The 547,829-nt window shown below is 39.4% G+C and overlaps 2 protein-coding genes across 3 annotated transcripts; both read left to right on the top strand.

Annotated features, from left to right (window-relative positions):
• The first annotated feature begins 192,920 nt into the window (after positions 1-192,920).
• LOC127414412 (uncharacterized) lies at positions 192,921-198,576 on the top strand. 2 transcript variants are annotated; one of them, XM_051652421.1, is made up of 11 exons: positions 192,921-193,105; positions 194,458-194,555; positions 194,717-194,884; positions 195,057-195,175; positions 195,311-195,447; positions 195,527-195,620; positions 195,779-195,890; positions 196,284-196,507; positions 196,653-196,821; positions 197,407-197,534; positions 197,821-198,576. In XM_051652421.1, exons 1-11 carry the CDS (start codon positions 193,098-193,100, stop codon positions 198,136-198,138), a joined length of 1,575 nt encoding a protein of 524 aa, XP_051508381.1. In that variant the 5' UTR covers positions 192,921-193,097; the 3' UTR covers positions 198,139-198,576. The 2 variants fall into 2 exon arrangements, with proteins under 2 accessions (XP_051508381.1, XP_051508382.1); XM_051652422.1 differs by having other exon boundaries at positions 192,925-193,105; positions 194,735-194,884.
• A 43,889-nt stretch (positions 198,577-242,465) lies between these two features.
• LOC127414423 (protocadherin-15-like) lies at positions 242,466-496,720 on the top strand. Its single transcript, XM_051652444.1, has 38 exons — positions 242,466-242,742; positions 271,814-271,932; positions 301,251-301,265; positions 301,637-301,702; positions 337,028-337,188; positions 338,244-338,399; positions 353,098-353,217; positions 353,361-353,471; positions 356,328-356,498; positions 363,836-363,944; positions 364,505-364,617; positions 367,810-368,016; positions 369,333-369,467; positions 381,828-381,977; positions 384,130-384,323; positions 384,474-384,606; positions 386,437-386,516; positions 391,052-391,145; positions 393,036-393,164; positions 403,570-403,875; positions 413,096-413,320; positions 418,234-418,350; positions 428,680-428,820; positions 430,482-430,594; positions 448,727-448,836; positions 449,159-449,299; positions 452,269-452,396; positions 453,835-454,050; positions 456,986-457,074; positions 459,717-459,893; positions 472,251-472,469; positions 476,381-476,389; positions 476,791-476,901; positions 485,624-485,642; positions 489,495-489,533; positions 490,071-490,144; positions 493,987-494,098; positions 494,316-496,720. The coding sequence occupies exons 2-38, from the start codon at positions 271,842-271,844 to the stop codon at positions 496,125-496,127; spliced, it is 6,393 nt and encodes a 2,130-aa protein (XP_051508404.1). The 5' UTR covers positions 242,466-242,742; positions 271,814-271,841; the 3' UTR covers positions 496,128-496,720.
• Positions 496,721-547,829: the final 51,109 nt, after the last annotated feature.

Here is a 547,829-nt window from a genome sequence, read left to right as displayed (position 1 = left end):
CCCTGAAGCTACTTTTGTCAGATGGGAGAATTATCCATGGATAGAGAGGAAAGACATCTGGCTGTATACCATCATAATGGTTCAACCTTCTTCTATTAGATGATTCAGACAAACCTTTCTTAGTTGTTCCTGGATATATAAGAGGCTTCATACTGTTTGCTGTGAAGTACACTTGGAAAAAGAAAATCATAGGCTTCATGAAGAGGGATATTTCACCTTTCTCTATCAGAACTCAGGGCTATGTCACTGTTTCATTACATTGAGCCATGGTTGCACTCTCGCAATATCACCAAAGCGAAAAGAAAACTCTTTAAACTTCATATTAGCACGTGCTGTAGTCTGGAAAGCTTTAAATGGCCTTGGCCAAAAGTGTCTTGGAGAATGAGACCAGTGGAAAAGCCTTGTCAAAAGAACACCTTAATGCTGCTTAACTATCTGGTGGACATGATGAGCTTTTCTTTCATTCACGGTGATGTTTGGTCTGCTGTTTCTGGAATGATATTATCATATTAGCAGTTGGCTTTGTCTTTAGTGGCTTCACTTGGTTAAATGTGTGCCATCATAAGGGTATTGTTATGCCAGTGTTTGGTATATCACTTACGGTGTGGTGTAGTGTTAAGGGCCTAAGCCTCAGGGCTGCTAACCAAAAGGCTGGTGGTTTGATCCCTACAAAACATTTTATAGTAACATTGCAAAAGCAATTCAATACACAACAACTCAAAGAGAAAGACAGAGTGAGAGCAAATGGGAAAGAAAAAGAGAAACATTTTATGCTCTTGGGCTCTTTTAATGGCCTTCCAATTTTAAAGTGTTTGGAAGGCATTTGCATACAGGAACGCATTTCTTCACAGTTTTGAATGAATAAATCATACATGTCATGCATATTTGATATTTATCTTTCTGACTGTGTAATTGGTTCCCATCAACTTTATTTGTCAGTGTGTGTAGTTCCACATAGCTTCACTTGGTGGCGCTGTGGCTCCTGTTTGCCAGCACAGATCGAATGACTGGAAATGGAGGGAACACAAAACTCAGTCCAGTGGCATCAGATCTGGGTAATAGATTCAACAAATGCAGTCCATGATATGTGAAGTAGCGTATGTAATGTAGTTGTAATATTACTTTGATATGCACTTTAAATTATTTTGCTCTTGGATCTGTGTTGCTTCTAGGCTGAGAGTTGGAATAAGATGAACAGTGCTGGGTTTAAGAAAACCATTTAATTTGCATACATATACATATGTCATATTATTAAATGCTGGATATGGCTTTACCATATTCTTTCTGTATTGTATGTTTGTTTGATATTGTTCAGACGGGGAGCATTATTGTGATTTGTGAGGAAGTTAATCAATACACACAGCTGGATCAAGAGGGAGCACAGGAGGAAAGGAGAGAAATTAATTAAACCTGGAATTCATTTTTTATTAAAATGACAAGCTCTATCTGATAGTGCTCAAACAGGCATACCCAAATCATTTATTCAGAGAACCGAAGTAATGCGCTGCCATCATTCACTCTTGACCATTCACCTTCTGTTCAGAGTTCTCCAAATCACAATATGTTTGTAAACAAATATGTCTACACTTAGAGATAAAGCCTCCAGTTAGAACCAAAAAGGGGTTTCCTGCTGAAAAGAAAAGAAATTATAAATGTTTTTATATAAATGTATAATATATTAAATTATATATATACACACACCGATCAGCCATAACATTAAAATCACCAGCCTAATATTGTGTATGTCCCCCTCGTGCCGCCAAAAGAGCGCCAAATAGCGCCAACCCACATCTCAGAATAGCATTCTGAGATACTATTCTTCTCACCACAATTGTACAGAGTAGTTATCTGAGTTACCATAGACTTTGTCAGTTCGAACCAGTCTGGCCATTCTCTGTTGACCTCTCTCATCAACAAGGCATTTCCGTCCACAGACCTGCCACTCACTGGATGTTTTTTGTTTTTGGCACCAATTGGAGTAAATTCTAGAGACTGTTGTGAGTGAAAATCCCAGGAGATCAGCAGTTAGAGAAATACTCAAACCAGCCCGTCTGGCACCAACAATCATGTCCAAATCACTGAGATCACATTTATTCCCCCATTCTGATGGTTGATGTGAACATTAAATGAAGCTTCTGCACTGCACTGCTGCCACATCATTGGCTGATTAGATAATCGCATTTGAATGATTGTTGGTGCCAGTCAGGCTGGTTTGAGTATTTCTGTAACTGCTGATCTCCTGGGATTTTCACACACAACCTTCATTGTGATTCATGCCATTAAGAAAACACAGTTTCACAATGATTAAGGGTGTGTTCACACTTGTAGTTCGGTTCTCTTAGTCCTCTTGGTCCGGACCAAAAAAGAAAATGATACATTTAGTCCTGGTTCACTTAGCGTTCACACTGGCATTTTTAACACCGAACCTAACGATTAAAAACAAAAGGCATCAGGAAAAAGTCTCAACCTGATTGCACAGTTTTTATGACGAATATTTTGCGATGGAACTTGCCGAACATCCAGAACAATGCTGTCTGCTGGGCGAGATGTGCTCGTTAGATTTATATATGTATATATGGTGGTATTTTTACCAGCTGAGAACAAACGAAGAGCTAATAAAATGTGTAAAGGAGACAAAACAGCAGCAGGAATTACTCTGTTGCTTACACAAACGAAGATATGCTGCAAGAATGGCTGATGGTGGTTGCGACGCCTGTACCGAACTATAATGGGCAATATAGCTCCTATGATGAGAACCAGGTATGCTTGAGGTCAGTATTAGGCAAATTACTTACTGTTTTTGGTCTGTTTAAACATCTTTGGTCCATTTTGCGTTCATATATCAAACCGAGACCCACTATTCAGGCGGTCTTGTTCCACTTGTTTGGTGCGCACCAAGGTTCGGATGGCAGCATTTATTTTTAAGCGTGTATGGTATGATTCCCCTGAAGCTACTTTTGTCAGATGGGAGAATTCTCCATAGATAGAGAGGAAAGACATCTGGCTGTATACCATCAAAATGGTTCAATCTTCTTCTATTAGATGATTCAGACAAACCTTTCCTAGTAGTTCCTGGATATATAAGAGGCTTCATACTGTTTGCTGTGAAGTACACTTGGAAAAAGAAAATCATAGTCTTCGTGAAGAGGGATATTTCACATTTTTCTATCAGAACTCAGGGCTATGTCACTGTTTCATTACACTCATTACACTTGCACTCTCGCTATATCACCAAAGTGAAAAGAAAACTCTTTAAACTTCATATTAGCATGTGCTGTAGTCTGGAAAGCTTTTAATGGCCTTGGCCAAAAGTGTCTTGGAGAATGAGACCAGTGGAAAAGCCTTGTCAAAAGAACACCTTAATGCCGCTTAACTGTCTGGTGGACATGATGAGCTATTCTTTCATTCACGGTGATGTCTGGTTTGCTGTTTCTGGAATGATATTATCATATTAGCAGATGGCTTTCTTTTTAGCAGCTTCACTTGGTTAAATGTGTGCCATCATAAGGGTATTGTTATGCCAGTGTTTGGTATGTCACTTACGGTGTGGTGTAGTGTTAAGGGCCTAAGCCTCAGGGCTGCTAATCAAAAGGCTGGTGGTTTGATCCCTACAAAACCATAAGCTATTACCATCATGCCCTTGAGCGAGACACTTCTTCATTAATAAATTCACCCCAAGATTAAAATTCTATCATTATTTACTCACCATTATGTCATTCCAAACCTGTGTGCTGTTATTTTTTAATATGAAACACAAAAGTAGAATTTGAAAAAAATATTTTCCATGGAGTGAGAAAAAAAGAAAACGTATGAAAGCAGTCATTATGACTTGTACTCTATACTCCAAGTCTTCTAAAGCAATACAATAACTTTAATTAGTATCTTAATTCCAATAACTTTAATACAATAACTAATAAGCTCATGGTGCCGTTTTATGGGGATATTGTTAAAGTCATGGAAAAATGTCCATTGGGTCTGTTAGTGTGGTGGCAATAAATAAATAAAGATAAAGATTCTAAAGAAGGTCACTTATCAGAGTGTGACGACAGTTTGTGTTGCTGTTTATCTTCTCCAGAAGATGAATCTTTTGAATTTTATGAATGCCCTTCTGAGGTTCTGGTTGAATCATATTAGGTCTCTTTGATAATCCTGTATTCCGTTGCTGTTGCAATCAAAGTAAAAAATATTCATGTAACTCTTTGTTTCCTTATCTTCTTCCATAAAGAAATTCTTGAACCTTAACATACAAAGTTCACTGGCTTATTTTTTTCCTTCAGGAACAGCCTTGATGTTTCCAGCTGTCTTTGATTTTTTTCAACAAGTTTCACCAATTGACTCTATATTACATCAGAAATGCAACATGATTTCTATATTTGTTTGTATCTAGTCTCTATAAGTAGTTTACACTATTGCTGTCAAGGTTAAACATTAGTTTTTTTCTGACCCCTTAAAAAAAGGTGAAAGTTGTCATTCATTTGAAACCAAGCGCTGTAACTACAAAATGTAAACATTTATGTTGTCAAGGTTGTAGATGACAGAAATAAGGCAAACCAAGTTGAATAAGCAAAAGAAAGGCAGGGAAGCAAAGGAAATTAAATTACTGCATGCATCTCTTTTTGTGTGTTTTCAGAACAGGGATCAGAACAGGTGCATAAACTCTTAAATATGATGTTACAACTGACAAATGTTTTGTCTTTGTGAAATTCACTTGTTAACAACAACCTTTTTGCACAGTTTCAGATCAGTGGTTATATTAAAGGAATAGTTCACCCAAAAATGAAAATTCTCTCATCATTTACTCACCCTCATGCCATCCCAGATATCTATGACATTCTCTCTTATGCAGAACACAAATACTGATTTTTAGAAGAATATCTCAGCTCTGTAGGTTCATACAATTCAAGTGAATGGTGACCAAATCTTTGAAACTCCTAAAAGCAAATGAAGACAGCATAAAAGTATTCCATACAACTCCAGTGGTTTAATAGTCTTCTGAAGTGATCTAATTGGTTTCGGGTGAGAACGGACCAAAACATAACTCTATATTTTACTGTACATCTTGCCATTACAGTCTCCAAGCACAATCATGATTTCTAGCTCAATTATACTTCCTAGTACTTGCCGCATGTGCAGAGTGCTAGATGGCTCTAGGAAGTGTAATCGAATTTAAAATCATGATAGCCAAGGAGACTGCTGACCCAAAACCTATTGGATCACTTCTAGAGGTACTGTACCCATATGTTCGGGGGAGTGCATGCAAATACCACTCGCCAATCTTCATTGGCCTTTTATCAAATACCAGAGGTGTCTCGGACTCCCAAGAGTGACCCCTAGTGTCACTAGATTGATACAACATCTCGTTCCCTCCATCAGGGAACGGAGGTTACGCAAGTAACCATGATGGCTTTATGCACCACATATTAATTTCTCTGGTTATTTTGGGGATTTTGGTTGCAAAATTAACTGATTTTGGGATTTTGTTCATTTGCAGCCTCAGTGTCTGTGCCCTTCATAGTAAGGAAAGAATAAGATATTTATTATTATTATTATTATATTGATCGATTAAAAAAACAAAACAACATTTGGCCAGTTAATCAGTTATCGGCCTTTTCCACCACCTTAGTTATCGGTATCGGCAAAATCTACTATCGGTCGACCTCTAATCTTTTCAGATGGCATGGATTAATCTACTGGAGTCATATGGATTACTTTTATGCTGCCTTTGTGTGCTTTTTGGAGCTTCAACATTTTGGTCACCGTTCACTTGCATGGTATGGATCTACAGAGCTGAGATATTCTTCTAAAAATCTTTATTTGTTTTCTGTAGAAGAAAGAAAGTCATATACATCTGGGATGGCATAAGGGTGAGTAAATGATAAGATAATTTTTATTTTTGGGTGAACTATTCCTTTAAGTGTTATTAGTGTCAGTGTTACTATTGCTCATTCTTGGGTAGGGATTAGAACAAACCCCTAGTGCCAAGTAGGCTATTAATCTTTGGCATGTAGGCTAACTTGTCCTGCTCTGCTATGGACATGAATATTGTCTCAAAATAAGTAACTTGTTTAGGAGATGTGTGGTTTTACTTATCCATGTGATAGACGTATGATTTTTGCCTTGCTGAGTGACTTACACTGAAGGAGAGACTCAAGCCATATATCTACAGTAGGGAGTAGAATATTATACAGACTGAGGAGTGGGCTCTTTTGTATTGGGCCAGTAAAAAAACACCCAGAACACTATGACAACCACCTAGCAACATGGCGCCACATTTTGCATGGACAAGCACCACTCATTTTCTTTAGAATATGTAAAAAACAACACTTGCTCATTTGACTGTTATTGGATTGCTTACTTTTGGGTAGTTTAAAAGCTTTACATTGTTATTCAACAATTATATATATATATATATATATATATATATATATATATATATATATATATATATATATATATATATATATATATTACGCCAGACTACATCAAATGAAAGGCCAACTGACAGTGAATTGGAAAGCACACAAATTAGGCTTCTCATTTAAATGTTGGCTAAGTAAGGGATAATGTACAGTCAGCTGGTTGTTATTGCAAAATAAATCCTGACAGGGTATATTTGGGTTCAGAACCGCAAAGCTCTAATTACACAGCTACTAACCAAATATATAAATACATGGACATAAAATATTGATTTGCTTTACAATTATGTAATTATGTGAGAAGTAATACGTCTCTAAACAGCTGAAATCCTCCTCTGCATTGCGTCAGAGTTCTGTTGGTGTTTATTTTGTAATTTATGAACATCTGACTGCTCATTGTGTATCTTTTTACAAGACTACTTGCCAAATAAATAAATAAATGCACATGAAACATTGAAATTATTATATTGAAGTAATTATTTTATTAATAATTAAATTATTTTATTAACTTGCTTGTAGAGATTGCAAATTGATCCGAGAAGCAGGAAAGACATCTCGCAATACCCAGATAAGCGGTCTGATGTGTGGATGTGCGGTTGTTACTGTGAAATATCAGACCACTAGATGTCGCCATTGACCAATCAGAATAGAGTATTACAGATAGCCATGTAATAATGTTAATATATCGATGCCTCATAAACGTATCGAGAAAATAAAGTGCTGATCAATAATCGATGTATCAATATTTTTAATGACACTTCTAATATTCTACCATTTCTCAGTTTGTTTTCAGATCACTGAAACAGATGGTTAATATTAAAGTTCATTTGCTCATACAGTGCAGCATTGTTTATGCTTGAGCCAGACATCATTCTAGTTGTGAGGGTGTGTTTGTGTGTGACAGGTTTGTAAAGTAGCTCTTATCAGTAGACAGACCAAAAGCATGACAACATAATTATAGAGCAGCAGCAACACATGCTTAGTGCTCAATACCTCACACACACACACGCACGCACACACGCACGCACACACACACACACAGATACTTACACACTGGGCGTTGTGTCCTGCGCTTTCTTTATTAATATTTTGTAAAAAGATCAAATAATGATGTCATTCCGAAATTTTTTTTATTTTATTTCTATGCTTCTCTCTTTGAATTCTTCAGTCTCCCTCTTTCTCTTGCATTCAGGTCACATGTCCATGTTCATAACTATGCCACAGTTGAAACTATACACAGTTTAAGTGCACTAGCATGGGTTCAAAACAAGTTTTTGCTACACCTGACAATGATGGGTAAATATAAGAATTATCAGTCATGAAACTGTATTTTTCATAATTGTTACTTATTTTTTAACCCTTTGAAAATTAAATTATTCAGATGTAAACTCTACAAAATCCTGCCCACAACAGACATGCCAGCCAACCCATATGCACAAAATTATTCATAAAAGTTTAATGATAACATTTAAAGTAAAGTTTTGTGCGTCGCAACAGTTGTTTCTTTAGTAAACAGTTATTGTCTTTGATTTGACTCGCATACACCACTTACAGCGAAGGCCAGACTGTCATTATTACAGTTCTATTTAATCCATGTATTATATTAAAGCTCCTAAAAAAGTTAACAGCATTTTTACTCAACAAAGCCAATTTTATTCTCATTTGGTGCTTGACGAGTTTTAATTTTGTGACGATCGAATTTTAGGATTGTGGATTTTACTGGTGCGATAACTAAAGTGGCGGGAAAGGCTGATAACTGATTAATCGGGTGATAGTTTTTGAAGTCGATTTATATAATGTTAAAAAAAACAATTATTATTCTTCCCCTTCTGTGATGGGCACAGACACAGAGCCTACAAGATTCCAAAATTAATAAAATCCCAGATGTAGTTTATTCTACAAGCAAAATCCCAATAATAACCAATAAATAAATAAATAATAAATAAAAGAAATATTCATATTTGGTGCATAACGCGGGACTTAACAATAAACATGACCGAAACACACCAGGGACATTTATTTTGAAATGACAGTGACTTGTCCCCATTACAGTGCTCTATATTAAGTATTAATCAAATTAAGCTTTCTACAGCCTTTATATTCACTAAATGAAGGGTTTAGTATATACATATTTCACCAGATGAAGTTTAATATTATTTACAAGATATGCAGTTGGAGATACTATATATGTGCTGACGGAACACATTTCCATACAGTTGCATAAATAAAAAAATAAAAAAATAAAAAATGCATTAAACTGGGAACAAAAATATGGATGAATATTGTCAATGATGAAAGATTTAGTTACAGCAAATCTTCATGAGATGTCAGGAATTGTTTTATTTCACTTCTAGAAGCTGCTGCAATACTGTAGAACCAAGCTACACTAACTGTTGACCCAGTACCAGCCACAGAGAAACAGGTGGTAAACAAAATTATTAAAAAGCAACTATCGGCATAGGTTTTTGCTGATAACCGATAGTTCCAAAAAGCAACTATCAACAACTGATTAATCGGCATATAACCTATATATATCGGTCTACCTCTAATTTGTTGTTTTATTGTACGTGAAATTCTAAAACAACAACCTGAAGCAACACACAGTTAAATATCCCTGCAAAACAAACAAAACATATATCAAACTGTATCAGTATTGATAGGATGGAAAGGTCAAATTCATTCTACATGACTACAGGAGTATGAGAGAGGAGATTAAATCTATTTATCTTTTAATTGACATTTGCAGGAAGATTGCAGTACACGCAGGGCATGTTAAATGGGAGATGGATTGGAATGAGTATGTGAAACGGGTGATAGAGAGGGGAGAGAGTGAGCGAGCAGGACCTGCAGTTACTGATGAGCTGATCTGTCATGCAGAATTAGGCCTGTAGGATTTAACACATGTGAGAGGTTCTGAGATCTCTCATCCTATATCCACAGGAAGTACAGAAAAAAAAACATTTCCTCTTCAGAAGATTTCAGTGACAGGGTTAGAGATGTGGCTTTTTTACTGGACCTGTTTGGCATCATCTGCTGAAATATTAATCTTTAGTGGTGAATGAAAAGAGAGAAAAAGAGACTGAATTTTCCTGCAGCTATTCTTGAACAAATCCTGTACATTTTATGAGTGTGCAGAGCTTAAATGTAGGCAAAAAGTGGCTACATTGAAGAAGCTAAAATATGAGATAGTTTTGATTTTTTTTGAAATAGTCAGTTCTGTAAAGTTCTATATTTCCATTTGTGTTATTTATCATTTTAAAAACTTTAATTTCAAAATGTGGAAAATGGTAATAATAAGGAATGAGTTGGTGTGTCCAAACGTTTTACTGGGAGTGTGCGTGTAGTTCATGTTAATGACGTATTGTTTTGAAATGACAGATGATCTGTGTGTTATACAGTAAGCATTAAGACTTATGAGACCTTCAGAAGTGCAGTCAGTGACATTCAACACATTCAGCTCATCTCACCCACTGTAACGCTCATGACAACCATTCAGAATATGATGAAGATTATCAGCCATTTTTATATGCGTGAAAGGAAGGGTTTGTGTTACCAAAAATCAATGACTTGGATGTCACTGATGTCATATATACAGCAATATTGATGATAGGGTGACTAAATGTCCTGATTTTATGAGCCATGTCCTACGTCCTGATGGAATTAAAGTGGAAATGCAATTTGTCTTAGAATCTTAGCTTTGTTTGATTGCAATAAAGAAATATTTTTAAATATATCTATCTATCTATCTATCTATCTATATATATATATATATATATATATATATATATATATATATATATATATATAAACATGTTTTGTGCTTTTTCTATAGTGAGAAACCAGCATCAGTACAATTTGTAGCCTAAAGGATTTTTTAAAATACAATTTCCGGGTTCAGTAGTTAAGCTGAATCGACGGCATTTGTGGCATAAAGTTGGGACTTTAAAAAAAGCTAAATTCGAGGTTACAGTGAGGCACTTACAATGGAAGTGAATGTGGTCAATCAGTAAATGTTAAAATACTCCTTGTTTCAAAAGTATAGCCACAAGTCATAAACAATATGCGTGTTAACATGATTTGTGTGATAAAATCACTTACTAACCTTATCTGTGTTAAGTTATATCCAGGTTTACAACTTCATTACCATGCACATGTTTACCAGCTGAAGTGTGTAATTTCTGTGCCTCTATCGCCAATGAGCAAAAATGCATAAATAGACATTTTTGAGTAGCTCTACGAATATGCCCCCCATCTGCTGTTTAAAACAAACAGATAGTCCCACCCCCTACTCTCGCCATTGGTTGAGTTAATATTATTTTATCGGTACAGACAGGTCGCTCAAAACAATCAGGGCAATTTTTATATAGCCACAGAGACACAGTGTTTACAGTTTTTGACAAAATTAACCAACAAATGGATTATTTTTAGTGGTCTCTGCTTATTAAGCTAGAATAGGAGAAAGTATTTTAACATAGAAAAAGTTACATACTTCAGCTTTATATCTGGTTAGGAGTGTTTGTGGGTCCTCTGACTCAGATAAGCTGGTTGTTTGAGTGTCAGGTAATGAAACGGTCACATTTCATAAGTGGCAAGTGTCATACTGAAAATATTGAGACAGAAAGTTACACAGACATTTACACAGACAACAGGAAGGACCCTCTGCTTAAGATGACAAGGGCAGGAGGCTTTCACTTGTTTTTTACTGCAACCAATAAACTTAAGCAATAAAATTGTCAGCCTCAGGGTGTCATATTTAACACAGAATAGTAAGAGAGTTGCTGAAATGAATACAGTCAGCCAAGGATTTTATGACACTTTTGAAGGATTAGTTAACCTAAAAATAAAAGTTCTTTCATCATTTACTCACCCTTATGCCATCCAAAACTCATACGACTTTCTTCCTTCTGCTGAACAAAAACGAAGATATTTTAAAGTATGTATGAGTTTTTTTTCATACTATGTTAATCAATGGTGTCCAGAAAGAACACAAAGACAGGATAAAAGTAATCCATAGGACTCAATTGATTTAATCTATGCCTTCTGAAGCAAAACTATAGATTTGTTTAGAAAAACGGACCTAAATTTAAGCCCTTCCCACCCCAACTTCTCAAGCAATTTCATGGGTCTTTAAATAACCATGTTTAGAGTACATGCACAAGGATATTCAGATATTCTGAATTTGGTCATTTTGGTTGATCATGTATTTGTCATGTAAACGTGTTAACCTGATTGCAATACCACAATATTAAGACAATATTTCCATTACAACTAAATCTGAATACACGAAGAAAAAAAAAATCACTTTCTTCAGTTTTACTCAATCCTGAAATACAAAAAATGGGACTTGACAGGAAGTGTAAATTTTAAAATTAAGTGTATTAAGTATTTTATGTGCCTTTCTGCAAGATGAATATAAAAAGGGAGACTTGTTAGTGTTTAGTGTTTTGTTATGTTGAGATTTAGAGGAATTTCTGTTTTTTTGTAGTTTTGTGGGTTACCATTAAGTCTAAAGTATACTTCGATTTTGACGTGAACATGCAGTGTCTGGGTACATTTGAACACGAGCCTGTCAAAGGCTGAGTTCAGAATGGCATACTACCAATGCTACTCTTACTACTTCTGCCATATGTTTCTATGGCAGAAATAGTATGAGTAGTGTGGTAGTATGCCATTCCGAACTCAGCAAAAGTCTGTGTCCGGAAACCAGGAAAATGCTGCCTCAGGAGGCTGTATACAGAGGTAGGCAGGGATCAAGGCACGTCCGAATCCTGAGATAACCTTCATCTGATCAATTTCCGAAGGCAGCATAGATGTATCCTTTGTTGCCTATCAAATCCCACAATCCTATGCGCGCAAATCCATGGCGATTGAGCTGAAGAAAAAAAATGGTGGCCAAAGAGGCAACTGATAGACAATTTGTGTTTAAATGTAAATTTATATTCACTTTTTCCAACTTTTGATTCCATTTCTAGCAAGAAAGTAGTATTGTAGTTTTTTTAAATATACACTTGGTTATCGCCAAAACTCTCTTGATTTTGTTCTACATTATTACACCATTGTGCTTGGGTTGGATTAATGAAGCAGACGCGTTACCTTTAGTGGACACCAGATGGCGTTAATCAGTTGCTGGGATCCTAGCAAGGTTGTGACATTATGCTGTCTCAGTAGCCTGTCCGAAACCAGTTTCTGGAGGTACCTTCGTACGCAAACGCTGTCTGTTGAGTCATTGACTGATATGGCAGTGAGGCAAAAGACAGCTACCTTTGGTTTCAGACGCTATACTCCATCTGACTGTGCACGCATACACAGGCGTCTGGCGCATGCGCACTACGACTGCTATGAGATACTGGACTTTCTCTTCAGAAGTTTAGACCCATAAAGATGTCTTTATAATCCTTCAGACTTCCGTTATACAAATGCAGTTATCTCCTGACCTCCTCACACACACACTCTCTTGACATGCACATCCACTTTTGTTGTTTTTAACTTTGTCTCCAGTTGTTTAGCGGCGATTATCTTCTAGCGCTTATTTGTGACAACAATAGCTTGAATATGAGTGTTTCCACATTGTGGACACACTAATTAGTGCAAATAATTCCAAGGTGCATGCACATTTTGTGCGTTCAAAGACGCACGGTTAGAAAAATCGAGCTGCACGTGTTCAGTGCTCGCGCACTCTGCTGATGATGAGATTTGCGCCTCGCGTCCTGTACGTGGACACTCAGCGTTCGCATTTGACCGAAGTATACTTTGGGTTTTATGGTGAAGAGCAGAGCTTGAGCCTAGGTTGAGTACCAATACGTTGAGGATTTTACAACATGTAAAATCCCCTCCCCCAATGGACGCCTCTTGGCGTCCACACCCTACCGGATTGAAGGGTTGGCCCAGGGAGTGGGCAAAGGACCAGGAGGGCAGAAAGCAGATAGAGAAGGGGGTAGGTGGGGGAGGCCAAGGGAAAGGAATGGGGCAGGTTGAGGGACAGATGACAGACCAGGGAGGGTGGGTGGGGGAGACCAGGGGGATGGTCTGGGCCAGGTTGTAGGTGGACCAGAAGAGCTGGGCAGACCAGGGGACCAGGACAAAACCGGAGAAGAACCCAGAGGCCAGGATGGACCGGGAGGCCAAGACAGAGCCAGAGGGGAACTCAGAGACCAAGGAAAGATCCGAGCAGCTGGGGTCTGCTCAGGATAATCCTCGGCCCCTGGGCAGATGGGATCAGTGGCAGCTGCTGGGCAGAGGTCAGACAGGTAAGTGGTGGCCGCTGGGCAGAGGGTGAGTTAGAGGCAGTTGCTGAGCAGATGGGGTCATCATAGGCAGCCGCTGAGTCCTGAACAGTGTCCAACTGGATGTTAGCGGCCGCTGGGAACTGGATAGACTGGTTTTGGCAGCTGGACAGACTGGACGTATGTGGCCGCTGGGCAGAAGGTGAGGTCCGTGGCAGCCAATGGGCAGAAAGTGAGGTCCGTGGAGGCCGCTAGATGTTGGATAGGGTCAGATGGAATGTGGGTGGCCGCTGGACAGGGGTCTGACTGGACGTGGGTGGCCACAGGACAGGGTTGAGACTGGAAGTGGGTGGCCACTGGACAGGGGTCTGACTGGTTGTGGACGGCCACTGGACAGGGGTCTGACTGGACATGGGCGGCCACTGGATAGGGGTCTGACTGGATGTGGGCTGCTGCTGGACAGGGGTCAGACCGGACGTGGGCGGCTGCTGGACAGGGGTCAGACCAGATGTGGGTGGCCGCTGGACAGGGGTCAGACCGGACGTGGGCAGCCGCTGGACAAGGGTCTGACTGGACGTGGGCAGCCGCTGGACTGGGGTCTGACTGGACGTGGGAGACCTCTGGACAGGGGTCTGACTGGACGTGGGAACTGGACGGGCTTTTAACAGCCCCAGGAAACTGGACGAACTCGTCAATGGCCACAGGGAACAGGACAGGCTCATCGACAGCCACAGGGAACTGGACAGACTCAATGACTTCAGGGAACTGGACAAGCTCGTCGTCGGCCAAAGGGAACAGGACAGGCTCGTCAATGGCCTCAGGGAACTCGACGTCAGCCGTGGTTGGGTGTGCTGGCAGCGACTGGGGAATGACCTCCATGGCCGTGAGTGCTGGCAGCGACTGGGGATCGGGCGCCTTACTCTGCTTCCTTCTTCTTCTCCTCTGGACAGTCGGAAACACTGCAGTAGGAATGGCCGCTGCCTCCTGGCGGTCAGCAGTGGCCTCCTCCACCTCCTGGTGGTCATCCGCGTCTGCTTCCTGTGAGGGAGTATCGTGACCTCGGGCTGGAATGAAGTCCTCCGAGTCACAGGCTGAGATAAACTCATCCCATTTCAAGGCAAACTTGATCGCAGTGGCAAGAATTCCCCCTTCACCTGTCTCTGGGACACAAGACATGATGGGCTCATTCAGACAAGCCCTAAACAATTGTGTAAGGCTGGCCTGATCGTGACCCATAGGGTTCCCGCGAATTCTTAAAAAGTCTTAAAATGCCTTAAATTCAGTTTTTCTAAATTTAAGGTCATAAAAAGTCTAAAATATCTTACATGATAAAATAAAAGTCTTAATTTTTATTTAAAGAGTTCTTAAAATTGGGGCGGAAAGACTGGAATCATGAATTGACCTAATGTGATTATCAAACTTCAAAAGAATATGATTTAATTAAATATATGCATGCGCTGCGTCCTTCAAAGTGAAAACGTGACTGTTGTATTTTCTCCAAGCACGCGGGGGCTTGTGAGCATTTTCAACTGTTGCAGAGCAGTTCACAATCATTAAGCCATATCGGACATTTATGTCAAACTATCACTAAAGATCAACTGTTGATGATATAGTGTTTATGAAATATGACAATGCTTAATTTTAAGTGTTTATATTGTAATACGTTGTATATTATTGAAGGAGTGCACATTTTATAACCCTTTATTTGTTTGAATGAGCAGCTGGAAGCAGTGAAGTGCAAGCATTTCAAAATAAGAGTCCCGGTGTATTTTAAAGTTAAAGTGGCTTCCTAACAGGAAGAAAAAACTAAGAACATTTACCAGTTACCTAAAAAAAAAAAAAAAAAAAATAACTATTGGCAGATTAACTGACTTTCTTTCAACACATTATCGAATCAGCACAATCCAATATCGGTCGACCTCTAATTTGTACCTATTTATATAATGGTACATAAAACAATTTTAATGTGATATATATGTGGAAAACATGTCTTGAGTATTTTAAACTTGCATATCCTACCCTGTTTTACTGATAAGCAGTGTTAATGCCATGTTGATTGTGTGCCTCTGCCTGTTTAAGTAAGAGTCTGTGAAGAGTCTGCATGATTTATTTTGAGATTGTGTGGGTTTGTTTTGGTATGGGGATACAGTATTAATTTTATTTGTTCAGGTCTTGAAAAAGGTCTTAAAAAGTCTTAAATTTGATTTAAAAAACTCTGCAGCAACCCTGGACCCAGTCCCGAGGACAGCACCAAAAACTCCAACGCATACCCCTTTACTAACCTGTCCCCCTGCCAGAGTCGGATGAGTTTCCTGGCTTGCTTGGCTCTGCATTGTGTGGGAAGTAGTGAACTAAAAGAGAAACTCATTCCTGCTGGGTCCATGTTGGTCAGATCGTTATGTCACGAAATGTGTCAGGAATGATGACCCAGATGCAAGAATGAGTAAAAAATTAAACATATTTTATTAAACAACTGAAAACAGAACAGGTAACGCAAAACTCTCACAGGGGAGAGAAAACTAAATCTAAACATAAACTAGAGTAAGGCAAATAACTTGGACCAACCGGGAACAGGAACAAGACCAGAACAAGAACAGACTAACTACTAACTAAACTTACAAAACGATATGACAAATACAAGAGGTAAGAGGGCACACTATCCACCTTTTTCCTGACTTCTCCATGGGCGGCGCCATTGTGGCGTGAGACTTCCTCTCGGATGCTCCACACTTCCGCTTAGTTGTTGTTATCAGCTAGACTAACGTTACTGGTGATGGCGAGCAGCTAAGGGTCTGGATAATTATGCGCTGTTATATGGTGTTATAACAACTACAGGTGGCTTAAAAACTACTGGAAAATGAATGTTACAACAATAAGCCCCCCAAAAGTGCTGAAACATTCCGAGTTGAACCAGATGTAATAATCAGAGGTTGCATTAAACTAATTCTCCATCATTTGCCTTTTTTTTTTTTTAAAACATTGACAGATAAATCCAAATAATGTCTGTCATTTTGGAAGATAACAAAGATGAAAAACATTTAAACCAAGCCTTTGTTTTATTAATCATCTTTACAAGGTTCATATCTCATGTCGCATTGTGAGTGTATGTGAATGAGGGTGAGACCAAGATGTTCTCGGCAGAGTGCGTGAGAAGGCGGCACTTGTTAATGCAGAAATAATGCAAAGTTACATGCCTCAAATCTGAAGATTTTTAAATGGAACCTATTATGGCCATACGTCCTCTTTTCAAGGATGTTTCATCTTTTTTCAAACCTTAAAAAGCAATCAGTTGGGATTTCTAGATTCCTTAAATGTCCGCAATTAGGCTGTTTTCATATTGAACTGCTCAACAAAAAACGTAATTAAATCTAGCGCATCATATACATGAATTCTCTCTCTCTCTGCGTGCTGTATATATCTGTCTGTCTCTCTCTCTCTCTCTCTCTCTCTCTCTCTCTCTCACACACACACACACATACAGATCGCGTGCAGAGAGCGCTGGAGCCCAGTAGCTTTACCATGTAAATGTGTGTGATTGTGTACTTATCTATTCAAGGATTGCCGTCAAAACCGAAAGTCCACACGCGGACTTTAGTAAAAAAAAAAAAAGGGATTTATGTTAACTAAATACATACTGTTCACTCGTTTTTGACTGTTGTTAGTGATATTTCAGTTCTTGGTAATGGGAATAAGCTGTGAAGCGGAAGTCTGTAGTATCCGCATTGGAAGAACACGCTAAGCATAATGGATAATTTCGCTGCCTGTGAAAAAGGTGGATATTGGCAAGACACATGAGGAACAGGTGAAGGCAATTAACATAAAGACTAAATGAGGGAGAGTGACAAGGGTAACGAGGAGGCAGAGACAGGGAAACACAGACAAAGCCAATTACATATATACATGACAAACACACACACACAGAAAACAGACAGGGACCGGAGGGCAGACAGAACAGGATCATGACACTAAGCATGCTAACATTTCCTGTCACTAGCTAGCATATCACTAAAAGAGAGTTATTTTGACATGTTAAAATTGAGTTGTTAAAATATAGTTAAATAATCAAAATAAGAGTCCCTGGTGTGTTTCGGGCTTGTAGATACTATATTCTATACAATTGTATATTCTTGTATATAAGTCCCAGGTTACACGGCAAATCTTCATTTTTTGGAGAATGTTTTCTACAAACACTAAAAGAAATGAACATAAATCAATAAAGGTGAGCAAATGCAACGTAAGAGTCTCATGGCTTACGTCCTCTACTCTTGTGGTGTGCTGTTTTCAAGGACATAAATGAGAAATAAGTTGATTAAATTACTGGGCAGAATCAATAAAATGGAGCATAATAAATAAGAGTAAATATCTCCTGTTTTTCCACAAAAGAATAGCAGGAAAAGAGCAGGTCTTTTTTTATGGGCTTTTTAACCTTTATTTTTAGAAGAGTGTAGGGAGACAGGAAAGTGGGGGTCTAGAGAGGAGAGCACCATCAGTTTTTGCCATCACTAAGCCTTCATGGAAAATCCGCCTGTTTAGTTTACGAAATGACACAGGAATCATGCAGTGTGTATAGAGCTGTATTCATAATTATTCTGATTGTTAGAGCACTTTGAACGAGTGGGACATGGAATCTACTCTCAGTAGGAAATTCCTGATTGGGATAGAGGGTTTAATCATATACGAGGGTATCGAGTGCCTGCCTGGGAGGGTGTAATGAAGCCAAACTGATGGAATAAAAACCAATAAAGCTGTGTTTACACAATGCACGAGTTTCACACTAAAAAAGCTCTTAGTTGATGAGTCAAAGTCTCTCAATGATTTGACCTGCTGTGCATGAGCAATAACTTGCATGTGGGTGTTCAGTTCAGAAGACTTGTTCTTTGTTAGTCTTATTTGGCCAATATAATGTAACTTAAATTTCAATGCAGCATATGACCAAAACACACATTTGGATAATAACAACAAAAACATATTAAGATGCTGCATGTCAGTGTTTGCTTGGCAGGCTATTATTGATTGGTGGGTCATTTATTTAATATCTCCTTTATGCCAGAACTATAAACTAAGGGAAAGGTCAACTACTATTGATGTCTAATGTAATATTGTAATAACATAAGGACAGAAACATTTCAGTTCTATTAGTTATCAAACATTAAATGTTTTTTTAGCCAATATGATAGTGGCATTGGATTTTATACTGACATCAACGTGGATGCGTCATTATGTAAAAATTAGGTAAAATATTCAGTATTCAGAGGCGGACTGGCCGTCGGGAGCACAGGGTGAATTCCTGGTGGGCCGCTGGGTAATTTGGGCCGGCCCGTTGCTGCGCAAGAAACAGCCCATCCTGCAGATATATATTTAACAAAATATTAATTATACTTAATATGTTGTCTTTGGTTGTCAACATTATTATGATTTGTATGTCAAATATTGAGGTCTGGGCAAGGTACGAAATTAATGCACGTAAACGGAAATGCACTACGATGTGTAAGTAATTTCAAAATAAAGTCATTTCAGTTTTTCAATATAAAAACCATTGTATTGGCTTTACCTTACAGAATTTTTAGAATATTCCCTCTGTAATGGGGTCCGCACAGGCATGATGTAACCCAGGGCGGCCATCTATATCACCTGTAGGGGACGTCTTTCAAAAATGACTGGTCATAAATTTACATATTACGCTAAAAAAAGTCTATGCTTTTTTTGTCACAAAATTTTTAGTCCTGCATTGCAACAAAATAAATTGTGCAATTTCATGGGAATCCTTTTAATTTAGCTAATCAGGACTCAAATAGATAAAACATGCCACAAGACTATATGGCATGTATTATTGACCAATTTAATTTTAATTTATTTTGGCAAAATATTTTCCTATAAGTTGAATTGACAATAAAACCTAACATATTTTTCATGTGTCTTCAAAGCATACATTATGGCTGTATTCTGACAGTATAGATGTGTAAATCTATAGGTTATTCTTTCAGAGTGGGTGAAAAATCAATATGAATTTTATGGAAGGCAAACATATTTCATGCTTTGTTGTGTGGCATGTTGGTAAAAATTGAGCTAAACAAGAGACTTAAAATAAAGGGAAATCAAGACTGATAAATTAACAATATTCATTTTATATCAGCAATGTCATGCCATGTCATGCACTATTAGGGGACAAAAATTTGGCTCATTTGGTGTTTTTTTTGTTGTTTTTTTACATTTTATTTATTTATTAATTTTTATTAATTTTTTATTTTTTTACACAAAAGTTAAAGACAAGTTCGTTTAGTTATAATTTTTTTTTTGAAGCTGATGTGTGAAATTTTCTGATGTTATAATACTTCTATCCCAGCTTAATATGAAACAAACATTTTCATTATTTGCCTGTTTCAGCCTGATCTCATAAAAATTTGAGTGGTGACTGTGGTGACATTTGTGCAATTAGGCTAGTAGTTCATTTCACATATTGCGGCAGTTCTGGGGTTAAATGTACACTGTGTGTTGCTAAAAGTGAGCTAAATGTTCTCCCAAACAGATGAGGTTTTTAAGGTTAATGCTCTATCAAGTTTTAAATTAACAAAACCTACCTACCTCCCTACCTTAAACCTAAACCTAACTGATAGTGTCATAAAAAGCAAATGTGAGATGAATAACGCAAATGGCTAAAGCAACCACATAATTTTGTGGTGCTTTTATGACACTTTCAATGCATGTATCGACTTGTGTGCTCTTTAGGACTTGTAACCTGGTCATTTGCATCACAAGTGGACACTCTATCAGTTCACAACAAGCTTGTAAATGTAGTTGGTTGCGTGATGCAAACGTTAAAATGTATCACCTTACAAGTCATGTGTTATAGAAAGTGTATTGATGTCTTTAGATAACATTGTGTGAGCATCAGGACAAAAAGTAAGTGTTGAACTGGTAATCTAACGTTTAAGTTTTGATTTGTGTTAGAAAAAAAAAAATTAGCCATGTAAAAATCTTTTTTTAATTTTTTATTTTATTTTTTTAAATGTAGGCCAGCCTATGGTAACATGATTATATAAAACCAGGTTGCCTTGTTTAACATCAAGATTGGATCATAAAAATAACTTCTAAAAGACTTCTAACTAAATTGACCCTACAAATGCTTCCTGTCACCTTTCTGCAAAACAGATGAAGTCAGGTGTTTAGATTCACCAGCTGTATTTAAAAAGTCATTATTTCCTAATAAAAATTTGGAATGAATATTCATGAGAAACAGGTGGGATCTATTAGAACTAAAATGATGTTGTCTTTCAGAATGTCAAGTACTCCTTATGTTAATAACTTAAAAAGAGGGCAATGTTGCATGGAGATAACATCAAACAAACATGCACAGCATATGTTTAAAAAAAAAAATTCTCTTGTACACCCAGTTAACAGATATTGAGATAAATGTGTGGAGGTAAAGATTCACAGAGTAATATGACAGTCAGGTGGTATAAGGGAAATGGAAATTCTCATTCTAGAAATCATTCTATTGGACTAAAAAATGTATACGCCCCTTAGTGCAAGATGTGTCATAGACTCATTTTGCAATGTACATATGAGTATATGCATATATAGGTAACACTTTACAATGAGGTTCCATTTGTTAACATAAGTGAACAACATTAGTTAACATGAACTAACAATGCTAACAATACTTAATAAAAATTTATCAATCTTAGTTCACACTTCTTTCAGCATATTCTAATAAAAAAAAAAAGAAAAAAAGTTGTATTTGTTAACATTAGTTAATGCATGAACTAACAATGAACAATTGCATTTTTATTAACTAACATTAACAAAGATTAATAAACGCTGTCAAAAATATATTAATTGTTTGTTCATGATACCCAATGCATTAACTAATGTTAACAAATGGAATCCTATTGTAGTGTTACCCGTTTATCTACTAAAAGCTGTTTTTTTTTTTCAATATTAGATTTTGTCAGCCGTATAGATGGCCCCAGAGCCAATAGACATGGATTAAAAGCCACAAAACTCATATTGACTTTACTGTGACCTTTTATTCATACGTATAGTTTGAGAACTTGAGAATGTTTATTAATCAAGAATTACTGTAAATATGTCATATTGTCATTTAGAACAAGGCCAGAGCAGCATGCAAAAGTGGCTTAGCTATTTAGTGAATTCATTCCACTAATTTACACAAGTGTTGGGTAAATTTTCAGTGCATTGGAGTCTTTAAAGAAGCATTTAACTTCGACTATATGAACATTAGATTGATTCAGGCTTTGTTGTTTCTAGTTCAGTGCTCGACAATTCCTGGAGCTATTTCGATCTAGATGAGGCCAACACAGTTCAGCATTTCAAACCAATTTGATTGTTTACAGTTGATACTCATTCAGGTCTAAGTGGAATGAAATCTTTCAGGATTTGTACCAAATATTGGGTGCGTGGACTGGGAAATTATGCTTGGAAATGCTAATTTTGCATCGCAAGACAAAGACACTTAAAAATGATTGCAATTCAAAACTGGCAATTTATTTTCCTATGCTTATTTGCTATTTTAGAGAATATGACCAGAGACAGTTTAACAGAGATGGACCACTGCTATTAAAATGAATGGGAGAAATTGGAATGCCCTACGGATGTAGAAAAGGAAGTCCTACCTTTCAGGCAAAAGAGCCAATTACCTTTAATGCTGTATATACATCACATCTTTACCTCTGCTATAATTGTATAAACTTGAATTCACATATGTGAAGAAATAGATAATTCTTTCTAAGCAGAAGTAGTCATTTCAGATAGTGATTTCTTAATTTTGTTTCGGTACCTTTGAGTATGGGTTGGCTCATTTGAGGAAGTCGCTGATTTTCGTAATGTGAAATTCACAGTGATTTGGACTGCGCTGTGGGCAAATTCTTGGTTCTGTTCTTTTCTGTATGGATGCTGTTGTTTGTCATGTTCTTGCCTAAACACAAGACCTGGAACAGGGAAATGAGAGAGTTTGGGCCATGCTTTGTTCAGCTCTCTGGCAAAGGAAGCTGTTCATTCATTACTCAGCTCTGTGGGAAGGTTTTTGCATTGATGATTTTCGTCCCCAGAGCCAGATGGTGCTATGAAGCATCACTGTCACATCTCATCCAAAACCATTAGAGGCAGACAGGACAAGCTCATCATCCCCAGCCATCACAAACACTCTTGCATTTCATCTTCATGGACTCCTGTGAGACACGCCGGCCCAGAGTTTTGCTGCCAGAGTTTGTTACTCCACAGTTGTTGTCTGGCATTAGAATGCAGTGAACAGATAGGGAGAGCAGGGCTAGTTGTAGCAATTTTTATCACTCCAGTATTTCAAATAACATGAGGGTGAGTAATTGAAACATAATTTGGTGTTGAACTTACCTTTTAAAGTCTTAGCAAGAAAAAATAAATCTGTTGCACATTTCCATCATTATTGCCCAGGTAAAAACAGACAGTTCATTGAACACACGTTGACCTTTTGTGGCTGTATAGGTTAAGTTGTCATAATGGAACCTGCCATTAAACTGCCTATTAAAGGCTTTTCAGCTAAATTTAATCACAAACTAAACCATTATGAAACACAAAACAATTTATGAAAACATTTTACTTACTGAGATTGAGCCTTTGTGAAAACTAGGTTCCCCATTTGTGGACTGCTTGTGTGTGATTTACTAAATCATGGCAGAAGAAGAAGAGGATCATTACATATTTTAATATCAGAAATGTTAATACACCTCATTCCTCATACACGGAATTAATACCAACTTTATTGACACACAAAGAACTGAGGGGCCACTTGTGTAATAAAATAAGTTTTAGAGAGTCCTTGAAAGGTCGATTTCTTACACTTCAAGGTTTAACAGTGTGTTTGCTCTAATCAAAGTAATTGGCTCGACTCTCGGAGGACAACAAGCCAAGGTACTTTAATCTCCTTGTTATTTGTTCATGTCTTGGAAAGAATAAATGTACATTTAATTAATAACAGTGAATAAATGTATAACATTATGACTTCCTTTTTCATTAAAGCTCTTTTAAAATGACCATTTCAACAACAAACTTCATAAAAACGTTCAAAGAACATGAACATATTCTAGTTAATCGAGTGGACTGTGTACACGCAGACTGATCTCACAGTGAAATAGAAAACAATTTGTTTAATTTTTATTTGGCTAAAATTGGTCACTGCTAACCAAAATTCGATACACTGCCCCCAGTGGCCAAAGCGGTAAGTGTTCTTGGGCGTATGGGCACGTGTGAGCTTTATTTTCCGGGTGTAATGTCCACGGAGGGGCGCCAAAAGTGATTTGTTTTCATTTACAGGCAGTAATACAGTGAAGAGGAATGTTGTTTTATTAAATGAATGTTTTATAAACTGTACCCCCAACCCAAACCCCAGACCTAACCATCTGGAGTAAAAATTTAATGTTAGATTTTAAAATACAACCTCTGAGTCATGCTCGTTACTGATTATGCAAAAGCTATTATTTCCTGGTTTCAACGCGGGATGTGAATCCGGGTCTCCCACACTGCTGACACAATGCCTCAGGGGATGGTAACACGCTGGAGCCGATGCTAAAATGTATAATAGGAGATGACGCTTGTCAGTGAGTCAGCATTATGTGGCCAATCCTTGGGTACCAGAAGTATAGGAAACAACATGCCGACCTCCCTTGTGATAATGATGGTACACAAGTGTTGGGTAAATTTTCAGTGCATTGCAGAAAAAAATTTGATAAAGTCAAAGACTGTCAGCCTTTAAAGAAGCATTTGACTTTGACTATATGAACATTAGATTGATTCAGGTTTTGTTGTTTCTTTGTTCTTTCTTTGTTCTTTGTTGTTTCTTTGTTGTTTTAACCTTGTTATCTTTAGTTCAGTGCTCTATAATTCCTGGAGCTATTTTGATCTAGATGAGGCCATCACAATTCAGCATTTTAAACCAATTTGATTGTTTACAGTTGATACTTATTCAGGTCTAAGTGGAATTAAATCTTTCAGGATTTTGACCATATATTGGGAGCGTGGGCTGAGAAATTATGCTTGGAAATGCTCATCTTGCATCGCAAGACAAAAATGTTTGCAATTCAAAACTGGCAATTTATTTTCCTATGCTTATTTTCTATTTTAGAGAGTATGACCAGAGACAGTTTAGCAGAGATGGACCACTGCTATTAAAATGAATGTGAGAATTTGGAACATCCAACGGATGTAGAAAAGGAAGTCTGCCTTTCAGGTAAAGGAGTAAATCACCTTTTATACACAGATATCGCTTGCCAGTCCACTCGAGAACGTGCATGCACATTAGCTGAACCATGCTGAAAAATAGCGTGATCTGAGCTAAAGAAGCACAATATATGATACCATTGTTGTCAGATTTTACTGCTGATTTGAAATGTGCTCTTTGATTGTAATTTTGATCAACCATTTTGGAGATTTCTGTCTTTCCCATTCAAGTAGTGTTAACTGTGTTAACTAATGTATTCATGACTTTGAAATGATCCTCCTCTGGGGGCCCTCTTTGATGATCTTGACCAACCAATGGTGAGTATGCTAATTAGCGTTCTTTGAGTGTTTGGGTAATTACGGCTTTGTTGAAGTTATTTATCTCCAAGCTGGAATATGGAGCATTAGAATAATCTCTTACCCTTCCTGTGGTGAGTTTAGGACATGATCCATGAAGTCATGGGCCAGGCTATGTATGACACCATTAGCATACAGAGCATTCATTAATAACTTCTTAAAAATAACCATTAATAATAGTCCCATAAAAGAGGTGTTGGCAGCAGGTCAAACTTTGTCCAGATTAAGTTCCACAGAAATACACTAAATATGCAATTCCCACAAAACAATTACTTGAATGCACCTCATACAGGTGCATCTCAATAAATTAGAATGTCATGGAAAAGTTCATTTATTTCAGTAATTCAACTCAAATTGTGAAACTCGTGTATTAAATAAATTCAATGCACACAGACTGAAGTAGTTTAAGTCTTTGGTTCTTTTAATTGTGATGATTTTGGCTCACATTTAACAAAAACCCATTTTTAAACATTTTTAGTGAATTGTTGGCCTTCTGGAAAGTATGTTCATTTACTGTATATGTACTCAATACTTGGTAGGGGCTCCTTTTGCTTTAATTACTGCCTCATTTCGGCGTGGCATGGAGGTGATCAGTTTGTGGCACTGCTGAGGTGGTATGGAAGCCCAGGTTTCTTTGACAGTGGCCTTCAGCTCATCTGCATTTTTTGGTCTCTTGTTTCTCATTTTCCTCTTGACAATACCCCATAGATTCTCTATGGGGTTCAGGTCTGGTGAGTTTGCTGGCCAGTCAAGCACACCAACACCATGGTCATTTAACCAACTTTTGGTGCTTTTGGCAGTGTGGGCAGGTGCCAAATCCTGCTGGAAAATGAAATCAGCATCTTTAAAAAGCTGGTCAGCAGAAGGAAGCATGAAGTGCTCCAAAAGTTCTTGGTAAACGGGTGCAGTGACTTTGGTTTTCAAAAAACACAATGGACCAACACCAGCAGATGACATTGCACCCCAAATCATCACAGACTGTGGACTGTGGAAACTTAACACTGGACTTCAAGCAACTTGGGCTATGAGCTTCTCCACCCTTCCTCCAGACTCTAGGACCTTGGTTTCCAAATGAAATACAAAACTTGCTCTCATCTGAAAAGAGGCTTTGGACCACTGGGCAACAGTCCAGTTCTTCTACTCCTTAGCCCAGGTAAGACGCCTCTGACATTGTCTGTGGTTCAGGAGTGGCTTAACAAGAGGAAAACGACAACTGTAGCCATATTCCTTGACACATCTGTGCGTGGTGGCTCTTGATGCCTTGACCCCAGCCTCAGTCCATTCCTTGTGAAATTCACCCAAATTCTTGAATCGATTTTGCTTGACAATCCTCATAAGGCTGCGGTTCTCTCAGTTGGTTGTGCACCTTTTTCTTCCACATTTTTCCTTCCACTCAACTTTCTGTTAACATGCTTGGATACAGCACTCTGTGAACAGCCAGCTTCTTTGGCAATGAATGTTTGTGGCTTACCCTCCTTGTGAAGGGTGTCAATGATTGTCTTCTGGACAACTGTCAGATCAGCAGTCTTCCCCATGACTGTGTAGCCTAGTGAACCAAACTGAGAGACCATTTTGAAGGCTCAGGAAACCTTTGCAGGAGTTTTGAGTTGATTAACTGATTGGCATGTCACCATATTCTAATTTGTTGAGATAGTGAATTGGTGGGTTTTTGTTAAATGTGAGCCAAAATCATCACAATTAAAAGAACCAAAGACTTAAACTACTTCAGTCTGTGTGCATTGAATTTATTTAATACACGAGTTTCACAATTTGAGTTGAATTACTGAAATAAATGAACTTTTCCACAATATTCTAATTTATTGAGATGCACCTGTATTTTCAACACACCTCATCATTTCAATTACTGAGTTAAAAGTCATTTTGATATTTTTTTCCTGGGGCTTAAATTTAAAAAGCAAACATGTCTTAAGTGGTGTAACCATCCAAAGAAAATTTGTGAATGTGTGGCTTTTAAGTATGAAATACATGTAGAATGCATATAGTATTTCAACAAAGCAGGGAAATATAGGGTTAGGTTTAGGGGTAATGGTTGGTGTAAGGTGTTTGTGAGACTCTAAATAAAACAATAAACACGCTGCAGTGATCCCCCTATACTGTATGGTAGTATTTAATTAGGGATGCAAATAGCATCTAACACTATTTGCCCTTATTGCAAAGACGATGCTTGTTGTTGCTATTTACACTAAGCAACAAAAGTCTCTGCCTTCTATATTTATTTTATACTTATAAACTGCACATACACATAGTGTAATGAGAACCTATATAGGATGTATTTTGCACCTTATGAGCTATTGGTATCTTTTGTTTTTATCTAATAAGTTAATTGTTAGGAAAAAACAAATGTTAAGAGGCTGTTAGGCAAGGGTAAGAAATCAAAGAACAAAGGCCTAATAATTACCTTATAATTCCAAACAAGTCCGTAACTAGTCCCTTACAAGTCCAATTATTAGTCATTAATGATTGTCTAATTTCTGATCCCTAAAATAAAGTGTTACCAAAATTTCTTATTTTAATTACCCCGGACAACCTGATTTGTCAGTGATCCAAGTAAGGTGTACTGGATGGTTGTTTGGCAGTTGCTTTCAGGCCCCCATTCAAGAGCGCACCTCCAAGTGTCTATCCCTAGAGATCCCTCCTTTACTGCAAGTCCATTCAGCTTATTTATTGTCTGCCAGGGGAAAATCCAATTGCCAATTGCTTGGACTTGTTGATAGTAATAGCACACCTCTTCTCAACAAGCCATGCAATTTGAGTTTATATACTGTGTATATATATATATATATATATATATATATATATATATATATATATATATATATATATATATATATCTGTTTCACAAACGATGTGAGAAATCCCCCATACTTAGGGGTTAGGTGACAAGCAATAGGCTTATAGTGATGCTTGACTTAGTAAGCACCAGTAATAATCAAGATACTGAGGTGGAATAGTTACATATACTTTTTGCATTTTACAGTACCACAACCATTGCATTCTTATACTGTAGATCTGTGTTTGTATTTATTATAACAAATATGATTTTGATAGTATAGTAATGGATTGTTCTGCAGGGCTACAGCAATTTAATTTAGAATCTGATTGGATGTTCTTGTATGTGTCACACGTTCGTGGTTTGCGCACTCTCTTTTATTCTTTCATCTTTCTGTCTCTTGTCTTCTATCTTTTCCTGTGTATTCATAAGATGATGGTGATTTGTCATGATCATTAGACATTAAATCTTTGGCACCTCCACCAAGACAGTGCCGCATCTTCTATTCCACCCATTTTCTCTGGGGTAATTACTTTCTGTCACTCCGTCTCACCCTACTCATCTGCTCCCATTTCCGTTCCATCATTCCAATCAAATCCCTGTCTTTTTCCATCCTGCTATCAGGGAGGAGCAAGAATTGGCCCCCTTCAAACACATATGAATGAATCTAGGCCTTCACATTTTTAGGCTGTTTACCAAAGTGTATTGGTTGTCAGTCTCAAAAGATGAGAGATCCAGAGATGAGGCAGGCCCTCTCTAAACATCAGTCACTATTAGCTTGTCTCTCTCCATCTGCTCTGGGGTTCAGTCTCAAGCAGATCATCAGGTCAAGATATGAGAACACTTATGCATATCATTTTGGCAAATATGCTCTTCCCTTCTCTTTCTGAAAAAGACAATGGATCTTAGTCAGAGTAGGGCCATATTCCATTTTTGACTTTAATGAAAATGAGGCTGTGAGAGATTGAAGTACAGTCTTTACAATGGGTTGTACTGTTACAGTATATCAGTGCCGTGCGGTGCATTAACCAGGTACCCCTTCAATGAATCTTCCTCCAATCCCACTTCACATTGTCCCCCCGTTGTCTTTCACGTCACATAATGTGAAAGCCATGCTGCACAGTACATGTGCGTGTCTCGTGTTTTTAATGAGAAGTTCTATTAACTCATGGAGGAGAAATGAGCTGCGAGTCATCCAAAAATCCAGCAGCTGCTTTTAATGCGACACATATGCTGCACTGTGCATTTGGTTTAAAAGCATTGAAAGCTGCCGAAGGATAATTATGGTCTGATGCATAAACTCACACCTCGAATGCTCGATTGGACTTGTTTATTTAATAATGCAGTGTCAATTGCGAAATGACATACCGGTATATGGACGGCGCCATCTTTGATATTTACTTTAGTCACTGTCACTATGGTTACAGGTGTTAGAATCCGGTTGTGACTTAATATTGACTGTTTGAATGTGGCCTTGTTCTGTTGTGTTTCTTACATACCTTTTAATTCGGAAGCAGCACTCAACAGAGCCTGATGACACAGCAATCATGAGAGTCTCTTTGACTGACCATTTACGATCGCACACATCACAGGAAAGCTGTCAATAAGTCTGTTCGTTTGATGAAAATAATGTCATGCGGTTCTTCCCTGTAAAATCATCCATTGATTTTAAGACTGCTTGCTCTCTGTCTGTAGCACTGTGCATCGTCAGCCTCAAACGTGGCTGAAGGAAAAAACTTTCCTGTTTCCATTCAGTGCGTAACCCTTTTTACCGAGATCTGTGAAGGGGGCAAACAGCTGAAGGCCAACCCGCATGGTGAAATTAACACTAATGAATGGTCAGATTTTCTGTCACTCTGCTAATACAACTGAACCACAAAACTCTTCAAAAAATCCTCTGAAGGGAGCACATTGTGACTTAGCTGTACAGTGTGATTTGATTGGCTGTCACATACCGCTTACACTCCATCAGAAGAAACTATGCAAAGATATTTGAGGTAGTCTACATTAAATTTAAGTAGTTTTTGAAGTTGTATTTTTCTGTATTTTAATGCATTTATTTATTAAATGCATATACTTGTTAAATAAACGCAGGGAAGAGCGTTTCATAATTTGAGAAATGTTGCTGTCTCAATTCATCTCAACCCTCTGAAGGGTTGGAAGGGGCTGACCGCACGCTGCTGAAATATATATACTGTATATAATATTTATATAAGGTGTTTGTGTATACATTTTTTTGAGAATGGCTGTGTAGATGATCTTGCTAGGTGTGCTCTCAAGCCTGATTTTTAAATAGTTTAAAGATATGTTTGCACATGTACAGGTTAGGTTGTGCAGAAAGCCTTTTCATGGTGATGTTTTGGGCATGTATTATGCTAATTACTTACTGCCGGAATTTGCTTATATTTAGAATATTCCAGATTCATCAACTTTACATGAGAGTAAGGCCATATTTATATGAATCCGGTGGAATTATTTCTGCAAACATAAGAACAAACACTTGTGCTTAGTAGTGAATTAAACCCAATGAAATGCATTGGAAGATGCTGCCCTCAGAAACATTCGATGAATTTGAGAAGGGTTTTTCTTTTTTTCTTCTCCTTTTACCTCTTTCCATCCACATTAAATTCAGTTCTCAGAATTAACATCCCCAGACGCACTCATCAGGATCTTCACGCAGTTGATTTTGAAGATGCTTCTCTCACCCGTCAATCCCCAGCATACCTCAAACCTGAGGCTGTATCCACAAATAATTTACCAATGCTGCTTCTATAATGAAATGACCAGAAGATGAGTGAATGTACTCTGCAAAACCACATACAGTATATCATAAGAGAAATATCTGCTCATGCGTCAAGCATGAGGAAGTGTAATGGAGCTTCAAATCATTATTGTGTCGAGGAGACTGCATTGTCAGTATTCATAGTGAGAGTTACGTTTTGGTCTGTTTCTCACCCAAAACCAATCATATCTGAATTAAACCACTCGAGTCCTTTTTGGAGTTTGGAAGTGTTGAACCCCATCGACTTGTATTGTATCAAAGTCAAAGTCAGCTTTATTGTAATTTTTAGCACATTGCATGGCAATGGATAAAAACGAAAGACAGTTCCTTCCAGAAACTACAGTGCAACATGTAGTAGACATAAAGACAACAATAAATACGGACAATAAATACAGACAATAATACCACAACAAGTACACAAAATTAAACAAGTTAAATATAAATAGGAAATATATAAAGTGTAGCAGCAGTGGGAAGATGATGATATGTACAACAGAAAAGTACTAAGTGAATATATTATAACACATTTATTTCACATAGTAATGTAATAATAATACTGCACTTGTAAGTGAGGTGGCAGCCTCCTTAGAAAATACAGGTGCTGTTGGGCCTTCTTTACTAAGGAGGAGGAGTTCAATGACCATGTGAGGTCATTTGAAGTTCTGCGTTGTTTCAACTTCTGTGCCATTGATGAATAATGGCTGATGAGGAGCTTTGGTGCATCTGAGGTCAACAATCATCTCTTTTGTCTGGTTGACATTTAGGGAGAGATTGTTGAAATCACACCAGGCTATGAGTTGGTTCAACTTGTCCCTGTATGCTGTCTCGTCATTTTTGCTGATGAGCCCCACAACTGTGGTGTCATCTGCAAACTTTATGATGCTATTGCTTTGGTGTTTTGCATTGCAGTCATGAGTCAGAAGGGAGTATAACAGTGGACTCATTACACAGCCCTGTGGTGCACTGGTGCTCAGTGTGATGGGTTGAGAGGTCTGTGTGTTGATTCTGATAACCTATTGTCTGTTGCTCAGGAAGTCGAGTATCCAGTTGCACACTGATGTGCTTAGTCCAAGTGCTGATAGTTTTTCAATTAGCATCTGCGGGATGATTGTGCTGAATGCTGAGCTTAAGTCTATGAACAGCATTCTAACATATGAGTCTATGTTTTCCAAGTGTGAGAGGGCTAGGTGAATTGTGGATGCGATTGCATCATCTGTGGAGCGGTTGTGTCTGAATGCATATTGTTAACGGTCCAGTGTAGGTGGGATGAGTGCTTTGAGGTGAGCCATGACCAGTCTTTCAAAACACTTCATGATCACAGGGGTGAGTGCGACAGGATGGTAGTCATTGAGGCATGACACTGTAGACTTCTTAGGCACTGGGGTGATGGAGGTAGATTTAAAGCACACAGGGAAACCGCCTGCTCAAGGGAGATACTGAAGGTGTCTGTGAAAACTTCTGCTACTTGGTGGGCATATTCACATCATGTATGGATATATTCACATCATATCTCCATCAGAATATCTTTGTTTGTGTTCTGCAGAAGAAATAAAGTCGTATGAGTTTCAGACAGCATAAAGGCAAGTAAATGATGAGAGAATTATATTTTTTTGGGTGAACCCTTCCTTTAATGTTGCTCTTAACTCTTTTTGACTTAATTTCTTCCACGTAACACGCACAAAAAAAGAAACAAACAAAAAAACCAAAATGATGATTCAAAAATGTAATTGTATAACATAGTACATACTGTAGTTCTTTAAATAAACAGAGATTGTTTCAAGGACCAATGCAGCTCAGTGTAGGTTTTGTCTCTGTGGCAGTGTGAAGTGTTGGCTCTCTATAGCACACATGGACTTTGAGAGATGTGCAGGTATTCTGCTCAGCTGCAAAGATCATTCCTCACAGCCACTGCTGCTATCTGCTGCACACAGGACTCACACAACTGATTGTTTCCATAGCTCAGAGCGAAGATAAATACACACACACACATGCACTGTACTCATGCTTTTTTGGTCAAAAAAAAAAATAAAAAAAATAAATAAAAATCAAGCACAAAGAATAATAACATTGATTTTGAATTGAAGAATTGCATGTTGCAGCCATGTGTGAAAAATGCAAACCAAAGACTGACCTTCAAATTAAAGCATGCATTGTGACAAATGAGCCCAACCCCTATGTGGATTGGCTTCAAGGGGCCGCTCTCTCCTGATGCCAATGGCTGAGAAGGGCAGTCAAAATGGTCATGGTAAAAACTGCAAATATGGATCCAAAATATCCACAACAGAAATCTAAGACTGTTTCTCATACCGTATCAGTCTGGAAAAGCAAGTACGAAGGAAGTACCATTTCTGTTGGTTTGTAAATGACTGAATGTCAAACTCAATCCTGTGTTTTCTATTTTTCATCATAATTGTCATTATAATGCACTGACAGTGCAGAATATTAAATTCAACAAAGCAGCAAAGTAGCTTCACAGAAAATATAAAAAATATAAAAGTAGAGCCTTATGAACCCAGTGAGCAAGCCAAAGGCAACAGTGGTAAAGGAAAAACTCCCTAAGATGTTATATAGATGAGGGAGAAACAACGAGATGAACCAAGACAGTATGTATATATATATATATATATATATATATATATATATATATATATATATATATACACACACATACACACATATACACACACACACACACACTTGTCCCAAAAAAAAAATGAAATCTGGGTTACACTGTGGCATTAACAGTAGAAGTGAATGGGGCCAATCATTTTTTATTTTTTTTTACATTTCCCTGTAAAGCACTTTGAATTATCGCTGTGTATGAAATGTGCTATATAAATAAATAAACTTGCCTTGCCGGCCTTCTGTCTTTCTGTCTATCTTACATTTCATCGGTTACACTTTACAATAAGGTTCCATTTGTTAACATTATTATTAATGATTAATAAATCCTGAAAAAATATTTTTCTTTGTTAGTTCATGATCCCTAATGCATTTACTAATGTTAAGAAAAGGAACCTTATTGTAAAGTGTTAGCATTTTATCTTTCTTTCTGTCTGTCCGAATGTTGTGCCTGTAAAACTATAAAACCTCAAGCACAGACAAGACTTTTTCAAGCTAACTTGAAATGATATATATAATGCAATATCACACTCACAGTCATGCTGTATAGCCCTACATCAGCACAGCTGTGATTCCGCCACAGCTTGATTGCGAGTGTGATATTGCTTTAATACAATAGTTCAAATTACAAGTAAATAAAAAATAAAATAAAGAAAATTAGGAAAAACTAAGGACTGTCACAAAAAATGCATTTGTGCATGGAACTACTTTATTACACCACGGATCAGGATCTGCCATGCTAGTTCAAAGATGTGTGCAAGCCTCCGTAACTAATTCTAAAACGCCACAGAACTAGTAACGATGGCTTGGGCTATTTCTAACATGTCACTGGAGAAACAAGGATGTATGTATGTGTGTGTGTGTGTTGAAAGAGAGAGACAGAGAGAGAGAGAAAGTGATTGAGCTTGTGATTACCTGCATCTGTAGCGTCTCCAGTCCCAAGCAGTAGTGTAGTGTTAGTACAGCTTGCTGAAGATAATAGGAATTCTGGTCACATACATCCTATCTTCTCTGTGTAAAAAACAGCCGTCCGAGTGGGGGTCCTCCCTGAGTATTTTCCCGGTAGCTGGTGCACAAGAGTAATTCACTATAGAAACTGTTCTCTCCTCCACCATGTTGAATATTTATATCTCCTCACAATGCGGAAACTTCGGTAAAAGGTAAGCACCTCTGTTGAGTCTCTCAGCTTTGATAAGCCTTAATGCTGAAGCTGTTAGTTTAACTGTATTTCCCAGCTGTAATGTAGTAAATCAAGCAATCATGGAGTGAGAGACAATGACTTCAAAGAAACCACTCGCTGACTGACCTGTGCTGACTCAATGCACTTCAAACTTAACTGGCTCATAACACATTAAAATAGTCTTTTGTTGCCACCTGCTGGCTAAAACCTTTAATGTCACAGGGAAAAATGAAAAGACACAAATACTGTAGCTGTGTTACACATCCGCGCTGCCCTTACACTTTAGCTTAGAATGGTATGAACACATGCAGAGTGATACAAACAGTGAAGCATCCGAGTGCTGATGTTCTGAGACATCAGTACTCATGGAACGTGTATGACTCGTTATTTTCTGTGGTAACCAATAGAGTTATTTATTTATTGATTATTGTTATCACTATTATTTTAATTGTCAAAGCTGTATTTCTTTGCATTTGCCTAATTAAAATACTCTGACAGTATAAATGTGTTTTCTTTCACTGTTTCTTTCTTTTTATCAGGATCTTATCTTATTTGATTAAAATAAAGTCATCTGAAAACAAACAAAGCCTTTTTCTACAATCAAAGGGCATTAGAAAAGATTTTACACAAAGAAGGAAAGATTCATTGTATCCATAGTTTAACTGTGGTACTTGCAATAAGATCATAGTAACCAAAGGTAAAAGTAAAACCATGATTAGCAGTAACCATAAAACTAATGATGGCATTTTTCGTAAGAAAAACACATCCAGAAATTAAATTGTATTCCCTCACTATCCTGATATATTCATATAAGTTCATGGTAAATATTTTTTAATATCTGTGATGTGTGGATCACACATTACCATTTCTGTCTGTTCATTCCTTTTTAATGCTGTTTAGAATGTTGGGGCCGTTTAATACAATTTTAAACTAGATTAATCATTGACACATTATGGGTTTTCATAGAAATTTTAAACAAATAACCAATGCCGAATCCACCACCCAGCCTGCGCTTCTCGCAGTGCTGTTTATGATGATCTACGCAGCTGAGTGCTCGAGACCAGTCCATGTATACTGTTAATGCACAGCTCTGCGCTGATCTGTCCATTGAGCCACGCTGACTGATCCGAGTAGAGCTGTTTCCTTTCGCGTTTGGAATGTTTGCCGTTTGATATTTCTCATACGCAACAAAAAAAGACAGTGCACAATCAGAGAGTTGGCCGACTTTGTAGTAGCACCAGTGCAATCTCTTGCAAAGTTTCATCGTTCTGCTAGGAAAAATGGTCGCAAAATGAGTTGCAGTCTGGAGCCCTGATTTATTTTGTGGAATCTGATGATTTTCCACAGCACACCTGACAATCTTTCACGGCACACTAGTGGTTGGGAAACACTGGTCTAAGAAAGGTTGTGTCTTGGGGAAACACAAAATTCCCCATCTGTCTCTCCTCTTGTTCTTTCCTACAACTTTTCTCACAGTTGTCCTCGTTTGTCATTTCACATTCTCTGTTCTCACAGGTTCTCTGAGGCATTCCCCCAGCTATGACCAATTAACACAAATGCTGTTTTGAACAAACATTTGAATATGAAACAGACATGCTAATGTATTTTCCTCTAAACTGCACAGTACATTAAACTGCCAAACCCACCAAACGTTTATCTGCACGGGAGAAAGAAAGTAACAAGTGTTTCGCCTACAGCTCTGAATAACTGAATGTTAATAGTTTTGTGAAAGTGTCGAAAAAGAACTTTTAACCTAAAAAAGGTACTCCTGACTATTTCAGGACATTACAAAAACTAAAACAGAATGGAAAAAGGCCTTTCTTTCAAAATATGTAAGAGATCCCAACCCATATGACAGAAAAATCACTGATGCTTCTTCAATATCTGTTTTTTTCTTCTTCTAGAGAGCAAAGTGATTACATTGAAAGAAATCTCACAATTTTCTCCCAGAGTTTTAGAAGAGATCTCAACAATGTCTCAAACTGTGCTTAGATTTGACAAGAGACTGAAGTCTGCAATCAAAAGTCAGAGACTTTAATATGAACTCAAACATTTCTAATACAATTTTTGCCAGATATACAGTATAGCTGTATATTCTTCCTGTGTTTAAACAATTGTCTCCTTTTGTTTCGAGAAAAAGTTGAAAGTTGATCCACACTACTTGTACTTAAAGTGACTAGTTGAAGTGTCTATATCAATCAGCTAGTTTTTTTGTCATTGCTTTGTATATAGACAGCTCTGAAGCAATGTGTAAGAGCTCTTTGCTGAATGTGTTTGTGTTAATTGTTTTTCAGAGACCTGACATGTTAGAGTTTATGTTAGCTGAAATGAATTAAGGACTGGCTGCATTAAAAAAAACATGTATGTGTGTTTGTTATTTTGACTTGAGATGATTTTATGCCTCGTTAGCTTTTGGGCCGACAGGATCTTCGTCTCATTCTTTCTGTGTGTAAGTTTCATTTAGGGCTGCTTCGCTCCACAGTGTTTATGACCCTGTCTGGGGCTTTATTTGGCCATCAAGCCCACCCAGGCTACTTTTTAATAAAATCTGTTCGTAAATCTTAAGGACGAAAGGCCAAGCTTGTTAAAAGTTGGATATAAGCTCTGTTTGTTTTTTAAAAGTAAATTTGAAATGCCATTTGCAACCTATTTTAATTCTGTGATCTGCGGTATTTCTGAGTGAAACCGCATATTCAACGAGAAAAAAATGTTTTAAAAATGGATTTATTTTATTTATTTATTTATTTATTTATTTTTTTTGGATGATTTTATCCATTAGAAATGTATTAGACAGTGACAAGTGGCCGTTGCATAATAAAATAGAGCCAGGAGGTTGAAGGGGATGGGTTGAAAATAAAGAGTGTTTCATGACATCAGCCAAAGGATCAGGGTTTGTCTTGCTGTAGTTACCCAATTATGTGGGTAATTAAATTAAAACAACACAATTTATGTGTGCAGTTAACTGTGTATTCTGTCAAAATAAAAATTTTGGCAAGCAACATATAGATCTAAAATATTGCATTTTATTAACACTAGTGCTATCTGATTAAAATAGTTAATTGCAATTATACTGCAATTTTGAAAGAGCTGAAATTTGACTCTGTAAATACTTCTTTTCCTGTCAAAATGTTCCTACTTATGAAAGAAAACGAAACAAAACGTAAAACAATATTCAAAAGAAAGCCTTTCACACTATAAAGATAGAAATGCACTAAAATAGCACCAATTTAAGAAACATTAAATGTTTTCCGAAGCGTAAGTTGGAGACTGACTAATTGAAAGAACAAGTCCCCATTTGGACAATATTGATCGGGTGGCAGGCTGTTGCTATCCACTTTGCTACAGCAATTGTGAAGCCACATTCATGTGATTTGCATCAGGGCGCCAACGAATCGCTTAACACCAGCATCAAACGCAACTTTGAAGTTTGATCTCCACATGAAAAGCGCTGTACAGAACAGCCGAGTTCAGAATGGCATACTATCCATTCTACTCTAACTGCTTCTGACAAATCTAATATGGCAGAAATAGTAATACTATGGCAGTATGCCTTTTCGAACATGGTCAACGTCTTGTTCTGCTTTTAGCGCTGGCACTGACCACATAATGATACTTCATTCTAATTGTCTGATAATCATAAGCTGATGCTTTGAAAGATCAGCGGCAACTAGGTCAAAATTGGAAGTTTTGAACCTTGAGCAGCACATGGGCAGACATTCAGCGGGAGGACTCCAACAAGCTAGCCGGATTCAGCGATCCCTCATTAGTGCTATGTATCATATGGTTGGCTTTTAAATGTTAGATAAGAACTGAAGTACTTCTGTGGTAATTAAATATATATATACAGGGTTGGGGAGTAACTGAATACAATGGAATACAACGGGATTACGTATTTAAAATACAAAATTTAAGTAACTGTATTCCTCTACAGTTACAATTTAAATCATTGGTAATTAGAATACAGTTACATTCAAAAAGTATTTAGATTACTGAAGAGATTACTTTGCATTTTATTGTCATTTGTTTCATTTAATATTTAGTCCTTTCAGATGGAAAAATGTATACATATAAATGATGCGATCCAAAGTGCATTTGAACAGTGGTGAAACACTTTCTTATAATGTGTTACATTCATACGAGCAGACAGAGAAGTACATTTGAAGTAAGTTTGGAGCAGAAGAAATAGAAATAAACCTTGTGTAAATTGTCAGCTTTACGCTAAGATAAAATGCTATTTCTAGCCATTTTACGTGCACATGTTACCAGACACGATCATATTTTTTTATCAAGAAAATTCACGTTGGATCATAATTTCTTTAGACCTTTGATATTAGGGCAAAAATCGTATTCTTGATAATAATTTTTGTATTGTTTTCCTGTAAAAATAATTAATAAAAAATCCTTAATCCTAAATCCTTAGAAACAACACTGCATAAGATATTTAGGTTTTTCAGAGAATGTATGTTACTGGCAGAGTTTTTGTGGTCAAAACAAGTGAAAAAATCTACAAGTGCTGAAGAATTAATCCAAAGTATTTAGAATATGTTACTGACCTTGAGTAATCTATCGGAATACAATACAAATGACATTTTACAGCATGTGTTCTGTAATCTGTAGTGGAATACATTTCAAAAGTAACCCTCCCAACCCTGTATATATATATATATATTATTTGGGAGAACGTGCACCGATGGATCATGCACAATAAGACCAGGAACATGCAGTAAGGTTATATGTTGACTTGAATCTTCTCTCTCTCTCTCTCTCTTTCTCTCTCTCTACTATCATTCTCATAGTCCACTGCCTCAGTGGCTGCTGGCAAAGATTCTGGTGTGAGTTCACGTGCAGTCTCTGATAAATGTGGCTGTATAATTTGGTCAAGATTGCAGTGCTCTCTGTGTGAAGCATGATAACATGTTGCTTCACACTCATATATCTGTATTCAGTCTCCTCAAGCGGTGAGGGCTGATACCATGTCTTTTGCTTACGGTTATTTTATATTCACATGAAAGTCACATGTGCTTTTGGTCTCTGGAAATAGTGATCATATTAACCCTCAGAGAGCCATTGTAGCAGAATTGCAACAGTCTTTGTGCAACTGCTTGTTTAAAGCAGTACCTATTTTTCACTAAATTGGAGTAAAAGGGATAGTTAAATGAAAATTCTCTCATCATTTATTCAACCTCGCCTTGTTCCAAGCCTGTATGGCTTTCTTTCTTCTCTGAAACGCAAAAGGAGATATTATGTCAAATGTTAAGGGCTGACAGCCTCAGTCCACCCATCACTGTCAATCTTTTTACAATTTACAATTAATGTGAAAGTATGGAAAGCAATCTGCTTAACACCTTTTGTGGCATACAGGTTTGGAACAACTTAAGGGTGAGTAAATGATGACAGACTTTTTTTGATAAACTATATCTAAAACTAAAACAACATACCCAAATACTGTAGAAACAGCTCAGACTCTTGAAATTTAACAAGTGCAACAAGTTTGGTAGGAAAATAATTGTGAAGCTAGATTACAAGTTGTTAGAAAATTGCGAATACATGAGGAAAACCTTCACAGATTGTGGCCTGAAAATTACCCATAGACGTTACTGTTAATTATTGTAATTTTTGATATTTATATATGATGAATGTTTTTGAACATACTGGAGAATTGAAAGGAAATAAAAAAAGCATTACTATAACTCATGCTGATAAAACAAATACAACATGACAATATATATATATATATACACCATGGTCTGTTCTAATACTCGATTCTGATTTTAATTACCATTCGATATTAATGCACTATTTGTACCCATAGCAACATAACATTACAGAGCAATCAGAGTGAACTATAGCAATTGAAAACATTTCCTAACCACTTTCATCAGCTTGGCTAATATAATGGAATCAGCTTGTTTTGCACGGAGGATTGAAATCAGGACCTAATAAATGTGTCTTTCGCTGTCCAGCAAGGTGATGCAAGGTGAAATGTTTTGTGTATATTACGTTTCTGTGCTGAGGACCCCCGCGCTCACACATCTCTGACTCAAACGCTGAAGGAGAAGCGCTGTTATTTACAAAACGCAGGTGAATGTCTTTTCAGACCTGGAATAATGCAAAGAAAACAAGTTCATATTCATTTTTAAACAACACAATACTAATGTTTTAACTTAGGAAGAGTTCAGCGGTCAATTTGTGGTGGAATAACCCTGATTTTCAATCACAGCTTTAATGCGTCTTGACATGCTCTCTACCAGTCATTCACATTGCTGTTGGGTGACTTTATGCCACTCCTGGCGCAAAAATTCAAGCAGATCGGCTTTGTTTGATGGCTTGTGGCCATCCATCTTCCTCTTTATCACATTCCCAAGGTTTTCAATGGGGTTCAGGTCTGGAGATTGGGCTGGCCATGGTCTTGATCCGATGGTCATGGTCTTGATCCAGTGGTCCTCTATCCACACATTGATTGACCTGGCTGTGTGGCATGGAGCATTGTCCTTCTGGAAAAACCAATCCTCAGAGTTGGGGAACATTGTCAGAGCAGAAGAAAGCAAGTTTTCTTCCAGCATAACCTTGTACGTGGCTTGATTCATGCATCCTTCACAAAGACTAATCTGCCTGTTTCCAGCCTTGTTGAAGCACCCCCAGATCATCACCAATCCTCCACCTGGTCATCTAAAGTTTAGACGGATACCTGGAGAGGCCTTCAAGCCACAGTGTCTCACACCCACTGTGAAATTTGGTGGAGGATCAGTGATTTCCTTCAGAGACTTTTTCAACACTAATCCAAAGATACCAATGTTTTTCAACAGGTGCTGCATTGATGTTTCAATAAACCTCCGACATCCGACCTCCAAAGGGGAAGTGGCAGCCCTCCATCCATTTTCCCTGCTCTCGTTGGCCAGATCAGCATATTCTAGCTTCTTCCTCGCTGCCTCCAGTCCCTCTTCCCATGGGATAGTAAGTTCAATCATTATAACTTTCTTAGCTGATGCTGACCATAACACTATATCTGAGCTCAAGGAGGTAATGATGATTTCAGATGGAAATTTTAGCTGCTGGCCAAGGTCGAACACCATTGACCAGTCACTTCCATGTGCCAGGATTGATGTTTCCTCCCTCCGTGCTGTGCCTTGTGAGGCACTTCCCTTTTTAACAAACTCAATATACTTCCTCTGAGGAGCATGATGGCCTTTATTCTACACGCCTCAAAGATCTCTGCCAGCTTTCACAGAACCTGTTCATGCCACCACCTGTACCATCCTTGTGCCAAGGCGATCCCAGCCAACATGTGCTGCAGATTTGCTCTTGGGGTCCCACAGAGGGGACAACCCTCCTCTTTACCATACCACAGAGACAAATTTCCATGGATTGGAAGAGTGTCATAGGTGGATCTTATTAGAAATCTTAGCCTGGCCTGGGGTAGCTTCCACAGATCAGCCCACCCTAAAACTCTATTATATGCACCTTTCCGTCATATACCCTTCCTCTTCCATCTTAGTTACTTCTGTCACTACCATTGCTTTCTTCTGTTTTTTTAGAGGCTGCTGACCACAGTTTGGGAGCCATCCCCCATCCAAAGCCTGCTTTTACTGATTGGGACCTTCCAACAATCTCTTGTTGCTTCAATCTTGAAACCGGCCTGTTTACAACCTTCTCTGCTTTCCAGGCATGGCCTGTTTGGACCCGGGCTTGACAAGCCCTCACTGACTGATTTGTTGATTCACTTAGTTCAAAGAGAAGCCTGGTCTTCTCCTGCTTGTAACGCAGGGTGATGGACTTTCATGGCAGTTGTAAGGCATTTCTTCCAAACAATGCTACGTCTGAGAGACAACACGGCAAGCCCAGCCACTACCTGATGTAACTGTTGGCCTTGGTGTCCATCCTTGCCACTGCCGCTTCAGTGATCTCACACATCCTTAGTGGCCACATCATATACATATATATAAATATATACACCGATCAGCCACAACATTAAAACCACCTGCCTAATATTGTGTAGGTCCCCCTCGTGCCGCCAAAGCAGCTCTGACATGTCGAGTCATGGACTCCACAAGGCCTCTGATGGTGTCCTATGGTATGTGGCACCAAGAGGTTAGCAGCAGATCATTCAAGTCCTGTAAGTTGCGAGGTGGGGCCAGGGAATAACGTTGCCATGAAGGGGTGTACGTGGTCTGCAACAATCATTAGGTAAGTGGTACGTGTCAAAGTAACATCCACATGAATGCCAGGACCCAAGGTTTCCCAGCAGAACATTGCCCAGAGCATCACACTGCCGGCCTGCCTTCTTCCCAAAGTGCATCCTGCTGCCATCTCCTCCCCAGGTAAACGATGCACACGCACCCGGCCCTCCACATGATCTAAAAGAAAACAAGATTCATCAGACCAGGCCACCTTCTTCCATTGCTCCATGGTCCAATTCTGACACTCACATGCCCATTGTAGGCACTTTCGGCGGTGGACAGGGGTCAGCATGGGCACTCTGCTACACAGCCCCATGCGCAGCAAGCTGTGATGCACTGTATGTTCTGTTTAATGTGACCCCATATTTTTTCCCCATATTTGAGATATGATGGAACTGCAAACAATCTTTTCTTCCTAAAAATATTTTATTGCTTGTGGTGCCAATGTTGGACACCAGCAACTTTTCTACCCCCCGAAAGTTATTTAGTCCCCTCAGGAGCATTGAGCAGAGAACTGCCACGTTTGTGTGATGGGCTGCTCTTTCTATTTCTATTTTGTGACGAGGAGGAGGGCGGGCCGGGCCGTGACTATGTATGCCCGCCCCCTAATCGTGCTAATCAGCCAAGGAGAGGGATAAGTGCAGCGGGATGCAGCAGTTCGAGAGAGAGAGAGAGAGAGAGAGAGAGAGAGAGAGAGACACGCAGCTGCCGTGTGTGCGTTTTTGTTTTGTGTCTTTTTGTTTCATTAAAATTACTTTGACTGTTCAGCTGGTTCCTGCCTCCTCCTTGCCCATTTTTAAACTTGTTACATATTTCTTTTTGTTTTGTTGCTGTTTTACTTCAGTTTTAATTTAATCTGCAATGCTGTCAATAATTAAAAAAAAAGTCCTTACATCAACATTTCCCCAAACAGGAAAACACCGGCTGCATTGAAAAAGTAAAATTCTCTACAAGGAATTCTACATAGACAGTATGATATATACACAATTATCTTTGCATTGGCTATACAGCTTAAATAGTGCACTCACACTTGTGGCACTGTTACTTTCCAACACTACTTATTTTTAAATATTTAAGAGGACAAAATATCCCCTGAGTATTTCTGCACCATACAGACTGATTTTGCATTCTAATTAACTGCCGAAATAAATGTTACTATTTAACATTAGATCTTGTAAGGTCTCACCCAATGAGTCACTGCATTGACAGTTTGTTTATTATGAAGAAATAAATTCACTTGCTTCTGACTTTTCTCACCTTTGTATCAAGAAACATAAAATTTGAATATTCAACACTTTTTTGGTAGCTGAATTACTGTACACCAACAAGGCAGTCCAAGGAAAGTGACTTGGTGTTATTTAATGGCACAGTAGTGATAAAACCGAACTGGTTTCTGCAACTCTTCAGTTTTTGCGTTTCCTCTACTGGACATTGAACCTGCATTGTCAGCACCCAAGTGCCTGGCTGAAAACAATGCTAAGAACATTGCTAAAATGAAACCAACCTAAACAAATATATCGGATCATGTCTGTAAGGTTCCTTTAATGCAAAAGTAATTACACAGAATGATATTAGATCAAATAAAGTCCCTGTCCAGGTCCCTGTCCAGGTCCAGGTCCAGGTCTTGTAGTCATGTTTTTGGTTTTCATGTTTCATGTAAATAAACTGCACCTGGGTTCTTCACTTCATCGTCATCATCTGCCTGTCATTGCTAGCATCGTTACAGAACACCTGACCGCAAAATGAACCCAGCAGTTCAGCTTCTTCTTTTACGTCAGGGAAATCGTCCCCTGGAGGAATATGTAGAGGACTTCTGCGCTCTGGCCTGCAGGGTCGACTTTATTGAGATTGCCCTCAAGGACTGTTTCCGTTTTGGGCTGAATGAGCCGGTCTCCTCCCTGATGCCTGGTGGTTGGAGTACCTACAGCCTGACTCAGTATATCGACCTTGCCCTACTGATAAGTGGTTCACCATTCTGCTGATATATATTTATATATTAAATAATATTAAATTAACATTACAAAAACAGCAGATAAGGATTTGATATTACATATGTTCTGTTAGATACTGTTCTGGTATTAGCAGACTAGGGAATGAAACCACAAGTCCAGCTACTGTCCCGCCCTAAACTCACACCATTGGTTGAGCCAGTTAATGTTTCTGTGTTGGGATTCTCAAACAAACAAAGGAATGTTTTGAAGGCGTAATGCCACAGTGTTTACACTTTATGGGGAAAATCAGCTTACAAATAGCTTACTTATAGTTGGCTCTGCACATCAAACTGGTATAGTAAGTATTTTAACATCGAAAAGTTAGATGATTTCTGATCTGTTGAAACTGCTTTTGCTGATTGTTATGTACCTGAGCATTCTTGACTTTATGATTTAAGAACCCATTCCCTGCAGGTTGGTTTTGATGATTTTATGTTTTCAAAGCAATGTCTGGACTGAGTTTTGGACTTTCAATGCTTATATATATATATATATATATATATATATATATATATATATATATGTTTTTTTTTTACAAGTGCATCTTGAATATCAAATAAGAAAAAGTCCTGTTTCATTTTGCTCAGTTTGGTAAGAAATCATGCAACAGTTTGTCAACTGAGAGTTAAACTGAAATTAAAAGGGGTCTTGTTAGAAATCTGTGGTTTATATTGGGCCAGGTTCTGTATGGCCCATTGTGAAGCCTTCAGATAGATTACATAGACATCTCTCAAAGGCATCTCCATTACATGCTGATGAGTGTGAAGTAACAATGATGAAATGCTTGTAAGTTTCCATCTTCATTACTTTTCACTCAGGATCTGATGGGAGATTGCCATCTACCCCTCTATCTTTCTTGTGGGCTGTTGCAAGGAGCTGAATAAACTCAGAGTTTCAGCGTAAATGTACGTCTCCGCTGAAGATCAAGAGATCATGAAAATTATGAAAGATTATGAAAATATGAAGAATTTTAACAATGGCACAGCATGAAGAAACACCGCTGCTGCCATGAAAGAAAAAAAATAATAACTGAATAAAATGTGTAATTAAATTTTTAGTATATAGTATTCACAATAAGAACATACAGGCTTATTAATTTTAAAAGCATACAAATCTATATATTTATCTAAAATGTAAAAGCTTTTATATTTAAATTAAAAGTGCACTATAATTTAATGAAGTGCAAACAATGTTACTTTGTTTGATAGTCTACAAAATAATTTTAACCTGTATATTTGTTCATGTGCAAAGACTCGTCACACCATAAATTTCTCTTAAAGAGTGTGTATGAACACTCAGTTTCAGAGCATCGTGCACTGCATACAGGTACAGTATGCAAAGATACTTAATAATAACTTGTAATGTGCTGCTCAAAAGATAAAATGTTCCCCTATCTCTGAAATAAACCGTCTTTTGATATCTTAATTTACAAGTCTAATGTTATATAAAATCTTAATATCTAAATATAAATTCATGAAATACTGTATATACATATCCCTGTAAAGCATTTAATTTGGATCGAGAGATACAGGGGAAGATACTTCATTGCATCAGAGATGTCACTTTACTGACAGCTGATTGGTTCAGCATCAGTTGCTAATTATCCTGTAACCCAGAATAAAACCTGCTCCGGAGCAGGTTAGCCGTGTAGCATAAGTTTCTATGGCGATGAACGCCGGTAAAAATCGTCCCACATTCTTGAGCCCGAAAAAGTCTTGGTTACTGATGTAACCTCTGTTCCCTGATGGAGGGAATTAGACGTTGTGTCAATTTTGTGACACTAGGGGTTCGATCTTGAGATCCCCAATCACCTTTGCTTAAAATAGAAAAGGCCAGTGAAAATTGGTGAGTGGAATTTTCATGCCACTCTCTGCCCCGGACATACGGGTATAAAAGGATATGGCGTGCATCACTCATTCAGATTTATGCTGAGGTGCCGATAAAGAGTGCTGGCCATGTCAGCGGCCGGTTCAGCACCGCAGCAGGAGGGACACAACGTCTCGTTCCCTCCATCAGGGAACAGAGGTTACAACAGTAACCAAGATGTTCCCTGTATGTCACTCACACGACGTTGTGTCAATGTAGTGACACTAGGGGTTCCTATAGGAAATGCCGCAGGCACTGAACCGTGTCACGAGGCATGGAAGAGTGGACACGGGCAAGCAGCTGTGTGCCTCGCAGCGAGCGCTCAACCATGTCGTGACCTTCCAGCGAGTTAGGTAAGGCGTCTCCCTAGTCCCGTTAAGGGGGGAGAAGGCACTTACACAAGAGGGCTACTGGCGGTGCCTTTCTTAATTTGCTGTTAAGCAATCTCCCACCAAGCACTTTCTAGAATAGTGCTGGGAAGTGCTCTTCCCTATCCAGGAAGGAGAGCACTACAGAGACCACATCCTGCCGGAGGGAGGTTAACATGTGGAGCATACCACTGATGGACTTACCAACGGGGAAGTACACATATGGAATGATACCACAAGAGGACCCTATCTACAGAGAGGGCACGCAGCACAGTGGCTGAGACAGAGAAAGCTCTGACAAGGGGAAACACAGGTTTCACCTAAGGGGGAAACTGAACAGTGGAAACTCATCATACGGGATTACCAAAGGGGAATCACCATGCATGGAGCACTGAGCCCAAGCACACGGGCTCACATGAAAAGGGGAATACCACGAGTACCGGGCCTGGTGGCATTACTCCTCCGCCGAGTTCATCATCGGACAGTGCTAAAGAATTAAAGAGGCGTCCAGGTACGGGGAACTGTTGTGGACAAAAAGCGCACATTATCACTTTTGAAAAAGGGGAAAGGAGCAATGCAAGCAGTTCTTCCTCATCCCGTCCAGAAGCCAGATGTGGAGATTCCAGAGGTCCGGCCGCGGGTGCTGGAGCGTGCCTTACCCCTGAGTGAGAAGGTCCTACCTCAGGGGAATGCGCCAGGGAGGTTCTACTGTCAGGAGCATCAGATCCAAGAACTAAGTCCAGTTGGGCCAGTACGGCGCAACGAACAGGACTTGCTGCTCATCCTCCCTGACTTTGCACAGAGTCTCTGCAATGAGGCTCACAGGAGGAAATGCATACTTGCGTAGCCCCCAAGGCCAGCTGTGCGCCAAGGCATCCGTGCTGAGGGGGGCCTCGGACAGGGAGTACCACAGGCAGCAGTGAGAGGAGTCTTGGGAGGTGAACTGGTCTACCTGTGCCTCCCCGAATCTCTCCCAAATCAGCTGGATTATGTGGGGGTGAAGTCTCCACTCCCCACGGAGCATTACCTGCCATGAGAGCGCGTCCGCTGCACGGTTGAGGGCGCCCAGAAGGTGAGTGGCTCGCAGAGACTTCAAGGTCTGCTGACTCCAAAAGAAGGAGGCTGCGGGCGAGTTGCGACATGCGATGCGAGTGTACACCGCCTTGGCGGTTTATGTACACTACGGTCACCGTGTTGTCGGTTCGGGCCAACACATGCTTGCCCTGAATCAATGGCTGGAGCCTCCTCAGGTCCAGCGATACTGCCAGCAACTCTAAGCAGTTGATGTGCCATTGGAGTCGGGTCCCAGTCCAGAGCCCCAACACTGCCTGCCCGTTGCACATGGCGCCACAGACCGAGTTCGAGACGTCCGTCGTGACCACGATGTGCCTTGAGACCTGCTCTAGGGGAACACCTGCCCATAGAAGGCACTGTGGCATGATGGTCACACACTGGGTGCCATGGCGCCATGCCCACCTCAGGACTTGAGTCTGTAGCCAGTGCTGAAGCAGTCTCATATGCATCAACCCGAGAGGGAGAACTGCCGCTGAGGATGCCAAATGCCCCAGGAGCCTCTGAAATTGTTTCACTGGTGCTGCTACCTTCTGCCTGAAGGTCTTCAGCTTGCTCTTCTCCCAGTTGACCTGAAGCCCGAGCTGGTAGAGGTGCTGAAGCACAAGATCCCTGTGTGCACACAATAGATCTCGCGAGTGAGCTAGGATTAGCCAGTCGTCAAGATAATTGAGAATGCGTATGCCCTTCTCCCTTAGTGGGGCCAGGACAACCTCTGCGACCTTGGTAAAGATGCAAGGGGACAGGGACAGACCGAAGGGTAGGAACATGTACTGGTATGCTTGTCCCTCGAAAGCAAACCGAAGAAAGGGTCTGTGTTGAGGAAGGATCGATACGTGAAAGTACGCATCCTTCAGGTCGATGGCCGCGAACCAATCCTGATGTCGTACTGACACCAGGATGTGCTTCTGTGTTAACATCCTAAACGGAAGCCCGTGTAAGGCCTTGTTCAGGGCATGCAGGTCCAAGATTGGGCGTGACCCTCCCCCTCTCTCGGGCACGATAAAATACGGGGACAGGCTCTATTGCTCACTTCGCCAGAAGGACAGAGGCACCCTCGCCCTGCACCATAGTGGAGAGGACGCCACTGAACCGGGGCGGGTGTCTGGCGAACTGGATTGCGTAGCCGAGGCGAATCGTCCTGATGAGCCACCATGAAGGGCTGGAGAGCTCTAACCAGGCCTCCAGCCTCCGTGACAGTGGCACCAGGGGAACGACTGGACTTTCCGTGCCTGGGCAGGGTGGTTTGCGGCAAGACAGAGCAGTCGCCCCACCTGGAAGACAGCCGGGGGGAAGTGCTGCTCCACAAGCACGCAACGGTGGCCGGTGACTGTGGTGGGCGAGCGGCCCCAGAGACCAGCACACTAAACCTGTTTGCCGGCTGTCTCTCGACAGAGAACGAGGGAATGGGAAGTACTCGCGTTCGCCTGATTGACTGGAAAGACTTCCAGTGCCTGGCCATTGCGAGTGCGCTGGCCCAGGGAATGAGGAAACTGCTCTTTTATTGACCATGTGGGTGCTGAGGCCCAGAGGGCACTCGGCAATGTCATACTCACCACACGCTGGCCCAGGGGCGATGGTGGGGCTGGAGAGATGTCCCGGGCCAGACCAGTCAGGAGCGGTCGCCTCATCCCTGGGCGGGCCATGTCAGGACCGCCTTGAATCCCATCTGGGGTTCTTGGGGGCCGACTGATGGGCAGGTGGAGCCAACTTCCCGCGGGAGGATCCTTTTCTCTGAGGCCAGCCTGCGGGCTCCGATAGTACAGGAGCCAGGGCCAGCACCACAGGGGAACGGCTCTGGCGAGAAGCAGACAGGGTGCGGGACCTCGGTGGCCTGAAGGCAGCTGGGTCGCGCCACGGCAGGATGTGTTTAATTGCCTCGGTCTGCTTTCTCATCATCGAGAACTGATGGGCGAAATCCTCGACGGTGTCGCCAAAAAGCCCCCCTTGGGAGATGGGCACGTCAAGAAAGTGGACTTTCTTGGCGTCACGCACCTCTGCAAGGTTGAGCCACAGGTGCCGCTCTTGGACCACAAGCGTGGACATCGTCCGCCCCAGGGCGCACTGTGACCTTCGTCGCACGTAAGGTGAGGTTGGTCGCAGTGTGCAGTTCCTGCATCAGCCCTGGGTCGGTCCTACCCTCGTGCAGGTCTTTTAGTGCCTTGGCCTGGTGGACCTGCAGGATGGCCATGGCATGCAGGGCGGAAGCAGCCTGACCCGCGGCCTTGTAAACCTTTGTCATTAAAGAGGAAGAGAACTTACACTCCTTGGAAAGGAGCCTTGGTCGGTCATGCCAGGTGGCTGCGTTCTGCGGGCATAAATACACCGCTATGGCACGCTCTACCTGGGGAAGCTCAACATATCCCTTAGCCGCTCTGCCGTCGATGGTAGTCAGAGTGGACGAGGCCGCGAAGCGTGTACGGGCAGTAAAAGGTGCCTTCCACGACTTCGTTAGCTCCTCATGCACTTCCGGGAAGAAAGGCACTGGGGCGGGGCGTGGCCGTGAGTCGTGCTCCGAGCCCAGAAACCAATCATCCAGCCGCGAACGCTCAGGGCAGGGTGGAGGGTTCCACTTCAGCCCGATGTTCGCAGCTGCTCGGGCAAGCACGGCTGCTATCTCAGCGTCCGACTCATCCTGTGCTCTACCACCTGTGGGCGGGAGCTCAGAAGATTCGTCCACTTCCGATAGCAGAAGCCCACCCTCCGATGCCGCGACCGAAAGCTCATCCTTGTCGCAAGCCGCGAACGACACATTAAACCCGCCCTGAGTTAGACCGCCTGCATCGTTCGACAGCTCTACCGGACAGAACGAGCGTGCTGGTGGATGGGAGGTCCGCAGGGCTGAGCCGGTGGAAATGCTCCCATGTCCACATCCAGATCGCCTGCGGTGTTTGCTGACCTGGCCGGCTGAGCATCAGCCCAGGATGGACTGGGTTAGGGAGCAGCCACGGTGGTTCCTTGCTTCATGAAGAAGGAAGTGAGGCGCGACCGCAACGTTCTCATGGGCATGTTCTCGCAATGAGAACAAAACCTTTCCACGAAAGCCGCCTCGGCATGCTGGCACCCCAGACACTCGAGGCAGATTTCATGGGTATCCGGAGGGGAGAGATAATGGCCACATCCGCAAACACGGAAGGACATCTTTAAAAAGACGCCAAGCGTTTGCACGAGCTCATTTAGAAGGAAATATACTCTTTCTAATATACTCTTTTAGCACCTGCAGACTCAGACTGCCGATGCGCCCAGGGGAAACACAGCACTCAACTGTGTGAGGGTGACCGCTGATATGCCCTGTAAGAATCCAGCAGCGTAGCAAAGAGAGAGAGGACGAACACACATGCATTCGGCTCCGAAGAAAAAATCTGAATGAGTGATGCACGCTATCTCCTTTTATACCCGTATGTACGGGGTGGAGAGTGGCATTCAAATTCCACTCACCAATTTTCATTGGCCTTTTTTATTTTAAGCAAAGGTGATTGGGGCTCTCAAGATCGAACCCCTAGTGTCACTACATCGACACAACGTCGAGTGAGTGACAGACAGGGAACCAGAGTTTGCTCAAACTAAACTCAAACTTACTTTGATAGCCACTGAAACCGACTTCATGCAACAGGCCTCTGGTGTTCAAACAGTGGTGACTTGTGCGTGTTGAGATTGTGGAAGCACAGACCATTTTTGATTATGGTGCAATGTTTTTCACATACAGTGGCATGCAAAAGTTTGGGCACCCCTGGTCAAAATTTCTGTTGCTGTGAAAATTTAAGTGAGTAGAAGATGAACTGATCTCCAAAAGGCATCAAGTTCAAGATGAAACATTCTTTTCAACATTTTAAGCAATATTAGTGTATTATTTTTATTTTGTACAATTTTAGAGTGAAAAAAAGGAAAGGAGCACCATGCAAAAATTTGAGCACCCCAAGCGATTTGAGCTCTCATATAACTTTTACCAAGGTCTCAGACCTTAATGAGCTTGTTAGGGCTATGGCTTGTTCACAGTCATCGTTTGGAAAGGCAAGGTGATGCATATTTCAAAGCTTTATACATACTCTGACTCCTCAAATCTTGTCCCAACAATCAGCAACCATGGGCTCCTCTAAGCAGCTGCCTAGCACTCTGAAAATTTAAATAATTGATGCCCACAAAGCAGGAGAAGGCTATAAGAATATAGCAAAGCGTTTTCAGGTTGCCGTTTCCTCAGTTCATAATGTAATTAAGAAATGGCAGTTAACAGGAACGGTGGAGTTCAAGTTGAGGTCTGGAAGACCAAGAAAACTTCTAGAAATGCTTTAGCCATTAGTTACATGAATGCTACACATATTGAATAAAATGTAAAAAATACTTCTCTCAATGTTTGCTAAAAAATAAGAAGAAGGGGGGAAAAAACAAGGTATCTGTGCGCCCGAGATGAAATGCTGCAAGCGGAAGCAAGCAGAAATGCTTTCTTTACTTACAATTAATGGAATATAGTAGTGCAATTGAGGAAATGGTAAACAAATTTAATGTAAAGGTTTAGATACATTAGTACATAATACATACATTAGTGTTAGGTTTTTAAGCCCATTTTAGTTATAGTACAGTAATACTGTATTTTGTTTTGCAGAAATGTTTAGCTGACTTGCAATGAATGGAATATAATAGTATACAGAAGCTGATAGTTTATATTGCAAAGCCACATAGGCACTTTGTACCTTTGAGTTTTTCACTGACATTTTGTAAGCACTGACATAATGTCATAACTGTCATAAAAATGTGTTAACTTAAAAGGAACGGTTCATCCAAAAATGAAAATTCTCTCATTTACTTACCCTCATGGCTTCCCAGATGTGTGTATGAATTTCTTCAGCAGAACACACAAATCTAAAGATTTTTAGAAGAATATCTCAGCTCATACAATGCAAGTGAATGGTGACCTGCACTTTAAAGCTCCAAAAAGCACAGATAATCATAATAAAAGTAATCCATTTGACTCCAGTAGGTAAATTATACCGGAGCTGCACTTCCGTTTGTATCGCGTCAGTTCTCGCGTGAACATGCCAGTGCGCTTACGTTATGTGAGAGACAGGATGTGGCATTTATTTCATTTTTATTCTCAACTGGTAATATTGTTTAACCAACATAAACTTAGGCAAATAATAAATGAGGTATATTTGATATATGAGCCTAGAGTCAATAGTTGTTTAAACTATACAGTACATTTAATACATTCATAAACAGTATTGTCTCAGACTCTGCCTTTTCTGGTTTTGGTCTTGAATCGAACTTGACCTACTCTGGTCTCGGCCTGGACTTGGACTCGGATGAGCTGGTCTCGACTACTACACTCACTGGTTATTTCTTAAATTCCTACTCAAAGAGTGAAATCACTTAAAGGAGTAGTTCAACCAAAAATGAAAATTATAATCATTATTTACTCACCCTCATGTTGTTCCAAACCCACAGGACTTTTTTTCAATGGAATACAAAAGGTGATGTTTAATAGAATCTTAGGGACTGACAATGTCAGTCACCATTCACTTACATTGTATGGGGAAAAAAAGACGCAATGGCAGTGAATGGTGACTGAGGCTGTCAGTCCCTAATATTCTGTCAAACATCTCCTTTTATAAGGAGTAAATAATGACAGAATTTTCATTTTTGGGTGGACTGTTCCTTTAAAAGCAATTGCCAATGTTTTCAAATCTCATTTTAGTGCAAATAAAGGTTAGCTTTTTTACGACTGAGATTTTGAAAAATGTTCTGCATTGATGGGTTTGTATAATGAACAGCACAAAAAATGGATCCCAGACCTTGCACGCACACACTCCTCGCTGTCAAAAGATGATGAGCTTCTAAATTGAGAGCAGAGGCTCTGAGGTTCACCCTGTATGTTATCATTTATTGATGAAACTATTCTCCTCAATGCTGTTCTCTATGCCACATTGAGATTACAGTGCTTAATATTGCAAATGGAATGAATGGTGTCCTAAAACCTCAGGCTTTTGTTTTGCCCGACTGCTCTTTGCTCCATGGCAGGGTTAATGATATATGGACCCCTTCATCTCCATTCAGACTGGGCTGTGTGCTTGAACGAGTCCCCTGTTCCTGCCTCAGTGTGCTCTCGGAGATATTCCTGTTCATTAGTGCTGTAGTCTCTGATTACTCTTGGCCTTTTGTCATGAGTTCTTTTCTGGCTAATAATAAGCAGACCAATTCAGATCAAAGCGAGTGCCTCGCTCTGTTCGTGGGTTCTGTAAGGTCTTTTCAGTAAATGAGAATTTAAATCTCCATGGTCACGTACACACTGCAAAATTTGGAGAGTGACAACCGCATTTATTTATATAAATATTTATTTATACATTATGGTTATTATTATTATTATTATTATTTTTTTTTTTGTGTGTGTGCAAAATAAATAATTCACTCTTATTACCCCAAACTCATGATGGGTGAAACAGTTGATAACCATAGTGTAGCAATGTTTTAGCTTCTCATGGCTATAAATGCCAACAGTTTGAAGGATGCCAACAGTTTGAAGGGATAACTTACCCAAAACTGACAATTCTATCATCATTTACTCACTTTTATGATGTTCCAAACTGTATGACTTTCTTTCTTCTGTGGAACACAAAGGTGATGTTAGGTAGAATGTTAGCCTCAGTCAGCATTCATTTTCATGGCAATTTTTAAGGATGGATTTAGGCTAAAAATGCAGCCCATCACAACTTACAGCGGATAATCTCCCACTATATGTATGTGTGACATATAATACAAAGTATATGTAACACATAACATGTAATACAAACTGCTCTAATATCAAGTTGATATTTATTATTGTTGAATTCTGATACATCGAAATAGCTGTTTTTAAAAAGGTAGTGTAGATCCAAAATGTTTCATTTTTCAGTGAAAATCTTGACATCTGTTGTGCGTAGCCATATAGCAACAATTTTTCTTTCACTTTCTCACCTTACAGAAAAAAACTACAAAATAACACATTATCGGAAATGAAAGGGTAGTCTTTAAAATAACCAATAATATGCTGTTTTTATGCCACATTATATTTTATCACCTGCTTAAGTGCTTGCACTATTGAACATTTTTCACTGTTTCTTCAACATTTTTGCAGCACCTTTAATAAGTTAATTAGATGTTGTTGTGTACTGATCAACTTTATCTAACATAGTTTTACAGAAAATTTTAGAAAATATGGTAATGCTGTACCACAATAGAAAAATTGCTATGTTGCCATATGGCAACACTGTACTACAATGGATTTGCACACATGACATTTTTATTTTTTTAATTAAGAATTTTTTATAGATTGTGGCATCAATTATATTATTGCATTTATTTATCAGAGTGACTATTTGCACTAGGTGTAAATAGCACTTGCCACAAAGCATGGCTGTTTGCACTCCAGTAGTCTGGTGGAAACACCAGACCACAAACTGCACTTCTAGTGTTGCTGTAGTGGTGTGGGGTGTAACGATGATGTGAATTTGCTTTTTCATGCGGACAACCAGGGTTTGAGTCTGCCATTTTTTCCTGTTTCTTGTTCCTCTTAATATTTCCTTTAAAGTGGTCATGACATGAGGAATAACATTTTCCTCGATCTTTTGACATATAAAAGGTCATTGTACTATACAAACATACTGTAAGTTTCAAAACTGAAAACTTCCTCTTTAATAGAAAAATAGCATTTATTTAAACCAGGCTGTAGAAACGGGCCTTTTGGAATTTGTGGAACTTGTGACGTGACAAGGACCAAATACATCTGCATATGACTGCCTCCAGGAAAACATCAATGCCTATTTTTCGTCACTGTACCATTGGCCCCGCACACTGGTGTTCATAGTCAGTCACAGGTGAAGAGGAGAGAGGGCCGGTCATGGGAGATTCATCTACAGCAAAGTGGACTTACACAGGACACCTTCATGTGCCTGGATTTAAATATTTTTCTACACTAGATGAATGGCTTTGGCCGTTATATTTCATCTAGCACTGCTTTTAAAAGACATGATAGTACGTTCAAACTCAATATAGGAGACCTCCATTGTGTTTCATTCAGCTGCGCTGTTTCCTGTTGTTTTGAAGGCATCCTGGACCATTTTTGCACCCATTTGTGCTATATTTAATTGTTGGTCTTTTGTAAGCATGCACTATGTGGACATCTTTGATTGTTTTGATGTGTTTCCGGCAGGGCTGGATTGGTAATCTTGCACACTGGGCATTTTCCCAGTGGGCCGACGCACATTGGGGCCGATCAGGGGAGGACTGGCCATCGCGAGAACCAGGACCAAGCTGAAATGAGCCGCTGCCTTATACAGAACGGGCCACAAAATGGCACCGCAATATGCCGAAAGGGGTAGTGATATGCAGAAAAGGAAAATTTTTGGGCAAGTTTCTATGTAAAATCCCAGGCGATTCCTCTTCCCAGTCCTCCCCTGGTTTCCGATGATGTGTGTGGCATTTTAAGAGCGGTACAAGCACAACTTTTAAAAATGTCTCATTCAGCTGCAGCCACTGACTGGGAGAAACACGTGCTGTTCTTTGTGTAAACTTTGTGCTGTTCTCTGCTTTGGCCTGTGGAAGCCGGTTGAAGCACCCAACATCACCATGGACTATATTACATTTGTGTATTCAGAACATTTCAGCGTGGATTGAAGGGGAGAGCGGGGCACAAACAAATACTTTTTGGTTTTCTTAAGTTTGTGTAAATGTACCTGGGGTTCGATGTATTTTTTATTTTTTCACATTAATTTCACACGTGTCTATTACATATGTGCTCTTGTTTCATGAATACAGCGTATACTTTTTTCGCAATCTACCTCGAAAAGGCACATTGTATTCGGTAACAAGACCATATAACAGCTTAAAATCCCCCTCTGACAACTGTATCTGATCTAATTAAAAAGCCTAGAAGATAAACTATACTTTCATATCAATAAAAGCCATTTATTAACTTTGTCATATATAATATAGCAATAATTTTGACACTTGACAATAAATACACAACAAAGCCACAGCACTTACCGAAATAATGCATGGATTGATGACAAAACACACACACACTCCCGCACACACACGCATTAAGGATAATTATGTAAATTACATATCTGACTGCATGGAATTGCATATTTTTTTTGTTGTAATTGGGGCACACTGTAACACAGTGTTAAACGTGCCCTGTCGGCGCAACTGGGATTTAAACCTGACTGGTCACTTCTGCTGGCTATCTGAGAGTCAAAAGACTATGTAAGATACTAGCTAAAGGATTGGAGATTAAAATGATACCAAGTTTGCCTCATTTTGAATAAACAGTAGATGAAAATTTACTTTCATGTGAATTTTTACTTTTGCTACTTTAAAATGAACTTTTGGCAATATCTTCCAAAGTTTTTTGAATTTTTCCGCATTTTTGTTTATTTATTTTTTTATCTACACGTTCGATCCGCGCTCCTGGATTAGAGAAACCCCGCTCCGTGTTCGCTCCATGGCTAAATTAGCGCCTAACTACTTCTCCACTGTAAAGTTATTTCAGTATGCTTTTTAATATCACAACCTTCCATGCAAAAAGCGTATTAAATGAAAAATAAATACACAATACTTGAAGAAAAGCTACAATGTGCTTTATTAGAACACTAACATTAGCCCAAGACTAAATTAAAAAAATGTTATAGCTTACTTTTGAAACATATCAGCAGCATTCTCTGGGTTTGATCAATTAAATAAATTTCTAGATGCAAAAAAATAAAAAATAAATAAATTACCATTTTTTTTTAAAATAAATTACCAGAACAAAAACAAAACATTAAATTAAATCAAATTAATAAATTACCAAAAAAACATTATTAGGCCTATGTATTATTGCCTCATTATTGCCTATTATTTTCTATTATTGCACTATTTTTAATTATCCTTGCCCTATAAATCTGTGAACGAAAAAAATAAAATAAAAATACATTCTCAGAATGTTCTACACTTTTTTTAATCAAGACTAGATAAGACTGTCAAAGCTATATGTCTAATGCAGAGTTCACTTTTAGATTTTTTCAAATTTTTTACAATTTTAAATCTTCCTCTATTCGCATTTGCTGAGCTTCTTCATCTGCAAATGTATAATGCATAAATTAGCCTACAGCACTAAAATACATTTATGGCAATCGATTAATGTCAAACTACACAATATTAACATCTTGATTAGTTCAGTTGGTGTTTTACTTCATTAAAAGTTCAATTCTATTTAATGCGGGACATAATAGCCTACAGTTAAGATTGAGATGCATTAGATTAGAATGATTATATGAGTATTAAAAATATTTAATAGGGGAGAGAGATATATATTACTGACCTTTAGATTTTCTCTCCACATGTGAAAGGATTATCATTGTGTTTTTTGGACACATCTTTTAGGATTTCACAACAAATCTTTGATTGTGGCAATCACCTCCCCACTCGTGTTCTCCTTCGCCATCCCATCATTCATTTTCACCATATACCAGTTGACGTAAGAATAAAGAGACCAGACAAAAGCATATAGTTAAATCAAGCTTTACCGCAAGCTTAACTCAATAATAGGCAGCGTGAAAACAGAAAGTAAAAGTAACCTTTGCGCTGGAGGTCGAATATTACCAAGTGTCACTAAATTAGTATTTTTTTTTTAACCACATTCTTTCTGGTTATATCAGAAATTCCATCTTTCCTTCATGCCAATAGTGTTTAACACTGCTTAACATGTGGTAAATTATTGCATTAAGGTCTGTTAACAGGTGTTTTGCCCATGATGGAGCATTAGTGGAGTGCTCTTAGAGCGAGAGAAAACAATGACGCTCCGATTTTTTAAAAACCCGCTCCTGGCTCCAGGCAAAATCATGCTGCTCCACTCCTCGCTCCGCTCCCACTCCGCTCCGCTCACATATTCTGCCTGAATGTCTCTCAGTTATCTTTTATGTTAGTGTGTAGTCTTGAGTTTATTTGGTTCTTTGTGTTCTCCTCGTTGTTGTTATCTTCATCATCACCTTCATTAAAAGCCTGCGAATAGATCCTTGCCTCTCCTCTCATCTCTACTACACAATCGTGACAGAAGAACTGACCATACAAGATGGATCTAGCAGCTTTGTTTATTCAGTTGAGCTGGGAGGATTTACCCATAAGGGAATGCTCCCTTTGTTTCTGCACCATTGCCTGCCTCACAGGTTTTGAGAACTCTCATCTCAAGTCAATATACTGGATTGGATTAACAGCTCACCAGTGGAGGGATTTGCCTGAGATGGGAGACTACACATGGAGGAAGTACGTGAGGTTAACGCTAGAAACTCTAGCTTCAGAGGATCCTCCTCTCCCTACTTTGATCCCGGCTACAGAGCCTTCCATGGCCCCTGTCTCCAGGCCTTCCACGGCCCCTGTCTCCAGGCCTGCCACAGCCCCTGTCTCCAAGGTAACTCCTCTCCATATATTCCATCTAAATAGTTTTTTTGGGGGGGCTCATCCTCTCCAAGCTCCAGTGGTCGATTCCCCGATGCAGTCAGCAGTAGCAACCACAGAGGTGGCATTTCCTCCGTACTCTGTGAATTATGGAGGGAACCCTGGGCCACAACTAGCACCCATGCCTGCCACGGTTAACAAGCCAGCACCCATGCCTGCCACGGTTAACGAGCCAGCGCCAATGCCTGTAGCCTCGACCGTCCCAGAGCCAATGCCTGTAACCCTGACCGTCCCCGTAACCACGCTCCCAGCTGTCTGGAAAAGGAGGAGAAGGAAAAGGACACCTTTTCCCCAGTCTCTGCCTGTACTCACGATCATGGAGGTCGTTCACCAGTCTCTGCCTGTACTCATGACCATGGAGGTCGTTCCCCAGTCTCTGCCTGTACTCGACCACGGAGGTCGTTCCCAAGTCTCTGCCCATGTTCAGGACCACAGAGGTCGTTCCCAAGTCTCTGCCCATGTTTATGACCGCAGAGATCATTCCCAAGTCTCTGCCCATGTTTACGACCTCAGAGGTCGTTCCAGAGTCTCTGCCAGTGTTCACGACCACAGAGGTCGTTCCCATGTCTCTGCCCATGTTCACAACCATGGAGGTCGTTCCCAAGTCTCTGCCCATGCTCACGACCATGGAGATCGTTTCCCAGTCATCCAGGACTCTTAGCCTCGAGCCTCCCATGGCTCAGCCTCCCACGGCTCCACCTTCCATGGCTTCGCCCCTCGAGCCTCTCATGGCTCCGCCTTCCACGGCTCTACCCTCTGAGTCTTCCACGGCTCCGCCTGCCTTTGTCGAGCCTCTCCAGGCTCCGCCTGCCTTTGTCGAGCGTCTCCAGGCTCCGCCTGCCTCCATCGACCCTCTCTGGACTCCGCCTCTGTGTCTCCTACTGCTCCACCCTCATTCCCTGTATCGCCACCTCCTACGGCTCTGCCCATTCCACCATGGTTTCCACCACCTTTGTCTCAAATCCTCGAGCCTCTCGTGGCTCCACCTTCTATGGCTCTGCCCCCTAAGCTGCTACCTCCTGCTACCAGATCTCCACCTGTCCCTGCTCTGAGACTGCCTCCCAGGCCTCCAGATCCTGTCATTGCTCTTTGGCCACCCCACAGGCCTCCCGATTCTATCCCAGCCCTGTGGCCGCCTCCCAGGCCACATGATCATCTTCCTGGATTCTTCCTCACCTTCTGCATCATCCTACCCTCCACATCCATCTTTGGTGCGCCAGGAGTCACCCATTTAAAGGAGGGGGGGGGTTATGTCACAGTTAATCATTGTTATGTTTTCAAGGACTCTTATTTTGTAATGGTTTTTGTCCTCTGTCTTTAGTTTCCCCCTGAACCACATTTCCCATGATTCTTTACCGTCATCACAGCCATGTGTTCCCTATCTTTGTTCCCAGGTATTCTGTGTTTGGTCATTACCCTAGTTTGTATATATACCCTTTAGTTTCTATCACGCTTGGTCAGTTCTTGTATGTCTATCGGTTCCTGAATGTCTCTGTTATCTTGTATGTTAGTGTGTAGTCTAGAGTTTATTTGGTTCTTTGTGTTTTCCTCGTTGTTGTTATCTTCATCATCATCACCTTCATTAAAAGCTTGCTAATAGATCCTTGCCTCTCATCTCTACTACACAATCATGACGGGGCCAGAGACAGGGTGGAAAAAGATAATATTTTATTAAATTATGACTGTTTTGCTGCAAAAAAAAACTTTACTGACATTATAAGTGGACCACAGGGAAGATAATAAAATTATAAAAAAAGAGTATGTCATGACCCCTTTAATACTACTTATAAATAAAATTTTGTTTATTTCCTCACAGTGATTTTTTCACGGTGAAGCTCGTGGAGTTGAGAGAAGCATTTTATTCAGAAAAACTTTGTTTTTATTTGGTTGTTACTAGGATTTTACTACAAAACACAATGGCGAAACTATTGTTACTGTAGAAAAACCATGGCTTATTTGTAGTTTCTCTCGCATCACCTGTATTGAAATCAATTACGAGTCTAGTGTCCCGCTCGCTTCGTGTGAGGAGCGCTATTTGAATGATGCGTGGAGATGCCGCCTATGAAGAGCGTTCTAAATAGATTTCTTAGGGCGCTTACACATTAGGAAAAGCTCAAACGGACTGTTTAATGCATGAAAGTGCAAAAGGTCCGTTTGGAAGACATGTACTACAGAGGGAAGAGGTGGTCACGGACAGAGATGTTTTGGAACAGACCCATAGTTTAGTATTTAAAGACAATAGAATATATTTGTGGCTGGTAAGTGGTAACTGTATAAATGTGCTGCGTTATGGGTTCACTGTTTTACAGAGAGACTTACAGAAGGGTTGTTGTTGTTCTCACTTGTCTTTTTCATTCTTTTATGCTCTGTTTCCCATCCAGCTAGTTGTAGTTTCCTGGTGTCTTCATTGGTGTATTGTTTTCTCATATGTGCTTCATCAATAATGCTGTGCGGTAGAATCGGCTCTCCAGAGACACTCGGCAGGCACAGAGGGAGACGGAAAGCCTTTTTCCTCATCATATTCATCCGTACCTCTCTCCTGTGCCCTCTTTTTCTACCTCATGTGTTGTTATTTATCATTTGTGCTGTATGGTCCTTCTTCACGAGCAAGACACTGCTGAACAGCTGATCTGCCGTTAGCTGCTTAAATTTCCCTCGTTGTGAGAGGCTCCCAGAGCCCAGTCGAATTAATCACAGCCATACGGACGTGCAGGGGGGCAGCCGTGCGAGGATGAGAGGACAGAAGGATAGTGAAGTCTAGAGGAAGAAAAGGTGCTGGGCGAGAAGAGGGTGGGAAGAGGGCAAATCCATGTGTGAGTGAAAAGCTGTGGAGGTTTTTTAGTGGTCGTGAACCACACGTCTTCTCTGCAAATGAGAATTTGAAACTCAGTAGCTACATACCGTACATAAAAGTTTTAGGAATGAACAACAACCATAAGTATTTATTTATTTATTTGCTTGTTTACTTATGAGTTAAAAACACTGACTCGTTCAGTGAAGGGGTGTATTCATTCAGTAGGTCAAACCAATGAAATGCTCCTTCCTATATATACTTATTATTTCTGCCATTACATATACACTGGAGAAATAGTCAGTAGTATGGTAGTGTATGCTATTCTGAACAGAGCAAATAAGTCAGTGCATAATAATGAATGAGAATAATTTGTTGAATTAAAATAGATTCATTTAAAACAACTGATTCAACTGATTCAAACTGACTCATGACCAAAACAGTGCAGGGCTACATTTCCCAAAAGCATCGCAAGCTTAAGTTGATCGTAGAGACCACTGGCGCCAATGGTTTCTACAATTTACTTAGGCTTACAATGCTTTTGGGAAACACATCCCTTATTGATGGGTGTCTCCTGTGCTTGATTTTCACATAGAGTCTCAAATAAACAGATTTATATTTATTTAGATTAGAGAGGATCACTGGAACACAAACTGTTTTCCCAAAATTGTATCTGTGCTGTAATACATGCTATAATACATCCACCTTGTTGAAGGTACAGTAGGCATCCGGTTTATTCATATGTTCACAATATAATGTAATCCTTGGGAGTGATAAAGGTAAACAGATTTGGCTTGCTTTCTGCAATGGAAAGACTGAAGCATGAGATTGAAGTTACTCCCTGGACTACTTAAAGGAATATTTTACAAAAAACTAAAAATCTGTCATTGTTTACTTACCCCCATGTCATTCCAAATGCTTTTTCTGTGGAATACAAAAGATCATGTTTGAAGACTCTTCATGCAATTATTTTACATATTACTATGACCACATCTGTCAAGCTTCAAATGAAACAAAAATTAATAAAGAAATAAAAATACATTTAAATTACATTTTTACATTTACATTTATACATTTAGCAGACACTTTTATCCAAACTGACTTACAAAATTAAGGATACAACATAAGTGATTCATCTTAAGGAGACAGTAACATGAAAATTGCTGCATTAAAAATTTTAAATTTTCTCAGAAAAGTACTAGCCAAGACAAGATTAGAGCGCAACAAGAATTTTTTGTATTCCGTATTCTTCTTTTTCTTTTTTTCTTATTCTTATTATTATGGGTGTGTGTGCTCACAAAAAAAGTTGTGTCTTTAGCTGTTTTTTGAAGACAGAGGGAGTCTGTTTCACAGATGGAGTTGGAAAGGTCATTCCACCATCGAGACACAGTGAAGCCAAAAGTCCGTGAAAGTGTTTTGTTGCCTCTTTGTGTTGGTACCACAAGGCACTGATCATTTGCAGAACGTAGACTTCTGGTGGGAACGTAGCCATGCTAGGTAAACTGGCGCAGGTCCAGTGATTGTTCTGTATGCCAGCATCAGAGACTTGAACATGATACGTGCAGCAACCGGCAGCCAGTGTAGAGAGACAAAGAGGGGAGTAACGTGCTGTTTTGGGTTAGTTGAAGACCAGCCATGCTGCTGCATTCTGGATCATTTACAGAGGCCTAACTGTGCATGCAGCAAGGCCGGCTAAAAGAGCATTACAGTAATCCAGTCTAAATATGACAAGAGACAAAACAAGGAGTTATGTGGCATGTTCAGAGAGGAAGGGGCTTATCTTCCTAATGTTATTGAGTGCTAATCTACATGATAGGGCTGTTTTGAAATGTGGTTGGTGAAGTTGAATTGGTTGTTTATGAGTCTCTGGTTGTCATGAGCAGTGAAGCTGTCCATTTTTCTAAAGAAAAATCCCCCAACTACTGTACATTCTTTGGTTTCCCAGCATCTTCTGCACATTTGAGTTCTACCCAACTGTGGCTTTATGATACTGACATCCAGCTTTTGACACTTAGGACAATTGATGAACAGGTGCAAACATTCACTGATGCTCAAGAAGGCAACACAATAACCAAAGAGATGAAAACTTTTGAACAGGATGATTTGTGTATAGTAGAGTACATTTTGTATTATGTTGCTTTTGAAGGGCAGTACTACATTAAAAAAATATAGCATATATAGTTTGTGAAAATGTATATTTTGTTTTATATTTCGTTTTTCACATTTTAAACATTTTAGCTTTTTTAATGTACAAATTCCATGTAGCCTGTTCTATCCATATAATTTAATATTGCATGTGTAATTATGAAATGGCTTGTCATGTACACATTGGAACCTAAAATTCTAAATACCATCCCCACATCTCAACATTTAAGTGCCTGCACTATGTAAAAAGTGCAGTGTAGCTGTCTGAATGTGTCATTGTCTGATTTAACTCCGTACTCATGGGGAAATAAACATTCACATTGACAGAAAGCATAAAGTCATTGCCATGGTAAGCAGATACTTTTCAGCTGATTTACTGAAGGACTAGAATGAAAGTATTGTCAAATCAATGTGTGACGCAATGAAATTGCTTCTCCTCTCTGCAAACGTTACCAGAGACAACAGCTAGAAGGACAATGAGGATATTTAATTTAAGAAGAAAAAAAATCAGTGAGCCAACCAGCTGAAACCTGGAATAGTCGGGACACCGGGACACACCTCTTCAAACCGGAACGTCTGGTCACCATTTCACCATAGTGATGTCCATTTCGTGATTGAATCTTTCTTTTTAACCGGTTCTTTTTAGTGAACAAGTTGAACCAGTTCACCAAATCGGACTGAATAGTTTGAAACAATTCGCGTCTCGAGTCAACACTGATCCACAAGTTACTCTATCTGAACCTGTTTCTCGGATGTGCATGACACTCCAACTCGAAATGAGCCTTTAACAGGGAGTAATATGATCCTAGAACTGGTGATATCTGCTTTTCCTAACTCTTTGCAATGAACTGCTCAAACTAGTTCACAAATCGGACTGAACACTCCGCTCATAACAGTTCTCGAGTCAACATTACACTGAACTGAGAATCGCCTCTTTCGGAGGTGTCCAACATACTGAGAATAAATGAGCTGCTGACATTTAGAATGCGTGTGATTAAGGGGCAAAATGTATGTTTCAGGTGTATTTTACTGAACAGCGGAAAGTATAACAAATAAAACATACTGTAAATATGTTTATGACTTGATTGTATTACTGTTTTATCAACGTATGATGATGATCCGGTTGCAACAGTTCTCGAGTCAACAGTACACTCACTGATCCGGGGACAACACAGCAGCTCTCGAGTCAACAGTACAATGAGTCGCTCTTAACAGTTCTTGAGTCAACAGTACAGAATCACCTCTTTCGGAGGTGTTCGACATACTGAGAACCGATGAGCTGCTGACATTTAGCATGCGTGTGATTAAGGAGTGAAATGTATGTTTCTGATGTATTTTGCTGAACAGCAGAAAGTATAACAAATAAAACATACTATAAAAATGTTTATGACTTGATTGTATTACAGTTTTATCAACGTATGAAGATGATCTGGTCTACAGTTCTGGAGTAAACAGTACACTGATCCGGGGACAGCACAGCAGTTCTCGAGTCATCAGCACATCGAGTCGATCACAGCAGTTTGCGAGTCACCAGTACACTGAACTGAGAATTGCCTCTTTTGAAAATAATACTGAGAACTGCTGATCAGTGAGCTGCTGATGAGCATGCGTGAACCGAGGACTTGAACCAAGGACCCCTCTGTCAAGCTCCTGAAGTTTGCAGACGACACTACTGTCATAGGCCTCATTCAGGATGACGATGAGTCTGCAAACAGAAAGGAAGGTTGAACACCTGGCTGTCTGGTGCAGTCAAAACAACCTGGAGCTGAACACGCTCAAAACAGTGGAGATGATAGTAGACTTTAGGAGGAACACCCCAACATTGACCCCGCTCACCACTCTGAACAGCACTGTGGCAGCAGTGGAGTCATTCAGGTTCCTGGGCACTACCATCTCACAGGACATGAAGTGGGAGACCCACATTGACTACATTGTGAAAAAGGCCCAGTTGAGGAAGTTCAACCTGCCACAGGTGCTGCTGATACAGTTCTACTCAGCAGTCATTGAATCTGTCCTCTGCACTTCAGTAACTGTCTGGATTGGTTCAGCTATGAAATCAGACATCGGAAGACTACAAAGGACAGTTCAGACTGCTGAGTGGATTATTGTTTGCCCCCTGCTCTCCTTTCAAGAACTGTACCCTTCCAGAGTTAGGAAAAGGGCTGGAAAAATCACTCTGAACCCCAATCACCCAGCTCACTACCTTTTTGAACTACAGAGCACTGAGCACCAGAACCGTCAGGTGCAAGAAAAAGTTTTTCCCTCAGGCTATCCATCTCAAGAACATTTAAAACTGCCCCACTGAGGAATAATTATGTGCAATACACAGCTTAGTCTATTTATATTTATCCAACATATCCTACCTCATCTGCCATTACATTCCCTTTCACTATCTGTATATAACAGATTTGTATTTGTACATACGTACACTGGCGGCCAAAAGTTTGGAATCATGTACAGATTTTGCTCTTATGGAAAGAAATTGGTACTTTTATTTACCAAAGTGGCATTCAACTGATCACAATGTATAGTCAGGACATTAATAATGTGAAAAATTACCATTACAATCTGAAAAAAATGTTACTTCTTAAACTACTTCAAAGAGTTCTCATCAATAAATCCTCCACGTGCAGCAATGACAGCTTTGCAGATCCTTGGTATTCTAGCTGTCAGTTTATCCAGATACTCAGGTGACATTTCACTCCACGTTTCCTGTAGCACTTGCCATAGAAGTGTCTGTCTTGTCGGGCACTTCTCACACACCTTACAGTCTAGCTGATCCCACAAAATCTCAATGGGGTTAAGATCCATAACACTCTTTTCCAATTATCTGTTGTCCAATGTCTGTGTTTCTTTGCCCACTCTAACCTTTTCTTTTTGATTTTCTGTTTCAAAAGTGGCTTTTTCTTTGCAATTCTTCCCATAAGGCCTGCACCCTTGAGTCTTCTCTTCACTGTTGTACATGAAGCTGTTGTACAGTTGTACAGAACTCTTCCATTCTGCTTCTGCCTGCTTACAGGCAGAAACTGAAACAGGAAGCACCCACCCTCAGAACAATCCAGTGCTGGTCGGACCAATCAGACTCTACGCTACAGGACTGTTTTGATCACATGGACTGGGAGATGTTCCGGTCCGCCTCTGATGACGACATTGAGCTTTACGCTGATAGCGTAATGTGTTTCATCAGAACGTGCGTAGAGGACGTCTTTCCGACCAGAACAATACGGATCTATCCGAATCAGAAACCATGCATTAATAGCGATATTCGTGCGGCACTTAATGTGCGGACCTCCGCTTTCAATTATTATAAAGTTGTGTAAATTACAAAAATATGAACTGATGAACGTTAAAGTGGATGGGAAAACACAGCATAAATCTCTCTTTATTTGTTGAGTTCCGGTGTCCTTCATATGTCTCTGTCCAACTGTCTCTTTTAAGTGTCTCTCTCCGAACATCATTCTTTGCTTTAGGCCATGAGAGAGGCGGGTTCTTCTAATATGTTTATTTTCTTACACAAATAAGCCGTTAGCCCAATCTGCTGTCTGCTCGCTCATTACACAGCCGAAGTGTTTAGCGCTCATTTGGTTTTCAGACTGCAGGCTGTTTCTTGTACTGTTGACATCTGACTGCATTCAAAAGCAATAACCTCACAAAGTGAAGAAAGTGTCTTTCTAGAGGAAAACAGATGTAATATTCTGATTTTTTATTTTATTTTTTAGAATTGTCATTTGTTACTCTCAGAAACATCAAATCTGTGTTTGAAAGCAGTTTGAAGACACATTGACAATTTTAGCTGGAAGTTTTCCCGGAGATTCTGAATGCACTCATTTGAAATTCACAGCTGTAATATCTGTAAAACATTTCAAAAATCTGCCATTTTAGTTTGACAGTAGAAGAAAAAAACATGAATATGAAGTTCCCAGAAGGAGTTGCTGAAGTCACCAAACTCATTTAAGGCTCTTTGACCTCTCTTAAACCACAGCTTATAATCATTAACTAGTGAATCATGTTCTGGATGGGGAAATGATACAATTAAAAGAATAAGTATGCAACATCTTTTCTCTATCATGGCCCATGCATTCTAAGTGCATGAACATTATATATTATAGAATTATTCCAAGATTTGCCCTTCAATTGTTTGAGAGTTTTTATAAAATATAATGAATCTGAGTATATTTTCAGTAAATGTAATCTTTAGGGATGAATGGTGATGATGATTGAGATTTTCCAGTAATAAGCTCCATTGAGGAGAATGTTCTGGTGGCAACCTGTAGTATTTAACTTGTTCTAGCAACCATTTCGGTTTTTAATTTCTTTTTGAGTGAACAGCTGTTTGTAAAATTCCCCCAATTGCTCTAAAGAATAATCTGGATGGCCAAGAATATTTTATTCAGTGTTAAGTGTTCAGAAAGAATGTACTGGTTACATATTAAGGCATTTTAAATTACTTTTATGTCAGAGTTTGTGTTCAAGAGTTAGCACACATGATCATGTTGCAGACTTATCACACTGTGAATTTGGTAACAGTTGGTCGAAAGATTTGCTGCAGAAATCCGTCTGTGTATACCAAAATTAAAATCACTACCCCTCAATGACTGAAGCTGGAAGCGTTTTTGAATTTATGGGCATGTGTGAGCTCCAGTTTCCGAGTGAAATGTCCACAGCATGGCGCCAATAGTGAATGATCTAATACAGTCAACAGGAATGCATATTTTAATATAACCCAAACCCCAATCCTATTCCGGATCCACCAGATTTAATCCAAAACAGTCATTTGAGCTAAAACGTAATTTTAGAGCAAAATTGCTACGTCCAAATCATGCTCTTAATTGTTTTTATGAACCTGGTTTCCATGGGACCAGAACACATGTCTCTGAGGTTGCTCACACAAAGTGCTATCGGTAGAACCAGAGGGACATGTGATCATACTCGAATTGATGCAAAAACGTTTAATGGGAGATGACACTCAATAATTCGGCCAAATGAGGGTTAATTGCAGGGAACATGAACTTTTGGAAGCAACATGCCAATTTCCAGTGTGGTCATGTTGACAGGAAATACGTGAACACAGGAAAAGAAACTGCACTCGCCAAGGTATTTCATGGGGTTTTTAATGTTGGATGCCAATATAGATTTCAGTCTTATTTTTTTCAATGCAGAACAAGCAAATCTCTCCGCCCAGAGTTCTCAACCGCTGTGTGCTTCACTCTGTTGAGCCTTATCTCATGTTCTTCCCAACTAAAATAAACAACGGATGTACTGAAGCAGAAACAACAAGACAGATGATCAGCTGAGCTTCTGTAGGGTCCACAGCAAAAAGTTCAGCTTTGCTGTGGGCTCATGTCTCCTCTCTGCAGCCCTCTATTTACTGCTCTGTTGAATTTCTATTTAACATTTTTTTTCCCCCTCTGTTTTCTCCTGTTGTTTAACTGATAGAACATGACACTAGCTTTGCCAAGGTCATGGGTTCGATTCCCAACGAACACACAAACTGCTAAAATGAATACCTTAAATGTACTGTAAGTTGTTTAGATAAATGTGTCTGCCAAATGCATAAATGTAAATGTCAAATACAGTGGCCCCAAAAAGTATTTGGAGACATAAACCACACATAAAAATGTATGAATGTTGTGAAATGTGCTTTATATAGCAAAATATCAAACCAAGTAGCATTTATTTTGAAGAAGTATAGCGAAAACCCACTTTTTTTTTAGCATAAATTCACAGGAAGAATAAGTTGGTTAGGTGTCAAATGTTAAAACAATAGATTTACTGTATTGTTTCAAATTTAGTATTTTGACATTTTCCAGTTGTCAAAACCAGGTTGATTATATGTCCAAAGCTAATGTGATGAACTGAAAAAAAAAAAAAAAAGCATAATTTATGTAAGGGATAATGTAATGAAGGATTAAATTTGTGTTGCTAGTTTGGAGTTATGATCACTGTGGGGCATCCGTTAGAATGCACGAGTCTTTCGTTCTTCATCTACACTCTCTTTTATTCCAAACTTGCTTCTTTTAGGTTACGGGTGGATAAGGATGTGGTTCTACAGAAGGAAATAATAATAAACAGTAAATAATCCTCCTTATCGGTCAATACAACATAAAGTTGCCAATACTAAACAACATTAAAAAATGCAAGACGCAAATGTTAGCGTATCAAACTGACGGTAAATAGAAAGTGCTGAGTCATTCAGTCATTTGGCAAACAGTAAACGACCCAAATGCACAATAATGTTGGTCATCCCCTAACAATATACAGTTGTGCTCAAAAGTTTGCATACCCTGGTAGAAATTGTGAAATTTTAGCATTGATTTTGAAAACATGGCTGATCATGCAAAAAAACTGTCTTTTATTTAAGGATAGTGATCATATGAAGCCATTTATTATCACATAGTTGTTTGGCTCATTTTTACATCATAATGATAACAGAAATCACCCAAATGGCCCTGATCAAAAGTTTACATACCCTTGAATGTTTGGCCTTGTTACAGAGACACAAGGTGACACACACAGGTTTAAATGGCAATTAAAGTTTAATTTCCCACACCTGCGGGTTTATAAATTGCAATTAGTGTCTGTGTATAAATAGTCAATGAGTTTGTTAGCTCTCACTTGGATGCACTGAGCAGGCTAGATACTGAGCCATGGGGAGCAGAAAAGAACTGTCAAAAGACCTGCGTAACAAGGTAATGGAACTTTATAAAGATGGAAAAGAATATAAAAAGATATCCAAAGCCTTGAAAATGCCAGTCAATTCTGTTCAATCACTTATTAAGAAGTGGAAAATTCGGGGATCTCTTGATACCAAGCCAAGGTCAGGTAGACCAAGAAAGATTTCAGCCCCAACTGCCAGAAGAATTGTTCAGGATACAAAGAAAAACCCACAGGTAACCTCAGGAGAAATACAGGCTGCTCTGGAAAAAGACGGTGTGGTTGTTTCAAGGAGCATAATACGACGATACTTGAACAAAAATGAGCTGCATGGTCGAGTTGCCAAAAAGAAGCCAATGCCACAAAAAAGCCTGGTTACATTATGCCCGACAACACCTTGACATGCCTCACAGATTCTGGCACACTGTAATTTGGAGTGACAAGACCAAAATAGAGCTTTTTGGTCACAACCATAAGCGCTATGTTTGGAGAGGGGTCAACAAGTATTGTGCTCCTTTAATTGCCATTTAAAGCAAGACTCACCTTGTGTGTCTGTAACAAGGCCAAACATTCAAGGGTATGTAAACTTTTGATCAGGGCCATTTGGGTGATTTCTGTTGTCATTATGATTTAAAAAGGAGCCAAACAACTATGTGATAATAAATGGCTTCATATGATCACTATCCTTAAATAAAAGACCAAATGCATGATCAGTCGTATTTTCAAAATCAATGCCAAAATTTCACAATTTCTGCCAGGGTATGCAAACTTTTGATCACAACTGTATACATATAGTGCGTAAACCTGTCAATACCCACAATTTCCTGCATGCACAAATCCACCAAAACAAGATTAACTACATCAACAATACTTAAATTACTGGTATTCCTTCTGCCCTTCGCTTCACAAAAACTAAAATGTCCTCCGCGCAGAGCGCGATAGTAATTCAGGCAGTCATATGATAAGACAGTCCGTTAGCACCCTCTGCTGGACCCTCCTTTACAACATATAATGTATAGTCAGCCGGTTGTTATTGCAAAATAAACCTCGACAGGGAGATCAGGATCATCCTGAATGGGTTTAATTTGTGACAAAAACCCACAGACTGTACATTTTCCTGCTTATTTAATGGCTATTAACCAAATAAATAAATACATAGACATAGAATATTGATTTGCTTTGACATTTTTTAATTATGTTAGAAGAAACCGCTGAACAGCTGAAATTCACCTCTGGTTTGCACAAGAGTTCTGATGGTGTTTATTTTGTAATTACTGAATGTCTGACTGTTCATTATGCATCTTATTGCAAGACTACTTGCCAAATAAATCAATAAATGCACATGAAACATTGATTTGAGTTGAAATAATTTTTTTGGCTTACTTGTAGTGATCACACAGTGAACTGAGGAGCAGGAAAGATATCTCGCATTACCCGAATGAGCGGTCTGATACATGGATGTACGGTTGTTACTGAGAAATATCAGACTGCTTGATGGTGCCATTGATCAATCAGAATTGAGGATTCCAGAGAGCTGTGTTATAATTAGAGAAACTTTGTATCTTAATGACATTCAGACCTTTTTAAGTGTGTCTTGTAGGGATAATTCACCCAAAAATGAAAATTTTGTTATCATTTGCTTACCCTCATGTCATTCCAAACACATATAACTTTCTTCCCAGGAACACAAAAGGAGAAACCCTCAGTCACCATTTACTTTCATTGCATCTCTTTTCCATATGAAAGTGAAATTATGAGGCTTTCTTTCTGCCTTTATTTTTGTGTTCCATGGAAGAAATAAAGTCATATGTGTTTGGAACAACATGAGGGTGAGTAAATGATGACAGAATTTTCATTTTGCATGAAATATCCCTTTAAAAAAAACTTTTTGGGGCCACTGTATGTACTTTCTTTTTCAAGGATTTCACAATGGCAATGCAACTGCAGCAGCACTTGGTGTGTGAATATGTATGTGTAGTGTCTGTGTGTTTGTAGATCTGTTTTTGTGAGTTCAGCTGGAATAAACTTTGTATGACACACAGGTTGGTCTAGGTTCAAAGGCTTGGGGGGAGTGTGTGCATGTATGGGAATCTAGAGGGATGTGTTTAAGCACTGATTAGGCTCTCATGCCCATGCTATTGTTTTTCCCTTTTGGCATCTGCCAAGTCCATTCACCTACACACTTGTTCGTTGACATTTATAAGTCATGCTTGGACTCAATTGTCCATTTCTTCTGCCAGGCTGGAGATAATGAAGGTGCCCTCTCTTGGACCTAATATACTCCTTACACCAGTGGAACCTTTGGGAGAAGTGTGTAAATTATTTTGATGTTAAAATACTTTCTCATATCTCAGTTTATTGTGCAGAGACAACTGTAAGTAAGCCATTTGTAGTTTGGCTTTCAAAAGAGTGCAATAAGAACTGAAATTCTGGTCTTGTCCCAAAGTGATCATATCGCTACAGAAGAGATGGATTAAACCACTCAAATCGTATGGATTACTTTTATGCTGTTATATGCTGAAATTTTAGACCCCATTGACCCTGCATTGAATGGATATATTCACATCATACAGTACATCTTTGAAAATATCTTCCATGACTTTACTCATTTTTTCCACACAGTGAGTCAAATGTTAGTTCAGTAATTGCTTGGATTCAGTGATTATATTCAGTATGATTCACAAAGATAACTTGAGTCTTTTTGAGTGATTCATTGAAAGTACTGAGTCATAAGAGTCATTTCTTTAAGAATCGGACTTGCGTTCTCACTGGATATGTTTGTTTTTAAGCAAGTGAAGACAATGCAATGAAAGACATGTTGTCTTGGTATCATTTTCATGTCTTATATCGCATTATGTTCAATTTAGTGAAAGCTCACAACTCAGGTAAAATATAATAGCAGCGCAGGAAACACTGGCATGTGCAGTTTCATAACAGATTCATCTGCGAGTGACCTCTGCAGGCGCACTAAAGTCTCTGAACTTCCTTAGCTGACTCTGTGTCATGTTTCTTAGGACTGTGATCGACAGGAGTTGTTCCTGGTGTGTTCTGCTGTTCCCAGGGGTCCTGTTTGGCCCCAAGCTCACCTGTTCTGAGCACCACTACTGTGGCCACTGTCAGTCTGAATAAAAGACAGATCTACTGACTATTGTACAAACTTGGATGAAGGTTTTCGCAAAATCTCTAACCAGAGACCTAACTTTCTGACTGAAACTTCTTCTAAAGCTTTCCTTAAGGCTGATATAAGGGCTCTTAAAGTGAAAAAAAGAAAATTATTTTCACTCATCTTTTAATCTCCCTCATGTAGATCTAAACCTGAATGACTCTTTCTTCCATGGAACACAAAAGAAGCTGTTAGACAGAATGACACCCTCAGTCAGTATTCACTTTAATTTAATTGAAAAAACAATGAAAGTGAATGGTCACTCGGGCATTTGATACACCATAAGTAACCAAAAGTGGTGTGTCACTTGAAATATGTGGAATTTATACAATCTAGTCTCATAGAATAAATGTTACTATAAGGCCTTGTTCAGACTCCCAGACTGAGTTTTTGATAGTCTGGACAGCAACAAACCACATGAAAACAGATTTTTCTGAATCTGATTCAAACCACATCGGGAGGTGGTTTCAAATGCGATTGAAATCTGATTTTTTCAGATGCATCTCAGTCCGGACACTCTGGCTGCTCAAATCGGATTTCAAATGGTCTTTTGCGTCACTCTTAACGCGACACACAACGATGACGTCAAAAATCGGTGACCGCAGCATGGAACTGCTCTGTTCTGCACCGCAACTGAACAGGGTGCTATTAGGAGAGCGAGATGATGCACCTCCATTTTTTCCGCATCTCTTTTGAAAGCGTGGGTACGCCTACGTCGTTACCAAAGCAACCCATGCAAATAGGTTGGTTGTGTCTGAACGAGCAAATCTAATTTGATCACTTGCAATTAATAGTGCGGACAGTCTGCCTGAAAAGTTCTGATTTGAGAAAAAATCAGATTTGCCTGCAGTCTGAATATAGCCTATGAACATTTTTGCAAACTGACTTTTATGCACCAAACTGTACATTTCGTTGCAGTTTCCTGGTGAAATGAACACTAGAGGCGCTAAAATGACATTTTATTCACTTTCACACAAATCACAACTACAACGGCTGATTATGACTATAACCACTTATTTTTTGCACTATTACTCACACACTGCTATGATATGATATCGAAACACTTTTACTATAACACATAATTTGAAAAAAATGATACATTTTAATCCTTTTATTATAGACTCATTTACATTTTACCATGACTCATAAACATTTACACACTTATTCCAATGTTATTAACTTCCGCAGTAGCTTACCTGATAGAGTCTTGGACTTCGGACCATGAAGTATGTTGTTTGAGATAGCCAAGAACACAAGCTGACACTTGAGACAAGAGTGTCATGAAAGCAACACAAGATGATGTGATTGCTTTAGAAAATTTGCTTTTCGTTTAATTTAGGCATTGTTTTAGGGTAAGGATGTCTGTTTTGTGTCTACATCTCATTTGATTTTAGATCACTATTGGTTAGGTTTAGGTTAGGTGTTGGTTAGGGTAAGGATGTCTGTTTTGTGTCTATATCTCACCTGATTTTAGATCACTGTTGGTTAGGTTTAGGTTAGGTGTTGGTTAGGGTAAGGATGTCTGTTTTGTCTACATCTTTTTTGATTTAAGATCACAATTGGTTCGGTTTAGGTTAAAGTTTTAGGTTAGGTAGGTATGTTTTATTCATTAAATCCTCCATCTAATATTCACTTTAAAAACCTCGTCTGATTACGACACCATTTAACTTGCTTTTGGCATCTTCCATTGGACATTTCACTGGGAAACTGCAGCCAGACGTGGAATAAGGCATGCAATTTCGTTTTGCAAACATTTTGCCATGGTCATGTAATGTTCATGAGATCAGGATGAATTGATAATGACATTTAAGCTACAGCAGAGGTTTTCAGTGAATAGTGACTTACTATATATTTCAGTATGTTCTTTACACATAGCTTTTGTATAGTTTCATAAGACTTGGAATATAGTGCACAAGTCTTAAGGCCCGGGAATACTTTGCTCTTCAACATTCCGGATCAGATCCTGCCTGGTCAAATGTGTTGCCTTTCAAAGTATTTATCTTTTGACCGAAAGCGAATACGAACGCATTCGATGCATCTGCACTACGACTGCTTTTTGATACTCTTTTAGTACAGTCAACGGCAGGTGCATGCACCAACAATATGCACTGATGAGGAATGTATGCATGTTGAGAAAATTTGGGCCACACGTAGACAGTCAACGCAGACTGTACTGATGATGAAATTCTCGTCAAGCAAATTTCACTTAAATACTGTGCTCTTTCTTATCAGCTACCTAGACAAGCGAAGTATTCTTTGGCCTTTATGGATTATTTTATGATAGTTTAGGGTGGTTTTTTTGTCCTTTTTGGAGCTTGACAGTCAAGATAGAACTGTCATTGAATGGAAAGAAGAGTGTGAACTTGTTCAAATGCATATAAAGAAAATAAATACTACAGAACTGATGTGCAAAAGAACTCAAAAAACAATTTTATATTGAAGTAATGCAAATTTAATGCAGTAATGCACTGATTGCCAAAGTCTTATATAGTTTTTGTCCATGTAATCAAATTTGCTTTATTTCATGGATTTTCATCAGAAGCAAAAGGAAAAATCCTCTTAAAATCCTTCTAAAATATTGGATTCAAGTGCCTGTAGCCCTATGTTTCCTCTTAACATAGTCTGTGTATCTCTGAGAAAACTAATCTGATAAAATACAGCTATTCCGGAACTACTCTAAAACATAGAGTCAAGGTCACCACCTCAATTTCTATATGAAATATAATCTCATCAACTCCAAAATGAAATCTTTGAGGGGCAACTGGAAAAACGATTGTCATATGGGCAATCCAATCTCCCTTGTCCTGACCTAAGAAGCTGTGTTATATAAAACTTAACTAACAAACTTTTCCCACCCCCAGTATGAGACTCAATTTTGCACGGGCAGTTTTGCAGGTCAGTAATTTTTCGCAAACTCAGATTTCTGAGTGCGACGACTGAGGGCAAAGCATTATGTAAAAATAACAAAAGCAAAAGAGTTTTCAATTGAGAGATGATAAAGACTGAATCTTGTGATGTGAAAGGGCCCAGAAACTCTGAAATGTCTCTGTTGTGAAGCTGTGTAGAGAAATTTGAATGAAGAGGTTCTAATCACAGATTTGTGGTTTGACAGGGTGAAGAATAAGTTCTGTCATGATGAGCTCTACAGCTCTATTCTCACTGATCTGAGCTGTCATTAACATTCCATATGAACTTCCCTTTAAAGATACTGTATATCAAACCATGCTGAAAGAGCCGTAGTTATATGACACAAGCCTGCCATGCATTATTCTAGAGGAGAGCTGTAATCTAATCATGGAATAAATTCTCCATGTTTAAGAAACACCTGGGGGAATTCAGGCACTATTAACAGCAAGTGCTTAAAGATGGCAATTAAGTTGCATCCTATGGGGAATTTTGGTCATTTGGTTTGTAATAATCAGACCTGCTTAGGAATGTTTCTTTCCAGTAGTTTCATTTTGTAGTGTGTGAAGGCATCATAAATCCATTTATAATTATGATGTAGCCTACTATTCAGTCAGGATCATGCTCCATTACCTGCCCAAAATGTTTTGTTCATTACTGGTAGAAGAGTGTGTGAATATATTAATTCAGCAAAAACAGCTAGTATAATATCTCAATGTAAAGGCTTAACAGAAATATCTGGCTGTGAATTCAGATTTTTTTTTTTTATTTATTTATTTTTTTTAGCACAATATGCTGCAATATGCTATTTATAAACAACAACAAAACAATGAGTGTTAAATGAACTTGACTGCAGGTTTTGTTCTAATATTAGTTACTTCAACCATTTGTTCTGGCAAAAAAAAAAAAATTTGTTAGCAGGATGAAGTGTTGGTTAAAAGAAAATGCTTTGCTAAAGTATGTCTATGTACAAATATTCCTGCGTTTTTTTTTTTTTTTTACCATGACTCATAAAATGAAACAAGTCGCACTTCCTTCTACAGAAAACATGTTTATCAAACAGTTGCATGTACAGTATTGTACAATCCCGAATCCCAAACGCTCTGTCTACAGTGGTCCACTTAAGAGTGTATGAATTTTATTGCGATGGATACAATTAGGGCTGTCAATCGATTAACATATTTAATTAATCGCATATATAAATATTTTTGCTGAGAAAGCCCCTCAAATAACAATATTTCAATATATAATGATGAAATAATTATAGTTCCCTATCTGTCACTCACTTGATGTTGTGTCGATGTAGTGACACTAGGGGTCACTCTTGGGAGCCCAAAACACATCTGGTCTTTGAAAAAAGGCCAATGAGAATTGGCGAATTGTATTTGCATACCAATCCCCCGAACATACGGGTATAAAAGGAGCTGGTATGCAACCACTCATTCAGTTTTTCTCTTTGGAGCCGAACGGTCGATGCTCACTGAGCTGAATTCTCACGGCTGTTCATTCACCTCTGCTGGATCTGATGGCACATTTCAGCGGCTTCTCCCCCTCTGCACTGGTGCACTGCAGAGAATGCCCCTGGGTGCTTCAGCAGAAATAAAAGAGTATATTTCTCTAAAAGAGCAGCACACACGGAATGTCTTTTTAAAGATACCCTTCCGTTTGTGTTTTATTCCTGGTTGCGGTCGTTATCTCTCGCCTTCTGACGGTCACGATTGCTGTCTTTCGTGTCTGGGCGCTACCCACGTGGAGACAGCATTCGTGGATGGGTCATGTACTCATTGCGAGAACATGACCATGGCAACATTGCAGTCATGGCTTGCATTCTTAAGTAAGCAAGCAACCCCAGCGGCTCCCCGCCTCGGTCCTTCTACCTACGGGTATGAGGCCAGCGCGGTTAGCACTGGGGGCAATTTGGGGACCTCAATGGGACCACCTCTGCCGGGTATCCCCCCACGGACCTCCCATTCCCCAGCACGCTTGTCTTCCCCGATCGGGCTTCCAGATGAGTCCGCCGGCTCGTCTCACGGCGAGTTCGACCTCTTGTTCAGAGCCCGCGAAGGTGATGAGCTCTCGAGCACAGCATCGGAGAGCGGGCTCATCCAGTCGGACGCGGAAGCCTCAGCTGGGCTTCCCCCCTCGGGTACGGTCACCCAGTCACAGGCTGATGCGGAGATGGTGGACATGCTTTCCCGGGCAGCCGTGAGCGTCGGGCTAGAGTGGAACCCTCCACTCTCCCCTGAATCCTTGCAGCTCGATGATTGGTTCCTGGGCCTTATCCTCTTGCACCTATGCCCGCAGAGCGCCGCCACCTGGCGCGGGCATCCGAAGCTCCCGTCCAGGGCCTATAGGTTTATGTCGTCCCTGACAGCCAAGGCCTATGGTGCCGCTGGCAAGCCGCCTCCACCCTGCACGCCATGGCTCTCCTGCAAGTCCACCAAGCCAAGGCGCTAAAGGAACTGCACGAGGGTAGTTCCGCCCCAGGATTGATGCAGGAACTGCGCTCAGCGACCGACCTCGCCCTCCGGGCGACGAAGGTCACGGCGCGGTCTCTGCGGCGGGCGATATCCACCTTGGTGGTCCAGGAGCGCCACCTTTGGCTCAACCTGGTCGAGATGGGAGAGGCCGACAAGGCACGGTTCCTTGGTGCCCCCATTTCCCAGGTTGGCCTGTTCGGCGACACCGTCGAGGACTTTGCCCAGTAGTTCTCGGTGGTGAAGCAGCAGACGGAAGCTGTCCAACACATCCTGCCCCGGTGCAGCTCAAGATTACGCACCCCGTCTGCTCGTCGCCAAGGGCATCCTCCTGCGGTGACTGCACCGGCTCCGCCGCAGCCCGCCCCCACGTCCCAAATCCGCCCCCGATGTGACGTCTCCATGGGTCACGAGGACAAGCCTCTTCCTCCCCCATCCCAGGCTGTTCCAGGGGTGGTCACAAGGAGCCAGGTAAGTGCTTCGATGTCCCTGAACTCAGCACGGCCACAGCACGACGTGGCACCTCAGGCTCCGCCCCACCGCGAGGCCCCACCTGCCGGTACGTCCGACGAGTTTGTCCCCTTGGTCCCCCTCGCCCGGAGCTTGGATGCGTGGCTTGCACTTTCCAAACCATCACGATCTCTGGTCCGGACCGTCCAACTCGGCTACACGAGTCAGTTAGCCAGGCATCCGCCCAGGTTCAGCGGTGTCCACTTCAGCTTGGTGAAGGGCGAGAATGGCGCTACCTTGCACGCTGAAATCGCTACCCTCCTATGGAAGGGTGCAATAGAGCCTGTCCGGCATCAAGATTGGTTCGCAGCGGTAGAACTGAAGGACGCGTACTTCCACGTCTCGATTCTACCTCGACACAGACCCTTCCTGCGGTTTGCATTCGAGGGTCGGGCGTATCAGTACAAGGTCCTCCCTTTCGGCCTGTCCTTGTCTCCTCGCATCTTCACGAAGGTCGCAGAGGCAGCCCTTGCCCCATTAAGGGAAGTGGGCATTCGCATCCTCAACTATCTCAACAACTGGCTAATCCTAGCTCACTCTCGGGATGTGTTGTGTGTGCACAGGGACCTGGTGCTCTCGCACCTCAGCCGACTAGGGCTTCGGGTCAAGTGGGGAAAGAGCAAGCTCCTCCCGGTTCAGAGCATCTCTTTTCTCGGCTTGGAGTTGGACTCAGTCTCGATGACGGCGCGCCTCACGAACGAGCGCGCACAGTCGGTGCTGACCTTTTTGAAGGAGTTCAGACAGAAGACAGTGGTTCCACTGAAACTGTTTCAGAGTCTCCTGGGGCATATGGCATCCTCAGCGGTGGCCACTCCGCTCGGGTTGATGCATATGAGACTGCTTCAGCACTGGCTCCATACTCGAGTCCCGAGATGGGCATGGCACCACGGGACACATCGTGTGGCCATCACGCCGGTCTATCGCCGCCTCTTCAGCCCTTGGATCGACCTTACATTTCTACGGGCAGGCGTTCTCCTAGAGCAGTCTCCAGGTACGTTGTGGTTATGACAGACACCTCCAAAACGGGCTGGGGCACTGTATGCAACGGGCATGCAGCCGCCAGCTCCTGGACGGGCCCGCGGCTATGTTGGCACATCAACTGCCTCAAGTTGTTGGCAATTCTGCTTGCCCTGCGGAGGTTTCGGCCGTTGATCCAGGGCAAGCATGTGTTAGTTTGGACAGACAACACGGCAATGGTGGCATACATCAAGCGTCAAGGCGGTTTATGCTCCCGTTGTATGTCACAAATAGCCTGCTGTCTCCTCCTCTGGAGTCAGCAGCACCTCAAGTCGCTGCAAGCCACTCACATCCCGGGTGACCTCAACACTGCAGCGGACGCACTGTCACAACAGGTTACCCTCAGGGGAGAGTGGAGACTCCACCCTCAGGTGGTCCAGCTGATTTGGAGTCAATTCGGGCAGGCACAGGTAGACCTGTTCGCTTCCCGAGAATCCTCCCACTGCCCGCTCTGGTACGCCCTGACCGAGGCACCTCTCGGTATAGATGCGCTGGCACACAGCTGACCCCCTGGACTATGCAAATATGCGTTTCCCCCAGTGAGCCTACTTGCATAGACCCTGTGCAAGGTCAGGGAGGACGAGGAGCAGGTCATCCTGGTAGCACCCTACTGGCCCACCCAGACGTGGTTCTTGGACCTCACGCTCCTCACGACAGCCCCCACCTGGTGAATTCCCCTAAGGAAGGACCTTCTTTCTCAGGGACGGGGCACCATCTGGCACCCGTGACCAGACCTCTGGAATCTCCATGTCTGGCCCCTGGACGGGACACAGAAGACTTAAGTGGCCTAGACACTTAAGCGTCTGTTCGCTAAGTGGTGTTCTTCCTGACACGAAGACCCCCAGTGATGCGCAGTCAGGTCGGTGCTTTCCTTCCTGCAGGAGAGGTTGGAGGGGCGGCTGTCCCCCTCCACCTTGAAGGTGTATGTAGCCGCTATAGTGGCACATCACGACACAGTGGACGGTAAGTCCTTAGGGAAGCCCAACCTGATCATCAGGTTCCTGAGAGTCGCCAGGAGGTTGAATCCCTCCAGACTGCACCTCATAGCAATGGCATATCACACTCAAGACGTGCCGCCCCCGGCAGGACTATGAGCCCATTCTACCAGGAGTGTGGCGGCCTCCTGGGCCTTGACCAGTGGCTCCTTTCTAACAGACATTTGCAGAGCAGCAGGCTGGGCAACTCCCAACACCTTTGCGAGGTTCTACAATCTCCGGGTGGAACTGATTTTGTCCCGTGTAATGGCAGGCACAAGCAGGTAAGTCCAGGACAGCTGGCCAGGTGTATCGCTTGCACATAGCGCCTTTCACCTCCCTTGAGCTGAAGACGTGCTCTGTTGACTCCCAGTAGTGTTCATGTGACGTATTTCCATTCAAAATACCCCCCCCCCCCCCCGAGCGGGGTGTGGTCTCCACAGTGTCTTCCCCTTGGGAGTGAACAAAAACAATAAACAAAACAATATGTAACAATATAATGCTTTATTAACATTTTCCAAACAAAGCCTTCCACAAGAAATGCACTAAAATAGCACCAGTTCAAGTAACATTAAATGTTTCTTAAAGTCTAAGTGGGAGGTTGACTAATTGAAAGGACTAGTTTCCCCATAGGTTGCATTGTCATTGCAGTGGGCATTAAATCTCTTAAACTCTCATTCTCCACAATATCCATCTACTGATAGACTGTGGCTATTTGCTTTGTTATAGCAATTGTGAAGCTGCGTTCATGATTCGCATCAGGGCTTCAGCGTTGAGCTTTGAACTCACCATGAAAAGTGCTTCCAGACTAATACGTCTCATTCTGCATTTTGGTGATAGTTAAGAATTGACTTGCTTCTGTGATACTTAAAATGTGCCTTACAAGTCCCATCTGAGCTTGTTTTGTACATCAAATAGTGCTAAGGGCTCCTTTCTCCATCATTTTATCACTGACAGGAAAGCGCTGTCAGAGATTTTTTGATAACAACCTCTGCAGCTCTGTTATAGGAGATTATTACAATAGGACCGCTCATAGAATGTCAATGGGACTGCTGCATTATGCTATTTTATGCTAAGCTTGTAGGACATCTTGGTAGAAGGGCTAGGGCGCTGTGTGTGTTTGTAAAGTGTGCGTCAGTTTAATGACTCCAGGCCCTTACAAAGGTTCCGCCCTTCACACAATTGTTTATACTTTATTAATGGTAAATCCATTAATTGTGATTAAGAAAAATTAACGCATTAAAATTTTAATTAATCCCATGCATTAACGTGTTAATTCTGACAGCTCTAATATATATATATATATATATATATATATATATATATATATATATATATATATATATATGTAGTATGTCCTCTCCAATGTGGAAACTCTGGCAAGAGTTAAGTGCTGAATCACTTCATGCTGAAGTTGTTAGTTTAAAGCCATTTAAAGCTATTTCCCAGCTTTAGTATTGTAATAGTAATCCCAGCAATCATAAAATGCAGATGAATGAATTTGAATTAAATTAATATTATACAAAAATATTCAGATTATTAAAATGCATTACATTATTGTGGCAGAGGAGTTAAGCATTGATAAGACAATACAAAAAGTGGCTTTAGAATCAAATGTCTTGTTTATTTGCATATTGAACATAAGCCAATCATTGGCCTACAGTTCACATCAATCCATTTTGCAAGTGAATTTACCATGTAGTCAGAGATTTATTATAAAGGCTTGTCTAAGGACCCGTCAATGTACACCTGTGTCAGATGGATGCTTTTGGAGCCTCTCACTTTGGTTTCTTTGCATCATAAACATACCATTTTTAAGTCGCTGTGTCAAGTTAAACGTAGTTTAATACATAGATGAACACGTCTTGAGATCCATCATTTCGGATTTGCACTCCATCAAGCTGTGTTTTGAACGCAAGAATGCATCCTTGTTTTGTGCTCTCTGCTGAAGTGTTGTTTTGCTCTCTGTATAAGCTGCACGTTGCCTATAGAGCTGATGTTTCGCATACTGCCCCCTGGAGAAAACAGGTGGTACTTGAATTTCCTTATTGCGGTCCATAATAAGCATGCGTTATTTTCATATAATTAATCACACTGAATTAACATGTTAAATCCACAGGCCTATATACAACATGTTACATTTATGCATTTGGCAGACACTTTTATCCAAAGCAACTTACAGTGCCCTGATTACAGGGACAATCCCCCTGGAGCAACCTGGAGTTAAGTGCCTTGCTCAAGGACACAATGGTGGTGGCAGCTGTGGGAATTGAACCAACAACCTTTTGCTTACCAGTTCAGTGCTTTAGTCCACTACACCACCACCACTCCATGTTAAAGCAAGTGGCATCTGCAAACAAATTATGCTATAGACATTTTGTAATAACTAACCTTTTTTTTTTTTTGCCATTACTTAACCAACTCGTCTTAAGGTGAGTTTTAGTACATGTATAATGTCAGTTCCCCTCAAGTTCATACAAGTTACAGTATAGTAAAATATGCCATTCATATCTAATGGAAGGCTAATTTCCAAAGCAGCTCACTTTGGATAAAAGCTTCGGCTAAACGAAAGGCACATGTAAATGATTAAAGAACGTGCATGAGGATAAACTTTTTATTGTGCACCAAATAAAAAGCATATTCCATGCCTTGAGAGAACTAAAAGAAAAATTATTTTAGTTCTTCTATAATTCTTCCAGTTTTCCTTAGCCATATATCTCTCTGCTTGAAGAAACAGTACTGCTAACATTAGGTGAGATAGCCAGGAGTTGTTACATTAACCTGAGTCTCCTGCTGTTTCTGCAATGTTCAGTGCTGGATTTAATGCGAACACCACAATGCAAAAAAATCTGTTTTTTACTCATATTTTTGTTTCAATTTTTTCCATTCAGGATCGAAACATCCTTAAAACAAGAACAAATTACTTGAGAAGCAGAATGACATAAGATATGTATTAAGTCTTGTTTTCAGGGAAAATTTGGTGGGGTTTATGCCTAAAACAAGAAATATCTATTTGCCAGTGGGATAGGAAATAAAAAATAAATATTGCTTTCTGTTTGAATCAAGTTTTGTTTTTTGTTTTTTCTTACCCCACTGGCAAACAGTTTTTCTTGTTATAAGCATATTTGTTACTAAATTGTGATACATTTATCTGAACAAAAAATGCTTCCCAATAAATATTTCTGGTTGTAAGAATGTTTAGATATTTTACTGGAAAATGACAAAAAATCAACATAGTCTAATGAGAATTCTTCACAATACTACAAGGTGGCGATTTCGTACCAATTCGTGTGACTTCCTTCATACAGAAAATGTACTACTTATACATCAACCAATCACATATGCTTCACAAACACAAGTGTTGCTTTCTTCCATACTGTATATAACATCAGGAGTTTTAACATCATTATCATGGTTAAGTTTATTCTCTGGGTAGGGTAAGGTTTTGCACTCTATGGTTAGGTTTAGAGATGGGGCTTTGGTTTGGGGTTAAAGTTACGAAAACACACTTTTGGATTAACACGGAACATACAACACATCGGGAGCTACAAGGATATGAGGACCGCGTCTCTCATTGGTGGGTGAATAACTGATACAAACTGGTATGAATTTGCCACCTTGCAGTGTTGTGATGATTTTTCGTGAGATCGGGTTGACAGAAATACTAAGAAAATGATTATTATTTATTTTTATTTTATTTATTTTTTTTTTGCAGTGCAGAAGGTATGAAGCGTCTTCCTCAACATGAAATGTATGCATTGCTGGAAGCAGCTATACAAAACAAGTAATTTATTTCCTTGCATTTCCATTGCATCAGACTCAATGGACCTCATTGTCTAATTTGTTTGGTCTCTGCATTTAGCATATTTCTCTACATTAAATAGCAGATAATTGCTTGGCTACACTCTTAAAAATAAAGGTGCCACAAAGAACCAAAAAGGGTGTTTCGCAGCGATGCCATAGAAGAGCATGTTTTGGTTCCACAAAAAGCCTTTTAGTGACAGGTTCTTTGTAGAACCATTTTTTCCTTAATGCCACAAAGAACCTTTTCAGGTGCTACAAAGAACCCTTTCCAATAGTTCTTTGTAGAACCACTCCAAAAAAAAAAAAATTCTTTATGGCACCAACTGATCCAAAACCATATCATTTAAGCTTTTTATTTATATTAACCCTGATAAATGAAAGGGTTCATGTTTAATATAATTAGATTCATTTGTTAAATAAAACCAGTGGACAAAATTATTATTTTTTTTTTTAATTAAAAATGCAGGAGTAACAAGACTCAACAAATTATGGTTAACATGTTTATTGCCTTTACAGTATACATGACTAATGCATGCATGAGAGCATATGAATACAAGGCACTAACGTTTCAACAATCAGCACAAAATTGCACAGTATCAAACAGTGCAACACAAAAATCTTCTTTTTAATGGAATTATACACTGAGAAGAGAAACATTTAACTTTTGAATGTACTGTATTTCAACAATGAGAAACAAGCCTCCTTGTAGCAATCAATCACTGCATTTAAGGAACATGAATGCAACTGGCTTAACTGTTTCTCTTTTCCTTTAAAACAGGGGGGTGGAGGAGAGTACGGCAGAAGTCTTAAACATTAATACAGGTTAACACTGGATTCTCTTGATTACATGACACACCACCATTATGGAAAAACTCAAATATACCACTGTGACATATAGGTTTTCAACAGTATTCCTCTAGGATAAACTACAGTCAAAGTAAAAAAAAACAAACAAAAAAAAAACAGCGGCAATATATGCTCTGGCAGAATTTATAGGAGTAGGTAACAATGGAATTAAAAACCCTTTCACTAGCAGTAGGGACCAGTCAATTCCTTTTATGCCTTCCTTTTATGCATTCCTTTTGAATGCCTCCAAAAATTATTATTATAATTTTTTTTTTTTTTTTTACTTGGATATCTTGGATATTTAACTAATTATAAACATCATACAAAGAGTACAGCAGGCAAACAGTCAGAGAGATATCAATACTCCCATCATTCTCCATCATGTCCCCTCCATCCATCCTCTTTGGAAGCGCAGAGACTGGCCAAATGGTTCCTATTTACACAGTCCTTTAGAAGAATGGTTGCAGTTGGGTACAGAGGATCCTGTAACAAAAACACATATTTATTCTAAATACAGTCTGCAATTTTAACTGGTTTGGGCGAGGCTGTAATGATGCAACCTGGCATAAATAATATATATATATATATAATTTTTTTTATTTTTTATTTTTTTACAATAACATGTAAGTAATTTCCTAAGTTGAACAGCAATAAGGATAGAAAAACTGTTTTAAAAACAATTTATGTATTTAAGCAATATAAGTATTACATAACGTAATGCATAGTGTAATGCATAAAAACTCCTGTTAACTGAGAATAATGTACATTACTAATAATTGATTATGTCATTTTGTCCACATTCTTTATGTGTGCAAGTTATCTGATCAATGACAGTGCTGGCTCCTTTTCTTTAAAAAGCAACGGCATGAGAAGGATGGCAGGACTAACCTGGCATGAAAATATATTTACAGGACATCACTATGTGGCAATAAAACAATACATTGTCACTGTCCTCACAAACCTCACAAAACACAAAGGGATAAACCAAAACAAAAAACTTTGCAATACACAAAATGCCCTAAAATTTAACAATATATTAGTGTAGTATTTTGACAAACACACTCCATTTCTCTCTATGTCAGTCTCACACAAATTCAAAGTCAGCTGCAAAACTTGCTTAAGTGCAGCATTTGGAACCTTTTCCACAAGGTGAGAAAGTTTCCACAGATTTTGACGCATTTGTCAGTGTCAGTGTGACAGGTACTGTTCATTTCCTCTCGAAGATGATAAAAAATGATCATGAGAAAAGTGGAGATATAGAACCACTGTCTTTATAATTCAGTGGTTAGGATTGTTAATTGTACAATCATAATATAGATGATTCATTGAAAGGTCAGCATTTTTACACTAAGGCAAAATACCTTCTTGTTTAATCATGAACTTAGTCTGGTGGAGCACGACCCCATGACAATAAACATCTTAAACCTTGAATAAATAAAAGTGTGTCTTTTAAAAACCAACATCACCTACAAACACTGTCAAAAGCGGCAATGTAACTGACAAAACACTTATTTTATTGTGTGTTGACAAATGTAATGAGCTTCCTTGACTCCATCTTCAACATGTTGGGCAATGCTGTGCTTATCTTCGACATCATCTATGTTGTCTGAAACCTTGCAGAAATAAAATAATATCTTCATTAGTTTATTCAGCTATTAAATCTTGCAGCTAAACTATCAGTACTGGAAAGTGTGGTGAAGATAGAGGTAACTAAATTTGGTACTTATCCTACATTACATGCTGTGCAAAATTGCATATTTGTTCATTTTTTGAAAGCTTGTTTACAGCCAGAACTGGAAGTAGAGTGCCTCTCTTTCATCCTGGTAACTAACGGCATCCTGGAAAAAAAAAAAAAAAAAAACGTAAACCAATAATAAAGCTTAAATTGTTTTTTGGGGGAAAAAACAGGTTTCTACACATACATCAGTGGTTTTATTATACACTGCAAAACATTTATTTCAAAACAAGTCTTTTTGACTGGTTTTCCTGTAAAATTATCAAAACATTCTTAAAACATGATTTATTTACTTGTCAAGCAAAATGGCGTAAGATATTAGGTCTTGTTTTAAGAGAAATCTAACAAAATTTGTGAACTTTAGACTTTAAACAAGAAGAAGAAAAAATCTGCCTGTGGGATAAAAAAATAAATAATCTTGTTTACCCTTTGAATTAAGTTTATTTTATTTACCCCATTGGCAAACAGCCAAATTTGGTTAGATTTATCTCAAAACAAGACTTAAAATCTTATGCCAGTTTAAGAATGTTTATATATTTTTACTGGAAAACAAAACAAAAATACTTAACTTGAAATTTATTTTTTATTATTTATTTATTTATTTATTGTTTGGTATTTTTTGGTATTTTTTATTTTTTTTTTGCAGTGTAGATGTATAACAATTAGCAAAAAAGGTAGCAAAAAGTTATCAAAAGGTAGACTTCCCTCATCAGAAATGGAGGGTACCTTTCAGCAGTGCAGGAGTGTTCTTTGACATTACATGTTCAGTGCAGCTCAGGATGAAAACAACAAAAATCATTCTTAAATATATTTATGTCATCATATGCTAACATTAAATGTTAAACTAGTGTATTTCTAATACACGTCTATTATAAGATGACATTAACTGTTGCCTAGTAAATCAGAATAAAAAACAATCTGGTCTTTCACCACAGACAAAATATGATTTGTTCTTTAAATTTGTGGGAACTGACACTTACTCATGCTTAAGAGTCATTTTAATAGCGCTGAGCCAACCAGGTTTTGAATAAATCACAATATTGGCTATTATTTTGCTTAGCACTCAGTTTGGTCACATTGACTGCAGTGTAAGACACAGACTGGGAAAAAAACATGTTGTCAGTTTAAGTTAGTAGTTCAGTGGTTTTAAAAATCTAATTTCATTCTGCAAGACAATAGTAAAGCAAATAGTTAAGAATACTAACCAGTCTCTGCTTAACTATAGCAGGCTATCTGCTCTTCACATAGGTCTTCAAAAGTTGTGATCACTTCCTTTCACCAAAAATCAAGTGTGCTCCCCATCAGGATATGGATAAATGGAAGATTATTGTTGCTTATGTCTTGTCCTCAGAATAGTCCAGATACACTTGTTCATATGAGCTGTAAAGGTGTCAGATAGATTTGATTGTAAGGAACGCTGCAGACAAAGGGTAAGACTTTCCTCCATTTGTCTTAACTTGTCCTTTCCTTAGATTTGTTAAGCAACTTACACAAATGTATACTTACATTACGAAACTTTATCATTCTCTTAAAGGTAATTATTATCATAAAATATAATCATTAATCTACTGTGCGTGCGCGTTAACACACACAAAGAGCTCCACTTAATGGATCCAGCCGTTAAAGTTTTTCAAGTTTGAAACTTCCATCGGTTTTACCATTACAAAAATTGTTTTTTGTTCTTACAAAGCAAAATCAAAACATTCTGATACTAAAACATGCAGTAATGACATTGCACTCTATTTATCATAAAATTTAAGTTTTCCTCTAAAAATGGCGCCTTCTCAGTTCCCTCAGGCGTTGTTCGTCTTCTGCGCATGTGTATGATAAATGACGACGCAAGTGTGACCAACTGGAAATTGATCTAAAAAGTCTTTGAAAATAATTAACAATAAGAAACGCACTTTATAACATTAAATTCATATAATACATTTTACTATGTTTTTTATAGCCTTATTCACTAATTGCGAAATGATTATGTATTTTTTTTTAATCTTTATTTATTTACTTATCATTAATCATTTATATTTCACTTTAGCTTACATGCTGTTTTCTTTACAGTGAAATCACATAATAACCATGGATATAAGTAATTATAAATTTATATAAATAAATAAATATCCTATAATATCCTATATGTTATCCAATAAATAAACTATATATATATATATATATATATATATATATATATATATATATATATATATATATATATATATATATATATATTATTTTTTTTATTTATTTTTTTTTTATTTAATTTTTTTTGGTCATTCAGGGAAAAAATAGTCTAAACAGCAATAAATAAATAAATAAATAAATAAATATAAATAATATAGTATGCATTGAAAGTTGTTCATTTATTCAACAGAAACACAAAGTATTATGTTAAAAATTTTGATAAATCAAGGACATATATATATTTTTTGTTATGTAGTAATGTTTAAATAATGTTTCACTTATGAATAATGTTGTTAACATTTTGAGAATGTTCACCAAAGACATTGAAAGCACACCATTAATTTGCAGTGAGCTAACTTTTCACCAGTTTTAAAAAAATATTCACTTGAGATTACTTAGTGTGAAGCAGAGGTGGATAGATTAGCCAAAAACTTTACTCAAGTAAAAGTACAATTACTTAAAAAAAAAATATTACTCAAGTAGATGTAAAAGTGATAACATGAATATTTACTTGAGTAAGTGTAAGAAAGTATCCATTTAAAAGAGTACTCAAGTAGTGAGCAACTCATTACTTTCACAAATGACATAATGGATGTTAACTCCCTACATTCCATTACATAATACACATATAACATGTATTACAGAATTATTATTTTTATTATTATTATTAATGGAAATTCTGTCATCATTCATCATCATGCTGTTCCAAACCTGTATTACTTTCTTTCTGAGATTTTAGACAGAATGTTTACCTTGGTCACCATTTACTTTCAGTGAATGTTTTGTTTTATTTCTATATATTTTGAAAATGAATGATGACTGAGACTGTCAGTCCCTAACATTCTGTCTAACATATTTTGTGTTCCACAGAATACAAAGGGTCACACGAGTTTGGAACACTGATGACGGAATATTGAATCATGGCTGAGCTATAACTTTAAAGGGGTAGTTCACTCAAAAATGAAAATGCTCTCATCATTTACTCACTCTCATGCCATCCCAGATATGTATGACTTCGTTTCTTCTGCAGAACACAAAATATGATTTTTAGAAGAATACTGTATTTCATCTCTGTAGGTCAGTACAATGCAAGTGAATGGGTGCTAAAATTGTGATGCTCCAAAAAGCACATAAAGGAATCATAAAAGTAATCCATACAACTCCTGTAGTTAAATCCATATCTTCAGAAGTGATATGATAGATGTGGGTGAGAAATCAATATTTAAGTCATTTTTTGCTAGAAGTTCTTCTCCCAGCCCAGCATGGGGCGATATGTAGAGAAGAATGTGAATCACCAAAAACACAAGAAGAAGAATGTGAAAGTGATCTGTTTCTCATCTACACCTATCACATCGCTTCTGAAGATATTGGCTGTGTCTCGTTTGGAAGGCTGCATGCTAGGTAGGACGCGTCCTTTGAAGGCTGCAGTATACTGAGTGTCCTCCTTTAAACAAGCCTTCGTAGGACAAATGGAAACATAACGTAACACGGTTGCTATGACAGCATGCCACACTTTAACAAGCGCGAGCGCTTTTAGTGAGAAAGGAACAAAGTCCCTCTGGAAGGCAATGCATGAGGTGCATTTTAGAAAATTATAATGATGTAAAGAGAAAAGAAAATAGATTTTACAGGTGTACTTTTAGTCTAATACTTTATTTTAATTATATATTAATATAATTATACATATTATATACTCTGCACCCATCTACTGAGGTACTTCAGCTTGGGAATTAACATTCCTTGCGTTTGAACATCATATTTACAGGCAAATTGGCATCATTTTTTTTTAGACATTTCCGCTGAAGCAAAGAATTGTGGGTTATGAGTGCCCACGAAGTATACACCTCATGCATCCTCAGAATTCCCGTGAAAGAAGGTCGCATTCGAAGGCTGCATTCGAAGTGTCCTACTCATCTTAAGGAGACAGTGGTACGAAAATTGCTGCATTACAAATTTTCACTAGCATCAGAATAGTAGTATTCAAGACAGATTAAAGGTGCTATATGCAAGACTGACAACAAGCGTTTGAAATGGGTACTGCAGTCCAAATTCAAAATATTGGAGAGTTGTCTGCCCTGCCCCAGACTTGAAGCTCATGCGGGCTGCCAGAATGAGGACACGCAACACGAGTACTCAAATGTTGAATTTACTCAAAATGTCCACCCCTACTAGTAGCCGAGATAAATTAGCTAATTTTAGGTGACGCTCAATGCTTACCTGTTAAGGAGAAAATTAGCTAACTCAGCATCCGTTTTAAAGGATTTCTGGGCTTTAAGCTGTCTCCATCTTCCAAAGGCATCTCCAGTATTTATCCTTGTTTTACTAGGAGTGGTGGTGGCGGCATAGTGGACTAAAGCACTGAACTGCTAAGCAGGAGGTTGTTGGTTCAATCCCCACAGCCACCACCATTGTGTCCTTGAGCAAGGCACTAAAATCCAGGCTGCTCTAGGGGGATTGTCTCTGTAATAAGAGCACTGTAAATTGCTTTGGATGAAAGTGTCTGCCAAATGCATAAATGAAAAATGTACTACACCTCTGGTCATGGTGGTTTTTTAGACAGATGGCAAGGCCTTTTATGTCAGGTGGACTCTGTTTTCTCTGATCCAGTTCGTTTGCTGGCTTCCATGGCTGCGGCACGCAGTGTTGTTTGCCTGCAAACTTGTTCAAATCTGACAACCCGGCAGTGTCAAAATACTATTGGTGAGTGGGCAGTGGGCAGGATCACACATGCCAAAACATAAACAGAAATTCCAGCCTGGAATGGAAACTTCAAAGTAGAATATACTGGCTGTAGCATTGTTATTGGAGAAACCAGCATTTCAACTTAGCATGTTTCCTAATTCTCTAATGACATATTATGGTCATTTTATGATTTAGTACAGTAAAAGAATTACATACAGTATAGCACCTTTAAAGTGCAACAAGAATATATAATTTCTTTTTTATTTTAAATTTTTTTTAAGAGTGACTGGTTAAGTGCTCATGGAAAACATGTGATTTTAGCCGATTTTTGAAGACAGAAAGTGAGTCAGCTTCACAGATTTTGGAAGGCGTTACTGTAGTTGAACCCAGCTGCACGGTGATGTTAATGATGAGTGAATTTGCATTTTTGGGTGAACTATCACTTGAAAGGCTCTTGTCAGATCTGGATGAATTTGTCAATAAGAAGAGAGGTTTGGAAAACTTTCTAATAATTATTACGGTGAAAACGTGAACAATGTCCCACAGGGACATTATATATAATGCTGAAATATACTGTAAACCAAAGCAAGATCATGTTTTATTAATGCCTTCTTTCGCTATTTCATGAATTTTAGTTGTTAGTTCAGTGTAGTCACAGTTTTCACTGATATATTGCTGCAGATTTAAAAATTTACACTTAAAAACTGATGTCATAAGAGCCCATATTTACAGAATCATCCTGAAAATGACCATGTCACAGAAAAGTCAGCATTATCATTAGCGCCAAACCTTACCTCAGCATCCTGCCTTAAGTTGGGGCTGCAATTTTAATCTTGAAATATCCGCTTGATTTGGTGTTAAATGAAGGCATTGCATGATGAAACTATTATATTTTTTACTGTGCAGAGTGAAGAAAGTGTTTCACTTTGAAGAGCTTGATGCTGCAGCAGTGATGGACTCGGCTTGAGCGACAGTCTGTGACAGCGTGCACAGCTTTGTGAAATTCCACTGTTGTAAAAGTCCCATTCAATAATCTCTCAATAAATTATGCATTAATTCAAATTAAACCCAGTAATGTAATGACAGGAACGCCACCCATTGTAACGAAGTACATTTTTTTAATTATAAATTTACTTGATTGAGAGTAAAAAGTAAAAACTACTCTAAAAGTAATTTTTTTGCCAAAAAGTTACTCAAGTAAATGTAATGGAGTAAATGTAGTGCATTACTACCCATCTCTGGTGTGCAGAACCTTTTTATGGTCTAAAGAACCTTTTGGGACTATAAAGAACCTTTTGTGGAATGGAAAGATTCCACAGATGGTAAAGGTTATTCATGGAACCATACATCCCGACAAAGAACCCTTGAAGAACCTTTATTTTTAAGAGTGGATCACTGAACATTGAAATTATTTATTTCTATGTATGCTTTAGAGCGGATCCTTTTCACAAAGTCTGATAACATATTTATGATATAATTTAACAGGTTTTTTTTCTCAATGTGCAAAACTTAATGTATATTTATATCACTGTTCTTTGTGTTATATTACTTTGGCATTATTATTAATTTAAAAAAGAAAAAAGAAAAGAAATTCTAGCTACATCACTACACAACCTTCCTTGGATTGGCTTTAGCAATGTCCACAGGATTATTAATAACATTTCAGCAATGAAAAACAGAAAAGAAGTACAAATTCTTTGATGACCAATATCTCTTCAATAGAGCGCAACAGGTGGTTTCTGGAAGTAAAAATCCCATTTAGTTTTTTACTTCCAGAAGCTAATTAATTTTAATTATGACTTATAGGCCTTTAAAGACAGGCCTGCCATGAGCTCCGAGGTTGTTAATCAATGGTATACACTTCTGTTAAAGCCATCAGTCCATGTTATTTCAATTTATTTTTTTTAGAAAACATGTTTAGTAGCAGAGTTCCTGGTGAAGAACAACACCACCCATGATCCTGTAGAGAAATGCTCCACCAATCAATGAATCGTGGCCAACAAAGCACGGCAAACCCCATAGTGACCGCTAACTTCCATGACGTACTGTTATTTATGTAATTAATCGAGTCGGTCTCCCTATACTCTCAATCTACTAAATTAATATATTTTCCTTTTTCATTTGATTACATCATCCGCAATGCTTTATGGGATAGTAGTTTATTCCTTAATTAGACTAAGTACATCGTCTTGTACTTCTGTCTTTTTGTCTGATTTTCAAATATTTCTCTACCTTAATTCAAAGTTTGTAATGATGTGATCCACCTCGAAGCTTGGTTCATGGACTCTTCAATGAAGACTTTTATGAAAACCCTATGATAGAAATTAATGGGGAAAAAAATACTTCTGGTTGCGCTCAATTAAAAAGGTGAGTGTAATTATTTTCATGTTTTATGTGTTAGCTAGCTAGCTCTTTGTGAGGATATATTCTGATTAAATCATTCAGGATTTGTGCCAACCATAAAGACATAAAAACAACTGTCAAACTGTGTGGCATATATGCAAATAACCCCAACAGATGTCACGTCAAAGCCATTGGATGCGTTTTAATCAATTATAATTACTAATAAGATGATTACCTGATCTAATCCTAGACTGCATGTGGCATGTTTCCAATACTGTCAGCTGCCTCCGAATCGCACACTTACAGCGGCAATGCAATGATGTGTGCCCAGTCACTCAATGACAATCTAATGTTTGTATGTGTTCATATCTTTTATCATTAAAATCTCAGTATAAATACCTTCATCTTGCCTTATTGTGTGCATATAAATTTTGCTGCCTCTAGAGTGAATTGCATTAAAATGAGATGCTCCCTCAGTGTAAAAGCCAGGTAAAATCTGCCAAAGAAGCAAATATTTAAATCGGACTGCTGAGAGGATTATTGGCGCTCCCCTACCCACCCTGCTAGAACTGTATACATCCAGAGTGAAGAAAAGGGCTGGCAAAATCACTTTTTTTTTACGATTAACATTATTTATTGATTCATCTATTAAACAAAGAACAGCAAAACATATACAAACAGAATCAATTTTTAACCCCCACTATTATATAGAAGTTAAAGCTCCGTCCCCCAGACTCTGAATTAGCAGGCAGTAATACACTGATGCCTCATGACTTCCATAGTATCTGCCGCTTTAGGGGGGTGTAAATTACTCCCAAAAACATTACAGAGCAGGTGGCGCAGCTGTAAATACTTACAGAACTGAGATCTGGGAATCCCAAAATGTTGAACCAAATTTTCAAAGGATCTCAACACTCACCTCTCATATAGGTCACTGAGTGTAGTAACCCCCCTCATGATCCACTCTGACAAGCAAAGAGGGGACTTATTAATAGATAATGTGGTTCAGCCATATGCTCAAGGCAACATTTAAATAAATGTCCGAATTAAACACTCTTTAATTCACTTTTAAGACACTTTTGTCCACACCGAGTGCAAATGTGAGAAAACGGGGTGTAACGTAACTTCTCTGGTTAGTTTGATTGAAAGGCATTGCAATGGTGAAATAGGGGCAAGAACTTCCTGTTCAATACAAAACCAGGGAGGGGCTCTCTCAGGTGGAAGCGACCAATCAGCCAAATGTCTGAGACCGAATGCATAATAATAAAATAAAATCTTGGGTAGGCCTAGCCCACATTTGTCAAGCGACCTATGTAACTTATTGAAATGCAATCTGGGAAGCTTACCATTCCAAATGAAGGACTTCGCTATGCTATCAAATTGCTTGAAATAAGAGAGGGGGACATCTACAGGGAAAGACTGCAGCAGGTAGTTAAATTTTGGAATACAATTAATTTTAATAACATTAACCTTCCCAATCATAGATAAATGTAATGAAGTCCACCTGCCCACATTGCTCGAAAACCTTTTAATTAAGAGGTCAAAATTAACTCTAACTAAATCAGACAAATTTGCTGGTAATAAAATGTCCAAATACTTAATGCCCTGTTTGGGCCACTGGAAGGCGCCGGCTGAAAAGCCGTTACTGGGAATTATGCTGTCAGTGCCAAAGCTTCGGATTTAGACCAACTGACTCTGTATCCTGAGAACTTAGAAAAGGAATTAATAATTCTGGGGAGGCAAGGCATAGATCTAGTGGGATCGGAGACGAATAATAAAATGTCATCTGCATTAAGCAAAAGCTTATGCGCCATACCTCCCGCCACCACCCCTGGAAAATCATCTTCATTACTTATCATGGCTGCTAATGGTTCAAGGGCAAGACAGAACAATAATGAGGAAAGAGGGCAACCCTGCCGGGTGCCCCTATCCAGAGTAAAATAATCTGAAATGAATCCATTAGTTTGTACTGCCGCCTACCGGGTGTCTATAAAGTTACTTAATCCATCCATTAAAAGTATTCCTGAACCAGTATATTTCCAAAAAAAGATAATCCCATTCTACCATATCAAATGCCTTTTCGGCATCAAGTGAGATGGCAGCGACTGGAGTCTGATCATTCGCCACTGACCACATGATACTGATGAAACGCCTAATGTTATCAGAAGAGCTGCGGCCCCGAATAAAACCCCACCTGATCTATATATATAAGAGATGTCATAACTTAATCAGTTAGCCATCTAGCTGGATCAGGGAAATTGGACGGTAACTCTTACACTCGCTTGGATCTTTGTCCTTTTTAAGTATCAGACTGATCCAGGCTTGTGTCATGGTTGGTGGAAGCTTTCCATTCTTTAATGATTCTGTATAAACTTATAGCAAAAGTGGAGCCAGTTCTGTAGCATAAGATCTACAAAATTCAGCGGCAAAGCCATCTGACCCTGGAGCTTTTCCTGTAGGCAAGGCCTTAATTACCTTGCTAAGCCCTCCAGGGTTATCTCAGAATCAAGAGAATTTTTTTGCTCCGTCATCAGTTTAGGGAGTTCTAATGGTTCCACAAAGTTTCTAATAGCTTCATCAGTAGACGAAGATGTGGAACTATAAAGATCAAGATATAATTTTTTTAAAGCATTATTAATATCAATGGCTGAGGTAAAATTTCACCACCAGCATATTTCACTGAGGGAATGCTAGAAAAAGACTCTCTATGCTTTATATATCTAGCCAAAAGCTTCCCTGCTTTGTCCCCCGACTCAAAGTTTGACTGTCTTGCCCTGAATAGCCAAAACCCCACCTTCTGCGACAAAATAGTATTATATCTGTATTTTAATCGGGTCAATTCTCTGAGGCCATCAGATGACATTCAGCGCTTCAGCTCTGCTTCGGCACTTTTAATATTCCCTTCCAACTCCACGAGTTCTCGTGCTTTGGACTTTTTGATGAATGAGGCATACTGAATGATCCGACCCCTAAGAACCGCTTTAAGTGCCTCCCAAGCCATGACTACAGAGGATACTGAGGACCAGTTGGTCTTCATATACACATTGATTTCAGCCTTTAACATTTGTTGGAATTTAGGATTTTAAAAAGGGATTCATTAAGGCACCAGCTATATGATTTCTTTTTCTCCATATGTGTCAACACCTCTAAATTCACCAGGGCGTGATCTGAGACTAAGATGTTTCCAACTGAGCAATCCACAACAGATGAAATGAGGGACTTAGATATAATCTTAACATTTAACAAATGTTAAACAAAGTGCTTTAATGTAAAAATCTTGGTCTTACAGATATTTGGAGACTCTTGAACCCATCTGGTAGGGACAATAATTTTTTTTCATCAGTCCATAAAATGTATTCTAGAATAGATTTATATATATATATATATATATATATACAGTATATATATATATATATATATATATATATATATATATATATACACAGTATATATATATATCTAAGTCCCTCATTTCATCTGTTGTTGATTGTTCAGTTGGAAACATCTTAGTCTCAGATCATGCCCTGGTGAGTTTAGAAGTGTTGCCACATACGGAGAAAAATAAATCATATAGTTGGTGCTTTAATGTATCCCTTTTGCAAAATCCTGATTTCCAACAAATGTTAAAGGCTGAAATCAATGTTTATATGGAGACCAACTGGTCCTCAGTATCCTCTGTGGGCGTGGCTTAGGATGCACTTAAGGCAGTTCTTAGGGGTCAGATCATACAGTATGCCTCATTCATCAAAACATCCAATGCAAGAGAAATCATGGAGTTGGAAGGAAATATTAAAAGTCAGAGCTGAAGCGCCAAATGTCATATGATGGCCTCAGAGAATTTACCTGATTGAAATACAGATATAATACTATTTTGTCGCAGAAGGTGGGGTTTTGGCTATTCAGGGCAAGACAGTCATACTTTGAGTCCGGGGACAAAGCAGGGAAGCTTTTGGCTAGATATATAAAGAAGAGAGAGCCTTTTTCTACCATTCCCTCAGTGAAATCTGCTGGTGGTAAAATATTTACCTCGGCCAGTGATATTAATAATGCTTTTAAAGCATTCTATCTTGATCTCTATAGTTCCATGTCTTCGTCTACTGATGAGGATATTAGAGATTTTTTGAAACTATTAGAACTCCCTAAACTGACAACGGAGCAAAAAAATGCACTTGATTCTGAGATAACCTTGGAGGAGCTTAGCGAGGTAATTAAGGCCTTGCCTACAGGCAAGGCTCCAGGGCCAGATGGCTTTGCCTCTGAATTTTTTTAGATGTTATGCTATAGAACTGGATCTACTTTTGTTAGAAGTTTATACAGAATCATTAAAGAACGGAAAGCTTCCGCCAACCATGACACAAGCACGGATCAGTCTGATTCTTAAAAAAGACAAAGATCCAAACGAGTGTATGATTTACCTTCCAATTTCCTTGATCCAGCTAGACATTAAAATATTTTCAAAAATTCTGGCTAACCGATTAAGTTATGACACCTCTTAGACACATATATCAGATGGGGTGTATTCAGGGTCGTAGCTCTTCTGATAATATTAGGCGTTTCATCAATATCATGTGGTCAGTGGTGAATGATCAGACTCTGGTCGCTGCCATCTCAATTGATGGCAGAAAGGCAATTGATATTGTAGAATGAGATTATCTTTTTAAGATTTTGGAAATATACAGGGTCGGGAAAACTTTTATTGGTTGGATTAAGCTACTTTATAGACACCCAGTAGAGGCGGTACAAACGAATGGATTAATTTCAGATTCTTTTACTCTGGATAGGGGCACCTGACAGGGTTGCCCTCTTTCCACATTATTGTTCTGTCTTGCCCTGAACCATTAGCAGCCGCGATAAGAAGGGAAGATGATTTTCCAGGGGTGGTGGCGGGAGGTATGGCGCATAAACCTTTGCTTTACGCAGGTTATATTTTGTTATTTGTCTCCGACCGTACTAGATCTATGCCTTGCCTCCACAGAATTATTAATTCCTTTTCTAAATTCTCAGGATACACAGTCAATTGGTCTAAATCCGAAGCTTTGGCTCTGACAACGTACTGCCCAGCAACGGCTTTCCAGCTTGGCGCCTTCCAGTGGCCCAAACAGGGCATTAAGTATTTGGGCATTTTATTCCCAGCAAATTTGTCTGATTTAGTTAGAGTTAATTTTGACCCCTTAATTAAAAGGTTTTCAAGCGATGTGGGCAGGTGGGCTTCATTACATTTATTTATGTTATTAAAATGAATTGTGTTCCAAAATGTAACTACGTATTACAATATCTCCCTGTAGATGTCCCCCTCTGTTATTTCAAGCAATTTGATAGTATAGCGAAGTCATTCATTTGGAATGGTAAACGTCCCAGATTACATTTTAATAAGTTACATAGGTCGATTAACAGAGGTGGGCTAGGCCTACCCAAGATTTTGTTTAATTATTATGCATTCGGTCTCAGACATTTCGCTCATTGGTCGCTTCCACCTGAGAGAGCCCATCCCTGGTTTTGTATTGAACAGGAATTACTGGCCCCTATTTTGCCATTACAAAGCCTTTCTATTAAACTAACCGGAGTAGTTAAGTCACACCCCATTATCTCACATTTGCACGCAGTATGGACAAAAGTGTCCCGAGCGCCACCTGCACTGTAATATTTTTGGAAGTAGCTCACACCCCCCTAAAGCAGCAGATACTCTGGGAGAGGTGATTACTGCTCTTGGAAAAGGTCATGAGGCATCAGTGTATTACTCCCTGTTAAATCAGAGTCTGGGGGACAGAGCTTTAACTTCTATCAAGAGATTATGGGAGAAAGATTTAAACTTGGTATTGGAGGAGGAAGTGTAGGCTAGGATTCTAAAAAATGTCAAGTCTGCATCTAGAGATCTTAAAGACACACCTACTTGCTGGCAATGCCAATCAGAAGATGGAGACACAATCCATGTTTTTTGGGGGTGTGCTAAGTTTCAAGAATTTTGGTCGAAAGTTCAGAGTTTTATGTGTGAAGTTTTGAGCTCTCAAATTTTACCTTTTCCCAGACTCTGTATTTTGGGTGATGGGGCAGTCATAAATTTGGGGGATAATCACATAAAAAATTGGGTTCTGACCAGTCTCATGAAAAAATGCCCTAATCACTCCAATGTTTTGCAAGAAATATTCCACAGAACAAACTCCAACCAATAGGAGGCATAAGCACAAAGAACGTGCAAATTCATCCACAAACTTTCCCGAAGGAGTGTTACTCCACAAAACAAACTCCAGCCGCTAGGCGGAACCAACACAAAAAAGAACAAAGAAGGCACTCGGTTCCTCTGACAGTCAAGTGAATGTTCAGTGAGTCAGGCCCACTCGGCTGTATAGACAGTATCACACAATAACTTACTCATTCCATTAACTTTATGAAGGACATCGCTTGCTGTGGGCATGTAAATATTTTGCAGCCATCCATTATCTATTCTCAATTTGGCCGGGAGTATCAGTGCAAAAGCAACCTTCCATTGATGTAAGAGTTTCTTGCATTCCTTGAATCGATCACGTTTCTCTCTTGTCGAATTTGCAATGTCTGGGAACAAGAAATTTCTTCTTCCAAGAAAGCCTTCCTTTACTCCTCGCCTCGTGTAACACAAGATCTTTATCGGATGATCTTAGAAATTGGCCAGAAATTCTCCCTCAGCGGATCTCCAAGCCAGAACCCTGTGAGCTATGTGTTATGTGTTATGTCGAGCAGACTTGGGAAGACCTCGTCTAGGAATTTCACCATATCTCGGCCTTCTTTGTTCTCTGAAATTCCAAAAATTCAGATGTTGTTTCGACGGCTACGATTCTCTAAGTCTTCCAACTTTTCTCAAACGTGTTCCAAGTCTGTCTTGGTTGCTAGCGGGTTAGCAGCTAATTCCTTCTCTGATGACTCCAGATAATCGATCTAAACTGAGTCCCTGTTCTGTGGCCTGTCTGGGGTACAAGCATGAGCATGTAAATGTCTTTTAATGTCTCCAGAGCCCGAGGATTTTGAATTCTTTGACATATTGTCTTCATAGAAGAATCAAAAACACAGGATGAGATGTTAGAACTGTCCCTTGTGCCAATAGGGGGTGAGCACTTGTCCGAGATTTGCCTTGTTGTTGGGAGTGGTAGACGATCAACTGGTGGGGATTCTCCAAGTTCTATAGGAGGTAAATCTTGGCCAGGGTACCATTTAGGGTCAATTAGGCACGGGATACATCATCAGTAGTGTGCCCTTGCATCGTTGGGTGTTTCGGCCTTTCAACATTATACACCCTCCACAAGGGTGGCCCGCTGCAGGATGATCAGTCCTCAGCTTGTGTCCCATGCTCAACCATTCCCGAAATTCACCCTGTTGGTGAAGTCTGCAGCTGGCTGAAAGGTTGACAAGTGGGAGTTCTTGATTGGTTTATGTTGGTTTACTTGGGACCTAGCACGGTTCATTCCGCTTGAGCCAAAATCCACTTCTTTCCGCCACCTCTGAGACTTCTCTAATGGTCTTCCGTAAAGCCTCACCGTGGATTCCGAGTTCTTTCAACAGTCTGATGATAGATGATGCCACAAATCCTCTGCATTCCACTTCAACTGGATAAACTTTGGTGTTCCAGCCACGCTGCTTCGCTTCTGCTGCTAAAGTAGCTCTGCATAGCACAGCTTCTTTCGCTCATAGGCCTCCTGAACTGAGTTCTCCCATGGGACTGTGAGCTCTATGATGTAAACCATCGTAAGTAAGGGGGACCAGAGTACCATGTCTGGCCTGAGGTTGGTGGGGGTGATCTCCGGTGGAAAGATTAGCTGTTGGCCGATGTCTGCCAGCATTTTCCAGTCACGTGCCATGCATAGTTGTCCTACTTCTGACTTGGTGGAGGGATGTTTGGGTGTTTTCTGCCCTTCTCTAACAAACATTGTTGCCTTTGGGGATTGCTTGCTCTTGGTGGCTGGGAGTTGGTCGCGCTTCGCTTGCTCTCCAAAGCTAATTCCAGGGTCTTGAGGACCTGATTGTGTCTCCAGGTGTATCTCTTCATAAAACAGTTATGGAACAGGGTGCATAGAATCTCACCAGTTTATGGCACAAAAAGTATTAAAAACTAGCAAATTGCGCAGAGCTCGCCGTTCACACGTCCGACCCTCACATGGCGCCACATGACTCCCCGGTAAAATCACTCTTGACTCCATTTACCCAGCACAATTCCTTCTCGAACTGTTGCCCTCTGGCCAGCGCTACAGAGTTCTGAGCACCAGAAAAGCCAGGCACAGGATCAGTTTTTTCCCTCAGGCCATCCACCTCATGAACAGTTAAAACTGCCCCAAATACTTTCCTTTTGTCAATACAACCATGTGCAATATTCAATCCATCCATTCCTACTTATATTCATATTTCATTTATATTCTTTAACATATCCTACCTCTTCTTCAATACATCACCTGCACATAACTGTATATCTGTATATAAAATATTCAAACATTATTGCTCTATTGTATATTTCTCTTTTTTTATCTGTTATATCTTATTTTTTTATTTTTTTATGTCATTATATGAATGTATGTTTAAATGTATATGTATGTATGTGTATATTTATGGTTGCATTCTCTTTGCACTGGAAGCTTCTGTCACCATGACAAATTCCTTGTATGTTTAAGCATACTTGGTAATAAAGCTAATTCTGATTCTGATCTTTGCTCTGCATTGGAGGCATAAAATATTTACATGCTATAATTTAGGGTTTAAGAATCTTTTTTTTTTTTTTTTTTTTTTGGAGTTACACCTTGGAGAATGTGCAGTCTCATGTATTATTTGTCAGGATTATGATAAGTCTATGTTTAGTGCCTTCTGTGCAAGACCATGATTATACATGTGCATGACAATCTGAGAGAGAGACTAACCCTGGGGAAAGCCACCTCTCTCTCTCTCTCTCTCTCTCTCTCTCTCCTTCTCTTCGTCTTCATCTCTTTTTGCTTCATTTTTATCCAATGCTTTCTTTCTTTTTTTCTTTTCCTTTGATCTGCCATCTCAGTTATGAATGTTTTATGTGTAAGTTAGATGGAGAGATTCTGAGAGATGGTAAACAGCAGGTTTTTGACAATGTGAAAGAAGATGAGCCTCTTTTGCACTTTCAAAAATCCGTCCAGATTCTCCCCGTTTCATTTATCCCAGAAACGCAATACTAACTTCACTCAAAGAACATAAAAACAAGTGCTAAAATAAGTTTTACAAGAAAAACATCACAGTTTGGACGGTTGTTGTCATAAAAAAAAAGGGACATCAGAACACTCTATGACAGACTTGCACGGTAACATTAGTTCGCGCCATGCTTTTTAAGAGAATGTTTGGAAAGTTTGGCTGAAATTTATATTTAACAAGGTCTATGATCATTTGATCAAAGTTGGAAGTGTTGTTGAATGTATGGGTGTGTATGAGGTTTAGATTCAGGGTGAAATGTTCACAGAGTGGTGCCAAAACGAGTTGTATTTTTAGTTGTAAATGATGTAATACAGTCAACAGTAATGCATATTTTATTAACTCTGCCACCTAACCCCAACTCTTAACCTTACCATCAGTGAAGTAAAAACGTAACCTTAGTGCGAAAATGCAACCTCAGAATCATGGTCACAATTGTTTATGTGAACGCGATTACTTTCGGTAGAGAGAAATGTGATCATACTTGAATTGATGCAAAAGTGTTTGATGGGTATGGTGCTTGTCAGTAATTCAGCAGAATATGGCAAATTTCAAGGTACATGAACATTTGGAAACAGCATGTCGATTTCAGATGTGAGCAGCAAAAAGCAGCTGTTTAGTTCTAAGGGTTTTACAGAGGGTAGAAAATGGTTCTGTAAACTGAATTACAGTGGTGCATGAAACCTTGACTAATATTATGAGTGGACCTCAGAGAAGGAATAAAATGATTAAATTATATACATTATATACATTATATAATCCCTTAAGAGTGAAACTATAGGGGTCCAGTTGTTGTAGTGCAAAAATAAATAAATAAATAAATAAATGTTAAAAAAAATAATAATCTATAACCCACTTTGCATTGTTTCCTAAACTTCTCTTAACAAACTGATGTCACAGTCTGACATTTCTTTATTCCTCCAAACAATTGATGTTTCACAAATTTTTTATTTGAGAAGCAATATGACTATGAGGCAAAAAGTCAAGTCATGTTAACATACAAAGCTGCACTTGCTGTGTGCTGGTGAGAACGGGAATGCATGATCTGTCTTCTCCTGCATTACTCTTCCATTCCAGAGAACTGTCAGCAGTGATGGGTGTCAACAGGCTTCAAATTTTAAAAAACACATCGATGACACCAGATATGTCATGTGTATTTAGTTGATTCTTGTATTTCATGTCTTTTATTTTGAAAAATCTATATCCTGGTTCATGTCATGTGGTTCCCTAGTCATGTGATTCCTGTTTTCCCTCCATGTTCATGTGTCTTGTTTTCATTGGTTTATTGTTTAATGATCTTGTTTAGAGTTCTGGTTGTTCATTGGTTTGTTCTCCCATGTATTTAAACCCTCATGTTTTCCATTGTCCTTTGTCAAGTATTGTATATGTTTGGTATGCTGTTCATGTCAAGTTCATGTCAAGTTCATGTCAAGTTCATGTCAAGTTCATGTCAAGTTCATGTCAAGTTCATGTCTATGCCTAATCAAGTTCATGTTTATGCTTCAAATTTATAGTTAGGGTTTTACTGGTGTTCACTTTTGTTTAATAAATTGCACTTGGGTTCTTCAATTCGTCTTCGTCATTGCCAGTGCCAGCAGCGCAACGTTACAAGATATTTTTATTTTGACATACTGTATCTTATGCCTAAAGCATCATGAGTTTATAGGCTGTAAAAAATAAATAAATAAATAGTTGAAATGCTGAAAATATGAAAAGGTCTATAATAACAGCTTGCTGCAAGAAATATAATATGGAAAAGTAAATTTTTCACACTATTAAGAGCCGTCCAAAATGATTGGGCACTGACAAAAAAAATCATATAATACAATTAAATATTTACGTATATTTTGCTTGTTTATATAAAAAATGAAAAACTTCAGCAGAATAGGCTGCTACTTTTGAATAGCAGTCAATAAAGAAAGTTACTTTTTGCCTCCAGAGTGATGAAGTTTTGGCATCTACCATCAGGGATTAACTGTCACCCAAACTATGACCCTTGTTTATGCCTAGGAAGGTTTATTGCTTTGAAATGTGATTATTAGCGTGACGGATCTGTTTGTACTGTCATCAAGTAACAGTGTGTAAAATTGTGATCCTCTTCTTTCTGGTTTTGTTTTGCTGCTATAATCTCAAACCCATTTCCCTGTCAGAAGGCAGTAATTACGAATCCTTTTCTCTCTGATGAGTATGTCTTTACTGTCCCCCGAGAGATTGCACAGTTTGTAATAACAGTTTTGCAGATGTGAATTTCTCCACACTTAACCGCGGGTCAGATAGTGTTTAGTCACCATGGCTCCTCTAACAGTTCTAATGTTTCCTCACAGGGCCAATTAATTCACATGAGCTTCTAAAGTGCTGTTTGAAAACTTGACCTTCTCCTTAGGATGTCATCTGGCTCCGCCTCCTCTTCTTGTCTTTGTGGAGTGCTCAATTACATTACTCTAATGAACAAAAAATGTCTCATTTATGCTGTTAACACTCAGCTTCACAATGTTGGATTTAGATGGTGTTGTCAGGATGTGGCCACACACACTTTCTAAAATGCATTTTGTGCAGTCAGGGACAGTCTCCACTCTGGTCTAGTTATTATTTAATTTCGGCAGACATGAGGTGTAGAGGGGTGTAGAGCGGCCTTACAGGCCATTGTAATATTAAGTGTTGTCCATAGTGATGCAATAATGGAAACACAAACACTGCGTTTATTTACTTTGCCCTAATTAAAGCCTGTTGTGACCAATGTCAAAATGAATGGTATTAGTGCTGTTTGCTAATGTAAGCATCACTATTACTATGGCTCAGGAGTTCAACAAACCACTAACCTAAGTATTAAACTTCAGTTTGTAACTTGTTCCACACAGTTTGTTTCCTGGACACGAATGATACCTCAAACTGAGTGGATTTTGAAAAGAGGTGTGCTATTACTTCTCTTCACAATCAGACTTAAGATTTTTGCCTGGCTGACAATAGAACCTTATAGAATTTGACACTCTTTTGACTTGGGCTAGTAAGCCACCACATAGCAACCACCCATAACACCTTAGTAACCACTTAGCAATGCTCTAGTAACCACTAAGAGCACCTTAGCAACAGCAATACCCTGCCAAGCACCCACAACACTTTAAATTTGCACCGGTAACTTTTACATAAAGACATGGGTGTGGGTACTTTTGACCACCTAGCAATCATCCAGAAAACCATACCAATGCCCTAGTAACCACCCAGAACACCTTGGCAACAGCAAAACCTTGGCAACTTTGTTACATGATGAACAGATAAAAACCTGTGCTCACAAGAGTTCCACTGCAGCCAATCATAGTGTTTTCTTTTTTTTTTTTTTTTTTTGCCAGCTCTTGCCATCATGCTTACAGAGTGAATTACTGAATGGTCTGTGTATTCTATAGGAATGCTGTCAGAGTCTGTTTACTGAAATTGTAGGGTTACAATTTCTTTTCACGTTATAATTTGTAATCACAATTGCGTGCAAAACTGTTGCCCTGTATAGCCCTAGCTAACCACCAAGTTCACATGTCTTTTGGAGGCCCTCAGGCAATGCAGAGGACCTAGGCAATTGCCTAGTCTGCCTTTAGCTAGTGCTGGCCCTGCACTAGTACAATTCCCGGCCATAGACAGATAGAGTAATATTGTAGACTAAGAGTGTGATCCACAGGAGATATTTGAACGACTAATGGGGTCTTTCTATTGAGTATTTCATGTTACTTCTCTTAAATAAGCTCTGGGAAATCACGACACAGATTCCTCCCTCTCAGACCTTTGTAGAGTGAAGAAAGAGACAGAAAGACAGAGGGTGGATTTCACAGGGCTGGTGAACAGAGGTGTTATTATTTCTGTGACTTCCTGAACCACTGCAGCAAAATTCTTTCACTATAAAAAAATAACTGCAGTTTTTTAACTGTAGTACAAGTGTGGTAAATTGGCTGCAGTATTACTGCAGTACTGGAAACTGCAGGAATACTCTGTCCAAATTACCACACTTTTACTGCAGTATCCTCCTGAGACCCGCTGTGTGCATTTTCCATTTCCCTTTTTGATTTGAAACTGGTAGCACTTAATAAACATGCAAAAAAAATAAAAAAAAATAATATATATATATATATATATACATGTATATATATATATATATATATATATATATATATATATATATATATATATATATAGTTTTCCTAAATATTGGACTAAGCGGAACTAAGTTGTGAAATTTCCAGGAGTGTCGGTTATTCATCTTTTTGAGACGTTGTGGAAAAGCACAAACAAAAAACTATACAAATAAAAATTATTTGACTTGATTTGACTTTTTTGTTACAATGTTTTTGTTTTTATTGTTTTTTACTTTGGCAACAAAATCTCAATGTTCTCCCATTTTAATAATCATAAATTAGCATAATTAATTATGATTCAAAAGTAATGGCCAGCATCATCCAATCACTGCACACCATGTTTAAATAAAATTATACATTATAAATTCTGAATCTATGTACTGATTACCATTGACCCATGTCTGCCAGCCATGTTAAGTGGTCCAAACCTCACCTGCAGCCTGAAACTGAACTTTTGGTCATATTTTTGGTGGTATTTTTGGAGTGAATGTACTTAGCTGCATAGGAAAGATATAGGATGCTCCCTTTCTTCCTTGCTTCCTATTTAGTGAATTACTTAATCTCCAGTGTGCTGTCAGTCTGCGCTGGTCTCAGAACAGATCAAAATGCACCTTATTTTCATCTAACTCCACATAAAGCCTCTGAAAGCAACATTGTTCAGCTTTTGGATGAACCCACTGATTATCAATGTGATAATGCACAGTATAGGATTTATAAGGAAAAGTTGTGCTAAAGAACACATTCGTGTACGTTGTGTTTAGCAGTGTGGCGTTTCGTGATTAATCGCTCAAATAAAAAAAATGGCATATCGGAAAAAAATAGAGACTTATCTTTTGACTCAAACAGGTTTCAATATATAAACGTAATTAGGTTTCTTACCAGATGTAGTTTTGTAGGCATTTCTCCCAAAGACAAACTCCGCTGTGATCGGCACCATGTTGTTTTGTCACATGACTCTGTACGTCGAAAGTTAAACCCTTTACTGACAGCCCAGAGTGTTTTCAGTTTAAATAAATTTTAAAAATGCACTGCGTATAGCAAAGCCAAAATACAACATACACTTGTATGTATGTGGGGTCGCACAAGGGTATAGGAAGTTGCAGTAATACTGCGTCCAATTTACCACACTTGTACTACAGTTAATAAACTGCAGTTTTTGTTCATAAGGGGGTGGGGGAGGGGGGAATTATTGCAGTTGCAGAAATAGAAACGATAGGACTTGTCATGAGAAAATAGGTCCATTGCTACTGTTACTTGTCTTTTTGTGCTTTTATCAAATCTCAGAAACATATAATTAATATTGGTATATCTTGTTTTATTCAGTGCTAGTCTCACATAGCCAGACCTATGACTGTGGCAAAGTGGCAAGAACAGCCAACTTAGATGGGAAAAGCTGTCCACCAAAAGGTTGGGGGCTAGTTTTCAATAGATATAAACTGGTGTATTTTCATTTCTTAAGTCTTTACATGGGGGACTCTACATTTGGGATTCCTCAAGGGCATGTTCTCAGCCCACTATTTGCTTTGTGAAGGCCTTGAATTGTTTTGTGTGGGTGTAATTTTTTTATAAGCATGGTGCCAGCATTAATAACCACGCAGGTCATCAAGTACACATACGCAAATGTATTTAGTTGGTTGCTCTTTGGTTGTCTTATGCTCTTAGTCCTTTATAACATTAATTCTTGAAAAAGCTAAATGATCTGTAAATAAAAAAACAACATATGGAGGCGAGGGCATGGTCGAGCATTCATCTGGAAAGAAAGTAAGCGGTAAGGGTTCTTACCTGAGATGAATTGCTGGTAATTGCTTGTTTCTGTATTCGCAGTGGGAGACGGGGGAAATAAAAGGGGCCAGTCCTCAGAGTGTGCAGAGAGAGCCCATCTAAGGAACTGTTTGTGTGTTGACCGCTGCCATTAAATTGAAGCTTCATCATTGCGCTCTAAGCAAATGTGTTTTATTTTGTATCAATAAAAAGTGACATTCCTGAGTTGGAATGGCCCTCGTGGACCTATGCATGGAGCAGCAGCAGTGTTTTGAGGTGCTCCTTCGGGCCCAGGAGGATGACTGGTGGGTGCTGCGGAGCATAGTGCCCTAGGAGGGGGTGGCCGCCGTGACCCTGGCTGCAGCGAACCCTCACGTGTTGCTCATGAAGATGGGGCTTCAAGACAATCCAGAGGCCTACCTCGAGCTCATACATCTTCTGCCGCTGCTGACTGGGGAAGCCCAGATTGCAACGCAACAACTTCCGGTCACCAACCTCCTGGACTACGAAATGTTGAAGAAGTCCATCCTGCAACGGGTCGCCGCAGCCCAGAAGAACACCGGCAGCGCTTCCGCTCCTTGATGCTTAGCGAGTTCGGCCACCTGTTTGCCTTTGCTCAGCAGCTCTGTGATGCCTGCCAGTGGTGGGTGCTGGCCAGTGAAGACAGCAACTCCGATGACGTCATCAAATTGGTGGTGCTGGAGCAGTTCCTCTCCTGGCTGCTGAAGGGGATGGCCAAGTGGGTCCAGTGCCGGCGTCGCTGGATGAAGTGGTCCAGCTGGCCGAAGACCATCTGGTGGCGTATCCGGGGGCTGGCGCCCTTCCCCCCCCGTTTTCCCTTCCCCAGCTTCCCCCAAAAATGGCTCCCCAGTCTTGCGGGTTCCCTGTGCCAACAAACCCCGTCTCTCCCCTCTCTTCAACCCAGGTGAGGGAATCGGAGTTGCGGGGAGCCAGGTCAGGTCCAAGATCAGTGCCCAGTAATGGAGGTTGGGGCCTTGATCCGGGTCCCTGACTCTCCACACACTGCCCCCGATCGAGCAGGCATGTACCAGATTGTCAAGGGTGGTACATACCAAGCCTTGGTGGATTCAGGTTGTAATCTAACGGGGCATTGGATACAAATAATCAGGTGAGGGTGAGGGATATTATCTAAAGGCATAATGTTGAGGTGGTGGTTAGTCCTCACCTCACCCATCCACAAATTTTGAGAACTAATTGGCCTAATTTTAGATTATTATTGAAGGGGTTGTGTGCAGATGGTCCTGTGAGAAAGTGAGTTGGTGTGGGATGTGCGAAGCGCTGGCTGGGGAGGCATGGCCTGGGCCATCTGCATCTGCTCTGTGTCAGGCTGGCGCCGGGGAAGGGGAGGTATCATCCTCCCCCGCCCTTAGGGAATTCCCGGTAGAGGTTTTCCCTCTAGAGCAGTCATGACACGAAACACTGAAGTACGTGTTTGACCAAGTGATAGTGATTGATGGTCAGCGTCTTCAGCCGGGCATCGCACTCACATATCCATATTTTTCAATTATAAATGATCGGTTGTATAGAGTGACACAGGATGCTCTGACAATGGAAAATATAACCCAGTTGTTGGTACCAAAGAGCCGTCGGGATAATTAAATTACCATACTTTTTTTTAAAATTACTTAACTTTTATAAGTCTTGATATCATAACATGTTTAAAAGCTAAAAGCTAGTTTAGTGTCCACTAATAGCACTATTCTTGTTTTTGGAGTGGTACACTGTCATGAAATGATCACTGTGATTTTGCCAACTAAGACATTTTCCTGGATCAACAACATCATTTGTTGATCCTGGAACAACATGTCTGTCAACCAATCACTGCCCTCTGGTGTCATCAGTGTATGCTGATCAATTTGAACAATTTCCTCCATTTCCTCCATTATTTTTGCAACCAAAAATGTATTATTAAATGTACAGTATGTATTAAATGAAATATTCCTGAACAGTATATATGGCATAGTAATACATCTGTACTAGCCAATTACATAAAATAGGTTTGTGCTTTTTAGCAAGCTTGCTAATGTAACCGGTCGTGCTCGACCTGCTCCGAGCGGGATTCGAACCGGCATCTCCGGCATGGGAGGCGAGTGCGCTAACAAGGAGGCAAAAGGCTGCAGAGCACATACCAGCTGGCTACTGTTACACTAAGTTTAGTTATATTGCAAATCCTTACAATCTTCTTAGTGTCATTTTTATTTTTATTTTTATTTTTTATCAAAGTTAATAATCTTCAATGTCGTGAAATTACTTGCCCTTCGTATTTTTCAATGAACAACACACAACCTGACTCCACAGTTAGTCTCACCATCTGGTACCCTTACAGTGAGTTATGAGGAAATTAATAATCTGTGTATTGAACAGGCTGGCTCTCTGAAAGAAGATATAAAGATACTGCAGAAGCATATGCCAGACAAGATCAAATGCAGCAGCAGCAGCAGGTGTCAATCTCATTTAAATGGGCCATAACATACGTTCCCTATCTGTCACTCACTCGACGTTGTGTCGATGTAGTGACACTAGGGGTTGCCCTTGGGAGCCCCAAACACCTCTGATCTTGGAGAAAAGGCCAAATGGAAATTGGCAAGTGGAATTTGCATGCCACTCCCCCGGACATACGGGTATAAAAGAAGCTGGCTCGCAACCACTCATTCAGATTTTCTCTTCGGAGCTGAGCGGTTGTATTCAGTGAGCTGAATTACTCTGCTGATCCATTCACCTCGAAAGCTGTTGGATTTGCGGGGCATTACAGCGGTTTCTCCCCCTTGTGCACCGGTGGAGTGCAGAGAACACCCCTGGGTGCTTCAGCAGCCAAAAAGAGTATATTCTTCTACTGAAAGAGTATATTTTCCCTTCTAAAAGAGTGGCACTCATGGAGAGCGTCTTTTTAAAGATGTCTTTCCATTTGTGTTTATTTCCTGGTTGCGGTCGTTACCTCTCCGCTTCTGATGGCCACGATTGCTGTCTTACGTGCTTGGGCACTGCCCACGTGGAGACAGCGTTCGTGGATGGGTCATGTCCTCACTGCGAGAACATGACCATGACAACGTTGCGGTCGCGGCTTTCTTTCGTCAGAGGGAAAGCCACTCCAGTGGCTACCCGCCTCGGTCCTTCTACCTACAGGTTTGAGGCCATGTCGGTTAGCAATGGGGGTGACTTTGGGATCCCAATGGGAGCCGCTCTGCTGGGTAACCCCCCACGGACCTCCCATTCCCCAGCACGCTCGTTCGCCTCGGTCTATTTCTGGGATGAGACCGCTGGCTCATTCACGGTCTCATTCGGGGCTCGCAAAGAGGATGAGCTGTCAATCGCAGCATCAGAGAGCGGGCTCCAGGGCGGTTTTGACGGACTACGAGGACGATTCCCCTCCTCCCCTGTCCCTGACCGGTTCTATGGTGGGTATCCAGAGCCAGGTAAGTGCTTTGATGTCCCCAGACTCAGCACGGCCACGAGTTCAGGGCTCGAGCCCCCTCAACGTAGCACCTCAGGCTCCGCCCCACCGTTATGCCCTACATGCCGGTACGTCCGAAGCGATTGTCCCTTTGGTCCCCCTCACCCAGTGTTTGGAGGTGTGGCGTGCGCTTTCCAACCTGTCGCGATGGCTGACCAGGACCGTCCAACTCGGCTATGCGATTCAGTTCACCAGGCATCCGCCCAGGTTCTACGGTGTCCATTTCACCTCAGTGAAGGGCGAGAACGTGCCCTGCATGTGGATATCACGGCCCTTCTGCGGAAGGACGCGATAGAGCCTGTCCCTCCAGCCGAGATGAAGAAGGGGTTCTACAGCCCATACTTCATCGTACCGAAGAAAGGCGGTGGGTTGCGGCCAATCTTGGACCTGCGAGTACTGAACCGGGCCTTGCACAGACTCCCGTTCAAGATGCTGACGCAGAAACTCATTTTAGCAAGCTTTCGGCATCAAGATTGGTTCGCAGCGGTAGACCTGACGGACACGTACTTCCACGTCTCGGTTTTACCTCGACACAGGCCCTTCCTGCGGTTTGCCTTTGAGGGCCAGGCATACCAGTACAAGGTCCTCCCCTTCGGTCTGTCCCTGTCGCCTCGCGTCTTCATGAAAGTCGCAGAGGCAGCCCTTGCCCCACTAAGGGAAGTGGGCATCTGCATCCTCAACTATCTCGACGACTGGCTAATCCTAGCTCACTCTCGGGATTTGTTGTGTGCGCACCTGGTGCTCAGGCACCTCAGCTGACTGGGGCTTCGGGTCAACTGGGAAAAGAGCAAGCTCTCCCCGGTTCAGAGCATCTCTTTTCTCGGGTTGGAGATAGACTCAGTCTCAATGATGGCGTGCCTCATGAGCGAGCGCGTGCAGTCGGTGCTGAACTGCCTGAAATCGTTCGGTCAGAGAACGGCGGTCCCACTGAAGCAATTTCAGAGGCTCCTGGGGCATATGGCATCCTCGGCGGAGGTCACTGCGCTCGGGCTGATGCATATGAGACCGCTTCAGCACTGGCTTCAGACTCGAGTCCCGAGATGGGCATGGCGCCACGGGGCACATCGCGTGGTCATCACGCCGATCTGTCGCCGCTTGTTCAGCCCTTGAACGGACCTGGCATTTCTACGGGCAGGGGTTCCCCTAGAGCAGGTCTCCAGGTGAGTCGTCATCACAACAGATGCCTAGAAGTCGGGCTGGGGCGCCGTGTGCAACCGGCTCCTGGACTGGGCCATGACTGCGTTGGCACATTAACTGCCTCGAGTTGCTGGCAGTGTTGCTCGCCCTGCGGAGGCTTCAGCCATTGATCCAGGGCAAGCACGTGTTGGTCTGGACAGACAACATGGTGACGGTAGCATACATCAACCGCCAAGGCGGCTTGCGCTCCCGTCGCATGTCGCAACTCACCCGCCGTCTCCTCCTCTGGAGTCAGCAGCAACTCAAGTCGATGCGAGCCACTCGCATCCCGGGCGACCTCAACAGCGCTGCGGACACACTGTCACAGCAAGTCACGCTCAGGGGAGAGTGGCGACTCCACCCCCAAGTGGTCCAGCTGATTTGAAGTCGATTCGTTCAAGCGCAGGTAGGCCTGTTCGCTTCCCGGGAATCCTCCCACTGCCCACTCTGGTTCGCCTCCCACTGCCTGCTCTGGTACGCCCTGACCGAAGCTCCCCTTGGCACAGATGCGCTGGCACACAGCTGGCCCCGGGGGCTACGCAAATATGCGTTCCCTCCAGTGAGCCTACATGCACAGACTCTGTTCAAGGTCAGGGAGTTTTTATCATTCCTTGGGCAGAGTCCCCTCTGCCACCGGTCACCGTGTTTGTAGAGCTCCGTCCCATCTGTGTAGGACCTACCATGGGGACTTCTCCACATGCAACACTGCCGACAAAACTCGGTAAGACCATGTGATGTATTTCCACACATTACCTCCCCTTCAGGCAGGGTGTGGTCTCCGCAGTGTCTTCCCCTTGGGAGTGACACCCCCCCGACACGGACACTTATGGCCCCCAGTCGATCGATTTCCACTCTTTTTTGGGGAGAAAAAAGAAGAGAAGAGGCCACAGCTGGGTAGCCTGTTCCCATTTTTGGGCAGTCGACTTGTCCAAGGTGCAGGGGACCGTACGATGCTCATAGGAGGGTTGGGGAAGGTTACGTGACGGCCAGGTGCGCTGGCTATGAGGCACACAATGATCTGCCCGTCTCGCACCGCCAGTCCACATAACACAGTTCAGATAGTTGTGGCATTTCGTATAGGGACCCTTAGTATCACTACATCGACACAACATCGAGTGAGTGACAGACAGGGAACGTCCTGGTTACTTTCGTAACCTCCATTCCCTGATGGAGGGAACGAGACGTTGTGTCCCTCCTGCCACAACTCTGAACTACCCAAAGATCAGAGGTGTTTGGGGCTCCCAAGGGCGACCCCTAGTGTCACTACATCGACACAACGTATTCGAGGTTTCGAAAGTAACTAGGACGTTTTTATCATTCTCTTGCCAGATTTGCACATTAGTTAAACCACACTTATTTTGGGTACTTGTTAGTCATCTCTGCTTTCTGGCATCAACAAAGGATGAGAATGCTGGCTGCCATTATTGGCAGGTCACAATTTGTGTAGCATGGTGGGATTAGCAGCCACCTGTTAATAACCAAAGGATTTACCCATGTAAATGCAATCCTGAAATAAGCCAACACACTTCCAAGTGCATTTACAGAGCTGCTTCTGCCAAAGTGTTGTATGTCTGAAAGTCTTTTGGCTAACAGCAACAAATAAAGCATGGGATTCTATAAGATGGAAAAAACATAGTGTTTGTGTCCCTGACCTTTATTTTTATTTTTTTAAATAAGTTTTAGACAAAATGGATTCTCTTACATGAAAAATAACTATATGTGCAGTTATTTGAACAAACTCAGTCTTTGTCCCAAAACTGCAACCACCCTTTTCATGATTACATTTTGAGCCTTGAAAATCCTAATGTAGCCAGCCGCATGAGTGTTGATCACAGTCACATGTCATTCAATAAAATGTATTAATGAATCAACTAATGTCGTGGAGAAGTTTCTGTACTGAGAGCTGAATCCAAGTTTAGTTTTTCAGGATAATGGGGGCAAGAAATCATAAAGGTACTCATAATCCGGTGGAACTGGATCTCCGGTGGTCTCGCGTGGAGCCATTTTCTGCAAGACCACTTCTATACTAAACACCTGTGAGCTAGAATGCTGTAGGACAAATTTCATACTTTAAAATTTAAATTCGATAGCTGGGTTTCCATCCAACTATTTTTATGCACATTTTTAAATTACTCATACGAAATCCTGAATAGAAAGGCTTGATATGCAAATAAAGTCCCAAAATTTGCTTAAAATACAATGCGCTAGGCATAGGTGGATTTTCTAGAGTTTCGCATTTGTTAACATGCGCATTAAGGTGATGGAATGGAAACAGTTTATTTGCAAAATGATGATGTGTTTTGACCATTTGTGCACATGATATGAGTGTGCGATAGCTTGATATGACTAGACCAACGAAAGGTCTGACATTGGCACACAATTTTTCAAACATAGCCTGTGACATTTGGAAGTGTTTAACCCACAGCTGGTCATTAAAGTGGGCCTTATAGGGAAATACAATTATACCCAGTAAAGAGACCAGTATGAACAATGATGTCAAGGAGTCAGAGTTGAAGTTTCAATCAATAGAGAGTTTACTGAAGACAAAGTTCTCCACATTTCCAAAAGTAAAAGACAGAAACAGAAAATGAGATGAGGATCTAACCTCAAACTAACTTAGATTACAGAAACAACAGTAATTACAGGCATATGCAAATTAATTGACATCATCATCTCGTATGAGTACAGAGATCTGATAGGTGAACAGTACAGACAATTCTAGAAATCTTACAAACATGACGTTCTGTTTAACTGTGAATGCAATCATTCAAAAGATTATATTTTTAAAACACTAAATCAAGTTGGTAAGCAGAAATGGGTCAGAGGTGAGTCTTCTCTTTAGATACACTGGCGTCCAGTTCCTTTGACTTGAGTCACATGATTCTCAAAACTACAAACAATCCCTCCAATGACATTATTAGACAGAACATAACATAGGCTATCTTTTCACTCAAGGTTGAGACACACTCACTGGGCTCAGGCCTTATCCAGATGTATATTTGTTCTCCGGGAGCTGGGCTAAATGATAAAGCATTGTTAACTTCATTTTCCTGATATGGGTCAGACCCTCAGTTACACCTCAGATGTCAAATACTCAAATGACCCGTGACATTCATAATTATAACATAACCAGAATAAACGCACATGAAAAAAATGCTTTGATTACCTTTTGATTATAACAATTAATAGTAAATGTATTCAACTCATCAATAGGCTGAAGAGACAGGGTTAAATCCACCCCTTCAGACTTCACGATCCACCAGAAAAGTTTAGAGCACGGGCACTCCCAGGTATGCAGAGGCTGGCGGCGTATGGCCATCGCAGCCATTTCAGCCCTCATTATATAAGATATTATACGTACTCTGCGGCATCTCCTGGCAGCATTAAATAAAACAAAGTGCAATTACTCCAATACTGCAAATACAACTCTACCCGAAACAAGATGGTCATTCAGCTGCTCCATCATGACGGGCAGCTCCCTCAAGATAATGTGCATGATGTAGTGTATGGAAACGCACAACAATTCGTATTTTCTTTAGTCTAATTTTGAGGATTGTGCTTAAAAAAGGCAAAACATTTAGATGGAAACACAGCTTTTTTACTCTTTGCTTGAATTGTTTTTCTTTCCTGTACTCCTAGGGAGCTTAATGTGGTCTGAGGTGCGATTCATGTGAACATCGGTACGATACGCTGCTGATATGAACGCAGTTCGTCTTAAATCGCAGAAGTAAAAAATAGTTGATGAAGCATCTTTGCATTCTCCTGGCCACACTTCTGATAATATAATGCTTTTCTCATAGATGCTTATTGTCTCGGAATAAATTGTCTTCGGAGATTAGCTTGCATTCTTTGTCATCATTTCATAATTTCTCTCATCATTTCTTGCAATCCATCTGCGGCAGACAAACACAAGTTCCGTTCTATTTGTGTAAAGTTTCGATGGTAAATCAAAGGGACAAATACTTTAAAAGTTTTGACAGTGCCTCACTCGTCAAAGTTTATGGAGTGGATGGATGACAATAAGCTATGAACCGAGGTTAGTTAAGTTGATATAATTTACTACTTCGAGTTGTGACACCCAACAACTGCACAAGTTGAGCCTGAACTTATTTTTACCTCAACTAACACCTACAAGGGTTGCAGTTCTCCATCTGGAATGCTCATATTGGTAGTTTTTTATGGAGCCTGTAACCAGAAAAGATTAGAATTAGAATCATCATGGCGCCACCCAGTAGTTAGGAAAACTGTGGATAGTGGTAAACAGCTGCATCTGTAACTTGCATTAAACCAACAGGCATATTTTTTTCATACAATTCTAAAAAATATTTTATGTTGCTTCTTAAAAGCCTTTATTGCAAAATATTGTGTTGATAATTAGGTTTATAGTACATTTTCAGCATGTTTTCTGCAGATTTTAGCATGTAAAGTGTGGAATATTTAATTTCTCATGTGTAGCACTGGGAAATCTCAATCATTTAAGTGAATTAGTTATTTTAGACAATTTATGTAAATTAATTGGTTAAAATAAACTATTCACTTATATTTAGAGTTGGGAACTCCAATTAATTTTAGTGAGTCTGTTAATTTAGACCGTTCATGTAAATTAAGTAGTTCACATAAATTATCCACTGATTCACTTGAGCCTCTGTTCAGCCTTAAAGGGACTTTCAGTCACTGTCTTCTTTTTCGAAGCAAAATATTGAGTTAATTGCTGTTGTTTGGCTCTATATTTCGACTTTTATATAAATTAGTTATATAAAATATAAAATAAAATAGTTTTCTAGATTTATTATTTCATATTTAATAAATTAATTGTTGTCAGCCTGATTGTTTAATGTCACATAATTAAATGTAGGCCTATAATTTCTGATTGCAAAATTAAATATCATATGAGTTATATTTTTTACAAATATTTTCTTCTTTAAATAGCTTAAATGTAGTTACTTTTTGTTAGCAACTTGTAGTGTAGCTAACTACTTTTTTAATAGAGTAGCTTGACTGTAGTTGAACTACTTGAAGTTATTAGTAGCTTGTAGACTATATAAATATGCAGCGCTCACACATTGCAGACCCAGGATATGTGAAACAGTCCTTACTAAACCACCAAAAAGCAGTGCAGAAGAGTTCACTCAGAAGTTGACATTGTTTTATTATTTCCTTTTTTTGCACCAATCATGAACACCCCATCATCTCCACTCTTTCTCCCACCAGTAGTGTTTCTCTATTGGAAAACGGATTAAATCCTCCATTTTCCATCTCTCCTAATGTTATAATTTACGTCCTGCATCCATCCATTCAGCCATCCATCCATCACCTGTCTACTCTTTCCACTACCTGCCCTGCTCTCACTGAATGGAAAGCCATTTCCGGCATGCTCTCCTGCAGATAAGGTGGTGCGAGCCAGTTGACATGAAATCTGTATTCAGAAGTCTTGCTTTTATATCGCAACCACCGGGGATTCTCTACCATGGACTTTCCTTAGGTAACATAACCAGCTATTTCTCCTTTTTGCCTGCTGTTTCAAGTTGTTCACTGTCATGTAGTCTAGCAAATCAACAAGCACAGTATTGGAATATCTGATTAAAGCATTCTTTGCACTGTTAGTTTGATCAGATCAATTTAAAAATCATTACTAATATACAGTTGAAGTCAGAAGTTTACATACCCTTAGCCAAATACATTTAAACTCAGTTTTTCACAATTCCTGACATTTAATTGTTGAAAATATTCCCTGTCTTAGGTCAGTTTGGACCACTACTTTATTTTAAGAATGTGAAATGTCAGAATAATAGTAGAGAGAATGATTTATTTCAGCTTTTATTTATTTCATCACATTCCCAGTGGGTCAGACGTTTACATACACTTTGTTAGTATTTGGTAGCATTGCCTTTAAATTGTTTAACTTTGGTCAAACATTTTGGGTAGTCTTCCACAAACTTCTCACAATAAGATGCTGGAATTCCCCCAGACAGAACTGGTGTAACTGAGTCAGGTTTGTAGGCCTCCTTGCTCGCACATGTTTTTTCAGTTCTGCCCACAAATTATCTATCGGATTGAGGTCAGGGCTTTGTGATGGCCACTCCAATACCTTGACTTTGTTGTCCTTAAGCCATTTTGCCACAACTTTGGAGGTATGCTTGGGATCATTGTCCATTTGGAAGACCCATATGCGACCAAGCTTTAACTTCCTGGCTGATATCTTGAGATGTTGCTTCAATATATCCATATAATTTCCCTTTCTCATGATGCCATCTATTTTGTCAAGTGCACCAGTCCGTCCTGAAGCAAAGCACCCCCACAACATAATGCTGCCACCCCCATGCTTCATGTTTGGGATGGTGTTCTTCGGCTTGCAAGCCTCACCCTTTTTCCTCCAAACATAACGATGGTCATTATGGCCAAACAGTTACATTTTTGTTTCATTAGACCAGAGGGCATTTCTCCAAAAAGTAAGATCTTTGTCCCCATGTGCACTTGCAAACTGTAGTCTGGCTTTTTTTATGGTGGTTTTGGAGCAGTGGTTCTTCCTTGCTGAGCAGCCTTTCAGATTATATTGATATATGACTCATTTTACTGTGGATATAGATACTTGTCTACCTGTTTCCTCCAGCATCTTCACAAGGTCCTTTGCTGTTGTTCTGGGATTGATTTGCACTTTTCGCACCAAACTACGCTCATCTCTAGGAGACAGAATGCACTCCTTCCTGAGCGGTATGATGGCTGTGTGGTCCCATGGTGTTTATACTTGTGTACTATTGTTTGTACAGATGAATGTGGTACCTTTAGGCATTTGGAAATTACTCCCAAGTATTAACCAGACTTGTGGAGGTCCACAATTTTTTTTTTCTGAGGTCTTGGCTGATTTATTTTTATTTTCCCATGATGTCAAGCAAAGAGGCACTGAGTTTGAAAGTAGGCCTTAAAATACATCCACAGGTACACCTCCAATTCAGTACACCTCCTGACAGAAACTAATTGTCTAATTGTCTAAAGGCTATACATAATTTTCTGGAATTTTCCAAGCTGCTTACAGGCACAGTTAACTTAGTGTATGTACACTTCTGACCCACTGGAATTGTGATATAGTCAAATAAAAGTGAAACGATCCATCTGTAAACAATTGTTGGAAAAATTACTCGTGTCATGCACAAAGTAGATGTCCTAAACTACTTGCCAAAACTATATTTTGCTAATATTAAATCTGTAGAGTGGTTAAAAAACGATTTTTAATTACTTCTACCTAAGTGTATGGAAACTTCTGACTTCAACTGTAAGTGCATGGGTAAGTGCTGAACTACTAATAACAATATGCATTTAAAGTCTCTCAGTGTAAAAGTCTATTGTAGATTGTTGCCACGGGTTACAGGATTTATTCAACTCATGGAGAGAGAGAAAAAAATGTGCTTGGGCTGTTGAAGCCATGCAGAGAGAAATCTACATAGAGACAGTTTACTGGGAAAGAGAGAGAGAAACAGAGATGAAACACCATAGCACCACCATAGCAATCTCTCATAATTTACTCACCCTTGTTGTTCCAAACCCCTATGATTTTCTTTCTTTCGCTAAACACAAAAGATGATGTTAAGCAGAATGTTAGCCTCAGTCATGATTTACTTATATTGCATCTTTTTTTCGATACGTTGAAAGTGAAAAGTGATAAAGGCTGACATTCTGCCTCTCTCTTTTTGTGTTCCAAGAAAGAAAGAAAACCGTATGAGACATTCAATGCATTGGCCATGCAGTTGGTGATGCATTGAAATGCAATGTGCATTCACATCTGTATTTGCGTAGTATTTTTCTGGCCTTACATGCAGAAACATTAATATACATCAATAGCAAGTGTAAATAAGATTACATTAAATTTGGATGAGTTCAGGTTAGCCAGAAAGATATACACTATATGGCCAAAAGTTTGTGGACACCATATGTGCTTGATGAACATTTGATTTCAAAACCTTAGGCCTCAATTTCCCCCTTTGCTGTAATAACAGCTTCCACTTTTTTGGGAAGGCTTTCACTATACTCTATGTAGAAACATGGATGCAGGGATTTGCTCTCATTCAGACACAAGGCTATCAGTGAGGTCAGGAACTGGTGTTGGTCGATGGGGCCTGACTTACAGTTGCTGTTCCAGTTCACCCCAAAAGTGATCAGTGGGGTTCAGGTCTGGGCTTTGTGCAGGCCAGTCAGTTTCTTCCACGCCAGACACAGTAAACCATTTCTTTATGGACCTCACTTTGTTCACAGGGGCATTGTCATGCTGGAACAGAAAAGGGCTATCCCCAAACAGTTGCCACAAATTTGGAAGCACACAAAGCCCAAGCCATTACACAAAGAAACATTAAGATTTTTCTTTACTGGATTTAATGGAGTAACCAAATTCATTAATTAGAAGGGGGTGTCCACAAACTTTTGGCCATATAGTGTAGTTTATTGTGTTAGTTTTAATACACACAAACACACACACATTATAAACAGCATGTGGGAGTTTCTTAGGGCAATTTTTATGTCCCAGGGGTTGATTTTTATTAAAACAAACAGATTTTTGTGTTATATAAAGGTCACAATACAACTGACTTCAAAACATTTTACCAGACCTTCATCATTTATTTTTGGAACTTTTCAAATGCCTTTTAAGTATAGATTTTGCTGTTTTGGCCTTGTTCCAGACCCAGACTTTCAACAGTATACCATGAAAATACATAATAAAATACAAATTATTACATGTTTAAAACTATAATCTAAACAAAGTGTGAAATAAACAAATTATTTCAGTATTTATCTATAGAAAATTACCACACCAGTTTTCCACCACAGCAACCAGCAACAACAAAGAAAAATCAAGGTAAATATAAATTGTAAGCAGAATATTTTTATTGGCCATCATTTTCAACCAGGGGCGAACTGGCCATCGGGAGAACCGGGACTTTTCCCAATGGGTCGGCCGCAAAACGGGGTCAAATGGGGCGCGATAAGCTGAAATGGGCCACTAAACGGTGCCACGATATGCAGAAAAGGACAGTGACAACACTCATCAGCACTCCTCACAATATTAATGCTTTTCTGCACTAATTCTATGAAACGCAGCACAGCGATCAATCCATTCTCACAGTTCTCTTCTAAACCACCAGCACTTCCTGCATACTTGCCTGTCATAAATATAAAATGAAAGATGTGGATGGTGTAATACTGTTTTCTTACAGTTTCAGAGGGATAGTTCATCCAAAAATGAAAATTCTGGCAGCATTTTCTCACCCTGATTTTGTTCCAAATGTGCATGTCTTTAGTGCTGGCTATACAAAATGCATGTAACTGCAACCGCAATATGTGGAATCAATTTTTATAGGGAGATGCAGTTGAAAATATGTTTTTGCAGCCTCAGTCTCTATTGCTGATTCAATCAAATCAATGCCCTGAAGTCATGATGTTTGTGCTTTCAATTGTGTGTTTTTTCAAGTCAGAAAATGCACAGCAGCAAAACATTTACCCACAATATCATCATTACTGGTACAGTACTTATGATTTATTCATGTTTACTCCAGATTTAGTTTTTACCTTTGCTTTCGTCGGTTTAAATATTTTATTTCGATAGAGTCCTTCACACCATGCACCTCTCATCAGGTCCAGATGTAATCTGCTGACTATTTCCACATTATGTGTTCTGATTTTGGGGGGAAATCTATGGAATTTTGCCTTTTAGTTGTGTAGGCTCAGCAGGTAGGATGCTGGGGGGGAGAAAGTGTAATCTTGTCTCCCCAGGGGTTTCCTCCATGGACCATGGTTCATTATGTGAAGACATTCAATCTTTGTATTTCCACTGCTCTATGTGTTGTATGGTGCAAGTAATTTTCCTTGAAGACCAGACTAAGGCCTGATGCACACTGTTCGATCTTTTTCTGTCCTTTACGATTGTTGCTGGTCAAATTGTACAACATGAACCCAGTGGGATCTTGAGTAAAAGCTAAGGCATGTTGTACGACATCAATAGTCTTGTATGTCAGACTGTGTAAGTTACATTTCAGGACTTTGGTCATGATTGACAGCATTGACTGGGTGCCACTAAACTTGGAAAAGTATTGAATAGAAAACACAATACAAAATTAATTTGTAGTGTCTGAATCTTTTATGACTGGGTGAAAGAGGAAATGTCTGCTCGTTCTTTAAAGCAAACTTGCTGTAATTTTGATAGTATGATCATAATGTGAAAGTAATGCTAGACAACGAGATATTTGTATTGTACATAACATAGACTAGCTAGTTTCAACAATTGCTGTGCTCCAATTGGTTCTTCGTTAGATGGCTCTCATAGGAGCAGCCATTCTGCCAAACTGTGACAAAAAATGTCTGTGATTGTCAGAAATCCGATGGAGGCCACGTCCACACTAATCAGTTTTCATTTGAAAACTCATTCATTTTTCTATATGCCTCTACACTGGAATGGCCTTTTCTTCCATACTTTGGAAAACGTCTCAGTTACATATGTAACCTCAGTTCCCTGAGAACAGGGGAATGAGACATTGCGTCACTAAGCTGACGCATATGGGAGTGTCCTTCTACACGACCTAGTTGAAACCTCTCTACAATAACGGCAATTCTAATATTGGCTATGGTGTTTGAGCCCCACCCTTTTAGGCTCGAAGCTGTCCAATATAAAAGCTGGCGCACAAACACCATTCCACAGAATTTTCAAAGAGGGACAAAGAGCGCATTGCTCACATTTCAAAGAACTCTGAGTCTTGTAGTGCGGCCAGCTTACACAATGTCTCGTTCCCCTCGTCTCAGGGAACCGAAGTTACGTACGTAACTGTGACGTTCCCTTGCTACTCAGTATACTTGACATGAGTATGCCGCAAGTGAATGACCCTCATGGTCAGCCAGGAGGGGAAGATTCAGAATATATATATGAACTATGGTCATATAGTATGGATTAACCCCTTCACGAACCCAGTAGGAAAGGAGTTTAGTTATAATGAAGTGCCTGTAACTTTAGGAACACAACGGTCTGAATGCAGGTGGATGTGTAAAGTGACAGGGAGCCCGTACTTAAAAAGAAGGGCATAAATATATATTTGGCCAATAAAATAGCAAGCGCTCTAGACAAACAGGACTTGTTTTGGGAGAAAAGTTATGTCTAGGTTGTAAAAGACCATCTTGCTGCAAAACATATGTCTTGTAAGGACACACTGTTTGTCCATGCCCATGAAGAGGCCACGCCTCTAGTTGAGTGTACTTTAACACCGATTGGGCAATTCTCACCCTGCGACTCGTAAGCCAGGGTGACCGTATCAATGATCCAGTGAGAAAGTCTTTGCTTGGAGATGGACATTCCTTTCGTGTGTCCCCCATAGCATACAAAGAGTTGGTCAGACAGTCTGAAATAGTATGTGTGCTCAACATATGTGTGTAGTGGTCGCAAAGGGCATAACAAATGCTAGGACTGTTCCTCATCCAAATTAAATGGAGGAGGGAAAAGTCATGAAGGTGAACCACCTGCACTCTGAAGGGTGTGGTTATAACCTTAGGCACATAGCTTTTTCTGAGTTTGACAGTGGTTTTGAAAGACTCAGACCAAACACCAGACATAAAATGTCAACCGACAGTGCTTACAAATCACCAATCCGTATTACTGAGGCCAATCAAGCAGTGATGCGGTCTTAAGAGAAAGTACACACAATTCAACGTAGTCCAGAGGCTCAAAGGGAGGCCCTACAAAAACTTTTAGGGCCAGGTTAGGTCCCAAGCTGGGGCTGTAGCCGGGTGAGGGGGATTTAGCTGCCCCGCCCCCTTGGAATTATGATTAAATCATGTTTTCCTATAGAGGTGCAGGTTTCAGGTGTGTGATACGCAGATATAATCGCCACATAAACTCTGAGCATAGACGGAGTGAGCCCTACGTCCAATCGCTCTTAAGAAATGTATGAATTTCAGGTATGGGGCAGTTCAATGGGTCTTTGCCATTTGAAAAGCACCAATTAGTGAACACATTCCATTGCTAGAAGATTGTGTATTTCGGCTAGTAACACCGGCGCATCTTCGGACGGAACCGTGGACGACACTTGAAACGGGGCGGCCGATGTGCAAATTGGATCGTATAACCATTCGATCATTTTTAGCACCCAGTCGGAATGCCAGTAAGAGCTCACCACGCGTCCACGTAACGGGACAGAGGGTAATTTGGTATGTTCATAACATTATAAAATGCGCCGCTCACCATTGGGAAGCGGTTGCGCATAATGTGTTGGCTTTGAAGTGGGAAAGCTCTTTATTGAAAAAGTGTGAGCGTCTCGTGCATGTGCAACGAGCGCTGTACTCTTTTTGCAATCTTTGTATGTTCATGGCAATATATAATGCGCCGCTCACCATTGGGAAGTGGTTGTGCGAAATGGGTGGGCATTGAAGTGGGAAAGCCCTTTATTGAAAAAGTATGAGTGTCTCGTGCGAGCGCTGTACTTTTTTTGCAATCTTTGTATGTTCATACATAATATAATGTGCTGCTCACTGTTGGGGAGCGGTTGTGCATAATGTGTGGGCTTTGAAGTGGGAAAGCCCTTACTGAAAAAGTGTGAGCGCCTCGTGCGAGCGCTGTACACTTTTTGCAATCTTTGTATGTTCATACATTATATAATGCGCCGCTCACCATTGGGAAGCATTTGTGCATAATGTGCTAACTTTATTGCATGTGATTAATGTGAGACACAGAAAACAACATATTGAACAACATTTTTTCCCAACAAACAGCAGTGGAGAAGAGGAGAACAGCATTGTGTCAGGAGCACTTTTGCTGTGCGGGGAGGTTTTTCCCATTGGTGCAGGGCTTGCGCTGAGGTGGCTGCCTTCGTTTGGGCCACAACTTGTGTGGCTTTACCAGCAGCTCAGTGGAGACACCGTACCAGTATAGAGCTCTTTGTACGTCTCTTGATCGTAGTCCATTTGTTTAAGGAGCTTAGATTGGAAAACTTGGAGCACCGCCATCACATGGAGTGCTGAACAAGTTTGGTCCGCCGCTGAGTATGCTTTTCCAGCCAGTGTGGACGTTAGTCGATGCGGCTTAGAAAGATGAACGGACGTGAGTTCCACGCCCTGCTACTCACCGGGCAGAGATGTGCCGCAAATTGAATAGGGCGTGCGCAAGGATTTTTTCAGTTTGTTATGAACTTCCGGGAAGAGCGGGGCAGATCTGCGGAATGCAGTCTCTTGACGGCATCTGGACTGCACGAACCATTCATCAAGGCAAGGTTTTTTCAGGTTTCTCTGGAGATTACTCAAGACCGAGCTCTTCGACCACCTTTGAAAGGATGCAAAGCAGTTCCTTTTCAGTGGTGCGTGCACGATCCTCGCCCTCGCTGGGGGAAGGGGCGGCAGCGTCATCCACTGACCACTCACCAGATGCAGCAAGAGACATAACATCATCATCCCCAGCGTCAGAACCATCGAACGTGACGAAGCAGTATGCTCCTACAGAGGGCCGAAGCTCGTCACGCACATACTGTGTCGGCATAGACACAGTACATGGAGATTGAGGGGCTCACGGGGCATGTGCTGGCACAAGGTCCACCTCAAATTCATCCTGCTTGACCTCGCAGCCAAGAGGCAGGTGGGAGGGCACGTGAGTCTGAACCGTCCCTCATAACGAGGGCGATTCGCGAGCGGAGCGTCTTGAGACTCATGCCCTCACAGTGTCTGTCTCTATGAGAGCTGTCTCTGTGTGGGTGCAGTCTAGACAGTGAATGCAGCTCTCATGCTGATCTGATGGCGGGATGTGTCCCTCGCATAAGAAAACACTTACAGAATGACATCTTTAAACAGACGCGAACATGTAAGCGGCTCTATATACAGTTAAATTCAGAAGTTTACATACACTTAGGTTGAAGTCATTAAAACTCATTTTTTAACCACTCCACAGATTTAATATTAGCAAACTATAGTTTTAGCAAGTCGTTAATTTTTCCAACAATTGTTTACAGACAGATTGTTTCACTTTTAATTGACTATATCACAATTCCAGTGGGTCAGAAGTTTACATACACTAAATTAACTGTGCCTTTAAGCAGCTTGGAAAATTCCAGAAAATGATGTCAAGCCTTTAGACAATTAGCCAATTAGCTTCTGATAGGAGGTGCACTGAAATGGAGGTGTACCTGTGGATGTATTTAAAGACCTACCTTCAAACTCAGTGCCTCTTTGCTTGACATCATGGGAAAATCAAATGAAATCAGCCAAGACCTCAGAAAAACAATTGTGGCCCTCCACAAGACTGGTTCATCCTTGGGAGCAGTTTCCAAACACCTGAAGTTACCACATTCATCTGTACAAACAATAGTATGCAAGTATAAACGTCATGGTTACTGGTGTAACCTCCGTTCCCTGATGGAGGGAACGAGACGTTGGTGTCGATGTAGTGACACTAGGGGTCACTCTTGGGAGCCTGAGACACCTATGGTCTTTGATAAAAGCCAATGAAAATTGGCGAGTGGTATTTGCATGCCACTCCCCCGAACATACGGGTATAAAAGGAGCTGGTATGCAACCACTCATTCAGGTTTTATGCTGAGGAGCCGATATAAGGTCCGGCCATTTCAGTGGGTAATTCAGCGTTGTGGCAGGAGGGACCAACGTCTCGTTCCCTCCATCAGGGAACGGAGGTTACACCAGTAACCATGACGTTCCCTATCTGTCACTCACTCATTGTTGGTGTCGATGTAGTGACACTAGGGGTCCCTATACAAAACGCCACAAGGCTGAACTGTGTTACGTGAACTGGCGGTGTGTGGTGGGCAGACTTGCTGTGTGCCTCATAGCCAGCACACCAGGTCAACACGTGACCTCCCCCAACACAGTTATGAGTGTCGAACGGCCCTTTTTGGGGACAAGTTGACTACCCAAAGATAGAGACAGGCTTAACCCAGTCTTGGCCTCTTTTCCCCTTCTCTTTTTCCACTCCCTAAAAAAGAAGGGGGATTATCTGACTGGGCCGCCAGGTCTAGTCGGGGGGTGTCCCTCCCAAGGGGAGGACACCGCGGAGACCACACCTCGCCCCAAGAGAGGGGGGGATATTTAAGTGGAAGAATATGTCACATGGTCTTTCCAACCATGTGGAGAGCCTTCAAGGTAGATCCTGCCCAATGGGGGAGGAGTTACTACAAACATGGAGACTGGGGCAGAGGGGCTCTGCCCAAAGAAGACACAGTTTGCCAGCAGGGAAACAAATTAGCGGAAGATATAGATCGCATGGGGTTAGCCTTACAGGGAACCGCCACATGCAGAGCACCTACCCCAGAACCGGGCTATTAGTTAGCGCGTGTACTGGGCCAGCAGCGAGTCTCTCCGAAAACTCGACTGCCACAGGGCTCGGAGGAAGTCAACCAGGGAACAAATTTTGTGAACACTACTGGGAATTAACAGCGCACGTCTTCAGCTCAAAAGAAGGTGGAAGGCGCTATGTGCAAGTGATACACCCGGCCAGCTATCCCAGGCTTATCCGCTTGTTGAGTGCCACTACCTGGGACGAAACCGGTTCCATCCGGAGGTTGTAGAACCTTGCAAAGTTGTTGGGTGTTGCCCAACCTGCTGCTCTGCAAATGTCTGTTAGAGAGGCACCCTGGCCAAGGCCCAAGAAGCCGCTACACCCTGGGTAGAATGGGCTCGTAGCTCTACCAGGGGCGGCATGTTTTGGGCGAGATATGCCATAGTTATGGCGTCAACGAGCCAGTGGGCGATCCTCTGCTTGGAGACAGCGCTCCCTTTCCGCTGTGCACCAAAAGCAGACAAAGAGCTGCTCAGAGATTCTAAAGCTCTGCGTGTGATCCAAATAGATGCGTAAAGTACGCACCGGACACAGCGACGACAGGGCTGGGTCTGCCTCCTCCTAGGGCAGCACTTGCAGGTTCACCACCTAGTCCCTAAAGGGGTGGTGGGAACCTTGGGCACATAGCCCAGTCAGGGTCTCAAGAACACGTGAGAGTAACCTAGACCGAACTCCAGGCAGGTTTCGCTGACAGAGAACGCTTGCAGGTCACCTACCCTCTTGATGGTAGTGAGCACAGTCAGGAGGGCAGTCTTCAAGGAGAGTGCCTTAAGCTCGGCTGACTGCAAAGGCTCAAAGGGGGCTCTCTGTAGACCCTGAGAACTACAGAGGTCCGCTGAGGGAACGAGGCGCGGCCTGGAGGTATTGAGCCTCCTGGCACCTCTTAGGAACCTGATGATCAGATCATGCTTCCCTAAGGACTTACCGTCGACTGCGTCATGGTGTGCTGCTATGGCAGCAATGTACACCTTCAAGGTGGAAGGGGACAGCCTCCCTTCCAACCTCTCTTGCAGGAAGGAAAGCACTGATCTGACTGCGCATCTTTGGGGTCTTCCCGACGGGAAGAACACCACTTAGCGAACAGACGCCACTTAAAGGCATACAGGCGCCTCGTAGAGGGAGCCCTAGCCTGAGTGAACGTGTCTACCATCGCAGGTGGGAGACAGCTTAGGTCTTCCGCGTCCCGTCCAGGGGCCAGACATGGAGATTCCAGAGGTCTGGGCGTGGGTGCCAGATGGTGCCCCTTCCCTGAGAAAGAAGGTCCTTCCTCAGGGGAATTTGCCCGGGGGAAGCTGTCGCGAGGAGCGTGAGGTCCGAGCACCATGTCTGGGCGGGTCAGTAGGGTGCTTACCAGGACGACCTTCTCCTCATCCTCCCTGACCTTGCACAGGGTCTGTGCAAGCAGGCTCACTGGGGGAAAACGCATATTTGCGAATGCCAGGGGACCAGCTGTGTGCCAGCGCGTCTATGCCGAGGAAGGCCTCGGTCAGGGCGTACCAGAGCGGGCAGTGGGGAGGATTCTTGGGAGGCGAACAGGTACACCTGTGCCTGTCAAATAGACTCCAAATCAGCTGGACTACCTGAAGGTGGAGTCTCCACTCTCCCTTGAGGGTAACCTGTTGTGACGGCGCGTCCGCCGAAGTGTTGAGATTGCCCGGGATGTGAGTGGCTTGCAGCGACTTGAGGTGCTGCTGACTCCGTTGGAGGAGACGGCGGGCGAGTTGTGACATACAGCGGGAGCGCAGACCGCCTTGGCAGTTGACATATGCTACCGCTGCCGTGCTGTCTGTCCGAACTAGCACGTGCTTGCCCTGGATCAACGGCCGGAACCTCCGCAGGGCGAGCAGAATTGCCAGTAACTCGAGGCAGTTGATGTGCCAACGCAGCCGCAGACCCATCCAGAGGCCGGCGGCTGCGTGACCGTTGCCAACAGTGCCCCAGCCCGTTTTGGAGGCGTCTGTCGTGACCACGACGTGCCTGGAGACCAGTTCTAGGGGAACACCTGCTCGTAGAAACGAGAGGTCGGTCCAAGGGCTGAAAAGAAGGTGACAGACCGACGTAATGGCCACGCGGTGTGTCCCGTGGCACCATGCCCGTCTCGGGACTCAAGTCTGGAGCCAGTGCTGAAGCGGCCTCATATGCATCAACCCGAGCGGGGTGGCCACCGCCGAGGATGCCATATGCCCCAGGAGTCTCTGAAAAAGTTTCAGTGGAACCGCTGTTCCCTGTTTGAACGCCTTCAAACAGGCCAGCACCGACTGGGCATGCTCGTTTGTAAGGCACGCCGTCAAGGAGACTGAGTCCAACTCCAAACCGAGAAAAGAGATGCTCTGAACCGGGAGGAGCTTGCTCTTTTTCCAGTTGACCCGAAGCCCTAGTCGGCTGAGGTGTGAGAGCACCAGGTCCCTGTGTGCGCATAACACGTCTCGAGAGTGAGCTAAGATTAGCCAGTCGTCGAGATAGTTGAGAATGCGAATGCCCACCTCCCTTAACGGGGCAAGGGCAGCCTCTGCGATCTTCGTAAAGATGCGAGGAGACAGGGACAGGCCGAAAGGGAGGACTTTGTACTGATACGCCTGACCCTCGAACGCGAACCGCAGGAAGGGTCTGTGTCGCGGAAGGATCGAGACATGAAAGTACGCATCCTTCAGGTCTAACGCCGCGAACCGATCTTGATGCCGGACGCTCGCTAGAATGCGTCTTTGCGTCAGCATCTTGAACGGGAGTCTGTGTAAAGCCCGGTTCAGTACTCGCAGGTCCAAGATTGGCTGCAACCTGACACTGGGGAATGGGAGGTCCGCGGGGGGATACCCGGCAGAGACGGTCCCATTGGGGTCCCCAAATCGCCCCCAGTGCTAGCCGCGCTGGCCTCAAACCGAGGATAAAATGACCGAGGCGGGAGCCTCTGGGGTGGCTCGCTTTCGACGGAGAGCACAACCAGGAATAACACACAATCGGAAAAGCATCTTTAAAAAGACGCGTCTTTAAAAAGACGTTCCGTGTTTGCGCTCTTTTAGAGAAATATATACTCTTTTAGAGGGGAAAAATGCTCTTTCAGAAAATATACTCTCTAGTTTCTTCTGCCGAAGCGCCCAGGGGCATTCTCTGCAGTGTACCAGTGCAGAGGAGGGAGAAGCCACTGAAATGCACCATCAGATCCAGCAGAGGTGAATGAACAGTAGTATTCAGCTCAGTGAGCATGACCATTCGGCTCCGAAGAGAAAATCTGAATGAGTGGTTGCATACCAGCTCCTTTTATATCCGTATGTTCGGGGGAGTGGCATGCAAATACCACTCGCCAATTTTCATTGGCCTTTTATCAAAGACCAGAGGTGTCTCGGGCTCCTAAGAGTGACCCCTAGTGTCACTACATCGACACCAACGTCGAGTGAGTGACAGATAGGGAACACCATGGGACCACGCAGCCATCATACCGCTCAAGAAGGAGGCGCATTCTGCCTCCTAGAGATAAATGTAGTTTGGTGCGAAAAGTGCAAATCAATCCCAGAACAACAGCAAAGGGCCTTGTGAAGATGCTGGAGGAAACAGGTAAACAAGTATCTATATCCACAGTAAAACAAGTTCTATATCGACATAACCTGAAAGGCTGCTCAGCAAGGAAGAAGCCACTGCTCAAAAACCACCATAAAAAAGCCAGACTACAGTTTGCAAGTGCACACAGGGACTTACTTTTTGGAGAAATGTCCTCTGGTCTAATGAAACAAAAATTTAAATGTTTGGTCATAATGACCATTGTTATGTTTGGAGGAAAAAGGATGAGGCTTGCAAGCTGAAGAACTCCATCCCAACCGTTAAGCATGGGGGTGTGCGAGCAAGGAGGCCTACAAACCTGACACAGTTACACCAGTTCTGTGTGAAGGAATGGACCAAAATTCCAGCAGCTTATTGTGAGAAGCTTGTGGAAGGCTACCCAAAATGTTTGACCCAAGTTAAACAATTTAAAGGCAATGCTACCAAATAATAACTAAGTGTATGTAAACTTCTGACCTACTGGGAATATGATGAAAGAAATAAAAGCTGAAATAAATCATTCTCTCTAATATTATTCTGACATTTCACATTCTTAAGATAAAACAGTGATCCTAACTGACCGAAGACAGGGAATGTTTTCCACGATTAAATGTCAGGAATTGTGAAAAACTGAGTTTAATTGTATTTGGCTAAGGTGTATGTAAACTTCTGACTTCAACTGTACTGTATATATATAACACAATAGCTTATAAGGATACAAAACTCCTGCCGAAATGCTGCGGGGAATCAAGAAGCTGAAGCGGCCCGTTCACCTGCGAAGCGTCAAAGCAGAGTAAATGTTAGCCGGAACACTGCAGGGGAGCGGAGAGTCTTCTCTTTGTTAAGATCCCGCCCGCTGACTCGTGTATGTCGACAGTGAAGTAGTAGAGGGCTTCTAGACGAGAGATGAATCACTGTCTTGAAAGAAGAATATTCTGAGGAATGGTGTTTGCGTGCCCGCTTTTATAGTGGACAGCTTCACGCCAAAAAGGGCAGGGCTCAAACACCATAGCTAATATTATAATTGCCGTTATTGTAGAGAGGTTTCAACTAGGTTATGTAGAAGGACACTCCCATATACGATAGCTTAGTGATGCAATATCAAGTGTACTGAGTCTTAAGGGAACTCTGATTTAAACTTAAACTTAAATTTAAACTTAGACAGAAATGGCAGTTTATGAGTCGTTGGTGACCATGTCACACTATACAATTCAGAACTGCTGATATGAGCCCTGTGATGAAATAAATATTTCACTGAAATTTGTCTTAGAATAACAAATTGTGGCAAAAGTTGTACATGGTGAAACCAGCTTTTAACATTTAGACTACTTAGAGTTAGACCGCCCTCCTCTTCATAATCCCTGCCTTCAAAGACACGTCAGCACACCCACAGGCTCAAAATTACTTACGACGTTTTTTGTTCCTCGCCACGGTTGCCTTTGGCTCGCTCATTTGGGGTCTAAATACAAATATTATTAACTTATTAAGGCACAATCTACAATCACATTTTTATCAAATCACACAATAATGACTAAGACATTACGGCTTTATTTTCTGATATAGCACAATTGCCTGTATAGCTGCTTTGAAACGACATCTGTTGTGAAAAGCGCTATACAAATAAAAATGACTTGACTTGAGTTCCTCACTGTGTTCTGATTAGCTAAACAATAGCATGACGCCTCATTCTTTTTTTTCCTTCTTTTTTTTTCTTCTTGTTTAAAGAGCCTTGGACTGTTGCAGATACAGGTGTGATGTCTCAGGACACCTATTTTATTGATATCTGACAGAAAGTAGAGCAATTTTCTGCTCATAAAAAATTGCTTACAGCACTGTTAAAATCTCATAGTCACATATCACACAGTTTTAGAGAAATATTCACATGATCTTTAAAGATATAAGGCAGTGATGTAGTAGTCTGAGTGGGGTGGATTTTTGGTCTCAATAATCAAGAGATATTTAGTTAGATACATTTAAAACATTTACACTTACTGAGTGAAAATTTACTTGGGGTTATTTCAGTTACATGTGCTCTGTTCCAAATGCTCCAGATGGTGAGCTGTATTGCTGCACTGCTAAAAATCATAACTTTTAGCTAAGTTCCATACTACAATACTACTCTAACTATTTCTGCTGTATCTGTATAAGTATAAACTGTAGAAATAGTAAAAAATAAAATAAAAGGATGCACAGTATTTGTATGGTAATAGTAAAAAGAAAAAGAGTAGTACGATATTCTGAACATAACATTTGTTTTGTCCTTAGTAAAAATATCCAAAAATTCTTAAAACAGGATAGATTTACCTCATAAGCAAGACCTGTTTTCACTGAATGCATCTTTAAAATAAGTGAAAACAAGCAAATTAATTTGTTGCGGTGTGTCTACTGCTTAAATAGGCAGCTGCTGTTTCTAATTTAAATGAACCCTTGTAAAGTGATAGATTTGTGATGCTCTACATTGGCAACAGTGTGCATCATTCAAATCGCACTCCTCATAGAAAGTACATGGGAGACTTGACTCACAACTGATTTCAATCAAGTTTGGTGTTAGCATGCTAAGCTAACAATGTGATACACTGATAAGCACACACAAATGTAAATAGTAAACAGTTTTATTTCGATTTTACGCCTTTTTTCAATACTTTTACAGTATATGATAGTGAATTAATTACTTATAACCATTCTCTATTTTGAGTTTTCACAATGCATTTTGAGATTGCCTTCTCCGCAAAGAATACATGCATTAGTATGCTCCTTTTTATTTGCCCATAAAGAGGTATCTTACCTTTTGGAACAGCCTACACATCAGAAGCACACCTTAAAATGCTGCCTAAGTAGGTAGTTCACTAGGTTTTGGAACAGAGCCATTTTTGTGAATGAGAAAACTTGTCTTTCGCCTTTCCAGAAAATTCATCTTTCAAGGCTGGTTGGTTTCAGGTGTTGTAAACTAAAATGATCTGTTGTCGCTGCAGTTCTGAGAGTCCAAAGCATATCAGACACCTGATTCAGTATCCAGTCATCTGAACCATACTCTCCCTCCCCCCCTCCCTCTCCCTCTCCCCCCCCCCCCCCCCCTCTCTCTCTCTCTCTCTCTCTCTCTCTCTCTGTCCTCACACATCATTGTAACCCCCTCCCATGGGTTTAGTGTGAAGTCAGTGTGCAGACCATTGATCATATAATCAGATTACAGTCAGTATGTGACTTACAGTTGTCTGAAGGATTTAGTGGGTTTCTTCAATAGATTGTCATTATGGAGACATATCACAACTTAGGTAAACAATTCAGTTAAAATCCGTTAATGTCTGTGTAACAGTTCAATGGAATGAGGTAGCAGGAGACGGCGATTCCAACTCAAGAATGTCTCTTTTTATTAATGCACAAAACAATAAAACACGTTTGTATAAGGCGTAATGGAGAAACTTCAATCTATCGTTGAGGGCCGGGCGATCAACACACACACGGCGTCAGGTGTCTGTCTCACTCTCTCTCATCTCACACTCTGAGGACTGGCCCCCGTCTCTCAGTGCAAACACATAAACCAGTAATTACCATTAATTCATCTCAGTTGAGAACCCATACCGCTTACTCTCTTTCCAGACGAATGCTTGACCATGCCCTTCCCTCCACAGTCTGTTGTTTGATACAAATCAAGCTGTCCTTTTAAAGGAGTCATAGCACACATTTTGTTATTATTTTTTCTCATAATGTTTTTAATTAATAATAAATTATAATGAGGCCTGGGTAGCTCAGAATTTATTGACCCTGACTACCACCCCTGGAGTCCGTGAGCTTGAATCCCACGGCGTGCTGAGTGATTCCAGCCAGGTCTCCTAAGCATCCAAATTGGCCCGGTTGCTAGGGAGGGTAGAGTCATATGGGGTAACTTCCTCGTGGTCGCTATAATGTGGTTCACTCTCGGTGGGGCACGTGGTGAGTTGTATGTGGATGCTGCTGTCGATGGAGTGTAATTTGGTAACGTGGGTTGACGGTCTCAGATGCGGAGGCAACTGAGATTCATCCTCCGCCACCCGGATTGAGGCATGTAACTACGCCACCATGAGGACTTAGAGTGCATTGGGAATTGGGCATACCAAATTGGGGAGAAAAAGGGGAGAAAAAAGAATAAAAATAAATAAATAAAAAATGATATCTTATAATGTTCCTTTACAATTCATCCTGACCTCTGACCTCTGACACCTGTGGAGGTACAGTGAAAAATAGGCAGAAGCACTTGTTCATGAAATTCTCATGGCAAGAAAAGCTGATGTATACAGTGCTTTGCATTTGTCTTTATGTGTGGCTTCTATCACACACACAGAGAGCACAATTTCAGGGACTGAGAGGTGATCTGTCAGGTGATAGTCAATAAAGAGAACAGTGAAGGGTCACAGGCAGCAAATATCTTCCTCTCTCCATCGAGCCTCCTTGACTACAAGCTCTCATAGCTACGAACAAACATGTGGCACAACTGATTGACACATATTGTTGACCATTTGTGACCTGCTTCATCATTTTTAGTCGTATTGACCCAGAATCACATTTTGAGATTTATGCACTACAGTAAAAACAAAAGTCTCTGCTTTCTAATTATATAATTTTATGTTTCTATATCTCAAACTGTTGCCAAGATATAATCCTTTAAAGGATGGCCATTAAACGTATTGAGAAAACGGCTTCGTAAGATTCCAAACATTTCTCAGACCTTATTTGACAGAATTGGAAGATTTAATTAAATAATTAAAACATACTGTAAATAAAAGTTTTAGTAAAAAAAAAATTGTAATGCAGGGACTCTGCTGTTGCATGTTCAATGCACACATGTAATGGGAGCCAGCTGGTATGTGATAGCTGTGTGGTGTGTGTATACCTCACTCCACTGGCCTCAAGAGGTGCACTAACAACTGGTGCTAGAGGCTGTAGCCTTTAGCCTCTTCGTTAGCGTGCCCACTTCCCATGCCGGCTGATGTCAGTTAGAATCTCGCCCAGAGTGGTTCGAGCAGGACTGGTTACACACGTGCAAATTCAAATAATATATCTAATATATATATATATATATGTATATATATATATACTTCTTTATAACATCAAAGTGGGCTCACAAAGTATACAGAACAAATCCATGTGTTTATTTACACTAAAGCATGTACCTACATGCACACACAGCACTTGCACACACACAGTGCACGCACACACACTCCGTTGCTATACGAGTTCACGCAACCATGTGGAGATCACACCTCCACCGGCTCAAGTAGTTTGAAATGTGTTGTATCCACTCCACATCTGTTGTTGCATCTCTGACAGCAATGGTATTTCAAATTTTAGCTATATTCTCTTCTCCAGAGTTCCTTTCTTTCAAGCTAACTAACTATCAACATTGGATAACTTTCCTGAAGTAAATGAGGAACGCTGATCGGAGAGGTGGCTCCTGTTTAAACTGACAGCAGCTGAAGTGATTTTGATGGAGCACGTCACATTTGTTTATTCATTGTGAGGTTGAAAGGTGCTTTGAAGGTCTATTTGAAGAATGTTCTCATCAATGTTTTATTAGTGGTAGGCCTATAAATTTAATGAAAGGAAAAAAATCTGTTTATTACATTTTCTTTGGATCAGCCAATATGAGTTTTTGAAAAAAAAAAAAAATAAGATTTTATAGATTAGTTCATGCAAAGAGTGTTCTGAAAGGCTGCTTAAATTAATTAAGGATGTTATGAATTAATCATGGCATTATGCACTCCTAAACATGCCTTTCCTTGGGAGGTGTGTTGGCCACTTCATCCTCAGAAGGGAGGCACACTTACAAAAGGATTAAGAATCACTGTGTATATAACCACTAGTATGATAACATCGATGGGGACCAATGCTTGCTGAAAAATGAATTGAATTATTTAAGGCCAGAAAATCAGTCTTCAGTTTCCTAATATCATTGTTTTGCAAAGTATACAGTAATGGAAAGTGTTTTCAAAACACTCAGTTTTCAATGAATATAATGCCATTCTAGTGTGGTGAGAGGCATAAACGTAGTGAAATGAAAGTATTTTCAGACAAAAACACTGTGAACGTGGCCTAAAACTACTCTGTTTAAAATTGTTTGAATTTCATTCCATTTTCTACCTCTTAAATTCAAATTCTAATTACAATACTGCATCATATTTGCTACTTCAGTTCCAATCCAATAAGTAAATTAAGAATTTAAAAGGCCTTCTCAATTAAATTCTGACTAGTGCAATGTAAAGAAAAATAAATCTTTCTCTTTTTTTGAAAATATTTTCTCATTTTTATAACAGCAAACACAATATAATTATAATGATCATTTTTAGATAATTTCTGAATTTTAGAAATGGTACCGTTTTTATAATTTATATTTTTGTTTTCAATCAGAAAAAAACACACACATGCGCATAAACACACACACTTTGCTCACTGATTAATTTTGTTTTTAATATACTGTATATATATATATATATATATATATATATATATATATATATATATATAATACTTATTTTTTATTAATTTATTTTTATTAAACAGATTAAGAATTTCCCTGTTCACAAATTTCCAACATTTGTTCCTGTTTTTGATTAGACTGTGTTTTTGTAGACCTGTCATTGTATTTTAGATATGGCACATACTTCTCTTCCGATTTAAGACTTTTATTTCAAACTTGGAACAAAAGCTACACTTTCTAGCTTGAGTTTTTTTCCTTTGACTTTCTTTTCTGCGAAAAGGAGTCTAATAAAGCACCTTTGATGTCACACCAAATCGGATGCAATCAAAGCTCTGTTGCTCAACCTCTCTGCCACTATACAAGTTTTCCTGCTCTGAGAGTGTTTATCAAACCCGTGTATGGCATACAAGTCAAAGAGTCATGTTCAATGAAAAGAGTGAAAGAGAGCAAAAGAGACTGAGGGCTTTAGATAGAAGAGAAGGCAGAAGTGAAATGATGAAGCTTTACAATGAGATGGAGATTAAAAAGACACAGAGGCCAATGTCTGGTTTTATGATTAAAATTAAACAGTTTATTCTTTGGTCCACAAAAACAAGAAAACAACAAGAGGAAGACACTTATAGAGGACACAGATGGATCATAATATGCAGCATATAGTGGAAGGAAGGTAAACAGAGTAAAGGCTACTCAACAAAACAAGTATTTGCTCATCAAGAAAACTTTGATGTTGGCTTGACTAAGCCTTGTTTCAGAGTTTAATAAATACTTTTAAAATAGTTTTAAAAGCATGGAGGTAAAGGTTTGAAGGTTATACCTACTTGATAGATAGATAGATAGATTGATGGATGGATGGTTGGATGGATGGATAGAATATTTCATGCACACCTTGTCTGTGTGTGTGTGTTTGTTTCAGTGAGTCTGTGTTGTGTAAAAGAAAGAGATGCAGATGTATTTTCCTCCCAACCAATCTGCAAATTAATGTCACTGTCTCTGCAATTTGCTAAAAATAAAACCCTTCTATGCAGCAAATAGCAGGGACAAAGCCCAGACTCCTTTTACGTTAGAGGTGAATCTGACCTCTGCGGTATACATCTCCTGTCTCTGACTCGAAATCCATTTTAATCAGACAAAGGTTAATGTTTTCAAGTGAAAGTTACTTTGAATCACAATCTTTTCAAATGTAAGTCTGTGGCTTTTCAATGTTTAGGATTTTGAGGACAGTCGCCATTCTGAAGCAGGGCAACTCAACTTTGGAAAGCTCAGGGGCCGCAAAACAGGAGCACTTTAGCATCAAATGACACACTTCTCATTTTTATTGTAATTATTTTATATTAATAAGGCAAATAGATGATTTGGAATACAGGTAGGACCAAAAACTTATTTCACGGTATATCACAATATATAGTATATGCTGTACTGTACATACTGTACATACATAAAGTGCCCACCACTAATATTGGCACCCTTGGTAAATTTGAGGAAAACATATAAATAAAAAAGCAGTTTGGGATTTTATTCCACTGATATTTTATTCAAAATATTCTGCCACAATTATTGCCACCCCTCGAAATATAAATATATCTGTAAAATATATCTGAAGTATATTCCCATTCATATTTTAAATTTGTAATACACCTGGGTGATTAGGAGCATTAAATTGTTCAGCCATGACTTCCTGTTCCACAGGGGTATAAATTTGAAGTGACACACAGGCTAAATTCCCTCATGCTGCATCCCAATTCGCCTACTTATACTATGCCTTTAAAGTGTGCACTCTTTTGTGTGTAGTAAAAAAGGGTGCAAGTTTTGGGACATACTATCGTGTCATAAAATCGCATCTTGAAACCAAAGACCCTTCAGTCGCATTTTTACGTGTATCCTGTCACCGTATATCGACATGTCAATCAACATGTTACAGTTTTCAAGAGATCCACGGTCATCATTTAATTTTTACTATCATTCATTCATTATTCTTAATTACATTTCTTATGCTTTCTACCATATTGGAGAAGAAACAGTGAGTCGTTGAATATCTGTCACGGGGTGTTTCTTTTTGAGACATGCTTATACTTTGATATTCATGCATGTGTTTAATGCAAACCAAACTCATCTATTTTCCTATTGTTATCTCTATTCAGTATGTGATGTTCACAATGTGCTGCAGATGAAATATAAGAAGGATAACAGTTATATTTAAAGTTGAAACAACTGAGGCATTTTTGCAAAAAGAACATTTATTACACAATGACAACTCAAATATCACATAAATGTTACTCATAAAGGTAAATTATGACTACACACATAAAAGTCCATTCAAAAACTTCACCAGATGTCCAAATGACTGAAAGAACACTCTCCATTTATTTGCCTGTCCAGACCTAGAGAACAAATGACAAAAAATAAATTTATATCATGTAACTTCAGTCTTGATTTTTATATCAGCATGACATTTAAGCTACAAGGGAGAGAACACATTCTCAACAACCAAAGTTGTGCATCATTCAGAAAGGACTGAGATAGAAGTTACTTACATACATATCGAATAAAATTCAGAGCAAAACATTTACACATGTTATATAAGTACATAACATAACTATTTTAGACAGATGGGTCAAATAACGTGGCCGGTATAACTTTGCAGCGCATCAAAAAAAAAAAAAAAAAAAAAAAAAAAAAAAGAAGAAGAAAAAAAAAGGGCTGTCAAACAAGTTGTGCACATTTGACCGGTGTAAAAACAATATTTGTTCATAGACAAGGTAATTTGGTTACTTATAGTACTTCAAAACTTGTAAGTGCTTACTTCAATAATAAACAGAATGGCCGTTATAACTAATGCTAGTACAGTTGAAGTCAGAAGTTCACATACACTTAGGCTGAAGTCATTAAAACTCATTTTTTTAACCACTCCACAGATTTCATATTAGCAAACTATAGTTTTGGCAAGTAGTTTAGGACATCTACTTTGTGCATGACATGAGTAATTTTTCCAACAATTGTTTACAGACAGATTGTTTCAATTTTAACTGACTATATCACAATTCCAGTGGGTCAGAAGTGTACATACACTAAGTTAACTGTGCCTTTAAGCAGCTTGGAAAATTCCAGAAAATGATGTCAAGCCTTTAGACAATTAGCCAATTAGCTTCTGATAGGAGGTGTACTGAACTGGAGGTGTACCTGTGGATGTATTTTAAGGCCTATCTTCAAGCTCAGTGTCTCTTTTCTTAACATCATGGGAAAATCAAAAGAAATCAGCCAAGACCTCAGAAAAAAACATTGTGGACCTCCACAAGTCTGGTTCATCCTTGGGATCAATTTCCAAATGCCTGTAGGTACCACGTTCATCTGTATAAACAATAGTACACAAGTATAAACATCACGGGACCACACAGCCATCATACTGCTCAGGAAGGAGATGCATTCTGTTTTCTAGAGATGAACATAGTTTGATGTGAAAAGTGCAAATCAATCACAGAACAACAGCAAAGGACCTTGTAAAGATGCTGGAGGAAACAGGTAGACAAGTATCTATATCCACAGTAAAACGAGTCCTATATCGACATAACCTGAAAGGCTGCTCAGCAAGGAAGAAGCCACTGCTCCAAAACTGCCATAAAAAAGCCAGACTACAGTTTGCAAGTGCAGATGTGGACAAAGATCTTACTTTTTGTAGAAATTTCCTCTGGTCTAATGAAACAAAAATTGAACTTTTTGGCCATAATGACCATCGTTATGTTTGGAGGAAAAAGGGTGAGGCTTGCAAGCCGAAGAACACCATCCCAACCGTGAAGCATGGGGGTGGAAGCATCATGTTGTGGAGGTGCTTATGCTGCAGGAGGGACTGGTACACTTCACAAAATAGATGGAATCACGAGGAATAAAATGTATGTGGATATATTGAAGCAACATCTCACGACATCAGCCATGAAGTTAAAGCTTGTCACAAATGGGACTTTCAAATGGACCCAAGCATACCTCAAGTTGTGGCAATCTGTTTCCTCAATCTGAAAATTGTGGGCAGAACTGAAAAACCGTGTGCGAGCAAGGAGGCCTACAAACCTGACTCAGTTACACCAGTTCTGTCTGGAGGAATGGGCCAAAATTCCAGCAACTTATTGTGAGAAGCTTGCGGAAGGCTACCTAAAATGTTTGTCCCAAGTTAAACAATGGCAATGCTACCAAATACTAACAAATTTTATGTAAACTTCTGACCCACAGGGAATGTGATGAAAGAAATAAAAGCTGAAATAAATAATTCTCTCTACTTTCACATTCTTAAAATAAAGTAGTGATCCTAACTGACCTAAGACATGGAATGTTTTCTACGATTAAATGTCAGGAATTGTGAAAAACTGAGTTTAAATGTATTTGGCTAAGGTGTATGTAATCTTGTGATTTCAACTGTATCTGTGTGAGAATGTAAACTTTATCAGTAACAAAGATACTTGTCAAATTACATGCAGATCTTCATTGTCAAATGATGAATGTTTGAAAAAATTATTATTAATTGCTAAAAGATGTTTTGTGCGATTTTTGGTGTTCACCTGGTTTAGTCAAAAATAGAATGCTTGGCTGAAGTGACGAGGAGTCGAGTTCAGGCTCAACATCCATAGGGTGCCAGGTGCATTCATACAGTTCTACTTTTTATGCGATTGTATGAGTAAATCCAATGCAGAGAAGACATCTCCAGGGTTGAATCTTTTTGATAATAGATCACTGAATAATACCACAAATGTCCCCTCTAAACTCTGTATGTACAGGTTTGAGATTGGGCCAGTTCTCATGCAATTTAACAGTTAATTACTGTAATTGTTTTCCCGCTCTTTTGTTCCTAAATAGTACTGTTCAGTTTGACACTAACATACTGTAAACAGTTTCTACAGTAAGGCATGGTGGAGAATACAGTAATAATACTGTAAAAACACCAAATTGACAGCAACATATTGTAAACAGTTTCTACAGTAAGGCATGGTGGAGAATACAGCAATAATACTGTAAAAACACCAAAATTGACAGCAACATACAGCAAACAGTTTCTACAGTAAGTAGCAGTTAGAAATACAGCAATAATACTGTCAAAACAACAAAAATCATTTACAGTGTAGTTGCTTGGTTGCAGAAAGACTTACGCTCTAATCAAAAGCGAAGGCATTTTTACGCCTGCATGAAAATCCATAATTTGCTGCCTTTAGAGGTCAAGCATGTTATCACCATGGAGTACATCTAAATTCTCTCTCTCTCCTCTCTATTGCTTGACCTCCTTCAGTTGTAGTGTTGAACGAATCTGGAATCACTCCAGACTCAAATAGACCTTAAACCTCTGTCTGTAAATTTCTCTCATTAGATGTGATTTAGATGTATAGAGTTTTCTTCTGTGGCTGGATAAAAGGGCCGCTCACCATTGGCAGTACATCAAAACCTTTTTTTGATTGCTGAGCTAACAGATTTTACACAAACTCTTGCTCTCTTAACAATCCCGATTAGCCCGCTGAATGCCTATGTTTTTTTTTTTTTTAAGTATTGACCACCTCTCTCTCTCTCTGTACCTCTGCATTCTCATTCCCTGCTTAGCCTATAATGCTTTTTTGTGTGTGTGTGTGTATTTAAACCTGTAAATACAAATAAAATTCAATAAAAAAATAAAGTTTTAGAATTGTAAAACATTTTAAAACAAAGAAAAGTTATTTTTTCAATTCAACTTTTCATTCAAATTGCTATGATAATATATCAAAATGTTGTGATAATTTTATTTGTAATTAAAAAGTATTAAATTAGACAAATACAATAAAGAATAGAATGATTTTCACTAGTGATCTCAGACTTTTGGCCCCCACTATTTCCAATTGTGCAATTGCTTTATGTTAATTTTTTTCACAAGAATGTTTTATTTGATAAAATAAATATAAAGAAACAATTACTAATATAATGCAGAAATTTAAGCCAATTATTAAAGCCTGTTTTTGTTTAAACCTGGAAACAAACAAAATAAACTAAATTCAAAAAGAAAATTTTAGGATTTTTGACAAATTTAAAGCAAAGAAAAAGTTGTTTTTCAATTACACTTCTAACTCAAATTTGTATGATAATATATGACATTTTAATTATTTAAGGTAACACTTTACAGTTGATTTTTCAGACCATACCAATCCAAATACAAAAATAAAAAAATGGTTTGAAACCTTTCATTATTTATTTGTTCTGGTTACTTTTTTCTCTCCTTTTCTTCAATTTTACTTTTTCTAAATTGTGACTTAAGAAATCATTTTTTGAATATATGACTTGTCACCAATTTTCTATTTTAAAATGTTTGCATCTTGCAAGTTGCGCTGTGGGCTGTACCATTATCACGGGGTCGGGGATGTGTGTGGGCTGGGGAACAGACTGCTTATTACTGCAGGAATGTTCAGGAGTAGCTTAATTGTATGCAGGGGTCGGAAACCTATTGCAAGAAGTCTGGTAATTATTGGCACACGGTCGATAGCGAGAAGCCACCTGGCTGATAAAAGCCCCCACTGATGGATCACATGATTCAGTCCAACTCTTACAATAATAACATTCCAACATTCTTACAATAAATGGTGGTGATCTCTCCTGAATGGCTATTAATTTCCTATTTAATTTAGGGTTATTAATATTTTCCTATGTATAAAGGCCTTTATATTAAGCAATTCATTCCTAACTGGAAGAAACTGCCTTGTGGTGGCTGGCCGAGTAAAGAGCTCCAAATTCTGAAAATTCATCGCAAGTTCTTATAAAGTAGTTAACAGGCTACATAAGAACAGATCCATTATAATAAATTAATGTATTTATTTTGGAAAAATAAGTAGGCCTGCAAATTTCGGGACTCTAATGCAATAGTGGCTGGCTGGACTAGCCAACCAGAACGTCAGTTCGGTAATTAATAGACCGTTATGACAACTTAATTCCCTAAAAAAGTATTAATGCACAAGAATAGATCCAATAGAATAGATAATGTAATTCCTAGGAGTGAGAGTGTAAGGAGGTTTGTCTACTCTCTCACTATCGCCCGTGTGCCAATAATTACCACACTGCGTGCCAATGGTGGCACGCTTGCTATAGATTTCCCTGCATCCTTTTGAACTACTCTAGAACATCCCTGCAGTAATAAGCAGTATGTACCCATGATAATGGTACAGCCCACAACGCAACTTGCAAGACGTAAAAAATGGAAAAAAAAGAAAATTGGTGGCAATATTAAAAAAAAAAAAAAAACATTTCTTAATTTCTTATAATTTCTTAAATTATTTAAGCCAATTCGATATTAGCTATAGACTGCATGTTGACAAAAACCTGAACTGATATGGGCTTGTTTCAGATTTCATTGCTTCTATGGTATATGAGTCATCATCGATCAGGATTTTGACATTATCATCTGTAAGCACTTTCTAATAACGAAGCACCTTTAATTTCTCAACCAGTCAGCAGCTTCAGCATCTGTTCCTGAAATCTCCTCAATTCTAACTCCCCTAAAAAAAAGGAGAATGGTGTCTGTGGTGACAGACTTGCTCCCTTCTCTGAAGCTCTTGGACTTTAGTGCTGGCAAAGCATAAAGTTATCAGTCAGTATTGTTTTGGCAATCATTAGTGGCCACACAGGCTGTTTGATACTCCTGCTGGGATGTGCAGTTGTAGAGGAGTTAGCACAAAAGCTTCAGCAGCATGTGCTGACTGACCTTCTGTAGTTAAAATTGTCTCTGTGCTGCACTCATGGGGTGTTCAGGCTATATTCATCTGTTTGCCTCTGGACGATGTCTTTGAAAAAAACCACAGGATGTTTGAATGTTTAAAGCTTGGTTTCTCATTTAGTGCCTGAATGAGTCAAGATTTGTCTGCTGTTCTGTAGAAGTCAGAGGTGACTGTTTGAGTGTATTTCATTCATTGCAGTTTTATTCCCTTTGATGTCATTGTTATAGATTGTCAAATATGTTCTGAGATGAAAAGCAATTTTTTTAGAACATAATGGTCAATTTTGTATATATATAGGGAAGACTGTTTGCCACTACATTATGTTACAGCAACGAAAGTAATTATGAGTCAATGTCAGCCACGGTCTGCCAGAGCCAGTGCTTGAAGCCTCGTCCATCCCAGAGCCGGCATCTGAAGCCTCATCCATCCCAGAGCCGGTGTCTGAAGCCTCGTCCATCCCAGAGCCAGCTCCTGAAGCCTCGGCCGTCACAGTGCCAGCGTTTTCGGTCATGATGGCTGCTCCCACAACAGTGCTACCGACTGCCCGGAAGAGGAGGAGGAGATGGGCTCCCGCTCCCCAGTCGCTGCCAGTGCTCCCGGCCACAGAGGCCGTTCCCCAGTCACTGCCTGTGCTCACAGCCATGAAGGCTGTTCTCCCGCCACTGCTAGTGCCCACGACCATGGAGGTCGTTCCCCAGTCATTGCCTGCGCTCCCAGCCACGGAGGCCATTCCCCAGTTGCTGCCAACGCTCCTGGCCACAGAGGCCATTCCCCGTCGCTGCCAGTGCCCACGACCATGGAGGTCGTTCCCCTGTCACTGCCTTTTTTCACAGCCACAGAGGCTGTTCCCCCATCACTGCCAGTGCCCACAACCACAGAGGTCGTTCCCATTTCGCTGCCTGTGCTCACAGCCACTGACACTGTTCCCCTGTCCCTGCTAGTGCTCGTGACCAAGGAGACGGTTCCCTAGTCTCTGTTGGTGTTCACGACCATGGAGTCAGTTCCTCTGTCACTGTCCCAAGCCTTCCATGGCTCCGCCCCGTGAGCCTTTCAAGGCTCTGCTGCCCGAGACTTCCTTGGCTCTGCCCCCAGAGCCGCTCCCTCCTGAACCCTATCCAGTGGCCACAGCCCAGTACTCTGTCCCCTTTGCCCTGAGGCCTCCTCACAGGCCGCCAGACCCAACCTTTGCCCTGAGACCTCCTCCCAGGCCACCAGACCCTGCCTCCACCCTGAGGCATCCCCCCAGGCAACCGGACCCCTTACCTTAAGTTCCCTCCCTAGATTTCCTTCCTTTCTGATGTTTTTTCTCTTTTATGTTAGTGCTTGTTTTGTCTGTCTTGTGCATTGTTTGATGTTCCTGTTTTGGGACGCCTTCGGCTGCGATCTTCGGTCTGTCTTGTTTCTTGTTGGGAGCACGGTGTCTGGATTCTGACTTTCAGTTTGTGTCGGGATCCAGACACTCGTGCTGTCTGTTATTGACGTGGGTGCATCGCGCTTATGTCAACTTGGCAGCATGCACTCTCATCAGTAGTTTGTCTGTCTCTCGCGAACACGGCTGCGCGTCGCGCTCGCGTTGTGTTGCGCGCCCGGAGATCGAGATGTCTTCATGTTGTGCTGGTTCGGTCACTTCGGTCTAGAGGTCGGGTGTGTGGCCGAACTCTCCCACAGGTGTCCTGTCTTGTTTTTGTCGCCTGTTGTGTGCATCGTGTGAAGTTTGCCTCGTGATGTACGCTCAGGTTTCGTTTAGTGTGAGAATGTGTGGCATCGCTTTGTTTGGCGTTTGTCTTTTGTTTGTCTCATCTTGTTTGTCGGTTAGCATGGGCGTATATTGCCTTATTGTCTTGGCGATGTGCGCTCATGAGCATGCGGCTTTGTTTTGTTTCTGTATTGCCGTGTGTCTCTCTGTTATACGTCATTCCCCGCCACCTTGTTTTCTTATTATTAGTTCATTTGCCTCACCTGTCCCCTGTTAACCCGTTTGATTTTTCTCCCTATTTTAGTCTCCTCGTGTTTGCTATCCAGTGCCAGTTGGTCTTGTTTCCAGTCTTGTGTGCTCTTGTTTCCAGTCGGTCTTTAATGTTCCAGTCAGTCCTGTCTTGTTGGTCTGTTGGTCCTGTTTTTTTATTCCCATCCCTACCTCGGCCCGGTCAGTCCTGTTTCATGTTTCCCCTGCCCAAGCCTAGATTATATTTCCTTTGTTTTTCCCCCTTCGGGGTAGTTTATGTTTATTGTTTTCCCCCCTTGTGGGAGTTTGAGTTTCCCTTTTTTTTAATTATTTTTTTTATTTAATAAATTCCCTGTTTTTTACCCTGTGTTTGGGTCCTGTCTCTGCATCCATGACACATGCAAGGACTGGGTATATAAATGTAGAATTAATCATATATCTCATTTAATGATTCATAGCCCAGAGTGTTTTCCAATTAAGGGCTTTATTTTCATGAGTTTGCAAAGCGCAGCGCAATGACATTTTATTCAATTTTCGTGAGTGCGCTAATTCTAAGTGCAATTTTTGTGCCAAAGCGCAAATGGGTGTGGGTGGGAGTGTTTGTGCTATTGTGGGTGTATTGTATGTAAATGAAGTGGTGCAAAGCGCAATTTGCTATTCTCCTGAGAAATAGGTTGTTGTGTTAAGATGTTTCAATACGACCTTTTAACTCAGTGCAAAGTTCAAATTCAGTTCCTGCATTTGCAGTTTGGAGATTACACCAGCAGGTGGTAATAAAGTTCATGTCCAAATTCTGAAAGTACAGAACATCAAATAATATTCCTGACAATTGCAATTTTTCAGGGGTAATCGCTTGAGATTTGTATTAAACTTTCTAGAGGTCATGGTTTATTTTTTTCAATTATTTTTATTATGTTTATATGTATTATTATTATTGTAAATGTACAATTGTATTTATGATTTAATTTGTAGCCTACTAGAAATTTTCCACCTGTTATTGAGGCAAAAGGGGCCGGTGGAAGAAGGAGAGACTAAAATGTTTGGATTGGGTATAATTTTTGTATAACTTCGTTATTTTGATTATATTTTTGTTTAGTTTAAAGTGTCATTTGAATTTTTGGTTTATTTTTTTTCATGTTTGAATACATGATTTTAATTTTTTAAAATCAAAATCGACCTGTAGAATTGTCGTGTGTGCCGATACAATCACTATTAATACTTGTCATGATTTGTGTGTCAGTAGATGACAATTAGTAATAATACATACATCCCCTATAATATAACTGAGTGTACAACCACATTCAAAAGAGAATCACATTTTCTATGCATATGAAAAGGGGCATGTCACTGTCATAAAAATATGCCTGGCATTCATCAAGGATGCAGTTAATGCACATTTTCTATTCTTCTAATTCATTGCATACAGTCCATTTACAATACCAACTTCTTATGAATGTGCTGTCTTTGTTTATATCGCTGGTGCTTGACAGGGTATGGACTATAATAGTGTAGCAGGTTTTAGTAAGAAGGAAGCGGAAGCCGCGGTTGCAGTCCACGTAAGTGTGAGTTTATTCTCCAACTTTAACTCAAAAACGTGCTTTTCAGCAAGTCTTTACACTTCACAGACAGAGCTTCACTGATAACAGTCAGAGTAAACTTAAAGTATTAAATAAACGCTTTGCAGCATATAGCTTCAGGATGTGTGTCTGGTTCGGACTCTCTCTACCTCTCTGGCGCTTTGCCGGCCTTTTCAAGCCGGTCTCCACCGTCACTGAAATAAGACACAGGTGTTTAGTATCAATAATCACCAGGTGATGGCTATTACCGCTTCCTCTCTCCCCAGTGACAGACACATGACCACGTCCCTCTCCACAAGTAGGATGCAGAAGGTGCAAATCCCCAAGAAGAACTTCAGAATTCAAATTCACTTAATCCAGCCCATTTGCGCTGGCGATTTTGGCTTACCTACTTGCGCCTAGACTTAGCGCATGCTTGCACGAAAATACCCAAATTCCTAGTGAAGACAGAGATCGCTGTCACCCAGGCAGAACATCACTGTTCATCAGCCAGGAACTGATGCTTGCATACAGAACAGTCACTGGGTCTCTATGCTCTTACGCTCACTTCTACAAATCTACGTTCCCTCCAGAAGTCTGCAGTCAGTCAGTGATCGGCGCTTGGTGGTACGTGGTACAAAAAGAGGAACAATATCACTTTCTAAACTTTCACTATACCTCATAATGAATTGATCTTCCAAACTCTACCCAAAGCAGTCTGTCTGTATCTTCAAAATGGCTAAAGACACAACCTTTCCATAAGTTCTTGACTTACACCCATCTACACATCCAAGCTCTTTTCTTAACATGGAATTTTGTATTATGGCTCTTCCCATGTTACTGTCTCTTTAGAATGAATCACTTATCTTATAGCTTCATTTCTTTTGTAATTCGCTTCGGATGATTATATGTACTAAATAAATAATTGTAATTGGATTGTGGTTCAGCTGAATTGCTGCTGTCTATGGTGCTGATCATCTTAATTCCTCTGTATAACGGTGCTAGTGCTGTCCGTGGTTCTGAACAGAATGTGACAACAATCATAGAAAAAAGTGGCATACTGTTTCTCCCAGTGGTTTCATACTTTCATTCAGAGACTGACATCAAAGAAGTGGCATTCTAATATGTTAAAGTGTCTTTATATTATAGAGCTACACACAGTTTGAGATATGCTAGGACAAAAATAATCCTGATAAATGGCATAATGAATATAGCATTCACGAAAGCAGGGCTTTATTGTTGAATGTGAGCAACTTTTCAATGGGTGTCTAGAGTGCCTTCAGTGCTAGTGTCTCTAATGAAGCAGTCAGATCCAGCAAAAAGAGATTTTAATACCATTACAATAGGAGATGATTGTATAGAACTCACTATTTTTGTAGCCTTTCAATTTTGAACTGTTGAAAAATGTATTCATGGTTCTGATTTATTTTTTTATTTGTATTTTTATTGTATCTGGTTTTTGAATCTAATGGTAGGTTGCAAGATACGAGAGGATATGATTTCTCCAGTGAGCATTGAGACATTTGTTTATGTAGAGTATAATCCTCTCTTTAAATCTTGTTTGGAGAAAATACAGCTTTCAGGAGATTTCTGAAAATAGCTGTTTCTGATCTGAATTTGGCTTATTAAATATTAAAATGAAGATGCCTGTCACAGAGAACAATGAATGCACAAATGATAGCTTTGTGTTTTATGGTTTAGAATTTGAGACAATACATTTGAGAAATTTCTAAGCTTGGTGCTGTTTCAGGCATGCTTCCAACCTGCCTGTTTGCTGATTTAGAGCACTTTTGTTTCAAACGACATTTCATACATTATTACATCTATTGTCATTCTTTTTTTTTTTTTTTTTTTGCTTTTTGTTTTTGTAAATTTTTTGCAAAACTTCCATTTTCAGGCACAGTGGTTCTCAACTGTTTTTGCCTTAGTACATCGAATGGCAACCCAACATAGTACTAAAATTGCTTATCAAGCAAATAAAAATGTGATACAATAATAATAATAAAAATAGTAATAATATTTAGTATAAAAATGTAGCTTATTGTTGTGGTGGTTTGTCTGTGTTGTAAATGAACATGTATTTAATGTTATTTAATGAGGTTATATATATTAACATGAATTAATAATTTTATATAGTTTCTTTTAAAACATATAATAACCTATATTAATTATTTCATTTAATATAGTTTTGCTCATGGTTTTCAGTGGCTAGCTACTAAAAGACAGATCAAATTTGCGCCAAAACCATTTATTAGAATATTTATTTTGCCCTCCTTACCACTCAGGCTTATATAGTCCATGACACTATCAGAACATGAGTCACTTAACCACCAGTTGAGATAAATACATGTGACGTTTATTAATATTAATGGGAAAAATATGGCGGCTGTAGGAATGGAAGTCTTCTTACAGTTTACAGAACCAAACTAATCACCTTTTTAATAGAGACATCACCTGTCTGCAGGGCTGGACAATCAACCCTGGAAAAATCCAACCCATCCGGGCCATGGACAGAAAAATAAGACAGACACCAAAAATAATATTGCTTATTTTTTGTTACATAGAAATGCACATTTGACAGTAAGCAGTGATTTTGAGTTGGATTGTAGATGTAAATTTACTGATATTAACAACAATACATTTTGTAGAAAGTTAATTAACACCTAATTTATGTATGTTCAATCATTCTGACAGTAGGACTTCTTAAATGTACAGTATATTTACAGTTAAATTTATAATAAATATATACATTTCTGACAAAAGAAAAAAGTTTCTAAATTTATTTTGCAACTTCAAGGTAAATTTCTATAAGGGTGGTGATGTGTGGATTGAAAAGCCATGTGCATTTTCCTTTTTACCTCATTACTGCAGTTCATGATGTCTGAGCTGTTTAATCTGGTTTTAACGAGCTTCAGCATGAAGCCATAAAGGTTCCCTTATCATACATGTGTATAACAGAGAATTCTGTGTCGAATTCAAATGAGTAGTGCCTCGCACTGAGCACAGTACGGGTTTGTCAGTGCTGTGCGGGTGAGAGAGGCCGGTCCCCGTGCTCTGCTCTCGCTCTGCAGCCGGCGGATGTGCTTGCGGTTTAATCTGGTAGCGCAATTTACTCACACTTTAATTTCACAGATCGGCCTACTTCTCAACTAGCCCACTGCGAAAAGTCCCGGTGCTCCCGATGGCCAGTCCTGCCTGTCTGTTTCCTCAAGAACATACATGTGCATTTGCTGAACCAGCAAAATAGTTTTTTTTGTTTTGTTGTTTGTTTGTTTGTTTGCATGCTTTGAACTAAAGAGCGACAATTTATGATACATTTGATGCCAGATTGTATTACTGATTTAATATAAGTATGTTATTATTCATAATCTTGACAAATAGTTCATGGAGATTTTGATTTTTCAGTTCTCGAGATTTTGGCTTTGCTACACGCAATGCCGATCACAGCAGGATTTGTCTTTGGGAGAAACGCCAACAAAACTACATCTGGTAAGAAACCTAATTAAGTTTTTACATCGAAACATGTTTGATTCAAAAGATTAGAGTCTCTAGTTTCATCTGATATGCCATTTTTAAAATTTGAGCGATTTATCGTGAAACGTACAATGTTCACTAATGTGTACATTAGTGCTATTTTTCTTTAGAAATCCTAAATTTATTGTGCATTATCACATAGAGGATGGGTTCATCCAAAAGCTGAAAGATGCTGCTCGCAGAGGCTTTCTATGGAGTTAGGATAAAAATATGGTGCATTACGAACTGTTCTGAGATGGGTGCAGACAGACAGCACACTGGAGGTTAAGCCATTCTCTAAGTAAGGAGCAAGGGAGCACCCTATAGCTTTCCTATGCTGCTAAGTGCATTCACTCCTAAAATCTGACCAAAAGTTCAGTTTCAGGCTGCAGATGATGTTTGGACCACTCAGAATGTTTGGCAGACAAGGGACAATGGAAATCAGCACATACATTCAGAATTTATGATGTATTATTTTATTTTAACGTGGTTGGCAGTGATTGGATGATGCTGGCCATTACTTTGAATCAAAATTATTTATGCTAATTTCTAATTGGTAAAATGCTTCAGCACTGGCTATCAAAGAGAGAACATTGAGATTTTGTCGCCAATGTAAAAAAAAAAAAAAAAAACATTTTGTAACAAAAAAGTCAAAGTCAAATCATTTTTAGTTTTTTAGTTTTTTATGTGCTTTTCCCATTTATACATTGTTCCAAAGCAGCTTTAGGGAAAATCAGCTGTAATGTCTGTAACGTCTGATAAACATGAATAACCAGCACTCCTGGAAACATAATAAACAATTTGATAAAAAAAACAACAACAACAACAACAAAACATCTGATTTCCTATTGCTTGGTATTATTTAGAATTTCACATATGTGGTCATACATTTTTAAGAAAACTATTTGCTCTAGAATATTTATTTATTTATTTATTTATTTATTTGCATGTTTATTAGGTGCTACTAGTTACAAATCAAAAAATGAAATGGAAAATCCACACAGCAGTCATGCTCAGGTTTCAGGAGGTTAAATGGACTTTGCCACTGTTCTAGTATGTCTGTATAATATGGTTGTGGTTGAAACTCTTGCACTGATGGACAGTAGAGTTTTCAAGCAATCAGAGAAGTCCTAAGGTCTAAGGTTTATCCCTGTCTGCAGTTACAGCAACACACTTAGGACAGCAACTCTGAGGACAGTCCATCATACTCACTAATATTAACGCTGCTGAATATTTATTGAATTTCTGATTAAAAGCTCTGTTGATAACTGTTGCACTTTAATGGAGAAGTTTGGAAAGTTCAAGTGAACTCGCTGCATCACATTAGCCACATGACATTTTGATGCTTACCTCTTTATGAGCATGTCAAAGTCTCTGATAGAGTCTTAAAGAGTAAAATAAGCTTGTCTAGACATGTCTAAGTAAAATTGCCACAGATAGTTATGTCATAAGTTTTTGATCAAAATATTGGATCTTTCCTATACATGATTACATATACTAGAGAAACAGTTGAAAGGCATTGGCAAGGTGGAAGCGATGCGGTTTTGTAACTGACATGCTTGACAAAGATTACAGCATTTATGCTGCCTTCAAACACAATACACACCCTGTTATCAAGGTGTGTATGAAAAGAAGGGCAGCTTGATATTGATGTAATGAGTAGAGATTTGCTCCAATCAAATCTCTCAGCTCAGCCAATGACTGCTCTTCTCTAGCTGAAAACAGAGGGTGGTCTCTCAGTCCCCTGTAATCATCTGGATTTTTTTTTTTTTTTATGTTTTTCATTTGGAGAGGCTTATTTTATGATGAAAGTGTATCTGTGAAAAACACCTTTACTGAATGCTTCTGTCCTCCAGATGTGAGGTGTGTGTCAGGATACCTGAATATGTACAGTAACTGTAGTCCATCTGAGCATGATTTTTTTTTTTTTTTTTAAATAGTAAAATTCTGCCATTATTTACTCACCTTCATGTTGTTCCAAACTTGCAGGACTCTCTCTAATGTGAAACACAAATGGTGAATTTTTGAAGAATATCCTGGCAACTATATACAGTATACTGTAAATATAATGAAAGTGAATGGGAACTGGGTCTGTCAAGCTCGAAAATAACAAAAAAGCACCAAGTAAAAGTTTCCCATGCAACTTGCACACTATATTATAAGTCTTTTGAAGCCATACAATAGCTTTGTGAGGAAAACAGACAAAAATTGAAGTTCTGAAATGGACAACAAAAGTCATATTGCCTACAAAAATGACACCATGTTTGATGTGAGCTACAGTGGAGGTGAAGATTTTCATTGAATAACCACTTCAATTTTGGCCTTTTTATGTGGACATGGAATATTGCACGGAAGTCGTATGGACCACTTGAATGATACTTTTATAGTGCTTTTTTTTTTTTTTTTTTTTTTTTAGCTGGAATGGGCCTCTTTTTTCCAAATTTCCAAAAATATTATTTTTACATTTTCCATTATGTGGGGGAAAAAGAGGCCAGGAAATTCTTCAAACTCTTTGCGTTCGACAGAAGAAAGAATGTCATATTTTTTTGGAACGACATGCGGATGAATTTTCACGTTTGGGGAAACTCTTCACTGAAAACCCTAATATGTTGTCTTCTCAATTGATTGAGGATACTCGTTCCCTCTATTGATTTGAGTAATGGTATCTCCAACACTTGTGTAATTAAGTTTTGTGTAACTTAGTGTTCACATAGATTGAACTTAACAATTTAAGTTATGGTCACTAGATACAAGTAGACTAAACTCAGATTTGTTGTTTCATCTTAATAATTTTAATGGGATGGATCCAAATTTAGGCCATACAAAAACACAGCTTAAAAATGAAGATTATAACTGATTCTGAGTCAATCCTGTAATAAACGTATTCTCCACAGAAATGCATGTATGCCTGTACTTCAGTTGCACAAGCACAAGGAGAACTGGGATCATGTCAACAGGGTCCAATTTAACCAAAGGGGATCACCCTGTTTTTGTCTTCATATGAAACAACTATTTGCAGCTAAACAACATACAGTAAATAATACCATGAAAAAGATAAAACCTCCATGAATTCTTTAAAATAACTATTGAAATATCACCATATGTTCCCTTTGACCAAGGAAACATAATTAAATAATTCAAGTGCAAAGCTTTGTGTGTATTCCCCATAGCTGCAGTTTTTTATAGTTTTACTCAATAGTAAGAGTTATTAACATTTAAAATCTACTTGAATTTTTCAGGAATTACAACATAAGGGTTTACAGTGTTCCTTTGATCTCCAGAGGCTAACTGTGTCTTTTTGTGAGCTGCTGGAGATCCAAGGCCCCCTATTCTCAGAGTCCTATTCTGTCTGAGATATGATTTGAGCCAGCAGCTGGCCAGTGCCTGTTCCAATTCAAATAACCTGTATCACTAAATGTAAGTCATGATGTAATGAATATTTACATTGTCAGATCAGTTCAATCCTTCAGTAGTTTGCAGTAAAGGAAAGTTATTGGCAGCAGATGTTAAATTTATGACACATTTGCTGGAGATTTTATCTTGAAGAATTAAATGCTTGAAGTCTCTCAGAAGTCAAAATCTGACAGGCTTTCATGTCAAGTAAATTAACAAACAAGTATGTCAAATAAATAAACAAATATTAGTTACATTAATAAATCATGTTGATTTTTGTGGGTTATATTTGAGTAATTTTATAAATAAATAAATAAATTGCATGATGCCTTTCCAATTATAGTGCAGTGATTCTGATTTTTGTTTTGTCCTGATGTTATTTTTCTATCTGCCCTCTCATCATTCGTCATGTCATTTGAGGTGGTCTGTCTGGATTTTCTCTCTCACAATGACTGAACCCCAGACAGACGGATTCTTTTAGCTGTGCAGTTTTGGGAGTCTCCCCCTCTCACATAGAATGGTGGTTTTTGTTTGTAATAAACTTTTTGAATAGTTCAGATACTTTTTTCTTCTTTTGTTTAGGTGAAGTTCAATACAAAAGTTCAGGATGAAATCGCACCGATCCTCTGTCATCCCTCCTACTGCACAGGCTATGTATAGGAACACTGAACTTGAGATCTGTCAGTAAATAGTGTAATGCTTAGTATTTTTATCATGACATTGATAACACAGGAACTTATGTGGCAAGATCTCTTAGTTTTGATATCGAGTTTGTATGACTTACAGTATGTATGAAATTATAAGCAATTATAAATTAAGTTTTGATTTTGAATCGTACATCATTGTTCTTAAAATTCAGAAAATAGCTAAATAATTCTTGGGTTAACACAGCCAGTGGAGTTAGCCTGAGGTGGTAGGCTTACCCAGCTGAGTCTTGAAGGTTTCTTCACCAATCTTTATAATGTCTGAGGGTGTTTTTGTCTTTGCTATTATTACCTTTGGCTTGCCCACTGGGGGGGTTTGCAAGGCACTATTGCTGCTTTGAAATGACACGTATTGTAAAATAGAGCTATACAAATCAAAATTGAATGAGACGAGTTTCACACTCTAAGCCACCGATTACAGACAGCTTGCAATGTGGACCAGATTTAATCCCACAAATCAAAGGTCTGGCTACACAAGACTAGTTCTGAGCATACTTTCTTTATTCCTGGAATGTAAGGTTGGTAATGCATCATTCTGTTGATGATCTGGGCACATGTCCTCAGTTCTTACTGGGCTTTCTCCATTCCTGCGAGGTGTAACTTTCATCTCTGGACGATAACTGCATCTTCAAACATTTGCCCATTTAGAGGATTTTAGACTGGATTTCTTTTTTTCTTCTTCTTTTTTTTAAGAAAGAACAAGGGAGATGAACTTAATGTTCCTCATGACAGCTGGTGGATGTTCCTGCAGTGAGTTGAAATACTTTGAGATTTATTCAGGTTTGATCTGGTAGATTTTATTTTCCTTTTCATTTCACTCCAGGATTAATTTAATTTGACTCTACTGTGATTTATTTCAGTTTATGACTCTCATTTGCATCGGTGAACTGAAGAAATCAGTATGCATAGTTGAGTTAAGTAAAGAGAAGCATGTCACTTGGGCAAGATGTGAAGGGTAGATCTTACATGGCTGTCACCTCAGTGCCTGCCTGCCTGTTCCTGCAATAACTAAATAATCAATTTATCTGACTGCGGCAGCCCAATTATAGTTGTCCTGAAAAGTTCTGCTCATGTTGGTGTGCTTCTGAGTATTTGAGGCATCAAGATTTTAGGTTACATTTTATGCTAACGTATAAGGGAAAGGGTATATTTTTGGTGCTGTGACTGGTCACTATTTCTTTTTTTCATCTTTTGGCCTTTATTGAGCTAATTTTAGATGGCCTTGCAGTGTAACAAATTAACTTTGTTATTTTGCAAAAAAATATGTATGTAGTCTCTCAATATGAGATCCTTAAAAGGCAATAAATAACCAATATTTATTTAAGTTGCTAATTGACCATTTATGGTGTGTGTTCTTTACAGTTTTCTTCCAGCATTCTCTGGTATTTTTATAAGTTTAAACAGTGGCAGGGACTAAACACATTTCAAGGAATGAAAACTGAAGGTTTTTGCACAACATAACCAAAAAGGGAAACTCCAATTGTTCTGGAGTGAAAACATTATTTTAAAAACATTTTCATGAAACAAAAGACCAAAGGGTTTATCACAGAATTCCTGGGAAAGAGCTACATTTTCCCATAATACAGTTACTGGTTGAATATTGTGCTGTAAACTTTGAAATTGTTTTTATACTTAGAAACAATGATTGCAATTCAGTAGTTGTATATTGTACCTATATCATTTTTAAATTCAATTACGTCATTTGCAATGCTTCATGTGTCTAGTGGAGTTTTTTTTTAATATACTTTTTGTCTTAAATTAAAGTTTGTACTGTTGTGATTCATCTTGGAGCTGGTTGGTTTTGTTCATGGCTTAGAACTCTATTAAATAATTGTTTGATATCCCTATGGAGAAAATGAATGGGAAGAATACTTCCGGAACCAAGGTTGGTAATGCAAATGGTTTTAAAGCATGCAGTTCTTGAATGAACTGCTCCTCATGAACATTTTGAAGTTAATGTATCAGGCAAAATTAAAAAGCTGCACTCAAGAATAGAGCGACTCAAATCAAACACTGCTGCGTTGTAGGATTCTTTGGCTCTCTGTGAGTGAAATGTGATCCTCTGAACTCCACATTTAACTTCTCCCAGCACTTGTCATCATATTTTGATGTTGACAGCTGTGATTAAATGAACTTGCAGAGGGTCCGTTCGCTCTGCAGAGAAATCCAGCACATTTTCATTAACAATGAGGAAGAGGTTCAGGTCCTATTCTTGATCTATACTCTTGCTTTTAAAAACAAAATATAAATCCTTGCTTATGTGCTCTTGTGAATGCTTTTTGAAGGCCCTCTGGTGCATAGACAGCCACACACTTTTAAGATCACACTTATTTGAAATATATTATCTCTTATTTGGAAAATGTTCATTTTTGCTAGAAAGACGACATGCCCATAAATTTCCTAATTATTTACTCAAGGTGCGGTCACATTTACCTCAGCACGGCAAGGTTCCTGTCATCTCAATGGTTGTGTGGATTTCCGTGGGAATATCCTGCCAGGCAAATTGGGAACCCTACTCAAAACACGGTTTTCACATGGAGTTCAAGTCAGGAGAATTTGCCACGTTGACCAATAGGAATTTGCTTGGTTTGGCAGTGACGTCTGTGTGGGCGGTGCTTCGTACACAAATACACTGAGTATTCAAAATAGACAAGGATATCTTTTTAGCAGCAAATTAATTTTTTGGAGTAGAGAGTGCAGCATTAAAAAGATTGGCAATAGTTTTTTTAGGTTTCACAAGCACTTATCATCTGCCCACGGCTTCTTCGCCCATATAATTTTGCTGTGCAAAGTTAAATGTGAATATGCCTTCACTTTCACGTCATTCTAAACCTGTATGCCATTATTTTAACAGTGATACAGCTCTTTTCCATACAGCAACCAAGTCTGTCAAGCACCAAAAAAGACAAGAAACACCATGAAAGCAGCATAAAACTATCATAAATAGATCACACAACTCACTCACAATATTCCAAGTTTTCTAAAGCCACTGAATAGAATTGTGTGAGTAACAAAACAAAATTTAAGTCATTATTCATTGATAATCTTCCCTTTCGCTGATGCTCTGAAATCTAATTTGTGAAAGTGTTCAGATTAAAAAATGATCACAACAGGTTTGACAGCATTGATGCCAAATTGCTTCTTACATATGTCGAAACCATACGCAATGCGTCACTTCGAATAGGCCTATGTGGGAGAAATTTGTTCAGATTCGTTCAGCCACCATTTCTGCTTATTATGGCAGAACCTGGAGACAAGTAAGCTTATGTGCTATGATGAGTGTGTCAATGAATTGTTGGCTTTAGAAGACTCAGAATACAGTGCAAGAGTCATGTAGACTACATTTAAAGGTACAATATGTAACAATTTTCATGTAATATTTGCATTTTTTTGCCAATGTGTGAATGGTTTGTACCGCAACTTAAAAAAATGAGCCCTTCCCGGACTTCCTAGGTTGCCTATTAAAGCCTGTAGACTGATTTTCATGCGAAGGGAGCGGGTCGCTTTTGCCGGGAAAATCCAAAGGATGTGATGTTTATGCGCGCTCCCAAGAGCCTTGCTTCAGTGCTTCTCTTCCGCTATTCAACAGCGACAACAAACTAGGTAACGTTATCTTAGAGACGGAATCCAGCACACATCCGGCTCCCAGCACAACACCGACTCCTACACAAACTCAGAGTAAGCCAAAAAAAAATAAAAAAAAAATAAACATTTATCTACTGCATCCAGTCTGGCTGATTGGGAACGTGATCGTGGTCGAGCGAAAACTAGAGTGAACATTGGCAGGGAATTTGATTCCTGGAGGGAGCTTCATTTGGTTTTGGAGATCAAAACTGACCCTGAATTGGCATTATTCTTATTGGACAGGTAAGTTTACCTAACTGAAAAGCATGTGAAATACAGTGCAATAAGGATTGATCTGTGTAATTTTAGCTAACTTGATCTTGCCTGCTAACGTTGACGAATTGCAAGATACCTTGCTTCGTAACTTTTAAATAATTTCAACGATCTTCTCTTTATACTAAAAGTCAGGTATACAGGATAAATTTAAGCAAATAAGCTGGTTTCTTATTCGTAGTACAACATATGACAGACAAAACATACAATAGTGCAACAACTGCAGTGCAACAGTAAACTATCTGGTATAGTTCGGTAGTATGTAGCTGTATGTGTGTATGAGTATGCAATGTTAGCTGATAAGTAGTTTTAGTTTAATCTCAAAGTTTGTAGTAAAACAATCATAACTGTAATTTTAATTATGCTACCTCATCTGCCAGCATGATGCCAGTGAATCATGTTCAGTGTCTTTGTACGTTATGTCATTGTTTTGGTCGATGATCGCTCGCTCGCTCACGACCCTGTGGAGTGTGTGCACGAGCGCGAGCAAAAGGTAGCTGGCTGCAGTTCACTTAACGGCCACAGGTGTCATTAATAACAAGGGTTTCTTTAACCTATGGTTCTTTTATGGAGTTTCATAGCCTTGGTAATTATGAACTGGAAATGAGCTACATAAAGAATCTTGAAAAAGTCTCCTTTATGTTCCACAGAAAAAAATAACTACACTCAGGTTTTATACCGAGTGAATAATGCCAGAATGTGCGTGTGATGTTTCCTGATAAGAGGGGCTTATTTGGGGTTCTTAGCTGTACTACAGCTACAAAAAGAGTGTATCAGATCAGAGAGCACATGGACCCAGTGCTGCTGCTGCACTATGTGAAGGGATACGGGTTAGAAAGAGCTCACAGAGCAGAAAGTGTGAAAAGAGATGTGAAAAGGAAAAAGAGTCAGCAGGAGTAAAGAAGGACAAGAAACATTTGGAAACTTTTCCACTGAAAGTAAAATAAAATGAAAAGACTAATACATAAAAACACACAAATTGCTTTTGTCAGTCTGTCACACATCACCACATCTCACAACAGCCTTAAAAATAGAGTTAGAAAAGAGTGTAATATATAATATTGTCAAACATGAAAAACTGCAACGGCCTGATCTGCAATGGTTTGTTTGCTGCAAAAATTCAACCTTAAAGTGAAATCTGCATTAGTGTGCAAATAATTATCTGTCCCTCCATCATTTGCTGTTTTTGCAACTCAGCTTGTCTAGAAATGCAGTTTGCTGGCTATACTATGTAAGGGAAAAGTCTATTACATTCTGTATTGTTCTGTGACCCCTTCAAGGAATTGATGAAAGTATTACTATTTTAATTTAGAGTTGTTTATATTTTGCCACAGTTTTGGTCTTACAATTGACAGCTCATTGTGTCCACAGCTGTCAAGTTGCACAAAGAACAAAAAACATCAGAAATGCAACATAAAATAAGCCAAAAGTAAGTCTTCTGAAGCAATACAATGGCTTTGTGTGAGGAAAAGACAGAATTTTAAGTCGTTTTTCACTGCTAACATTCCCCTTCAAAGAAGCTCTGAAATCTCATTTGAAATCATGTTCAGATAAAAAGAAAAGTTGTGTCATGGCAAGTTTATGATACTTGATGGCAAATCAGAATTTGGTTACTTACTCACATATGTCAAAACCGAATTCAACATGATGACAGGCAATGCAATTTGAAAGCAACAACAGAGGGGAAGATTTTTGATGAATGACAGTCTTAATTTCAGGCTACAGCACACAGATCATACAATATGGACTACTTTTATGTAGGTCCTTTTATTCTGTTTTTTGGTCCTTTTTGGAGCTTGACAGCCGAGTCACTGTGAATTGTCATTTTATGGAAAAGAGCTGTGTCAGTATTCTTCAAAAATAGCAGCACATGGTTTTGGAACAACATGAGGGTGAGTAAATAATTACATAATATTCGTTTTTGTGCGAACTATCGCTTAACTGTCAGTAACGTGCATGCCTGCTACAAACCTAATGACAAAATCTATCAACAAATGTGTGCTCTTAACTGCAGTAGGAAACAACAAAAGCAAAATTAATGTTAATGGTCTTGTTGCTTAGTGAGCCAAATCAGTGATCTGGAAATCATGAATATGTTTGAGGTTTTGCTCACTTTGGCTGAGTAACTGATTTTTTTGTGGTTAATCTCCTGTTTCTCCCATTGATGTTAAGTTATTCTGTACAATCCATTGCTGTCAGGATAATCACACTTACATTTATTCATTTAGCAGACGCTTTTATCTAAAGTGACTTACAAATGAGGAATGCTACAACATAAGTGATTCATCCAAAGGAGCCAAACTTACAGTATTGCTCAGAGAAGTATGAGCTACAGAGATGTAGGTGTACAAGTCATTGTAGGTAGGAGGGTGCAGATTAGAATAGGCTGGCAGTTCTATATGCAATCATAAGAGCCTTGAACAGGACAGTCAGTGGAGTGAGACAAAGAGAGGTGTAACGTGTGCACTCTTGGGCTCATTGAAGACCAAATGTGCCATTGTGTTATGGATCATTTGCAGAAGTGTAAAGGAATAGTTCACCCAAAAATGAAAATTCTGTCATAATTTACTCAAGCTCATGTCTTTTCAAACTCATCCTTCCTCTCTTATGCCGAATACAAAAGGAGAAATTTAAATGAATATTGCAGTCCATATTTTTAATACAATGGCAGTGAATAGTGCTTCACTTTAACAAGCAACAAGCAGATCAAGGCCTGAATTAGAATGCAGAGATTAGTGCCGCTACACATATTCACATTAATGAGCCATTTAAAATCCGTTTGTTTGAGCCTAATACCTCTGAAATGGGTTTCTTAGGGTAAATTATTAAACAACATTTACAATCGCACAACAAATTATCTACCATATTAGCATTCATAAGTAAGTCTTGTCTAAATTGTGATTGTTTCATTAATAATTATAATGTGTCATTAGAATAATTTCAGCTGGCCATCAAAATATGCAGACTAAGGCCAGAGACATACTCAATGCAAGTGCAGATGCAGACCTAAATGCTTGGCTAACACATTGCAATGTTGCTCTGTCATGTCTCAAAATGTTGCTCTGCCATGAGGATAGTTGCTCTAAAAGAGAAAACTGACAATGAAAGAACACTGTTTATGATATTTTCCACTGTAGCACCCCTTGTGGCAATGCTGAGAATTAAATGCATACTTGCGTTACAATATGAATTACTAGGGGTGTGACTCTCGTGCTACGAGATCTCACGATATTAAAACGTGACGATATTTCTCGTTGAGGTGAAAAGCTGTCTCATGATATCATGAGTGTGAGGGTGAAATTAGCATAGAAGATGCCCCCGCCACTTTTAAATAATTTGTGTGTCAGCATTTTAGGTACCCGGTGGAAACAATAAACGGCGACAGAGTGACAGACAAGACACGAACAAAGGCTGTGTCTCGTTTGGAAGGCTGCGTCTTCCGGAGGTCGCATTTATCGGCCGCATATGTCATCGAGGCTGTCTCGTTTCATTTTTTTATTTATTTTTTTATTTTCTTTTTTTTTTTATCTATTTTCAATGCCTTTTATGTATATGCACTTACATTTATACAGCTGTTAACCTTTTTTGCATTCCCAATAAATAAAAAAATAAAACAAATGAAAGGAGACAGCCTCGATGATGTATGCGGCAGACAAATGCGACCTCCGGAGGACGCAGCCTTCCAAACGAGACACAGCCAATATGTAAGCACTGTAAGAAAATAGTGCCGTACACCGCGGCTAACACAAGCACTATGCAAAGACACCTACAGAACAACCGCAGCTCTCAACTAAAATCAACCAGGTCTGAAGAGACTCATGTGAAATCAAACAGGAGAGAAGCCAGTCAGCTGAGTTTGTAGCAAAACCTTTTACAGTGCTTGCATATTGTTCTGTCTTTTACTGCATATGATAATTCATACTCAGAAAGTAGAGCTGAAGTGACATTCATTACAAGATGATTAGTTAAATCATTTCAAAATGCACCTGTATTGTTTTGCATTTTGTGACTTTCAGTTAAATAAAAGACTATTTTTCCAATCATATACACTCTCGGTCAAAAGTTTTGAAACACTTGACTGAAATGTTTCTCATGATCTTAAAAATCTTTTGATCTGAAGGCGTATGCTTAAATGTTTGAAATTAGTTTTGTAGACAAAAATATAATTGTGCCACCATATTAATTTATTTCATTATAAAACTAAAATAAAACAAAAATAAAAAAATATATGTTTTTTAAATTGATGACTTGGACCAAATAATAAAGAAAAGCAGCCAATAAGTGCCCAGCATATAGATGGGAACTCCTTCAATACTGTTTAAAAAGCATCCCAGGGTGATACCTCAAGAAGTTGGTTGAGAAAATGTCAAGAGACTGTGACGAGGAGGAGGGTGTGGCCGGGCCATGAGGATGCACACCTGGCACTGAGTTGCCCCAATCAGTGGGAGAGAGAGATAAGAAGGAGCTGGAGACGCCAGAGAGAGAGACGCACGAAGCTGTGTGTCAGTTTTATGTTGTTTTATGTTGTATTAAAGTCTTTGTAATTGTTAATCCGGTTTCTGCCTCCTCCTTTCCATTAAGTAGAGACCTTGTCTGTTACACTGTTGCCAAAACCTGGGACTGGAGGAGGACCACGCTGTCCTGGAGACCTCACTGCTGGATCAAAAACGTGATGCCGAGGATACATGATCTGGTGGTATTGGAGCGGTTCATCAGTGGGCTAATGATGCGGTCTGCCAGGAGGCGGAGGAGCTTCTGTAGTCCATCAGGAGGCGGAGGAGCCTCTGCCGGCCGCAAGGAGGTGGAGGAGCCGCTGCCATCCGTCATGTGGTAAAGGAGCCCGCTGCCAACTGCCAGGACACAGGGAAGAGTCCAGTGCCATCGCCCGGTGTCGCTGACGGAGGTAGTCCAGCTGGCTGAGGACCGGGTGGGTGGCGTGGTCAGGAACCAGAGTGTTTTTCTTTTTTTTCCCTCTCCCCCTCCCCTCTCTCTCTCAGGCTCTCCTGCTCTCTTTCTCTCTCCCCTCTCCCTCCCCTCATCCTGCTTATGATCCCAGGAGGCGGGGAAGTCCAGCCGGCGGTGGAACGGATGAAGGGGCAACTCCTCCCCTCCAGGAAGGTTCCCTGGCCTGAATCGGGCATTGGGGGTATGTGACGAGGAGGAAGGCGTGGCCGGGCAATGAGGTTGCCCCAGTCAGCGGGAGAGAGAGATAAGGAGGAGCCGGAGACTCCAGTGAGAGAGAGAGTCTGTGTGTGTGCGTCAGTTTCATGTTGTGTTTTATGTTGTAGTAAAGTCTTCGTAATTGTTAATCCGGTTCCTGCCTCCTCCTTTCCCTTAAGCAGAGACCTTGTCTGTTACAAGGACATTGTGTTGAAGTAGCAAAAAAATTGCTCCATTTTAATTTGAGAGACTATGAAGAGACTATGCTAAACCATCCAGAAACAGAAACCAAACTACAGACAGAATGTCCTGTTGCTGGTCACGTTTACACATAGTTAAGAGAAAAACTTTATATGGAAGATTTAAATGGAAGAGTAGTTTTCTTATTTAGAACTGGTTAATTTTTTTTTTCACGACTTTGGGTTTCATTAATGGTTCTCGTACATGCGTTTTTCTGGAAGTACACCATACTAAAATAATCTGCATGGTGTACTAAATCAGCAGTGTGAAACAAAAGTGTTGTTTTAGGTCAGATGGAGGGGGAGGGTCCCCCTGAGCATTTTGCTGTCCAACCTTAAGCATTTTACAGGAACAGGACATCATACTGGCACCTATACGAACATATATGTGCTGCCCTGTGAACGAACACAATGATTGATAGGCAGAGAGTCTTCTGATTGGCTAAACAAAGTATCAGACCACGGCATGCAGACATCTTTTTTCCCCATTGTTTACCGAGCCTAGGGCTGTTACAGAGACATGTGTGATATTTCATGGCAGTTAATGACCAAAGTTCAGCAATGAAACTCTATGTTGCGCAAGCTGATTGGTTCTTTGAATTTGTTATCTGTTAGCCAATCGGCTAGCACACATGTGACCAGGCCTGTTTGAGGGTGCTAAACACCCTCAAACAAACATTAGAGCACCCTCAATTGAATGTGTATGCCTAATAATACTGTACATTGGCAAAGTAGATTTTCTTGAATCCCAGCGAAAACATACACAAAATCCCTGCATCAAAACTAATAAACATGTATTATTTTGCAAATCAGTGACCTAATTTGCAGCACAGCATTCTGCTTTCAACTTACACACAAGCATTTAATTGGTTACGACCTCCACTCACGCTTACAGAATTCAAAGCGGAATTATCGCACTCCTGTTGCATCCGATTTCTGCTCCGGGATAAAGCGACCCATAAGTGCTGATCTAAGATCAGTTTCCCAAAGCCAAATCCAAACATTAACTATTAGTGAAAGTTGAAAACTGACTCTAGATCAGCAGTTCTGATAACATCTTTCTTCTGACATTGCTTGCTGCATTCATGCGCAATAAAAACATACAGTAGCAATTAATGATTGCACATAAAAAATAAATAAAAATTATAATTAAAACAAATGCAGTGTATTTCGTGTTTTGGTCACATTAAACAATTTTTTGTTTTGGTAGCATTAAACATGATTTAATCTAAAAAAAAAATAATAATTATATATTACGTCTCCACTTTATACAGAGCACCCCACTATTTTTAGAAGCATCCTCTAAACATGACATGTTAAGCCAATGGGCTCACATGGATAGGTAGCCAATACACTTGTGTCTCTCTTTTTCTAACATTTAAATTGCTCAGTTTTACAAATAAGCCAGTTTCATTGCGGCACGCTGCAAGAGTTTTTCTCTGAAAATGCTATTTGCTCAGTTGGTTTGCTGGGGCTTTTTTTCTTAGAGCTTGCTCAGTAAGGTCTGCTTTTGGCCATGACACATAGAAGTGCACCTTTAACAAGGTAAGCCTCAGCCAAATCTGTCCTGGCTATTTTAGGTCATTATATTAAATACATCGACACGTAGCTAGTCTAAGTCACTAGTTAAATAAGATCTGGGCTTTACTGGTCCAGGTACACATATTATGAATCAGATCACTAGGCGTTTAAGCCATTCAGCCAACAGGTCCAGGTGTTACACCATTTGGCCAATGGCTAAGGCACACATAGCTAGCATGCACTCGCTTTGCACATGGATCTTTGTAATGACAGCAGTGCACAATACTTTGCGATAGATATGCTTGGTTGGGGGCTGTGTTTGTGTTATGCATTTTGTGCAGCTTCCTCGCATTGTTGGGGGATTGATTGTTTGTCTATTTTTGCAGCAGCATGTCCAACATGCTCACTGCAGCATGTCTTGTGTTTTGTCTAACTGTGCAGCAGCATGTCCACATGCTTATCTCTGTTTGTCTGTGTATATTTTAGCAATAACAAGTCTTAGTACTTTCTCTGCAGCAGCAGCATAGCAGATCTAGTCCACCAAGACCAATATCCTGTCAATATGTCATACCTACATTAACATGCTAAATCTTTCCATGAGTTGTCATGACTGGATTTCAGTGATATCTGACAGGTCATAGAGACATTTTCTGCATGTCTTTTAATACACCTTTAAGTTTAAGTGTAATTACAGGATGGTTGTTGAAAATAAAAATGTGTTGTTGAATGCACACATTACGAGTTTTGTTGTAACTTACTTTATATTTTATAAAAATTAATAAAATATCTCAATTAAAAAGTTGTTAGCACCTATTTGCAGGAATCTGTTCTGTTCAAAATATTAGATTGATTTAATCACTTGGTAAAGGGATGCTGAGAGCAGCAAATACAAGAATTGCATTTCTTATTTCCAAATATTTCTTCCTTAAAAATACTAAAAGAATCGTTAATGGAACCGTTAAGGAACCAAAATCGGTAAAGGGATAGTTCACCCAAAAATGAAATTTCTCTCATTATTGACTCACCCTCATGATATCCCAGGTGTGTATTACTTCCTTTCTTCACCAGAACATATTTGAAGAGAAACAGAAAAATATCTTAGCTCATAAGGTCCTTATAAAGCAAGTGAATGGAGATTTCTATTTTGAAGCTCCCAAAATCACAGCCAGCCAGCATAAATGTACTCGATATGACTCCAGCAGTAAAATGTATGTCTTCTAATGCGATACGATCACAATTGGTGTGAAAAAAGATCAATATTTAAGAACTTTATAACTATAATCACTTAAACACTTCAAGAGAGGGTGAAGTCCAAGTGGTCTCTCGTGTGACGTATTTGCATTGCCATGTGTGGTAGATTAAACCCTCCCTGGATTAGCGGCTCGTTGACGTCATCATGACAGTTACTAGTCAAAGCAGTATCAGCAGTCACTGCCTGCTTATTTAAGGGTCGCTACATGCCACCTGTAAATGCATCACTGTCAGCGTCACGGCTGCATCATTGTTGTTGTTTCATTTCAGGAAGTGGATGGGGACGTTGGAGAGGTATGAGCTTTTAGCCGTCGGCTAAGTTATGGGTAAAGTACAAGTTCAAGTTTTATTAAGACTTATTATATTATTATAACTTGTTTTAATGCAGTGATTAACACATTTTCATCATTGTAGTGGACTTGAAGACATGTTCCTGTATCTGTAATTGTGAGTCGCTCTGCTCCTTCTCAGCTGTACAGCGTAATGTAGCCCACTGGATTAGTTTGTGTTGCTCCAGCCTCCCATTCTCAGCTCAACGCTATTATGTGTTAGCGTTTGGAACGACGAGACGCCATTCTGTTGGTATATATAACCTTGCGCTCTTGGGCATTGGGCATGGGTAGGTTTAGGGGACAAAGCTGCTATTTTGTTTGTGTTTGTTTTATTTTTCAATTACCTCTTCTGTTTTTGTTTTGTCTTATTTCTTTAAATTATTTGTTTTGTTTGTTTGGCTATTTCCTTTTTAATTTTTGCACATTAGTGCCATTTTGAGCGGTGTTCTGGTCTTTATTTCTCTGGAAACACTCTGGCCTATAACTTTGTCCGGCCACTGATTTAATGGCCATTTGCTGCGTGAACTCTGCGGCTTGTTCAATGGAGGGTAACAAGGCCTGGGTCTCTTTGTAGAGTGTTTACCCCTTTTCAGTAGTACTTTTCTCTTTTTTTGGATTTTGCCTTGTCTTTTTCTTTTTGTTATCACTTATGTCAGAAGGCTCTTGAGCAACTTTCTTTTCTGTTGTGTATTAGATTAACTGTTCACTTGATTGAGCAGGTTATACTAGTACTGGTAATAAGGTTTTTTAATGAAACTGTGTTCTGATGGGTCCTTGGCCTGTTTTAACTGTTGTGCCTCAATGAGTTTATGCCAATGCTATGGAGTGATGCGATTAGAATATTAAATTGTTGACCCTGTTGTGTTTGTTGCAGGATCTTGGTGCCAAAGGCAGGGAGGCCGGCTTTCTTTCCCGTTTGTATTGGTGGTGGTGTTTGTCACTGATATCCAGTCCTATTGTGTGGTGTGTGTGTGTGTAGGATTTTATATGTAAATAATTCGTTTAAGAATCTTGGCCACGTTCGACCACCAAAATAATGTAGGGAAATATATGCGATAAATATGAGATAAATGACACCTGAGCAGATTAGAAATCTGATTAAAATTCTCCACCATTCAATATGTAATACAACAGGCTCGTTGTATCTGCTTATAATTTATCTGCAAGGAATTTAGCTCAAAAAGGGAATTAATGGTTGATTGGGGAATATTAAAAGAATCAATGTTTACTTCTGATCAAAGTCTTCGGCCAGTGATGAGTTGATTGTAATGTACATTTAATTTTTACAGTAATACTACTTTTATGGCCATTAAAAATAACATCACAAATAGATCGAAATACTGTTTATGAGCGTGTAGCATTTAGGATCGACAGATTTCAAGGGACTGATATGATCAGATATACAGTCAACTTCTCTTTGAATACAAACAAAACTTTACTAACTAATTTACAACAAACAACTAAACTAACAAACAACTAAACTAACACATAGACAAACAAACACAGGCTAGTAAGTGAGCTTTAACAGAAGATGAATGGAAAATTATCTATAACAGAAAAATGAACTTTATGGAGTCTATAGACCTTGCCTTGAACAAACACTGAGAACTTAATTTAGTAGGCTGTGATTTAAGATCGGGTTACTCAGGCTATATTAAAGAAAGCACCAGATTTCAGCAAAAGTCATTGTGTTGCATGCATTGTTTGGCATGTGGAGCTTTTTGAAGTCCTTTGGCTTGGTTCAGTTCTAGGAGATCTTTGTTTGGTTTGATGGATGGGTGATGGAATGACTAGGCAGAGGCGAGGACTCCCGCCAGGGAGAAAAGGTGTGAGAGGTCAAAGTGTGTTAAAGCTGTAGAGCAGAGTAGAGAGATAAGGGGGTTGTCCAGGCAGGTCTTTTAACCCATTTGGTTTGTTCACACCCTGAAGAGGCTCTAAGCCAATCAGAAGCGGCTTTCCATGTGATCATCTCTCTGTCCCTCCTTCTGAAGGTGATTTATGAGTTTTTGTGTGTCAAGATTTTCCCACTCAAAATAGGGCAATGTTTAAACATGAACTTTAATATCATAATTACGCTAAGGAATAAAAATAAAAAATAACCTTCATTAGCATTCGAGACATGCAAAATGAAACCCAACAATAGTAAATATGACATACTTTCATGAATATTCAACATGCTAGTTACAAAACATGAAAATACCTGATTAAAAGTCATAATGGTTAATTCATCGGTTTTACAATATGGATAATACAGTACACGTTATGAAAAACCAAATTTTCAGGGTTATTACCTGCATAGGATGCATTTGTCCATATGTTTAGCATAATCCTACACATGGATGTGTATTTGGATTGTAGTGAAATAAGAAAAGTCCAAAGTCCATGTCAAATGTTCATGAATGAAGCTTCATGTGCCTCATGATTAGTATAATAATTTGAAATGTAGAGAGTTGGTTATATTGAAGAACAATGGAGGTTACTTGGGGGTTACTCTGATTAACAACTAAGACAGATGAGCTTCACTGTGCCTTTTCCAAGATTTCCCACTGTTCTTACTGCAGTTAAGATTACTCAGATGTGAGAAACTCAGACCTGCTGGCACCAGTTCGAATCTCTTTATAGCTCAGGAGAAAGTCAGTGTAGATTCTGTATTTAAATTATTCTGTGTAGAATTGTGAAATTTCTCTTAGTTCGCTTCTGCATGGAGTTGTTGAATTTCTCTTAGTTATCTTCTGCGTCAATGTCCTACGTGTGTGTATGCGTGCACACATGTGAATGTAGTGGTCCTCCTTTCTAGGGCTGATACCGGTCCTTGCAGTCCACCTCTGCTGGTAAACCCCAGGTCTTGTGTCTAATCATACATATTTTATAACTGTATAAACTATATTATATCACATAACTCCTATTGCATTGTGTGTGTCCTGCTATTTGCACAAACTCCTGGTTAAGGCCAGTTCTCATTTTAAGATTAAATGTTTTATTCTAATTGCATTTTTAATAAAATGTCTATTTTTGTACTTGTACCCATGTCTCTGGCTTTTCATTAGTGAATTGATTCTGTGTGACCTTATTAATTTTAATTTTATTTTATTTTTTTTTTATACTCCCTAGGTGGAATTCCCAGGGTGGTGTAGTCGGTTAAGTTTTTAGTTATTATTTTCAATCTTTCACCACTCTGCCACACATGGATACAGACAAAATATCATGTCCTCCACTCAGTTGAGACATCCAGGATGAGCACACAAACACACCATTGTGAGTAAAGAAACAGATCTAAACCGAAACCAACCAAGCTACTGTACAGTGTTCCTCCTTCTCACTTGTAAACATCGCTGCTCTTCTGGCTGTGACTCACATGTGTCAGCTCTTGCTTGTTTCAAATGTGAATGTGATTACGTCACATGTGCGTAATGCTGCTCACCGGAAGCATGATTTAGAGTTAAAAAAAAAAGTACTTTCATATTCATATTTTTCACACCAAAAGCGATCAAGTCACTTTAGAAGACATTAATTTAACAGATGGTGTCATATGGATGAAGTTTATGCTGACTGTCTGTGATTTTTGGTGCTTCAAAAAAGAAATCTCCATTCACTGGATTTTAAGGACCTACTGAGCTAAGATATTTTTCTTCAAATGTGTTCTGCTGAAGAAAGTAAGTCATACACACCTGGGATATAATGAGGGTGAGTAAATAATGAGAGAATTTTGGAATCCAAACCAAACAATTCCCATTTCCAATGGAAGAGATTGCTTGCTTTTATTGCTTGCAGCTTTATCATGCCATGTCTGGTTAGGACATAGTGTTAAATTATAAGTGAACCCCAGGAGAAAAATAAGATAATAATAAAAAAAAGTCAGCCTCAACATGCATAATAATAAATTCCTTTCTCTTATTCTTGGAAAGGTATACTCAGAAAAGAAGAAAATCAAGCAATTGCTTCCACAGTCAGACCCACTGCACAGATACTGCAATCAGTCACATGCAACACGTTGTTTACTTTGGTTTGACACTGCATGCTTTTTCACCAGCGTGTCCAGGGGAGATTGGCCTATGTGGAGTGATAATCCTGAAACAGCCTCATTAGCCTCTGTGGATTTGAACAAAAGAACACAAGCTTAAGAAACGCAGTGGTGCTATGGAACAGACTCACGAGTGTTCAATCAGCCCACGGCGGTGCCCCAAAACACACACACACACTGATGGGTTCAATGTGCTCTTAAGATGAAGGCAGCCCTACGTATTAGAAATCTTAGTCTTTTGTGTGTCAGAAATGACACTTAATATTAGAAAAGCACACACACAAAACAGAATGCAGCATAGCCTTTATAAAAGCTGCAACCGATACGCTGAATTTTGGGGAGCGCCGCGGTAGTAAAGTGAACACGGCGCTCCTCTGCACTCCTCAATCATTATTCTGCTCCTCCTGTAAGGTAACCGCTCAGCAGTTACTGCACTGGCCTTATTACAGCACTGAAACAGGCTTGGACATGTAGGTTAAGACATTCATTAATGATGCTGTAGATCTGAAGACAGTCTTGAGTGTTTTGGTGTGTGTGAAAGCAAATATAATTATGAAATAGTCTTTGTTCCACCTATATAGTGCAGACGAGACTTGTGTAAATTCCTAAAGGTAGGTTAGAGTTGCACACGAAAGTTTGTGCGAGTGTGTGTTTGGGATAAGTTTTGAATCTGTGTATCATTCATTCATTTCATATTCAATTAGGAATTAAAAATCTGAAAAACAAAACGACTTGTTATTTGTGTCAGAAAGGATGAGAAAAAAAGATCCAAGTACGGAGGCAAGGAACAGTTTATTTATTAAACACAGCAAGAGCTGGTGAAGCGTCAGGGGTACCTGAAACCGACTGCAGCGTGGAGAAGGAGAGCATGTTCGTAGGCTTGTGTGTAGTGGAAGTGTAGAGTGCAGATCCACGAAGAATCCTCTGGAGAGTGGTGTGTTCGTAGGTCTGTGTGTGTTGTGGTAGTGTGAAAAGCAGATACAGTGCAGAGAGGTAACCGCTGAGGGAAACTCAGGAGAAGCAGAGGAAAGCGAAGCAACAGGCTGGAAGGTAACCACAATCCAAGCACAAACAGCAAAGACTGGCAACCAATATAGAGAACACGATACAGGACTGACTAGGGCAGAGGGAGAGAGTGGTAAGTAACAACACTCAAACAACAATCGAGCAACGAACACAAAACAGAGTGAGGTACACTACCGGTCAAAAGTTTTGAAACACTTATTCACTCTTTATTATAATTTTTTCACATTTTAGAATAATAGTAAAGTCATTAAAACTATGGAATAACATAAATGGAACTATGGGAATTATGTTGTCACTAAACAAAATCCAAAATAAATCAAAACTGTATTAAATTTTAGCATCTTCAAAGTACTCACCCTTTGCCTAGAATTTTCAGAAATGTACTCTTGACATTTTCTCAACCAACTTCTCAAGGTATCACCCTGGAATGCTTTTTAAACAGTATTGAAGGAGTTCCCATCTATGTTGGGCACTTATTGGCTGCTTTTCTTTATTATTTGGTCCAAGTCATCAATTTCAAAAACGTTTTTTTTTTTTAATTAAATTTTAGATTTATAATGAAATAAATTAATATGGTGGCACAATTATATTTTTGTCTACAAAACTAATTTGAAACATTTAAGCGTACACCTTCAGATCAAAAGATTTTTAAAATCATGAGAAACATTTCAGTCAAGTGTTTCAAAACTTTTGACTGGTAGTGTAAATATCGGCAGGGAACTAATAGCAATCAGGTGCCGCTTGCTCGCTGAAAGCTGGAGCAATCAGGGTTCCCATGGCAATGCTGATGAGCCAGCGGCACCTGAATCATCAGAGGAAAAATGTAAACACAAACTAGAACAAACCAGCAGACTCACCGAGACCGTGTTATCCGTGTTTACAAAACCAATATTAAAAAACAAATAATTACTTGTTTTTTGTAATTTTGATTTAATGCTCATGTTAAAAATAGGAAACTGGAAAAATAGCCATGGGACACTGCTTTTTGATGATTTGATTTCACTAATATATGGCCTGAATATTTGATTCACACATATGGGTGGACCTGAAACTCTCCTTTCTTCTGATTGGTTAACCTGCACCATCGTCTTCCTCAATGCTGTGAGACAGAATAAGAGTTCTCTGCTGTTTAATTTTTCAGATGAATTTGTCTCAGTTAATATTACATTCTTTACCATTTATTCTCCAGAACTCGCCATGTTTATTCCAGCTGAGCTATCTCTCTCATCAAATAGTCAGACACAGTGCCTACACATAACCGTAAAATGTTCACTGAATGCAGACAGGGTTTCGTCTTCATGCGATTCAGCATTAGGACAATCACTGCCACGTGAAGCAATTGATAAGAGCGATACACACACACACACACTCAGTTGGGCATTGGTGGTCCACACTGCACTGGAGAATCGGCTGAAGTTGGGTATGGCATTTGCAGTTAGGGTGACCAGACATCACTTTAAAACTGGGGACAGTCCTGATTTTTCAAGTCATGTACTGCGTCATGGTGGACTTACAGTCGGGACACTTTTGTCCTAGAATCGGTTTATTTTCATTTTTTCATATTGCAGTGCAATGAACAAAGCACGATGCGGTTCAGGGAATATACAGATGAGCATTCATGTCAGTGAATTATAACAGCTACAACAGTAAATAAATGATAAATAATAATAATAATAAATAAATTGGAAGATTTTATTACATTTAATATTTAATAAAAGACAGTAAGTATTTACACGGCAGCGAAGAGTACTAATTTCAAGCTCAGATCATTCCGACATCCATGTTTTTGAATGGGAATATGGGTAGCCTTTACCTGCTGGGTCGTATACGTGGCAGTTTTGTGTGCCTTTTATTATCGGACAAATGTGAAGGCTGTGTGTAAATGCTGATTTTAAATTCACTGGTCGAGATTTCATGAACTTCTTTTAGCATAATTTCCATGGTGAGCAAGTCCCTCACACATAAACTCCCTGAGCGGGGTACAGTTAGTTTTAGGTTAGATATTTATTTATTTTGGTTTAATCGGTTTCTCGTACTCGCGCTCTCTATTGGCAGCAAGTTTGCAAGGATTTCGCACACTTGGCTTGATATTGTGGTATATAAATATAAATGGTATACAACTATAATATACAGACATAAAACACTGCACTCAGAACTGTCAGCTGGTGTGGCTGCAGAATTATGACTGAAAATGCCCCGATACACTTTCATTGCTTAGCGTACTTAAGGGACCATCTGAAACTTTCACTCACTATTAAACACAGGTGGTGTCCAATCACTCATTCTGTTGACATGCAAGTTAAACATAAAACATTAAAAGTACACTTTTACATGTTGTAGTAGGTTGCCAGTTAAAAGACTGAGCTACTACATTAAGATTTTTACAGTAAGTACAATAATATGAATACAGGATTAGATTATTTAAAATAAATAAATAAATAATAATTCACCAAAATGTTATTTTAACATACAAAGGTTGTAGTAAGTTCCCAGTGGATAGACTGATATACTACATATGAGATGTTTACAGTAAGTCCAATAATAAGTACAGTATTAGATTATTTTCAAAAAAAAAAAATAATAATAATAATAATAATTCACCAAAATTTTATTTCACATTCCAAAGGTTGTAATAAGTTCCCAGTAGATAGACTCATAAATCTCACCTGTAGTAAGTCAGTCTGCCCAGTGGGAACTTACTACCACTTTTGGAATGTGAAAATATTGTTTTTGTTCATTTTAGTATTTTTTATTTTTTTTCCATAATATCAGTGAATACTGTACATTCATATGCACAGCCATCACTCTGGCGATCTACTAAAACCTGTGAATGTTTTTTTATTTTTATTTTTATTTATTCTTATTTTTTAAATAACAATGTTTTTTTTGTTGTTTTTTTGTTTTTGTTTTGTTTGTTTTTTAGATAGAACATGCAAGTCAATAGTCAAATAAATGACTGAATGAGTTTTCACACGGTCCCTTACACACCACAGGTGAATACCCAAAGAATATAGAATCTAAAACTAATTTTACCCCACAGTTAACCATAAGCCTATGTCTTTACAATGTAGGCATATGCTTCAACAGTCTTATGAATGTATGGTTATTTTTGTCGTCTCATTTAAAACCATGCCTTTTCAAACCGGAGCAATGTCAATGTCTGATAACTGATTTGATGAGAGAGATAGCTCAGCTGCAATAAACATGGCGAGTTCTGGAGAATAAATGGTAAAGAATTTAATATTAACTGAGATGAATTTATCTAAACAATTAAACAGCAGAGAACTTTTATTCTGTCTCACAGCATTGAGGAAGTCGACGGTGCAGGTTGACCAATCAGAAGAAAGGGGCATTTCAGGTCCACCGATATGTGCGAATCAAATATTCAAGCCATATATTAGTGAAATCAAATATTCAAAACGCACAGTGTCCCATGGCAATTTTCCCAATTTCCTGTTTTTAACCTGAGAATTAAATCGAAATTACGAAAAACAAGTCATTTGTTTTTAATATTGGTTTTGTAAACGAATAATGAAATAAGTAGTTTTTTGTTTTTCTGATTTTGAATTCCTAATTGAAAATTAAATGAACGAATGATACACGGATTGTTTTGCCTTCATTGTGAGCAACAGATGGGGCCATTTACACTGAATGCATTTTTGCATTCGTCTGCACTGTTTTTAATTTGTTTTTCTTAGTAAACCTGCGCTAGATGGACGTCTTTGACCGTTGCACCACATCTCGCTGTTTTTTTCAGCGTGCAGGAGAGGCGTATTTTTTAGATGCTGTGTCAGATTAAAAGAACGTCAACTTTTAAAAGTATGTTTCAAAACAACATTTGTTGCGCTATGTCGAGCTTTTTGCTTTTTGCAAGAATGCATTTGTTCTGAACGACCGCTTAAGGGTTAGGTAATCTCATTAGCTCACTATAAAAACAACAGAAGTAAATTGAAAGTTCCCCCCATGTTTGTTTGTGGGACCTATAGAGTTATAGAAAGTTCTGGGTGGATTACTTGTGAATTGCACTCCGGTACTGATTACAAATTACATGACAAAAAATGCAATCAGTAGCGTAATCTCATAGATTACAATTTGGGGTAATCTAATCTGATTACTTTTGGATTACTTTCAACCAAATTCTGCATGGTGTAATCGTTTGAGTGGTGCTTATGTCCACAAATTCTAAAATTATTAAAAATATGAAGGAAGTTTTCATATTTTCATGTTTTCCCCCATGATGCTGATAGAAGTCAATGACAGACTCAAATATGTGTGAGTTTAACAGGCATTTTTTATTGGAGATTCTAAAAAATTATGGACAAGTTGCTGGGGCACATTAACACAAATGTGGTTATCCAATTTCGCCGTTTTACCAATGCCGTCCACGTGTAGTAAGATCAGACCAAATCAGACCAGTTATATTTGTGAATCAGCATCACAAAAAAATCTCAGTTATCACTACACCAAAAGTGCATTCATATAATTTTTTTTTTAAGCCGACTACAAATGCATTTTAACTTCAGTTCAATTTAGAGTGCTAATCCAATTGAAAATGAAATGATGTGTATTCATGCATTTTGATGCGTTTGATGGACAAAATCATTCCAGTTGGTTAGATTTGCGATTGTAAAGTAAAAAAAAAAAAAACAAAACACACACGCAAACATACCACCAAATGCTTCTTTTGATTTTACGTAGAGTCCTTCGCAGTTGACAGGATGTTAACTTTTGGAAGCCAGAGTTTACATTGCACAGTGATGTTTTTGCCCCGTATCTCCTTATAAAAGAAATGATCTCTATAGAACCAGTGGTTAAATGCTAAGTAGACCACTCCATCTTCACCTGGCTGGCTGGGAGCAACTATCAGTTCAGAGTGCAATACCATACCATGCAAACACTCCTGATTTTACCAGGTTTTTCCACCCCTCCTCCCGCTGTACTCCCGATTTACAATTTCTCCTGATAAACTCACGATTTTCCACATCCACACTTTGCATATGCGATTGTCCTGTATTTAAGTATGAAAGATTTTAAGTATGATCAATACGGGACGCAATTTGACCCGTAAGCTGGTCAACACGGATCACAGATGTTTTCATAAATTAAATAAAGAAAAATAATCAAAGAAGTAAAAATAATTATATTTTTTTATAAGTCATGGGTCAGGAAATAGCATATAAGAAAGGATATACACTTTTTATTATTAATAATTCAAAAAGCTTTTATTGCTAAAACTGTGAATGATGTGGTAAGGGACAATATGAATACATGGTCGATTTCTTGGTATTATTCATCTTCAGTGTAGTATTACTGACTGGTTAGTGCACCAACTCCTTACGTGGGCACCATCTTACCCTAAAGGGGCACCAGAAACTCCACTGGCTGTCGTTCCTCACATATACAAACCACACAGCCCCCCCAAAAATCTCCCTATTTTACACAATCCGATGTTGGCAGTTATGGTGCAATACACACAACCCTCCCCCTCTCTTCCGAAAACACTCGAAGACTTACCAAACGTATATCAGCGGTGTGCTGATTTAGAATGAAAAATTTAAAAGATTGAAAAAAAGACAATGATTAGGGTGATCAATAAATTATTAACATTTTACTGCCATTGCCTTGTTAATATGTAATAATGTCATCTATAAAAAGTAACTGTAGTCCAATTATGAGTATTTTAAAAAGTAATGAAATCTAATTACAAGTACTCTATTGTTGTAATCTGATTGTGTAATCCAGATTACATGTAATCTGTTACTATCCAGCACTGGTTATAGAGACAAGGAGGTCAAAAATACCTGAGGAGAGGTATTTGTTGACACAGTATACCATTCGTCGCAATTGCAGTTGCTTGGCTGGTGCATGCAGCCCTGGAAGTAATAATAATAATAATTCCTTACATTTATATAGCACTTTTCTAGGCACTTAAAGCACTTTACATAGTATAGGGGGAATCTCCTCAATGACCACCAGTGTGCAGCATCCACCTGGGTGATGCGACGGCAGCTATAGTGTGCCAGTACTCTCACCACTCACCAGCTATTGATGGAGAGCCAATTCAGGGATGGGGATTATTAGGAGGCCATGATAGATAAGGGGCAATGGGAGGAATTTGGCCAGGACACCAGGGTACACCCCTATTCTTTACGAGAAGTGCCCTGGGATTTATAATGACCACTGAGAGTCAGGACCTCAATTTAACGTCTCATCTGAAGGACCTAGATTGTATACAACCTGGATTGTTCCATTTTATAGTTTTCAGGGCACTCAGTTCCAGAAACATTTTTCTGAGTAATTTACCTGAGCCATAAATGCTATTTGACTAATTAACTTTAAAAAGTGTATTTTTCACAAAAAAAAAAAAAAAAAAAAAAAAAAAAAATTGTGCTAATAAAACCTCTACAATAATTTTTATTTATTTTTTATTTATTTATTTTTTTTCAATGTACATGCACTTTTTTTATGCAAACAGCCAAGACTTGACCTACCCACCAGTTTGAGATCAGGAACATCACCTGTGAAGAGGGAGTGCTTATCTGAAGTTTTTCTTCAAACTCCAAACTCCATTTGGTACTACTAAAGCCTCTCTGATGTATGTGTGCATTTAAAGCTGCTTTAGCTGTTTAATAACACATTGCCCAAGCCGCATGTGTTGATGAAAACGGGCTCAGTGTCCATCAGCAGCGGTCAGCACTTCTGTCGCAGGAAAATCTGCTTTAGTCTGTTAATGTGAAGAGGCAGCAAAAATGAAGGGACACATTTGTACAGTCCTCCTAACTCTTCAAGGATTTTCAGAATCTGCTAACTTCTTTCACATTTTCTAAGCTGAACGCACTTACTTGAAATAACCAAAAGTATTGTGGTTTTACCATGGTTTTTTGCACATGTACCATAGTATTTTGAAGTACCTTGGAGTACCATGTAAATACCATGGAGCATGAATATGGCCATTGTCTGATCCTATATCCAGTCTAAAACAATTGGTACTGTCTGTCCGTCCATCCATCCATCCATATTACTTATTTTGTCTTTAATATTAAAGGAATATTCCGGATTCAATACAAGTTAAGCTCAATCGACAGCATTTGTGGCACATTGTTGATTACCATAACTTATTTCAACTCGTCCCTCCTTTTCTTAAAAAAAGCAAAAATCTAGGTTACAGTGAGGCACTTACTGTAACCCAGAAAGTGAATGGAAGTGAATGGGGGTCAATTTTTGAATGTTAAAATTCTCACTGTTTCAAAAGTTTAGCCATAAGACATAAAGGATATGTGTGTAAACACGATTTTGTGTGATAAAATCACTTTTTGTTGTAAAGTTATAGCTAATTTTACAACTTTGTTACAATGACAATGTAATGTCAACAAACACTAAAACCCTAAAATGACTGTAAAAATGATGATATAAACAACTTTACAGCTCAAATAATACACAAGTTTTAACAGAAGAATTAATGCAAGTGCTTTTATCAAATTATAAGCTTAACATTCCTGTGTTTAAACCCTTCAAAAATTGGCCACATTCACTTCTAGAGCTCTTAAAATAAAGGCTATGCCGTATAATATTAACTATTGTTGTTAATATTATACAAAAATATATTTCCATAATAATTTGTTTCACTGTATTTTTTATTTATTTAGTCTTAAACTAAAAAAACTTAAAGCCCCAGAGAGCAAACTAAAGTGACTGTAGCAAGGAAAAAACGTTCATTTATTAAGTGGTGAAAAAAAAAAAAAGAAAACTTGAGAGGACCTTGACCTCTGGTTTTACGAAATATGTACATAATCCAATATTATTTAGCGGCATGAGCAGAAACCGGTCGGCACCCATACTTTTTTGGCCTCTTCTGCCAGTTTCACATTGCATGTAAACTTTACAGGTGTTATTAATGGCTTATAACATGTGTGCAAGTGTTGTACTCATACCTGTTTACATTTCGACATCAAAACCAGAGAATATTAAGTCTCATGTAATCACGAGTTTGTTACATTGTCAGATTTTTAAAAAAGCTTGTTTTTGTTATTTAGTGTTATGCTTCATGTCGGCTGGGAGAGGCGGCTGTTAAACTTGCTGCTGCTGTTTCTGCATCACTAATCCACCGATTTGCAGGGCGATATCGGTGTAAACAAAACAACATGTTTGATGTACTGTAGCAGCGGGACATGACACCGTTGTTTGGCACTTTCGACAAGCTGTAACACTACAATCTACTTGCCTTTTGCCATCGATCTTCTCGCCTATGTACAGCAAGTGTGTTGCTCTGTTTTCCTGTGAGCGCTCAGCTCCACTTCTCCATGGAGGAGACTGTTTCACAGCTCTCAATGTTGCGCTGCTTGGTTTTAATTACTATAATTTGTTTATGTATCGATACATATGGTACTGAATCGTGAGCGTCGTATCGTACGATACAATACATTTTTACACCCGTAATATATATATTTACAGGTGTATATACTGAATGTGTGTGTGTGTATATATATATATATATATAAATTATTTATTGCAGTTTTGTATTAGGTGTGATCTAGAAAACAAGCAGTTTTGCAATTAGACTTTTGACTCTAATGTTGTCATGATGTAACCCCTGTGATGATTTGTGGCAAGCCCGGGTCTCCCTTATGTGATACTTATATTATATTTAAACATGGCACAGCATCAAGCATCCATTCTGGCATGTGCTCTCAATGTTTGAAATGAATCATACTTTTTTCCAGTGCGAGATTGGACACGTAATTGCATTTCAGATGTCTAAGGTTCAATCCCAGCATGCCATGTGTATCTGATCATGGTTTTATGTGGCTGCATTAATGCCACATTCAACAACACCATCACAGTCAGAATATTTTAATGTAGAGTAAATATGGCCCAGTTAACGTAGCATTTGATTTGCTCTTTTCAAACAAGTGGATAAACCAGAGGAAGATAAAAGTATTCAGGCTTTTTTTTTTTTTTTTTTTTTTTTTTTCAACTACCTCCAAGCTCTGGGATTCTGAAACATGAGCCTGGCAAAAATAAATGTAATTATTCCTAACTGCGTGCCCCTTTTTGAAATATTTTCATAAAAATTAGAGGGCTCTAATTTACAGATGTCTGATGTACTGCTGGCTAAATTGATGTTTTTGGTAATTATGTATTCTGTGCTGCTCAGAGGTGTTCTCATTATGAGAATAATGGTAAATGTGCCGGACATACAGAGAGTAGAGTTGTGTTTTATAAGTGTAGCCAATATGCTGATTATATCTTAACAGAGGGCCGAATTTATGCATACACAAGCATAATTTTGTGTGTGTGTTGTGGTTGAAACTGGGGATTTTGACTATGAGCCAGCCATAATGCATAAATTACATTTTAATAATACATTTCATTTTTCACTATTTATTACCCATGAATATGTAATCATACACACAAAATAAGGGGTATGTCTAGAAACATTAGATGACTTTTTGGTGTTTGAAATTCCACCTTTAGATATCTGTATTTAATTTCTATACATTTAATTTTATTTAATAAATCCCTTTTTGAACCATGGTGGAAGAACCCATCAATTTACAGAATGCTCTAATTTACTCCAAAGCATTCACCGAAATAACTGACTATGGAATTTTCTGATATACATTCATTATTGGTACACATGTGTACTTAAAGATCATGATATCTAGGTATTTTTTTAAATGGCTGTGTTAATTGCTTTGATAGTATTGTATTTAGTTTCTGGTGAACAGATTACCAACAGATAAATCCTGCACAATGTAACTACTATCAGAAGAAGGAGAGTGCCACCAAACTACCAACTTACCACCCAGCTAGCAGAGCAGTCAGAGATCCCATCAAAACACAATAAATGCATATTTGGCGACCTGTTTGGAGTACAAAAACATTTTGATTGATTTTCACATAGCTAGAGAAAAAGAAAAGGCCTTATGCATTCCCTTCATTAACCTTACACAATTTAATAGGCACATGACTTTCTGTATTTTAATTTTAATTTCAATTTTTTAATTTAAGTTTTTAATCTTATAGTCCAGCTCCTTTTGCTCCAGGGTCGTTTTTTTACAGAGGCCAGACAGTTTCTGTTTCCACCTGAATAAATAACAGGCTGGTTAAAACTACATAGACTTGTACAAAGACAGGACTGAATTGCAATTTCTGTGCAAGAATTCATGCATTACTGTTTTCTCTTTTCTTGCGAACCTTTTGGAGGAAGAGGCATCAGGTTCAGAGTCGGAATAATCCTATTATACAATAGACATGAGTAAAAGAGACTATAACATGCAATGTATGTTCACATTCAAATGGCACTTAGAACAAAAGCAAGGAATGATCCAACACAGGACAAAGAACATAAGGGGAATATAAAGTGGAAGAAATCAAGAGGCAAACGAGGAGGGCAAGTGTAACAACTGAACAGATAATCAGGGAAACGAGGGTGTGGGGCCAGGGAAGATAGAGAATAGAAACAGGCAGGGCAGAGAAACACATTGTAGGGACAACAAACACACAAACCTAAAAGCATAAACAAAACAAAACCAAGACTGGGATGACAGAATCCTGCAACTAAATGGTAAACAAAACAAAAAAAAAAAGAAAAAAAAAAAAAAAAGAAATCAGACAGAGGTGGCAGGATCCTGACACAGAATGTCTTAGCTGTGTCTTCCATACAATGAAATTGAATGGAGACCCAGGGCTGTCAATCTGCAAAAAGGACCTAAAAAAGCACCACAAAAGCTTCAAAAAAGTAGTCTAAACGACTTGTACACTATTCCAAGTGTTCTGAAGACATACAATAGCTTTATGTGAGGAACAGACTGACATTTAGTCCCAAGTCTTTATTCACTGAAAATCTTTCATCCATGGATGAATAGTCAGAAATCAAATGAGTGTGTGCACATGACAGAATTGTAATTTTTGGGTAAAATATCCCTTTTATATACAGGAAATAAGAAAAAAATAAAATCAATTGTGAATCAATTCTCCTGTGAGCCTTCCATGACAACATGATCACACGGGAATTCAGCATTTTGTTTCCGAGAGTTCTGGTACCTTAGGATCGGCCACATTATGCAGACTCACTGACAAGCTCCAACTCCTAGACATTTTTGCATCGATTCCAGTGTGTTTGCCTTCTCTTGTGGCACAAACAGAAGCATGTTGCATCTGCAGTGTAGGAGGCCCGGGTTCAGATCCCACATTGAAACCAGAAAGTAATCGCGTTTGCATAATCAGTGACAAGCGCAATTCAGAGTTTGCATTTTCCACTCTAACATAACATATATTTACTCCACAGATGATTAGGATAAGGTTTGGGGTTTGGGTTCAGTTTATAAAATATGCATTCTTCTTCACTGTATTGCAACCTGAAATGCTAAAAACAACTCGCTTCACAACTACGCCCAACGACACTTACCTTTGGCCACTGGGGGCAGTGTTTTGAATTTCAGTAAGCACAAACCAATTTTACCTACAGAAAAGTCAACTTACTCTTTTCGATTTCACTGCAAGATCACTCTGAGCATGAAGAGCGCCATTTCTATGATGCAAGCCCATATAGAGTTGCTGTCTATGTAGCATTCCAAATCAATCACTTGTGAGGTTCCATTTCATTTATGATGCTGCCTTAGAAGGCAGCTGCCTGTTTAGGTAGTAGATAGCAATGCTGCTCACCTGGTTTTGGAACAGAGTTCATATGTTTTAATGCTTGCTCCAACAACTACTGAACATTTTTTTAACTGTAACTGCAGTTGAAACTTACAGTTAGCCATAAATACTTACATCACAGTTAATAAATACCAACCCATGCACACATACCCTGTTTGAAAGAGCTCTGTTTGGATGAGCCAGCAGCAAGATCAGAGCATGCGCCTCCCTGGACCTCATCCATCATGGCTCGGCTCTGATTGCTAGCGAGTGCCAACTCCTCTGTCAGTATGTATTCCAGAGGATGTGGCCCTCTCCTCACTCTTTTTCTGTGCTGCACATGATGCACATTTGTATTAATGTGCACACAGGAAGAATAAATTGGCCATGGCAAATACTAACCACTTTGAATGATGGTTTTGTACTTTTGTGTGGTCAGGATGAATCTAGGCTAAGTGTTATTATGAAGAATTAGTTTACAAGCCCTTTGAGGGCCAATGCAGTATGTATGTGCAATTACATTGACAATCAAATTTAAATATACTTTTTTTAAACATATATGTTACATTTAACCTCATTGTGAGCAATATAAATTTACTTACACATTGACCCAATCAGCAATTCTGCTTCAGCAATTCTCTTATGCTTTCAAATCAGGAACAATGTTGTTTTTTGCTGTTGAAATGTCTAAAACATCTCTTCATCTGTTTTCATTATAATTTTTGCACCTCATCAAGTACATCTGGCTGTTTACATGTTGATTTTTCCTGCCTCATAACTGTAACCATCATGGTTTTATGTGCAAGCACTCGTGGAAGGGTTAAAACTTTTAGAGTTTTAACAAGTTATGTTGATAACTAATGTCTTGAAACCACTAAACCCCAATTAACCTGCACTGGACTTTTTTTGTTTTTGTCAACACAAAACCTACCTTACTGTCACAGATCCACCTGACCTTCCTGCCACAAACACTCAACCTTCCTGCTCTCCCGAATACTGATTATCCACACCTGTCTCCAATCACCATGTCAATCAGCTCCTCTATATACCACTCCACTTTCCTTTCAGTCTTCATCTGGTATCAAAGCAGTATACAGACTCACTTACCTTCTACTTACCTTCTACTTACCTTCTACTTACCTTCTACTTACCTGACTCCTCAGATGCCATTCCAGTGTGCTCCCTCGACGATTCCTCTCCAGCGCTATTCCGAAGTTTGTTCCAAGTCTCCTCTCCTGCGTCTCCTTCCCTTGGTGTTATCCTCCAACCCAAGTAATACTTCTACCTGCAGATACAATAACCTCCAAGTACCGTTGTCTGTTCCTGAACCAATCTGCTCATTCACCACTCACCTGCCATTTGCTGTCTGTGTTTGTGTTTGTTCAAATAAATACCTGCTTTTTGGTTCACCACCATCTTCGAGTCTGGGTTCCTGTAACACTTACAAACCAAGCCGCTTGGTGATGCAGGCCTTGTTTCCCAAAAAGCACTAAGTAGAATGTTAGTAGCATGTTACAGTAAGTTGTACTTATTCTTTTTGGCTTGTTTCTCACAAGCATTGTTATCTTAGTAGTACAGAAAACCATTTATAAATTAAAGAGCCTTGGAACTCCTGAAAGAATTTTAAATAGATGTTCTTGCCTCCCCAGTTTATCAGAGAAAAAGTGGCATCAAATGAACAATATGAATGCATTTTCATTATTGTGAAACTAATGTACACTACAGCTGAGAATAATAAAAAAAAAAAGTTAAATCTAAATTGGAGTTTTGTGGCTTTTAGTCCATGTCTTTTAGCTTTGGGGTTATCTAAATGCTAGTGTACTTGGCAGATAGACACATTTAAAAAGTGCAAAGCCATTTCATTGGCATTTTAAAGATCCAACAAAGAAAATGGCATGTTGCCCATAGCTATGTAATGCATTCTAAATATTTTGTATAATGTTCCCAGGTTTAAGGCTCCCCAATGGTACAGCGGTTCATGCTCAAGGCTTCATTTCTTCCTCATAGTTCTTGCTAAATCCTGACAGGTAATTAAAATTAGACAGATGTGAGTATTGGGATCAAGTGCCTCATAATTCCTCATTATCTTCTCAAAGGAGATATTTACCCTTCGGAAACATCTCCCGGTACTAACAATACTCATCCCATATTGGCCTACGAGCTGCGAGACACTTCGCTGCCTGAATTCTGACTGACATTAATGAGAGATTACTATGACATTTTATTAAATGGGGAAAAAAGAACAAGAACTAACATTAACAGGTGTTATTGGGATGTTAGAGGGAGAAATGCTGGCTAAATTATGACACTGTAGCTAAATGCCACAGTAATGTTCAGCATTGATTGATTGTTTGGGTGTTATTAATTGGACAATAGCTCTGACATTGGTTATATCATAATAAAATGACTTTATATGATGAATGGCTTCTGATTTTAATACATTTATGCTTAATCGTTTTTCATTAATACAATTGCTTTAACCCAAGGTGATCTTTAGTGGATGTATCAGGAAGTCAGTTCCCCTCAAGTTCACATAAGTGCCCTAGCAGAGCAACCACATGTGTAGTTCATGGCACTAAGTTTGAGAAATCAGAAAGACTGGGTATGAATTTCCCATCTTTCATAGTATGGACTGAAATCGAAGTAGAACTTCTCAAACTTTCAAGTACTTTCTAAAGTAGGTGTTTTTTTTTTGTTTTTTTTTTATGTTTTAAATCTGACGGCTCTTCAGTTCCCATGGGATAGAACAGTGTTCACTGGTTGTACACTTCAGAGTCTCAGTGGATGCAGTACGTCATCTGGGTATTGTTTGGCTACTGTATCTTGAATACTGAGATTAAGACAAAAAAAATTTGATTCAGTAGGATGATTTGGCATGCTATATAGCAGGGAAATACGCATATTCGGATGCAGGGAAAGTGTCTTAAATGCTTAAATCTTAATTGTGACCAGTATATACAGGCATTTCTTCAACTTAAGGCTGTGGATTTCTCTAAACATTTTAAGAATCAAGTCTCTTTAAAAAAAAAATTCACACGTTCAATATATTTTCTTTTATATATATTTCTAATAACATTGACCAACAATGTGTGTACATGCATCACAGGAGGTTTATGTCATTTTAGTAAATTTTTCTGAAGTTCATGATAGTTCCCACCACACAATGGAAATGGCATTTGTAAGGTTTTTAAGATAAAATGGCTGCCTCCTTTGACTTTGTCTAATTTCATAGCTAACATTTTATGTATTCTAAATACAAACAGATAAATATTTTCACACTTTTTGCATTATTTGGCAAAATTACAGCTTGATTGGAAATAACGTACAAAATAAAAATACTCTGCTCACTAGTGAAATTTACATAGATTTTTATTTGTTTTCTTCAAAAATCACTTGTATCATAATTTATTTCAAGCATGCTCTTTACTGACACTTTTGTCGACTTTGTTAACAAGTACATAAAAAAAAAAAATAATAAAATAAAAAAATAAAAAAATAAAAAAATAAACAGATTATTGGCAGAATTGTTTGCTGTGGTGGAAATGTTGCCACAAATGTGGGACAGTTGTATAGAAATGCTTTTCACACAATAAATAATGAAATGTTTTTTGTTTTTTAGTTGGTTATGTCTTTGTTTAGATTGTCATGGTGTTAAACATGTAATAATTTGTATTAGATTAATAGTCTGGGTCTGGTAAAAAAAAAAAAAAAAAAAGTTAAATCTGTACATAAAAGGTTTTTGAAAAGTACCAAGGTAAATGACAAAGGCCTGGTAAAAAGTTTCAAGACCTTCATATAACAAAAAGGAAAAATCAAATCAAACCCTGGGGCATGAATGTACCATATATTTGTAACCCAACTAACTTATTTTTATGAAATATTTTTCTCAAAAGTTGTGACATCTTTCTTTAAAATAAACACCACTTGATTTGACATTTTGTTCTCTAGTGCAATGACATTCATACATTTTTAAGTATGGCTTAAGTGTCCAAATACATTCTGGGGCCACTTTATTTTGTGTGATTTGACAAGTGGACTAAGCAATGGCAAAAATAATTGGCAACAATACAATTGTGCTGTGAGTGCACTGAGCAATTTCTGGCTCCTCAGTGTCTGGGAGAGAAGAACGCCAAACAGTGCATGTGTATCTCTCAGTGTGTCATGTTTCATTTTGGTTATGTTTGTTGCTTTTGAGTGGATCCATTGAGCTGGAGATATGTTCACAGGAAAAATGGCAGAGTAGTTTTTCCAGAGTTAATTTTTTTCCCCTCAAAAATAGTTGTTTTTGCTCTATTTTGAGTGTACAGAGTAAAATGTGTCAGTAGAGTGGGAGCGAAATTAAAGAGTAACTGTGACTCCTCCCCAAAATTATCCTCCCAAAGTTTAGTTTATCCGCCATTACTGTTCGTCACGGCCATCGCGATCGCTGCCGTTTGTGGGTTTAGAAGAGAAGTTGCGCTTCTACTGGATGTTAAAGTAAGTAAAGTTTCAAAGTCTTATTCATTTTCATAATATTCGCCTCTGTTTTGAGATCAGTTTGCCACGTTTTTTGAATATTATAGAGATAGCTTTCTCATGTTAACTTGATGCGAAGTTTAACGTGAAAGTTAGTGCTCGACACAATGCTAGCTAATGAGGAAAATTCACTAATCACTTGTTAGATGCTGTGGTGCACCAAAACTTTACTAAAACCTACTTTAGCTAATTTAATGTTAGCTTCACTGTGGAGGCAAACACATAGCCTAACCTTAATTTAAGCTGGCCTCAAGAACTAAGTTAAGCAAAGTTATATTGAAAGCAAAAAGCTAACATATAGATTACATGAACATTAATTGACAACAGTGAAACTAGCTAGCTGCCTATCAAATGTTTGTCCACTAAACTATTGTGACTAGCGGCTCGAGTTGTGCACCACATGTACTTGACTCTGTAAAGAGTTAAGTTAACGTTAGCCTTAATTGGATTGCTGGAGGCAATTTTTATGTGGGTGAGCATTGAGCACCATGCCTTAACAGAACTATTAGACAGTTATTACAAATTAAAAACACATTAGTGAACAAAGATAATTCATGTTGTGTAGTGCACTAATGCCTGTTCGGTAACACTTTAGAATACTGTTCCGTCATTAATGAATAATGGGAAACACAGGAACAAATAACCCACTAGTAATGACTCAAGTATTACCAAATCCTTCAGAAGGAATTACTAATTATTTTGATCAGTATTCTAAAGTGAAAAGCATGATAACTCCCTAATATTGACTGAAGTCACTGTAAACTTTTGAGTCTTTTGTAAGGTTTTGGATAGTAATGACTCAAGTGTTACCCTACTACATCCTTCAGAAGGAACTACTTATTATTTGGATCAGTATTATAAAGTGAAAAGCATGATAACCCCCTAGTAATGACTGAAGTTTTTGAGATTTTAGTAAGATTTTGAATAGTAATTCTTTCAGATGGATTTGGTAATACTTGAGTCATTACTAGTGGGTTACCATTACCTTATATTATACATTATTCACATTAATTATGAACTTGTATACAGTAGTTCTTAGTAGTCCTCTGGGAGGTATGAAAAAATAGTTATTGAGTAGCTAATAGTGAACTACCTCATTCAACTGAACGCTATTTCTTACTAATTCGTTAATCAGAATTTCTTGTTAGTTAATAGTAGTTACTAGAATGTTAATAGTGCATTACTCATTTGTTCCTGTGTAGTTATTCATTAATGACCGAACAGTATTCTAAAGGGTTAACGAATGTTCTTTTTTTCATCTGATTGTGAGTGTTATCGCCTTTTGTTTAACTTTGTCTTTTTGGTTCCTTCAGGATGCAAACCAACAATGTTGTCAGAGTGAAGTTCAAAGATAGCAAGAAATATATTTTTTCTCCAACACCTTTTACATTTCAGATGTTTTTGGAATGTGGTGAGAAATAACAAACTTTAACATTGTTAAAATCTTTAATAATTTTCCCTCTGAAAAAATAGTTTTTAATAGTAATAAAATAAGTGTATGATTGTATCTTATGGGGTATAAAAATAACTGTTTGTGTTTTTTGGCATTGCTGTCCTTTGTCAATTTGCCAGTGGTTTGTCTTCCTTCAGTTGCCAAGAAATTTGATCTTCCTACAATGGACGTTAAAGTCTTTGATGACTCGAAGACAGAAGTTGATGAGGAAGCATTTGAATATCTGCTGACACGACCAGACCTTGGTGTCCTAGAAATTTTCATCCCAGGCACAGCAAGTTTTGATGGTAAGTTGTTTGACATGCTTATTATGTTTTGTGTTTATTCTCAGCAATATTTACCAATTCACTGATTTGCACAGGCTAATATGTCTATTGGACTAATTCTTAATAGCTGTGTAGCATGCTATCAAAGTAGTATGAACAGATAATTAGACCATTGATATGGTTTATATTGAAGATTCTTTAAGCTCAAGCTCATTAGGAGATGCTGGGGGCACATCAGAGTCTGATGACACAGCAATGTTGATTAGAAGTCCTCCTGAAAAAAATCGAGCTGAGGAACGTCGTCTTGCCCAAGTAAGGATCACCAATCTTGCCTCTGAATTACATCTATATAGAATTACTTAAATAGTAAAGATATTTGGAACTATATACTCTTGTCAGTTGTTAATTTCTCATCTCTGCTCAATATTACATCATTTCCCTCTCCAGATGGTCGAAGATATCCTAAAGAGCAGCCCTGGAGGCGAGAAGGTCATAAATGAATACGCTCGCACTAAAAGTCTGTCAGATGGCAGAAGACGTGACGTGGTGGAAATCTTGGTAGCACATTTGACAAATGAACATGGGTAGGTTGTTCATACAGTAATTTGTAAATTGATGTTTATGATGTTATGGGTTGTAATTGGTTTATGTTTTTGTGTGTAGAACAAGCCCTTCCCGACGTTTGAAGGAAGAATATGCGAAGGGAATCATCTCCCTATTCCCATACTTGGCTGACCCCAGGAGCAAACTTGGTTATGTAAGTAGCTTTTGCCTCTCAATCTTTTTGATTTACAGGAGGAGGATATACTCTGTATATTTCAGAGTAAAGATTATCTACATTATAATTGATACGGCATTTATTTCCTTAGTCGTGTAATGTATAACAACTAGGTCTGTGTATTGTTCTGGTCATAGGAGCATTATTACAATGCAGAAGATGGAAGTGGATATTTGGCATGGAGAATTAAAACGCTGCAGAAAGAAGGATCAGAGGGACGGATGAAACGCCCACGGCAACCACAGACAGGTGCAATATTTGATGTTTAGTCAGTGCTTTTATTAGCTTGGCTGCAAGGCTTGAATAACTTTTTTTTTTTTTTTCAAATGAACATACAACTTGATTATTTTACTCATCTTAACATTTGTGACTTGTCTTTGAAGTATTCTTTTGTTCCAAATTGGTCTGTCATTAAGTCATATTGTGAATGAGGTCAAGAGTTACATAGTATATAAGCGCTTTTCTTTTTAAATGCAAACATGCTTTGCATAATCATCAGTGTTGGGCAAATTTAAATGTCACTCTAGGATATATGCATGTTTTCCATGTTATTTCCTGTCATGTATCTAGTGTTGGTATGTTGTGCTTTGGAAAGAAAAGGGACTACAAATGTGGTTTTCATATTGTCTTAAACACTTTCAGGTGGGCCAACTGCTGACAGGGATCCCTACAAAGAAGACAGCTGGTTGAATGATGAACGTCAGTGTCAGGAAGCAATTGCCCTGATGAAGCATACAGGTGATGAGGCAGTGGTAAAGGAAAAGATGAGGTTAACACTGGCCTATCGCCAGAAGATGCTGCACGACCCTAAAGAGGCACCTGATATTCTATCCATTTTCCTGCGATTCATGGATATACCAGGCTTGGTATGTGAGACTTCAATTGTTTAAACAAACAAACAAATATGAAATCAAGTGCTATTGTTGTTCTGCAGTAACACAGACTCGTTAGGTAAACAAAGTGAGTTCCTACTGTGGTACCTACTTTAATTATCTTTGTTATTTTGTACAGATTGATCAAGATTTTGGACTTCTATTTGGTGATGCGACCTCTGCAAAGTTGTTGGAGAAGTGGTCTACCAACATAAAACCACAGGTTATTGCACAGAGCCGTGGCCTCACACAGACTAGTGAGCTCCAAGACCTCATCCAAAATGCTGAAGCCACTGAAGTTGAAGAAGGTAACTATTGTGCTATACCCTAAATTGTTTTAGAGGAAGTTATGCATTCATGAAAAGCATAGCTTTATTCAGATATATAGAGTTTCAATTTTGGTCACAACTTTACCCATTAGACATGCATGATTCATATGCAAGTTATGCAACACAGACTTGCAATGGGTAAACTGTTAGAATGATAATTACCTGTTTCTCTAACATTTCTACCCTGATCTTTTCTCAAAGGCCTAGTACAGGAGTTGCAGATTTACAGTTTGAAATTGTTTTCATTTGGGACGCATGGTTGACATGTTGTAGATAAAGTTTAACTGTATGACCGCATTTCAGTATCTGTAGAGGTTTCACCTTAATTCATCCACACATCTGTTGTCATCAAGACTTGGCCATGAATGTGCTGTTAATACTGAATCTGTGTGCAGTATAAACTAAGGTACTGGAGTGGTTAATGTATTTATACCAGCACATCATCCAAGTTGAAGTTAAGTTAAAATGAGTAGGAGGGTATGTTCAACCCCTTCTACCTAAAAACCAAACCTAAAAGCCTATTTTTTATTATTTTTTTGTTTATTTTGTTTTCCGTGTCTCCAGGTTGGGACAGCGATATGTCTTCCATTCTGATGCTGGTTCACCTTTTGCCACCCTCAAGTCAAGGCCGCAAAAGACCGGGAAAAATCTCAGCTAGACAAGCATGTGATTGTCTTGTGAAATTCATCAAGGTGAAGCTACTGATGAAGCTGATCAAATGACACTAGTTCATAATGTCGTGTTACTATGTGACCTTGAACATGCTTACTTCTCATACAGGTTCTTAAAGATCACCTGTCCTTTAAATTATTGTTCTTGTGCTATTATTTTCTACTTAACACATACTTAGTAACAATCTGTTGGAAGTATGTAATAGAGAAACTTTGGTGGAAGACATCACTGTATCTTTATTCATGCTGTATATTGACTTTATCTGTTAAGTCACATTGGCACTAATGTGTTTTCATTCTTTTACAGACCGGAACCAGTATCCAAGGGCACTTGGATAGCATTGGAGAGAGTCTCCAGCCATATCTACTTGTTGTTGGGCCGAAGAGAAGTAGGGTCCAGTCTTGTTTTATTGTAATTGACCAACATGCTCTACCCTGTAAGGCCTCTAATTCACTGGCCTGTGTTGATGAGCTTTTCAAAGCTCACTTTGTCTTTGGCACCTCATACTGTCAGGAATTGACCAATGTGTATAGCTTTCTGCAAACCACTGTCTATGACATAGATGTTGAAACCACCAAGGTGAATCCCAGAGTGGCTGAGTTGAGAGCTAGAATGCTCCAGTGAGCAGATGAATTGTTTCATTTGTAAAAGGGGGCATGCTAGTGCCAATGCCCTTATAAGGCACTTTAAGTTAGTTCATGGCCTTTGTCCAGGAAAAAGTCTGAAGTTAAAATGTGCTCTAAGAGGTTGTTCACATGTTTACCATAGTTTTTCTGGATTACGAAAGCATCTCAGCAAGTGTTGTGCAATTGACAGTTCACGCACCGATTATGGTGAAAGCTCATCCACCACCAACTCCATTTCATTAGGGGATGTAGGTGTTTTACCAAACCAAAATTCACCTTGTGAGTCTGTACTCTTAAAAACAAATATAGTAAACAGTTGTGCAACAGTGGTAGCTGAACTTAAAGTTGCTGGTGTCGCAGAGACAACTATTAACTATGTTGTTAGTGCTCTAGAAGAAGTGATTGGAGACATTCATAGTCAAACTCAAGAATCTGTGAAAAAATCTTTAGAGGAGCCCATAAAGAGTGCTGTTGAGTCTCAAATTGATCAGTGTTTTGAAAAAATGCAAAATCCTTTTGTGGCATTAAACACTGAGAGCAAGAGAATGCAGTACTTTTCAGAGAAATGGGGAAAAAATATATCCTGTTGAATATGTTCTCGGAACAAGATTTGCTACACGGCGTAACAGAACAACTGGAACTTATGCCCAAACCATTGTTAAGGATAAATTTGTATATATACCAATTCTTGAGACATTACAGTCCATTTATAAGCACCCTAACATTAAAGATATGATGACGAGAGATTCACAACAAAGACCAAATTGTCTTTATGACATACACGATGGAGAATTCTTTAAGAATCATGCGCTCTTCTCAAAACAAAGACATGCAGTTCAGATCCAGCTTTTTTTTTGATGAATTTGAATGCTCAAACCCCCTTGGATCAAAATGAGGAATACTTAAGTTAGGAGCTATCTATTTTACCCTTAGAAATATTTCCCCTAAATACAACTCGAGTTTACTAAATATCCATTTAGTTGCTTTATTTCATGCACAAGATATCAAAACTTATGGGTTTGATAAAATACTAGGGCCGCTTGTCCAGGATATCTCAACACTGGAAACCAATGGAATTCAGATTCCTTTATTTGATCATACAGTTTATGGAACCATTGTCCAAGTTACTGGTGACAACCTTGGTGTTCATTCTTTATTTGGTTTTGTGGAATCGTTTAGTGCTAGGTACTGTTGCCGCTTTTGCCTACTAGAGAAAGAAGACTTTCAGACAGAGTTCAGTGAAGATAGTCCAAAGATGTCAGTGCGAACTAAAGAACTTCATGCTGAACACTGTCAGAATATGCAGAGCAATCCCAGTCTACCTTATGTAATGGGAGTAAAAAAGTCTTGCCTTTTAAATTCTTTGCAATATTTCCACACCACTGCAAATTTTTCGGTTGATATCATGCATGATATATTAGAGGGGGTTGCACAATATGAGATGAAATTACTTATTCAGCACCTGATTGACAATTACACCACATCAGCAGAAGTACACAGACGAATTCAGAGTTTTAATTATGGCTTCATGGAACAAAACAACAAACCTCCTGGTGTAGCATTAAGAGAGGGTTCCAATGACCTGGGCTTAAATGCCACTCAGAGCTGGTGTTTACTGCGTCATCTACCCATTATGTTTGGAGATCTTGTGCGTCCTAATGATCAGCACTGGTATTGTTCATTTTTATTGCTTCAGATAGTCAATATAGTGTTTTCTTCAGTTATATCCACTGGTATCACCATTTATTTGAAACACCTGATTGCAGAGCACCACAGTTTGTTTAAGCATTTGTTTCCTGATAAGAACTTGTTGCCAAAGCATCATTTTATGGTGCATTACCCCAGTTGTATGCAGAAAATTGGACCACTGCTACATTGTTGGTGCATGCGTTACGAAGCGAAGCATAACTTTTTTAAAAAGCAGTTGAAAAGCTTTAAAAACATAACGAAAACATTAGCAAAGAAACACCAGTGCCAAATGGCTTACATTTGGCAAACATTTGATCCAAATGACATGAAATTAGGTCCTGGGAAAATGGCCCCCTTGAATGAAATGGAAGTTGGTGCTGAGATGGCTGAGAAACTTAATGTACCTATGTGGACTAAGGTCCTAAATGTGAAATGGGTCAAGCGCTGTGGAAATACTTATCGGTTAGGGTTAGCGGTTTGTGTTCAAGTTCAGAATGACATGCCTGTATTTCATGTAATCCAGAATATTGTTATCAAAGATGAGCAGGTCCTTTTGATAACAACTGCACTGAAAACGTTTTGTTTAGCTGAACATATCCATGCTTACAAAGTTGCACATACCACAGAAGCACCTTCTGTTTTGGAGATTACGGATATTTTGCACAAGTTGTTTGACATTCTGATGTCTTATGGTTGTGATTCTGATTTGTATATTGTACCATATTGTTTCATGTAATTCTTCTTCGTCTTCTCCCTTACATTATCACTATCACAATTTATTTATTTTTTTTTTGTATTATTGTTTTCATTATTTATTTTTTTATGATCACAAGTGAATTAAGTGTAAGTGTAATATTGTTTAAACAGGTACTTGAAAAATAAAATTGTGAGACATGAGTATACAGTTTGTTGTTGATTTTATTTTCAGACTGAAAAGCAAGTTTTTCATTTATATTTTAGGGCTTTTTGAGGGTAAAACATGAATGTTGTAATTCAGAAGAATAACTCTGGATAGAGTTATTCTTTGTAGTTCACTCATAATTGATGATAAACAACTCTGGAGGGGAAGTAAATTGTGGCAGAGTAAATTTGAAGATCCTCTGAACAGAGTTAAAAAGTAGCAGAGTCAATTTCTTTTAGCTCTGAACTGAGTAAAATTGTACGAGAGTTGATTAAAAAAAACACTAAATAGAGTCAAATATCACAGGAAAGAGTCAAATATTATCACTAAATTGAGCATAATTAACTCTGGAAAAACAGCTCTATCAAAAGAGAAACTTTTACTCTTTTCAGAGAGGGACCAAATGTTATCTGGCATAGAGTAAAATTTTCTTCAATTTGAGTAAATTTTACTCTGACAAATTTACTGTGTTGTACTCTGTCAGTACAGCAGGTTGGTTTGCTCTTGTGTGTATACTGTGATGCAGTGCTCATCAGCTTGAATTAGTCTCCTCTAGAGAGTCCATGTTTGTGAGTTTGATGTCAGTCTCTAAGGTAGATCACACAATACCTAAATGGGTTATGAGCCTGAAAACCTTGTTTCTTGGGTGTGAGGAAGAAAGAGAGAACTCAAGATGAAAGTAGTGCACCATATGGTCTCATAATCTAACCAAACATGCACGGTCATCACTCTCCGATTTGGAACGTGGTGGAATTTTATTACAATAAGACAGAAATATCCAGTTGAGTGAAGGCTGGCCTGAAATATCTGATCTCTACAGGATCTACGGCTTTGTTCCCAAATCTAGTGAGCTGCCTTTGCTGTTTTCTGCCTCCTGAAATGGAACCTCATAAGTGACTGATTTGGAACAATATACATAGGCAGCAACTCTGTGCGTCATACAAATAGTGCTCCTCACCAATAGCAACCGGATGCTTGACTCAATAGAGTGCAGCTGTGCTCGCCCACTTTTTTAGCCATCTTGGTTACGTGGATGCCATAGAATCCTTCAGAAAAGTTTTAAATCATGAACCAAATCAACCAGCTCCAAGGTTAATCATAAAGATAACATTTTTTATATGAAGCGAAAAAGTGTTAAAAAAATCGGACAAAAAGACAAAGGTACAAAACTGTGTACTTAGTGTCCTTAATGTCATTTACAACTCAACGAAGCATTGCGAATGATGTATTAAAAAACAAAATTATGTATTTGCTCTGAAATGCCTTAAAAGTGAATTTTTAAAGTGTTAAATATAATTAGATTATTTTTAATTATAATTATAACTTTATTATTTACTGTGGTATGGCATGCAAAAAAGTGGTAACCCATTCAAATAATCACTTAATCACGTAATATGCTTCAAATTTCTTTTGGAAACACATGTAACTTAACCTGTATTCAGCAAGAGGTCGGGGGGGGGGGGCCTGGGTAGATCAGCGAGTAAAGGCGCTGACTACCACCCCATGGAGTCGTGAGCTCGAATCCAGGGCGTGCTGAGTGACTCCTAAGCAACCAAATTGGCCCTGTTGCTAGGGAGGGTAGAGCCACATGGCGTAACCTCCTCATGGTCACTATAATGTGTGGTTCTCGCTCTCGGTGGGGCACGTAGTGAGTTGTGCATGAATAGCGTGAAGCCTCCACATGCGCTACGTCTCCGCAGTAACATGCTCAAAAAGCCATGTGATAAGATGCATGGACTGAAGGTCTCAGACGTGGAGGCAACTGAGATTCGTCCTCCACCACCACAGGGACTTAGAGCATATTGGGAATTGGGCATTCCAAATTGGGAGAAAATGGATTAAAAAAAAAAAAAGATAAAATATAAATATCAAATGAAAGGTAGGGATCTGTAGCATATACAACAATACATAACGTAAACATTAAATTATATATACCATAAAAAAAACTGCCTATCAAAGTTGTGTCCACACTCTGCGTCAACTCTTTCAGATTTTATAATCCTGAATAAATCAGACAATGTCATGTTCAGCTATAACTGAGGACCCCTTTCCCACTTCCTGGTCATGGTAGATGCAACAGTAGGACACATGGTCTGGTAAGTTTATATATATATATATATATATATATATATATATATATATATATATATATCGTTTTTTTTTTTTTTCGTTTTTTTTTTTAAACAAACAATGTTAAAGTCTCTGCAGTCACAGACTTAACATGTCAAATCTTTCTTCCTATTGTGATAATTTCTGTTAAAATTGTGGGATAAATGTAGGCATTTTAGTTTAGATTATAGAGGCAGCTTCAACTGAGGAAAAAAACAAAAACAAAATGGCTCTAGTGTATAACACAGTTAAGATGGAAAAATATTAAATTGTGTCAACAATTTTCAGGATAGTGTGAACAGAAAAAATATTTATAGAATGTATTTCATCACTTAGCTCTTTTACTGAACACCATTATTAGATAATTAAAGACATACAATTTTGTTAGATGAATCAAATAACATAATAATAGCATATTTTTTAGTGTGTCTGATGGAGTTGACACAAATTACAGTTAGATGTAAGTTATGAAGTGAATAAATGCAAATAATAATAAAAAAAGCATTTGAAAAAAAAAAGAAAAAAAAAAGAAAAACATGTTCCCTTACATGGTTCATTACCTGAGACCTTTGTCTACAAATATATCCATTTCAAATTAATTTAGTATTAAAAAAATAAAAGCTAAGTTTTAAAACATGTCTTGTCCCTTATCTCAAGAATCAGTGCAAAAATCTATTCCCTTATGAGAAAATGCATTGGATTTTTACTTCTGGAACCAGACTGTTGCACTCTATTGATTTCAGTAAAGTTTCCAAGCTAATGAAGTGATGCTTAAATAAGAATAACAAATCATCAATGTTAAGACTTGTCGGTACTGAATGTATTATATGTATATTTATAAACAACATTTTTTCTTGCTTGTCCACCATCCCTGCTGAAGCAAAAAAATAAATAAATAATAATAATCATCTTAAACCAGTCTAAGTTGGTTTGCTGGTTTAAGATTGTCTTAGTGGTCTATCAGCCTGTCCATGCTGGTCTGCAGCTGATCTAGCTGGTCTCCCATCCATAAAAAGCCAACCCCCTGAAACACTAGTGTGATCAAAAGGCAGCACACCTGCAAAGTTTGTGCTTGAACCTATTGAAAATTAAAACAATGATACTTGAGTATCACTGTCTTAACTGAGGGTCTAAATCGGGCAAGTGCATCAGAGCCGTTATTGTTTCTTAGTGCACCATAAATAACTAGGACTTTGGCTCAGGTCTCTGTAGGGTTCTTTGTGCGGTTGGGGACGCACTGGAGTCAATGCAGCAGTTTGCATGCCGCATAAGCAAAAAACATGTGCATTCAAAGCATGTCTTCTCTCATTCTCTTTTTATTTTTTATTTTTTTTGCACTTTTATTTTTTCCTCTCTCTTTCTCTCTTCCCTCTTTCCGTTCCTCTTCTCTCTGCCTTTGATGTGCTAAACAATAAATGATTTTATTCCCTGTTCGCTTTTGCAGCTTATTCCTGAGAATCTGGAGGGACAGACATTTCCCAGTTCTGTGGCCATAAGCAAACTCTGAAAAACTCGTTCAAAGTTTGGGAGGTTCTTTTAAGGTCAGGTCTTGACACCCTGGTTTAGATAAAAAGCACATGTCCACAGTCTTCTGTTCTTTCTTTAAAGCTTAAAGGAAAAATTCAAAATTTCAAAAATGAAAATTCTTTCATCATTATGAAGCTCTTGCCATACAATGTCATGGGCTGTCAAGCTCCAAAAAAGACAAGGGAATCACCAAAAAAGCAGCTGGTTTAAGCTGGTCTACCAGCTGATTTCATTTTTTTTTTTTTTTTTTTTTTTTTTTGTGAACTATTGCTTTAAACCTTAGAAATCGACCATTGTCAACCTCTCGTGAAACACTTTTCTCCATGCACGCTTAAAAAAAATTGGTAAAAATAAATCAAGTAAACAAAATGTCATTTTATATGCCTTATTCATAATAAGAGTTTTTATGACTCTCTTTTGAAATATGTCGGGTTTCTGGAATAGAATATACTTAATAATGAACCATTCATCAAGTTGGGAAGCCTGTACACACTGATATATCCAAACAAAGATGGAGTGGGTGAAACTGAAGCAATAATCATGATGAATACACTTAATTCTGTGACAAAGGGAGCGATATATTCAAATGAATGAACTTATATAGGAGTGTGTTGTGGATTTGTCATTTCCACTATACTGCATTTAATAGCCAAAGCGATCCTACACAAAAGGTAGAATCATTTAGTTTAATCATGCCAAAAAACATAATAGTTTTTGTGTAATTAATGGCTGTAAATCCACAAATACTAGAAAATAAAGCCATATACACCTTCTTAAATTTACAGTATATGAAAATACATTGAGAAACTGGGGCTAGTTGTCACATGGAGAAGTTGTCACAAGCATTTTTGTGTTTCATAATTCTTTTATTCTTTGAAGTCATAGCACGATATATTTTAAATACAGATATGCTATCAAACCTTAGTTTCTTTCTTAAAGTAGGATACAACGGGGCTAAAGAACCCCCAGGATAAAAGAGACTACTGACTTATTTTCTCCCAAAACACTAAACAGCAACAAAAGCTACCGCAGTACTTCCTTAACACCTGTTTGACATTATACACCCAAAATATTCCTGATCAGTGAGATCATTGCATGCAATGTCTAAAGTTTCGTACTGAGGTAATTTTATCTAATATTTAATCATTTTTTTAAATGTCGCAAATTTATGGAGCTAATGAGAATCCCTGAAATGATCACATTTATTTTGAGACAAAATACTTATTTATCATTTTCAGTTTTGTTCAAGGTGATTAAATCGAAAGGTTTTTTAAGAACTGTCCAATAAGTGATAGTTGTGGTAAAAAGCTCCCCTGTTGCAGGGGCTAAAGGCCCCCATTTAATAGATTGATGCAAATAGATTTGTTATAAAAATGTTCAAAGTGGGCTCAACTTGACTGATCCGATAACAATGGAGATTCATTTGATAATAGAATACTTGAGATATTATGAAACGCTAAATGTGATTTAAATAGACTGAAAATGGTTAACCCTTTTCTGAAGTGGTTATTTTGAATAAGCATTATCTTAATTTGTTACTCATAAAAGTATCTTGCTGTCTCAAAAGTATTTGCATTATCTGACATAATTTGCCCTATAACTATTGTCCTTATATTTACGTAATGTAACTAAACCCCCATGCAGGGCTTTTACAATGTGGAGGTAAAAGCTCTCTTGCCAACTTTGTTTTTTAATGTGTTTTTTCAATCTTGATACACTTTGTGACCAGAAAAAAGCACAGTATTATAGTATAGAACAGTATTACAAGCCCTATATTTCATATTTCAGAAAAAGTACTCTTCTCAAATCAATATTATAAAAAATCAGGTTTGACTGTGTCAACGTAAAAATTGTTCACAAGTTTTTTTGGAGCCAAGACTTTCAGGTGCATGACTATACAGATGTTCACTTAAAAAATAAACCTACCTTGAGAAATATTCACTGGAGTAAAAGTGACAACTAGCCCCAGTCTCCCCTTTGCAGTTATTACATGCAAATGCTAGTCTTTCTCTTTTGTTAAATGATCTCGGCCTCATACTGGGTGCCATTTATATGTAGCTCATAATCTTATATACAATTTTGGAGTCCTCTATACTTCATAATATTGTCCATAACACACTTCTCTTTGTATTTCAACATATGGAGAACATTTCTATGCTTCCACTGTGATTTCAAAAGTCATTCCTCTCTTGAGTCACACAATTATGTACATCTTTATTCTTCTAGAAACAGGACCACTGGCCCATAGTCAAAATCCATTCTTATTCAACAGAATAATGCACATTTTTCCTGTAGAGACAAGCCTGCCTAATGGTTGTATAATTTGCCTGATATCTAGACATTTTAGGTATTAGCCCCGTTTCCAATTACGCTACTCTCATCTGCCTCATTGCACAATATTAGATGGCATATTGCTATTAGTGGAGTACAATCCTGGGAGAGGAGACAGCAATGTTGCTTACGTACCATGGTCGATAATCAGCCTTTTTGTCTACCGACTAGTTAAATTGATTTTCTAAAGGAGAAAACAGCTTGTGCGTGAAATATTCTTAACACACACACCAAACTCCAGGAGGAAACTGGAAGAGCTGCATGTGGGGACTAAAATTGCTAACACAAAGATATATTTGAATTCCTCAATGAACTTTTCTTCGGTTTAATGACAGCAGAGAGTTGTCTTGCACACTTTATTTAACAAAGAGCCTTTTGTGTGATAATCAGCCAGGGATGTTGTTAAATCAGAGCAGGAATATTCTGCTCTTTTATGTGCTCTTACATGTACAGAACTGCTGGCAAAACAGGAACTCTCTGGAACTTTTAGATTACTAGGCTCTGATGAAGTGCATCTCACTGACCTCAGTTTAAGCATTAATAATTTTCAATGAAATGCTAGTTGTGTTCTTCTGTTTAAAGGGGTCGTATAGTATATATCATACTTTCCTTTTACAATTTACATATTTTTCATGCACATCCACTTAATATGTTAGAAAAAAAAAAAAAAAATTACACGAATGCACAAAGAGGGTCAAAATGACCCCTATTGGTTTCAATGGATTTCATCCTGTTTATATCTTTATCTTCAAGAATTTAAGAATTAAGCAGTTTTAATGTTTAATTCATCTGTATTTGTTCACTTTTAATGTTTTAAAATTAAGTGATAAAATTCAGTATTCTTTAAAATAATTGCAACTTTTCCTGAACCGACTCTTTCGGAGCCTTTATCACAAACACATTCAAAACATCTAATAATGCAAACAGCTTTCTCCACTGGAATGTTATAAGCTTCTTCTGCTTCTCATTAAATCACCAAACAACTACACAATACTTTTTCACAATGACAGTCATCTCCAGCACAAAGCAAGAAATTCCACGTGAAGTCAAAATACAATAGGAATGGGTCATTATATGACCCACTATATGCAGTCTTGGGGTAATATAAAATGTTTATTTTTTCTGAAACTATGACCAAGAAATGTGAAAATAACATTTGTGAGGGTCACAAACAAGATTTTTGAGGCTTTCATGAAAGATCAAGGAAATAAATATTTTTATTGATAAAACCTTCCTAACATAAGACCCTTTCGGGTCAATTTGACCCACTTTTTGCATTCTAGGGTAAAGTTTCAATAAATGGTAGTTGACATACTGTAACATGTCCATTAACTTGTTTTATTTATCTTGAATATTTTGATAAAAGGGCAAGTAACTGGTTACTGCATTAAAAAAAAAAAAAAAAAAAAAAAAAAATTACATTTTTAATTTCAGCTTTGCTTTCACTAATTTATTCAGATGGTACTGATGTGTGACAAATTAACTATATGCAGTTGCTCATTAAATTTGAAGTCTTAAAACTATAATTACAGTAGAATTTGAAAAAATATATATTTAATATATTGGCTTATAGCATGCATGCAGGTCACTCTTGAGACTGCTTGAAATGTCATGTCATCTGGACTCAGCTTGACCGCGCGCCGCCTAGATTTTCCTGACCCGCGTCATCTGCGCATGCGCTGGCCATTGACTGTACTAGAGTGTCACAAAGCAGTTGTAGTGTGCATGTGTCGAACACATTCCTATTTGTTCGCGGTCAGAAAAGTATACTCAGAAAGGCAACACGGTCGGCCGGGCGCGATCTGATCCGGAATGCACAAAAATGAAGTATACCTAGGCCTTTATACTTTGTTTTTAAGTTGGAATTAACTTTTTTTGATCTCAGAAGACCAAGGGAAACTTGATTTCTCATGATATGACCTCTTCCAAACTGTACTATATGCATGTATGAAACAGAAAGGGAAGTGTAAGGACTGCTGTCTCTCTGTGGATCATGCTGTTGTCACATCTGTCCATCTGTGGAGCAGCAGACGGTCAGAACCCTGCTGAGTTTAAACCTTTAACAGCTGGATCAGACTGAACTCTATACTCATCAAATTAACATGGATTTGATGGCCTTTGTATTTGATACAGAACTCAGGCTGTCCCGGTCTTTTGCTGCTTAACTGCGCTGTACAGTTATGCAAATATTCGTTTTCAGAGTCTGTTAATATTCAGCTGTTAGCTGGTGCTGTGTTTAAGTTACTGTGTGTTGTTTAGTTAGTATTTTGAGCCACTGCCAGGCCAAGAGGATGCAACTATTTTTGCATGTTCTGCACTAATTTGAGGGGAAATCTGAAGAATGCATTTTTAAACATGGTAAAATATGTTAAACAGAACTGAGAGAAGCCTGTTACACACTAGTAGGCTAGTGAACGTGGTAGCAATGTACAGATACTGAAATTCTAATACCAGTAAGCCAATAATTATTTTCATGTTATGGCCGAAAACTGATAAATGGACAGTAGAATACTGTATATATGTTCTCTTTAGTTTTAACTCATTTTTAAGCATGAATGCACATAGCAACTCCTTCTGGAATGGGCTCTAAAGGACAGTTCTATTAAGGAAAATGGTTAAAGCACTAGATTATGGTAAACAAAGTTCTCATTTTGAATAGGCGGAGAGTCCACCGTTAAAAATCCAGCACTGGTAGATAATATCCAATCTAAATCCCATATAAATCTAATCTAATCTAATCTAATCTAATCTAATTTTTATATAAATTTAAAAAATCTCTAGTAACAGCCATTGATTGATTTGGTAATGATATGTAATTATCATTTTCAGTAACTTCATTATCATAAATTGATGGTAGCTAAATACCTTATCAAGTTATATAAAATATTAAAGAACTGATGCCAAAGAGGCAGGGGATTTGTAGAACTTTTTAAATGACTGACATTTGAATTTGGTGAAGCTTTCTGTATGTCTTTTGGCTGCAGATTCTGTGTTGGCCTGGTTAAAGACACGTATTGTATTTACACAGATATGCATCTCACACATGTTTGCAACCTGAGATACACATATTGTACTCTCCCGCAAGGCTGATGATCGCAAACACAGAGACATACATCAATATTAATGTAATGAAAATTAGTTTGGGTTTGCAGTGATGAGAAAGAGAAAGACTTACAAAGGGAGTGTGTTTAATTTGAGGGCAAAGTTGATAACTGAAAACTATTGGAATGAAAAGTGTGCTGGTAACATGAGAGAGAGACAGAAGTAGAGGAGAGATTTTACTTAATGATTTGTGATTTTAAGCTGCAGACTCAAAGTGCAAACAAACTGCTTTCTCTTGATAGATGTGTATCTTTGCAGCTTAGCTGAGTGTTTGCTTTTTACAGTTTAGCAAATGTCTTTTTTCTTTTAATCATTTCAGGATATTAAAGTTTTGCAAAGCAACACTGTATTGCTTTTCCTCAAACATTCTGGTTAGGGATTTGTTCTAAACCCCTAGCTATAAGCATTAAAGTCCTGCAATTAATTCAGCCCAAAACAGACTTTTGTTGTTTTGTATATACTTTTAGCCTATTTTTGTTTTTTCTAAACTTGACATTTTTAATAAATTCAAGATTATAGTTTGGATATGTTCAGCATTCAAAATGTAACCAACAGAGATGACATTTATATAATATTTGCATACTGAATTATGATTGGTCTTCTTTCTATTTGCATACTGCATTTTATTTACAACCCCAATTTCAAAAAAGTTGGAACTGTATGGGAAATACCTACAGTGGCCCAGAGGTGCAGAACATAATGAAATTTACAAAGCAACAAAAGTTCACAACACAAAGAAATCAAGCTACAACACAAAGATATTAAGCCACGTCACAAATTAATTCAGCCATAACACAACAAAATTAAAACACAACACAATAAAATTAAGCCACAACACAAAGAAATTAAGTCACAACACAAATAAATTAGACCACAACACAAATAATTTAATTCACAACACAAATAAATTAACTCACAACACAAATCAATTAATTCACAGCACACAAAAAATATAGGCCACAACACAATGAAAGTAAGTCACAACACAAATAAATTAAGCCACAAAACAATTAAATTAAGCCATAACACAATGAAATTAAAACACAACACAATGAAGTTAAGACACAATACAATGAAATTAAGATACAACACAATGAAATTTAGCCACAACACAAAGAAATTAAGACACAACAAAAATAAATTAAGCCACAACACAAATAAATTAAGCCACAACACAAATAAATTAATTCACAACACAAATAAATTGTCACAACACAAATCAATTTGTTCACAACACAAATAAATTAGGCCACAACACAATGAAATTAAGCCACAACACAAATAAATTAATTCACAACACAAATAAATTAATGCACAACACAAAGAAATTAAGACACAACAAAAATAAATTAAGTCACAACACAAATAAATTAATTCACAACACAAATAAATTAAGTCACAACACAAATAAATTAATGCACAGCACAAATAAATTAGGCCACAACACAATGAAATTAAGATACAACACAAATTAATTAAGACACAACATAATGAAATTCAGCACCAACACAAATAAATTAAGCTACAACACAAATAAATTAGGCCACAACACAAATAAATTAAGTCACAAAACAAATAAATTAAGCTACAACACAACAAAATTAAGACACAACAGAACAAAATTAAGCCACAACAAAAATAAATTAAGATACAACATAACGTAATTCAGCCACAACACAACTAAATTCATACACAACACTTGTGAACTTTTGTTTGCTTTGTAAATTTTGTTATGTTGTGCACTTCCATAATATGCAGATAAAAACCAAAAAGGAAATATTTGTACATTTGATTACCCTGTGTTATATTGAAAGCACTACAACACAACTCATTATTTGATGTTTTACCTTGTGTTATACCTTATTTTATTTAAGTATTTATTTAAATGACACTCATTTCAACACGCTCCAAACATACGTTTGTTAAGTTTAGAAAGTGGAAATTTTCCCCATTAACCCATTATGCAGGTCTTCAGCTGCGCAATTGTATGGGGCCTGCGTTGCTGTATTTTTTTGTACTTTATAATACACCACACATTGTCAAATGGAGACAGGTCAAGACTTCAGGCAGGCCAATCTAGCACCCGTACTCTGTGATTATGCAGCCATGCACTTGTAATCAGGGCAGTATGTGGCTTGTCTTTGTCCTGCTGTAAAATACTGGGACGTCCCTGGAAAAGACAGTGTCTGGATGGCACTATATATTGCTCAAATTATTTTATATATCTTTCTGCATTAATGGTGCTCTAACAGATGACCAAGCTGTCTATGCCATGGGCACTGACACACCCTCATACCATGACAGACACTGGCTTTTGGACATGACACTGATGGTCCTTTTCCTCTTTGGCCTGGAGAACACAATGGCAGTTTTTTCCAAAAACTATTTGAAATGTGGACTTGTCGGACCACAAAACACAATTCCACTGTTCTACTTTCCATCTCAGATGAGACCAAGCCCAGAGAAGTTGGTGGCACTTCTGGAGAGTGTTGATGTATGGCTTCTGCTTTGCATCATAAAGCCTTCAGTTGGATCTGTGGATGCAGCGGCAAAATGGTGCTGACTGACAAAGGTTTACCAAAGTATTATGGTGCCCGTCATGATATCCATTACAGATGCATGACTGTTTTTAAGACAGTGACATCTGAGGGATCAGAGATCACACATATTCAGAAGTGTTTTTTCTGCCTTGCCCTTTACGCACTGAGATTTTACTTAACTATATTGTGGACTGTAAGAGGGTGAAACGGCCAAAATCCTTGCAATTTGTCTTCAGGGAAACAGTGTTCCCAAAGTGCTGGATTATTTGCGGATGCATCTGTTGGCAAATTGGCTCCTTGAAGGCTCGTTGTATAATATAACATGATTGCCTCACCTGTTTAACATCTCCTGTTTCACATCACCTTGTTATTTCAATTCATCAGATGTTATTAGTCCAAAAAACAGCCTTTGTCTCAACTTTTTTGGAGTATGTTGCAATCATCTGATTTGAAATGAGTGTATATTTAAACAACAACAACAACAACAACAACAACAAACAACAAACAATTAAATTCAGAAGGAAAAACATCAAATAATGTGTTGTTTTAGTGCTTTCAATATAGCACAGGGTAAATCAAATATACAAATCATTCCTTTTTGTTTTTATTAGCATTTTCCATACAGTACCAACTTTTTTGGTATTGGGGTTGTACATAGAACCAATGCCTGAAACCTAAGCTTGCCTAAAACATTAACACTATTCTTTTAATGCCTTGCGAGCACTGATATTTCCTTCAGGAAATATACTTGAGTGATTTAAATAATTATGCTGTCTTATTGAAGGGTCATTGATGTATTGCTTTCTAATCTGGCAGATTCATCAAGCCAAACCCACTCCATTAAAAATAGCAGATGTTTGATAGTTTTTTATAGTGTGTTTTAAATACTGTAGTTATACAAACATGAAAACTTTTTTTTTTTTCACCCAATTTGGAATGCCCAATTCCCAGTGCACTTTTAAGTCCTTGTGGTCGCGTAGTGTTTCGCCTCAATCCGGGTGGCGGAGGATGAATCCCAGTTGCCTCCGCATCTGGGACCATCAACCCGCGCATCTTATTACGTGGCTTGTTGATGCACGTTGCCACAGAAACACAGCGCGTGTGGAGGCTTCACGCCATCCACCGCGGCATCCGCGCTCAACTCACCACACACCCCACCGAGAATGAACCACATTATAGCGACCACGAGGAGGTTACCCCATGTGACTCTACCCTCCCTAGCAACTGGGCCAAAGTTGGTTGCTTGGGAGACCTGGCTGGAGTCAGAAAACTAAATTTGTATAGTTTGTTTAGTTCATTATATACAATAATTTCATAGTTGAACATAACATGAAGTGCACATGCTTTAGTTTAGGAGCTTTATTTATTGCTTCTGAGGATTTTTCATCTTTTGTAGAGCTTGTTTTTTCTTTCTCTGTTTGCAGAGGGATTTAGTTCATGAAAGTAATTTCACTGCTTAGTTGAATGAACTAAGCAGGCAGTTTTCAATAAAATAATTTGTGTAGAGAGCCAGTGTTGTTTTGGTCTGGATGGCAGGTTAAAGTTGGCTTGGTCACTTGGGATTTTAAAATCTCCTTTAGAGTCTAAAATGTATTTGCATTGGAATTGTGTGACAGATTCAGATATGAGTTCAGTGCCAAATATGCACATATGGGTCCAGTCACTGTGACTGTGTGTGAGCAGCAGCTCATATGAAAATAAAATAAAAAAATTATCTGAATGGGGCTCAGATGTCTGTCTGGCTGTCGCAGTCACAACAGTGTATTGGTAGACACACACTCCAGAGTCCAGATAAACAACTGGTTTGACCAAACAACGGGACAAACAGGGACGGTGATATAAAAACTAATGAAATAGCAGAAATGATTCCAGTGGTGATATGAGAACTCAGCATCTCTCCAGGTCATCAATCACACGCTCCAGGGGTTAAATAAGTGACCTGTGGGTTACCACACCAGATGCTGAACTACTGCATTCATCTCCAAACACATTGCTCATGCTCACTCTGACGAATGTTGTCAGACACAGCGATTTAGCGATATAGCAGAGACCCGCGAAAGACATCGGGTCTCATTTACTAGCCTTGTATGCTTGTGTATTTGTGCTTAGAACCTGTGTGCAAATGTAGAAATCATGATTCATCAATAAGTTTGCACGTATAAGTACGAACACTTGTCTGCAATTATTAGTAAATGAGACACAGTCATATTAGGAGAATAACAACTTGTTTGAATTTGACATGCCTTATGGTACTGTACTGTAGGTCAGTATTACTTGTCTTATAGAACACTGCAGTTATATTGTCTTTCCTTCTTTCCTTCCTCCCCTTGGTTTATTGCTTTGGTCTTATCTCCCTGTATCTCATGGATTTTAGCTTGCAGTCTCGGATAAGAACATAGAAGCATTAATCCACAGAAAGATAGCAGAGTGAGTGTGTTTCAGTAGTTTTGTCTTGTTTTCCGGTAATAAAAATATCCTTAACATCCCTTATGTGGTGTCCCGATCATTTTGATCCGGATTACTTTTTTTTTTTTTTTTTTTTTACTTAATCTAATTGGGAAAATAAATCTTGACTCCGTTAACATATGGTATCTGAAAACACACACAAAAAATGTTTGACCATTTTTGTTAAATTTTTTTGGTTGTATTTCACTTTGTTACACTTGAGTTACCAGTCAAAAATGACCAGCCATTGGACAAGAATGGATTAGACTACAAAACACAGAAACATTAAGTGTTTAGTAGCATCCCAATCCTTTAGATGAGCACATACCTGTATGTGGATGTGTGTTTGTACACACACACACACACACACACACACAACCACACACATGTTGGTGCAGCTATCATTATGAGGACTCTCCATAGACATAATGATTTTTGTACTGTACAAACTATAGATTCTATCCCCTAACCCTAACCCTACCCCTAAACCTAACCCTCACAAAAAACTTTCTGCATTTTTACATTTTCAATAAAACATTGTTTAGTATGTTTCTTAAGTGATTTGAATTATGAGGACACTAGAAATGTCCTCATAAACCACATTTATAGCATAATACCCTTGTAATTACCAGTTTGTAACCTAAAAAAAGTCCTCGTAAACCACTTAAACCTGCCCACTCACACACACACACACATACACACAACCACACACACACAATCACACACACACACGCACGTTGTGTGTTGAACGCCCTTTTGTGCATCGTCTTTCCATGTACAGGAATATTTCAAGATCTACTAATGATATTATTTGGGCTCATTTGAATCGGGATAGTCTGCTGTAATTTAAGATATGTCATTGTCTATATTATATGTATGTCTCAGGAGTAATAAGGACAAACATGACAAAAAGAGACTCCTGTTTATTATAGTTATGTGTGTCTGTTGGAATTTTATACACTTAAACTCACTGCAGTTTGGCCTCTGAGTGAAACACATTTGCGAATTGCATGCTACTAATTGAGACCTTTCCAACGGTATACAACACGTGGCTATCTCATCTTTTTTATGGTTTTACCAACTCTGAATATAATTGTTGTGATAACAAATTTGCAAATGATGAGAATGAAACAGTTTGTGGCATGGGGGGTGTGGTCATGTGTCGGTCTGCGGGAGTGGGAGAGCGGTAAGGATCATCACCTGGGTTATAATTACTCTAACACCTGTCTCTGATTATAGTGATGGCGGAGGGAGACATGAAAAGGCACGCCAAGTGTCAGAGTGGGGAGAGAGAGCACCAGGGATGAGCAAGGAAGCAGCTACAAATTGTCCCTTTATTTTGAGTTGGCTATAAGCCGTGTCGTTGAACTGAGAAATAAAAACACTGATCTGAACTGTTCACTGTCTCCTGACTCCTCCATTGCCCATGAAGTGGTTATTAATTTATTATGTAATAAATTATTATATATATTTTTTGTTTTCCACAGGGAGTGCCCCCCAAAAATGGAAAAAATTTGATTTGTTACTTGGTTACTAGGGTAACCCCATCTGGTTGCTAGGCAGTTACCAAAGTGATAATCAAAAGGCTCCTTGCTACCCTGAGAGAAATGAATAAAACCAGAAGTGTCAATGATGTTCTGGTGCAGAGATATGTGATTTGTTACATGGTTGCTAGGGTAAACCCATATGGTTGTTAGGCAGTTACCAAGGTAATACTCAAAAGGCTCCTTGCTATCCTGAGTCAAATGAATGAAACCAGAATTCTCTATGTTGTTCTGGTGCAGAGATATGTGATTTGTTACTTGGTTGCTTGGGTAACACCATCTGGTTGCTAGGCAGCTACCAAGATGATACTCAAAAGGCTCCTTGCTAGCCTGAGACAAACGAAACCGGAAGTCGCCATGATGTTCTGGTGCAGAGATTTGTGATTTGTTACTTGGTTGCTAGGGTAAACCCATATGGTTGCTAGGCAGTTACCAAGGTGATACTCAAAAGGTTCCTTGCTACACTGAGTCCAATGAATGAAACCAGAAATCTCTACGATATTCTGGTGAAGAGATATATGATTAGTTACTTGGTTGCTAAGGTAGCCCCATCTGGTTGCTAGGCAGTTACCAAGGTAATACTTAAAAGGCTCATTGCTACCCTGAGTCAAATGAATGAAGCTGGAAGTCTGTACGCTGTTCTGATGCAGAGAAATGTGATTTGTTACTTGGTTGCTAGGCTATCCGCATCTGGTTGCTAGGCAGCTACCAAGGTGATACTCAAAAGTCTCCTTGCTACCCTGAGTCCAATGAATGAAATCAGAAGTCTCTACGACATTCTGATCCTGAGATGCCATCTAAGCATTTTGAATGGAAGTCAATGGGTTTTGGTTAATAGGGTGCTCTAAATGGTTGCTAGGGCGTGGCTAAGTAGTTCCCATGATGATACTTGAAGAATGATTGCTCACCCAAGTAAAACAAGCCAACTGTCATTTCTCTAGGACATTCTGATCCAAAGATATTACTCTCAGACATTTTGAATGGAAGTCGATGGGGTTTGGTTGCTAGGGTGCTCTAAATGGTTTCTAGGGCGTGGCTAAGTAGTTTCCATGATGAAACCTGAAGTCTGATTGCTAACCCAAGTAAAACAAGCAAACTGTAATTTCTCTAGGACATTCTGATCCAAAGATATCACTCTCAGCCATTTTTAAAGGAAGTCAATAGGGCTGGTTGCTAGGGTGCTCTAAATGGTTGCTAGGGCGTGGCTAAGTAGTTTACATTAAGATGCCTGAGGTCTGATTGCTCACCCAAGTAAAACAAGCCAACTGTCATTTCTCAAGGACATTCTGATCCAAAGATATCACTCTCATGCATTTTTAATGGAAGTCAATGGGGTTTGCTTGCTAGGTTGCTCTAAATGGTTGCTAGGGCATGGCTAAGAAGTTTCTATGATGATACCTGAAGTCTGATTGCTCATCCAACTAAAACAAGCAAACTGTCATTTCTCTAGGACATTCTGATCCAAAGATATCACTCTCAGCCAGTTTGAATGGAAGTCAATGGAGTTTGCTTGCTAGGTTGCTCTAAATGGTTGCTAGGGCATGGCTCAGTGGTTTCTATGATGATATCTGAAGTCTGAATGCTCACCCAAGTAAAACAAGCCAGCTGTCATTTCTCTAGGACATTCTGATCCAAAGATATCACTCTCAGCCTTTTTGAATGGAAGTCAATAAGCTTTGGTTGCTAGGGTGCTCTAAATGGTTGCTAGGGCATGGCTAAGTAGTTTTTCAAGTGGATACATGAAGTCTGATTGCACACCAAGTAAAACAAGCAAACTGTCATTTCTCTAGGACATTCTGATATAAAGATATCACTCTCAGCCATTTTTAATGGAGGTCAATAGGGCTGGTTGCTAGGGTGCTCTAAATGGTTGCTAGGGCATGGCTAGCCAGTGACCAGAGAGATTCTTATTGGCTGATTACCAACCTGACTCAAAAGACCCAATTGCCAAGTGTCTACAAAATTCTGTTCTGAAGATACCCTTCTGAGCCATTTTGAATGGAAGTCTATGGGGGTGGTTGCTAGGGCCATTTCCAAGATGATACTTAAAGACTGATAGGTAGCCTGAGTGAAATGAGCCTGCCCCTATGTCTCTATGACATTCTGATTGGGAGATATGATCCCACAAAATTCATTGTCTTGTCATAGTAGGAAACCATTGTTTTCATGGGCAAGAGCCTTGCCATAGTATGCCTATGGGGCACTTTTGGGCTGGTTTTAAGGCAGCATTTTACAGTTTTCGGAAGCAGCCATATAGAAATGACATGAGACAGAAACGGGGATAATGTAAAAATAAACACATACTATAATTCCAGACATATGTAAACATATCCCTAAAACAGTGTAACAGTTAATCATGTTTGGCAACTTGACAAATATGTTTTCAATATTTTTAGGATATGTAAAAATTAAGGTGACATTTGATTATCTAATAATTTAGGAAATCACAGATTTATTTGCAAACTAATATTATAAAAGTCAGAAGACATTGTCAGTGTACCACATTTCTTCAAATAAATTTATATGCATCCATACACTCATGAAAGCCTTAGACTTAAAAGGATTTCTTATCCTGTGGACAAAAAATAGTATTACAGCTTTCATTGGTCAGATAAATGGCTGATTATTTAAAATTTGCTGTTAGCCCCGTTCATCATATATCCATGAAATTTAGTATGATTCCTCAGAATGTCCTGTTTTCCATATTTACATGGTTTTGTGAAGTTTGGCATTTGTGCACACAAGATACAGGAATATTAGTCATAATGGGCCACACTAGTCAAATATATCGGATTGTATCTTCTAGACGATTTAACGGATCAAAATTCTTTTGATAATTTTTTGCCTGCATGGTCTTGCGCTGACCTGGGCCAAGTTTGGTGAAGATCTGATTAACGCCCTAGGAGGAGTTTGAAAAAGTAGGGTTTTCAGTAAATTAGAATGGCAGAAACATTTTATAAAATTAAATAAAACTGAGATATACATTTTGTAGGACTTGACGCAAGGATTTAGAGGTAAAAAACATTTTGATTTTAATGTGCTCAGATGTGAAGTAATTAGCAAAAACGTAAAAAAAAATGTATAGCGCCACCTTGTGGCCGATTCTCACAAAACTTGGTACACAGCCTCATTTTGTCACTGTGTATGAAAATCTCAAGTTTCGTAATGACTGACCATTCAGATTTGATGTTATTAGCTGCTGAAAATTGATTGGCTGATGGAGGCCATGTTTTTAAAGATATGTGACTGTGCGCATAGACCTTAATGGCACCTTGGACAAAGACAGTGCATGCAAAATGTCAAGTCGATCGGACCAACGGTTCAATAGTTATAGCCATTTTTAGTTTTTTAATTATTATAGCGCCACCAAGAGGCAGAGGTGCGGAATATTTGTGGTTGTCCTCAGAATGACCTCATACATAAGTGTACCAAATTTGGTGATAAGTTATAACTGTTTTAGTAAAATGGACATGCTTACTACGAATGTTTTGGCATACTGTTTGACGATAAATCAGAATTTCAAAATTCCTTTTTCTGCACTGGTTTGGTTATGATCGGGCAAACGGCCTAGGATGAGTTCATTTTGAAATTTTTTCAAACAATCCAAATAGCGGGAAAACGAAGTGGCGGAGCAAAATTCTGTCAGGGGATAAAACTCTTCGGCATGACGCAAGGAATCAGAGTTAAAAAAAGAATTTACGGTTCAAGAGTTATGGCCCAAAATGTGATTTTTGTTTGTAGTAGTGGGGGGGATTTGGAACCATCCTGCCAAGTTTGGCATCTCTACGACTTACGGTCTCTGACGCCCAGACACTTTTAGGGCAGAAAAAAATAAATAAATAAATATAGCTGCAAGCAGCAATTATCGGGGTTCAAGCCTTTTATGAACTTTCAAAGTATGCAAAAAAGGTATGTATTTGTATATGTATATGTACTTTGTAAGTTGCTGAATTTGCAAACTGGTGTTAAATATGAATCTGATGTCTTGTGTTCAATGATCCTGAAACAGGATAATTGTTATGGTGGTCATTTTCTTTTTACTTTTTAACTGTTATAAAGCCACAAAGCACCCAATCTCCAAAAAGGTTTTAAAAATCAACTATTTATTTTAGGAATTATAGGCTTTTGGATACACTTGGTCAAACCCACATGATAAATGCAACCCCTAAATAACTAAATAAATAACTAAAGTTCAACTTTTCTTTGATAATTATTGACCTAGGGAGTCCTAGATGTAGTTCACAATAGCAGGTAACATTGGATAATATACAATAATTTACACACCATTTATACAGCCATTTTGTTGAAATTTGATTGGCTGCTGGCAGCCATGTTTTTTTATTTGTCTGAGTCATATTGTAGAATATGTTAGCATTTGGCCCCTATAAGAAGCATACCAATTTTCAACTTCATTGATAATACAGTTGCGGAGTTATGAGCATTTTTTAGTTGTAGCACCCCCTAAAGGCGAATTTTGCACGCAGACTCAAAATGTGCTGTTGTATATGTGTATCAAGTTTCGTAACATTTGGCCTTTTCGTTTGGTAGATATTGGTCAATATGTACAAAATGGACGACGCCTGACCAATTCGTTGGCTTATAACTTCGCAACACTTTTTGTCAGGAGGGTTCATAGTAGACACACACCAATTTTTGTGAGAATCGGATATACGGCCTAGGAGGAGTTCGAAGAAGTTGCTTTTTTAGAAAATTAGAATAGCGGAAACATTTCATAAAATGCAATAAAACGAATATATACATTTTGTAGGTCTTGGTGCAAGGAATTAGAAGAAAAAAGAATTTTGAGGTTATTCAACTCAACCACACCGTCTTTTTCCAGAGCAGCCTGTATTTCTCCTGAGGTTACCTGTGGGTTTTTCTTTGTATCCTGAACAATTCTTCTGGCAGTAGTGGCTGAAATCTTTCTTAGTCTACCTGACCTTGGCTTGGTATCAAGAGATCCCCGAATTTTCCACTTCTTAACAAGTGATTGAACAGTATTGACTGGCATTTTCAAGGCTTTGGATATATTTTTTATATCCTTTTCCATCTTTATAAAGTTCCATTTCCTTGTTACGCAGGTCTTTTGACAGTTCTTTTCTGCTCCCCATGGCTCAGTATCTAGCCTGCTCAGTGCATCCACATGAGAGCTAACAAGCTCATTGACCATTTATACACTAATTGCAATTTAAAAAGCCACAGGTGTGGGAAATAACCTTTAACTGCCATTTAAACCTCTGTGTGTCACCTTGGGTGTCTGTAACAAGGCCAAACATTCAAGAGTATGTAAACTTTTGATCAGGGCCATTTGGGTGATTTCTGTTATCATTATGATTTAAAAAGGAGCCAAACAACTATGTGATAATAAATGGCTTCATATGATCACTATCCTTAAATAAAAGACAGTTTTTTTGCATGGTCAGTCATATTTTCAAAATCAATGCCAAAATTTCACAATTTCTGCCAGGGTATGCAAACTTGTGAGCACAACTGTACGTTTTGTTCGTCATGAGCCAAGGAATCCAGTGATATAAGACACTTGAGTGTGCGACAAATGGTTTAGGAGTTATGGGCCAAAATGTAAACATGACCACTATAGCACCACCTTGAGGCCGATCGGGCCGAGATTTTGATACGCTGTAGTACTCTGGGGGACTACCATGCCTCAAAGCTCTCTACGACTTACGCTTTGGTCTGCACGATCAGTTTTAAGCAGAATAATAATTAAAAAAAAAATCCTTATTACAATTACAATAGGGTTTCAGCCCTTCAGAACCCCTAATAATAATAATAAGAAAAATAATAAGAAAATCGGAACAAATACAATAGGGTTCCTGCACCTTCGGTGCTTGGACCCCTAATTATAAAAAAAATAATAAGAAAATCAGAACAAATACAATAGGTTTCCAGCACCTTTGGCGCTTGGACCCCTAAAATTTTTTTTTTTTTTTTAAGCAGAAAACTTAGATTTCTTATCTGAAACAAATATTAAAATATTATGCAATTTTGCTTCTTAAGTAAAAAAAAAAAATATTTATTATAAAAGAGGATATACTTCAACAACAGTAAAATGGGTTCAAACCTTTTTTTCCTATCTTATTATCTAAAAAATATTTTTGCTTAAAATTATTTTCTTTTTGTTTGTCAACTGAAGGCATGATACAAAGCAACATGAAATATTCCATATGGCTCTTCCAGTGTAAGCATTGTTGATTATTATGGGAGTAATTTGGTTCTGATGCAGTGTCAAGGCTACAAAAAAAGTTTTTTTTTTTTTTTGGGAAAAGACCCAGCCACCTCCATTCCTGTCAGTTTCATTCAGGTTCCTAATGGAGTCCCTGGAGCTTTTGTGCCTGTGGTTGCAAAAGTAATCATCTGCAGCAGGGCTGCGAACAGCTGCTCGTGAATGCAGTTCTGAATGCAGGTGTAAGGTTAGACCCAAGTCTTTGAGAGAATGTGTATGAGAGAGAGAGAGAGAGAGAGAGAGAGAGAGAGAGAGAGAGAGAGAGAGAGAGAACATTAGTCTGATTGTACAGCTATTGTATGTGTCTGTGGGTTGAAGGCAGTGTTATCAGAGAATGAGTGTTAGCTGTACCCCATAGGCTTGAGCTTCAGATCAGAAGTTGTGAGTGACAGAGTCTTTTTTTCTGTGTTCCAATCATCAAGTTCTCAGAAAGAGTCGAACTCCAGCCTGCAGGCATATGGTCTTTCTTACAACACCCTTAGCTCAGTGATCTACACAGCACTGTCAAGCATAATGGATCTGAGAACCGGCACTTAGCTTATAACTCAGCGACTGGGCATATCTGTAACAGCATCTATACAAAATACTGTACTCCATTCAAGTCAGAAATTTGGAATTTCCAATTTGCTACTTGGAAAAGTGCAATAGAACTACTCATCAAATTTCTAAACTCGTGTGGAAATACCAACCTGGTCTCATAGAATGTTACTATACCTTAATTTTTGCAAAATGATTTTTACGGGTTTTGTTGTACATGTTGTGGATCTTTCCTGCTGAAATGAACACTATAGGCACTACAATGACTTTTATTCCCTTTCATACAAATCACGAGTAAAACGACAAGCTAAATATCTAACCCCCTCTTAAACTACAAGAAATCCAGCCTGTGGTGTGTAAGTGTCAATCCATGTCCTTATCTCTGTTGTGTGATCCCAGTAATTAAGTGTCCCTGAAAACCTTGTATTTTTGTGCAACTCTGTATAAATCAGTATGTCTTATTTGTTTGTGTTATGTACACACCCATTGTGGAAAATAATTTCCTCCTTGAGGACAAATAAACTATCTGTCTATCTATCTATCTATCTATCTATCTGTCTATCTGTCTATCTGTCTGTCTATTATCAGTCCATAATCACATACTTTTCGCATTGCTGTTAGCTGCCTACATAAGCAGCTACTTTCTAAGGCAGCATGGAACCTCAAAAGCGACTTTGAACATTTTTAAACGTTCTACCCAAGGGTGTAGCCAGGAAATTACTTTTGCATGGGCCTCACTAAAAATGGATGGGCCAAGTTTTCACCCTATTTTCTTTTTATCCAAATTTTCTTTAACAACAGAGAAACAGCGCATTCAAACAGTTCTTTCACACTTTCAGAAATCAGAATTTATGCATTTAAATATATATATATATATACAGTATATTTGAAATCAAAGAATAATCTCTAATATTCTGTGTGGGCCTGGGTATAATTTGGATGGGCCCAGGCCCACCCCGAACCACCCTTGTCTACGCCACTGGTTCTATCTAAGCAGCAGCTCAATTAGTGCTCCAAACACAAATAACTTGTGGGACACAATTAGCAATTGATTTCAACTGAGCATAGGATTAACAAGTTTAGTCGAGAAGCAGTTTTAAGAGAATATTGCTGAGCATGTACACTGGCAGCCAGAAGTCTGGAATAATGTACAGATTTTGCTGTTTTGGAAGGTAATTGGTACTTCAATTCACCAAAGTGGCATTCAGCTGATCACAAAGTATAGTAAGGACATTACTGATGTAAAAAAACAGCACCATCACTATTTGAAAAAAGTCATTTTTGATCAAATCTAGACAGGCCCCATTTCCAGCAGCCATCACTCCAACACCTTATCCTTGAGTAATCATGCTAAATTTGGTACTAGAAAATCACTTGCCATTATATCAAACACTGCTGAAAGCTATTTGGTTCATTAAATGAAGTTTAACATTGTCTTTGTGTTTGTTTTTGAGTTGCCACATGCAATAGACTGGCATGTCTTGAGGTCAATATTAGGTCAAAAAATGGCAAAAATGAAACTGCTTTCTCTAGAAACTCATCAGTCAATCATTGTTTTGAGGAATGAAGGCTATACAATGCTTGAAATTGCCAAAAAACTGAAGATTTCAAACAAAGGTGTACACTACAGTCTTCAAAGACAAAGGACAACTGGCTCTAACAAGGACAGAAAGAGATGTGGGAGGCCAGATGTACAATTCAAGAGGACTAAGTACATCAGTCTCTAGTTTGATAAATAGACGCCTCACATGTCCTCAGCTGACAGCTTCATTGAATTCTACCTGCTCAACACCAATTTCATGTACAAAAGTAAAGAGAAGGCTCAGGGGTGCAGGCCTTATGAGAAGAATTGCAAAGAAAAAGCCACTTTTGAAACAGAAAAACAAAAATAAAAGGTTAGAGTGGCCAAAGAAACACAGACATTGGACAACAGATAACTGGAAAAGAGTGTTATGGATCTTAACCCCAGTGAGCTTTTGTGGGATCGGCTAGACTGTAAGGTGCGTGAGAAGTGCCCGACAAAACAGCCACATCAATGGCAAGTGCTACAGGAAGTGTGGGGTGAAATGTCACCTGAGTCTCATCATACAACAATACCATGGGGCTGGAGCGCTTCATTCAATTCTCCATCAGAGTAGCCAACCGGATGAAGAGCTGCCTCAACAAATTACCCACCTTGCAGTCCCCGCCTTTCCCTTCACTGAGGTCCCCTCTCTACTCTCTAGAACCTAGCAGTGAGCCCATGCAGATGGATGCTTTTCATCTTTCCACTGTAGAGTGCCAACGCTGGCTGAGCCAGGGTCTGTGCCTGTACTGTGGTGGTAAGGGACACGTAATCTCTGCATGTCCCAGTCGACCTCCCCGTCCTCAGGTGAGCCACCTGACCACAACTATGGTCAGTACTTCTCCTTTAGTAATGCTTACAACTCCTGATATCTCTCTTTCAGTACCCGCACTACTCGACTCAGGTTCAGCCGGCAACTTCATCTTGGACGTGCTCTGTTACCAACTCCAGCTTCAAAAATGACCCTGCGAACACAAGCTTCAAATCCACTCTATAATTGGCAAGCCCTTAGTAAGCGGTTTTATTCGTCACTGTGTGGGTCCTGTAAAACTCCAAGTGGGATGGCTGCATAACGAAGACATCACCCTACTGGTTCTGGAGAATTCCACCGCAGACATCATATTAGGGGCTTCTACAACATTCTCCAGTCATCTCCTGGGTTTCCGGCGACATCCTGAAATGGGGGGCCTCAGTGTTTTCCTGCCTGCTTTCCAAACTGACTCACTCACACCCTGCATGCCCATCAAACTCTTCCCCTCTCAATGTCAACACCACCGCCATTGAGAGCCCTGCCAGTACAACCCCTCTGGAGATTCCTTCCTGTTATTCACACTTCCAGGACATCTGTCCTTTACCTGCCTCACAACTACCACCTCATCGACCATGGGACTGTAGACCTCCTCCCCAATATCGCATACATCCCACCTTCCACGTCTCACTGTTAAAATCTTACCACCCCTCTCTCCTCACTCCTCAGAACCTGATCCTGTTGACGACCCCCCCCCCCACCCCCCCCAGCTGCATGTCTTGGAGGACGGACCGATCCACACAGTCCGAGACATTCTGGACTCCCGACGCCACAGGGGTTGTCTCTATACTTCATAGATTGGGAAGGTTATGGTCCAGAAGAGAGATCTTGGATTCCTCGATGACATCCTGGACCCGACCCTACTCTCCAACTTCCACGACGCACATCCCGATCGTCCAGCTCTGCGTGGACTGGGTCGACCCACCTACCAATTTCACTCAACCCTCTCACTCTCCTGAGTACTGATCACCCACACCTGCCATGACGTGGAACTCTGGCTCGGCGGCGGCCATGATGTGGAACTCTGGCTCGACGGCGGCCATGATGTGGAATTCTGGCTCGGTGGCGGCCTCCCCCACAGTGAACGTGGAACCAATGTTCCGTAGGGCGAGGTCGATATATTGAACCAGGCTGAGGGAACTGCGACCGCCAGGCATCAAAAAAGAAATGGACTCATTCAATCCAAATCTGAAACAGTCTTTGAGGGCAACCTCATTAAAGTCCACCTGGCAGGCTAGACCGCAGAAGTCCTCGACATAGTCCTCCAGGGGACGATTTCCCTGACGAAGGCACAGAAGTAAAACTGCTGGGTTCATGGGTGGTCTAGTATTCTGTAACGTATGCTGGAACTGGCAATGATGGCAATGACGAAGACGATGATGAGATGAAGAACCCAAGTGCAGTTTATTAAATAAACGTGAAATCCAAAACCCTAACTACAAAACAAAACATGAACATGGACATGGACTAGACTTGACTAGACTTTGCACATACCCTTTCACATTCAATACTAGACAACTACACAATGGAAAACATGAGGCTTAAATACATGGACATGGGGGAACATAAACCAATGAACAAACAGAACTGATAAGATAATTAAACAATAAACCAATGAAAACATGACACATGAACATGGAGGGAAAACAGAAATCACATGACAAGGGAAACAAGAACTAAACATTTCAAAATAAAAGACATGAATCAACAAAATACACATGACATGCATCTTCGGTTTCACTCTTTCCTACAGTACATTCTCAGCGTGACATGCTGTTTTTCTGAATGTCTGTGTATTGTGTTCTCACGCAAAAAGATCCTGCTCGAACACACAATCTGAAGTGCATTTTGGGTTATTTTGCTCCATTTGGGATGTTAAACCATACATCCTCCCAGTGGTGGGTACGCTGTTTAATCTTCAAGCAAAATCTGAGCTTCGCAGTCATGTTTAGAATCTCCTCTGTGTATAATGTCTTAAAATGACAGTTTGACTTCACAGCGATTCATGGAAAACCACAGCGTGCTTCCAGTATCTTGTGCATTAAAAATGCATTATGTCCTGCAATTTACGCAATTCACTCATAAAAATAGTATGGCCATTTGTTATGACTACATAAAAGCAGCAGACTGATGCATTGTTTCTTAGCTGCTCAAAAGGCTGTATTAATTTTGCAAAAGATGCTGTGTTTCTCAGTCTACTGAATAAAAAGACAGCCCATTTGCTTATATAAAATAGTCTATGCAACATTTTGTCCATTTTACTGGTAAAATGATAATTGGTAGATTACTTACAGGGTTAGTTCATCCCTAAATTTTACATTTGCTACAATTTATTCATCTTAATGTTGTTCCAAATCAAACTTGTACGACTTTGTTTCTTCTGTAGGACACATAAGGATCTGTTATGCAGAATGTTAGCCTCAGATACGTTCACTTTAATTGTATGGAAAAACAAAAAATTTCAATGAAAGTGAATGGTGACTGAGGCTAACATTCTGCCTAATAGCTCCTTTTGCCTTCCACAGAACAAAAGTCATACAGGATTTTAATACAGGAACAACATTATGGTGAGTGAATATGACAGATTATTAATTTTGCTTAGCTGTTTTTTTATTTCATGCGCTACAACTGAAGCAGGTGGGATTCTCTTTGTCAATGTCTTATTAATTTTGATGCTCATTTGACCTGAGAATATGCACATGCATCGGAAACGCAAATACAGGCTTGAGCAATTAAGGCTATAGTCTTGGCAGGCAAATGGAGCATTTGTTCCGGTCTCACAGCTACCTCGGCTGCTTGCGGAAATGTTCCATGAGTTAAACTTGAGAACATAATTCTTTTGTTTAAAGCAGCCAGATCCCTCATGCAATTTATTGTGTATTTCAGCACTTTGGAAATCCACGATGGGTCGACAGCGTGTGAAATTAGCATTTCACGGCACAAGTGCCGCCACACATTTCAGCACCACGGATAGCTCCTGTGTGCTTGCCTGTACACAACAGTCCCTTATTCACTGTAATTGTGATATTACATGCAGCTCTGTTCTCTTTCAGATTTGCCTGCTCTCTTTAGTCATCCATGACAGCTCAGAGAGCAGATTCCTGGCATATGTATCTGAAACAGAAGTGTGGTCTTCTCTCTGAGTTGATTAAAATGGCAGAATGGTCCTCTGGGGAGGAGCAAAGATAGGTGTATTATTACACCCTAAAATGACCCCCTAGCTTTTCTCCTTCATAGGCGCATATTCATGGTCTTTTATTGCCTCGTTCATAGAGCTGTAAAGTTCCAGTGCTGTGGGATCCTCATACAGCTGTGCACTAAATGACCCACAAGGCTCTGCTCTTGTTTCTCTAAATTAACCAATTTATTACCACTGACACAACACTTTACCCAGCATCTGAGAAGAATATATTTCTTAGTGTGCCATGAGAAGCATTGCAATTCAAATACAGCTCAACAGTGACAGAAGCTCTATTCCAAAACCTAGTGAACTGCCTACCCAGACAGAATTTTAAAGGAATAGTTCACCCAAAAATGATTATTTCCTCATCATTTACTCACCAATATGTTGTCTCAAAAAAAAGAAATGATGTGTGTTTGCCCATACAATGCAATTGAATGGTAACCAAATTTTCAAGCTCCATAAAAGGACAAAAAAAGCATCATACATGTAATCCATAAGGCCCCAGTGGTTTAATCCATCTTCTGAAGTGATCCAATCAGATTTTTGGCACCATCTAGCACCCTGCACATACAGTAGGCACCAGGGGCAGTTCTAGGGTAAGTGGATTTCCGGTGCTTAGCCCAGAGACATCCATGTATGCATCATAATACACGTGATACACTTTAAAAATTTGTTTAAAAGTCACATCGGCAAAGAATCTTTGTAATATTTAAACGAAGTCTTTAAAAAAAAAAATAATAATAATAATAATAATAATAATAATAAATAGAGCATAAAATGAGTTAGATTGAAACATTTTCAGATCTACCAACTGCTTTATTCCACCACTATAGACAATAATCTGCAGTCCTCCTTAAAGCTATTATAATTTGTAATTAAATTCAACGAACACATAGGATTTACTGTATGTTTAAAACCTACATATATTTAAAAACAAAATTACAGCACAGGTAAGGTTTAACATGCGCACTTCTTCGGCCATTGATGACAGGAAAGTCAGTCCATTCCTCTTTCATATTATATTGACAGTGAATCCCAACTTCTTTTCAACCACTGAATTTTTAGAAGCTATTTTTGTGAAAATAAGTAAATACATAAATGAATAAAGATTCCCTAAAATAAGTAAACATTTGTGACGAGGAGGAGGGTGGGTTGGGGCTGGGCTGTGAGGACACATGGCCGGCCCTGAATTGGGCTAATCAGCCGGGAGGGGGATAAAGACGAGCCGGAGGTGACAGTTCGAGAGAGAGAGATGCACGTGACCGCGTTGTGTGTGTCTGTGTGTCTTTATGTTTATGTTGCTTTAAGTTCATTTTATATCATTAAACTTTACGTTGACTGTTCAGCCGGTTCCCACCTCCTCCTTGCCCATCCCTTACCCCATTAGAAGATTATTAAAAAAGCACATTTTCAAATCATCTATTCTTATTAACACGAAGATACATAACACACACACACACACACACAGACACACACATGTTGGTGCAGCTATCCTTATGAGGACTCTCCATAGACATAATGATTTTTATACTGTACAAACTATAGTTTCTATCCCCTAACCCTAACCCTACCCATAAAACTAACCCACACAAAAAACTTTCTGCATTTTTACATTTTCAATAAAACATCATTTAGTATGTTTTTTTAAGCGATTTGAATTATGGGGACACTAGAAATGTCCTCATAAACCACATTTATAGCATAATACTCTTGTAATTACCAGTTTGTAACCTAAAAAAATTTCCTCGAAAACCACCCAAACCTGCCCACATACACACACACACACACATACACACACACACTTGCAATAGCCAATTATAATTAAACACGGAGAAAAGTCTTGCACAAACAGATCAGATCAAGTGAAAGCCTGTTATAGGCTATGCGAACACGCAGATATCATGGAAACGGAGCGTTTACAGTTGCAGTGTGTGTGTGTGTGTGTGTGTGTGTGTGTGTGTGTGTGTGTGTGTGATGTGTGTGTGTGTGTCTGTGCGAGGGCTAGTCAGAGACTTCGCTAGCTTTTCTTCCTCTCACATTAGGAAAATCAGAGACGAGTTTTTGAAAAAAAAAAAAAAAGTGAAAAAAATATAATGATGAAATCTATTGTTGTAGTAAGCCTCATTGACAATGCAATCAAAAATGTATACAGTAGTTACACATACCTGAGGCTGTTTTACTTCTTTTTTCAAATGTCCATTTCAATATTCGAATAAATCTCCTCACCAAGACAAGTGCACACCTACGAACCAACTGTCTAAAGCAATGGAGGTAATTACATCCATAAGTTCCAATATCATTGGCTGGATCGTAAGTAACATTTTATAGACGATTGGCGAGTTACATGTCAGTCAGTACTTCTTGTCTGAATGAGCGTAAAAGGAGACACTGTATGATGCACAGAGAGTAGAATTGCCGCTCTAAAGGATTTGATTTCACTGGCGCATGAAAACTCAATAATTAGTAATGAAAACATTCAGGGCTTTTCCTAAAACATTCAGTGCTTAAGCCCAGTAAACCCACCCCTAGTGTTCCAAAAGGTAGGCAGTATAATTAAGCTAAATACCTAATTTTTGCCAAATTCTAAGAGGCCATTAACATGAAAGTGTTTTTGCTCCCATTTGTGCTGCTTTTTGATTGTTTTTCATTGTAAACACGCACTAGTTTTTTTCAGCATCTCACATAGTAGTGCTGCATTTTTTAGATGCTGCGTCAAGTTAAAAAGAACTTGAACTTTTAAAAACGAGTCTCAAGACACCTGCCTTTTGTTATATTCTTTGCACTGCATTTAGCTAAGTCCCCTAATGCAGCATCATATGAATCCTTCACACTGAAAGTAATCTCAGAATGTATTGTGCTGAGCTCAGAAAGAAATAAACCCAACACGACAGATGATGTGAGAGAAGTGTTGATTGTTCCATTCCAATTTTAGATGCATATCTTCTTGTGCCTAAATAGTCTTTGCTACATCTAGATGCATTACATTTATTGAAGGCCTCTGTAAACTCCCCCTCCCATCCTGTGCAAACACAATCAATCACAGTTCTAGACTGTCTGAGGTTTCACTTACATTCTACTGGTGTCACATCTTCACCCAGCGCTATAACAATTTATTGTAAAAAAAAAATATATAAAAAATAAGAAAAAAAAAAAATTGCTTTGAGACTGAGATGTGTACACTTCCCTTAATGACCTGGGGCTGATTTCATAGGTTGGCAAGTCACAACAAAAGACACACGCATTTCCGCACTCCACAGATGTGCCAGTAAAGTCTTGGCAGGACAGAGCATCTGCGCTGCTCACAAGCTCCGCCGGGCTTCAAGGAGATGTCTGTCACGCATACTATTAATGAGACTTTGTTTGTAAATGCTACGTTCCTGCTAATTATTAGTACACACTGAGAGCTACTCTACTCTCTGGAGCTCTAGTGAACTAGATAATGATTGTGTTTTGGTTCATGGTCTCCCAAAGCAACTTGTTGGTTTAATAAGAATTCCTATTCTACAACAACCTCTGAGAGATCTTTCAGAGGTCATGAGCAACAGGAGGAAGATTTTCAAGTACCGGTAAATGTTTGTGATATTCCGTTGCTGATCACAGAATTGAATAAGTTGTTTGACAAATAAGATCTGAGTGTGCTCATTTGAGAATTCATACAGTGAGTGCACAGTCTGCAGTGGTGGAGCTGTGCTGATACAACAGTTTTGTGTGAATGCACAGTTGTATTTTTCACGATGATTAATTTATGCGTTGTGTATTGCTACGCACATGACAGTACCGCTAGTTTATTGATGACAGTAAGAAATGCCCGCTGTCATTTTACAGCTCAGACTGAGGGTTGTACTTTTACAACAGAACTGTCAGTAGATCTATTCCACAACTTAGTGAGCTGCCTTCTGTCTACATAGGCAGCTGCCTACTAATGCTGCATTCACAATGAGAGTGATTTAGACAGCAAAGCGAATGGAAGTCATTTTCACATGAAAATTGGCGATTTGAAGTGACATAAGCGATCATAGACGATGCGACAGAGTTAATTCAAGAATTATTAAAACACTGAAGGATCTTAGGTTTTATAGACTATTTCAAGAATGTAAACAAATCATGATGTATTTACGGATCCTTTCGTCAAAGTCTCTTTTTCAAGGTAAGTCAGTCTACTCATCGGCCATCTTTGGAATGCTCTTGGGCAGTTTGGGCAGCTATTTTTCTATATAAACAAGCGGCATGAAAGTGCAGCTCCTACTTGAATGGGGAAAGACTGAAATCACCAAAATGGTTGGTCAAGATTACGATAAAAGAATATATTTCAAATAAGCAGTCAAATATGACAACACTGTGTGGCGGGGTGAGCAAGAGACAGACACGGTGGGTGTGGCGTCAGGCCTCGGAGAGGCTTTTTTTCAAAATAATAAACAACAGAAAAGGGAGAATAAAATGTCCAAAGGGGAAAGTGTCCAAAACAAAGGGGAATCTGGCACCTCTGCGGTGGAAAGTGCAATGTGAAGGAAGAGTAATGAAGACGGGGAAAGTCCAGGTTACAATGGGCTGTGTTCCCGAGCCACGTGGGGTGGCGACTTAACTTGAGTGGCCCGGCTTTCCTGGGCCTCGGCACTTGAGGGGAATAGCGGCCCGGCATCCTGGCCCATCGGCTGTGACGTGTGCTTCAATCCCCGGCATCGCATCTAACTCACGTCATGCCCTCCCCGCTCAGTTCCTGGACCTGTGAAGATGCCAGCAGGTAGACACCTGTCTCACGAGGAGTGGCACGCTCGGTGTTTAAAGGCAACGGATGAGGCTCTTCATTGGGATTATGTGAGCCCCATCGCGCGAGGCTGGGCGATGATGATCCACGGGAGGGGCATATCGTTCCGTCACAACTGGTATTATAAATTGTGATTCTTTATCTCAGATTACGCTAAAAAAATGCATCTTTACCATCTTGTATAGCTAATGCGCATGCCTGTTCTCTAGTTGATTGACAGGCGATTTCTGTATCTAAAAGGTGATTTTCTATTTTACCTTTAAGGCGGGACTTCCTTTCTTCATCTGTTGACCGCTGGCTGCCTCTGGGTGTTCCAATTTCTCCCATTCATTTTAACAGAAGTGGCCAGTCTCTGCTAAACAGTCTGTTTTGACAAGTAGGAAATAGTCAAGGAACAATGACATCACTTGACGTCACCAACAAACTGCCATTGAAATGGTCTATATGACTTTATGCAGTGATACAATGTGCCGACTACCAATGGGAATTTTGACAAGTGCTGTTATCTTTCCTGTGCTGATATATTTCCTATTAGAACAGGAAGTTTAGGTGGGATGTGCTGATATACAATGTGCTTTATATACATCACAGCCATGTCATTAACCGTGATTTGCTACTTGCTAGTTGATTTTAAGGGGAAGGATATTTACATTCTAGAGAGCAAAAATCTGTGTAGTGCAAGATAAGTCATCAATATTTTTGGTCTGTTTATCAGGAAGAAAAAATGCTGTACATTTTAAATGCGTATATCAACTTTTAGGTGTACACTAGCATATAGATGGCTTCAAAGGCTTAAAACAAAACATCCTAACCGAAATGAAACCTCATAAGGGACTGGTTTTAAATGCCATACATGGGCAGCCACTCAAAAATTCAATCATGCACAGCAGACATATAGTGCTCCTCACAAGAGACTCAACTAACTCTCTCAAGGGATTCCAATAGAGTTTGGCTTTAGCATGTTTACACAACACTCTAATAAGCATACTTAAAACATGGCACACACTAATATTGAGTGAAATATTCCATTCCAACCAGATGAAACTATTTTTATCGATAATATCAAATAAATTATATTCTTGATGGTAACACTTTACAATAAGGTTCCATTTTTTAACATTAGTTAACAACATTAGTTAACATGAACTAACAATGAACAATACTTATTAAGCATATATATTACTCTGTATAACACATGCACACACACACACACACACACACACAAACACACAAACACACACACACACACGGGTCTGTTCCAAAACCTAGTGAGCAGCATTTTAAGACATTTTATGCGCGCTCCCGACGCAGAGGCTGTTCCAAATGGTACAGAAGGTATCGTAATTATGCTGCCTCTTAAGATATCTAATTTTCTCGATATCTCGGCCAAGTTGTATGGTAGCATTGTATATATCCTTCCCCAAGGTAGGCGATCCAAGAACGCAAAGTGATGAGCTCGGCGGAAAAATAAATCCAAGATGGCAGACGAAGCGAGATAATTTTTTATTATACATTGTAAAAAATTGCCAGGATTTTACCAAATTTAACAGTAATTTCAAATTACTGTGAAAAAGAAATAATATCACGCTGCATTATGGAATAATTGTGTTTCATTTGAAGTAACCATTATGGTGTTCAGTGTTCCCTTTGAATGGAAACTTATTTAAAGTAAATAAATTTACTCCTAGCTGATGCATTTGTTTTAAGAACATTATTCTTTGCACTGTGCTGCAGGGAGAAAATTATTTCAATTTACAGACTGACTAAATCTGATCAAGATTTATAGTCTACACTATTTGGTACATTTGAAAGAAAACATACAAAGTTGTAATTAAACAATGTGGTAGCGATGCTTGCAGTGCCATGCTGTGATATGATTGATCTGTTATTGCACATACATTTTAATCATGTTGGCAACCATGTACGCACAGATATCCTCTCTCAGCATACAAAACTCAACGATGGTGACAATTAACAAACACTGCAGCTTAAAAAATATACATTTGATAACTGTGATTCTACAATACAGCACTGCTATATTACAGTAATTTCATGGTCCTGTTCACTGTGAAGTCACAGTATAGAGTTGTATTTTAATTGTAATAAATTGTCGAAATACTACTGTAAAATATACAGTGAAAGTCATGCATCTAGTAGCCAGAAATTTACTGTAAACTCAAAATATTTTTTTTAGTGTAAATATACTTATAATCCATTCACTACTGAAAGGTATTGATAAATAACAGTTTAATATGACACAAAACCTACTTTTTTTTTTACCTAAAATGTGTGTGTACTGTGCGTATTTATGCTCATTAGAGAATTGCGTCATTTCTCTTGCATCACCTGCATTGAAATCAGTTGTGAGTCGAGTGCGCTGCACTTGAGGAGTGCTGTTAGAATGATGTGTAGAGCTGCCACCTATGTAGAGCATTCCAAATCTGTCTCTTATGAGGCATCATTTCAGTAAGGATGCTGACATAGAAGACAGCTGCCTCTGTAGGCAGGAGACAGCCAGGAAGAATGGCAGATTACTAAGTTTTGGAACAGACCCATAGAATCTGATTTTGTTGAGTTACTCATTCTTACCCAGTGGACTCCTGTGATCTGTTCTGACCTCTTACGTGATGCCTTACGGCCTAAGAAAGAAGAATTACGCAGCTTTCTTTCTCTGTTCTAACCCAGTTGTATATCTAAATCTGCCCCTAGGGGGATATAGCAGCATGATTAAGCTTGGCTTAGCCATAGCAAAGCAGAGAGCAAGAACTCTCCCTAACATTCTCATTAGTGTTGACATTTATTAACAGAAGACAGTGGAGCAAAATACTACTGTTCACAATGGAAAAAAAACAAGCTTTACTGGTCTATGTAGTAAAGGCACTGGTCATTTTGATCTCACAGTAACTTCAGGCTAGACTCATGCAATGTTTAATTATTTATGACCTGAGGGGAAAGTGAAGGTTTCTATTAGCTGATTCAAACTCTTCCATATGTAGCAAAGCCATGTCACTGCAGGGGTATCCAATTTACATAATGGTACAGAAATCACACAATGACCAGGAATATACAAGTAAAAAACTTTAAATACAGAAACAGCTGGTTGCTCATTTCTAACAAGAATATAACCAAATATTCAATATGGAGGGACCAAAGGTAAAATTTTAAAGGAATAGTTCACAAAAATATATTACCGAGCTCATTGCAATGCATTCTAGCATAGCCTTCTCCATTAAGGAACATGCATTGCTGCCTTAGAATTGGGCCAATTGAGGTACTTTATACCACATCTACACTAATACATTTTTGGTTGAAAACATTTATTTTGTACTTTTACACCTGTCATCCACTATAGAAATGGTGTTTAGCTCCACTGAAATAGAGCATTTCGAAAACGCTCTCCATTACCACATACTTTGGAAGACAATGACATTGTAAACTTTAAACTGAGTTGAATCTTAAAACTTAAATGCATTAATATTGATGTGGCCTTAGAAAGCAGCTTAATTTTGGTGCCTATAATGACAGAAGATTTATTTTTGGGTGAACTATTCATTTTAGAATCATTGAAGAGTCATTGGAAAAACCTATATTGATCCACCTTTCTGAGAGATTAACTGTCTGCAAATGTAGGGTTTAGACTTGACTTGAATTGTTGTCTGTGCTAGCATCAGAATTTGTATAATGTGTAGTTGTACTGCATGCTAGCACAGATTTTGTTCTGCTTCTATATTGAGAATATTAGATCCTGAGCTTGCTGAGGCATGAGCGAGCAGCTGCAGTGTGTTCCCTGCATGTGTGGAGGGTTTATTTTTGATAGCAGGGCATCACTGTGCTTCAGCTTACATTTCCTGAATAATTTGACTGCAGGAGGTGCAACGCTTTAGCCGAACGGTTCCTTTACTCTGAGCAAGGTTTTATGTATGTATTGTTTTGGTAGACTTTGGAATATATGTGTTTTTTTCTGAGCTATTTTTGATCAATTTCCCACTTTTTTTTTTCAGGCTACCTGCTCACAGCTTTATTTCATGGGGGTCTGTATGTCCTGATGAGGGTTTTCATTAAAGCTGCAGCTCACAGCCCAGACACAGTTGTTATATATCTTTTGCTGAAAGACTGGAGTGCATTAGTTTGGTTAATGCGAGTATATGAAGACAAATTTGCAGGTGAGTCTCTGTCTAAGACCCAAGGAGACTTCCAAAATCCACATTTAACTAATGATCTAGTTGGCCTGCTATGACTACAAATAACTGTGTTGACCTTGAAGTGGTTTCTTGATCACACACACTCTCTGATATCTCTTCTCTTGTCTCTCTCTCTCTCTCTCTCTCTCTCTCTTGCTCTCTCTCCTTTCTATTTTCAGGCCTCCGCTCAGTTCATTTTGTGATTGCCACATGGATCTCCTGGGGTTACATTCAGATCTACAGTGCACAAGGTGTGGATGTGCACTGTGCATTGCAGATGTGTGCATGTATTTTTCCATGTTGAGTACTAAAAAAAAAAGATTAGCTAAAAAAATAAAATAAAGTGGGTGGGCACTGTTGAGCTCCATTGGACTTGTTTATTTAATAATGTTGTGTCAATTGTGACAATTTACCGGTGTTATGTACATGGCCATCTTTAATATTTACTTTAATATTCACTCTCACCTTGGTTACAACCGTTATCGCAAAAGTAAAAGGGGGTCTTATTTTGATTTTTCTTTCATACAGAATTTGGTCCACTTCTCTATACTGTTTTATGAACAGGTAAATTCGAGAGTCACACCTGTAAGTAAATACGATTGTCTATGCCAATTATTGACTGTGGGAATGTAAATGTGGATATTAAATCGTCCTGTTCATAGATGATGTATGAGCAGGACAATTTGAGAGTCACACACTGGTTGGTAAAGTTTTCAATCACAAGCACTAACTGTGTGAACATAGCCATAGATCACCTTCCTGTGCCCCCACTGTTATGCCATCAGAGAGACCTGATCATACCGAATGTGCATAGAAATAGGGCTGAAATGATTAGTCAATGTTATCGACAACGTCGACAATAAAAAAAAGTCGTCTGATCCCATTTAACGTAACATGAGATCATACGAAACTCTAATGATGGCGCATGAGAGCAGCACTTCAGCTCACGCCTGACTGAGGAGAGGAAGAAAACACATCTCATAGTCCAGATGTAATCTAAACTTTCCAAACAGCTTCAGGTGATGTAGATGGCAAAGTAGAGGGAATTATACAAGTAAATACAGCAGTACTCTCGTGGAATAAGCGAAGCCGGAGCTGCCACTCTGCTGAAGCAAAACTTGCATGTCGAGTGTCTTTAAAGGAAACACCCCGCCGTTACATCTTTAATGCAGTTATATTTAATGCCTTATAGCTTTATTAAAGTTCAAATAATAAGGAAACAGGTCATGTAAATAAGTACAAACTCCGAAACTGGCATTTCTCTGTGCGGTCAGTGCCTCTTCTATGAGCTGCGTGAAGTGTCCCGATCTAAGGGGGAGAGATTGAAACTGAACCCGGCTGATGCACACTCTGTCGCGGAGAGGCTCATCCATCAAGCGCACACGCTTAATGCAGCTAGATTATAACGTGATGGATCGTGACTTATTGAATCATAATATATGTCACTGTGCAATTCTTATCGTGAAGAAAATTGGCAATATGCAGCTTTATTAATAAGATTGAAGATATGAGTTAAAGATGGATTGAAGTGAGCAGAAAGGTGAGAGAGGTAGTCTTCACCCCATTATACACTGCAACAAAATGTGTTTTTGATTTGTTTTTGTCTTGGCTCGTTTTCCAATATAAATATCTAAAACTCCTTTAAAACAATGCACATTTACTTTAGCAGCTATACTGCAGAAGAAAAAAAATTTTATCTGAAAATGTTGAATATAATATTAAAAATAAATATATTTTAAAATGTATAAAAATCCTTTAAAAAAAAGATGCATTCACATGAGAAGCAGCATATAAGATATTTAGACTTGCTTTTAGAGAATAGATCTTGAATAAGTATATTTTGTCTTTACTGCACTCGCAGAAGTATAACAAAGTGAAAAAATACACTAAGTCTAAATATCTTATATGTTGCTTTTTAGACAATTAAATGGAAAACAATACAAAAACACTTGATAACAATAGGATTTTTTGCAGTGAATTTGTTACTGAATTAAACTTAATAAAAAGTATTTTTTCCCTTTCATTCAGTGAATGTCATTTAGAGGTATTTCTAAAAGATGATTTTGTCCGCTTAATTGTTAGCAAGCACGTTTAATACAACTTTTTAAGTCGGGGCACAAGCTGAATAGTCGGTAAAGAGCTAATGATTAATCGTTGCAATAATCTCCTGAATAGTCGAATAATCGTTCTAATAATCGTTAAGTTAGTCGATTATCAAAATAATCATTAGTTGCAGCCCTACATAGAAACATTTGATATTAAATATGTTATCTGACTCCTCTGTGTAAGTACATTTCTGCAGTGGTGGAATACATTCAGGTGGTGTGATGTTACAGGGGTTATTATATGTGAGCACCACAGCCTCTCTGGTTACACTGAGCTGCATTTAAGATGTTAACTTGTTACGTTACTAGAGAAGAGCACAGCCGGCCAGTGTTTGCCTCTCTCTCTGTCTCTCTCTGTCACCACCCACATTAATTTCTAAAGAGGTGGAAGAAAAGACTCTTTCAGACTGCTTGGTTGCAGTGTCACAACCTGAGGCTCCAAGAAATGTTTAACTCGCAACTCAGTGCTTTCTCAGCATGCATTGTGTTTTTATTTTGTACACTGGTGAGTGTGATGCATGTATGTGTTTGTAATGTATATTTGGCTGAATGGGAGATTCTCACAAAAACATAATAGAAGGAAAAAAAATGCTTAATTATATTTTGAATAAAGAAAATGTACCTTTTTATTATTTTTTTTTTTATTATTGTAATTTTTAACATCACAATATAAAAATTATGCAATGTGGGAAAAGAATTACGACTGAGTTTGTTTATAATTCTCATTATTCTTGATGACTTCTCCTTGTGATTCACTCATGAGAATCAACCTGTCCAGACACAATAATTTTATTTGTTTGTTTGTTTATCAGCATGTAAAATCAGACATGTAATCTTTGTGTCCAATTTGGTTTAATAACTTTTTGAAAAACATTTAGAGCATTTTCTCCATAAAAATATATTTAATGATTAAATTAATACATGAGAGTGTACACAACTTCATCATTAATTTAAAAAAGTTACAAATAAAATACATATATATATATATATATATACATATATATATATATATATATATATATATATATATATATATATATATATATATATATATATATATATATATATACAGTATATAGTGTGTATATATACTGTGTGTATATATGTATATTATGTGTATGTATACATATTATTTGTAATACGACAACAAAATGGCACATTGGTTACACCAAATGACCTTGATTTAGTGGACAAGGGTTTTTCAGAAATTGATATTATTTTAAAACAAATTCCTTTCACATATTTTTTTTAATATTAGTATTATTAATAATAATATTATTCTGCACTCCTCTTGCCAGCATTTCTTTCTTTTTTTCAAGAATTTCAGCTTTTAATGACAATTGACATTTTTAACATTAAAGGGTTAGTTCACCCAGAAATGAAAATTCTCTCATCATTTACTCACCCTCCTGATATTCCAGGTGTGTATGACTTTCTTTATTCTGCAGAACACATTTGAAGAAAAATAGAAAAATATCTCAGCTCAGTGTAGGTCCTTAAAATGCAAGGGATGGTGATTTGACTTTTCAAGCTCCGAAAAGAACAATCTAAATCATCGCTTCTGGTCAGCAGGGGTATACGCGTTCGACGTAATCGCGTTGAAACGTAAGAGCAGCACTGTTTAAAACTGAATAGGAGGAATGCTGTACAGAAGCTTCATTGGTTTTGGTTTAGATCTGTATTTGTATATGTATGTTTACTCACAACTGTGCGTTTGTGTGCTTACGCTGGATGTCTCAACCGAGAGAAGAACATGAGATTATGTCCGTAACATGGCAAGGCGAATACGTCACACGAGAGACCATGTGAACTCGGCCCTCTCATGAAGCTTACAACAAGCGATGGTCTATAGTTAGAAAGTACTTAAATGTTTATCTTTTTCGCAACAAAAGTGATCCTGTCGCATTAGAAGACATTAATTTAACTGCTAGAGTTGTATAGATGATGTTTATAGTGACTGATTGTTCTTTTTGGAGCTTCAAAATTCAGATCACCATCCACTTGCATTTTAAGGATCTACTGAGCTGAGATATTTTTCTATTTTCCTTCAGATGTGTTCTGCTGAAGACAGAAAGTCATACACACCTGGGATATCATGAGGGTGAGTAAATGACGAGAGAATTTTCATTTGTGGGTGAACTAAAGCCCTAGAAAAAAATGTCAACATTACTTTGGATACAGTCATTGAAAACATGTTGGTTATAGAAGAGGTGTAGTCAAGTAATTCATTTGTGTGAATTACATTTTTAAGTATTTTTGAATAACTTGATAGATCCGGACTAAAAACGTCACGGCACGTCACGTCACGTCAGGTTTTTTTTTTTTTTTTTTTGCTTGTTTGTTTGTTTGTTTTTTGGACTTTGATGTGTCTGGGTTTGTGAGATTAACTAGCCTATATCACGAACCTGCCGGGCGCTGCAGAGTTGCCTTCTCATGACTCAAGATTTACCTGCCCTCACCTTTAGTGACCAAGCAAATGAGATTATTACCTCATGAGAGAGAGAGAGAGAGAGAGAGAGAGAGAGAGAGAGAGAGAGAGAGAGAGAGAGAGAGAGAGAGAGAGATGTCTGTGTGAGGCGGGCTGCACTTTCATTCGAGCAGTGACGGTACTTCTTACCATTACTTGAAGAGGACTGAATCTGAGACGTTTATGGACTTCAACCGCGTGAGGACAGTTTAATAACTGAAAACAGGAAGAACTGAAATCACCGGGACTCTCGCGCTCCGTCTTCGTCTGAGGGACACACACACACACACACACACACACACACACACACACACACACACACACACACACACAGTGAAACTGATGCGGGATGCGCAACGTGAATCTGTCCGGAGAGACTCTGCGTGGATTTTAAACCGACATGGTATGTTTGAGTGATACGGAGACCGTCCGGTAAATTCCTGACGGGAGGAATGAACGATTTCACACACGCGTGAGTGAAAACGATCGCACGCGTAACTGTTGCTGTCAACGGCTATCTGAGGGGAAATGGAGAAATGAAATAACTCAAATAAGCTGTGTGAGTAATGTTATGATGATTAAAATAATTATTAACATCTTGTCATGTCTAAGAGGGAGTAAATGAATTGAACTGAGTGTCATTAGTTGATCTTGGTGTTTCTTTTGGATAAAAATTGGATTATATGAGATATATGTCTTAAAGATAAATCTCTCTTTACATTGAGCAGACTCTCAGCAATCTATATCGGCTGTGATGATGATGATGGATTAAACTTTCCTGTTTCATTCAGCTGTTCAGCCACGTAATTTAACTCACATATGACAGTCAGAGACAAGAAGTTAAAATGGGTTATCTTTTTATTTTTTATTTTTATCAAGCTCCTTTACAAACATTGCATTGCCATTCTGATCATTCTAAAATGTGTAGTGCAGTGACACACTAATTTATTTATGCACGTTGCCTTTTGAGGTACTTTTCTGCACGGTTGACTTTATTATAATGGTCGTATGTTTACTAGAATGTATTTGTTAAAAGCTTGACGAGTTGGTGTCGTGCTATTGGCGTAATGAATAGATCAGTGAAACTCGAGCTCGTTTGGTATGACACAGTTGATATGAGAGAGAGAGAGAGAGAGAGAGAGAGAGAGAGAGAGAGAGAGAGAGAGAGAGAGAGAAGAGAATGAATAAGTGAGTGAGTGTCAGAAGGACTGGGGTGACCTCATGCCATGAGTAAAGTTTCGGTCGACAGAGCTTCATTAGTTAGAGATAATGCAGTCATACTATGCTTTTTTTGGAGATCAAGTTGAACACTTTGCCATGTAAACACAAGATATCGAGGAGTTTTTAAATCAGTCAGAAGTTTCAGTCAATCTATCCCATGTCATAGACATTGACATTGAGATGTTTTTACAAAATAATGGCACACTTATTGTAAAATTGTGGTGGTAGTTTAAAATGTGTCACCTTAAAGGGATAGTTCACCCAAAAATGAAAATCCCAGATGTGTATGACTTTTTTCTTCTGCTGAACACAAACAAAGATTTTTACAAGAATATCTCAGCTCTGTTGGTCCATACAATGCAAGTTAATGGTGGCCAGAACTTTGAAGTTCAAAAAAGCACATAAAGGCAGCATAAATGTAAGGGACTTTTCATCCTTTGTGATGACGCATTTCCGCATATATATATATATATATATATTTTTTTTTTTTTTTTTTTTCAATTTTATTTCATTTGAAAAGTTGTGGAAATGTAATAGTGGCACTTTTCTTTTGATGTTGGAGCAAATGGGTGTGCAAAAATTATATTCGGCGTAGTTTTCCAACCACTCCCATTCATCGCTATCAAAGTTTACCCTGCAATCATTTACTTCTACTTTTCAAAACCCGGAAGAGTGAAAAGGGTCCATCCATAAGATTCCAGTTGTTACTGTACATCCAAATCTTCAGAAATCTGCCCTCCTATGCGCATTCACGAGAGGACCAAGTTCTTCTTTTGTTTTTTAGCGATTCGCATTTGCACTTTGTGCATATCGCCAACTACTGGACAGGGAGGAGAAAGGGGAAAAAAGGAGGGATAAAAGAAAGAATAAAATAAATCATATTTGCACAGCAACCAATTAGCTGGCGAAATGCACGGCGAATGCGAATTGGCAAAAACAGAAGAAGAACACTTTCTGAAAGTAGATTTATAGTAATAAATGTCTTAAATATTGTTCTGTTTCACACCCACACCTGTCATATTGCCTCTGAAGATATGGATTTAAACACTGGAGTCTTACTTTTATGCTGTATTTTCCTGCATTTGGGGCTTAGCGGGTGTTAATTGTGGACCCAGGTTATAACCAGTGAAGTTATTCACCAGCGAGGTTATACACTAATGAGGTTATTGACCAGTGAAGTGATATGCCAATGAGATAATACACCATCTGTTATTCACCATTGAGCTTGTGCATTTCATTGTGATGCTTTGCCCAGCATATTGATTTAGTTCAATTACACTAGTGTATTTTTTATGTTTTCCTCTTGAAAGAAAATCATGAAAACGTTAAAGTTTAAAGGGAACTCCCTTTTCAGGTTAACATCTTTTGTGAAAGTTTTTGATGTTGTAAAACTGTCTCAGGACAGCTTAATGGTGTGTGTGTGTAATCTGTTCCTCAGCACAGTGTAAGTATTATAAGCATCATACTGCTGTAAGCTCTTCTGACCAGCAAAGCGAACCAAATGGGAGCCATTCCATGACATGGTTTAAAGAGCGCTAAGGCAATTACACAGAGGTTAAAGTCTTAGACATACACCTGACCTTCATCTGCCTCATGTTGGAGTTGACCTGTGACCTTTCCATGCCCATAATACAGCTTCAGACTGACCAGAGGTCTTATAACCTTGGTAAAGGTTTTTGAGTGTGTATGTGTGTGTGCATGTGTGGAATAGTGAGGATTTCATTATTTGCTGCTGGGTTTGGAATATCATGCTGTGTGGTATCTGGGTTTAGACATTACTGTATTCATATGCACTATGTGTGGACACCTTAGGGAACACATAGCAGCATTAGCTGTGGGTAGCGATCCCTGAAATGATTTCCATTCACACAGCCATGCAGACAGAGATAGAAGGGAAGAAAAGCTGGAAGGCAGACAGGAGCAGAGATAGAGAGAAAATAACTCGAGATAGCAGCTGGAGAGTGACCAAGATGGACAGAAGCACAGGAAGTAAAGTAGCATCTTTAGAAGGAGGGAAAGACTTAAAAGAAGTAGAAACCAGAAGGTCTGTAGAGAAGATAGATGCTACACAGTCAGGGTTGTGTTTAAGGATGGATCGACTAGTCATCCACTAACAGAATATTCTGTTAGTGAGGTCGACTAGTTTATCAAGATTTTATAAATTGTTATTTCCAGTTGTGGTGCTTTAAAGGGGATGAATTTAGAATTTCAAGATTCAGAGGATTTTGGTTGCTGACAGTGTGTTGTGCTTTAATGTGCTGTTAGACTGTCAGAGAAGTTGCGTCACTGAATTCGTCCCATGCACTGCAAAGGCAAAACACAGTAACTACATATTTGGTCTAAACTAAGTTGTGACCGATATTAGATCTCTTGAAAATGGATTGTGGAAAAGTGATATCAGATCAATATAAATTCATTCAAAAAACTTTTAAGCCATTTTTCACGGTGTAACAGCATAGTTTGCTTTTTGTTTTTGTAGGGCACTAAAGTTCTGCCACAGCAGATGTGAAAGGACCACTTGTGTAACAAATGGGGTAGATCTCTCCGTAGGAATGAATGGGAGATTGCGTGAACGTCTCGGTTTTTGGCAATTGTCATAAATGGAATGGGTAATATTATTACATAGGCTGGAATGCTGAGTGACATTGTAAAGCATATTTATCTGATGTATTTGTAAAAGAAATGGTTAAATTACACAGTAATTTGATTGAAAACAGTGCAGACTGTGAATCACAATTGAGGCAAATGATCATCACAGTCACATAAAAAGAGAGAAGTGTCATTTTACAGCAATTACAAACCTCATAACATTAGTGAAAGTGAAAAGAACTGCTTATAACATCTCATAACACACTCATTTTGATGCTGTGGACTCCTCATTTACAAGTAATATCACCTTTACTAAGACCTAAATCAATAAGTAAATGAATTAATGTTAAGTTGTTAGCTTTAATTGACCTTGGAGGAAATTTAGGTCTTCGCTGATGTTATAAATGCTCATTTGGGAATGAGGAGTGACACAGTTTAAGCCATAGCATGCTCTTCTCAATATTTATTTAAAGATTTTTTTAAAAAGAAAGAAAAACACTGCGCGTGTCCTCTCCGTACTCTTACAAGTGGCCCAGCAACAAAGTTTATAAAATGTATTTGATCATTTCGATAAAATCCTGCTTAAAACTACTCAAACACACATTACTCCCATAGGCTCTCATTGTAAAAAAGCAAACACTTGTCAGAGAAATGGCGGCGTGGCAACAGTTCCTAAGACAGGATTGGTCAGAAATGCTTTTAAGGCAGGGCTTAGCGAAGGGTCCATTGGCTGCTGTTATTATGCATAATCCATAGGTCTCCATTTTTGCTCAGGACCCTTACATTCTGTTCCATTGCATTGTGCTCCATCTATCTATTTGTAAACACAAGAATGTGCCTGTAACGGGGTAAAAGGGGAAGGAGGAGGCGAGAACCGGACGAAGCATCAAAGTAATATTTAATTAAACAAAAACACACAAACATAAACACATACAGGGCAGCTGCCTATAGCTCTCTCTCTCTCCCGAACTGCCACCTCTGGCAGCCTTTATCCCTCTGGTCGGCTTGATTAGCCTGATTAGGGGCTGGGCGTGCGTCATCATGGCCCGACCCCACCCTCCTCTTTGCCACAGTGCCCTATGTGAACACCCCCTAAGAAATGTATCTGATCTGTGTGTGTGTTTGATATCAGCGTAATTATACAGGGCTTCTTTAAGACCTGGTTCTTAACCTTTTTGATTTTAATACAATCAGTATTCCCATATTCAATACTCGAAGGATGTCAACAGGTTGTTCAGACAAGTGACCAAATAATCTATTACGAAAATATGTAGTTTTGCACATTCCTAGTTGTGTTATGGTAATTTGGCCTCTTTCTTTGTGTGGCAGCTAAATATAACTCAAATTATTCTAGCTGAATACTAGATATCAGACTCAGAAAGAGCTTTATTGCCAAGTATGCTCACACACACAAGGAATTTATCTTCCAATACACTTCCACTATACACACAGAACAACTATACATACAACAGTATAACAACTAGACAGAATAATATAATAACATATGTAAGCAAGACAGACAGACAGAAAAAAACATACTGAAGTATATATGCTATGTACAGATATGTACAATGGGAAATATATTGTACAGAAAGAGTAAGGGTACAGTATATGTACAGTTAGTATAAGTAATAATATTGACCTCTCTACTGAGGACATGGACTTTTATGTGTAAAGGAAAGATCTAGGCCAGTCCAGATGTCTCCAGTATACTCCTTTACTTTACTCAGCCTCTCTCAGCTGTCCAATTCATGTCTAATCAGCTTCTGTCCACTGGGAGTTCCCCTAGGACGGCGGCATCAGGAGAGACTGGCAGAGGTTTACAGCTTCGACAGAAAGGGAACAGTCGGGGAGGTTGGGAATTCAGGCTCCAGGGCGTAATAGAGTGCTAATGTATTTGGCTGAGACGCTACAGTTTGCAGGCCCAGACAGGGGTTAAGAGAGCTGTTCAGAAGAGAACTGGAGAGTTTTGGAGGGCAAAATGAGTGTGTAATGGAGCTGTAGAGAAGGGTTGATTTAGAGCAGATATAAGACATGAAGTCTAGGGTGAGGGGGTGAGAGAGTGAGACAGATATTCTGGGCAGATGAGGGCGAGTGAATAATGACAGAATTTTCATTTCAACCATTACCATTAATGAATCAAAATTTGTTAAAGCTGCACTATGTAACTTTGTGCTCTCTAGCGACATCTGTGGTTGAAACTTAAAATTGCAAGCAATTTTCAGAAGAACACTAAATGTGATTCGTGTTTTGGCACTGCTCTTCTGGCGGATGAATCTCATGATTTGAGCTTACCTGGACATCGCCATGACTGGAGATATTCAGAGTCGGAGTCATAATGTGCTGTTTTCATGTTGATATTTTTCTTATACGATTAAACATTTAAAACTGAAGTATCACTTGCTTTGATAAAGATAAATAATACTCATATTGACATTTTGAATTAATGAATTTTACTTTTCTGACACTACACTCAAAGTGCTTTTACATAAAGAACAGGGGATTCAATCACCTCAGTCACTACCAGTATATTTTAATATAAGTTTTCAAGTGTTTTATCTACTATTAATGTTTGTATTGTACTACACTTATCAATTTAAGGGGTGATACTCATGATATGGCTGATACGAGTTCAATGGAAGACTTTTATTATTTTTATATTATATTGTACAGCCTCAGTTGATAATGCAAGTGGACCGTAATACTAAAATAGTATGTCTATGAATGCACACAATAACACAGTAAACTAAAAACATAAAACAAGGATTCAGTAATGATGGGGATAAAATATACTTTATTAAACATGAAAATAATATGCAGAAATATGCAATATAACAGTTAACAGTCAATTTCAGAAGTTATAAATATTAGTAAACATGTCACAGTAACTCTCCCTGACAACATAGATACATCGCGATCGGTTAACACATGAGTATTGTTCCATTCCTACAAGAATGACAAGCAATATTAGCTTCAACAACCCTACCAGACAACATATCCAAGCATTAAAGCAGGTAAACAACTTCGTCAAATGGATAACATATAAACATCCATCCAGACTGTTGCGATGCTGTCCGGAACAGTGTGAGTGTAACTGAACTGAACTGTAGTTTCTTTCTTCTTTTTAACAGCTACTCGCAAACTAAAACAGTGTATTATCACTATCTACTGTTTACATTGGAAAGAGACAGCCGGCTCTTCTTTCCTATGTTCACGGACATGACGTAATGACACAAGGATGTACGTTATAAGCCAGCGATTTCGCACCAAATCGAACCCGACAGCTCAAAATACAAATAATTTTTATTGGCTTACCATAGAGAATCGGGGTAAGGTAATCATTGTTTTGAACACTGATTGTTTATGTACTCAGTTAATTATGGCAATTTGTTCATTTTTAACCAAAAGCTTACATAGTGCAGCTTTAAATCTTATTAGTATTTACATATAGTCATGTAAGTATTCTTATTAGTTTTCATATAGTTTTCTAGACGCTGGCTTTGAAAACACTTCATCTATACATTTATTTCCCCTTTCTATGTAGCAAACTGAATGATTTATAGAAGTTTGCCAAAGCAAAGTGCACTGGACAGAGGTGCATTTTCATGCTAAGCTAAGTGCTAAGTGAAGCCTGGAATCTGAAATTTCCTCTTTAATGTTCTGCAGGACGTCTTAAAACCACTGAATGGCACTGATTCTCGCAATAATAGGGTTTCAAAATATTCATTCTTTGGTTATTGGAAAGACTCAACATTGTTGCACCAATGTTGTTGTGAGTGCTTGATTAATAAAAAGTGTGTGTGTGAGCATGAACGCCTCATCTTTTCACTCTAGGGTTGGTGGTTTTAGAAGCCTTTCAGAAGAGATGTTCCTACACAAGCCATTAGTTCAGTTCATCCATAGGGTCAAACACCATGTGAGAGGCTCCAGCAGAGTTTCTGTAAGAAAATGTTGTGCTTTTGTGCTAATTTTGCACTGGAACAATGGATTATGCAATATAATAATAACACACTCAAATGAACAATAAACACTTTTTTCACCATTCGAAAAAAAAAAAAAAAAAATGGCAGTCCTGGATTTAGTGTCTAATGCAATAAATAGGGATGGAAATCATATGGAATTTAACGATTCCACTTTTTATTCTGATTCCTCTTAATGAAACTGGTTCCTTAACAGTTCTGTAATGTTTCTGTAAAATGAATTAAAATGAAATAAATTGGATTTACTTCCCCATTAGTGTAACGAACGATATTGAGACAAACAGACCCAAGAGCAGAGGAACAGTTCAAAGGATTTATTAACAGTAATAATGAGCAGTCACTGGGTTGAGGAATGTAGAAAATCCCGACACCGGCTGCAGGCAGTGGGAAGTGATCTCCAATGGCGTCCGCGTCGTAGTTGCGCAAGGGGCAATCCGTGAAGAGTGTGTTCGTAGGATGAGGGTGTGCATTGTGGAAGTCAGGAACGGATTCATAGAATCCTCCGTTGAAGCTTAGTGAGATGCAGAACAACGCCCAGCAGAGATGAGCAAAGTTAACTCTCGACACACGGGCAGAGACGAGGTATCCTCTGTGGAAGACCAGCTGACACGCAGCAATACTGGAAGGCAACCACACACCAACAGATACACGAGACAGGACCAACTAGGCAGTGAGAGTGAGGTTAGTACTCAACATCAAACAACAGTCTAGCTAAGATACTGAGAACACGAATTAGGGGAGAACAGGTGTTGCTCAGCACGCTAATCAGTGGCATGATTAGCGTTCCCCCGGGAACAATCAGTATTCCCATGGAAACGCCGATCATGCATGCCGGCCGCGCCTGTGAGACATAAGGGAGAGAAAATGACAAAACATACAAAACAAACCGACAAAGTCAACGGAGCCGCGACAAGCAGCCTGTTACAAAAGGATCAGATCATTTCATATTGTATTGTAAAAGGTGTTTACAAAGACTAATAAACACATTTTATTAATTCTTTATTTTTTATATTAAATACTATTATCACAAAATGTGAATCTTTAATAACACATTGTCATATCAAGCCTTAAGTACACATAACACAGTTACTATTATTGGTTAATTCCGGATCAGACATGATGAAATGAATGACTTCAGTAAGGTATTTACTAAAAAGAGAGTCATTCAGAAGGTAGGGCTGTATGTTTTTCGGTGTAGATTCCAAAGAACCAACTCATAAGAGTCATTTGTTCGGGAATCAGACTACATTGGTTGTGCTTTATGTTTCATGTTGCGTGGCTGCAGTATCATTGATTTATAGTGTTGAAATATAAAATAGTATTTTAGTACGGTTTTCCATCCACACTGGCGAAAGAATACTCAATACTCAAATATTCAAGAACCATTAACGTAAAGTTAAAAAAAAAATAGAACCAGTTCTTGATTACCAACCCAAACATTAAACACATTTAAAACTAAATCAAAGGGCTAGTTACAAAATGTTGAACAGCTATTTGCCACATATATCTTTTAACAAAGAACTATCTAAATAACAAAAATGTGTTAGCTAATGTTAAATAATTTCTCATATAGGCTAATTTATTTCTTCAACTATTTTGTATAATTTTTTCATGATGTGAAGTATAATGTGTCCAGCTTTTCTCTTCAGCAATAAGCCAGGTGACTACCACCCCTGGAGTCGCAATTTTGAATCCAGGGCATGCTGAGTGACTCCAGTCAGGCTTCCTAAGCAACCAATTGGCCCGGTTGCTAGGGTGGGTAGGGTCACGTTGGGTTAACCTCCTCGTGGTCTCTATAATGTGGTTCTCGCTCTCGTTGGGGCACGTGGTTAGTTGTGCGTGGATGCTGCGGAGAATAGCGTGAAGCCTCCACATGTGCTAGGTCTCCGCGGTAACGCGCTCAACAAGCCACGTGATAAGATGCGTGGATTGACGGTCTCAGACGCGGAAGCAACTAAGATTCGTCCTCCACCACCCGGATTGAGGCGAGTCACTACGCCACCACGAGGACTTAAAGTGCATTGGGAATTGGGCATTCCAAAATGGGGAGAAAAAAATAAATAAATAAACAATAAGCCAGGTGACGTTCTCCAGAATGCGGCAACACAAGGTTGTTTTTAATGCACTTCTGCAGTGCGAAGCCCCCAAGCTATGGAGGCGGGAATGACACCGGCTACTATTGCCCATTCATGACACAACTCACTGTTGTATCCCAGATACGCTGTTTCTCGCAAGCTGCTGAGAAAGTTATATCCTCTGTGGAGGCGAAGTGTTTTTATAATTAGGATGGGATTGGTTTCGTATTAATATTTTAACTGGACATTGTGTCAGACAATGTTTGAATTTTTCAGACATTAGGATGCTTTAATGAAAAAAATAATGCTATCCAAAACCCTGGCTTTTTTTTTTTTTCAAATAAGACAGGATGCATTAAACTGGCAGGTTTTTCTGACACCATTTTCTCACTCTCTTGTGCCGAGAGGTTTTCTCCACAGAGACTCTAACTCAACTTGAACATGAGTTCAGTTCGGTGGCGAAATGCCATGATGTAGATAAGCAGATTTCTAGTTTGCTGTCAGCTGTCTCCATACTGCCAACATCTTTCTGCTTCCAGTTGTAAAAGAAAGTCACTTGGCATTGGGGAAACGCCTACATCATTGCTATAGCAACCATTGTAGACCTGCCAGAAAATGATTACACTGTCTGATCTGATTTGATCACTTTCAAAAAATTATAGTCAGGGGCAAATTCACTGAACAGTTTGCCACTTTTGTGTGTGGTATTTCAGCACAGAACACTTAGCAGCAATTCATCAAATGATAATCAAATGATGGAAAAGAGCATTTCGTCTGGGCATATATCCAGATGTATAGTGTAGACAAGCACACTTTTGACATTTTAAAGAGTTGATTTAAGTGCCTTGATAACAGTGATGGTTCCAGTAAAGCATGGTAGATCATGGTAGTCTGTACTCAGAACTGGTTTGCAAGATGGGGACTTACACAGTGCATATTACATTCAGTGCATACGTACAGACTTTTGGGTATGTTTTGCAGCATTACCTGATTTACGTAATTCCTTAGTGACTCGGGTACTAAAACAGTGTAGACAGTGCACACAAATAAACAAAGCTATCAGTGGGCACAATTCATTCTTGTTCATTATGAGCTTTAATTAACTTTTAGATTCAAGCATTATATTGTAATGAACAGCTTGCTGCCAGTGCAAAAATGTTAAGCAATATATTACCAACACAACACTTTATGTTTTCACAGTTCTACATTCAAAGTTTTGGGTAGAATACTTCTGAAATGTAATCCAGTACTGAAACTGAAATTGTAATCAGAAACCCAACCTTTTAGATTACACTTTTTAGTTGATCTACTCTAATAACTTTTGGATTACTTACTGCATATTTTGGTGAAAATCTAAGTGTATTACTGTAAGTAACAATTTACAGTATGTCTCTTTCATTAAACATTAGAAAACATGACATTAAACAACAATTTGATATTTGTCAGTCCCCGAGTCGATATTTAATCGTGTAATCCACAAAACTAACTGTAATATAATTATACACACATTAAGAATGTAATGTAATCTAATTACAAGTACTTGTCTTGATATTTGTAACATGATTACATAATCCAGATTGCATGCAGTTCATAACTACACAACACTGTACATATATTTGTTGAGTGTCTCTTTGCTGCTGTTTTTTCCAGTATGTTTCTCTCATTCTGTTTGATTAAAATTGTTGCTAGCTCTTATGAGTTTTATTTTTGTCTGTAGACTTTTATCTGTAGTTTTTCTCTTCAATCTCTATAGCACACAATCAGATTTTTACTTTATCTTTGACAATAGTGCAATTTTTTGCGCCATAATGTTGCTTTAAGTGCAATAACAGATGATTATACATTGCATATTTCTGATATAATTTTTAAATGGCTGACAAACTAATGATTTTGTGTAAATTCTTACAATATTTTTATAACATGTACAAAAACATTTCTTTCTGTTTTGTACAATCATTTCAGATATCTCACTTTTTAATTTATGTTAAATTGTACTCTGTAAGGTTGCCACTGGAAGTGGTTGTACTGTATTGCATTGTAGTTGCAGTGCAACATTATGCAGGTGTGTTTAAGAGTAACTGACACCTGACATCTTAATGTAAAAAGGTTCTGCTGTGACAAATGTTTTAGATTCCAAGCTCAGAAAATACATGGCATGACCCTTAAAATACACCAGTAACAACTCTCCTTGATTTATGGCTTGATGCATTGTCCATTTTGATGGAGTCTGAATGAGGTGCAGGTCTTATTTGACCTGCGGTCTGTCCATACTCACTCTGAATGTGTTTTCAGACCTGTATGCTGTCCTCAGGTCTCAAACCACGTCACTCTGTCATTCACTCCCATATTGTTGTTGTATTCTATGACCTTCACTCTTATTACAGCTCACATTTTTTTTCTCCTTGTCTGCTATGTTCTCCCTGTTTGTTTGATGTTGCTGTCTTCAGTTCAAATTGGCGGATAAAGTTCTCAAATGGTAAAGTAAGAAAATGCTTATAAGCATAAGGCTTATGACCATATTAATGCAATTACATGCTAGTCTAGGCTATTTTATACTGGTTAGTGCTGGTCTACTGTAGCTGGTGGACCTATGGGACATTCAAACATTTTGCTCTATCTCTGTGGTTGAATGCCATCACAGGTGCTTTCGAAAATGTCTGGATGGTTGACGTGGGTTAATCACTGGAGTCATTAGTGTGTGGACCCCTGACGCTCTCTGATTACATCTCACACTGGGTAATTTCACTGCTGTCTTTGGCAGCGTTCACTTTTTTTTAGTTTATTTTAGCACTTAGGTGATACTGAGATTAGAGAGAAAGAGAGAGAGAGATGTTAAAGAAATACAGTTCACCCCAAAATGAAAAATTATTTCATTATTCACTCACCCTTATGTCGATCCAAAACAGAATGCTACTATTTTTCTGTGGGACACAAAATAAGATTTTTTTTTTAAATATTCTTTATGCAGCTCTGTTCCATACAACAGTTCATAGTGAGCAAGGGCTGTCAAGCTGCAAAAGGCATCAAAAACACCATAGAAGCAACATAAAATAAGTCCATGAAGCTTCTGTGCTATTATTCTGAGTCTTCTGAAGCCATATGATTGCTTTGTGTAAGGAACAGTCTGAAATTTAGGTTGTTATTAACTGAAAATCTGCCCCTCAGCTCAGCTCTGAAAGATCATTCTCCGTCCTCCGCTACGGCAAATGAGTTTTCAGGCCTTTGGAGGGGTAGATTATCAGTGAATAACAACTTAAATGTTAAACAAAAAGCTATTGTATGGCTTCAGAAGACTTAGAATATAGCACACGCATGGTATGGTCTACTTTTATGACATATTTGGGGCTTTATGAAAAACAGCATACAGGTTTGGAATAACATGAGGGTGAGTAAATAATTACAGAATTGTTTTGAATTTAGATAAATATGAATCAGAGGTGAACTTTTAAGCAGGAGGGAGCACAGCATTTTATATTACATTTATTGTGAATTTTCAGTAACATCTTGGGTTTGGTGTCTATGACAAGTGACTTACTGCAAGGATGGCCCATTGGTGGTCAGTTAACTGTCATAGGAACATCTTTGGGTGGCTTTTGAAAGCATGCTGGGTGAATGAATGGCTTGTCAGTGAAATGTAGTAATTTTGAATTATTTAGAGATGCAAAACAGTGTCCTAGCATGGCATAGCATGGCAAAGTGTCTTTGGTGAGAGGTTTAACTTGACAGATCGTCTCTGAATAAAAGGGTGTAGGACATTGACTGTAATAGGCTTTAACACAAGATGTGAGCAATTTTCACTGATTTCTTATTTGCCTGTGATAGGAAAGAGCAGGGCGCTGCTATTAAGGCAGGTGTGATTGGTTGAAATTCCAGTGTGCAATAACGGCAATGGCCTTCTTACCTCAGATTGTTTTGCTGAAGCATAGTGATGTCTGTCACTTTACCCTTCACCACATGCAAAGGTTGAGTGAAGATAGAAACAGACACTCATAGTTCAAAAGGTCTGTTCCTCGCTTTCTTCTGTTAGTCTAATAAACTATTAGATTAACTGAAGAAAGCAAGGAACAGGACTCAGAATTGTATCTAATGAGTTGCATTACAGCACAAAGGAATGAGACATCACAGATAAGATCACTTTAGGATCAAATGGAGTCAGATGAACTCAGATTTTTCTCCTCAGAAAAATACTTCAGTAGACTCATACTGTGTGTCATTTAGAAGAGATCTCAACAAAGTCTCTGTGCTCACATTAAATCACAAGATTTAAATATGAACTCCTTCCAAGACCAAAATATCCGAGCCATGTTATCTACATTATGTATCCACTTACTGTATATTAGCAAGTGTCTCATTTGTGTCTTTTTTTTCTCCCAAGGAATTTTAGTTGAAAGGTTTGAGGCAAAGTTAAATCTTAAATAAAACATAACTGGGAACTCCATTAAGTCATGAGCAAAAAAAAAAAAAAAAAACTTCTGAAAGAGAAACCTTTGAGTAATACAATTTTCCTCTGGGAGTCACAGAATATTTACTAGTCCTTTAAGTTGTAGAAAATTAAAGGAATGTTGTGGGTTCAATATAATTAATCCCATTTGGCATTTGTGGCATAATGTTGATTACCACAAAAATAATTTTGACTTGTCGAAATGGTTGTTACAGTAAGGCATTTACAATGCAAGTGAATGGGGCCAGTCGATACATGTTAAAATACACACTGTTTCAAAAGTACAGCCACAAAATGTAAACATTATAGTGTTAACTTTTTTAGTATGATAAAATCGCTTACTAAAAATATCAGTCATTTTATTTCCGAGTTATATCAAGTTGAAACTTTATTGCCATGTCGACGCAACGCCGGTCAACCATGTTAGCATTTTTATTACATTAAAATCATGTAGAAAAGAGATTTGAAATTCAAAACACTGCCCCCAGTGGCCAAAGTGGTAAGTGATATATATATATTAGGGGTGTAATGGTACACAGAAGTCACGGTTCGGTACGTACCTCGGTTTTGGGGTTACGGTTCGATATGTGTTCGGTACAACAGGAAAAAGCAACAAATCCCAAATGCTAGGTTTCTTTTCATTTATTTTGAACAGACAGTAGTGCAAATTACAGTTGTTCCACCTAGCGGCATTTAGTCCCCCCTGAGGTAGTTGGTACATTACAGCCTCCTTTAGTGTATTAAGCACTAAGCAGTAAACAGAATGCATCCTTGTATAGGCTATATGTTTTTTGTAGTGTTGATAAAAAACAAAAGGTATTTGGTCACAATCAGCTACAAAACTGAAAAGCATCTCTTGTGTTATAAAAGTACAAAATAAATAGAATAATGAAAAAATAAAACTTGTGCATTAGGAGAAGCCGTTCTTGTTTTGGGTTGGTGCATAGATGGTCTCTTCTTCTGCTCTTTTTCCTGTTGTGGCGGTTAGCAAACAGTGTTGCATAACTGCGTGTGCCCCCTACTGGATTGGAGTGTGGATCGCCTGTGACAGACTCAGATGTATTCTTCATCTGACTGCATGCACTGAACTGTGACGTCAGTACCGTGACGGTTCGGGACGAATACATGTACTGTTACACCCCTTATATATATATATATATATATATATATATATATATATATATATATATATATATATATATATATACACACACACACATATAGATGGCCGCTAGAACACTTCTGGTGGCTTCACCTCCTGCTGGCAGTTTCACCTCCTGCTGGCAGTTTATATATATATATATATATATATATATATATATATATATATATATATATACAGGTGCATCTCAATAAATTAGAATGTCGTGGAAAAGTTCATTTATTTCAGTAATTCAACTCAAATTGTGAAACTCGTGTATTAAATAAATTCAATGCACACAGACTGAAGTAGTTTAAGTCTTTGGTTCTTTTAATTGTGATGATTTTGGCTCACATTTAACAAAAACCCCCCAATTCACTATCTCAAAAAATTAGAATATGGTGACATGCCAATCAGCTAATCAACTCAAAACACCTGCAAAGGTTTCCTGAGCCTTCAAAATGGTCTCTCAGGTTGGTTCACTAGGCTACACAATCATGGGGAAGACTGCTGATCTGACAGTTGTCCAGAAGACAATCATTGACACCCTTCACAAGGAGGGTAAGCCACAAACATTCATTTCCAAAGAAGCTGGCTGTTCACAGAGTGCTGTATCCAAGCATGTTAACAGAAAGTTGAGTGGAAGGAAAAAGTGTGGAAGAAAAAGATGCACAACCAACCGAGAGAACCGCAGCCTTATGAGGATTGTCAAGCAAAATCGATTCAAGAATTTGTGTGAACTTCACAAGGAATGGACTGAGGCTGGGGTCAAGGCATCAAGAGCCACCACACACAGACATGTCAAGGAATTTGGCTACAGTTGTCGTATTCCTCTTGTTAAGCCACTCCTGAACCACAGACAACTTCAGAGGCATCTTACCTGGGCTAAGGAGAAGAAGAACTGGACTGTTGCCCAGTGGTCCAAAGTCCTCTTTTCAGATGAGAGCAAGTTTCGTATTTCATTTGGAAACCAAGGTCCTAGAGTCTGGAGGAAGGGTGGAGAAGCTCATAGCCCAAGTTGCTTGAAGTCCAGTGTTAAGTTTCCACAGTCTGTGATGATTTGGGGTGCAATGTCATCTGCTGGTGTTGGTCCATTGTGTTTTTTGAAAACCAAAGTCACTGCACCCGTTTACCAAGAAATTTTGGAGCACTTCATGCTTCCTTCTGCTGACCAGCTTTTTAAAGATGCTGATTTCATTTTCCAGCAGGATTTGGCACCTGCCCACACTGCCAAAAGCACCAAAAGTTGGTTAAATGACCATGGTGTTGGTGTGCTTGACTGGCCAGCAAACTCACCAGACCTGAACCCCATAGAGAATCTATGGGGTATTGTCAAGAGGAAAATGAGAAACAAGAGACCAAAAAATGCAGATGAGCTGAAGGCCACTGTCAAAGAAACCTGGGCCTCCATACCACCTCAGCAGTGCCACAAACTGATCACCTCCATGCCACGCCGAATTGAGGCAGTAATTAAAGCAAAAGGAGCCCCTACCTAGTATTGAGTACATATACAGTAAATGAACATACTTTACAGAAGGCCAACAATTCACTAAAAATGTTTTTTTTATTGGTCTTATGATGTATTCTAATTTTTTGAGATAGTGAATTGGTGGGTTTTTGTTAAATGTGAGCCAAAATCATCACAATTAAAAGAACCAAAGACTTAAACTACTTCAGTCTGTGTGCATTGAATTTATTTAATACACGAGTTTCACAATTTGAGTTGAATTACTGAAATAAATGAACTTTTCCACGACATTCTAATTTATTGAGATGCACCTGTATATATATATATATATATATATGAATGGATCGCTGATGCTACGGTAAACTGCCAGCAGGAGGTGAAGCCACTGGAAGTGTTCGAGCAGCCATCTTGACTGTCACAGAGCATCAATGACTGACAAGTGAAAACGCCCCCATATATGACAGTCGCATTTCACCCTCTAGTGACAATCATGTTTAATGTTTAATTTGCCCGTTATGGATAATATTCTTTACGAGGGTGAAAATATACGCGAATCGCGATGTCAGAGCATTCACCTGCCCCGGTCTGCAGCTTATCAGTACAGCACAACGATCAGCAAAGGAAGCAGCAAAACTGTCCACAAGTTTTAATGTAAGTAGGAAAAGCTGTAGTATTTGCTTATTTGAGGGTCCTTAAAAAAGTAAAACTGGGATTTTTAATTCACCTAACATACCCAGGATTTGCCTGTTTTCATATTGAAGCACTCTCTGTAGTCATACATGGATACATGTCATACATTGCGTGTTCGTTTGCCATTTACACCTAGTGTATCAGTTTAATTTGAACCAGATTTGCTTGTCTCCCTCCCTCTCTGCGCGCCCGCTGCACGTGTGATAGAGGGAGAGAAGGCTCACTTTTATTCAAGTGACCGCAAGAAAAATTCACTTTTTGATGAAAACATAAAACAAGTAACTCTAAATAAACACTTGGATGTTCGCAATAAATATGTCCGATAATGTCTGTTTGTATCTTACCTCAGTTTCAGTGAACTTGTTTACATTCAGCTGATCTATTTGCCACTGAAGTTTGTTAGAGGTAGACTGTTTAATATAGATATACATAGCTCGCTCGAGCTTTCAAGAAACAGGAAAAAATCCCAACTTTAAATAAATAAATAATTACATGGGTGGGATGTTTGCGTTTTAGGGATGTACATGCAGATTTCAGATATAAAATAGGGGATTGAATGACTAATGTTTACTTGCTGAAATGAGATGATATTCTATTAAGTCAGTAGGCACTGTGGAATGTTTGGGCATAGCAATATGGCGGTGCAGTGGCTTCACTGTTTTGACGTCATTAGCAATCCAGTTCTATATTATACATTTGTGGTATGGACACGTGTGAGCTCCATTTTCTGGGTGGGTCCACGGAGGGGCGCCAAAAGTGAGTTGTGAAGCAAGTTGTTTTCAGCTGTGCAGTCTGTAATACAGTATAGAAGAGACATTAATATTTTATAAACTGTACCCCCAACCCAAACCTAAGCCTAATCATCAAGAAGATATCAAATGGGGAAAAATGCAACCTCTGAGTCACGTTTCACTGATTAATCAAACATAATTACTTCCTGGTTTCAACGCAGGATCCAAACCCCGGTCTCCCATGCTGTTGACGCAACACGCATCTGATTGCGTCACAAGGTAATTTAAAGACACCGGAGCCGATGCAGAAATGTTTGATAGGAGATGGCCAGAATCGGCGCCAGGATGAAATACGTGGGGGGCATTTGGAATTTCAAATAGGGCCATATTTTGAGAATGATGAGACCCCTAAACTCCCCCCCCCCCCCAAACCGACAATGCACAATGCTATTCACTGAGCAAACAAAGTGCATATAAATGCATATAGATGTACTTTAGTCTATCTGATACTCCGCACCCCTTGATTATTTAAAGCAGACTCTGTGATAACTTTATGATCATTTAATTTTGTTATACATACATCAGAGATAGAAGGAAAAATGTCAATAACTTGCTGCCGTGCATGAAAATCGTCTGTATAATGGCTCCTCATCCTCATCTCCTCTTCATCTCTGACACCCAAGGATGCTCTCGCCAAACATTGTGTAGTACCGCACATGTTGTGTAGCATTGTTACCGTTATCACTTTTGGGAGTAAAGAGCAGTCCTCCCTTTGATTGGTGAATGTCCATAAAGCACAGCTTCCCCACACCCTGCAATAACGGTGAACCTCTTTGTAGTCAGTTGATTCTTGTCATTGGCAGGACCATACACAGGGCCTCCGCTGTCTTCACTGACCCTGAAAACTTTCATTTCGACCAACAGAGTAGTTTGTGAAAACGAAATATTAAAAATGCACACCTGATGAACGAAGCATTGACTGTGTAAAATAAGCAGATTTTTCTACACAAAATTAATGCAAAATAATATGCAATAATATATGTAATATGTGTAATTAATTGTTAAATGTGTATAAACATTTCCAGTGAGGTAAATTCCAAATGTTTATAAAATTACGCACAAATATAATGAAGTTACACTGACAAGCAGCACTAAATGGTCACATTTCAGAACCTTGCACACAGACAGCAACTGTCTTAAGTAGCACTTAAAGCGTGTTCTTGCGTGTTCATGTCAAGTGCAGTTTTGGGAAATAACGTACGTTCGTAAAATTGCTTGTAGAAAACTAGGGCTGCAACTAATGATTATTTTGATAATCGACTAATCTAATGATTATTAGAACAATTATTCGACTATTCGGCCGATTATTGCAATGATTAATCATTAGCTCTTAACTGACTATTCAGCTTGTGCCCCGATTTAAAAGGTTGTATTAACCTTGTTTTCTAATTAAGTGGACAAAATCATCTTTTAAAAATACCTCTAAATAACATTCACTGTATTAAAGGAACAAAAAGACTTTCTTGTTTAATTCAGAAAAAATTAACTACTTGTTATCAAGTGTTTTTGTCTTGTTTTCCATTTAAAATTGTCTAAAAATATATTTACTTGAGAATCAACATATATTTATACTTGCTTTAAGAGACAAATATAAGTGTATTTTGTATGCAAGTGTATTTTTTCACTTGGTTATACTTCTGCGAGTGAAGTAAAGACAAAATATGCTTATATTCAAGATCTATTCTCTAAAAGCAAGTCTAAATATCTTAAATGCTGCTTCTCAGGTGAATGCATCTTTTTTTTTTTTTTTTTTTAAAGATTTTTATATATTTTAAAATGTTTGTATTTTTAATATTATATTCAACATTCTCAGATAAAAAAAAATGTATTCTGCAGTATAGCTGCTAAAGTAAATGTGCATTGTTTTAAAGGAGTTTTAGATATGGAAAACAAGCCAAAACAAAAACAAATCAAAAACATATTTTGTTGCAGTGTATAATGGGGCGAAGACTACCTCTCTCACCTTTCTGCTCACTTCAATCCATCTTTAACTCATAAAAAAACAGCTCTCTGTTATTAATGAAGCTGCGTATTGTCAAGTTTCATCATGATAAGAAATGCACAGTGACATATATTATGATATATGATGATGAGTAAGTCGCGAGCCATCATGTTATAATCTAGCTGCATTAAGCGTGCGCGCTCGAGGGATGAGCATCTCTTCGACAGAGTGTGCATCAGCCGGGTGCAGTTTCAATCTCTCCCCCTTAGATCGGGACACTTCACGCAACTCATAGAAGAGGCACTGACCGCACAGAGAAATGGCAGTTTCGGAGTTTGTACTTATTTACATGACCTGTTTCCTTGTTATTTGAACTTTAATAAAGCTATAACACATTAAATATAACTGCATTAAAGATGTAATGGCAGGGTGTTTCCTTTAAAGACGCTCGACACGCAAGTTTTGCTTCAGTGGAGCGGCAGCTACGGCTCCGCTTATTCCATGAGAGTGCTGCTGTATTTACTTGTTTGGTATTTTTGTATAATTCCCTCATACTATGCGAGCTACATCACCTGAAGCTGTTTGGAAAGTTTAGATTGCATCTGGACTATGAGATGTGTTTTCTTCCTCTCCTCAATCAGGCGTGAGCTGAAGTGCTGCTCTCGCACGCCATCATTAGAGTTTTGTATGATCTCATGTTACGTTAAATGAGATCAAATGACTATTTGACAACGGAAAATTTTGTCGACATTTTTTTATTGTCGACATTGTCGATAACGTCGACTAATCATTTCAGCCCTATAGAAAACGTTCTTAACCTCTAAGGTCAATCGTTATTGGAAAATGAGGCCCAGATCAGTCCAGAGCCTTTTGCAGTTTTGCAGGAAGTCCATATTGAAAATACACCATATGACTAGCCTATCTAATCCTTCACAGCAGTCAATTCAGGTCACCAAATCATACCCACACATCAGACTAACCAGAAATAATGCTATGCAACTACTATGACCTATAGTCCTTAACACATATTTTTTAATGTATTCCTGCCATTATTTGAACTCGAATTCCATGCACCCAGCCTTGAGAATCTCCGCAAATTTGTTGTAAAAGTAGTTTAGTTCGCTTCTTTATTTACTGAAATCAGAAATTAGCCACCGATGACAGCATTAGGATCTTTCCTTTCTGAGTGAAAAGGTCTTTTAAATCATATTTTGTGCAGCCTTTGGACAACAATTCCCTTTTAGCTCTGAAATTAACGTCACTTCTTTTCCCTCGTAACGAAGACGAGCAGTTAATATTTGCTATGTTATTTGAATATTCTTTTGTCCTTTTTTCTTTTCCCCCTTCTGTTAAAATAGACTAAAGTAATATTAGATAAATGAAACTAAACTAAATATATATATATAATATATATATAATATAATATAAAAATATAAATATAATAAACAAATAAAATTTACTTACACGACTTCCGCTGGTGTGAACTTCGCTACAGAGTGATAAAGAGCTCAAGTTCAAACACTCAGTGATTTCTTTCTTGTTTTTGTGGGAAAGAAACTGCATGTCAATGTATGAAGACTGTATGCACATGGGGCACACCTTGTTTTGTGATTTGATTTACTTTGCGGCTCTATTATCAAATTATTTTTGTTTTGCTTCTATTAAAGAGACTTTTTCATGGGCAGACCGTTAATTCTAAGCTGGGTAGTTTTATGTTTGAAGTTCGTTGTATATTCGCCTACAGTGCGTAAGGGACCGTCTGAAAAGTCCAACCACTGCACTAAAACGTCAGTGTTTGAAGTGGGGGGCCCCCCAAGGCTCCCCCTGAAGATCTGACAGTGGAGATGGCGCCTGTCAGTGAGTCTGCATTATGTGGCCGATCCTAGTGTACCGGAACTCTCTGAAACAACATGCCCACTTTCTGTGTGATCATATTGCAATGATTGGTAACACAATTGTTTGGTAACATAATGTTGCCATTATGTAAATCTAAATAACAATAGAAAAATTGCTCTTTTTCTTTAGGCTCAGTGAATGCTAATTCAATCACCACATCGCCTTTCTAATGTTGGTTGTGTGTTTTGATAAAAAGACAGATTAGAGGAAACCCGGATCTATGAGAGCGAGTGTTGGAGAGATAACAGTGTGGATGTAAGCGTTTGCTGTAGGGGTTGGTGTTTAGAAACTTCATGTCTGCTGGGTGATTTTGACAACAGGAGACAGCTTGTTCAGAGGTCTTTGGATCCTTCCGGAAATCCAGCAGCTTTGTACTTTGATATCAAATGTTAGAAGATGCATAGACCCCTGATAATAAAACCCTGCCCAACCATCTGTGCTTGTCTTAAGGAACGCATGCAGAGTATTTGAAGAGTGTTACACAGTATATGGTAGAATAATGGACCATACAGGCAGCACGTTGATGATATAAAGGCTGCTCAAACCTCAACCACTCACTGTTATTCCACCAGGAGGAACTGCTGCAGGTTTCAGTCTGTTCTCAAGATGACATGAGATTATTTAGTCCCTGTGTGTTTGGCATATACAGACAGATTCCTCTTGATAGCAGCCAGATAATGTGTCTTCTGTTGCCATGACTGTTAATGAGGCTTAGCAAGGACTAAGAGCTTGAAACCATGTGTATTATTCTTTGATTAAAGGACACAGCTAGTGGAGCAAAAATGCATGTCTAGAGCACACAATGAATCATTTCTCAGAAAGATGAAAGAGAGAAAGAGAAAGCTCCATGGCTAAACCACCTGCCTCGATGTGTATGTGTATATATAGACAGTGATAGTGTGTGTTTTCTAGGTGTGCATGTAAACTTTCAAGGCCTGTTTTACACATCTTGCATCTGTAGTGTGTTAGTGACAGATATTAATTTTGCCGCCCATAATAACTCCAGTTGCACTGCACATGCGAGCAGTGCTGCACGTAGAGTTTCACCACTAATTTGTGCTGTGTTTTGCACGCTGAACACAGCAGAACATACAGTCAAAATGCACTGTGTATCTGTTTATTAACATGTTTTTTGTACTATTCAGGATTTTATAAAGCAATATAAGGGTAGCTGACATGACATATACTATACTCCATAAGAGGGCCTGCACGCTAGAGTTTTGCTGCATCATAGAAAGCTGCGAATGCATCGATTTCACTAGGGAAAAACGCAAGGGTGTGTGAAAGTGACACCATCATGTGACCAAAAGATCATTTAAACCTTTGCTGCAATGCACTGAACTGGGGTACAAGACGACATGTGAGTCAAAAGTGTCATAGAAGCACCACAAAATTATGTGGTTACTTCAGCAGTTGTATTTTTCATGTCACATTTGCTTTCTTTTGACACTAGCGGTTAGGTTTAAAGTTTAGGGAAGGGAGGTAAGTTTTGGTGATATACAAAGAGATAGAGCTTTGACCTTAAAAACCTTATGTATTAGGGAGAAAACTGCACTCTTGTTTAGCCCCACACAGTGGACATTTTACCTTTGGATGATTTAGGAACTGCTGCAGTACGCAGGGACTAAAAACTGAATGTTTTTTTATTTTGGTTGTTCTGAGCAAAAAACGTATTTTTTTTTTCTACGAGAAGACCCCCAGAGATGCGGGGTTACGAGCCCACTCCACCAGGAGTGTGGCGGCCTCCTGGGCCCTGGCCAGTGGCGCCTCTTTGGTAGACATCTGCAGAGCAGCGGGCAGGGCAACACCCAACACCTTTGCGAGGTTCTACAATCTCCGGGTTGAGCTGGTCTCATCCCGTGTATTGGCAGGCACGAGCAGGTAAGTTCCGGGAAAACTGGCCGGGTGCACCTCTTGTGCATAGCGCCTTTCCCTTGAGGTGAAGATGAAGACTCCCAGTCGTGATCCCTGGATGACTTTCCTCCCTAGCCCTCTGGCAGCTGAGTTTGCGGAGAAACTCGCTGACCGGCCCAGTACGTTCACTAATGAGCCCCTGTACTGAGGTAGGTGCTCCACATATGCTGGTTCCCCGATGGCAACCCCATGTGATATCTTCTGCAAAATTGTTTCCCTGACAGCAAACTGCATCTTCCTTGGGCAGAGGCCACTCTGCCCTCGGTCGCCATGCTCTGTAGAAACTCCTCCCCCTTCGGGTAGGACCTACCATGGGACCTCTCCACATGGCATACTTCCGACAAGACTCGGTAAGACCATGTGACATATTCCACTCAAAATACCCCCCCCCCCTTTTCGTCACACACCACCAGTTCACGTAACACAGTTCAGCTAGTTGTGGCGTTTTGTATAGGGGCCCCTAGTGTCACTACATCGACACAATGTCGTGTGAGTGACAGATAGGGAATGTCCTGGTTACTTTCATAACCTCCGTTCCCTGATGGAGGGAGCGAGACGTTGTGTCCCTCTTGCCACAATGCTGAACTATGCGCTGAAATGGCCGGGACCTGGTCTCGGCTCCTCAGAACAAAACCAGAATGAGTGGTTGCATACCAGCTCCTTTTATACGCATATGTCCGGGGGAGTGGCATGCAAATTCCACTTGCCAATTCTCATTGGCATTTTTCAAAAAAGCAGAGGTGTTTGGGGCTCCCAAGAGTGACCCCTAGTGTCACTACATCGACACAATGTCTCATTCCCTCCATCAGGGAACGGAGGTTACGAAAGTAACCAGGACGTTTCCTTCAGTATCAAAGTACAGTACTGTGCAAAAGTCTTAGGCACATAAGATGTTTAACAAAAAACATTTTGTCTTAAGATGGTTATTTATATCTTTAGCTGTAGTGTGTCAATAGGTAATATACATTTTAGACTCCCAAAAATTCCTTCTGCTAATAGAATAGAATAGAATAGAATAGAAGAACATGTAGCCCTGCAACAAATGGCATGGCTCCACAGTGACCCCCACTGGACATCGAGTCGGTTTGGGATTACATAAAGAGACAGAAGCAATTGAGAATTCTCCAAGAAGCTTGGAACATCCTATCTGCTAACAACCAAGAAAAACTGCATCCAGGTGTCCCTAGGAGAATTGGCGCTATTTTGAAGGAGCGTCTGAGACATGTAAATGACCAATCACAGTTAGTTTTGCTGTTATGTGCCATCGTGTTACTACAATAACGACACGTTAAAGTGCTCACCTGTTTCCTTCTCTGTTTCTCTCCTCAACTGTTCCCTGGATCACTTAACTGTCTTGTCTAATGATAAAACGGCAAATATCAATAAAAATTCTCTCATATACTGTCTGCAAATATGCAGATATCGCGTTTAAACAGATGTAATTTATGAACCTCACGAAAATCCAGCGTTTTCGTCCCGTCCAGCACTCATCTAATATCTTCTTCTGAAGTGCGTATTCCATCAGCCAGAATCAAAAACTTCAGTATAAGGATCAAATGTTCCTCTTATAATTTACAAATCATGACGGTTAGTCTGTAACAATCCAAGCAGGCGATCCACAGTGTTTAAACTCTCAGTAGATTGCTGCTGCTCTCGCTAGATCCACACGAGCGCGTGAGTGCAACGTCAAAGTAAAAGCGTTTCATGTGCACTGAGTAAATGCCATATTCACTGTGTACTGTATGTACAGTTGGTTTGATTGAGTCTTTTATGAGGAAATGCGATTGGTAATGCACAAGTGCCATCCATTGTTGCTGGACTACTGTGTGTACCAACTAAAATTTACCCAGGCATAACACTGACTCCACCAGTGGTGTGAGTTTGGGGTGGATTTACCTGTCGAACAACGGAAGATGGAAAGATCGTTTGAAATTCTGTTTCATGTCACTAGTGGCACAGAAATGACACACTCTACCCTTAACAAAGAAATGGCTGGTAAGTTTGCTCATTTCGCCTGCCGTTGACAGATGTGGTAGAAAGTTAAGTTTGGACCTTGCTTACACTTCAAACCTTTTGTTTTCACCCTTCTGACTCCAGAGACCTGGTTATGCTCTTTTGGGAGTAGAGAATCTGACAGTGGCGGTGATGCGGTCTGATGTTGTATTTAGACGACTGTGTTGACGCACATCAGTATCTGGTTTTAAAAGTGTTTTAGTGGCTTACAGCTGCCGCAGGCACATCATGGAGACTGTGAGTATGAATTAAGGTGACAGATCAAATGAAAACACTTGTTTTTTAAGTTTAACTCTACACCAGCCTCAGCGTGTAGGCAGCAAGGCTGAGACAGGCAGCCGCATGGTGGTACACGTTAAAATGAACGTTCTAATCCCATGTGTATCTTTATTTGTGCAAAGTCAAGAATAATATGTCCTCATGCATCAAAGCATAGAAAGCACAGTATATTAAACCCTTATTTCTGGGAATGACTTTAGAATGAGGAACTGACACCTAGGGTCCAAAATGATCTTTTTGGTACACCTAACAATGCTGGAGGAATTGAAAAAATATTTATTACAGGCAAAGAAACTGTATTTATTTTTCATTGTCTTTACACTGACAGCATCATACTGTATAATAGATGAGCCAGTCTGCATCTCTTGGTGAAACTGCACCTGTCACAAAAACACGAAGACACGTGATGACTGATACAAAAATTAATAATAAATCTGATGACATTATCCAGAGGGATTGTATGTGAATACACTTTCACAAAAGAGTTTTCATAAAGTAAATGGTTTCTCAATAATAATAAAAAAGCATTAGAATATGACAAAAGTAGTATGGTTTTGTAAGGAATGTGGCTCCCCTTCTGCAAAAACAAAAACACAAAAAACATATTTCTGTAGTAAACATTGGAATTTGAATGGCTTACTTAAAGTATTTATATCGTTAATGTATTGTCTATAGTCTCTGTATTTAAAGCTGAATATGAGAAAAGTATTGTAACAAGGAACGGTATTTAGTATTTTAAAATTACACACATAGGGCCTCATTCATGAAACGTTCGTAAAAATATGAGTAAATTCGTAGTAATTTGCACGTAAAATGGACCTTCCTGAAAACTTTTTGCCGGATTCACAAACGCTTCGTACTCACCAGATTTGTTAGTAAAACGTGTATGTTTGTGAATTCCAAATATTCGTAAACAGGGGGCATGTTCACATTCATTCATAATTATCATAATCCACGGCAGTAGTATAGTCTAGGGCATATGCAGGAATACGCCGTATGCCCACCTATCTTTCTTAGGATTTTGCATATGCCCACCTAAAGTAAGTGATGATACGCATGGCCACTTGTAGGCTTTTGACCTGGAACTTTTGCAGTCTATTAACGCGATGCCGCAGCACCGTTGAGCGAATGTTTTTTTTCTTCTTTGTTTTACATTTACAGAGATTTTCTTTAAATGCGCACGAGCTGCAGAAGGCGGGAGCACAACTGACAGACAGACAGTCCAACTAAGCTGATCCACCAATCAGAACCTTCATTTCAGAAGTGATTGGATATTTGCTAACCAATCATATTTTCCGTTTCAGAAAGGGGCAGGACATTTCCAGTCTCTAATGCTGATGCACAATCATCCATGGAGTAACCATAATTTGCACTGCAAATTTATTTCCCTGCTAAACTTATGCCATATAAGGAAGGCACCAGACTCGCTATAAAATGCTGTTAACATACACCGATCAGCAACAACATTAAAACCACCTGCCTAATATTGTGTTGGTCCCCATTGTGCCGCCAAAACAGCGCCAACAACCAGCAGCTCAGAATAGCATTCTGAGACGCTATTCTTCTCACCACAAATGTACAGAGCGGTTATCTGAGTTACTGTAGACTTTGTCAGTTTGAACCAACAGAGAATGGCCAGGCTGGTTCGAACTGACAAAGTCTACGGTAACTCAGATAACTGCTCTGTACATTTGTGGTGAGAAGATTAGCATCTCAGAATGCTATTCTGAGATGTGGGTTGGCGCTGTTTTGGCGGCACGAGGGGGACCTACACAATATTAGGCAGGTGGTTTTAGTGTTGATCGGTGTATGCGGAACAGTAATGAAATAGTTTTTTGTGAATGAATTGCATTCACATCGTAACATTTTGATTTAGCAAGCACAATAGCATCTCAAAGAAAGTGAGGACTTGCTGTCATTGCATGTTTTTGCTGTCATCTGAGGCTCTTTTTTTCAATTAACCCATTCAAGAAGTCAATAAAAATGGTTTGCCATAAGTGTAAAAAAATTTCAGTTCACGCCGGTAGGAGGACGTCCACCACCATTAACCTTCTCTGGTTCAGTTCAAAGCACATCACCAGCATCATTTGTGAAACTTCTTGGGTAAATCATGATGGGAACAGTGATATACTTGCAACTGGAAGAATCTTCAGAGAAATTAATAGAATGCCTGAAGAAGATCTTTGACCGAAACGCTGATATTAGGAGATTTGCAAGCTAAACGACAGTGTGCAGGCTTTTTCTATTTTTCCCCCCATTGTATTGTGTAGGCACCTGTCGCGATGGTTATTTATGTGTTTAACATAATTAGCATTGACAGTATGTTATCAACTGAACGCTATTTACCGATGCCTATACAAAATTATGGAACCTAAATTATAGAGCTCTTATCAAATAAAAAATAAATAAAAAAACTTGTCCAATCAGTCACGTTAGAGGGCATAAATTTATTTTATTTTTTTTGTAGTTGAGAAAAATCAAGCACTTCTGCTGGAAAAACGATAAGCAAAGTTGGGAAAAAATATACTTTAAAAAAATAAATGCAAGCAGCAGAGAAATGTTTCTAAATAAGTAAAGGCTATGGTTTAAAAATAAAAAGCTTTTTTTCTTCTTCTTTTTTTAACTAATTTATGTTATTTTCTTTAGGTAAATTTCACTTATTGAATTATTAGTAAATGTTTTCCTTACTTATTTCATTTCACTTCTATCAAACTGTAGTCATGGCAGATTGCCTGAAACAGCACAACACATTCTGATGTTTTACGCATGATTTACACTTGGTCTGGAGCAGGTGTAAATTTTGTTTTTACCAACTAACATTTTGAAAATACAAAAAAATTAATGGATCTGAGAATTTACGTCAGAACGGCTTTACGAACGATTTAAACAAAAATTTGTTCTGCTCATGTTTAATGAATGAGGTCCATCATTTTTAAACATTAGGCTGATAGAACCCAAAAATTTCAGGTCACGTCCACTACATTGCTGGTTGAAAATACATTGATTTTACATTTGCAGCTCTCATCCAAACTGGAACATTGTTTTCCTTCACCAAAAATAAGACTCAAAAACGCTCTATAGTACAGCATAATTTGTAAAAGAATAACATTAGGATACTGACAACTGAGTTTTCTCTCTGTATCAAAAATTGTAATTGTCCTCTGAAATTAAACTCTCTGTCTTTCTGCAGGTGAGTTGGCAGTAGCCAGTAACTGAAGATGAGGAGGCGCTGGTGGCAATTGGGCAGTCTGGGGTCTGTGATTTGCCTGTTTGTTATCTTCACCCAAATCTCAGCTCAAAACACTGAGGGTAAGACACACAACTCTTTCATTCATGTATTCCCTGTACTACAAAAATGAGGTGTTTTATTTAGCACTCTATAGCAAAATAAAACATTTTGCAACCTTTTCTGTGGGACCACAAATTATGGTCAATTCCTGAAGTTGTTAAAATGGGATGTTCCAGCCCAGTGTTACGCTCTGAGCAAAGTCACAGAGATCTGTATTCTATATGTGTGGCTGCTTCTCTCAGATCAGTCTGTCTTCTCTACACAACTTCATTACTGAAGGAGCCAGATACAGCTCTCCAAACTGTGCATCTGATGTATGAATAATACCGCTACATCTGCCAAAGACAAACTGACAACCATAATAAAAATGTGAAAACGATGCTGGAAATGCCGTGAGGCTGAGTGGAGATGGAGGAAAATAAATTGTGGCTATTGTCAGACTGTTCAGATTAGCAGTTGAGGATAAAAGATTTGTGGGCGTGCATAGTTGACATTTTCTGATATCCTTGTCGGTTCATGCAGAGTTTATTGTTATGGATTTTTTTTTATTATTTTAGGAGCACAGTTAGGTTACTAGAGGTGCTATCTCAGATGCTTGCAGGGCTTAAGTATAAGGATGGCCTGGGGCATTTCAATGAGAGATTTTCAGGCCAGTGCTGCATTGTCACAGTCTACTTGTGCTCGTTGATGATGTGAATGCTTTATTATGCCGTGCATAATAACAACATAAGCATTTGGTTTCTATGATGTGTTAAATGTTGTTCTTTTGAATTCTGATGATTTACATTTGTCACCGCTCATTTGCAAAATCTTGTATCGCCAGTGGTAGTTGTTGATAATGTCAAGGGCTGTTTTACTAGGTAGTAAGAAAGCAGGAAGGGGACACAGCCAAGGACACTGCATATACCTTCACTGCTGCAGTCAATTTGGGATAGACTTTAAAGACACTTAATCATTAATCTTACAGTTCAATTACTTCCCTTTTGTTTTAAATATTGCCTACCAATTTTACATAATGCAATCTACTCTGTTAATACATACTTGTATTACACATAGCTAACTAATATTGGCATTATGTTCATGCTGTATAGCCAGAGGAGTACTGGCTCCCCCAGCTAAGTCTGGCTTCTTCAAAGGTTTTTTTGCTTTCCACTAACTTACATCTTGGTTTATAGTTTTTGTTTCTTGCCACATTTGTCTTTGGCTTGCTCTCTGGGGGCTTAAAGTAAAAAAAATTAAAGGAATAGTTCACCCAAAAATGAAAATTCTCTCATCATTTACTCACCAGATTTGTATGACTTTCCTTTCTCTGCTGAACACAAATGAAGATTTTTAGCAGAATATTTCAGCTCTGTTGGTCCTCACAATGCAAGTGAATGTTGACCAGAACTCAGAAGGTCCAAAAATGACATAAAGGCAGCATAAAAGAAACGATTTTCTGTAAAGCTGATTTGAAACGATGTGTATAGTGAAAAGCACATAAACATCAATTGACTTGTACAGTACACAGATAAAAGTGTATTTGTTTGGGTTTAGAACAGAAAGAAGTCCTGTAAGAAGAATGTCATTTGACAAAACTTTCTTGAAAGTCTTTCTATCTTGGCATGCTTTTGATTAATTTATATTAGTTTAAAAACTGAGGCACCATGACAACAGGTTCAACCAAAGATTTTTTATTTTATTTATTTATTTATTTATTTTACTATTAAAGTGAAATAAAAAGCATTGGTTAGCAGCAAACAAAAGATGCAAAAGTATTAAAAATAAATAAAACAATAAGGTAATTATGAGCCATTCAAATTGTTATCTCATGGTAATTGTTTTAAGATAATTAAACCGTTTCTTGTTGCTTTGTACTCTAAACTACATCATTAGTGAAACAAAAATCATGTATTTAATCACTCATAGGTGCCAAGTTCAACTTGTCATCGCAAAGACAGACTTTGCATACATCATTCAAATTAGGTAATCATTAGCTGCATTTCAAAAGGTCAGCAGCAAGCTTTGAGTGCCACGTTTCAGTACTTTATACTTTACACCAGGGGTAATACCTGACACTTCGCTCCATATAGTTCAGTACATTGTGTATCATTGATGCAAGTAATATATTTTCATGCAAATAAACATACTGTATATAAATAATCCATACAATTTGAGCTTTTCTAATTATTTGTCTGTATGACTTGAATTAATTCTGACTTTTGGAGAACAAACTCCCAAGCGTCTTCTCTCAAAATAGACCACAATTATGTATGTAGTCCAAAGGCTTCATGAACTGCAACCATTTTAGTTTGATTATGTAATTTAGACTTTTGTTCAAAAGGGGGTTGCTGGTTAACAGGTTAGAGTAGTGAGTCATTAGTTCAGCAACATGCTAATATCAGACTCTATTGCAATTGTAATTGTTAATCAAGTCTCTTGTGCACTTCACACGAGGAGCGCGCTATTTCTACACGTCTCTTAGCTCAATACAAAGAACACAAACTTCAGAGCTTCATGGTTTGCCGTTTACAGGATAGTGGAATTTGCTGTTTACAGGATTAACATTTTTATTTTATCAATATTTGATATTTGTGATTTATTTATTAAAACAGAGCTTGACATCATATCCTGTCAGCAGTATTCGTTGCAGGGTCCAAAGTAATTTTCATGCTAAAGCTTAGCCTAGTTTACATGGTAACTGACTATGTAGACAGTCGCTATCCTACATGTCTGAATTTTTGTATGACTTTCTTTCTCTCTATTTGCCTTGTATGCTTAATAGAGTCTGTATATAAGTAGATGGAGAAATCTGGGTGTCCATCTCAAGAGAAGAGAAGGATATCAACTTCACTTTTTTCATCCTGTCACTGTAATTTAACTCTGCTGGATATGTGCTGGTGAGCCATTTAAGTCAGCTTGCAGGTGCAGTTTGGGACTGGAGTCAGTCTGCTCTGTCTAACTGAGAGGGAGGAGGAAACGTTTCTCAAGTATCATGCCATCTCAATAAAGGGCCAGGCTCTTATTTAAAATAAATAAGCTGCACATAATTATACCGCGATACTCATGGAGATGGTCTGCCCTTGCCAAAAAAGACCAGCTTAGATCAGCATGGCTTTCTATTTGAGGATCTGAATAGTCTCCTGGCCCATTTGGGGGTCTCCCGGTCCAACCTAAGTTGATTGAACCAGGTGTTTTCAATTTCCTCCACCATGATCATTAAAAATCGTAAAATAATGTATATTGTGAAACTTTTTTGCTTTTCCTCCCACAAATCTTGTCCAATTTTCACCAAACTTGTCTCACAAAAGTCTTAAATTTTTGTTTTTCACATCCGTTACCAAATTACGCCCTATAAATTTGACAAAGTCAACAAAAAACTAAAGTTATCTGTATCTCTACAGTAAACTCTAAAAAAAAAGTCATGTAAGTCAATGTAAAAACAAACAAACAACTAAATAAATCATAAAAGAACCATAAAAGTAGTTTAAATAAAAGTAAGATTAAAAAAAAAGTATAAAGCGAGTAAAAGACGCTGACTACCACCCCTGGAGTCGCGAGTTCGAATCCAGGGCGTGCTGAGTGACTCCAGCCAGGTCTCTTACGCATCCAAATTGGCCCGGTTGCTTGGGAGGATAGAGTCACATGGGGTAACCTCATCGTGGTAGCTATAATGTGGTTCTCGCTCTCGGTGGGGCGTGTGGTGAGTTGTGCGTGGATGCCACGGAGAATAGCGTGAAGACTCCACCTGCGCTACGTCTCTGCGGTAACGTGCTCAACAAGCCACATGATAAAATGCGTGGATTGACGGTCTCAGACGCGGAGGCAACTGAGATTCGTCCTCCGCCACCCGGATTGAGGCGAGTCACTACACCACCACGAGGACTTGGAGCGCATTGGGAATTGGGCATTCCAAATTGGGGAGAAAAGGGGAGAAAAAAAAGATAGCTAGACACGAGCTTTGAGTTGGCATAATTATCAGTGAATAATGGCTTATATTTTGGCCTGTTCCTCACATAAACCTATCATATGGCTTCAGAGTCATATAAATTACTTTTATTATACTTTTATGGTGCTTTTTTGGTGTTTTTTATTTTGTCGTTTTTAGAGCTTGACGGCCGTAGTGACTATAAACTATTTTTGTATGGAAAGAGCTGCGTGAAGATTTCTTCTTTTGTGTTCCACTGTAAAAAATAACAGCATACAGGTTTTGAACAACATTTTGGTGAGTAAATGGGGACAAAATAAAAAATTTGGGGTCGACCATCCTTTTAACAAAGTAAAGAAACATAAATGTACACTCGCTTAGAAGAAAGATTAAGTACGAACATAATTGTGATAAGGTTGTGCTGCAATTTTCTTCAGTGAAAAAAAGCACTTGCAGGTTGCTGTCAGTAATGGTTTTCTTGTAGTTTCGGGGGTGGAATTAGGTCACCTTCAGTTGCTCACTGTCTGTGTGCTGCGTATCAGAGGAACAAAACCCTGCATGTACTCTCATCACCACGGCGACCAGAGAACACTTTTTCAAGTCCAATCTCCCATCATCTGTGCAGAGAGTGTATCAAATAAAATTTTCGCTGTCTGTTTGTCTCTCTTTCTTTCCATATCTTGCTCTCTTTTATGCTTCATGCTATATTGGTATGGTTTTATTATAGTCATTCTTATCTGTTTGTCCCCTCTGTCTCCTTCACTTTTGTCTGTCCTACTGTTTATGTCTCTCTTTGATTTGTTGTTGCTTGCTGGGAGTTGCTGTGGTGGAGTTGGAGTTTTGTGATCTTAAGATCTCTTTATTGTTTCTTTTTGTCTGTTGATCTATTTATTTTTATTTTTCAGTAGCATCCGCTCTCTTTGCCTTTACAAAGGTTTTAGCAGTAATTCATTTTGTTTCCTAGCGGGAAAGCAACTTGGCCATTACATGCCAACCTCTGTCATTTTATGTCACTAAGTTATTCAATTGAAAGGACAGTAGAATTTGGATTGGATTTATAATTCAAGTAAATGCACTTTGACGGTCCAAAAGTCACATTTAGGCAGCATTAAAGTAATCCACACAACTCCAGTCAATCAGTGAATGTCTTCTGAAGCAAATCAATAGTTTAATTTAAGAAACAATTCAAGGCTCTGATGCTGTTTGAAATGGCCGAACTCTCGCGTGATGTTCGTTCTTCTGTTGTAAATAAGCGCCGCTTCCGGATACTAATGTGAACTCGCCGACGCGCTTACGTCACGCGACAGCTACGTGATGCATCAACTGCTGGCAGGAAGTGCTTTTTAAAAGTTAATAATGTTTTAATTATCTATTTATATTTTACTAAAGCGTATCGATTCGATTCAGAAGACATTCATTGATTGACTGGAGTCGCGTGGACTACTTTAATGCTGCCTAAATGTGACTTTTGGACCGTCAAAGTGCTGGCACCCGTTAACTTTCGTTATAAGGACCTGAGAGAGCTCTATCTTCTTCAAAAATCTTTATTTGCATTCTGCTGAAGAAAGACAGTCATACACATCTGGAATGGCATCAGGGTAAGTGAATAATAAGAGAATTTTCATTTTTTTTTCATCGTCGTTAAATGCTAAGTTATCGTTAAAAATCTTTTCATTTGTGGAGAAAATGAAAGAGATTTTACTTCTGGTATACCAGTGTCCTGCACTCTATTCAGAATTTCTCAACCTGGAGTCCAAAATTTAGCAACTGTCCATGGCTGAACATTTCCCAAACCAAGGTAAGCAATATGAAAGATTGCAAATGATCAAACCAACTTGGACCAGCATGGAAATTCTCTCTGGTCTAAACTGGTCTTTTCAACAGGGTTGCTCACCGGCTGTTAGAGAATCTGGAGGTTTTGTTACTTCTATTTCCATTGGACATTCTGAAAGCAAAATAACTTGATTACCATTTCAGTAAAATGTTAACCTGTGATAAAAGACTTGAGCTATAAAGATTTCAGAGATGGGCTCTTAGTAGATCAAGCAGAAAGGCATTTTAGAGGATGCTGGGAAACCCTGTGAAATTGACCCAATGAAAAGAAAGTGGAAGACCTTCAACGGGAGATGTTAGCAACACAGACATGGCATGACTGAATCCTTTAGTTTAGCTATTTTGTAACAGTGAAATGGTACTCCATGCTTTTGTAGAGAGATGTAAATTGAATATTTGTATGGTAAAGAGTGTGCATGAGGCTTTTATAATTTTCTTCTCTGTCTGTTTGTCTCTGTGTGTCCTTTAATTTCTTCCTGTTACACACATTCCAGACGTGTGCATTTAACTCTACACTTGAAAATCATGTGAATTCATAACAGTTTTTGCTGAACAAAAAAAAAATCTATAAAAAAAGAAAACCTTTAAAATAGTAAAATATAATAATAAAGACCTTTATATTATCATCAGATAATGTCTCCAACATGATATGACAGAAATGATAGTAAAACATAATTTCTTTAGCACCATTTTAAACAAAACAAAGTGTTTTACACATATACTGTACAGTGGGGCTGAAAAGTCTGAGACCAGGTCTGTCTGAACAATTGAAGGTGTGGGAATAGTTTAAAACTTTGTTTGTTGTGTTTATAGCACAGAAATGATATTCTAAATGTTTAATCTCTAAAACAATACCAATATAAATAAATTGAAGGTCATCTGAAAAACATCAGACAATCAGCTGCAGCACAAATTATTTCTTCATTTTCTTTTTTTAAATTCAGTTTTGTCATGAAATATTAAATAATTATTCTGTGATTTGAAAGGGTCTAATCAAGGTTTTGCTGCTTCTTTATAAATTGTTCTTTGTGTTCAAAAACACAAATAATTAGATAGTCTTTGTGAAAATAGCAGGGAAGGACAGAAACTCTCTCACCATCCACAGTGGATCCTGCCGACTTTAGACGTTTGTGATTTTAGTAGTTTAATGAATGTTGGGCTGCTTCAGGGCAGACTCTCTTTGATTAGAGTGCTAGATTATCTGCTCAAAGAATGCTCACAGAAATATTCAAATCAACATTTGAATTAAATTCTTGATGAAGGGATAGTTCACTCATAACACTCATTTCATTCCAGAATCATCTGACTTTCTTTCTTCCTTGGAACTCAAAAGGAGATGTTTAACAGAATGTCTAAGCCACTCTTTTCCATACAAGGCAAGGGAAGAGTGACCAAAAAGAACAATAAAGTTGTTCAGGTCTTAAATCTCATTCACACTTGTGCATATATACAAACTTAGTATCTCATGATGCATCATGCCAGGTAAGGTCTGATGTCACTGAGGCCAACACAGTTGGTTCTCATGTGTCTCTGATTCGATAAATGTTCAAGATTTTGAGGGGACCAAGAAGTTTAAGAATCTACTTTTGCAAAACCCATCGATGGACCACTAATCTGAATATTGGGGGGATGCATCACACCCACTATCTATAGCCGATGCACCTTTTTTTGAAAATGCACATGCGTAAATGAGATTTGAGAGCTAGTGAGAAAGGTATGATTTTTCAGCTAATATAATTTCAGGCTGTTCCACACAAAAAGCTATCGTATGGCTTCAGAAAATTTGAAATGTAGCAAACAAGTTGTACGGACTATTTATGTGGTACTTTTATGATGCTTTTTTGTTCTCTTTGGAGCTTGACAGGGCAGTGTAAACATATATGAAAACATCTCCTTTTGTGTTCCATGGAAGAAAGAAAGTCAGGATTTCGACACTTTGTACACTTACCTATGTCTATGAGACAAGGACTGCACTTACAAATCCACCTGCCTCCTAAACTGCCTCAATTCTCACATCCTGTTGGTCTTCTGTAAAGATGAAGTGAACAGTTCACATTTCTGTGTGAATTGCTCTAATATCTACAGTAATACATCTGGCCAGACTTTGTTCTGGATTGGTCATGTCCACCGGATCACTGTAAAAAAAATCATTTTCTTAATTAGTATTTTTGTCTTGTTTTCCAGTAAAAAATATCAGAATATTCTTATTATTACTTATTATTAATTATATATTATTAGTGACTCTACCCTCCCTAGCAACCGGGCCAATTTGGTTGCTTAGGAGACCTGGCTGGAGTCACTCAGCACACCCTGGATTCGAACTCACAACTCTGGGGGTGGTAGTCAACATCTTTACTCGCTGAGCTACCCAGGCCCCCTCAAAATATTCTTAAAACAAGATATGTTTACTTGACGAGCAAGATAGCAATATACTGTATATTAAGTCTTGTTTTCAGAAAAATCTGACTAAATTTAGTAAAAACAAGAAAAAAATTGAGGGGTAAGAAAAATACACTTGCTTTCCCATTGAAATAAGTTTCTTTTTCTTACACCATTAGCAAACAGATTTTTGTTCTTGTTTTAAGCATAAACCTCACTAAATTAGTTTGATTTCTCTAAAAACAAGACTATGCCATTTGCTTGTCAAGTAAATCTATCTTGTTTTAAGAATTTTTAAATATTTTTACTGGAAAACAAGACAAAAATACTAATTAAGAAAAAGGCTTTTTTTGTTTTTTTTTGTTGATGTGAACAGATACCCACAAGTCTGCTTCATCTGGCAGATGAGCTCTTGGCTAAGTCTTTAAGCGGCACATGAGAGCTCTAGATATTGACACTGAACAATGGGGAGACGCCACAGATGATCAAACCAGATGGAGGTGTTTTCTCAGAAGCAGGGTGAGCAGGCTCACATGGAATCTGTTTGTGCAGATCTCCACAGAAAGCTCTGCAGAATTGGAACGCCCATCATTCACAAAGTTCAGACCCTTTGTGTGTTTGTTTAGTAAATATTTTGGTTAATTTGATTGTGCTTTTAGCTATTGATAAGAGTGCACTCTCCCTCCGTTTAACACATTTTACCACGTTTAAATCCGTTCCACAAAATTCCATAGATTTCCCCACAAAATCAGTTGTAGAAACCATTGCTCCTGTTTTGACATATTTAACCTCAAAAGTTAGATTGAGTGATATTAAGCTGGACATTCAAATACAAAATGTATTGCTCAGAGGTTGAGCTTTCATAGCTCAGTAGACTTACTTGAGTTCTTTGTTATATGTCATTGAAGTGTCAGCTTTGTCTCTTCACTCACTGTAACTGAGCTATAGAGCTGGGAAAATATTCCCATTGTGGGAAATATTATGTTTAATAAGAGTTCATATTGACATCTTTATTTAAAAAAAATTCTAATTTCAGGCTACGATACCTTGACAATTTTGAGCACAGTTTGCGAGGTTGTTGAGATGTCTTCTGAAACTCAAGAGGAGACATGTGAGATTACTAGGGTCTTTTTCTCAGGAGAAAAAAAGAAGAAGCAGAAAGTCCTCTTTTGTTTTCCATGTAATCCCATTGCTGTCTGAAACAATTTGGGTATTAAAGAGATCTCATTTGGAATTTTTCTTTCCAATGGGAAGATTCTACGATGCCGTCACACATGCACACAAGCCAGAGAGAGAGAGAGTAGAACCAAAAAGGCAGAGGGACCAAAAACTATGCAGTAAAAAAGACAATGTTACCCTCACATACAAGACAAAAGAGCCAGACAGACATCAAAAAGGGAAAAGCATTTAAAAGCATTTTGGCAGCGACACTGTTTTTTCACTATAGACAAGAAATTCCACAGTGACTCTGAGGATTTAAATACTGACAGCCAATTTTTATTAGCATCAGTGCTCTCTAAAGCTGTTTACTATTAGACAGAGCAGATGAATTCCACATTTCTTGTACCTTTTATTTTATTCGTAGGAAATATTTTGCCCACTCAGACGCAACAAAGGGACAGAAATTCCAGAGCCACTGTTAAAGCAGCCAAGAGTTTATCAGGATCAGAGTGTGAGTACTTGACTGGCTGAGACAGTCACACAATCTAAATCCAGCTGAGCTGCTTTTCACATTCACAAAGCACCAAAGACCCTGTGAAACATAAGCAGGGAAAATAGCCAGTATACAAAGGTTTCTCTGATCTGAGTTGCACACTTCAGACAGTTTTTATATACAGAGAATATACAGACACATATCAGGCATAGCAGTAATATTAGGCATAATATCGAACTAGGGCTATGTAGTGCACCCAAAAGCACATATGTGAATCCCACGAAAACGATCAAGAACATGCCTGGGCCATATTTCACCCCCAAATCATTATATATATATATATAAAAAAATATATATTTATTTATTTATATATTTTTTTTGCTTAAAGAAAAGTAATCCTATTTTTAGGACTATTTGGATTTTTTTTTACGATTGTAGTTTTATTTTTATAACAATTATGCAGATTTTCCTCCCCAGTTCTCATTACTGTAATGCAATAATAAATAAATAATATATTATTTAAATGACTAAGTATTTATACATTATAGTAGTATTTGTTGCACTTCCTTTAAATTATGCTGATTTAATAAAATAATAGTGTTGCATTACAAGTGTTGTATTAGTAATGAGAATCTAATGAGAAGACTGGGAATATGCTTGATTGTGATGAAAATTATTGCCTTACCTCATTTAACACCTTATCCATTATGCATCAATACATTTGTATTTATTTTATTTTATTTTCTAACAGCCTTTTGTTAGATAGAGATTTTTTTCCTTTTTAAATAAGCAATTATTGTTTTTTTGTTTTTTTAGATAAAAATAATTGTGGTACACTAAAGAACATATCTTTATTTTAATTTTTTTCCTGTAGTCTATTTTTATTTTATTTTTCATGTTTATTAGATGTTTACTGCTTTGCTGGTGTATTTTGCGGTTTCTGACTGCTGTGTTATTATGGTCACAGCTCTAAGCGCTCAGCTGTCTTATTTTTCTGTTTTGTTGTGGCACTTTTCTAATCGCCCAGAGAAACATTTGAAAGCATGCTGGGAATCAGCACGATTTTGTGATAAGTGAATGGATGGGGGGGCTGAAATCTTCTGCATTGCTGTTTTTAAACCTCATTCTATGTGTGTAAATGAAGATTGAGAGAGAAACCTGCAGTGCATCTCTCTTTCTCTTCCTCTTTGTCTCTCTCTCATCAGTCTAAAGCAAACTGTTTTCTATAAAAAAATCTCATGTGCCTACAGCTCTTGTCATTGACTACTGTCAGTGGCGATTTCTCAGGGCCAGCAAAGCCTTCTCTGCTGGTGAAACATGCCTAATAAATAAAAATTTTTTCATCCTTTCATTCTCATTGACCGTTTTGCGTATGTATTTACAATCGCTTTCCACTCCTAATTCATCTACAAACGAATAGCAAAAAACAAAAAGTTTATCCAATCAGAATGAATCCCTCGATGCTTATAAGCAAAGCGTGTCGGCTCTTTCACAAATTGCATGCTCCTTAGCCGAAGCACCACGTGAGCCTGAACTCCACCCAGTTAGGCCTTCAGAATTTCTGCAGAATCCCTCAAAAGTGCAAATGAATGGGCATCTAAAGTCAGATTGTCAGATTCATCAGCCAATCAGATTTATTTATTTGTTCTTGGTGGGTGTGGTCTTAAGGATATGTCTCAGTCCAGGCCTTCTAGCTGGCCTTGAGTGATGCAATTGTGCTTTAAGTGATGTGAGTAATTTGAAAGCGAAGAGTGCGAGATCTTGCTGACGATTCGGCTGTGATCACAATTGAGAAAGAGATCCTTATGGATTTAAAAACCTGAGCTGTTCTGCATGATCATGCGATTTATTAATTAACAGGAAATGAGGGCTGATTTTCACTTCAAGCAAATTGGTAAGTGCTTTTTGCATTGTTATAGCAACATCAGGAGTTTTCTAAGTGTAAATTAGGCTGCTTTGAGCATTCAGTGTCGGATCAAGTTTTGAAAAGTAATCGTGTACCCTGACGAAACAAAATTTATTGCAAGCAAAATTTAAATCGCAAATATTATTAGAGAGCTTTTTCTTTGTATTAGACCTCTTTGATTTTAAATTTTATGCATGGACGTGTTTTTAAAATGTCAATTGGTATTATTAGTTGACTGCCATGTAATGTATGATAGGCATACAGTGTCTTATTCATTGCGAAACTGTGTTTTCTTAATGGCATGAATCGCACTGAAGGCCTAGACTTAAAATGCATGGGCCGTCACTGACTACTGTAGATATCAGTCTGGACTTCAGGCCAGAACATTTAGAATCATCTATATCGGGGAGACCAGGGCTAGTTGTCACACATGGAAGTTGTCACAAGTGCTATATCTGTTTATAATAGTTACTGTTAGTTTTTGAGTTAAACGGCCAATCGATATGTTGTTTCCAAACACCTAGTTCAAAACTGTCTTAAATTAGAATAATTATTGTGAATTATGTGCTCCAAACAAAAAAAATATTATGTTTTTGGTAATAACTCTTGGGAGAACAAGTAGAGTCAGCTAATGGAGGTTGATTTGAACCAAAAGACAAGGGTGTTTTTTTTTATAAATGTCAGGTAAGGCAAAATTGTCACCTGTTTTGTATGTTGTAATGTTATTCAGTTTATTAATTACAATGCTTTTCTGTTTGCTGAAAAGTAGTTTGACATTTTTGTTTGTTACCTTTTACATGTTTGATCTTTCATTTTTTTTCATCATTTTTTTTTTTTTATATCCTAAAATAGGTTATTTAATGTCAGCTTCCCATTGTGACAGCTTACCCCATATTGTGTGACAACATGCCCCACTATTGGGTAAAAAGATCAGTGTATGTTAAACTTGAACTCTACAGTATGGCTGAACAATGTTGACAAAAAAATCTAATTGAGATTATTTAGAAAAATATTGTAATTGCTATTTGAACTGCAACATGATAATTAACAAAAAACAAAACAAAAAATAAAAAACATAAAGGAACATGAAGCAAGATGTTTGTTTATAGTAGAGTTGACAATAGCCTTTTACTGCAGAGAAGTACTCTCATCCACTCTTGCGTCCACAAAAACCTGGGTTCTGGGGTTACTTTAGATTTGAATAGTAACTTTTAGCAACCAAGCATATTTGAAACTATGAAGATGTGCATTTAATGGATCTAGAGTGCTGTAAAAATAATGTGCTTAGCTCATTAGGCTCACGTGTGCTTTGAATATGTGTAACAAAGATCAGTGCTGTGCACGTACAGTAAGCGCATTGCGTGCAGACTATTTATTTATTTAATTCAATTGCAGTCCTTGCGGTTTGATAATCACACTACCTAATATCACAATTTCACATTTATTTTGATTAGTCACAGGAATAAGATACAGTTAATTTAACTGACCATATGGCAGAGCATTTTTTTAAATATAGCTTTTGTTCTTTGGTATATATTTAATTTGTATTTATTTTTTTGGGCAAGACTTTAAGGTGTGTGTCTATACTAAAATGTACTTTCAAAAATACCTACCTGAGAAATGTTCACTAGAGTGAAACGTTTGTCAGCAGGCCCCGGTCTCCCCTAATTGATGAATGACCATAAACTCAGCTTTAAATTGGATATTTGGAATACAAAGCTTTTGCTGAAATTCAGTGCAATTCGATGAAGTTCATTAAGAGCTGTGGTTGTGATTCTACCTGTGAGGCAATGAGGATATTGAGTCTCAGTCTCATCAGTCTCAGATGATCTGTGACTGCTGTCTACTTCCATTTCTCAAAAAACACATTAATGGAATCTCCTAGTGTCCTCTGAGACAGTGTTTGCCCCTCTGTGTGTGAATTACCTGACCCCATTGCTCAAGAAACAGTGCCATTTTTGCCGGAACATATCAGAATTTTCTATTTATTGGTTTATTTATTTCAAGAAATCATATTTTCTCATCTCAGACCCAAAGAACCAGGTTCGTAACTATCACAGACACACTAAGGGCACGTATCTCTTCCCTCCTGCTACTATTTTTACTCGACTAATGCAAGCCTATTAAAACACCCCAATTGCCCTTAAAGTAAAAATAAAAGGGGGGTGAGGCCTTCTAAGGTGTGTGCCTAGGGGCCTTTGGGATCCGGCCCTGTCATGGGGACACAATTTTGGCACAAATGCTGTAATTTTTTATTATAAGCCAATTTCTGATCTCTTTCTCTCTCTCTCTACACTCTTTTTCACATGCTGTTCATCGCTCCTTTATTTCTCTAAACAGGCCTAGCCATTCTCCTTCGCTTTAATGCAGATGATTGCTGCAGATTAGTTTGAATCATCTGACTCAGTGAGAGAGTGCTCTGTTTCTTCTGGCTTTATGATTGATCATGCTCTTTCTAGGCTGTGTTAACTCCAGACCTCAACCTATAGCTTCAGCTTTTAGCTTTCCAGGATTTGCTCTGTCCTCTCAGATAAGTGGATCAAGCCATAAGCTGCTTTGCTCTGAGTGTGTGAGTTGGGGGGTGATGGGGGGTGAGTGGGTGTGTGTGTCTATTTACACACTCAGCAGTTTGTCCAAATTCTGCAACTCAAATCATCTGACATCAGTCAGTAGAATGAAATGTGCATACAACAGAAATGGATTGCCACAAGACGGTCTCTGGGAGTGTGTGTGTGTGTGTGTGTGTGTGTGTGTGTGTGTGTGTGTGTGTGTGTGTGTGTGTGTGTCAAAGTACAGTAATTGTATGTTTTTTTGTGAATCATGAAAAAATGTTCAGGACACATTTTACCGCAAAATCAAAACAAAAAATGAAAATAAATTGAAGCCTGTTTTTAGGACCATTAAGATTGTTGGTCTTGTTTCTAAGCAAGATGCTTCATCTGCATTGTAAGAAAGTAATTATTTTGTATATGTCGTACAAATTCGTATGACTTCGTATCATGCGATCGGGTTGAACCTTAAAATTTTTTTAATTGAATTGGAATGTTTCCCTTCAGGTTTATACATCAGTCATTACTCTAATAGTACTTTAGGTAGAAAAAAGATACACTGTTCGTTAACTTAATTTTCAGTAAATACATACTCTCTCAAGTATGAGACTCAAGATGGCGCCGAGTATGGCTGCTGCGTTGCGAGCTCCGACACAACATAGCAATGTTTTGTTTGTTTTGTTCACAATTCTTATGTTTTTTTGTCTTGGATGTTGTCTGCCTTATTGTCTACGACAGACAAACACTTTTGGACATTGGTTCAGCGATCTCACACCGAAAACCGGACTTCACATTCCTCAATGCCGACCCGCTGTTTACAAACACGCAAGCAGAGCCCTTTGTCTGGGCAGCACGGCCGCGGAAACGCAGGAGGAAAAGGGGAAACAGAGCCGGCGTTCTCATCAGAGTAAGATGCCGCGCAAATCGACCCCCACTACCCAGTATTCTACTGGCAAATGTTCAGTCTCTGGATAACAAGCTCTGCGAGCTGAAAGCGCGGATCTCTTTCCAACGAGAGATGAGGGACTGCTGCATTATCTGCCTAACAGAAACTTGGATGTCTGCGGAGATTCCAGACTCAGCCATTGAACCCGCGGGGTTGTCCGTGCACCGAGCGGACAGAGCGAAAGACCTCTCAGGTAAAACTAGAGGAAGTGGTGTATGTTTTATGATTAACAAATCCTGGTGTGATCAGAGGAACGTATATTCCATCAAGTCTTTCTGTTCTCCTGATCTGGAATTTCTTATGCTTCTGTGTCGACCATTCTGGCTACCGAGGGAATTCACAGTGGTCATTATCACAGCTGTGTACATTCCCCCACAAGCCGACACAGACCGGGCACTCAAGGAACTGTATGGGATTATAAGTGAGCAGGAAACCGCGCACCCTGAGGCCGCGTTCATTGTGACCGGGGACTTTAATAAAGCCAGTTTAAAATCAGTCGCACCAAAATATCACCAGCACATTAGTTTCAACACACGAGGGGACCGGGTTTTGGATCATTGCTACTCTCCGTTCCAGGATGGCTACAAATCCCTCCCCCGCCCACCATTTGGCAAATCGGACCACTCTTCCATTCTGCTTCTGCCCGCTTACAGGCAAAAATTGAAACTGGAAGCACCCACCCTCAGAACGATCCAGTGCTGGTCGGACCAATCAGACTCTATGCTACAAGACTGTTTTGATCACACGGACTGGGAGATGTTCCGGTCCGCCTCTGATGACGACATCGAGCTTTACGCTGATAGCGTAATATGTTTCATCAGAACGTGCGTAGAGGAAGTGATTCCGACCAGAACTGTACGAATCTATCCGAATCAGAAGCCATGGATCAATAGCGATGTTCGCGCGGCACTTAATGTGCGGACCTCCACTTTTAATTCCGGGAACGCGGAGGAGCATAAACAAGCCAGTTATGCCCTCCGAAAAACTATCAAAACAGCAAAACGCCAGTACAGGAGCAAGATTGAAGGACAGTTTAACACCACCAACTCTAGAAGCATGTGGCAGGGAATTAACATCATCACGGACTTTAAAGGGAATAAAAACTCCGCCATGAACACCACTGCCTCTCTACCGGATGAGCTAAATACTTTTTATGCTCGTTTCGAGGGAAATAACACCACCCTCGCGGAGAGAGCTCTTGCGGCTGAAGCTACAGAGGTTAGTTCACTCTCCGTCTCTGTAGCGGATGTAACCCGATCCTTCCGACGGGTGAATATCCGCAAAGCCGCGGGCCCAGACGGCATTCCGGGCCGCGTCATCAGAGCGTGCGCGAACCAGCTGGCTGGTGTTTTTACGGACATTTTCAACCTTTCCCTCTCTTTGGCTGTAGTCCCCACATGCTTTAAAACATCCACCATTGTGCCTGTACCAAAACAATCAAAAATAACTTGTTTAAATGACTGGCGTCCTGTTGCTCTGACCCCCATCATCAGCAAATGTTTTGAGAGACTAATCAGAGATTACATCTGCTCTGTATTGCCACTCAATCTTGACCCGCTGCAGTTTGCTTACCGCAACAACCACTCCACTGATGATGCCATTGCATCTACAATACACACTGCTCTCTCCCACCTGGAAAAAAAGAACACTTATGTGAGAATGCTGTTTGTAGACTACAGCTCAGCATTCAACACCATAGTGCCCTCCAAGCTAGATGAGAAACTCTGGGCTCTGGGCTTAAACAGCTCGCTGTGCAGCTGGATCCTGGACTTCCTGTCAAGCAGACGCCAGGTGGTTAGAATAGGCAGCAACATCTCCTCATCACTAACCCTCAACACTGGAGCCCCGCAGGGCTGTGTTCTCAGCCCACTACTGTATTCCCTGTACACACATGACTGTGTGGCAACACATAGCTCCAATGCCATCATTAAGTTTGCTGATGACACGACGGTGGTAGGTCTGATCATTGACAATGATGAAACAGCCTACAGAGAGGAGGTGCACACTCTGACACACTGGTGTCAGGAGCACAACCTCTCCCTCAACGTCAGTAAGACAAAGGAGCTTGTGGTGGACTTCAGAAGAAAAGACAGAGAACACAGTCCCATCACCATCAATGGAGCACCAGTGGAGAGAGTCAGCAGCTTTAAGTTCCTGGGTGTCCACATCACTGAGGAACTCACATGGTCCATCCACACTGAAGTCGTTGTGAAGAAGGTTCATCAGCGCCTCTTCTTCCTGAGACGGCTGAGGAAGTTTGGAATGAACCGCCACGTCCTCACACGGTTCTACACCTGCACTGTGGAGAGCATCCTGACTGGCTGTATCTCAGCCTGGTACGGCAATAGCACCGCCCACAACCGCAATGCACTGCAAAGGGTGGTGCGAACTGCCAGACACATCATCGGAGGTGAGCTTCCCTCCCTCCAGGAAATATATACAGGGCGATGTGTGAAAAAAGCTTGGAGGATCATCAGAGACTCCAGCCACCCGAGCCATGGGCTGTTCTCACTGCTACCATCAGGTAGGCGGTATCGCAGCATCAGGACTCGCACCAGCCGACTCCATGATAGCTTCTTCCCCCAAGCAATCAGACTTCTGAACTCTTGATCTCCCACGATCAAAATACATCAGCACTGCACTTTATTACCCTTACTATTATATCTCACACCTGACTGTCATAAATTATATTATTATTATATTATATTCTCTCTTAACAACTGACTATCAACCGACAGCCTGAATGTCAATACAGTACAATACTGTACATTCTATATATATATACTTTTTTTTTATATATTTTTATTTTTAATTTTTATTGAATGATGTGTATCTATATAGTAAAAAAAAAAAAAAAAAAAAACAGCGTATTGTATACTGTACAGTGTATGTTATTATTTGTATATTGTTGAGTGTAATTATGTGTATAACAGATGTTTAAATTGTGTTGTGTTAATTTGATGTTATTGTAAATTGGTATATGTCTCATCACTGTCACGACTGCTATGTTGATCGGAACTGCACCCAAGAATTTCACACACCATTGCCCTTGTGTATATGGCAGTGTGACAATAAAGTGATTTGATTTGATTTGATTTGATATATGGCTTTAGGAAAATGACAATATATATATATATATATATATATATATATATATATATATATATATATATATATATATATATATATAAAAACAAAAAAACAATCATTTAATTTTGGAAACATCCTGCTGTCTTTATAAAATCACACTTAATATTTTTCTCACACAGTATAAATGGGTCTTTATACAATAGTTAAATATAATAAATACTGCCTTTATATGAGTATCATCATATTTGTGCGTCCCTTGCATGAGATTGTTTGAAAACACCTGCTTTAGGAAACATAATGACCAAATAAAAAAAACACATTTAAATCATTATGATATTCACTATGTTGCTTAATTTTATATACACAGCTAATACATTGCAATATTTGCATATATAGTGAATATTTGATATATCGCCTAGCCCTTATTTGATCCTGTCTGGTTGAATGTGCTTTTGAGTGTATAGCAGACTAAGCTGATTTTGTCATCAGTGCTTTTCCAACCCTGTTTGTTCATTTGTGTGAAAATGAGAAAGACACTGTCTAGATGCTCACTGTGTGTCTCTCGGGTCACAGTAGGGTTTGTTGTCCCTGTGCCACTTGATGTTTCCTCTGTTCTTCTTTTAATCAAAGTCTCTCCGATTTTGACATCACAAAACACTTCTTTAATAAAACTGTGCTCTGTCCTGGGACTCATAAATGCAGGGCAGCAGAGAATATATTAGTCTTTAAAAGGGTAACTAGGAGCATTTGGGTATCGACTACTACTAGAGTAAACAGAGCTTACAGAAGATTAGCTGCTGTTTGATGCGGGGTGGAAGTGCGTCTGTGGCCTAGTTGTTCAGTTGAGTTTGTGTCTATCAAAGGAGGCACAGAGCTTCTTTTCTCCTCAGCAGATGGAGACACTTGTTCTAATTGCTGCAGAAGTGGGCTAGATATTTTGAAGAAGATCTCAAAAAAGAGTGAAAAGGTCCTGTAGAGCTCTCTCATTTGATTTTTAAATAAGTGCAAAATGAGAAACAGATGATGCTACTGTGATCAAGTCATATCTATAGAGTGGTCTTACTGAAGGCCAGAAATCATGACTGAGTTTTAAATAATTAAAAATTTTTATTTTAGCTTTCAGTGTTTTAAATTAAGTAGCAAGTGTTAATTCAGTAACCCGCAGACATTGTCGTAGGACAACCATGACAACAAGCTAATAATGCTCTTCCTTTCCAATTATCTTTGTAGTTCTCATTATATTTTTCTTAGGCTCATATAAATGTTATTCAAATTTTTTAAACAACAAATTAAATAATTAAATAATTTCATTTTAAGACTATTTTCACCCTCTTTCTAAAGGCCTGGGTATTCTTCGTTTTTGCGTGTTGTGTATCGGAGTTCTGAATCGGATCGCACCCCGTCGACCGTGTTGCCTTTTTAAAGTATACCTGTCTGACCAAGAGTGAGTATGACCATGTTCTACAGATACGCGCTACCACTGCTTTGTGATACTCTTTTAGTACAGTCAACATCAGGCGCATGCACCAACGATATCCACAGACGAGGACTGTCCTTATGTCGAGAAAATCTGGGCCACGCACGGACTATGCTGATGCCGAAATTTGCATCACATATAGGGTACAACGGGCTAAAGGCACACCTTAAAGAAAATGTACATTTTTCAGGTCACAAAATGTATCATGATTCAATAAATAAATTTATTTTGATGGAGAAACATAATTTTTGTGAAAAGAAATAACAACAGAAGGTTGTTTTGAATATTTTTTTTTTTTTTTTAAAGATGGTGAGGGGGCCTTTTACCCCACACCAGGGGTAAATGTAGGGCAGTGGTAGCTCAGCAGTTAAGGCTCTGGGTTACTGATCAGAAGGTCAGGGGTTCAAGCCCCAGCACCGCCAAGATGCCACTGTTGGGCCCTTGAGCAAGGCCCTTGACCCTATCTGCTCCAGGGGCGCTGTATCATTGCTGACCCTGCACTCTGACCCCAGCCTAGCTGGGATATGTGAAAAAGAAGAATTTCACTGTATATGTGCAAATGTGTGATAAATAAAGAAAATTATTGTTAATTATTATTAATTATAAAAGGCTCCCTCACTTGGGGTAAAAGGCCCCCAGGCGGGATATACTGATATAGTGTTGATACTGGGGCAATAGTTATAGGGCACAATTGAGTATGAGTATTTTGTCTGAAAATAAATTTGATAATTTCCAGGATATTCATTAGCTACACAAGTTTGCAACATTTTAAAAATAATTAAATATTAGATCAATTGACCTCAAAATGTCTCGGTTACTGTTGTAACCTCCATTCCCTGATGGAGGGAACGAGACGTTTTGTCGATGTAGTGACACTAGGGGTCGCTCTTGAGAGCCCGAACACCTCAGATTTTTGAGAAAAGGCCAATGAGAATTGGCGAGTGGAATTTGCATGCCACTCCCCCAGACATACGGGTATAAAAGGAGCTGGCTCGCAACCACTCATTCAAGTTTTGTGCTGAGGAGCCGAGACAGGGTCCCGGCCATTTTAGCGGGTAGTACAGCGTTGTGGCAGGGGGGACACAACGTCTTGTTCCCTCCATCAGGGAACGGAGGTTACGACAGTAACCGAGATGTTCCCCTTCTGTCACTCACTCGATGTTGTGTCGATGTAGTGACACTAGGGGTCCCTATACGAAATGCCACAACTAGCTGAACTGTGTTATGTGGACTGCCGGTGCAGGTGCAAGCAAGCTGCTGCGTGTGTAGTAGCAGGTGCACTGGTCTGCACGTAGCCTCCCCCAATGCCTCAAAAAACGTTGTATAGTATGGAAGCAGGTCACGCCAGCCGCTGCCTTTTCTCTCTATGTTTTCTCTCCACAGAGTATTCAGTTATTCGGCTGGGGCCATTTTAATGCTCAATATATGCACCGGGGAAGGTGTTCTTTTCCTATCCTATTCTTTCAGGGGGAAAAGACCCCACGGAGACCACATCCTGCCCGGAGGGGAGGTAACATGTGGCAAGCACGTCATGTGGGCTCAGAGCCGCACATAGAAGAGGTGTGGTGGTAGGTCCTGCCTGAAAGGGGAGGAGCTCTTCAAACACGGCGACCGGGACAGAGATGGCTCTGTCGAAGGGAGACGCAGGTACTGCGGAAAATACATCACAGGGGGTTACCGCAGTAACCGGCACCTGTGGAGCACCTACCTCAGTAAGGGCATATTAGCACACGTACTGGTTCCAGCTGTGAATTCCTCCACTGAATTTGCGAGCCACAGGGCTAGGGAGGAAGGACATCTAGGGTTCACGGGTTCGTGAAATTGCATGGGAAAAGAAGTGCACATCTTCGCCTCTTTCGAGGGGAAAGGCGCTATACACAAGTGATACACCCGGCCAGCTGTCTGTATTCCCGAACTTACCTGTTCGTACCTGACAGAACACGGGACGAAACCGGCTCAACCCGGAGATCGTAAAATCTCACGAAGGTATTGGGTGTCGCCCAGCCCGCTGCCCTGCAGATGTCTGCTAGAGAGTGCCATGGGCCAGTGCCCATGAGGATGCCAGACTCCTTGTGGAGTGTGCTCATATTCCCGAAGGGGTGGGCATGGCCTGGGCCTGGTATGCCATAGCGATGGCATCCATGATCCAGTGGGCAAGTCTCTGTTTGGAGACAGCGTTCCCTTTCCGCTGTCTGCCAAAGCAGACAAAGAGCTGCTCAGAGTGTCTAAAGCTCTACGTACAATCCAAGTAGATGTGCAAAGTACGCACCGGACACAGCAACGACAGGGCTGGGTCTGCCTCCTCCTGGGGCAGCGCTTGCAGGTTTACCACCTGATCCCTGAAAGGGGGTTGTGGGAACCTTGGCCACATAGCCCGGCCGGGGTCTCAGGATTACGTGAGAGTCATCCGGACCGAACTCCAGGCAGGTATCGCTGACAGAGAACGCTTGCAGGTCCTCGACCCTCTTGATGGAGGTGAGTGCAATCAGGAGGGCCGTCTTCAAGGAGATGGCTTTCAATTCGACTGACTCTAGCAGCTCAAAGGGGGCTCAGCGAAGGCCCAGGAGGACCATGGAGAGATCCCATGAGGGGAACAGGCGTGGCCTAGGAGGATTCAGCCTCCGGACGCCTCTCAGGAACCTGATGATCAGGTCGTGCTTCCCTAAGGACTTACCATCCACTGTATCGTGGTGTGCCGCTATGGCGGCCACATACACCTTCAAGGTAGAGGGGGACAGCCGTTCCTCCAGCCTCTCCTGCAGGAAGGAAAGCACTGACCCGACTGCGCATCTCTGAGGGTCTTCAGCTCGGGAAGAACACCAATTCGCGAATCGACGCCACTTCAGGGTATAAAGCTGCCTCGAGAAAGGAGCTCTGGCCTGAGTAATCGTGTCTCCACTGCTGGTGGTAGGCCACTTAGGTCTTCTGCGTCCTGTCCAAGGGCCAGACATGGAGGTTCCAGAGGTCTGGGCATGGGTGCCAGAATGTGCCCCATTCCTGAGAAAGAAGGTCCTTCCTCAGGGGATTTCGCCAGGGAGGGGCTGTCACCAGAAGCGTGAGGTCTGGGAACCAAGTCTGGGTGGGCCAATACGGGGCCACGAAGGTGACCTGCCCCTCGTCCTCCCTGACCTTGCACAGGGTCTGTGCAAGTAGGCTCACTAGGGGGAACGCATACTTGCGCAGCCCCTGGGGCTAGCTGTGTGCCAGTGCATCTGGGCCGAGGGGGGCCCCAATCGGAGAATACCAGAGTGGGAATTGGGAGGTTTCTCGGGAGGCAAATAGGTCTACTTGTGCTTTGCCGAACCGACTCCAAATCAGCTGGACCACCTGGGGGTGGAGTTTCCACTCTCCCCTGTGCGTCACCTGCCACGACAATAATGAAGGGTCTTCCTTGTACTCAAATTGTACAGTCCAAATTCCTGCTGGAGTTCTATAAAGGTGGAGCCCCAGCTTACCTTCCTTCTTTTGCCTGATTGAACCTGGAAAAGCAGTAGTCACTCCCTTAACTTCAGAATTGAATTGAACTCTGGTAAAACAGTTTGGATACCCGGTGTTCCAAATGGCCTACATGATGGCTTTGGAGGGCACTTCTAAGGGATTACAATCTTTATCGCCATGCTTTAAAGTAATTCCAAACAGAATTTCTAATACAACTTATGCTAAAAGTGAGTTCCAAATTACCATACTTTTTAAGCCCCACTCTTTTCAGTACTCCAAAGCTCTCACAATGGATCTTAAAATCTACGAAGGGAATGTGGCTTATGGATGATCACTTCTGAATGGAACGCACCCTTAATCTGTCATTATGTAACAAGTGTGTACTCTTCAGTTTTAATAAACAATGTTTTAAAGTTGTTTTGTGTGCTTCTTTTAAATAGTTTGAAATGATTGTAGACATTGTATATGTAACTTAACACTTTTTAACAGAATAAAGTAAACTTTTGGTTAGACCAGTTATTGACCACTAAAATGTGTTGGTCTAAACAACCATCAAACTCTCACATCTACTTTGGTCACTCATGAATACAGTTGTGTTTCTAAACACTATTTTGTATTCCAATTAGCCAATGTGTTTAGAAAATGCCAATGATTTTTAGATAATGCTAATGAGAGATAATGCACTTTGGGTCCAATAAACAGCTTGAAGTAGTTCATTTCTTTTAGTGTAAGAAATGTTAGGGTGTATTTTTGAAGAGCCCTATAAATGCAGTAAAGAAGTGTTAAGTTGAATTGAATCTTTCAGAATTTACAGAATGTTTTTAAATCAAAAAATGGCAATGAGTTGTGAATTGAATTGACTTGAAGGCTGCAACTAACAACAACTTGTGTTGTGTACTCTGTGGCCTCTACCAATTTTAAGATACACTGTTTTTTCCACCTGGTTCTGTGGTCCTCTGTGGATAGCACAAACTCCTGATTTGGTGATGGTATTTTCATTATTGATTTTGCAGACTAACCCAAAGATTCACACCCCCTAGTTGATCAGGATAAAAGCCTGAGATGATACATTTTTAATGGGAAGAAAATCTCCTGCTTCTCACCTGCCAAATGGTGCTTAGTTGCGTAAGAAGAGTTAAGCAACATACGGTGAAGGTATGAACCTTATCTGCTATGTGTGCTGGCCATCTCTTGCCCTCATGACTCATGGTGTGTAAGGTGATTCGCTTAGACTCTTAATGCTGATTGATGTGTGGGTGATGTCTGTGTGCTGTGTCATGGTCAGATATTCTTTTATATACTGAGATCAACTTGGATCACATGAGTCTTTTAAGCCATTCATTTAATTGCCCAGACGTTTGAACCGTGCAGCCCTGTACATTGCGAATAAATCACTCACATATGCGACTAAATTTCATGCTATTCAACTAAACTGTGTCTGTTAATAGCCACTTGCAAGTAAATATTCTGATTTTACTCGCCAGAGATTGAGATCTGTATCCTTTTACTGAATAAGAAGCTGGTGATTAAGAAGCTGGATTCAGCCTCTTCTTTTACTGCTTGTGTCTCGGGGGCACACACTCTGAAGGAAATTGACTTTATTTGGCTGAAGTGGTCCTAGACGGTCACTATCGCTTTAGATGAGCCATAAAATGTAATTTACATCACATTTAAAGATGTCAACTCTTACTTTGATTAAACTTTTCCACGGTCTGTTTTCACTACATTCTCCATTTTAAAGATTGACTAGTAATGTGCCTGTTGGACATTTGTTAGAAGGTAAAAGTGTTGCAAAACTCAATAGCCTTTAGATTTGAATTTGAGAACTTGTACAATAAATATTTGTACACGTAAGTCAATACACATTATGCAAGTAAGTTTTCTTTTGCTTCATTCCGTGTTTTGTGTGTCCAAAGATGAGAGCCACATACTAAATTTTCTCTTTTATGTCTCTTTTAAAATCCTTTCTGTTATTTACAGTCATTTGGTGATCAAAAAGTAAAAAATAAATATACATTTTAATCATACGTTGTACGGATGAAGGAATAACCATTGTGCAACTTCTCTCTCCTTAATCCTTCTATCTCTGTTGTTGTGCACAGTGCTCATTCAATTTTAAAGAGACAGTACCAGTTTAGTTCTTGTTATACATATCAATGTAAACTCAATGTAAATCGCACAAGTGCATATAAACAACATATAACGAAATGTAGTATGTAGTAAGTGTAATAAATGTGTAAATGCATTAATATTTATATATATATATATATATATATATATATACTATATATACATACACTATATATATATATATATATATATATATACATATATATATACATACACTATATATATATATATATATATATATATATACATACACTATATATATATATACATACACTATATATATATATATACATACACTATATATATATATATATATATATATATATATATATATATATATATATATATATATATATATATAGTGTATATATATATATATATATATATATACACTATATATATATATATATATATATGTAAATCGCACAAGTGCATATAAACAACATATAACGAAATGTAGTATGTAGTAAGTGTAATAAATGTGTAAATGCATTAATATTTATATATATATATATATATATATATATATATATATATATATACTATATATACATACACTATATATATATATATATATATATATATATATATATAAATATTAATGCATGTATGTATATATATATATATAGTGTATGTATATATATATACATACACTATATATATATATATACATACACTATATATATATATATACATACACTATATATATATATATATATATATATATATATATATATATGAAGATGCCCCCTTCTCAACTTGCTTAATATATTTTTTCAGTTTTCAGTTGAATGACGCTTACATGTTGTCTGGCAAGTAAAAACAAAAATGTACTAGCCAATGGCAATTTTTTTTCTCCAATGTGTACGTAGAGGGTTGCACTGTTTAGAGCGTTTTTCAACTGTAAAGCACAGTTTGTGGATACCATACAAATTAATGGGGAGAGCCACAAACTGACACCTTCTTGTCGAACAATTGTTTGTGTCTTCTCTTATAAAACAGAGATTTTATCGTAGTAAACTTCACAAACAGAGTTCACTCCAAAAGGATTGTTTAGTATAAAACAAGTTGAAGATTAGCGGACAGGCGGTCAATTCATTATGTTTTCTCAAAAAGCATTTTGTTCAGCATACTGAAGCATCCCCTACATTGACATCCACAAAAAATAAAAGGGCCTCTGGTCTAGGGGTGGGTGATATGACCAAAATCTTATCTATTAAATAACCATATTGTAATGCCTATTTTTGAAATATCCAGTCATTGAATTAAATTTTTTATAAATGAAAACTACTTCCTCTTATATAATTTTGTCTTTATTTGGAACTTGACAAACATAGTCAGAGTAAAAAAATAATAATAATATACAATTGGTGGTATTCAAAAAGTGGTAATCAACCTTACCACAATGCAAAATTTCACATTTCAGTCTGATGTTGTTTACCAGTATTATTATTATAAAATAATTCATTAGGCTCTTAATGGTTTAAGTCATCTCTGTAGACAATATTTGAATATCTGAAAGCAAAGCCAGTTTGTTTCCTATTATCTAACATAATTCGAACTGAATTTTATTAAAGGAATAGTTCACCCAAAAATGAAAATTTGCTGATAATTTGTGATAATGTGAATGTCCTCCATTTTTTGATGGTCCAAAATGCATATTTAGGGTGCATCAAAATAATCCACACAACTCCCGTCGACAAATAAAGTTCTTCTGAACCCAAACAATTGATTATTTTGAAAAACAAAACAATACTTATATACTTTTTAACTACAAATGTTCGCTTCCATACATCTCTGTGACGTGCGCTCATGAGAGGGATGACGTAAGCTCGTTGGTAAGGTCACGTGTCATGTGGAGGAGGAGTCAGGAAGCGCATCGTTGTTTACAAGAGAAACTTGTGCCGTTCACAAACCAAAATAGTCCAAAACTATTTCAAAACAATATAATATAAATAAATAAAAAAAATCAAAATAATAATAAAAAAAAACAAACAATGTAAACAATGACGCGCTTCCTGATTCCTCCTCCACGTGACGCATGACCTTACCAACCAGCTTATGTCATCCCTCTCATGAGCGCACGTCACAGAGATGTATGGAAGTGAACATTTGTAGTTAAAATGTATATAAGTATTGTTTTGTTTTTCAAAATAATCAATCGTTTGGGTTTAGAATAACTTTATTTGTGGACTGGAGTCGTGTGGATTATTTAGATGCACCCTAAATATGCATTTTGGACTGTCAAAAAATGGAGGACATTCACTTGGATGGCCTGAGGGTGAGTAAATTATCAGCAAATTTTAATTTTTGGGTGAACTATTCCTTTAAGGGTGATGATGTGTAGTTTTAATCCACATGACAGCTGACACATAATTGTTGGTGCATGAGATGTTGTTTTAGCTGTTTTCCTTGTCAGTGTTGGTTAGAATGTTAGACTCTCTCGCCGTTTGACATGTTTGACTTCCTCCATAGCGCTTTAAGGTAAAATAAACTCAAATTTCAGTAGAATTCAAATGGGTCACTCAAGTTTTGAAGATTGTGCCACGACAGAGAGAAACCGTGTTGAGTAGTGCAAGTGTCTGTGGAGCCCAGTCTGGAAGCCTGATGGACTCGCGTGCACTTTCATGCTTCAGAGACAATCATGTGAAACACAGCTGCATGTATCTGATGAGAAGGATATTCAAAATGCGAGATTAATGCCATTGAATTTGCTTCGGCAAATGTTCAGTACCTGAAAAACCCTGTTTCTTCAGTTCTCTCATTCTCACATAAAGCCGCTCTGCCCTCCTCCTCCATTTCTCCAACAGAATGTGTACCACATACATGTGATGTGAATAGAATTAGGTGCACATTTCTTGCACATGATGGCGGTTTTGCAGATTATGCGTAAACGCGATACAGACGATAATCCAAAATATATACCAGTTGCCAAATTTCTACCGGTTTATCATGTCTACCAGTATATCACCCACCCCTACTCTGGTCTCCTAACCAGTGTCCCTTCACGTTACGCTTTGTTTTGCTAACCTTGAAAGCTCCCCCTGGGGGAAAGGCTCTGTCATGGTCTCCTGTAAGAATGGCTGCTACTTTACCAGGGTTGGGTAAAATTCATTCGAATTGAAAGCATCTAGCACACTTACGAAGAAGTTCTTCGATATTCGTTCAGAGGTAAAAAGAAGTTTGAAACAGCTGAGCAACGGCATGCTGTTTGCGTACATTCAGACACCCGCTCCACCACTGTGGGAGGCGTTTGGAGGAGCATTTAAATATGAGGTCGCTCAAGACTACATGTAAAACATCAGCTAAGATGACATTAAAATGTGTTATCAATGACTTCATTCCTAATTCTATGAGTAGAATTCACACGAGATTAGTAAAAGAAGCTGTTTTTAACCACTCAATGATGATTTTAAGAGTGCAACCACAACAATACATCCAGTGGCGTAACATAATATATATGCACTAGATAATGTATAATTTGTCTTGTTTACATTCTGAACTGACGACGCTAATGCGCTAACACACCATAATATGCACCAATTACACTCTGTTGTAGTAATTTATGATGACACAGATACAACTGCAAAGATGGGTGTATAAAAGAGTGTTCATGGGTAGAATACAGACAAAATAATTTGTTCTAAATGACGTAATGCCGCTTCATTCTTTGATTTCGTAGGAAGAATGCAGGGGCCTTAAGAATCGTCCCCCTTTCAGTTCTTGTACTTGGGGTAAATTAGAGCATTTTGGGAAATGAAGTGTTCTTCCATCATGTTCTGTTTATGTTAATATACATTAAATACAGTTAAATGAATACTTTTTTTGGTGGCATTTCAAACATTCATTATCATGTAATGTACTTTACCATCAAATTCAGTTCTTAATTCTAAAAAGTGCACAACCATCTGCTGTACACACAGTTTTCTTTGTGTTCCTCTCTCTGACTCTTTCTTCTCATATGAATCTTTCTTTCTTTCTCCTCTTTTTTCTTCTCTTCTCACTGCTGCTGACACTAACACCCCTCAGACTGGCACTATGAGGGTAAGATTGCATTCTTTTCTCTATCACATCATAAACCTTCTTAGACAGACTTCTGTTTTCTCTTTCTTTTTCCACATTCATTCCCTTAGTAAAATCAAAATCACACTTTTGTATTCATACTCAACAAAATGTAGGTATGTTTAATGTGAAAACTAAATCAGTATTTTTGTTTGGCTCTCCAAAAAGTAAAATAAAAATAAAATCTAAAGAACCTTAAAACATGACAAATTCACTTGAAAAGCAAAATGACATAGATATTTACATTGCATACAATTTTAAGACTTATTTTAATAGAAAATGTCCTTTTTTGTGATGAAAGTAACAGTAGGTTTAAGACTGACTGTTTCTGTCTCTTTCTGTTTCTGGCACAGAGTGTAAGTTGTCTCGGACGGGTCCGCCTGCCACTATCGTCACCATCGATGAGGAGAGTCCGAACGGTAAGCATCTCTGCCCTTTTTTAGTCACGATGCACCTAAATCATGCTGCTTCCTGTTAGTGGTAATGGCTGGCCCTCTATTAATCAAGATTTGTCATGTGATTTATGAACAGTGGAAGTCACTTATCTTAAGTTGATTTCTTTGGTCCACTTCAGGGTTTTTCTTAAATTTGTGTTTCCACAAAGCCGTTTGGTTTTATGATTTAACTGCAGGGACTTTGCGATTGGAATAGATATGCCAATGGCAACTGCAAAAAACAAACAAACAAACAAACAAAGAAAAAAAAAAGATAAATAAAGAACATTTTGAAATTATAACTTGAATTGCTAGGGTGAATTGATATTGCTCATACTAAGGGTTGGGATTTGAATATATCCTCTAACCTGAAGTATTTCACTTTTTATTTTAAGGATGATAAAATCGACAGGAAATCCCTTAATTTACATTAAAGGAGGAACACAAACCATATCTAGGGAAAGGAATGTCATATAAAGTTGGTGGTGGGCAGTTTTGACTTGGACAGTAAGCAAACACCTAGCAACCAGCCAGAACACCTTAGCAACAGAATACCCACAACCTGGTAACAACCCAGCATGTGTGGAATTTTGCATGGGCAAGCACCACTCACAATTTAACTAGAACGTGTTCTGTAAAAATATAGTTACAGTATATTTATTATTCATATATTTCTTGAAAGATTAGAATATTACTGGAAATCTCAGAGGTTGGGGGTCTGCGTGGTTCATTTGGGCACCTCTGGTATACAGTAAATGATCTAATGTGAAACTGGTTTGAAATAGAAATGATGGAGAATTGATTTGGAAACATTTTCAGATATAGACAGAAGTTGCTTCAACAGTTGTTTCAAACTTCCCAGACATCATGCTGTTCTCAGCATCTCGTGAGACAGATACCTGTTGCTTTTCTGGCTGAGAATGTATGTGTGTGTGTGTTAGTGAGTGCTCGCTGGAACCACAGATGGTGTTTTTTGTTGTGGCGGCACACTGGGGCCGATTATCACATACAGTAACTCTGTGTAGGCGATGCTACAGTGCGTCACGCGCTGATAAATGAGCCACTCGCCTCTCGCTGCTGAAGTGCTCAACAGAGCGTTTGACAACACTGCCTGTTTGTTTATGTAACAGGTGTTGGCGACTGCGTGCAAGTTTACTATCTGCTTTCTTCTACCATATCTTTTTTTTTCTCTTCTCTCCATTTCCCTCCTCTCTCCCTCTCTTTCCTGGAGGTTTTTGTATTTTCACTCTCTCTGTGGGTCAGAGAATTTATTCAGCATCCATGTCGGTTTAGGAATGTGCAGTGAACTAGAGGCCTGCTGGGAAATGTAGTTCCAGTATCATGAAGCTGTTTAATGGATATTGGTTCAGGCGGTTTACTTCTCTGTGTTTAAATAATTTGTTTGTTTTTACTTTTTCGCTTTGGCAGTGTGTATTCAGATAGCACAGCCAAAGGGACCCTCAAAGCAAGACAGGAGCATTTAAATATATCCGTGGCAGTAATACGAAAGCAACTGTGGCAGAAAAGTTTACCTGCAGATTATTCCTGTATTAAGTTTTACAGTAAATTTGTTTCATTGCAGATTTCACCTCAGATTAAAACAGAGCCAGTGTATCATTGTTGCCTTCAGTATAGTTGTGTACTAACTTAAACTGCTTTTCGGTTGCTGCTCTTGAGTATCACTTGTAGATGTGTTTTTTTATTTTTTTATTTTTTTATTATTATTATTACACATAATGTGTGGCCTACATGGAGCTAAAATAAAATAAATAAATAAATAAATAAAAACCTCAGCAAAGTTTAGAACATCAACGGTATTCAATATATAACCACATAATATAACTACATTATTCCATTATACATTTTAATACGTTTTGGCTTGATACCAAATATTGATAGTTCTCTTCTGGAATTAAGAAATACAGAACCATATTTTAATTTAATAGAGTAAATTGTAAATTGAATAAATTACATGGACCGATCTGGATTTCCGTACATCCAGTTATGGCCGACAAAAATGATTTATGTTTCCCAATACAATGGAGTAAGTACATATCTACAGTATTTTACAAATTTAAACTGATTGCACATTATGAAATTACGTTTTGACAAATTGTTCAAAAACTGTGTTCCATTAGCTCATTTTAATTAACAAAATTGAACAAGCATGTAGACAGTAGACAGTAATGTTTCTCCTCCACCCTCATTTGTGACCAACACAATCTTTGAACATCTTTTATATACAGTATGCACATTATATACCTTATTGGCAAACAAAGTGTTCATGATTATGATCAGGAAATTTACTTAAAAGGAAAAATTCACATCTTCATTTGCTCACCCCTATGTTGTTTCAAACCCATATGGCTTTATTTTTTTCTGTGGCACACAAAAGGAGACCATTCAGTTTCTCTGCATTTTGTTCCATACAATGTAAGTGAATGATGGCAGAGACTAACAGTTTTCTTAACATCTTCTTTTGTGTTCCCCAAAATAAAGAAATTCATTTGGATTAGGGACAACATGAGAACTATCCCTTTAAATGGACATCTCTCTCTCTCTCTCTCTCTCTCTCTCTCTCTCTCTCTCTCTCTCTCTCTCTCTCTCTCTCTGTGTGTGTGTGTGTGTATTAAAAAAAATATATATATATATATAGTATATACAGTACTGTGCAAAAGTTTTAGGCACATGTGGAAATTGTTTATCACTTAATGTCATACAAAGTCCAGTAAATATAAAAAAGAAAAATCAATATTCGGTGTGACCACCTTTAAAACAGCACCAATTCTCCTAGGTACACCTGGACACAGTTTTACTTGGTTGTTGGCAGATAGGATGTTCCAAGCTTCTTGGAGAATTTGCCACAGTTCTTCTATCTATTTAGGCTGTCTCAGTTGCTTCTGTCTCTATATGTAATCTCAGACTGACATGATGTTCTGTGGGGAGCTTTGTGGGGGCCATGACATCTGTTGCAGGGCTCCCTGTTCTTCTATTCTAATCATTTCTATTTGCAAAAGTAATGTTTGGGAGTCTAACATTTATATTTCCTATTGACACACTAAAGCTGAAGGTATAAATAACCATCTTAAGACAAATGCTTTTGTGAAACATCTTATGTGCCTAAGACTTTTGAACAGTACTGTACCTGTATATGCATATATATACACTACCAGTCAAAAGTTTTGAAACACATATTCTTTATTATAGTGCATTTTAGAATAATAGTAAAGTCATCAAAACTATGGAATAACATAATTGGAACTATCGGAATAATGTTGTGACTAAACAAAATCCAAAATAAATCAAAACTGTGTTATATTTTAGCATCTTCAAAGTAGTCACCCTTTGCCTAGAATTTTCAGAAATGTACTCTTGACATTTTCTCAACCAACTTCTTGAGGTATCACCCTGGGATGCTTTTTAAACAGTATTGAAGGAGTTCCCATCTATGTTGGGCACTTATTGGCTGTTTTTCTTTATTATTTGGTCCAAGTCATACATTTTAAATTAAATTTTAGTTTTTTAATGAAACAAATTAATATGGTGGCACAATGATATTTTTGTCTACAAAACTAATTTCAAACATTTAAGCATACGCTTTCAGATCAAAAGATTTTTTAGATTATGAGAAACATTTCAGTCAAGAGTTTCAAAACTTTTGACCGGTAGTGTATATATATATATATATATATATATATATATATATATGAGATTATATAAACACCACATTTTGGAGCCATTCAAATGCACTGGGATTTTTGCAGTCTGTGTTCTGCTATATGAGAGACACTTAAATAGATCTCATATCAGAAATTATGCCAATCATTAAATGCCTCTGTATGTTTGGACTGATATCAGAGCACAATTGCTTTGGTAATACATTCAGCAAGAGCTTCCGGGTATACTTTGATCCTGGCATCATAGACGTTATATCTGGTTATCAAAAGTGACCCATTTTGAAGATATTTCTAGGGATCTGAAAAATTAGTGTCCGTATGACCTAAGGATTCTTCAGGGCTCTGTGCGGCAAGGATTTGAATTCAGAACCAGTTCTTTGAACATAAGAATCAGAGCCACTTTACTGGCCAGTAAAAAAGGGTTTGGCTTGGTTATCAGACAGTCTGATTTACTGTTTTCTTGAGAATATTGTTTAAATTGGTAATCAATTTAAAAACCTATATTTTCCTATGTTACTTCTATCCTGTTGGTCTTTTATAAAATCCCTTTAACTAAGAAAAGCCAGGTCCCAAGTAACATCATCCTCAAGGAAGTGAAATCATTTTGGTAGGAAAACAACATCAAAAATATCAGTAAAAAATAGGAATGGAGCTCATATTACATCCTGTGAGTTTGTGTGGTATTAGTTGGTTTTGTCTCACCTGTTTGATAATGATCGATATTTACAAAAATTGGTATGATAATATATATATATATATATATATATATATATATATATATATATATATATATATATATATATATATTATTGTTTCAAAAGATGGTTAAAAAATTTCACATTTGCTTCAAGTTTACACTCTCATGTAAGGCCGGGCGAACACGTTCGAGTTCTAACACTCCGGAGGTCATGAGTCCCAGCACACATTACGAGTCAGTTTATCTGATAATCATACAGATGCAGTGGTACACGACACGACTTTACTGTCGTGCTGAATTCCGAAGCAGTCTATTTTGCACTATTTTTCATTATAAGACATTAAGCCAGAGAAGACTGCTTTAGTTTCTTGTAGCTTGTGATTTAGAAATAAAAAAGAAGACTGGCATGGCCAGGGGCTGCATTAGCTAAAACATCATCTGCCGATTAAAAACATTATGGATAATTACTATGCATGCTGTCCAACTTTTGACAGTTTCAGATTTCGGTTGTGTGATTTCATGACTGCATACATCAGTAATAATGTCAGTGTGTTCCTGCTGCCAGTTACTGCATGATAATAAAGTGCACAAAATGTAGGCTACAAGATTAAAAAGACAGTGTGGAAAAATTGCACACCATTTCTGCCAGTTATACTTTGATTTCATCTAAGCACAAACATGATGTTTAGTGCAGAATAGTTATTTTAGTGGAGTAGGCAACTTGTATAATTCAGCTTTAGATGTAATCTACATCCTTCTCATCTGTATCACACTGTCACTGCTTGCATGTTGCCAGCAGACGTACTGAAGAAGATCCGTGAGGTCTTGTCCATGTGAATGCGCTTTAAAGCCGCAAGTAGCAAAGTTTAAAAACATAGTTTTAGTGCAGCGGTTGATTGACAGGTAGAACTTTCAGCCTAGAAGACCTTGGTTTCACCAAACACGCGCTTAGTGAGTTGAAATAAATTTATCACATATCCACTATCGTGTTTATGTACAATTATAACAGATGCTATATCCCGCTAAATGTAGCCCTAGAACTGAAACAAATGCAAGTTTGACTAATAAAAATAAACCCTGACGGACAGAGTGATAAAGATTGTTTTCTAGCGCAACCCGTATGACAAATGATTTGTTTGAGAGCAGAGAACAGCATGGTCTTTCTGTAGAATCCTTCCCAGTGATGTGGTCATGAATAATATGGGAAAAACACAGTTTTAACACGACCATTTTCTCCAAATGTGTAAAAGCTTCATAAACACTCAGTTTTTATTGATCGTGTGAGTTGTAACACGTTCTCTTGATTGGTCAACTTCAGGCAGATCGCCAAATCGGCCCGAATTTTTTTGACATTTGTAAAAATTATCGGGAGGTCGTGAGCTGCTCGTAAGCCGCTCGCTCGTAATTCATCTCACACTAAGCGAGCCAAGACCACAGGAGCACCCACGATTTCCACGCAATCTCTCCCGACTGTTAAAAATCAGTTAGGAGCTCGCACGACAGCTGAAAATCGCACCGTGTACGCCCGCAATAATATAATGTGGAGTCCCTCACTGAGCAATGGCTAACTTCAACACTGGTCTCGCAGTGAAATTGGAAACAGTGTTGAGTTTCTTTAGCTAAAATCGATCTGTGCTTTCTGAAATTAAAAATACTGCTCCTAGTGGCCAAATCAGTAAATGTTGTGTATGTGTATGGACACGTGTGAGCTCTATTTTCCGAGTGTAATGTCCACAGAGGGGCGCCAAAAGCTAGTTGTGAAGTGAGTTGTTTTCAGCTGTACAATCTGTAATACAGTGAAGAGAATTGCATATTTTACGAACTGTACCCTTAACCTAATCCTAACCATCAGTGAAGTAAATATATGCCCATCACTGATTATGTTACCATGATTACTTCCTGGTTTTAACGCAACATCCGAACTCAGGTCTCCCACGCTGCTAATGCAAAGCACTCCCAGTCATGCTACAAGGAAGGTAAACGTGCTTTAGCCGATGCAAAAATGACTGAAAGTAGATGCCGCTTGTCATTGTGTCAGAATAATGTGGCCGATTCTAGGGGACTGGAACTCTTAAAAAACAACATGGTGACTTCCTGTTTGATCATGTTGCAACTTAATCTGTTTATTTCCATCCTGTTAAGTTCCATCTTGTAATTAAATTTAAGCTTGACCAGAGCATATTTCTAAAAGTCTTTTTTAAAGAAATACTTCTTTAAATTGCAACACAAGCATGTTTACTTTTTATGTTACAGAGTTCAAATGGTATTGCATAACAGGAATGACACAGTTGCACTTGAATGTAGAGGTCTGCATGGGACTGGTTTTTCCAACCCGTTCCCGCAAGTTTCTATCCCGCACCCGAATGCTCCCGCTGAATTTTACTCCATATTCATCCACTCTCTGCCCACGGTGATTTTTTTCCCCACCGTTCCCGTTCCCGCAACCCCACATTTGTTTTCACATAGAGCAAAACCCATACAAATAGACAACAAGTGTACACAAAAAATGTTTTATTTTTCTGTTATTGCTGTTATCAGATGACGTGGAAATGACGCCAGTTTGACTTTCCTGAAGTTGGTTCCTAACACTAAATTTACTATTTTTTAGTCTGAGTTTCACATCCTTTGATGACACTGTGTGCTTTGCTCTGCCATTCTTCTAAAGTCCTGTTGACTACCTGCCTGCTCTAAATAATTTAATGCATAAGCTGTGTGCACATTTATTTAATGTTATATATATATAAAAATAACATTAATTAATTAATTAAATAAGAAAAGAGATCCACATATGATTTTTCAGGCTATTCTCTGGCCGCTCCCACCTTCAACTTGGAAATTTAATCCTGCACCGCAAGAAATTTAAAGGGATAGTTCACCCATAAATGAAAATTCTCTCATTATTTACTCACCCCCATAATATCCCAGGTGTATATGACTTTGTTTCTTCACCAGAACACATTTGAAAAAAAGAAAAAATAGAAAAATATCTTAGCTCTGTAGGTTCTTAAAACGCAAGTGAATGGAGCTCCAAAAATCACAGACAGTCAGCATAAACTTCATCCATATGACACCAGCTGTTAAATTAATGGCTTCTAAAGTGACACAATCACTTTTGGTGCAAAAAAGATAAATATTTAAATACTTTTTTTAACTCTAAATCATGCTTACAGTCAGCAGCAGTGTGATGCACCTGTGACGTAATCGCATTGGCATTTTAAACACGCAAGAACTGACGCAAGTGTGTCACAGCCGGAAGAGCAGTGCTGTTTACAAGTGAGAAGGAGGAATGCTGTACAGTAGCTTGGTTGGTTTTGGTTTAGATATGGATTGATCTGTTTCTTTTCTCACAATGGTGTGTTTGTGTGCTCATCCTGGATGTCTCAACCGAGTGGAGAACGTGAGAGATTACATCTGTTTCCATGACAACATGAATACTTCACACAAGAGACCGCGTAGACTCCACCCTCTCGTGAATTGTTGAATTATAATTAAAAAGTACTTAAATATTGATCTTCTTTCACACCAAAAGCGATATTGCTGCTTTAGAAGACATTAATTTAACCACTAGAGTTGTATCAATGATGTTTATGCTGACTGTCTGTGATTTTTGGAGCTTTAAAAGAGAAATCTCCATTCATTTTAAGGGCCTACTGAGCTATTTCCAATTTTTCTTCAAATGTGTTCTGGTGCAGAAAGAAAGTCATACACACCTGGGATATCATAAGGGTGAGTAAATAATGAGATCATTTTCATTTTTGGGTGAACCATCCCTTTAATAGTGTCCCGCAGGTCCTGCGGGTGTTCCGTGGGGATGCAGACCTCTACTTGAATGGACACGATTTGTTCAGTTAGGGCCGTTATTGAGCATGTGGTTGATGACTTCTTGGTGGTTAGATGCTCAAATGTTTACGGTCTTCCATCGTTGGCCTAAGTGGAGTTTAGTAAGGAGGTAAAGTTAGAGTGCTGCTCTTATAGTGTACATGATGCATGAAGATGATGGCAGTGGCCTCACCTGAACAGATCACTCACTGTAGGCTGGTCTGGGAGCAGAAGAAGGAGGAATATTCTTTTACACAGATGCCCTTTAGAACTGGACAAGAATGAGAGGGGAGATGTTCAGCTTTTTGAGTTGTATCAAGAAGAACATCCTGTGCTGGACTTTTTTTTTTTTTTTTTTGAGTGCTTTGATATGGTCCCTAGATACTTGAAAGACTCAACTGTGCTGTTAATTACCAGAGGAAGTATACGGGCCATCTTTTCATCAAGCTCCAGACCACTAGACTGTCTCTCACCTATAGATGAGAGTTTTTTTCTTGAGGACTGGGAAAAAAAACAAGAAACAAGACTGCTAAAAGGAAAGTTTATGCACCAGGGAAACATTTTGGATTATTACACAGCTCTCTGGAAAACTTTATTCTGATTGGTCAATCGCTCAAATTAGTCAAATATTTAATGTAATGGGACAATATATTTGATTAATAAATGATTTGCACACAAGTTTGTTCTGCTTGTGTTTCATAAATTAGGCCAACAGTTCATAAGAACCAAGAAAATTACTGGAGCTGATTTGCCTGCATTTTGACAACAGATCCTGTTCACAAATGACTGCTATATGGAAAAAAATCCCTTTAAATTTACAGCAAAGGCTTCATGACTGATTAAAACTGCAATGGCAGATGTTTAATGATCTCAGTGAGATCTCAAGCCATCTCAAGCCATCTATCTAGCCATATTGACCCCCGTGGCACTTTCATTAAGTGGTTGTTTCGATATGTCGGAGAGGGACAGAGTAGATTTGGCTCATAGCTGAAGCAATGTGTTTCAACTTGGTCTCCTAAATACTCTATTTACGGTTTATATTTGTTTTTGAGCTCACCGTAAGCTCCATTTAATTTTTTTTTAGTGTGATGCACCTTGGAAGCTATGGCTAAGATGCTTGTTCCGTTTGTTGTCCCCTCCTCATTATTTGTTTGCATTGCACCTGTAGACAGAGAGTGTTTGTGCTAGTCCATACATGTGTAATGCCATCAATGATGCTGTGACAAGTATATGGAGAAGACTGGGATGTTAAAAATTATTTGGATTTTTCTGAATTGAATGGGATCTTCTACTGTGAATTGTTTCTTTTGAATGGGTTGTGTTTGGAACTTCACTGTGTTGGACAGTGAGTTTTAACACCTAAAGCTGAAAGATTTGGACTAGTTTATAGTATGTATATTTTGCATTATGTGTCATTTTTCAGTATTCATAGAATACTTTAATGTATCGTGCAATATACAACAAAGCAAACCGTGAGGAATACTATATCCCCCAATGTAATGCTTTTGACTTGACCTTCCATTTCCAGTGAGACAAATGAACCAGCAGTAATTAAAGCCACTATTTTCGACTCTTCAGTCTTTTTCTTGAAGTATTATTCGATCACACTAGGGGTCGACCGATATGTTTCTTTCAGGGCTGAGACGATATGATTATTAGTAATCATGGAGACCGATAACCAATATTTGAGGCCGATATACATTTGCAGTATAAATTAAAATATTTGTGTCAAAATTTACACTAACACAAACTAAACACAAAGAGGGGCAAATCATTGAAATATAATTCAATTATTACAGAATAAATAATAATAATAATACTTTATTTTGATTTTATAGTGCTTTCTCACATACTCATAGCACTTACAGAAAAACAAAAACAAGTGAATAGAAGATAAACAAACAAATAAATAAATATAATATGCTTAACGTACAGTATTATGGCACAAAAGCCTGGGAAAGTATTTGTATGTAAGTTGGTTTCAATTCTATGAATATTATGTATTAACATGAGATTCAGCATTATTGGAGTTAACACTCTTCCTTTAGCTTCCTGGCTAGACAGAGGCCTTGTGACTGAGGAAATAATTTATGGGGGTTCGGGGTAGCCTCTGAGAGAAAATATAGGTAATGTAAAAGTCTTAATGAACCATATTTATATTTTCCTTAAAGTGAGAATCTACCAAAAACAAACAGTGTACATAACAATGTAGTTAAATTGCAGTTTAAAAAATACTGTTTGCTATAGTTAATTTTAAATGAGCTGACTATCAAATAATGCCATGCAAATTTCTTGCCATCCATGCCAGAGATGATGACTCTAATTTTCACAAAATTTAAACAAAAATCTCTTTGTTTATTATCAATTGTAATTTGATAACATGTTGATTAATAAAGCTAATTTTAGACGGAAAAAATCGTTTATAGTCTAAAGGCGCTCTGGAACCATGATAAATTGTCCTGTCACAAACCTTGCTAAGCTGAACCTACGGAGTCATACCAGACACACGAAGATTGTTTCTGCTTCCTTTTCATTTTTTGCCATGTGTTTTAGCGAAAGATGCCGGTATCCATCTGTATTGCTGCTCACTGTATTTCTCTGCTACAGTCTACTGTCATTAAAATAACCACATCTGCAGCTCTACAATGCAGCGCCTCATGTCGTGGGCCGGGGGAGAGAGGCAACGCCTGTGGAGCGCAAAAGGGCATTAATGAAGCGTGTTCGGTGCTAGAGAAAAATATTCAAGGATACAGTGCTGAAAGATCAGTGCTATCTACGCCCTGGAATGCGTGCAGTGTGCACAGCTCCGTTGTTTTGACGTGTTGATAACCTAAAGTGTAGAAACTGTGAGATGGGGCAACTGTTGTCATGATGTCTCACGGTCTGGATGGAACAAATCCGGGGTCCGGACCAGGACTGCGGTCCGCTAATTGGTGACTGCTGGCATAGAGTATTGTGATGTTTATTGCATCTTCAGTATCTGTATTCTTACCTTTGAAAACAGCTTGTCCTCTTAGTGATGCATCTTTCTCTCGCTGCTTTCCTCTTTCCCACCTCTCCCCCACGAATACAGAGCACAGTGTTGATTGGCCATTAACTCGTGCCATATAACCAATCCAATAATACTCTGGGCAGGACATTGAGCCAGACTACAAGCAGTAACCTTTCAGAGAGAGGTGGTGGCATCAGAGACAACGAAGCGCATTTTAAAATGTATTTATTTAATCGGCACTCAGATCAGACAAAATAACGATTCCAATAATTAGAAAAAATATGTAAATCGGTCGACCCCTAGATCAGACTGCCATGTTTTACACAACATTGGATTTAAAATGCGAAATAATTTAGGTATTAATTTCTAAGATAACTGGACTTCACTCACTGAATTAAAAGTGATGAACAATGTAGCATGCTACACTTTAAAGTGCTTATTTTTGCATGATATCTTCTTTCACATATTACAACCCTAATTCCAAAAAGGTTGGGACAGTATGTAAAATGCAAATACAAAATGGGGTGATTTTTAAATTCTTTTCACCCTGTGCTATATTGAAAACGCTCCACAACAACAACACATAATTTGATGTTTAACCTTGTGAATATATATATATATATATATATATAATATAATTATTATTTTTTTAATAAACACTCATTTTACATCAGGCGGTTGCTACACACTCCAAAAAAGTACGGACAGTCGAGTGTTTACCACTGTGTAACATCACCATTTCTTCTAGTTACAGTTATTAAGCATTTTGGCACTGAAGACATAAGTTTGTTTAGTTTAGCAAGCTGAATTTTCCCCATTCATTCACTATGTAGGTCTTCAGCTGCGCAATTGTATGGGGCATTCATTGCCGTATTTTGCACTTAATAATGCGCCACACATTCTCAATTGGAGACAGGTCCGGACTGCAGGCAAGCCAATCTAGCACCCGTACTCCCTGCTTGTAATCATGGCAATATGTGTTGTCCTACTGGAAAATGCTGGGACGTCCCTGCGAAAGATGGCGTCTGGATGGCAGTATATGTTGCTCCAAAATTTGGACATATCTTTCTAAATTAATTGTGCCCTCACAGATGTGAAAGTTACCCATGCCACGGGCACTGACACACCCCTATACCATGACAGGCACTGGCCTTTGGACCTGACGCTTGGATGTGGAGTTCACTGGACAAAAAAAACACTATTCCACTGTTCTATTTTCCATCTCAGATGAGACTGCGCCCAGAGAAGATGGCAACACTTCCGGACAGTGTTGATGTATGGCTTCTCCTTTGCATAGTAAAACCTAAACTTGCATCTGTAGATGCAGTAGTGAATGATGTTGACTGACACAGATTTACCAAAGTATTCCCGAGCCCATGGCATGATATCCATTACAGACGCATGATAGTTTTTTAGACAGTAACGTCTGAGGGACTGAAGATCACACACATTCAGAAGTGGTTTTTCGGCCTTGCACCTTTACGCACCAAGATTTGACCAGATTTCTTGAATCTTTTAACTATATTCACGGTAGAGGATGAAATGCCCAAAATTCTTCCAATTTGTCTTTGGTGAACATTGTTCTGAAAGCGCTGGATTATTTGCTGAAGCATCTGTTGGCAAATTGGTGAGCATCGATCCATCCTTGCTCTTGAAGGACTAGGCTTTTTTGGAGGCTCCTTATATACTATAACATCATTGTCTTAATTGTTTAACAAGTGACAAGCCAAGTAAAGACGTACAAACTTCCATCATTGACCTAAGTGGAGTTTAGTACAGAGGTAAAATTAGAGCGCTGTTCTTATAGTGTACAAATCCATGAAGCATGAAGATGATGGCAGTGACCTTCTCACCTGAACAGATCACTTATTGTGGGCTGGTCTGGGAGCAGGAGAGGGAGGAATATACTTTTACATGGTTGCTATGTAGAACTGGACCAGAATAAGAGGGTAGATGTTCAACTTGTCTTGATCGAGTTGTCTTAAGAAAAACATGCAGGATTTTTTTATTTTTTTTTAGAGTACTTTGATATAGTCACTAGATACTTAAAAGATTCAACTGTGCAGAGGGAGAATATGGGCCATTTTTTCATCAAGCTCCAGACCATTGGACTGTCTCTCTCCTATAGATGACAGTTTTTTCTTAGCCTGAACTTGCATCTGTAGATGCAGTGGCCATGTAAAAATATATATATATATATTTTGCTAAAATGTTGGTATAGTAATGTTTCTGTGAAATTAGGTTTATCAGATCGATCATTTAAAAAAGCTGATAATCCAAAAATGCTTATTTTAGCCAATATTAATTTAGTCACCAATATATTGTGCATCCCAGTTGTTTTTATACTTTCTTTTCAGTTGTTTACAATAGCTTCTTTTTCCCCCCCAGATGTTCTCTGAACTGAGCTGTTGATATTAGCCTGTGTTGTAGATCTTTACTTTCATTAAAGTGTCTCAGGTCTGACTGATTCATGCTGTCCTCTCTAATCATCCTCTATTAGACCTGCGCAGCCTCCCAAAATTAAAACCGTCTCCCAAAAACAAATTAAAAACAAGCCTCACTTAATCAAACTGAGATAACTCCATCAATCTGGAGAGTGAGTACTTAATGTGTTTGTAAAAATCATTGTTATGGCTCTGTGTATGTCTATCGCTCTGTTTAAACTCCTAGTGAGCTGCTTACGTAGGCTGTTCCAAATGGTAGGCAGCATTGTAAGATACCTTCTTTTGGTCAAATTCTAAGGCAGCATTCTATGTATGCCTTCAGGAGAAGGCAGTGGCATAATGCATTGTGATGAGCTCAGTGAAAGAAAGACGAAGCTAGAGAAATGTTGATTTTAAATATTCTTTAATACTGAAAGTATCTATTAAAAGTAGTTAAATCTTATTAAATATGGACAGTTTTCCCCAAAATTTGTGTTTGCTGTGTTTTTTTATGCTTATTAGAGTTAGGGCTTGGTATAATCTTGATCTTCATTAATTGGAATGATCCTGATATCGATTCTTAAAATCACAAGATTGATTTTTTACTCAATGCCGGGGGTGCTTATTACGTTGATTATGATCGACTAGTCGGACTTAAGATGTAAACGCAGCCTAATATACCTGGAGATGTCTAGTATGTTGTTAATATTAATCAAACAACAATAACAAGAAAATGAGAAAACCACTTACTGCTTCTGGCTGGATAACTTTAGTAGCTTTAAAAAGGATTGATGTTTTATAATCACACAGTGAGGACCAGTTGTTCCCTATCTGTCACTCACTCATTGTATCGATGTAGTGACACTAGGGGTCACTCTTGGGAGCCCCAAACACCTCTGCTTTTTTGAAAAAATGCCAATGGGAATTGGCGAGTGGAATTTGCATGCCACTCCCCAGGACATACGGGTATAAAAGGAGCTGGTATACAACCACTTATTCAGATTTTCTGAATTCATTCACGAGTTCATTCACCTCATCTGCTGGATTTTACGGCACATTTCAGCGGCTTCTCCCCCTCTGCACCCATGGAGTGCAGAGAATGCCCCTGGGCGCATCAGCAGAACAACAAAAGAGTATATTCTAAAAATAAAAAGATTATATTTTCATTCTAAAAGAGCGGCACACACGGAACGTCTTTTTAAAGATGCCTTTCCGTTTGTGTGTTATTCCTGGTTGCGGTCGTTATCTCTCCACTTCTGACGGCCACGATTGTTGTCTTACGTGTCTGGGCGCTGCCCACGTGGAGACATCGTTCGTGGATGGGTCTTGTCCTCATTGCGAGAACATGACCATGGCAACGTTGTGGTCGCGGCTTGCATTCGTAAGAAAGCAAGCCACTCCAGCGGCTCCCCGCCTTGGTCCTTCTACCTACAGGTATGAGGCTGTGCCGGTTAGCACTGGGGGCGATTTGGGGACATCAATGGGACCACCTCCGCCGGGTATCCCCCCACAGAAATCCCATTCCCCAGCACGCTCGCTTGCCCCGGTCAGGTGCTTGAACAAGACCGCTGGCTCGTCTCAGGGCGAGTTCGACCTCTTGTTCAGAGCCCGGGAAGACGATGTGTTATTGAGTGCAGCATCGGAGAGCGGGCTCGTCCAGTCGGATGCAGAGGCTTCGACTAGGCTTCCTCCTTCCGGAATGGTCGCCCAGTCCCAGGCCGACGTGGAAATGACGGACATGCTTTCTCATGCGGCAGTAAGCGTCGGGCTAGAGTGAAACCCTCCATTCTCCCCTGAACCCTCGCAGCTCGACGATTGGTTCCTGGGCTCGGGGCGCCGCCCCCATTCCTTTTCCAGAAGTGCATGAGGAGCTGACAAGATCGTGGGAGGCACCTTTTACTGCCCGGTCCCGGTCTTTCAGCTCCCCCGCTCTCACTACCCTTGATGGTGGAGCAGCCAGTGGGTATTCGGTGATCCCCCAGGTGGATAAGGCGCTCGCGGTGCACTTGTGTCCACAAAGCGCCGCCACCTGGCATTGGCGCCCGAAGCTCCCGTCCAGGTTCTGTAGGTTTACGTCGTCCCTGATGGCTAGGGCCTACGGTGCCGCTGAACAAGCCGGGTCCGCCCTGCACGCCATGGCTCTCCTGCAAGTACACCAAGCCAAGGTGCTAAAAGAAATGCACGAGGGTAGTTCTGACCCAGGATTGATGCAGGAACTGCGCTCGGTGACCAACCTCGCTCTCCGGGTGACGAAGGTCACGGCACGGTCTCTCGGGCAGGCGATGTCTACCCTGGTGGTCCAGGAGTGCCACCTTTGGCTCAACTTGGTTGAGATGTGAGAGGCTGACAAGGCACATTTCCTTGACGCCCCCATCTCCCAGGTTGGCCTATTCGGTGACACTGTTGAGGACTTTGCCCAGCAGTTCTCAGCAGTGATGAAGCAGACGGAGGCCATACAACACATCCTGCATCGGCGCGGCTCAAGTCCCCGCACCCCGTCTGCTCGTCGCCAAGGGCGTCCTCCTGCAGCAACAACACCGGCTCTGCCACAGCCCGCCCCCATGGCCTGGCCCCGGCGTGGAGCCCAATGCAGGAAGCAGACGCCACCCGTCTCACAGCCAGCCGCTAAGAACCCGAGGAAGGCTTCGAAGCGCCCCTGAGACGGGTGACCCAGGGGCGAGGAGACCTTCTTCTCTGGAGCTGGTAAGCAGACCACTCCATTCCCCAGTGGAGGGCTGGGAAGAGAATCCTTTGTTATCTGGGCTTTGCACAGACTCCAGTTCAAGATGCTGACGCAAAAACACATTCTAGCGAGCATCCAGCATCAAGATTGGTTCGTGGCGGTAGACCTGAAAGACACGTACTTCCATGTCTTGATCTTACCTCGACACAGACCCTTCCTGCAGTTTTCCTTCGAAGGAAGGTCTCGATGATGGCGCGCCTCATGAACGAGTGCGCACAGTTGGTGCTGAACTGTCTGAAGGCATTCAGATGGAGGACAGCGGTTCCACTGAAACTTTTTCAGAGGCTCCTGGGGCATATAGCATCCTCAGTGGCGGCCATACCACTCGGGTTGATGCATATGAGACCGCTTCAGCACTGGCTTCAGACTCGAGTCCCGAGATGGGCATGGCGCCACGGGACACATCGCGTGACCATCACGCCGATCTGTCGCCGCCTCTTCAGTCCTTGGACCGACCTTGCATTTCTACGGGCAGGGGTTCCCCTAGAGCAGGTCTCCAGGTGTGTTGTGGTTACAACAGAAGCCTCCAAGACGGGCTGGGGCACCGTATGCAACTGGCACACAGCCGCCGGCTCCTGGACTGGCCCGTGGCTGCGTTGGCACTAGAGTTGTTTTACTTCAGAAAGGAAGTACTGCTCGCCCTGCGGAGGTTTCGGCCATTGATCCAGGTCAAGCACTTGTTAGTCCGGACGGACAACACAGCGATGGTAGCATACATCAACCGTCAAGGCGGTCTACGCTCCTGTTGCATGTCACAACTCGCCTGCCGTCTTCTCCTCTGGAGTCAGCAGCGCCTCAATTCACTACGAGCCACTCACACCCTGGGCGACCTCAACACCGCAGCAGATGCGCTGTCATGTCAGGTTACCCTCAGGGGAGAGTGGAGACTCCACCCTCAGGTGGTCCAACTGATTTGGAGTTGATTCGGTCAAGCACAGGTAGACCTGTTTGCTTCCCGGGAATATTCCCACTGCCCGCTTTGGTACGCCCTGACCGAGACACCCCTCGGTATAGATGCGCTGGCACACAGCTGGCTCCCTGGACTACACAAATACGGGTTTCCCCCAGTAAGCCTTCTTGCACAGACCCTGTGCAAGGTCAGGGAGGACAAGGAGCAGATCGTCCTAGTAGCACCCTACTGGCCCACCCAGACGTGGTTCTCGGATCTCACGCTCCTCGCGACAGCCCCCCCCCGGCGAATTCCCCTGAGGAAGGACATTCTATCTCAGGGATGGGGAACCATCTGGCACCCGCGACCAGACCTCTGGAATCTCCACGTCTGGCCCTTGGACGGGACGCGGAAGACTTAAGTGGCCTACCACCCGCGGTGGTAGACACGATCACTCAGGCTAGGGCTCCCTCTACGAGGTGCCTGTATGCCTTGAAGTGGCGTCTGTTCGCTAAGTGGTGTTCTTCCCGACGCGAAGACCCCCAGAGATGCGCAGTCGGATCTGTGCTTTCCTTCCTGCAGGAGAGGCTGGAGGGGCGGCTGTCCCCCTCCACCTTGAAGGTATATGTGGCTGCTATTTCGGCTCGTAAAGATGCAGTAGATGGTAAGTACTTGGGGAAGCACGACTTGATCATCAGGTTCCTGAGAGGTGCTAGGAGGTTGAATCCCTCCAGACCGTGCCTTGTCCCCTCGTGGGACCTCTCTGTAGACCTTCGAGGTCTATAGGGAGCTCCCTTTGAGCCCTTGGAGTCAGCTGAGCTTAAGGCACTCTCTTTGAAGACTGCCCTCCTGACTGCGCTCACTTCCATCAAGAGGGAAGGAGACCTGCAGGTGTTCTCTGTCAGCGAATCGTGCCTGGAGTTAGGTCCGGGTTACTCTAACGTGATCCTGAGACCCCGACCGGGCTATGTGCCCAAGGTTTTCATGACTCCTTTTAGGGATCAGGTGGTGAACCTGCAAGTGCTGCCCCAGGAGGAAGAAGACCCAGCCTTGGCATTGCTGTGTCCTGTGTGAGCTTTACGCATCTATTTGGATCGCACGCAGAGCTTTAAAAGCTCCGATCAGCTCTTTGTCTGCTTTGGTGGACAGCGGAAAGGAAGCACTCTCTCCAAGCAGAGGATCACCCACTGGTCCATTGACGCCATCGCAATGGCATATCAGACTCAGGATGTGCCACCCCCTGCGGGGTTACGAGCCCACTCTACCAGGAGTGTGGCGGCCTCTGGGCCCTGGCCAGTGGCGCCTCTTTGGCAGACATCTGCAGAGCAACGGGCTGGGTAGCACCCAACACCTTTGCGAGGTTCTACAATCTCCGGGTTGAGCCGGTCTCGTCCCGTGTATTGGCAGGCACGAGCAGGTAAGTTCCGGGACAGCTGGCCGGGTGTACTGCTTGCGCATAGCGTCTTTCCCCATTTCTTGAGGTGAAGATGTGCGCTCTTGACTCCCAGTTGTGTTCACAGACTGTGATCCCTGGCTGACTTTCCTCCTTAGCCCTCTGGCAGTTGAGTTTGCAGAGAAACTCGCTGCCGGCCCAGTACGTGCGCTAATGAGACCCTGACCTAAGGTAGGTGCTTCACATGTGCTGGTTCCCCGAAGGCGACCCCATGTGATATCTTCCACAAAATAATTTCCCTGTCAGTAAACTGCGTCTTCCTTGGGCAGAGGCCCCTATGCCCCCGGTCACCATGCTTTGTAGAAACTCCTCCCCCTTTGGGTTGGACCTACCATGGGACCTCTACACATGACATACTTCTGACAAGACTCGGTAAGACCATGTGACATATTCCACTCAAAATACCCCCCCCCCCTTTTTGGGCGGGGTGTGGTCTCCTCTGTGGCTTCCCCTTGGGAGGGACACCCCCCGATGTAGACACTTATGGCTCCCAGTCGGTTAACCAATTCCACTCTTTTTGGGGAGAAAAGAGAGGAAAACAGGCCTCGGCTGGGCTAGCCTGTCCCTATTGTTGGGCAGTCAACTTGTTCCCGAAGGACCATTTGACTCTCATAAGAGTGTTGGGGGAGGTTACGTGACGGCCTGGTGCGCTGGCTACGAGGCACACAGCGGTCTGCCTGTCTCGCACTGCCAGTTCACATAACAGTTCAGCTAGTTGTGGCGTTTTGTATAGGGACCCCTAGTGTCACTACATCGACACAATGTCGAGTGAGTGACAGATAGGGAATGTCAGGGTTACTTTCCTAACCTCTGTTCCCTGATGAAGGGAATGAGATGTTGTGTCCCTCTTGCCACAACGCTGAACTACCAGCTGAAATGGCCGGGACCTGGTCTCGGCTCCTCAGCACAAAACCTGAATGAGTGGTTGCGTACCAGCTCCTTTTATACCCGTATGTCCGGGGGAGTGGCATGCAAATTCCACTCGCCAATTCCTATTGGCCTTTTTTCAAAAAGCAGAGGTGTTTGGGGCTCCCAAGAGTGACCCCTAGTGTCACTACATCGACACATAAGGGAACGGAGGTTATGAAAGTAACCATGACGTTTTTTGTTACAAAATGATTACATGAATACTTGATATGGCTGTTAAAAATCTTCAAGCAGTGTTTTCTTAATTTGTATCTTTATTCTATTGGGTTTATTTTTCTATTTCTTGTCATTTGTTTCTTTGTTCTTTATTACTGACTGTTTATTTGTCTTGAGTAATTTCTTGATACTGTAACTTGAAACAATGTTTACCCTAATTCATATTTTGTTGTGTTATCGAGATTGGAATTGAGAATTATCAAATTTCTTTAATAAGTAAGCAAAATGGACATTATAACTGCAATATACTCAAATTAATCGGAATCAAATCAAAATGAGTAAAAATCTAATCAAACCGAGAGTTTGTGAAGCTGAATGGAATCTTATCAGGAAATCTGTATTGTTACCCAGCCCTAATTTAAGTATCACAACTTTATATTTGCAACATGCTAATGGAAAGCTCTATTTAAATTAATCATGACTTAAATATCCTGTGTGCTTTGTGCGAGGAGCACTATTTGTGTGACGTACAATAAGTTTCTACCAATGTAGTGTGTTCCAAATAAGTCATTTGATGTTCCATTTCAGTTATAATATTGCCTTTGTAACAGCAAGACAGCTCACAATGTTTTGGAATTGAGCCAGTGTTGACTTAATATTCTTGGGCAGACTCCATTTATCTGTCAAGCTGAGAACTTCAAAAGGTGACACGTTTCTCTGTTTTTCCTGCGCTTGTTGACTGTGGCTTTCCTCACAGATGCTCACCGAAATCCATCATCAGCAACTTTTTGCATTTTTTTTGTCATCTTCTCTATGGATGGATGAATGGATGGCGTGACTGACATTTAGCTGATAATTGGATGCAAGATGACTTGAACTGAAGGCCACATGGATACTGGCAAATTAGTCTAGGCAGCTGTTTGTGGCAGCTTGATGATGGTTTACACTCATATAAAAACAGCCATAAATATCTTTCCCACAAATTGCACTTTTGTGTAACTCAAAAGGTGAAATTCCAGCAGTTGATTTCTACTGTAGATGTTGATGGTTTCGGTTCATCTATGATGTTTTGCCAATGTTGAAAAGTCAGGCTAGACAGGACGCTCAAACAAAGAGGGCAGTGTTTTAATGGTGTCACAATTTTGACAATTTTCAGTGGAATCTACCTATAAAATTGCTTACTTAGTCTGCAGTTGTCTCTGCATATTAAACTGCGATAGGAGAAAGCATTTTATCTTTGAAAAAATTACACACTTTACAGTCTAATCTGTTATGGCAGTAATCAGTCGATCTCATTAATAGGTCAGTGTGTGACAGTGTGGGACAGGTTTTCTAATGTCAAATTACAGAAAATACAACAAAGCTCAAAGACCTTTTCACTAAAGTGTTTGCCATTCTCTCTTCACACTGCCTCTCTCTCTCTCTCTCTCTCTCTCTCTTTCATCTGTGTTATCCATTATTAATTCACAATAATTGTAACGTTTGGAAGGAAGTCACGAGAGCTGGATTTAGATGCAGCTAAAGTTTAATAGAAAATAAAGTACAAAAACACAGTAAACACTGGAACAAGGCATAACTAGGAACTAGGAAATAAAACAAACGTTACATCCATGATGGGAACCGATACATGAACATGACAAAACACAACAACTCACAAAGTCTGGGTAGAAATCAGGGAATTATATACACAGGGGTAAATGAGGAAATGAAACACAGGTGAGAACAATAGGGAACAGCTGGCAGTGATGAGGGCAGGGAATTATGGGAAGTGTAGTCCAGGGGAAACAGATGACGGGGCAAAACACAAGGCAAAACAACAGTGAATCATGACATAACCCCCCCCCAATGGGCGGCTCCTGATGCCCAAGGAAGGCTGGTAAGCGAGGCAGGGCCAAGATGGAGCTGGAGACCAAAGAGGCCAGAGCAGATCAGATGGAAGGCTGGGAGACCAAGGAGACCAGAGCAGCTCAGGTGGATGGCTGAGAGACCATGGAGACCTGTGCAGATCAGGCGGATGGCCAGGGGACCCAGGAGACCAGAGCAGATCAGGCGGACGGCCATGAGACCAAGGAGACCAGAGCAGATCAGGCAGATGGCCAGGAGACCCAGAAGACCAGAGCAGACCAGGTGGACGGCCATGAGACCAAGGAGAGCAGGGCAGATCAGGCAGATGGCCATGAGACCATTGAGACCAGAGCAGTTCAGGCAGACGGCCATGAGACCAAGGAGACCACCTCAGTGTAGGGACTGGATCAGGAGGCCTGGTTGGTGGCCACAAGGCTGAAACAGGGTCAGGAGGCCTGGGTGGCGACCACAGGGTCGAGATAGGGTCAGGAGGCTTGGGAGGCGGCCACAGACTAGAGACTGGAGCCACGGAAGGCTCTGAGGATGGAGCCGTGGCAGGTAGAGCCGTAGGAGGCTCAAGGGGCGAAGCCGTGGCAGGCGGAGCCGTGGCAGGCTCGAGGGGTGAAGCCGTGGAAGGTGGAGCCGTGGGAGGCTCGAGGGGCAAAGCAGTAGAAGGCAGAGCCATGGCAGGCTCGAGGGGCGAAGCCGTGGAAGGCAGAGCCGTGGGAGGCTCGAGGGGCGAAACCGTGGAAAGCGGAGACGTGTGAGGCTTGAGGGGCGAAGCTGTGGAAGGCGGAGCCGTGGGGTGTGAAGCAGACTCAGACTTGACTGTGACAGGGCGTGAAGTAGACTCAGACTTGGCTGTGACAAGGTGTGGAGCCGACTTTGGCATGACTGTGACAAGGCATGGAGCAGACTGAGGTGTGGCTGTGACATGGTGTGGAGCGGACTCAGACTTGACTGTGATATGGCATGGAGCAGACTCAGACTTGGCTGTGACAAGGCGTGGAACGGACTCAGACGTGGCTGTGACATGGCGTGGAGTGGACTCAGACGTGGTTGTGACATGGTGTGGAGCGGACTCAGACGTGGTTGTGACATGGCGTGGAGCGGACTCAGACGTGGCTGTGACATGGCGTGGATCGGACTCAGACGTGGCTGTGATATGGCGTGGCGTGGACTCAGGCGTGGAAGCCGGGATCGGGATAGAGAGAGGAGGATCCGCTGAAGCGAGAGTTTCTAATACTAGCTTTATTGCAATGTATTCTGATATGTACAATTAGATAAGTAGTTTAAGGATAAAGGGAGGGCGACTCGATTACGTCACTCACAGTGCATCATGGGAGTGGGCGGTCGCTCCAAGGCAAATTTCGCAGGCTTCGTTGGCCACTGTTCTCTGATTGATGAACCAGTCTCTGCTGTACCATGGGTAATGTAGTTGTTTACCAGGAATACTGCTATCAAACACGCTATTTAAACAATGAAGTTGAAATAACGCAGATGGATGGCTTCAGCAGAAGCATATACCATCAATAAACAATCTTGCAGCTCAAGGTAGGTCTATCTTGAAATGTTTATAAGTTATTGTTGAAAATCAATTAGTCTATGGAAAAAATTGAATGGGATTTTTACTTCTGGAACCAGATTGTTGCGCTCTATTGGGAAACAGGAGACAAAGAGCGTAAAACACACACACAAAAAAAAAAAAAAAAAAAAACGGGTGCAAGTTGTTCTTTCATGTGTGTTGAAAGGGGAGAGCAAGGTAATGGGTAGCTGGAGACAAAACATATTTGGAAAATAAAATAAAACACCCATATCTCCCTACTTGCTTTCTTTATTATTTTCAGCTGTTTTTCTTTTTCCCCCTTTGCAAATGGTGCAAATAAGTGCAAAAATGGGTGCGAGACACTCTTTTAATGTTTGTTGACATGTTATCAAAAATAAACTGTGTGAGTTTGTGAATTGATTTTGTTATTGTAATTTAATGATGTGCTTTGGGCGAACCATTTGGAACTAGACAATGCTAAAGACAGCTGTAACGGGGTCCAAACTGTTTTGAGATTTGTCCACTTCAAACAAATTCAGACATTGGGCTCATAGTGCCACAGCAGCGGAGCGCTGCTTAATAAAATAAGAGTTTTCAATTTGCCAGTTACTTGGGAATTTTAAAGGGAAATAACCGCACAATTGGAAAATGTAAAAAGCAAATATCTGCACAAGAACTTTATGAAATTATGCAGTGTGTCTGATATCTGAAGGGACCATCATTCCAGGCATCTGAGGAGGCTGGACCAAAAAACACCCAAAGGAGCTTTACGGCACAAAATAAGATTGCCCTGTTCTGATGTATTTAACTTACTTTAAAGCCCTGTTCACACCCCGGGCGGCATGTCGCTAAACTTTGCGATCTGTGTCGCTGGTGGGCGTTCCTACTGCTGCTGCCGCTCTAACTTTATTGGTAGACTGCACAAATGGCCATAGTAGCATTTGAAATGCTGTTTACATATAAATAAAAATAAGATATCATACTAATTTGACAAGGAATCAGTTCTTTTGTCTCTAAAAATGCACATTCTGCAGGGGAGAGCGTTTTATATAACCTGCAGCAGTGCTTAACGCATCATATTATTAAACAAGACGAACGTTATATCAATATATGAATCAAACTCACTCAGAATGCTGACATGGTTTTCCATGCATCATTTTATTAGGCCATATCTAAGTATGTGGTTACAGACAAATGATATAGAACAGTGAAATCACTCACAGAAACTTTTTAATTCTCCTCTGTCTTGCCTGCACTTGAGTCGACTCCAGTATCTCACACTCACCCTGCCTGGAGACGGATGACGTGAGCTACACTGTCTTCACTTTCATTGGTAGTCGCTCGCGAATGTCGCTCGTCATTTGCATAAAGTTGACATTTTCTCAGCTTGTCTTGTCGCTCCCCAGCAGCTCGTGTCGCCGGAAGTCGCTGTGCTCTCATTGAAAATTAATGAGATGGTGTCGCTGTCTCACGCGATGTTGCTGCTGGTGTGATTGGGGCTTAAGGAGTAAGTCACTCATCATTGTGTGTGTGTGTGTGTGGGTGAGAGAGAGCAAGAGAGAGAGAGGGGGAGAGAGAAAGAGAGAGAGAGAGAAAGAGAGAAGGAAAAGTCTTAAAGCCCAAAGAGTCCAGCAGTGTAATGACTTGGAGAACATCTCAGAAGTCTCATGGAATGCTGGATTTAAGGGTTAGAGGTTCGATTGCTCACTGTCTTATGACCACTCATCATGACTCAGATTTGCTCTTTCATCTTTTAGGAGATTTGGCAAAGAAATATTCTCTGAAACTGTAGAGACAAATTTGAGATGACTTTTTTCTCTATACAGTATAGGTCACTGTAACGGGATAAGGGATGGGCAAAGAGGAAGCAGGAACCAGCTAAACAGTCAAAGTAAAGTTGATAAAACTCAGCATAAAACAAACATAAACAAATGCAGACACATATGCAACGCGGCCACGTGCGTCTCTCTCTCTCTCTCTCTCTCTCTCTCTCTCTCTCTCTCTCTCTCGAACTGGCACCTCCGGCTCATCTTTATCCCCCTCCCAGCTGATTAGCCCGATCCAGGGCTGGCCATGTGTCCCCACAGCCTGGCCCGGCCCTCCTCCTCATCATACTCCTCCAACTTAAAACCCCCGGCATGAAGCACTCCCCTCCTGCCAGCAGGTCTTCCCCACCTTTTGAAGCCCTGGGAAAGATGAGGGGAGGGAAAGGGGAGAGGGAAAGAGCGAGGCAGAGCGACAGAGAGAGAGAGAAGAACTTAATTGCTCTCTCCCGGACACGCTGTCGCCCAGTCCTCAACCACTCCTCTGCCCTCTGGCAGATGCCAGCTCACTCCTCCGCCGGCAGATGGCAGCGAGTCCTCTGGCCCCTGGTGGACGGAACTGCTCCTCCCCTTCTTCGGCAGACGGCAGCGGTTCCTCCGGCTCTTGGCAGCCAGCAGCGACCCCTCCATCCCCAGGCAGACGGCCGCGGCTGCTCCCCTGGCAGATGGCAGCGGCGAGGACTCCACAACAGCGCATCCCTCCTCCCTCTTGGGTTTCAGCAACAATGTAACAGGGTAAGGGATGGGCAAGGAGGAGGCGGGAACTGGCTAAACAGTCAATGTAAAGTTTAATGGTAAAACTCAACATAAAACAAACATAACCAAACACAGACACACATGCAACGTGGCCACGTACGTCTCTCACTCTCTCGAACTGGCACCTCCAGCTCGTCTTTATCCCCCTCCCGGCTGATTAGCCCGATCCAGGGCCGGCTGTGTGTCCTCACAGCCCGGCCCCGCCCTCCTCCTCGTCACAGTCACCCAATGACATTTCTGTAATTTTTAGGCCTATTCACACGCATGCTACCTATTTCATATCATTGGTGTCTAAGAGAAACAATCAAGGTATTCAAGAGATCACATTTGTGCATTCTTTACTAAGGATGCACCTATAACACTTTTTCTCTTCCGATCCGATTCTGATATCGGAAATCTCAGTATCGGCCAATACTGATCCCAAGCCGATACCAGTGTTGTTTTTTTGCATAATCAGTTTAGAATATCTTTACATTATTGTGTAGAACTAATTGGGAGTACTCTTTAATATGTAAAGAAACACAAACCTCTAACTACACATTATTTCAATATAAATGTATAGCTTACTAAGAAACACTTTATTATTAACTAGTATACTGGATAATGTAGCAGAAGTAAATCCAGTCTTCAAGTCTTCAGTAGAAAAGAAACCAATGTTTTTTTTTTTTTTTTTTTTTTTTTTTTTAAATGTTTCAACTTGCGTCTGGACTTTAAAGGATTCAGATCTCTTTTTTGTTCAATTTAGTTGTAAGATATCAGTCCACTTTTCATTCACAGTTATTTTTTGGAACCCATTCAACTTAAATAGTGTTATAAATTGTAAACAAATACTAATGATGACAATAATAATAATAATAATATTAATACTAATAATAATAATAATACATTGTTATTAATATTATTATTATTGGCTTTTAATTTAATTTAATACAAGAGTAATATATTTAAATCGTGCACTTTTTAAACCCTCACGCTTTTATTTTGACATTATAAACTCTCCAGGAAGTCCTGTATGTGTCTGTTTGCAGGCATGTTCACAGTAGTTTAATTCGCTTCTTATTCAAATTCTGGTAAAATGCACCACCTTCTAAATACATATTATAAGTGAACCGAACTATTGAGCATCTACATCTGAGTAGCGCTCAAATATTGCGCACAGCTGTGAAGGCTAAAAATAGCCGCGAGTGCATCACCAGCCTGTGCGTGAGTTTGTGTCAACAGAGCAGCAGCATTCACTAACGCACTGGCGCTGCACATACTATATATTTACTTATTAAACACAGCCTTTTGTGATTCACAGAGCAATCTCATGTCTTCAAGTGGCTTTGAATAAAATGCACGAGTCATATGAACTGCTTTAGTGGTGTTTTTATGGTTCTTTTATGTCATTTTTGGAGCTTGACAGTAACGAACATGACTAACACACAGTATCAGATTTGGATCGGGCTCGTCAGGCCGGTACCCGATCCATCTAAAAGCTTCAGTATCGGAGCTGATACCGATCCAGGTATCGGATCGGTGCATCCCTATTCTTTATTATTGGGAATTCTCAAGTGACATTTGAATATGTCGTTTTGTGCTGTGTGATGGAGTGGTACGATTGCTTACAGTCATCTTGAATGATTGAATGCAAAACCTAGTTACACGACCCCTGTGCTGTTATGATTCTGTGACAGTAAGACTCTTCTGGTAAGGCAGATGAAGAACAAAGATTTTCATCAATAGGGTAAAGTGATATCCTAGGATTTTCACTACAAATTTGATTTCTCTTCCAGTCTATTCTGTTGGATTTCATATCTTTCCTGCAGTGCTAATACACACTCACACACACACATGCGCACTGCAGGCCTTTAATAGAGCTCAGCCTCATGAGACATCTGAACACAGTACAATTACACAAACCCAACAGCAGGATGACAGCTCATTTCTACATTCAAATAAGCATCAATATCCTTCAGTTTAAATTAGACCTGCGTAAGACAACAATTATGTTCTGTCTCTGATTTTTCTGTTTTGAACCTGATTCTCAGAGAACAAACTTCTTTGGCTGGCAGAAGACACATCAAATGAGTTTGGAGAAAATATCTGGATTTTTACTTTCTGAAGAATGAGTGTTGCTTGCTTGTGCAGAAATCTCTGTGATGTTCTATAACCTAGATATGGCTCTGGTCCCTTATTCTATGCAAGTCTATGGAATTTTTGCAAGTTTTTGTTTTTTTTAAATCCACCAATTGAAAATTTAAGTCTGATTGCCTAGAAAAGTAATAGTACACCTCTACTCAATTAGCCACACCATTTGAGGTATCAAATTACTAGACGGGGTCCACTACCCCTAGGGGGTTTTGTAGGGGTACTGAAGGGGGGTCTGCCAATTATATTTTTTATGTGTAAAAAATGAAAATATGTGTTAAACATAGGGCTGTCATGATTGTGAAATTTGGCTGACGAATAATCGTCAAACAAATAATTGCGACTAATTGTCATATAAATTCTCATATTTCTGTGTGCTTTTTTTTTTTTTTTTTTTTGTATGTGTGCTTAATACACCTGAAGAAGTCATCTTTACATATTGAACTTCAAATATATAAATCAAATAATAAAATGGGGATATATGATTTCCTTTTAACGCTTTAAAAACTTATTTTTTTAATAAAAAATAAAATATAATTGTTATTTTATATTATATTATGCAATAGTAAAATATTTCTGTCTTAATTTCTTTACTTTCACATGTTATTTGAATGCTCTGATTAAACCCACAAGCCCATGCAGAAAAACCTGGAGAAAGATTTTGTTTCTTCATTTTATCACTCAAAATAGAGTAAGAGTGCATCTCCTCCTCTGTCACTCTGTGTCATTAACATTGTGTGTATGAACCAGGAACATTTGCCATTACACTGCCGCTTGTGGAAGAGTCCAGTGCATCAACAGGTGGACGCCAAATGCACCCTTTGGCATCAGTTTCCAACGCATCCGGCAAGCGCATTGCTTTCAATGTCAAATGTTTCAGATTTTATTATATTTATAAGTATAATAAAACATATTGCAGTTAAACACATGCAATACTATCCACGATTCCCTCTGCGTGCGTCGGATAAAGACGCCAGAGGGTGCTTTTGGCGTCTGTAGATTGCAGTTTTTTGACACCTCGTGAGTGAGAACGGGTTGTTGTGTCATGTGAGACGTAAGTATCTAACTAAACATTTAATATTTGACCACTGTTTTATGATTGAAATGTTGTACCGGCCGACATTCATTTCCAAGGGTGCAAACTATTCACCATTTGGCAAAATTCACCAGTTTGAATTTAAAATATATCATGTACAATACGTGATTTGTTTGTCATTCATAATTTGAATGTGAAAACTTTAACGGAGCAGTTTCAACGAATCAGGCTCAAGACAAAGAGTGAATGTGTGTATATTGTAAAGGAATTGAATGAATGTAGTAATCTGGCAGGCTTTTGAAGCAGCTTTTTAGAAAATTATCTTGACATTGTCTAAGAAAATTATCTATAAAAAAATATGCACACACACACACACACACACACACACACACAAATTAGAGCGTTTTCACCCTCAGATTAAAACTAGAACTTGGTAAGACCTGTAACTTGTGACTGCTACTGTGCTTTTAGGTTTTGGCTAGGACAGTGTCATATTGTCATGTGTATTCTGTTGATTCATGTCTTTTATTTTGAAATTCTAGTTCCTGTTTCATGTCATGTGTTCCTGTTTCCCTTGTCATGTGATTTCTGTTTTCCCTCCATGTTCATGTGTCATGTTTTCATTGGTTTATTGTGTAATTAGCTTGTTATGAGTTCTGTTTGTTCATTGGTTTATGTTCTCCCATGTCTTGTATTTAAGCCCTCATGTTTGCATTGTCTAGTTGTCTAGTATTGAATGTGATGGTATGTGTTTGTCAAGCCGTAGTCAAGCCGTAGTCAAGCCGTAGTCAAGCCGTAGTCAAGCCGTAGTCAAGCCGTAGTCAAGCCGTAGTCAAGCCGTAGTCAAGCCGTAGTCAAGCCGTAGTCAAGCCGTAGTCAAGCCGTAGTCAAGCCGTAGTCAAGCCGTAGTCAAGCCCATGTTCAGTTTTGTAGTCAGGGTTATTGGTGTTCATGTTTGTAAATAAACTGCACTTGGGTTCTCATCTTCATCATCGTCTTCATCTTCATCATTGCTCCAGGCTACATCGTTACAGAATACTTGACCAACCATGAACCCAGCAGTTTTACTTCTGCGCCTACGTCAGGGGAATCGTCCCCTGGAGGACTATGTTGAGGACTTCTGCGGTCTAGCCAGCCAGGTAGACTTTAACGAGGTTGCCCTCAAAGACTGTTTTAGATTTGGACTAAATGAGTCCATTTCTTTTTTGATGACTGGTGGTCGCAGTTCCCTCAGCCTGGCTCAATATATCGACCTCGCCCTACGGTTCATTGGTTCCCCGTTCACTGTAGGGGAGGCGGATGCCGAGCCAGAGTTCCACGTCATGGCCGCTGCCGAGCCAGAGTTCCACGTTTGCCTCAGCTCGGCATTCCCTCGGCTCCACTACGGTCCTTCAGCCTGTCGGCTGTGCCGGGGTCCCTCGTCCCTCCGGCTCCTCCTTGGTCTGTCGGTCACCTGGCTCTGCTTTGGCTCTCTGATCCTCTGGCTGCGCCTCGTCCCTCCGATCTGTCAGCTTCACTGGGGACCTCCTTCCCTACGGCTCCACCTTGGTCCTCAGTCCCACCGGCTCCACCTCAGTCTTCCAATCCCTCAGCTCCGCCTTGCTCCTCCGAGCCTCCAGCACCGCCTTGGTCCTCCCTGCCATCGGCTCCACCCTGGCCCTTCGAGTCTTTGGCTACTCTCCGGGCACCATGTTCCATGGCTCCGCCCCTCGAGCCTCTCACGGCTCCGCCTTCCATGGCTCCTCCCCTCGAGCCTCTCATGGCTCCACCCCCCACGGACTTTGCCTTGGTCCCATGCCCCTCGCCCTTTCTCGCCACGTCACGCCCCATGCCTCAAGACCCCCCCCCCCCCCCCGCTCCCTACAGAACTTTGAATTTATGTCATGTTTTACGTGTTTTGTTTATGTGTTGGGGTGTCAGGAGCCACCCCTTACTGGGGGGGATATGTCATGTGTATTCTGTTGATTCATGTCTTTTATTTTGAAATTCTAGTTCCTGTTTCATGTCATGTGTTCCTGTTTCCCTTGTCATGTGATTTCTGTTTTCCCTCCATGTTCATGTGTCATGTTTTCATTGGTTTATTGTGTAATTAGCTTGTTATGAGTTCTGTTTGTTCATTGGTTTATGTTCTCCCATGTCTTGTATTTAAGCCCTCATGTTTGCATTGTCTAGTTGTCCAGTATTGAATGTGAATGTTGTTTTGTAGTCAAGTCTAGTTTATGTTTTTGTTAGATCACGTTTATGGTTAGGGTTTTTGGATTTCACTTATATAATAAACTGCACTTGGGTTCTTCATCTTCACGTCTTCGTCATTGCCATCATTGTCAGCAGTCAACACGTTACACATATATTCTTAATGCAAATATTATTAGGTAATAATTTAAAATCAATTTTAAAATTAAAAAATTGTGTCCATACAACACAACAGCTGTGTGTTTTATGGACCACTTTTATGGAATTTTAATAATTCTTTTTTTTTTTTTTTCCTCTTTGGACCTTGACAGCATTGGTCAATGTGAACTGTTTTTGTATGGAAAAGAGCAGCGTTAGGATTTATCACATTTCAAGCCCTTATTCAGAAAATTATTGCATTCAGCACCTTTACTATATTAAAGGACCAAAGAGGACCATTATATTTGTGACCTCAACACCCGTGACACCCCACCCCCAAAATGGTTTGGTCCCCCTCAATGTTCAAGACAGTTACGGCCTTGCCTAACTCTAAATATTAGCTATAGTAATAGTGATGCCTGCTCTTGCAAACACCGCTAATGATGTCGTTCGTCAGGCAGCTGGTCATTTACGAATAGACCACAAGCTCACACTTGGTTATGGGTGTGAAAAGGTTTCTGAGAATCTGTCAGGGATTGTGTGTGTGGAGAGAACACATCTGTCCCTTGAGTCTCTGCAGTGCCTGGTGTGAGATCCCCCTTAATAGCATTTGATTTTCTCCACTGTGAGGTAAAGACGTGTTTCAGAAGAGCAATTTTCCTCTCTGCACTGCTGTAGTGTGTCATCCATGTGTTCTTTTTTCCTGACAAATCCAACAGAATTAAAACTAATCCAACAGAATTTACACACAAACACAGGTTGCTTTTAAGACCTCAGTTCATTAAATCCTTTTATATTAAAAGCATAGTTCACCCAAAAATTGATTTGGACAAAAATTCATATTGCAATTGCGATTGTGATTTGAACTGTGATATGATGCACTAGTAAGTGATTCCTTTTAAAGGGATCATGAAATGCTTTTTTAAAAAAATAATTTTATTATCTTTCCTGAGGTCCACTGACAATGTCATTAAAGTTTTTTGCACTAAAATGGTCATAGTTTAGTAATAAATGATCATTTTCCACCCTGTCTTTGGCGTTCTGACTGTAAAGCTCGGTTTTGGCCTCAGCGTCTCCTTTAAACTTCAATGTAAACGGCCACTATTCTGATTTGCTAACATCGTGCAGCCCCTCAGATTCAGCCATATTTGAAACTCAATCGAAAGTGAATAAACAAGCTCACCGTAACATAAAACTAAATTTCAGGGTTTACACACAACACACATCCAACACATTGCATCCAAATATTTTAAACTTCACTCAAGCACATCAGCACCATAACTATCAAACAGTCTTGACATTTGAAATATTCATGAATTAAACTGTTTACTCATGGTTTTGCTGTCAAGTCCAAGTATTTGTAACTGCCCTATTCTTCAAGAACAGTTCCTTTGCAAAGCTTGAATCGTATTATGACTGGTTCACAAGCAGTCCACACTGATGTTAGCCACACATACACAGTCCATAGCACAGTAAAACATGATGCACATAAATAGTGCACTGAGGTGCAGATCACCAGAAACACATCCAAACTGTCAAAGACGTCCGGCTAGTGTTTGTTTACATACACCAAAAAAAATAAAAAATGGAAAAAAATAAAAAAACAATTGCGAAGAGGGGCACAAGAACAGCAAGACACGGATCAGCTAAATGAAGCTGAACTGAGTCTCCTTTTCTGAGCTCCGAGTAACTGACATTGCATCTTTTAAAGCGGCGCGATAAACGTGACAGCGGTATAAGACATCCGTGTAATGCATGTTATATGCACAAAAAACTTCAAAATAGTCCAGATGTTGGTAACACTAGGTCTGTCTCTCACTCTTTCTGTTTACAATATGAACTGAGTAGCAGTGGACGGGCCAAAGGTGCAATGGCACATGTTGTGTGGCATGTAAATACAACTGAGCAATGTCTCGTGATGTCACGAACACACAGTTTTCAAAAGTTTTTTTTTTAGATGTTTCAGCAGGGTGGGAACTATAAATGCTAATTTTACACTGGGAAGGAAGTTTTAAGTTCTGAAATGTACAGTATATTTTTATATTACAGTTACCTCTTAAATGTCTAAATATCAAGGACATTTTTATTTCCCATTTCATGACCCCTTTAACCAAAATTTGGTAAAGTTTTGCCCATGTTTTTCTGCCAGTAAAAAAAAAAAAAACGTAGGCTATTCTTCCCTTTCCTCTTAAAATCGAAACAAACTTTCAATCTTTTCACTTCAGCCACAAACAAATAAATACATAAACGTCTTCATCGTATTCAAATTGTAGGCTACCTGTCAAATATGTCCACTTTGTGATATGGTCATAGCCCACTATTTATTATCATTTTTTTTTGGAACCCAGTCTACTTGAAAATTAGAGAGATGCTCTGATCAGGATTTTTTTTTCTTTCCAGTACGATCACCAATTTTCGTTTCATCTGATCGGCTGATACCAATCATTTAACCTTTTATCATGAGCTCTGTCATCACTGGTTATTTGCAAGTTTTCTGCTCTCTGTCACTGTTAACTGAATGTGCCTCCGCAACACTGCGTGCTGAGATGCTGCGAAGAGGCACGGCTTCCGGATATCGCGTTGCATAGTCCACTAGGACCAATACAAAGTGATGTCCGCGTGCTGACTGCTCTAATGGCCCGACGAGGTCCATTCCAGTTCTCTCGAAGGGGACCTCGATCAGCGGAAGGGGGTGCAATGGCGCTTTTGGGGTGGCTGGTGGATTCTCCAGCTGACATTCGCGGCATGCCGCACACCACCTGCGGACATCGCCGCCAGTGCCCGGCCAATAAAAACGGGCTATTAGACGGTTCAGTGTTTTCCTTTCCCCTAGATGACCCGCCATGGGATTTAATTGCGAAATAAGGATATGAAAGGGTGACACCCGGCTGGAGTTGTTGATCATCGATCACTCTCACTTGGTCAAAGACGTGCTTGAGGGTTCCGTCTCATGACTGCTCTAAAGGGAAATCCCCTTCGGGAAATCTCCCGAGGACGGGAGGGGCTGCAGCCTCTCCTCCCCTCACGTCATTGTGACGTGGAGCAGACGAAGAATGCCCTGGCTCCGCCTCCCCTGCCAGAGCATCGCACATTTCACATCTCATCGCTCTTGTGCAGGACCATCCGCGCATATTCCCTTTAATACATTTCTAAATTCAAGCCAATTAGTCCCCAAAATCAGCGGATGGGTGAGGCGGGAACTAACCGTGGCCTCCACTCTATGTTTTGTACCCCGAAATTTGAACACCAGGGTCACCATAGGGTATTTGTGAATATCCCCATGCACACACCTCACCCTCACCGTTTTAGCTGTGCCCAAAGCCTCGTGTTGAACCAAGCATTGGTGGACCGTGGTTTGATTTCAACCTGTGTCCAGCAATGCTTGGTGAGTACACCCTTTGATTCTTACCGGTATCCGGTACACTCCGGCTCGGTCGGGGGCAGCCTGTGGGGTGTCCACCGTCCCCAGCTCCATCACCGGGCATTGATCTCGTACATAATTTAGCTCAGGTGTAAGTGCCCTTACCGCTTTCTCTCTCTCCAGACGGGCACCATTCTGAGTAAATTCTAGAGACTGTTGTGTGTGAAAATCCCAGGAAATCAGCAGTTACAGAAATAATCAAACCAGCCCATATGGCAACTGTTTTTATTAATTCTTGTTATCTTTTTTTATAAATAATGGGTTATAAGTGCTCAGAGCTCCTGTAAACCAAAACAAATTCCTTCACTCCAGAGGCTTTTCTCAGCAAATATTGATATAAATATGATTAATATGAATTATTTTGTAATTAATGTAAGAATTTTTATTGGAATTTACAGCCTTAACCTTTAAATAACATTATTTTTCATATCAGGAAATACTCATATAAGTTCAAATATAATAATAATAATAATAATAATAATAATAATAATAATAATAAGTAGTAGTATTGTTATTATTATTATACATCTTATACTACTACTGTGATTATTATTATTATAAATAGTTTAGTTACATCTAGTTTATTTATTTATTTTGTATATTTGAGGTGAGATTTCAAAACTGTTTTGGTTTGTGTCTTTCTCAGGTACAGTTCTGGTGGAAAACATGCAGATCAACGGTCGTGCTCAGGATCCATACAGAACCATCTCTTTGACGCTACTGGACAACTATGATTACTGGGTTATCCTTGATCCTGTACTGCAAAGACTGTATCTCAACAGCACTGGACGAGTGCTCGACCGAGACGTGAGTAAACGTCAAATGTAACATATTGTTGCTGCGGTCCTTTGGCTGACACACACAGAAAGCTAGAGTATACAGTATATATTTTTATGGTAGTCTGCCTGGTTCCTGTAAGACAAACAAAAGCTTGAAAATAAATTCTGTCCCATTTAGTGAGAGCACCAACACGTGTCACGGTAATGGATAATCACTGCCATATGAGTTTATGACTGCAGTTTATGTATTGACAGTAATCACAGATGCAAACTGGATGGAGTTTATAGGAATGTCAGATGATTTCATACATCTTAAAAGAGACGTTTTATAAGGTGCATAAAAAAAAAACTCTTTAGGTGTCCACTGGCATGGAAGAAACCCTCTCAACACTTCCCTCAATGCAAGAGGCTTTACCCTTTACTGTCAGCGAAGGTAAAACAGACCTTTAATGACACAATTGGATCATGATTAGAGGAGAAATTCTCCTTCTCGTACTCTTCCTCCTCTTCAAGCGGCTGTGTGGGATTCAGCCACTTTACTCAAGAGCTTGGCTGTTTGTTTTGCGCTGAGCACTTGAGTCCAAACACCTTTATTTATCCACGAGAGAGAGAGAAAGAGACACACAGAGAGTGAGAAAGAGCAGCCTTGACACTAATCCTGTTTGCCTTGTTTCATTGTCACACATCATGGGGCGTTCACACATACAGTGATTTAATCGCTGGAGATCGCCGAGGGGCTGTATTGTTGTTCTTAGTGGGCATTCCTACTGTTGGATTCCCTAACGTGGTTGGTGGGCTACACAACTTGCCATAGATTTTAAAAATATGATTGTAACACATATGAGATGTATTGCCAGGTTAAATCTGACAAGGAATCAGTTTGTTTGCTGCTAAAAAAAAAAAAAAAAACTATAAACTATATGTAAACTGGAGATAGTTTCCTTAATTGTAGTTTCCTAGGAAACTCTAAAAATAAATGTGTTCACTTTTACTGTCTAATAACTATTGCCTAATGTTTTAGCCCTACAAATGTATTATTTACCTATATTTAATAAAGTTTTCTGTATATGTTCTCTTTTCCAGCCGCCTAGTTCCATCACCAGTATCGTTGTTCAGGTTCAGTGCACCAATGAGCTGGTGGGGGCAATTATTTTGCATGAAGTACGGATAGTGGTGAGGGACAGAAATGACAACATGCCTCGTTTCCAGCAGCCTGGTTACTATGTATCAGTTAATGAGGTGAGTATACTGTGCATAGTGTTTAACACTATAATTACATCTGTGATTTTTAACATCTCTGCAATGACTCATTATTTGATTGGACTGACAAAATGTTTTACACAGACTTATATGCCTAAATATGCATATTACTATACCTTCATTTTCAAGATAAAGGGATGCCACTTGCTATATTAAACATGCATCGTAATGGTATCATGTGACGGCAATGTAGTATAGTACTGTTTGCAATGTTAATATTTGCTTAATACGTAGTGTTTCACATACTATTTAAAAAAAAATAGCTGACATGCAGTATGTATTAAATAGTAGGCTAGTTTCCATTTCAAGGTCTGAAAGTCCTCTCTCTGCTGTTCAGCCACTCGAGATGAAGTATCAGCGTTACCATGGCCTTTAATTGAATTAAAATGCCAATGCTGGTAAACTATTTTTCTTAAACACCCCATCAAATCAAAAGTAGAGATTTGTGGCTTTTAGTCCATGTCTGTTAGCTTTGAGACCATTTGTATATTAGCGTACCCCTCAAAGTTGCCAAAAAAAAAAAAAAAAAAAAAAGAATTTTGTATATATATATATATATATATATATATATATATATATATATATATATATATATATATATATACTTTTAAGACATTTCTTTTTTAAAAATTTACAGTCTTTCTCTTCTAGGAAAAGTAACCAAAAATATTAATGACTCCAAATTTTTGTCCAATTAAAAACTCTCTAGAATGAGAATGCCCCTCCCCTCAATACCACCTGCCACTGACGGCAAGCAATAGCAAGTAGCAAATCATATTCCACGGCAATGACGTAAACTAAAGCCTACTGGCTTTTAAAAAAAAATACAAGTTCTTCAATGTGTCTCGCCCCAATGATCTCTTTCAAAATGCATCAATTCAGGAAATAAAAATGCCCACTTCAAACAATTTCATGGAGTCTTTAAACTTTGCAGAATGAACAGAGAGCGAGAAGGGCTGACGCATATTAAGTCACTGTATAGTCCACTGGCATACTCCATCTGATATTCAGATCTTAAATCTTCACTCTTTGGCCTCGGCTCAAATTTCTACTCAACATTATCCACACACATGCACACAAACTTGAACCTACTTTCCACAAATTCAGCCATGACAATTTTAAGCTGTAATGGCTTTCATTTATTTGGTAAATGTTTGAATGTCTTCCATGTACGTATGTGTTGAGAGCGTGTAAAAGGTTGGCTTCTTTATGGTTGTCAATCTGTCTCTCCTCTCCTTGAAGTCAAATATGCAGTCATTTCCCTTTACTTGCCCTCCTGTACATGCAGAGATGTATGTGATGAGGAACAGTAAGAGGAGAGTATCAGATTTAATTTGCATTTGTGGACGGACATGATCATGTGACCCAGTGTGCGACCCCCAGACACGGTTCTTGGGGTTTCTGGGTGGTTGAGCTTTTCTTTTTTTTTTTTGGACAGTTTATTCTTTGGAAAATCCCCAGAGGCAGTGCAGACTGATACTGTTCTGTATGTGTGTGAGAGAGATGTTTAACAGCTAACATGTGTTATATTTGATTAATTCCTCTAAGACTGTGACTTTACTTGAAAGAAGTCTAAAAATCGAAATCGTTTTGGCAAAGTTCATTTCTTGAGTTTAAACTTCTATTACAAAAATGTTGTAAAAGTTGGTAACTTCAATTAATTTCTGTGAATTAGTTTAAGTTGTCAGTTTCAAATGATTAAAAATTCCAGTTAAACGATTTGTTTGTCATTACCCAAAAATGTTAATAAATTTGTCCATTTGCCCTATCCTGAAAGTTTGTTTGCCCACCCAAAATAGTTGGATTGATGGATGGCAAAACAAAAGCAGGGCTGTGCAGTGCGACAGTTTTGACCGTTTAGTTTCATCTCTGCCGCTTGGGAAATCCACAAATAATGCCTATTAAGAACATTGCAACAGAGAGCATGCTAATTGAGTCTTATTTTGCTATTGCAAAATCTCGAGCGCTCAAAATTTAGCACATGAACATGGATGCACTTTCAGGATCGAGGTAATGTTCCCTTTGTGCTGTGTGCTGCAGTCGCGCGACCGTGCATATATACGCAAACCACATTTTATGAACTGCACACTAAAAAGAGAACGGCAGAAACTGAGAGGCAATCGCTTAAAATGCAGGATATTATTCTTTTGCCCTGAAAGTCTATAAACATCTGGATGCTTGACTTCTAGCAGACAATTTTTGAGAGTGGTGAGCGTTTGACTCAGAGACACTGAATTCAGCATGTTTCAGAGATTGAGAACAGTGGGATGTGTTCCTCTAATAGACAATATTGGCAATTAGTGGTCGACAGATAAGGGATTTCTGGTGGTCTATTTACAGTATAAGCCATTACAGTGAGTATGTTAATACAAGTATAACTTTTATTAAAAATCAAAGATTTATTTTATTTGATTTTTTTACAAAGCATGGAATAAGAGATTAATCCTACATTATGTGTTGTATTGGAGTTTTAGAAATTACTTTAATTTATTTTTAAATGAATATTAATAGTAATAATGAGATGTCTGTCCTCCTGGTGTTATTTGTCAAATGTATGCAGATAAAGCTGTTATCTACAGTGTGTACATGCAAAAAAAAGCAACAAGCTGCACAGGAAATATTATCTGCAATAATTCATGTTTCACAATGGTTGGCTGAATCGTGTCTACATCTAAATGTAACAAAAACTGACTGTATGTTCTTTACAAAAATGGCAGATTGTGACACTAAACCAAAAGTATGTGTCCTTGGACAGAAGCTTAATGTAGTACAGGAACTTAAATATTTGGGAATCATAATTGAGTCACAACTTTCTTTTAAAAACGTGAAAAAAGTTATAAAAACAGTTAAACTTAATTTGGCAAATTTGATTGTTTTGGTGATTGTTAAATAATGATTGAGTTTAATTTTGCACTTTGACATCAACCTGCCCAGGGACAGCAGATGAAATTAAGCCATTTTGGCTAAATCTGGCACATTTACATCAATGAGATGTTTGATTAATATATATTGTCCCTGACAAATAAATAAATAAATATGTGAATATATAAAAATGTGCTATGGATATTGGTTTAATTAAAAGGTGATTTGTTATTTATATTTCACTCCTGTTTGTTAGTTGCTATACTTGTAAAACACAAAATATAATAAATAATACAAAGAAGTTTCAAGGAAATGTAAGTTTTGTTTAGAAGTTGTCAGGCTGCTACAGTGAGCACCTCTGAGGAAGAACCTGTCTAAGACTTTGTTTATTTGCCAAAGCTTCCAAAGTTTATGGCACTGAATCTTTGAAATAAATTTAAGAGTATTGTTTGAAGCAGATTATTCTTTTCTTGAATGAGCTACCACTTTCTTGCATGTCATACACCCCCCTCTCCCCAACCCCTGAAACATCGCCCTCCCTAAAGATCAAAATGCCTACCCAAACATTGCACTCTGCTAACAACACTGTTGTGAATATCTCTGAGGTGGTCCGGTTTTAGCAAACAAACCGAATTCTTGAACACTCTATCTTACGAGTGGGGGCTGTGTGAAGTGCTGCTCTCATCCAGCAATAGAGCAACAGTCGGTGATGATAAATTAGATTAAGGTTAGTTCCCTATATGTCACTTACTCGATGTTGTGTCGATGTAGTGACACTAGGGGTCACTCTTGGGAGCCCGAGACACCTCTGGTCTTTGATAAAAGGCCAATGAAAATTGGCGAGTGGTATTTGTATGCCACTCTCCCAGACATACGGGTATAAAAGGAGCTGGTATGCAACCACTCATTCAGATTTTCTCTTCGGAGCCGAACGGTCATGCTCACTGAGCTGAATTCCCACGACTGTTCATTCACCTCTGCTGGATCTGACGGCGCATTTCAGCGGCTTCTCCCCCCTCTGCACTGGTGCAATGCAGAGAAAGCCCCTGGGCATTTCGGCAGAAATAAAAGAGTATATTTCTCTAAAAGAGTATATTTCTCTAGAACAGCGGCACACACGGAACGTCTTTTTAAAGACACGTCTTTCTAAAGATGCTATTCCGATTGTGTGTTATTCCTGGTTGCGCTCGTTATCTCTCGCCTTCTGATGGTCATGATCACTGTCTTTCGTGTCTGGGCACTGCTCATGCGGAGACAGCGTTCGTGGATGGTCATGTTCTCATTGCGAGGACATGTCCATGGCAACGTAGCGGTCGCGGCTCGCCTTTGTAAGAAAGCAAGCCACCCCAGAGGCTCCCCGCCTCGGTCCTCTTACCCACGGGTATGAGGCCAGCGCGGCCAGCAATGGGGGCGATTTGGGGACCCCAATGGGTCCGCCTCCGCCTGGTATCCCCCGCGGACCTCCCATTCCCCAGCACGCTCGTCTTCCCCGATCGGGCTTCCGGATGAGTCCACCGGCTCGTCTCACAGCGAGTTCGACCTCTTATTCGGAGCCTGCGAAAGTGATGAGCTCTCGAGCGCAGCATCAGAGAGCGGGCTCGTCCAGTCGGAAGCCTCAGCTGGGCTCCTTCCTTCGGGGACGATTGCCCAGTCACAGGCTGATGCGGAGATGACGACATGCTTTCCCGGGCAGCCGCGAGCGTCGGCTAGAGTAGAATCCTCTGCTCTTCCCTGAACCCTCGTGGCTCGGTGATTGGTTCCTGGGCTCGTGGCGCCGCTCAAAGCCACGCCCCGCCCCTGTTCCTTTCTTCCCGGAAGTGCATGAAGAGCTGACAAGGTCGTGGGAGGCACTTTTTACTGCCCGGTCCCGATATTTTCAGCTTCCCCGCCCTCACTACCCTCGATGGTGGGGCGGCCAAGGGCTATTCGGCAATCCCCTGGTGGATAAAGGCCCCATCCAAGGCCTGTAGGTTTACGTCGTCTCTGATGGCCAAGGCCTACGGTGCCGCTGGGCAAGCCACCTCCGCCCTGCATGCCATGGCTCTCCTGCAAGCCCGCCAAGGTGCTAAAGGAACTGCACGAGGGTAGTTCCATCCCGGGATTGATGCAGGAACCGCGCTTGGTGACTGACCTTGCTCTCCGAGCGACGGAGGTCACGGCGCGGTCTCTCTGGCAGACGATGTCCACATTAGTGGTCCAGGAGCGGCAACATTGGCTCAACCTGGTCGAGATGGGTGAGGCCGACAGGACACGATTCCTTGCTGCCCCCATCTCCCAGGTTAGCCTATTCGGCGACACCGTCAAGGACTTTGCCCAGCAGTTCTCGACGGTGGAGCAGTAGACAGATGCTAGCCGGCATATCCTGCCCCGGCACGGCTCAAGATCCCACACCCCGTCTACTCATTGCCAAGGGCGTCCCCCTGCGGTGACTGCACCGGCTCCGCCACAGCCCGTCCCTTCAGCCCGGCCCCGGTGTGGAGCCCACCGCAGGAAGCAGACGCCACCCGTCTCGCGGCCACCCAGAACCTGTGAAATGCTTCAAAGCGCCCTTGAGATGGGCGACCCAGGGACAATGAAACCCGCTGTTCTGGAGCTGGTAAGCAGATCTCTCCATCTTTTTGTTACCTTTTGCATTTAATTGTGCTGCATGCCCAAGTGGCTGCAGTACTCAAGAGCTCAGCAAGAGCAGTTTCCTTGTTCCCTGGGTCACGTATCCAGTGTGCACGGCCATCATCACGACCACCATCCACCACTCTATTTGGCAGGTTTGGCGCTCCAGCAGCGGTCTCCCGCCCCTGAGCGCCCAGCTGTGGCACAAATCCGCCCCTGATGTGACAGTCTCCTCGGGTCACGAGGACAGGCCTCTTCCTCCCCCGTCCCAGGCTGTTCCGGGTGTGGTCACTAGGAGCCAGGTAAGTGCTTCGATGTCCTTAGACTCAGCACACCATGACGTGGTGTGGCTCCTCGAGCTCCTCCCCGCTGCGAGGCCCCACCTGCCGGTATGTCCGATGATGTTGTCCCTTTGGTCCCCCTTGCGCGGAACTTGGACGCATGGCTTGCGCTTTCCAATCCATCTCGAGGGCTGGTCCTCACCGTCCGACTCGGCTATGCAATTCACTTCACCGGGCATCCACCCAGGTTCAGCGGTGTCCACTTCACCTTGGTGAAGGACGAAAACGCTGCTACCTTGCGTGGAGATTGCTACCCTCCTATGGAAGGGCGCGATAGAACCTGTCCCTCCAGCCGAGATGAAGAAGGGGTTTTTTTCATACTGAAAAAAGGCGGTGGGTTGCGGCCAATCTTGGACTTGTGAGTATTGAACTAGGCTTTACACAGACTCCCATTCAAGATGCTGACGCAAAAACGCATTCTGGCGAGTGTCCGGCATCAAGATTGGTTCATGGCGGTAGACCTGCAGGATGCGTACTTCCACGTCTTGATCCTTCCTCGACACAGACACTTCCTGCGGTTTGCGTCCGAGGGTCAGGCGTATCAGTACAAAGTCCTCCCTTTCGGCCTGTCCCTGTCCCCTCGCATCTTTACAAAGGTCGCAGAGGCTGCCCTTGCCCCGTTAAGGGAAGTGGGCATTCGCATTCTCAACTATCTCGATGACTGGCTAATCCTAGCTCACTCTCGAGACATGTTGTGCGCACACAGGGACCTGGTGCTCTCACACCTCAGCCGACTATGGCTTCGGGTCAACTGGAAAAAGAGCAAGCTCCTCCCAATTCAGAGCATCTCTTTTCTCGGATTGGAGTTGGACTCAGTCTCCTTGATGGCACGCCTTACGAACAAGTGCGCCCAGTCGGTGCTGGCCTGTTTGAAGGCGTTCAAACAGAAAACAGCAGTTCCACTGAAACTTTTTCAGAGTCTCCTGGGGCATATGGCATCTTTGGCAGTGGCCACCCCGCTCGGGTTGATGCATATGAGGCCGCTTCAGCACTGGCTCCATACTCGAGTCCCGAGATGGGCATGGTGCCACGGGACACATCGCGTGGACATCACGCCGGTCTGTCACCATCTTTTCAGCCCTTGGACCGACCTCTCATTTCTATGAGCAGGTGTTCCTCTAGAACTGGTCTCCAGGCGTGTCGTGGTCACAACAGATGCCTCCAAAACAGGCTGGGGCGCTGTTTGCAATGGGCACGCAGCCACCGGCCTCTGGACGGGCCGACGACTGCATTGGCACATCAACTGCCTCGAGTTGTTGACAATTCTGCTAACCCTGCGGAGGTTCTGGCCGTTGATCCAGGGCAAGCACGTGTTAGTTCGGACAGACAGCACGGCAATGGTAGCATATGACAACCGCCAAGGCGGTCTGTGCTCTCATTTTATGTCACAACTCGCCCGCCATCTCCTCCTCTGGAGTCAGCAGCACTTCAAGTTGCAACACCCAACACCCAACACCTTTGCAAGGTTCTACAACCTCCGGGTGGAACCGGTTTTGTCCCAGGTAGTGGCACGCAACACAAGTGGATAAGCTAGTGATAGCTGGCCGGGTGTATCGCTTGCACATAGCGCCTTCCACCTCCCTTGGAGCTGAAGACATGCGCCATTAATTCCCAGTAGTGTTCATAAACTTTGTTCCCTGGTTGACTTCCTCCGAGCCCTGTGGCAGTCGAGTTTTCGGAGAGACTCGCTGCCAGCCTAGTGCATGTGCTAACTAAGAGTCCTGTTCTGGGTTAGGTGCTCCGCATGTGGCAGTTCCCTGTAAGGCTAACCCCATGCAATATATATCTTCTGCTAGTTCATTTCCCTGTTGGCAAACTGCGTCTTCCTTGGGCAGAGCTCCTCTGCCCCAGTCTCCATGTTTGTAGTAACTCCTCCCCCATTGGGTAGGATCTACCTTGAAGACTCTCCACATGGTCGGAAAGACCATGAGACGTATTCTTCCACTTAAATATCCCCCCCTCACTTTGGGCGAGGTGTGGTCTCCGCAGTGTCTTCCCCTTGGGAGGGACACCCCCCGACTAGACCTGGCGGCCCAGTCGGATAATCCCCCTTCTTTTTTAGGGAGTGAAAAAAGAGAAGGGGAAAAGAGGCCACGAATGGGTTAAGCCTGTCTCTATCTTTTGGGTAGTCAACTTGTCCCTAAAGGGCCGTTCGACACTCATGACTATGTTGGGGGAGGTTACGTGTTGACCTGGTGTGCTGGCTATGAGGCACACAGTAGTCTGCCCACCATACACCGCCAGTTCACATAACACAGTTCAGCCAATTGTGGCGTTTCGTATAGGGAACCCTACTGTCACTACATCCACACAACGTCAAGTGAGTGACAGATAGGGAATGTCATGGTTACTTGCGTAACCTCTGTTCCCTGATGGAGGGAATGAGACATTGTGTCCCTCCTGCCACAACGCTGAACTACCCGCTGAAATGGCCGGACCTGATATCGGCTCCTCAGCATAAAACCTGAATGAGTGGTTGCATACCAGCTCCTTTTATACTCGTATGTCCGGGGGAGTGGCATGCAAATACCACTCGCCAATTTTCATTGGCCTTTTATCAAAGTCCAGAGGTGTCTCGGGCTCCCAAGAGTGACCCCTAGTGTCACTACATCGACACAACGTCTCGTTCCCTCCATCAGGGAATGGAGGTTACACAAGTAACCATGATGTTTTTCACCAAACCTTATTGTATGCCTTCAGAACCTAGGTATATAGATAAATAAAGAAAATAAAGTCATGGGGTTCATAACAGCACGAGAAGAGTATATAATGTCTGAATTTTCATTCTTGGGTGAACTATCCCTTTAAACATTTTAAATCTCCTTGGCTACAATGGCTGCTTGAACTGTGCCATGGTTCCTCTGATTGAAGAAGAAGAAAAAAAAAAAAAAAAAAAAAAAACTTTAAAACCATTGCAGCAAATACATATAATTTAGTGGCTCTATAATTAGTGATAAAGATCAGTGGTAGCATTTTTGTTTTTGTAATGCCTTACTCTATCTTGAAAATCAACTTAAAGGGATATTTCACCCAAAAATGAAAATTCTCTCATCATTTACTCACCCTCATGCCATCCCAGATATGTTTGATTTCTTTCTTCACCAGAACACAAACTAAGATTTTTAGAAGAATAGCTCAGCTGAGAATGGTGATCAGACCTTTGTAGCTCCAAAAATCACATAAAGGAAACATAGAAGTAATCCATAAGACTCCAGTGGATAAATCCATATCTTCAGAAGCGATATAATTGGTATGGGAATAGGTATATCAAATTGGTATGCGTGAGAAACAGATAAAAATTTAAGTCCTTTTTCAAGATAGATCTAAATCTCCTCTTTCACTTTAACATTTGAAAGTCACATTTGGTGCCTTTTTAGTTTCACTTTCACATCTGAAATTGAAAGTTAAAGTGGAGATTTACAGTAAAAAAGGACTTAAATATTGATCTGTTTCTCACCGACACCTATTATATTATTTCTGAAGATATGGATTTAACCACTCTTATGGATTACTTCTATGTTTTCTTTATGTGATTACTGGAACTACAAAGGTGTGATCACCATTCACTTGTATTGAATGGACATACTGAAAGTCGTACACATCTGGAATGGCATGAGGGTGAGTAAATGATAAGAACATTTTCATTTTTGGGTGAACTGTCCCTTTTAAACTTGTCAGTGGTGTTAATGGTTCCTTTACTGTAGCACCAGCAGGACCACTGACTGGTGGGATTCAAAAAGCATGGCAATAAATAGAAAATATTTATTTTGTGTGACCTCGTATGAAATGAGAAAGAAGAGAAATTAATTACAATAGCACAGTAGGTTTAATGTATTATTGATGTGTTTTTTTGTTGTTGTTTTTTTTAATTTTTTTTTAATGAAAATTCAGATGGAAATGCCACCACAATTGTAGAATGACCCAAAACTGTTATTTTAATGTCAGGAGTTCCCTTTTGTGGAACTCGAGCTGCGTATGATCGCTATGGGGACACCATGTGTGTGTCACATGATCTGAAGCCCTTATACAATCATGCCCATTTTTTTGACTGATGGCACTTAAGCGATGCCCCCTAGGTAGCTACGTCACGGGCTCCATAAAAGCGCTTGCTTTTGCATCATCGAGTCAGATTTTCTGTTCTTCAGTGCACAAATTGTCTTAGCCCGTGTTTGTTTCTAGCGACTCATTATATGATCTGACTGGATTATTTTTCTCCCTTTTGAGTGGCAAACACGTAAGGAGGTCATTGACACAGCGTACATGTCAGAGCAATTTCAATGTGTTTTTTTTTTTCAAACATTACAAGGGACCGACGAGGACAATGACGCTTTGTCGAGGCTCACAATCTCTCACTACGAGGCGTTATCCCAATTTTTTCCAGTTCTATGGCCTCCAGATTTGGAGCTTTGTGTGCTGGAGCCAATTGGGATTTCGGCTTTGTGTCTGAGAAGATAGGAGTGCAAACGGACACTGGAATCCTCCTCGTGTTTGACGCTCTCCTCCTGAGCGAAAGCGTGAGTCTCGTCAGACATGTTCTGTGGCCTAGCTCGACGGCCATTTTCTGACGAACAACGCATGCAACAGACCATGCACATCGTGATCCATCGCCATTAAAAAACGCTGTATGAGAGTGTGGCGGTGGGGGCGTGGTCGAGCGTTCATCCGGAGAGAGAGAAAGAGGTAAGGGTGCACACACCTGAGCGCTATAATTTCTAACAACTGTTTCTGATTGCAGTAAGCATTGGGGAGATCGATATAAGGGGGAACCACACCAGTGACGAGAGAGAGAGAGACACCACATACAAGCAGAGACTGTGAAAAGTGTGATCATTGAATGTTTTGCTGAAAAGCCAGATCATTGAGTGTTTTGCTGAAAAGCCATTTTGAGTTTGTCTAATTAAAGACCTACCTTTTGAGTGAAAGTCCCAAGTTTCCTGTTTCCTCCTTTCCCACCCAACGTTCTTTACACTGGTGCCGAAACCCAGGATAATTGGAGGAAATATGCCGGCATGCACAACATCAGGCCCTGCTACGCCAGGATCAGGATCGCCGATTCCAGGAGGTGCTCCAAGCTCAAGCAGAGGACTGGCACACAATCCGGAGCTTACTGCACCAGGAGAAAGCCCCGGCCGTGACCCCGGACCCAGCAGCCCCCATGCCTCCAGTTGCCCTCATGAAGATGGGGGCAGAAGGTGATCCCGAGGCCTTCTTGGACTTGTTTGAGACGACGGCCGAGACTCATCCCACTGTTGTCCAGGGAAGCTCAGGTTGTGGTGCAACAACTACTGGCGGCAAGTCTCCTGGTGTACGACGATCTGAGGAAGACCATCCTGCAGTGGGTCGGTTGCAGCCCAGAACAATACCGACAACTCTTCCGGTTGATGAAGATGGACGTGCGGGACCACCACAGAGGACCATATGCCAGCTTATCAGAGGGCGGAAGAGCCCTCCCACTCTCTCTCCCCTCCCCCTGTGTTTTCCCCTCTCTCTCCTCTCACTCTGTCCCTTTACCCCATCCCGGTCCCCGAAGGCGAGGAAGTGTGCTGCCAAAGCCAGCTCCCCGTTCATGGGGATTTGCCCCACCGCTGGTGGCCCCGATGCCTCTTCGCTCTCCCCCTCAGGTGTTTGAACCCGCTGACACAGGTGCAGGTGTAACGCCTGGGCCGGCCTGCTGAAGTTGCAGGGATCCAGGGCATATCTGGGACCAGTGCCCAGTGATGGAGCTGGGAACTCTGGTCTGGGTCCCCGACACTCTGCGGGCTGCCCCTGATCATGTTGGTGTGTACAGAATACCAGTGAATGTCAAGGGAAGTAAACATTAGCCTTGGTGAATACGGGTTGCAATCAGACCACTATACACCAATGTTTGGCTCAAGATGAGGCTTTGGGCACAGGTAGAAGGGTGAGGGTGAGGTGTGTGCATGGGGATATTCACAGTTATCCTGTAGTGACACTCATTATTAAATTTCAGGGACAAAAGCATAGAGTGGAGGCTGCGGTTAGTTCCCGCCTCACCCATCCACTAATTTTGGGAACTAATTGGCCGGATTTTAAAAATGTATTAAAGGGAATATGTGTGGATGGGTCCTGCGAGAAAGTTGTTAGATGTGAAATGTGTGATGCCTTGGCAGGGGAGGCACAGCCGGGTGGTCTTCGTCAGCTCCACATCAGTATGATGTAAGGGAGGGGAGGCTTTGGCCCCTCCCGTCCTTAGAGGATTTCCCGAAGGGGATTTCCTTCTGGAGCAAGCGAGAGACAAAACCCTTAGGCATGCCCTTGACCAAGTGAAAGTTATTGATGGTCAATGGCTCCAGCCAAACATTGCACTTTCATATCTGTATTTTGCTTTTATAAAAGAGCGGTTGTATCGAGTGACGGAGGACACTCAGACAAAAGAGGATATAACTTAATTGTTAATACTGCGGGAAATGTTATTCCAGACGGCTCATTATAATCCGATGGTGGGTTACTTAGGGCAGGAGAAGACACTGAACCGACTAATGGCCCGTTTCTACTGGCCGAGCATTCGTGGGAATGTTCGCAGGTGATGTGCGGCATGCCGTGAATGTCAGCTGGTTAATCCGCCTGCCACCCCAAGAGCGCCGTTGCACTCCCTTCCATTAATCGAGGTCCCCATTGAAAGAATTGGTATGGACCTCATCGGGCCATTAGAGCAGACGGCACGTGGACATTGCTTTGTGTTGGTTATGGTGGACTATGCAATGCGATATTTGGAACATGAAGTGGTGGTGGCATAGTGGGCTAAAGCACAAAACTGGTAAGCAGAAAGTTGTCAGTTTGATCCCCACAGCCACCACCATTGTGCCCTTGAGCAAGGCAATTACCTCCAGGTTGGTCCAGGGGGATTGTCCCTGTAATAAGTGCACTGTAAGTTGCTTTGGATAAAAGCGTCTGCACTGTAAGTTGCTTTGGATAAAAGTGTTGCCAAATGTAAAAATCTCAGCATGTAGTGTTGTGGAGGCACTCTTCAAAGTGTTCTCCTGAGTGGGGATTCTGAAAGAAATTCTCACTGATCAAGGCACTACATTTATGTCACGAACACTACGCGAACTGTATGAATTATTAGGTATTAAATTGATTCACAACAGTGTTTACCACCCACAAACAGATGGGTTGGTGGAACGATTTAATAAAACCCTGAAAAATAAGATTTGTAAGTTTGTACACGAGGATGATAGAAATCGGGATAAATGGCTCGAACCCCTGTTGTTTGCAGTTCGAGTGGTCCTACAAGCCTCCACAGGATTTTCCCCATTCGAGCTGCTATATGGGCGTCGGCTGTGCAGCATGCTCCACGACATAAGGGAAGCTTGGGAGGAGGGACCTTCAAACAGCAAAAATGAAATTCAGTACGTTTTTGATCTTAGAGCAGAACTCCACACTTTGGGTCAGCTAACACAGGAGAATTTGCTCCAAGCTCAAGAACGTCATAGCCGACTGTATAACAGGGGCACTCGACTACGGGAATTCGCACCGGGAGAATCCGGATATTCAGGACCATCATGTCCTCATCCGGTCGGAACAACAGGACGGTGGTGTCCTACATCAATGCTCTCCTGTGCCATGCTATGACTGGCATGTTGCATTCTTCTGTGGGCATGGGACAATGTTCTATCTCTACGAGCCATACATACAGTATTCCGGGCCAGTTGGACTTGGGGGCGAATCTCCTGTCCAGACAGGATCTGATGCTCGGAGAATGGGCATTACATCCTCAGATTATGGAACAAATCTGGAGGAGGTTTGGCAGTGCGGAAATGGACTTGTTCGCTTCGAGAGAGATGTCGCACTGTCCCCTCTGGTTTCCTCTCTTGCCCCCAGCACCACTGGGCATCGAAGCACTAGCACATCAGTGGCCGAGAGTGCATCTTTACACATTTCTACCGATCAGTCTGGTGCACACAGTTCTGCAGAGGGTTCGGGAGGATTGGGTTCGGCTTCTGTTAGTGGCGCCATATAGGCCATCTCAGGTATGGTTTTTGACTCTGGTCTCCCTTCTGGAAAAGACACCTTGGGAGATTCCAGTTAGAGAAAATATGTTGTCTCAGGCACAGGCAGCATTTGGCAGCATTTGACTTGTGGAAGTTATGGGTGTGGCCCCTCAACAGGGCTCTCTTTTGAATGTTAGGTTATCCCCCCGCTGTGCTTGATTTAATTGTAACAGGAGTAAATTCCTAATTTCTTTTATTCAGATGCTTTAGCTTACTTGTGCGCCGCTATATGCTTGCCACATGGGCTTAGAGAGTTGGCAGCTACTGTTCATATGGCGTGAATGTATTTAGTTCCCATAGTGATCAAACGCAGCTCAAATTCCATGAAAGGGGACGTCTCGGTTACTTACATAACCTTGGTTCCCTGAGGGGAACGAGACTCTGCGTAACTGGCCATACTCTCTAACAGCTGCATAGGCTTGTGCCTTTTGCAGAAAATCTGACTTGATGGCGCGAAAGTGAGAGCCTTTATGGAGCCCATGACGTGGCTCCCTAGTGGGCAATAAATTGGCATGATTGTATAAGGGCTTCAGACCACGTGACACTCAGACAGTGTCCCCATAGCGATCATACACAGCATCTCGTTCCCCTCAGGGAATCAAGATATTTTCTCTCTCTCATTCTCTCTTCTCTTTGTCTTCTCTTATTTTTATTATTATTTTTTTGTCTTCCTTTTCTTTCCTTCTGTCCAAGTCTGTTCTGCCTTCCAAAAGGAACCAAAAGGAATACACACACACACACACATATGTGTGAACAGGTCACATCCATGGCCTGTCAGAGTTGCTGTGTTGTTGTTCCATAGTCATGTAGTGAGTGGCTGATATCTGTTTCATGTTTTGTTTTTCTCTCCAGCTCACTCCAATCGGTACCACCATCTTCACTGGATTCTCAGGAAACAACGGAGCCATGGACATCGATGATGGACCCAATGGACAGATTGAATATGCCATTCAGTACAACCCAAATGACCCGGTACTTCTGCAGTTACATTTAAGTTCTCCAGTATAATTTATGGTTTATTCAATTCAAAAACTTTGTGCACGGATGAATATTAAACTCTAAAACTGTAATATTTTATTGAAATTGTGTAATCTTTCTCACTTTCTCTCTTGCAGGTGTCAAACAGGACTGTACGGGTTGCTGGGACTCTGTCTGGTAACATTATTTTGGCAGAGCGATTGAACTATGAGGAGAGAACTCGCTATCTAATTATAGTCCAGGCCAATGTAAGATATTTAACATATAATACATATGTTTCTCTTGAGTCTTTAATTACCTTTAAGGAATGTTATAGGTTTAGCTGTGTCCCAAAGAAAATAACTTTGACTTATCCCTCAGTTTAAAAAATAATTAAAAAAAAATGTTTTAAGTAATTCACTTACATTGCTAGTCTTTGGGGGAAGACATTGCAACAGGATAAACATTCAAATGCAAGTGTGTAAAAGTATAGCTACAAAACTTTATAACAACATTATACAGTAAGTGTAGGAATGAGACTAGTGTGCTAAAATTGTTTACTATCCTTGTTTGTGCAGAGTACATTACTGTAAACACAAGTTTTCTTTGTTTCATTTACAAACTGAGGGACGAGTCAGAATTATTGTCAGTGGTAATCAACAGCTTCTCACAGATGCTCTCAATAGAGCTAAACATGCTTTGAACCCAGAACATTCCTCTAAAGTCAAACAATCTCCAGTAATGTGCTGGTGTGGTGTAGTGACAAACTTTTAGTGCTGGTTCAGTCCCCACAAGGAGTAAGCTATAGTCTGCAAGTGTAACAGGAGCCAGCTGGTACGTTACAGCTGTGCGGTATGTGTAAACCTCACTCCCCTGGCCTCAAGAGGCACACTAGCAACTGACACTAGGGGCTGTAGCATTTAGCCTTCTTGTTAGTGCACCCGACTCCCATGCCGGCAATGCTGGTTTGAATCCCGTTCAGAGTGGGTCGAGCAGGACCGGTTACAGTGGTGCCGGATGGGAGTGAGGTTTAGGGGGGTGAGTGTAACGGAAACCAGCTGGTACATGATAGCTGTACAGTATGTGTAAACCTCACCACCCTGGCCTCAAGAGGTGCACTAGGCGCTGTAACCTTTAGCCTCCTTGTTAGCATGCCCACCTCCCAGAGAAAATAATAGTTTGGAAATGTAAAATTTCAGCAAATTAAACGTATTCAGTTTGTTTTAAATACAGCATTCAATTTGTTTTAAATCTGTATGTATATTGTCTAATAATGAATTGGCAATGTACACTTAAGATTAATATAAATGGAATCTGTCCATTTGATCCTATTTTTTCTTTTTTTCAAGTCCACCGGAAAATGGAAGATTTTGATTTTTAACTTTTAATAACAGCATGTCCACTGATTTTATGGTATATATACATATACTTGTATCAAAGATTTATACTTTTTTATACTATAATAAAATTTGTCCTATTAATTCTGCAAAAACAGTAACATTTTAAGATTGTACATATTTCAATAATTTAAATAAATTATGACTAACTAGTTTCTTGCAAGTTCTTTGAGACAAATTATAAATTAAATATATTTATGATAATAATAATGTTTGTTTTATGTAACATGTACCATGATTCTTTCGGCTGCTCCAGTTAGGGGTTGCCACAGCGGACCATCCGTGATCCGCATACTTGACTTGGCACAGGCTTTACGTCAGATGCCCTTCCTGACATAACCCCCAGCGGCTGGGGACTCTGAACATGTACAGTTAATTGTGATTAATTGCAGAAAATTGTGCAATTAATTCATTATTTTTTTATTTTATTATTATTTATTTATTCACAGACCTTATTTCTATACTTACTTTACAAAAAATATTTTTGGTTCAACAGTGTTGGGTCTTTTTGCTTGGCAGTTTGCACAATTCACTTTTTTTTTTTAATATTCCAGACACCTCCCTGTGTCTATCTCTTAATAACCAGCATCCTGATTCACTTCCAAATGCATCCCTCTACCCTCACATGAGCTGCATACTCAAGTAGCTCTAAACTCATCTAGAACAGCATCTCTGTGAGGTGTCCAGGCCCCAGAGGCCAGTGAACATGTTTTCATAAAGCCAAATGGCTATAATAAATGCTTTACTTCAGGGCTGCAACAGCTCTTATTGAAAACGGAATGACTTGAGGATGTGGAATATCAGAGGATGGGTTTGTCACTGAGATTATTTTGAAATGCATCTCGCACTCTGTCTCTGAAATCTGACTGGAACAGAGATGCAGAACTTCCTGATTTGCTTCTTATTCTTTTATTTTTTTTTTATTTTATTATATGTAATTATGTTCCTCGTATTTTTGTTTTTGGTGTTTTTATGAAAGGAAAATTCCACACATGTCACTGCATTGAGTTCTGGAGAAAAAAATGCATCCTATATAACTTTAAAAAGTTAGAAGAGGTGCAAGTCACGACTGTCACTGATGTTTTCATTAGTAGGTGGTTTATTTTGGAGAGTCAGACTCATTCTTACAATTTGATTTAAACAACATGTATTATGGTATTAGGTCACAGTTTCAATTTAAGTTAGTAAAGTCAGTAAATACTGTTTGGTTCATGTTTATCCCACAGTGACTAATCTGGATTCAGTGCTAAAGGATAGGCTCTCAGATTCCTCTTTTATTATATTTCACAGTATTTAAGATTTTCTTCATTCTAAATTTTTTTTTTTTTTAAATAAAACGTTCTGCAGGTAAAAACATTTTATCTTATAAACAATATGTATATGTGCATGTATATTGATGTTTTTTTCTTCTTTCTTTTGTGTCACATAAAGCAACTAAACCAACCCTTTGTGCTGTTCCTTCAGTTTTTAATTTTAATAAATGAATTTAGTATATATTTCTTCATTTGAGTTTATTATAGGGGGATATTTGAGTTCTCAGAGTAACAGTTCTTTTAATAGTACATCAAGCTTTCTTTTCTTCTTAAGAAATTATGTATTGTTCTTTACCCTTATTATAATTTTCTCTCTCTCATCGTCTTTTTTTCTCTGAATGCAGATCTTGTTATCTCTTATGAACGCTGTATCTAAAGGTCTGTAACCATGGTAACATGCCAGCATTTTTTCCAGGATCGGGCTCCGTTTCCTGGAAGTCGTCGCACAGCAACCACCACTCTAACCCTGGATGTTTTGGATGGAGACGATCTGGGTCCCATGTTCCTTCCATGTGTTCTGGTCAACAACACTCACAACTGTAACCCCATCACGTACCGCGTGGCCATTCCTGAGCTCACAGACCCGGTATGAACTCATTAAGAAATTAAGAAAACAGGCTAATCTGGTTTGCTGTTCTTAGCTGGTTTAAGCTGATCTAACAACTAGGACTTGCTAGTCTCCCAGCCTGGCCAAGCTGGTGAAATCACATTGGTCCAAAATCCTGCTCCACTTAACTCTATAAAACAAAAACAAAACAAAGAACAGTTGATCACTTTACAATGCAGTCAGGTGGCCTATTCCTGTCTAAGTGGATGGCTCTTGGTCAGAATAAGATTCAATGTGGAACAGATTTTACATTGATAGTCTGGATACACAAGACTACAAAAAAAAAGTGATAATAGTGGTAGCAGTTAAAGGATAATGCACAGTTAGCCAATCATTATCGCTAAATAAATGCCATCAGGGTGATCAGGACCCTGACTCAAAAGGGAGTCCACCTTGGCTACTTATCAAATGAATATATAAATGGACATGAAATATTGATTTGTGTTTAAATTATTTTATTATGTGAGAAGAAAGAGGCTGCGAAATGATACAAGAGACAAGAAATTAGTATAGTTGTGTAGCAAATTGGTTGATTTGAACAATGGTGAATTGTGCAGTTTATCGGTCATGAAACAAAAATATTTGATTGCAGAATGCCGCAACTGACCAATCAGAATCGAGTATTACACAGAGCAAACTCCTATACAAACCCCTGCTTGGATAGACCTGCTTATGAAAAATGTAAAGCTCTAGATTTATTTGTGTCATTGTGTTGTTGATGCTTTAGACCCTTACTGAGTTTTCCATCACATACGCTGCTCTACTGACATGTGCTTGGCAAAAATGAGACACAGAATGCGGGGACAGGAAGGGTGAGAAACATGGGATTTAGATGAGAAAAAAGGTGCATAATGAAAGTTGGCTGGTGCAGATGGAAGAATGGGATCAGGGACAGGGAGTAGAGACCAAGCAGGACAGGACCTTCTCTGAGACCATAAGGTTCATCACCTACAAAAGACAGGATGTGGAGCTTAAATCAGCCTCCGGGTGAGGTAAACTGGGGGTGGACAGACCTCTGAGGAGGTGGATCTCTCTGGAGCTAAAGCGCACAATAAATGCGTCCAACACAGTCATGGCTGATGTTTGCTCAGGGGGGACTTAGGCAGTGTCGTAATTTATGCTAAAAATGTTTTCCGCCACAGATGCTACACTCCCAAAGGCTGCCATTTCTGCACCTAATAAATGTGCTGAGGATTTGCTCTCTCTCTCTCGCTTTCTCTCTCTCACAGTTTACTTTCCCTTTTTGCATTCTGTTTACTGCAATTCTTATATTTTCACAGAAACAATCGTCCCTTTTTTCATCCTTTTTTCTGCTCTTCTTCTGATTACCTCAAACAAATTATGGATTAGGGTGTGAATAAATCCATTGCAGAAGTGTATGTTGATTGGGTGAATTTAGGAAATTGTTTAATTGATCCTACCCCAGCTTAATATGCAGAGACAACTAAAGCTCTATTCGTTTAGGGATGTGCGAGCCTAGTTGACTAAAACTGCTGTATGCTGCTAGTCAACACTGGAATTACTAGTCAGTCAATACTTTTCCCCATTAAACTGGTCAACATTTTTACACATTTACGTTTAGCTTTATATTTTTTCAAAGGATTCGCTTAAATTGCTGTCATGTTATTGTTACATTTTAAATATAGTTAATGAGACAATTATTTAAAAAAAAAGAGGATATCTGGCACAAATGTATTCAAAGTTTCATTTCACCTCAGGCTCCACGTGCTTCTTCCCTCTCTGAAGTAATCTCATAATGCAAGGCAAGCATATCGCAGATACATGCCCCTTTACAGTGGAATTTAATGTCGGATATGGCTGTTGGAATAGATTAAGTATTTTAAGAGATTTGCATAACCACACAATGTTGTTTGACTCTTTTCTGAGGGGTTCTTGATTTTTAGACTAGTCGACTCCAAAATTTACGTTTAAACGGCAGTGAAATTAATAGTTCCGCACATCCCTAATTCGGATGGGGTTAGTTTTCCGGACATATGTCTGTAAAGTAATATCAACTGCAGACGTCTGTAATGTTTACCATTGATTTGAACGGGATAAGTGATGTCTGTAGAAATCTCAGAGATTTCTGAGATGTGCCCACTGCATTTACACACTGTTGTCACATGTTGGCACGCGTGCCTTAGGTTGCCGACCCCTGGGCTGGCCTTTTAAAGTACTCCTAAACATCCATGCAGTAAGCAATCTGTTCCCCATACCACACCCCTGTGCTCATTGCTAATACAGAGTCCACAGAGCAAATTGAATGACACAAAAATAGGAAAAAAGAAAATCGTTGATACACTATATTGCCAAAAGTATTCGCTCATCTGCCTTTAGACGCATGTGAACTTAAGTGACATCCCATTCTTAATCCATAGGGTTTAATATGAGGTCGGCCCACCCTTTGCGGCTATAACAGCTTCAGCTCTTCTGGGAAGGCTTTCCACAAGGTTTAGGAGTGTGTTTATGGGAATTTTTGACCATTCTTCCAGAAGCGCATTTGTGAGGTCAGATACTGATGTTGGACGAGAAGGCCTGGCTCGCAGTCTTCGCTCTAATTCATCCCAAAGGTGCTCTATCGGGTTGAGGTCAGGACTCTGTGCAGGCCAGTCAAGTTCTTCCACACCAAACTCGCTCATCCATGTCTTTATGGACCTTGCTTTGTGCACTGGTGCGCAGTCATGTTGGAACAGGAAGGGGCCATCCCCAAACTTTTCCCACAAAGTTGGGAGCATGGAATTGTCCAAAATCTCTTGGTATGCTGAAGCATTCAGAGTTCCTTTCACTGGAACTAAGGGGCCAAGCCCAGTTCCTGAAAAACAACCCCACACCATAATCCACCGTCCGCCAAACCACACAGTTGGCACAATGCAGTCAGACAAGTACCGTTCTCCTGGCAACCGCCAAGCCCAGACTCGTCCATCAGATTGCCAGATGGAGAAGCGTGATTCGTCACTCCAGAGAACGCGTCTCCACTGCTCTAGAGTCCAGTGGCGGCATGCTTTACACCACTGCATCCGACGCTTTGCATTGCACTTGGTGATGTATGGCTTGGATGCAGTTGCTCGGCCATGGAAACCCATTCCATGAAGCTCTCTACACACTGTTCTTGAGCTAATCTGAAGGCCACATGAACTTTGGAGGTCTGGAGCAGAAAGTTGGCGACCTCTGCGCACTATGCGCCTCTGCATCCGCTGACCCCGCTCTGTCATTTTACGTGGCCTACCACTTCGTGGCTGAATTGCTGTCATTCCCAATCGCTTCCACTTTGTTATAATACCACTGACAGTTGACTGTGGAATATTTAGTAGCGAGGAAATTTCACGACTGGACTTGTTGCACAGGTGGCATCCTATCACAGTACCACGCTGGAATTCACTGAGCTCCTGAGAGCGGCCCATTCTTTCACAAATGTTTGTAGAAGCAGTCTGCATGCCTAGGTGCTTCATTTTATACACCTGTGGCCATGGAAGTGATTGGAACACCTGAATTCAATTATTTGGATGGGTGAGCGAATACTTTTGGCAATATAGTGTATGTCATCAACGAAGTTGCTAATGTCCTTATCGGTAGACAAAGACATGGAGCTATAAAGATCAAAATAGAATTCTTTAAAGGTCTTATTATTATCTATGGCAGAAGTAAATATATTGCCTATAGAAGACTTCACTGAAGGAGTGGTGGGAAAAAAACTCTTTCCATTTTATTTATCTGGCAAGGGTTTCCCTGCTTTGTCTCCTGACTCAAAATATGTCTGTCTTGCCCTGAATAACCAAAACTCTTCCTGCTGTGACAGAATAGTATTGTACCTATACTTTAGTTGAATCAACTCTCTAAGACCATTGGATGACATTTGGCGCTTCAGCTCTGTTTCAGCACTTTAATACTCTTCCAATTCTATAAATTCCTATGCTTTGATCTTGTAAATGAATGAGGCATATTGTATGATCCACCCCCTAGGAACTGCCTTAAGCGCCTCCCATGCCACACCCACAGAGGACACGGAGGACCACTTGGTTTCTACATAAACCTTGACTTCTGTCTTTAACATCTGTTGAAATGCTGGGTCCTGTAGAAGGGATGTATTAAAGTGCCATCTATATGATTTTCTTTTCTCTATACGCGGCGACATCAAACACACACCAAAGCATGATCTGAGATAAAAAAGTTCCCAACTGAGCAGTCAGTGGTAGATTGAATAAGTGACTTAGATATATAAAAAAATATATTCTAGAGTAAATCTTATGAACTGATGAAAAAAAGGTGTAGTCCCTCTCAGATGGATTCAGAAGTCTCCAAATGTCTGTAAGACCAAGAATTTTACACATCCTCAGTAGTGATAATGTTGCTCTAAAGGGTCTACACACTTCTGCGTCACTATGATCAAGGACCAGATCCATTAAAAGATTGAAGTCTCCACCCAAAACTGTATCACGGAGAATCCCAGCTGCTTGTAACTTCCCCTCAAGATCTATAAAAAAGTTCAGCTCATCAGCATTGGGTGCATAAACATTAGTCAAAATAAGATTTCCCCCCAGTATTTCAGTCAAAACAATGAATTATCTTTGATCTGTTTGAGACATTTAACTTGTAAATGCTTACTTATTGTATCAGTGTGATGACTCCCCTGCTCTTACTCGAACCAGCACTGCAAAACACATGCCCACCCCATGCTCTACCAAGTTTTTCAGCTTCCTGTGAAGAAACATGCATTTCTTGAAGGAACACTATATCATTTCTTTAACGCTTAATAAAAGAGACAACCTTCCTTCTTTTTATAGAGTGCCCCAGTCCATTAACATTCCACGTGGAGAGGAACATTTGACCTTTATTAAAGTGTGGCATATTTACATGCAAAAAAAATTGTGTAAAGTCTAATTTAAGTCTAAATTATATAGACCACAATTCAACACTGATGTAACCTTAAAATCCTTATGAACCCACAGAACAGAAAAAAAGCATTTCAACCTCGCACATAACAGCCCAAACTGGTGTCCATCCCCTGAAAATCCGACAGTCCATGCACGCTCACGAGAAATTCCGCGACACCATTGCTACAAGATTACTTCAGTCCAGTGTGTTTTTTTCATACGTAAACCATAAAATTGAACTGCACCTATATGTTTTCAATGAAATAGGCCCCAGTAAATTACAGCAACGAACCCATAAAATGAACAAATAAACTCAACAATAAGTCAATAAAGGAAAAGAAAAAATAACAATAAAAAGAGTAGATCGAGAGAGAGAGAGAGAGAGAGAGAGAGAGAGAGAGAGAGAGAGAGAGAGAGAGAGAGAGACAGTGGGCAACCAACCAAATAACAAACCCTATCAGACCGCATCAGCAAAATGCATGATGTGTAGTCCATACTGCTGATTCAGCGTGGGCATAGCCACCCACTCACTCCATTGATTCAATGAAGGCCATAGCTACTCTTGGGCATGTGAAAGTCTTACGACCATCCTTGGCATCAATTCTCAGCTTAGAAAAGCAATGCGAAGCTCACATCCTGTGCATGAAGTAACTTCTTACACTCTTTGAAGTGCTGCATGTAAAACAAAGTCTCTGTCTGCTGACCGCAGGAATCTTGCCGGTATGGATCAGAGTCTGTCACCCGCTCTGGGAAGCCAACCGAGAGCTCTGTGCGCACTCTCTATTTCGAAATGATGGCCCACTGTGTCGAACAAATTCAGAATAAGCCTGTCCAGGAACTTGACCATATCATGACCTTCCTTTCCCTCTGGGATTCCAACAAAACAAACATTATTATGTCTGCTTCGATTTTCCATGTCCTATAATTTATCCCACACCTGATTCATATCAGTTTTGGTGGCCGGTGGGTTATTCTGCAGCTCTTTTCCGGCTGCTTCCAGAGACTTGATTCGCTTTTCAGCATGGAAAGTTTTGCCTCCATAAATGTGATCGCTTAACGTATTTCCACGAGGTTCTCCATGTCGGTCGATATTTTCTTTACTGCTGTATAAATGTTCGCAATATCTTTACCTACATCCTGATTCACGCTGTCATTCCTTACCGGACCCCCACCATCTTGTTCTTGAAAGGCGTCAGACACGTGCAACCGTAAATGCTTTTTAATGTCCCAATTTCGAATTCTTCGACATCCTACACTCCCAGCGCAGTTTAACAATCAAAACTACATCAGTTCTCACAGAGTAATATTGATTGAAAGGATAAATGTAGCAAAGTGTAACGGTGAGCACCACTAGGCTGCTTCTACTCGCATAGTGTCACGTGACGACTCTGTGTAAAAATGTCTTAACTTTTGCTACTGAAATCAGATAATGAGAAAAGGGGGAAACAATCGAAGTGACGTTACTGCCATATTTGATGTCAACTGGGACACATTGTACTTTGTGTGACAGTACCCAGGCACAGTGAGCTCTCTTGTATACTGCACATTTTGGCAAATGTTGTTGATCATTTGGATATGCCATGCACACAGAATTCTCATACTATGCATGCACAGTATACATACTATATAATGGAGGAATAGTAAGGGTAGTATAGTAGTACACTATTCTGAATATTTTCACCAACTATCTTTAAAAAATACTGAAGAGTAGGCAAGATTTAGTGTATACTTTGCAATATGCAGTAAGCAGTGCTCTAGCATTCCAGTACGAACATAGTATCCCATTCTTTCACTTTTCATCTCTCTCTCTCTCTCTCTCTCTCTCTCTCTCTCTCTCTCTCTCACTCTCATTTCCTTTGGCCGGAATAGTGAGGTAACACTAGAGGTAATTAATAAGGGCACAGATTTCACCATTAGAGCTGGTATATGGTTCAAGAGTCTTTTTCCTGTCCCCAGGCATAGATTATTCGGTTTAATGCTGGAGGGTGGGATTATGGGCAGCACATCTCAGGTGGGCAAGAATTTACTGCCTTCCCATATTTAAACTCTAGCATCTGTATTTACACTTCCATTTTAATGAAGCGGCCATCCCAAAAGATATGTTTCCTATTATCATACCTGTTAGACTGTGTTTGTGTGTGTGTGAAATGCACACTCATCTGTAGAGCACAAACTGTAGTGCCTGATTAATGCAGTCATTGGACAAACTGCAGTATATGTAAAGTATCAATTTTTTTATGCTTGTGCTATGGTATGCTAATACATCCTGGATTTCTCTGTGGATATTATTCTTAAATATAAACAAATAAAATAAAATAAATCAGAGAGGTTGGTCCAGTTGTACTTTCAGATTTCCACACCCTCGTGCTACTCGTTCCTATCTGTTACATCCGTTTTTTCTAGTGCAGGCACCCTTAGTCATCTATTTGTGTCTCTCTATTCTAGAGCAAACTGAATCCTCTGAATGTGACTCCTCCTATTCGAGCTGTAGACCAAGACAGAAACATCCAGCCACCCTCAGACAGACCTGGAATCCTATTCTTCATACTGGTTGGTAGGTACATCAGTGGGATATACCTTGAAGACTGCTGTGTAAATATCCTGTGTTATAACTGGCTAACCTCTTTGCATGTGAAAGGAGGTACAACGCTTACTAATGGGCTGCAGGTTTGGTATTGCTTCCCCAGTTCACTTGGCAGCCATCTTGCTAGTGCTGTTTTCATTACAGCTATTTTGTATTCATGCAAGCTCCTATCTATTTGAATGGTGAAAGACTAAATCTTTTTTTTTGTTTGTTGAGATTATGTCTCAGTAGCTTGTCAAATCAGCCATTAAACCTGACAATGATATCACACGCTTTGTTTCTTTAGCTCCAAATCTAAAAAGTCCAGCCAACATGTATGTGCAGATCTAAATTAGTAGAAAAAGGTGTTTGGGTCTTTTAACTGAAAGGCGGGAGTACAGCTGCCGTATTGAGCGATTTCTCCCGTACATTTTCTACATATCTATTTTTCTCCTGATACTCTCTGATAATACAGTAGATAAAGAAGAAGACTAACATGAATCAGATAATAGCGTACAGTATATGTTATGTCTCTCTCTGTAACATTTTAGGGCAACCAGCTGCTTACCCAGAATTCTTCTCACTTAACAAGAGCACAGCTGAGCTTCGGCTGCTGAAATCTGTGGACAGAGAGCTATACCAGCGCTTTACTCTTGTTATTAAGGTCAGTATATGTAAATCGCCATCTACATCTTCAGGTTGCACAGTTTCAGAGGGTGTAGGAATGATTTCAAGAGAGGGGTGGGGATGGTGAAGGGGGCAGGGGGCTGGGGGAGACAAATTATAAACCTTTTCAGCTTGGCAAATAAATAGTAATTAGACCTAATGTTGAGATAATGCATATTACTGACCACTTCGTTCATTCAGTTCATTGCCTAATCCGAAGGATTCTAGGCTAAAGCGGAGGCTTCTGCTGGGTCTTAAAGCTGTCGTTTTTTGTGGCCACTACTAATTTTTCATACTACTGCCAAGACTCTTCAAAAATTATGTATAATTTCCCACAGTTATAATGGTTGCTGCACACCTGCACAGTTCAGTCTCTCCAGAGCAGAATTATCATCAGTCCCACAGCTCAGACTGTTTCATCTAAAGTCCTGTTCAGCAATTCCAGAGGCACTCATTCTTATGCATCAGTAAGAGTGTTATCATTTTTACAGTACTATTGGCTGAATGTTTTACAACCAGAATCATTGCTGCATGGTTTTAATTTCTGAAAATATTATGCACAAATTATCAAAATGAGTGGGCATAACCATAAAGTTTTGGTATTTTCGTGCAAGCATGTGGTAAGTCTTAGGCGTTAGTGGGTTGGTGCGTGCAAAGCGTGAATGGGTTTGGTCGAGTGCAATTTAAATCTGGGGTTCTTCTCCAGTTATTGCGCCAACTGTGCATTATTAAACATTCCATTCCCTGTCAAGCAACATCAATATAAATGAAGACAGCTCATGCATGATAGTTTGGTAGTGTAAATGGGCTGTATGCAGTGCATTACAAGAATAGAAATGTATCTATGAAATGTAATGTTTGTATCGTTTTTTTGGGGGGGGGGTTTGCGCATTAATTACATCCTTGTTGAATGTCAGGCATATTTCTATGACAATGACACGCTCATAATATATGCATTAGAATTGTATTTAATTTGATGTAGGCTGCATTAAATTATAAAGAATATAAGTATAATTAGGATAGGTTATAGTTTATTATCTTTTAGGGAACAATTTCTTGGACTCAGCAGATGCACTACTACACAAGTAACATACAAACAAACAAAATATGAAAAATAAATAAATACAAATCGAAATGAATCATATTGATCTACTGACATACAAATCATGGCTGCTTTAAAAGTGATCAACAGCTTTTCATCTGCTAGTGGAATCCCCAAACTGCTAATGCAGGAATTGATTTTAGACTTTGCGCCGAGAATAGACGTCCTATCGTAATGACCTATTTCTCAGGACAATAGCAAATTGCCATTTGCATCACTTCATTAACATACAGTACACCCACAGTTTGCACGCATATGTCCACAGATAGCGGAAGCACTCGCATTCATACCCACTTTTGCGCTTGGAAATTGGATGAAATGGAGCAATTGGATGTTGCGCGTAACTAATAGCATCGTAATGAAAATAGAGCCCAGTATGTGAAACTGTATATGGTATGATAAACTATTAATGTATCAAAAAGTTGTGTGCATCATTGTTTTCAAATGACCTCATTACATTGCATGCATAAAGAGACGTCCAGTTATCATCCTGGAAATTGAAGCAATTATTTCATTTGGCTAGTTATGTAGAGTGTCACCTATAAGGTTCCTTTTCAGTTACAATGCCTTAAGGTATATGTCTTTATTGGTAGTAGACAGCAAGGTAGCTGACATGGTGTGGAACACGAGCCAGTTACAGCAAACACCATAAGATTAAAGCGTTAGTGATAATAAACTTGCAATTATAACTTTTCTTAACTTGAGGGGTTTGTTGCAACTTGGCACAAAGCCTTTGTTTCTTTAATTACATTAAACATATCTTTAATTGAATTCAGCTTGGATAGAGAGGGAGAAAGCGAAAGCGTGAGATAAATTGTAAAGAGAAAGAGAGAGTGTGAAATGATGCTGCTGTGTCTCAGATTTGGTGCAACAGCAATGTAACAGCAGGGGTAATTTAAATGTTTCCATTGTGAAATGATGCATGACTGTGTTTGCTGTTACGATTAAGTCATTTCATAATAATAAAGAATGCTATGCTTTTCTCATTTTGCTTCAAGATTGCTGACATTCTAGACCAAATAACAAACCAAAATATTGCTACTGTCAACACTGTCAGATGAAGACTGTGTGTGCGTGCATGCATGCGTGTGTGTGCATGTGTTTCAGAGAGTGAATTGGCTATTCAGTTGCAGAGCTGCACTCTTTCATTGCTTCTTAATGAAATCAGTGATGGACAGGGCTCAAAATTGAAATGAGAATATACCCACACACTCCTCTTCAATAAACAAGAGACACTTTAAACCATTCCAGGCCTTGAATTTTGGATGGTGTTTTAACCACTGGACTGTAATTATAAATGAGTGAAGATGAATTACAAATCCTTTGATATTTTTAAATTATAATTTGCGGTTAAAGGAAAAAAAAAATGGCAGGCTGCACACTTCCAAATATATCTAGTTAAACTGAAAGGATATAAAATAGCTTTTTTTAATTTTCTTTTTCTTTTTTTTTTTTATAATCTAAGTACCAAACAATTTCTTGGTAATACCATGTTTTTTTGGACATGCATAATGGCAGTACCATGTTTTTGGACATGCACCATGGTATTACGTGTTTTTTTGTTTTTGTTTTTTTAGATATGTACAATGGTAATACTTTGTTTTTTGGACTTGTACCATGGCAATACCATGTTTTTAGAGATGCACCATTATAATAGCATGTTTTGGGGCATTTACCATGGCAATACGATGTTGTTAGGTAAGTACCATTTTAATAGCATATTTATGGGCATTTACCATGGCAATACCATATTTTTTTGGACATATACTATGGTAATACTATTTTTGGGACATTTATGTTAAACTGTTGACTTTGGACATGGTAGCAGGAGCACCATGTTAATTCCATGGTGTATGAATATACCAGTCATTCTGTGCCATGATACCGGCACCATCACACTATAATTGTACAATTGTATATCTTGTTCGCAAATTAAAACATACCAAGCAAGTTTCAATACTATGATCTTTAAGAATTTTCTGTTTGTATATATATATTTATATACGTATATATACTGTATATATAGAGATTTTATTTTATTTTTTTGCAAAATGAAAATGACAAGTGTGCTTGATTGTTAATGAACAGGCCGAGCAGGATAACGGTCACCCTCTCCCTGCCTTCGCTGACCTACAGATCGAAATTTTGGATGAGAACAACCAGGCTCCATATTTCCAGCGGCCCTCATACCAGGGCTTCATCAGTGAGTCTGCCCCTGTTGGCACCACTATCTCAGGGAATGCCAACTTCACAGCCCCGTTGGGCATCATAGCACTGGATAATGACATAGAAGAGGTGAGATCTTCTTATGAAAAGAGCCAGAACATTTTCATAATGAATGTGGTTTCACTGTTGTCTTGAAGACGCAGAGACACATACAGTCACTGATGGTTTCAGTCTCTAAAAATATGTTTTATGTTGTAGCTGCTGCCAGGGGGAACTCCAGTAGGTACCAGAGTGAAGTGACGTGTCTTTTTTTCTGTTTTTTTTTTTTTTTCTTATAATTAGATTTGGTGACTGGTAATGGAATATCTTGATGGAGTGTGCTATATTTCCGTGTACAGATTTGCATTTAAAATGTGTCAGTTCTTCAGTAACAAACCTTTCACATATTGATCCTCATGAAACAGCTTGGCAAGCACAGTTTTCTTTTCTCTGTTTAATGTATTTTCAACAGAAACAGAAAGATGAGGCCAAATGTGTCAAATGGCTCATCGTTTTTCTTTTTTTTTTTTTTTTTAATAGCCATTATTTAAAATAGCCCTGTATAAAGTGGCTTTAAAAAAACAATTGTATACCTCTGCTTAAAGGCTAATCAACATTTTTGGTCCTAAAAATGTTTGGTTTCCTGTAAGAGAAAGACTGTAAATTTTAAATGCATTATCTGCTATAAGTTTATTTTGTAAGTTTTATTTTGATTTCATGAGGTCTTTAAATACAATGAAAACTTGCTGATAAAATTATAATTATTAGCTTTATAAAAATACATGATTTTAGTGTGTGTGTGTGTGTGTGTGTGTGTGTGTGCTCTCTCAGCTTTTGTGAGTTTGGTTTGTCTTTTTTTGAGTTTTATTTCATTTTGAAGAGGTGGCCTTACTGAAAATCATCACAATCCAATCGATTAATCAATCAATAAAAGATGGCTTGATAGCTTTTTTTAAAAATGTTTTTTTAAGTTTCACTCTCAATATCTCTCCATCGCTCTCTGTGATTAGTGACTGTGATGAATTAATCAAAGAAAGCTCAACCAATTGACCAACTAATGCTGGTGTTTACCAAACAAGTGCCCATATTTACATATATGATCAATTAGAATTACGATACGCCTACAGCAGTTCTGCTGGTTCAGAAATTTTTAATTATACATTATATTTTGTTTTACTGTTAAAACTTCTTCGTACTTTCAAACAATCAATGAAAGTTGGTTTATTTCCATAGAGTATTTTGCATGTAATATTTAATGAGGTAGTAGTGTGACTCATTTGACAGTGTTTATTCAGCACAAGGATTGTGTGTTTGCATGACAATTGTTTGAATTGTGTGTCATAAAAGGTTCATTATTGTGTAATAATACTGCCATGTGACCTCGTATCTTTGTTTCTCTTGTAAAGACCAAAGATCCTCAGTTGCAGATTACTCTGAATGACTACACCTCCATCTTTACCATCACGTCTACTGGCATCACACGGTACCTCACCCTGCTTAAACCAGTGGACAGAGAAAGACAGACGAACTACACCTTTACGGTACGAGGCACAGAAATAAACATACACATATGTTTACCTTATCTATAATGGAACTTCCAATTGACTATTGATCCTCCCTGATGCCCAGGACACATTTCACCCCAAAAATCAATTGAATAAAAATATTTCCATGACAATTATACAGTACATTCCCCCTTAAAATCTCATTACTGTTATGCATCTGGACATAGATTCTCATTACTGTAATAAAGTAATTGTTTAATTACTGAGGGGGTAATACATGTATGCTTTATTGCAATTCAAATAATTTAAAAAGGCAACAAATCATTATAGTCCTAAAATAGGCTTTTTACTATAATTTATCATAATAGACCTTTTTAATTTTCTGGGTTTAGAAAGCAAAAGTTAACCATTGCAGGGTGAACTTCTGTGATGGTGAATGAGAGATCACAGCAAATATAGAGTGTATATATATATATATATATATATACTGTATATTTGCTGTGATCTCTCATTCACCACCATAGAACTTTACATACACCTTAGCCAAATACATTTAAACTCAGTTTTTCACAATTCCTGACATTTAATCGTAGAAAACATTCCCTGTCTTAGGTCAGTGTGAAGAATGTGAAATGTCAAAATAATAGTGGAGAGAATTATTTATTTCAGCTTTTATTTCTTTCATCACATCCTCAGTGGGTCAGAAGCTTACATACACTTGGTTAGTATTTGGTATCATTGCCTTTAAATTGTTTAACTTGGGTCAAACGTTTTGTGTAGCCTTCCACAAGCTTCTCACAATAAGTTGCTGGAATTTTGGCCCATTCCTCCAGACAGAACTGGTGTAACTGAGTCAGGTTTGTAGGCCTCCTTGCTCGCACACGCTTTTTCAGTTCAGGGCTTTGTGATGGCCACTCCAGTACCTTGACTTTGTTGTCCTTAAGCCATTTTGCCACAGTTTCGGAGGTATGCTTGGGGCCATTGTCCATTTGGAAGACCCATTTGTGACCGAGCTTTAACTTCCTTGCTGATGTCTTGAGATGTTGCTTCAATATATCCACTTAATTTTCTTTCCTCATGATTCCATCTATTTTGTGAAGTGCACCAGCACTTCCTGCAGCAAAGCACCCCCACAACATGATGATGCCACCCCCATGCTTCACGGCTGGGAAGTTGTTCTTCGGCTTGCAAGCCTCACCCTTTTTCCTCCAAACATAACGATGGTCATTATGGCCAAGCAGTTACATTTTTGTTTCATTAGACCAGAGGACATTTCTCCAAAAAGTAAAATCTTTGTCCCCATGTACACTTGCAAACTGTAGTCTGGCTTTTTAATGGCAGTTTTGGAGCAGTGGCTTCTACCTTGCTGAGCAGGCTTTCAGGTTCCCTATCTGTCACTCACTCAACATTGGTGTCGATGTAGTGACACTAGGGGTCACTCTTGGGAGCCCGAGACACCTCTGGTCTTTGATAAAAGGCCAATGAAAATTGGCGAGTGGTATTTGCATGCCACTCCCCTGGACATACAGGTATAAAAGGAGCTGGTATGCAACCACTCATTCAGATTTTCTCTTCGGAGCCGAACGGTCATGCTCATTGAGCTGAATAGCATTGTTCATTCACCTCTGCTGGATCTGACGGCGCATTTCAGCGGCTTCTCCCTCCTCTGCACTGGTGCACTGCAGAGAACGCCCCTGGGCGCTTCGGCAAAAAAACTAGAGAGTATATTTTCTGAAAGAGCGTTTTTCTCCTCTAAAAGAGTATATTTCTCTAAAAGAGCGCACACACGGAACGTCTTTTTAAAGACGCATCTTTCTAAAGATGCCTTTCCGATCGTGTGTTATTCCTGGTTGCAGTCGTTTTCTCTCAACTTCGGATGGTCATGATCGCTGTCTTTCATGTCTGGGCACGACCCACACGGAGGCAGCGTTTATGAATGGTTCATGTTCTCACTGCGAGAACATGACCATGGCTCCCCGCCTCAATCCTCCTACCAACGGGTATGAGGTCAGCGCGGCTAGCACTGGGGGCGATTTGGGGACCTCAATGGGATCGCCTCCGCCGGGTATCCCCCCACAGACCTCCCATTCTCCAGCACGCTCGTGGCGTTCAAACAGAAAACAGCGGTTCCACTGAAACTTTTTCAGAGGCTCCTGGGGCATATGGCATCCTCGGCGGTGGCCACCCCGCTCAGGTTGATGCATATGAGGCCGCTTCAGCACTGGCTCCAGACTCGAGTCCCGAGACGGGCATGGTGCCACGGGACACACCGCATGGCCATTACGTCGGTCTGTCACCGTCTTTTCAGCCCTTGGACCGACCTCTTGTTTCTACGAGCAGGTGTTCCCCTAGAACTGGTCTCCAGGCGCGTCGTGGTCACGACAGATGCCTCCAAAATGGGCTGGGGCGCTGTTTGCAACGGGCACGCAGTCGCCGGCCTCTGGACGGGTTTGCGACTGCGTTGGCACATCAACTGCCTCGAGTTACTGGCAATTCTGCTCACCCTGCGGAGGTTCCGGCCATTGATCCAGGGCAAGCACGTGCTAGTTCGGACGGACGGCACGGCAGCGGTAGCATATGTCAACCGCCAAGGCGGTCTGCGCTCTCGCTGTATGTCAAAACTCGCCCGCCGTCTCCTCCTCCGGAGTCGGCAGCACCTCAAGTCGCTGCGAGCCACTCACATCCCGGGCAACCTCAACACTACAGCGGCATATGGCATCCTTGGAGTCGATTCGGTCGGGCACAGGTGGACCTGTTTGCCTCCCAAGAATCCTCCCACTGTCCACTCTGGTACGCCCTCACCGAGGCTTCCCTCGGCATAGACGTGCTGGCACACAGCTGGCTCCCTGGCATTCACAAATATGCGTTTCCCCCAGTGAGCCTGCTTGCACAGACCCTGTGCAAGGTCAGGGAGGACGAGGAGCAGGTCGTCCTGGTAGCACCCTACTGGCCCACCCAGACATGGTTCTCAGACCTCACGCTCCTCGCGACAGCTCCCCCCTGGCGAATTCCCCTGAGGAAGGACCTTCTTTCTCAGGGACGGGGCACCCTCTGGCACCCATGCCCAGACCTCTGGAATCTCCATGTCTGGTCCCTGGACGGGACGCGGAAGACCTAAGTGGCCTACCACCCGTGGTGGTAGACACGATCACTCAGGCTAGGGCCCCCTTTACGAGGCGCCTATATGCCTTTAAGTGGCGTCTATTCACTAAGTGGTGTTCTTCTCGACACAAAGACCCCCAGAGATGCGCAGTCGGATCAGTGCTTTCCTTCCTGCAGGAGAGGCTGGAAGGGAGGCTGTCCCCTTCCACCTTGATGGTGTACGTTGCTGCCATAGCAGCACACCATGACGCAGTTGACGGTAAGTCCTTAGGGAAGCACGACCTGATCATCAGGTTCCTAAGAGGTGCCAGGAAGCTGAATCCCTCCAGACCGCGCCTCGTTCCCTCATGGGATCTCTCCGTAGTTCTTCAAGGTCTACAGAGAGCCCCCTGTGAGCCTTTTCAGTCAGCCGAGTTTAAGGCACTCTCCTTGAAAACTGCCCTCCTGACTGCGCTCACTTCCATCAAGAGGGTAGGTGACCTGCAAGCGTTCTCTGTCAGCGAAACGTGCCTGGAGTTTGGTCCGGCCTATTCTCACATGATCCTGAGACCCCGACCGGGCTATGTTCCCAAGGTTCCCACCACCCCTTTTAGGGACCAGGTGGTGAACCTGCAAGCGCTGCCCCAGGAGGAGGCAGACCCAGCCCTGTCGTTGCTGTGTCCAGTGCGCACTTTATGCATCTATTTGGATCGCACGCAGAGCTTTAGAGTCTCTGAGCAGCTCTTTGTCTGCTTTGGTGCACAGCGGAAAGGAAGCGCTGTCTCCAAGCAGAGGATCGCCCACTGGCTCGTTGACGCCATAACCATGGCATATCTCGCCCAAAACATGCCATCCCCGGTAGGGCTACGAGCCCATTCTACCCGTGGTGTAGCGGCTTCTTGGGCCCTGGCCAGAGGTGCCTCTCTAACAGACATTTGCAGAGCAGCGGGCTGGGCAACATCCAACACCTTTGCAAGGTTTTACAACCTCCGGGTGGCATGCAACACAAGCGAATAAGCCCGGGATAACCGGCTGGGTGTATCGCTTGCACATAGCGCCTTCCACGTCCTTTTGAGCTGAAGACGTGCGCTGTTAATTCCCAGTAGTGTTCAAAAACTTTGTTCCCTGGTTGACTTCCTCCGAGCCCTGTGGCAGTCGAGTTTTCAGAGAGACTCACTGCCGGCCCAGTACACGTGCTAACTAAGAGCCCTGTTCTGGGGTAGGTGCTCCGCATGTGGTGGTTCCCTGTAAGGCTAAACCCCATGCGATCTATATCTTCCACTAGTTCGTTTCCCTGCTGGCAAACTGCGTCTTCCTTAGGTAGAGCCCCTCTGCCTCAGTCTCCATGTTTGTAGTAACTCCTCCCCCATTGGGCAGGATCAACCTTGAAGGCTCTCCACATGGTTGGAAAGACCATGTGACATATTTTTCTACTTAAATATCCCCCCCTCTCTTGGGGCGAGGTGTGGTCTCCGCAGTGTCCTCCCCTTGGGAGGGACACCTCCCGACTAGACCTGGCGGCCCAGTCGGATAATCCCCCTTCTTTTTTAGGGAGTGGAAAAAAAGAAGGGGAAAAGAGGCCACGACTGGGTTAAGCCTGTCTCTATCATTGGGTAGTTGACTTGTCCCCAAAAAGGGCCGTTCGACACTCATAACTGTGTTGGGGGAGGTTACGTGTCGACCTGGTGCGCTGGCTATGAGGCACACAGCAAGTCTGCCCACCACACACCGCCAGTTCACGTAACACCGTTCAGCCTTGCGACATTTTGTATAGGGACCCCTAGTGTCATTACATCGACACCAACGTCGAGTGAGTGACAGATAGGGAATGTCATGGTTACTGGTGTAACCTCCGTTCCCTGATGGAGGGAACGAGACGTTGGTCCCTCCTGCCACAACGCTGAACTACCCGCTGAAATGGCCAGACCTTATATCGGCTACTCAGCGTAAAACCTGAATGAGTGGTTGCATTCCAGCTCCTTTTATACCTGTATGTCCAGGGGAGTGGCATGCAAATACCACTCGCCAATTTTCATTGGCCTTTTTTCAAAGACCAGAGGTGTCTCAGGCTCCCAGGAGTGACCCCTAGTGTCACTACTTCGACACCAACGTCTCGTTCCCTCCATCAGGGAACGGAGGTTACACCAGTAACCATGATGTTATGTCGATATAGGACTCATTTACCTGTTTCTTCCAGCATGTTCGCAAGGTCCTTTGTTGTTGTTCTGGGATTGATTTGCACTTTTCGCACCAAACTACGTTCATCTCTAGGAGACAGAATGTGTCTCCTTCCTAAGCGGTATGATGGCTGTGTGGTCCCATGGAGTTTATACTTGCATACTATTGTTTGTACAGATGAATGTGGTACCTTCAGGCATTTGGAAATTGCTCCCAAGTATGAACCAGAATTGTGGAGCTCCACAATTTGTTTTCTGAGGTCTTGGCTGATTTCTTTTGATTTTCCCATGATGTCAAGCAAAAAGGCAGAGTTTGAAGGTAGGCCTTAAAATGCATCCACAGGTACACCTCCAATTCAGTACACCTCTTATCAGAAGCTAATTGGCTAATTGTCTAAAGGCTTGACATAATTTTCTGGAATTTTCCAAGCTGCATAAAGGCACAGTTAACTTAATGTATGTAAACTTCTGACCCACTGGAATTGTGATATTGTCAATTAAAAGTGAAACAATCTGTCTGTAAACAATTGTTGGAAAAATTACTCATGTCATGCACAAAGTAGATGTCCTTAACGACTTGCCAAAACTATAGTTTGCTAATATTAAATCTGTGGAATGGTTAAAAAATATGTTTTAAAGGCTTCAGCCTAAGTGTATGTAAACTTCTGACTTCAACTGTATGTATGTATATATATATATATATATATATATATATATATATATATATATATATATATATATGTGTGTGTGTGTGTGTGTGTGTGTGTGTGTATGTATTGCAATCCCATCTGATGCAACAGCAAATAATGTTGAAATTCACTACTATGTTTCCACAACTTTCTAAAAAGAGGAATAGAGAGGGATGGATTAAGACAGTCAGAGGAGAAAGATGCCAGATTTACTGTCACTTCCTCAGAAGCTGTATTTGCAAAGTGATCTCATGAGAATTCATATGCATTCTTACATAAAGTTTGGTTCAAGCAAACGTACATTCTCTTATGTTTGCATAGACACTGAAACGTACAATATTGACGTATTGACAGCATCTAAACGGCATCATGTAACCATCAACCTGCGTTGGTTGGTTTCATTTTCAAAATTAAAAAATTGCCACCTCAAAAAACGACCAGTGGTTTTACGCCAGTGATTTGTGACCGTTTGCGACCTGCTGTATTCTGCGATGTATATGTTTGAATGAGGTATCACAGCGCCATTTGGAGTGCATCAGGAGAAGATTTACAGCGATTAATAATATATATTCCACTCTCTGCCTTACACAATGTTATTGAATTCCATCTGGGAGCACATCGGATGCAGCGCATTGCCCTTTGGACTACTTTTGTACTGAATTTTGCAATCTTTCTGAACAAATTTTTTTGATTAAATTTATCTGCCTGTTACGTGTTTTACATGCTTAATAAATGGTTATGGTTAGGTTTAGGTGTAGGTGTTGGATTAGTGGCTGTAAATTACATTATATATATATATGAATACATTAATCTATTTGTTAGAGGTTTTTATATTGTTGAAATGTGGTTATGTTTAGAGGTTGGGGTAGGGTTAGGGATCTAAAATATCTATAAAACAGTAAAAATGTACAAATATATTTAGAATCGATTCGTGTATTTAAATATATTTGTAATGGATTTGTCAATATTTTGCATTTCTAAAGCTGTAAATACGTAAAAAAAAAAAAAAAGAAAATTGATGTAGATGCTTTCAAATGTCCATATTGTACATTTTAGTGTCTATCCAAACATACGAACATGTACGTTTAAATGTTACAAATATTAACGTACAAATAGCTATGGATATTAATGAGATCAGGCTGGAATTTGAAATCCATCGTTGCAGTGTTGTCTTTTTTATTGTAATTAATACCAAGGTAGTATAACAATTTCCATTAAACAATTAAAAAAATATTTATTGTTGAAAATATGAAAAAAGGTATCTATATTTATGCTGTTAAATTAAGGCAGAAATGTGGCATCATAGTCTGTGAAAATGGTCCATTTATTTTTTATAAAGTTTCTTAGTTTTATTTTTCCTTTTTTTTTCTCGGTTGAAATATGTTCCAGATATTTTTAAGGCTTTTTTTTTTTTTTTTACCCTAGATGTAAGTAAAGACATTATTTAGTATTAGAAGCGTATCATGTGAGTTCCACTGACTGCACACCTTTGTCACATCGCCAACAGTCACTCTCTTATGTTGCCTGAAATCGCCAACTCTTATTGAAAATGAATGACATCTGGTTGCTTTGTTGCTGCAAACCACCGTCAGAGTGAACGCCCCTTTACTGTTCTGTCCTGTTACTCGTGAGATTATTTACTGCTTTTCTAAGACCCTGGGACTCCACCATGGGCAGCATCTAAAACAGTAACAACAGGGAATGTTCTTCAAGATTAATATTTCTATCTGAAGCATCTAGTCTCAGCATGACCCCTGTTCACTTTGATTAATGAAACAAAGTGATTTAAACAATGCTGTTGGTTCTTGTATGTGAAGTGTCTCTTCAGGAATCTGTCCATTGATTGGATCTATCGATCTGAGATTTGGGCTCAAGTCTCTCTGATCTTTCTAGAATCCCTGATCTCCTAGGTACAGATATAAAGACAGCTGGATCACAGGTGGAACATTAGAGCACACTGTTTCTATTATCTGATCTCTCATCTGAGAAATTGTGTTAGTTTTGAGAACTTCTCAATGCATTAGCATGACCAGACATTTTTGACTAGGGTAGCCAATGTATTTTACCATTTGTTTGATTTTTTAAGTCTTCAATAAAGAGTCCTAAGCCATGAACCAACCACTCAGCTCTGAGATGAACCACAACATTACAACCTTTGATTCTTAGCAGCAACGTTTTTGGAAGGTGGTAAAATGTACAAGACTATGTACTTGTACACTGTGTACTTAAATTCTGTTTGGAGAGAATGAACTACACATCCCATGAGGTGCTGAAAATTATGTAATACAATCAGAAATTACTATGCTATATAAAACTATTGACTGTGGGAAAACTGAATTGATTATGCAATTTGCAATACTTAATAGGAGTGGGTGGTCCTTGTTGAGCTTGTTTAGCACCATTATTATTTCCGTGGCAACAGCAACTTCTCTGACTGGCGGATCTCTCTTCATAATTAATGATAGTGTAGTTCTTCACCTACAATTTGCCAGTTAAACAATTTCTTAAAAATGAAGCAAAAATCACATTGACTTGTGGCTTCTACAAAAGCATATATCATCACTTAACAACCTCTGAGCTCATGAAAAGGTTTATAAACTGTTACTAAAAATCTATTTCTCTGTGGCAAAAATTAATGGGATTTTTACATCCGAAAACATAGGTACCACCAAAAGTACCACCAGAAATGTTCACTGTTTCCAGCTTCGATTTAAACCAAAGATGGCCAACAATAGTTTAGAATTTTGGGTTGGCACCTAGTGTGGCCAAACTAATTCCCTAGTTCACTTCAAGATTCTGATGATTGGGGCCCTGATAATCAGCATGAATCCCTTTGAAGGGTTTTATAATAGTCTGCTTATCAGCACAAAACAGAGACCCAATCACATTTAATTTGTTTTCTTTTCTAAAGACAAGATGGTCTGAAACAAGAACATGAAAGGAAATTATCTGAACATCAGTAGTAGAGATATTAGCCCTGTAGAACAGTCCTGGAGAGAGACCAACATTATCAGCGTCCACTCCACTGTAGCCTGTGTTAAAGATGTAGTTTACTCCCAAAATTACAATTGTCATCATTTACTCACCCTCATGTTGTTCCAAATCCACATGACTTTTTAACTTCTGTGGAACACAGTGATATTCGGCAGAATGACAGCCTCAATCGCCATTCACATACACCAATCACGGAAAAAATGTACGTCAAACGGTTTTGGAACAATATGAAAGTAAATGATGACTTTAATTTTCAAGAGAACTATACCGTTAAAGGTCTGTTATTTTTAGTGAAGGTAAAGATAACTGGACACTATGTACATGCAACGTGATGAATCATCCTGTGACAGCAATGTTGCTTAAAATTGTTTTTGAAAGTTTTTTTTTAAATTTGTTTTTTTTTTTATAATGCTTACTGTTTCACTTTAAAAATAATAGCCATTATCAAGTGTGTACTGTGCAGTACTCAATAAGTAGTAAGTTAGTATTCGAGCCTGACCATAGCCAAAAAAATAAAATAGAATAAATCTCTTTAAAGAAATGTTCTGGGTTCAATGCCAGTTAAGCTCAATTGGCAGCATTTGTGGCATAATATTGATTACCAAAAAAATTTATTACGACTTGTCTCTCCTTTTGCTTAAAGGAAGTAAAAATATGGGTTCCAGTGAGGCACTTACAATGGAAACAAATGGGGCCAATCAGAAACGTTTAAATATTCATTGTTTACAAAAGTATAGCCACAAGCATAAACAATGTGAGTGTTAACATGATTTTAGTGTGATAAAATCGCTTAATAACCTTTTGTGTGTAAAGTTATGTCCAATTTTACAACTTTGTTGCCATGACAACATAATGCACTAAACCCTAAAAAAGCTGTAATAACGATGATTTAAACAACTCTAACAGCTCAAATAATACACAAGTTTTAATAGAGAAATTAATGTAAGTGCTTCTATAAAACTTTAGGCTTTGCCTTTCTGCCTTTAAACCCTCTGAAAATTGGCCCCATTCACTTCCATTGTAAGTGCATCACTGTAACTTCCATTTTTGCTTTTCTTAATGGAAAAGTGGGACGAGTCGAAATTATTTTTGGCAGTAATAAACATTATGCCACAAATGCTGCCGATTAAGCTTAACCCAAATATTCCTTACATTGCTCAGTTGTTTCTCCTCGAGTCAAAAGCAAAGAGATTAAATGGAGAGCACATGGAGATTTTAAGAGATTTAAGTCTCATGTTTCTCAGATTTGTAAAAAATTAATAAATAGATAAATAAAAATGACCCTAGTAATTTCACATGTGTCTCCTTTAAAGTTTTTAGAGTACGGTAGTCTGGAGATGTCAGCTGTCTCAAACTGTGTTCAGGTTTGCCAAGATACCAAAATGTGCACTTTTTTTTGCAGATTTAGAGGCCTGGGTAGCTCAGTGGTAAAAGATGCTGGCAACCACCCCTGGAGTTCACTAGTTCGCTAGTTAGAATCCCAGGGCATGCTGAGTGACTCCAGCCAGGTCTCCTAAGCAACCAAATTGGCCTGGTTGCTAGGGAGGGTAGAGTCCCATGGGGTAACCTCCTCATGGTCGCTATAATGTGGTTCGTTCTCGGTGGGGCATGTGGTGAGTTGAGCGCGGATGCCACGGTGGATGGCGTGAAGCCTCCACACGCGCTATGTCTCCGTGGCAACGCGCTCAACAAGCTATGTGATAAGATGCGCGGGTTGATGGTCTCAGAAGCAGAGGCAACTGCGATTCTGAGGCGAATCACTATGCGACCACGAGGACTTAAAAGCGCACTGGGAATTGGGCATTCCAAATTGGGTGAAAAAAGGGAAAAATCCACAAAAAAAAAAAAAAAAAAAAAAAAAAATCTGATTTTAATATGAACTTAATGATTTCTCATTAATTCTTCCAATACCAAGTTATCTGGGCAGCAATTCTCTCATTTGTGTTTGTTTTATATTTCCTAATGGATTTAAGCAGAAACTGTGACAAAAGTCAATATTGAAATGAAGCATAACTGATTAGTCTCCTGAGCTATGAAAGATCAACCACAGTGGAACAGAATTTTCCTCAGGGAGCTTTTAATGACGGCAATTAGTCCAATGTTTTTAGCCTTTTTTTTAAATTTTATTTATTTTTGTATTCCATTTCATACTTTAATTGACTATTCAAGATACATTTAGGGCCACATGCAGAGATGGTAAACTGGGGAAAGTCACTTTCTGAATGACAGAAACAGGGCTGTAAATGTCTGTCTTTCTGAGGCAGACACAGTGTCTCTCACTCACTGTCTGGGCTCTTAGAGTTTTGTGCTGAAAGTTATAAAAGAACAATCTGGAGTTTTTGCTCACTGATAGGTCATATGTTGGCGTTCGTCATGCTGTCATGGACTGTTACGTTAAATGTATTCTGTCTCTTCTATATCTCTTTATTGCAGTACAATAATAACCCAGTACTCTGTTTGAGTACTGTATGTGCAACTCTGAATCTCTGCTGGTCTGAAATTCTCACATCCTTTTTAAAACAATACTGGAACAGAACTTAAATACTCCCCTGGCCTGACCTGCCAGCACACTCTGCCCTAAACCCTAGTGAGATTCCTTCCCAGAAAGCAATTTTAGGCCTCATGGTCTAACAACAGCACACTTGAGCGGTCATTCTTCCCAGGCTTAATGCAGAAAGTCCACCTTGAAGCGAATCAGGCATCAGACGCTGGAGCTGTTATCCAGTACTCAACACAGTGCTCTGTTTACGTATGCAAGCATATGCCTCTATCCTGCTCAGCCGGAGGATCTGCTGGGCTTTGATCCACATTTACTGCTTAGAATCTCTAGAGACAATCTCATGGAAATATAAGCTGTTAGATCATCACTTTGAGTGCCTTTGAAAGGAACACAGTGGGGGAGACTCTGGACAAATGTTTATAGTGGCTGAACAATGGCTTTTTTAACTGATACATTTGTAAGCTGTCCTATAATGCTGAGAATTTGTTTTACAGTATGAGATGCTCACATCATGTGTGCACTTCAGATACATTTAGAATCGAATTATTGTAGAATGGCTTTACATTTTAATCATTAACCACGAGAGGCTGTGTATTTGTGATTTTACAACTGACGATGGCCCCTTAACCGTCATAAAATAACTAAAATGCAGTAGCAGCAATATAATAAAATCACAGGTGTGCTTATATTGGCTATTTTACAACAGGTTTGAACACATTCTTCTATTTTTTGTTGTTCTCAGACTTTTCGACCCTACTGTATGTTACTGAAACATAACATAACCTTAGAAAAACAGATTTTGTTATTTTGATGGTCCCTCATTCAAGTAGATAGGAGCTGTAATCACAAGACTGGAAATAGCTGCCCACCGAGTGAACTGGCTTTCAAAGGTTCTTTGACTGAACTGAATGATGTATAATACAATTGAAAAGATCTTGGTGTTGATTTTTTAAAGCTGGTGGCATCTGATGGTGTTCAGCAAAGCAGACCTGTGACTGTGGACATCGTGGTCATCGATGCGAATGACAACACACCCATCTTCTCTCAGGTGTCCTACAGTATGGAGGTCTTCACTAATATGCTGCCTGGAGAGACCGTCCTACAGGTAAAGAGAAACATAACATGCTGTTAAAACATGTTTACACGGCACTACAGCTGATAAATATCCACTTCATGCATGAGGAGCCATTTGTGAATCATTTATTCATAGTGAAGTATTTATCTAGAACTACAAATTTTATCTGAAGTGTGTAAAATGCACTCATTACTATGTTCGTTTTAATAACAAAGATCTAGTCTGATTATTGAATGTGATTCAACTATGTTTAGAAATAGCTCCGTTGAACCTTTTTTTTTTCTTCAGAAAAATAAATGAATAAATTATATAAATAAAAAATGCAGAGCAAAATGTCAACTAACTAAATACAAAAGATAGCGGGCAAAAAAAACACATCATCTGAATGGCTGGTTTCATTTGTTTGGCAATGTAGAACTGTGATGGAATGAAACTACATTGATCAGTTTCTGAATTGAACCAGGAATATTCCTTTAAACTGCAGATCTTAAAAAGTGAACTTTCTCTGTACCGTATTATGCTTCTAATTATGTCACTGCTTTCATGAAGTTGTTTAGTTCAGCTCTGTACACGCTATGCAGAGTTAAAGGTCAAGTGCTAAATTTGTTCAATGTTAAAATGCTTTCTTTTATGTTAAGTCATTTGTATCTCTCAGAAAAGCACTGCTGTTAGTTTGACTATCCTAACCAGCCCACAAAGATTATATTGCATTATATTACATTTTTGCCAAAGTATTTATGCAGTACAGGTGTGAAAGATTAAATAAAGAAAAATATGTACACTACAGTGGTAAAATTATGGTACACAGAGTGCGAATACTTGGGCCAAAATGATATAAATTGAATATAATGGGTGCAGGCAATGGCACATTCTCTTTCTCTGTAATAATGCTGGCTTCTTGTATGCTTTATTTTCACTCTCTGCTCATGTTCTGATCTCAGCCTGCATGTGTCTCATACTGTCACGACTGGGTCAGAATTCAAAGGAATATCAGACACATAAAGACCTTTAGTTTCTCTTTAAATAACAAGCTGCCCGGATCCTCCAGAAAATGAGGTCGGAGGGTCACAGCCGGGTCACCCCGGCCACTTGGCTGTGATTTATAAGCCATTTTTGCAGCCCTGGAGAGTATATGTGTGTGCGTGTGCATGTGTGTGTGTGTGTGTGTGTGTGTGTGTGTGTGTGTACATGTTTATGCTACATTGTGGGGACCAAATGTACCCACAAGGATAGTAAAACTGAGATCACCTACCTTGTGGGGCCCAGTCAGGGAAATGGCTTAGTAAACATACTAAACAATTTTTTTTAGAAAATGTAAAAACGCAAAAAGGTTTCTGTGAGGGTTAGGTTTAGGGGTAGGGTTAGGGGATAGAAATTATCATTAGATCTGTATAAAATCCATAAAATGCATGGAAGTCTATGGAAAGTCCCCTCAATCTTACAAAAAACAAGTTTGTGTGTGTGTGTGTGTGTGTGTGTGTGTGTGTTTGTGTGTTTTCGCTACCTCAGCACTCTAAGAAGCTAAAAAGCACCGCGGTATGGATCAGTGCTTCTCAAGCGCTCAGGTTGAGTTCTCTAAATAATGAGAGCCGCGGATGGAGTTGGAACTTGCTTATTAGCTAGACTTGAATGAATTACCCTTAGGGTATATTAATTGCCCCTGATGTCTCTGCTAAAGGCTGGAATTAACATGTACGGCTTGTGCTTTTAAAGATGTTAACATTCCACCTTAAGTGTTTACATATAAATGTGTTTCTTTGAACCCAATCAAAGTGTTTAGTCTTTGATCTATACCTCTGTGTTCAAGAATTTAAGCAGAATAATCAAATTATGCTGCTGTTAAACCTCATTAATACAGAGAGTTTAATCTGCATATTTATAAGGATGGATGGAGTTGCTGTTATGGTTGGTTTAAAATAATGAGTGTTGAGTTTAAAGAAAGAAATAGTTTAGCAAGTAGAACTAACACCTCATCTGTACATATTAGGAGAAAACACCATGGTAATAAAATGTACTGTGGTAGTTTCATGGTGTGCCCTGATGTAAATGGGCATCATGTCAAATATCTGACAAATTGATGTTTGTATTACAGAGCAGCTTGGCTACAGACAATGTAGAACAGTGCAAAATAAATCAAGAATGTGACAAAGTAAAATAATAATGTCTCATTGTATTCTCTCAGCTGACTGCTCAGGACGCTGATGCTGGTTTAAATGGACTGATCACATACTCTATCCTTGCTGGAGATCAGGGCGATTTCATCATCAATAACCGCACAGGTCGAATCACGTTAGCACCAGGGGTCACACTGGTCGTCGGTCATTCCTACGCACTTACCGTTAGAGCATCAGACAATGCTCCGGACCCAGAGAGGAGGTCAGAAATGACTTCATTCCATCAGCATTTGTCTTTGATATTTTACTTGCTCTGTTACACTCACATCAACAAACTGATATTTTCTCATTATTACCTCATTCCTGTACATGGATTTATTGATGAATGATCTTTCATTTGATATATGTGTAGGAGCTCCATAACTACGGTCTACATTGAAGTTCTCCCGCCCAACAATCAGAGTCCCCCACGATTTCCCCTGCAGACCTACAACCTGGAGATCAGTGAGGCCATGAGGATAGGAGCCATACTGCAAAACCTGCAGGTATACTGTATACTTGCCCCCTAACAGTAGTATGCTACATTCTTGCCACAGGACCTTATTACATGTTTCATGATCTCAATGCATGCATGTTTAATTTGCGAGTAGCATCCACATATCATCTTGGAAATTAAAACTGCTATTTTAATGTATTATTTTATCCATTATTGAGTAAAACTTTAAAAGGCTAATTTATATGCTACTTATTGGGCAAACAGGCTTTTTTAGTTCACCTAAACATTATTTTTTTTTTTATATATATTTTTGTTCTGCTAAGGTATTTGTTTAGTCATATTTCTCCTGTTCAAGCACATTCCTGTAATTCTTGGCCAAGGAGAACTTGGCTAAGAGCATCGATGGTTGGTTACTTATGGTTGGGTAATTATGGGTGTAGTTTGGACCTGACAGTCTTTATTTATTGATTTTCCTCTTTAAACTAATTTTAAAATAATGCCACGCATACTGTAAACACAGCTTTCATTCATCTAGGGTGCTTTAGTTTGTTCAGGAGAAAAAAGTTCAGCTTCTTTTATTGTATAAATAAGGCTTTAGATAGTTGTCGTGGTCATGGAAAAACCTAATTCTAAAAGGTCATGGAAAAGTTATGGAAATTTCTATGGTTAATATATCTTTCTCTCTAGTTGTACACTTCTCCAAACAATTGCATTGGCTAGAAATAGCTGTTTGTGAGTGCAATTGCTGCAAAATAATAATTCGGTTTTCAGTTGCCTAATCTAGTAATCATGAACGACTTTAAAGTAATGGAAATTGGGGCCTGGATAGCTCAGTGGTAAAATACGCTGGCTACCACCCCTGGAGTTCGCTAGTTCGCTAGTTCAAATCCCAGGGTATGCTGAGTGACTCCAGCCAGGTCTCTTAAGCAACCAAATTGGCCCGGTTGCTAGGGAGGGTAGAGTCACATGGGGTAACCTCCTCGTGGTCGCTATAATGTGGTTCGTTCTCGGTGGGGCGCATGGTGAATTGAGCGTGGTTGCCGCGGTGGATGGCGTGAAGCCTCCACACGCGCTATGTCTCCGTGGCAATGCGCTCAACAAGCCACGTGATAAGATGCGTGAGTTGACTGTCTCAGACGTGGAGGCAACTGCGATTCATCCTCCGCCACCCGGACTGAGGCAAATCACTAAATCACGAATTGGGCATTCCATATTGGGAGAAAAAAGGGGAAAAATCCCACAAAAAAAAAATAATAAAATAAAATAAAATAAAATAAAATAAAATAAAAAAATCAATTGTCTAAAGGCGTGGGAACCCTGGTCTTAACTATTGGCAGTGCAGTCAAATTATAAGTCAAGAAAATAATATAAATAAATCAATTAAAAATTTGTACAAAAAAATTGCGGTTCTGTTTTATACAGCATGTTTTGACAAATATAGGAGGCAATCCAGATATTCTGTGCATATAGATCATGTGCATGCTTTGTACAGTGCACATACTGTACTGTGCAATATACTATAGCAAAGGAAGCATGGTAGTACAATATGCTATATTCCATACATAACCACAAAAGAAGACATACAGAAATGGCTAAATCCAGATGTTGTATTTAAAAGCACAATGTAATCAATATCAACAGATATGCTGTCTTGCATGACAAGCCTGAACATTTTAGCAAAGGTGTAGTGTTCGAAAGTCTAATATGTCTTAAAATGTCAATGATTCTGCTTTTGTGCATCTTGACTTTGGCCTTTTCATTTGAGTGTGGTATAGTGTTATCCTACAATTGATTTTGTTACATTGATTTTATGTTTCACCAGCTAGTACTTGTCTGAACAACTGATGTAAATTGAGTGTGTATGGGTGTATTTCCACAGGCCACAGACCGTGAGTTAGATCCCATCACCTACCGAATAGAGAACGGCGACCCGCAGCAGGTCTTCAATCTCTCACGAACGTAAGTTTCATTAATAATAAAAACATGAATTATTTAAGAGCTTCAGTATGAGCATGTTAATGGTTTCAATATGTTTACCATGTTCCATCCATATTTTAGAAACAAGAACAAACTATCTTTATACTGTATCACTTACAAAACAAGTATCATTGTTGGTGGTTGAGGAGAGTCCCCTGTTCACTGTGTAAAGCTCTTTGAGTGTAGTGTCAGAAAAGCGCTATATAAATGTAACGTTCATTCATTCATCATTGTATTACCATGTTTTTAAACATTCAGACCTCATTGTACCTTGGAGTACCATTTAAATAAATGCCACAGAATATGAGTATGGTCAGTCAGTACCAAAAATTATGTCAAAGTGCCATGGCATTGCCATCTGATGTTGTCAATGTACCATGCTACTGTGACAGTACCTTTTTTATATTGGATCAAAAGCGTCTCTTATTAGTGGTGTTTAACTTCACCAGCTTTGTTTCAGGACTTCTGTAAGGCTGTCACTATGGATTATTGTGGCAATCGAGTAATCTAAAAAATTTTCTGACGATTAATCTAGTTATCAGAAAAATTATTTAATAACTCAGATTGCATAAAGTTGTCGAGGTGAAGTCATGTTTGGCTAAAATGCATTAATTATCCTAAGTTTTTATGTGTTTTACAATTGAATAACAACAACACAACAATTGTGCAAACAATATCTAAAGCCAACAGACACCCAAAGCAGATCTATAATATAAATAGACTGACAGAGATTGGCTTCTCCAGGTGTGCCCAACTTTTTAAATGCAACTAGTTCAACATGATCTACCAATTTTAGTTTAGGACCTAAATATGTGAAAACAGGCCATGGAAATAAAATATTTGATCTTTTCAGAAACAATGTCTGCCCACCAATCTTGTTTATTGAGGATAAGTTATATATGTGGTTAAACTATTTTATAGAGATTTAAAAGCCATTTTTGGGGGGTGGGGAATACAATATTCACAGTATTCACGTGAGATAAATTGTTTTCACTCTTGCAGATTGCAAAAGCTTGTCCCTTGCCACGAACCGTGTAAAAGGCCCTTAAGCATCTGGACATTCAGTTCCTTATTGAGTACTGTTGCATTGCTAAAGTGACTGTTGCTTTTTAGGTTCTGTATTGTTTTTCAAATCTAAAGTGAAGTGCTGTCCCACAGCTGACACCTCTTGTTGTTATGTGTTCGCACCCTCGTCTGTGGACTGCATCCCTTCCACCTTATTTTTGATTTGTCGATTCTGCAATTTTGTAAACAAGGAATTTTTTTAATCGAGTAATTGGATTAAATCAAGTAATCGTGACAGCTCTAGACATCTGCTTAGGTCAGCTTTAGAAGATGAATTCTCAATAAAAGAAGCATTACACACTGGTTGTCCTCCACTAGTGGTTTAGTTACCATAGCGAGAGCTTGTTCCTGATATGAGACCTATTAAGAGGCATCAAGTGTCCCTTACAAGGTGACATTGTTTCATAGTCACACAAATCTATGGACCAATATACCTGCTGTGACACCTCAGCTCCATGGGTTCGACCTTCAAGTGGTATCATTGGAGTTTAAATAAAACCTAAACATTGTTAGTGAGATCTGTGTAAAATGGACAGCTGTGCCTCGAGGCTGTTAATTCACATTAGCTGTGCCCACAGATTGTGGAGTTTCTCATGGGAGGTTCTAGAGGAGCAGGATGTGTTTGGAGGAACTGCGCTGAGAGTCAGAGTGTTGTTTGGCTTTGTGCCGTTGGCTGAATGGTGCATGTCAACTCTGATGACAGTTTGTGCCCTCCTCTTCTTCTCCATCCATCTCTGACTCTCTCTGCATGAAAACTGCCTGACTGGAGGCATATAAGACATACACAAACAGAGGGAGTTACAAAGATAAGCGAGAGAGAGTGAGAGACAGAAAATAAAAGATAATGAAGACCAGACTTGCCTCACCTGTCTTGTCTCATATGGTTTTATCTGGCCTTGTTTCATCTCTTTTCTTTGTGCCTCACCTTGCCTCTTATCATCTCATATGGTCTTCTATTGTCGGGTCTCACCTGGTCTTGTTTTTTTCTTCTCTTTGTGCCTCACCTCGTCTCTTTTCTTGTCATGTGGTCTGGTCTCCTCTGGTATTGTCGAACCTTAGCTGGTCTTATCTGGTCTTGTTTCTTTTGTTATCTTTGCCTCTCACCTTTTCTCATCATGTCTTGTCTCGTCTTGTGTCATGTGGTTTCGTCTGGTTTCATCTGGTGTTGTCTCACCTCATCTGGTCTCATATAGCCTTGTTTCATTTTTTCTCTTTGCGCCTCAACTCACCTCTTCTTATCTCATTTGGTATTGTCTCTACTGGTCACATCTGGTCTTGTCTCATCTTTTCTCTTTGCACCTCAACTCACCTCTTCTTAAATCATTTGGTATTGTCTCTACTGGTCACATCTGGTCTTGTCTCATTTGGTCTTGTCTCACCTCCGTTGGTCTCATCTTGTCTCTCCACACCTAATTCTCTTTTAGTTTCATCTGGTCTTGTCTTAACTCAACTGGTCTCATCTGGACTTGTTTCATCTTTTCTCTTTGCACCTCAACTCATCTCTTCTTAAATAATTTGGTATTGTCTCTACTGGTCACATCTGGTCTTGTCTCATTTGGTCTTTTTTCACCTCCGTTGGTCTCATCTTGTCTCTTCACACTTAATTTCCCTCTTTTTATCTGGTCTTGTCTCTTTTAGTGTCATCTGGTCTTGTCTTACCTCAGCTGGTCTTGTTTCATCTGGTTTCATCTGGTCTTGTCTCGCCTCATCTAGTTTTGTCTCATCTGCCCTTGTTTTGTCTTTTCTCTTTGCACCTCAACTCGCCTCTTCTTATATAATTTGGTATTGTCTCTACTGGTCTCATCTGATCTTGTCTCCTCTGGTCTTGTCTTGTTTCAGTTGGTCTCATCTCGTCTCTTCACACCTCATTTCCCTCTTCTCATCTGGTCTTATCTGGTCTTGACTCTGTTGGTCTCATCTGGTCTTGTCACATCTCAATCTGGTCTTGTTTTGCCTCTTCTCTTCACGCCTCACCTTACTGCTTATCATCTCATCAGGTCTTATCTGTTCTTTCCTTGTCTGGTCTCATCTCTTCGAGCCTCACCTCAACTCATTTGGCCTCATGTCCTCTCCTCTGTCTCTCTTTTATTGTCAGTAAATTTTAATATCATCAATAATGTTATTGAAAAGAATGGCAGCAGAAGGGTTTGTAAGGTGACAGCAGAAATAAAATTCACCTTTATTGATCCGTCTTACAAAAGATTTCCTTTCTGTTGAAGAAACGGCAGAAGATGTTAAAAAGGATATTCAAATTTAAGGACTGTGCCTTGAATGCCGTGTGGCCTGTTGAAGGTTTGTGAGCCTGAAAGAAAAGAGAATCCAACCATTGAAGTGTTTTATACGACTGATTCATAGGCTCTAAAGGACACGTTCAGTATCGCTTTTGTAGGGGTCAGCTAAGGAGGAAAATAACACACACACACACACACACACACACACACACACACACACACACACACACACACACACACTCACATACATACACATGTTTGTTTTATATCAAGGTGGGGACTTTCCATAGACTTCTATGGATTTTATACAGATCTAACAATAATTTATATGCCCTAAACCTACCCCTAAACTTAACCCTCACAGAATCCTTTTTTGCATTTTTACATTTAAAAATAAAAAAACATCGTTTAGTATGTATAATAAGCCATTTCCCTCGTGGGGACCGCTGGCTGGTCCCCACAATGTAGGTGATCTCAGGTTTTACTATCCTTGTGGATTTGGTCCCCACAATGGAGGTTAAACCTGTACACACACACACACACACACACACAAAAATGATCAAGCAGAACAGCAGCCTGTTCCTTCTGCTGTGTGTGACTGAAATGTTAAAAGGATCCGCCTGTCTTACAACGTCCTTCCCATACACACACACACACACACACACAGGCGTGTGAGCTCACTATAGGATAAACATGGTGATTTGCAGGAATCCTATTGGTCTAGAGTTGATAATGGTGTCCCTGTGGCTGTCGTTTCAGCATGGATGATCACAGATGCTGGTTTGTTAGTTGGTGAGGTGATATGTCAGATTCTAGGTCAATACTGGTTGTTTTTTTCTTGTTTTAAGTATAAACCTCACATATTTTTGCTAGATTTCTAAATAAATAAATAAATCTTATGTCATTTTGCTTCTTAAGTAAATGTATCTTGTTTTAAGAATGTTCATATATTTTTCTGAAAAACACCAAACCCATATGACTTACTTTCTTCAGTGGAACACACAAGTATATGTTAGGCAGAATTACCTCAGTCACCATTCAATTACATTGTATGTGGAAAAAGATGCAATGAAAGTGAATGGTGATTGAGATGAACATACTACCTAACATCTCCGCATCTCCAAACTACAGTGATGACAGAATTTTCATTTTTGGGTAAACTATCCTTTTAAAGGGACTTTCTATTGTGTGTGTTAATGGGTGTGTTTTGTGTCTGTTTAGTATAGGTCTTCTGCTGCTGGCCAAACCTCTGGATAGAGAGACTGCTGACCAGTATCGCCTTATTGTCACTGCATCCGACGGCCACCCAGGAGGGGTGAGACTCAGTACACTCCATAATATCACCACTCTCCTCTACACAACACTACTAACTAAAGTTGCTTTACAGCTGTTCTCATAAATGCAAAGAAAACAAAGAACAACTGCAAAAAGATAGAAAAGCAGTTCCTATTTAATTTTTTCCCTTTGCATGTTCATTAGTTTCAAAAATCTCCTCAAGGCTGTTTCTGTAATGAGACTAAATGCAAATTCAGTTTCTGTTTAAACGCACTCACCTTTTTAAAAGAATATTTACTTAGTTGGCCATTATCACCTCGTCTGCTCAATTGAGAGAACATTAACAAACAGAGAAATGTTGATGTGCTAAATAACTGCACATAGCTCATTTATCAAAAACAGGCTGATATCTTCTGGATATGTGGAGTTTTGCTGGAGTTTTGATCAAGACTATAAATCTGTGCCCTAAACAACTGCTTTGGAAAACACTCAGGGAATTTATTGTTATTATTATTATTATTATTAGTATCTGGACAATAATTAAGAGATAACAGATAGTTAAGGCAACAAAGATAATCAGTTCATTTCAATTTCAGGTCTTGTTCAAATGTCGTCCTGTGCAAACTGCTTAAAGCTGAAGTGTGTAATTTCTTTGATGTTAAAATGAATATGCATAGTATAAATAAGCCATTTGTACTGTAGATTGATTTCCCTGAAATGCAGCTTTAACTCAACGAATGGTGTTAATTTGGGTCGGGACGACTTGTTATTCCAACCAAATGAGGACGAGGGGTTGTTTGAAACAACTTTTTGAGTATACTATACTACTTTTGAGTATAACAATTTTTTTGTAGTTTTGTTTGGTAAAGCTAGTGGTGCAAAAGTTCCACACTTCAGCTTTAATTAATTTAATGAACCCGTCCTCTGCCTCTAAAAGCATCATAATGACATTTAATTAAATATTCACTACACACTGTTCCTGAGATGAAACAAGCTTTAATGCTAATGTCAGAAGAGACGTTTTCAGCTTGTATTTAGTTCAGTATTCGTGTTTGTGCCTCTCAACGCACACTGAATGACTCTCTGCAAATGTTGAACATGTTCATCACTATATTATCTAGTTCACCTGAAAATAATTTTTGCCAAATCAACAAATCCATCTCTGAATGCAAATTTCCCTTTCCAGAAGAATTTTCCTATATATATATATATATATATACATTTTTTTTTTCTGAATGAATGAATTTTTCATGCACATCTCCATCCCACTGAGATTTAAACTCTTCATGCTGATTTTGAATGATAGGTTGAATTAATATTCATCACCATGTGCTACTAAACTTTGAAGCTCCAGGAAGTAAATTGCTGATGATTTAATTAAGCCTCTGCAAATGTGTTGCTAGAATGTGGTAGTCAGAAACTAAATGGTGATCCTATTTTTTCAGTAGTCATTTGCAATATTTAAAAAGGCAACAAAAAGCAAAGATAATCAGACAGAGTGTATGTCAGAGTGAAGGGACGCCCGTAAAGTTTTGTAAGTTGATATACACAAGAAAGTCGTTTTTATCCAAATTATTTGCAAACCCTTTCATCTGAACATAACGTATTTAATTGTTGCATGTAATTTAGGCAAGTGCGACATGATCTTGGATCAACATCGTTTGTTTGTCCTCGAAGAGCATTCTTATCAAACAATCATGGCACAAATCTTGACCACAACCCTAATGTACACCTAAAATCAAAGCATCAGAGCGTTGTTAAAGCCCCTAACACCAGCCTTAAACGTAACACTAAAATGTGATTGGTTGATCGGAATGCTGTTTTCCAGGACCAACAAAGATGTGGATCCAATATCATATCATACTTGACTAAATCAAACTGGTTGTAATAACTTGAATACAACTGGTATCTAATTCATCTGTATTTGCAGACTTCCACTGCGACAGTCAGCATTGTCGTCACAGACGTTAATGACAACGACCCCACCTTTGACCTCACACTACCCAGAAACCTGACAGTGCAGGAGGAAGAGGCCAATGTGTTTGTTGGTCAAGTCAGAGTAAGTACCATAAAAAGTAAATAAAGGAACTTTTAGGGGGCCTGGGTAGCTCAGTGGTAAAAGATGCTGGCTACCACCCCTGGAGTTCGCTAGTTCGAATCCCAGGGCGTGCTGAGTGACTCCAGCCAGGTCTCCTAAGCAACCAAATTGGCCTGGTTGCTAGGGAGGGTAGAGTCACATGGGGTAACCTCCTTGTGGTCGCTATAATGTGGTACGTTCTCAGTGGAGCGTGTGGTGAGTTGAGCACGGATGCCGCAGTGGATGGCGTGAAGCCTCCCCACGCACTATGTCTCCGTGGCAATGCGCTCAACAAGCCACGTGATAAGATGCGCGGGTTGATGGTCTCAGATGCGGAGGCAACTGGGATTCATCCTCCGCCACCCGGATTGTGGCAAATCACTACCTGACCACGAGGACTTAAAAGCACACTGGGAATTGGGCATTCCAAATTGGGTGAAAAAGGGAAAAAAATAAATAAATAAAGGATCTTTTAATTTGGGTCACTTTCAGTTTACAAATGTATTAATCCCCTAGAGGCAATTAAAAGTATGGCTACATACCATTTGAAAGTTTAAAAAACGTAACTTTCCAGAAACTTTAGTCACTATAGTGTTTTTGTCATTATTTAAACAATTAGGCCTAAAACAGTACAACAACTAAACTCAGCAAAAAAGAAATGTCCTCTCACTTTCAACTGCTTTTATTGTCAGTAAACTTAACATGTGTAAATATTTGTATGAACATAAAAAGATTCAACAACTAAGACATTAACTGAACAAGTGGGGGGGGGGTTAAAATCAAAAGTAGCAGTAATTATCTGGTGTGACCACCAGCTGCGTTAACCAAGGCACTTGCAAGTTCCCGGACATTTCTGGGGGGAATGGCCCTAGCCCTCACCCTCTGATCCAACAGGTCCCAGACGTGCTCAATGGGATTGAGATCCGGGCTCTTCGCTGACCATGGCAGAACACTGACATTCCTGTCTTGCAGGAAATCACGCACAGAACAAGCAGTATGGCTGGTGGAATTGTCATGCTGGAGGGTCATGTCAGGATGAGCCTGCAGGAAGGGTACCACATGAGGGAGGAGGATGTCTTCCCTGTAACGCAAAGCGTTGAGATTGCCTGCAATGACAACAAGCTCAGTATGATGATGCTGTGACACACCGCCCAGAACATGACGGACCCTCCACCTCCAAATCGATCCCGCTCCAGAGTACAGGCCTCGGTGTAACGCTCATTCCTTCGATGATAACCGCAAGTCCGACAATCACCCCTGGGGAGACAAAACCATGACTCGTCAGTGAAGAGCACTTTTTGCCAATCCAGTCTAGTCCAGTGAATGTGGGTTTGTGCCCATAGGCGAAGTTGGTGCTGGTGATGTCTGGTAAGGACCTGCCTTACATTAGGCCTACAAACCCTCAGTCCAGCCTCTCTCAGCCCATTGCGGACAGTCTGAGCACTGATGGAGAGATTGTGTGTTCCTGGTGTAACTTGGGCAGTTGTTGTTGCCATCCTGTACCTGTCCCACAGGTGTGATATTCGGATGTACCGATCCTGTGCAGGTGTTGTTACACGTAGTCTGCCACTGCGAGGATGATCAGCCGTCCTTTCTGTCTCCCTGTAGCGCTGTCTTAGGTGTCTCACAGTATGGACGTTGCAATTGTAGGGCTTTACTGTTTGTTTAGATCAGTGTTACTATCAGAAATAATTGATAATTATTTCTTTAGTTATTAATTAATATTTAAATTAATTAATTGAATCTTAACTCATTAAAACCTCATATGGGGCTCCAGTAAATGTAGTGTGTTACCTTTAGGAGCGGGTTTGGTTATTAGCAATAATTAATAATTATCAAAGATAATTATTCATTATTAAAATCAATAGAACATTGATGAGAATCAATGTTAGCTTTTCTAATCCTTTAAATCAACAATTATCAAAGATAATTGTTAACTGTTAACATCGATGAAACATTAATTAAAATTAACACTAGCTTATTGATCATTCAAATTCAACAATCATCGAAGATAATTATCAATTATCAAAAATCTATAGAATATTAATAAGGATTAACATTGATGGGGCTCCACCCTGGAATCAGGGACTAATAACCAGATAGTATTATAGTCTCAATATTAGATTGTTTTCTTAGGAAAATCGACATCCAAAGAATAACAATTTTCGGGGAAAAAAAAAACAGTGAATGAAGGCTTGAATCCGAGCACTGACATCCCGTCAGCATGACACAGGTGTATGCAAAACAAACCAAAACACTTCTCTTTGTAATATAACAAAGTTTATTTATGCAGTAATATCTATTAATAATTAATACAATGCAGTCAATAAACTTCCGACTTACAACTACAAACTAAACAGTGATATGATTAGATATGGAAACTAAAATAATCCTATAACGCATAAGGTGTGGGTGTGAGAGTATGTGTGTGTATGTAAGGAGGGACGCACACAAAATGGCGGACGTGACTCTCGTGGAGAGTATGTCATGCGAGACTTGGGAATATGGCCGCGAATATGGGTAGAGAGAAACCAGTCAATGGAAGCTTAGGGACAAAGCTGAGCTTTATCACGAAGCTATCTACTAGCCAAAAATGTGTGCCAGAATGTTTGTGAGGGGTCGCGTGTGTGTGTGTGTGTGTGTGGTTATTACGAGAGAGAGAGAGAGAGAGAGAATTAAGTGACGGCCCCAAAGCTGATTTCGCGATCGTGGGAGAGAAACCGTAAACCCTCGTAAGCTCGTAAACCGTCCCGCGGTCTTTGATTCTTTAATGGATAAACTCAGTTTGCCGGTCTCACCCGCGATGGCGGAAATGCACAACAGCCCAGTGTGGTTGGACTACAATACAGCAAATCAAATTCGTGATAATTAATACCCTGAGTATTAATAATGAGCGGACATGGTGGTCCGTAAACTGTACAAGCAATAACATTGATACACAAGAATAACACACTATAATATTCTATCTCTGCCCAGACGTAAACCTCTTACTTGAATCGCAGGAGGATGCAGAATGTGTGTTCATCCGTCCTTTAACTCAGACTCGGTTCCTCAAGGCTTGGGTGATGACAGGAGGCCGTTTCCTCGCTCTGTCGGCGGGCGGTACGGCTGCTGATTCTCGGCGGGGTGGCGGAGAAATCAGCAATGTTGACTTGATTGAAGATGGAAGAGAAATCTTTTCTCTCTTCACTTCTGCAGGCAAACGGATGAAGATGCGGATTGCTCGCCGGTCTCCTTCGGATCCTTTAGAGTGTTCGGTGGAACACAGAGTAATCTCAACTCGTCCATTGAGATGGAGATTGTATGGCCACAGTTTCAAGTCAGATGTTACTTCCTTGTGCCACGAGGCTACACCTGAGAGCAGCGATGAGTGTAGTCTACACATGGCGAGCAAAGTTGCTGGAAGCAAATCCTGGAAGCATTTCAGAGGTATTTCTACTCCTGATGATGTCATGGTTGAGGGACGTTCTGTTGTGTGCCTCATCCAATAGGAGTTGAGAGTTCGATCCTTTAGTGAGCAAGGCTTCATTGGATTTGTAGTCTGTTTTGGACTCCCTTTGTTTGATTTTGGCGCGGTTTTTATCAGTAAGATTTATGACTTATGTGGGGGCCTGAGTTAGGTTTAACGACTGTGTTAGGCCTGCCTTTGTCTTCTGTCTGAATACATGAGGCCCAACACAATTTATTGCCCTGGCCACATCTGCAGTCCTCATGCCTCCATGCAGCATGTCTAAGGCACGTTCATGCAGATGAGCAGGGACCCTGGGCATCTTTCTTTTGGTGGAGTCAGTAGAAAGGCCTCTTTAGTGTCCTAAGTTTTTATAACTGTGACCTTAATTGCCTACCGTCTGTAAGCTGTTAGTGTCTTAACGACCGTTCCACAGGTGTATGTTCATTAATTGTTTATGGCTCATTGAACAAGCATGGAAAACATTGTTTAAACCCTTTACAATAAACATCTGTAAAGTTATTTGGATTTTTACAAAATGATCTTTAAAATACAGTGTCCTGAAAAAAGGACGTTTCTTTTTTTGCTGAGTTTATGAATATACACTGGCAGCCAACAGTTTGGAATAATGTACTGATTTTGCTCTTATGGAAAGAAATTGGTACTTTTATTCACCACAGTGGCATTCAACTGATCACAATGTATAGTCAGGACATTAATAACGTGAAAAATTACTATTACAATTTGGAAAAAAAATTCAGAACTTCTTAAAATACTTCAAAGAGTTCTCATCAAAAAATCCTCCACGTGCAGCAATGACAGCTTTGCAGATCCTTGGCATTCTAGCTGTCAGTTTGTCCAGATACTCAGGTGACATTTCACCCCATGCTTCCTGTAGCACTTGCCATAGATTTGGCTGTCTTGTCAGGCACTTCTCAACTTACAGTCTAGTTGATCCCACAAAAGCTCACTGGGGTTAAGATCCATAACACTCTTTTCCAATTATCTGTTGTCCAATGTTTGTGTTTCTTTGCCCACTTTTCATTTGATTTTCTGTTTCAAAAGTGGCTTTTTCTTTGAAATTCTTCCCAAAAGGCCTGCACCCCTGAGTGTTCTCTTTACAGTTGTACATGAAACTGGTGTTGAGCGGGTAGAATTCAATGAAGCTGTCAGCTCTGGACATGTGAGGCGTCTATTTCTCAAACTAAAGACTCTGATGTACTTATCCTCTTGTTTAGTCGTACATCTGGCCTTCCACATCTCTTTCTGTCCTTGTTAGAGCCAGTTGTCCTTTGTCTTAAAAGACTGTAATGTTCATCTTTGTAAGTTTATTTCCGGCTGCGCCACCAGCTGTAACTGCTACTTTCACACCTGTTGCAGCTTCACCTGTCATGCAGCCAGGGTTGGGGAGTAATGTAATACATGTAACGGGATTACGTATTTACAATATAAAATATAAGTAACTGTATTCCACTACATTTACAATTTAATTCATTGGTAATTAGAATACAGTTACATTCAAAAAGTATTTTGATTAATGAAGAGATTATTTTGCATTTTATTGTCATTTGTTTCATTTAATATTTAGTCCTTTCAGATGGAAAACATTTATACATATAAATGATGCGATCCAAAGTGCATTTGAACAGCGGTGAAACACTTTGTTATGATGAGTTACATTCATACGAGCAGACATAGAAGTAAGTTTGAAGTAAGTTTGGAGCAGAAGAAATAGAAATAAACCTTGTGTAAATTGTCAGCTTTACGCTAAGCTAAAATGCTATTTCTAGCCATTTTACATGCACATGTGACCAGGCACAATCAGATTTTTTTATCAAGAAAATTCATGTTGAATCATAATTTCTTTTTTTCAAGTAAGACCTTTGATATTTTTGTATTGTTTTCTAAAAATATCTAAAAATCCTTAAAATGAGATACATTTGATTGATCTTTTTTTAGAAACAACATTGCATAAGATATTAGGTATTTCAGAGAATGTATTTTTAACGTGTATTTTGTCTTACTGAGCTGGCAGAGTTTTTATAATCAAAACAAGTGAAAAAATGTACCAGTGCTGAAGATGTATTTAGAATATGTTAGTGACCTTGAGTAATCTAACAGAATATGTTACAAATAACATTTTACAGCATGTATTCTGTAATCTGTAGTGGAATACATTTCAAAAGTAACCCTCCCAACCATGCATGCAGCTCAGATCGGCAAACAGCACTATCTATTCTTACCCAATTAAGTCAACGTAAATTACAGTCATTAGTCATTTACAGTCTGTCCCCGATGACTGCCTCTGTTCTGCTCTGCAAAGCAGTGTACATTTTTAATTAGTGTGTTTGATTAATCATACTTTTATTGTTTAGAAAGATAATCAATGAAAGACATGACAGGCTTTCATTCACAATGCCATGTTGTCATTCGTTTTGGAATCATGCTTTTCTTTACCGCTCAGTTGTTATGCTGTGATGTCTTGACCAGTGAGTTTGGAGTTGATGTGATTAACAGGTGTGATGGCACGTGTTGGCCTATGTTCATGGTCGATATACGTGGAAATGTAGTGGCATTTGTTGCGTGTTGCAGTGTTTCTTATAGAATTATGCTATGAGTCACCCCTCTTGAAATATTTATTATATTAAATAAATAATAAATTAATATATATATACAGCTCTGGAAAAAACTTAAGAGACCACTGCAAAATTATCAGTTTCTCTGGAGTTACCAGGTATGTGTTTGAGTAAAATGAACATTGTTTTTTATTCTGTAAAGTAGTGACAACATTTATCTCAAATTCCAAATAAAAATATTGTCATTTAGAGCATTTATGTGCAGAAAATCACTACTGGTCAGATTAACCAAAAAAGATGCTGTGTTTTCAGACCTCAAATAATGCAAAGAAAACAAGTTCATATTCAATTTTAAACAACACAATATTGATGCTTTAATTTAGGAAGAGTTCAAAAATCAACATTTGGTGGAATAACCTTGATTTTCAATCACTGCTTTCATGCATCTTGGCGTGCTCTCTGCCAGTCTTTCACATTGCTGTTGGGTGACTTTATGCCACTCCTGGCACAAACATTCAAGAAGCTTGGCTTTGTTTGATGACTTGTAGCCATCCATCTTCCTCTTGATCACATTCCAGAGGTTTTCAATGGGGTTCAGGTCTGGAGATTGGGCTGGCCATGACTTGATCTGGTGCTCCTCCATCCACACCTTTGGGAATTATATATATACAGGTGCATCTCAATAAATTAGAATGTTGTGGAGAAGTTCATTTATTTCAGTAATTCAACTCAAATTGTGAAACCCGTGTATTAAATAAATTCAATGCACACAGACTGAAGTAGTTTAAGTCTTTGGTTCTTTTAATTGTGATGATTTTGGCTCACATTTAACAAAAACCCACCAATTCACTATCTCAAAAAATTAGAATATGGTGACATGCCAATCAGCTAATCAACTCAAAACACCTGCAAAGGTTTCCTGAGCCTTCAAAATGGTCTCTCAGTTTGGTTCACTAGGCTACACAATCATGGGGAAGACTGCTGATCTGACAGTTGTCCAGAAGACAATCATTGACACCCTTCACAAGGAGGGTAAGCCACAAACATTCATTGCCAAAGAAGCTGGCTGTTCACAGAGTGCTGTATCCAAGCATGTTAACAGAAAGTTGAGTGGAAGGAAAAAGTGTGGAAGAAAAAGATGCACAACCAACCAAGTGAACCGCAGCCTTATGATTGTCAAGCAAAATCGATTCAAGAATTTGGGTGAACTTCACAAGGAATGGACTGAGGCTGGGGTCAAGGCATCAAGAGCCACCACACACAGACATGTCAAGGAATTTGGCTACAGTTGTCGTATTCCTCTTGTTAAGCCACTCCTGAACCACAGACAACGTCAGAGGCATCTTACCTGGGCTAAGGAGAAGAAGAACTGGACTGTTGCCCAGTGGTCCAAAGTCCTCTTTTCAGATGAGAGCAAGTTTTGTATTTCATTTGGAAACCAAGGTCCTAGAGTCTGGAGGAAGGGTGGAGAAGCTCATAGCCCAAGTTGCTTGAAGTCCAGTGTTAAGTTTCCACAGTCTGTGATGATCTGGGGTGCAATGTCATCTGCTGGTGTTGGTCCATTGTGTTTTTTGAAAACCAAAGTCACTGCACCCGTTTACCAAGAAATTTTGGAGCACTTCATGCTTCCTTCTGCTGACCAGCTTTTTAAAGATGCTGATTTCATTTTCCAGCAGGATTTGGCACCTGCCCACACTGCCAAAAGCACCAAAAGTTGGTTAAATGACCATGGTGTTGGTGTGCTTGACTGGCCAGCAAACTCACCAGACCTGAACCCCATAGAGAATCTATGGGGTATTGTCAAGAGGAAAATGAGAAACAAGAGACCAAAAAATGCAGATGAGCTGAAGGCCACTGTCAAAGAAACCTGGGCTTCCATACCACCTCAGCAGTGCCACAAACTGATCACCTCCATGCCACGCCGAATTGAGGCAGTAATTAAAGCAAAAGGAGCCCCTACCAAGTATTGAGTACATATACAGTAAATGAACATACTTTCCAGAAGGCCAACAATTCACTAAAAATGTTTTTTTTTATTGGTCTTATGATGTATTCTAATTTTTTGAGATAGTGAATTGGTGGGTTTTTGTTAAATGTGAGCCAAAATCATCACAATTAAAAGAACCAAAGACTTAAACTACTTCAGTCTGTGTGCATTGAATTTATTTAATACACGGGTTTCACAATTTGAGTTGAATTACTGAAATAAATGAACTTCTCCACGACATTCTAATTTATTGAGATGCACCTGTATATATATATATATATATATATATATATATATATATATATATATATATATTTAATACTATTTTGGTAATAGATTTCAGTGCTATAAAGAATTTGTTTAAAGTTTCATGTTTTGATTTTTTTATGAGATTTTTAATATATTTAAACAAAACATTTAAAAGATTTTTTTTTTTTACGTTTTTAAAGTATCTTTAAATACATGGTGTCATATAAACAACTATTTTGTGAAATAAAGATAGTCTGTATCTCTTACATGCATCTCATTACATATCTTAAGTATATAAAACGGTTCTTGATTAATTTCAAATCTTAATTTTGGACATGAGTGAAAGTAAGTGTCAGATGTTAATTAACTGAGTAATTACTCAGGTCTGAGCTTGTGCCCTGTTCTCTACGTATGTTTTCACCCTCTCTCTTTTAATTTCATCATCCCCTCATCGCAGGGACATGTTCTGTGTAGTCTCCCATGTTCACGAAACACAAGTGCCTACCAAACGTTGAGTTCTCTCTCACTCAAATATACACACGGATCCCAGAGGAGATCACAACCACCTGGATTCTTCTTCTGCTGTGACAAACAAACAAGCATACTTGCATGGATACTTATTTCACACATAAGAAATCATACACCACACACAGACTCCAAACTAACAGTGTGTACTACAAAGCTCAAAACCCAAAGCCATTTAACCATGCAAAGCCCAAATTGGCTAAAAGCTGTTGTGCATGACATGCAGCAGATAAAAATTGCTTATTGCTGTTGTGCTTATTGCTTAATCACACAATCACTGCATTAAAGTGAGATAATTTTGTGTTATCAGATGGTTGTATCTTGCATTAAAGCATGTAATTGACCAAAGTATTTACGCTCTTGGTGTAAATGGAGACATAAAAACCAAAGAACTACATGAGTGAAATGAAAATGCCACACGGCAGCTGTTGAGAAACTCTCTTGGGGAGGTCACAATCCTGCAGGCTTGACTGTTCTGACTCGTGATGGCAAACAACACTGACATTAGGAAACAGTTTTTTATTTACACATTGTGTAGTGTTGTTTGTTTGTTTATTTATCATTCTTTTTACATATTCATTCCATTAGTTAATTATTGAGGCAAGCAGATGTCGTGTGAGCGTGCTGTAAGGATGTTTTGATGAGGACGGCTGGCGAGAGCGGCCATAGGCGTCACTTTGAATTCTCACTGCTCAGATGTGGCGGTAATTTCTCAGGGCTCAGACATGCTCCTTTCATTTCACTTATTTCCATTCGCCTGCATTTGGATTTTGTCCCTTCATCCCTTCATATTCCTCTCCTCTGTCGCTCATGTTGGTTACTCACTGTGTTTCTGTAATAACCCTCTCTCTCGCTCTCGCTCTCGCTCTCTCTGCCATCTGCATGTGTAATTACTTCAGGAAGGAATTATGGCAGGCACCTCTGAAACCGTTACAGCCTTGCACGGCTCCCCTTCTCACATACAAATGAGCCCTTCTAATCACACAGGAATTAGGATTAGTTAAACAATTATTTATTTCTTTCCCCTATAGAACAACCAGAGATTATTTGTGCTTTTTCTTTATTAATTTATTTCTACTCTCGCTTTATTCATTATGAAGGCTGTGCTGTGAGTGTCTAGAGTAAAAATTCAGTTTTCATGAAATCATTGGTCCTTAAAAACTCTGAACTTTTGAACCCAGATCCAAACAGCCTTTTGTAAATGGCCTTGTGGATGTTCGACACTACCTTGGCTTTGAGATACATTATCAGATCAACTTACAGTTTGCTCAGATATTTTAAAACAACCTTTTACAATGTAATAAATAGTGTAAGCAATGTATTAATCCAGAAGTCTAGTCTGTAGCTCATATCTGAAATGGCTAGACTGAAATGCCAACAATTTAATATCTTAGTTATTTAAAACATTAACATTCTGGCAGCTTATCCAACCCGAGCTTAAAACCTGAGAAAATCCTAATAATTTTAAATCTCATGTAAACACGTTTTTCTTGCATAGGTCTGTTGCCCCTGCCTCAGGGTGGTGAAATGTCATTCCAATCAAGCAGAAATGCTTAATATATCAATTAAAGTGTACGATCATGAGTGTGTCTCTGGTTTCAGGCCACTGATGCTGACGCCGGGCTCAATGGTGAGGTCCGGTACCGGCTGCTGTCCTTTGCATCTCTCTTCACCATAAACGCCACGGGCAGCATTTTCACGGCGGTGCCGTTGGACCGGGAGATGCGGAGCTGGTACAATCTGATCGTGGAGGTGTCTGATGGGGCAGTGGACCCCCGCAGGACCACCATCACACTGCTGGTGGAGGTAACCGACATCAATGACAACAGCCCAGTGTTTTCCCAGCCCACTTACACAGTGAACGTTCCAGAGAACACCCCAGCTGGAACCATCATTCTGAGACTGAGTGTAAGTGATCCGCTTGTGATTGACTCATCGATAACTCCAAGATGTTCTTAACATTCTGTTTGGTTATAGAGTTCTCTTTGGTCTGAATACTTCATGATTTGATGTTGCTGAGTGAGGTAAACTATTGAAAAGTATATAATAAAGTTAGTCACCATATTTGATTTGGGCACTGTATACAAAAGTTGATAATTGATTTGGTTTGGGAGTCAACTTAAAGGGTTAGTTCACCCAAAAATGGAAATCCTCTCATGATTTACTTAGCTTTAAGCCATCTCAGCTGTGTATGATTTTCCTTCTTCAACAGAACCGAAGTAAAGATTTTTATAAGCAGATTTCAGTTCGGTTTGTCCATACAATGCATGTAAATGGGTGCCATCAGGCTTCTGTCTGTTTGACGGTCCAAAAGGTCTATTTAGGCTGCATAAAAGTAATCCACATGACTTCAGTTGATCAATTAATTTGTTCTGAAGCAAATCGATAGGCTTGTGAAAAATAAATAAATCGATAATTAAAACTTTATTAGCTAAAAGAATTTTAATTTTTTGGTGAACTAACCCTAACCCTTTAAATTTTGGTCTGTTCATCACAGAAAGTCATTGTATCATTGTGTTAAATCAGGATTAAACCCAGTGTTAAAAGCCTAATAGTTGTCTCTGGGGTAACACCAAAAACATTACACACTTTATTTTAAAGCTTCTGCTTAAGAGCTTTTCATTGCTTCACGTTGCTTTACTTCTGAATTTTGCCTTTAACAGTAATGGCTGCAGATATTCCACACCAGCTGGTCTGCAGTTGACCTTAGCATCTAACCTGACTTTTGGAAGAAAAAAAAAATGGAATAGTGTGTTTTGTGTGTGTGGGCTGGTTTGGGTGGTTTACGAGGACATTTTTTTAGGTTAGGTTACAAACTGGTAATTACAAGGGTATTATGCTATAAATGTGGTTCCCATATTTCAAATTGCATAAAAACATATTAAACAATGTTTTTTTGAAAATTAAAAAATGCAGAAAGTTTTTTTGTGAGGGTTAGGGGATAGAATCTATAGTTCGTACAGTATAAAAATCATTATGTCTATGGAGAATCCTCATAAGGATAGCAGCACCAACGTGTGTGTGTGTGTGTGTGTGTGTGTTTATTTATGTGTCTGTGTGTCTTAACTGTGTTTGTGTCTGCTGGCCTGCCAGTAACTGACTACATTATGAATGTTTTTGTCTCTCTCGATAGTCTGGGGTGAAAGAAAGAGTGTCTGTATTTGTCTGTTTATTCCCGACGGGGCTGCATATTTAACTAGATAAATATTGACATGCTTGACAGACTCAGTGTAAAGGCAGGAGATGCTGTCTTGTGGTTAATGTGCCTCTAAACGGTTGTGCTCTTGGGAATTTTAGAGGAACGGCAATGTAACTGAACACAATCACCAATGAATTTCATAAAAAGTAGAGACAAATATGAACAAAAAGTCTCAGAAGCGAATTTACAAATAGTTAAAAACTTTTGAGTGTCATTTCAGAACAAAACCCTGCGTATTGTTTGCATATCATCCGCAGACCAAGCTATCTAGCCATTATTTGTGATAGTATAGCGCTTCACCCACCATGTATATTTAAATTAAGTAATTGTCATTCTTTACTGGGCAAACATTGTTGTTATAGAATCCACTAGATTCACAAACGTCGGTGCTGTTTACCTTCTGCAATCAACAGTGCACTATTAGAAATCTGCAACGGTAAACTGAGGTTTATTTAAAAAGGTTATTTGTGTACATTTAGTTACTTTATTAGGAACTGCAACATAATAAAAGTTATCTAATTTTAAGAATTAATGTTTGCCCTTCACTGATGTAAATGGCATGCATGATTCAAATCAAAGAAACAAGCTGTCTGCTAAAAAAAAAAAAAAAAAAAAAAAACATATTCTGCAACTAGCTCGTCTAATTGCCCTCTTAGATTTAGATAGGAGGGAAAATAAGCCTGTGTGTGTGTGTGTGTGTGTGTGTGTGTGTGTGTGTGTGTGTGTGTGTGTGTGTGTTTGTGTTGACTGGGGTTGATGGGCAAATGAGTGACACTGTTTGAAGACAGTGATCTTGCAGCCCTATTTTTATCTCGGTGTGTCTGACACCTCCAGGTCCCTGCAGCACTGTCTGGTGTCAGAGCGCCTAGGCCCTGGTGACGGCATCTGGTCTGGAGCTGATGAACTGATCAGACTCCTTGTGCTGCTTCTCTCTGGGGGTTTGAAGCTTTATTTATATATTTCTCAAATCTTTGAGATCAGTGTAGATTGTAATTCCTCATTAAAAAAAGGCACCTGAAAGGTTCCCACACCCACAAAGTGGCAGAGCTGCTCACAGTGTCTCCTCTACTCTCGGTTTGCTTTCACTTCTAATCATCATCAGAAACACACACATGTGAAACACGTGTTACTGTAGTCTATGCATGGATACATGCAGGGCTTATCGTTAAGGATGGTCCCAGGCCAGTGTGAGAGATTTTTGGCCCAGTTGATGGAACTGTCCTGCATTCATATGATCTTTCATTCAATGATCATGTGCATGTGTTTTTATGCCTTGTAAACTTAAACAATTGCTTTTCTGCTTTAAGAGAGCGATACCTGCGTCTGTCGCGATTCCAGTCCCAAACAGTAGTGTAGTGTGGTTTTAGTCAGCTTGCTGAAGATAATGCAGGGATGTGATTCTTCTGGATTAATCAGGAAATCTGTTTTATCCGACCTAAAATGTGACCCACGTGAATATTTCATCAGGGGTTTATCTGTTATCGACAATGTCCTGTCCGGTGCATTCTCGACAAGCATTTTTCACCCAAACAAGTGTCATTTAAACTTCCCACGGAACAACTTTATTCACTTAAACTTCACTTCTGCTTCTGTGTCACGCACACTCTTTGTTGGGAATGCAAACGACAGAGGCTCCTGATTTTCACCATCAAGACTTCATTCAAGTAATTCATCAAGAGAAATAAAATGGTTGGATATAAAATGGGTTTGAATCGTTACCACTGTTGCTAACAGGTTAAAAATAGCGATTGTTAAACTGCAATTACCACTGTGGCAGCGGGGGCGTGGTCAAGTGTCCGTCCAGAGAGAGAGCAAGCGATAAGGGCGCTTGCACCTGAGCTAGATTATGTTTAACGCCTGTCTCTAATTCCAGTGAGCATGGGGAGAGCAGCATATACGTAAACAGCCATGCCACCAGCATCAGGGAGAGAGAGTCTGGCACAAGGAAGGCCACGGTGCTACAGAAGCTGTTGTGCTTAATCTATTGTGTTTGTGAAGCTGATGTGTTTAAGTAACTATATGCCTGTGAAGATGATGTGTTTAAGTAACTACGTGCCTGTGAAACTGATGAGTTTGTGAAATTGTAAAGCACTGAGGTGGCCGATTAAAACTCTTACCTGAACCTGGAAACCCCGCTTCCCTGTGTTCTCCTTCCCTGCTGCATGTGAAGCAGTGTCACACTGGTGCCGAAACCCGGGAGTAAAAACTGAAGTACGCCCCATGGAGTCCTCCCAGGTGGCCGAGATCCTCCAGTCCCTCGCCAGTATGCATCAGTCCAACCAGCAATCACTGCTTGAGCTACGCCAAGACCAGGAACGGCGCTTCTTCGAGATCCTACGGGCTCAAGCAGAGGACCGGCTCGCGATCCAGAGCCTCCTCGGCCAGGAGAAAGAGAGAGCCACGACCCCGGACCACCGCAGCCAACTGCCTCCCCCACACTCCTGAAGATGGGAGCCGAAGACGATGCCGAGGCTTTCCTCGACTTATTTGAGAGAACCGTGGAGATCTGGGGCTGGCCGCGTGACCAGTGGGCAGCCAGGCTCCTCCCATTGCTGTCCGGGGAAGCTCAGCTTGCCGCCCAACAGTTGCTGGCGACTAATCTCCTGGCCTATGATGACCTGAAAAAGTCTATCCTGTAGCGGGTGGGTCGTAGCCCAGAACAGTATCGCCAGCTGTTCTGGACCTTGAAGCTGGGGAAGACCGACCACCCGTTTGCTTTTTCCCAACGGCTCCGAGATGCGTGCCGGAAATGGTTGCTGGCGGGGGATCGCGACATCACGGGAGTTGTCAACCAGGTGGTACTGGAGCAGCTAATCCATCGACTGCCAAGAGGAATGATGGAGTGGGTCCAGTGCCACCGCCCGGCGTCGCTGGAGGAAGCTGTTCGACTAGCGGAGGACCATTTGGCGGCATACCAGAGGGCGGAAGAGCCCTCCCGCTCTCTCTCCCCCTCCCCTATGTTTTCCCCAATCTCTTCCCCTCCCCTCTTCTCTCTCACTCTGCTCTTTTCCCAGAGCCCATTCCTGCCCCGCGAAGGCGAGGAGTCCTGCCACCAAAGCCAGTTCCACGCACGCGGGGTTTCCCGTCGCCCGCAGCAGCAACAGTGCCCTGCTGCTCTCCCCCTCAGGTGGAAGTGCCCGCTGATGCAGGTGCGGGCGTGGTGCCTGGGCCGGTCTGCTGGAGTTGCGGAGAGCCGGGATACTTCCGAGATCAGTGCCCTGTCATGGAGCTGGGAACGGTGGTCCGGATCCCCGACACTCCGCAGATTGCCCCCGATCAGGCCGGAGCATACCGGATACCGGTAAGTGACAAGAGGGGTACTCACCAAGCATTGGTGGACACGGGTTGTAATCAAACCACTATCCACCAACGCATGGTTCAACACAAGACTTTGGGCACAGCTAAAACAGTGAGGGTGAAGTGTGTGCATGGGGATATTCACAACTACCCTGTGGTGACCCTTGTTATTAAATTTCGGGGAACAAAACATAGAGTGGAGGCCGCGGTTAGATCCCGCCTCACCCTGAGCTTAGAAATGTATTAAAGGGAATATGCGCGGATGGGTCCTGCACTAAAGCCACAAGATGTGAGATGTGCGATGCTCTGGCAGGGGAGGCGGAGCCAGGGCCATCTTCATCTGCTCCATGTCAGGATGACGTGAGGGGGAGAGGCTGCAGCCCCTCCGTTCCTCGGGGGATTTCCCAAACGGGATTTCCCTTTGGAGCAGTCGTGAGATGAAACTCTCAAGCACACCTTTGACTAAGTGAGAGTGATCGATGGTCAACAACTCCAGCCGGGTGTCACCCTTTCATATCCTTATTTCGCAATTATAAATGAGCGGTTGTATAGAGTGACGCAGGATGCTCAAACAAAGGAAGATACAACCCAGCTCTTAATACCATGGAGCCGTCGGGAAATGGTGTTCCAGGTGGCTCATTATAATCCCATGGCGGGACATCTAAGGGAAAGAAAAACACTGAACTGTCTAATAGCCTGTTTTTGTTGGCCGGGCATTGGCGCGATGTCCGCAGGTGGTGTGTGGCATGCCGCGAAGGCCAGCTGGTGAATCCACTGGCCACCCCAAAAGCGCCATTGCGCTCTCTTCCGCTGATCGAGATCCCCTTCGAGAGAATTGGAATGGACCTCGTCGGGCCATTAGAGTGGTCTGCACGCAGACATCACTTTGTATTGGTCCTAGTGGACTATGCAATGTGATATCCGGAAGCAGTGCCTCTGCGCAACATCTCAGCACGCAGTGTTGCGGAGGCACTCTTCAAAATAATCTCCCGGGTGGGGATTCCAAAAGAAATTCTCACCGATCAAGGCACAACCTTTATGTCACGAACACTACGCGAGCTTTACGAATTATTGGACATTAAATCAATCTGCACCAGTGTCTATAATCCATAAACAGATGGCCTTGTGGAGTGATTTAATAAAATCCTTAAAAATATCATTCGTAAATTCGTACACAAGCTAGAAATTGGGACAAATGGCTCGATCCCCTGTTATTCGCAGTACGAGAGGTCCCGCAAGCCTCCACGGGGTTTTCCCCATTCTAGCTACTATACGGGCGGCACCCGCACAGCGTGCTTGATGTTATGTGCGAAGCTTGGGAGGAGGGACCAAAACTCCACACCTTGGGGCAACTAATACAGGAGAATTTGCTCCAAGCACAAGAACGACAGCACCGACTGTATGACAGGGGAACTCGGCTGCAGGAATTTGCACCGGGAGATAAGGTACACGTATTACTCCCCACATCGAGCTCCAAATTACTCGCCAAGTGGCAAGGACCCTTTGAGGTCACACGACGAGTGGGGGATCTCGATTATGAGGTAAAGCGAACCGATAGAGGGGGCGCACATCAAATATAGCACCTCAACCTCCTGAAATTGTGGAGCGAGGCAGTCCCTGTGATGTTGGCTACGGTAGTCCTGGAGAGGGCGGAGCTCAGGCCAGAGGTGAATACAAAACACAATCATTTCACCCCAGTCACTTGCGGAGACCACCTCTCGCCGTATCAACTCGCAGAGGTTGCAAATTTGCAGAAGGAGTTTGCAGACATGTTTTCCCCTCTACCGTGTCGTATGAACCTCATACAGCACCACATCGAGACTGAGCCGGGGGTGGTGTTACGTGGCCGTCCCTACCGATTGCCCGAGCACAAAAAGAAAATTGTCCGGGAAGAATTGGATGCTATGCTCGATATGGGGGTAATACGGTATCTGGGGTTGCACTTGGGCCACGGGCAGGTGCGTGCCAAAATTGACAAGACTGCGGTGATTGCGGCAATTGCGGCCTGCCTGAGGCCCAAGACCAAAAATGGGGTGAGACAGTTCCTGGGGCTGGCTGGCTATTATAGTAGATTCGTGCCTAATTATTCAGACGTTACCAGCCCGCTGACTGATCTCACTAAAAAGGGAGCTCCAGACCCGCTCCAGTGGACGGAGCAGTGTCAGCAGGCGTTTATGCAAGTGAAAGCCGCACTTTGCGGGGGGCCACATTTACATTCACCCGATTTCTCTCTCCCTTTTGTCTTGCAGATGGACGCTTCAGACAGAGGGCTGGGGGCTGTACTCTCGCAGGTGGTGGAGGGGGAGGAGCGCCTGGTGCTGTACATTAGCCGTAAGCTCTCGTTGAGTACAGCACCGTGGAAAAGGAGTGTCTCGCCATCAAGTGGGCGGTCCTCACTCTCCGGTACTACCTGTTGGGGTGGGCCTTCACCCTGTGCTCGGATCACGCCCCACTCCAGTGGCTCCACCACATGAAAGATACCAACGCGCGGATCACCCATTGGTATCAGGCTCTTCAGCCGTTTAAGTTCAAGGTGGTCCACAGACTGGGTGTGCTCCTGTCGCCGACTTGCTGTCGCCGACTTCCTCTCCAGAAATTGGGGGGGGGGGGCAATGATTGGGTCATGATCCGAGTCGGGCGGTGGGGATATGTGGCAGCGGGGGCGTGGTCAAGCGTCCGTCTGGAGAGAGAGAAAGCAGTAAGGGTGCTTGCACCTGAGCTAGATTATGTTTAACACCTGTCTCTAATTCCAGTGAGCATGGGGAGAGCGGAATATAAATAGCCACGCCACCAGCAGCAGGGAGAGAGAATCTGGCACAAGGAAGGCCACGGTGCTACAGAAGCTGTTGTGCTTAATCTATTGTGTTTGTGAAGTTGATGTGTTTAAGTAACTATATGCCTGTGAAGCTGATGTGTTTATGTAACTACATGCCTGTGAAACTGATGAGTTTGTGAAATTGTAAAGCACTGTGGTGGCCGATTAAAACTCTTACCTGAACCTGGAAACCCCGCTTCCCTGTGTTCTCCTTCCCTTCTGCCTGTGAAGCAGTGTCGCAACCATGTTGCAGACATGATATTTGCAGTGAAATCATGACATTTATCTTCACATATGAAGTACTCATTGCCAGTATATCGAACCGCTTGTCTATGTATCATAAAACCCTGCAGATACAGTCCAGACATTAGAAAGTGTTTAATCTTGACATGTTTTTTACCCCATTTAGATCGGGAAATGAACTTGGGTTGCGGATGTAATAAAAATGGACATGCGTTTTTGTGAGACTCTCTGTAAAAAACTCTAAAAAGTGTTGGCACTCCTAAGAACATGTAATATTACATGCTGATTCATTGTCATTTTCACATTAATGTGTAAAAACCAACACTTACAGTAAGCACATGTTGAGGCGAAACCCAATCCAAAACTCTTTAAAAACTGCAAATGTTGACCTCTTAGACATTGGTATGATATCCATTAATGCAGTATTATGTAATAAATTAAGACTGAAATCGAGATGTAGCCTTGCATGCCATTTCCACATTTAATCAGCCTGCGTTGACAGCTTCAGTTAGTACTGCACAAGCTAATGGTGCCATCTAACGGCCGTATGCGGGACACAATGAGATGACAACATCAGATGGTTTCTATAGTGAAGAGGCATTCACTATAGAAACCGTTCTCTCCTCCGCCATGTTGAATATTTATATCTCCTCACAACGCGGAAACTTCGGTAAAAGGTAAACGCCTTGAGTATGTTTTGATTTCTCCGTCTGTTGTGTCTCTCAGCTTTGATGAGCCTTAATGCTGAAGCTGTTAGTTTAACTGTATTTCCCAGCTGTAGTAGTTTAGAAGTAATCCGAGCGATCATGGAGTGAGAAACAATGCTGATGACTTCAATGAAACCACTCGCTGACTGACGTGTGCTGACTCAATGCACATCAAACTAAACTGGCTCATAACACATAAAAATGGTCTTTAGTTGCCACCTGCTGGCTAAAACCTTTAATGAAAAGACACACATAGCTCTTTTACACATCTGCACTGCTCATACACTTTAGAATGCCACAAACACAAGCAAAGTGATACAGACAGTGAAGCTTCTGAGTGCTGATGTTCTGAGACATCTGTACTCATGGAATGTGTCTCGTCCAATCAAATTTGTGGACCGGAACTAACTGTTGTATAATTGGTATTATGAGATTTGAAGTCTTGTTCACAAATACTATACATATGTACATAGGACATTTTTTTTTTTCAGTCGATCGGAAGGTTGTTTTTCAAGTCTTGCCGACCTTGTCTTGGTGCAGTGATTGCTTGTTAGGGGAGTTGGGGGTCCTATGATAATGTTTTCCACATCGTATCAGGATGCATTAACACCTCTGAATGTTGTTTGAGTGATTGGATCACAAAATATCTCCAAGACCCATTTGAGCTTATTTAAACCTGTCCACTTGTGCTCAAATCACCTAAGAGAGATGGTAATACCAGGTGGATATGGGGTCTGAAGGATCTTCCATGCATTTGATTTTAGTAACTTGTTACAGCTTGATTTCTACAGTACCCGGTGAAGTGTGAGATCATATTATTTCTTTCATTATTTCTTTTTTCCCTAACCTTTATTCCCTCTCTTTCAGGCGGTGGATGCCGATCTCATCTCTAACGTGACCTACAGAATAAAAACGGAAGCGGCTCGGCAGCTCTTTGCCGTGAACCGGCTGACCGGCGCCGTATCGGTGCTGCAAGCGTTGGACTTTGAGGACTTGGCAGCGGGGAACAGCACCTACACCTTTGAAGTGGAGGCATTAGATCACGGTGGAGTCCTACCACCTGGCACGGCAACAGTCATCGTTAGGATCACGGTAAGACTGTTAAAAGTGTGTGAGGCCCAGCTTTAAATTCTCTGGTGCAAATGATCTAAACAGTTCACTAATCACTAACACGCAATCCAGTTTAACCAGGCGCAATCAGTGCTGAAATAATGCTGCAACTTAAATTTAAAGAAAGTTCTCATCTTTTTTAATGTAAATTAGGCTAATTAGAGATTGCACTTTATTCTCAGAACTACACACTTTTTGCCAGGCACAATTCAAATTGCACTATTACTGCCTGCGGAGAGCCGCCGGTAAATAAAAATGCATGCCCTTTTAGCGGACACAATTCATTCTTGCACCCTCTTTTTATTTATCACAGCACTCTCCACAGCACCACTTGATTCTCTTAAGAGTTCAGCAGGTTCCATTCAAACAGGGTATGAACTTGGAGGATAGAAGCTAATTTTCATCAGGTCTGCTGCCATTAGAAAGAGCCAGTGATTGGATTAGAACTTCCAAAGCTCGTCCACAGTGTCGATGTGCTAACGCTTCTTGCAGAAGCCGTGTTGAATGTGTTCCAGTAATGCCTACAAAAGATTTGATCTCTGAATTCAATTAGTCTTGAAAGAAAATTCGCTATGTTGGCAGGATTGTGGGCGTTGTTTACTGGATCTTTGTCTGCGTTTGCCTACATTCCCGTTGTGTTATTTCTGGTTGATGGTGACAAGGGTGACAGACAAAGCTCTGTGCAGGTTGTGATGCTAGCCTGTCACAGCTATTTCCAGGCCTGAATGACTCATTAGCTTTGTGACTGCAATTATGTGAGGATTTTAACGGGAGTGCTCTCCAGCGCCTCTGAAGATTAGCCGTTACAGAAGGATTAGACTCCTACAGTTTTCAGCGGCTGGAGCATATGTGTGTGATGAAAAATGTGTGTGAAAACTTTAGATGTTTAATTATGTAAATCTTCTTTAAAACTAACAGAAGTAATTGATGGTCACACACTTATTCTGTGCTTTTAGACATTGATGTTTAATATTATAATAATAATCTATAATATTAATATTTTATAACGGACAGTTCTGACTCTCAACTCTGATTGGATGAGTCATGTTCGAAACTGTTGTAAAATAGCCGATTTACGCACGCACCTTGACAAGCGTATACAGCCCACAGTTGAGCTAATGAACTATACTACTTGCCGAAAGATTTTTGTAATTCCGTTAATATAATTACATTAAAATGTAACTGTTTTATTCATTTGCTGTCGCAGCCATTGTATAAAACATTTGCGTTTTGCACTTCTTCAGTAACGCAAACCATGTGAATCTTGTAAAAACATGTCCAGCTCACATTTCACCCCAAAATGATGTGCGTAATTGTCATGAAAATAATGTCACAATGCAAAAGTACTAAACAGTTGGCTTTAGCAAAATGTGATTTATTTTCTCTGTCCTATGATTTTGGGTTGAAATATGACCTGGACAGGTTTTGTGATTTTCACCCAATCTGAAGTTCTTACACATAAAAAAGTGTATTTGACTTCAAAGTTATTAATTTGTTGCAATCCATTTTTAAGTAACCTACTCTGTGTCTCAGTCAGCTCCCTAGCTCCCTGTGTTGTGAATCAGTATATCGTGAACACATATTCCTGCACTGGTAAGGGTGCCGATCCAGTGAACATTGGGACACTTATGACTCAATCACCTGCGACATTAAAGAGCATGCGCATTGAAGCGCAACTGAATCAGCACTATTGCTGTATAAATGACACTATCATTCATTTATTAAGATATTCAAACGTACAGTGTTAATATAACAGATAAAAGGCATAAATAAAGAAATAAAAATATATAGGAGTGTATTTTAAGCTTTCTTTTAACAACTCAAATATTTAAAAGATTTTTTCAGTTTCGTGTTAATTATGAAGGAAAGACAGTACAAACAACATCTCTTTTAAAGAGAAAAAAGGCTTGTACTTTATACTTGTGCTTGTCATCTGACGACTTGAGAGACTTTAGAAGACATGACAACATTTCCGGTAAGGGAACATTAGTGAGCAACGATGCTCCCTGGTTTTTACGGTGCATTGTGGAAGTTTTTAGGGAGCGAACGTTTCGGTGCACTGGAATGATTTTGCAAATGAGACAGCCCTAACAATGGCCGACTCACTGATCAGTGCCCTGGCTACTGAACTAGTGAACTGATTGAGATGCACCCCATGTTATCTACTCCTTGCGCGATTATAAAAAAAAACCCCAAAAAAGGCACATTCAAACCACACCCACGATTAGTTTTAACCAATCATCAATGCTCTTCGACCAGCCAAGTTCTCCTAGGTCAAGATTTTCAGAGATATGGGCGAACAGGTGAAATATCATCAAACAAACACCTTGGAAAAACAAAAACATCACTGCATTTCATCATCATTGTTCGGCAAACTAAAATAAACCTGTTCGCCAAGTAATTATAAACTAGCCTTAAGTGTACAGTACAGTAACTGTAAATTCACTTTAGATTTGTTTATGCTCACTGAGAAACGAGTTCAAATTATTGTCTGCGGTAATCGACAATACGTAGACATTAGGTTGAATGTAACCCTGAATATTCCTAAAAGCGAGTGTGTATCATGTTGAATTGTTCCTCATGAGACACAGTTAAACTCCCAGAGATTGTCACAGTCTTTTCATTAAGTGTTTGTTGTGGACTGAAAAACAAAACGTGAATTCTGGTTTTGCAGCTGCTCTCTTCAGATGTCTCTTGAATGTTGAGTTGCTTTGCAGTAACAGATTCCAGCTCTCAGAGATGTTTACTTTCAACTTAGCAAAGTTTGCACCCTGTTAGATTTACTGCGACAGGGAAGGTGCAATGAATTACAATGAAGCTGGGGTGAAGGGAATATCATTAATGTCTGGGTTGAGTCATCATATGTGGGCTTATGGGAGATTCTGAAGGTCTTGCATAGGAAGATTGTCTACTACATCCAAAGATCGTGTGGCTGTATGTACTGTATAAAAAGGATGGGATTGGGGTTGCAATTATGATTGTTTCTGTACTTTTGAGGAAAAGTTCAGAGAAAACACAGTGTGGAGGCTGTCTACATTTGGCTGGACAATCAAAAATCTGTTACTGCATTTTGGCATTTTACGGCAGTATATTCTAACATATTTTGTTTAAATTGTATAGATTTTCGCTTACTTATTGTGTTGGACATGAGTGGTTTTTCATTAAAGGAGTCTGCTCATAAAAGTTGTGAATCAGACTGCACATGACCTTGGTATTTCTAGTGCCAAGCTCTACCAATTGAGCTACAGGAACAGGTGGTGGCGAACATTCAGAATGGTTCATTTGACCTCTGTGAACAGTTTCAAAGTTGTTTCGATCTTGTGTGCTTCTGCAGTCCTCGTCCCTTCAACCTCCTGAGAAGAGCAGCCCACTTCATATAGATCCATATTTCTTCTGCTATATTTCCAGCCACTGAACTCATGCTGAGAGGTGAAAGGTCAGAATGTATTAATGTGTTGTTCAGGTGGGCAACTCACACTAAAGCCTGGTTTATACTTTGGAAGATGCTGAACTTTTTCTCTTAGGCGAACAAATGCACCCTCGGCGAATGAAGCTGGCATTTATACTTTATCGCAGCATCGTTTTAAAATTAGTTCGCTTAGGGTGATGACACGTGTTTAACGTACTGTTCCAGCTACAAGTAAAGCCAGTAATGCAGGTTTTTCTCTCCGTGGACCACAGCTTTTAGCGCTGTGCCACTTCTTGTCACGTCCCCTTTCACTTTTAAAAACTCCAGTCTCTCTCTACTAATTTGTTGTGATCATGCTGGCTTTGTAGAGTTTGTGTTGCAAATCATGTAAAAAAGTAATCTCTGAGAAACGTGCTTCAAAGTTATCCATTTTTACAACAGTAACCTTGGTAACAGTTCCTCAGCTGGCACATGCAAATGTAAATAAAAAAGTCATGTACAAACCACACCCACGATTAGTTTTAACCAATCATCAACGCTCTTCTACCAGCCGAGTTCTCCTAGGTCAAGAATTGCAGAGATGTGTGCAAATAGGAGAAATATCACCAAACGGACACATTGGCAGAACATAAACATCACTGCATTTCGTCATCATTTGTAGGTGAACTAAGCGAAGCCTGTTCACCCAGTAAGTATAAATTAGCCTTAAAGAGATGTTGAATTTAACAGCTGCTCTCCACGATGCAGTGCTGAAATTTCACTGCTCTCAGATGTTCTGTTCCAAAACCTAGGTACAAGCTATCTTAGATGGCAGCATAATCATGTTGCCTACCTTTTGGAAAGAACCTTTGCATAAAAAGCTTTCCTATGTTGCCATTGTATGCTGCCTGTGTAGGCAGCTCACTAAGTTTTGTAACAGATCCGAGTACACACAAACACATTCTTCACCCTTAAAGAGCTAACGAATGAGTCACACATGTTATCTGAGTAGTATTGTACTAAAGTGGAAAAAAATGTCCTCACATTTCAAACACCATTCACACCTCACTGAGCTCCAATCAAAGGACACCATGAGATGATGAAGAATTGCCTTCACTCCTCCCACTGGATCACATCCATCTCTCCTCTCTCTACACAAGAGGAATGTTAAAGGTGCACTAAGTAATTTTGTTTTTGTTCCAATGGTTGATATGTGTTCTTGGAGTGAATTGATTGGATCACAAAAAGTTGTTGGAGGGGTGAGGCCTAAAAAGTAAAAGGGCTTGGTGACATCAACCAAAACAACCTTAATGTTGTTTTAGATGCAAAACAATTGATTAAATCTTGATAAAAGATAAGATGATTGTCATTGTGTCACTCCTCAGTAGAGGAAGACAGCATATGGCACATATTCACATTGCCAATGGGAACTGCTTACCTCAATCCTGTTTTAATAAGTGTTAATAAGACATATTTTATCCTTATTTTTCTCTGTCTGTTTGTACAGGACATGAATGATTTCTCTCCGGTCTTCAGTCAGGCACTTTATAAAGGAATGGTGGCTCCAAATGCAGAGAAGGGGACTGTCATCGCAACTGTGTTTGCAGAAGATCAGGACCCTCCCGTATGTACACAAAGTCATGAACCAGACTTCAATGATCTCTGACTCATTCTCAAATGAATCCCCTAACAGCCAGCCAATCATAACAAAGGTTACTCGGTCATTTAGATGAAAATGGTGGACAGGTGGAGTGTTTGGGAAACAGATTATTTTTGCAATTTCATTTAAATTACATGCTTTGATTTGAGATGAATAATTAAAGTATGAAATATTGGTGTTAAAAAAAGGATCATTAAACGTAATAATAGTAAAAGTTACAATCAGTAGTCTTTTTAAAATAAAACTTTTTAAACCATGTACTGCATATTTTAGGGTTAGAATTAGTTATGATATGATTTCTGAACTGTGGGTCCCATTAACAGATAAGGCACCATGTTCACCATCAGCACTGGTATAAGAGGTTGGTTTGAGATTTGAGGTAAGGGGTAGGGACAGGGTTAGAATTTAGGGTTGGAGGTGGGGCTAAGGTTTGTAGAAGGGATGGGGGTTAGGATTATATGGTGGAGGATGGGGCTAGGAATAGGGGTTGGGGTTAAGATTTAAAGTAGAGATGCACAATTATATAGACCAAACATCAGTATCGTCCAATAAAAGAAATTAAAAAGCAATTAAAAGCAATTATCTGCACACATTGGCCTTTTTTGTTAAAACAGCCAATGATCAGGGCCAATTATTTCCTGTCAAAAGAGGGCACAAAAACATGTTGGAAAATTAGCAACTCATGCTGTGTGTGAAAGAAAAGGTCTCTTGTGTGGAATAACATTGAACTGGGTTACAGTCAAAGCAGAGCTTTGTAAGCTTTGCACTGCTAGAATTTCACATGGTGGAACTACCATTACAACTTTTAAAATAATTTATTGATTACTCACCTTAAAGCTCAGTCAATGGGAGTTAAGAACAATTCAGAAATTAAGAAATCATACCAATTAAATGTGAGCCTAACAATATGTGAGTTAAGCACATTAATGTGAGATAATAGATTTTTTTTCTTTTGCGTGTTTTGTTTTTAGCTGAGACCAGTTATTCTGAAATATGTAAGAGATGTTGAGACAAGTTTTATTTAAATTAATTTTGAAGTTGTGTAATTCATTATCAGTAATTTGAAACAAGGTAGCATAAAAAAGCAGAACCACAAAACTATCGGTATCAGCAGATGCTGTTCTAAACAATCGGATGTCGTATCGGCACACACATTTTGTATTGGTGCATCCCTAATTGAATGTGGGCTAGGGAATTGGGTTTGTGGTTCAGGTCAGGAAGAGGGTGGGTGGGTGTTATTGGTTAGGATCTAGGGTTGGAGGTTAGACATTGATTTATATTATAGGGGGTTGGGTTAGGGGTTGAAATTAGAATTGCGGTTTGAATAAGTGATGCAGTTATTTGAGTGCATGATTCCATCACTGAACATCTTTAAACTCCTTGTTTTGGGATACATTTTTTCATTTGACTGAAAATATAATTTTCATTTAAATTAAAATTTTCATTTGAAGTCTCTATATAGTGTATAAGAGGTTTAGTTCTGCACCTGGAGTCTCTCACTAGCATACCTGTTCAACGGTGTTTACACATTGCTTCATTAGCATGCTTGACTGCTGGTGTGGCTAACGAGTTTGTTCTGCGCTGTCATTCTATCTCTCTGCGTCTTTATTTGATTGATCTGATAGAGCGCTGTAACGTTTGCCGTCTGGAGACTGGCCTCTCATTCTCACTCACTAGACAACTCCGAAATGAAATTACACGTGACAACGTTGAAATTTTGACACCGTGGTAAATTTGGAAATGATTTTTGCGCTTTCATCAGAAAGTGGAAATATTTATTGGATTTTTGAATGCAGCCCAGCACGCTCCTGCAACATTTACAGCTGGAGGGAAACACAAGGCCATTACAATACAGCAAAGAGACATCTCGTATTACCTTATAAATTACATAAACAAGGTTATATACTGCCTGAGGTTTGGTTTATTCAGAGTGTCAGTGCACACTTGGGGCTGGATACGCACCGACTGCTTGTAAATGTTTATCATCCGCAGACAATAAAAACAGAAGGACGGTTTGTGGTTTATTTGAGTCTCTGTGTATGCAGCATCTGTACATGAGACAGGAAGAGCTCGTTAACAGACTTTATTGGCTGTTAAAAACTCTGGGCCCCCAATGGCGTCTAAGTTTAAAGTCTATGTGAAGTACTGAATGTAGTTAATAGCTCCTCTGCCACAGCTCTCAAGTCTCATTCGCACTGCTGCATTGTCAAACTTGGCCTGTTGTGATTGGTTACGAGACACAAGAACCAATGACATTTGGCATCACTGAATGTGTTTACATATACACGAATATGATGATAATACCAAAAATCAGCTTATTCAAAAAATCAGACAATGCAAGAAAACCATATTTATATGAGAATTGAAATAATTTTTTTACTCTCTGCTTTTGATGTCAAAACGGTAGAGCGAAATCAGGGTAATGGGCGAAAAAGGTGTGCCATTCGATCTTTGCTTAATGCGTTTATGACCGTACTCTGATGAAAGTACACGGTTTAAGGCATTTACATAACCTTGCACATTGTTGGCTAATTATGCACACTCTTAAGCACATTCTTAAGTAAAATTGTGCTTGTAAACGGGCTCATTGGTGTGTCTTCAAAAAGATTTCGCAAGCCAGCCTGCTACTGTCCTGACCACTTTTCAAAACAAAGTGACACGTACAACGTTTCTTAGATCTCTTAAGGCTTAAGGCTTGTATTTGTGTCTAACCCATATAATGAGATGACAAGACCTATTTCAAATGGGACGACTCCTTCTGACAGCCCTTCACCTGTATAACATGGGTGAGCAGGACACCCTGTGCTTGTATCACTATAGGGGACAGGGGCGTGACAGAGAGAGGTGCATGCTGGAAGTCTCTGACACAGAGGTTAACCTGCAGGAGTCAACTTCAGACAGAGACACAGCACTGCCTTACTTCACACTAGAGCGTTTCTGAAAGATTTTTGGGTTGGCGCTTTTTATTTATTATTTTTTTTAATTTTTTTTATTAGAATTAGAATTTATGACTCTGCCAATGCCAAAGAATCAAGATCTATGTTTAAGTCTATGCACTAAGGTCACATCCACACTGGAACATTTTCGTTGAAAAGATTTGTTTAGGTCTTTCATCCACATTGGGCTGGCGTTTTCTAGTGCCACATACTTTGGTAAATGATAATGTTAGGAAATAGAAAACAGAGTTTTCAACCGAAAACAAATTAGAGTGGACAAGGCCTAAAAATGAAGACTTTTGAGACAACATCAAGAAACTCTCAGGTCATGGAGATTATTTGCTATAGTATGAGGGCTCAATAATAAGGAAAGCCCGAGTGACAGAGGTTTGGGCCAGTTGACAGAACCATCACTTGCCCGATATGTTTATGAATTTAAGTCTGTCGCATGTTCTGTATGTTACATTATAACTGTAAAACATACTAATTTTACTATTATAAACCTATATTAAGGTTATTTAATTTGAAATGTAAAAACTAAGTACACTTTGTTTCTGACTGTAAAGCCCAAAGCATACTTTGGTCAGATGCGAATGCTGAGCGTCCGCGTACAGGACGCATGACGCAAATCTCTTCATCAGCAGAGTGCTCAATCACTGAATGCGTGCAGCCTGATTTTTGTAACCGCGTCCTTGAACACACAGAATGTGCATGTGTCTGGAGTTATTTGCACTAATTAGTGGGTCCACAAGGTGACAACACTCACATTTGAGCTATTGCTGTCACGAAGAAGCGCTAGAAGAACATGTAATTGGTGCTAATTTATCGGCGTCTTTGGGTGCTTTGCTCAAAATGTTGAAACTGCTCAAGTTGAAACACACCGTTTCTTACAGATTATTGACGATTTGGTATTTTTAAATTTCCACTAGATCGTTGCATCAGAAAAACTCAGAATTTTACATAAATGATGATATTTCACGGGTCACCGTCATTGTTATCGCATCTTCTCTATTAGACACACTTGACATGCAGCAGCTGTTGGTGGATACAGTATGAACTTTTTTAGGAAGAAACCATGCAAACTCCGATTGCAAACGGCTTTTTTAATTTCCAAAGTGCTGTCGCTGTGACAGATATGAGGTCAAATAATCTAACAATGATTTTATATGAACAAGATCACCATATAAGGTATAACGGGAGGAAAGGGACCTGTCTCCACCACCGCAGCGCATGGACTACTGTTTGTGAAAGGATGAGTGAATAAAAATAATGTCATGCTGCTAAAATGATGTCTTTGCTTTTATTTTAAATGCAGTAAATAACAATTGTTCATTTTGAAAACGGCTGTTATTAAGTTTTGATATGGAATATCATACTGAAGTCAAATATTATTATTTAGTGTATGTAGGTCAATAATTTAAGCAGTAAAGACACATATTGCATGTCTGATGTCATATCTAAGTACCCAAATTCTTAGGCCTCAGAACTGTGTTAAACATGTGAGGATGTGTGTTCTTCAACCTGTTACATGTCCGACATAATCATACAGGCTCATTGAACCAAGTTAAAACTTGTTTTGCCGATATTTCAGAAATAACCCACATCATTTCTTCACTGTAAACCATAGATATCCATTTATAATAACTTTTATTAACATTAACAGACATTATTGCATTCTATAAAGCTTAAAAGATTCTCTGACCAGTTCTGTCTTAGCAACTGTTGCTTAACAGAATAATCCAAAAAATTTAAAACATGTTGTTGCTGGGTCATTTGTAATAGTGACACAAGTTACCCAGAGAGGATACCCGCAGTGTTTTTCTTTTTTCCTTTTCTTTTTTTTTATAAATCTGGAGAAGAGCATGTTATGGATTAAACTGCGTCAGCCCTCATTTCCAAATGAACATATAACATCTGCAACAACACCTACATTTGCTCCAAGGTAAATTAAAGTTATTAACTGAACGTTAATTAATTTATGTATTGATTCATGTAATAGTAAAAGCGATAGTAAATAAACAGTTCACAGCATCAAAATGAGTGTGTTACGAAATGTTATAAACAGCTCTGTTCACTCACGCTAATGCTATTAGATGTGTAATCGCTATTAAATAAAGTTTTTATCTTTTCAAGTGACTGTATAATCGTTTGCCTTGATTCTGATTCGCAGTTTTCACAGTTTTAATCAAATTACTGTGTAATTTAATAATTTATTTGACAAAAAAACTTGAACTCAATGTCACTCTTCATTCCAGCCCACGTAAAAATAGTATCCATTCAGTTTATGAGATTATTTTGCTAAAAACCGCATCGTTCAAGGCAATCTCCCATTAATTCCAGTGGGGAGTTCTGCAGAGCTTGTCAGAGTGAGTGACCGTAACCAAGGGGAGTGGAACTTAGTGAAGGGTCAATTTCCATTCAAAAAGTCAATTTCAAATCGAGTGCATGCTGCCATTGAAGTAACAGCAGGACATACCAAACACAAAATAATAATAATAATAATCTGAAATTCATAATATTAAAATTTTCACTATCATTGTATTGTATCATTTATATAATGTTGTATTATACTATACATTTATCATTTATAATTATAATATTACTATAATGTATAGTATAATTTGTAATGAACAAAGTTGTAATGAATTTAGACTTTTGGACCCCACAGTATGTTGTTAAACAGTTTTTTTCTTCATTTTTGCCTCAGGGCCAGTAAAAATGTCACCAGGGCATGTACAAAGCTGATCGTCTGGTCCAATGCTTATTTTTGAGCCCTGAGTATACTCATATTTTATTTGTATTGTGCAAGGTTACATGTCTTTGCAGCCAGCCAAGGTTTATTGAAAATTATAAGAGGACAGACTCATTATTATGAGTGACATGCATTTCTGTTTCTCTGCAGACTGATTTCTTAGTCTGTTTTGTATGTATGTGTGCATTTGTGTGCTAGTCATTTTTTTATTTATTTTTTAATGTTTGCTCAAGAAAAAGTTTGTGATGACCCTGGATGCCCCACTGAAATACCAGATTCATCATTCTAGTTGTGTTGTGAATCACCATGGAGACGTGGTGCGGCTCATTCTCTGTCTCTCTTAGGCATGACTGGAATTAAAGTCAGATAAATCTCATATTTAATATGTCCTTCTGAGAAACAGCCCTGAAAGAGAAAGTGTGGTACAGCACAAGGACAGGAATTGATCGTCCTCATTAGGGTCTCTCTCAAACACAGATGATTACAGTACGAGAACCACAGCACTTCCAGGCAGCGCCTGTGAATGAGATAATGACACAGTATTTATATGCACGACTGCAAAGGTCATCGGGTAATGAAAGCTCCTCCTTTGCCTTTGTGCTTGTTGAACCTCTCGTTCTGCGCCACGACTTACTTTTATTTGAGAAGCTTTAAAGGGATGAGTAATGGACTTCCATCCTTGAAGAGCAGAACAACCAGCAGCCATTAATCATTCAGCCAGAGCTTGAATACATTCAGCAAGCAGAAATTTAATGTGTCTTACTAATGCGACTGGCTCACATTTGAGTGTTGACAGTGACACCCGTTGAAAATGACTCATAAATGGCATATATTAAACAGCTAACTGATTTTATCCCGTATTAGCTGGGAAGAGGCCTGTCTAATTTTGTGGCTTAACCTGGTCAGAGGATTACCTTTTCAGGCAGATTGGGCAGATTTACTGTATATTTCTTTACTCAACAGAGTAAGGCTTTTCCAATGCAATCATATTTCAGGACTACAGTTCTTTTTCTCATGAAATTGCATCAATATTTCATTGCATCAATCAGTGGTCAACCAATATAGGTTGATACTATATCAAGTAAGCATGGTGGCCACAATAATGCTGATGTAACCGGTCCTGCTCGACCTGCTCCGAGTGGGATTCGAACCGGTGTTAGCCGGCATGGGAGGGGGGCATGCTAACGAGGAGACTAAAGGCTACAGCCTCTAGCGTCAGTCGCTAGTGCACCTCCTGAGGCCTGGAGAGTGAGGTTTACACATACCGCACAGCCATCACTTACCAGCTGGCTCCCGCCACACTGATACACTCATTATTATTATTATATACATTATTTTATACTGTATGTAACCGTCACTGACAGTTATTTGACAGTGGTGATAATCTTTAAAATTAACATAATATTAGCCAATTAAATGGCCTTGCCGTTATATTGGTATATAACAACTTCACATCCTTGTGTGCAAATATACAGTTGTGCTCAAAAGTTTGCATACCCTGGCAGAAATTGTGAAATTTTGGCAATGATTTTGAAAATATGACTGATCATGCAAACTGTCTTTTATTTAAGGATAGTGATCATATGAAGCCATTTATTATCACATAGTTGTTTGGCTCCTTTTTAAATCATAATGATAACAGAAATCACCCAAATGGCCCTGATCAAAAAATTACATATCCTATGTTTGGCCGTATTACAGACACACAAGGTGACACACACAGGTTTAAATGGCAATTAAAGGTTAATTTCCCACACCTGTGGCTTTTTAAATTGCAATTAGTGTCTGTGTATAAATAGTCAATGAGTTGTTATCTCTCACGTGGATGCACTGAGCAGGCTAGATACTGAGCCATGGGGAGCAGAAAAGAACTGTCAAAAGACCTGCGTAACAAGGTAATGGAACTTTATAAAGATGGAAAAGGATATAAAAAGACATCCAAAGCCTTGAAAATGACAGTCAGTTGTTCAATCACTTATTAAGAAGTGGAAAATATGGGGATCTCTTGATACCAAGCCAAGGTCAGGTAGACCAAGAAAGATTTCAGCCACAACTACCAGAAGAATTGTTCGGGATACAAAGAAAAACCCACAGGTAACCTCAGGAGAAATACAGGCTGCTCTGGAAAAAGACGGTGTGGTTGTTTCAAGGAGCGCAATACAACGATACTTGAACAAAAATGAGCTGCATGGTCAAGTTGCCAGAAAGAAGCCTTTACTGTGCCAATGCCACAAAAAAGCCTGGTTACAATATGCCCGATAACACCTTGACACACCTCACAGCTTCTGGTACACTGTAATTTAGAGTGACGAGACCAAAATAGAGCTTTATGGTCACAACCATAAGCGCTATGTTTGGAGAGGGGTCAACAAGGCCTATAGTGAAAAGAATACCATCCCCACTGTGAAGCATGGTGGTGGCTCACTGATGTTTTGGGGGTGTGTGAGCTCTAAAGGCATGGGGAATCTTGTGAAAATTGATGGCAAGATGAATGCAGCATGTAATCAGAAAATACTGGCAGACGAGTTGCATTCTTCTGCATGAAAGCTGCGTATGGGATGCTCTTGGACTTTCCAGCACGACAATGACCCTAAGCACAAGGCCAAGTTGAACCTCCAGTGGTTCCAGCAGAAAAAGGTGAAGGTTCTGGAGTGGCCATCACAGTCTCCTGACCTTAATATCATCAAGCCACTCTGGGGAGATCTCAAATGTGCAGTTCATGCAAGACAACCAAAGACTTTGCATGACCTGGAGGCATTTTGCCTAGACGAATGGGCAGCTATACCACCTGCAAGAATTTGGGGCCTCATAGACAATTATTACAAAACACTGCATGCTGTCAATGATGCTAAAGGGGGCAATACACAGTATTAAGAACTAAGGGTATGCAGACTTTTGAACAGGGGTCATTTCATTTTTTTCTTTGTTGCCATGTTTTGTTTTATGATTGTGCCATTCTGTTATAACCTACAGTTGAACATGAATCCCATAAGAAATAAAATAAATGTGTTTTGCCTGCTCACTCATGTTTTCTTTAAAAATAGTACATATATTACCAATTCTCCAAGGGTATGCAAACTTTTGAGCATTTGATTCACAGTATCTGTGCATTCGTACATTTTTCTACAGTTCAATAAAAAAAAGAAAAAAAAGGAAACAGGTCATCAAAATAACTGCCAATTCTGAAAGAGGCATTTCCCAATGCAGTCTATGTATATTTTGTGTGAAGAATTTGATTTGCCATTGAAATTGAATTTGCATACTGTTAAAGTGAGAGATCATTATCAAACCTGCTGAAATGCAAGACTTTTTTTAAGTTTGTTCAAATTGAGCTTTCTGTGCAGTGTTGTTTCTTTAATTATGTTCAATACAAGTTAAGCTCAGCAGACCCCAAAAAATGACTGGATTTGAAAACAAGAACAGCAGTGAGTGATACTGTAACGTACGGTTAATAGATTTACCTTACTTACCTTTACCGCCCCTAATCGTAGTGGTGTGATTGTCTTAAAGAGCTTACAGTGGTCAGATAAGGTAAATCTGCCTTTTTCACTCTTCCTGGTCATGCCGTTTACCACCAAGTAAACTCTTGTGCTGTTTATTTACATGGCCTGTCACACAAGCTGTTAAATTATGCATTCCTTCTTTAAATAATGCTTTGAAAATATGGGGGAGCAAAAAAACTTATGACACAAAAAATAAGCCACAGAAAAATTTAGACACGGATTTAAAAAAGAAACTAGAAACCAATTTCTTGGCTGTCAGAGATGTAAATGTGATGTTGTTTCTGTCTCTTTCTCCTGCAGTATAAATGACTGTATATGTTTACCACAGCACAAAGCATCAAACATTTAAGATGCAGCCAGTCAGACGGGACATAAAGTATCAGTAGAATGAGATGCGGCTGACATGCTCTCTGTAGCTCTACAAAACAAGATGCACAAGAGACCTTTGAGGGAGTTCAAACCAACTTTTCAAAGAGTCAAACCTTTAAAAGAGTAATTCATCCAAAAATGAACATTTTGGCTTCATTTACTCAATCTCATGCCATTTTAAACCCATTTGAATTTGTTTCTTCCGTGGAACACAAAAGGAGATATTTTGTGGAATGTTCAAGATGCTCTTTACCATAAAAAAAAAGTGAATGATGATTTAAACTGCCACGCTCTAAAAAGAACAAAGCATCATCGAAATGGCATTTAAGTAATTCATATGACTCATACGCTATATTTGAAGTCCTCAAAAGCTATACAGTATCAGTTTGTGAGGAACAGACTGAAATGTAAGTTATTTACTTCCCCTCTGCCATATCTCTTTGACTTTTTTGGCCTTTATTGAGCTTGACAGCCACTGGTGTCTGTCTTCACTGCATAGAAAAAAAGAAGCTTGAACATTCTGCAAAATGTTATAATTTGATTTCATGGAAATAATAAATAATTTAATATAAAATGAAACCCTTCTGAGGCTGAGAGAACAATATAACTCTGTAATTATATAATAATCTGATTCATGGATATTAAATATAATAATATGTCAACTTTTGTCCTTTAACCTGAGAGTGGGTATGCTCTAGGGGATGTGTTCATACTAACCATATTCATCCCTCAGGGTACGGCCGCCAGTAAAGTGCGCTACAGAGTGGACCAGGAGCTGTCTCCATACAGTGGCAGTATCTTTGATGTAGAGCCGAACACGGGGAGAGTTATCACCAAAGTCAACCTGAACGAGGAGCCTAATGCCATTTTCAAAGTGAGTCTGGGCCAAGAGGCCATCCTTCTGCTGTTATACATATGGAATTTACCCTTTACATGCATCTACTTTGAGTGGAATCTATATGAAAATTAATAAACCTACTATTAAGTGAGATTAAAGGAATATTCCGGGTTCAATACAAGTTAAGCTCAATCGACAGCATTTGTGGCATAATGTTGATTACCACAAAAATTAATTTTTTTTTTTTTTTTACATTTGGAATGCCCAATTCCCAATGTGTTCTAAGTCCTCATGGTGGTGTAGTGACTCGCCTCAATCCGGGTGGTGGAGGACAAATCTCAGTTGCCTCTGCATCTGAGACCGTCAGTCTGCGCATCTTATCATGTGGCTTGTTGAGCGTGTTCACGTGGCTTGTTGAGCGCGTTACCACGGAGACACAGTGCGTGTGGAGGCTTCATGCTATTCTCTGCGGCATCCACGTGCATCTCACTATGTGCCCCACTGAGAGCGAGAACCACATTATAGCGACCACGAGGAGGTTACCCCATGTGACTTTACCCTCCCTAGCAACTGGGCCATTTTGGCTGGAGTCACTCAGCACGCCCTGGATTTGAACTCGTGACTCCAGGGGTGGTAGTCAGCATCTTTACATGCTGAGCTACCCAGGCCCCCATCCCTCCTTTTCTTTAAAAAAGCAAAAATCGAGGTTACAGTGAGGCACTTACAATGGAAGTGAATGGGAGCCAATTTTTGGAGGGTTTAAAGGCAGAAATGTGAAACTTATAATTTTATTTGCACGACTGCAAAGATCATCGGGTAATGAAAGCTCCTACTTTGCCTTTGTGCTGGTTGAACTTCGTGTCCTGCGCCATGACTTTATTTGAAAAGATTTAAAAGGGTGAGTAATAGACTTAATGGACAAGTGAATAAAGCACTTTCATCAATTCCCCTTTTAAAACTTATGTATTATTTGAGCTGTAAAGTTGTTTAAATCTTAATTTGTACAGTCATTTTAGGCTTTTAGGGTTTGTTGACATTACATAGTCATGGCAACAAAGTTGTAAAATTTGCTATAACTTTACACAGAAAAGGTTAGTATGTGATTTTATTAAACTAAAATCATGTTAAAACATATTGTTTACATCTTGTGGCTAAACTTTTGAAACAGTGATAATTTTAACATCCAAAAATTGGCCTCCATTTACATCCATTTTAAGTGCTTCACTGTAACCCAGATTTGTGCTTTTTTTAAAGAAAAGGAGAGGCAAGTAAAAATGTATTTTTGTGGTAATCAATATCATGCCATAAATGCTGTTGATTGAGCTTAACTTGTATTGAACCCGGAATATTCCTTTAAATCAATTTACCTTGAAGTAAATGTAGGTATCTCTACTGATGTTTCACATGTTCATTTGGAAATGAGGGCTGACACATAGTTTAATTAACAGCATGCACAGTGTTACACCCCCCTCACATTTTTTACATTAAGCCATTGGTGTTTCAGTGCATTCAGTGCATACATCAGCCATTGGTGATACATTGGTGTTTCAGTGCATTTTTGAATAACTTAAGTTCCAGAAAAAAAAAAAAATAAAGAGTGTCATGTCATAGACACTTATTAATGATTTTTAGAATATTTTTATTCATTTATTCCTATCTCTATTTATAAATGCTTATCTCTTAAACTCTGCTTTTAGTTGGTGGTGATCGCCTATGATGATGGAGAACCAGTGAAGATGAATAGAACCACAGTGGAAATCACTGTTCTCCAGCCCTCCAGGATTCCCATCTTCACCCAGGAGGAGTACAGGTGGGCCCTGTTGTCTGTAGGGACAGAGAACAAGAATTTACTCATGTATGACATGTTCTCTTTGAGGTTTCCGAGGAAGAATTGGTTCAGTGCATATTTCCCGTAGGCTGATTCAGAATCTCTGCATGAGTAATGAGTCTTATCTATGAATATGTGACTAGAAGAGCTGGGAGGTTGAGTCTAGCTAGTCTAGAACTCTCAAACGCTATTGATTTGTAATGGCACGTCTGCAGCCCATCAACGTGTTTGATTGTGGAAACTGAAGATTCTGGTTTAACGTGTGAGGGGGTTTAGAGTTTCATGGTGCAGAAGGGTTTAGTTTGCAGTTTTTATTGAAATAAAGACACAATGTCATATTACATTACTGGCGCCATCAACAATTCAAATTTTCACATACATGTTAGTTTATAACAGTTGATCCGAATGTTTCTACCGTATAGACCTGTTTCATGTGACGTCACTGTATGACCACACACCACGTTTATGAGCAAAATTTCATATATCTTCAATGTGCTGAGCTGTGGGATGCGGCTAAATCCGGATACATTTTTGTTTCTATTTATAAATATTGAAAAAGAGATACTGCCAGAGCCAAAATTTTATAAAAATATATCTTTCAAGTGACATGGTTTCATTTCGCCAAAGTCAAGCAGCAATGAAGGGTGAGAGCAGGGATAAAACACTTTTTGGTTTTTGCTCATTTATTCAGATGTCTTAATTATCTGTGAACGTGTCATTTATATTTATAACATAATCAATTTGGAGGTGGAAAAAAAAAACCTGGAAGTGCACAAAGAACTGTGTTAAATTCATAGCAACCAGACTGTATTAGGTATGTCATAAATGCAACATTGAATTTTTTTTTTTTTGTACAAAGCATTATAATGTCAATAAATAGTATATTTTTAATGTGTATATACTAATGTTAGTCAATAAACAACACATCATGAGATTATAATTCATAGAATTTATTCACAGCACCAGACCACAATGTAAACATACACTTTAGTCATACACTAAAATGCCTCGGATGCTTCTGTGTATTCTTCATGAGTTAAAAGCAGCTCTTACATTCACACAGGCTGGAACATCACAGATGTTTTTGTAATGTTATGGCCAAATCAGACCATAAAACAACACAAAAACATTTGTGACTTCTAAATGAGAGATGTTTTCGATTATGTACTGGAAGGTGTATGTACTCGTCGGTCATACATCAGACTTGCAAGCATACAGAGATGATAAAATGTTTAAATGTCCGCGAAAGTGTTTTTCACGGGTGTTTTTCCATTCACCGCCATTGTTTCCTTCCGCTTATGGTCACAAATATAGCGGCTGCGAAGAAAAAGTGACGTGACTGAAACAGGTCAATAGACACTGTATAGAAATTACTTTTCCCTTTAATTAAGTGGATCATGCCAAGTTTATTAAAAACCGACTTGATTTTCCCTTTTTTTTATTTTATTGAAAATGTTCCTTGTTGAACTCATCCTAAATCTTTTAGAAAATCCTCCCCAAAGTTTTTGATACACCAAACTGGTAACACGTAACGTAGGAAAAAATTTTAACAGGAAGTGAGACTGTATCTTATATAGACTTTGGTGTAATGAATTAAACTTTGTGATTGTCATTCATATCATACCCTGAGTGTATCTGAGTGGTTTTGGATAGAAAAAAAAAATGTGTTTCCAGCTATGTAAATTTTTTTTTTGCAATATTTGTACTTGTAAGGACATCTTAAAATTGGAACTGGTATGTGACACACCTTTGAATTTTCACTTTGAGTTAAAATACCATTTTGTTTTAAATGGCACCATAACAAGCACTTGAAAAAATTATAAACTACACCTCTAATATTTTGTCTAATAATTAGCTTGCAAAAATAAACCTACCCTGTCAAATAAGTAAAAAGTGTGAAAGCTAGCCCTGGTCCCCCCTATTCATTAATATCTGACTTGTCATTATGGGATGCCTGCCTGGGACAGGAAGTTCCATTTCACTGTCTGTACATTTTCACCATTAGGTAAAAACAGCATATTCAAAATCTTGTCATTCTCTTACCTTTCATTCCTTCATTCCTGTCTCTCTCTCTCTCCCTCTCTCTCTCTCTCTCTCTCTCTCTCTCTCTCTCTCTCTCTCTCTCTCTCTCTTTCTCATTTGTGTTATGCTTTCATTCTTTATATAAAGTCACCGTGGAGAGAGAGAGTTTTGTTCTTCTGGTCAGAAAGAATGTATTAATGTTTTTGCTCTTTCTCACTCTTCAGAAAATAATAAAAAAATATTTCTGACTCTAAAAATACAGTATAATGGAAGGGATAGGCAAAAACAGATTTTCAGCCAGCATGTGCTGGAAGAATCTACCCTCCTGCAGGGAAATATGGAAAGATCTTTAAATTAATTATTCCTTTCTATAAGAAGATACAGTATGTATTATTTGCTTGATGGTGAAAAATATCCAGTGTTTTCAAAAAGTATTTATATCCTTTCATTTGAACTACACCAGTAGTTAAAATGAATATGTTCAAAAATGTTTTTGCCACTTAGCTGCCTACTGTCTACATTTTCCTCCTAACGGGGTGTTCAGAATTTACCCAAAAAGCCAAAGCAAGCGCTTTTATGGAGCCTGTGACATAGCTCCCTAGGGGCATCGCTTAAGCACCACCAGCCAATAAATTGCCATGATTGCACAAGAGCTTCAGACCACGTGACTCTCAGGGTGTGTCCCAATGCGATTACGCAGCATCTCGTTCCCACTTACGAAACCGGTGTTACTTTTCACGTAACCGAGACTTTCTTTTGCCTTGACACAGAGTCTTAAAAACAGTGTGCTCCATCGTGAGATGCTGGAAAAACTGTGAGACACGCGCACGCAAGAGTCTTGTGCATGTTTACGTAGAAAAACTATTTAAAAATGTCTGAAACCACCAAAAAGACAGAAATATACTCAACGCAAGGATGTGAACGCAGACACTTCTAGCATAAAGTTTGTTTCTGGGCACAGAATTTGGCCAAACAAAGTATCGTAGGAGGTAGCATTATTAAGTTGCCTAATTTTTGGAACAGCTTTTGTGTTCGGGGTGCATCTGTGATGCTTAAAAATTCTGCCTAGGTTTTGAAATAGAGCCATTTACGTAATTTAATTTCAGTTGGTGCACATTTTTGTACTCATTGTACTATCCTTAAAGATAATCTCTTATTAAGTATTCAGGTCCCTTATGCAGTATATTGTAGGAGTGCCTTTGGCATCAAAAACAGCATTGAGTCTTCTTGGTTGTTCTCCTACCAGACTGCCCACTGGGATTTGGCCATTTTTTTCTGTCCAAGTGAATGGGGAGTGTCGGTCATTATTTGTGCTCATTTTCAAGCTTTGTCTGGGCCATTCTAGTGCATTCAGAGATTTGTCCCAAAGCCACCTCAGCCATTATGTCGGTTGTTTGCTCCAGGTCAATGTGATACTGAAAAGTAAATCTTTTACCTTATTTGATCTTGTCTTCAGGGTGTGTTGGGTTCATTGGCATGGCCACAGTTATAATCTCTAAAGCCTAGAGACAGTTCCTTGGGCTCAGTGTCTTTGTTTTTGTTTTTTTTATTTCTGTCATTCACTGTTAATTATCACCATTGTCCAGATGAAGACCTAATAGGTCGAAACGTCACCTTTTTTCGAAATAAAGTTTGGAGCTTTAATTTCATTGTGCGAACTAGGGTTGCACGGTATACCGGTGCTACGGTGGTATTGCGATACAAAAGCTTTAAAACAAAATACTGCCGGTGCCATAGTATTTTTTAAGCGGTAGTGCCATCAATACGGTAGTACTTTAAGTTATGTTGTATGTGCGGTAGTAAATATTATTTTCACTAAAACCTTCATTAAAACAGACTTATGTCGGCAATAACATAAAAAATGTAAGTCTTTTCGAGTAGCGTCCCCTTCACGCAGTGCCCTTTAAGAGCACAAAATTCTGTTTAGAATGAGCCCCTTATATGATATTGTTTATTTTTCAATGTGTAGTTTTCCCATGCTTCAAACACACACGTCTGAATCCCAGCGTGTTAATTTGGCAGTCATCTTAATGGATAATATGGATAAATAACACTTTGGAGAGTGAGAAGCTTTTTTAAAAAAACACAATTCATGTAACGAGATTTTGAATTATTTTGGGTTTTGCCTGATGAGACCAGGAAAACCCATCTGCCGTGAATGTCGACAAAGATTTCAAGCCAAATGGGAAAACACTAGCAACCTTATTAAACACCTTCAGACAAGTCCCACTGCTTCTGCAGAATATTCACAGATTAGTGCCACTTCATTTAACCTAAATGCCTTATCTTAACATTTACAGATTTACCATTTCTCTGAAAAACCGAACATTGCACTCATTTATTTTTTTTCCAATTACAAATGCATGGTGGTGGTAACTTCGCACTTATGATTAGAACGATTTGATCACATCCCTGAGGCGTGCAATCAAACTGGTGTGTGTAATCTGCATTCGCACTGCTGTTTACCAGGAGAGAGGGGCGGAAGAGCTTGTGATAATAAAACAGCTGATCAAAACAGTCTTTTCAACGTTACAATATCTTTATATGTTACTAACATTCAAATAATAACAGAAATAATGGAACAAAAGTTTAAAGCCATTGCCGTTTTGATGCGCCAAAGGTTTTTATTATATAATTTTTTTACATCAAACTAAGAATATATTAGGTAACAATTAAGTCCATTTGAGCCTTCTCCCTGTTCGTCCATCAGCTGCTTTCACCACTTCCGTATCAACATGTGGGATGGCTGGTTTTCTAAGAACCACCTATGCTATGACAGTCTGTTTTTTTTTCCTGCACTTATACCCAGCTTGGGTTTTGATGTGCAAACCTCTTTTATATTTTTTCAGTTATCACCAATTCAGCCATGTTTTTACAGTATTTTTACATTACAGTATTTTATCTTTAGATTACAGTATTTAAAAGTTGACAGTGTGTAGCAACATTTCCACAGTGAAGTGTACAAGCTTCTCCTCCACGCTGTGTGAGATGATCTATCTGAAAAATTTTTTTTTTGATTTTCTGATTTTCTTGCGTGGCAGCAGTTTCCATAGCGATTATGAAAAAGTCTATTTTGGGCTTGTGAGATTGGCCATTCATCGTTAAGAATGATATATCACAGCTGGCTCCTAAAATGAACTAAACTGCTGTGCATGCTCAGACCAGTGTGCAAATTCTCATTACCATAGCAAGATATACAGCCTAGAGATTTACAACACACCATTTGTCTGTGTTTATTATTAATAAATAAATTGACAACTTAAATATGAATTTGAAACAGTTTATGGCAACAACTCATGAGTAAAATAAACCTATTTAAGTTAAATAAAGGCAGAACATGGGTCATGCATGACAGGCCAGCAAAACAAGCTGCACTGATAAATTTATATGGTTAAATTAACCTGAGTATATCAGGCTGTACCAATGAAAGTCATTTTTATGGATTAGATCAGGTAGCAATAGTTTTTTAAGTGTGTAAAATTTCTGGTGTTAAAATTCTTTAAAAACCCTCTCTGACCCGCACTGAAATAAGGAATTGTTCACCCAACAATCATAATTCTCTTATCAGTTAGTCACCTTTATGTCGTCTCAAACCCATAATACGTATTTCTTCTTCTGCAGAACTTAAACGAAGATATTTTGGTAACACTTTAAAATAAGATTCAATTTGTTAACATTAGTGAATGCATTAGTTATTATAAACTAACAATTAACAATATATTTTTACAGTATTTATTAACCTTAATTTTTCATGATAAGTCTTGACATCTGCAGTCTCCTTGACACGATCATGATCATTCCTCACGCTTGATGCATCTGAAGCACACTGGACCCCATTGACTTGCATTGCTTGGACAAAAACACTTCATACAACCATCAAAATATCTGTAACACTTTATAATAAGGTTCTGTTTGGAAACGTTAGTTAACAACATTAGTTAACATGAACTAACAATAAACAATCCTTTTACAGCAATTATTAATATTGGTTAAGGTTAATTTCAACAAACACTATTCCTGTTTTCAAATTAAAAGTTTTATACATTAAATTTAATTTATGCACTTAGAACTAACATTGAACAATTGCATTTTTAACAGCTAACATTAACCTGTTATATTTTGGTCTGTTCCTTACCCAAAACTGATCGTATTGCTTCAGAAGACATGGATTAATCAACTCGAGTTGTATGAATTACCTTTATGCTCTCTTGATGTCTTTTTTGGAGCCTGAAAGTGACCCCATTGACATTGTATGAAAAAAACTAAAAAAACAAACAAAACTCATATCTCCATTAAAAAAATATCATTGTGTTCCGCAGAAGAATGAAAGACATATGGGTTTGACTGCATAAGAGTGAGTTCATGATGAGAAAATTATTATATTTTGGTAAACTATTCCTTCAAGCTTTCAGTTTGGACTAATATGATCAGTCTTTAACACTCATACTTTTTAACACTCATTTCTAATATTTGTATCTTACTGTTATCATTTGTCAAATAGCAACTAGAATAATAGTATCTTCTTTCCTCTGTCACAATGTCAAATAAGCACAGATTTTAAAACAAGCTGTTTCTTTGGTTAGTCTAAATAAATGGTCTTTTTGGACTGTGGAGTTTTAAGTTCTGAATGCTATATGTTTTCATCAAACTGTTTTATTTAAAAAGTTTAGTAAATTTGAAACACTGTTTGCAACCTGTTTTACTTCTGACTTATTTCTGCATGATACAGGATAGTTAGTGAGAAAGAAATGTTGTATTGGACTTAATTTTTTTCTGGTGGAAATTATTTGGATCACGAAAAGTGGGCGTTACTTATCAAAATTGAGCCAGGTTTTTGGAGAGGGGTCGAAAAGCGGGTTTCGTGATGTCAACAGGAAAGGAAAGGAATTTCTTAGGTGGAGCAAGTTTTATTTTATTTTTTTATTTTTTTGGAATAGCATGCACAAATGAATCATTCTCAATACCATATAAACTCTCAAAGACCAGGAATCTGCATTAAAATAGCAAATCATTTTAGGATAGGTTATTCATGATTTGATCCTGTGTGACATTTTTGTATGCTCTTCAAAATGGAGGAATCGTAAGAATTTTGATTGTTGAGGAGATAATAAAGCTGTAGTCTGTCTGTTTCCCATGCGGGATTTGGGTTTTGCTGCTCATTCAGCTCTGATGTTATTCAGCGTGCAGTCCGTTCTGAGTGGGGTTGATGTTTAAAGAGCTGTGTGTTGACTGAAGCAGTGGGCCAGGGAGAGCACTTCACAGGAAGCTCTAATGGTATGAGCTATAGAGAGCATGCAGCATTCTCTGTAGACCTCATTAAGTTGCGGACTGCAGCGGAGAAACTCTGGAGAGCTGATTAAAGCACACTGGAGGAAAATAGGTTAAATGAAGACTTACAGTCTCTCACACACACATTTTATATTTTTTGAACAGTTAGGGAAAGGTACTACTGTGTGTTAATTCTAAAGACAATTTCATTTTTTTTTTGTTTTGTTGGTATTGCTGTATTGTTTGTAAAATTCACTCATTGGATTGTTTAATGCTAATAGACATTTTCTGCCCTGATTTTGGGGCAAAATCTGTGTATTTCTGCAGAATGGATTTAATTATGGGAAAACTTGTTTAACAGAGCTGTGAGTACTACACTCCATAGCTAAAAGCATAATTTGTCAAAATATTTATAAAGCAAACAACCAAGGGAATACTTAGAAATCAATGAATGATACTGAAGCATTATAAAAAATAAAAATAAAAAAAACCCGCTCAGAATGAAAACCTGCATTTTATTTTTTTATCACAGTCCTCTCAATACCATATAATACAGTGATCCTAATTAGGGTTTGAAATTAACTTTTTTGGCTCAGCGGCCACTGTGGCTAGTAGTGTTCCAAGGTCATTAGCCACTTAGCATTTTCACTAGCCAAAATCCCCCACCCCACAAAAACTGATAAAGGTAACTTGAGACTGTAACACTGTGCATTTGTTTGGACATTTTATTTGAACAAGAATGATATTATTTTAGCAGAACACAAGCCTAATGATTTAAGTCACCTTTAGAATATCTGTAGGCAAACATGGCCAGAAAACAGCACAGACAATCGTTCTTAAAGTAATCCATGCGACTCCGGTGGATAAATTAATGTCTTCTAAAGCAATTTGATACGATTGCTTTGGGTGAGAAACAGATCTATATTTAAATCCTTTTTACTATAATTGTTCATTTCCAGTCGCTCTCCAATGCACATCCATGGGGGAAATCAGTACCTGTGCCTCTTGCTTGACGTTAGCGCTCTGGCATTTTCAAATGAAAGCAAATCCAATGAACCTTGTGAACAGCATTCTCTTATAAGTACTTGGGAGTGGTCATTGTTCATTCAATTTGAAAGCTCATATTGGAAATCTTTGTTCTAAATTTCAGCAACGGTTGTATTTTTTAAGAAGGCTTAGGTTATTTGGCATGAATCAGAAGATTATGGTTCTATTTTATCAGGCAGTTCTGGGTAGTCTGTTAAATTATGGGATGCAAGCTTGGTATGGGAACCTTTCATTTCAGTCAAAATCACAGTTTCCTCATCTTGTAAAAACTGCTATAAAAATGATGGGAGTAAAGGAATCTGCATCCCTTCAATCCATATATGAGCAGTTGGTTTTTAGGAATGCACAAAGAATAGTGGCTGATTCAAGTCATGTTTCATCTACAATGTATCAGTTATTTCCATCGGGGAAGCATTATAGAGTCCCACTGTGTAAAAGCAACCGTTACAAAAAATATTTTGTACCAGTATCTATTAATATTCTAAATAGTAAGATATAGAGACTGGAGTACCTGTTTTTTAGTTTGTGTAAATTTTTAATATTACTTTTATGATTGTATTAATTGTCGCTGTTTAGTATTGTGTTGGTATTTGTTAAGTATCACTGTGGCTTTCGAGTCCAAGACAAATTTCTTTGCAAAAGGACAATAAAGTATAACTTAACTCTTGTAAACAAATTGAGTTGATTTGAGCACTGGAGCATGAACATGCCAATGCTCGTGCAGCATGTGAGAGGCTGTGTGAACTTGGCCCTCTCATTACCACGCACTGGAGAGCGACCGGAAGTTAACAAGTATATAGAAAAGGACTTCTGACCCAAAGCGATCGTATTGCATTGCTTTAGAAGACATACACTTTACCACTGGAGTCATATGGATTACTTTTACAAGACTGTTTCTGCTTTTTGGAGCTTTAGAGTGCTGATCACCATCCAATTGCATTGTATGGACCTAATCACATTTTTCTAAAAATCTTCATTTGTGTTCTGCTGAAGAAAGTCATACACATCTGGGATGGCATGAGGGTGAGTAAATGATGAGAGAATTTTAATTTTTGGGTAAACTGTCCCTTTAAATAAAATCTCTGAGGACAAGATCATATTCTCAAGGATTAATGATCTTTGTTTACCAACAAGTTACACACAATTGCGCGCACACACACACACACACACACACACACACACACACACACACACACACACACACACAGAAACACGTACCAGAGAAGTTGTTTTCTGTTGTCAAGTCTTATCATTGTCATCGTGTGCTTTGCCCAGGGCCACTGTCACACTGACACCTCTATAGTTTACAAGGCTGGTTGAAGCTCATGAAACCTGTCAAGAACATGTCACGGTCGTTTTATATTAGTCAATTATTTTTGGACCAGAAAACATTTAAAATGTGTTTACTTACTTTTGGTTACTTTATTTTAATTCTTGCATTTTGACATTGTTTTTATGACAGTTATCCATATCTTATTTACAAAATTTAAATGAAACCCTGTTTAAATTGCTACGTATTTATAGATCATAGGAGTATTTGTTTTACTGATTTTAATGCATGATTCAGGTGCATCCCATTTCTCTGGATCATATTTGAGATGTTTCTAGACTTTGATTGGAGTCCACCTGTGGCAAATTCAAGTGATTGGACATGATTTGGAAAGGCACACACCTGTCTATATAAGGTCTCACAGCTGAAAACGCATATCAGAGAAAAACCAAGACATGAGGTCAAAGGAACTGCCTGCAGAGCTCAGAGACAGGATTGTGTCACAGATCACAGATCTGGAGAAGGCTACAAAAAATGTCAGCTGCATTGAAGGTTTCCAAGAGCACAGTATCCTCCATAATTCTTAAATGGAAGAAGTTTGGAACAACCAGGACTTTTCCTAGAGCTGGCCACCTGGCCAAACTGAGCAATTGGGAGAGAAGGGCCTTGGTAAGAGAGGTAACCAGGAACGATGGTCATTCTGGTTGAGCTCCAGAGATTATGTGTGGAGATGGGAGAAACTTGCAGAAGGACAACCATCACTGCAACAGTCCACCAATCTGAGCTTTATGGAAGAGTGGCCAGACGGAAGCCTCTCCTCAGTGCAAGACACATGAAAGCCTGCTTAGAATTAGCAAAAAAGCACCTAAAGGACTCTCAGACTGTGAGAAACAAGATTCTCTGGTCTGATGAAATGAAGATTTAAATGTTTGGCCTCAATTCCAAGCGTCATGTCTGGAGGAAACCAGGTGATGCTTATCACCTGCACAATACCATCCCAACGGTGAAGCAAGGTGTTGGTAGCATCATGCTGTGGGGGTGTTTTTCAGTGGCACAGACTGGGGGACTGGTCAGGGTTGAAGGAAAGCTGAACACAGCAAAATACAGAGATATCCTTAATGAAAACCAGGTCCAAAGCACTCAGGACCTCAGACTGGGCCAAGGTTCACCTTCCAACAGGACAATGACCCTAAGCACACAACCAAGACAATGCAAGAGTGGCTTAGGGACAACTCTGTGAATGTCCTTGTGTGAACCAGCCAGAGCCCGGACTTGAACCCAATCGAACATCTCTGGAGAGACCTGAAAAAATAGCTGTCCACCGATGGTCCCCATCCAACTTGACAGAGTTTGAGAAGATCTACAGAAAAGAATGGCAGAAAATCCTCAAATCCAGGTGTGCAAAGCTTGTTGCATCATACCCAAACAGACTTGAGGCTGTAATCACTGCCAAAGGTGCTCCAACTAAGTACTGAGTTAAGGGTCTGAATACTTATGTCAATGTGATATTTTAGGTTTTCAAAGTTATCACTAATCTGGTTTTGCTTTATCATTATGGGGTATGTAGTGTAGATTTATGTGAAAATAATAATAATAATTTAAAATGTTTTAGCATAAGGCTGCAACATAACAAAATGTGAAAAAATGAAGGGGGTCTGAATACTTTTTAAATGCACTGTATATCAGTGGTTCCATGCAAAAAAGAAAGTCACAGTGGTTTGTAACAACATGAGGGTGAATAAATGATGACTGAATTTCCATTTTTGTGTGAACTATTTCTTTAATTGGCATGTAAATATTGTGTAAAATAAAATAAGTAAATAACTTAATGGTAATAAAATAGGTTTATTTTTCTTTATACAAAATGTTTGGGGTGAAATGTGATCGGGATGTATTTTTGCAACATTCAGCCTTCTGAATTAGTCATGTGTGAGTTATTTGTTGTTGTTATTTGCATGTTTATGTGTGTGAGAGAGGAAAGGAGAGAGAACAAACAACAATAAAGTCTGTATCTGTTCCACCCCCCTCTCTCTCTCTCTATATACAAACATACATTTAAATTTTACCTTGTCCATTATATTTTCCTTTTGGTGTGCACCCGAGTTCGAATGATGTCAATGTTTGGTTTGTTTGGGTGATGTAAACTGTGTTTTCCAAACTTGGGTGCGCACCCGGGAACTGCAAATGAGTGGAAGTCTGGTGTGGTAAGCTGCTAAAATGAACGCAAACGTACCAAATTGCGGATGTGAACCACTGTTTATGGCATATAATTTGCAACGCATCCGCAGGCACGTGGCAGACAAAAGCTAATATTCTTCACATCATTGCACATTCAATGCATCCATGGCAGACAAAAATAATTGTCTTTTTGTGCATGTAAAGTTTTGGTGGTAAATCCAAAGGGATGAATATTTCAATAACATATTGAAGCTGATGTCTTCTTGAGTTGTTGCCTGGTTACAGTGGTAAACAGCTGCCGCTTGTGCTCACGTTAATGACGTAATTGGACCACGGTTCGGACCCAAAAAATATGATGTGAACAGAGACCAGCGGGGGCAGGGGGAGGGGGGAGGAAACTCGGGTTTGGTCCAAGCAATCAAACCAAGTGTGAAAGAACCCTTAATTTAGGGATATTGTGCTGTCTAAACCAGAATAAAGCCTGATAGGGTGATCAGGATCCTGATGCAAAGCAGATAACTATACATCATCCTGCTTATTACACAGCTACTCACCAAATAATAAAATAAATGGATATGAAATATGGATTTGAGTTGAAAATATTTTATTATGTGAGAAGAAAGAGGCAGCATAGTGAAACGAAAAGCATGAAACTAGCACAGCTTTGTATACAATGTGTTGGGACAACAATCAATTGGTCAGATTAGTGGTCATTAGACAAAAAAAAAAAAAAAGACTTCAGAATGCAGCGATTGACCAATCAAAATCAAATATTCCAGAGAGATGTGTGATAAAACATTATAATATGCAGTTCACTTAATGAATTACTTCTCGTACCATACAAACAATACAGAAGTTAATGTCTAAAGACTAAATTAACATTCCTAAAGTTAGGTCAGACTATATTTTATTGTTTTAATCCACAGTCATTAAAACACTGATATGTTGTGTAAGCATTCTAGCAAATGAACATTTTGTAAAGAGATGCCTCTAATGGCTCACAGAAGAGACTATTAGAGAGATTTAAACTGACCTTGAGTCTCATATAAAGCTGACTTTTCAGAATTAAAGAGTTGTTTTGTCATCTGAATCATTGTCAGGTTAGAAACAAATGCTACACTAAATCACTGTCACACTGATATCTTTTTCAAGAGTATTATGTAAGGTGGTGGTTGCATAAATCATTCATATACTGTACATACTTCCGTGTAGCTCAATAGACCCTACCGACAATTTATGTAAGAGTTTTACATAGACCAAAAAAAGGGCTTGCAGTGTCAAACTGAAGAATGTACTTTAACTGTATTTATTTAGAAGTGAGTCATAGACTACTTAAGCATGTTCCTTTAATTCACTGTTAATAAGCTTTGAGATTCAGCTCTCAGAAACCGATAGTTAAGGAAGAGATCTTCACCCTGATGCTTGTGAACATTTTGACCATCAAATCACTTTTATTGTCACACAACCATATACACTAGACCATTGGATTCTACATAGTAAAACGGCATCCAGGAGACCTGATGGAAGGGGAGCAAGGCGAGGGACACTGGAGAAGGCAATAAGCTCATATACCATGGCGTTAGGTCAAGTCAAAATGGAGTTGGCGTGGTCATCAGCCAGCGGTTACGAGAGAGCATCGTCGAAGTCAACAACATCTTTGATCGCCTCATCTTGGTCAAGATTGTATCCGGTCCGACCACCATCAGAGTTGTCTCATGCTACGCCCCTCAAGTGGGTTGCCTTGATGAGGAGAAGGACGCATTTTGGGAGAGCCTCGACACGCACCTCCAGACGGTCGCCCCGGATGAGCACATCCTGGTCGGAGAGGACCTTAATGGCCATGTTGGCGAAGGCCGCCACGGCTATGAACAAGTTCACGGAGGCCAGGGACTAGGCACACGAGGGAAGTCGCATTCTTGACTGTGCCAAAGCCCATGATCTCGTTGTCGCCAACACCTTCTTCAGAAAGAGGCTGAGCCACCTGGCCACCTATATCAGTGGCAGTCGTACAACTCAGATCGACTATTGGATGACCTGTCATTGTGACCTGAAGCTGGCAATGGATGTCAAGGTGATCCCATCAGATAACATCAGCCCTCAACACTGGCCACTCGTCCTCAACCTCCAACTCAACCTACAGCGGCAATCCTGAATGAGAACCACTGGCCCCAAGAACGTCAAGTAGTGGAAACTACCCAAACACAAGCAACAACTCTCGGCGGCCTTTCGATCATTCGATATTAACCTTGATCAGCAAATCGAAGGGCTCTGGGGCGATATCACCTCCCACATCCATGACGCTGCTTCGGGCATTCTCGGATTGACAAAGCCAGGGTGGCGATTCATGGACAAACAAGTCTGGTGGTGGGGTGAAGAGGTCCGGATGGAAATCAAGGCCAAGATGATGGCATACAAGAAATGGCATCGCACACGCCTAGACGCCGACCTCCAACATTACCGGACACTTAAGTCGGCTGCGAGACGGGCTGTGGCCAAGGTGAAGGCTAAGTACTACAATGATTTGTATGAGTGACTAGGCACACCCGAAGGGGAGAAGATGATCTATCGCATCGCTAACTCACGTCACCAATTGACCCAAGCCATCAGCCAAGTGATGCACATCAAGAACGCAGATGGGCAAGTCCTGCGGGACCCTCCTGCCATACTCGCCCATTGGAGCGAATACTTCACCGCCATCTCAAATGAAGATGTGGAGTGGTGGTGGCGTAGTGGACTAAAGCACTGAACTAGTAAGCAAAAGGTTGTTGGTTCAATACCCACAGCCACCATCATTGTGTCCTTGGCGGTGAAGTATTCACTCCAATGGGTGAGTATGGCAGGAGGGTCCCGCAGGACTTGTAACTCCAGGTTGCTCCAGGGGAATTGTCCCTGTAATAAGGGCACTGTAATCGCTTTGGATAAAAGCGTCTGCCAAATGCATAAATGTAAAAATATAAATGAAGAGTTTCCGCACCCACCAATTCCCAGCTCCGATCCGATCCCTGGACCTGTACCTCCAGTCACCGCCTCTGAAGTCATGAAAGCTTTGAAGAGAATGGAGAATGGCAAAGCCACTGGCCCGGATGACATTCCAGCTGAAGTCTGGAAGCTGATGGGACATCACGGAGCCGAGATCCTTGCCGCTCTGTTCAACAAGATCATAGCCGAGGGCAAGGTACCACAGGCCTGGATGACCAGCACCACAGTGTCGATCTGGAAGGGAAAGGGCGATGTCTCTGAGTGCAAGAACTACCACCGATCAACCTCCTGTGCCACTCCATGAAGATTTTCGAACGCATCCTGGACAGCTGCCTCCGCAGCATTATTAACATCAGCCTTAACCAATGTGGCTTCATGAAGGGGTGCGGAACTATGGATGGCATCCATGCTGCGCATCTGCTGATGGAAAAGCACCGGGAGAAGAACATGCCCGTCCACATGACCTTTCTGGACCTGGAGAAGGCGTTCAATCGCATACCCCATGAGCTCATCTGGGCCTCACTCCGATCCCACCACGTCCCTGAGGCCTATGTCAACTGGACGCAGCTTCTCTATCGAGGCTTCCGTCCGCTGTCCAGCCGGGATATCACCACCGTTCACCATCAATATCGGAGTCCATTAAGGGTCTGCCCTTTCGCCACTGCTTTTCATCACATGTATGGATACGGCGATGGCGGATCTGCAGGTGCCATACCCTTGGTCCCTACTCTATGCTGATGATGTATTTCTCACTGACAGGGAACGGCAAGACCTCCAAGACCAAACACAGCACTGGAAAGATTGTCTGGATGTGAATGGCCTGTGACTCAACCTTGACAAGACAGAATACATGGAGTGTGGCCCTCAGACTGATGATACCATCAGGATCAACGGCAGAGACCTGAAGAAGGCCACCCAATTCAAGTACCTCGGTTCCACCCTCTCGGCTGATGGTGACAGTCTTCCAGATGCAGGATCAAGAGTCAACGCTGCCTGGCTGAAGTGGCGCCAGGTAACTGCCGTACTCTGCGATCGACGCATGCCAAACCACCTCAAGGCGAAGGTCTACAAGACAGTCATCCGCCCAGTTGCCCTGTATGGCGCAGAGTGCTGGCCCGCAACCACCAGGCATGAACAGGCCCTTCACGTAATGGAGATGCACATGCTCAGGTGGACATTAGGACTGACCTGATGGGACCAGGTGATGAATGTGGACGTCAGGAAAATTATTGGTGTGACACCAATCATGGACAAGATGAGGGAAGCATGCCTCCGATGGTATACGGCCACGTAGTCCGCAGTGAAGAGGAGTCGGTGGCGAGGAGAGCACTGCGCCTCAACATTGAGGGAAAACGACCACGCAGACGGCCAAAGAAACAGTGGATGGACCAGATTAAGGAAGATATCAGGCACGTCAACGCCACCCCCGATGATGCCCTTGATCGGAAGAAATGGAGAGCAACTTGCCGAAAAGCGGACCCTGTACCTACGCGGGACAAACGCTAGGAAAGAAGAAGTGTTTAGCTTTTTCCGATGTAAAAGATCCCTATATGTAGGCCTGTTGCAATTATTAAATAACAGTCTGATCGCAGTTATTTGATCTATCCGCAGTTATTTGAGACAACCGCGATTGTTGGGCATTCAAATTCCAATCACATTAAAATATATTTTAAGCTAGTATACGGTAGAAATGCCACGAATGCATTTGTGTGCCATTCAGTTGAACTCCGAGTCCGCATTGTGACTCTGGCTATTTCTGGCCTTTGTAATTCCCATTATTATCAGCATGAAGCTGAGCATCGCTGAGATTTTTTAATGCAACCTTGTTTTTTTGCTGACAGTGATGCAGTTGACTGCAGCAAGGCTCTATTGTCTCACTGAGACAGAGAAGAGCACTTCACCCCATGTATGGCTACGAAAGGCCAGGCAGTCAGCGGCTCTTTGTCATGCTCTGACTGCAATGGCTGTATTTTGACTGCTGTACAGTAGAGACAGGTGTGTCATGTCCACCCACTTCTGACAGCGAGTATGTGGTCCTCCACTGATCGGAAAAAGCACAGAAACTTTCTCAACATCTGTGAGAGGAGTACAAGAACTTTGAAAGTTATTTTAGATAGATTTTCTTTTTTCTTTCTTTCTTTCTTTCTTTCTGTCTGACATTGTGGTCTTGAACTACTCACTTTACGTTATTTTTCTTATTACACAGCTACTCACCAAATAAATAATTAAATGGACTTTAAATAATTAACTGAGTTGAAATTACATTATTATGTGTGAAGAAAGAGACAGCAGAGTCTCCAGAAACAGCTGAATTCCACCTATGGTTTGCATCTGAGTTTATATAATGAAAATGACCGTCTGACTGCTCATTACCCGTTCATTATTACATGACTACTTGCCAAATAAACTAATGGACATTAAATATTGAATTGATTTAAAAAGTATTTTAGTAGCGTACTTGTAGAGATTGTAGAGTAATAAGGTCTGTAGGAAAGATGACTCGCAATACCCAGATGACTGGTGAAATATCACTTTATCCCCCGGATGCTGGGTCATTATTCAGAAAAATCAAAACATTGGATGATGCGATTGACCAGTCAGAATCAAGTAAAGAGAGCAGTGTAATAAACCAGAATAATAGACAGAAAATTATTTCAAATCAACTGTTGTACAAAAACACACTGAAAAAGAGCTTGGAATGTGTGTAGATTTTGTGAACAAATTTTGTCCGTCCATAAGTCATAAGTACTGATTATTTCACAGACATAACTTGTGGAATATACAGTTTTGCTTATGGATATATAGTTTACTTGCTACTTAAGTACCTCAAACACATTTATGAGTGTATTTCAAAGATTTGATGCCACAAGCCTGGCAAACGTTGGAAAATCCATTGATTAATTCTTCCTCAAATTTTTTTCAGTGCGTCATCACTCTCTTCCATAACCAAACTGTGTATGAACATACAGTAACCATATTTACCACTCCAAACAGGACTGACAGCTCTGTTCCTCTGCTGTGTGAAAGTAGCCTAAGAGATCTCCTCTGGTTATGCACTATAAAGCTTTAGAAATTGAGTTTTCCTAAGACAAGTGATTAATCTACTTTAAATGCAGTAATTAAACTCTCTTCGCTTCTTGAGAATCTGCACTTGAGTTCCATAAGCACTTTCTGTAGGTCTTTTATGGGGGTGGAGGGCCAGTTGAACTGCTCTAATGTATTTGTAATACTCAACAGGAAACTGACATTTATGTTCTAGTGATCTTGCTGGACACAACAGCTCTACTGCCCTTACCCGTGTGTAGTCTAAATACTGAATTAAGCTGGTTTAATTCTACTGTGTTGTGCAGGTTTAGTCCAGTGAGTGAGAATGCTCCTATTGGAACACCTGTGGGACTGATTCTGGCTGCAGCCGTCAACACCACTGTCTTTTACTCCATAGTGGATGGAAATCAGGGAGGTGAGTTTTTACAACACATTGGGGGGAATTGAATGAACTGGACACACAGACAGTGTTGTTTATTTGCACTGGTTGTCTTTACAGCTTTAACACCAAATTCACTAAAGGAATTGCATCAATTATACAGGTCATGGTGCAAACACAGCCATAAAATTAGAGCAGATCACAATTTGAATGCGGTAAGGAAACCTGGAAAGAGCTGCACATTAGCAATCCCATTTATCTCAATGGCAGTTGCTTGGCTGGTGAACTTTGACATCTTGACTCCCTTGGTTGGCACAAATGTGTAGTGAATTGTTCTGTGATCTGTATGTGTTTGTAGGTGAATTCACAGTCAATAACCGCACTGGGATTATCTACACAAATAAAACACTGGACTACGAAAAGGTGACCAGTTACGTGCTCCGGGTTCAGGCCGACTCCCTCGCCATCATCCTCGCCAACCTACGCGTTCCCTCCAAAAGTAAGAACAATGCCAAAGCAGCTTTCATATGTCTATTGGGATTTATTGGGGAAGATCAATCAGCGGATGTCTTCAGGACATTCATGATTTACAATCTACATAAGTCTGCTCTTTTTGTAGATATTTATTAGATTAGTTTAGTCGCACACAATAATCAGAATATGATGTTTTCAAGATAATGCACTCTTTAAAAAATTACTTTGGAGATGTTTACAAGTGCTCACTGGTAATTGTGGTAATACTACTTAAACCCACTGCCTCTCTCGTAGGTCATTGCCTCAATATATCTCATGTACCTTCTGGTCAGCACACAGTCAGTTAAGATCAGAATGTGAGTTTACAGGAGGGGTCAGTACTAATGTACTCATACACTTTATTGAGGTTGAGGAGAGTGAGTGACATAACCCTCTTCCTGTCAGAGGTTTGGTCTTCCTGCTGTCAGTGTATGTACTTCATTAAAACTTAATCAATGTGTGTTGAAGGATCAGTGCTGAACACCATGTAGTTGATCAAATTTTGTCTTTAATCATTCATCTATGTGTAATAACTTGCTCCCACCTCTGAAATGACTTACCTTGTTTGCTAGGTATCGCAGCCTTGTAAATAGTTAACACAGCAATTTAATGCTCGTTAACGATCATGTAATACATTTTACAGCAGTAATTAAAAATAGCAGCAGATTAGTAAAATAATCATTTCCACTGGTATACGTTGAAATGCTCTCGAGGTAAAAAAAAAACTGTCTCCAGAACAGTCAAAAAGCATCATCACATGTAGGGCTGGGAAGAAAAAAATATTACGGTTTTAGTAAGAACATAAAAAGTTCCATAAAAAAAAAAAAAAACAATAATCAGAAAAAAGAAATACTGGAAACTAATGATTTTCATAACTTTTGGTTAACGATATATTGAACATCTTTCTTTTTCTGCTGATGTAAACAGAATATCTTAATACTTTACTAAAAAAAACTAGAAGTGTATTCCAGTCGACTGTTAGGGTCCTCTAAAGTGGACTTCACATGGTATTCAGCCATCTTAAGTGAGATTCCAATCCAAAGGGAGCATACATGTTCAGTTGGAAGGGCACTCCAAACGGCATAGGGAATGAGTTGACATCAATACATCACTTCACAGGAAGTGTAGAGGGAATTTTACCCACCAGTCATTGCGAACCACCAGAGTACTGACGTAGTTTGGCTAAATAAATGCTTAAATAAAATAAACAAATGGGGTTTGAGACACTGGCGTGTTAATGAAGCTTAATTTATCTCAGATAAGCTTTCTATGCGGTTTTACGCTTGTGCAAAATGCACGAGATGCAACTGTTACATTCATTATCATAGCAATTGGTCATATAACAGTTAAGACAACACACATTTTATAAAGTTTTTTTATATTAAACAGCAACAGCCATTTAACTTACAGGTTACACGTCTGGAGAAAGATGTTAATTTTAATATATAACAATACATTTTTATGAGAATGCACATGGATATATTATATAAATTTATATACACACATCAAGCACTTTATTAGGAACACTATGGTCCAATAATGTGCCCAATGCGGTCTTCTGCTGTTGAAGCCCATCCGCCAAAAGGTTCAACATGTGCATTCTAAGATGCTATTCTGCTCAGTACAATTGTACAGAGTGGTTATCTGAGTTACTGCATAAATATATATTTCCGTCCAAAGAACTGCTGCTCACTGGATGTTTTTTGGCACCATTCTGAGTAAATTTTAGAGACTGTTGTATGTGAAAATCCCAGGAGATCAGCAGTTACAGAAATAGTCAATCTTGTGGCAGCAGTGCAGTACATAAAATCATGCAGCTACGGGTCAGGAGCTTCAGATAATGTTCACATAAACCATCAGAATGGGGGAAAAAATTTGATCTCAGTGATTTGGAGCATGGCATGATTGTTGGTGCCAGATAGGCTGGTTTGAGTATTTCTGTAACTGCTGATCTCTGGGATTTTCACACAACAGTCTCTAGAATTTACTCAGAATGGTGCCAAAAACAAAAAACATCCAGTGAGCAGCAGTTCTGTGGATGGAAATGCCTTGTTGATGAGAGAGGTCAACAGAGAATGGCCAGAATGGTTCGAATTGACAAAGTCTATGGTAACTATGGTAATGCTATTCCGAGATGTGGGTTGGCGCTGTTTCATATATATATATATATATATATATATATATATATATATACTTGAACCCCATAATCAAAGAACGTATTTCAAATCAGCATTAAAAATCTGACAACACTGTATCATAAATTGTGCTTCTTTAGCTCAGATTACAATAAAAAACAAAATTTTCCCATCTTTTCTATCTTATGCGTATGCGCGTTCTCGAATTAATTGACAGCCGATGTCTGTATCTAAGAGGTGTTTGTCTCTTTAACCTGTAAGACACCCCCTTCCCCCCCACATAAAAAATAATCGTATTATTTGGAACACCTTTTCATGTTGGCTTCAAAGTTCATTAAAGACGTCACAGGCAGGCCTCAGACATGAAGAACTGAATAAACCACGTGCATTAGATCGCAATAGGTCTTGTTTTATAAAAAAAATAAAATAAAAACATTATGATATAAATTTATTGCATACAACAGGACAGGCACACATTCTCTCTCTTCTTAATGACAACTGGTCTTGTTCTGCCCACCTGCGTTTTTTCTTTCTTCCTTTATCTTTTTTTTCTCTTTCATGGAGCTGTGATATACGGCACTTCATCTGCGGTTTCCCCTGTGTGTGCTTAGATCTACACTAGATGGCTATATATATTGTTGTGCATCAGAAGACAAATGCTTTTTGACAGATCATATTTCTCACGTCTGCAGTAGCGTGGAGAGGGTTGAAGCAGCTGTGTGTGTTTACATTGGCTCAGTTTTTACTTCGTGACAAATAGGGCCAATATTTCCATAAACTGAAATATGTTTCTCTTGTGCGATTGTGGAAATGTAACCAGCAAACACAGCAAAGGTTTTCATCGATGTTGAAGATGAAAACGATCATCCACCGGTCTTCACAAGGTCTCTTTACATCGGAGGAGTGACAGAAGACACTAAGACATTCACTACAGTCCTGAAAATTGTGGTGAGTGTATATGCTTATATTAAGTGTCAATACTAAGCAGGGGTGTAGGAATGATATGTGTAGAGGTGACACATTTTAAACCTTCAGATTGGCTCATGAATTTTAATGAGGCTCACCTAGTATTCTGAGCTGATTTGCTAAAATGTTTTAATATTTACTGCATGCTCTTCAGCAAAGAGATTAATCTCAATTTGATATTTTACTTGATTGAATGGCCGAATTATTACGAGTTGTTTTGTGTTTCGACATTTAGGCTGTTTATGTTAGTTAGTGTTAAGTTGGTTATTGTTAAGCTTGTTTATTGTTGTCGTTAAAATATCAGAAGAACACAGACACAATGGATAATAATTCATCAGGTTTGATATGTTGTGCAGCTCTTGGTATCTGCAGTACATTGTGTTTCATTTTTACTGCAAGAAACTTGCTTTTCACATCCTGACACACCTGTCAGCACTAAAGGACAATCGCTCTATCCATTCAAATCTTCTCGCCTTCCCCCGCATCTCTGACTTACTGCTAAGACAGCTGTTTTCTTCATTTCTGACAGTGTGGAAGACAAGTAAAATACACAGATTGGACTCCTGCTAGTTGGCTGTTAGAGGTTATCTGATAACTTCAGAGTCATATCTGCTGAAAAAGAGGTTATTGAATTAAACTGTTGATGTGAAAACTACAGAGAGTTCATATTTATTTATTTTTTAGCTGCCAAATCATTTTAAAGGCTTTTAACAGGATAGTTCATCCAAAAATTAAATTGTGCCAACATTTACCCTCATGGTGTACCTTTAGAGTTTTCTTCCTTCATTGAAATAGAAAAGAAGAATGCCCAAACTGCTATTTTCAATACAGTGGAAGCATATAATGACCAGGGGTTATCAAGCTCCAAATAGGACCAAAAACAAACAATATCTCATGTGCTATTCCACATATTCAGACATGGCACATTGCAACTGTTCAGGGCACATACAATAACCAATGATATGTAACAGCCAAAGAAACTTTGGGATTGGAATGACATGAGGGTGTGTAAATTATGACAGAATTTTCCTTATTGGATGAGCCCTTCCTTAAAGTCACACCCACACTAATCTGTTTAAGTTTGAACATTTGTTTTTCCATTTCCTAACGTAACTGTCTTTATTTTCTAAAATATGCATTATAGAGTCTGTTTTCCAAAGACTTCTTTTTTTAGTGAAGGAAAACTCCTAGTGTGGATGTGAGGTGGAAACGTAATAAAATCAATGCATTTTCAAACAAAAATATATTACTGTTGACATGGCCTTAAATTCTCCCTTATGCTGTACTGTTTCAATTAGGAATGTATAGGAATTCTTTCAATAAGGCTGGCACTTTTTATATAAGCCTTCAAATAGATAATTCTATTTGTCTGTGGATATTTCAGTGTATGTGTGTGTGTGTGTGTGTGTGTGTGTATCAGGCTACAGATATTGACACAGGAAACTACAGTAAGATGGCCTACAGACTGATCATCCCTCCCACGGCCGAAGGGCAGGACAGTTTTGTTATTGAGCCATACTCTGGCTTTATCAAGAGCGCCATCATGTTCCGAAACATGCGCCGATCCTACTTCAAGTTTGAGGTCATCGCCACGGACAACTACGGTCAGGGACTGAGCAGCAGAGCAGATGTGGTGGTGAGTGTGCATGACCTTTAACCTATGACATTGACCTATGAGTACGAAGGCATCATTTACATTTTTTAACTTTAAATGTCTTACTGATGTCACCTTAGAATGTTGGTAAAGTTTTTTGCACTGAAGAAACCCTATTTTTTATGACCATTTCCACCCTCACTCTGACCTATGGAATTATATAGGCAGTTTTTTGCTGTTGTGTGAGTAACATCATTTTGCTGTGGGTCCTAGAGCCCCTTACTTTAATAACAGCTTTAATTGGGGGCCTGGGTAGCTCAGTGGTAAAATACACTGGCTGCCACCCCTGGGGTTCACTAGTTTGCTAGTTCGAATCCCAGGGTGTGCTGAGTGACTCCGGCCAGGCTTCCTAAGCAACCAAATTGGCCCAGTTGCTAGGGAGGGTAGAGCCTCCTCATGGTCGCTATAATGTGGGTCGTTCTCGGTGGGGCGCATGGTGAGTTGGGCATGGATGCTGTGGTGGATGATGTGAAGCCTCCACACGCGCTATGTCTTGGTGGCAACGCGCTCAACAAGCCACGTGATAAGATGCACAGGTTGGCAGAGGCAACTGGGATTCGTCCTCCACCACCCAGATTGAGGCGAATCACTATGCAGCCACAAGGACTTAAAAGCACATTGAGAATTGGGCATTCCAAATTTGGGAGAAAAGGGGAAAAATCACAAAAATAAAATATAACAGCTTTAATTTTTGCAAAGCCTGCATTACATTGTGACTCAGAAGAATCTACACTGAAATCTGCCACTCAAAATGTGAATGTCAAACATAAATGACCAGGGACATAAAAAAAGGTTTGCAGAGTGGCAGGTGCTACACACAGCCTTGTTCAAGGTTTAACAAACTTTCCCTCATTTAACTCCTATCGTTAGTTCTTCTAGATTTAGGGATAATAGAATGTATCCCACTTAATCCTTATTACCTCACTGTGACTACTTTCAGGCCAAGTTTCTGAACACCCATTAGGCATTGTTGATAAGAGGAAATTCTGAGTTTTGATTATGTTTTCAAAGTAAAAAATACTCCTTTATTTCAAGAGGTAAAGGAAAATGTAATTCCTCATGATGATATGATTCATGCAACTCATGCAAGACCATTCAAACGCATCATTAGCTCTACATCATAAGAGTTCCAACTTCGATCCTTTAACTGAAAATATTTTGCTTTGAGAAATGAAGTTTTCCCTCATCCCTGTGGCTAAGCAAAATGAATATTTAGGTTTAGTTCAAGTCAAATCACTGAATAATTTAAAATGAGTCTAATTCCGTAACAGTAATCAGCAATTGCTATAGGGTGAAAATATCTCTCTGGAGTGCCGCTTGGTTTGGTAAATATCCTGTCAGTCTCTGTACTTGTGCTTTTCAGCATGTTATGTTAGAATAAAATGTTTGTTTGCGTAAGTGCATGTGGTGTTTGTGCTTTAGTTAGTGCAGTAATGAATATATAAATGAATTGTTTCAGTAAGCTGAATTATTTATACTTCTATATTTGCTGGACGGTTGCTGCCAGTGATTTGTGCATTTCTTGTAAATCTCTGAAGCTAATGAACGGCAAATAAAATAAGAGGGTGTGTGCGTCAGGTTTTTCATCATATCATTAAAGTTTGCATCATTTTAATTTGACATTGGTTGTTGAATTTCCTGCTGGTATAGAAAGTGTTTCTATTAATATTCATTAAGCCATCACACTGTTTTTGAGCATCTGAATTAAAGGACTTTCAAACTGCATATACCAATTTACGCGGTGATATACGGTATACAGTGGGGATCAAAAGTATTACACCACTAGTGAAAAAGCTTCAATTTATTACACACTATCTTATCAACAAAATAATTTAAGTAAAAAGTTACATTGAAAAATGAACATGACTTTCAGAATTTCTTTGTATGTGTATTTGCCCATTTTGCTTTAATGACAGCATACACTCAAGAATCAAAACCACGGGCCTGGGTAGCTCAGTGGTCTTAGACGCTGGCTACCAGCCCTGGAATTCGCTAGTTCGCTAGTTTGAATCCCAGGGCATGCTGAGTGACTCCAGCCAGGTCTCCTAAGCAACCAAATTGGCCCAGTTGCTAGGGAGGGTAGAGTCACATAGGGTAACCTCCTCGTGGTCGCTATAATGTGGTTCGTTCTCGGTGGGGCGCGTGGCGAGTTGAGCGTGGATGCCGCGGTGGATGGCGTGAAGCCTCTACAAGTCTCCGTGGCAACGCGCTCAACAAGCCACATGATAAGATGCATGGGTTGGCGGTCTCAAACGTGGAGGCAGCTGGGATTCGTCCTCCACCACCCGGATTGAGGCGAATCATTACGCGACCACGAGAACATAAAAGCGCATTGGGAATTGGGCATTCCAAATTGGAAAAAAAAAAAAGAATCAAAAACATGTTATTACAGCATTATTTGAGAATGTCCAAAAGAGCAATTTGGACCCCTCTGTATTAAGTATTAAATATTCACAATATATTCAGAATGATTTTGTTGGTTACATAAAATTATGCAACATCATGGATATTGCTGTGATTTTAATGTGCTTTTTTATTTGCCCATTAAGTTAAAAATTGTGTCAGACTATTATTGTGATCCATCCTTGTCGCACGTCTTGCGAGTATGTATGCTTTACAAAAGAGTAGTTCTAAAAAATGTAACAACATCAACAACAACAATTTGAATCTACAATGGCTATTTAGTTGAAATGATCAGCTAAAATTAAAATCAGCCTTTTAAGCTATTTCAGAGAATATACAAAAATACCAAACACAAAAATTATCAAAAGGCTTAAAAAATATCAACATCACCCAGCCTTTTTGTAAATAGCACGTGTAAAAAAAAAAAAAAAGAGGAAGAAGAAAAGAAGGAAAAATAAAACATATCAGAGTGATTTAAATCTTCTGTCTCATATGTTCTGTGTGTGTGTTTTAGGTGTCAGTTGTGAATGCGTTGGACATGCAGGTTGTGGTTTCCAATGTTCCACCCACAGTGGTGGAGGAGAATAAGGAGCAGTTGATAAGGTGAGATTTCCTCCTTCACGGTCTGCCTCTGCACTGCTGCTTTCCTAGAGTTACATTTAAATGTTTCCTGCACTATCAGCAGCTTTTGTTTTCTCAGGTGCTTTGATTTAATAGGGCATCTAAATTGTACAATCTCCTATCTCAAATAAAAGATCCATTATACAAAATACAGGAACTTTTCTCTGTAGATTGCAGTATAATCACTATAAAAGATTGCTAAAACTATTGATAAGTTAACTGTATCTTAAACTGAAGGCATGAGATACTGTTTATTTAAGTTTTTCAGCACGCTACCTGTTCTCTATGAAAATATTTAACAGTTATTTTGAGTTATGAGGAGAATCTCAGAAAGAACATATCCAGGTCACGTGTCACCCTAAAGAAAATAGACAGAAATAAATAATTAGATTCTGAATAAAGAAAGTGAAACCTATTTTTAGAACTACCATTATGACATTTTCATGATTAAGCGCTGTAACAGTTAAAGGATGGGCAAGGAGGAGTTGGGAACCGGCTGAACAGTAAACATAAAGTTTAATGATAAAACTCAACATAAAACAAACATAAACAAACACAGACACACATGCAGCATGGCCGCGTGCGTGTCTCTCTCTCTCTCTCTCTCTCTTTCTCTCTCTCTCTCTCTCTCTCTCTCTCTCTCGAACTGGTGCCTCCAGCTAGTCTAGTCTTTATCCCCCTCCCGGCTGATTGGCCTGGCCCCACCCTCCTCCTCATCACAAGCGCATTCAGTTTCATTACTGTAATGTGAACAAAATGTTAAGCCTATACCGTATTTAGATTGTAAAGTATATATACATCATAGTAGTTGTTGTACTGTCCGATGCTAATTTTAATTAAAACACATAACAGTAATTGTGTCCAGAAAGTAATGTTTTTACGGTTTAATTAATGTTTTCGTTACAGTAATGAAGATTAATGTCATAAAACATTACGGTTTAATTAATGTTGTCGTTACAGTAATGAGGATTAATGTCATAATGCATTGTCATGAAAATAATGTCATAATGCAAAAACTCTTAAGGCGATATTACACGGGAAGCAGTGGGCGGCAGGCTTTGCTTGTGATATTGCCGCTTCTAGTTTGTACAGGCATTTTCCATTCACACGAGAATCGGTGCGAATCACGCCAGTAGAAGTGCAACAATGCCCCCAACTTCTTCTGCTCAGATACTGGGTCTCTGAGGTGATTACTGTAAATATTGTATTAGTTTTCATGCACATAAATACAATGGCACTTCTTTCTCCCAAAAAAAAAATGTGTTATAACTAGAAATATTGTAATAATCTATTTTATTTTGTAAATTATTTTAAAATTATATAAAAGTTAAATAGCTAAATAATATAATTGTAAGTATTGATGGCATCTTGCCATCTGTCCCCACATTTGATGAATTCTGCATTTTTTTAATGACTAGAGAAACAGACTGCATTACTTTGTTTTTTATTGCCAAATTGATATAGTATAAATATAACATCACATTAATCATTAAAATGGGAGGGCTACAAATGAACATTAAAAATCCACAAAACACTTTGCTAATAAACCGCCTGAGAAATGGTATTTTCTGTTTATCTAAAGTTAATGTTTCAGACACCTGTTGCAGAAGAGAACATTTAATTAGATGGTCCATGGCCTATTTGTATATATCACAATCATCTGTCTTCCTAACATAAACTATGCAAGTATCCGTAGCCTATTTTCACCTGGTACACTGACTCAGCTGTTTTCCTATTTATGTCTCTATAAACACTCAAAGAAACATTATATAGCTCAGGAAATTCAACAACAGTGAGTATATTCGTCTTCATGTTGTTTCTGACTACATAAAAGTTAAATGTCGTTTGATTGGTCAGCGACAAGTGGCAGCGCCTCACTTTTGCTGCCTGCCGCGTCTCTCTCATTGAAAATGAATAGGGAACGCGCGGTTACCGCGTCCCGTGTAAAACCACCTTTAATGTTCCCAAAAAAATATATATCTTTTGATTTTGAATGAAATATCACCTGGCCATGTTCTTCTTCAGATTCACCCTTCAGTACAGGCTTAGCAAAGAGAAACACATTTGTTTTGTATTACATTTCAAAGTTTTGTAATTCTGTCATAATACTTGTCTTCATATATGACTTACATTCTTCCATTGAACACTAAAGGAGATGCTAGGCAGAATGTTAGCATCTGTCATCTTTTACTTTCACTGTATGGAGAAAAAAATGCTATTAAATTGAATGGAGGCTAAGGTTAACATTCAGCATAACATCTCCTTTTGAGTTCCATGTGAGAAAGAAAGTCATACGGGATTGGAACGACATAAGGATTTTTGTGTGTGTGTGTGTGTGTGTGTGTGTGTGTGTGTGTGTGTGTGTGCATGTGTGAACTATCCATTTAAGCTGATTTGAAATGCCAACAATGATATTTACATTTACATTTATTCATTTGGCAGATGGTTTTATCCAAAGTAACTTACAAAAGAGGAATATACATTTAATAGATATACATTTATTAAATATAGAATTATATGAAATAAAGTTGAGTTCTTTCTTTTAATGTTTGACAAATATAATCATACCATTTTTTCTCTCTCTCTCTCTCTCTCTCTCTCTCTCTCTCTCTCTCTCTCTTCAGTATTTTGGAACGCTATGTGCAAGATCAGATCCCTGGTGCTAAAGTGATAGTGGAATCGATCGGCCCGCGGCGGCACGGAGAAGGATATGAACTGGAGGACTACTCCAAATCAGACCTGCAGGTCTATGCCATCGACCCTCTCACCAACAGAGCCATCTCCAGACAAGAGCTCTTCAAGTAAGCCAAAGTCACACCCACTCCTAATTAATGCCTTTAACAAACAGTCTGCTAGTGATTTGTTCATACTCTTCTAGTAAAACATTTGGACACACAAACTTTGGACTGGTAGTGTATGTTTTCAACATTTAGGAAAAAGTAAGAAAGAATGCCATGACATAGCAGTTAGTACTGAGTTGTGGTGCTTAAAATTTGAATCTGGTTTGCAACTATCCCAAATCCTATTGCTTCCTCATCTCCCTTTCGTTTTCTGTCCTTCCTCTTTTATGTCTGATTAAAAGTGGCAAAAAATGGCATTTGTAAAGGAGAATTTATTGCTTTGTAAAGCTGCTCTGGAGGCACAGTGCACACAGGAAGCACCTGTTCCACTAAGCTGTGAAGAAAAATCCTCCTGACATCCATAGACAGAGCAGTAAGCTCATTTAAACTCTGCTGTGCCCGTGGCCCAGTGGGGAGACGCGTCTGTCACTGGGATCCAACACGTGTCATCAGGATCCAGTTCAAATATGTTTACTGAGCCAATACACATCTCATTTATATTCACAAACAGAGACCACCTGCCTTATTCTGCCTTCTGTATTTCAGATTCTAACCAAATGACTTGTTTCCTGCTTAGACAGCAAGGCAGCTCGCTAGGTTTTGGAGTAGAGCCTTAAAGGAATAATTCAGCCAACAAAGAAAATTCTGTCATTATTTTGTCATGAGTGCATGAGAGAAACACTTTCATGGTGATTTGTGAGAATTTGGGTTGTTTTTAGTGCCAAACAGCGCAAGTTCTTGCTTGGATGCGCAAGCCACTGTGAAGCTTTTTTCATAGCACTCATCATTGCGCAACACACATCAATATTTAAAGAGAAAAATGGCTTGTTTCTTGCCAAAACCTATTGTATGCCTACAGATGACTTGGAATATGATGCACAATTCACATAGATCACTTTTAAGAAACTGTTAGGTCCTTTTTAAGGCTTTAAAGTGAGTCGCTATCAACTGACATTGTATTGAAAAGACGAACCACAATATTCATAAAAAAATCATTTTGTGTTCTGTTTAAGAAAAAAGTCATATAGGTTTGGAACAACATTAGGGTAAGTAAATTATGACAGAATAACTATTCCTTTAATAATTTCCTGGGTTTTCATTTAAGTATGAATGTAGATTAATAATTAATGATCTATAATTTAGATCATTTGGTCTTTGGAGAATTTAATGAGAAATGTTTGAGTTGATATCTAAAACTCTGGCTTGAATCAGACTTTATCAGACTTTTTAGATAGTTGAGAATCTCTAGCGGATTCACATTTAAGATAACTGCATATCAGGTTCTTTTTCTCTGGAGGAAAATCTGAAAAGCAGGAGAATTAATGCTGGAGTGTGTAAATTTTTTTTTTTTTTTTTTTTCTCTGCATATTAAAGGGACAGTTCACCCAAAAATGAAAATTCTCTCATAACTGACTCACCCTAATGCCATCCCAGGTATGTATGACTTTCTGTCTTCTACTGAACACATTTGAAGAAAAATAGAAGAACATCTCAGCTCTTCTTCTTATGCCCTCTCACCCCTTTCGGGGTATGGGCCGCCAACAATAGATCGCCAGAGGTTTCTGTCCTGGGCCATTCTTTCCAGTTGACTCCAGTTGTATCCCATCTTGGTGATGTCTGCCTCAAGGTCACGTCGCCAGGTGTTCCTTGGACGGCCTTTCTTCCGCTTTCCTTGGGGGTTCCATCGCAAAACCTGCCTAGTAATGTTGTTTGGTGGTTTGCGCAAGGTGTGCCCTATCCATCTCCATCTTCTCTTCTGAATTTCTTTCTGTGCAGGAAGTTGGATGGTTCTATCCCAGAGACTGGTATTGCTGATAGTGTCTGGCCAGTGGATCTGTAGAATCCTTCTAAGGCAGCTGTTAATAAATGTCTGGATTCTTTTGATGGTGTTTTTTCTCGATCTCCAGGTTTCGGCCCCATAAAGCAGTACTGACTGTACATTAGAGTTGAACAGCCGAATCTTTGTTTTCAAAGACAGCTCTTTTGAGCTCCAAATGTTTTTGAGCTGTATGAAAGCCATTCTTGCTTTGCTGATCCTTGCCTTGACGTCTGCGTCTGTACCTCCCGGCTGGTCTGTAATGGTTCCCAAGTAGGTGAAGGACTGCGCTTCTTCAAGTGGACTTCCATTCAGGATGACTGGTTCTGTACTGCTGATGTTGGTCTTCAGGATCTTGGTCTTGTCTTTGTGGATGTTGAGTCCTACCTGCGATGATATGGCTGCCACAACATTTGTTTCCTCCTGCATCTGCTGGTGGCTGTGGGAGAGTAGTGCAAGATCATCGGCAAAGTCCAGGTCATCGGACTGGTTCCACAAAGTCCACTGGATTCCACTCTTGCGTTCACAGGTGGACATCTTCATTATCTTGTCAATGGCGAGAAGAAAGAGGAAAGGTGACAGCAAACATCCTTGTTTGACTCCGGCCTTCACCTGGAAGCTGTTGGTGAGCTGCCCTCTGTGGATGACTCTGTATGTCATTCCCTCGTATGAGTTCTTTATCAAGCTGACCAACTTGACTGGAATGCCATAGTGTTTAAGGAGGGTCAAGAGGGTCTGTCAATCAACACTGTCAAAAGCCCTCTCATAATCTATGAAGTTGATATACAATGGTTAGTTCCATTGTATATCAAGTGTTGCACTTTGGTCTGTGCAAGATCTGTACTGCCGGAAACCTGCTTGCTCGTCTCAAAGTTGTGGGTCTACGATGTCTTTCATTCTCTCTAAGAGGATCTGGTTGAAGAGCTTGCCTGGCACTGACAGGAGCATGATGCCTCTGTAGTTGTTGCAGTTGCTGAGGTTGCCTTTCTTGGGGAGTTTGATAAGGTAGCCCTCCTTCCAGTCCTTAGGTGTCACTTCTTCCTCCCAGATCTTCACAAAAAGGGGGTACAGCATCTCCACTGATGCATCTAGGTCTGCTTTCAGGGCCTCTGCTGGGATGTCATCAGGTCCAGCTGCCTTTCCATTCTTCAGCAGGATGATGGCTTTTTTGATGGGATTTCAACTTTTGAAGGACCAAAAAGAACAGACAGTCAGCATAAACATCATCCATATGACTCCAGCAGTTAAATTAATGTATTTTAAAGTGTGAAAAATATCAATATTTAAGTACTTTTAACTATAAATCAGTCAGCAGCAGAATATGCGTGTGATGTAATCACGGGAGTGCTGAGTCACCATTTGCATTTTAAGGACCTTCTGAGCACAGATATTTTTTCTGTTTTTTTCTTCAAATGTGTTCAGCAGATGAAAGAAAGTCATACACATCTGGGATGGCATGAGGGTGAGTAAATGATGAGAGAATTTTCATTTTGGGTGAACTAATCCTTTAAACTGTGATAGGAGAATGTATTTCACCATCTAAAAAACGTCATGGTTACTGGTGTAACCTCCGTTCCCTGATGGAGGGAACGAGACGTTGGTGTCGATGTAGTGACACTAGGGGTCACTCTTGGGAGCCCGAGACACCTCTGGTCTTTGATAAAAGGCCAATGAAAATTGGCGAGTGGTATTTGCATGCCACTCCCCCGAACATACGGGTATAAAAGGAGCTGGTATGCAACCACTCATTCAGGTTTTACGCTGAGGAGCCGATATAAGGTCCGGCCATTTCAGCGGGTAGTTCAGCGTTGTGGCAGGAGGGACCAACGTCTCGTTCCCTCCATCAGGGAACGGAGGTTACACCAGTAACCATGACGTTCCCTATCTGTCACTCACTCGACGTTGGTGTCGATGTAGTGACACTAGGGGTCCCTATACAAAACGCCACAAGGCTGAACTGTGTTACGTGAACTGGCGGTGTATGGTGGGCAGACTTGCTGTGTGCCTCATAGCCAGCACACCAGGTCGACACGTAACCTCCCCCAACACAGTTATGAGTGTCGAACGGCCCTTTCTGGGGACAAGTCGACTACCCAGAGATAGAGACAGGCTTAACCCAGTCATGGCCTCTTTCCCCTTCTCTTTTTCCACTCCCTAAAAAAGAAGGGGGATTATCCGACTGGGCCGCCAGGTCTAGTCGGGGGGTGTCCCTCCCAAGGGGAGGACACCGCGGAGACCACACCTCGCCCCAAGAGAGGGGGGATATTTAAGTGGAAGAATACATCACATGGTCTTTCCAACCATGTGGAGAGCCTTCAAGGTAGATCCTACCCAATGGGGGAGGAGTTACTACAACATGGAGACTGAGGGGCTCTGCCCAAGGAAGACGCAGTTTGCCAGTAGGGAAACGAACTAGCGGAAGATATAGATCGCATGGGGTTAGCCTTACAGGGAACCGCCACATGCGGAGCACCTACCCCAGAGCCGGGCTCTTAGTTAGCGTGTGTACTGGGCCGGCAGCGAGTCTCTCCGAAAACTCGACTGCCACAGGGCTCGGAGGAAGTCAACCAGGGAACAACCTTTGTGAACACTACTGGGAATTAACAGCGCACGTCTTCAGCTCAAAAGGAGGTGGAAGGCGCTATGTGCAAGCGATACACCCGGCCGGCTATCCCGGGCTTATCCGCTTGTGTTGCGTGCCACTACCTGGGACGAAACCGGTTCCACCCGGAGGTTGTAGAACCTTGCAAAGGTGTTGGGTGTTGCCCAGCCTGCTGCTCTGCAATGTCTGTTAGAGAGGCACCTCTGGCCAGGGCCCAAGAAGCCGCTACACCACGAGTAGAATGGGCTCGTAGCCCTACCGGGGGCGGCATGTTTTGGGCGAGACATGCCATAGTTATGGCGTCAATGAGCCAGTGGGCGATCCTCTGCTTGGAGACAGCGCTTCCTTTCCGCTGTGCACCGAAGCAGACAAAGAGCTGCTCAGAGAGTCTAAAGCTCTGCGTGCGATCCAAATAGATGCGCAAAGCGCGCACTGGACACAGCAACGCCAGGGCTGGGTCTGCCTCCTCCTGGGGCAGCGCTTGCAGGTTCACCACCTGGTCTCTAAAAGGATTGGTGGGAACCTTGGGCACATAGCCCGGTCGGGGGTCTCAGGATCACGTGAGAATAGCCCGGACCGAACTCCAGGCACGTTTCGCTGACAGAGAACACTTGCAGGTCACCTACCCTCTTGATGGAAGTGAGCGCAGTCAGGAGGGCAGTCTTCAAGGAGAGTGCCTTAAGCCCGGCTGACTGCAAAACTCAAAGGGGGCTCTCTGTAGACCCTGAAAAACTACAGAGGTCCGATGAGGGAACAAGGCGTGGCCTGGAGGGATTCAGCCTCCTGGCGCCTCTTAGGAACCTGATGATCAGATCATGCTTCCCTAAGGACTCACCGTCGACTGCGTCATGGTGTGCTGCTATGGCAGCAATGTACACCTTCAAGGTGGAAGGGGACAGCCTCCCTTCCAACCTCTCTTGCAGGAAGGAAAGCACTGATCTGACTGCGCACCTCTGGGGGTCTTCCTGATGGGAAGAACACCACTTAGCGAACAGACACCACTTAAAGGCATACAGGCGCCTCGTAGAGGGAGCCCTAGCCTGAGTGAATGTGTCTACCACCGCAGGTGGGAGACGGCTTAGGTCTTCCGCGTCCCGTCCAGGGGCCAGACATGGAGATTCCAGAGGTCTGGGCGCGGGTGCTGGATGGTACCCCTTCCCTGAGAAAGAAGGGCCTTTCTCAGGGGAATTTGCCCGGGGGGAGCTGTCACGAGGAGCGTGAGGTCCGAGCACCACGTCTGGGCGGGCCAGTAGGGTGCTTACCAGGACGACCTTCTCCTCGTCCTCCCTGACCTTGCACAGGGTCTGTGCGAGCAGGCTCACTGGGGAAAACGCATATTTGCGAATGCCAGGGGACCAGCTGTGCCAGCGCGTCTATGCCGAGGAAGGCCTCGGTGAGGGCGTACCAGAGCGGGCAGTGGGAGGATTCTTGGGAGGCGAACAGGTGCACCTGTGCCTGACTGAATCGACTACAAATCAGCTGGACCACCTGAAGGTGGAGTCTCCACTCTCCCTTGAGGGTAACCTGTTGTTACGGCGCGTCCGCCGAAGTGTTGAGGTTGCCCGGGATATGAGTGGCTTGCAGCGACTTGGTGCTGCTAACTCCGTTGGAGGAGACGGCGGGCGAGTTATGACATACAGCGGGAGCGCAGACCGGCTTAGCGGTTGACATATGCTACCGCTGCCGTGCTGTCTGACCGAACTAGCACGTGCTTGCCCTGGATCAACGGCCGGAACCTCCGCAGGGCGAGCAGAATTGCCAGTAACTCGAGGCAGTTGATGTGCCAACGCAGCTGCGGACCCGTCTAGAGTCCGGCAGCTGCGTGCCCGTTGCCAACAGCGCCCCAGCCCATTTTGGAGGCATCTGTCGTGACCACGACGCGCCTGGAGACCAGTTCTAGCGGAACACCTGCTCGTGGAAACGAGAGGTTGGTCCAAGGGCTGAAAAGACGGTGACAGACCGACGTAATGGCCACGCGGTGTGTCCCGTGGCGCCATGCCCGTCTCGGAACTCGAGTCTGGAGCCAGTGCTGAAGCGGCCTCATATGCATCAACCCGAGCGGGGTGGCCACCGCCGAGGACGCCATATGCCCCAGGAGCCTCTGAAAATGTTTCAGTGGAACCGCTGTTTTCTGTTTGAACGCCTTCAAACAGGCCAGCACCGACTGGGCGCGCTCGTTCATAAGGTGCGCCGTCAAGGAGACTGAGTCCAACTCCAAACCGAGAAAAGAGATGCTCTGAACCGGGAGGAGCTTGCTCTTTTCCCAGCTGACCCGAAGCCCTAGTCGGCTGAGGTGTCAGAGCACCAGGTCCCTGTGTGCGCATAACCCGTCTCGAGAGTGAGCTAGGATTAGCCAGTCATCGAGATAGTTGAGAATGCGAATGCCCACCTCCCTTAACGGGGCAAGGGCAGCCTCTGCGATCTTCGTAAAGACGCGAGGAGACAGGGACAGGCCGAAAGGGAGGACTTGTACCGATACGCCTGACCCTCGAACGCAAACCGCAGGAAGGGTCTGTGTCGAGGAAGGATCGAGACGTGAAAGTACGCATCCTTCGGGTCTACCGCCGCGAACCAATCTTGATGCTGGACGCTCGCTAGAATGCGTCTTTGCGTCAGCATCTTGAACGGGAGTCTGTGTAAGGCCCGGTTCAGTACTCGCAGGTCCAAGATTGGCCGCAACCCACCGCCTTTTTTCGGTACAATGAAGTAGGGGCTGTAAAACCCCCTCTTCATCTCGGCTGGAGGGACAGGTTCTATCGCGTCCTTCCGTAGGAGGGTAGCGATCTCCGCGCAAGGTAGCAGCGTTTCCATCTTTCACCAAGGTGAAGTGGACACCGCTGGACCTGGGCGGATGCCCAGCGAAGTGAATCGTGCAGCCGAGTTGGACGGTCCGGACCAGCCCTCGCGACGGACTGGAAAGCGCAAGCCATGCACCCGAGTTCTGCGCAAGGGGGACCAAAGGGACAACGTCATCGGATGTACCGGCGGGTGGGGCCTCGCGGCGGGGCGGAGCTTGAGGTGCCACACCCCATCGTGGCCGTGCTGAGTCCGAGGACATCGAAGCACTTACCTGGCTCCTTGTGACCACCCCCGGAACAGCCTGGGACGGGGGAGGAAGAGGCCTGTCCTCATGACCCGTGGAGACTGTCACATCGGGGGCGGATTTGTGCCACAGCTGGGCGCTCAGGGCGGGAGACCGCCGCTGGAGCGCCAACCTGCCAAATGGAGTGGTGGACGGTGGTCGTGATGCCAGCCGTACACACCGAATATGTGACCCAGGGAACAAGGAAACCACTCTTGCGGAGCTCTTGAGTACTGCAGCCACTTGGGCATGCAGCGCAATTAAATGCAAAAGGTAACAAAAAGAAGATCTGCTTACCAGCTCCAGAGCAGCGGGTTTCGTTGTCCCTGGGTCGCCCGTCTCAGGGGCGCTTCGAAGACCTCTGTGGGTTCTTCGGTGCCGGCTGTGAGACGGGTGGCGTCGGCTTCCTGCGGTGGGCTCCACGCCGGGGCCGGGCCGGAGGGGCGGGCTGCGGCGGAGCCGGTGCAGTCACCGCAGGGGGACGCCCTCGGCGATGAGTAGATGGGGGGATTTTGAGCCACGCCGGGCCAGGACAAGCTGGCTAGCATCCATCTACTGCTCTACCATCGAGAACTGCTGGGCAAAGTCCTCGACAGTGTCGCCGAATAGGCCCGCCTGGAAAATGGGGGCAGCAAGGAATCGTGTCCTGTCGGCCTCACCCATCTCGACCAGGTTGAGCCAAAGGTGGCGCTCCTGGACCACTAGTGTGGCCATCGTCCGCCCGGGAGACCGCGCCGTGACCTCCGTCGCTCGGAGAGCGAGGTCGGTCGTCGAGCGCAGTTCCTGCATCAATCCCGGGGCGGAACTACCCTCGTGCAGTTCCTTTAGCGCCTTGGCAGACTTGCAGGAGAGCCATGGCATGCAGGGCGGAGGTGGCTTGTCCAGCAGCGCCGTAGGCTTTGACCGTCAGAGACGACGTAAACCTACAGGCCTTGGACGGGGGCTTTGGGCACCCACGGCAGGTGGCGGCGCTCTGCGGGCATAGGTGCACCGCGAGCGCCTTTATCCACCGGGGGATTGCCGAATAACCCTTGGCCGCCCCACCATCGAGGGTAGTGAGAGCGGGGAAGCTGAAAAGATCGGGACCGGGCAGTAAAAGGTGCCTCCCGCGATCTTGTCAGCTCTTCATGCACTTCCGGGAAGAAAGGAACGGGGCGGGGCGTGGCTTTGAGCGGCGCCGCGAGCCCAGGAACCAATCACAGAGCCGCGAGGGTTCAGGGAAGAGCGGTGAAATCCACTCTAACCGACGCTCGTGGCTGTCCGGGAAAGCATGTCGTCATCTCCGCGTCAGCCTGTGACTGGGCGATCGACCCCGAAGGGAGGAGCCCAGCCGAGGCTTCCGACTGTACGAGCCCGCTCTCCGATGCTGCGCTCGAGAGCTCATCACTTACGCGGGCTCCGAATAAGAGGTCAAACTCGCCATGAGACGAGCCGGCGGATTCACCCGGAAGCCCGATCGGGGCAGACGAGCGTGCTGGGGAATGGGAGTTCCGCGGGGGGATACCCGGCGGAGGCGGTCCCATTGGGGTCCCCAAATCGCCCCCAGTGCTAGCCGCGCTGGCCTCAAACCCGTGGGTAAAAGGACCGAGGCGGGAGCCTCTGGGGTGGCTCGCTTCCTTACGAAGGCGAGCCGCGACCGCAACGTTGCCATGGACACATTCTCGCAATGAGAATGTGACCATCCACGAACGCTGTCTCCGCGTGAGCAGTGCCCAGACACGAAAGACAGTGATCGTGACCGTTAGAAGGCGAGAGATAACGAGCACAACCAGGAATAACACACAATCGGAAAAGCATCTTTAAAAAGACGCGTCTTTAAAAAGACGTTCCGTGTGTGCGCTCTTTTAGAGAAATATATACTCTTTTAGAGGGGAAAAATGCTCTTTCAGAAAATATACTCTCTAGTTTTTCTGCCGAAGCGCCCAGGGGCGTTCTTTGCAGTGCACCAGTGCAGAGGAGGAAGAAGCCGCTGAAATGCGCCGTCAGATCCAGCAGGTGAATGAACAGTAGTATTCAGCTCAATGAGCATGACCGTTCGGCTCCGAAGAGAAAATCTGAATGAGTGGTTGCATACCAGCTCCTTTTATACCCGTATGTTCGGGGGAGTGGCATGCAAATACCACTCGCCAATTTTCATTGGCCTTTTATCAAAGACCAGAGGTGTCTCGGGCTCCCAAGAGTGACCCCTAGTGTCACTACATCGACACCAACGTCGAGTGAGTGACAGATAGGGAACACACATCAGCTCCAAATAGCTTCACTGGCTCTCCATTTATTCTGGTTGCTGTCTAGGAAAAACAGTTGAGTTATGAATGTGTAGTATGATACAGTATGATAAAGTATATTTGTGATTTTTCTTTAATACAGATGAGACTATTTTTGTGTGTGTGTGTTGATGTAATCTGTACTTTTTATTCAGTGATAGGAGTCATGATATGAAAGTTACATGTACACTTTGTGTTTGTTTACTTTTCTGTCTGAGGGCATCAGCTGTTTTTTTCATATGTTCTACTGCAGTCAAAGTTGTTTTATTGTGTCTCAAGTCATAATAATCAAAATCTGTTTCTTAAAGCTTAAGAGTCTGAGCTGAATTTCCAGTCTAACACAAAAATTCCACTCATAAAACTATTTTTTTGTGTCCAGAATCCATCTGGTCACTATCAGTGGTGTTTTGTATTGACAACTCCAGTCATCCCGCTGGTTTAAAGCCAATCAACTCAAAATACCATAAAAACAGCTAGCCATTGTTGATCACATTCACACTGTGTGTCTGCAACAGCATGAGTTAAACCATGCTGTGCCTCTTTATCCACACAAGGGACCTGATGCAAAGAGATAAAAGGCTATTGTGTAAAACTATTGTCAATGTTCACGAATATGCCAGGCATATTTGAAGATCAATTGTCTGCAGCAGAATTGCATTTACTTGTGTTTCTTAAAGGTACAGTACAAAGGGGCTTAAGGCATTCCTCAAAGGCATAGCTCACCCAAAAATGAAAATTCTGTCATCATTTACCCACCCTCTTGTCATTCCAAACCCATATAACTTTTGTCTGTGGAACACAAAAAGAGAAGTTTTGAAAAACGCTCCCAGTCACTGATAACAATCTTCTCTCTTAATGAATGTGCAATGGACATCAAGATTTTCACTGAATAATGACTTAAATATCCAGTTAAAAAAATCAGAATACTTGCATACTGCTTACTGCATACTGCACAGTATATATTGTATAATATCACTTTGTATTACAAAAACAGTATGGGAAACAAAATCCATTATGCAGCGGTACACATTTCAAACAGTATGCTACATTATTGTCCCACAACTTTATTTTGTTGCATTTCATTTTGATTCAGTGGGGGGTGTGCAGATATAATCTTGGAAATGGTTATTTTGCCTTTTTAATCCAATTGCATGTAAGAATTATTTAAATTGTGTCAGTCCGTCCAAATAATAAGTGAAGAAAAATTTGCTTATTTTGACACTCCAAAAAGCACATAAAGGCATCTTAAAAGTAATCTATACGACTTCAGTGTTTTAATCCATATTTTTAGAAGTGATGTGCTAGGTGTGGGTGAGAAACAGATAGAAATTCCTTTTCTGCTTTAAATTCTTCTCCCTACCCAGTAGGGGGCGATATGCATGAAGAATGTGAATCACCAAAAACACAAGAAGAAGAATGTTATCTGTTTCTCACCCACACCTATCAAATAGCTTCTGAAGATATAGATTTAACCTCTGGGGTCTTATGGATTACTTTTATGCTGACTTATGTGATTTTTGGAGCTTCAAAATTTTGGAGTTCAGCAGATGAAAGAAAGTCACACATCTGTGAGTAAATGATGAGAGAATTTTCATTTGTGGGTGAACTATCCCTTTAATGCACCTTTAAAACAAAAATCTATTAATTATTTCTCATACCGAAAGAAAACTAGCCGGTGTTTTGAAGCTCAAGTACGTGTAGACTTGCTGGTCTATTTGGCAACATAGATCAAAAGCACATCAGTCTTTATACCTGGAACATTGATCGTGTTTGAAAAATCCTGTTTGCAAGGTAATTCTCATGAAGTGTTCTTTTGCAGGAGTGCTAATTGGTCTGGCGTAGATACTTATGAAGTACTTTAACATGCAGATCTGTGTGAACATTATTGATCAGGAAAGTGTGTTAAAGGCAAGCCCTTTCACAGTTTCAGTTTAGGAAAACAGCTCTGCTTGTGAATAGGCCAGATAATCAGCTCTATATCTAGACATCAAGTGATAATAACCCATAACACAAGCCATATACCTACGCAGGGGAGAATGAGGGTTTCCACATCATGTTGCCTAGTAACCCATAGAATGAACTGTAAATGGCTAAATGCAGCTGAATGGATGCTGTCCTCATTAGCTGGATTCTTGGCTCCTGGTCCTCTGTTGACATGCTTTACATTGACACTGAATGTTATCAATATCTAACTGTCAGTCATGAGGTTTCTAGGCTGGAGTGTGGGATAGGCACTAATCCCTGACATGGTGGACACATTTTTTCTGAAGGGGTTTATTGTGCAATTCCCCTGTTTAGCAGTCATTTCACAAAAATATTTGACAACAGAATGCAGCTAGGAATTAAGGGATAGTTGTCCCCAATATGCAAATTGTGGTCAACCAACATTTATTTTTTCAATGAGCGATCCTCAGTTCCAGTATTGAATATTCACTTATATACCTGTTTGTTTGTTTGTTTGTGTCTCATAATGATCTCATAACCAATCAAAAGGTTTTGGCTGCTGTAAATGACAGCATCATGAGCAGTAATGATCAGTGTTTGTGTTTGACAGATTTCTTGATGGAAAGATTCTGGACATCAACAAAGAGTTTCAGCCATACCTGGGTGAGGGTGGGCGGATTCTGGAGATCCGTTCTCCTGACATCGTGGCAAGTGTGAAGAAGGCTGCACAGGCAGTGGGCTACACAGAGGGGGCGCTGTTGGCGCTGGCCATTATCATCATCCTGTGCTGCATCCCTGCCATTCTCATCGTCATGGTGACGTACAAACAGTGAGTACTGTCACAGGTGTGATGAACATTCTTATGGAGATGCATCTTTAGAGGAAGATCTAGTCCCCGGATTGTACAGAGTCTTTCAAGTTCATAGCATCGAATCTTTTAAATATATTCAAGAGTGTCAGAACCGTAGCCTTGTGGGCAAGTGCTCTGACTTAGAGTGCAGTAGCATCCCAGGCGATCTGAGCTTGAGTTCTTGCTTGAGGTCCTTTCCCGATCTTGATCCACTTTTCTCCCCAGTCATTTCCTGGCTCTCTCTCAACAATAACCCATCTAAAAAAGGTAAAAAAATACCAAAATTAAAACTTAAAACCATCAGAATGGGGAAAAATGTGATCTCAGTGATTTAGACCATGGCATGATTGTTGGTTCCAGATGGGCTGTTTTGAGTATTGCTGTAACTGCTAATCTCCTGGGATTTTTGCACACAACAGTCTCTAGAGTGTAAAGAGGTAGTTCTGTGGGCGAAAACGGTTTATGACAAAGGTCAGAGGAGAATGGCCAGACTGGTCCAAGCTGACAGGAAGGGGACAGTAACCCAAATAAAAACTGGTTACAACAGTGCTATGCAGAAAAGCATTTCTGAACATACAACATGTCGAACATTGAGGCGGGTGGGCTACAGCAGCAGAAGACCCCTCCGGGTACCACTACTGTCAGCTAAGAACAGGAAACTGAGGCTACAGTGGCACAGGCTCACCAATACTGGACAGTAGACGATTGGAAAAACATCGCCTGGTCTGACAAAACTGGATTTCTGCTGAGGTACACAAATGGTAGATCCACTGCATCCTCAGTTTTCTGTTCTTGGCTAACAGAATTGGAACCCGACGTGGATTTCTGTTGTTGTAGCCCATCCACCTCAAGATTTGACATGTGAATTCTGAGATGCTATTTTGCTCACTACAATTGTACAGAGTTACCGTAGCCTTTCTGTCAGCTCGAACCAGTCTGGCTATTCTCTGTTGACCTCTTTCATCAACAAGGCGTTTTCGTCCACAGAAGTTTTTTGTTTTTCGCACCATTCTCTATACACTCTAGAGACTGTTGCACGTGAAAATCCCAGGAGATCAGCAGTTACAGAAATACTCAAACCAGCCAGTCTGGAACCAACAATCATGCCATGGTCCAAATCACTGAGATCACATTTTTTCCCCATTCTGATGGTTGATGTGAACATTAACTGAAGCTCCTGACCCGTATCTGAATGATTTTATGTACTGCAGCTGCCACATGATTGGCTGATTAGATAATTGAATGAATAAGTAAATGTACAGGTGTACCTAATAAAGTGGCCGGTGAGTGTATATACTGTAGATAGATAGATAGATAGATAGATAGGATAGAAAAACACACACAGTAGGTGAAAGAGAAAGTAAGAGAGATGTGAAAGCTTGAATTCAATGCCAGCTATTAAAATGGCTCTTTTTTTCAGTAATTAGCCATGCTAACCGGCTAATCTCCCAGCCAGCTCTGTGTGAAAGCAGATTAATTCTAGGCATTTGTGACAGATCCCCAGCATTCCCTCCATCTGTCTCACCTCAGAAACCCCCTTGACAATACTGCATGTGGGCCTTTTCTCCATACACCGCAGTTCCTCTGAGATACAGACAGGGAGAGAGAGAGTGCAAGTATGTTCTTGACCTCATGCACACGCCAATGAGTCAGTAATCAGCTATTGTGTAAATACATAACAGATGGGTGATCACTGAATGGAACATAAACAGCTAAACACACACACTGACGTGTGCAAAAGTCTCAGTATAGTGCAACAATAGGGTTCCGGATGAAAAAATCCCATTAATTTTCTCATGAGAGAAATAGATTTTTAGCGAAAATATGTGAATGTTTCAAAATGGGCCTACCATAAGCTCAGAGGTTGTTAAAGGATGCTATATGTCAAATTCCTAGTGAAGAACACTACACAAAGTAATTTTTATCTAAAAAATGGGGAAAATATTTTCCGAACCAACGCATTAATTTGCCCAACACACACGATTGATTTTACCATGCAGATTTATTCACACATGCTAAAGACTTTATTTAGCATTAAGTTTAAATTCAGTTGGTTGAGTGCATTAAGATAGATGATGATAATATTAATAGTTTGTTTGTTTAAAAATGCATTCACCAGCAGCTGACACAAGTGTTTACTGTGTGTGTGTATCTCAACACGAGATCTCATGCTGTCCTCTGAATAATTGCATTCTGGTTAAATAAATAATGATGAGAGGGCCACATCTCAGATAGCCTGCAGGACGCCCAGGGTCAGGATGAGAGAGAGTGTGTGCAAGAAATACAAATTGGGGAAGAAGAACGGAGAGATGTATTGTTTCTAAGCAGTGAAGATATTTGATAAACAGGGGTTATCCTTTGCTGTTATCACATCTTAAAGTGAAGCATGAATCATTAATACATTCACACTTGAAGCAGGAGTTGCATCCAAAACAACTTCAGCAGGCTCCATGTTTTCAACACTAAGAACGTTTTCTGGTTCTAAGAAAAGCCTGGAAAATCAGTTTTAATGAATATCTTTCTGTGGGGAGAATGTAGTAATCAGCTGAGCCGTTTGTTCGAAATCAGTCACGTCTGACATCAAGGTGTCAGACCACATCCACACAAATATGTTTTCTTTTGAAAATGCATTGATTTTGCCTCGTTTATGCCCTTATCCACACTGGAACAGCGTTTTCATCCACCGAAAACTGAGACTTTCTAAAAAGCTCTCTAGTACCGCATACTTTGGAAAACAATGCTGTTTGGAAATTGAAAACAGATTAGTGTGGATGTTGCCTTAATATGGATTGCGCCTTATTCACGAAACTATGCGCTATTTGTCTGGCACAATTAATGTTACGGTATGACCACACATTGTTATTACTACTATTTAAAAGAGATGTTTGTGAAGATTTTCTATTGATCATGGCAGCAGTAATTAATCTAATGAAGAGCATTATAACTGGGCATATGTCCAGAAACAATGGGCAGACAAGCATACGGTCTGCATTTTAAAAGGCCAATAGTGTTTACATTCTTAGTAAAGGGTGCCAGATTGCAGTAGTCATCATCCACAACTCCTAAAACCGACCTGCAAGATAAGGAATTGCATTGTGCCTGTTGTTTGGGTCTGCATTGCAATGAGTTCCTCTAGAGATTCAAGTCCTAAAACAATGCAGAGTGTGTGCGGCGAACTCACTAAACAGTTGCGCCACATTTGCGCAACTGTTTAGTGCGCAACTCATTGCAAATATCTGCGTCTTATTCACTAACCACCCGCAAGCTAGTTTAAACAGGCACGATCAGCGCTGAAATTGCGCTGCATCTTGAGTATTTACATTTAGTCATTGTCATTCCTTTCCGTGCAAACACACTTCCTTTCTATGTAAACGAGGCTTATTGTAGATTGCACTTTATTCACAAAAATTGCCTGCCACTATTTAGATCGTGCTATTATAGCCAGAGGAGGTAGTAAAATTTTACTATTTGGGTACATTAAATAATGATCAAATGATGGAGAAGAGCATTATAACCTGGCACATATCCACATGAATGATCTAGTCAAGCGCACTGTCGGCATGTTAAAGAGATGATTCAGGTGTCTGGATCACAAGTGATGCTGTTCAGTCCTGCCAAAGTGTGTCAGATAACAGTGGTCTGCTGCTATGTAGTGCAGAGAATTGTCCCGCAAGATCGATATCGCATGTGCAAATTGCGTTTAGCAGCAGACTTACTGTAGCGGATTGGGCGCTAAACCAGCGCAGACAGCGTGTGCTTTTACCGGGCACAGTTAATTCTTAGTGAATTCCTTCCCTGTGTTTTGAGAAATTACTTCTGTGCTAATTAATTGTCCATTCTCTTCCTCTTTCCCTGCACTTCCTGTGGCTGCCTGTGGATCCTTCACCCAGATTCAAAGAGTAAGTGTGAATCTTCTTTTTGATGAATTATTTGCTGGAGTCTGTGTACTTTCATAGTCTCTTTATTCAGTTCAGTGGATGAATTGAGATGAACATGGGAGGATATGCTCTCTCCAGTCCTCTCTGATTCCAGCACAATAGAAACCTTTGAAAATGAACAGATATGACTAGTTTCATGACCTCATTGGACAAAGAGAACTTAGTTCAGTTCCATCCTAATAAAACACCTCATCTCAGTGTGAAAGGTGCTGAATAACCCATGATATTTTACATTGTATGAATAAAAAGAGCTGGAACAGATCAAATGAGAGCTGCCGGAGTTCCAGACCTCATATCTTCTAATAATACGGCTGAAATTAGTCTTTTGAATGAGAGAAAACTCTTCTCTGTATGATTTACAGGAGGCAGGCAGAGTGTGCCAAAACCGCCCGTATCCAGATGGCACTACCTGCTGGCAAAACAACAGCAGCCACTCGGACCAATCTCTATGAGGAGCTGGGAGACAGCGGCATGTAAGTCACCAAAATACCTACAACCTTCAAGAGAGACAGGAGAGAGAGACAGTGAGCAAGATTAGTTTGTGTTTGTGAACACCAGCACTAAAGGAGAAAGAGTGCATGTCTTCAGAAGTGTGTGTGTGTGTTTGTATGTATCTAAAGGGCAAGTCAAGAATAGTTTACCCAAAAATTAAAATGTATAATTTGCTCACCCGCATCATTTTCTTTTCTTCTGTGGAAGAAGTTTTGTAGAATGTCCAAGCTGTTCTTTTCCATATGATGAAAGTGGAAGACCATAATGTTAGTCGTTATTTGCTTAAAATCTTCTCATCCAACATAGCACTAAAATCTCATTGACTTTTCTACATATTGAAATGATGTGTGTCACAATAAGTCACAAGACATATATGAACCAAATGCATTATGGTCATTGAAGTCAAATCTGGTGTGACATCTCTTGAGGCACAGGATTGAAAATTGCATGCATGAATGAGGTTTGAAAACTACAACTGAGGGCAAGATTTTCACCAGCCACTTTCCTTGTATGGAAAAAAAAAATCAACATAAACATTCTGCAAAATCTAATTTTGTGTTGCACACAAGAAAGAAAATCAAGCGGATTTGGAATGACATGAGGGTGAGTACGTAATGGCCAAATATAATTTATTTTTGGTGAACTACCACTTAAATTACCTGCCTTGATTTTTCATTTGAGAAAGAATTGGGTTTGATGTTCTTCAAAGGGAGATAGTGTTCCTTTTTGCCATCCCAGAGGTAATTGTTTCTTGGGTAAATTAGCTGTGTTTTGGACTTTAATATGAAGCCTATTGATGGAGACTTGCTAACTGGACACACACGGTTATTGCAGTAGTCCATTGTCAAGTTCAAGGCCATGCTAAAATAGGAATAAAATGTTAATAGATAAAAAGATTATAGCCCCAGCACAACATCTGTGTCCCTCAGGTAAAAACCTTTAAAGTGCCTTTGATTTAACGCAATCAAAACAATTGCAGCTGCTAACAGAAATAGGCAGTGAAAAATACGTGTTTTTGTGTAGAATCCATTAGAATAGATGCTGAGATTGCTGTGCTGTTTTCCTGAACAGCAGTTTAATAATATAAACGGATAAATTATTTGATTGTGTGTGTGTGTGTGTGTGTGTGTGTGTATGTGTGTGCGGGTTTGGGTGGTTTACAAGGACTTTTTTTTAGGTTACAAACTGGTAATTACAAGGGTATTATGCTATAAATGTAGTTTATGAGGACATTTCTAGTGTCCCCATAATTCAGATCACTTAAAAAACATACTAAATGATGTTTTATTGAAAATGTAAAAATGCAAAAAATATTTAGGTTTAGGGGTAGGGTTAGGGTTAGGGGATAGAATCTATAGTTCGTACAGTATAAAAATCATTATGTCTATGGAGAGTCCTCATTATGATAGCTGCACCAACATGTGTGTGTGTGTGTGTGTGTGTGTGTGTGTGTGTGTGTGTGTGTGTTTATTGCTTTACAGCAATATGTACTCTTTCAGATATTAATAAAAACAGTAGCCTCTCAGCAATCTTACAAAAGACAAAAGAATTGTCTCTGTGATCCCAATACATATTATATATGTATTAATAATATATATATATATATATATATATATATATTTCCTTACCTTAATACAAAAATACTGTATATAATTTCCATAACTCTAATGATAAAAATGTATTACATATTATTACAATTGTAAATTAAAGCACTTAACAATAAAGTTGTGTTTGTTAACAATAGTACAGTAAATACATAAGGTATCGTGAACTCACAGTGAACAATAGATTTTAACAGCATTTATTAATCTTTGTTAAAGTCAGTTTATAAAAATACAATTGTTTATTATTAGTTCATGTTAGTTCACAACTAATGTTAACACATACAACATCTTATCTGTATAAATGCATTAGTAAATGTTGAAATTAACATTAATAAAGTGCTGTAAAAGTATTGTCCATTGTCAGTTCATGTTAACTGATATAGTTAACTAATATGAACAAATATGTCCTGGACATGTTTTTGTGAGATTTGCCCTTATATATTCCTTGCCACTAAAATATTAGCATAGCTATGCAGTTTTTATTGCATGTATAATGTATGGACATCAATACTGCACATACAATGCACATTTACCTCACAGGGCTAATAGATGAGTGGTTGTATCGTCATTCATGTTTGACACAGCAACGCTCATGCTTTCCCCTTTATCTTTAACATGTGTCTCTCTGTGAAACTCATCTCCAACTCTTGTCTATCTGCATGTCTTTTTCTTCTCACATTTCTTTCACTCTCTGATCTGCTCTGCTGTGTTTTCCAGGCTTGGACTACAGTGAGTAACATAGAATATTCTGTATATCCCTGCAGTGTTCGTCCTTACATGATATTATCAGTGTATTCGAAAAATCCCTCTCGATTCACAGTTGTGCTTTGTAGTTTAATTTCAGTGGCTCGTCCTCAGTAGCTGCTCTACTAGAATTCTTTACCATTATGTTTTTATATGTTTTTAAGCTGTGTCAAATGCTTATTGAAAGGAACACAACATTTTGATACTATGTACATTTTAAAAGGCAAACAGTTGTTTCATAATGATCAAAACAGCTCTTTTCCTTGTTTAAAGGTGAAGTGTGTTTGAATATTTTCTCCTATGCTAGTTTAATATTTTGAGACTTAGGGAAACCAGTTGTAGGTTCATTCCCCTAAAAGGGTAAACATTGTTGCTCTGAGGTGGCATCAAAACATTCCGTTGTTTGTTTGAGCATCCTGACCAGCTCAACACAGCAACATTGCAGAAGTTTGGGTTGGTACTGTTTGGCCAACCAATGAAAGATGGGGTTTGAGTAACCTGTTTGAAAACATTTCCATTTGGTGACGCTAGTGGTGCAGAACTTCATCTTACACACTTCACCTTCAAGTAAAGCATACATACTGTACATATAGAGTTGTAGCAGATTCAAGCTTTTGTAGTTTAGCTAGATAAACTCCTCACCACCCAAATTGTTTGTTTGGTCATGATCTTTTGGTGAAGTCTATTAAAGTGAAGGATTTGTGCATAGCGGTTTCTTAGCGCTCCATCGTCCCACTGCTGTTTCCTCCCTCAATTCCTTCCTCTCTCTTTCCTCAAATGCTTCAATCACTCTCTCTTCTCCTGTCGTTTCCTCTCATGGACTGCAGTGGACGCAGGAAGTCTGTAATGGAGGAGGCGGATCGACAGAAAATTATAAGCGCTTTTGCCTCTCGCGCTATTGCTGCACACAAACAGTCTGAAAATGGCAACTTGCACAATAAGTGTCCCAGATCAGAGAGTACCATCACCTTCCTTTCGGATCAACGGCCTCTAACCACCCAAAACCCTCTTTACCAGGAAGGAATGCCCAGCAGTCCTGAGCCCAGCTCTGAGGTGCACAGGCTGGGCGGATTTTTGGAAAGTAATGCCCCTTCTCCAACAAGCCCCAGCAGCCAGATGTCTTCTTGGTCCTTGCCATCCCGTGTTCGAGGGGGTGGGCTTTACGATGCTCTGAGACGACAGGCTCTCTGGGACCCCGCCGAGTGGGAGGAGCAAGAGCTGAAGGTAGGGCTTAAGGACAGCAGAGAGGAGCTTGATGTAGATCTGGATATGAGTGGTCATAGCACAGAGACAAAGCTATCAGTCAGAGAGCAGGCCAGGCAGTTCGAGCAGCAAGCTTTAGCTGAACGGACCCCCAGACATAGCCGGGACTCTTACGCTTCTTTGGATCTGGATGACCCGCTCTTCAGTGCCATCATGGTCTCGTATAGCACTGTTTCTGTTGGTCAGGATGTCCCACCCTGCATTATCATCACCAGAAGCGATGGCGAGACCCCTCCCCCACCCACGGTGCAGCGGCCGACTCCACCTGTCCTTAGAAAGTTCAGCTCCAGTATATCCAGCTATGTGACGGTGGAACCTTGTGAGGTCAGACTGGAAATCATATCAGACCCCCCAGACAGACCACCACCCTCTCCTCCCATCCCTTCTCGCTTCTCGCTATCCCCCCCACCTTTGCAGAGGGACTCCACCCCGCCCCCAGTCGCCACTCAGTCTCCTGGACTGCCCATCCACTCTCCGACTCTACACACCCTGGGCAGACTCCGCCCTGTTTCTGCTCGTACCACACCTGAATTGAGAGGGATCCTCAAGAACTTTTACAATGGAGCTGATGCAGATAGATCCACTGAGACCGTAGATGGGAAAGATGACAGTAGTTATAAAGGAGGTAATAAAAAGCCCAATACTGTCTTGCTTTCAGAGCCAGAGTCTGAACAGGATGAAACTGAGGCCAGCCAATCAGATTCAGATTCTTCTGCTCAGCCTTCAACAGTGGAGTTGGAGACTCCAGGCCCCTCATTTCTGAACAAACTCTAAATCTCTCATTCTCTTTTCATATCTGTCTAAATTTCCTCCATGTTTTATCATTAATTGTTTCAGAACAGCTAATCAATAAAATTGATAACAATCAATAATGAAAATAGTTACCAATAAAATGTTATCAGAAGTCAGTTGGTGCTGTGTGCTGTGGTATGGAGAACATCCACACAGACACACACACACACACACACACACACACATATATATATATATATATATATATATATATATATATATATATATATATATATATATATATATATATTTACTGATTACAGGAAGTATTTTTCTTTTTAATTATTATTATTTATCAATTTATCAAGAAAACAATTTGCAGATTAATCGACTATCAACATATTTAATTGACATTGGTCATATTTTCCCAGGTAAGAGGAATTGGTTGATGATTATGAAGTGAATGACAATGTATGCATTATAATGAATGTATGTGTATACCTTAAAATTAATGAAAGGTGAATGTAGCTTAAAGATTTGATTAAAAAATACAACCTTCAAAAATTGCACTCTCAAATTATGTTCAAAAAAGGGTTTAAATGCTGCAGACAGGTCATTTGATCTTTAAATATATTCAACATTTATTCATCGCATGCTTGCTTTCTCTCTCCCTCTATGTCTGCTTTTTCCACACACTTTCACTCTCAATAACCCCTTTTGAAAGCTGTCAGGGGTGTCAGGCCTCCTGAAGCTCCTCTGCCGCAGTTCAGTCCTGTGGATGTTTTTGCCCTTTCAGAAATTCAAGCAGTCAAGAATCACGTCGAGATTAAACAATGCAGCTAATCGTTTTTGTGGTGCATGGCAGGGGACATTCACTCTGCCGTTCCCTACTAAATTCACCCCATCAGGCACACAGTCAATATCTCTGCATTTAGATAAACAACTTCCACCAATATCACTGTAGGCTTTCTGTTTAGACAGACATCTCATCTCTTAAATACACCCTTCTGAAGGACAGATGACATCGCCCTCATCCATATCGTAAAATGTGTTTTAAATCTGTCATCAACCCACAAGCAATAAAAATGCAGGTTTGTTAATGTCTCAGTTTTAGATCTAATGTATTTGGCAGGAGCTTCTGTCCAAAGCATCTTGCAGTGCATTCAAGCTACTCATATTATCAGTATATGCACTCCCTGGGAATCAAATATGACCACAACCCCATGCATTGGAACTCGATTTGAAGCATTTTCTTAGAAATGCAAAAAAATTATTTAAGTTTGCATTATTTATTTGTTCTGAGTCAGAAGGTGGATGTGAGCACTGAATGTATGTTGTGTTGATGTGTCAGGGCTTGTTTGAAGGTCCAGAGGAGTGGGTCTATTTATGCTATCGACTCAGCAGACAAAAGCACAGACTGTGATATCTAGAGGAGCAAAGAATTTTAAGTACTCAATCAATGAGTGTGCCTTTGACATCACTAACTTTAATTCTCTCTTCGACTCTTTTCATTTTCTTATCTTTCTCACATCTTTCTCTGTCTTACCTGCTCCACCACACATTATAACATGAACGTCTTCCACTCTGTAAAACAAAACAAAAAAAACAAAAAAAAAGTAATATTTTAAGCAATTCTGTGTATCCATACATTATTCAGAATGTTTGCACCTTATAAAAAACACAATCAAATTTCATGATCACGCCAGAACCAGTTAAGTCTGACATAATCATTAGGTTGCGGTCTGTTCCTCACACAAAGCTGATGTATGATAGAAGACATTAGTGATATGATGGTGAGGAAATGATGACAGAATTTTCCTTTTTGGCTAAACTATCCCTTTAAAAGAAGTCTCAACTTGGGCTGGGTAAAAATATCGAAATATTCGATTTATTGTGTTCTAAATTTGAACTAACTTGATATCAATGATTAAATCCCAAGATCGATCTTTAACTATAAGCGGCAATTCTCTACAAAGCAAGTAAATCACTCGCATATGCGACCAAATTTCTGTCAATTGACTACAAATGTCTGTGATTAGCCACTGGCTGGTAAATGTTCAGATTTCACTCACCAGTGATTAAGTAGTACAGTGGTCAAAGGCAAGATCCACGCAATATATTTATCATTAAATAATGTCTCTTCTAATGTCATTTACATTCTTTACAGTCAGTTGTTGATCAAAAGCAGTAAAAAAATGTGACATTTAATTCTAATCACACATAGCAAGGATGCGGCAAAGAAGCTCTTGTTAATGTGTGCTCAACCGAAACACTTCTGTAGGGTGTTCGCTAAACTGCTGGTATTCTTAAAGAGACAGTATCAATTTGTACATTAATAAAAAGCTAAAATGTGACCAAAATAATGAAAAACTAATGATAAAATTAAATTTCTAAAATGTATATTTTCTTAATTTACTTAGTGAGAAGTTCCCTGTATTATTAACAGCATTAGCTGGGGGAGAATTGTAATGTTTTCATATGTAAGCACAATGAACATTATATGTGAAAAATACGAATCTGAGTCGAATTGAGAGCTTGTGAATCATAGTCGAATCAGGAATTCTGTATCGATACCCAGCTCTAGTCTCAACTTACCTTAATGTGTTTTCTTCTCCACTGGCCTGATCTGAATTCATGTCTGCATTGGAGGATTATAGTTTTTAATATCTTTCACAAGATCAGAAATTAAATGTTTGCGTTTTGATGTGCGTGTGTGTCTGTGTATGCCTGAGGGATACAAAGATCCTTTTCTTTATATACATACATAATATATGTACTGTACATACATAAGCAGTACATGACATTACGTCGATCCTTTACCCTGTTACTGCCATCCCCCTCCCACACACATAACTCATCTTTCACATTCACGCCCTGTATGTGTGTGTATGTTTGTGTGTTTGACAGTGATATTCCATCATTTATTTATGTACAACAGATTGCACACCTTCTCACGTCACTGTGCAAATCCCTCATATTGCACAGTACCACACACAGAGGATATACCCTCAGTAGCGATTGCTTTAAGATTGCACGGCATAGTTCAATGTTTTAAGTAATACAAAAGTGACAAAAGTGTCCCATTGAGTTCAGTGCAGCAAAAGATTGATGTTCATTGGACAAGAGACTCTACACATGTCATTTTGGGTCCCGCCAGACGCCGTGCGTCTCTGGGAGTCTGCGGGAGCTTAATGAGCTGAGGAAAATGATCTGATTGTTGATTGGACTGTGTGCTTTCAAACAATGTATTTTTATCCCACCTGGAAGCCCTGCTTCTCTGTATGAGGATTGGTTGAGCTCTCAAACGGGCTGAACCACATACTGTAACAATCATTGAAATGGTGATGTATGCGAGTGACAGCATTTAGAATTAAAACACAATTGCTGTCATTCAGTTGGTGCATAGTGATTGGCTTTGCAGGAGAAGTTGGTTACGGTTTAACACAATTAATTTAGTGATTGTAAATCTTCAATTTTACCATTGGCATATGTATATATATTGTAAATACATTTGTAAATAAAAGGTTCTGTAAAAACGAAAAAAAAAAAAAATTGTTAAAAAAATAAAAACAAAAGAGAATAATGAAATAAATAAATAAATAAATAATAATAATAATAATAATAATAATAATAAAGATGCAAGTACGCTTTTTTGACTGACATTTGTGCTTCCCCTCTTTTGAAAATCACCAGCCGCCACTGCATACCATAGACATACTGTAAACTGTTTTTATATGAGGCTAATTATAATTACTACAGAAAGCCTAACCCTAAAAAATTGACTGTGTATATATATATATAAGGGCCGAATCTCACAGAACCACTGAAGAAAATGTCTGGGTCATAAATTTACCCCAACATTAGATGAACGAAATAATTATATTTAAAATTCTCAAATGTTTAAGTCACTATGTGTCACTGTAAGAGAGACCCCTTAAATGTTCCTGGAAATTCAGTTGTAGGACAATTTATAGGTGTTGCAAATGTGTGTTTGTGTTGTTGGTTTGCAATTCATCAGAAACGTACTTATTTCGAAAAGCAGATTAGCATATGAAGACGTAGCTGCAGGGAAAACTGCTTGTGTCAGGAGTACTGCTGCCATTTCGCTGAGAGCATTTCTATATTTAAACTTACAAATGCTTTGCCACTTAAACAAGGCTTTTTCATTCTGGCCCAGTGATAAAGAGGACAGAAAGTGTTGAAATGCTCTAACACTGAGATAAAAGTTGGCCAGGCTCTTGATGAAAAGAAACAAACCCACCATAATATCACTTCGCTAGGCAACAGAATTTACTTTTCCATTTAAATGTCATTTTAATGTATTTATTTATTTTTCTAACACCTCTGTTCCCTTCTGCAGGCGCGGCATGGGCAGACAGGTAAGCCATTTTGTCAGCATTTCCTCTGGCCTGTCTTTCATTAGTGGTGTGCTAAGCAAACATCACTATTACTATTGCTCATACTTAGAGTTAAGGATTTGAACAAATCTTTACCCAAAGTATTAAACTTCGGCACATAGCTTCTTTCACGCCATTTGTACTCTTGAATGACACCTCAGATCGTGTGGTTTGCTGAGAAGAGGTGTGCTATTACTTTTCTAAACAATCAAAACAGTTATTGCCTTGTGGACGTTAAAATGGGAGAAAAAAGGTCCCATACACTTATTTTGAAGGAGGGACCTAAACCATTTCTATGGACCAGAATATCATAGACTTGATGGGTTCTCATAACACCCTAGCACCCACCAAGAAATTCCCTAGCAACAACCTTGAATAGCCCTACCTAATGCATAGCTACACCCTAGCATCATGGCGGTGAGTTTTGCATGGGCAGGGTTTGATTTATAGAATTTTTCTTTAATAAGTTGCAGGTAGGAAACAGCCTTGTTCATTGTCACTTCAGACTGCTAATCGAGTCTTGCGAGAGAATTCCAGTGGAATCTTAATGAGACTAAGTCAACGATAGGAACTCAGCCATTGAAGTTACATTTACAACCCACTAAGGAAATTGAAAAGTCTTGTCTTATCTCAGTTCCGCCAGCATACATAATTTTGCGAGAACATGTCACGTCAGTGTCTGAGTTGGCAAGTTAATGCATTTAGGTTGCATGCGGTGCATGCTGTCAGCAAGGTTATTATCGTAAACTAAAATGGAGACTAAAACTAATTGTAAAAAAGAACATTTTTGTAAACTTAAAAAAAATTAAAAAATAACATAATTGGAAAACCTGAAACTAAACTAAAACAAAAATCCATGGTTCTGAAACTAACTAAAATAAAATAAAAAAATATCTTAAATAAGATTTAGTTTTTGTTTTTGTTGCGGTATGTATTTAAACCCTTAAAACTGCCATTACCTTAACATGAAGATGCCACTAGATGACCTCACTGCATCAGCAACAGACCGAGAATCACTAGAGATTCTCTCATTCTGTTTTACCCTGTCAATCTGTGATTTGTTTTACATTTGGAACTGGTAAAGAGTTTGGTTTGATGTTCAGCAGGACTTGAGATTAATGCTTGTCCTGAACAAGTGGATTGTTGAAGGGGCACATGAAAGAGAAGTGTAGCCTGAATGTCAATAACGAAAAAATAACCGTCTATATTTGTGATATAGCCAAGGCCTTATTACTAAGGTAATATTCTTATTCTGCTGATGAAAATAGTCCTGAATATGCAATTTTATAATTTGCTAGCGGTCTAATAATAGCTGCGCGCTTTCATTGACAGGCGGCTTTGTGCGCTTTCATGCGCATGTGCTCCAAGAAGGCTCGTGATACGCGCCTGAACGATCAAATACATTTCAAAATTCTGCCAAAATGCTCATCTTGTTGAGGTATTCATTTAGTGATGTCTAAAGGGAACATAAACAGTGGGGAAAAAGCAGATTTGTATTAAAATATCGGACTTGTAATTTTTAATGTAACCTAATAGACCTGCTGCTGTCTGTGTGTGTTAATATCAAACAACCATAACGAGAAAACCACTCACTTTTCTTGGCTGGCTAACTTTATTAGCTTTAAAAAGTTTTAATGTATTATACAGTACATTATACAGTGAAGACCAGAAGTAGTTTTACTTAGCATTTCATTTTGAAAGTTTACTTGAATAATTGATACTGCTGTTAAAAAATGTAAAGCTGTTAACAAAAGCACTGTTTTCTTAATTTTCTTAATTTTTTTTTCTGTTACTTTTAATTTATTTCTATTCATTGCTGTGTTGTTATTTTATTACTGACTGTTTAGTAGTCTTGAATAATTATTTGAGTACAATTCTTACAATACAAATCAGTTAGTGTCATTATTTGTTGTTAAAGCTGGTATCGAGAATTGTTAAATGCTGCAAATTGCAATAACATGAAAAAGTAGATCTCATTCCAAAGAAGTGTGAGCTGTAGATGATGGAGATGGAGGCATTTCTTTATTTGACTACCATACATAATATAATTAAACAACCATATGACAATAGCCTCCTCTCCTACCCAGCGCAGTTTACATTTCTGTCACAGAGAATTGAGTTGATTGCATAAGTGTATTTCAGCAGGGCCATTTCTATGGATTTTGGGGCCCTAAGCAAAATCCTACTTGTAGGGCACTCGCAATAATATTATCTACAAATTGGACATTGGGGAGTCCAGCTAAACGACACACATTACACAAATGCCTGTTTTCCCCATTCTCCAATATCCCTTAATATAAATACTAAAACTGAAATAAAAACGAAATGTACTGAAAAACTAAAACTACACTAAAACTAACAAATAACTAACAAACAAAACTAAAACTAAACTAAAACTAACAAAGAGCTAACAAATAAAACTAAAACTAAATTAAATTGGAGTGAAAAATTTAAAATGAAATAGAAATAAAAACTAAATTCAAAAATATTATAACTTTGTCAGCTGTCAGCCGTGGCCTTTTCTGACCTTCCAAGCACTTTAGCTCTTAAAGTTTGATTTACTTGATGAGATGGAAGATTTTTTTTTCTTGCCTGCATCTCTCCGTCATTATTTTTCTCACAAGGGCCTCAAATTTTTCTTCCTCCTATTTTCCTTATGTAATGCACATCTTTTTGTCGTCATGTTCTGTCTGATCATTCATTTTAAGTGTATGCAGCAACACCTTCACTTGGCATTCTCTTCCTCTTTATGCCTTTTTTCTGCTCTGCCTCCTATATATTGTCTCTTAAGCCCAAAGTATACTTCGGTCAGACGCGAACACTAAGCATTCATGTACAGGATGCGCTGGTTGCGCAAATCTCGTCATCAGCAGACTGCTTGAGCACTGAACGCGCGCAGCCCGATTTTTCTAATCGTGCATCTTTGAATGCGCAAAATGCGCATGTGCCTGTAATTGTTTGCACTAATTAGTGCACAAGGTGGCAACACTCACATTTGAGCCATTGCTGTCACGAAGAAATGCTAGAAGAACATTTAATTGCTGCTAAACATCAGGAGATTAAGGTAAAAACAACAACAGTAGATGGTGCAAGTCAAGAGCTCGTGTGTGAGGAGGTATTGAGATTCCTGCATTGGTATAACTTGAGTCTGAAGGTACAGTATATAAAGACACCTTTATGTGTCTAAACTCCTGAGGAAAAATAGTCCAGTGTAGAGGTAGACCGATATATATCAATTTTACCAATTAATCGGTGCTGATAGTTTCTTTTTGGAACTATTGTTATTAGCAAAATTCTATGGCTATATTTGCAGATCGTTTTTTCATCATTTCGTCATTTCAAAGAGTTCCTTGGTGTGTTTCAGGCTTGTTTATACTTAAAAGTCCCACATTATGCACCAAATCAAAAATTTTCTGGTTATTTTTGGAATATTGGTTGATCAATAAACTGCATCTGGGATTTTATTCTTTTAGGACTCTTTGTCTGTGCCCGTCATAGTAAGGAAAGTACAAGACATTTTTTTTTCCTTCTATAAATACATATAAAAACTATCAGCCGATTAATCGGTTATCAGCCTTTCCCACCACCATAGTTATCGGTATCGGCAAAATCCACTATCGGTCAACCTCTAGTCCAGTGTCCCATAGCAGTCGTAGCGCAGATGCGCCAATCACCTGTGTATGCGCGCACAGTTGTATGGAGTATACTTTGACAGGCTCACGTTTGACTGTACGCAGACTCTGAGCGTTCAAGTCAAAATGGAAGTATACCTAGGGCTTAAGTCTTAAACTTTTATTTTCCCTCTCTCTCTCTCTCTCTCTGTGAATGTGCCAGCAGCAGCAGCTGTTGAGACCCTCTCTGCTCCGGCCTGAGGTAGCAGATCTGTTCCTCTGCATGTCTTTTCCTAAATGTCCTCACTATGTCCTTACAAATCATCTTATTTTAACTGCAGATTCTAAATCACTTATTAAAGGGATAGTTAACCCAAAATTGTTATAATTTACCCATGCCTATATGACTTTCTTTCTTCTGCGGAACACAAAAATAGATGTTAGGCAAAATGACAACCATAGTCACCATTCACTTTTATTGTTTGGAAAAAAGTTGCACTGAAAGTGAATGGTGACGAGACTAACATATTGCCTAATTTTTTATTTATTTTTTTCACAGAAAAAAAAAGTTGTATGGGTAATAAGTGAGTAAGTAAAATAAAAAGTATTTTTATTTTAAGGTGAACTAACCCTTTAAGATATCAGATTGCTCCTTTTTTTAGTATTATAAATGACCAATACTCATTGCACTTTAGTAATGCTATTGACTTGATTGTAAATTGTTCCCCAAACCTTGACTGATTTCTGTATCCTCTGTGAAGATGAGATGTGACATCTGTCTTTATGTCTATATTTTTAGGCTCTCTCCATGGAATCAGGTATCGACCCTGGGCAAGATTCCTATGCCCAAGACTACTATAGCTACGATCAAGGGTGAGTTTCATTTGATACAGTATATGTGTGTGTATTTTTACAAACTGCAAAGTTAGCAAGTACTGCATCTCTTTGTTATAGACCTTTTACTTCATGTGTTAAAGTTTAAAGGTGCTGTAAGCAATTTTAGCGTTCTGAAGCTTTGTGACGTGACTGAGCCGTTGAATTAGTCACACCCTCTCATTCCAAAACCCCTCCCTCCAAAGATAATTTTGAGACCAAAACTGAGCAAAAGAGCAGCATTGTTTGTTCCTGTGGCTGTCAAATTCAACAGTGGCACAAAAGCGCCCTTAACTGACAAACATTATGAAGCAAGTACAGTACATTATCTGAGCATCTCATGTTTGCAAACAGATGGGGGAGAGATTGCAGACAGAGACAGAAAATCAGGAAGGTGTAAATGCTCTTACACCAACACACATGATGCTGTGTTGAGTTTTACCATCAAAACAGATGCTGTGCAAATGTTGTTCTGTGAACTGCATGGTTTAATGTCAGCCGCTCTAAGATGCCAGAAGCTTTGATGAGATTAATGTGCCTTCAGTGCCATACAACCGTCTTTAGCTAAGCTCAGTGGATTCGTTAAGACACACATTTGTACTTTCAGGCCTGAGTTCAGACTCAAGCACAATGGCTTTATCCAGAACATTAGCTTGAGTCTGTAGATGTTCCTACTCAAATGAACAGCAGATGGTCTTAGGGTCACTGGAGTGCTCTGAGCATTAACTTTGATGACCACAAAGATCTCTGTTGATTGAGGCCTTCTGCAATTTTTGTATAATTATAAAATTGATAGTTTTAGTCCTGGATGCTTAATGGGCCATGCATCATTCCATCCATGCTATAAACACAATATAGTAGTAATGACTCAAAATGCATGTTCCTCTTTCTGCTTTGTATATCACTGTACAGCAAGGATTAAAAACAAAATATATTTCCTTTCGGGTCGTTCTGAGCCAAAACTGTATTTTTTTGTTCCAGTTCAGAAGTTTCGCTGCCCTTTTTCCAAATGGTTAGAACAAAATGAAAGAATGGTTAATAATTTTTTTTTTTTTTTTTTTTTTTTTTTTACGCAGTGTACTCTGCATTAAAGGTGCACTCAGTCATTTTTTCCGCCATTAAAAATGTTTTATTCCTAAAGAAATGAATTGTAATTTTGAAGCATATGTATAAAATCATGACCACTCACATGAGATGAGGACTCTAGTCATATCAGTAACCTAATAAAAGCTGTTTTATTTTACAAGGGGCAGGGGCGCCCTCATGGGGGCTGCCATTTTAGAATCACATGACCAGCTGAATTCTACTCGCTTAATCTCAGTAACCGTCTTGTTACTGGACACTTTCACTCTTGGATTAAATTAATCATGGCTGATTGTGAATATTGAATTTCTACAATGGCATCTGAAACTGAAAACTATTAATTTTGAATTATTCTGCATCCACACCACAAAGAGTCACTGTAAGTCCAAGATGACTTGAACAAAAAGGTACTGAGTACATTAAGGGGTGGGTGATGTTGCTAGTGCTCGCAAGAGAAACAGACAACCTGGTATGGAAAAACAAGCCCAAAATAATAAAACATATGCAAAAATAAACAATTATTTTTTCTTCTCTGTGTTGGATTTATGAGCATAGAAATAATAACAAGCATACAGTTAATTATAATTATAATAAAGTATTATAATAAAGTATAATTTTAATTACATATCTGCTTCTCAGTCAAAACCAGGCAGCATCAAATTTGTATTATTGCATCACATCAAACATTTAATTCAGTGAAGACTTGGAAACAACTTAGAAATGTACTTTTTACTTCTAATAATGTTTTCCTTGTAACTGGATGTACTGTATATGTAGTAATAATATATATTTGTTAAAAAATATGCAACATCCACAACAGGCAATTAGGCAAAGAAATAATGCAGATGTTTCCTTCAGGATCAAAGCCCATGTTTCATTTTTCCGGGCAACATGAAGTGGTGTAAAGTGGTAAAGGGTGAAGAAAAATTGACTGTGATAAACCCTGTGATAAAATTATCAGGAAAAAAAAACATTTACCGATTATAACCGGTTACCAGCTTTTAAAAATAAAGTTTTCACTCTGGAATGATTGAATATCACTTTCTTCCCGTTTTTGGTTACATTCTGCAAATTTTTTTTTTTTTTTTTTTTGGTATTCGTTTTTTGTTCCTTCAACCATTTTTAGTCCCTACTGTACAGCACACTTAGGGGCCAATTGTTAATCTGTATATACAACTTACCAGGCAGGTTTATAACAGCAATAAGTTTAACACTAGAGACTGAATATACCGTATATTCACAGTTGAAGGGGTTGCAAGTCGTGCCTAACAACACCCTTTGGCTATGACCATAGTCACAATATAGCACAGCCTCTTCTACCTTATGTCTTGACAGTTTGATGCAAAACTGTTGACCAAGTCGTATGAGCAATGCTGAAAGAGAATTCTCTTGAGAACCTTGTATCCCATAGCACCCTCTCAAGATTTCCTCATCTACAGTCAAGACCTTCAAGGAAGAAAGATGGCTTGGATTCCACAGACATCAAGGGAGAGAGTGTTGAAGATAAATGTTGCACTTCAGTCGGGCTATATAGATCTGTCAAGCCTGACCTGCACCTGTTATTAGAGTGGCCTGGCCTGTTAAAGATCCAGGGCTATTTAGAGAGCTTAGGAATCGTTAATAATAGGGTTTTAGCCTTTCATCCCCTGATCACTGGGTCTGTCTGTCCCGTGTAGGTGGGGCCGCACGTGGGCAAAAGTCAGTATCAAACATAATGAGGCTTCTGCTTTGCCTCCCTCACTCTGAATAAGTACTTTAATATTCAGCCTTTTCATTCTTAATTAAAAGCCTATTGGAGATCAGACTCCAAAAGGCTCAAAATCTACATTACCGGATGTGTCTACTGGCGCTGACCATGATCAGGGCTTTCCTGCTTATTCTCTATTGAAGCTAAGTGGCAGGGTTGTGTTTGGGATGGTGGGATTTATAGTTAAGTGGAGCAAGTGGTGAGCGCATCATAAAGTTCTGAAATGCAAAACTTTATGCAAATGTGAGGCATATGTTGGAAACAGCAGCTAATCACTGTGAGGTACTGTATAGACAAGTTATGGTTGTGAGGTCTGTCATAAATTCGAGTTTCTGGTGAATTCAGTGCTTAAATCACTGCTATTTTTAATTCAGATTTTTAATGCAGTTTGCATTCCTTCATTGTGGCAAGACTTTGGCTGGGTTAACAAAAGTTTATAAAATTGACACTATGTATACTTTGGGCATTCGTAATTAAAGTTAGCATTTTTCCAACTGTTATCATGTATATACTGTATAGTGGGGTCTAAGTACACAAAATTCTATTCAAAATCTAGTTTAAACCTGGAAATAAATTTGTGAGCAAATGTTGAAAATTTTTAAATAAAGAAGCATCATGACATAACATGGAAAATAAATATTTAAGATTCTGCACTATTTTTATGTCACTAATAAAAAAATAAAATTTGTAATATTGACTATGTTAACTCCTTTGTACAAAAGGTAAGATTTCATTTCTTTCAGTGAAGCACACAAGATGGTTTTTAAACATTCCCAAATCATCCTGATAAGATCATTCATAACCACTATATATGAGGACTTTATTGACCTTGTATTAAAATAAATCATGCTACTGTACCGTGTTTTATAGACACAACCCTAAAGTGGACAGTCTAGAGCAGTTATGTTGTGCGGCAGTGGACACGTAGGGTTATCTATGAACTAATTTTGCTATGCACACAATGAATGTAAATGAGGTTCACATGTTGTAATGTTTTCCTCCCAAAATCCAGATATGATCCCTATCCACCCTATGGCAGCCGCAGGAGGCTGATCACACCCATGTATGATGAGTACGGAGAGGCCATCATGGAGGATGACGGTTATTACTATGGTGGACCAGAGGTAATCTTACATTCATTACTTTGAAAATTCAAAAATAACTTGCAGGTACACGGTGCAGTTATGTTTTCTTTTTGTTCTTTAACTCATAATCTCTTTATCACTAATAAATAATCATTATCATTGTATGTATAATTTAATATCAGGTGTTATACAGTTTCATTTGGCAACCTGTGCTGTGAATAATGAGGATGTTTTAAAGGAAATTATGTCACAACAGGTTCGGGGAAGAGGGAGAGGTGGGCAAGGGAGAGGTCGTGGGCGTGGCAAACGTGTGGGATTCCAAGATTTCCCACCAGAGGATGAGATTGAACCTGAGGCAGAGCCTGAGGTTTCTGCTGAGGAGCCAGTAGAGGCTGAACCTGAAGAATCAAAAGCGGCAAAGAGGCTGAAATCTGTCATGAAGCTCAGCAAGCTGCTTGCTGCTGGGAAGAAAGTTGAACAACCATACACCTCCCCATGGAAGAAGGCCAAGATCTTCCCAATGATGTTTGGGAAGGGGAAGAAAGACAAAGATTACGCCAAGCTGACATCTGCACGCCGTATCGACAGTCAAGAGAGCCTGACTGGTGGGCAGAGTCCAAGCAGTTCCACTGATGGCACATCCTCGGCCAGGAGTCGACTTGGGAAAGTCCTGAAACGTATTAATCTGGCAAATAAGCTCAAAGTTAGAAGGAAATCACAGAGCAGCATCAGTCGAAGTTCTGTTAGCGAGAAGGATGAATCAGCCGAGTCAGAGAGGGAAGAGAGGAAATCAAAAGTGTCCATCAGTGTCAGTGAGCCAGAGGCCAGTGGGAGTGCATCAGAGGTGGAGAGCCGAAAGAAGAGCTCAGATGAGGACGAATCATCTGAGAGGAGCAGTTTAGCAGCCTCTACTGAAGATAAGGACTATCTGAAAGTGGATCTGGACCGAGATGATGCCAACGAAAGCACAGTAGATTCTGAATCAGAGCCAGATGAACCAGACGAGTCTGATGCAGAGAGTAAATCTAAATCTGAAACCGAGAAGTCAGGAACTGAAAAAGATTCTGAGGCAGAAGAATCCGAAACAGAGAAGGGGTCAGGCTCAGAGGAAGAATCTGGCTTGGAGGGAGAGTCGGGGTCTGGAAAGACCTCAGGAACAGAGAAATCTGGAACTGAAAAATCAGGAACCGAAGAAGAGTCTAGCGCTGAGAAGAGCTCTGCCACCGAAAAGGAGTCAGATGAAGAATCAGAAGAAGAAGAGGAATCAAAAGGAACGGAAGTGTCGGGATCAGGTTCAGAGCCATCTTCTGCTCACTCTTCAATGAAATCCTCTCGCACTGAGGGTTCCTCGGAACACTCTAGTACAGGAACGCAAAGCAGCAGAAGTGGGAGTGTTTCTGGTAGTGCTAGTGGTACTCCGAGTGGTAGTGGATCAGGTGGCAGCACTGTAGGGTCTTCTGTAAGGTCCTCAAAAGCATCAGTGTCCGGTGAGGAGAGCAGTGCCGAGAGAGGGTCAGGGAGTTCGAGGCCCAGCGACTCTGAAGAGGCATCTGAGACAGAAATTAGCGAATCTGCGGTGTCAGGTGATGCAGGATCAGATGCTGTTTCCATGTCCGGCAGCGAGAGAAGTTCCACAAGCTCTAGATCCGCAGGAGGAAGTCGCCGCTCTCGTAAGAGCATCATTACCCGATCGTCCCAGGACACCATCGAGGAGGAGGAAGAGGAGGGTTCTGAAGAGGAGGAGGATGATGAAGCTGCAGAGGAAAGCAGAGAGTCAGCCAGCGAGCTGAGTGATGGATCAGTGTCACAGAGGTCAAGTGTGATCTTAGCACCAGGAAGTGGAGGAGTTCCAAGCCCATACGCCACGGAAAGCAGTGTCATGGAGAGTTCAGATGAAGCGTTTGGAGGCCTCTCACCCATCACAGAAGTGGATGAGGATGCCATAACCTCAGGCAATGCCTCAGCATCTGAGAGTGGCTCTGTGCGTTGCTCACAGCAGTCTGGAACCGGAGGAACCACGGAGGAAACGGATGCAGATTCTGAATCTGGAGATTCCACAGCTTTCTAAAAACACAGGGAGTGGTCAAGGCCAAGTAAGACTAACAGGCTTCTGCCTTCGAGTGAAGTGATTCTCTCTTTTTTGGTCACAGTCTGTTCTCTTATTCTGGTGTGTTCTGGAGCAATTCCAACTGCATGGGAATGGTGAAAATGACCAATCTTCAATCTTCAATGCTGTCTTTCTGGTGTGCGCTGAAATTTCTCCTCTTGAGTGGACCAACGTTATCTTCACCTCTAAACTATATCAAGTGCAATGCATGTTTATACTTTAAACAGTTTTGTCCATCTTCTCATGTTTGCTTTTTCAAAAACAGATTTTTTTTAATAGTTTGATTTTTGTATTGACACCACATTTAGGGGTGTTTGCTTTTCTACTAGGGGAGTAAATACTTAATCTTACAATGTTTTAATTATATTACGATTCTTTACGTAATTGCATAATGCAACTTTGACAGTTTCTGATTTTTTGTTTATAATTTCTCTTTCTGATATCCAGGCTGGCAAAAAAAAGAGGATCAAACTGGTATTAGATGGAGAGCATGACACAACTTCCACAGGAGAGGACAGTGGACCGGACATCCTACGGAATCGTATACCCAATGTCAGCAGCAACGGGTCAGTGTACCTTGCCCAAAATGGTACCATCATCCGAACACGAAGGCCCCCTTACCCCAACAACTTAAAACTGGGCTCACCAGCACGATTAGGCAAACAGTTTAAAAAACTAGACAAGCTAGGTGTCACACATGAAGAGCATTTACCGTTAAATGGAGATAATGGCCCTACTGTTGGCACCACTGCCCTTTCATCTTTTACTGATCACAACCTTAACTCCAAAGAGTGCAGTGTAATGGGCCCCAACTACATAGGGCCCAAATCCAACATCAATAAAGCCCGTTTGGAGATGGATAGGGGGCGATGTGAGCAGGACTCTTCGGTGGACAACAGGGAGATTAAAGAGTCGATAGAGTATCCGTGCGACCAAACGCTGTCTGACGAAGAGGAGCTTTGGATGGGACCCTGGAACAACTTACACATACCAATGACAAAACTCTGATTTCTAGTGTTCCTAATGCTGATGTTACTGTTTCTATTTAGTTTCCTTTATAAGTCTTTTCTATGTTTTATGTGGGTTTATCTAAGAGTTGGTCTTCATTTTGTTGTACACATACCAGACACCGACTAAGAAATGTGATTCTCTTATAGGATGTATGTTCTTTCTATGAAGGTGACTATTATATTTCACTTCTTACTGTAGTGTCAGATAAACTGTTTTGGAAGACAGGGCTATTATGTGCAAATTTGTTTGCCTCAATCATTTCCAAAATGTATAAACTATATAATTAAAATGATTAGCTGGTATCTGATATGATTTCACAAACAGACAATACAAAGAAAATGTGGTCCACCATAGATTTCAACCATTGAGAAAGTGTGTATATTACAGCTTTGATTAATGAGTATTTCTTAGAAATGAATAAAAATGGACTCCCTGAAATTATGTATTAATAGTGATGGCTGCTACACAGATACAATAATTCCTCACGTGTTTTATAATCTATGTATTTTTTTATATTGAGAATATATAGTTGTAAAGACCCTAATATTTTCAAAAGATTGACATAGAATATAAATATACAGTATAACTAAGTATAAAATATGTAAGTATTTTGATAACTTTAACTGTTATATACAAATTGTTTTTCATTCATTTTTTCATCAAAAAAAATCAAATGAATTTATCTTGATCACTTTTTGCTCTCTCTCTCTTTCTCTCTCTTTCTCTGTGTGTGTGTGTGTGTGTGTGTGTGTGTGAGTGTGTGTGTGTGTGTGTGTGTGTGTGTGTGTGTGTGTGTTTTACATTAGTCATAGTTTGAAGCTTTGATTTATTATTATCATGAATAAAATGTGAACGTGCAGATAATGCAAATATGTTTGTCAATAAAAATTGGCAATTATCAGACTTTATAAAGAGGACTGTCATAAGTTTTAACACAGTATATGTCTTCATTAAGTGTGTTTTATACATACTGTATATATTCCGACCTGCTCTGCCTTACTGAAGAGTTTCTCTTCTCTCTCATATGAGCACAAGCAGAATGTCATTATTTTGTCAACTAATCTTCATCTGTCCATCAAAGGCTGCTCTGTGCTGTCAGATATTAATGTTTGTCTATCAAAATTATGATAGCTGTCTATAAGAGAGAGGAGACTGCCTCTGATGAAGATTGAGAGATCTAGAATGCTCATTAAAGCTTTATGATGTGACATGATTCCTCTGTTCTCAATATCACTTTCCATCATGTTAGTCTTTTGTAATATCCCTTTAAATAACAAAAGCCAGTTCCTTTATTACATCATCCTCCAGAAATTGACATCATGTTGGTGGGAAAACAACAACACAAATATCAGTTAGTCAATGGATTTTATAAATGTAGTTTTATTTTGTGGTATTAGTTTGTCTCACTTTAAAATATTATTTCCTGTTTCATAAAATTACATCTATTGGTATAGTAGTAATTTTGCCATTGTGTAAATAATTAAGATAAAATTAATAAAGTGTAAGTGCTTGAGCTTGAATGACCCTTTTTTCTCGGGAGGAAATTATCTGTGTGAGTGTAAAAGAGCAGAAATACAGTTTTTAAACTGCTGCTAGTCATTTAAAGGTTTACTTTACTGCAGAGTACTAAAAACTTCTGTCTTTGATTCTGTCAATTAACATTAAACTCTCCCACTGTCCCAATCAAGTTTAAAAAAAAAAAAAAAAATCCTTCCATTTCAGTTTTAAGTGATATAGTCTGGTGAAAGCTTCCCAAATTGACTTCCCATTTCACAGTTTGCTCCCCAAGTTCTTTATCCAGTTTTTCCACTAGTTTCCACACTTGATTTGTCATTATTTATATAATGTTTTCGTACATTGTATGGGTTTCTGTAATTTCATGTGAATGTAAATAGGTAACTGTGAAATGATTGAGAGCTTACTGCATATTTCTACATTCACCAGTAGATGGAGACACACTATTTACCCATGCACACTTTCCAAGCTAGAAAAATAAGTTAAAAAAATCTGCCATTGTTTACTCAACCTCAGGCTGTTTCAAACCCTTTTGACTTTTTGTCTGTGGAACACAGAAATTGATTTTTGGCAGTCTCGGTCAGCATTCACCTTCATTGTCACAAGTCACCATTAATTTTCACCAATTATCAAGTGAATGCTGACAGAGTGTCATTAAACCTAACATTTTTATTCCACTGACAAGTCTTATTGGTTTGGAACAACAGAAAGGTGAGTAAATTCCAGAATTTTTATTTTTTAGTGAACTATCCCTTTTAAGTATTTTAAACTTGTCTTCATTGTATCGATCTTGCAATGTCAGTGGTATGATTAAATATTCCAGACATGTGGAATACATCAACACACCTGTGCTCTTCCCTCCTGCACATGTGCTCCAGTGAGCTGTGTTAAATTTGTGCATGTTTGGATGAAATCGGCTCTGACTGTGAGCTGCATCATTTCTCCTCTGGCTTCAGCTCAGCAGTTGATGGTTGTGTGTATATGTGTGTGTGTGTGTGTGTGTGTGTGAGAGATGTGAGAAGTTATTATGTGGGCACATGCTTGATGATGTTATTGTGTTTGTCACGCTGGATGTTTCAATATTGCATTTCACAGGCTGAAGATCACCTGGTGTTTACACACATTAACTATGTTTGTAAAGGTATACTAATATACTTCTCTTACTATATCTGCTGTAGGCTATATAGTATGTATACAGTGCACAGTATGCATATTTTCTGCACAGAATACTGCCAATGTTCAGAAAGCATTAGCTAATAGCATACTAACTATTACTTTCTACTGTGAACAATATGGATATTTTCTGTGTGAATGCAATACAAGCATGACATTACATTTGCCAAAATGTGCAGTATAGGCTACAACAGTGCACACTGCACGGAATACAGGCAATGTTCGGAATAGCATACTAATATTCTACTTTTACTATCTCTGGAGAGTATAGTATGTAAATGGTGCACAGTATGAATATTTTCTGTATTTATGCGATACAAGGATGACACACTAGATTTGCCAAAATGTGTTTACAACAAAGTACACTGTATAGAATACTGACAATGTTTGGAATTGCATACTAACATTTACAGTACTCTTACTATCTCTGCAGTATATAATATGTATACTCTGCACAGTATGCATATTTTCTTTATGTATCCGATACAAGGATAGCAACAGCGCACATTGCACAGAATACAGGCAATGTTCGGATTTGCATACTAACATTCTACTCTTACCATCTCCACAGTGTATAGTATGCCTACTGTGCACATTATGCATATTTCACATATGCATGCAATACAAGGATGAATTAGTATACTACATTTGCCAAAATGTGCCATAGACAACAGTGCACACTGCACAGAATACTGGTAATGTTCAGAAAGCACACTAACATTCTACTTGTACTTCCTCTGAACTATAAAGTAAACATACTGTGCACGGTGTCCAAATTTTCTGGATGCATGTGATATGAGGATGTCTTACATTTCCCTAAATGTGCAGTATACAACAGTGCACACTGCAAGGCATATTGGCAATGTTCAGAGAAGCATACTAACCTTCTGCTCGAACTATATCTGCAGAATATAGCTAGTACATACAGTATACGGTGCACAGTGAGCATATTTTCTGTATGTATTTGATATGAAGATGACATACTACATTTGCCTAAATGTGCAGTATACAACAGTGCACACTGCAATGTTCAGAATAGCATACTAACATTCTACTCTTACTATCTCTGCAGTGTATAGCTAGAATATTTACAGTGGTGCACAGTATAGGCATATTTTCTATATGCATTTGATACAAAGATAACATGTGCCAAAATGTGCAATATACGAGCACGCTGCACAGAATTCTAGCCATGTTTCAGAATTGCATACTAATATTCTGCTCTTACTATGTCTGCTGTATATAGTATGCATAGTGTTCACAGTACGCACATTTTCTATATGCATGCAATACGAGAATGACTTACTGTACTGCATTTACCAAAATGCAGTATACAACAGAGCAAACTGTACAGAATACTTGCAATGTTTTAAATAGCATACTAACATTGTACGTATTCATAATATCTCTGTAGTAAATGTCATGTATACGGTGCACAGCATGCATATTTTCTTATGCATGCTATGCCTGAACGATGTGCTATATTTACATAATAGTACTGCAGTATATTATACAGTATGTACACATGCAGGGCCGTAGCAAGGTACTCTGGGCCCCATGACAGTATATTGCTCTGGGCCCCTTTCCTATTAAAAAATACAGTTTAGAATTTGTTGTGGGCCCCTTTGGACCTGTGGACCCCTAGAATCATTACCACCCTGCTAGCTACGGCCCTGTACACATGTGCAGTTTATAACAAAGCAAACTGTGTGAATAACCGTATGAATACTTACTATAACTTCACTTCCCATTTCCAGTACGATGAAAGAATCAAAGTAATATCACTATGATTTTCACAGCCAAAAGTTGAAATTTTACACAAATGTTACTTACAAAATGCAAAATAACAACATAATTAAGGTTAGGCTATGTGATAACAATGTAGCATATACTGTTTGAACGTTTATTAAGTAGTAAGCTACTATTCTGTTCCAAACATAGTCATTCTCGCTTTCACACACACACACACACACACACACACACACACACACACACACACATGCATGCACTGTGATCTCTGGCTAAAAACATTCCAATAAAATATATTTTCAGTGTGACTAACACATACTTTGACCCATTCTGCAGAGCTCACAGGCACATGTGATAATAGGGCTGCCAGGAAGTGTGTGTTTCAGCAGCCAGCGCTATGTGTGAGGTTTGCGCTCAGGTGCTGTAATACAGGACTAAAGCTGTTATCTCTCCTCTCTTAGATGAGCCTCTATTTAACATTTCAGAGCTGCCATTACAGCTCAGTCAGATGACTTATGATTCTAATTACCCAGATTATATAATTAGCAACTCAACGTCTGCATCTTGCAGCGGAGAAGTGCACGCGCAGGTGGTTATGAAAGAGTGAGAGGTTGTGTGTTTGTGTTTCAAATAATATCTTTTGGTTAGCCCATGATAGACAGCCTGAACTGCCGCTTGTGAGGTGGTTGAGAGGTAATTGTGTGGTCTCGATGCTGCAAACTAATTTTCTCACAAGAGAAAACCACGCTGTTGAAAAGAAGCAACTGTTTGAGCGTCAAGCATAAACTCTGTAGCTCCGGGACAGACAGGAGCTGTCAGCCTGATTCTCTTGTGTCCTGTTTTGTTTTCATGTGTCAAGCGGTTTTTCTCCTCTCAGACGGTGAGGTAGAGACCTGTGTGCTGTAAAAATGCAGTAGATTTAGTTTTGAATTTCTTTGAATTTTTTTTTCTTCAGGATCAGATCTGTTTGTTGAGAGTTCACCCAAAAATGAAAGTCCTGTCATAATTTACTCACCCTCATGTTGTTCCATACCCTTATGTCTTGCTTTCTGTAGACAGAATGAAAGCTTCAATCACCATGCACTTTTATTGTGTGAAAAAAATAGAGATTCTGTTAAAGTGAATGGTGACTGGGGCTAACTTTCTGCCAAATATCTCATACAGCCGGTCTGGAACAACATGAGGATGAGTTAATTTTGGGGTGAACTAACCCTTTAATAAGTTAAGCTCAATCGACAGCATTTGTGGCATTATGTGGATTACCACAAAAATTTATTTCGAATCGTCCATTCATTTTATTTAAAAAATCGAGGTTACAGTGAGGCACTTACAATGAAAGTGAATGGGGCCAATTTTTGGAGGGTTTAAAGGCAGAAATGTAAAGTTTATGATTTTATAAAAGCACGCAGATGAATTATTCTGTTAAAACTGGTGTGTTATTTGAGCTGTAAAATTGTTTAAATCATCATTGTTGTGGCTGTTTTAGGGTTTAAGTGTTTGCCGTTACGTCGTCATGGCAACAAAGTTGTAAAATTGGCTATAATTTTACACAGAAAAGGTAAATGATTTTGTCACACTAAAATCATGTTAACACACATATTGTTTGTGTCTTGCGGCTATACTTTTGAAACAGGGAGTATTTTAACATTTACGGATTGGCCCCCATTCACTTCCATTGTAAGTGCCTCACTGTAACCCAGATTTTTTGCTTTTTAATAGAATTTTTTTTAATGTATTTTTTTGTGGTAATAAACATTATGCCATAAATGCTGTCGATTGAACTTAACTTGTATTGAACCCAGAATATTCCTTTAAGTCTTTTGCCAGCTGCTTAACAAAATTATCTATTGATGAACCATAAATTTCATTTATAGTTTGGCAGCCACTCTCATCCATAGCCACTTACAGTACATTATAAACACTAGCTGACCATATTGTGTCTGAAATATGAGGTACAGTAGCTACTCAATATTCACTTATACAGTGTCTTATATAAAAGATCCTGTACCATGGTATTCTTATGGTACTTTTTTATTAGTGTTGCTGCCAGCATTTATTTACCACTGAATGACATATTTGAGATGCTTAGCTGACAAATAACATGTAATTTCATATTTATGCATCAAGATTGTATATGTAGGCCTGTAAGGGAAAGTGTTTAAAGGTGATATAAATGGTGAACTTTACTTTTAATTTTGTCACCATTTAAATGGCATTTTAACTTTTTGCGGGTCACTTATATATACTGTGCATATGTATACATATAAGAATACACATTTTACATAGTCTCTCAATTAATACAGTCATAAAAACGGCATATAATAATACAAGTATTAGAATAATGACACTCATTTAACGTGTTTGTGTGTGGAAGGTTTTAGTAATGCCTGTCATGACTGATGTACTGCCCCCTGCTGTCCATTCATCGCATTTACACCTATAAACTTCAGGCTCGAAACATTTAGTACGTTTTAACGTCACACAGTCTTCTGGTCGTTTTCATTTTCTGGCTAATTTTAGACACATCAGTCATAATAGAGATGGTTTTCAGCAGGAGAAAGAGCGTCTATAACTCTAAATGCTCGATGTCTGGTCGTCGACAGTAATTTCTAAAGACTTCGTGTGTTTGTTTTGACATTTGTGTACCTCTGTGTCCACTGGGTTTATTTTTGGGGCACCATTTGATGTTTTATTTTTCAAGGCAATTTTAAAAGACCATTTTTGGCAGTCATAAGTATATATTGTTGGTTTGGGGCACTTATAATTTCTGTCTTGTACATGGTTATTTTTGAGATGCACTCGTGCCCAAATTACATTTTAACTGACAGACAATCTCACTCGCAGGCACACGCAATAATATGCAGGAGCTATTCGCGGTTCCATCCCACCCGAGATGTTTTATTATTTCTGAAATGCTGGGTGTGTTGAAAAATAGATAGTTCACAGTCTAGCACTTTTAATGAGTAGCTGCTACTCATGTATATTTGTGTACGAACGGCTCTCGGCTATACCGCAAAACTATGAGACGACACTGTCTGTCCTGCTTTGATGCTCTCGCGCTGTATTTGTTTTCTCTTCAGTGCATACATCGTTTTCTTAATCAGTATTTAGTTTATCAGTCCACGAAAGCCCCTGCCTAAGTTGGTTGCTGGTCTTAGCTGGTCTACAAGCCTGACCAGATAAAAACATGTGCACAAAACCCCTCTAAAACTACCCAAATGACCATCCTGTCCAGGCTGGATGACAAGGCCAGATAGCCAGGCACTTACTTGAAACAAAATTGTGCAAGACAAGATTTTTTTTTTTTTTTTTTTTTTTTTTTTTTTACGTTTTCAGTAAATAGGCCTATCTTTCAAATTAAGCTTATTTTTTTCTAACCACATTGGCATTTTCTTTCCCTCACACATATTTGTGTTACATTTATGCTTAAAAAAAAATAAAAATAATAATAATAATAATTAAAAAAAAAAAAAAAAAAAAAATCTGGGTTACAGTGAGGCACTTACAATGGAAGTGAATGGGGCCAAATCTTAAACGGCAAAATAAACTATAAAAATGACAATTTAATCAACTTTACAGCTCAAATACTACATGATTTTTAACAAAATAATTATAAAATTATAAGCCTTTCAATTCTCTAAAAATTGGCCACATTCACTGCCATTGTAAGTGCCTCACTGTAACCCAGATTTTTGCTTTTTTAAAGAAAAGGAGGGACGAGTCAAAATAAATGTTTGTGGGAATTAACATTATACCACAAATGTCAATTGAGCTTAAAGGAATAATTCACCCAAAATTGAAAATTCTCTCATCATTTACTCTCATGCCATCCCAGTTCCAGATGCTCTCATGCCATCCCAGATGGCATCACTCACATGCCATCCCAGATGTGTATGACTTTCTTTCTTCTGCAGAACACGAACAAAGATTTTTAGAAGAATATCTCAGCTCTGTTGGTCCATTCAATGCAAGTTTGGACCCCTGATTGTGTTTCAAAGTTTTGGACTGTATTGTAAGGACCTACAGAGCTGAGATATTATTCTAAATATCTTCATTTGTGTTCTGCAGTAGAAAGAACGTCATACACATCTGGGATATCATGAGGGTGAGTAAATGATGAGACGATTCTCATTTTCGGGTGAACTATTTCTTTAACTTGTATTGAACCTGGAATATTCCTTTAAAAGTATAGTTAACCCAAAAATGAACATTTTGTACTCATTGACTCTAAACCCACATGACTTTCTTTCTTCCGTGAAATACAACAACATTTGTAGAATGTTAATGCAGCTCTTTTTTTCCCCCATACAATGAAAGTGAATGATAACTGAGGCTGTCAGTCCAGAAAGTTTGTTTTGAACAACCTTAGTGAGTAAATTATGACATAATTTTTATTTTTGGGTGGACTGTCCCTTAAGTAACGTAGTGTTGCTTCTTGAGCAAACAGGCCTATATCTCTAAGGAATTCGGTTTTCTGTAGATATTTGTACTGGAAAACAAGACAAAATACTGATGAAGAATTTTTGTGTGTGTGTGTGTGTGTGCTGAATTGTATTGGTGTCATTCTGTGATTCATTGAAATAATACAGGCGCTTGTTTGGAGTTTTCTCCCCAGCCTGCATAATGGTTTTGTCAGCAATGCATGTGTGCATGTCTGGACGGAGTATGGCAGTGGCTGGCGTCTGTGGCATGGTCCAGGATGATGGTGTGTGTACGAGTGCTATTTCAGGCCCAGTGTGCGCCTGTGTCTCGTAAAGCTAGACGGGCTCTGTTGCTGCACTCTTTACACACTTTGTGTGTGAGTTAACACATTGACTTGACTGCTCTGATGTGGTCCGATGCCTGTGTGGTCCCAAGAGAAGAGAAAGAGAGAGAGGTCACAGTCAGCACTTACTGTATAGCATTACACATTATTAAATGACAGTCTAAATTGGACGAGAGTTTCAAAGAAAAAGCGCCTGACTTTGACGCTACTGTTTGCTGAATAAACTTATTATTATTGTTCCATTATTCCGGTAGAAAGAAATATGATTTCCAGACTCACATTTTCCAAACAGCTAAAACGCTGCCTTTTTTTTTAGCAGATGTAAAGCGGCAGAGAAAGACCAGAGATTGAGTTATTGAGAAAAGAGTAGCAGGGAAACCACAGATCAGGCACAGCCACATGTTTGAAACCTTTTGGAGAGAGTAAGTTGTCTTTTTTTGCTGTACTCCTCTTTGCCTGAATGGTAAAGGAATAGATCACCCAAAAATTATAACTATGTTATTTACTCACACTTATGTCATTCTGATCCTGTAGGAGATCATTTGTTCTGTGGATCCAGTCTGCTTTTAATCCAAACAATAAAAGTGAATGGGACCTGGGGCTGGCAAGCTCTAAAAAAGCACCATAAAAACAGCACTGAAGTAGTGCATATAACCACTATAGATAAATGACTGTGACGTCACATCGCAGAAATCCACACTTCTGGGTACTTTTGAGCAGCTGCTTTCAGTGGTAGATATAAGCAGTGCTGTGATTTTAATAATCTGTTAAGTATTAACAGTTTGTTTATGTTAATAAATGTTACTATTAATAGTTCATAGAAAATAATAATAATTATTATTATTTTTAACTATCAACAAACTTGATTAAACTGGCCTGTAACAGGTTAATGAATACACATCCTAACATGTTTAACACACATTTAAAGAGTGAGAAATGTGGCATATAAAAATTAAATCTACCATCAGACATGCAGTTTGTGTCTTTACTGTTTAAATTATTGGTTCACATACAGTACATAATAACATTTGTTATATTCAATATGAAAACAGCTGATTTAAATCAAACAAGTTTCTTACCGCATTCAAATAAATGCAAAGACAAATGTTAGGAAAAGTACATTATTTTAAGTCGAGTCACTAAGATGAATCAAAATTACCAACACCAATTTGCATATCCATTCACACACAGCCAGTTTTTCTGTTAGATCTCACATTGTTGTGTTCTTATATAAGATCATCACCGTTAGATCATGTTTGGCCTCATTTCTGTCAAAGCATTTGATCTTTAGAAATTCAAAACAACCAGTTGCAATCAGAGTTTGTGCGATTTCTTCGTGAAAAGGTTTGGTCTACCAACAAAAAATGCAGGGCAGTTTTGTCTGAAAAGAACAGGGGTGATCACAATGATGGTGATTCCTGAAATATCACAATTTATGTCAAATCCTGAGTTTGTCCTGATCCTGATGGCAATTTAAAGAAGCTCAAATCTCCAATAATCTTCTATAAATGGGGTGTTTCAGCTCCACAAGCAGCACTTTCTGTGCAATTTCAGCTCAACTTGAATGAAACGGACACTGAAAGCAGTTCTTAACTGGCATGTCAAAATAACCCAGAAGTGCTACTGCCGAGCGTTTGCTTGCAAACAGTAACATCATGTATATTTCAAGTCTTCTGAAGCCATTCAATAGATTTTTGTGTGAAACAGACCAAAATTTAAGTCATTATTCACTGAAAATCTTTGTTCGTCATAGCTCTCAATTCTCATTTGTGTTTGTGCGCATTGAAACATAGCACCTCAATATGCTCCTGCGCTAGGTTTGATGTCTGTGACATCAAGATTTGGTGGTCCTCTCATATCTTATGACCAAGCCTGAATGAGAAATGAGAGCTATGGTGGAGGATTTTCAGTGATTAATGACTCAAATTTCAGTTTGTTTTCTCACACAAAGCTATTGTTTGGCTTCCAAAGATTTAAAATATAGTGCATAAGTTGTCTGAACTACTTTTATGGTGCTTTTTTGTCCTTTTTGGAGCTCGACATCCCAGTCCCCACAACTGTCATTGTATGGAAATGAGCACCCGTGACATTCTGCTACACTTCTCCTTTTGTGTTCTACAAAAGAAAGAAAAGCAAATTGGTTTGCTACAACATGATGATGAGCAATGGATGACATTTTTCTTTTTTTTTTTTTTTTTTGGCTGAACTTTATTTCTTTATTTATTAACAAGACCAGAGGTTTCAGAAACTGGAGAACTGAGATGTCTTTTCTGACAGCAGTCTCCACCAGTTTCCTTCTGAAATTGTCTCCTGTCAAAACCCTGCATACACTAACTCATAGTAGTTTTGTATTTTTGTTCAAATTGCACTTTCATATATGCCTTTGTCTCAGCTTTGACCTCAGGACCCGAAAGAGCCTCTTTGCATTGTAATGTTCTCACCGTAATGTTATACCTTTATATTTAAAGTTCCCTAAACACATTTAGCCTGATTCAAACTGCTTTCTGCCCATGACTCCTTTAAAGTTCCCTTCAAGAAAAGTAGTAATTATAAGTTGCTGTTTTTATGGTTCCCACTAAGTATCACAAAGGTTAATAAGAATTGAGCTTTATAGATTTGTTCAAACCTTATTATGGTTTGATTTGTAGTCAGCTTGTCTGCTCTGTTTAAAGCATTTTCCAGCACTGACTCAGAGTTACTGTTCAACTTTGATGTGATGTTTTTCAGTGTACATCTTCCTTCAGTTATGATGTCTAAGCATATATTTGTCAGAGGTTAAGTGGTTTGCACTATGTTAACCAGTATTGGGCAATAATGTATTTTGCGTGGGATGAACATGTTTTTCTCCAAGTGAATATTTAATTGCAGTGGAGAAAGCCCACACATTGAGACCTGCACATATACACAAACATGCTCTTTTAATGTAATGTCTGTTTGCTGCTCTGTTACAATCATTGATTTGATGATTCTCGAGTCTGTGAAGTTAAAAGAGAGAATTGAATTGCAGATGAACAAATGACATATTATTTCAATGTTACAGTACAGAATATCTGTACATTTACATTTATGCATTTTGCAGTCACTTTTATCCAAAACAACTTAAAGTGCATTCAAATACAGTAAGTGTATTTTTAGTCATTTCAGTGTACATGTGTGTGTGTTAGTAATGTAATGAACAGATGAATAATGACAACAGCCCTCCACCTGCTGCAGTTTACTGTCTGTCAATTAATCGACATGTTTAATTAGTCTCAAGTGGATGATGATGATTGTGACCAGTGTAATGATACACTTAATATGACAAATTCAAAACCCTCTTTAGTTGAGTGAGAAGAACAGGGTCGATGGCAGCCTGCCGTTCTGTTTTTCAATTTGCATACATTTAAATAGCCTTGAGCAATATTTATGGCTTACAAACAATGGATGATGTTTTACTTTAATCCTTCAAATCAAGTTACATCAGGAATAACTTGACCCACTAAGACCAGCAGTTGAGAGGGCATCAGGAAGGGTTAAGTGGCACTGCATAAGAAATGTTATAAACAGATAAACATTCCCAATAAGCAGATTTAAAGGAATATTCCATATTCAAAAGAAGTTAAGCTCATTGGACAGCATTTGTGGCATGATGTTGATTACCACAAAAATGTATTTCTACTTGTCCCTCCTTTTCTTTAAAAAAAGAAAAATCTGGTTTAAAGTGAGGCACTTAGTACAATGAAAGTAAATGGGGGCCAGTTAGTAAATATTAAAACACTCACTGTTTCAAAGGTATAGCTACAAGACACAAACAATTTGCATGTTAACATGATTGTAGTGTGATAAAAAATGATTTTACGTGCATTCGTTGCCATGACGATGCAATGGCTGCAAACCAGAAAACCTTAAAACAACAGTAAAAACAATTATATAAAGGAATGTACTGCTCAGATAATAAAGTTTTAACAGAAGAAATAATGTAAGTGCTTTCATAAAATTGTAAGCTTCACATTTCTGCTTTTAAAGGGATAGTTCACCCAAAAATTTAAATTCTCTCATCATTTACTCACCCTCATGCCATCCCAGATGTGTATGACTTTCTCTCTTCAGCAGAACACAAACAAAGATTTTTAGAAAAATATCTCAGCTCTGTACATAGGTCCATAAAATGCAAGTGAATGCAAAAATCACATAAAGGAAACATAAAAGTAATCTAAATGACTCCAGTGGTTAAATCCATATCTTCAGAAACAATATAATAGGTATGGGTGAGAAACAGATCAATATTTAAGTCCCATTTTACTTTAAATCTCCACTTTAACTTTCACTTTCAGATGTAAAAGTGAAATTGGAGATTTAGAGTTAAAAAAGGACTTACATTTTGATGTTTCTCACCCACACCTATTATATTGCTTTTGAAGATATGAATTTAAACACTGGAGTCATATGTATTACTTTGATGTTTCCTTTATGTGATTTTCTTTCACTTATATTGTATAGACCTATAGAGTTGAGATATTTTTCTAAAAATCTTTGTTTTTGTCCTGCTGAAGAAATAAAATCATTCACATCTGGGATGGCATGAGGGTGAGTAAATGATGAGAGAATTTTCATTTTTGGGTGAACTATCCCTTTAAACCCTGCAAAAATTGGCCAATTTCACAAATGCTGTTAATTAAGCTTAACTTGTATTGAACCTGTAATATTCCTTTAAGCTTAGGGTTTACCCAAAAATGAAGAATAAGGAAAGGAAGTCATATGGGTTTGGAACAACATGAGGGTTAGTAAACGATGACAAAATCTTTTTTTTTTTTTTTTTTTCTTAACGAATCCAAAAATATGATCTGACCTGGAAACACCACCTGTATATGTAGTTTACTGCATCTGTTTGGCCACTAGAGGGGGAACAGGGGCTACAGTGCAGGACGGCAATGTTTACAAAATATTATTTACTGCCATGATGGCATAATAACGGTTTTCGTCTGCCCGCGCTGTAGTATGTTTATGTGTGTGTGTTTAGGGATGAAGGGTCGTTGAGCAACACTTGTAAGAATACAAGAATTTGTGGATTAGTAGATTTCAAACCACTTTGGGAAATAAATAAATAATAATAAAAAAGAAAAAAAAGAAAAAAAGAAAAGAAAAAAGAAAGAGCTACAACACACTTGTAAACACAATTGTATCAGCATGAATGCACTGCCAGTCTGAACTGATAATTTTATTTCAAATTTTGAAATTGCTAGGATCATCAAAGAAGAATTGGATGTCTTTAAAATTACCCATAGATGTATATATTTGTTCTTTAATTGATCTATGATGTACACTAAAGCAATAGTTCTCAACTGGTTTTGCCTCTGTACCCAGATTTACATTGGACATCACATGACAACTCAACACAGTACCAAAGTTGTTTATCATACAAAACTGAATTTCAATGGTTTTAAGCTCTCAGCAGAAAATTATATCAGAAGTCTTACTGGACTAGAAATTTTACTGCTCTAACTGTTCGATCAGATTGTAGCCTGTGATTCATGTACAGGATGTATGTGCTGTAACTATGTGTGATAATTGTTACACAGCTGGCGTCCACATGATACATGAAAAAATGCCATCATTTTAAACTCTTATCCTCCCAGCATCTCCTCCTCAACCTCTCTCATGACCCATTGAGGCTTGTCAACCTGTCTGCATGCTCTTCTGTCTGTCTCTGTGCATGCGACTGTCTGTCTCTCCCTGCAGAGTCCCGACTTGTAACCATGTGGGTCGTGTCTGACTGTGGGATATGTGTCGCGGCGGGTTTTTTTATCCAAAGAGTTGTCTCAGATTGCTGGAATTCTTCAGTGATACTGGAATGCTTTTTCTCAGTGTCTTACAATCATCTCAGACAGTATCTAGCTTTTGAACTGGTGAAGTGACTCCACTGTGTTTGCACACTTCGTTAATCAGTATGGCAGCTTTCACTATCAGTCCTCAAGGACTTAAGTGCTATTAAGTCAACGTGAAATGAGTTTGCAACCCAGTTTACTTTAGTAATCTGAAATTTTCCCGATTGAAACAGACCATTCATTTTACATGCGGCTTTTAAAGGTAATAAACATCCAATCTGAATATTTGAAAATGTGCATACATACTACATGCACAAGTTCACTGAACTTTTTCATTGTGCCTGATATCAAAATAAAGTGTCAAAGATGAGAAGCATACACATCTCTGAAGCTTCTAACGCAGATAGTCCTCTAAAATAACTGACAATTCTGCTCTAAACATCTGCGCTTAGATTAAATGCAGGTAATTGGCAGAAACGATGCACCACTTTTTTCATGCTTTCATTTTGTTATTTTACTTTTTTGCATTTTATTATAATAAAGTAACACACTAATCATGCAGTAACACTAACGTAATGACTGATGTATGCAGTCATTATTTCAGAGACTCTCTCCTCGAAATCCAAACACAACTGATCAAAAGAGACATATATTACCAGGTGTTAATGGTGATCGTTTAATACACATCTTAATACTACCAGGCAATAAACAGGGCACACACACACAAGTGTGTGTGTGAGAGAGAGACGTCTCTCACACACGTTTTTTTCTTTTTTTTATCTGTCAAAATGAAGGACAGCATTTGAAATTATCCATCAATGTTAAAAAAAAAAGAACAGTGACCCTGGTTATACCTGACCGTAGGGCTAAATGTTATACATTGGAACTGATTGGATCAAAAATGGGAAAACTAGAATGGAGAAAGGTGGTTAGAAAGAATGGGTTAAAAAGTAAGAGAGATTTATGATGTCAGCTTAAAAGAAAAGTTGTTTCAAAGACTTTTTTTTTTTACTTTCAATTTTGATTTTATGTTTTCAGTAATATTAGACCTGGAATTATTTAATTTCTTATATAATCAGACCGTTTATCTGAGTGTTTCTTGAACTGTGATGATATGTAGGAATATGTGGACTCTTAGAACAAATTAGGTGGTTGGCTTACGTTTTTATTCTCCATCAGTTCCCAAAGTTGCACTATGTAACACCATCTTCAGATCCCAGAAGTTCATTGGCCATTTAGAGCACTGAGCATTTTCTGTGGGCTGGCATACAATTGAAAAAAAAAAAAAAAAAAATTGTCTGTTGCATCTACCTATATTTATTTAGCAGGGAAAACTATTATTGATGCAATACACAGCTAAAGCTTCTGTATCGATTACAGAGAGCTGAACTGAAGCTTAATCTTTGGGTGGCTGCAACTCATGATGATTCTAGTTATTGGACCAAGGAAAAGCATATCATCAGAGTTTCAAATATAGTGAGAGTAATCCCATGCCTATTTACAACCATGGGTTTTATAAGAATGGATAAGTGCCTCTGACGAATGCACCTGCAGCCTTCAATTGCTGCTTGAATGTTTGGAAAATGTAAAAGATGACACCATAAATGTAAAATGTGGAGATTCTAAATGAAGTCTTGTTTGTTGGGAGGATTGTATCTACTGAAGAGCTGACCTGCGATTTACTTAAACTTGCAAGAATAACTGGTTAAACTGCATTGAACTGCTTCTGATCACCAGAGTCACCAGATTTATGTCTCTCGATCTTTTGTCTTATAGATCAGTGGGTGACACAACTACGAGAACTACTGGACATCAAGTGTATGTGAAAAGACAGAAACATGAAATGTAGTAAGCATGAATTTACAAGAAGTCCTCATAAGAAGTCCAAAGATGGTGCAGTAAAGCTTCAGAATCACTGGCAATATTTAATCATTTCTGTTTTCTTGCCAATAGAAAAAGATGCCCTACTCTACCAGTGAATTCTTGAGTTCTACCTGACATTATTAAGTTCTTAAGAAGAACATCCCACAGAAGTTCTTACAGACATGGAATTACCTGATTGACACATCTAGATGAAGGTAACAGTTAAAGTCAACATGAAGTGTTGTTCACAACCCATTTTACTTCCAAATTGTGACATATTTCGAAATAAAACAGGATTAAAAATAAATAAATAAATACAAATTGGTAGGGTGAGGGACAGGTTGATTTTATCAGCTTGGATTTCTTGTTGACTTTAAGCAAAACAAAGGCATCATTTGATACCTATGACCATGTTACATCAGAAACATCCTAACAAAATATACCAGTGTGAACCTATGCTTTAGCAAGTGACAAAAGATACGACCAAATGACCTGGGGTGAGCTGAATGTTTGAGCTGCAAGGGTCACTTTTTAGTCTCTATTCATCCCTGATAACATAAGACATGATTTTTGTTCTCAGCTGTCACTAAATTGAACATTATTTGTTGATTTTAATCAACCATGATTGGTGATTCCAACCCTCAGAGTGCCGCAGTCAAAGCTGTCTTATCAGATTTTCCCAGCTGATGAAATTTTCAGAGAAAGAAATCATGCCCACTAATTAATTGGATCATTATTAAATGGTTACTCATTTATGATGCAATGACTAGAGCTATTTTCCATACTGACACTTTTCACAACTTGCAGAGTGAGGGACTGAGAAGGATTTTGGATCTGGTTTTGATTATTTAAACGGAGACGCTAAATCTTGACGCAGTGTGAGGCCAATTTGTGGTGGGTGGAAAGTTGAGCCGTTTTTATAGAGTTGTAGACTCGACAGGTCCTATTATCACTCATACTGACTATTCTGACTAAAAATGTACTGCATGCACAACAGATCCACTTTTAAAAAACATTTAAGTGATTCAAACATTATGTCTCCCCCTAAAATTGTGGACACAGATATTTATTAACACAAGCTGAAGTTTCCATCAGCGCTCTGAGCAGAACTGTGAGTCTGCATTCACTTATCCTGAGAGAGAGTTCAGTCCAGTTTAACACGGCTCTTAGCACAGATAAATCAAAGATGGTACTCCACAGAGATGCTACTAGGACAGTAGCGTCCAGTTGCATATTTTCTTGTATTTCTGAGAAAACAGAGAAAAAGAGAGTTATGTGAAGCATCGCTGAAAAAATAAATGCTGGAAAGTTCAGAGATGTCTTAGAAAAAACGTATAAGCCACTTGAGGCAATCAAGGCACAATGCAAAGAAGAGTAATTGTTCACAATGAAGGCAACAGCAATATGAGAAAAGACACCAAAGTTACCGTAACTACTACTAATAATAATTGGAATAAACAATTTAAAAAATAACATTATTTAGGTACAGTAAAACGATAATACTTTTTTTTTGTTTGTTTGTTTTTTTTAACCACAGCTAGGTTGTGGTACATTCTTGTTTCTCCAAGTCATGACACATGATGTTCAGTAAGAGCAATCATAAAATTAAAGGACTACTGCATACTTAAGGGTATTTTAGATTAACTTGATTATCTTTTTTTAGAACAAAGTGTGTGTGTGTGTGTGTGTGTGTGTGTGTGTGTGTGTGTTTGCCTCTGCATGTTGTTCTGCAGCACTGTGAGGAGTCTTGGGTTGTGGCCGCTCTGTGGCGTCATTGGGAATGAAGCTGTAATTTGACAGTCTTTGATGTGTGTGGCATTACCTGTAGACTGCAGTTGTCTCTCTTTCTCTTCATTTATCTGTCTCTTCCCCTCTTCCCGTCATTCTCTCCATCTCTCTCTTCCTCTGCCTGACCAGAGTCTTTGAAGTCTTATGTGGCGTGACGTGTTGACTGTTTTAGTTTTTGGCTTTATCCATTTCTCTTTCCTGCTCTTTCTCTCTCTAGTTCTTTTTTCTTTTCTCGTGGCTTTGATGTTTTTTTTTTTTTATACCTGCTGTTGTTCTCATTCATGTTTCTGTCTGTCTGCTCTATACCTCTTATAAGATGTATAATGATGTGTAATTAACCTGTTTTGTAGTGCAAAGAGGAAATTTGTATTTCTCCGAGGTTGCTTTTTCATCGCTCGAGTTCTCATTTATGTTTCACTGCTGTATCAACATAGTTATTTTTTCTAAAATTCCTAAGAGAAAAAAAAAAATAGATTACATTTTTGTAAGAGTAAAAGCAGAGAGATCGGCAACCTTTGGCCCAAAACATAGGCAACTCTACGCAAGTACTTGAACACTAGAAGTAGCTATGCAAGCTCAGTTTAACATGTTTTTGCATTCCAGAGTGTTTTAGAGTGCAATCCATAATGCAACAAAAGAACACGTTGCATTCTCAACATTGCCACATGAGCAGCTGGAGCAGACGTTAGACGTCTTCTTCTACAGTTACAGTCTTCTACAACTATTGTCAGGGCAAAACAACAGTTTAAAGGAATTTTGCTGGTTCAATACAAATTAACTCAATCGACAACTTTTGTGGCACAATACTGACTACCACAAAAAAATATTTATAACTCGTCTCTTGTTTATTAAAAAAAAAATATCACAGTTCCAATCTGGCTCTTACAATGGAAGTGAAAGGGCCAGTGCATAAACGTTAAAATACACACAGCTTCAAAAGTATAGCCACAAGACGTAAGCATATGCGTTAACATGATTTTAGTGTGATCAGTGCAAAGTTATATCCAATATTACAACTTCATTGCCATGACGACGCAACATTGATGCAATTCTATCACATTAAAATCATGTAGAAAAGAGATTTTATCACACTAGAGTCATGTTAAAGTGTATAAAGTTTATGTTTTGTGGCTATACTTTTGAAACACTGTGTATATTAATGTTTACGGACTGGCCCCATTCACTTCCATTGTAAGTGCCTAACTGTAACAGTGATTTTTCAATAAATGAGGGGTGAGTTGAAAATATTTACAAAATTAATTGGACTTGCCCCTCCTTTTCTTTAAAAAAAAACCTGGGCTCCAGTAAGGCAATTACAATGGAAGTGAATGGGGCCAATTTGTAAATATTAAAATACAATTTCAAAAGTATAGCCACAAGACACAAACAATATGCATGTTAACATGACTTTATTGTGATAAAATCACTTTCTAACCTTTTCTGTGTAAAGTTATAGCCCATCTTACAACTTCATTACCTTGATGATGTCAACAAACACTAAAACCTAAAAATGACTGTAAAAATGCTGATATAAACAACTTTACAGCTCACATAATACATGAGTTTTAACCATTTCTGCTTTTAAACCCTCTGAAAATTGGCCCCATTCACTTCCATTGTAAGTGCCTCATTGTAACCTTGATATTTGCTTTTTTTTTTTTTTAAAGAAAAGGACGGAATATATTTTTTGTGGTAATCAACATTATTTTACAAATGCTGTTGATTGAGCTTAACTTCTATTGATTCTAATGAAAATCTTGTTGAGCTGGTTAGATCTTATGAACTTTTAGATAGGCAACCCTTAGTGCTGGAAGAATTCGATTAGAGATGTTTGACTTTTGATTGCAGATCTCTTCTGAATATCTAGATTTTTCAGAAGCAAAGATTCTCCATCATTTAGTTCCATTGCTATCTAAAAGGAGCAATTGAGAAATTCAAGAGATGTTATAAGGGATTTTTCTATTGGAAATGTAAGGTGAAGGGTTTATACTGATAGTCTGAATTCATCTGATGCCACAATGGAGAGACATGGAGACACAAGAAACAGAACTGCTTATTAACCCTCTCTATCACACACACACACACACACACACACACACACACACACACACACACACACACACACACACACACACACACAAACACACACACACACAAACACTCTGTTAAGAGTCTCATGAGAGCACATTTCTGACCCAAAATCTCTTGAACAGCAGCTCTGCTCAGCTGACAGTAGCCCAATACATATTATAAGTCACCAAAGATGTGACGTATGTTCTTCATTTAGAGCACACTCTCGTCCTGTCTGACAGACAGACCTTTCATCCTGACCTTTGACTTCTGAGCACCACTCTCGACAAGACCCGCCAATGACCTCAGTCCAATTTCAAACACACAAACACATGCAAACAAATGGCAGCCCATTAATTTCCATGGCTCCAGTATCTCAGCGGGATGAGGTCACCTGTTTCCGGACGACAAGCAAGAGTCTGATTATGTCATGTGACATTCATTTGTCATTGGTCAGAGTTTGAACAATCTGACATTAATCTGACTTCTTTTATGTGTGTGTGTGTGTGTGTGTGTGTGTGTGTGTTGGGGGGGGGGGGGGGGGGATGAGGTTTAAGTGGTTTACAAGGACTTTTTTTTGGGGTTATAAACTGGGATATTATGCTATAAATGTGGTTTATGAGGACATTTCTAGTGTCCCTATAATTCAAATCGCTTAAAAAAACATACTAAATGATGTTTTATTGAAAATGTAAAAATGCAGAAAGTTTTTTGTAAGGATTAGGTTTAGGGGTAGGGTTAGGGTTAGGGGATAGAATCTATAGTTTGTACAGTATAAAAATCATTATGTCTATGGAGAGTCCTCATAATGATAGCTACACCAACATGTGTGTGTGTGTGTATGTGTACATGTTGAGTAACACTGCATGGATTCCAGACATTGCTTGGATGATAATGCTCCTGTTTTCCTCTGAGTCACCTGCATACTTCATACGTTTGGGAAGGGGAGAGCACAGGAAATTACAAAAGGAAACTAATGTTGAAAAAGGGTTTGTCTTACCATCATGCTGTTGACCAGTCAACCAGCCACAGGAACTGTGACATCTCCAGTTTATGAATTATACCATGACTTGTTCTCTCTTGGTGCCTCTAGCACAATCCCATATCACCTTTTTTGGATCTCCTTTCTGCATTAGGTAGTTCATTTTAAATGGCACTGTGGTGTGACAAATGCATTTTTTTAAAGTACAAATATTCCATAAAGTCTGTGAATTAATATGTAATTGATAATGTGCAGTCAGCCAGTTATTATCACAAATAAACCCAGACAGGGTAATCAGGAGGATGGATCTTGCATCACCCTGAAGCAGTGGCGATTTTCATACCTTTTTCTTTTCTGTTGTTGTTGTTTTAGTCATAGTTTTAGTCTTTTGAAGAAAATGTCCTTTAAATTTAGTAAATATTTATTTCAACATGTAATATTCATACATTTTAGTCAGTTTTATTCTAAAATGGCACTAAAAGTTTAGGCAATGACAATAAAATTGATGAAAAAAGAATTTGCACAATGACAAAAATGTGTCAAACTGTAACAAAACATTTAGAAAAATGTATAAACATTTATTGCTTTAAATTTGTATTAAACATATTAAAGATCAGGGTTGGGAGGGTTACTTTTGAAATGTATTCCACTATAGATTACAGAATACATGCTGTAAAATGTAATTTGTAACGTATTCTGTTAGATTACTCAAGGTCAGTAACATATTCTAAATACTTTGGATTACTTCTTCAGCACTGGTAGATTTTTTCATTTGTTTTGACAATAAAAACTCTGCCAGCTCAGTAAGACAAAATACACGTCTAAAAATACATTCTCTGAAAAACCTAAATATCTTATGCAGTGTTGTTTCTAAAAAAAGATCAATCAAATGTATCTCATTTTAAGGATTTTTAGATATTTTTAGAAAACAATACAAAAATATCAAAGGTCTTACTTGAAAAAAAGAAATTATGATCCAACGTGAATTTTCTTGATTAAAAAAATATGATCGTGTCTGGTAACATGTGCATGTAAAATGTCTAGAAATAGCATTTTATCTTAGCGTAAAGCTGACAATTTACACAAGGTTTATTTCTATTTCTTCTTCTCCAAACTAACTTCAAACTTACTTCTCTGTCTGTTCGTATGAATGTAACTCATCATAACAAAGTGTTTCACCGCTGTTCAAATGCACTTTGGATCGCATCATTTATATGTATAAATGTTTTCCAACTGAAAGGACTAAATATTAAATGAAACAAATGACAATAAAATGCAAAATAATCTCTTCAGTAATCTAAATACTTTTTGAATGTAACTGTATTCTAATTACCAATGAATTAAATTGTAACTGTAGTGGAATACAGTTACTTATATTTTGTATTTTAAATACGTATTCCAGTTACATGTATTCCATTACTCCCCAACCCTGTTAAAGATAAAACTGTTTTAAAAACCTGAGCTCCTGAAATAATAGTATATAATTAATATACTTAAGTATTAGCTACTCTTCAACTTATTGTATTCTGAAATTTTCTGTGCTTTAGAGATTATTAATTTTCTGTGTTTTAGCCAGATGATTTTTTATAAAAACAGTTCATTTACCAACGCTAATTATGCTTTCTGACTAGCACGTAACTTAGTTCAAGTTCATCTGTTCATTCTCTTCATTGTTTGTTAAGATTACATTTTTTAATATGACTTATGTTGTAGTTTTAGTGATTAATCTCATGTATAAACAGGATGCGTTTAAGTGAGGAAATTAACCTGTTTGTAAAGCGGTTAATTTTTCCGGTGTTTATTTTTTTCTGGTCACACAGCTCAAGCAGAGAAATACCCAAAATAATGGATTATTATATTAGATGAATAAATTGTTTCTTAAGTGTCTTCTTCTAAAAACAGATGTTTCTCCTGTTTGTGCACTTTTCGTTTCTTGCAGTATTATTTTTTCTCATCATATTTTAATTAAAAAGTTTAATTATCATCATGATGCATCTTTTTGGTTTCGTCTTATCACTGACAAAATCAAACATTTTCGTCAATAATTTCATTGATGAGATTAACACAGCCCTGAAGGGGTTTATTTTGCAATAATGACCAGCTGACTGTAGATTATACTGCTCATTACACGTCTGCTTCCCAAATAAATAAATATATGGATATAAAATATAGATTTGAGTTTAAAATATTTTTATTAGCTTACTTGAAACGAGAGACATAACATGAGCACAGATAAGAAATGTAGATTGCCCGGATGCATGGTAAGTTATACAGTGACACAGTCATTATTTTGAAATATCAGAATCAAGTTTTCCAGAGAGCTATGTGATAAGAGGTCATAAACTTTGCTGTTTAAATGCATATACTGTAGCATGTCACATCACAGGAAATGTCAGTTTCCCAAAACGATGTTATGCCAATTAGAACCCACTTATTTCCAAAAGCAATAGTTTTAACACCCAAATGTCTTGACTTCCTTTGGGGAAGTCTCTCTTTCTCTCTTTCTCTCTCTCTCTCTCTCTCTCTCTCTCTCTTTCTCTCTGTCTCTCTGTGATGCGGATGGTGCCGAAGGGTCTGTCTGGAGGCCCTGTGATGCCACACAGACTGAGGGGAGAGTTTCCGCTGTGGCGATTTCTCTTTGCTGCAGGACTGCCGCCACTGCTTGCGTCTTTACGACTGAGTTAAGCGTCCCCTAAATGATCTCTCAGCCAGTAAAAATAACATTATGAAGATGTCTGGAGAAAGGCTTAAACTCCTTCAGAGTGTGTGTGTATGTTTTGTCGAGTGCCTGTCACTGCATGCAACAGTCAGTCTGCGCCACTTGTGCCATTGGTTTAAACACAGTCCTGCCCCAAACTCATGGCATTAGTTGTGCCACTGTTGCTGGGTCGAGCTGGTTGGAATGTTCAAACAAACAGAGCAATGTTTTAATAGAGCCACTGCATGACAACAGTGTTGCATACTATTTAAAGGTGCACTCAGTAATTTTTTGAAGTATGTCGAAGTGGCTTACATTGGCTTACGTTGACATAGTGGCCTCATTCAAACACAGTAGTTTTCAATTACCAATGCCATTATAGAAATTCACTATGCACAGTAAACCAGGATTAATTTAATCCATGAATGAAAGTGTCCAGTAACAGGGCAGTTACTGAGATTAAGCAAGTACTATTCAGCTGGTCATGTGATGCTAACATGGCTGCCCCCATGAGGGCGCCCCTGCCCCATGTAGAATAAAAGAGCTTTTATAAGGTTACTGATATGACTGGAGTCCTCTTCTCATGTGAGTGGTCATGATTTCATATGTTTCAATATTACTATTCATTTCTTTAGAAGTAAAACTTTTTAAATGAGGAAAAAAAAAAAAAAATACTGAGTGCACCTTTAAGGCATGCATAATCTGCTAGTTTCACATACTATTTAAAAAAGCATGATCTGTATGCAGTATTCAGTCTAGTATTCCATTCAGAAACAGCCTGTTTTGTTAGGATGTCTAGTGAATATCCCAAAAAACAAGCCTTTTCTCAGTGCATAAACTATCATTTGTACATTACATTCTATTTTTATTGTGTGTGTGTGTGTGTGTGTGTGTGTGTGTGTGTGTGTGTGTGTGATTTGATCTCAAAGAAGCAATTACTGATTCCCTTTCAATTACACCCTCAGTTATGCAAGGCCACTAATATGACAACAAATTAGCTGCAGGCAGCTTAACAGAAAGAGAGAGAAAGAGAGAGAGAGACATGTGAAATCTATTATCACAAGCTCTCTGTGGATTGTGGTGTGAGTCTGGCTGCTCGCTCTTTCATTATCGCTCTGATGAAGTGTCTTTTAACTTTTCCAGATCGCAAATCACTCCTGCCTTCCATCGTTTCCCAAACTGTGAGGTTTTCTCAAATCCTTCTTTTATTGAAGTTCCGTTTAGGGGTCAAAAAAGCATTTGTATTCCATTATTGCACGAATTGCACAGATTATTCGAATTGCACAGACTAGGGCTGTGTTACAGAAACATCTCACCTCTTGAATCCTATCTTATCTGTTTGGCAACCATAGAAATTTCAGTTAGGATCTATATGTTCTATTCAACTCGTCAGATCTTAAGACTCAAGCTAAACGTGCTTATTCAAACACGTCTTGATCAGTAATTTGTAATCAAAACTTTTTAAAGGTGTACAGAGCGGTTTCTAGCTTGTTGCTAGAGTGTTCTGGGAAGTTGCTAGGGTGTTGCTATGTGGTTGCTAGGGTGCTCTGGGTGGTTGCTAGATGGATGCTTACTGGCCGTAGTCAAAAGAGCACAACTCTCTGAAAGAATGACCCCCACGAATTATATTCTTGGTCCGTATTACAGAAATGTTTAGCTTGAGTCTTAAGATCTGACGAGTTGAATAGAACATATAGATCCTAACTGAAATTTCTATGGTTGCCAAACAGATAAGATAGGATTCAAGAGGTGAGATGTTTCTGTAACACAGCCCTAGGTCCCTAGGTGTAGCTCAGGTCCCTCCTTAAATGTAAGTCTTTTTTCACCCATTTTGTTATTTGCCAGACCAAAAGCAAGTAGCAGCACATCTCTCTCAGCAACTACCACGATCTGAGGCATCATTCATGTCCGTAGAATTGCGTGCTAAAGTGAAAAACTTACTGTAGCACCACCAATAAAAATCTGTGTTTGTTGAGGATGCTCAGAGGTCCTGCTTGCTTAATATCTAGGACAAAGATCAGGTTGTTCTAGTTGCTGGACACATCACAGACGGCACTGATGTTGCTTTGTGTGTGAGAGAGTTTCAGTCATTTGCCAAGGGTCATGGCTGCTTTCAACATGCACTGGTTAGGGGACCCGTGTGTGACAGGAAATGACCATTGACTTTTCAAAGAGAAAGTTAGAGTCACACAGTGCAGAACTGGCAGGATAGATTATGGTTGCAGATGATGCATGTAGTGTCTGTTGTCAAGTGTCAGTTTTGAGGCAGGTTAGTTTGGAGAATTCATGAGAACATGACAACAGACCAGTATTCCAGAGTCACTAATCATGGCTCCCCGTATGAAAGAGGAATAAAAACGGGTCTCTTTAGTGACTGAATTGTTTCTCCTAAATAACAAATAGATTAAACTGGGGGAAAAAACATTTGCTTATTGTGTCCTGCTTCACAGATTTGTCTTCTGAACAAAAGAAACCACTAATCTTACATGTCTCTTTTAAAAATGTTCTCCTCCGATATGCCAAGAAACTAAAGCCTGCAATCAAAAGCCCAGGATTGTAATATGAACTCAAACATTTCTCATCAAATTCTCCCAAGACAAAATTTTCTGGCCTATGCTATAAAAATTACTTTTATGTTAATACTTCAAAGAAACACAACTGAGAACTCCATGAATTCTCATGAGCTATAAAAGAGCAACCTCTGAGCAATAAAGTTTGATTTGTTTGAGGTTACTTTAGGGATTTGTGTGTGATTTTCCCCTGAGCATTGTGAAACAGTATTGTTCTCTGGTAATGTGACCCAAAAATAATAATAATAATAATAATAATAATAGTAAAAACACTTTTCTTGTATATGCCACTCCAGTGTAATAAGCTGTTATCAGATTCTCTTTAAAGTGCAAATGTTGTTTTCAGTGATGTTTTAACTGGAAAGAGTATTGAAGATTAAAATCAGAACCACATGCTGTTAATGAAGTTAATGCATCAGTTCACAAAAATTAGAACTGAAAAGATAAACATTCCTGACATCATGGGATTTCCCTGATTTATGCACCTAAGGGAAAATGTAATTGCTCAAAGGTTGCTCTTTTGTAGCTCTTGAAACTCAGTTCTCAGTTATGCTTCATTCAAGTATCAACTTTGCCTTGGATGTTTCTCCATAAATTGTTTTATGAGAAATTAAAATAGACAGAAATGAAGTAATTGTTGACAGAATAGTATAGAGTAGAATAGAATAGAAGCTATTATGGTCACACAGCTAGGCCAGTGGAAGTTCTAGGTTCAGCAATGCAACAAGGGATAATGTGTGACAGTGCACATTAGCAAATGTACAGTAATATGTGTAAGACAATACAAAATACAATAAAGTATACATTATACAACACAAATCACAACAGAACAATATACAAAACACTACAAAAATACTGTACACTATACAATAAAGTGCTAAATACAATGCAGTACAATTTATTGTACAACAGTACACGTATAGAGTATATAAAATGTATATGACAGCATGGCCCAGATAATTTGCTATTGTAATATTTGATGAGACATATTTGAGAGCAAACAATAGTTTCTTGGCGAATCTGAGCACAGTTTGAGAAACAGCTGAGATCTGAGAAGCAGGGGACTTCAGCAAAAGACTACATTTGCTCTGTTTTCTTGGAGAAACAATTGAGATATTAAAGAGATCTCACTTGGGAATGCTCTTCCGTATAAGCCCTCTGCTAACAGATCAATCCAAAATCCATTTGGTGCAAATGAGTCACTTCAGTTGAATATGAATATGATGGGATGTTTATCCTGAGTCAAACAGTCCATCAGTGGGCCAATCAGTAACACTGATTGAAGTGTATGATGGGATAGGGTCTGCTGTGGCCTCCCTTGGGCTGTCGGTTTTAATAGTCACCATGGTGAAACATGTGTGATCCCACAGGGTCAAAAGGGCAGGATTGAAATAAAACTTAAAATAACTGCCAGGCTCTGTCATTACAAAGTATTACTGGCCATGTGCGAGCGGGGCCTGAGCCACAGTAATGACTACATCTCCTGCATGTGCCTTTGCCTTAGAGGAGACAGCACTGGCCTTTAATAGAATGTGTGTAATTACAGTACACTGCACCAGGAGAGCAATGCCCCGCTAACAATCACATCCTCCAGAGAAATATGGAAATCATGCTGTGTGTATGTGTGTGAGTGTGTTTCTCTCTAAAACTCAACATAAAGTCTGTTTTCCTGCTCTCTTAAAAACTGTTGCAGAATATTATCGCTCTTGTGAAATTATATGTCAAATTTCTGTTTTACCAAGGCCAGGATTGCAGTGTGGCTGAGAAACAGATCAATTTTTGAGACCTATTTTACTTTAAATCTCCACCTTTGACAGCCCCAACCATTTTGTGACTGAATGTGAAAGTGAAAGTCACTTCCACACCAAAAGTAACGTTTTGACTCAACGTTTGAAAGAGATTTCCCGTTTTCCCATTTTCGTTTATGTTCTGCAAAAAACAAATGTTCTTTTTCTGTTTTCGTTCCTTGGAATGTTTTCAGTCCCTGATTCAAATTGCTTAGTAGCTTGTTTAAACATCTGTGATGCAAAGGACTGGAGTACGAGTTGTAAAAAGAGCACACAATTCGTCACGTGAGCCGAGAGTGTCATAAAGTGTCACCACAAAATGACTGCAGCAATTGCATTTTTTTTTTTTTTTTTTTTTTTTTTTTTTATGACATTATCGGTTAGGTTTAAGTTTAAGGTTTAGGATAGGAAGGTAGGTTTTTGGATTTACAGTAAAACTAAATAAAGCAATAACCTTAAAAACCCATATCTGTTTGGGAGAAAATGTAACTTGCTTTCAGCACCACTCATTGGACATTTCAGCTCTGAACTGTTGCAATGTGTGTAATATCGTTTTGCAAATGTAAAAAAAATTTAAAAAAATTTTAAAAAAAATTGTCAATATATGTTATTGTCTATTTAAGGTTATAACATTACATTATTGCAATTATACAATTTGTAAAAGTTGTAAAATGGTTAATTGTTTGCCAGACCTGCTGCTTACATTATGTTCCCCCATTCAGAATTTTGTTTTGGTTTTGTGTTAAAGGTGCACTCATTATTTTTTTCCTCATTCTAAAAAGTTATACCTCTAAAGAAATTAATTTTAAAACATATTAAATAGCATTAGATGAAGACATCTAATCATTAGGTGTCAGTGTAAGTCCAAGAAGACATGAACAAAAACTAACCTGAGTGCACCTTTAAGATACAACAGAATTTCAAAAATGTACTCATTCATTGTGTTTTATCTTTGGGCGACTGTTGTTAATGACTTTGTGCAGTGAATAAAAAAAACTCAGTATGTTATTACTGCTGGTAAGTATTTGAGTGAGTCACTGGTAAAACAAAACATTTACTGTAATATCAATATTATAAGGTAGGGGTTCAGGAAATGTCAGTATGGCAATTTTGATATTTTAAGATCTCTATTGCCCACACTGCAAATGAGATTGAAATCTGCTCTTATCAAAAAAGTAAATACAATTGAAATAATGTCCTCAACAACATCTGTATAACCACTATGTTTGTGAGTAGCTACGGTTTGTCTTATTTAACTCAAGGCAGTGCTCCAAGGAATTTAAGGTTGTGTTTCATATTCACATACTATACATATAAACTATTAGGATATGAGCAGAATTCTTTTCCTGACCCTACTGTGAAGTTGAGGTAAAATGGAGCAGAATGGCAAGATCCTCTCTGAGAAATGCAACAGCTGTGGATTTAAAGTGATAGTTCACCCATAAATTAAAATTCTGCCATCAGTTATTCACACTCATCTTGCTCCATACCTCCATGTCTTTCTCCATGGAACAAAATTGGAAAAATGGTAAAAATCTTCACAGTGCTTTTTGGCATAAAATTAAGGTGAATGGTGACTTGGGGCTGTCAAGCAAAAAAAAAAAAAAAAAAACACAAACCATAAAACCACAGTAAATGAAGTCTGTATGACTCATGTACTATTTTCCAAGTCTTCTGAAGCAATACAGTCACTATGTGTTAGGAACAGACCAAGATTTAAGATGTTATTTACTCTCAAATCAAATCATTGATCAACTCTTGTTTGCAGCACCCAAAATCAAATATGGTGACTTCGGCACAGGTTTGATGTCATGACATTTGGTCATGAGACACTCAAGAACCCATGAGCTTTGAATTTATAGATGAGCTGCCAATGCCGTAGTTGGCAGATTTGAACTGGCCATTGCAAAAAGTGAGTTGATCAAGTTTTGGGTGAACTATTCCATTAAACAAATGTCTGAGCCAAAGAATTTTAGCCAAAGTCTTTTTGCATGTTTCACAGTGCTGTGCTCTTCCCACTAAGTCATCCAGCTCCACTTTACATTATAATGAGTGACTGATGTGTTAGAATGTTTGAGACCATGGTGGTGGTTATTTCTCAGGCGTCGGGTTTGTTGAAATTATTTCAGCTGTCATCAGTACGGGTTTAACTGAATGGTACGGGTTTAATTTACGATGTGAGAAGTGTATGATGTCAGATCTTTTTTTATATTTGGGTATGGTTAACATGTAAACAGTGCTGTGTGTTGGTTGACAGAGTTAAGGCAAAATGCCACTGAATGTGACAAAAATGCTCCAGATATTTAGAATGTGGAGGCGAACAAAAGCCCCACCAGTCGTGGATTCCTCTGATTTAAATATACAACCATAATTCCAAAAAGGTTGGGACAGTATGTAAAATGACACAAGTTTAAGTTTAGCAAGCAGAAGTTTCCCCTATTCATCCATTATGCAGGCCTTCATTGCTGTATTTTGCACTTTATAATGCGCCACACATTCTCTATTGTAATCCGGGCAGTATGTGGTTTGATGTTGTCCTGCTGGAAAATGCTGTGGGTCCCTGGAAAAGATGGCATCTGTATGGCAGCATATGTTGTTCCAAAATGTGTACATATCTTTCTGCATTAATGGTGCCCTCAAAGATGTGCAGGTTACCCATGAAGTGATCAGTGACATACCCCATACCATGACAGAGACTGGCTTTTGGACCTGACGCTGATAATAGCTTGGATGGTCCTTTCCCTCTTTGACCCGGAGAACATAATGGCTGTTTTTTTTTAAACGATTTCAAATGTGGACTTTTGTGGACCACAAAACACGATTCCACTCTTCTACTTTCCATCTCAGATGAGACGGAGCTCAGAGAAGTTGCCGGTGCTTCAGGGCGGTGTTGCTGTAGGGCTTCTGCTTAGCAAAGTAAAACCTTAACTTGCATCTGTGGATGCATTGAATGGTGTTGACAGACAAAGGTTTACCATATTCCTGAGCCCCTGTCATGAAATCCATTACAGACGAATGACTGATTTTAAGACAGTGATGTCTGAGGGAATCGGAGATCACATGCATTCAGAAGTGGCTTTCGGCCTTACCCTTTATGCACCAAGATTTTACTGGATTCCTTGAATCTTTTAACTATATTGTGCACTATAGAGGGTTAAATGCCCCGAAACCTTCCAATTTTTCTTTGGGGAATATTGTTCTCAAAGTGCTGGATTATTTGCTGATGCATCTGTTGCCAAATTGGCGAGCCTCGACCCATCCTTGCTCTTGAAGGACTAGGCTTTTTTTGGATGCTCCTTATACTTTATACCGTTACATGATTGCCTCACCTGTTTAACATCTCCTGTTTCACATCACCTTGTTATTTCAACTCGTCACATTGTTAAATTGCCCCTGTCCCAACTATTTTGAAGCATGTTGCAATCATTTAATTTGAAATAAATGTACATATATATATAAATCAATTCACAAGGTAAAACATCAAATAGTCTGTCATTTTAATGCTTTAAATATAGCACAGGGTGAAAATAATTTACAAATCACTCCTTTTATTTTTATTAACAATTTCCATACTGTCCCAACTTTTTGGGAATTGGGGTTGTATTTCATAATAGCCTGTTCTACTTTAGGCCTGTATATGAATATGCACCGATGCTTATATCAAAGTCTACTGTAATGGTAGACAATAGAGTGCTTTATGATCTAACAATGGGACTGGCCAGTTATTTAAAATAAATTCTAGTAGAATGTTTATTTTGTTCTGATATCTTGTGCATTTGATGTTGGTTTAATTTTATAGACAATGAAGTATTTGACATAGATCAATGAAAACATAAATGCCCTCATAACGGTAAAATGTCCCTAAAAATCCAGTGGGCAAATATTGACAAGTAAATTCTAACAATTGCAGCTGAGGTTAATGTCGGGCATCCAGTGCCGTATATAACTTAATATTTCTAATAAAATTTTAAACACTCTATCCATATACACTAATTCAAAAAAAAAATTTCCCCTTCTCTTATGTGATGTTCTGTTTATTGTTAAAATTGAAAAAGATATGCTTTACTGGCTATCAGGAGAGAGGGAAAAATGTTGGTCTCGCTCACTTTTTCTCTCTGACTTGGACACGCACACATGCACATTGAATTCCAGATCAAGGATGCTATTTCTCCAAATGAGTGCCGCTCGCTGCTTGTTTCATATCCTCCCTGATAAGGAGAAAAACAGAAGTTATTTTTTTCTGACACAGAGGCTTCAAACAGTGTCTTGCACATCACCTCAGATAAAAGACACTTGAAAGTCACGATGTAAACTTATTTCTGCTGCCTCATTTTCAAAGAGAGAGAAAGAGAAAAATATATTTTGTCTTCACAAATGCCACATCCTCTTACTATTGACATTTTTAAGCATTAGCAACTTTTATCACCACTAAATGAATAAAATGTCTACTATTGGGGCAAGTTGTCACAACAGGTCATTGTGTGTTCAAATAACTGTATCTTTTTTAGCAAAGATTTCAGTGTGTGTAGTTATACAGAAATTGTCTTAATGAATATATTTAATGAATATAATTGTCTTATAATATATGTCTGATAAATATTCACTGTACTAAAAATGTGACAACTCTCCTATATATTTTTAGATTTTAGTTGACAAATATTAAGGCTTAAGGTTATGCATCAACCCTGTTAACATCATATTTTTTTTTTCCTCCTTTAAGTAATGGACTATTCAATTTAAAATTAAAATAAAATGTTGCTATGATATCATCCTTTCAGAAACTGAATTCTTCAAAGACAAATTTAAGTCTCATCTATTTATCACTCTGTGTTTGTTCTGTTTGTCAGTAGATGATGATCTTAAATGTCTACCCTGTTTCCATAATTTTTTATAGTAAACTGATAATTCAATAGTAAATAGTGGATATTTGTAGAAGCCTGTTTTAGTGTCACAACCTTAAAGTTTTTTAAACGTCAAACTGTACAACCCTGTTACCTTTCTGAAGGCATCAACAAATACCAACATATATTAAATATTTCATTCATTTAACATGAGATGTCACAATTAAATGTATTAACACTTAAACACGTTTTTTGTGTGACGTGGTATATAAAATTGGAAAACTGGAAAAGGCACTGGTTTCATCAAATGGCTAATTTGTTTCTAATAAATGCATTACACATTAATTTATTCTTCTCAGCATTCCACTCTAAGTGAAAGTACAAATACTAAATATGTCCGATAAATGCCTCGCTGTGTTGCCACATTTGTACACGCGTTCCAGAGTGCGGTTCTGGGAAAGGTCCACATAGCACTGGTATGCTCGAAATTATCCTGGTAATTGGTGTGTGAAAATGAGAGGGGAGCAAACAAGCGAGGGCAGGTCACATTCTGATTTCCAGAAATGCTGATTCCAAGCCCAGAGTGAAAACATTGACTTTGCAGTTTTCATAATGCCAGTTTACACAGCACACACACCATATGGGGTCAAGGCAACACATTTGAAGTGCATCAAGTCGTCTGTAAATTACATGCAGAGAGAGAAAAAACAAAGCTGGAGTGCTGGCATTTAGCATTATTTCAGAAAGCTGCTTTGTGGCTTTCTTGGATAACTAACAACTAAGTGTTCGGTAAAAAAATACTGCCCTGGTATTCAGACCCAAACAATTAGAGTTGAACCGAGGCAGCCTGTAGTGGTCTGGAGAGATCCTAAGCAGGACTGCAGAAATGTTTGCTGCTCTTGGAAAGGTTAAGGCGCATGTAAACATGTTTGTCTAAACGTGTGACATCTGTAAACAGGCAATGATGCGAGTGCAGCTCACTACTAAAGTCTGTGAAATGGTCACGAGAAAACATCTGTGGCGATCATTATTTTTTATTGCCTAAAACAAATGTTTATCAATATTTTTGTCTTGTTTTCATGTACAAATATGTAAACATCTTTTAAGACATAGCTGAAATGCCAAAAAATGAAAATTCTGTCATCATTTACTCAACCTCATGTTGTTCCAAACCCAAAAGACTTTCTTTGCTGGAACACAAAAGGAAATGCCTCAGTCACCATTCACTTTAATTGCATACTTTTTACATACAAAATATGCAATTAAAGTTAATGGTGACTGAGGCTAACATTCAAATTTAGATCTTCTTTTGATATCAGTGGAAGAAAAAAGTAATATCAGTTTGAAATAAGTGAATGAAAGAATTTTCATTTTTGGATGAACTACTGGGACAGTGTAGAAAATGCTAATAAAATCCAAAAAAGGTGATTTGTAAATACTGTTTACCTTGTGATATATTTAAAGGACTACAACAACACATTATTTGATGGTTTAGTATTTTTTTTTTTTTTTTTTTTTTTAATAGACACTCCAAAAAAATGCTCCAAAAACAAGTTGAGACAGTCAAGTGTTTATCAATGTGTATCATCACCAGATGAGACCGAATCCAGAGAAGTCAGCAGCACTTCTGGACAGTGTTGATGTAAGGCAATGGTTCCAAACCCTGTTCCTGGAGGCCCCACAACACTGCGCATTTTGGATATCTCCCTAATCAAACACACCTGATTCAACTCATTAGCTCATTAGTAAAGACTCCATGACCTGAATTGGGTGTGTCAGATAAGGGAGATATACAAAATGTGCAGTGTAGTTGGGGCCTCCAGGAACAGTGTTGGGAACCACTGATGTAAGGCTTCTGCTTTGCATAGTAAAGCCTTAACTTGCATCTGTGGATGCAGTGGCGAACGGTGCTGACTGACAAAGGTTTACCGAAGTATTCCTGAGCCCATGGCATGATATGTCAGGGTTTGTGTAGTGATGAGGCGAGAGGGAGGATCCAAACGCAGAACTTTAATTTAAACAAAATAAGGGGATACAACAATGAAGGAATCATTCGAAGAAAGTAACAAACACAAGAGCAGTATGCTGGCTACTAACGCACTACATACAAACAAGAACCGACCAAGGAACAATAGGGCATATATCCACAATATTCCCGAGTCCCATGACGCTTTGAAGGGCGGAACTTCCAATTAAGCGTAAACAGTCGTTATGTTGTGTATTAACGCAGCATTAAAAATGACAGAAACTTGAGAACAAATTATCGGAGTTATAGCGAGGAGATATTGTTCTTCCCCACCTATCTGTTAATGATTATGGGTTTGAGGATGATGGCCAAATATAGCAAATAGAAGCATTTTAGTTATTTTTCTTTATCCATCAATGGAAGAACCTGAGCAGACTAACCTGAAAAGCTATGTAGCCTATAAGCGCCTTCACAGCTGTAAAGTTGGACATGTTTTGAGAACTGTAGACAATTATGTTTATTTTAAAACATATATTGAGTCTAGTCAGAACCTGGAGAGTTTGTTGTACCGTGATTATGTACTAACTGCAGATACAGGAGAGGTCCAGACAGCAGGTTGCTCGTGTATTACAGGGCTCAGAGATGATATTGTCATGCTGCCGTTTTTCGGATCAAATATAATTATTTTGTGGGAGATGAATGTATAGTAAGCTCAATCTAGCTTTATAATTGTTAGTTAACATACAATATCTCCGTATCGAAATGCTATAACCTACATAAAATATTTTAGTGTTAACTGAACAACTGATCCTGTTGGTAGATTGAATTTATTGTTCTTGTGAAGGTAATAACGATGTCTTGGCAGCCACACAATAAACTGTACAGTACAAAAAGAACTACATGCAATACAAATAAACATTTATTTGGACATTCATTATAAACATTGTACACAAAAGTTAAATTTTCTCTGTAAAGCAACTATAAAACAGTAAGTATTATTAAAAGCACTGTACAAATAAATGTAATTGATACTGAATTAATGTCCACACTGTTTTCCAAATCACCTTTTCCCCCTTAAAGGAATAGTTCACCCAAAAATGAAAAATTGCTGATAATTTACTCACCCTCAGGCCTTCCAAGAAGTATCTGAGTTTCTTTCTTCATCAAAAACAGAATTTAAGATTTTTAGGATTTCATTTCAGGCCTCCTCCTTTAAACAATGCAAGTGAATGTACTCCATTTTTTGACTGTCAAAAATGCATATTTAAGGTGCATCAAAATAATCCACACGACTCCAGTCGACACAAAGTTATTCTAAACCCAAATGATTGATTATTTTTAGAAACAAAACAAAACTTATATACTTTTTAACTACAAATGTTCACTTACGGACATCTCTGAGTCGCACGCTCATAAGAGGGATGACATAAGCTCACTGGTAAGGTCATGCGTCACGTGGAGGAGGAGGCCTGAATGTACAAAAAAATGGAGTGAGGGTGTGTAAACTATCAGCAAATTTTCATTTTTGGGTGAACTATTCCTTTAAGGGAGACATGCACATTCTGCAAAGACACTCAAAAGAAAGAGAATTTCAGGCAGGAAAAATGCAGGGCAGAGTAAAATCATAATACAGTTAATTTCAAACATGATAAAACATCTCACTACTGTACATGTCTCATCTAATAATTATGGTCTTTCACTGTAGAATTATCCAATTAGCATCACAGCATGAAAACAGTTGAAAACATCTCTACTCACAGACTGTTCAGGAAAAACACTTTTCCTTTTTATACTCAGTAATGATGCCATTTCTGATGGCATTGAAGAGAAACATTCATAAAAGATGCTAAATAGAAATGAACAAACTCTCAACATTTCTAATGAACTTTCAGCATATGTACATACACCTGTTACCACAATAATGCTATCATTTATGTAATGAATTGTGCTCCATTTCTGGATGTCTATCATAAGTCAGTCCTTCTGTAGGCAGCCGATGGAAGAAGCAGCATCTGGGACAGGAGTGCTTTGCTTTGCAAGTGGTTTCTGATCATAACATTGCTGTTTTAGACAAAACATCAGTTTCGCTTGATTATTAGGATAACCATTGACTGCACACATTGTCTGGGAAATTTTTAAGACATCTTACAACAAAAAAGCAAGAATCTAACCGCATGACACACAAGCAAGCAGTGACCGGCGACACACAAAACGCACTTATGCTAGCCAACTGGAAATCATGCCCACCTTGCGAAATACAGTGGACTCGCTGAGAATATTGTGAATACACACAAGGGCTAACAAGACAATGAGGAACACCTGTGATACAATTAGGGCAATGGAACAGGAAGACAGACATAACAGAGGAAAAACTTCAAATTAAGAGTCTCTTAGGGGGAAAACACAAGAATGACGTGACGTGACGTGACATGACATGACATGACATGATATGATATGATATCATATCCATTACAGACGAATGACTGTTGTAGAGATGTCTGAGGGACTTTCAGATGTGGTTATCCAGCAGGACAATGCCAAACCACATAATGCCTGTATTACAAGTGCATGGCAGTGTAAGCAGAGAGTGCGGGTGCTAGACTGGTCTTCCTGCAGTCCTGACCTGTCTCCAATAGAGAATGTGTGGCACATTTTGAAGGAAAAATACGGCAACGAATGCCCTGTACAATTGTGCAGCTGAAGACTTGCATAATGGATGAATGGGGGAAAATTCTGGATGCTCAACTTAACAAACTTGTGTCTTCAGTTCCCAAACGCTTAAGTGTTATAAGAAGAAATGGTGATGTTACACAGTGGTAAACACTCAACTGTCCCATCTTTTTTTTGTAGCGTGTTACACTGCTTTTTGATTTTATTAGCATTTTCCATACTGTCCCAACTTTTTTCAGAATTGGGGTTGTAGAATACTGCATGTCTTGAATTAAGTTTATCCTTCTTACCCCATTGATTTTTTTCTTCTTGTTGTTTTAAATATAAAAGTAACTCATTAAATGTTGTTAGATTTATGCTTAAAACAGGAAAATACTATTTGCCAAGTGGAGTAAGTGAAATAAACTTAATTCAAAACATTCTCTTAAAATTCTGAAGTCTTAATAGCTCAAGTTTATACTGTTATCCTGTTTATCCTAATAATTTTTAGACATTAGTACTGGAGAACCAGACAAAAATACTGATAGGAAAATTATGTTTTGTAGTATATTACATTTTCATATGCGACGGACACTAGTTATCTTGATATGTGATACCAGCCACTACTTCCTGATTTTTTTTTACTGATGTGTTGTGAAAAATTACTTTTAAATCCTCTTTTTGCACAAAACAGCAACATTATAATATTCATATTACATTCATTATTGTATTCATACTGGGCAATTACAGGAAAAAACCACAGCTTTTCACACCTCTGAACTCCCAGATTATTATGTCCATTATAGCATATGCGAAAACTATTTCGATGGGGCATGAAGTACGGTGGCCCCATAAAGTACTTAAGCCACTTTTAAAAATGTACTGTATGAATGTAACTGCTTTGGATAACAAAATATAAACATAATATGTAAACATATAAACATAAGCAAATGGTGCTAGACCTTTTCTCAGAACTGACTTTATACATCCACTAAAAATGGAAAAGTAGTTTGCCTTCAGGTTCAAGTCAAGTAATTTTTATTTGTATAGTGCTTTTCACAACAAATTTAATTCCAAAGCAGCTGTACAGGAAATTATGCTATAACAAAAAATAAAGCCAATTATGTCTGTCATTGTGCTTTTTGATAAAAATGTGATGGTTGATTGTGCCTTAGTTAAATAATATTTGTATTTAGACCCTCAGTAAGCCAGCCAAATGCGACTTTGACAAGGAATAAAAAAACTCCATAAGATGTTGGTTAAAGGAGAAAAAAAAAACCATGGGATAATTAAGGCTCACTTTGGGGGCCAGTACACATCTGGCTAAACTGTGTGAATATAATGCCAATATTATTTACTGTATGTGTAGAACAAGTCATAGTTTAAATTAGTAAGTAAGTGAGTGTTGGGGGCCAAAGTTTAAACAAAATAATTGTATATGAAATTAAGTTATAAGGTGATAAAATCTTTGAAGTGATCCCGAATTAACTGTGGAAATACATGTACTGTAGATGCATTGTCCTTTGATATTTGGCTGATGAATACATTTGTTGGCAGTTAATTCATTGTCTATGTATTCTATTTTAAGATTGTAATCTATTCTTAGGCCAAGATAATACAGGCATCAGTCAGTGAGGGGCATCACAGTCTGATTATTTAGGTGAACTCCATAATTTGGTGAAGCTTCAGACAGTGGCTCATGAAGAATCCGATGTCTTAGAGTTTGCATCAGTTCATCATCTGTGAAGTCCATCATAGTAGACTGAAGTGAAGTCAGGCTGGTGCAGGCTGCAGTTGGTCATCATCACTCAGTGACACGTAGCAGTGGGAGTTGAACAATAAGTAGGACCGAAGCTGGATCTGGCAGGCTATGGTATTTACATCCCCAGATTGAGACAGGAAAATAAATAGAATAATATTAGCATAGATGCCATTCACTTTGAAGCAGAGTTTTAGTATAACACTTTAGAATAAAGTGTTTCTGGTTCTGGCATCACTAACTTAAGCAGCATAACTATGAGTTAATAAACTAGGTGTATGTCTTGCTGAATAGATAAGTCTTTAGTCTAGACTTAAACTGAGAGAGTGTGTGAGTCCCGGACACTTCTAGGAAGACTATTCCACAGTTTAGGAACCAAATAGGAAAATTATCTCCCTTCTTTTGTGGATTTTGATATTCTCGATTTTGTTAACAGGCCGGAGTTTTGCGATCGTAGTGAACATGATGGATTATAGTGTGATAGAAGGTCACTTAAGTACTTTGTAGCTAGACCATTCAAAGCTTTGTAAGTATTCAACAGAATTTTAAAATTAATATGAAACTTAGGTAGCTAACGTAATGATGATAAAATGGGGCTAATATGATCATATTTCTTGGTTCTAGTCAGCACTCTAGCTGCTGCATTTTGAACCAATTGAAGTTTATTTATTAACCTGTAGATCCTCCCAGTATTGCATTACAATAATCTAGTCTTGAGGTCATGAACGCATTAAATAGTTTCTCAGCATCAGAAACAGATAGCATGTCATAACTTTGCAATATTTCTGAGGTGGATGAATGCTGTTATACAAACATTGGAAATTTGCTTTTCAAAGGTTAGATTGCTATCAAATATAACAGCTACATTTTTGCTTTAGAAGATGACGTAAAAGTACATCCATCAAGAGTCAAATTATATTTATGTATTTTTTAGGGGTTTTGTTCCAATAATTACAGTAGAACCTCTGTTTTGTCGGAATCGAGTAGAAGGAAATATCTAGTCATCCAAACTTTGTTATCATTTATACACTCTGCTAATTTGGAAAATTGTGAAAATTAATTGGATTTCCAAGAAATATAAAATTGGGTATCGTCAGGGACGGATCTACCGGGGTGGCATACGGTGGCAAATGCCACCCTAAGAAAAGGCATTGCCACCCCATCTGCCACCCCAGTATAAGTATACAAATATATAAAATATAAATGTAAGATGCTGACATTGTATAGGGGTTTATTCATGTCGAACTGCCTCAACCCTCACCGGATGCACAAATTACTACACAGACTGATCGTGTGATTGATTTCAGTGGTAGCCAATCACATGAAAGTATATCAGTGGTCAATTGCGTGTTAGGTTAAAGAAGCGGCCAGTGGTGTGATTGGTTACATCAGCAGCCAATCGCGTACTTGCTGCTGCAGCGCATGTGCAGTGTTTGGGTACTCGCGGGCTTAGGTTTTTTTAACTTTTTTTCTCAACCACAACAACATGACAATATGGACAAATACATGGAGAAAAAAGAGGTAAGAGTTAATTTCTCCGTTTTTTTTTCAAGTCTTCACTGAATGATTATTCAATATATTGCCGTCAGTTGAGATGTGTCCTCAGCACTTTCTGAAATAGCTTTCGTCAGGTATATGTATAATCCAGATGAAACATCTCCTCCAGTTCTTGAGTAGGAATTTCTATTTCATTTGATCTGTTTTGATTGGTGATCCGGCGCTGGAATGTGTTTGTAACACAGCTCAATGGAAAGGAGGAGGTGAGAACCGGCTTAACAATATAAATAATATTTAATGATAAACTTAACCAAAAGGACAAACACACACACACACACACACACAGGTGTCTGACAGCTGTCCGTAACTCTCTCTCTGTCGCACTGCCCTCTCCGGTCGGCCTTATCCCTCTCAGGCTTATTCAGCCTAATTAGGGACCAGGTGTGCAGATTCACGACCTGGCCCTGCCTTCTGCCCTGCCACATTCCTCCCTCATTCTCTTAGGCCAGGGAGCCCCCAGGATGACGTATATCCCCCCCTCTCCCTGGGGGGGAGGCGTGCCCTTCCGGTCCCTTCTGCCAGCAGGTCAGGAACTAGGAGGGTGACAAGGGGAGGGAAACAACAATAAAAAACATGGTACATACACGCCGTAATGGCCGATGATACCAACTTAATATAATAATATTTTAAAAAGAGAGGGAAAGGCCAACGCGGAGCGGCAGAGGGAGAGAGAGAGAGAGGAGAGAGAAAAAACAAAACTTACTCGCCGGTTCTCTGATACGCCATGGCCTGGTCCTCGGCCACTCTTCCACCCTCTAGTGGACGACAGCCATGCCTCCCCGGGCGGATCGGAGGTAGTCCTCCGGCCCCTGGCAGACAAAATGCCCCGCAACATTTTCGATGGACGGAAGTGGTCTCCTCCGTCCCCTGGCAGAGGCCCTGAACGCTCCAGGCGGTCGGTTAGAGAGCCCCTCCTCCCCTCGCAGTTGGCGGCCGTTCCTCCGCTCTCAGGCTGCCGGGCTCCTCCATCCCCCATTGGGGTGGATGGTAGTGGCAAGTGGATGGCAGTTTTTTCTGCAGCTCGCGCTCTTTTCCGGGAAATAGAAAAGCAAAATATGTCCCCCATTGTGATGGCCTTCTCGGCCGTATTGTTTGTGTGTATGTAGAGCATGTGTTTTGTCTTTCTCTCCCTCTCTGTTAATCGCTCTCAGGTGTGGGATAACCAAGTGAGGTGATTGTTAATGGGGAGCATCAGTGCGCAGTGTGTTTACTTCCTATGTAAACTGAGTGTTCCTTGGCTGGGTTGTGCGATGGGAGACGGGTGTTCGTGAGCTGTGCCATCTTGGTCACCAATGCTCTAGCGCAGATTCCTGCTGCTGGAATGAAGAGTTTGTGGTTGTCGCTGTCTGAATTTCGGAGTTAGCTGTTTTTTCAAATACAGAACTGTCAATAAATGTGTCTGTGTTTCCGCTACTCTCGTCTCCCCACATCTTTTATTGCATTTTGCATTGTAACACCCATCCACTGACATACAGATGCAATCTTGGTTTATTACAATAAAAAGTTATATTTGGGTGAATTAGAAACCAGAACCTCTAAAAACTAGATGCAAAAAGTAACCACTAGACCAATCAGTCATGCTCTTGATTTAATTGCTGATCTATGTGTTCATCTACTGACTAACAAAATCCCAAGACTGATAGTGGCAGATGTAGAAATTAAATTACCATATTATGTGAAATATCTATTTGAGCGCTTGAATCGGTCATTAAGAATGACTGTTTATGAAAATAGGTGATTTAAAAGAATCTTTTATTGTGCATAAAATAATGAATATTCATGAGTTTCCCAGCACTGCCACCCAAAGTACAGTTTTCCTAGAGTTTATTTTTATTTAGAACTAACTTTGTGTTAATGTTCCCTTTCAAATGGCTTATTCCAGCTGTTACAAAGTTGACAGGCCTACAGGATTTTATTAGCAGAATAACACTGGGTATGCATGCACTCTTTATCCATGGGTACACTTAACAAAATAAAACAATTTGGCCAGCATAATGTGGTTTATTCCAGATTTCCAGTTTTTTGTCAAGCTAAGGAACATTTAGAATTTGTTGATGTATTTAATAGACAATGTCTTGGTACACTGGAGTTGTTGTTTTTTAAATGTTGGCAAATCAGTAGCAAAATGGTTACTACAGTTGTCAGACGTTTACATACACCTTAGCCAAATACATTTAAACTCAGTTTTTCACAATTCCTGACATTTAATCGTAGAAAATATTCCCTGTCTTAGGTCAGTTAGGATCACTACTTTATTTCAAGAATGTGAAATGTCAGAATAATAGTAGAGAGAATTATTTATTTCAGCTTTTATTTCTTTCATCACATTCCCAGTGGGATAGAAGTTTACATACACTTTGTTAGTATTTGGTAGCATTGCCTTTAAATTGTTTAACTTGGGTAAAACGTTTTGGGTAGCCTTCCACAAGCTTCTCACAATAAGTTGCTGGAATTTTGGCCCTTTCATCCTAACAGAACTGGAGTAACTGAGTCAAGTTTGTAGGCCTCCTTGCTCGCACATGTTTTTTCAGTTCTGCCCACAAATTTTCTATCAGATTGAGGTCAGAGCTTTGTGATGGTTACTCCAATACCTTCACTTTGTTGTCCTTAAGCCATTTTGCCACAACTTTGGAGGTATGCTTGGGGTCATTGTCCATTTGGAAGACCCATTTGCGACCAAGCTTTAACTTCCTGGCTGATATCTTGAGATGATGCTTCAATATATCCACATAATTTTCCTTCTTCATGATGCCATCTAATTTGGGAAGTGCACCAGTCCCTCCTGCAGCAAAGCACCTCCACAACATGTGCACTTGCAAACTGTAGTCTGGCTTTTTTTATAGCAGTTTTGGAGCACTTGCTTCTTCCTTGCTGAGCAGCCTTTCAGGTTATTTTGATATAGGACTCGTTTAACTGTGGATATAGATACTTGTCTACCTGTTTCCTCCAGCATCTTCACATGGTCCTTTGCTGTTGTTCTGGTATTGGTTTGCACTTTGCGCACCAAACTACGTTCATCTCTAGGAGTCAGAATGTGTCTCCTTCCAGAGTGGAATGATGGCTGCGTGGTCCCATGGTGTTTATACTTACATACTATTGTTTGTAGAGATGAACGTGGTACCTTCAGGCATTTGGAAATTGCTCCTAAGGATGAACCAGACTTGTGGAGATTTGGCTGATTTCTTTTGATTTTCCCATGATATCAAGAAAAGAGGCACTGTGTTTGAAGGTAGGCCTTAAAATACATCCACAGGTACACCTCCAATTCAGTACACCTCCTGTCAGAAGCTAATTGTCTAAAGGCTTGACATAATTTTCTGGAATTTCCCAATCTGCTTAAAGGCACAGTTAACTTAGTGTTTGTAAACTTCTGACCCACTGGAATTGTGATATAGTCAATTAAAAGTGAAACAATCTGTCTGTAAACAATTGTTGTTTTGTCCTAAACGACTTGCCAAAACTATAGTTTGCTTAAATGCTTAGTTTGCTATAGTGGTTAAAAAAATTGTTTTAATGACTTCAACCTAAGTGTATGTAAACTTCTGACTTCAACTGTATGTGTTGTATAAATGCAGTTGTATTGCAAATTCATGGATATTTATAATTTGATAGTGACTCCAATTAATGAACTAGTACTTTTTGCAATGAAGCTTGGTACCTTGATCCATAAGAACTATGCATGGGCATTTGCTTTGTTGTTGCCACCCCTCATTGTCTGCATGCCACCCCCTTGCCACTCCACGAAACATTTCTAGATCTGCCCCTGGATATCGCTGGCATAACAGTGAAAACTAATTCCATGGTTCTTGATAATGTCTCCCAGGGGAAACATATATAATGAGAAAAGCAGAGGCCCTAAAACTGATTCCTGTTGCACTCCATACTTAACTTTAATGTGATCTGACAGTTTACACAAAGTGGTAGCAGTCAGATAAATAGGACCTAAACCAAGCTAATGCCTGTCCACAAATGCCAACATAATTCTCAAACCTATCACACAGTAGTACTAGCAGAGTAACCACAGTTGTAGTTCATCAAATTTACTGTAACTTACATACAACTTGTGTGCTATATTCCAAGTCTACTGAAGCCATATGATTGCGTTGTGTGTGGAACAGGCCAAAATTTAAGTCGTCATTCACTGATAATTTTCCCCTCCACCGAAGTTCTGAAATGGACTTCAGAAGTCGTATTGACTGCAAAAATGGTGCATTGATACCATTTGACACCAATGATAACAATAACACCAAAGGCCACATGTGTATCTATGTATTGATGACAGCATAATGGCATCATATTTGATATGAAGGGGAATATTTTCAGTGAATAATTACTGGAAAATCTGTTTTTCACTCAAAGCTGACATATGGCTTCAGAAAACTTTGAAAATGGCATTTAAGTCACTTGGACTGCTTTAATTGTAACTTTTGTGTAATTTAGGAGCTTTACAGACCCAGTTCTCTTTCGATATCATTATGTAGAAAAAAGTGGCCTAGATATTATAAAATAATTCACCTATTACACAGAAGAAAGTCATACAAGTTTGGAATGACATGAGGGTGAGTAAATTATGACATAATTTAAATTTTTGTGTGGAAAAACTCAAGAGTGACTTAAGTGTCTAAAAACTTTTTGAGGTCTCTGTAAGTAAAAAATAAATCAACATGATTAACAGTTATAGCTTATTTTAGTGAGAAATTGCGTGTCAATGTGCCGGCATGCCACTTTGTACCTTCATTTTGGGTTATTTTAATGCAACACTGTTGAATGCTTCTTCTCTTGGCTCATTGCTCCCTCTTTTCTGACATCACTCTATTCTGGACATGTATTAAGTGATCAGTCGTGTCTGATGCTCTAGGGAAGAGCAAAGAACAGAACCAATCTGTCTGGCAAGTGTTTCCATATGGACACTGAGAGGGGGCGCATTCCTGTGGAAATGAAGGCAGTTCCTTTCATCACAAAGACATGAACAATTCATGATAAGGATGCCAGGAGCACTACAAAGTGAGGGAAGAGAGAGAGAGATAAAGAAACAGAGGAAGGGAGGGATGAGGGAAGATTAAAAAAGGATTTCAAGTATGCAGACAGAGGGACAGTGGGCGAGAATAAGTGAAGGATTGAAGAGATGGAGAGAGTGCAAGAGCAGGAAGAGAGAAATTGGCAGTGTAAAGAGAGGGCACTCAGATGTGAATTAAAACATTATGCAGCAAGTTTCCCTCTAATCAGGAGATGCCATCAGGCCCTGAGGTCACTTCCTTTGAGGCCAGCTTCTCTCTGTCCAGTGATCATCACTTTATCAGGAAGGAATGCAAATTGCAGCACAGATCTACAATGGCACTGTTGTGGTATGGTAATCACGGACAGCAGCGTGTCATGAGCGCTCTTTCAGATCAAGAGAGCTTTTCACGACAACTCTAAACAATAAGGCCCCACTGATGAAAATGAGTAAATTCATCACTGTATAAACTAACATGTTATTTATTTATTTTTTGAAATATAAACAAATGACAAAAAATTTGTGTTTAAGTATTAAAAATGTGTATTTTGATTTCAAGGCACATACAGTATTAGATTACTTGTAAGACATTATAAGGGTTATTCAGACTGATCACGTTCTTGCGCTTAAAAAAAGCTAATCGCATAACAATAAACTGAAGGGAACGCAGGTGTCTCGATGTGCATTTCTTCAAAGTTGAAGTTCGTTTTAACTTTTTCCTGCACAAGATGCTAATAAAACCAGCAAGAAGTGGTGCAACAGTCAAAGATGTCCATCTATCTTATGTTTATATAGTAAAACAGTTCAAAACAGGGAAAGTGGACACAAATGCACATTTGTTGTGAACACCCCCTACAAATCACATTTATAAAATATACAGTATACATACAGTACTATTACCAAATTTAATAATTTCTTCTTAAGAAGTGGATAAATTATTTCACCATCCACCCTGGTTTGAAAATGCTGTCTGCTGTGTCTGAAATCGCTCCCTGTTCCCTATTTAGTGCACTATATGAGGCGTTATTTTGTAGCATTGTCCAAATTCTTAGTGAACACTTTCATACAGTGCACTCTATTATATCCATAATGCTTATATGAAGTGTACAACTGATGTACAATCAAACAAAAAAATGTTCATTTATTCTTGCAGTCTTCGCACTGGTTAATAATAATAATGATAATAATAATAATAATAATAATAATAAAAAGCATATTGCAATAAAAGGAATAAAAATTTGACCGATTGGTTATGAAAAGAGGATTTTTAGCAATTAACTCATTGCCAAGTAACAAAACAGAAATTTGTACAGTAAGTAAATTTTAATTTGATATATTGTAATTTGATAATTAATATCTTGCAATTATTTTTTGAGTATTTTATAAAGAGTGGCTTATTTTTTTTTTTTTAAAGGTTGCTCAGTATGAATTTTCCGCTCCATAACTTTCAAACAGACTGAAAAAATTATCCATATGGAGTTATAAAGTGAGAAAGATAATAGCCCAGTAGTGAATGTCAGTATGAAAATCATATTTAGGTTCTATACATCAGCCAAATTGCAGGCAATCTGCACTGATTTGTGTGTTTTGTCACTCTCTGAATGTATGGGCCACACTTAACGTGTCACGAAAGATATAGAATTCAACCACCCAGGGTGACAGAACACACACAGACAGCAAAACCTCAACATGTAGGGACACACACAGACCTCCGCATTAACACGAGACCTCCACACAGCATTAAACTTTTATTCATCACATTGTCACTTTCAGTTCTAAGAACCAGTCAGACAACAGCTGGTGCTCCTGAATCTCCAGGAATTTTCTCAAAGGATTTTCAGCCACATTTCTGCATTTTTTACATGGTCCCATCTTGACTGGGACCAGCTTTCACAAAAAAAAAAAAAAACAACAAAAAAAAAAAAACATCCAACTGTACTTTCTGGGAAGTCATATTTGTGGGTCAATCCTGTTATGCTGTACCTTTTGAACTCTGTTACTTGTTAAAAACTATAATTAATTTTGTATTATAATGGAAGTATTTCACTAAAACCGTACACCAGACCAAGAAACATGCTTTGTTTATGCTCAGACACTTAGACTATTAATTCTAACTTGATGATTTATGCAGTGGCAAGAAAATTACCTATGTTCAATTATTTGTAATATTGTAATAAAACAAGCTAGTGTGATTTCCAATGGTGACCAAAAAAACAAAGTGGAAAAACGTTGAACTGCGACTACCTGTTTGATCAGCCAATGGAAGACAAGGGAAGAGTTTCTGAAAACCTGTTTGAAAACAGTCCTTACTGCCACTAGAAGCACACAAATTACAAAATTACCTTTTCAATTCAATGTTATGAATTACAAAATGACAAAATTAATCTTTAAGACTGATATGATGGGAACATGAAAGTACTGTACTGCATAACAGCATACAGTTTAGCAGAGACGGATATTAAAATGAATGGGAGAAATTGGAGTGCCCAATGGATGTTGAAAAGGAAGTCCTGCCTTAGAGGTAAAAGAGCCTTTTAGATACAGACATCACCTGTCAGTCATCTCGAGAACGAGCATGCGCATTAGCTGAACCAGCCTGAAAAATAGCTTTTTTTAGCATGATCTGAGCTAAAGAAGCACAATTTACAATCCCATTGTTGTGAGATTTTACTGTTGAGTTGAAATATGTTCTTTGATCGTAATCTTGACCAACAGTTTTGGAGATTTCGGTCTTTCCCCAGTCAAGTAGATTAGAGCTGTACTTTTATGCCACGTGTTTACATAGAAAATAGCTGCCCAGCCTTCCCAGGAGCATTCCAAAGATGGCTGCCATATTAGCTAGGTATTTCTGAAGCAGGTGTCAATGAACAAATGTTTTTACGCCGTGATGAGACCGTGAAGGCCTTTCTGCAGATAAATTATTTGATTTAAACTCTCACTTCACCCGTGGATGAGAGAAAGAAACCCAATCAGCTCCTCACTGAGATCAAAGCCAGTTTGTGCCTGTCATTTCTCCTCGCTGTTCAGACTTGTTTTCAACTAAATAAAAAGCTAATTTTGAGAAATGGTGCTGATCATTATGATGTCATAAAGAGATTAAATGTGATGACAAGTGGCAAGTGACATTTAACTAATTAAACTCAACCCATCGACACAAAGTGTACTTAACAAATGGCAGCCTGTCAGGTTAGGAAGGATATTTTCAATGTTAAAATATGTCCTATTCCAGCTTAATATGTAGAGTCAAACATAGAGAGACCGTAACCAATTGACTTTTAAACTGCAGGTTGATAAAGAAAATCTGAGTGGACCTTACCTGTGCAAAACTCACCGCCACAATGATAAGGTGTTGTGTGTGGTTGCATGGGTGTTGCTGTGCAGTTACTAAGATGTTCTGAATGGTTGTTAGTGCATTGCTATGCAGTTACAAAGGTGTTTTGGGTGGTTGCCTACTGTCTCGACTCCAAAGTCAAAAGAGCCCACCGCCAAGTTTCCGTAATATTCTGGTCTCTAGAAATGGCTCAGTTCTCTCCTTTTTTGCCAGTTTTATTGTCCACCAGGCAAAACTCCTAGCATCCGATCACTTGAAATGTAATAGCACACCAGTGCAGGACAAGTTACAAACCCATGTTTAATACCTAAATCTAAAGTATGCTGCAACCTGGTCTCACAGTGATAACGTATATACATTTTTGTAAAACTTGTTATACTGTACGTGTTTGCAGGTACAATTCCTTGCAGTGTCCAGGTGAAATCAACACTAGAGGTGCTATAACATCTGTGTGTTTTCTTCCCTTTTACTGAAATCATGACTTCAATGGCTGATAATGACTTTATAAATACTTATTTCTCTCTATTACTGAGACTCTGCTATGTTATGATATCGACACACTTTTACTCTAACACATCATTTGAAAAATGATACATTTTAATGCTTGTATTACAGACCCACCTACAGTACATATATACACTTATTCCAATAAGATTAGCTTGCACAGTAGTTTACATTATAGAGCGTTGGACTTTGGATTCGGAGGACCGTGGTTCAAGACCAGTCAACAGCGCAAGCTGTCAGTGTCTTAGAAGTGACATGAAATGATATGGTTGCTTCAGAATATTT

Source organism: Myxocyprinus asiaticus, chromosome 23 (assembly GCF_019703515.2).
Source record: "Myxocyprinus asiaticus isolate MX2 ecotype Aquarium Trade chromosome 23, UBuf_Myxa_2, whole genome shotgun sequence".
NCBI classification, from domain to species: domain Eukaryota; kingdom Metazoa; phylum Chordata; class Actinopteri; order Cypriniformes; family Catostomidae; genus Myxocyprinus; species Myxocyprinus asiaticus.
This window is presented reverse-complemented; position numbering and strand designations above follow the sequence as displayed.

What these genes read in the sequence shown, in the direction of transcription:
- LOC127414412 (XM_051652421.1), top strand. An exon ending in CCAGGAGCAAACTTGGTTAT is followed by an intron (nt 195,621 to 195,778) that starts GTAAGTAGCTTT and finishes TTCTGGTCATAG; the next exon opens with GAGCATTATTACAATGCAGA. An exon ending in CCCACGGCAACCACAGACAG is followed by an intron (nt 195,891 to 196,283) that starts GTGCAATATTTG and finishes AAACACTTTCAG; the next exon opens with GTGGGCCAACTGCTGACAGG.
- LOC127414423 (XM_051652444.1), top strand. Translation starts at nt 271,842, where the DNA reads ATGAGGAGGCGCTGGTGGCAATTGGGCAGTCTGGGGTCTGTGATTTGC. An exon ending in CAGAAGATCAGGACCCTCCC is followed by an intron (nt 418,351 to 428,679) that starts GTATGTACACAA and finishes TTCATCCCTCAG; the next exon opens with GGTACGGCCGCCAGTAAAGT. An exon ending in ATTACTATGGTGGACCAGAG is followed by an intron (nt 494,099 to 494,315) that starts GTAATCTTACAT and finishes ATGTCACAACAG; the next exon opens with GTTCGGGGAAGAGGGAGAGG.